At 36.4% G+C, this 554,825-nt stretch overlaps 1 protein-coding gene across 14 annotated transcripts; it reads right to left on the bottom strand.

Moving 5' to 3' along the window:
- Nucleotides 1-95,874: 95,874 nt before the first annotated feature.
- FER (FER tyrosine kinase) lies at nt 95,875-534,432 on the bottom strand. Of its 14 annotated transcripts, none has more exons than XM_058538168.1 (20): nt 533,919-534,432; nt 517,718-517,863; nt 491,443-491,710; nt 459,555-459,728; nt 450,500-450,599; nt 430,025-430,208; nt 427,484-427,621; nt 426,479-426,598; nt 405,542-405,664; nt 395,525-395,714; nt 339,480-339,572; nt 329,530-329,733; nt 315,918-316,040; nt 239,126-239,182; nt 231,634-231,749; nt 228,962-229,056; nt 189,816-189,939; nt 111,788-111,942; nt 101,324-101,446; nt 95,875-100,139 (listed from the first exon to the last, which is right to left on the bottom strand). In XM_058538168.1, the coding sequence occupies exons 3-20, from the start codon at nt 491,647-491,649 to the stop codon at nt 99,997-99,999; spliced, it is 2,469 nt and encodes an 822-aa protein (XP_058394151.1). In that variant the 5' UTR covers nt 491,650-491,710; nt 517,718-517,863; nt 533,919-534,432; the 3' UTR covers nt 95,875-99,996. The 14 variants fall into 14 exon arrangements, 13 of the variants coding, with proteins under 13 accessions (XP_058394151.1, XP_058394197.1, XP_058394161.1 ...); XM_058538214.1 differs by having other exon boundaries at nt 459,609-459,728; XM_058538178.1 differs by lacking the exon at nt 533,919-534,432 and adding an exon at nt 531,977-532,917.
- Between the last annotated feature and the right edge of the window lie 20,393 nt (nt 534,433-554,825).

The following is a 554,825-nucleotide window of genomic DNA, read 5'->3' as shown; positions in this document are numbered from 1 at the left end:
AAGCAGCCATAGTTCCTTTCTCTCCTGAGGCATCTTTTTACTTGTCATCCCCATCTGCTACCCACACCACGCCTTGCTGTCCTTTATAGTAACACACAAGCCATGACTGCAGAGAAGTTGAGTGAGTCTTTTAGTCAAGTAAACTCTGGTTATAAAGAATATAAGAGGTGCAGAAAGCTGTGGGACAGTAAGAGTAAATTAGCTAATGTTTACTGAGTACATACTATCTGCCATGAACGCTAATAGGTAGTTTTATACGCATTATCTTAGTTAATCCCAACAAAAATTCTTAGAGGTAGACTATTCTAATTTCCAAAAGGCATCAGAAGGTTAAGTAGTTGCCAAGGGTCACATGGCTAGTAAGTAAGAGACTCAGGATTCCAATCAGGTGCTCTTAACTGCTTTGTTATACTGCTTCCTGCATGTGTGAGTCACACTTGGTAAGTATAAATGAAGTAAGTTTCATCTATAGTACTAATAGTTCTTGCAGACTAACCTGCAAGTTCAGTAGCCCTTTATAACGTTTCAATGGAGATGAAAACACTAAACATTTGGACCAAAAACTACTCAGAAATTGGTAATTATCTGCATTAATAATCACAGAGAATAAGCCCAAAGAGGCTAAGGAGAGGAGCGTAAACATATTAAATTGATTTATTCTCCTACCTGAAAAAAATGATCTCAGCAGATGCAGAAGTTTATGTTACTTTCAAATCCACTGCAGAGAGAATTCTACCTCCACCACTTTTCTCTTGTCAGTCCCTGTGGTACCCACAGTGCCAGTGACCACATTCCACATCTCTAAATAAGCAAGGCCAATGATGCTGTCAGAGGAAGCCTGCTGTATTTCCACAGACTGGTAAGGCCTGGGTAGAAGGCAGGTTGTGATTGAATAGGGGTAAATGTCAGGTCCCTATGGTTAGTCGTGCCAAATCCACTCTGCATGCTTGTGCTGTCCTGATTAGTCTCTGTCCCAGACAGCTAATCCTTTTGGTTAATGAGTACCCATGGCCTCATCTCCAGTAGCAGATACCACAGGAGGCTGGGAGAGCATTGCCAAAGCAACTTGGCGAAGGTGTTTGTCTATTCATAGACTGCTTTGTACTTAGAATCAATGAAAAATTAACAAATCACCAATATATTACCTCAGGGAGAAGGCAGTGGCTTGCCTATGTTCACACAGCTGTAAAATGTTGGAGCTAGGACTTGAATTCAGATATTCTGACTCCAAACATAGTTCATCCACTCTGCCGAAGATAAGCCCCTGCATTCTTGCCCAGTGTAATCCTCTGGTGAGTCAGGGCAGCAGCTAAGGTTACATCAGAAACGGGTTGTGTTTACCTACAAACCTGCTTTGTGCATAGGTCCTCAGCTGCCAGCTGATATAAAGTGGGAAAATAATGACAAATAAGCAGATCGAGACATTTGCTTGTGAGTTCCTGTTTTCCTGCTTCCATTTTGGGTCAGTTTTAAATTAGGAAAGGCTTGGGGTGGGGAGGTAGGGAGAGAGAGAAAGAGAGAAAGAGAAAATAATGGGAGAAGAGGAGAACTAGAAGAGAGAGAAAATAAAAGCAAATGTTAGTGGTTCTGTAGCTTCCAGCAACTGAGAATTTCTCAATAGGTATTTGGCACCTTTGCAGAGCACAAATGTTAAACTTCTATTTTAAAACAGAAATGTCAATATTTTTTAAAAAACATTTTAATAACATTTCAAAAATACATGAGAAATTAAAAGAGTATATAACAAACCCCTACATGCACATCATCTATCTGCAGTGGATTTGATAATTTAAGAATTATTAACGTTTTACCATATTGGCAAAAAAGTGCATCATATGTATATTTATGTATATATAGTTGTTCCTTTTCCTCAAAAACGGGCAGCATCCCCTAGGAAAGTTGTTTTGATTCCAACCTCCACCCCCTGACTCATTCTCAGAGGCCCTCCTAAAACCATATAGGTCTCCTATAGTCAAGGATGGTAAATAGATTTTGCCTAACTCGTCGACTCTGATCAGTTGGCTGGAGGGAGTATGGTTGAATTCAGGCTCAGAAAGAGCATGCCACAATTGAGTCTGTATGTCCGTCTTAGGTGCGGGAGAGAGGGGTTGGGACCTGAGAGCTGTCCCTGCTCACAGCTCTACTTCCCGACATCCCCCATCACCTCTCTGTTCGCTGTGAGATGTGCCACAGTTGTTGAGCCTAGCAGCTGGGTAAACTTCCTCCCCTGCACACTTTAAGCGACAAGCATTGTTGTAATGCTCTGCCCCCGAGGCACTGTAAAAGTTGAGTCGCACTGCATTCAGAAAGACACCTATAATTCATGTCTTAAAAGAAGTAGTTTGTCCTTCTCTGGTTGGACTCTCTCTGCAGAAAATTCTACCATCTAACCTCCGACCTGTTTGCCAGTGTAGTTCACCCTGCAAAGTCTGCAGGAGGCCTCATGGGAAGCAATGCTGCTTCAGCTCCCGGCGTGGAGGTTAGGCTCATGTCATCTGTTCTACGCTGGAGTCCAGCCTGCCTTCGCATTTCTGAGAGCTTCCTTTTGCAGCAGGCCTTTTATTAAAATGAAAGTACAGGATGAAATTTGGAGCTTTTTAAGGATGACAACACTGATTAATAATCCCTAGGAGCCAGTGATTGCTTCGTGTCCTGAAGTAGGAAACCTGCTGGGTGAAAAAAAAATCGCAATGAAGGAAACGTTTTGTCTTGTAAATTGAGTAACAGCATTTTCTAGTGACCTGTTAATGGCGGAGATGATGTCTATGAAAGTGAGGATAAGCTTCATTGCACCCAAGGAGAATATTTATTCTTTTCCAATGGAAATACAGATTTGGGGTTGTTCTGTGCAGACTTTCTTGAGCCTCTGAGGCAATATTTACACCCTCCAAGTTATAAAGAAAGAAAAAAGCCCTCAATCCTGCCAGTTACCCCGGAGGTGACAGGTACTAGCCTTTTCTTCTCTGTCCCTTCCCCCGCCCCCTCCTGCGCTCCTTCCTTCCTCCTTCTTGCCTCCATCAGCCAGATTATCTCAGTTTAAATCCTAAATCCAACCACGTACTAGCTGTGAAATCTTGGGCAGCTTACTCGACTTCCATGTGTCTGTTGCCTCATCTATAAAACAAGGACGTGACGTTTCTCTTGTAGGGTTATTATGAGGATTGAGTGAGTTAATACATGTTAAGTACTTAGAATCCTGTCAGGCACATAGTAAGTTTTGAGTGGGAACACTTCTTCCCCATTCCCAATGTTTTCTTCCATGTGGAGAGACCTCCGCTGCAGAGACGCTCAGGCCTCTCTCCACCCCTCGCTTGCTGGGGTGTGGCTTAATGGGGTTAGAATTAGGGTAGTAAACTGGCATGCTCGGCTCAACTTCTTTTCCTCTGTTGGAAGTGAGCAGTTGCCTCTGCTTTTCCGAGGGCAGCCCTCATACGAGACCAGCTCTGGCCCGGGGCCGTAATGACAGCACGGTCAAGCTAATTCCAGAGCTCGCTATTAAGAAGAGCAGCACTGCCCTTAGACCTGCCCGGCCCCTCACCACAAGCAGGGGTCCTGTACCCTGGAGTTCCTTCCTCAAAATGTTCAAGTCCCCCTCCAGGGCCTGGGACTGACTGGACAGGCAGTAACGTCTGGGTGGGGTTCAGTGTGGGCCCCAGACCCTCTGTCTGCCTTCGAGGTGCCCTCTCACCCTCTACTCTGCAAGTGGACTCCACAAGATGCCCCAAGGGGTTCCAGGACTCATATCTATGGGGTCATTCTGGGGCCCCATGGCTGGGCTCTGGTTCCCGGAGAGTGACCTGGCCAGCAACTCTTTCCCGCTGACTGACAGGGTATTTCTTTTGCAAGAGTGGGCAAGATTAGGCCACCAGAATCATGCTGGTTTGGAGTGCCTCTCACATCAGAAGCAAAACACGTTCAGGGCTTCGCTTGAGCTGCATGTGTGGGCCCGTGTCCCTGAGGTGCCACCTGGTCTATGGCACTCGAGGTGAGGGCCAGCAGGTGTCCTTTACCCTGTTTCACCCCCACTGCTAGAACCCAGGGCAGTCACCCACCCCCAGCAGAAGGTCTCCAGCGTGGCTATGCCCATCTCCTCTGAGGACGCTTGAGACTATTGCTCCACAACCCCAGCAGGCCCTCTCCTTGCATGTCCTCTCCTGCCTCCAATTGTGGTGACGTCACGCTCTCACAGGCTGGTCTTAAACTGTGCTGGATGAGGGATCAGCATTTCTTGTACAAAAGAAACTGCTCTTCTCCCTCCACCCATCACCCCTCCTCCCTGCTGATGGTGTGTGGAAAGCAAGGGTGGGGTCCACGTGAAAGAGATCACATTCTAGGGATGCAGTGAAGATAGCCCAAGGAGCTCAAGCGAGGATGTAGTTGCAAGATATGCTCTTCTATTTATGCTATAAAATTCAGAACAGTACATTTAACATACCTAGAAAATAAACTATTGTTCACATTTTCCTGCATACTCTGGATAAGACTTGCCTAAGTAGTCATCGTCAATGAATCACAATAACAACCTTTGATAGAGTCATTGGAAGCTGATATTTGGGTGATGTAGCATCAGGAGTAATGATGCAACTAGCATTAAATAAATGGAATTAGGGACCTGCAGAGGCCAGAAGACCTACACTGTTTCAATACAAACAGGTTCTGAAAGGCCATGTCATCATGAGTAATAATGCTGTTGCTATCATTTCCTCACTGTGGGAAATATGATATTAGCCAGGAACAGTGCACATGACAATAAAGAACATGAATGAATGGTTCCTGGACCTGGACAGGAAGAAATGGTGCCTGGATAGTATGAGAAATCATCACATGCACTGATGGGACCATAAACAAATACGTAAGTACATCGTCTTGACTCATTATTTGTTCTAACCCTTGATTGATAAGTCACAATCCCTCACATGGGCCCATGAGTTTTATAAATATATTTTTTAATCAAATTGTTTATATAGACAAAGGCTCAACAAAAATATTTCCCAGAGCTTTGCACACCCTAGGAATGGCCCTGGAGAAAAGCATTTGCCCATAAAAATAAGCCATTTCCTCCATCTCAGCTTTTATCAGTAACAAAGGTGCCATTTTGGCCACTATCTGCCACTCTTTTGTCTTATTTCTCAGTTTATTTAGAATCTGATCAGGGAAGAGGGGTGCTATTTATTCAGACCCACCCTGTCAAAGCCCCCACTAGTAAGCACTCAATAAAGGTTAGTTATCATTTTTTAAGCTTTCAGTTGCATTATTTTTTTATTGAGGTAAAATTGGCATATAACATTATATTAGTTTTAGGTGCACAACAAAATGTTTTGATATTTGTATATATTGTGAAATGATCACCAAGATAAGTCTACTTAAGTCTACTATCCATCCCCATACATAGTTATAAATTTTTTTTCCTTGTAATGAGGAATTTTAAGGTATACTCTCTTAACAACTTTCAAATATGCAATACAGTAGTACTGACTATAGTCACCATGCTGTGCATTACATCCCCATACTTGTTTATTTTATAACTGGAAGTTTGTACCTTTGACCCCCTTCACCCATTTTGCCCACTCCCCATCACCCTACCTCTGGCAAACACCAATCTGTTCTCTGTATCTATGAGCTTGTTTTTTTTTTTTTTTTAAGAGTCCACATTTTTTTTAAGAGTCACACATAAGTGAGATCATACAGTATTTGTCTTTCTCTGTTTGACTTATTTCACTTATGCCTTCAAGGTCCATAAATGTTGCTGGAAATGGCAAAATTTCATTCTTTTTTATGGTGGAATATTATTCCGTTATATATATGTATATGTATACCACATTTCCTTTATCATTCATCCATCAGTGGACACTTAGGTTGTTTCCATATCTTGGCCATTGTAAATAATGCTGCAATGAACATGGTTGGGGGGTGCATATATTTCTTCGAGTTGGTGTTTTCATTTTTTTCTGATAAATACCCAGAGGTGGAATTGTTGCATCATATAATAGTTCTATTTATAATTTTTTGAGGAGCCTCCATGCTGTTTTCCATAGTGGCTGTACCAATTTACATTCCCACCAACAGTGCACAAGTGTTTGCTTTTCTCCACATCTTCGCCAACACTTGTTATGTCTTGTCTTTTTGAAAATAGCCATTCTAACAGGTGTGAGGTGGTATCTCATTGTGGTTTTGATTTGCATTTCCCTGATGATTAGTGATGTAGGGCACCTTTTCATGTAGGTGGCCATCTGTATGTCTTCTTTAGAAAACTGTCTATGCAGATCCTCTGCTCATTTTGTTAATTGGATCCTTTGTTATTTTGCTATTGAGTTGCATGAGTTCTTTATATATTTTGGATATTAACCTCTTATCAGATATGTGGTTTGCAAATATTTCCTCCCATCCAGTAGCTTGCCTTTTTGTTTTTGTGGATGGTTACCTTTGTGGTACAGAAGCTTTTTAGTTTGATGTAGTCTCACTTGTTTATTTTTCCTTTTGTTGCCTTTGCTTTTGGTGTCAAATAAAAAAAAATCATTGCCAAGACCAACATCAAGGAGATTACTGCCTATGTTTTCTTCTAGGAGTTTTGTGGTTTCATGTTTTATATTCAAGTCTTCAATCCATTTTGAATTAACTTTTTTGTATGGTGTAAGATAGTGGTTCAGTTTCATTCTTTTGCACGTCCAGGTTACCCCACACCATTTATTGAAGAGACCATCCCTTTCCCATATATATTCTTGGCTCCTTTGTCATAAATTAATTGAATATATATGTGTGGATTTATTTCTGGGCTCTCTATTCTGTTTCATTGATCTATATGTCTGTTTTTATGGCAATATCCTACTATTTTGATTTCTATAGCTTTGTAATATGGTTTGAAATCAGGGTATATGATGTCTCCAGCTTTGTTCTTCTTTCTTAAGATAGCTTTGGTTGTTCAAGGTCTTTTGTGGTCCCATACAAATTTTAGGATTTTTTGTTCCATGTCTGTGAAAAATGCCTTTGGAATTTTGATAGAGATTGCATTAAATCTGTAGATTGCTTTGGGTGGTATGGACAGTTTAACAATATTAATTCTTCCAATCCATGAACACAGAATATCTTTCCATTTATTTGTGTCATCTTCAATTTCTTTCATCACTGTTTTTATTATAGTTTTCAGTGTATGGGTCTTTCATCTCCTTAGCTATTTTATTCTTAGATATTTTGTTCTTTTTGATGCAATTGTAAGTGGGATTGTTTTCTTAATTTCTCTTTCCAATAGTTAATTAGTATATAGAAACTCAACAGATATTTGTATATAAATTTTGTAACCTACAATTTTGCTGAATTTGTTAATGAGTTCTAATAGTTTTTTGGTGGAGTCTTTAGGGTTTTCTATGTATAATGTCCTGTCGTCTGAAAATAGTGACAGTTTTACTTCTTCCTTTCCAATCTGGATGCTTTTTACTTCTTTTTCTTGCTTCATTGCTCTGGCTAGGTCTTCCAATACTGTGTTGAATAAAAGTGGTGAGAGTGGACATCTTTGTCTTATTCCTGATCTTAGAGGAAAAGCTTTCAGCCTTTCACCACTGAGTATGCCATTAGCTGTGGGCTTGTCATATATAGCCTTTATTATGTTGAGGTACATTCCCTCTATACCCACTTTTTTGAGAGTTTTTATCATAAATAGATATGGAGTTTTGTCAAATGCTTTTTCTGCATCTACTGAGGTGATCATATGATTTTGATCCTTCATTTTATTAATGTGGTGTATCACGTTGATTGATTAAAGAATGATGAACCATCCTTGCATCCCTGGAATAAATCCCACTTGGTCACTGTGTGTGATTTTTTTAATGTATTGTTGAATTCAATTTGCTAATATTTAGTTGAGAATTTTTGCATCTGTGTTCATTAGGGATACTGGCCTGTAATTTTCTTTTCTTGTAGTGTCCTTCTCTGGTTTTGGTATTGGTGTAATACTGGCCTGGTTAAATGAGTTTGGAAGTGTTTCTCCTCTTCTATTTTTTGCAAGAGTTTGAAAAGACTTCATGTTAATTCTTTTTTGAATGTTTGGTAGAATTCAGTGAAGCCATCTGATCTTGGATTTTTGTTTGTTGGGAGGTTTTTTTATTACTGATTCAATCTTCTTACTAGTAATTGATCTAATCAGATTCTCTATTTCTCCATGATTCAGTCTTGGAAGGTTGTATGTTTCTAGGAATTTATCCATTTCTTATAGGTTGTCCAATTTGTTGATATATAGTTGTTCATAGTAGTCTCTTACGATCTTTTGTGTTTCTGTGGTATCAGATGTAATGTTGCTGCTTTCATTTCTGATTTTATCTAATTTGTGCCCTCTCTCTTTTGTTCTTGGTGAGTCTAGGTATACATTTGTCAATTTTGTTTATCTTTTCAAAGAAGCAGTTCTTAATTTCATTGATCTTTTCTATTGTCTTTTTAATCTCGATTTCATTTATTTCCACTCTGATCTTTGTTATTTCCTTCCTTTTACTAACTTTGGGCTTCATTTGTTCTTCTTTTTCTAGTTCCTTTAGGTATAAAGTTAGGCTGTCTATTTGAGGTTTTTCTTGTTTCTTAAGGTAGGCATTTATTGCTATGAACTTCCCTTTTAGATCTGCTTTTGCTATGTCCCATCAATTTTGCATGTTGTATTTCCATCTTCATTTGCCTCAAGGTATTTTTTGGTTTCACTTTTGATTTTTTTGTTGACCCACTGGTTGTCCAGTAGCATGTTGTTTAATCTCTACATATTTGTGATTTTTTTCAGTTTTCTTCTTATAATTGATATCTAGTTTCATACAACTGTGGTCAGAAATGCTTAATAGGATTTCAGTCTTCTTAAATTTGTTAAGACTTGTTTTGTGGCCTAATATATGATCTATCTTGGAGAATATTCCATGTGCTCTTGAGAAGAATTTGTATTCTGCTTCTTTTGGATGGAATTTTGTGTGTATATCTTAAATCTGTCTGATCTAATGTATTGTTTAAGGCCAATGTTTCCTTATTGATTTTCTGTCTGGATGATCTATCCATTGATGAAAGTGGGGAATTAAAGTCCCCTGCTCTTATTGTATTGCTGTCTATTTCTCCCTTTAGGTCTGTTAATATTTGCCTTATATATTTAGGTTCTCCTCTTTTCAGTGCATAAATATTTACAAATGTTATATCCTCTTGTTGGATTGACCACTTTTTCATTACGTAAAGGCCTTCTTTGTCTCTTATTACAGTCCTTGTTTAAAGTCTGTTTTGGGGGCTGGCCCAGTGGTGTAGTGGTTAAGTTCACGCACTCCGCTTCAGTGACCCAGGGTTTGCAGGTTCGCAGGTTCGAATCCCGGGCATGGACTGACACACTGCTCTTCAAACCATGCTGTGGCTGCAACCCACATAACAAATAGAGGAAGATGAGCACAGATGTTAGCTCAGAGCCAATCTTCCTCAGCAAAAAGAGGAATATTGGCAACAGATGTTAGCTCAGGGCAAATCTTCCTCACCAAAAAAAAAAGTCTCTTTAAAGTCTATTTTGTCTGATGTAAGTATAGCTACTCTGGCTTTCATTTGGTTTTCATTTGCATAGACTATCTTTTTCCATCTCTTCACTTTCAGTCTGCTTGTACCCTTACATCTGAAGTAAGTCTCTTATAGGCAGCATATGGATGGGTCTTGTTATTTTTTTATCCACTCAATTGCTATATATCTTTTGATTGGAGAATTTATTCCATTTACATTTAAAGTAATTATTGACAGATGTGTACTTATTGCTATTTTGTTAATTGTTTCCTGTCTGTTCCTTTCTTCTTCTCTTGCTCACTTCCTTTGTGGTTTGATGACTTTCTTTACTGGTATGCTTAGATTCCTTTCTCATTATCTTTTGTGAATATAGGTTTTTGCTTTGTGGCTACCATATAACAACCTGTATTATAACAGCCTATTTTAAATTGCTAACAACTTAAGTTTGGATGCATTCTAAAGCTCTACATTTTTACTCTCCCCTCCTCCACATTTTATGTTTTGATGTTATATTTTACATCTTTTTATCCTGTGTATCCCTTAACTAATTGTTGTAGTTACAGTTATTTTTACTCCTTTTGTATTTAATCTTCATACTAGCTTTATAAATGATTAATCAACTACCTTTACTATATATTTACCTTTTCCAGTGAGATTTATCCTTTCATATATTTTCTTGTTAGTAATAGTGACCTTTCTTTCCTGCTTAAAGAAGTCCCTTTAACATTTCTTGTAAGCCTGGTTTAGTGGTGATGCACTCCTTTAGCTTTGGCTTGTCTGGAAAACTCTTGATCTCTTCTTCAATTCTGAGTGATAACTTTGCCAGGTAAAGTATTCTTTGTTGGAAGTGTTCTTTCAGCATTTTGAATATGTCATGCCACTCCCTTCTGGACTCCAAGTTTCTGTTGAAAAATCTGGTAATAGTCTCATGGGGGTTCCCTTGTATGTAACAAGTTGTTCTTCTCTTGCTGCTTTTGAGATTCTCTCTTAGTTTTTAACTTTGACATTTTAATTATAATGTGTCTTGGTGTGGGTCTCTTTGGGTTCATCTTATTTGGAACTCTCTGGGTTTCCTGGATCTGGATATTCTTCCCCAGTTTAGGGAAGTTTTCAGCTATTATTTCTTCAAATAATTTTTCTTCTTCTTTCTCTCTCTCTTTTTCTTCTTCTTTTGGGACCCCTATAATGCAAATCTGCTTGATGTTGTCCCATAAGTCCCTTAAGCTATTTTCACTTTTTAAAATTCTTTTTTCTTTTCGCTACTCTGGTTGGGTGAGTTCCATTGACCTGCCTTTGAGTTCACACCTTTCTCCTGCTTTGTTTAGTCTGCTGTTGAACCCCTCTAGAGTATTTTTCAGCTCAGTTATTGTATTATTTAGCTCTGTGACTTCTCTGTGGTACTTTCTTATATTTTCTGTCTCTTTGTCTCACTGTGGTTCATCCATTATTCTCTCAAGTTCAGTGAGCATCTTTATGACAAGTACTTTGAACTCTTTATCAGGTAGATTACTTGTCTCCATTTCATTAAGGTTTTTTTCTGACGTTTTATCTTGTTTTCTTGTTTGAAACATATTCCTCTGTTTCCTCATTTTGCTTAACTCTCTGTGTTGGTTTCTATGCATTAGAGGAAACAGCCCCCTCTCCCAGTCTTGAAGGAGTGGGCTTGTGTAGGAGATGAACCTTATTGTTCAACCCTGCCATAGTTCTTTGTTGTCTCTCAAACCTTCGTGCTTATCCAAGCAGCCTGTTTTATTTTTAATAGCTCCTAGTAGTCGAGTGTGTGCCAAGACCTGTCAGTGTCCCAGAGGGAGTGATCTCAGCACCTAGATTCAGGCTGATTGGAAGCCAGACCCTCAGGTAGCAGCTTTTAAAGTATGCAAATATATGCAGTCCTGTGGGACCGCAAGTGTAAGCCCTGCCTGCTGACCACCAGAGCCAGGTGATCTGGAGGTGTCTTCTGGGTGACAATTGCAAAAATTGAGGCTCCAGACAAGTATATAAGCTCCTTTCTGGGAGATACCAGTGAGCTGGAGCATGGCACAGAGAGAGAGCACAAAGATGCTGTCCCCCAGCTTACATTCCCTGAGAGTACCTCCATAGGCCCCTGGAAGTGTGCCACACCTGAAGCCTGCCTCTCAGGCTGAACCTCCAGGAGAAGCAAATAGGCCTCTTTCTCACATAGACTGAGGAGTGTTTCAGTCTACTATCTGTGTAGTCCCCTCGGGGTGGTAGTCTTCCAAGAACTATCTCTCTTATTTTACAGTCCCATGGCACCCAGGAACCAAGACCCCCTGCCCTCCAGAACCAGGCAATCAAGGGACATCACCTGGACTGTAGCTGCAAAATCTGGGGCACTATACATAAGAACCAAGGCACCAGATGTGTGTAAAAGCTCCCCTCTGGGAAATACTGGCCCTGTGGAGTGTGGCAGAGGGAGAAGGTGAAGATGACAAGGGGGCAAAAAAGATCTGGGGGAGGAAAAAAAGAAAAAACAAAAAGATGGCATCTGCAGCTTTAGCAAGGCAGAGGAAGAGCATGAAAATACCACCGACTGGCTCCTTCATCATCGGTAGAGTATTCCAATAGGCCCCTGCCCCTCCAGGCAAGGCTGTAAGATTAGCAAATGAACCTCTTCAGCAATGTCTGGGTGCTTTTCAAATGTCTGCCTCGGGGCTGGCCCCGTGGCTTAGCAATTAAGTGCGTGCGCTCTGCTACTAGCAGCCCGGGTTCGGATGCTGGGCTCACATTGATGCACCGCTTGTCCGGCCATGCTCAGGTGGCGTGCCACATACAGCAACTAGAAGGATGTGCAACTATGACACACAACTATCTACTGGGGCTTTGGGGAGAAAAAGGGGGAAAAAAAGAAGGAGGAGAATTGGCAATAGATGTTAGCTCAGGGCTGGTCTTCCTCAGCATGAAGAGGAGGACTGGCATGGATGTTAGTTCAGGGCTGATCTTCCTCACAAAAAAAAAAAAAATCTTAAAAAAAAATATATATATCTACCTCTGTGCTGGGCTCTGGGGTGAGTGAGGGGTTTCTCAGTTCACTACAGCCATTTGGTTCTCGTGGACACAAACCCCATTTGTTTTCAAAGCCAGATGTTTTGGGGGCTCGTCTCTCAGGTGCAGGTCTTAAAAGTTGGGGTATCTGATGTCGGGTATGAACCCTTCACTCCTCAGAGAGAAGCTCTGGGTTTTTGAGTTCCCTCCCAATTGTGGGTTGGGAACACACAACCCACAATTGTATGCTAGGGGTGGGCTTTATGGCAAGATTGTGTGCCTCTCCTACACTCTTCAATATGGCCTTTTTCTCCTTTGCTGATGTGGAGTTGCTCAGCTAGTTTTCAGAGGAAGTTGTTCCATACGTAGCTGCAGATTTGGTCTGTCTGTGGGAGGAGATGAATGCAGGATCTTCCTACATCGCCATCTTGAACCACCTCCTCAGGTTGCATTTATTTTCCATTGTTCTCCTTTTCTTCCATTCCCCAAAACTTTATAAACTCTTCTCTGAGCCCTGCAAGATTCCTGGGATTTTTTGTTGTTTTGTTTGTTTGTTTGTTTTTACAATCATTCCAGAGACGTGGACAATCTCTGGAACAGAAAGAAATTCCCTTCCTTCTTAGTATCCTTCAGTAGTTTGGACAGGCTGAAAATTCATTGCTTGCTACCTCTCAGCTGCACTACTCTTGAGGCCCATAGACTGTACCTGGGCCCTGACTTTAGAGGAAGAAGGTGAGGCAGGAACATTCATGGGTTAAGAAACAAGATTCCCAGAATGAGAGAAATCTACCTTAGAATTTAATCCAAAAGATTAAAGCATTATGAGAAGGATGGTATTCAACACAGCAAAATTGGAAGCAAACTAAATGTTCACCAGTAGGACATGATACAGTAAATGATTGTGAAACCAACGAATAGAGTAATATGGAACACTTTAACCTTATGTTTAGGAAGATCAGGTAGAGACACGGAATAAGATTTATGTGAAATAAAACAGGATGGAGAGGAGGAGACAATTTTATAAATGTATATTCTGCGGCTATAACTATGGAAAATTTGGCATCTGAAAAAAAGATGAAAATAAATAATAGATAAGAGTTAACATTTATTGTATTATAAGATTTCTTCTTTTCTTTAAACTGAATGAAATATAGTTATATCACTTGTATAATTTTATAAATGCTTCCTTTCCATGGGAGGCTCAGCCATTGCCTTTCTCCCAGCAATCCGCAGGCCAAGGGCTAGGGTCTTGAGTCGCCCACGCCTGTGTCACACTCTGCTCTCTAGACCCCTATGACATCCTTCCTCTTTTCTCTCTAATTTGTGGTTTCCCAAAATGTGCTCTTTGGCCCATTTGAAACAGTATTTGGGGATGAAGGCAACGAATCTGCATTGTAAACAGATTCCGGGGTGATTCTCATGCACACTGAAGTTTGCAGAAAACTTTTTTCTAGCAAAAGCCCTCAAGGAAAACATACAGGGATTTCCATGATCTATGTTGTTTTTTGAAGCAAAATTAATCCACTGAAATTATGTCATGTGTTTGTGTGTTTTTTAAGTTAAAGATTCAGTGAACACAGTTTTGTTTATCCTCAAAGATTTTTGTTTACAAATTTTTGTTTATAATTTGTTGACAATTTTTGTTTATAAAATTATAAGCAAGCCGTCCTGTCATAGGATGGCTATTTTCTTTCCCTCCGTTTTGAGGTCCACCATAATTATGACTGACTGACCTTTCAGGACACACTTTACTTTGATTCTTTGATTACAATGAAACAGAAACCATAAGACTCCGAAGTCCTAAGGCTGGCTAACGGGTTTCAGTCTTCCTTAAATCGCTATTATTACAATGCCAAGAAGTACCCAGTTATGATCCCACTGCTTCCAACCCTCCAGCTAAGTGTGGGATCCTCCAGCTGTCCCAATGGTCCTGGGCCTCAGGCAGCGAGGGCACTAAGAAGAGAGGGCCTGTCCCCATCACAGTGGAGCTGCTGCTGCATTTGGAAAGGAGACTCTTCTGAAGTGGGGAATGTTCCCACCCTTTTGGAATTCCTCCCAAGGCAGAAATTCAGAGCACAAGGTTTCACTCAGTCACATATTTTACCTTTTTAAGAACTCTAAGGGGCAAGAATTCCCTAATCTTTTCCAGAAACATAAAAAAGCAAGCAAGCATGTTTTCTAAAACAAGTTGAGGCTCTTCCCCAGGGATTTACAGCCCTAGCGTGAACTCCTTCCTCACTGCTATTTCTTGAGAGGGCTCCATAGGCTGTGGCGTGCTCCGCTCATGGAGAGGCAGCCAGGTACACAGTCTGGGGTCCAGTCATTCATTGCCACGTGGTATTGTCAGGAGGTCCCACTGCTCATCTTGCCAAGTTCTGCTAAAACTCAATTTCCAATACACTAATACAAACTTCTATCACCTCCTGTGTGTAAATAAACATAGTAAGTTATTTTAAAAACTCATGCTTTCTTTTATACTGATTTGTAAGTTCTCTCCAGGATAAAGTGATCATCTAGATTTTCACAGAATTCATAAATAATATTTAAATCCACTAATAATCCACTCTCCTAAACAGCAGGGGTTCCATTTAAGTAGTGCACTAAACACCATGCCCAAATTTATTTTCAAAGCTTTGAAGATAAATTATGAAGCCTCCCAGGAGAGATCTTTTCTGCAGCAAAAGAAGAGTATATTTGAGGGTCAAGTTGCTAGGGCAGCCAAGGAGGCCAGAGCCATCGGCCAGGAGGCCCTCTGAAGTATGTGTGCGATAATCCACTATGGGGTGCAATTTGTGTTGAAGAACCAAGCCCATGCATCCCCAAAGCTAGGCCAACAGTGGTTGTTCCCCAGGCCTATTGCCTCCCTTACCCATTAAGGGAGAAAGCGCTTCCACCGTGCTGGCACCTGCTCCTTTAAAACAGTCATAATTCCTTCATCCAATGCTCCAAACAGAAAGTATAAAAGAGGACCAGACCACCACCTGGAAACCCTCAAAATTTCCTTCTCTTTCTTTCCAATCAAGAAGAATGGTTCATTTTCAGTACCAAAACTATTTTTAAAAGCACAAAAAATTTACTTAAAAAATCGAAAAGACTACCTCTTCCTCTTCCCTTCCTGAACAATTCAGTGCTAAAGCCAAAGAAAAACCCACAGCGGGGAACATTCCAAAGATAACTGGCCTATAATCTTTGAAAGATTCAAGGTGAGGAAAGTCAGAGCAAAACTGAGGCACTGTTCCAGACTGGAGGGGACCTCAAGAGACCTAATAATTAAATGCAACGCATGATTCAGAACTGGACCTTTTGGCCTAAACTGGAATGAGGTCTGAGGTTTAGATGGTAACAATATATCATTCTCGGGCTCCCCAAAATTGTGCCTGACAAAGTCGCCACAGCAGCTACATTCTCACACCCTCCTACGTTTGAGTCTAGAAAAAGAGGGTCCTTTTCAGTAGCCTCCCCAACTGCCCAGAGATTCAACACCATTCAGACGCTTTGGTCATACCCATTGCTCTTCCTATCACTGTGACCAAAAGGAAGTGGTGCTGTAATTGCTCAGGCCTGAGTCACGTGTTTGAGCACAAGACCACTCCTGGAGCCTTGGATGGAGTCTTATAGACTTAAGGACTGACGGTGGGGAAGGGGTGGATCCCAATGAAAAATAGGGGCTACCACAGAAAGAAGAAAATGAATGCTGGGAAGGCAAATGTCCACAACTGTCCAAAATGTCCACTGCTCCATGGTCATAAAAACATGCATATTGCTCCTGAAACTATTAATTTACGTTCACCATGGTGCAATTTTGGAAAATCTGTGATTTTAATAAGCTCATGGCAGTTTGGCCATAGAAAATAATTCCTTCCTATTGTGAGTTACTTAATATTTCTATCCAATTTGAATCTAAAGCCTGGCATACACTTGAATTTGTAAGCTATGCTCTTTGTTTTTCCATACCAGTTCAATCTTTTTCTTCATATGTCTTTTCATATCTGTAAAGAAGCATGGCCTGATCAGAAGTTCAATAAATTTGGTCTCACAGAGCCCTTTAAAAATCAAAAAATTTCTATGGCTGAGAAAGTACATCAGTAAATCACTTGAACAAGTTTCCCTGTCCTAGCCTCTGATTACATTTGAATTAACTCAGTCTCCATAACCTGCTTCAGGTTTTTCCATAAACTTGTCAAGCCCCACACTCACAGAGGGATGGGCTCTATTTGCCTATGAATGCTAAACAAAAAAAACAAACTATTTTCCCAAAGTCCTGGGCCTTAGCCCATCTGCTGTTGAATATCATCATTCAAGATTTCATGAGTTCAGGCCTACACTAATGCAATAGTGTTGTACAAGATTTCTCCATCCTGAGTCCCTCTCATTTCTGAGGAGTAGATAAATAAATAAGACTCGGATCCTTTGAGTCCAACAAAAGAGATTCTAAAGAGACTTGAAAGTGGACCTGATGTCTTCAAAGCAATTTCCTTTTTTTCCCTTGTATTTGCTATTACAAGAATATCATGTTGAGGTCTCTTTAGAGTTTAGAATGTAAATTTAGCACTTAGTATTTGATAAAGTTATAGCTATGATGATGTCAAGGTTTGGAATAACTGTATTAAAGCCTCAGTTACTACTGTTTTCAGAAAACCTACCTGCTCTGCCCTCATCAGATACTGTGTGTCATTTCCTATCTTTCTACTTCCAATGTTTGCAATGGTTTTAGTCATAACTAATTACTAATACAGGATGGTAGTTGTTTAGTGATGTTTCAAATCCTTAGAAATAGATTTAGCTGAGTGCCCAGTATTTATATAATGATTTGCACACACATCATTTAATCTTCTATACAGCATTCTGCCTCCCCTGAAACAAAAAACTTGTACATCTTTAGTTTCTCAAAACAAGTTTCAAAGGGTTGCTGGAAGGTAGATTGTTGGTTAGAATAGGTGGATTACCTACCTGCATTTCGACACTGATTACAGGTAACAGTTCATAGATCTTTCTCCCCTGGCCTAATCCAACCCTCCACTTTCATTCCCTACAGATAGCTTGACCCAGGCAAAATCAGAAATCAGAAAAAGTGAGTGCTGGTAGCAACTTTAAAGATCATGTGAGATACTTCACAATTGGTAGTTTGGATTCTTTTGAGAATTTGAGGAAACAAAAGAAAGAGCACATTCTCTAAGAAAGTGCACATTAAAACATGCAGGACTCCTCAGGTCCCAGAAAAAGAATCTGGGTTTTTGGGCCTGGAGGATCATTGAGATAAAGTGACTTGCTCAAGACCATAGAACAAGTTGATGGAGTTAGGACTCCAGCCTGAAGTAGAAGGCGGTCCTGGCTATCCCAGAGTTCATGGTCTAAGGCCCCGCTGCCATTCAGCTGGCATGGGAGGCTTAAAAGGAAAATACTGTACTCTCTAATGGACCAAACAGCGTTAAGTTATTCCTCATTCAAATATTCTGCTCCATTTAGTGTTGAGTCCCACCAATTACATCACCGTCTTTGTTGTTCAGATTCCAGGATTACTGGTTGTCTAGAATATCCAACAAAGCCCTGTTAATACGATGCACATTGGTTGCAAAGCGAAAATGCAAATCTTGCAACAGAAGCAGGATTTCATGAGGTTGATGGAAGTGATATTAGAGAACTGCTCAAAACCACGCACACTAAGACTTTGATAAACGAGGCACTAGTGGAGTTAGACTAATTGACAACTGAGAGGAGAAAGGACGTGACTGGCTACGCACCCAACAGAGAATATTTGGACATGAAAAGGTTTAAGAGAATCCTCTGGGGAGACCAATGATACCCTCACATGTTTTTGTTAAATGATCCTCTTTATGGTCATGTTGTGAAGATCAAGAATCAAGTAAAATATAGTATATGCTGAAGTAAAATTTTGTTGGAAAGTTACACCAAAATCTGCAGTTTTTAATTTTATTAAATCCTATGGAGGCTTTTATTGTTTTTGTCATTTACTATGGAATTTTAGCCAGCGGTGCTGGTCCAGTCGTTAAGATTCGGCCACGTGGCCAGGTTCAATTCCCAGTCAGGGAACCACACTGTCCTTCTGTCAGTTGTCATAACTGTGGCAGCTTTGTGTGGCTGTGATACTGAAAGCTCTGCCACCGGTATGTCAAATACCAGCAGGGTCACCCCTGGTGGACAGATTTCAGAGGAGCTTCCAGACTAGACAGACTAGGAAGAAGAACCTGCCCACCCACTTCCAAAACATATTGGCCATGAAAACCCTGTGAATAGCAGTGGAGCATTGTCTGATACAGCGCCGGAAGGTGAGAGGATGGCACAAAAAGACTGGGCAGGGTTCCATTTTGCCGTACACAAGATCACTAGGAGTTGGAATCTACTGGAAGGCACTAACAACAACAAATGAAATTTTGGTCCTTATTTTAAGTGAGCTTACTATAAATTGCTGTTTTTTTCTTTTACTCATTGTCCTTAGATAATGTACATGTCCTGTATTTCATTCCAGCTTCAAGAAGCAGAAACTTCTTTTATGTGTTGATTTTAATTACATCTTTCTGATTCCAAATCACAAAGTTCCTTGAATACTGTCATTTTGCAAATCTCCCTCCAGGATTTTTTTGGTCACATTCATAGATATGGAGTGTGAGTGATGACCTCTGGAGAATAAAATTGTTGTGTTACAAATTGAGTAAATTTTGATTAGCTGGGAAGAACTTTTCTGAAACTCCATGTGCAGTGTAACTCAATATTGTTTTGAAAAATTAGAATGTCATTGAAACCAAGGGGCATGGACATGAAATAGATGAATTCTGGAGTATTTATTGAATGCCTTTCATAGATATAATTTTATAAAGTCTTATGTGGTTTAAATAATTTGTGACTGTGCATGCATCTGTTTCCAGACATTTTAATCATTAATGATTCTGCAGGGAAAACACCCTCCAAGAAATTTCTACTCCATTTGGTAATCTAAGGATGAATTATAAAATTAACCTTTATAATTAGATTGTTTGAGTTTACCCAGCAGAATGGAATTACTGTTAATTTGAATTGTTGATCAATTTCTTATTGTGACTTTACAATGGCAATCAAATTCAGGGACTCATATTTAGGCATCTCTCCTGCTTAGTTAGCTGTTAAACATCTCCATAGTTTTTGCCCCAACATTTTAAGGCTGAGTACCAATGGTAACATAGGGCTCTTGGTAGGGTGACTATATAATTTATCATCCAAACTGGGGCACTTTTGAGAGGGACACTTTTAATAAGCACACTGGAACAACAGTTGTAAACAAGGATTATCCCAGTACACAAGGACATAGGGCCACAGTACCTGTTAACTGCCTGTTTGTCATTGTTGTTCAAGAGTCAGGGACCCCTGCCTCTCATTATTTACAAGCCCCCAGTGCGCATGCAACCCGCTCTACCTGAGACCCAGGTTCAGACTCATCAGTACATGCTACCCCCAGAGCAGCTTCCCCAGGATCCCCGTGCAGCCAGGAGGAGGCAAGCTCTGCTGTTGGAGTGTCAGACAGGGTCCTAGCCCTCAGGACACCCATCTCTATTTACTTCCTTGTCCTTGTTGGTTGAATTCTCTCTAAACGGTTAAGGCTGAATGACATTCCAAGGATGAAAATGGGGTAAATCCCATCTAAGCATGGAACACGAGCCGTGTGTGTTTGTGTGTGTGTGTGTGAGAGAGAGAGAGAGAGACAGACAGACAGACAGACAGATAGACAGACAGAAATAAATGATTAAACGGGAAACAACAATGGAATTTTGTCTGAGTTCTGCCCTTTCACTGACTAATGGTGTGATCTTGAACCTCTTTGAGCCCCAATTTCTCCCTATGCAAAATGGAGATGATACTAATCTCTACCTAATGTGGTTGTTATAAGGCCTAAAAGTCTGCTTAGTATCTCCTACATCTAGTCGCTCCTTCTTCCTTTTAGTAATAGAATTTGCAAAGTTTTAATTGGGCACATATTCTCCAAACTAGCCTTTACATCTACCAGCTTCTCTTGCAGCTCTGGTGAAGGTGATGTGTGCAACTTCCCAATCATGTCTTCACAAGGAAACTGCAGCTCCCCACCCCCCCCGCCCCCCACCTCCCTTCCCTCCTTTCTGCTGGCTAGGAAATGGCAATAACTGGAACAGCCTGGCAGAGACACTCACTTCTATACTAGAACATGAGAGAAAAATCAGCTTATCTTATTTAAGCCACTGTACTTGGGTTCTCATAATCACAGCCATAACTCATACAAGTAGCAACAGTGGATTCGAAAGCTCAACAGACTTGAAGTCAAAAGGTGTGTGTTGTAGTCTTGTTCTGTTGCTTGCATGGCCTTGGGCATCCCTAAACTTTACTTTTCTTCTCTTGAAACATACTGAGAAATAATAACTGAAAGGTAGGTGACTATTAAATAATAAATGCACCATGCTGGGGCTGGCCTGGTGGTACAGCAGTTAAGTGCGCGCGCTCCACTCCAGCGGCCCGGGGTTCACAGGTTCGGATCCCAGGCACGCACGACGCACCACTTCTCAAGCTATGCTGTGGCGGCACCCCATATAAAGTGGAGGAAGATGGGCACGGATGTGAGCCCAAGGCCAATCTCCCTCAGCAAAAAGGGAAGGATTGGCATCAGATGTTAGCTCAGGGCTGATCTTCTTCACAAAAAATAAATAAATAAATAAATGCACCATGCTGTTATTACTTTTCTTTCTGGACCAGGGTTCTTCTCCACGAATTCTTTCATCCATTTGGCAAACACTTAAGGAGTCAGGCAGTATCCAAGGCATGAGATTATCTAGCATTGTGTGAGATACTGGAAGTTTCCAACCCTTATGTGGACAAAGAGTAAATTGACCAACAAGAAATACTACATAGTGGTGAGTGTTACAGTGAATATAAGACAAGGTGATGTTTTAGAGATTGAGTGAGGGGCCATTACGGGACACGGTCAGAAAAAGACTCTCTGACATTTCTGTTGAGACTGAATAACAAAAGGACCCAGTTTGTGAAGATTGGTAAGGAGAGGATTCTAGACAGAGGGAACACCTAGGGCAAAGAACCTGTGGTGGGAAGAGCATAACTTGTTCAAAGACCAGAAAGAAAGCCAGTGTTGCTGGAGCAGAGTGAGAAAATGGTGGATAGTAAGAGATCAAGTCAGAGGTGGGAGATGCTAGATCATTTGTCCATATAGTTCATGGAATTAATTCTAAGCGCAATGAGAAGTCATTAGAAGGCTTTAAATAGGGGTGATACAAAGATAGCACCCCAATACAGACTTCCTCAGATGCCAGTGCTATACCTAAGTGCAGGCAGCTCATGAGAAGACGCAACCTATGTTACAAGTCCAGCAGTTTCTCAAAATAGGGGAAAGGTTCTAGCTACCAGTCATCTAAGAACCCACAGGGGTTTTACTGAGAGAAATGTTTAAGCCCAAGGCAGGCACCATTGCTAAGTGTCTTATTGTCATTATTATTTAAGGAGGTTAGTAGCTTGGAATTTGATGGCAGAAACCCCCAGCTTTGAATCCTAGCTTCTCTGCCACTAGATAGGTGACCTTAGATAACACACTCCACCTCTTGGAGTTTCATAAAATGTGGAAAATGACATCCATCTCAGCAATACCATCATCAGGCTTCAATGAGATATTATAATTAAAATGCCTGACACGTTGTAAGTACTCAATAAAAAGCAGTATATATATTTAGTTTTTGTACAGTCCTAGAATTCATTGAGAAATCCCTAAGCCAGTCTCTCATTCCACAGAGGTGCTGAGGGGGGAACTGAAGGCTTCAGGACTCTCCCCTGCCCCCAAAAGGCCTATTAAAATCCTCTTATTCTTCCACGAGAGCCCACCTTCCCTCAGGGCCCACACTGACTGCCCTCTCCTGACTCTCTGCCACACTTTACTACTCTCAGTCGAGCTTTTGTTTTATGACATTCCATGTGGTTGTGTCTTGTTTCCCCCACTCAATTAAGAGCTCCTTGAGAGAAAGGACCACTTATCATCCTTCACCCGTGCTTTCCAAGGTGCTTTCATTTATAGAAGTTGCTTAACAAATACATGTTTGATGAATGAAAGAATGTACAGAAATGAATAAGAGCATTTAGGTGATCACCTCTGTCTCTTTAAATTTGCATTTACTGCATATCTTCCATTTGCCCTGATATCCACCCTTCTCCATCCTGCTCTGTGCTCCAGGAGGCTAAATCAATAGGCTCCCCTCTCATCTGGCTTCTGACAGGTTTGGCCAATGGGAGGCACTGGCAGGAGACCAGAGGGTAGGCAGAGAGTGAGGTCTGGACTAGGAAGTTCTCTTTATATAGCTGTTCTTTCTGGATTCCTACAACTGCTCCATCTACCTAAGGCCTAGAGGTGGTGACTCCCTGCTTTTGCTAGCTCTGGGAATTTTCTTACTAGCTCCCAACACCCTGCCCACACCATTGTAATTTGTCCATTTTTAAAACTCCCCTCTGGGGCCCGCCCTGTGGCAGAGCGGTTAAGTGGGCGCGCTCCGCTGCTGGTGGCCTGGGTTCGGATCCCGGATGCGCACCAACGCACCACTTGTCAGGCCATGCTGTGGCGGCGTCCCACATAAAGTGGAGGAAGATGGGCATGGATGTTAGCCCAGAGCCAGTCTTCCTCAGCAAAAAGAGGAGGATTGGCATGGATGTTAAGGGCTGATCTTCCTCACAAAAATTAAATAAATAAAAAATAAAACTCCCCTCAAATTACCCAGTTTGGATCTGCCAATTTTTACCCCAACGACACTGATATAGCTCACATATACCATGTCAGGTAGATTTAAATGTGTCCTATTCTAGATTAGGACTTGGACTCTATTTGTTCTGAGAGAGCAGATTCCAACACTTCCCTTGGGAAACTTCCGTTGTTTCACAACCACACCAAGTTGCTCTGAGCCTGCTATAACTTGGACAAACAAATTGGGATGAAGCTCTCCATTATCTTGAAAAGCTAGTCAAGTTGTTCATAGAAATTGCAGATCTTAGCAGACATGAACCATTTTTGACAGTTAAATGTTTTTAGGAAGAGTAAAATAAAATGTCACTTCATAGAAGAAACTAAAAATACTTTTTAAAGTGTATATTGTGCATGAGATTTTTTTCCTACTCTGAGTTGCCAGGCTGTGGGTGTTGAAAACTCTTCAGAAGATTTGGTCTGTCATGTTTAGATGGTGGGTGGCAAAAGAAATTCTAGGTAAAAAAAACTCAAGACACTCACTCCATTGTCTCTTGTTTAAATGTGAATTGTAGAATGTTGGATCTAAAAATAATTTGAGCTGTCACAGTCAAGGCCAGTTGGCAGCTCCCAGGAAGGACAGGTTACTTGTGGAATGGCATCTCCAAACCATCTCCCTCCTGTCTCTCAGGCCACCACCTTGATCACTCTTGCAACTGATTCTCATGAAGACGGTATTCTCCATCAAATATAATCTTAGAAATGGCCAAGGAAGGTTCAATGAATAGGAATTTCTATAGGAAAAAGCAGTAAAATGTTTTTCATTTGCAACATTGACTTGTCCAAAGAGGAAGAGAATGTTACTAACAGATAAATGAGAAAGCAAAAGGAGGAGATGAAAAGTCTTCTGATTGGGAAATTACTTTCCACTGATATCAGCTCAGTAAACATTTATCTTCAGTTCCCTGATTTCACAACATGAAGCCTCTTGGACGCTTCTATGGAGCACCTAGATATTCCGTGCAGTGAATAGCCCTCCACACTTTGCACACCACCCACCCTCCCCTTCTACTTTCCCAGCTTCCTGGCAGGACGATATTCAGTGGTCTGTGTCGTAGTTTGTTGAGGCTAATGACTACAACCAAATGACCTCTCTCCAAGGCAGGCACAGCTCGTAGACCACAGACTCTCTTTGGTGCTCATCACTCAGGGAGTACCCTGGCTGGAGTTTCACTCCCCAGAGGGCAAGGGACCTTGTATTTGGTCAGACGGACCAAGTGCATCAAAGTCTCTGCAGAGAAAGTAAGAAGTACCCATAAGTTGCACACAGATCTCCCTTCTGTACTCAGATTTCAAACCAATTTTTTTCTGATTTATTCATTCAATAAAAGTTCTAGGCATTGGGGATACATCCTTGAACCAACCAAACAAATTTAATTCTCTCATTCTGGAAAGGGGAGTTAGGTAATAAACAAGTGAATAAATAAAACAAGTACAAAAGTCCAATCACCTTCCTGTACCCTGGTTTCAAGAAAAACAGTGAAAACAAAGTCTCTTTGTGAAAATTAAAGCCAGGCCCTGGGCCACACCATGACTACAACCCCTGCCGCCGGATGCAGACACACCCTCTCCCAGAGAAACACTGAAGCTAGACCTGAGAAAGTAGTCCAAATTGCAGGTGCATTTGGGGGCTGAAAATTAATACAGAATCTAGGGCTGCAAGAGCCTCTGACCTGTCAAAAAGACTCAGCCCTCTTGGGCACATAGGAAGGAACCAACATAGTTTCCAGATTCCTAGAAGGGAAGGTGTGTACCCTCAGTAACATACTCCAGGTGTGACGATCTTCTGTGACAAGATGCTTGCCTTTGTGTCTGAACCAAACTCGTTTTGTCTTGCGCTATTCTCAGGAGAAATTGAGACCGCCTGTTCAGCTTCTATAAGAAAATAAACTTTCATATAACTATAGGTTAAGAGCACATAATCCCTTAAAAATTCCTTCCTGCTTCATTTCATGCATCTATTTATATTATCAGAAATATAAGATTTTGGCAAATGAGTATTACTTGGATGTGGCTATGTGCTAGTTGTCAGTTTACCACCCCTTGGAGAGATCCTGGCTGAAAGTGAAGCCAAGACCAAAGAAAGCAAAGCTTAGGCATGGAAAGAGAAACAGATATCTGATGACAAAGGTATTACTACTGTTACAGCTATTGTAATTGTGGATATTTGAGTAGAAGTTTGATTTAGAACGGCATCTTAGAGTTGTATGCTACAAGGGGTTCCCTATGCTGGTTGTACATCTGAACCACCTGGGGAGTTTATAAAAGGACATATATTTAAGGCCTCTCCTTGGATATTCTGAGGAGTAATTCTGGTGTACGTCCTAGGAATCTTCAAGAATTCCTGAAGAAGAATAAAAAAAATTCTTCAAATGATCCTAAAGTACAGCCAGATCCAAAAACCACTGATCTGGGCCAACTCCATCCTCCAGTAGAGAAGAACATCTGTAGTTCCCCATGGAAACATCAGTGCCACAGAGTTCCCAAGGCCATTCATTTCACTAGTGGACACTTCTAGGTACAAATTGCATCCTATTATTAGAATACTAAAATCAGTCCCTTTGGACTTCCCCACTTTGATCCTAACTCTGTTCCCAGGAACAACACAGGACCCGTTTTCTCCCTCCTTTTCCCTTAGTCATTTCTTTTTGTGGCTGGAGAGAGGGAGGAGAGAGGCACCTCAGCAGTTTTCTCATTTTTCATATGGCAGAGTTTCTGGACTCTTTTGGATACTGCTCAGAATGGTCAAGTGTTTGAAATATGGTCCCCTGGGGGCCATGTTTGTTGGGTTGGGACTGTGAGATAAGTTTCTTAGATAATATTCCTACTAACACTCACACCTCAAACGGGCCTGTGCTCCTTACTTCCTTCTTCTCCTCTCCAGCTTCCTGAACCACCCTATTCCTCCTTGAACATCAAGGTCAGTATTTCCATCTTCTCCAGGACACGCCTTTGATTAGATTCATCATGCCGTGGGAAGGGCTGTTCAAGGCCTATAGCAGAAGGGTATTCAGCAAATGTGTAAAAGGTCAGACAAGGAGGAAGAGAAGCAGGGAAATGTCATGCGTGACTGCAGGAAACATTATGTTCATCAGAGGTGTTTATACTAAAAGGAAAATAAAACTACGATTGTGTGTAAACAGAGACCCCTCAATGTAAGCTAATAAATGCATTAATGCTGAGAGATAAGCCTGAATCCAATAACAAGTTATAAAATATCCCCTACACATTGTGGAGGGGCATAGCTGTCAAACCGAGTCTATAAATTTTCACCAACAGATACATACTGTGCTTCTATCTGGTAACTGTATTAAAACAATAAAGCTTATTAGCTTTGCTTTTTAACTAAGTAGAAACACTCCAAAGACGTACTGTGAAAAGACAAAGATGTGTGTGAGTGGAATTGAGTGGAGTTAACTGAAACAAATGTGGAGATGGATTGAAGGCACACACAAATTGGATTTTACCTCAAGTACCGGGATGGTTCTGTGGGCTTTAGCTGAACACCTTTAAGGAAAAATGCAATCTCAACATCCTGGTGTGTGTGCACGTGTATGTGAGCATGCACATATGCACATATACACACAATATTTTATTTTTAGTTAGGAATGAAAGATTTCTTACTTATGACCCAGCTATCCCACCACTGGGTATTTGTCCAAAGAACTTGAAATCAACAATTCAAAGAGACTTATGCACCCCTATGTTCATTGCAGCACTATTCACAATAACCAGGACACAGAAGCAACCCAAGTGCCTAACATAATGAAGATGTGGTATATATATGTATACAATGGAATACTACTCAGCCACAAAAAAGAGAAAATCGTCCCATTTGCAACAACATGAATGGACCTTGAGGGTATTATGTTAAGTGAAATAAGCCAGACAGAGAAAGACAAACACCATATTATTTCACTCATATGTGGATGATAAACTAACACACTGACAAAGAGAACAGTTTAGTGGTTACCAGAGGGGAATGGGTTGGGGGGTAGGCACAAGGGGTGAAGGGGCACATTTATATAGTGACTCACAAATAATAATGCACAACTGAAATTTCACAGTGTTATAAACTATTATGACCTCAATGAAAAAAAAATTATCTCTATCATGTGAAAAAAACAAGAATGAAGGATTTCTGCGCCCATGGTAGTTAATCAAAATATATAGAAATTTTAAAAACCAAAATGCCAGTAAAGGCCAGAGTTGCCTGATATGGAGGAGAGAACAAAGAAGTCTGAGGAGGCCAGACAAGGCTGCTGTGCCTTTGCTATAGACTGAATGGTTGTGTCCCCCTAAAATACATGCATTGAAACCTAATCCCCAATGTGATGGTATTTGAGGTAAGGCCTTTGGAAGGTGCTAAGGTCATGAAGTTGGAGCCCTCGTGAGTGGAATTAGTGCCCTTATAAAAGAGATCCCACAGAGCCCCCTTCTCCCTTCCTCTGTGTGAGAACACAGTGAGAAGACAGCCTTCTATGAACCAGGAAACAGTCTCTCACCGGACATCAAATCTGCCAGAGCCCTGATCTGGGAGTTCCCAGCTTCTAGAGCTGTGAGAAATACATTTCTCTTGTTTATAAGCCACCTCGTCTATGGTGTTCTGTTATAGCAGGCCGAACTGACTAAGACAATCTTCCTGGTTTTAAACTACAGCTGCATAGCCAGTGCCCTCAGGTCACGTAAGAAGACACGGGCTGTTGCTCAGCTTTGGCTACTTGCAGAACAGCATAAGTCTACAGTGGCTGTTCAACATGGGACAACATAATCATGGAGCAGCTAAATGCAAGCTGTTCCATTTTTCCAAAAGCAGCGGAAATGGGAGCATCTGTCACATGGTCTGATATTAATACGTGATGTACATCGAGGCGTGTAGGTACATGCAAAGGAACGGGGACACGTCAACGTAAGGCAGGGAAACAGATGGCTTGCTCCCTTAAACGTGTTTCCTAGTCAATTTTGGTAGAACAAAGGGTCCTGCTATACTTTAATTTGTAAAGTATATATTTATTTTTATAGTGAGAACGTCTACCACATATAGAAAAAAATTTAATAGCAGTTCAGTGTTTCTTAAAAATGATTTATCTCTTGTGCAGTACTTTCTGAGCCAAGTAACCAATTTTATTTGGAAATTGAAAAATGACAGAGAATTATTTTTAGAGCAATTTTTCTACTCATACCCCGTAACCTCTGAAGAAGCCACATCTATGATGACATACACAGAGCAGCAAAATTGTCAACATCTATATTTATCTCTTGAAGAGGACTACCTAATCAGACATTAGATTATGCCTCTGTGACCATGATTCTCAAATGCTTGTGATTATTCCATATTACTACTTTTAGAAATATGATATATAGCTCCCTTCTGCTTATTTTTCACTTGGTATGTCTATTATGTTTCCTTTTAAAGGTTGTATTTTTTTTTTAATTGACTTAATGGAAAACCAGAAAAAGAAATTGGCAACGTGGTAGAAACAATTTGAGGTAGAAAATCTATTTAGGGAACATAAATTTCAGGTACATGACTGCTATTTTTCCTGGGCCTGGATGTACTGTCTTCATCTCTATGGTCTGTGGTCACTTGCCTTGGGGACATCCAGAGAAAGGCCTGGACCCAGAGCTTAGAGTAGAGGGAGCAGCCTCTTGGGCTTCTATAATATTCCATTTCACCTTCTGATATCCAATGTCTATCGTGGTAGCTGGACCTGAAAATAATTCAGGACTGTGCAGCCTCCTTTCCAATGGCTTCCTTTTAGTCTTCACTTCTCAACACCTAAGGGAAAAATGCACTCTGATCCATTTAAATACTTGCTCAAAAACATCTAGTGATATATCACTGCTGTCAGAATAAAGCTCATCCTTGGGACTGAACTTGAGGGTCCTCCCCAATTTGAACACGACTTTCCTCTCTGTTCTTATATCCCTCTATTTCTCCTGAAGAGTGCCAGATATTTTATTGAATTTTTTGTATTTTCCCTTCCTAACATCTCCACGTCTTTTCCCAGGCAGTCCCCTCTGCCAGGAATGAACTTCCCATGCCCCACTAAAACACTACGTATTCTATTTCAGCTTAGTCTCCACATCCTCTATAAAAGCTTCCCTGATTCTTCCGAATAGAAACAATCTCTCAACTCTCAGATTAAAGGCTTTTTGTTAACGTTTTAAATGGCAATTGTATTGGTTATCTATGTACACATCCATCTTCTCCAACGATTAGAAGCCTCTTGAGGGCAATTGCCACATCTATTGTTCTCTCATGTCTCCCACAATCCAACACAGGCCTGGCACAGAGAAGCTTGTCCAGAAAGACTGGCTCAATCCACTGCTCAGAAAAGCTCCTGTTCCCAGTTTGGGGAAATAGAAAGTGAGGAGTTCTAGCCCAGAACGTGCTAAGAGGGGAGAACAACTCTTGGATGAGTTCACTGTTGATACCTTACCACAAGCTCACCTCCAGGAGGCGCCATGGTGTCACCAACCTTGATACAATCACAAACATGTTCCTATTATTTTCTTAAGAAAGGCTCATCTTCCCCGAGGTCGGCTGTTTTCTGAATCCAGACCACTGACAAGTTCTCCTGGCCTTCCTGCTCCGGCTGTGCTAGCATGATCAAAGTCCATCACAACTCAAACGAAATGCAGCAGCAACAACAGATCAGTTCATTTGGAATTGGTCACTCCCCTTTGACCAGTCATCAGCAGATCTGTATGCAGTTCTGCTGCTTTCTCCCTTCACCATTATCTCCCATACCTATATCCCTCCAACTCATTTTTACATCTGGGGTACCACCAACTCCTCCTTTCCAAACCCACCCTACTACATGACCCTTTGTCAAAATTATGGTTTCTGGCAACTGAACCTCTTTAATCCCTTTCTAAGGGCCAATTTTCTACTGAGCTGTGAATAAGCATGAAAATAATAGTGCTGGGGACATTTGATCAGGAAAAGAAAAGACAACCAGTTGAAATTTTCTTATGATTAGTGCATTTTTACTTTTTAATATCCACCCCCTTTCATTAATTTATTTACACAGTAATGAATAAATTGAGCACCTATAGGGCCGGCCCCGTGGCTTGGTGGTTAAGTGCGCGCTCCGCTGCTGGCGGCCCGGGTTCGGATCCCGGGCGCGCACCGACGCGCCGCTTCTCCGGCCATGCTGAGGCCGTGTCCCACATACAGCAACTAGAATGGATGTGCAACTACGACATACAACTGTCTACCGGGGCTTTGGGGGAAAAATAAATAAATAAAATTAAAAAAAAAAAATTGAGCACCTACTATGTACCTGGCATTTTTCTCAGCACTTGGGATACACCGTAAGAGACAGGAAGAGACAGACACCCCTGCCCTCCGGACGAGGCATGGGGGGGACAGATGATAAGCAATCAACTTAGTAATAAGTCAATTATTTCATTTGCTGTGGACAAAAAGAATAGAGCAAGAATTCAAGGCATAGGGAATTCTGTGGCGGAGTGTGCAGCTCGTGCGGGCTCAGGTGACATTTGAGCAAACTTCGTGGAGGTGAGGAGTGAGACGGAACTGGGCTGGAACAGCAGTGCAGTCAGAGGGAACGGAGAGCAAGGTCCTCAGGTGGGACAGTCCCTGGAGTGTCTGAGGAACAGCGGGAGGGCCGCATGGCTGGAGAGCAGTGAGGGGGGAGAGCAGTGGGAGGTTTGCACAGTGATAAGGGGAGTACCGCCTTATAAGTCGCTGTACAGACTTTGGGATTTTTTCTTTTATTAGAGTTAAAAACATTTTCCTTTACCATAATAGAAAAGAGAGAGTGCTTTGAGGTGGCCTGCCCTAACTGAAGGCATGACATCAGTCTTCACTCACTTTAAGGACTGTCATGCAGAGCAATCAGTTCTGCAAACATACCATGCTCTATCCAAATACACAGATGTTCTTAGGTAACCCCAAAAGGCAGACCCAGGAAAGAAGAATGGAAGTTATTGGAGGTGGGGAGAGGTTTGCAATTCTACCAAAACATTTATTAAGCGCCACTGTGTGCAAGAAGGGCTTTCTAGCAGAGAGAGCTGTTCGACAAAGTCATTACACAGAAAAATGCGCAACCACAAAATGGCTCTGTAAGTGCTTAGGAGGAAATGAGGAAGAGATCCCAAAGCCAAAGAGCAGAATTTATGGCCTCATATATTGATGTGCCCAAAGCTATGTCTAGGAAATGAAAAAAGCAAACTGTAAAGAAAGTAAATTCATGACTGCCATTCTAGGGCCCACAGAAAGCTACTTGGATAGAAGTCATGGTTACAGTATGATGGTGGAGACAAATATATTGGCAAGGGTGAAGGCGTGGTCTGTAAATCAAGAAGCTGTAGTTATTTATAGAAATTCATGAAGCTGGCAGTGGGTGATATGGAGGAAGGACACGTGACTGAAGATAAAAGAAGAGGAAAACACAGAGGAGAGCAAACCTCTCCAGTTCCATCAGTTAAAAAACGACGTTTGCTTACAATTGAGCATATTATGCTTGATAAACTTAATTTCAGAAATTCAGAGAAGAATGATGCCCTTATTTTCGCATGTTGCCTGGAAACTGTCTTCTTATTCTTACTTGATTGGATGAATTTTAAGGAGGAGGAGAAAAAAAAATAAGTGTTGTAAAACCAGTCTTGGTTCTTCCTTCCTACAACAAATAGCGCAAGGCGCAAGATCATGTTTCTAGCATAGTGTGGGCAGAATTGAGAAGGGGGTGACATGTGACCCGTGACTCTGAATCCTTATATGCTCCTAGTTCCCACTTCCTTTGCACACCCCTACCTCTTATAATCTCACTCAGCATCACAGAGAGCTGTCTCCTCGACCTGCCAGCTTCTACTCCATCCTAGTAGAATCCCGGGGAGGTCAACAATACCAAAAGTGGCCAACAGGTCAAGGGAGATTTAAAATGAATGGTATCCATTGGATTCAATAATGAGGAGGCCATTTGTGATCTAGAGCAGTGTTCATGGAGCGGCATGTCAGGCTGCATTTGGATTGAGGAATGAACCAGAGGTAAGGAATTGAAGCCAGCAAATGTTAAGAAATCCAACTGAAAAGAAGGAGGTAGTGGGAGGCTTTTAAATTTTAAGACAGAAGAGGCTCAATCATGTTTAAATGTTAAATGTTAATGGAAGAGAGCCAGTTGCGAGGAATAGGTTGATGATACAGGAGACAGAAGGAACAGTCAATAGCACAAGGCCCTGAACTCAGCTGGGATTTTAATAGGAGATGATAAATGATTCTGGCCTGACCTTTGACCTGTTGCTGGGACCCAGAAAACAAGTTCAGGGAAATGTTTCTGATGGCCCTGTCACATTCAAGAAGCTTAAGCATCACCATTACGTAGGATCCTGAGCGCTGGAGCCATTAAACAAATCTAGGAGAAATGACAGGTTGTCGGCATCTAAAGTTCTATGATCAAGAAAAGACTCCCTGTACACCCTGGACATGTGGAACATTGTCTTCCTGTCCTCGGAGGTCTGTGACTCATATTATGATAAACCACTCTAACCATTTCTGAAAGCCATTTCCACAGTAACATTATCCAATTGATTTTCATTATCCCGGGAATTTTTTTTTCTCTCTAAAGATCTATTGCGTCTGCTCTGCCTTTAATTGTTTTAAAAACAAACGTCATCTCCGAACAAGACATTTACAGAGACATAAATTAGTTTGACCCAAACTCAGAGCTCCATGTGATTTCAAGAGAGCTCAGCTCTAACCAACAAAGACCCGAGCCAAAGGGATGTACTGGTCTGCATTGCTGTTTAATTGTATCAGTATTAGTAGTTTAATTTTCCAGGAGAATGCCACAGAAAATGCAGGTGGGAAAAAATCACTCTGATCCATCCAAACTGGCACTATAATTAGTCATGGAATTCATATTCCACTACATTTTTTAAACCTTGTGAGCTTTGGATGCTCCTTATCTCCCACCTAAAAGCAAGCAAGCATAATAAAAGAGCCCTCCCATGATGGCAGCACCGGTAGCTGCATGGGGACACGTAGACACAGAGCCCACCTGCCCCACAGCGCAGTCAAGAGATGCCGTTCCAGGTTGTGAGTAACCAGTGGCCGGCAAGTTGTCGGGCACGGTGATGGAAAGCAGAATACTCTTAGTAATAAAGTAAAGATTCTGCACTAAAGTGAGCATCGAACAACTGCCATATGCAGAAGCTGAGAATTTTCTGCAAATGAGTAGAGTCCGATAATGAAGAGGATAATAAGAGCATTCCTGACACACAGATAAACGCCAGTAGAACTTGACGATGTTACAAGAGACTTCCAGACCAGACCAGAAGAAGTGCAAGCGCCTAGTCAAAGCGGGCCAAGTGTTCTCAATAATTAATGGTAATGCACTAGATATTGATGTGAGACCCTGCTGGATGGTGAGTAGAGTTGCTGACACTAATACAGTATGTCATATATGTATTCTCACTGCACCGTGGATCCAGCATTCCCAAACCTTTTATTAGGAAGCTGCTTCAGCTATTGGTGATAACAACAACGGCTGGGTTGAATGCACTCAAGCTTGTTGTTTCAGGCAAGATTCTGTCACTTGTATAGAATCTACCTTATTTCTAAGAGAGCTACATGTTACACTAGACATTGATTTCCATTTTTCAAGAGAAGACTTTCCTTCTAAAGCTCAGTGAAGTGTTTATAATTCTTTCCAGAACACCATGTTTTTATACCTACAACTAATGTCAAAGCTGGGTCATGTTGCTTTACGGATTCAGACATGATACAGGCCAGTAAAGAAGGAAATTTTACTGTATTAAAAGCAGACTGGGCTCATAAAGTGGATACTTCAGTTGATCTGATACTAGACTGACCCTTATTGCAAGTCTTTTCTAATTTTCTTAAAGCATTCTGCCAGTTTGCGAGACAGAATATTCCTGACTGTTCAGGTTAAAAAAAGTCCTTGGGCAAATCTTGTGGATGTAAACAATTGTTTTGGTTTACACTTTGGTGAAGGTCATTGATGATTTTATCTAAATGTGGTCTACTCACAGCCATTCATGGAGAATCGCAAGCTACCTGGCTTTGTGTGAAGCACATCATGCCAGACCCAGTGAATTCTCTTTGGTGCTACTATATTCAGCTATGAATTTTAGAAACAACTGGACCTGGAATCTACTGGAAGCATATTGGGTGAGAAACAACCCAGAGTGCTCTGAGTGGACCACTCAGAAAAGCCTGATACCAGGCCACCAGAATCCATCCTCCTGCCTCTGTTGGCATGGACAAGGGCTTTCTCTGAAAAGGATTTGGCTTGTGTTTTAGACATATGGGCGAAGCAAATTGTCTTGATTTGGGTTCTTCCAGAAGCTGACCCTGAGATAAGGATTTAAGTGCAAGTAAGTTATCTGGAGGAGGACCCTAGGAAGCCATGGTAGGGAAGTTGGGAAGTGAGACGGAGAAGAAGGAAGCCAATGGAGGGCACGCACCACCCCCACACTGTGGGAAACTGGGGCTCAGTCCTGCTGGGGATCTCTGGGGACAGTGTGGAACACACCTCAGTCATCCCACCTTGGGAGGGGGTGGTGAGGAAGGTGCAATAGTGATCCATCAACTCCTCATCTTGCATTGGTTGAGGGCTGCTTCTATGAACGTTAACTCACCGGCACTTCTGGCTTCCTGGTGCACAGGCTCCGGCAGCCAGGGAAAGAAAGTGCTCAGGCAGAGAGTGGCAGGTATTGGCAGTCCGGCAGCCTTTGGTGTGCAGAGGTGATGCTGGGGGGTATGGACAAAGACCACTGTCTGCATCATGGATCACCCAGGTGAATGGGAACCAGGTCCCTGAGCGGAGAGAAAAGACCCTGCCTGAGTCCGTTCAGGCTGCTATAACAAAATTACCATAAACTGTGTGGCTTATAATGACCAAACATTTATTTCTCACAGTTCTGAAGGCTGGCAGTCCGAGATCATGGCACTAGCATGGTGGGGTTCTGGTGAAGACCCTCTTCCAGGTTGCAGATGCTGACTTCTCACTGTATCTTCACAGGGTTGAAGGAGTGAGGGAGCTCCGTGGAGTCTCTTTTATAAGAGCACTAATCCCATCCATGAGGGCTCCATCCTCATGACCTAAGCACCTCGAAATACCACCTCCTAATCCCATCACACCAGGCATTAAGATTTCAACATATGAATTGTGGGAGGACACAAACGTTCGGATCATAACAGACCCCAAGGAAAGTGCCTCAGCTGGAAAAAGCTAAGGAGATGGTACTCCTCCTCCTCATCCTCCTCCCCCTTCTTCTTATTCCTGTCTCCCTTTCTCTTTCTCTCTCTCTCTCTCACACACACACACACGCACACATGTGCAGTTGCTGGTGAGCTCTCCATGCCATAGCACAAAGAAGGAGAAAAGAATCTTTAAACACAGAGGGAGAATATGATTAGACAGAAGAGATATAAACAAGCAATTATGGAGCGCTTACTATATGTGAGGCATTGTGTGGTGGTTATAATAATAAGACAAGACATCATTTTCCTCCTTCTCTTAAGGAGTTTGCCATTGAACAGGTGAGATAAAACATTTAAAAAAAAAGGCTTCTCAAGGTGCTCAAGAGGTAAAAGATACCACAAGTCCTCTAACTATTGGAGGTCGTGGTGGATGTTGAGAAATAATTAGTGCTTTCTAAAGATTGCAGAGGAGAGTGAGAGCGCTAGAGAGAGAACAGTGTCTTTTGGGATGGTTTGGGGGATGGAGGGAGGATAGGGTGGACTTTACAGAAAAAATGAGATTTTAATTTGTCCTGAAATGACAGTGGGATTTAGATGAGGGAAAGGGCATCGTCAGAGGGTGAGTACTTCAGATAGATATAAGGAGCCTGTTGACTTCTTTAGAGGATTAAACATTGAAAGAGACATACAATGAAACAAATGAAATAGTGGAATCTTGACCTTCAGATGACTTTCACACTGACATGATGAATCTTAAAAGCTTTCTCTTAAGTGAAAGAAGTCAGATACAAAATACTCTACGTTGTATGATTCTATTTCTATGACATTCTGAAAAAGGCAAAATTATAGGAACAGAACACAGAGTTTGCCAGGCGCCGGGAGTGGGGGTCGAGTTGACTACAAAGGGGCAAAAGGACACTTTACGTGGGGATGGAAATGTTCTACATCTTGATTATTGTGGTGGTTTTCAGCTGTATACATTTCTCAAAATTTATCAATCTGTGCATCAAAAAGCAGTGAATTTTACTGTGTGTAAATTATACAACAACGAACTTGCTTTAATAAAAGATGCGATGAGGAGTGTGGGGAGTGGATAGCTAGACAGTGGCAGGTCTAGGTCCATGTAAGGAAATTTGCTGGGCCAGATCCTTCCTCACTGGGAATCTGAGAGAGAAAGAGGTAAAGACAGGCTCCCCTTTCTAGAGTGGTGGTGGAGCACTGACTAGGATCCTTAAAGACGTTCTCCTCTCACCTTTCCAGACAATTTCCCATCTTACCAGAGACGTGACGAATGTGCCAACTGCTCACGAGATTCTTGGGGTCATGGTGTGTCCACAAAAGCTCTGATGGTCAAACTGAGCCGGCTGAGAGCAGGGTCCCGGGAAGCTCTGCTGACCTGGGCTCTAGCTCCAGCTGTGCCCATGAATCTGTCCCTTCCCCCCCGGAGCCTCTGTCTCTTCACGGCAACATGCTCATCTCTTGTACTAGATGACAGTAGATGAGGTTTTTTCAAGGTGATTCCAGGTTGGCCATGGACAAAAAAAGAACCAGCTTGTTTTGGTTTCTTTGTAGTGATTTGCACTACTAACCATGGTTCATGTCACAGACTGAAAAACCTGGGAAAACTAAAAGTAAATGGAAACGGGGATTTCTGGTCAAGAGTAGAGTGTCACTTTTTAGGGTCACAAGTATTCTCAGGTTGCCATCAGCCAGAAACTCAGTTAGAAATTTCTGTCTTGAGTGGATGTGTCGCTTATTTCCACCCTGCTTCTGACCTCAACTTGAATTGAGGGAGGAAAATGTGTTATCCTGTGACAGTGATTGCCAACAGAGAAATGTCAAGAGGAGAAAGGAGCCCATGTAAACAACAACACAATTTTCTCAGAAAGAAGCCAATATGGGGGAATTTAGTGGAACTGCAAAGAATGATTGGGTGTAAACCCATATATGGCCCTGGGCATTGCATTTCTTATCCGCACTTTGTGGTATCTCTCCGTAACAAGCAGAGAATGTAACTGTAATCTCCTAATGAATACATGTTTTTCATGTATTGTGACCCTTTGGTTAGATGCTGCGTCTTATCCATTTAACCTAAATTCAGTTTTGCTGGTTATATTTATAGGTAGCACACTATTGAAATGCAAAGAGGCTTTTCTAAATATATAACCTTATACAATTGCTTTCTTTTGCCACTTGAGTTAACAGAAACCTATTTTGCTTTCTATGGGATTTGGGGTTTGTTTTGCTTTATCTTTCTTGCTTTCTGTCTTTCATGAAGGTAAGGGAGCCAAGATATTTAAAATGGTGCACATTGATGATACAAGATCACCAGCCTAGCAGTAGCTCTGCACAGTGTTTACATATTTGACAATTATCTCCCTTTGTGGATTAGAAAAGGAGAGCACATCCTTCTGAGCAAAGGATCTGTGAAACTTCTATTAGTAAAAAAGTGCATTGTCACAGGAGATGAGAAAAAGCATTCTTGCCACAGGAAAAAGGAAAAGACATGTAACTTTTCACATTACAACAGAGACTTGTTTTAAAAGAAAGGAAGAAAAGAAGGAGAGAGAGAGAAAAGAAAGGAATGGAAAGAACAAATTTTGCAGGAGATGAGACCCAAACATCTGAGATATGTCCATAAATAAATTTTATTTGGGGTTACAGCTTTGGGGAATAGTATTCTTCCTTTATGCTTCCTTTATATGGATAAAAATCTCCTTCTAAATGTGTGGGTGTGTGTGTTTGTGTTGGTAAACAAACAAATATCTCCCATTCTCTTACCTCCTCATGGAACAGAGTAAAAACAATATGTGTTAAGACTCCCTGTGGTTGCTAGTTCCTGCAGAGGAGAGAAATACTGACTTCAGAGTTGGGGACCAAAAATAATATTTGAAATTAAGAGGCTTAAAATGTAGCAATGGTTGAGAAGTATGACAGCTGAAGAATTTGTGAAGACTAATGATTTGTGGAAGCAGAGATAAATAAGAAGAATAAGCTGTTTGCTTGCATTTTTCTTTTCATATTGACAATCCATAGCGTCACTCACAAGATGAGTAACTTCAAAGGAAGAAACAAATATCTGAGTTTGCAGCTCCAAGCACCTAAGATTGCAAAGAACCCTCAAAGAAGATAAAGGAGTGCCATGTTCCCTGGAGAAGAAGGCTTCCAACTTCTAGGGCATGGAGAGTGCTACACTTTATGGAAATGTTACAACTCATGTAAATGGTACATAGAACAGACGTCTCATGCAAGTGTCTCACTGTGTTTTAAAAAACCACTTTATTTGCCTCCATTTAAATTTATTTGGTGGGGCCAAGTCCTTCCCTGGAGGAAAAGATGGGCATCACATGAATTTCCTGGTCACTCTTAACGTCATAAAAATACTCCAGTTGTTCTAAATTTCAGCACAGTCTTTATTCACAAATTACAAGCCCAGTCCTCTGTAATAACCAAAACTATGAACTTGAATTAGAATTGAGGCCCCACACCAAGCATGGGCTCCAAGTAGAAAGCAGAAGGGGTCATGATTGGCTTCTCTCTTCCTTCAAAGAGCTCTTCTATCCATCACCCCCCACAGGTAAGGGAAGTTCTTACCTGTGTGGCACTGTTACAAGTGTCACCTTCTACTACATAGTCTGGCATGTACTATTGCTGACACTCTCATGTGGGGCTAGAGACCCTCTCTCCCCGACCCCTTCCCTGGGAGCTGTCCCTTGCAGTCCCCTTGGTGTGGGTGATTCAATCTCACTCATGACTCATCTTGAACTTTAGTGGCTCACCTGTAGCTTCTTTATACTGAGGGAACTTTGTGCCTCCAGGTGGCTCTCTTGAACAGGACGTAAGTTGCTTCCGCCCGTGACTCACAGCTGGTCCGAGGGAAGCCTGGCCTCTTTGCCCTGATAGGTGCTGGGAGTTGAGGCTTTTCCTCAGTAGCTGCCCCTCCCCCCTCCTTCCACCAGCTGAGCAATCATCTTTTGCCACTTAAACTTTATAGACCAGAGCCAAATGCCAGTTCACTGTGACCCTCCCAAACTGCATGGTCAAAGTATTAAGCTCTCTGTTGAAAGCCCATCGCCCTTGCCTTCAGGTGAATAGGGAAGGAGGAAGCAACCACCATGGCTGCCCCTTCGGGATGAGCTTGGGCCAGCTCCACGTAGAAAGCAGAAGGGGTCATGTTGTCTTCTCTCTTCCCTCAAAGAGCTCTTCTATCCATCTCCCCCGACAGGTAGGGAAAGTTCTTACCTGTGCCTCACTGTTACATCACCCTCACAAAAAGCTTTCTTCAAATTCAGCCTCTGAAAGAATGCTTCACATTCTAACTCTTTTACACCATCAAAGGGCACAAGGGCTTTAAGGATTATCTAAACTCTTATCATCCCTATATTTGGAATTTTTTTTTTGAAACATCCACAAGGAAAAGACAACGAACATCCCTCAGGAAATGACAGCCGCCTAAGTTCACAGCATCATTTCCACTTCTTTAATTCAGCCTAATTTTTTTTTTGTATTTTAGACCTTATTTTTTGAAAGTGTTGGCTGGTCTTGGTTCCTTATTTTTAACTAAAATCGTAGAATTTAAACATCTATTTAGAAAGCTAAAGATATCATATTATTTATGTTTATATATCATGTCAGTTTAACAAGTGATTGACATTGGCAAAGGAAATATAAGGAAACCCTAATTCATGATTGTGTGAATTTTCCCAGGTACAGATAATAGTTCTGTGTTCGATTTTTGGTTGATATCCATGTTTGGTCAAACTACCAAATTTGTAATAATCACAAGCTTTGTGACTAGCAGAATTGTTCTTATTTTTAAATAAATTGAATGAAAGACAACCCAATGATATTTCTGCTAGTCAGTAATTGTTTATAATCTGCTAGAAATCACAAATGTGAGCTCGTCAGTGGGTGAAGACAAAGTGGCCAATGTTTATGGCAGGAAAAAGTTAATAAAACAGCTCAAAATCATTGGCAATTTGCTGTTGCTAATGTATAACTAATAAATCACTTTCTATGGGAAAAAAAATCACTGGATTAGGAGCAAGAAAATATATTGATGTTACTTTGTGGGCTGGAGAGGCAGCAGTGGATAGGACTGGGATTTGGAATCAGGATGCTTAACTTTGAATCCTGACTCTACTATTTAGCTGCGTGACCTTGGGCAGATTAATTATTCTCTCCATTTCTTCACTTTCCCCATCTGTAAAGTGGGCATAATGACAATAGTATATCAGTCAGGGTTAACCATAGAAACGGAACCAGTAAGATATGGATTTATTACAGGGAATTGGCTTACACAATTATGGGGGCTGGCTAAGCAATTCCAAAATCCGGAGTTCACAGTCCAAAGCTGCGGAATTTCTTCCCCACCCCTTACACACACACACACATAGAGTCAGGGAAGACTCTGCTTTTTAACCCGTTCAGATTATCCAGGACAATCTTCTGTACTTAAAGCCAACTGATTATGGACTTTAATTAACTCCAAAAAAATATCTTCATGGCAACACCTAGATTAGCATTTGGTTGTATAACCAGTGACTGTCACCTAGCCAAGTTGACACATCACAAGCACCTACATCAGAGGGCATTGTAAGGATAAAGTGACATCTGTAAAGCACCTGAACAGTGTCCGGACACAGTAAATACTCAAGTGTTCACTGTCATAAATATTACTTACCAGCTGTGTGGCTTTGAGCAAATCATGTAATTTGTCTGATCCTTGATTTCTTCACGGGTGAAATGAAGGCACTGGAGTAGAGAATCACTAATGCTTCTTTCTTCTTGCAAAGTCTCTGATTTGGGGCTGCCTTAAGGGAAAGGGGACTAAGCAAGCTGAGACTGGGAAGAGAAGTGAACTGGAGCGAAGTAAGGATAGAGAAAAAGGGAGAGGTTGTGGCAAAGGAGGAAGAACGTAAACAGCAAGAAAATTCCTGAGTCCCACTGGACCCCTTGTAGTGAGCAGACTGTTCTAGATATTATTGAGTAGACTAGCCTGGGTCCAAGGCCACCCCTGACTCCTGGGGGCTCCCAGTCTGACACTGAGGGATTCTTGTGAGAGGTGGCAATAAAAGTCCAACTCTCCTGCATAGTAGACTTATTTGGGCAACACTCTTCGAGCATCTACTATGTGCCAGGCCTAGGCACTTACTATCTGCCGTGACAGACCCAGGAGAAGTTGGCTCCAATTCCTCATTAGCAGGAAATACTTCAATAATTACCTTTATTCTGTCATCTCCACAAAAAGCCTTCTTTCCATTTAAGGGTCCCCAGGTTATATCCCAATCTGGGGGCCAGGGACAATTTAGGCAAAAGCACTCAATGTTCCCACTCCCAGCTTACAGGTGTTATCAACCTTGAAAAATAGCGCCACCCAGTATTTCAAAACACGGACAGTTTCTAACATTTCCTCTGTAAAAAGGATGAAAACTATTCTGCTCCCTCAAAAACCAAGTCACAGGGGACAACCTGCCAATTTGTGCCCTGAGAAAAGCTGAGGGGCTTGGCTATAGTGATCTCAATCCTCATCAAGTCCTCTTGTCACAAGAAAAGATGAAACTAGGAGAAAGGCAGTCATGATGGCCTGGAGAAGGAAGGAAAGGAGGGTCTCTGGGGACTCTTGGAGAAGTTCTGCTAAAGACAATTCCATCCAAGAATGTACTTCACAGTGTCCTGTGAAATGACAAGTGGGATCTTGCCTAACCCAGCAAATAGAGTGGGTTTCTAGTATCTGAGAAACAGCCAGGAAAGTGTGGCCCCAGCAATCTGAAGAATTCTATTTCTGTTCCTGTTCTGTGAAGGCCCAGCTACTAATGTCAGTTTTGCTAGGTTAGTTTTTCTCAGAGCACTATGACTGATTTAGAAAGGTAAAATCTGGAAATTCTATGATGCCTTGTTTGCATATATTCCTTTTATCTGTTACCTTTATATTTATCTCCATTTTATTGTGTAGTACCGACTTTTACAGAAAGGAAACTGTCATCTAACTTTTTTTGGTAAATAACTCATTTTTAAGGGTGTGTTTATACTAGTATTATGATAACTATTATTTTTTCTGGTTTTGGATGGGGAAGTTAAGGCGTTTCATCTGAATCCAACTCTAATATTATTTAAGCAAGACTAAAGCATTATTCCAAAACAACAGGGTTTATTCCCTCTTCTCGGGTATTTTGACCACAGATTTTGGGTTTGAGTTCCCTCTGTGCAGCTGCCCGGATGGTTTACGTGGAGTCAAGGCAGGAATCCTGACAGTAACTTCCCTCCATGGCTTCTGAGGCGTCTTACCTGAGTTACCTTGGCCCTTGTTTGCATTACACTGGACAAGGAGTTCCCTGTTCCTCTGTTGCAAATATAATGTAATCCATTTATAAATCATTTATATTTACATCACACATCACTTACACACTATAAAATACCAGGTATATTTTAGTTTTCTACTTACAATTTCGGAACTGTTATTGCAAATGAATTAATTGCCTTTTGCAAGGCTGAGGTGAAAACGAATGACATAGATAACAGTTAGATTTTTTTCCCCTGGGTAATTAGAAAGCCTTTAGCTTCATTATTTAATCTCCAAGGACAGGGCAAGTGATTACTCTGTATGAGTAAGTTGCAGTTTACAGTACCATTTTAATTAAAAATTTTTTCACAATACTAAGGGTTCATTAAGTAAATTTTAACAACATAAGTGCTCGAGGACATAGGAATTGTTTTAAAAGTTTCTATAAGATTATTACTGTATCACACTGTGATTCTCAGGAAATTTACCTTTTATTACATCAATTTACAAAGAGAACATTGTATTTTTCCATAGTTATATTTGGTGATATTTATATACTAATCTTTTTTTTCTTTTGCATCCAACGAGTCATCAGATGTGTTAAGAAACTGCCCGTTTGACTCAGGAATTCCACTCCTAGGAATTTGTCTCAAGGAGGTGAGGACCAGGAGTTTGGTCTTTCTAGGACCCATTTATCCCATCGTACATTCAGAGGTCTCCGAGGACTGGTGAGCAGACACACAACTTCAAGTCCTCATGTTACATATTGTGCTGTGATTACTTCTGCACACACTGTAGAAAGTGGTAAAACTACATCTGGCACTGGTTGGGGTGAGGCATTGTGATCAAATGCAGGCCAGATTAAATCTATTCTGTGAGAGAATCGGTGCCAATCTGGCTGTTATCTGATCAATGAAACAAGCCAAATTTTTAAAGGATGTGGAGGCTGCGTAAAGAGCAGGTAATTGGGTAACTGTCTATTATCAGGACAAGCCAGATATGTATCGATCAAGAAAGGAAAAGTCTGGCTTGATGAACAAACCTTCTCAGCATCAATAAACTAATGGTTGGTTTTAAAATGTAATTTTGCTTCTATTCTTCAGTAAGGGGGCAAAAATAACCCAGGGAGGGGCTGTGAAGAAAGTGAAAGCATTTATAAATCAGGAAGAGCTTTTGCTGTTGTTTGGGGAAAGCTGGTAACGGAAAACCAGCAGAATTTCTGTTTCAGGCAGAAAGTGTCTCTGCACCTTGCACGTCGTACAGCAGAATGCAACACAGTTTTATGCTGAAACTACAGCATTAGACTCACGGCTTCACGTTCTGCTCTAAAATGATTTCTGTTGGAGACAAATGTGTCAAGAAAGAGAAATCTTTTTTGTGTCAAAAAATGTCATCTATGTTTTGCCCCAGGGGCTCTCAGGACAGTCCCTCCATGGGGACCTCCCGAGACCTCTCCTCTAGGAAGTGGACGGGATGGATATACTGGAATTCCCTCTACCTGCTTGAAGCAAAGTATACCCAGGCCCACGTGCCCTCTTCCCTGAAGAGAGGCTGCCAGCCACAGAATGGGCAGAGAGCAGGTAACAGCTGCCAATCCCTGTCCTGTTTCTCTGGGTTAGAAATCACGAATATTACTTTTTATGTTGCTATTAAAGAACAGGGGGAAAACCTGCCCTTTGTTGTCCCAAAGAAGATTAGAGTTGTGACTACATATTGACACAGGACCAAAATTTGTGACCTAGGGAAACTAAGAAAAGGCGCCTGGGTCCCTCCATCTCCTGCCTTAGAACAGAGTGCCCTCAGACCTGCAGTGAGCCAGCTGAAGAGGTGGGCAAGCCTTCTAGATCCATCCCTCCCACTGCCCACTACTGCTGAAGAAGCAGCCCCCGTCCTGGGCCAGCACTGATCAGACAGTGGAGAACTCCCTCTGGGCAGGCAGCTGGGAGCAACCTGGATGCTCTACATGGACATTACGTGGCTTTTTGACAAGGAATGAAGAGCACGGAAAGCTCTTTCTATCTGTTCCTTAGTGTCCTGAGATTTCTATCCTCTCTCAGTAAAAACAGAATTGGTTTGGCTTGGCCTAGAGAGCAGAGGTAGCCCTAAATTCAATAAAACCTAAAACAATAGTATTATATTCCAAATAGTATTATATTCCAATAGGAGATCTGGGATGGAGCAGGCAAAAATAAATACATAAAGCGCTAAATCTAGGGGAACTTAACTAGGTTGTTCCTTTGTGGGCTGAACGCCAACCACAACAAAACATATTGCAAGTGTAACACTTGGCTCCACAAATGACCTCCTTCCTCAAATGCAGCTGGGAGAGAGGGCAGGAGAGGAGAGAGAGCTGATAGAATTCCTGGAACAAAAACATCTGCATATTCCTGAGTTTGAGTCTGCAGGCAGCATTTCTCTTCCCTGCACCATTGTTTGTCCAAGGTCTTTTTAAAAATTATTTATTTATTTATTTATTTATTTATTTATTTATTTATTTATTTTGTGAGGAAGATCAGCCCTGAGCTAACATCCATGCCAATCCTCCTCTTTTTGCTGAGGAAGACTGGCCCTGAGCTAACATCCATGTGGATCTTCCTCCACTTTACATGGGACACCGCCACAGCATGGCCTGACAAGCGGTGCACCTGTGGGCGCCCAGGATCCAAACCCAGGCCACCAACAGCAGAGCACGCATGCTTAACCACTACGCCACGGTGCAGGCCCTGTCCAAAGTCTTTTTGATCAGAGACATGCATGGTTTTGCTAGCCTCGGGGAGACGTCCTTGGGCATTTGCCACATTTGCAGCTCTCACCAGAGTGTGCGGCTATATAGCTGGGAACACATTTCTCTACGTTCACGGGTGACAGCAGCCATGCCTCTGCCTCTGCTTACCTCGGCCACGACCAAATCCACCTCCAAAGTCTAGAGGGGTGTGTAGACGTGGACGAGCTAAGCGGTCATGTCACCAACAGCGCCGTCCTCACAGCACATTCCAATTCCTTCACTTCAACAATAAGCAAAGGCTCTCCAGGTACCTGCAGGAGCTTGGGCATCACTCCTCAGCCTTGTCTAAGTGTTGAGGTATCTCATGAAGGCACTCTGCCCTCTGCGGGTCTAGCCTTCACAGCACACGATGGCAAGGATAGTTCATGAGCCAGTCCCAGCAGCGAGTGTGAGTTGCAGCAAATGCCTTTCCCTTGCTTTGGTTGTCGCTGTTTCACTTTTGGCATATTCAGGATTCCAGCAGCACAAGACATAAAGTGTCTCAGGCAGAGTTGTGTGAAGGCAGGAAGACGCACAGTGTGAGTACGCACAAGCGCGTTCACCCTAACTTCCAACAGTGGCGTCCACTCCTCTCCTCCGTTAAAATTTTTGCTTCTCTGTTTACATACACATTCCCCCACCTCATAACAAGAGGCTCATGTATTTCTGCTGGCTGGTGTCAGAAGGCAATCGACTGCGTTAACGCCTCCGAGGTGGGCTAGACCAGACTGATGAGGTCTGCCTCTCAGGAGACAGGTGGAGGGAAGTGGATGGCTCCTAGCAGGAGAGGGAAGCTGCAGGAGGAAACCAGCCCCCCGGCTGTCTGGGTTCACTGCGGTCAGGCAGCAACTCAGTTGCAGAAAGGCAAGTACTTCCCAGAGGAGTGAGGAGGCCACTGGGCCCAGGGCTGGAGTAGGGAAGGGGTGCTCAGCAGGCCGTCAAGTCAGGGCTCAGAACCACCCGAGAGAGCCCGTGGGAAGCCGGGTCTGGCTGTTGGATACATGGAGTGGTATCAGCGAGAGTCTAGAGAGGACGGGAGGCAGCAATGAGGGCCTCGGTGTGGCTGTCACAGGCCAGATCGGGCTGCCTGTAGAGGAAAGGCAGAGCTCAGGAGATGACTAGAGGGGGAAGCAGATCACCGCAGGAAGGAGAGGGCTGGGACTCTCATGTCAGCGTGAACTCGGCTCAACAGTCGCCCCCATTCAAATGACCTGCCAGGTTCCACATTGCGCTCCCACCCCAGCAAAACGGAAGACAGAATCCAAGCCACTTCTCTCCCAGGCTGTGGAGCCGTGTGTCCTGCTTCCCCGCAGTCGCTCAGGTAGTGCTAGGGGCCAGCGCAAGCTCGAGTCGCAGGACGATAGGTCTGATGATAACACGTGGAGCCTTGTGTATCACCAACAACCTGGGACGCTATTCACAACTCAGTCAGTGAGCCTGCCTTTTCCAGGGCACACTTGTTCACAGGTGGACAACGACGGCCTGCAGGAATGGCTGTGAGGTGGCCCTCAGGGCAGCGACACTTCCTCTGCCCCCTGCCATGCCCCTGGTGAGTGGTATCAGCAGTCATTGAAAGCAATGTCCTTGGAGACCCCCTCCTAGGGGTGGGGGATGCTTGATCCTGTCCACAATGAGCAGATGGTCCACAGAGCAGGCTGGTCAAATTATACTGGGTGGTAAGAATGTGGGTCAGGTCAAAGAGCCTCCTTAATTCTAGAGAACTCTGTAATGAGGTGGAAAGAGCCTTAGGCTTGGAGTTGGGAAATCCTTGCTGACATTAAGTCTGTGAATTAGTCACTTAACATCTTTAAGCGTTTGAGGCTCAGTATCTCCCTCTATAAAATGGGCATAATATTGCTTAATCTTCCTCCCTCACAGGGCTGATCAAACAATGATAGACATAATGATGATGATGGTGGTGGTGTTGATGATGATGATGATAATAAATAATAGGTGTCAATTACATAGCACTCACCATGTTCCAGGCACTGTTCCAGGCACACACTATCTATTAGTTCATTTAATCTTCACATCATTCCTATGAGGCAGGTACCCATACAATCCTTGTTTTACAGAAGAAATAACTGAGGTTGTGACGTACTTGCCCAAAGCTGTGCAGCTGGCCGGTAGTAGCAGAGCCGAACTGAATCCTGGGCAGCCTGGCCCCAGGGCCTCCTCTCCTAACCTTGTGCTGTATCCTCTCCAAAATAATCTGTGTGAAACTGTCTTGGAAATCTTCTGCCTCCAGAAAGTAGGTGTTCAGCACATGTTTCATAAAGGAATGAATGAAAGATTTAATGGATACACGAAGTACTAAACACACAGAAGAAGATATTGTCTTTACTATGACTTGAAATTGGGCAGTTCTGACCCCTACAATAAAGGGACCAAATCTGAATTCCGCTCAGGCACCATAACCATCAGGTGGGAATGAGTGCTCGGTCCCAGCTGGCCCCAGGCGGGACCGGTGTGGGGGCTGAGGGACTGACTGCCCAGGACAGCCCAGCGCCAGGTGTGGGAGTGTGTTGGTAGCCGCTGGGAGCAAAGAGGGTGGGCTCAGGCCTGAAACCCTTTTCTTCAGCTGGCTGGGAAGGGGAATTTTTCATTCCAACAGGCCATTGGTTCTGATCGATGAAGAGAGTAGCTTCTGCTAGAAGAAGCTGACAAAGGCAATTTACCAACGGACGAGAGAGGGAGGAATTGAGCCGTGTGCTGCCACGCAGATGTCGCCCGGCACAGTCCCGGGGGCCTCGGCTGCATTGCAGACACGTGTCAGCGCGCGGTGTAAATGTAGCGGCCACCATTGTTTTACTCTTCGGTGAGGACCTGGATCAATGGCAAGCTGTGCAGAGGCCATCTACCACTCAGGAGCAGGCTGTGAGTTACGAGGCCGAAATCCCAGCACCGATTCCGCAGACAGCCTCCTTTGCAGAGTTGGTAATGGGTGTTTGGCCAGTCAGCACCCGAGCAGGGGATGCCCCGGCAGAGGGCAAGGGTCAAGGCCCAGGAGCTGCTGATGCCTTTTCTGAAGGGCGGGAAGTGTTGTGCAGCAGCCACCCCCTCCTACCAAGAGGCCTGTGGGGGTCACCGTGTGCCCCAAGGACCCTCCATCCCCACGTGGGCGCGTAACATATCTTAGTCTATCTAAAATGATAAAAGACGTGGTTTCTCCCATCTCCTAATCCAATAGTGTCCATCACTACCTCAGCGACTGCTACCACCTGGTTGAGGGGGCCTGAAAACTGCGTGCACTCCTGGCTCCTGCCCCAGCCTCGGTCCCCACATCCCATCAGTCATCAAATTCAGTAGGTCTTGCTCCTTCATCAGCGGTTTCAAACTCTTCTTGTGACCCACAAGAAGTACATTTTATATGGCAACTCAGTATACCATAGAACACACACACAGACACAACCAGATCAGCTGTTTCATGGAGCAGTACTTAAACCCTTCCTAGATGCAAAGTCCTCTGGTAGTTTTCATTTAGTTCTATGTCATTAAAATGATTCTAGTCATGATCACTAAGTAAATTTATGTCAAGACCCATAGTTTGAAAACACCGTCCTAACAATCTCTGGGATCTAATCCCTTCTCTCCATCACCGCTGCCATCTCCTAAGTCCAACACCCCATCATCTGTTGTGTGGATGACCACAACAGCCTCCAAACTCTTCGCCCCTTGATCTTTCCTGCCCTCCTTCAATCCACTCCCAATCTTGACATACAGCCAGAGTGAAATTTTCTGAAGGTGAAGTGTGATCGTGCTGTTTCCAGGGTTAGAACCCTTGAACAGCCCCCTGTTGCTTCTGTGTAAAGTCCAACTCCTTTATTGTGCCCCCTGTACCCACATCATGTGGGCTCCGCTTACTTCTCTAACTTGTCTTTGGTCATTTGTCCCTCACTTTCCTCAAGCTGGTTGGACTGAGCTTCTTCCAGGTCCTTGAGCTGGCCATGCTATGTGTTGGGTCTGAGTCTTTGTACCGTCATTATTTTCTCTGATTGGAACTGTCCCTCCCTTTCCCTCCATTTAGGGTAGTGGTCTACAATAAACAAAGGTGAGTTGTCAGGAATTCCTTGGTGTAATGTAGAAGGATTCCAAAGGCTTAGCGATATAGGAAGGAATGTTGGAGTAACTTTATCACGTGCTACTGGCTCACTTGCCCCATATCCCCTAAAAGGGTCCAGAGGACACCTCCTTCCCCACAGCACTGAGCAATACACAGGTAAAGGAATGTTCACATGGTGGATACTGTTGGTACTGGGCCCAGATCCCCTTCATGAGGCTGGAAAATCTATCCTCTAGCTGCTCTGAGTGCTGGCTACTGCCTTCTCCAAGAATTCTTTTCCACTAAACAGAAGCGATTCACCTGGGAGATTACACCATTCCCTTTGCTCTCCTAGGCAGCCAGAGGCCAAAGACTGACTGACACAAGCAATTTAAGGCAAGTCCCTTTCCTCAAAGTGGCATGAGCTCTGTGGTGCAATTCATACTTCTGCACTCCCTGCAGACCAGGCTGAAACTAGTGACCAGCCAAGACCTCCTTGCTTAGCTTTCTTGCCCTGCTCTGCCTTGTTTCTTTCACTTCCCTTCTCTTGAGAGTACTCCCCAGTAAGTTAATTTCACAAATAAATCCTAGTCAGGCTCTGCTTCTAGGTAACCCAAGCTACGACAGCTCACATCTTGGAAAAGTACAGAGGTGGCTGTCCTCTGAGTGCTGGGATGAAGGTGGGAGATGCGGCCATTAAAACAGCCTCCTTGATTTCAGTGTGGATATTTAGATTCCTGGGTAGGGGAGGCCAAGGAGCAGCACTTATCTGCCAGGGGCAAGGTTGACATGTCTCTGCCTGGTTAACTCCCTCTTCTCCTTCTTTCAGATCAGCTCACATGTCGCCCTACAGCTCCTTACCTCCCTGCTGCCACCAACTGATTAAACCCTCATCTGTGCTCCAACACTCCTGTGACTAGTTCTGTTATCACAGTTATTAAACCGTAATTACACCTAGTGGGTTGAGGGCAGGGATACTGTTAAACATTCCATAATGTACAGGACAGACTCCACAACTAAGAATTGTTGGGCCCAAAATGTCATTAGTGCTGAGGTTGAGAAACTCTGCAGTAAAGTGAATCCCTTGGATCCCAAAGATGAAGAATCAGACTGATGTCATATCAGAGTTTTCAGCACCAGTGTTAGATTTGTCTTTTCAAGACTGTCTTCAGAGCCCTGAAGAAAAAGGAATTTAGTCCTAGAGTTCTATGCCTAGCCGAGCTATCAATCAGGTGTATGTGTGTGAGGGGGCCTTTTTGTGTGTGTGTGTGTGTGGTGTGTGTGAGGAAGATCAGCCCTGAGCTAACATCTGCCAATCCTCCTCTTTTTGCTGAAGAAGACTGGCCCTGGGCTAACATCCATGCCCATCTTTCTCTACTTTATGTGGGATGCCGCCATAGCACGGCTTGACAAGTGGGGTGTCGGTGCGTGCCCGGGATCTGAACCTGTGAACCATCGGGCCGCTGAAGCAAAGCGCATGCACTTAACCACTATGCCACCAGGCCAGTCCCAGGAGGGGGCATTTTTGAACCTGAAAGCACTTATAAAGTTTACCACCACCCCATACATTCATTTGAAAAGATTATTTGAGGTGATATTCCAGAAAAACACAAATAAGGAGTCCAGAAGATTAATACCATCAGAAACAAGAGACAGAGAGAGTTGAGTATGAGCCAGAGGATGTGAAAAAAGCTAGAGAAAGTAGATAAAAATGGATCCACTAGACCTCGATGCACGTAGAATCCTCACTCAGGGGGACAATATAGATTCAGGAGTCACCAGCTCATAGATGTAAATATTTAAAGCCACATAAATATGATTTAAAGTTATGATGGAAGGTCACCAGGAGAGCAAAAACAGAAACTTAACATGGGGGAGTGGGGCTGGTGCCAAGCACGGGGAGAGATCAGTTTACACTCTACTCTCTGGTTAGTGTTGTTTTAAAACATCTGAATGTATTATTTGTGTAATGAAAACAAAGCTAGTTTAAAAATATCTATTTAAAAGATAAAATCCTGAATCCCTGTGATTCTGAATATACAATGAATCTTTATAAGAGTTCCTGTTGTTTATCATCTCAGGGAAAGAAAGAGAATTGAGTGCAACCTGTATGCCAACAACAGAGAGCCATTACATAAAGTACAATATAATTACTCCATTATACAGTTATTAAAATAATGGGCTTATTGAAAACTAATGGAGAAATATGAAAAATGTTAGGAAATAATGTGGAATAAAGATATATGTACATATTTTATAAAATTATGCCCATTTGAAAAAAGGCTGGAAGGAAATTGCCCCAATGGCAGCAGTGATTTGTGAGACTAATGGGGTTATAGATAATACATAGTACATATTTTTTCTTTCACCCGTTTCCCCATGCTCTATCTATAATGTTACTTTTATAATTAAAAAGCAGTCTCTCTTAAAAAGAGTAAGAAGGCATTATTTTTAGATAGCCCAAAGATGTCAAGGCACGCAGCTCTGATGATTCTTGTTTGGAGGAGGACCTTGTCTCTTCCTAAACAGGAGATTGGAAAATTGCTACCTTCTTGTTATAAAAGAAAGCCACAGAGGTCCTATCAACAAGCAACATCTGTGGTTGTAATTTCTTTCTGGACGAGTAGAAAAACAAGAATTTGGAAGCCTGCGTATGTGTGTGTGTCTTTCTGCTTTGTAAGTCGAGGAGTTAAGAACTAGGATGCTAGTACTATTGCATGATTAAGAAAGGCCGGTGGGTTTTCAGTAGAAAATGCAAAGCTAGCCACTGAGGGAAGTTTCAAGAGATTTTGATCCAAATTAGTCTGAAGTTTTGGAGTCTGTTGGAAACTTTTGGGATGGGTTTAAGCACAGAATAAGATTAAAGATAATTTAAGGTGGTAATGTAAAAGTATGTGTGTGGAAGGGAATGGAACAAAGGCTGTGTGACAGACACTACTGGTTGTCCTCAAAAGTATACATTCCTCCTTCTTCTATAATAGAAACTCTCATTTTGTAGCTAGGCATAGGGTCCCCCCAAAAAAGACTATATTTTCCACCCTCCTGAAGCTGGCGTGGCCATGTGACAAAGTTCTAGTCAATGAGATGTAAGAAGAAATGGTGTATGCCATTTTTGTGAAGCATCTTCACAGGAAGAGAGCATGCCCTTATCCTCACTTTTCTTCCTTCTTTCTGACTGGAGTGTGAACATGACAGCCAGAGCTGGCACAGCCGTCTTAGACCACGAGGTGGCCGTGGGGGTGGAAGCTACAGATAGCTGAGCGGCAAGATAGAGTGAGTCGGGCCCTACCCCACCAAGGCCTTGAGCAAGCTCCGGTCCACCTAGTTCCAGACTTATGTGTGGGAGAGAAATGAACTTCTATATTGTTTAAGCCACTGCATTTGGAGTTTTGAAACCACATCTTAATTATACAAGGGAGATGGTGGTGGGAGGTTGTTTAACAGTACTGCTTCAGGGTGACCATGATCTGCCTGAAGTCTGGTACCTCTTTTAGCTCAGATCACAATCAGAAGGTTTCTTTAAAACAGAAACCAACACTAAACAGCAGCATAGACTCTTTCTCATGACCACAAAGAGGAGAAACAACACTGAGACTGTGGGTGTCAGGTCTAGCAACAGTCCCTGGCAGGGCTCTGAAGAGTGTATGGTGAAGTGGGGGCAGGGTGCAAAGCCTCCCTTGAAGTTAGCACTTGAAGGACTCAAATGCATTTTGAGTCACTAAGCATTTTGCATTTGTGGGGACCTGATGCAAAAACACATCATCCCAAAGCATTTTGGTTGAGACCCAAACAGCAGGGACACATACAGAAGTCAACCAGCAGAGCTTGAAGAGCAGAAGGAAAGCAGAAGCCCAGAGTGAGCCTCACAGAGACTCTTCTCCGCCCAGGGCTAAGCTGCTTACCTTTTCTTTGCTGTAATGAAGGTGGTGTTTATGTCAGCATGTCTCTATGTCTCATCACAAGTTGTGTGTGTGCGTATACGTGTCTATATGGTAGAACACATATAACTCTTATTCTCAAGTCTGGTGTAAGCCCTCTCCACCAATGATTTCTTCTCTCCACGTCTCAGGTTTCCCTGTCTGACTATTGCAGGAGCTCAGAGTGAGTCCAAGTACAAAAACAACTTTTTTCAGAAAATGCTGCCTTTATAAGGAACGCTGCTGATTATAAAGGCTCCATAAAGTATCCTACTAAATCAAGGTGATCGGATCTTGTTCCATCCTGAGGAAAAAAACAGTGCCAGAATTAGTAGTGATTGTAACATTCAGTCATCAGATAAAAAAATGTTCATCATCAAGTCGAACATTTGTTTGTTTCTTGATTATCTTGAATCCTCCAAAGGGTTAGCTTGACCCAAGCCTGGAAGAAAGGATGGTGAGCAATTAAAAGAGAACAAATTCCAGTGGTGAGTGGAAAAGGCTAATTCAATCTGTTATAAATGCAAATATGTTATAGAAACCTAAGCATGTTAAGTAAAATTTAGCAGTACTGTACCCTGAGCCCCCTTATTTTCCCTGGAAAATCAGCGTGGACTAAGATGGCTGCGTCTTCAAAGCTGATGAGAGAAAAAGGCTTCTGGGAATAAGCAAGAGGCTACAAAGAATGTTCTGGACCCTTCTGCAGGTTTCCAGGAGAATTGAGATGTGTTAAAGTAACCCAGGAAGTCTGGGGCAAGATGGCAATACTTATTAAGTGATTAGTAATACATTAAAGTTATGTTCAGTTATTTTAGTAATTCTAATTTTTACTTGAGTGGGGAAAAACCACCATTCTACCTCAAAATTACCCTTGCCTCTACCTGATACTTGTTTAGTGGCTGTGAGGCCATCTCGGAGCCACTGAATCAGCACCTGGGGAGACAGGCCAGAGGATGTGTGTGGAAATGAATCTCCCGAGGGCTGAGTTTGCATCGACCACACCAGCTGAGCACTACACCATCACAACAGCAGCAGTGCGAGGGAAAGGGAAGAGTAGAGGGGAGAAAAAGGAGACACAAAGGGAACTAACGCACGAGTGGGACTATTAACACCAGCAAAACGCATGTGATGTTTTTCAATCCATGTTTACTCACAGAATCTTCATGCGTGCCTTGGGGATGATCTGGTTCCATCAGGCTGTAGATGGGGGCTTTGAGACCAGAACTGAATCAGTGGAGTGTCCTGAGGTTGTTTGCTTTCTGAGGAATTTACACACAATCTCTCTGTTCAAATGGCTGGAGCCATTTCTAAGCATTTTGAAAACAAACTCCCTGAGTCCTTAATTAATTACCAAGACCTAGAATTCTCCGTGCTCTTGCTTTTCATGGCCTCTGTCCTTCCCTCTTCTGCAGTGTTTGTACAACCCAAGGTAGGAGAAGCACTCGAAGTCACTGGTTCAAGCAAGATGCTTGGTTTATATGTGCGTTTCCTGAAACACGTTTGTCTCTCGGGAAGTGAAACCCTCTCCCCATTCATTGCTTATTTCTTCCCTGCTGGTAGTGAGTTCACTGTCTCAGACCAGGCAGCCTTGGGGGCTGAGGAGCAGATATTCCAAGTCCATCTCTTGTGATGGTTGATGCCTTGCAGGGTCTCCGAGCAACTTTAGCCTCCATGCTCCCCTTATTTCCAGCTCTGCCCACCGGCCCCTGCTCCTCCCTTGCTCTTCTCATGACCCTCACACCCCTGCAAAGGAATGCAAGAAGGTCTCCCCATCCTGGCAAAGTAACCTGACTCTGGAAAAGAAAGGCTACAATTGCTGGCTGCTTGGGCAAGGTGGCATTTTGCAGCTACACAAGTCTCCCGAAGCCTCTCTGGGCTGAGATTATATTACCTTTTCCTAAGGCATCAGGAGGAGAACAATCTTCCAAGAATATTGTCGAGATCACCTTGGATAAGAAAACCAGGTGAAGGCAGCTCAACAATTCCACAGAGGCCTCAGCAGCAGCTATTGACCCAAACAGCAGGTGTGGGCAGGAATACATATGAAGGCAGAATAAGTAAGCACTCCAAATCCTGGTCCCACGCTGGTAGAGGAGAAACCTTATCCAGAAAGCTAGATATGAATACATTCTTCTAAGGTAGGCAAAACACCTTAGAACAACATAACCTGCGAAGAGAAATCAAGTAGTCTAGAAAAAGTTATTGTCTAATTGGGAGACAGAAGTAACAAACTCAAAGTCAATAAACTGAAAAGGGAGAAGTAAGAAAAGCTGGAGTCGGTTAGTACAGAGAAAAGCTGATACAGAACCAGCTCTTAGTTCTCTGTATCCCAAGGCTTCTGAGAGGAAGGTGAAAGGTTTGAAAAAATAAGAGAGAAAATGGCCAGGTAGAGCTGAGCTGTTTCTTTCCTCTGGGGTGAACAGACTCCTCTTTAGTTTCTGGCTGACACTGGATAACCCAGAGTGCCTCCTGAGAACTGAAATTTTGGAGTTCCGGGTGCCGATACCCGAGACTATGCAAGGCCTGAAGGGCCTTGGTGGGGTCCTTGGGGCTACTTGGTCAGGGGTCCAAATGTGCCTCTGAGCTGCGGGGATTCCCACATTGTCTTCCCAAATCTGCATCTGTTGACTGGGATCGTAGGGTGTGGTTAGGCCCCCCAAATCTGGCAGGGGCGGGATCAATTTATACCCTTGGTGTGGGGCCCAGGACTCCGGCCACCATGCCTGAAAGCTGCCCTGGAAGAAGGTGGTCCCCGAGGAGATTCTTGTGGCATCTGCTGGACGCTCAGATACGTGCTGCTTCCCCCATACAGAAGCAGATTGTTGTGAGAACAGCCCCGCCTGACAGGCCATGTGTCTCTCTACAGCCTCCGGAGCCTTTGAGCACGTTTGTGTCAGGCCCCTTTGTATTCCTGGAATGTGCCAGTTGGCTGACAGGACGGGCATTTTCCAAAGCTGAAGCACGAGAGTCAGATCTGAAGACAGTGTTGTTGGGTGAACATTTCCTGCAGCTGTTGGGGAGAATTCTGCTTCCTTCCCCTGCTCTTCTGCTGTTTACTCACAGTGTGTGGCCAGGGCGAACAGCGTGGTGGATGACAGGGGACGCCATCAAATGGTTTCCCCAGGGCAGGCGGGTAGGGGAGCTCACTCTGGTCTGGATCCTGACCCTCACACTTTGGCTTTGGAAAAGGCCCAACCTGTGGGCTGACTGGTCTTTTCTGGGGAATATAAGGGGGCCTGAAAGAAATCTTCTCAAAAGATTCTGAGGGGGCCAGCCCTGTGGTGTAGTGGTTAAGTTTGCACACTCTGCTTTGGCAGCCCAGGTTTGTGGGTTCGGATCCCGGCATGGACCTACACCACTCGTCAGCCATGCTGTGGTGGCAACCACATATAAAATAGAGGAAGATTGGCACAGATGTTAGCTTAGGGCTAATCTTCCTCAAGCAAAAATAGATGAAGATTGGTGGTGGATGTTAGCTCAGGGCAAATCTTCCTTAGCAAAAAAAAAAAAAAAAAGATTCTGAGGCCAGTGAGGGGGGCATGACCACACTACCACCCACTTCTCCACCATGAGACCTCTCAGGAGAGGGACAGTCATCATCTTCGGCAGGGTTGGGATCAGGACCCAGGCTCTCTGCTCTTGTTAACAACTAATCAGTGGCACAGCTCAGAGCAGAACCCAGACTCTGACCCCCAGCTCAGCACTCTATCTGGAACACCAAAACTCGGTACGGATGCCAGAGTAAACTCACAAAATTAACACCATGACTACAGGAAAGCTCTTTACAAACTGTAAAGACTTGTATGAACCTTGGGCTCCCTTACTTCTAGCATCGGTGTCTCATGGTGGCATCACATGTTTTCTCATATGGAGGTAAATGTTCAGACTTTTGCTGTCCTCCTACTCTCACTTCTTCTTGGCTAAATGCTGCTTCTTGGGAACTTGGTTATTTCATCAGCTAGGAAACCATATTAGACTTAAAGGCCAAGTTGGAAGAGTCGCTGACTATAGAGCAATCCTTGAATAATTATCTTCAAAGAAATTAATTTAGTCTCAAATTTTGAACCTCTGCTATATACAAAACTCAAAATCTCAGCATTTCAGAACTGATGGAGAATTCTAAAGAGGAAATATTGGACTCGCAAATGAGGTCTTTAAGAAGAAGTATTCTAGCAAGAGCAGCCCATGGCTTCCCACTGGGCAAGGCTGCAGGGGTTTCGCTCTCTAGGTAACAATTGGATGGTGACTGGGATCATTCAGTGGAAAGGAGCCAAACGACATTAACAAGTTGATGCACTCAGCAAAGGCAATCGCCTTTGATTCATCTTCAGATCAGTGTTTATCCTCAGGGATTTTTACGGATTTGTTTAGGGGACCCACACAAGAACTTGAGCCCAGAATTTAATGGTAATCATACAAGACGGATGGTCAAATCAGAAAAGCTGGTGGCAGCGCTGGGGTCAATGGAGAGAAGCATTTCCCAGCTGCTCTGTATTCTTCCGTAAATAGTCTGTGCAGAGCCCCCAGGGATCCCCCAGGCAGGGCAGGAAGGGAAAGGAGGAGGAGGGAGGGAAGATGACTCGCTGTAAGAGGTACCTGGGGGTGGGAAGCCCACAGTTGTGGAGAAACAGATAGCATTAGATCTGGAGAGAAATTCAGATGGGAGGGGACTGGGGAGAAGGACCCTAGAGTTAGCAAGGCTGCTGGATGCCAGGCATTGTGCCATGTGGGTGGGATATTGTAGTGGAATAAAAAGCTAAATAATAAATAAAATTAAATTAAAAACTGGCTGCTTCTCTCCCTCCTTGTATTCCCTGTTACACCTGCTCCTTCCTCCCATTCAGACAGCAGCCGGACACCTGGGGAGTCTTTTCCTCAGAGAAGGGTTATTTAAGCCAGAAACACAGAAAAGAAACTTCTAAGCTTCAAAAACCTGGGCCCTGAAGGTAATCAAGGCATGTTTAAATTGTGTGAGAAGCAAAGACTGCTTCCTAACTCTGAGCCTGGGTGGAGAATGGGAGCCAAAAAGGAAAGTGATTGGTGGGTAGATGCTGGTGTAGGCAGGTGGGAGCCCTGCAGCTGTATCCCCACCCTCTCCAAGATCCGTGATGGCAGAAACCCACATAAAGTAGAGGCGTTTTGGGGATGCAGGGCCCCTTGCCCCCAGAGCAGCATTAGTGGTTTTGTGTGGCCAGTGGATGAGCCAGGATGTGTAGGGGAGAGACAGAGAGGGACACAGAAGCGTAGTACAGAGCATCACGAGGCCTGCAGTTGCCTTTTCGGATGGAACGAGAGGACCATTGTGGCATATCCCGGTGCAGAATCGTACATGAATGGAGAGATATTCTGTGTTTATGGTTCAGAAGACTCAATATTGTTAAGATGTTGATTCTCTGATCATAGCCTTGAGTCCTTCCAGCCGTCTCCCTCACTCACCCCTAATACACAGACTCTTCAGCCTTATGTTGACCTTGGATATCTTCCCAGTGTATTAACTCCTTTCTGACTTTATTTTCTTCTCTAGCTCTGAGCTTCCTTCCAATGTGTCTGGATGGAGCAACAGGTATGCAGCAATACCAATTCCCTCAGTCTCCCGGGGCTGCAGCCCACAGGTCAGTTGCTCCCAACTGCAAGCAGCCTCCATCTACTTCCATGTGCCACCAGGTGAAAAGGCTAGGAAATACTGCCTAGATCTCGTAGTCCTTCACTTCAATCCCTTTAGCTTTTGTCCTAAACTATCTTGGCTTCCATTGTGCTTGTCTTGCAAGCCCCAACCCTTTTCCATCTTCCATTCTGAGGTTTCTGCTTCTGCTCCATACTGAGCACTACTCAGTGCACTTCATTCATGGTCACCAACCTTAGATGAGCCCTAGATGGCAAGATTTTTTTCTTTTCTGTGGCTGAATAATATTCCATTGTGTATATATACCACATCTTCTTTACCTTTTCAAGTTAGTGTTTTTGTTTTCTTCAAAAAAATACCCAGAAGTGGAATAGCTGGATCATATGGTAGCTCTATTTATAATTTTTTGAGGAACTTCATACTGTTTTCCATAGTGGCTGCACCAATTTACATTCCCACCAATGGTGCACAAGAGTTTGCTTTTCTCCACATCCTCGTCGACACTTGTTATTCCTTGTCTTTTTGATAACAGCCATTCCAACAGGTGTGAGGTGATATTTCATTGTGGTTTGATTTTCACTTCCCTGATGATTGGTGATGTTAAGCATCTTTTCATGTACCTATTGGCCATCTGTATTCCTCTTTGGAAAAATGTCTATTCAGTCCTCTGCCATTTTTTTTGGATTGGATTTTTTGTTTTTTTTTACTATTGAGTTGTATGAGTTCCTTATATATTTTGGATATTAACCCCTTATCAGATATATGGTTGGCAAGTATTTTCTCCCATTCAGTAGATGCCTTTTCATTTTGTGGATGGTTTTCAGTTTGATGTAATCCCACTTGTTTATATATATATATATAAACACTTGGTTGTTTCTATTCTATATTTTTTTGATAATAGCCATTCCATATATCCCATTGTAGGGTTCTTAAAAAGAGACAGAGGCATCTAAATCGGCCCCTCTGAATGGGCTGTAAGACTTGGAGACTATTTGACTGACAGAGTCTGTATACTTGAAATCGCTCCATCCTCCCATACTGACCATGACTCCTCAATCATTTGTCTAACTAGAGCCCCTAGAGGGTTGCCCAACAGTGCTCTATCCCCAGGTAGGCCTGAATCCTCCAGGGACACAGTTTAAACTGGAGCTAATGCCCAAATCCTACAAGGGATGTGGTTTAGGCTTGAGCAGTAACCGCTGCCGCATTCAGATCAGGTCACTGAAATTTGGAGGGATGTCATCGCTTGCTCATGGCCCCACAGCTGGAGAAGCTTTCTTTCTCGTGTGCCAGGCTAATCTCTTCATCTCCTTTGCTCCCCTCGATCCCCACCAGCCAGCTTCACTGAGTCCTATGAGCAGACCACTGCCTTTATAATCAACTCGACAAAGTAGTCCAAGATGGCTGCCCTTGGACTTACAAGATAATGGAAAGGAAGCAGTTTATAGTGAAATATTCCTATATTTCAGCAGAGTCACATTTCTGGCTCTGAATTACATTGCCAATACCTTTCCATGTAGTTTAATTCCAATGAGCAATATTTTTTTTCTTTTTCCTATATGCCCTATTAAATGTATTTCCTGGAAGTCTACCCCTCTCCATCCCCAGTGCATTGCATGCATCCTAACTAAATCTCAATTTGTACAAGTGCAACATCACAAAGCTAATTTGTTGAAGAAAAGGGCTCTGAATGGGATACATGGAGAGGCAAAATCCAGCAGGATCCCTGTGTCTTAGAATTGGTGACTGTACCTCCCAGCTTGCCTGGGACAGTCCTATGGTCCCAGCTTAGTTATTAAGAACATCCCCTTTTACTGTCAAGATTGTCCCATAAACTTTTATGTCCCCCTCCCTTTCACTCCCAACCCCCACTTTGCCCTCTGTGGGCCAGTGATCTCAAAGTGTTGCTTCACTCTGTGGGCATGAAGGTAGGGTGATTCTTGCGAATTCTGTCCGACAACCCCACCTCTTTGTAGATGTTCAAACAAGGCAGGTCTTTGAGTGTGTCCTTGCTAGATTTGTTTGGGGGATGAATGAGGCAATAGATAGGATATGTCCTTGAAATTTAACTCAAGCTACACTGATGTGAGATATTCCAGTGCTGTTATTGTCGTGACTGGCATAAAAGAACTTAAAATATGTTCATAAGGTGTATATGTTCCCCCAAATTCCAACAGTGATATAAATTAAAGGACAGGCTCCCAAGAAAAAAAGGTATCAACCACATTCTCCTCCATCTCCTCTATTCTCCCTCCTCCCGGGACCTATAGAATATTTCCACTTTGAGCTGTGGTGCTTTCCTCCTTTCCTGGGCATCTGAGCACCCTGAGGGTGTGGAGACCACAGGCAAAGAAGGAGTGGTAAGCCCAAGAGCTGAGTCACTTTAGGAGACAGATAGATAATAGAAGCCAAGGCTGCTGCAGGGTGAAAGCAGATCCTAGAAGGGCACAGGTTAAAGGGGAGAAAAGAGGATGGAGGAAGTTTCCAGCATGACATTCACCACTGGAAGAGGTAAAAATGTTCACAATCTTGCAGAGAACTAAGCCAGATGTCTTTCCCACTACCCATTCTATTTCCCTCAAACTAGGAGCATATTTTGCTTTGTAATAAATAAGCAGATGTCAATTGCCACCATCCTACAAGCCATTATCAGTGCATTTGCCTTTGTACAAGGCAAATCTCTCTCGTTCCCTTATTCTCCACACTGAGGCTAAGTTTGGGGTGATCAGACTTGAGCATCCCTTTCTTCCCCGATCCGGGCCCCCGCCTCATGGAAGGGTAGATACAACAGTGGTGTAGCACACGAAATAGTGGTGTTGTTCTGCTGGCCTTCCTGTGAGGCCTTCATTCATTCTTCCTCTCTCAGGGAACTCCAAGGCCAAAAGGAAGATTTATTCATTACTTCATCATCTGGGTTTTGAAAAGGCATTTCTAAACTATTATAGATAGGGAGAAAGTATCCCACCCATAAGAGATATAAAAATACCAATTTCCTCCCTTTAAAAAATGTGCTTCTGAGGAATATAGTGAGCACAGATAAATCAAGAGAGCACGGTGTGGTCTCTGTCCACAGTGCCGAGCTGGCGAGGCAGGCCTGAGGATGCGCACAAGATAGACAGACACACGGAGATTTCATTTAGTCTCCTGGTAATCTCCAGTGTCAAGGCTCTAGGCTTATTTTGCACTTTTTCACTGTCAACTTCTTGCCAGGAAAAAGGTTGGGGAATAAAAAGAAAAAGAATTTTAAAGCAGGCATCCTAATGTGTCACCCAGGGACGGGGCAGGAGAAGCTTCAAGGCAACATGCAGGTGCAGTTCTTGATGTGCTTCTGAGTGAGACAGCCATGCGTTTGATGGTTACTGAGAACCATAGCATTATTTTTTAAGTCTGCAGATAAAACATCCCTGACCATTGTGATGTTTTGATTTGCAGTCTGATATCTGATAGCAAATTATAGGGATGGGAAGCCTAGGGCTCTTGTAAAATAGCTGATCAACAATTCAAAACACAGAAATAGCTGGTTAGCCAGTTTGGCTGTTCTGAGCACTGTTTTCCTACTGTGTGTAAAAGCCCTGTTCATTGTAGAAGCCAGGAGGAATGGGGTGGTGTGTGGGGGTTGTCCTGAGAAAGGAAATGCTTTCATACAGCCTCACAGAATGCAGGGTGAAGCGTCCTTTGGAGTGAGGGAAGCCGAGGTTTCCCAAATACTGGTTATTTGCATATGGCCCTCACAGTGTTACGTAGCCACATACCCCCTGGACTGGTGTTTATTACTTTGTAAAAACATTTTCATTTAGTTTATTTTAAATGGGTATTATTTCATTGGTTTGATGAGCTACTTATAATTTTTTATTATTGCATATTAAACTAAATACATACCTATAAAAATGATATTCCACCTAAATCATCTCCAGTATTACCTAGTGGCTCACATGCCACTTTGAGGAAATATTGGGTAGGCTGGTCCCCTGGATGCTTGGACGCCACAGCAGTAGCATTGGGTGCCGTGGGCATTTTTCAATTTCTAAATTTCTTGCACTCAGTTATATGCCCCCGGGCTGTCTGGGTCTGCCAAAAGCATGAGCTTCTCAGTGTTTGACTGGAATGATATCAACCTTATGTAACACTGCTGATTTCATGGGAAAACTAAGAGACTATTTTTTAAGTTTTGCAGCTGATTTGGATAGACACAATCTTTCAAAATGTCTGTGTGTTGGGGGGATAATTAAAATGTGTTTTTAGTGGTGGAAAGTTTAGAATCCACCCCTTCTCTATAAAAACAAAGAAACTGAGTTCTGGAAAACTCCAAGACCACACAACAGGACAGAGGCCTGAAACTCAAGTAGCCTGACCTAGTCATCTTCTCTTTCCTCTGTGTCGCCCACCTCTGCCAACTTCCGCTCTTTCTCCCCGGGGCCAATGGGTCTTTACCCATTTGTATTAAATGGGTGACCACTGCTCTTCCCAGAGAGCGGCAATTCCCTGACCTTGAAGAGGCCACAACGTTTGGAAATGTGCTAAAGGTGCTATTTGAATGGATTCAGATGGTGGAGTCTGTATGCAGTGTGGTGGTTGGGACCCTGTGTACAGGGACTATGCAGATTTTCCTTACTCCTTGTCCCCAGCTAGGGCCAGACCAGGGCCTGGATCATAGAAATTATTCAGTAAAAATTTGTTGAATAAATGAGTGGAAGGATGAGAAAATTAAATGGAAAGTGCCTCCACTGTGTCATCTACCACTCCTCCTCAGGGGACCAGCTCCCTATACAACAAAGCCAGTGTTGCCCCCTCCCAAGGCAAAAGTCTTCTGACGTCAGCATAGAGGGTGGAGCCGGGAATTTTAAGCTTGCGACACAGGCTACAGTTGATGCACTGGGCATATTTAGCCTGGAGAAGAGAAGGGGGATGTGACACTATTTTCAAGGCTGTGGCAGACATAACCTAAGGTGACCCCCAATGAGTCATGCCTTTTTATAATAACCTTCTCTTGAGTGTGGGTGGAACCTGTGGCTTTCTTCTATTCAACAGAATATGGCAAAAGTGATGGGGTATCACTCCCTTGATTAGATTACCTCACATGGCAAATGCCATGGTTATGTTTCACTATATGAGAGTCTGTCTTCAAAGACTGGAAAGTGAAAGTCTTCCACTGGCCTTGAAGAAGCAAGCTGCTGTCGCGGGCAGTTCACTGCCCAAGGAGGGGGTCCCATGACAGGAAACTGTGGGTGGCCTAGAGAGCTGAAAGCAGCCCCTGGCCAATAGCCAGCAATAAAACAGGGACCTCAGTCCTACAGTTGCAAGGAAATTAATTCCACCACCAACCTGAGGGAGCTTGGAAGTGAATCTCTTCCCGTTTGAGTCTCTGATGACACTGCAGCCCTGATCAACACCTGAATTGCAGCCTGGTAAGCCCCTGGAGCAAAGGACTCAGCTAAACCATGTCTCCTGACGGAAACTGAGAGATGACAAATGTGTATTGTTTAAAGCCTCTAAGTTTATGATAATTTGTTATGCAGCAATAGAAAACTAATACAAAGTCCTTCTCTTCTGTCAGATTCTGTGCTAGACATTTAAAAATGTATAATCTCATTTAATTTTCACAAAACCCATATGAATTGGGCACCATAATTTTACCGGTTTTACAGATGTGGATACTGATGATATTTGAACCCAGGTAGACTTCCAACAATTAAACACTTATGACTAGGCCTGTGGTTCCCAAATTGTGCACTGAGGCATCCAAGGTACCACAGAAATTCACAGGTACCCCACAGGGTATTTTAAATATCGGGAGGAAACATCTGTTGGATATCGTGTGAATTGCTATCTGCATGTAGTTTACAGTTTCAACATTAGATCCTGCTACAACTTTTTTGATGACATCATATCTCTATGAAGCTGGATTTTCAGTGATTGCTGCAATAAAAAGCAAGTACTGAATAAAAATCAGTGTGGAACAGGAAATGAGGATGGTGAAGTCCAATCTGAGTCCAAGGTTTGAGAAGCTGTGCAGTGCCCAACAGGAACACATCCCATTAGTAAGTAATTGTGGTTTTTTAAGAACAAAATCAAAATATTATTGTTTCTTTCAATTTATGTGTATTATTATTTCAAGCCACTAAATAGAGTGTAAATACTTATTAAGTTGGTTTGGGGTAACTACTTATTAAGTGAAACTGTCTAGTATTTCTTTTGGCCTAGAGGCACTGTGAATCAAGTTACTGTGATACTGAGGACACTGAGAACTGAGACATTTGGGTACCCCTGGCAATCTGATCTTCTAGGGCTTGAAGGGCTGACTAATTCCATTTCACTCTAGATGCTGGGACTAGAACCAGGGGGCAAAGTTATAGGATGCTGATTTCAGATCACACAGCATGGCCTGACTACTGGTGCGGTCCTGTACCCACTTGTGACCACACTTGTGTTAAAGGTGGCCTCCTGGGGTGGTGAGATCTGTGTTGAGGGAGACATTCCAACAGAGGCTGGACAAGGACTTGTGGGCCACATGGATGAGGAGCTTTCTGTACATACCTTAGGTGGGAAGGGAAACTAGAGGGTCCCTAAGGTCCCTCTAAGATCCTGGGGTCCTGGGCCTCCATCTAGCTGATCTTTGAGAGTCTCCACTTTGAGCACAGCACTAGTGGTCTCTGTTCTTCCCATAGCCAGGCATTTCTAGGGAATCTGGAAACTAGGAGACCTGGGTGTTGGATGGAGAACGATCATAGTAGCCCAAAGGCAGGTTAAGCTGCCATAATGAAGAGGCCCAAAATACCCAAAAGAGGCATAGATAAGGCAGCAGTGTATGTCTCTCTTATGTAACTCCTCGAGTACAGAGGCAGGCGGTCTGGTGTTGGAGGACAGCTCAGCTGTGCCTTCCATCTCTTTGTCCAAGGAAGCTGCTCCACTTGTAGCCATCTCCCAGCCAACAGGAAGGGGGCAAATAGAAATGGAGTGCAAGCAGCTTTCACTTTAAAGTCGTGACCTGGAAGTTGCCACATCACTTCCATTCACATCCCACTGGCTCAAACTTAGTCATGTGCTCAACCTCACAGCAAGGAAGGCTGGGAAATGTAGTCTCTAGCTGGGCAGCTGTATGTTTAGCTGAAACTAAAGGAACTCTACTTCTAAAATGAAGAAGGGGAGAATGGATATTGTATTAGTCTGCTAGAGCTGCCATGACAAAATATTACAGACTGGATGGCTTAAACAAAAGAAATTTATTTTTTCACAGTTCTGGAAGCTCTAAATCCAAGATCAAAATGTCTGCGGGGTTGGTTTCTTCTGAGGCCCCTCTCCTTGGCTTGTGGATGGCATCTTCATGTTCACATGGCATTCTCCCTCTATGCGTGTCTATGTCCAAATTTCCTCTTCCTATAAGGACACCAGTCATATCGGAATAGAGTTCACCCTAACGACCTCATTTTAACTTAATTACCACTGTAAAGACCCTATCTCCAAATACAGTCACATTCTGAGGCACAAGGGGTTGGGAATTTTGGGGGGGACACAATTTAGCCCATAATATATATGAAAGGACAATTCTCATCCTTCCACAAAGGCCAAGGCCTCACAGATACCCAGGCTATCGTGCTCACAGAGCAAGATCTAAGATGAGGAAATGAGAGGCAGGGAGTGGCCTAAGGCGCCTTCATCAGGTGCTTTCACGTGAGAGTAGTCCGGTAAAAAAGCCTAAGAAAATGAGCACTAGAGTCTTAGAGAGTGTAAAGTCCACCTAAACTCATTCAAACTCAAAAATTTTAAAAATCTAGTTGGAATACAATGCAATGGTGGGTGGGATTTTTGCCTGAAAGTCACCATTACGTTTATAAGCATTTCAAAGTGGAGATCTCTGGAGAAAGTTGAGGAAGGAGCACTTCTGAGTGCAAGTGCTACATTAGGCATTGCTCCTAATTAAAGTTCACATCAACAGGGTGGGTGTTATTATCTTTATTATGCAGATGGAGGACCCAAGGCTCACAGAGACTGTGTTATTTGCTCTGTGCTTCATGGTGCATGTGATGGAGCCAGGATTTGAATTCAGATCAGTTTGATGCTAAAGTTCACATACTTTTTACTATACCCCACTGTCTCATTTATGTTAAGGTGAAAATAACTGGTAGCAGAACTTCTGATAGAAAACATTGCCAAGCTGGAGAAGGAATCAGAGTGCTAGGCTTCTAGAGCTCAGCGGAAGGGTTCCAGAGAGTGACAGGCTGGGAAGGACTGCTGAGCACTGCCCCCAAACCCTCAATAACAGTTATGCCCAGAGCTGGCCTGTCTGGGAGGTGGAAGAGGAGGCTTATTAGAGCAGAGCTGGTGGGTGATTTTCTGATTATGTCAGGAAGGCCCCTGTAACCACCTCCAAGGACAGCCTGTGGCTATGCTCGTGCCTGGCAACTGGATAAATAACGGCTCTCTGGGGCTATGAGGTTGCTGGACCTCGCTAATCAGTGTCTTCACTGGCAGAAGCAAGAATAGGTGTGTCTTCTGTTCTGGTGCTAATGAGAACATTCCTAGTTCCCCAGTGTGGGGGGAGAGGGAGCCGCACTGAGACTTGCCGGTGCTTTCGTGAGAGCCACGGCCTTCCCCGCCCCACCCAGGACAGAATGATGTGCCCTCCACAGGCAAACCCTAGGCTGACAGCCAGAGAGGACCCAAATGTGGGGGCTCTGCAGGGTGTGGGGGGCGCTGCCCCATACAGTCTTGGCACTGCAGTGAGCAACTTGTCCCGCAGCGCCTGGGGCCGCCCCTGGTGATGTGTGTGAAATGATCTCCAGGGCAGCCTCATTATTACTATTTTTGTATTCTTTTATTCCTTTCCTTCCTTCCAGTGATTTCTCTTCCCAGACGTACCCCACAGGGGCTCGGGCTCTCCCAGAGCCAGGGCTCAGCTCCAGGAGGGGAAGTGGAAGATCAGGGAGAGTTCTGGCAAGGCTCACCGATTAATTTTAGACATCTTGCCTCTCCCAAGACACTCGTTTCTCAAGCCAGCCCCCTCTTGACATTCCTTCTATTTCTGTAGTATCCTCTGCTTTCCACGGAGAATCAGATTTCATTAGCTATGCGAGCTGATACAGACAGACAGCCCATCCATGATCTAAAATTCGCTGCTCTAATTTAATCTGTCCTTTGATGTTTCTCCTTTAGAGGCAGTGTAATCAGTTGGGTGTTCTTGGCTGCTGTTCATAGCTCTAATTTTTAGCTATGGGGTCAACGTCGTTGCCCTTCCCCGGCCTTTCCCCAGCGTAATCAATCTTAACAAGCATTCCAACTGCCTGAGAAAAATGCGTTCTCTCTCTTCTCTCCAAATAGTCTATCATCTCAAAAATTCTTTACCCCTCTGGTTCACTGATTTGCTGCTGGCATCTGGTAACTCTGCGTAAAGGTGGAGACCTGGCATCTGGTAGAGGGCCCCGCGTGTAAGGTCGCCTGCGTCAAAAGTGGTTGCCCTTGAGTTCAGTGTCCTGCTGGTGTTCAGTATTCTCTGGCAGTTTGGGGCTAGCTGCTGGACCAGGCACTTCCTTTTGGGAAAATGTGCTGCAGGATACAGAGGAACAGTGTATCAGTCTTAGGTTGCTGAGCCTTAGGAAAACTCTGGTGCAAGCTGGGGATTCCCTCCCCCATGGTCATGTTATCACTTCAGCTCAGTCACATTTCTGTGAGCAAAACATTTCACAGAAGCACCTCTCAGGGAGGATCCTTGCCTGAGAAACTGGATGAGGTGGTTTGGGGGGATGTTTCTTGAAGATAGTGCCCCCCACCATTGCCATCCTGTGTACTTGATTGAGAAAACTTCCCTAAGGAGAGGAGGCTGGGGTGGGAGGGAGAGGAACTGCGGTGTGTATGTGGGGGGAGTGGAGCAGGCCACAGGGACACTCGAGATGGCTCCTTGGGGTAATTCATGTACAGTCCTATACGGGTGAGTGAGCAAGTATGTGAGAGTGAGTGTGGGTGAGTGTGTGTGGGTGAGTGTGTGTAGAGGACAGGAGGAGGATACAGGCATAGCTAAGACAGAAATCTCCCTATTTCAGAGTTTCAAGGCAAATTCCCAAGAGGCTCAACCATCTGCCTTTTCTCTCTTCTTCCAAAGACCTTAGAATGAATGGATTTCAAACATGAGAGGGCAGGAGAAATGGAGAGCTGGTCAACTCGATCCCCTACGCCTTTATTCCTTCCATGGGCTAACTGTCTTCCTTTAAAATTTTTAATTGTTTTGAATAGGTTATATATTTATACGATTCAAAGAGCAAAACCATATTAAAAGGTATGCACTGACATGCCCTCGTCTACCCCCCATTTATCTTTCCAGTGTTTCTCTAGACAAATGTAAGCAAATGATGAATATATAGTCTTATTCCTTTGTATTTCTTAAATAGACAACATACTATATACAGAGTTCTGCATCTTTTTTTAAAAAGAATTTATTATGACAAATTTCAAACAAGCAGCAAAGTTGGAAGATTTTTAACAGTTGCAAGATCAACCCTATGTGCATAACCCATATTTTACAATTAACATTTTTCTATACTTATTTTACCACATGCCTGTTCATTTCTCCATCCCTCTACCCTTCCATAAGTTCCTCTTTGTTTGATGTATTTCAAAATAAATTATGGACATCATCACACTTACTCCTATACAGTTCAGCATGAATATCATTAATTAGAGTTCAATATTTGTTTGCTTTTCTCTTTTGATGTAAATTTACAAGCAATGAAGTGCATAAATCTTAAGTGTTCATTCGCTATTGTGACAAGTGGATGCCTTGTGAAACCCAAACCCCTACCAAGAGGTAGAACACTATGATTGCCCTACGACATTCCCATGGGACACCCAGTCAAGCCCTAGTCCCACCCCAGGGGCAGCCACTGTTCTGATTTTTTTTTCCACAGCAGAGCAGTTTTGCCTAACTTCGTATAAATGGAATCATATAGTATATACTTTTTAATATACGGCTTTTTTTATTTATCATCTTGCTTTTGAGATTCATTCATGTTGTTGTGTTGATCAGTAATTTATTCCTTTTTATTGCTGCATAGGATCCCGTTGTATAGGGATATCTTACCCTACATACCACAGTTTATTCAGTCTCCTACTGATGGACACCTAGTCTCTTTCTAGTTTTTGGCTATTAACATTCTATGAATATTCCATTCTTTCAAACATACGACATAGGTTTTCATTTCCCTTGAGTAAATACCTAGGAATGGAATTGGCAGGCTGTAGGGTAGGTGTGTGTTTACTTTTATTCAAAACTGCTAGACCTTTTTTTTTTTTGTGAGGAAGATCAGCCCTGAGCTAACACCCATGCTAATCCTCTTCGTTTTGCTGAGAAAGATCGGCTCTGAGCTAACATCTATTGCCAATCCTCCTCCTTCCCTGCCCCCCCAACAAAGCCCCAGTAGATAGTTGTATGTCATAGTTGCATATCCTTCTAGTTGCTGTATGTGGGACGTGGCCTCAGCACGGCCGGAGAAGCAGTGTGTCGGTGCGCGCCCGGATCCGAACCTGGGCCGCCAGTAGCGGAGCGCACGCACTTAACCGCTAAGCCACGGGCCGGCCCTGCTAGACCTTTTTTAAAGTGGTTGCACCATTTTACACTCCAGCGATGTATGAGAGTTCCAGCTGCTTCACATCCTTGTCAACGCTTGCTATGGTCAGTCTATAATTTTAGCAATTCTGGTGGATGTGTGGCGGTATTTAATTATGGCTTTAATTTGCATTTATTTAATGATTAATGATGTTGAGTCCCTTTTCAGTTCTTATTCACCATTCACATATCTTGTTTTGTGAATTGTCTGTTTCTTTTGCCCGTTTTTAAAAATTGAGTTTTTTATTCTAAAAAGATCTTTTGCCCATTTAAAAAAATTGAATAGTTTGCCTTTTATTATTGAGTTGTAGAAGGTCTTTGTTAGATAAGTGTCTGTGAATATTTTCTCTCAGTTTGTGGTTTGCCTATTCATTGTCTTTTTTGATGAGTGTAAGTTTTTAATTTTGACAAAATCAAATTATCAATTTTTTAAGGTTATTGCTTTTTCTGTCCTAGAAACTTTTGTCTACACAACCCCAGCCTCTGAGTCACAAACTCTTAATGTTTTCCTCTAAAATTTTTATGGCTTTAGCTATTATTTTAGGCCTATGAATCATCTCAACATAATTTTTGAGTATCATTTGTGGTAGGAGTCGAAGTTCTTCTTTTTTTTCCATATCCTTTTATTTCAGGGCCATTTGTTGAAAAGACTTTCTTTTATTGTATTGTATTTGGTGCCTTTATCAAAAATCATTTGAGTATATAATTGTGGGTGAATTTCTGGGCTCCATTATGTTCTGTTTATCCATTAATCAATCCTTATGCCAGTACCACCATCTTAATGTAAGTCTTCCTACTTTGTTCTTCTTTTATAGGATTGCTTTGGATAGTCCAAGCCCTTTAAAATTTCATATATATTTTAGAATCTCCTTGTTCTTGGTTTTTAAAAAATTTTTTTGAAATTTTGAATTTTGCCAATCTGATAGGTAAGAAATGGTATTTCAATGTAGTTTTTATTTTTCATTTCTCTTATTAGGTGTGAGTTTGAGAATCAAGCAAACTTTCTAACAGCAGTGGCCTAAGGTTTCAGAAAAGGGCAGTGAGCTGGGTCAGGCAAACTCATTACAGGAGTGTTTATGAGAGCACCAGCAACTGCCCAGCCTCCCACTCCCTTGCCTGGTCAGCCCTGCGGTCACTGCACCATTTTTATGACTTTCATCCCTGCCTGTGCTGTCCTAGGTCACATTTGTGAAGCACCTGATCTCTTCCAGGGGATGGAAGGTGCTGCATGGCAGCTCAGCCAACAGGCAATCTAAGAATAAATGTGGAAAGATCGACAGATTCAGGGGGATTGAGCAGGTGGCACAAGTCCAGACTTTCGGGCAGGGGATTTGGAAGTGGGAAGGAAAGCTAAATGCCGAAAGTCCTGTGAGCTGTCCAAACTGAGATAGCTGCTTTGCGCTCCCCAGCACTCTGTGCACTGTCGCAGGGGCTCTTTTGGTCGCTTGGATTTGCCTGGACCAGGATAGCAAAATACGTGATAACCTGAGTGCTGGACTATAGGTCAACAAGGTGTTATGCTCAACACTTTGAACCTAAGTGTTTAAGCAAAGTTCTGGCCATTGTTGAGAGAAAACCAGGAGATGGTATTATTTTCAGATTAGAGGGCAGCCCTTCCAAGTGTCCTCTCTGTCCCCCTGACTTGCCAGGTAAAGGCAGTGCTCTTTCACATGGATGGAAGTCTGGAGATGGCTCCCTGAAAGACATTTTAGAACTGGAATATGTCATTCCGTGGGTCTGCTATTGCATTTCAGCAGAAAACTTAGCTGTTTGCAGATATAAGATGCATTGCTAGAGAAATTAGGTACGGCAGGCATTGTTTCCCCTTCGGAAAAATAGTAAACCAACAAATTTTTATTATTTTATATAAGGAAACTTTGATAAAATATCTTTTTGATTGAGTACAGGAAAGATGCTCCAACACCAAAATTTAGAACCCAATTTATTTTCCTTTTTGGTTTTCATTTTTGGTTTTAATTTCTATTTTATTATGAAATAAAATATTTCATACATACAGAAGTATATACTGTGTAAGAAATAAAGAATAATAAGGCACAGTGTAGAGACAACCCACCTTAAGAAATAGAGGGTGAAGAAGACTTTATAGGCCCTGTATACCTCTCCTGGTCCTATTTCTCTCCTCTGCCCCCAGAGAAAACCACTCTTTAGAATTTTGTGTGTATTTTCTTACGTTATAATGTTAATTGCATACTTATGTATCCCAAAACAATATTGTAAATTTTATATAAAGTTTTGACCTTTATGTAAATGGACTCATACCATATGTATTCTTTCATGATTTGCTTTTACATTCAAATTTTTAAAGTTAGATTTATTGAGGTATAATTTACATACAATAAAATTCACCTTTTAAAGTATAAAATTTAAATGATTTTGATAAATGTGTACAGCTACATAATAACCCCAGCAATCAAGATGAATAGCATTTCATTACCTCATAAAGTTTCCTTGCATGCCTAGTAGTCAGTCCCTACCCTTGGCAACCGCTGATCTGTTTTCTGTCACAACATTTTTTTGCCTTTTCCAGAATGTCAAAGAAATGGAATCTCACAGTATAATGTCTTTCTTTCTCTAGCTTTATTGAGATATAATTGACATACAACACTGTATAAGTTTAAGGTGTACAGAATAATTATTTGACTTACATATATTGTGAGATAACACAATAAATTTAGTTTGTATCCCTCATTTCATGTAGATACAAAAAAAAGGAAAAAGAAAAAGAAAAAAAAGGTTTTTTTCCTCCTTGTGAAGAGAACTGCTAGGATTTACTCTCTTAACAACTTTCCTATATACCGTACAGCAGCGTTAGCTATAGTCATCACGTTGTACCTTACATCCCTAGTACTTATTTACCTTATAATTGAAAGTTTGTACTTTTTGACCCCCTTCACTCAATTCCACCTCCCCCCAACATCCCCCCAGTGGTAACCACAAGTCTGATCTCTCTCTTCATGAGTTTGGTCCTGTCCTCATTTTTTAATTGTATTATTTGTTTTTTTTGCTATTGAGTTGCATGAGTTCTTCACATATTTTAAATATTAACTCATTATCAGATATATGGTTTGCAAGTAATTTTTGCATTCCATAGGTTGTCTTTTCATTTTGTTGATTGTTTCTTTTGCTATGCAGAAGTTCTTCAGTTTGATGTAGTTCATCTTGTTCATTTTTTATTTTGTTGCTTGTGATTTAGGTATCATATCCAAAAAATCATTGCCAAGACCCATGTCAAGGAGTTTTTTCCCCCATGTTTTCTTCTAGGAGCTTTATAATTTCTGATCTTACATTTAAGTCTTTAATCCGTTTCATGTTAATTTTTGTGACTGGTTTAAGATAGGGGTCTGGTTTCGTTCTTTTAAATGTGAATAACCAATTTCCCCAGCACCATTTATTGAAGAGACTGTCCCCTCTCCATTGAGTATTCTTGGCTTCCTTGTCAAATGTTAGTTGACCATATATGCACAGGTTTATTTCTGGGCCCTCAATTCTGTTCTATTAGTCTACGTGTCTGTTTTTATGCCAGTACCATATTGTTTTGATTACTATAGCTTTATAATATAGCTTGAAATCAGCATGCATGATGCCTTTCACTTTGTTCTTCTTTCTCAAGATTGCTTTGACTATTCAAGATCTTTTGTGTTTCCACATATTTTAGGATTGGTTTTTCTACTTCTGTAAGAAAACGCCATCGGAATCTTCATAGGGATTGCGTTGACTCTATAGATGGCTTTGGGTAGTATGGATAATTTAACAATATTAATTCTTCCAATTAATGAACATGGGATATCTTTCCATTTATTTGTGTCTTCTTTGATTTCTTGCATCAATGTCTTGTCGTTTTCAGTGTAGAGATCTTTCACCTCCTTGGTTAAATTTATTCCTAAGTATTTTATTGTTTTTGAATCTATTGTAAATGGGATCATTTTCTTCATTTCTTTTTCAGATAATTCGTTGTTATTGTATAGAAATGCTACTGATTTTTGTATGTTAATTTTGTATCCTGCAATTTTACTGAATCCGTTGATTAAATCTAACAAATTTTTGGTGGAGTCTTTAGGGTTTTCTACATGTAAAATAATGTCATCTGCAAATAGATACAATTTTGCTTCTTCCTTTCCAATTCTGATGCCTTTTTTTTTCTTGCCTGATTGTTCTGGCTAGGACTTCTAGTACTATATTGAATAGGGATGGTGAGAGTGGGCATCTTTGTTTTGTTCCTAAAGTTAGAGGAAAAGCTTTCAACCTTTCACCAATAAATATGATGTTAGCTGTGGGCTTGTCATATATGGCCTTTATTATGTTCAGGTGCATTTTCCTCTATACCCACTTTGTTGAGAGTTTTTATCATAAATGGATGGTGAATTTGGTCAGATGCTTTTTCTGCATCTATTAGGATGATCATAAGATTTTTTCTTTCATTTTATTAATGTGATGTATTGCATTGATGGATTTGCATATGTTGAACCTTCTTTGCATCCCAGGGATAAATCCCTCTTGATTATGGTGAATGATCCCCTTAGTGTGCTGCTAAATTCAGTTTGCTAGTATTTTATTGAGAATTTTTGTATCTGTATTCATAAGGGATATTGGCCCATAGTTTTCTTTTCTGGTAGTGTCCTTTTCTGGCTTTGGTATCAGGGTAATGCTGACCTCATAAAATGGGCTTAGGAGTGCTCCCTCCTCCTTTATTTTTTGGGAGTGTTTGAGAAGGATGGGTATTAATTCTTCTTTAAAAGTTTGGTAAAATTCACCAGTGAAGTCATCTGGTCCTGGGCTTTTCTTCACTGGGAGATTTTTTTTTTATTACTGATTCAATCTCCTTACTAGTAATTGGTCTATTCATATTTTCTATTTCTTCCTGATACAATCTTGGTAGGTTGTACGTCTAAGAATTTTCCCATTTCTTCTAGGCTATTCAGTTTGTTGGCATATAGCTGTTTTTAGTAGCCTCTTATGATTCTTTGTATTCCTGTGGTATCAGTTGTAATGTCTCCTTTTTCATTTATAATTTTGTTGATTTGGGTCCTCTTACTTTTTTCCTTGGTTAGTCTAGCTACAGATTTGTCAATTTTGTTTATTTTTTCCAAAGAACCAACTCTTAGTTTTGTTCATCTTTTCTGTTGTGTTCTTCTTCTCTATTTCACTTATTTATGCTCCAATCTTTATTATTTCCTTCCTTCTGCTAATGTTGGGCTGTTTGTTCTTCTTTTTCTAGTTCCTTGGGGCTAGATTTAGGTAGTTTATTTGATATCTTTTTTGTTTCTTGAGGAAGGCATTTATTGCTATGAACTTCCCTCTTAGAACTGCTTTTGCAGCATCCTATAAGTTTTGGTATGTTATGTTTCCATTTTCATTTGTCTCAAGAGACTTTTTTATTTTCCCTTTAATTTCTTCTTTGATCCATCGGTTGTTCAGGAGAGTATTGTTTAATTTCCATGTATTTGTGAATTTTCCAGTTTTCCTCCTGTTATTGATTTCTAGTTTCATACCATTGTGGTCATAGAAGATACTTGGTATGATTTCAAGCTTCTTGAATTCGCTGAGACTTATTTTGTGGCCTAACATATGGTCTATCCTAGAAAATGTTCCATCTGTGCTTGAGAAGAATGTATTCTGCTATTGTAGGATAGAATGTTCTGTATATGTCTGTTAGGTCCATTTGGTCTATAGCATTGTTCAAATCTGCTGTTTCCTTATTGGTTCTCTGTCTAGAAGATCTACCCATTGTTGAGAGTAGGATATTAAAGTCCCCAGTTATTATTGTATTGCTGTTTATTTCTCCTGTTAGCTCAGTTAGTTTTTGCTTTATGTATTTCAATGTCTGATGTTGGGTGCATAAATATTTACAATTGTTATACCTTCTTGATGGATTTACCCTTTTATCATTGTATAATGACTTTCTTTGCCTCTTTGTATCATTTTTAGTTAAAATCTATTTTATCTGATATAAGTATAGCCACTCCTGCTTTTTTTTGGTTACTATTTTCTTGAAATATTTTTTTCTATCCCTTCACTCTCAGTCTATATGTATCTTTAAGGCTAAAGTGAGTCTCTTGTAGGCAGCATATTGTTTGATCTTGTTTTTTAATCCATTCAACCATTCTATGCCTTTTGATTGGAGAATGTAATTCATTTACATTTAAAGTAATTATTGATAGGTAAGGACTTATTATTGCCATTTTGTTAATTATTTTCTGGCTGTTTTGTAGATCCATTGTTCCTTGTTTATTATCCTGCTGTCTTTTTTTGTGTTTTGATGATTTGACTTCTTGGCATGTTCTTTTTTGGAATTACCACAGGTTTTTCTCTTGTGGTTACCATGAGACTTACATAAAATATCTTAAAATTATAACACCCTATTTTAAACTGGTAACTTTAATAGCCTTCCTAAACTTTATACTTTTACATCTCCTCTTCCTCACAGTTTAGGTTATTGATGTTACAGTTTATATATTTTTTATATTGTGTAACCAGTAACAGATTATTGTAGTTATGGTTATTTTTACTACATTTGTTTTTTAACTTTTAAACTAGAGTTTTAGGTAAATTATTTTACTATATTACAGAATCGACTTTGACTATATATGTATATCATTACCAATGAGTTTTATGCTACCTTCTTACATTTTTATGATGTTAATTAATTAGCATCCTTTTACTTCCACTGAAAGAACTCCATTTAGCATTTCTTGGAAAGCAGATATAGTGGTGAGGAAATCCCTCAGCTTTTGTTTGTTTGGGAAAGTCTTTATCTCTCTTTCATTTCTGATGGACAACTTTGCTGGGTATAGAATTCTTGTTTGACAGTTTTTTTCTTTCAATATTTTAAATATATCATCCCATTCACTCCTGGTCTGAAAGGTTTCTGTTGAGAAATCTGCCAATAGTCTTCTGGGGGTTCCCTTGTATGTAACTTCTCTCTTTTCTCTTGCTGCTCTCAAAATTCTTTCTTGGTCTTTGATTTTGACAACTTAATTATAATGTGTCTCACTGTAGCCCTATTTAGTTTCAACCTATTTGAGATCCTTTAGGCCTCATGGATCTGGGTGTCCATTTCTCTCCCCAAGTTTGGGAAGTTTTCAGCCATTATTGCTTTAAATATACTTTCTGTCCCTTTCTCTTTCTCTTCTCCCATAACATGGCTATTATTTCTTTTGATTGTGCCCTATAAGCCCCATAGGCTTTCTTCACTCCTTTTCCTTCTTTTTGCTTCTTGCTCCTCTGACTGGATAATTTCAAATATCTTGTCTTCTAGGTCACTGATTTTTTCTTCTGCACAGTCAAGTCTGCTTTTGAAGCTCTCTATTGCATTCTTCAGTTCAGTCATTACACTTTTGAGTCCTAGGATTTCTGGGCTTTTTAAAATGATTTCTATTTCTTTGTTGAAATTCCTTTTTGTTAATCGTTTTCCCAATTTCATTTAGTTGTCTGTCTGTGTATTCTTGTAGTTCAATAAACTTCTTTTAGAGGATTATTCTAAATTCTTTGTCTGACAGTTCAGAGATCTCGTTTCTTTAGAGTCAGTTATTGGAGCTTTATTAGTTTTCTTTGGTGGTGTCATGTTTACCTAATTTTTCCTGCTCCTGGATTTCTTACATTGGTATCTGCACATTTAAGTAAGCAGTTTCCTCTTCTAGACTTTACAGGTTCACTTTGGCAGAGACAGTTATTCATCAGTCATCTCACTTTGGGTTTCTGGACATGTCTGCTGGTAATGTCCTTGGGTAGGTGGGGCTTGCTGTCAGGGTCTATTTTGGGGCAGGTCACTGCCCAGGCTCTGAGGTTGGGTTGAGGGGGGTGCCACTGGCTGAGAAGAGTTGGATAGGGATACTGGCTTGGTTCCTTGCCCAAGCAAGGCTGTAGGATAGGCTCTGCAGTGCCCAAGCCTGACTCTGGTCAGGCTTACTAGAAGGTCAGGACTGGGTACTATACTCAGCAGTAGGTGAAGCTATGAATTGGCTTCTCTGCACTGGCAGGGTAGAAGGACAGGCCCCAGGGCCAGCATGGTTCATTATTTGGGAACCCAAATCAGGCAAGACTGTACACTGAATTCCCTGCCCAGATGGTGCCACCATTTTTGCTCTGCAGATGGGGAAAGCCATGGGCTATGCTCTTTGTTCAATTGCTGCTATAAGCAGGGCTGTTGAATGGGTTACACAGCTTTCCATATACTGTGGTTAGGTTCCCTGGTCAGGCTGTATTCAGCAATAGGCAGGGCTAGGAATTAGTTTCCCTGCCAGGGTGGAGTGGGAAAACCAGCTCCAAGGTTGGCAAGGCTCTTTGTGGTCTTAAATCAAGCCAATCCATGCCCCAACTTCCCTGGCTGAACAGTGCCACTGGTTTTGCTCTCCAGATGATCAGCTCTGCCTGCTGTACCCTCTGTTTGAGCATTGCTGGACTATGCAGCTTCTAGGTGTTCTTGCCAGGCTTTCTGGTTGGGACGGGCCAGGAGCTACACTCAGCAGTAAGCTGGGCTATGAATTAGCTCTTCTGTCTGGGAGGGTCGGGAGGGCCAGCTCCTAGAAGATTTCCAGGGGTTCCCAATCAGTCTTTCTGATCTGGAGGAGCTGGGAGCTATATTCAGCAATAAGCTGGGCTATCACTCAGCACTCCTGCCTTGGCCAGGGCAGACTAAGCTCCAAGACCAGCAAGGCTCTTCATGTGAGGACCCAAATCAGGCAGACCTGCACCCCACCAAGTCAGACTGAGGCACTCTCTTGGCTCTGCAGATGAGCAAAGCTGCTAGCTAGGACTACTACTTGGATGCTGCAGGTAGGAACTTGGTCTGCCAAGATCAGAATGCCGGTTGTTCCAAGCCTCTCCCCTCTTCTTCTCCACAATCAGTTTTCCAGTGGTCAAGCCCCACAGATTCCCCTACAACCCTTGTGGGGGCTCCCAGGAAGCAACCCAAAACACTGGGGGAGTTAGATGTCCACCCTAGGCTCTCGTTACCCAGTGGAAGAACCGTAGGCTCAGGGGAGACCTCTCAGACTGGTGCTGCATTGGCCTGGGGGAGGGGCAAGGCAATCAGCGTGTAGCTGCTCCTCTTACCCTTCTAATGCACTCTGTCTTGGTCTCTGTGGTGCAAGAGGTGCCTCAGCCTCACCGCTGTGTTCTAGGATTCCTTATTGGTGTCTTGTCCATAAATAGTTGTTAGTTGTTCTTCTTGTGAGGAGTGAAGTCAGCAATGACCTATGTCACCATCTTGGAGACACCACTCCTTCAGTATAAAGTCTTTGGTGTTGGGCTTGTTTTCAGTGAGCATAAGGCTCTTGCAAACAGGTTTTTGTGTGTCTTTTTGCTTTCGTTTCTATTGGATAAATATCTAGATGTGGATTTTCTGGGTCATATGATAGGTATATGTTTAAATTTATAAGAAAAGGCCAAAATGTTTTTTATGCCATTTTGAGCCCCTGCCAGCAATATTTTCAGTTATTCAGCATTCTTGCCAGCGGTGATAATGTCAACCTTTATAAGTTTAGCCATCCTGTTGGCTGTGCAGTGGTAGCCCCTTGAGGTTTTCATTTTTATTTACTTGATGACAACACTGAGCATCTTTTTATGTGCTTTTTGGTTATTTGTAATTTTTCTTTGGTAAAATGTTGTTTCAAATTTTTTATTTTCACCCAGTCTATCACTTGTCTTTTCATTTAATTAAGAGTAGCTTTCAAAGAGCAAAATTTTTTAATTTTGAGGAAGTCCAATTCATCATTTTTTTTTTCTCTTATGGTTGTGCTTTGTGTATTCTATTTAAAAATTCTTTGCCTAACTCAAAGTCACAAACATTTTCTCATGTGTTTTTTTTAGACGTTTTATAATTTTACCTTTTGTGTTTAGGTCTATGATCTATTTAGAGTTAATTTTTATATGGTGAAAAGTAAGCCAAAGGCTCATTTTTTGCACAGAGATATTTAATATTCTAGCACTTTTTGTTGAAAAATCAGTTGATCATATATATTCTATGTGGATCTATTTTGGAATCACAATTTGTTTCCATTGATCTATGGAAATACCATACTGTTTTGATTACTGTAGCTTTATAGTAAGTTAGATAGCATAAGTCTTCTTTCTTCTTCTTTTTTAAAATTTCTGGCTATTCTAGGTCCATTGCCTTTACACATAAGTTAAAGAATCAGCTTGACAATATCTACAAGTGGCCTGCTGGAATTTTGATTGGAATTACATCAAATCTATAGATCATCTGGGGAGAATTAATATCTTAATATTAAGTGCTTCCATCTATGAGCATGATGTCTCTCTCCCTTAATTTCTGTCAGCAATAACATATTTTTTAGCATACAGTTTTTACATACCTTTTGCTAAATTTATCCCTAATATTTCATATTTTTTGATAATATTGTAAATGGTTTTGTGAAATTTCAGGTTTCAATTGTTTGTTGCTAGTATATGGAATTAGATTGATTTTGTATGTTGACATTTTATCCTGTGATCTTGCTAAACTCACTTGTTGAGTTCTAGTAGCTTTTTTTGTAATTCCTTCGGGTATTTTACATGGAGGGTCATGTTGCTGCAAATAAAGATGATTTTATTTTGTTTTTCTCAGATTTTATTACTTTTATTTCTTTTTCTCACATTATTGTACTGGCTATGACCTCCAGTGCAATGATGAATAAAAATGGTGAGAGTGGATATCCTTGCCTTCTTCCCAATTTTAGGGGCAAAAACATTCATTTTTTAAAAATCATTCAATATGATAGCTGTAGATTTTTTATAGATGCCATTTATCAGTTGAGGATATTCCTTTCTGTTCCTAGTGTGTTGAGAGTTTTTATCTTCAGAAGACATTGAATTTTGTCAAATGTGTTTCTGCATACAATGAGATGATCATATGGATTTTATTTTTATTCTGTTGACATAGTTCTTTACTTTTTTTTTTTGATTGTTGAAACAACTTTGCAGTCCTGAGATAAAATCCATTTGTTCATGATTTATTATTCTTTTTACATATAGGTGGATTCGATTTGCTAATATTTTGTTCAGAGTTTTTGTATCTATGTTCCAGAGTAATATTGGTCTAGAGTTTTCTTTTCTTGCAATATCCTCATGTGGTTTTGGTGTTAGTGTGATGCTGGGTTCATAAAATGATTGAGAAGTATTTCCTCCTTTCTACATTCTAGAAGAGTGTGTAATATCGTTATTTCTTCCATCGGTATTTGGAATTCAACAGGGAAGCCATCTGGGCTTGCAGTTTTCTTTGTGGGAAGATTTTTAATTACAAATTCACTTTAATAAATATGTTGCTATGCAGGTTATCTTTCTTTTTGACAAACCTTTTGTAGTTTGTGTCTTTCAAGGAATTTGTTGATTTTAGTAAGTTGGCAAATTTATTGGTATAAAGTTATTAATGATATTCCCTTATTTTCCTTTTAATGAGTACAGAGGCAGAGGGGCTGTCCCCCTATTTCATTCCTGATATTGGGCATCTGTATCTCTTTTTTTTTCCTTCATCAATCTGGCAGCCCTTTGTTGCTTTTATTGATCTTTTTAAGAAATTAGTATGTGGTTTTATTAATTTTCTCTTTTGTTTTCCTGTTATCTATTTCATTGAGTTCTGCTCTTTATTCTTTCTTTCCATCTGCTTATTTGGGGCTTAATTTCTTCTTCTTTTTCTGACTTCTTTAGGTCATTAATTTGAACTTTTCTTCTTTTCTAATAAAGGCATTGAAGGCTATAAATTTCCCTCTAGCATTGCTTTAGATGCATGCCAGAACATTTATTTTTTCATTTTCATTGAGTTTAGGGGTGGGGTTTTCTCAGCGTTCCTGTCCCCACCCTGATGGCAGACCACCTCTACATCCTCTTATTCACTGCAGGCTCTAGGGCTCAGGGGTTTCGTGCCTCAGAGGCAGACAGTTGTTTCTTATCACAGAGAGGTTGACTATCTAGGGCACGGGCAGGTCTCTTGCCTGTCCTCTAGCAGCAGCCCATGGTGACCTTGTACTTCTGCTGGGCTAAGATTCTGGACAGGCTTCTCCTAGTACTCTTGCTCCACTCTCAAATCTTGGCAGTTTCTTCATGCCTGTGCCACCAAGAAGGCCTGTCTCAGGTTTCCCACCCTCGTGAGCACGTGGTGGATACCCGTGCTAGAGAGATGGCCAGTGGGTGCAGATGCCCCTTGTGACTGGGGCTCTAAGACTGTCACGCTATCTCACCCTTTGCCTTTAATTTGTCATAATTTCAGTTGTTTTCTTTATAACTGCTTTTATAGTGGCTGTCTTTTCTTCCTGTGCTCTGCCAAAGCTGAAACAGTTTGTGTCTCCCATGTCTCCTCAAAGGACTTGTCATTCTTTGCAATTTACTTTATGTGGTTGTCTTGTGACATCAACTCTCTGATGGTCTAAAAAATTATGATTTTATAGGTTATTCAGTTTTTTCCTCATTGTTTAGATTGGGAGTGACATTTTCTTGTGGCATTCTACATCGTAAGCAGAAGTAGAAGCCTCTAAAATTTTATTTTTGAGATGCATTCATGTTGGTGCTAGTGAATGTAGCTCGTTAATTTTGGCTGCTGTATAGTATTTCACTATAAGAACATATCACAGTTCATTTTCCGTTTGCCTGTTGATGAACATTTCAGGTTTTTTTTTCTACTACAAGCAATGCTATTCTGAACTTTATTTTAGGTGTCTCCTGGTACACCTGCACAAATATTTCTCTCAGACATACATCTAGGGAAGGAATTGCTAAGTCATTAGGTACATGCCATGACTGTATAAATATTACTCTTTACTCCACATCTTTACGTTTACCTATGCTTGGTATTATCCAAATTTTAGATTTTGCCAAAGTTGTACGTATAAAGTTATATGTAATTATAGTTTCAGTTTGCATTTCCCTGATTACTAATGAGGTTATTTACCCCCTATATTTATGGGTCATTCATCTTTCCTCTTTGTGAAATGGACTCCATTTTTCTTTTGGGTTATTTGCCATTTCTTTTTGATCTGTAGGAGTCTTTTATATATTGTTATATTAATTCTTTGTCAGTTACATGTATTGTAAACATTGTCTTAAAGTTTATGATTTGTCTTTTTACTTTTTTATGATGGTCTTTAATGATTGGAAATGTTAAATCTTAATATACTTGGATTTAGTGGTCTTTTCCTTTTTTGTCTTATTTAAGAAGTATTCCCCTGCTCCAAAGTTGTAAATATATCTCCGATATTTTCTTCTAAAAGTTTTAATGTTTTGCTTTTAAATTTAAGTTTTTAATCCACTTGGCAGGGTTTTTTTGTACATAGAGAATGAAGTAGAGATTTAATATCATTTTTCACCCGTATGGATAACCTAATCTCCTTGCACCATATAATGAGTAGTCCATCTTTCTCCTGCTGATCTGCTATACCACCTTTGCAATGTATCAAGTGTTTGCATTTGGGGTTATTTTCAGTCTCTATTATGGTCCACTTTTCTATTTGTTTCTCTGTGTTAATACCATACTATAGCTTATATTAACTCTTGTCTGATAGGGCAAGTCTCCATCCCTTGTAACCCTTGATTTTTCTTTAGAATGTCTTTGCTATTCTTAACACTTTGTTCTTCATATAAATTGAAGATCATCTTGTTAATTTCTATACGGATCCCTATTGAACATTAAATATCTATTGAACATTAATATGTATTTTGTTGTAGTAATTTAGAAAATATTGATATTTTTACAATACTGAGTATTCCTTGCCATGAAAAAGTACACTTCTCCATTTATTTAATGGTCTTCTTTAATGTTTTGAAAACTTTCTCTCCATAAAGGGCTTGCACATCTCTCATAATCTCCCGGGTTTTATAGTTTTTGTTGCTATTGCAATAGTTTAAAAAATTATTTTTATTCTTTCTTATTCTTTGGTGAAGAAATGTAATTGATTTTTTTCATGTTTATCTTATATCTAGAAATTTAGCTAAATTCTCTTATCATTATAATAATTTGTTAGTTTGGGTTTGAAATGTAAACAATCATAACATCTATGAATAACAATTTTTTTTCTTTCCAATTATGACACCATATATTTCTTTTTCTTGACTTTCTCTACTAGCTAGGGCCTCCAGTACAAGGTTGAATAGAAATGGTGATAGATGTTCCCTGTTTTGTCTCTGAGTTTAAAATGAATGCTTCTAATGTTTCACTATTGTTTGCTGTAGGGTTTTTTGTAGATTCCTTTATGACTGTAAAGAAGTTGCATTTTTCTCCTCAGTGTACTAAGAGTTTTTGACTGCCTGGCAGAATTTTTTCTTTTTTTTTTCCTATTTTCTCAGTTAATGTGATCATTTACATTAATAAGTCTTATAAAATTAAACCATGTTTTCATTCTTGGAATAAATCTAATTCAAAATTGGTATTTTATATATTTTATTCATTGCTGGGTTATTTGCCTTTACGTTGGAGAAGGTTCATCCATATTCATGATGAAGATTGGCTTGTAATTTTCTTTTCCTGTACTTTTCTTACTCTTTGTTTTCAAAGTTATCTTAGTTCATTAAATGGATTGGAGAGTCTTCTTTCTTTCTGTTTTTTGCTTCCTTCTGGAAGAGTTTGTAAGAAGTAATTGTCTGTTCTTTGAAAGCTTGGTGGATCCCCCTCTAAACCCTATACCTCTAGGCTTGCTATTGTCTTTGTGAGAAGATTTTAATTTTCTTATATATTTATTTTTTAAAATTTTACTTTGAAATAATTATAAATTTTCAAGAGGTTGCAAAGAAATGTACAGGGAAATCTGTGCATGTTTCCCCCAGCCTCCCCCAAGATTTTGACATTGGTACAATCCATAGAGTTTATTCAGATTTCACCAGTTATCTATGCACTCGTTCATGTGTTTGTGTGGTTGTAGCTCTATGCAATTTTATCAGGTATTTAGCCTTGTGTAACTACCACCATAATTATGATAGTGAACTGTACCATCACCACAAGACACTCTTATGTTACTCCTTTATAGCCACACCCATCCTCTCTCTCCATCCCTATCTCCTGGCAATCATTAGATCATTAGTCTGTTCTCCATCTCTATTAGGTTATTTAATGAATGTTACACAAATGAAATCATGCAGTATATATCCTTTTGAGATTGGCTTTTTTCACTCAGCATAATTTTCTTGAGGTTCATTCAAGTTATGTGTATTAATAGTTAATTCCTTTTTATTGCTGAGTAGTATTTCATGGTATGAATCTACCACACAGTTTCCTTAACAATTCACCTATTGGAGAACATTTGGGTAGCTTCCAGTTTTTGGTTATTATGAAAAAAGCTGCTATCAAATTAATTGCGCATGGTTAAAGTTATTTTGAATGCTTCTGTGATCTTGCAAGGTTTAAAGTAAACGGTTTTAAAGATGTAATAATATATCTTGCTGACATACTTCTGACATCTCTCTCCTGAGCCTGGGAACTTCATCCTTGATTTTCTAACATTCCTGCCGTGGATTGAACCATATTAAAGGGTGTCATTATTAAATTCCTCCAGCTTCATTTAAAATAGTAAAAAACAAAAACTGCTATGAGCATTGTGTACAAGTTTATGCATGAAATAAGTTTTCAATTCTCTGGATTAAATGCTATTGGAAGATTTTAAACTACTGATTTCAATTCTTTAATTGTTATAGAACTATTCTGAATGTCTATTTCTTCTTGAGTTAGCTTTGGCAAGCTATGTTTTTCCTAGGAATTTGTCAATTTTGTTTAATTTTATTTGTTTTCAGATTTAATAGCATAAGGTTCATAGTATTCACTTATCACCTTTTCAATCCCTGCTACTTCTATAGTTATTTATATCTACTTTTTCATTTCTACGATGATTTCTTGTTTTTTTCTTGTTAAATCTCATCAGAGGATAGTTTTAAAGAACCAACTCTTGGCTACGTTGATCATCTAGACTATTTTTCTGCATAAGCAGTATGTCAAACATGTCAACTTAGGGGAATTTTTATTTTTGTCTTCCATTGTCCCTTTAAAATATGTCCAGTTAGTTATAGAACATCTTCTACTGCTCCCGGATGGAAATTCAAACAAGTACCATAACTCAGGGTTTCTCAACCATGACACTATTGACATTTGGGGCCAGATAGTTCTTTAATGTGGGGTGGTCTGTCCCGTGCATTGTAGGACGCTTAGCAGCACCTTGGTCTCTACCTACTAGACGCCAGTACTACTTGCCAGTCGTGAGAACCAAAAATGTCTGCAGACATTGTGAAATGTCCCCTGGGGGACAAAATTGCTTCCAGTTGAGAACCACTGCCATGACTTTTATGTTCAATCTTAGAAAACATAAAGTTCTAGGATCACTTTTTTCCTAACCTTTTACGTTAAATGCTTAGCTCATGAATTTTAGCCTTTTTCATTTTATAATGTAAGTACTCCCTTTTCTTTCTTTCTCTCTTTTTTTTTTTTTAGTTTTTCGTTGTCAGGAAATGCAGTGATCTATTGCCTAATTGCCGTAATTAACGAATTTCAGATATTTGGTTTCCTCTCTTTCTCTGCTATTTATAATTGGATTTTGTTTTTATTTACAATTTTCCTCTTTTACCTTATGTTTAATCTTGTAGATGACCTCTGGTCTTCCCAAAAATGGTACCTGAGGAATACACATTTAAAATACACTAATGATTATATTTATGGAATATCTGTTTTGGTGTAAAAACTGTGGGGGTTATACTGATATAGGACTCATTTCAAACCATGAGACAGGGTGTGCTGAGGAAGAAAAGGAAGAATGGGAGACAACAATGAAGCAAAGGAGGGAGGGATGGGCTTGTAAATCTGCTGCTTTCCCATTTCTAAGTTTCTATATGCATCACAGCTACATAGGAGAGAGGATGGATTTAGTTTGATACAAAAAGAAATTTAGCAGTTAACCTGGTGGGGGCAGATGGCTGCCTGTCCCCTTACTCGATTGAGATTAAAAGCAATAGTTCAACCATAACAGATGAGATGCTCTCATCTCTAATGGGTATTCCCTGGAAGACTAAAGAAGCATGCAGTTCTGGAAGAGAAAAAGCCTAGTTTGCGGGTTTTTGGCTGGCTGTGACAGGGGCTTCAGTAGGACACCAGTGAGCACATCCTCCTCCTTCCCCCATTCACTTCCTTTCATAAGGCACATGCATCATAAGTGTGTTCCTTAGAGTCCCACTGTGCTATATTACTGTGTCATAATCATTCCTTGACATTTGGCAGGGGGACAAGAGGAGGATTGCAGGCAGAGGGAAGGCCTCCAGGGGCTGCTTAGAAAACTAGCTTGGGATGAAAACCCAACAGGCTTAAATATTCATTGGCTTTTACCCAGCTCTAGAAAGAAACATTTGGTGTGTGTGTGTGTGTGTGTGTGTGTGTTTGCAGGAAGGGGAAATACCCTCTTGAATATGGAATAAGACCCAGCTCTACTGAAAGATGGGAGGGGGAGGCCAGAAGAGAATAGCTTTTAAGGTTGTCAATACCTCAGCTTCCTGTGACATTTATTTTTCTATTAATTCTTGGCATTTATATTGCTGTGATAGATCAATTAGCCTCTCATAATGTTCTAGTCCATTGACCTTATCATTTAACTATCCTGTGGTGCCATTGTCACCACAGGGAGACTGCAAAAGAAACATTTATAATTTTGAATTAACTGGGTCCAGAGCTGGGGAAACATTACAAGGCTTAGTTTGGATAATCAGCAGCACATTAGAGGACTGAATCTTTAGCGAGTTTTTCTATTTCTCATCACTTTTGAATTCTGACAGCTACACTGTAAAAAGCAAAGCAATAGAACCCATCCAGCGTAGGGCTGGGGTTCAGGGATCCTAAAGTGACCCTGAGAAGACTTGGGAGATCACAGAATCTCCAAGCTGGAAGGAGACTTACCTTAGAGATCATTGCATCAGTCAGGATCCTTAGCTGCAGGCAACGGAACTGGACTATGGATAACTTAGGTAAAGGGGATTAGCTGGAAGGTCATCAGGAGGCTCCAAGGTTAATAAGAGGCTAGAGAAAGAGGCTTGGGAATGGAAAGGAAGCTAAGGGTGCTCTGGAGGGCTAGGGAGCAGGAGTTACGGCAACATTCTCCTGGGAGGAATGCCCTCCAGCTGTTCCTTCTGTCCCTTCAAGACTCAGTCCTAGGAGAAAGGATCCAATTGGTAAATAAAGGATACAGATCCTTTGGCTTCTAGTGGGAGGGCACTATCAGGACCACACCAAATACTGAAGAGGAAATTCCCCTGGAGGAAATCAGGATGCTTTCAGGAAGGGGGAGTAGCTGATGGGAAGCAAAAAAACAAAAGGAGGGGGGAGGGAGAGAAAGAGAGAAAAGAAAAAGTTTAATACTAGGTAACTATTTAGCCCAACCTATTTTACAAGTGAGGAAACTGTGGCCTAAATAGCAATTGGCTTGCTCAAGTTTTCAAATTAGTGCGAGTCCAACCAGGGATCAGAATCTGGGATTCCTAGCTCCCAGTTTGGTGCTTGTTTCGACACCAGATACCCTTGGAAGCACTGTCAACCGCCTTACTCAGCTGTAATCAAGAGTTTGGCCTAAGCGTGTCGGTCAGTCCAGCTGTATCAGATTTGGGGAGTTTGAAAAAGCACTTCATTTAGATTCAGCTTTTACCTGAAGGAGCAACCATTGATACTTTTAAGAGAAACTAGTTCTTACATCCATGTTTTTTGCAAGCAACTTCACCACCATGTCCCTGAAGAAATCACTAGGTGGAGAGGGATGTACAGTGAAGTGTAGGACTTTAAATACCATGAGAACTCCAGGGAATTTCAGGGATGCTGTTCATCCATCCTGGGGAACTGAATTTTCATCAGAGAGCCAACCTTCCTTGGTGATGGATGGCCCTGGTCCCAACTAACTGAAGTCAGTAAAAGTACAGGTTGTTTGGGATGCTGTGTCAGAAATCAAACCTGCTGGAGATGAAGATGCAACCTCAGACAGACAATTAAGAGCTATGATGAAAAGGAATTCACCAACGGCCCAGGAACACACAGCTCTGGTCAGATGGAGTGCAGCAGAAGCAGGAAGGTTGAAGAGGGTTGTATGGATTCATTTTGCCTGTCCTAAGAAGCCTGGGGGCTGTCCCACAAACAGTAAACACTTACTTTTTTTTTTTCTGGTGAGAAAGATTCGCCCTGAGCTAACATCCTATGCCAATCTTCCTCTTTTTTTTTTTTGTACGTGAGCCACCACCACAGCATGGCCACTAACAGACAAGTGGTATAGGTCTGCACCTGGGAATCGAACCTCAGGCTACCAAAGTGGAGCGCACTGAACATAACCACTAGGCCACCGGGGCTGGCCCACACACGTGTGTTTTTGAGAGGTGGGTGGTTGACTCTTCTAATGCAAGATCAGAGATGAGGAGAGGGCTTGGTTTAATGCAGGGAAACCCGTGTAAATAACAGCATGCCTTTTAGAAAGGTTATTGATTTGCTGACTGAAGGGTAAATAGAAGCCCAGCATCTTGGCTCTGTGACCAACTCAGGCCTATACAAGAGCCAGGCAAGAGTGCATGCCTGGAGCTGCTATGCAGCAGCCTCCGCCTTCGGCTTCTCTTTCCAAACATCCCTCTCAGCCACCTTTCTCCCCTAAATCCTTTTGTTATGTCTAAACAAATCCTGTTATGAAACAACAACAACAAAAGACTCTGGCAAACAGCCAATCCACACAGAGAACTGGGACTTGAACTACATTTCAGTTTTGATTCCTAAACAGAGGAAGCGGTGACTGGACTGTAAGCAACACACACCCATTATCATCAGAACTCATAAGCTTAATTACAGAAAGCTAATAATCTTTTTTTCACTGTTATATCCCTGGGAGGACAGTTACCATGGAAATTTCTCCTTCCTTTTCTTCTACTTAGAGCATATTTATATGGAATAGGAAGAGAAATATAAACACAACGGAAAGATTAAAGAAGACAAGGCACAGTTTGCTATAAATATTTTACATTTATTATAAGAATACAGTAAAAAAAAGGTTCTGCAAACCTATGAATGGTAATTGGTCTATTGGAAAAGAAAAAGAGGCTATTTGAAAATGGTCTAAGTTTACAAAAATGATGAAATCATGTTTTTAAAAAAGTAGTAAACAATTTAAAAATATCCTACAATGTTAGCCAAAGTTCAAAGTGTATTTCTTCGGAATGTAAAAACTAACAAATAAATAAGTGTTAAATACAGATCTGAGTTAAAAATGGTAAAATACAGACAACTAACTGCTTTATATATTTAGCTTTCATTCATTTTCAGACTTGTTTACAAAGCCAGATAAATTCACCAAACGCCTTGTTTGTATGTTTTACACTTGACCTTTTTATAAGAAGCACCCTATTTCCAGTGTTTCTTTTATCCACTTCACAAATATATTATTTTAAAACAAAAACAAAAAAGATTTAAAGGTGCTTTAACCTGACAACATTGGCACTAAAAGGAAACTCTGTAAACCACAGGGGTGCTTTGCTCAGAAAGATGCTTGCAGATGGTACATCTACACTACGGAGGGCTGAGGGCAGACCCCACTCCCACCCCATCATCGCGAACTCATCTTCTATCAAAGGAAAGAGAAAGCAACCCAGAAAATCACATTTCTACAACTGCTCACTGTGCACCTGTGCCAGGAAGCTGGCCTTTGGCCAGTGGGCTGCCCAGTCTAATAGCATGGGCACCATTTGTACATCTTGTCTTCGCTTTCAATTTGCTTGGGTTCCTGAAGAAGTCGGGGCTGTTCTTAGGACTTTGACATTTTGATTTTCTTCCCCTGCCTTTATCTGGCTTTTCCTAATCCTATGTGATTGTATGGCTATGAATTCAGAGAGCTCCAATCTTTTAGGGTACTCACCAAACCAGACCAAGAAAAACACATATAAAGAAAACCATAATGTAAAGTCAGCAGAATTCACACCACTGCCAACTGCCACTATACTCATGTTGCTTAATTAGGCCATCTTATTTAATATATTTAAGCATAAATATAAAATCTATAGATGTCTGACTAACAAAGCTGTTTCAGTGAGACATCTCAATGCTCTATGTAGGAAAAGGATGAATAGAAATGGCCTATGAAAAGAGTGCTCCTGGCCATGGGTCCACGTTGAGAGTCTGATTATGTCACAGGATGGTACTGGGCACTGACATTTCACACAGGGAAGTGAACTGTTCATCAAGGGAAAGGGAATTCCATGTCTTTGGCCACTTTGGTCATGAGTTTGGAATAACCAAGCCCCCCCACCCCCTCCAATTCCTCTTTATCTTTGATTTTAATGTGATGCTCAGAATCTATACCTGGGATTGGATTTAGAATCATAGAATTATAAAATATACTTGTTATGGGGAATCAGGTGAACCTTCTGGAACCAATCTCTTTGACATGAAAGCCAAACTAGTCAATTCCATTAAAACGTGTGTATTTTCTGTACATTGTAAGTGTGAAAGGCCTAGCATCTAAAGAGGAATTATGGCAAAATTCACCTCTGTTGGAATTGGTCTTCTGCTTGCAGCTGAAGCAAAACAATTCAGATACACAGGGGATGGGCCTCCACAGCATTCTATAGTCCAAATATAAGAACTGCTGTTCTTTGGGTTAGGAGAAAACATTCACAGTCATATTAAGCATGGCTCTGGGCACCACGCCCTCTGCATTTGCTTACAACACTCTGGCATATCTTAAGAGTGGCAGGCAAGTTTATTTCTACCAAGTCCAATTATTTGTGAAAGGAAAATTCCTACATAATAGGGTATTTTGCACCCTCCCCTCCTTCCGTGTTTAAAAATTAACAAAAGCATGGATTAGGGAGCTGGCAAAGACTGCCAGGATGATCCTTTTGCATAGGATCTCAGTAATAACAGATTCCAGATGCCTTTTCAGGTCTTAAGGTTCTGAATCCAGGGTACTTAGAAATTTAGGCCCACACTGTGGGGGAGGGGAAGCATTTGGTTTTTTACTTCAAAAAGATTGTTCAGGCAACTCAAAAGAAGACCCCAGGTTGCACAATTTGACAAGAGCTACATGAAGAAAATATTAGTAACAAGTTTGGACGCATACACTTCACTTTTCATACTCAGATTTTTGTTGCTCCAATGTAGGAATTGGGATTTCTTTTTTATGGCCATCTTACACTTACCCTGTGTTGCTCAGAACATTGACATTTCCCATTAACATCTGTCCTATGCTTTCAAAATAAAGTTTTATCTCCTGTGACCGGATGAATTGCCTAGATGGTTATAGTTTTTGCAAGAGTGTTTTAAGTGAGCACATAGGGGTGAAGTGATTTCTGTTGTCTGCTTTGATGGTTGAAATGTGGCTTCTTAGCATGTCATTTTAGGATCTGCTTTGGATAGCATCTAGATGTGCTTATTCTGATACTAAAGACGTTCTTAGCAAATAGGAGAAAGGTATGATGTTTGGCTTTTTAGGAAGGGTACTGCTTTGGGAGAACTGTAGAGTAGAGCTGATGTTTTAACACAATGGTGCTGTCGGGTCTATATATCTAGGTAGATTGGCTTATTTTACGTAAGGCTTCATATTTACTACCCTCTTTTCTGAAGTTATGGAAAAACTCTTTAATATTGCACAATTGAAATACTTTTAGACATTTACCGACAAAAGGAGTGTGAAGGAAACAACCAAAAATATTGGCATAGAAGAATGGAATGGAAAAATTGAATATGTCCATGGGTTTAAGGTAAAGTGATCATTGTTAGTGTTTTAATACTTCTTTGGAGGTAGGTCACCTAATGAGCTTATTCAGCCAAGTCCACAGGCTGCTTTCCTGGACACACTGGTTCACAGCGGTCTTTCTGTCCTGGGAAATTTCCCAAGAGCCTCTATTGATAGTGCCGCTTGTCAAACACATCTGCCACCTAATTGTCCTGTCTCCACCATAAGGACTTCAACTAGGCTTTCTTTGTATTCTAAGCTGCCTCTACCACAGGTCTTTCACATAGTGGGTGTGTAGTTGGCCTCTGTAAATGGAAGCCTGGGAGTTCCCTAGAAAGCGGGGGGCCTCCTGAGCACCAGAGGAGAAACTCTTTGGTCTAGGCCAATTATGATATTATCTGATAAAAGCTGATGATAAAGGATTTTCTGTTTTAGTAAAGTAAGGATTAAGAATCTGAATATGAGAAAAGGAAATACTAACCAGAAGGAAAACAAACAAAAACAAAAAAACAGAAAACCAGCACCCAGCATGGTTCCCTGCACCTGACACGGCAGATGTTCAAGAGAAGTTTCCTGAATGAATAAAGCTGAAGGAAAATGTATTACAAAACTCTGCTACCAAGGTCATTACTATCACTTACAACATTTTATTACCTTGTAGAACACTTATATCTGCTGGCCTCAATGGTAATGTTTCGGAAGATAGTTTAGACATTCAAGATTTGAATCTTTTTAGAGTGAGTCATAAATATTCTTGTTTGGGGGCTCATACAAGTTTTCTGGCAAGAAGGGAGGCTATATCTGTCTTTATCTTCCAAGCATAGACACCTGCAAGATCTCTTTTCTTTAACAAAATAAAATGTAGGAGTTTGCACAGCAATTTGCCTCCAATGCTGGCTGTCCCAAACATATGTGTGCCATTACTCGGCTTCCCACTGCTTAGGGAGTGGGCTGAACCACTGTCATGTTTGCAGCCTTACAGAAAAGCAGAGCAGGATAATTCTCATTCAACAGTGGCTACCTCCTGAGATTAGAGGGAGTGTAAAGAAAATAAAATCAATATCCAATTCAATGCCCTTTAAGAAATGTTGTAGAGACTTGAGAGGCATGTAATATTTAATAACATGCAGCAGGAAGCTCCTCAAAATCCCCTTGGAGGATTAGCTTTCCCTAACTGATACCGCGTTTCTTTGTAGGGAGGTTAGCTCTTGAGTCACTCTGCGTTGGTACTTTGTTCTTGCCCTTCATGTCCTTCAGTCTTCCTTGTTGGATGTCTCTCTCTCTGCCTTCCAAGTCTAACCTCAGCCATACTGCACTTTCACTGGTTTTAAGATGTTTCTAAGCTTCCTTTCCCTCAAAAGATACTAGTATAAAGACAAGGAACATGGCTAGTTAATTGGTATTTTCCTAATTCCCTGCTGAATTCCATGTTTCTCCAGAGAAGAGCTCATCTCAGTAAGGTCCCTCTGGGGGTAACTCTAGGAGCCAATTAGTTAACATCAGGCAAAGGAGAAACAGGGCTAATCTAAGTGTGCTCTCATTTAGGAGACGAGCCCAGGTTGAGCCCCACTACAACCAGAGATTTCTAGTAAGGTATGAATAATCAGTGATCTTAGTTTAAGAAATAGTAACTATAACTAATGTAAATGTAAAGAGATGTTTAGTCTCTTTTAAAAGTCTAAACACATATGACCAAACCCATGAGTTGGCAGGACAATGAGTGTAAGTGTCATCCAGCACAGAATCATCTCTGAGCTAGGGGTATCAACTGCTCCAAATGCAAGGGAGAGGGGTGTGGTTTGCTCACACTAAGGACCACACGCTGGCAAGTGACCTCTTTTGCTTCTTTTGACTCCAATATCTTTTAAATTTTCTACAGGAAAGGATCTGGCCTGGTGGCACTGTTTTCTTCGGGCTTTCTAGTGATATTGTTCAAGTCTTCGTGCCACTTTAATTATTCCACACTCTCTGTGGGGCTCCATCATCCTGCCTTAGAATAACTGGTTCTTCCCTCCTTTGCCTTTGTAGATGCTTGCCCAGCTCCTTATTAACAGACATACTGAAGCCTATGCTCATTACTGCTCTGTGGTTTAAAGTGACTAGGAATTTAGTACAGCAGGATTTTTCTACCACCCAAGAATCTCAGCCCTTATTAGGCAGCTAAGTGAGTCTTAATGTCTACACTCAACAATTCAAAATTTAATCTTTGAATCAGTATGAGGCAGTGGGATGGTTTTCAAGGGGTAACAAATATTTCCTTAAATTATGACTAAGATATATAGTTTATACACCTTCTGTATTATAGCATTATTTTTTAAAGGAGAATTTTATGAGACTCTAAGACTGTCGATTACCTCCTTCAAGCAGGTAATCTCGGTACAAGAAATCTTGACTTTTTAAATCAGAGTATTTTCTTTTGCAGAAATTAATATGTAGTTCTGGATTGTCCCAAATAATATAATATTCAAACTTGATATGAAGCTAATCAAAACAGAGAAAAATAAATAAAATTAAAATATTAAAAAAATTTCTGGTATATATAAGCAAATCAGAGTAATAAAAGAGGTAACACTTTATTTTAATGGCAAACTTTCACGCTAACTTAATAGTACAATGGAAATGTAATATAAACTCATTTCATATAAAATCTTTGCTCCCATTTAATTAACATATTAAAACATAAAGAAAACGTCTTTTTCAATTGTCTGCCCCTTTGTTGTTCTGTATATTTTGCGTTATTCTCTGTTTTGTGTGGGGGCTCTGACCTCCTAAATACAAAAGCCAGTCTTTCCATGACTGAGAACAGTGCTTATGGACAGTCAATTCTGTTGAAGAAACATCTAACATCAATGGTGTGATCAAGGGAGTGTATGTAAAAAGAAGAGGCCTGAGGCAAACAACCCCTTTTCAGAAAGTATCAATTAATCTCACTTCGAAGGACACACGGCCACAAAATAGTGTATCCAGAGTAAACTAAGTAAGGTTTTCAGGTACTCTTAAAAGATCTGATGACTCACAAGAATGAATTAGAAAGCAGAGTGACTGAGATATCTCTGAAGGACAGCGACATATGATCCAGACATGTATTTTTGCATTCTCATATTTATGTTTACCTCACTACAAGGTCCTCAGTGTGTGGCATATATTATAATTAAACAGTTTCTTCTTGACACACCAGTGTTGTGAAGCCATAGTTATTTTAGTGGTATTAGCCAAACTTTACATAAAACCATATGGCAAACTAAAACATGAGTATAACATAGACAAGAAAACCATATCATGGTTTAAAGGAAATTAAGACTATTTCAATGACTAAACATTTTTTTTTTTTTAAATAACCCTCAAATGAAAAACAATTGTGAAATGTGCACTGAACAATAACTAATACAATTAGGCTCATGTTCTATATTGATCTGTGGTAGGATGTTTCAATAATGTATTTGTGATAAAACGGTGAATTGTGGATGAAGAACTTTATTGCCTATATTAAATTTGGGAGATAAAAGAGAAATGATAACATGAGACCTTTCACTGGGGACCCAGAGGCAGGATGGGCTATTGAAATAAAGCCTCTGATTTTGAAAGTTTAAACAAAACTTGTTAATCCTTTATTATTATTTTCCTGGAAAAGAAAGGATATATTGGCTTTGGGAAGTAACCTTAGATTACATGGAATACAAAATTAATTTTAGGTTTCACATATTGGTAATAAACATTAATTTGACATTAAAAGATTTCCTTCCTTGAAAAATGATGAATTACCTAAATATTTCTCATAAAGACTCCTTGCTGATTCAAGATAGAAAAATGCAGGTGAGAGTTAGACTGCCTGGGCTTACCTGCCCCCTACTCCATATTCATACATTTAAGGAATTATGACAGGAACTGTATTGGAGTGATATATGCACCTCCTGGAAAATCCATTAACAACACAAAGATTTGTGACCTGGCTTAATTACATTCAGACCAGTAGCAATTTTGGTTACAACTGTTTTCTTACTAAACAAGCCATAGAATTTTGTATATTTCTGAAGCTTTCTTTCCTACATTAACTTGCAAATTCAGAACAGTATTTATATGTATGCTTTTTGGGTATGGATTAACCTCCTAAAGTACATAATTCCAATAATTATCAGTGACAGAAGGGATGAATAAATTATGCTTCAAGCACAACAAAATTAACAGTAAAAATGGTTTGCATTAGTTTTTCTTAATGCATGTGCCTATATTAAATTTAACATTCTATACAACTGATATGATCCTGAAAGACTCCCAGTGACTTATTAATCCTGAACTATACAATTGCCTGCTTTGGGAGAAAAAATAAAACAGAATTTAAATGCTGCAGATGTCACGATGTTTTGAAAAGCTTCTTTAATTTAAGCACAGAGTTTTGATGTGAATTGCAAATTCTAACAGCCTGGATGAGTGAAATACCAATGCATGTTCATTCTTTACACCAGAATGAAAAGATTAAGCTTCAGGTCTTGTTCACAAAATTAAAGCCAAAACCATCATTTTCTCTCCATGCTGAGAGCTTAGCATTGAGGCTGCCAAGTGATGGGAGGCTGTTTTCTTTAAACAAAGAATATGTCGGAGAGATTCACTTGGAGATACTGATGAAGGGTGGAAATGTCCCCTTCTTATTCTTACTTTTGCAGGCTGGCAAGTGCCTGAAGACCCCAGAACTTAATCTTAATTCACGAGTCTGTGCTTTGATTTATCACAGTATATGCCATCAAAAGAAGGTTCCATTTATTTATATTTGACAGAAGGGAAACAATGCTGATTAAAAAATAGTTGCTTTGTATATTGCAGTATATTTTTGAGGGCAAGTTTATTATGCTTTCATTTCAGTCTGGATGTAATGCTCATTAAATGTGTACAAAACTTGCAAGGGGATTAAAATGATAGACACAAGCCATTTTTCTGTCAGTATTATCCTCTATACTCTTTAAAGTACTGGGTGTGAGTCCTGTGCAATGATATTCATAGGCAGCAAACAGCTGGAGAGGGCAGGAGGAATTTTCTATACTATAAACTCTTCCAATGAACGTAGACCAAATAATCACTAAGATGCTATTTATCTGGACACAGGCCTGAGCACTTAATAAAAGCTCCCAAGCCCCATTTACCCCTGAGCATGACCATCTCTTACACACATATTTATCCTGAGAGGCAACTATATACAGAACACGGGGTAAGTTCCCTGGATGCAGCTAAGATTCAGCTCAACAGAATCCTAGTTTTAACTCTGTGTTATGTATTATCCATATGAAACATCTCCAGAACTGTACTCACATACCTGTCAGCAAATGACAGGGATTTCCAGGCAGCAGTATAAGGGTAAATGAAGGGAAGAGAGGAAATAGGAGGGCTGTCCCTGTGTCCTTCTCCTCAATAATGCTCATTTGACTTCTCAACTGTTTACTCCATTCACACCTGCCTTGCATCTTGGTAGTAAAAGAGAGAGAGAGAGAGAGAGAGAGAGAGAGAGAGAGAGAGAGAGAGTGTGTGTGTGTGTGTGTGTGTGTGTGTGTGTGTGTGTGCGCGCATGCGCACGTGCACTTGTGTACGTACACATGTGAATGTGTTTATGAACTAGGATCATGACATTCTGACAGCTCTGAAAAGTGGTACAAATGAAGAGCATTAAATTCTGGGATGTCTTTCTCTGAAGGGAAGGTATTTAACCAAAAGTATGCTGTTATTTCTGTGGACTTGTGCTTTGCAGTTTCTCTAAAAAAAAATTTGTTGCCATTAAGAAGGCTCTCTCTGTGAACTCCTGAAAACATTTCTTAAAACCTTTCTCGTGAATTCAGACCATGAAATAAAACGGGAGTGTGTGTGTAAAGGCATAACTCTGATGAGAAGGCAGATTTTATATTTTCTGTTTCTTCTCTTCTCTGATCACTACTCTGGCTGCTCCTTTCTCCAGACCACTCCCCTGTTCAAATTGACTTCCTGCGGTCACAGCTCTCTAAAACATCCTTTAAAAGCTGCTGCCTCAACTCTAATGGTGTGCTCTCTGAGGACATTTCACGCATCATTTTCTGATGCCCGGACAAAGGAGGAGGGAAATGACAGCCTTAGTAATAATAAAGGAGTGTGATGATTCTTACACTGTGCTTATTTCTGGCAAGAAAGAAAAGAAAAACTCTAGGAGGTCCAAATAATTCCCAAAATAAAATGATGTTTACAAATGTAATCTTGCCTTGGCAGAGCAGAAAGCCAACCGTGGTTGGAATGTGTCCTGCCAATACGGCATTACCAATGCAGCCTATAGCACCAACTGAGTGGGGTCTGCGGCATGGGACAGCAGCCCAGGAACTGTGCCTGAAGTAGAAAACCTCTGAGAAACGTGAATGGTCCCGGTGTGAAAAAGAGAGCTGTGTCATCTCTCATTTAGAGCCTGTGCTTTTCTATGTACAACGGCCTGAAATGGTAGGATTGCTGTGGTGAGCTAATCAAGCCCTTGGTAGGACTGTCTGTTTCTTGAATGCACTTGCCTTTGACTTTTTTTTAAATGGCACATATTTAAAAAAACAGTTAATAAAAAAAATAACCTTAGAAGACTGTTGCAGGTAACGTGGTATGAACTCATTGTTAACGAGAAGAACGAGATCATCAGCTGCAGGACCGAGTCCTGAAGGCTGTTGTACTTCTGTCACTATGTGACTTTCCTCTTGATGACAGCAAGCTCTTTCTGCAGTTCACTGAACTTGGGGCGGTTTTCAGGTTTATAATCCCAACATTTCATCATAATTTTAAAAATGTCCTCTGGACAATGCTGAGGGGCTGACATTCGGTATCCTGAAGACCCAAGAGAAGAACAGAGAATTTAGAATGGAGATAAGATACAAATATTCACACAGGGCATTATGCAGTTTATAAATTTTGGTATCTTATGTTGTAGGTGTAACAGGAACAAAAAATCCATTTCAGGGCAATCTGATTTTTTTTCCCTACAAGTGATACAGAATTCAATATTACAGAGCCAAAGAATTACCTTCTAGTTCAAATAACTCATTTTTTTGGTTTGTTATAAAGTCTGATGTAAGATACATCACATACAAATGCATATTTTAGTTGCTCTAAGTATTTGCTTTTAGAATTTGCTTTTAGATGCTGTGGGCAGAGTTTTAAAAATCATCTCTACAACTCAGGTTTTTGAAGATGAGGAGAGGATGAGGATTTTATAAACACTAATTCAAAAGTGAAATAAAAATGAATATGAGTTATATTTCTTTGCAGCCCGAGAAGATTCTTATCTTTAATTCAAAGTTGTCTGGCGGTGTCCCAGGAGCGAGCTGGGTAGTGTGTAAGTGCCCTTGCATTTGCCTCAGGAAATAAGATATCTGTGAGAGGTAGAAGAAGGTACGAAGGAGCTAGAAATTCATCTTCCTACACCCATGCCCCTCTTGAGGGGCCTGACGCTGGGGCACTGCCACTTTTTCAAAAGCATTCTTTCTGTTGAAAGCGGTGGGCTATGCAAGTGCGTGCTAGGCTGTCACCACCACCTTCTTATTCCAATCTCTGGTCTGGGAACACCACTGGGTGTCTTCAGAAGTGTTACAAAATTCTCAAAAACTTCTTGCTGAAGTCTAACTACATTTCAATTTGCAGTAATATTAATGGTGTTTATTTGGTATAGAATAAAAGACAGGAGATTGAGGAACACTACCCTATTACCCTTGAAGATACTGAATGGCACAACCTTGATGATGTCATGCCAGGCAGGGGGAGTGGAAGGAAAGCATATAGCTCTGTATTTTTAAAGTGTTAGAATCTTTTAGTTTTCTTTTGTTTGTCGGTGTTTCTTGTATAAGAGTCACACCATCCATGGGGTTCAAAAGCAGATTTATCAACGCCTCTGCTCTCTATTTACATTCCCAACCACTATGTACCTTCCTCCTCCCAGGAAAGCCGCAGACACAGCATCAGCCCTGCCCCTGGAGGCTGGATGTGAACACTACCACCCCGCGTCTTTGGCTCACCTCTCTCCACTTGTTCCCGTGCTTGCTGATTTGTCATTCCAGGGTATGGGCAGACCCCTAAGCTAAAGGTCTCCCAGAGGAGGATGCCAAAGCTCCACACGTCACTCTCAGAACTGTATCTTCCTGGAGGTGAACAAAACCATAACCAGGTCAGTGGATAAGTAGGTGAGCATTTCTGGTTATGTCTGTCTGTCAGTCACATTAACATAGTTAAACTTACCAAAGGAACTCAATAACTAGTGATCTTATTCTCTTCACTAGTTTTACTTTCTAGGACTAGTAATATTACTAATTAAATGAACAGTGTTCAGGCTGCTAGTTTTACCAAATCAGCTCCCAAATCACTTTCCCCCACCACAAACGAATTTTCAGCCAGCACGCAAGCTTACTTTCCCTGTGGTATCTAAATGAGATGAGTGGTTTATATAAAAAAGATATAAATTTGTACACATCCATGCCTAGGAAATTAAATAAGTTGGATTTCTGCAAATTTGTCTTCTGCCTGCATCATTTTCTTTCCACTAAAATTACAAACAAACTTAAAGCAATAAGGAAAGTTTCTTAACTTCAATTTTTTATTCATTACTGTTTACAGATATTCTCACATGCTTAAAGGTCTCATTTTCTCCACTGCTAGTTTCATTTACGGAAAGTACATTTTTCTGTGTGTTTTGAATAGAGTAGAAATTAACATAGCTGGCTGATAAAAACAACTTCTTTAAATTACATGGTGCCTTGTTTTGTCAAAATATCTTGGTGCACCTGTTTTAGTGAGCTACATAAGCTAAGCTCTCAGGATTTTTGTTTGGTTTTGGTAGTCTTTTGGAGAAGCACAGAGAGAAAAGCCAACACAAGATACCTTCTGGAGATGGATGTGAAACTAAGGAGGGGAAGCAGAAAACTCCTTTCCAATCTCCAAGAGGCTAAGAATTTCAAAAACTTTCCCAACATATTTGTACTTTTATTTAAATTTTACATGTAGGGCATATACTGTCATAACTAAACTCCATTTGCTGTGGTGCTAAAGGTTTCTTAAATGATTTCATTTCTATTCCCCTTGTAGCTTCCTGCCTTAACTCTCCCATTCCAGGATTTATAAATGCTCCTCTTCTAAAAATGTCTTGTTACTTTAAAGATGGCCTATTCTCTTTCTTGAAAAAAGGAAAATGAGAATGAGAGTATGCCTGCACTATGGTAACTGCTCTGACGTCAGAGTTTGGAGTGCACTTACTGATTATCATCTCCAGCTGTGTGAATTAGCTTCCTTCTGAGTAGACAGTAATTATGGACATTCACTCTGCTGTTTGGTAGGAAGATGAGTTTTCTTGTCTGCGTATCAACTCTTTTTATGTTTGGCACCCAATAATTTAATACTTTTCATGAAAGTCATTCAATGGCTACAAGTTAAGGCTCATTAATTCTTTAAGAAAGTACAAAGTATACAGAGTCTAATATCTTCTTTGTAAGATAATATCTGGGCAGAGATCAAGAAAGAAAGGCATGTTGTATATAAACCAAGCTCACACTGCAGAAGTGAAATCTTATAACCTAACTTTACAATCTTGACCTTGGAACCCGGCTTCACTTGATAATTTTTATTTTTTAATTTATTTTTTATTTACTTTTATTTTATTGAGGTATAATTCACATATAACATTATATTAGTTTCAGATGTACAACATAGTGATTTGATATTTGTATATATTGCGAAATGATCACCATAATGTCTAGTTAACATCCATCACCACACATAGTTATAAATCTATTTTTCTTGTGATGAGAACTTGTCAGATTTACTCTCATAGCAACTTTCAAATATGCAATACAGTATTATTAACTATAATCACCATGCCGTACATAACATCCCCAGGACTTATTTATTTTATAACTGGAAGTTTGTACCTTTGACCTTCTTTACCCATTTTGTCAACCTCTACCTCTGGCAACTACCAATCTGTTCTCTGTACCTATGAGCTTTTTTTAGGTTTTACATACAAGAGAGATCATATGGTATTTGTCTTTCTCTGTCTGACTTATTTCACTTAGCATAATTCCCTCAAGGTCCATCCATATTGTTGCAATGGCCAGATTTCATTCTTTTTTTTATGGCTGAATAGTATGCCATTGTACACATCATGTGTGTAATATTCTATATGTACACACACACACATATATGTGAATATATATGTATATAAACTACAATTTCTTTATCCATTCATCCATTGATGGACACTCAGATTGTTTCCATATTTTGGCTATTGTAAATAATGCTGCAATGAACATGGGGGTAAATATATCTCTTCAAGATAATGATTTCATTTCCTTCAGATATATACCCAGAAGTGGAATTGCTGGATCATATGGTAGTTCTATTTTTAATTTTTTGAGGCACCTCCATACTGTTTTCCACAGTGGCTGAAGCAATTTACATTCCTACCAACAGTACACCAGGGTTTCCTTTCTCCATATCTTCACCAACACTTGTTTTTTATCTTTTTGATAACAGCTATTCTAACAGGTGTGAGGTCATATCTCATTGTAATTTTGATTGGAATTTTCCTGATGATTAATAATGTTGAGCATCTTTTCATGTAACTGTTGCCCATCTGTATGTCTTCTTTGGAAAAATGTCTATTCAGATCCTTTGCCCATTTTTTAATTGAATTGTTTTTTTTTTTTGCTATTGAGTTGTATGAGTTCTTCATATATTTTGGATATTAACCCCTTATTAGATATACGATTTACAAATATTTTCTGCCATTCAGTAGGTTACCTTTTCATTTTATTGAAGGTTTCCTTTGCGGTATAGAAGCTTTTTAATTTTATGTACAGTCAGGTGTTGCTTAATGACAGGGATATATTCTGAGAAATGCGTCATTAGGCAATTTCGTCATTGTATGAACATCATAGAGTGTACTTACACAAACCTAGATGGTATAGCCTACTATACAGCTAGGTTATATGGTACTAATCTTATGGTACTACCATCGTATATGCAGTCCATTGCTGACAGAAATGTCATTATGCAGCACCAGACTGTAGTCTTACTTTATTTTTGCTTTTGTTGCCTTTGCTTTTGGTATCAAGTCCAAAAAATCATCTCTAAGACTGATGTCAAGGAGATTACTGCCTCTCTTTTCTTCTAGGAGTTTTATGGTTTTAGGTCTTACATTCAAGCCTTTAATCCATTTTGAGTTAATTTTTGTGTATGATATAAGATAATGGTCCAGTTTCATTCTTTTGCACGTGGCTGTCCAGTTTTCCCAATACCATTTAGTGAAGAGAATTTGTATTCTGCTTCTTTTGGATGGAATGTCGTGTATTTATCTTAAGTCCATCCAGTCTAACGTATCATTTAAGGTCAATGTTTCCTTATTGATTTTCTATCTGAATGATCTATCCATTGATGAAAGTGGTGTATTAAAGTCCCCTACTATTACTGTATTGCTGTCTATTTCTCCCTTTAGGTCTGTTAATATTTGCTTTATATATTTAGGTTCTCCTATGTTGGGTGCATAAATATTTACAAACGTTATATCCTCTTGTTGGATTGACCCTTTACCATTACGTGATGCCCTTCTTTGTTTCTGATTATATCTTCATTTTAAAGTTTATTTTGTCTGATAGAAGTATAGCTACCCTAGCTTTCTTTTGGTTTCCATTTGCATGAAATGTCTTTTTGCATCTCTTTACTTTCAGTCTGTGTGTGTCCTTATATTTGAAGTGAGTCTTTTGTAGGCAGCATACAGTTGGGTTTTTTTTTTTAAATCCATTCAACACTCTATGTCTTTTGATGGAAGAATTTAGTCCATTTACATTTAAAGTAATTACTGATAGGTACGTACATATTGCCATTTTGTTAATTGTTTTCTGACTCTTTTGTAGTTCCTCTCTATTCCTTTATTCTTCTCTTGCTCTCTTCCTCTGTGACTTGATGACTTTCTCTAATGATATGCTTAGATTCCTTTCTCTTTGTCTTTTGTGTATGTACTATAGGTTTTTGCCTTGTAGTTACCATGAGGCTTATGTATAACAATTTATATTTGTAAAAGTCAATATTTTAAGTTGACAACAACTTAAGTTTGAACAAATTCTAAAGCTCTACATTATTATTCTCCACCCCCCCATGCTGTTTTTGATGTGAAATTTTACATCTTTTTATCTTATGCATCCCTTAACTAACTGTTGTAGAAATTTTTACTATGTTTGTCTTTTAACTTTCATACAAGCTTTATAAGTTATTAATCACTGCCTCTACTATATATTTACCTTTACCAGTGAGATTTCAACTTTCATATGTTTTCTTGTTCCCAACTAGCATTCTTTCTTTTCAGCTGAAGAAGTACCTTTAACATTTCTTGTAAGGCCAGTTTAGTGGTGATGAATTCCTTTAGCTTTGCTTGTCTGGAAAACTCTTTCTCTCTCTTCCAATTCTGAATCATAACTTTGCTAGTTAGAGTATTCTTGGTTGGAAGTTCTTTTTCTTTCAGCACTTTGAATATAGTGTGCTAACACCTTCTAGACTGCAAGTTTTTGTTGAAAAATCTGCTAATAGTATTATGGGAGTTCCCTTGTATGTAACAAGTTATTTTTCTTTTGCTGCTTTTAATATTCTCTCCATGTCTTTAACTTTTGATATTTTAATTATTGGTTTGGGTCTATTTAGGTTCCACTTATTTGGAACTCTCTAGGCTTCCTGGATCTAGATGCCTGTTTCCTTTCCAGGTTAGGGAAATTTTCTGCCCTTTTCTCTTCTGTCTGTCTTCTGGGACCCCTATATTGCGAATGTTAGTCCACTTGATATTTTAACATAAGTCCTTTAAACTACCTTCACTTTTTAAAATTCTTTTTTCTTTTTGCTGCTCTGATTGGGTAAGTACCACTGCCCTGTTTTCGAGTTCACTGATCCTTTCTTCTGCTTCATCTAGTCTGTTGTTGAACCCTTCTAGTGTATTTTTCAGCTCAGTTATTGCATTCTTTAGCTCTGTGACTTCTACCCGGTACTTTCCTATATTTTCTATCTCTTTGTTGAAGTTTTCACTGTGTTCATCCATTCTTTTCCTGAGTTCAGTGAGCATCATTATGACTATTACTTGGAACTTTTTATCAGGTAATAACTTATCTCTGTTTCATTAAGTTTTTTTCCTGAAGTTTTATCTTGTTCTTTCATTTGGAACATATTCTCCTGCTTCTTCATGTTTCTTGACTCTCTGTATTGGTTTCTATGCATTAGAGGAAACAGTCCCCTCTCCCAGTCTTGAAGGAGTTGCCTTGTGTAGGAGATGAACCTTGTCACTCAACCCTGCCCTAGCTCTTGGTTGTCTTTCAAACCTTTGTGATTGAGCACACAGCCTATTTTATTTTTAATGGCTTTTGGTAGTTAAGAGCTATTAAAGTCATTAAAGGTGTGCCAGCACCTGTCAGTATCCCAAAGGGGAGAGTCTTGGTCAGCACCTAGATTACACGTTGATTGGAAGCCAGACCCTCAGGCAACAACTTTTAAAGTTGCAAATATGTACAGTCCTGTGAGATTGTAAGTGTAAGCCCTGCTGACCACCAGAGCCAGGCGATCTGGAGGTGTTCCCTGGGCAGCAGTTCCAAAAACTGGGACTCCAGACGAGTGTATAATTTCCTTTCTGGGAGATATCAGTGAGCTGTAGCAAGGCAGAGGGTGAGAACAAAGATGACTTCCGCTGGCGTATGTTCTTTGAGAGGAACTCTGTAGTCCCCTAGATGTGTGCTGAACCTGAAGCCTGACCTTCAGGCCCAAGTTCCAAGACAGGCAAATAGGTCTCTTTCAGTTTGCTGTCTATTCAGTACCCTGGGGGTGGTAGCTACGAACTGTCTCTGACTGTTACAGTCCTGTGGGACCCAGGAATACAAGACACGTTTGCCACCAGAGGCAGGCAATCAAGGGCTATCCCCTGGGCAGCAGGCACAAAAACCGGGGCACCAGATACGTGTATAAGCTCCCTTTTGGGAAATATTGGCACCCACTAGCCTCCATCCCTGGACGGCATCCCGGCAGGCCCTCAGATGTCTGTTAAATTAAATGCCTGCTCCTCAGGCTGATGCTTTAAGATTAGCAAATAAATCCCTTTCACATAAAGTCTGGGAGCCTCTCCATTGGCTGTTTCTGTGCTGGCCCCTAGGGTGGGTGAGTCCGAGTGCACGAGCCCTTTAAGAGCCATTTCTCAGTTTCCCTGTTGTATTCCAAAGCTAGATGTTTTGAGGGCTCATGTCTCAGGTGCAGGTCTTAAAAGCTGGGGTGCCCAATGTGGGGTTCAAACCCTTCATTTCTCAGTGAGAACCTCCACGTTTTCAGTTCCCTCCTGATTGTGGGTTGCCACACTGGGGGTTGAGTTTATGGTGAGATTGTGTCTCAGCCTCTCCTACTGCTTTGATGTAGTTTTTTTTCTCGTTTGCCCAATGAGTAGAAGTTGCTCAGCTAGTTTCTAGGGTTTTTTTTTTTTTTAGAGGGAATTGTTCCATATGTAGCTACAGATTTGGTGTGTCAGTGGGAAGAAGTGAGTTCAGGAAGTTCCTATGTTGCCATCTTGAACTGGAACCTTGTTGAATAACTTTAATGGGCTAAGAGTAACTTATAATTGTATAGCATTTTGCTATTTTTCCATCTCTCATTCGATCCTCACAATACCCTTGCAGAGAAAAAGTACTATCATTCTCATCTTGCAAATTAGAAAATGTAGGTGCACAGAAGCAGACGGCTTGCCAAGTTCATGCAACTATTGACATAACTGGTTGGGAAACCTAGTCCTGATGAGTGATCCAGGACTCTTTTCACTATAAATCCTACCTCCCTCGCATTTTGGAGCACTTAATTACATCACACTAATTAAATTAGAGGATGCATCGGCCCAAATTCCCAGGTGACAGATGAAAAAGTTTCTTTTAATAATTGATAAGTAGATTATTTTATTTCTTAGTTGGAGATCAGTGTCCTATTTGCCCCCAAAAACACAGTACCTTTGGTGACAGCTGTGCTGAGGATGGTGGCAATACATGCTGAAGAGGCTAGCAAGTATGCTATCATTTTGTGTTTAAAAAAAGGAGGAGGAGATATATACCAATAAATGGCTGAGAAGAATATAAGAATATGATAAGAGTATTTGCCTCTAGGAAGGGGAATTATGTGGCTAGAGGCAGGCATGGGAGAGGGGCTTACATTTCATTGTAGGCCCTCTACTATTGCTTGATTTTTAAAAAACCAAGTATATGTACTATCTTTTAAAAATTAAACAACATTAATGACAAAACAATGATGCAAATAAGTTTAATTCTATGTCCCTAAGCCAAAGTTTCAGAGAAGTTCCTTAGACTTCATGTTTTTTCCACCTACCTTGACCCCACACTTCTTGGAGACTTGGGCAGTATTTTACCTACTCTGAGGCAAGAGTGATGAAAAGTCCCTCTGAGGGAGAATGAGGCAGAATCTTACCACCAATCATAAAACAATATTTTCATAAAACATGAAAAAAGTATAATGAGAAATAGGACTTTCATAAGATACTTATATTTTCTTTTTGTTAAAAAAAATGCTAGGGGCCCTGGCTCAGTGGTGTAGTGGTTGGCTCCGCTTTGGTGGCCTGGGATTCGTTAGTTCAGATCCTGGGTGTGGACCTACGCACTGCTCATCAAGCCATGCTGTGGCAGTGTCCCACATGCAAAGTGGAGGAAGACGGACACAGATGTTAGCTCAGGGCCAATCTTCCTCAGCAAAAAGAGGAGGATTGGCAATGGACGTTAGCTCATGGCCAATCTTCCTCACCAAAAAATAAAAAAATGCTAGGATTTAGAGCCAATCTTCAGTAATTTTAGTCTGTGAGAACTAAAACAACTTCTCAGGGTTGCTATGAGACTTGTAGACTCTCAGGAACTCCATCAGTGCATCAGGTAATAAATACTCAAAACTTCTTTCTCAGCTACTGTTAAAATCTCTCCCTCTTTGTCATCTAAATTGTTCTGCATTTTATAAAGTTAAGACTGCCAAAAAATGTCCCTTACTGCCACTCAAAGATCTTCATACCTCTATTTATTACTTAAAAGGCTTAAGTCTGGCTCTTAGTGATATCTGGAATTAGAATTTTAATTTGTAAATACTTTAGTCACCTTGAAATTCAACCAAAATACTCTTTGATTAAAAGCCAGAATTTTACTTCACATAATTGCTTAACAGTAAGAAGACTTTTTTTTTTCTTTTGCTGAGGAAGATTGGCCCTGAGCTAACATCTGCGCCCATCTTCCTCTATTTTGTATGTGGGACACTGCCATAGCATGGCTTGATGAGCAGTGCGTAGGTCTGTGCCCAGGATTCGAACCTGCAAACCCCAGGCCACTGAAGTAGAGCACGTGAACTTAACCATTGTGCCACCAGGTCGGCCCCTGAGAGGACTTTTAAAGGCAATATAATGAAGAGAATCTGGCAAACAGGGTTAAAGACAAATTCTAGAGAGCTGGATTTTACTGGTAAGCCTTTAGGGTCCCCCAAGTCCAGGTCCAGCTCCCTTATAGGGATGCTGTAAGAATCAGTAAGAAGGTGCTTAACAATGTTCTTTCATCTAAAGAAAACCTCTCTGTAAATACAAGGGTTACAAGCCTAACTTTTATCCTGTGATTGTTCTCCTTAGGAATATAGCCTTAGAGTAATAATGATAACCACCCCAGAGAAGAATCACTATGGAAAACAGCAGGGCTGCTGTTTCCTCTAGATTCTGAGGAATAGCGGAATCAGTTTGGGATCACTAGAAAACTCATAAAAGCTTCTCTTGCTAGCACTTGGAAATACAAACTAAGGGTGAGGATTAGTATCTGTGGAGCGTTAAGTTTAAAAATGTCATTTTTGGGAACTAGAACAGCTTAGTCAATTTCTCATAATGACAACTACCTACTCTTATATAATCCATTGTATTGTTGGTATGCAAAATACAAACCAGATTCTGGTGCCTGGATCTGCCCCAACTAACTTCCAAACCAATTACATTCCAAAGCTTTATCTGGAAAACATTTGGTGGTTCCTCAAAAAGTTAAACATAGAATTACCATATGACTCCTAATGTATACCCAGAATAATTGAAAACAGGTACTCAAGCAAATCCTGGTACACAAATGTTTATAGCAGCACTATTCACAATAGCCAAGAGGTGAAAACCGCTCAAATATACATCAGTGGGTGAATGGATTAACAAGTTGTGGTAAAAACATAAAATGTAATATTATTCAGCCATAAAATGGAATGAAGTACTGATACATACTACAACATGGATGAACCTCAAAAACATTATGCTAAGTGAAAGAAGCCACACACAAAAGGTCACATATTGTATGGTTCCATTTATACGAAATATGCAGAATAGGTATATCCATAACAACAAAAAGCAGATATGTGGTTGCCAGTGGCTGGGGGGAGGGAGGAATGGGGAGTAACTTCTTAATGGGTATAGGGTTTTATTTTGGAGTGATGAAAATGTTTTGGAACTAGATAGAGATAGTAGTTGCACAACATTATGAATTGTACTAAATGCCACTGAACTGTTGACTTTAAAATGGTTAATTTTATGTTACATGAATTTTACCTCAAAACAAAAGCTTTATGTCTTTAATTTAGGCATTAAGTTAAGGCATTTATAAATGCTTTATTAATTTTTCATGATGAAGTAATTTTTCATTTTAAAGAAACAAAGAATAATTTTATGATATTTCTATTCAAAACATACTACATCCATTCACCAACCCATGGCTCATATGTTGCTTCCCTTAATGAAAATGTGATTTCTAATTTCACTTAAAGCACAATCTTTTTTTTTTATTCTTGAGCTGTTACCCATCTTGTTATGGCCCATTTCATCCCAATCACAGATAATGCAAGCTGTATTTATTTCCAGTTACAATGACACATAAGAATTCAAGTGAAAAATATCCCTGCTGTTTTAAAATGTAAGTCTCATCTCTCTCTTCCCACAAGATTTATACAAGTTCCAGAGATGCTAAGAAACCATGTTGATTTTCAGAGTGACAGACTACAGAATAGATTGACTTAATATTTTAGGATCCTAACAGATGAGATTATTGGACCAATTATAAGATATTCAAAAGAAATGGTCCAGAGCCACAGCAACACTTTTACTGTGTATAATTTCACTATCAAAATATTCATATTTTTGGATAAAAACACAAACTCTCTTAGATGCATAGTCATATTTAACAGGCTTGTGAGTGTATCCATCTTTTAAATCTAGTAATCTTACATATAGAAATCTGATCAATAAAGTCAATGAAGTAAGTTCGTGCTCATGTTTAAGTGCAAACTAAGAACATTTACACATTTGTGCTGATCCTCAAATCATTCTAACTTGGACTCTGCTCTACCCTATAACTTTGCATGTGAATGTTTTGTGCTAATGGAGTCCATTTTTACCACCAAAAAGAAATAGAGTCTATTCTTACCATAATTAAGAGCTTCTGGTGCTGTCCATTTAATGGGAATCTGCTTTAAGCCAGAAGATGAATACACTCCACCATCCTCTTGACGAGACATTCCAAAGTCACTGATTTTTAGAACATTATTTTCACCTACCAGGCAGTTTCTTGCAGCAAGATCCCTAGGTTACAATAAGACATAGAAAACACCTATTAAAACAAATTGAAAGCCGCTTTCACGCTTATGACTTCCACACTTTGCATTTTTACATTTGCAATGTATTCATAATAAGGTTAAGAATGCTTGTGATTTACCAGTCTTTCCCATCTTTTCTGTCACAGGTAAAAATCATCCATGAGAACATTTGCATATGCAACAGGCCACATGCTAATTTTCTATGCACCACATATATTTCCATTTAAATAGATAAACGCTGATTCTAGGGTTAAGAGAAAATCACAAAGGAGAGGCTAAGCAAACTTGGCATTATTTCTCCTTGACTGGCTTTCCTAGAGCAGCACTGTCCAACAGAACTTTCTGTGATGATGGAATGTTCTCTATCTGTACTGTCCAACAGGTAGCCATTAGCCACGTGTGACTATTGAACACTTGCAATATGGCCAGTGTGATTGAAAAACTGTACTTTTTATTGTATCTACTTTTAGTTAATTAAATCTAAATAGCTGCAAGTCACTAGTAGCTACTGAGTGGCCTCTGGCAGTGGAGCCTTAGAGCTTCCCACAGGCTAGAGAATGGCTGAGGGGCCAGAGAGGCTGGCAACTCTTTTTCTATTGTGTCTGGGACAGGCAAAACTCTATATAATGATTTCGCCCTGCTTCTCTCTCCCACCTCAACTTGTTCCACTCTGTCTATAATTTTCTATATTCCAGCTATACTGGGCTTCTCTTTGTCCCCAAAGGCAGGACAAGTCCCCTAAACTCAGCAGGCTTATTTCCACTGTAGGGCCTTTGCACTTAGTGTTCCTTTTGTCTGGAGTGCTCTCCTTTGAGACCTTTGCATAGCTGGCTCCTCTTCATTCATCCTTAGTTCAAATGTCCTCTCCTCAGAGAAGTCTCTCCTGACCACCCTTATCTGATAGTGAACAAAATAGCCCAAGTTCCTACTCTAATTAGAGTGGAGAAGACATTCAATAATCAAATTCATATATGTACATATAAGTGTTTATATATATGCACGTATGTACAAAGAGAAAGTACACACATACACATGCAGAAAATCAGATAATGTGTCACATGGTGCTGAGTGTTAAGAAGAAAAAAAGCTGTATAAAGGGAAAAAGTTTTATAAGCGGAAATCCTATTTTAGATAGGCTGTTGGGGAAGATCTCTTTGATACTGTGATATTTGATCACAAGCCTGAAGGAAGTTAAGGAGCAAGCCATGGGGATATCTAGGAGAACAGCATTCAAGATAGAAGGAACAGTAGATACAAAGGCTCTGAAATTGGTACATCCTTGGGGTATTCAAGGAACATCAACATTCCACTCCACCAGTGTAGGTGGAGTGGAATGAGTGAGGGAGAGAATAGTAGATTTAATCAGAGAGTTAGGCCGGAACAAGTGACGTACGGCCTTTTAATAGTAAGCTACTTGGATTTTATTCAGTGAGCTGGGAGGTAACCGGAGAGTTCTGCACACAGAATGACCTGATCTGACTTATGTTTTGAGGACTGTATGCTACTAAGTGGAGAATGGACTGGCAGAACCAGAGAGACCAGTGAGGAGACTATTTCAGAAGTCTAGGGGAGGCGATGATAGCCCGCACTAAGAGGAAAGTGATGGAGTTAGTCAGAAGTTGTCAGATTCAGAATATATTTTAAAAGTATAATCAATAGGATTTGCTGGTAGATTGGACGTAGAGTAGGAGAGAAAAGGAGTCAAGGATGACCCCAAGATACTTTGGCCTAAGCAACTGGAAGAACGGAGCTGACATTTACCGAAATGGGGAAGTCCAGGGGGAAGACCAGATTCACAGATTGTAGCAGAGACAGCTAGTTGCTTCCCAATGTCCATTATCCTCTTTTTTAGTAAAAGAATCTCAATTTTAGCGGAATATAGTGCCAGCTAGCTAAAAACTGCTATCCTTCCCAACCTTATCAACAGTTGACTGGTGATGACAGTATTTCCTAAGGGTGTTAACCTTGGAATTGCTGAACGCAATTAATGATCAGAGAAGTAATATTTTTATATTCCTGTAGAAGACTTGGGTGGTAGTACCTAAAGACATTCAGAAAGGAATGTGAAATTTTCTGCTTTACTAATTTGCTAAGATTGATTTTATTCATTAGATCAAGTTTCACAGTGGAGAGCCTTAGAAGAAGCCCAAGGTTAAAATTACATCTCTGACTCACTTCCCAGTCTTTAGATGTAGCATGATCACCCACTGGAAGAGTGATGGACCCTGGTTTCTTGCTGGACAAAATGAGTGACAGTGAAATGCTGGTTCATTTATCTACTTACATTAATCTGTAGGAAGGAACTATATACTGGCTCAGGACTCCAAGTCCTACTTATGGCATAGCTGGCCAGAATAAATCCTAGCTCTGCCACTTATCATTTGTGTGGCCTTGGCATATTAAGCTTCATTTTACTCATCTAAAAAAATAAAACCTACCAGGGGTTAAATGAGCTAATGTTTGTAAAGTGTTAGCATATAATATGTGGCTCAAAATAAGTCTTAAGTAAGCTATCATCATCTGTACTGTTATTTCTACCATTTATGTATTACTACTACCACCACTACCACTACCACCACCACCACCACTACTACTACAAGAGGCCCTGGAACAGCATGGATAAATCACTTCTCAAAATAAGTTTCTAAGAGTATGTCATGATCACAAAGGAAAAGGGCCTGGCACCAGGAAACTCATGGCTACAAAGAGGTAGCTTTGTAAAACAGACTTCCAAAGATGGAGCTGAAATTATTATTTACATATTGAAAATTTCATAATTAAAGTTACACAGAATTAGCTGAATGTTCATGGTTTCCACATTATTCTTTTGAATTACCAGTAGAATAAAAATCTTAAGGTCTTCATCTCTGTTGAGATTGGGTTCATTTGTCTTTGGAGATAATGAATTTTTCTACATGGTAGGCATATGAATTTTTCAGTAGGCTATTTCCTTTCTGTTACTTTTTTGTGCCCAAAGCAAGATCCAGAAGGGTATTTGTGCTTGTTGACTGTTGACCAATAATTAGACTGTATGTTATTTTTTGGAGTTAGATTTAGGGACTCCCCTTCCTTCACTTTCTATCCTCCTCTCTCAGGATGAGAGGGAAAAACACTGTTTAACACCTTCCTGAAAGAGTTATTAAATCTATTGTTAGTAAATGAATAAAAGTGATCTGTTGGAGGAATTTTTGAGAGATTCTGGATATATCTGACTCAGGGAGATCCATCAATTTAATTAATATTACATATATTTAAAAAATTTTTTTTGAAGAGGACAAGCAATATAGTTATTGCTTAAGTTCTGGATCCAGACTATCGTTTTCAAACTCTACCTTCTGAGGTTGCCATTCTGGCATGGCAATGTAAACCTATAATCCATGCCTCCTGCTGATTATAACTAAAATCTCTAGGCAAAATACCAAAATAACTCCCTGAAGATTCCTCAAAGTAAAGAAACACAGGTGGATTCTAGAGGACAGCAATAACTTACAATGGCAACTGGATGCGAATGAATTTCCTGTTTTGTAGTTTTTTCCCTCATTTCTCTTGCAGCTTCCCCCGAATGTGGGCTCCAGGTATAGAGTAATATAAGGGAGGAAGCAGCAGCGCCTGAAACTCCAATAGAGCCAGGGAGTGTGGGGAAAGGGCTAGAGAAGAGCATCATCTGGTTCCATGTTTGAACCTGCACAAGTCTCAGCCTAAGCCCTGAGATACACATATGAGGGGCAGACCTAAACCTGCTCAGAGAACTGAACTCACATTTAAGCCATGTCTCAAGGTAACCCCTGAATGATACACACAGGATGGTCCCACACACAGGCTTGAAGAGTTAACTGTGATTTGAATCACTGCAAGATAGAATTTGTGGTCTGAACCTGACTGGGTTGATTGCCTGCTAAAACAATGCATCAACAGTCTCCAGAGGAACATAACAGGAACTTAGAACCTACACAATATAATATTCACAATATCAAGGGCACAATTCAAAATTGCTGAACATACAAAAAAGAAAAATGTGATCAATTCTAAAGGGAAAAGCAATCAACAAATGCCAACATCATGATAATCAGATATAAAGCGGCTATTCTAAATATACTTCATGAAATAAAGGGAAACACACTTGAAATGAATGAAAAAGCAGATTTTCTCAGTAGGGGTGAAAAAAAAACTAAAAAAAAATTACAGAAATGTTAAAACTTAAAAATAAAATAAAATATCTGAACTAAAAAAAAAATCACTGCAAAGGCTCAACAGCATACTGGTGATGACAGAGGAAAGAGTCAGTACGTTTGAAGATAAACCATATAAAATATCCAAGCTGAAGAACACAAAGAAAGGAAAATAGGAAAACGTGAACAGAGCCTCAGGGGCCTGTAGAATATCAAAAGATCACAAATACATATTATTGGAGTCCCAGGAGTAGAGGCACAAGACACTGGGGAAGAAAATCTGTTTGAAGAAATAATGACTCAAAAATTCCCAAATTTAGTTGAAAGAAATAAATCTACATATTCATGAATCTTTGTGAACTCCAAACAGGATAAAAATCAAAGGAAAAAACACCTACACATATCATAATCAAGCTGACGAAATCCAAGGAAAAGAAAAAGTCTTAAAAGCAGATAGAGAAAATGACACATTATATACAGAGAATAATGATTAGAATAATCACAGATTTCTCAAAAGAAATGATGGGGGACAGAAGGCAGTGGAATAACATCTTTCTTTTGCTAAGATAGCAATTCTTCCCAAATTGATCTACAGATTTAATGTACTCCCAATCAAAATTCTGGCAGATGTCTCTGTCAACTCAGAATTCTACAGTCAGCAAAAATATCCTAGAGGCATAAAGGCAGAATAAAGACATTGTCAGATGAAGGAAAACTAAGAGAATTCATTGGCAGCAGACCAACTCTATTAGAAATGCTATAAGTAATATTTCAGGCTGAAGGGAAATGATACCAGAAAGAACTCTGACACATCAGGATAGAAGGAAGCACAAGAATGGTAAATATCTGGGTAAATACAAAACACTATGTTTTTCCCCCTCAAGTTCTTTAAAATATGACTGAATATTGAAAACAAATATAGCATTATCTGGTCACATTTTCAATGTATGTAAATATTATACATATGACAACTACCATATAAAGGTTGGGTGTAGGCAAAGGAACCCATATGGTTCCAAATTTTCTACATTTTACATGAAGTGGTGCAATATTAACTCTAAATAATCTGTGGAAGGTTAGGCGAATGTATTGCAATCCATAGACCAACCACTAAAAATAATGATGTAAAGAGATATAGCCAAAAAGTCAAGAGATAAAATAAAATGGAACACTAAAAATATTCAAACATCAGAGAGTCAAAGTATCAAATATTTAAAATATCAGTATCAAGAATGAAAAATGGTTATTACTACTGATTCTACAGATATTGAAAGCATAATCATAAGACACTATTAAAAATGTCATGCCAACAAATTTCACAGCTTAGATGAAATGGATATACTTCTTGAAAATATAAATTAGCAAAATTGACACAAGAAGATACAGAAAATCTGAATAGTTCTATAACTACTAACAAAAATAAATGTGGTATCAAAAATCTTCCTAAAAAGCAAACTCCAACTCAAATGGTTTCATTAGTAAGTTCTATAAAACATTCAAAGAAGAAATAACAATAATATTATGCAAACTTTTAAAAAAAATAGAGGACAGTAACTGCCTAACTCATTTTATGAGGCCAGTAGAACTCTAATACAAAATGTGACAAAGACATTATCAAGGAAATTACAGAAGAATACCCTTATGAAGACAGAGCCAAATATTTTTAACAAAATATTAGCAAATCAAATCCAATAATACATAAAAAAGATAACATATCATGACTAAGAATGGTTTACCCTAGGGGCTGGCCTGGTGGCATAGCAGTTAAGTTCATGTGTTCCGCTTTGGTGGCCCAGAGTTTGCTGGTTCAGATCCTGGGTGTGGACCTACTCACTGCTCATCAAACCATGCTGAGGCAGCATCCCACATAGAAGAGATACAACTCTACAACTATGATATACAAATATGTACTGGGGCTTTGGGGAGAAAAAAGTAAAAGAGGAAGATTGGCAACAGATGTTAGCACAGGGCCAACCTTCCTCAAACAAAAAAAAAATAAAAAGTAGTTCTTTAAATGTTTAAAAAAAAAAAAAAGAATGGTTTACCCTAGTAATGCAAGGTTGGTTTAACATTTGAAAATTAATCAATGTAATTCACTAGATTAACAGAATATGGGGAAAAAAACATAACCATATGAATATTCCAACTGATGCAGAAAAACATTTGACAACATTCAATATCTATTAATGATAAAATGCCCAGCTAACTAGAAATATTAAGGAACGTCCTCAACCTAACAAAGGGTATCTATAGAAAGTTCAATCACTAAGATTATATTTAATGGAGAAAGACAATATTGCTTTCCCCTGAGATCAAGGCAAGGACACCCACTTTCTTGTATTCAAAAGAGCCTCTGTTCTTGAGGTCCTAGTCTTTGAAATAAGACATGAAAGAAAAAGTCAAAAAATAAAAAGGCACAAAAAACAGAAAGAAAGTAAAACTACCTCTATTTGCACTATTTGCAGATGATATGATTTTTTTTACATAGAAAATCACATGCAATTTATATAACAAGAATTAAAACAAATAAATGAATTTAGCAAGTTTGCAAGACAATAGGTTAATACAGAAAAGTATTCTTGCATGCTAGCAGCAAACAATTGGAAAACAAACTCTATTTCCAGTAATGCCAGTAAAACAAATACCTGAAAATAAGTCTAGCAAAACACAACCAAGTCCTTTACACTTAAAACTGCAAAACTTGAGCCAGCCGTGATGGACTAGTGGTTAACGTTTGGGGGCACTCTGCTTTGGCGGCCCAGATTCGGTTCCCCGGCACAAAACCATACCACTCATCTGTCAGTAGCCATGCTGTGGTGGCGGCTCACGTAGAAGAACTAGAAGGACCTACAAGAAGAATATACAACTATGTAGGGGCTTTAGGGTGGAAAAAAAAAAGAAAAAAAAAACTGCAAAACTTGACTGATAAAAAATAACAAATAAATGGAAAGATATTCCAAGCTCATGAAGTAGAAGACTCAATATTAAGATGGCCATTCTTCCCAAATTAATCTATAGATTTAATGCACTCCCAATCATTATTCTAGCAGATGTCTTTGTAAAATCAGACAACCTGAATTTAAAATGGATATGGAAATGCAAAGGCTCTAGAATAATCAAAACAATTTTAAGAAAGAAGTACAAAGTTGAAGCACTTACTTAACCTGATTTTAAATCTTACTATAAAGCTATTGTTATCAATACAATTCAGTAAAGGTGAAAAGATATATAGAACACAATAGAGGGTCCAGAAATAGATCCACAAATGTGTAGTCAACTGATTTTTGACAGAGGTATAAGGGTACCTCAGTGTGCACCTCCCAATCCCAATCAGGGGGCTGCTGACTCCTTCTTGGGGCCAAATGGTTACTCTTGGTCAGAATGAGCTTTTATTACTGCAGCATTTTAGTCATTGACGGGATTTCAGTGTTAGTACTTTCCTGAGGATAACATCTCTGCTTTATGACTACATATATTTCTGTTGACATAGCTGTCGTCACTGCACCACCAGTTTAGAGGTTTGTCTTCTGAAATGAGGATTACTATTCTGTGAGGGACCAATCGAAAACTGAGTTAGAGATACCTTCAATTCAATGTACATAACATTTCAATAACATTTATAGAAAACTCTTCTTTCTTTGGGTTGCATTAAGTTCAAGTAAATGGCAAGAGTATCTTTTTGGCATAATCTATGAATCAAAATAAGACCTAGGCCTTCAGGCAAGAAACATGCACTGCATACTCACTGTTTGCCTGCTATTCTAATAAGCACTAAAGGGGACAGGAAAACCAGATAAGATCTCCGGGCTGAGAAGCTGACAATCTAATTTGAGAGATAAGGCAGACATAACACCTCTCCCTCTTTTCTCTCCATTCCTTTCTTTATTAAGCTCGCTACTGCCCAGCCCTGAGTCAGACACTCTAGGAAACACACTGGTGCTCCCTGCCTCTTCACACATGCAACTGCTAGAGAACAAGCCAACATGAGCCAGTGTGTTCCAGACTGCAAATCCTACAGGAATTCAGAGATGAGAAATCTCATAATAGGCTGGCGTTGTCATTCACAGGAGGCATCAGGGATGGCTATAAATCACCACGTGCAGAGGAATATAACAGCAAATGCTGCTGACTGCCAAGAGGATATGGAAATGTTCCACTTACGTCTGCCAAGTAATCTTATTTGAAGATTCAAAGTCAAACTTTTGAGTGTGTGTACCAGAGGTGTCTTACAAGTTATACACAATATGAGACAGGCTAATTAAGGATAAAATGAGAACAGAGAGCAGTTACAGGAAATCCAATGCCAGCAAGCAATGGAGATGAGTAAATTTTCTTTGCTATCTGGGAAGCACAACAGTGGGCATCTTGCTCTGTGGTGATGTTGCCTCTCAGAGCAAATATCACAGTAAACCAGGATGAACCAGGGTTCTCCTTGCCATGCTGCTTTGTCCCAAACGTTTACTACTCGCATCTATGATTTCACAGTCAGGATTTATCCCTCACGTAAAAAGGAGTTAGAGAAGTTTTTTTTTTTTTTTTATTGTACAAAGACTATTCCTACTTGATCTGGATCATACTGAACGACAAATAACTATCAACACTTACAAGGAGAAAACCTCTTTAAGGCCCTGAGGTTTCCTCATTCTGACTAAAACATGGCATGAAACCAACAACCCAGGGGGTGAGGAATAAATGAAGCAGACTTCACTTGCCCTACTAAGTTCTGATAAAAAGAGCAGAATTGTCTTATCTTATTACTGCACAACATATCTATATTTTGATAGCTGCAAGCATATTTTGGGAGCATTACAGAGCAGTGGTTAAAAGCACAAACTTTGAAACATTACATCATTTACGAGCTCTTGGACTTTTAGAAATTTACGTTTAGCCTCAGTTTTCTCATCTGTAAAAGGGGGATAATAATAGTATCTACCTCATCAGGTTGTTGTGAGAATTAAATAAAATATGTAAACTGCCCAGCACAGTAATTGAAAAATAGTGAGCACTCAATAAATGTTAGCCACACATAGATATAAAACTGCACATTTATCACAGCAAAACTTGAATTTTAGCCACAGGAACCATGTGCTGGAGAATCACTGCCTTTTTTCTCCTTCTAATTAGAATAAACTATTTGATAATTTTCTCTTTATATGAATATAAAAGCCATTCAATTTATCTCTTCTAACAAGAACAACAACATATAGTCTTGACTATGTGTCAGGCATGTAGTTCTAAGCATTTTTCATATATTAAGTCACTTAATTCTCCTAATTACTGTATTTATGATCTTCATTTTTCATAGATGATGAAACTGAAGCCCAGAGAATTAAGTGACTTGCCCAAGGTCATATACCAGTAAGTGCGAGACAGCAGGAATTGAACCTCAGCAGCCCAGCCCCAGAGTCTGCAATTTTAGCCACTTGCTATAATGACTCTCAATACATCTATTAATTCTCCTTTAGAATGTAATCAAACCATGGACCACTTAATCCATGCCCAATGGCACAATTTTGAATTTTAAACAGAAGAGCCAAAATTGGTTACTTTTAAGAAAGAGACACTTCAAACTCCCCCCTACCAAAAGAAAAAAGCAGAAACAGTCTATGTAATAAGCATATGCAAAATCTGTTTTCTGAAAAAGCCAAATGTCACCAACTGCTTTAAAACAATATACATGAGTGTTTTGATGGAAGGAGAGTAGAATTTCTGTTTCTTGTTGCAAAATTTTACACATAACAATAGAAATAGAACCGTAGATGGTTTCAACAGGGCGCACCAGGAAATGAGGGTGGGCAAGGTAAGGTGTCTTTGGCAACAGAGCTGGCACCTTGGGGACCATTTTATATTGGCCAATACCAAAGCCACTATTTAGCTGATAGTGGTGGAATCAGAAATTAGCCAAAAAAAGAGATGACCGGCCAGATTCTTCTGCAATTCACGTTGTTTATTTCCACTTCAGACTCTACCTTATCTTTCGTTTGAATTAAAAATACATGTAAATATGAAAATCTCCCTACATTTCTCATTTTTCGAGCAAACCCGATTTCACTCCCAGTTTTCCACTCATCTAATTGTTCCTCATCGCCTCTCTTCCCTTCACAGCCTCCTTCATCACACTTCCTATCTCTCCCTTCTGTGAATTCTGTGCCCATTATTAATGGGGCACTTATTTCTAAAAGAATGAGCCCCAAAGGAAGCCTCAGCTGCAAAACTGTGAAAATTAATCCCATTATTAGACTCTGCTTTTTCTCTTCCTCTGAAAAATTGCTCAGTGTCACAGACTTCTGGGAGGTGGGAAACAAAAGTGCCGCTTCTGTGAATACAGTTGTAGACCAGATGTGGAGTGAGGGTTGGAGTATAATTTGTGCTTTTTTGCTCAGACCTGGGCCAATGCCCTGTGGGTATATATGGTGAGAGCCAAAGGATCCCTTTCCTGAAACCCCTCTCCTGCTGCCTGCCAGGACACTTAGAATTCAGTGTCTGAGTCTCTTCATTTGCTACTGCTAAAAGGCAAATATGTTATTTGTGTGGAAGGGGGCACATATTACCACTTATTTACATTTTGGCATAAATTATTTGAACAGATAATTGAATAGACATCACACAAAGTCTTAAGGGAATGGGATGATAGGGCAGATATGTTCTGACAGTGAGAAAAAGAAGGAGAAAGGAAAATTGAATGGTACAGGGAACTGGCTGAGGACAGCAGGCAGTGGGCACTTATAGGAGAAGTCAGTTTGGGTGAATATTTAAGGATGTGATGGGGCACTGGGTGGGGGCAACAATGTAGACATAACTTCTAAAACACTTGTCTAGGGCTAGCTCTAGTGTGTTTATTCTAAATCAGGTTACCTTCTTAACCGCAGAGCAAGATCACCACTGGAGGCCTGGATACTCAACCACTGAATATATTTATACTGGAGTAATGCTCCACTGGGCTGCATTCAGGGGAGAAACAGAGGCCTTTGGTGATTTCCTCTGAAGAGGCTGCTGCCCAATAGCTCGGACACGAAACAGCCAAGTCCTTGCCTGACATAGCTGACTGAATGAGAACTACGTGGAAGCTATTGTAAGTCATCTGCCTTTACGTAAAATGGACATGTTCAGCACAGACAGATGTGCTTACTACTTCTGGCTCTTTCATCTCCTTTCCCTGGGCGACTCCCCTGTAAGAGAATTCTACTTGGACATGCACAAGTACAAACTTCACATATTCTCTTATTTAGCTTAGAAATCAAATTCCTACATAGCTAAAGAAAGAATTCATGCTAAATATGGATAATGAAAAACACTCAGAACCAAACAGTGCTAACACTTCCTTTAGTCCTAAATTTACCTGAAAAACCCATGGGGAACTTTCTTGGTATTTAACTACTGTGATTAATCTGGATGGTTTATAGCTTTATGAAATGGGTACTTTATTTGCATAGTCAGATATAAATCTCTCTCAGTCACTGTTTTCTGCTATCACCTGTGGGCCACACTGTGAAATGAGATACCAGATCTCTAGGGACTACCTCTGGGTACAATTTTAAATAAATATTGATCTAATGTTACGTCTCTCAATAAATAAAGAGTCTGGTCTAGGGGAACAGGGCAGGGGGAAGGACAAATTAAAAAACATTGATGGAAAGTAAATGTTTAAATCCCTTTAGTTCACATAAATATACCCAATCCCAATGGGTAATTCAGCAACAAAACTGAGCTCTGTCTTAAGCATGCACATTAAAGGCCAATAGCTATCTGAGGCTACAAAAAAATGCATCTCAAGGACTTGCCTCCAAAGTTAGCCTCAGTACTAATGGCAAGAGCCTCTATTCCTAAAAGACTCATGGAAGGGAGATTTAAAAAATATCCACCCACTCCAATTCTGAGAGTATGAGACGTGAAAACAGAAGCCACTTGTCTGAGTGACAAATGATATAACTTAAAATGTTACACTTGGATATAATAAGTTACTCTGAGCAACAGACAGAAAAAAGTGACAAAACCACTCCTGACTGCATAGCCATCATGATAACAGCTATCATTTACTGAGTGCTTTATATGTGCCAGGTACTGTTTTAAATGTTTTTCATATAACCCATTTTCTGTCAATACTCAACTTCATGCATACTAATCTGTATACTAAATACAGTTCACAGATTTTTCCAGAAGCAATGGTGCAAACATCTCCACTGTTCAGAGTTCTGGACTAGGGATTGGGAGGCTACAGTTCTTGCTAGTGTTTTCCTTAACAAGCTATGTAAGTGAGTACATCACACATCATCTTCCTGGACCTGGGAAATGAGAGCACCAATTCTTGACTTTTCTGAGCATGAGGGCTCCTGTATAATGTCAAACAATTTTACGGTTCCTTTGAACCACAACCACCCTGATGTGAGAGTTGTGTGTTTTATAATGGCTGACAGAGAAAATACAACATGATGCAAAGCTACTAAGAATTCAACAATGCTTTGAAATGAATTTGTATTTCGTTAATCACAACACTAAAACAGTACTGCATACAGAGAGATATAAGACATTATTCTATCTCAGATGATGCTTGATGCACACTTGGAACACTTGCAATAACTTGGAGGAACCAGGGGTCTGTTGTCCACCAGTTGGTAGCCAGCATATGGTCCTTTCAACTCTACATTCTGTATATTCTCTAGGTTAAAGGCATTGTCTTCCTGTAACTGGCTGGATGAATCTAGTCACACAGTGGTGCTAGATGGTCCTGGTGAAGAGTTTTCCACATTTCCAGTGCAACAGTGAGTGTCAACAGCTAATGAATGGAAGCAAAGCTGGGAGGGTAAGTTACAAGAGTGTCACTCCATGCAGCCAACAGTCCCACCCACCCCAGACCCAAACTATCACAATGCAGGCATCCTCTGGCTTCCTCTGCTGAATAACTGTGGGCTATGACCAAGAAAACACACTTCCCAACCCTGTAAGAATAATAGTAACCATTTATTCGGCACTTAGTATGTGTCAGGCATGATACCAGGCACTTTACCTATTATCCCTAATCCCTATTTGAAGTGTAGATGTCTCTGTTATACAGAAAAGGAACTGAGGCTCAGAGATTAAATAACTTGCCCAAGAACACACAGCTGATAAGTGGCTCAGTATGGAATGTGTCTTACTCCAAAGCCCATGTTCTTCCAGTATTCTACAATGCTGAGTTTTCTTTTGGTTTCTTTGAAATATTGTTCATTTTATCTTGACAAAACTTATACTCTGCAATCCCTGAGTAGGTAGATTTCTACCATTTTGTTCCTAAGACTTGATTTCTTTCCCATTTAACTTTAATGAAATAGAGCCCCTGCTCAGTTCTGAGGCTCTAGAATACAGACTATATTGAGAGGACTAAAATATGCATATTTTTTCTATTCTGTATAAAGGCACATGACAATTCCTTCAAAATCATTTGTTACTATTCATACTTTCATGATGTGACATACATACTCACACTGGGACCTAAATTAAGATATAAAAGGCACATAAAGGAGCAGAGCAACTGTGTAATCTGTGATGCACGAGGTGCCATAATGAGCTTCAGGATCATTTAAACTTTTAGAGTCTGCAAAATGTTCAGCTACTAATGAACAAACACACTCTAATTACAGTGGAATGCACCTAGACTTAGAAACTGAATGATCTGCGGGTGGTTAACTCTTTGTATGATTATCTTCTCTGTCCAAGGGATGCCACCAACTCTGCACTTTGTTGAGGGATCAGTAATGGACTACATCCCCCAAATGCCCTGCCCTCCAGTTCTCCCAACCAGACAGAGCTACATGGCCAACTTGCACTTTTGCCTCTGGTTTGGTGACGCCTAACAGACTCTTAGGCCCTACTCTTAGGCAGGTGGGACGACAGCTTCATCTGGAGTACTAATACAGAAAGTCTCTTTAGAACAGTTTGAGTCCCTATGTACAGAGGGGAAATACCTAATCATATTTACTGCGGCGCCAGTATCCTGTTAATGGAAAACACTTTTCAGTATTTATACGAATTCAAGAGAAGTAATGAATTTCTTTCATGTATCTCAACAGTTCTTTCCTTGCCAACCATTTACATTCTTTTAAAATGAAATTTTCATTGTTCCCATTTCAATTTCTAATGTTGTTTTCTATGTTTATGAAGTGATATCCCAGGTGACTTTATAATAAATTTCCCTTCAGTCTTATGATTGCTTTCAGGGTATGAAATCCAAATAAGAGAGTCTAAGTTATGAATACAGGTCTATTTTATAATAATTCACTTTTATCTTGAAACAAAGATCTGAAATTCAATTTCTTTTCTGTCTATATTTTCTTTCCATAGTCAGGAGAGCTTGCTTTATCTTTGTTCAATTTTAATTCTACATTATGTTTGATAACACTTTATTTTTGTGATATTATATTAAGATTTGATTTTATATATGTAGCTATTTCTCTCTTGTTGTAGTTCTACAAGATAAACATTTTTAAAAATATTCACCAAATGTTTTTCTATTATTAGTTGTTATTCATTCTGTGATTCTTTGATGTAATCCACACAAAATCTGCATTTTTGCATTCATGAAGGATTACTTGTCTGAACAAATATTAACTCTGCATACACATGTGTCCTTTTGGTCTCTTAATGAAATTTGCAGACCACATTTACATAAAACAAAATGTCTGAAAGACTCAAGGTGGACAAAATAATAATTTATATAAATGTAAAGCCTATTATGCCCAAAGAATTTCAAATTTTGGCATATTTACAGTGATCTCCAAACCACCAGAGGAAAAATGTGATAGTGGCTTAACACCATTCAGCAACAGTGTACAGCAGTGGAGGCAAATCAAAGAGTATATCACAGTATCTTGGCAAAACTACACGTGGAATAATTACCTACTGTAGGAACTTAACTAGGACACAGGATTTTTAAATTCCATGAAATATCAATTGTCATTTTAGTGCCATCAATTGAGTCTTAGCTGATATTAGATAATTCAAGTTGGCCATTTAGATTATTCAAAGTATTTTTTTTTTTTTTTTTTTTTTGTGAGGAGATCAGCCTTGTGCTAACATCCGCCAATCCTCCTCTTTTTTCTGCTGAGGAAGACGGCCCTGGGCTAACATCTGTGCCCATCTTCCTCCACTTTATGTGGGACGCCGCCACAGCATGGTTTGCCAAGCAGTAGGTCGGTGCGCGCCTGGGATCCGAACCAGCGAACCCCAGGCCGCCGCAGCGGAGCGCGCGCACTTAACCGCTTGCGCCACCAGGCCGGCCCCCTATTCAAAGTATTTTTAAGGCAAAGTAATTAGGGCTACATTTGCAAATAGACTTTCCTTGTTATTTTGGCACAAATGGTCATTAATCTGACATTAAAAACATGCCACAAAGCAATATATATCTTAGATTATGAGGCCCAACATGTTTGATAACAATGATGGTGGAGAAAAGAGATGAAATCATTTCTGATTATTTGACCTGAGAACTGATTAAGGAAACACTACTAAGTCTCTACTACACAGATGAGTTTCTATGTTCTAAGAACATGGCATTCTGTGGTTACTGCTTAACATACACAAAAACCCTTACTCTTTTACACCAGAAAGACATACTTCTAATTTATTTTGTATTTTTTGAAAGTACTATTCCATTAATCTTATAATTACAGAATCTAGCTACTAAAAGTACAGGACAAGATGTATATACACATATCCATACATGCCTATGTATGTACATATCAACCAATCAGTCCACCATTGGCTCAACATCCCTTTATTAAGGTCTTACTAGGTACCAGGTCCTCTACTATGCGCTGCAGATAAAGATAACCTAATTCCTTCCCTCAAGGAGCTCAATTTTACAAGAAGAGATAGCTATGTGAGTACATGAATTACAATATTGTAAATTAGAAGTTTGAAGGTTAGGAGTAGGCTCTCAGAGATAGGTGTCGTATGAAAAATATGGCCATAATATTTTGTACTTCTCCACCCCTTGTATCTAGGCTAACCCCGTGACTTCGGTGAGCAGAATGTGGCAGAAGTAATGTTAAGTAGTTTTGGAGTGTAGGCCTCAAGAGGCCTTGCAGCATCCACTGTTGTCTTATTGGAACGCTCCTGATACCATGTAAAGAAGCCTGGGTGAGAAACCATGTAGAGAGAGAGGGGTCCAGCCTATGGTCAGCAAGAAGGCCCCAAACATATAAGTGAGGCTATGTTAAACCCTCTAGCCCTAGTCAAGCTACTATATGACTGAAGCCACAAAAGTTACCCCACATTAGAACAGCAGAAATCCATTCAGCTGAGCCCAGAAAAAACTGTTGCCCCAACTGACAAAACAAAAAGAAATAAGGAATGGTTGTTGTTTTAAGCCACTATGTTTGGGGTGGTATTTTATGTAGCAATAGATAATCGGTACAGCATTACTAACAGTAGTGAGAATGACAGATCAACAGCAAGGATGGGCAGGGCAGAGGTGAGGATAAGAGATAAAAAAAAAATTTATCGGGGGCTGGCCTAGTGGCGCAAGTGGTTAGGTGTGCGCACTCCGCTGTGGCGGCCCGGGGTTCGCCGGTTCGGATCCCGTGTGCGCACCGACGCACTGCTTGGCAAGCCATGCTGTGGTGGCACCCCATATAAAGTGGAGGAAAATGGTCACGGATGTTAGCCCAGGGCCAGTCTTCCTCAGCAAAAAAAAAAAAAAAAAAAGAGGAGGATTGGCAGATGTTAGCACAGGACTCATCTTCCTCACACACACACAAAAAATTTATTGCTGTTCATGAAAGGTCTAAAACTATTATTTGCTTCCTTCTCATCCATAGCTAACAGAAAACTGCTGCAGGCACATTCTCATTGGTGCAATAATTTCTCTTGGCTTGGCTTGTGATCTTCAGCTTTGAACTTGTTTTCTCATCTAGCTTTTATGGGCTACATAGCTTTTTATGGCTGAATTTTCCCTCTTTCAAGCTTTTCTGCACTAATGACTGCCAGGCTATTTGACTGGTATCTCTTCTAGACACTGCTTCTTGTGATATCTTTGCATCCAGCAAATGACATTTCCAGAGGGCTTTACTTGGTCCGAAGCTTCTGTACTACCACTTCTAACCTGATATACAGAGAAGAAAAATCAATTTGAAACACTTGGCATATGGAAGCTAGTTAATTTAGAGGTAAAATTCCAAGAGATGCTTTGAGGGAATTTTGAGATCAGATTAGAACAAATCATAATAAGTGATATGGTCAATGATGACCCTAAGTTATCAATAAAGGTGAATTATTGTGGGGTATACTTGGTATCAGAAAGCAGGAAAATGTGATAGACAGTTTATAATTATTTCCATAAAAAAGTTTTAAAATTGAGAGGGAGAAGGCCAAGAGATAAAATAAATTGATTTGATTCCTTCAAAAGATATGTATTTAGCACCTACTATTTGCCAGGCACTGTTCTAGGCAAAGCAGTGACAAAACAGACAAGAATTCATGTCCTCATAGAACTTATGTTCTTCTGGTACGAACTAAATGATGCATTATCAAATATGACACATCTAAAAGAATTACTCAAGGACATATTCCACATAATGCAAAAAGAGAATCCATAAAATGGGAAGAAGGGAAGCAAGAAACAGCAGGAGCAAAGAAATGAGTGACACAATTTGTCTAAATAGTTCTTGATTCATTCTGTAAAAAAAATGGAGGCAAAATCTTAGATGACTTCAACAGGCTAAGTGGAAGGCAAGAGGCAGTAAGGGGTAGGGCTGAAGTAAAAATATGCTCAAGTCATCATCCTGCTCACACTAGAAGAGAATAGGATTACGATGAAAAACGATTGAGTGTAAGAAGTATATGATAAGAAACAAAAAGCAGGTGTGGCAATATTGCCATGAGAAAGTAGAATGTAGGGAAAAAGAGCACCAATTAGAATAAAAAGAACTATTCTATATTTCTGAAAAGTGGAACTCATCGAAAAGATACATGTTATTGATGCTAAATGGAAAATACAGCAAACAGTGAAAACAAAGGGAATCTAGACATATTATGAGTTAAGGGCAAGAACAAAAGCAGCACATTTCAGTACAGACATAGAACTGATTCAGCAAGGGGCAATGTATAAGACATGTAATGGAGGGGATGTCAGCAATATCAGCAGACGTGGAGTGAGACAGCATCAGAAGCAAACATCAAATAAGGACCAAAGGACCTGCTTTCTAAACAAACAGTAACTTAAACACTATTAAAGGAAAATAGAGGCCACCTTTGAGTATTTTAATAATACTATCACTAAGGGAAGACAGGGTGATTCAAATTCAATCCATGTGGAAACATCAGAGTAATTATGGAATCCCACACTACACCAGCATGTGGTCTGATTATTAAAGATGCAATGATGTCATTTTGTGTAGAAGTTGTACCTGCTTCATTGCTTGGCTTATTTGAAGCAAGGTTGATTGGAGCCTCTGAGGATGGATACCTTATTGGGAGCAAATGTGTCTTTGAGAAAGAATGAGCAAGTCTTCTACTAAGCCTCTCCAGCTATAATCTCAGAATCAATTATTTTTTTAAAGCTAACTAGTTTAGGTTTTCTGCATTTTAGTTATTTTAGTGATTGATTCTATTCAATGGGCAAAACAACCATTATGCAGTAATGGAATTGGTTTTATTTTCTGAATGTTTCTATAATCCATTATATTAGCTATAGAATAGACATGTAAATCTCACCAAATTGTCATGTGCTAAACAATGAAGTTATTGTCTAAAAGCACATCGGGTATCCAAACTATTCTATAAAGATTTTCTTCATCTTCTGGATCATATTTATGTCGGATAATCAAAGAATACACTAAGCAGTAATGTTTTAAAATGAATATTCAATATTTTCTTTAAAACAAAATTTAATTGTTCGTACTAAAAGTAATTTTATTCTTTTTTTTCTAATAGTAGTGGAAGAGCAAATGCTTCTTTTTATGCCAATATCCAAAATTTTTTTTCTCTAAAAATCGCCTCACCGAAGTTCCTTCCAACAATAACAAAGAATTCCACTCATGCTGAACTAATAACAGTTAACAGGATATGTGACAGAGAGATAAAGCCCAAACTCAAAGAAGAGATCATCATTTACTAAAAACTCAAGAGCATCTATTGGGTTTAGTAAAATGCCAGTTGTGTTCAAGAGAGTGATAGTGAAATGGATAAACACTTTAGTTGACAATGTGATTATGAGTAAGAAAAGACAATGCTGAAGAAAGTGGGTTTAAATTACATAGCAGATAAGACAGCAGAATTCCTGTCCATAGGAATTTTTAGGATTTTAGCATTTAGGGAGATGACAGAACCTTTTTCTCTGGGAATGTTAAAGAAAGGGTAATATCATTGATTCAGCAAACATTTCCTAGACACGTAATATGCAGCAAGCACCGTGCAGTGTTAGAAAAGACTAGGTTCCTGTCCTTGAGGAGTTTACCCTGTGGTGGTAAAAAGCGATCTTGTAGAAGAGATAATAGAGGTCTACAGAGGGCATTATGGGCACAAAAGAGGAAGTTGATAGGAAAAGGATGATCGGAAACGCTTGATGGTTGAGTAGAGCTTTGCTAAATAATTACATATTTATTAAGGCAATTATCCAGACATGGAAACTATGTTTGACATGACCTAGGGAAAAAAATCTCTCAATCTTATCCTTACATAAAGGTCCTTACATAAAGGACTGACTAAATCACTCTTCCACTGCTATCAAATTAACATAATGGAATTTTCTGAACTTTTGCACTAACACTAGCTGAATTTAAATGTTTGCTGTTTTAAAACTTATAAAAGGGTTCTGGGCCGGCCTGGTGGCATAGCAGTTGGGTTCTCTCGCTCCACTTTGGCGACCTGGGGGTTTGCAGGTTCGGATCCCGGGCATGGACTGATGCACCGCTCATCATGCCATGCTGTGGCAGAGTCCCCTACAAAGTAGAGGAAGCTGGGCATGGACGTTAGTCCAGGGCCAATCTTCCTCAGCAAAAAGAGGATTGGCAACGGATGTTAACTCAGGGCTAATCTTCCTCACAAGAAAAAAAAATTTTTTTAAAGGGTTGTTTCAAGCCCTATGCACATCTGAATTTTCACATATTGCACCAGGAAAAAATAAAGAAAACATTTGACAATTTTTCTAGAGGATGGTATGAAAATGGTAGAAAATATTCTTAGAAATGCTACTGGAAAGGAAGACGAAAAGGAAAAGGTAGACAATTAAAAGGGGGATTTCCAATGTATTGTGACCTCTAGGAAGAGATGGGATAGCACTGGAACTGGGAGTTCCCAGAAAAGGCAATGGAAGATATTCTGAACAGAAGGTGTGCAAGGTCAGGATCAAAGTGGATAAGTAAGAAAGAACCAAACGGGAAGAGTCAGACAGGGTCCCAAATCAGCAAGGACAAGAGGCAGGCACTGTGTGGGTCTCACATCTGAAAGCAAGAACTAAACTATAAAACTTCTAGAAACAAACACATAGGAGAAAATCTTTGTGACCTTGGTTACTAAGGAGTTCTAAGAGAGGCTACCAAAAGCATGACCCATAAAAGAAAAAAAATTGATAAATCAAACTTCATTAAAATTAGAAACCTTTCTTAAAAAGAAAAAAAGTAAAGAAAAAGCCACAGAGTGAGAGAAAATATTTGCAAAATATCTATCTGATAAAGGATTTGTGTCCAAAAAATATAACAAATGCCTACAACTTAATAACAACAGCCTGATTAACAAAAAATGGGCAAGAGATTTGAATAGACACTTCACAAAAGAAGACATATGAATGGCAAACAAGCACATGAAAAGAAGCTTAACATCATTAGTCACTAGGAAAATAAAATAAAAATTAAAACCGCAATGAGATACCACTACATTCCCACCAGAATGACCAAAAATCAAAAGACTAGCAGTAACACGTGTTACTTGTTGAAGGGAGAAACTGCAGCTCTCTGACACTGTTGGTGGGCATGCAAAATGGAACAGCCATTTGGAAAACAGTTTGGCAGTTTCTTATAAAGTTAAACATAAATTTTTCCATGCAACCTAGACTACCACTTCTAGATTTACTCAAGAAAAATGAAAACAAAGTCTTACATATGAATATTCAGAGCAGCTTTCATTACAATAGCCCCAAACTGGAAATAACCCATAGGCATCAATGGGTGATTGGAAAAACAAACTGTAGGATACAATGGAATACTACTCACAAGTTAAAAGGCAACAACACAGATGGATCTCAAAAGCACTGTTTTCACTATGTGAAAAAAGCCAGGACAAAAGACTATATACTGAATGATTCCATTTAAATGAAATTTTAGAAAAGGCTAAACTATAGTGACAGAAAGATGAGTGGTTTCCTGGGGCCAGGCGTAGGAGAAGGGGACCGACTACAAAGCAGCACGAGGTAAATTTTTAGGGTGATGGAAGTGCAGTCCTGCTTATGTGATTGTATACATTTAGTAAAACTCATCAAACTGTACCCTTATAGTTGATGCATTTTATTGTATTTAAATTACACCACAATAAAGATGATTAAAAAATATGTAAGTTACCTTAAGATTCTTACAAATATATTTCAACATTGTAAAGTTAATGGTGTTATTATTAATACAGAACTTAGGATAGCATGTTACTATGGGATTTCTTTACATGGGATTTCAAAATAATTTAGGGACTACATAACCAAATAATTTATTTTTAAGTTAAACCAAGTAAATAAATGTGTTAAGACACTGCCTCTCTTTAATACATGAAAACGCTTCTGAGGATAAATTTTCTGCTTTCTTATCTTGGTGGGATTTTGTTCATTCATCTCCACAGAACCAGCACCCCTTGTGACCAGTATTAGAGAGAAGGAGAAAGGCTTGGAGAGGAGTTTGTGGCTCTAAAATCACTTTTTCTAATGCTGAACAGCTAACTGGTCTACATGGCACTTACGTTTTCTATTTTGGCCTTTTCTGTAAAACAGTCAAACTAAAATTCAATAAACTACCTTTTATTTTAAGGATATTATCCCACAAAAAAGGTGCTGTTGGCAATAATATTCAAATAAAATAATGATATGACTGCCCTATTTTTCTTTAAGGGATTATAATGTCAAATTCGTACAAAATAAAGTAAGAACTAGAACTCTTAGGACTGAGACAGAGATTTTTATACTAGTAAATGTTGTATAACTCGTCATATATTTTCTATTATTTCATATTTTTTAAAGATACTAATAGTACAAAAATGACTGGAGAGCAAGGCATTCCTGAAAAAGTATGTACTTTTTTTAGACTACTAAAAACATTTAATAAATTATTTCAAGATTTTCATGCCCTCAAAATTAAAAAGAATTTTAAAATATTAATTACAAAAGCATCCTGTAAACTACTAGAAAAGGATAATTAAACAAATAATGAACCTTTTACAATGAAGCTGGAAGCAGTATATACTGACAATACTTAGTGTCACACTTTGCATTATGAAATTGGTTCCATTTTTCCTATTTTAATTTTTCCATTTACTTTGCTCTTCATCTTTACACTTGGTGCTTATGTTTGACAAATCCCCCAAAGCCTTTAGTGCACCCTGAAGAGAGAGTTTGTAAAAGGTCCTTATGTTCAGAGTGGCAAAAAATAAAACAATACATCAAAGTGTGGTTTCTTCCCCAAATGCCCACATGCCGCATCCATCAGTCTATCAGATTCCCAAGTGAAAGTTCAGGTACTTGAGGTCTATTTTTAGGATAAATTCAGAATCTAGATAGAAAAATTCTCAGTGTATTTATATAGAGTCACACAGTTGGTCTGGTCCCAAAGGTTTCTCTCTTCGTTCATCTATGACCCAGACAGTTGACATTCTGCTAATAAGAAATGACTCAGAAAAGCACATGTGATGTTGCTCAAGGGCTGCCAAATTATGTCTATTTTTCATTTTAAAATTAGACAAAATAAAATTAAAGCCAATAGAAGCAAAAACAAAGTCTCAAGACATAGAAAAGGTCGTGGCTTGAACCAGGATATTGAGGAATTAATTTACTTAGTGCAGAGAATCGAAATTTAACAGCTCTAGGTTGAATACCTGAAGTAGGGAAGAAATTTTACATGATGGGCTAGTATATTGTGCAGCAAGTTATGACTGGAAGCTTCCAGAATAGGATTTTTCTGCTCATGAAACATTTACAAAGAATATTTGCAATTATGTATATAATAGTCCTTTAAGGAAAGTTAGGATACCAATAGAGAAATGAGATGAGAGAAAACTGAACTAGTTCTGCATTTAGCAGATAGCAGGGATTCCTGCTGGACAGGATGCCTCATGAATCTCTTCTCATCCCTGTCATTTGATTCATCATTGTTTCTTCCCATGTGGTCTGAAGACAAAACAATCAGTATCACTGAATCAGAATCTGACTGAATCCCTAAGAGACATGTGTGTAGCTCCATAGGCTCACTTTTAATTTTAGGGCAGAAATCTATTTGAGATGCCTTATTTCCAGTGTATTTTATCTGAAAACAGTAAGCATGAATGGCATTCCAATTTATCACAAAATACTTATTTGATTTGAGACAGAAAGATGTCTTGGGTTCATTTTCTTTCCTCCCAGCAGGCGCACTTACAAGATTCAAGTTGGGACACACACAAAAAAAGCAGTCCTTTTTTCACTTTAATAACCATCACTAGGAAAATAGAATTTCAACAGGCAGGTAAGTTAAAACTCGTCAATGGAAGGCTTGTTATCAGTGAAGATGATCTGCTTTGTAGATTATTGCAGTCACATTCTACTTTTGTGTACACCAGCATGCGAGGCGTGGGGAGGGTGGGCTGGGACTATTCACAGACTCTGGTCCGTGACTCTGCATTCATAATTTGACCTTCAAATGTCACTGAAGTGTGTTTCCAAATAAAAGTGCTTTTTTTGGGTACCTGTCTATCTCAGCTATAATCCTGAATCTCATTTTGGTAAACAGGATTCTTTTGACACTGTTTATAGAATCCCTCTACTACTGACCGTACCACACACTCCACATATATACACTTTTGGACAATTATTGTCCTACTGTTTTAACTTTTATATTTTTATAAAACTTAAATATAAACTAACTTTTATATTTTTCTTCACTACATGTATTATCTGTATTAGGTATACGAATATATATTATGTATATGTATATATTTTATCTATTACGTATATAAGATTTTAAGCTTTTTAAAAAACTATCCTCCTTTGGATTCCCATAAGCATGCATTCGCTCATTCATTCATTCACTCATTCATTTAACAAACAGAGTGATCTCTGTTCATAGCACCAGTTGATTACTGTGGGGGTTGTAGCATATAATTAAAACATAAGGTAGACTGTAGTATGGTGTTGTAAGAGAGAACAAAAATATGCAATGGCAGCAGAGAGAAGGTAAAGATTATTTCTGATTGGTGGATGGCAGAAGAATCTAAGAAGGAAATAACAACGAGTTGAGCCCTTTGAAGGACGAGTTGGGTTTTAAAAACTATGTAAAAAGTTGAACATATATACTATTTTGTTTCCTACTGTAAAAGTACCACGTTTACTATTAGAAAAAAACTAAAAATATAGAATAGGCTAAAAAGGGGGAAAAAATGAGCAGTCATTATCTAACTAGCCAGAGATAATGACTGTTCATACCATGTTGAATACGCCTAAAGTAGTTTGCTCTGCATGCTAATTTTTTAAAAATGTGATTAAACATACCGTTTATCTATTAATACATTTAGTCATCTTTTCATAATAATTATTTATCCCTCAAAATCATTTTTAATGCCAAAATTATTTTAAAGAAAATTATTTTTAATGACTTTTATTGCATGGATGTATCATTTTTTTTCAGATATTTTAGCTTTTAAGGATGGGTAGGACTTTAACCAGGTAAGATATAACAGGAAAGGGAGGGAAAAAGAAAGGAAAATCATTCTAAGCAGAGAGTGCCACCTGAGCAAAGTTGTGAGATGGAAAAGTGTGATGGGTTCAGGAATGATACGTACTTCAGTTTTTGAGGATGATCAGTAGGCCCTAAAGCCATGAAGACTAGTTTTAGACTCTGAATGTCATCAGAAGGCAACGTTGAGCCACTGAAGATTTCTTGAGAGAGATATTATGAACAGAGTTGAGATTCGGAAGATTACTGAAGCAAAAGTAGATGGTTAATTGAAGGACAGAATAGATGCCATAATTCTAGGTGTTCTTAAATGAAATAATCTCTCTGCCATCATTTTCTCCAATTCCTTTATTTCACAGATTACCCAGCTTTTTTATATAAAATATAGGTTATTTTTTAAAAAACAGTTTTCTCCTAATTTAGATCTTCCCTCCCTTCTTCATCTAGCTAAATCCTACTCATTCTTCAAAATATAACTCAAGCGTCATTACCTTTGGAAAGTCTTTCCTGATTGTGCTATCATAGTACAAGTCAGCATGAATCTCATTGAACGGTAATCACAGATTTACTCGTCTGACTCTGTCTTAAATGTCAGCTCTGTGCATAAGCTCTTATGAGAGTTTGCCACCTCAACGCCCAGGTATATGCCACATAGTAGTTCTCGATACATGTTTGCTGAATAAACGCATGCAAGTTCCCAAGTTCCCAGTATCCAAATGTTACTTAAATTGGAAAGCTAAATTTATACTAGAGAAGTTCTGAGTAGGCAAAGTAAAATCTACAATTTTAGAAATAATGAAATTCTACAAAAATGGAGACTCACTAAGGAAAATAAGTCAATTATTTTTGAAAGCTTACTTTCACAATAGGGAATCTATCAGTTAACAGCACTGGAGCGTAGAGGCAGACTCATTAGGGAACTGCTTGAAATGCTCAATATCAGAAAAGGAATATCAGAACTTGTTGCCAGTGATCAAATAAAACCGCTAGCAACATACACTGCAGCAGAAAAGTCCAACAAGAAGACAAATGGTTTAAAAAAATTATAGTCCAGGCACGACAGATCAAGGGGAATAGAATTTAGAACAGTGGAAATTTTACAGCCTTCCCCTATTGCTGATCACAGCAGTAAACTGCATTTTAAAGTGTTTTTGCAGAAACAGTCACTGAAAAAATCCGTGTAACACTGAACTGCCAGCAGATTTTAAAACACAACAGTGTCTCTCAGAAGATAATAAAGAAGTGATTCAATCTAATTGTGCATATATTTTCAATTCATTGAAAAATACTAAGTCCACAGGCTTGACTGGCTTGTAGAGATAGAAAGAGGCTACCCGCAACTTTATCACAAGGTAACCAGCATGAAATCCACATAGCTTAGCAATTTTCAAAAAATACTATGGTACTTCTGGGTTAAATGGCCTATCAGAAGTAAGTGGCTAGGTCTCAGTTTGGTATAGTTTACTTACTTATCAAGTCTGTTCTACCTTCTCTTCTCTACTGATTCTTTCCATTAGCATCTAAACATAGAAATCTTGCCCTTGACCCCACACCCCTCTCCAGATATCATCGCATTTCTCTCCTCTCTGTCTCTACTACTTTACCTCCTCTCATGGCCACTATAATTTGATTTTACCCCTGCCACTTTATTGAAAGTGCTCTTGTCTCCTTGTAGCTACATGGTACACACACTCTGAGGCCTTATTTTCTTGGCCTCTCAGTAACACTTGACACTACTGATTGCTGCCACTTTGAAACACTTCCTTTAGCTTCTAAGACACCAGAGCACCTTCAACTACACCCTCTTGATCTCTTCTCCTATGAAATCCTTAAACATCGATGATCCCCAAGGTTTGGTCTCAGGCGCTTTTCTTCTCAGTTCGATAGGCTCTCTCTGGATGATCTCATACACTGCTGTGCCTCCAATTGTCGGCTATATGCTCATGACTCCTAAATCTTTATCTCTACCCTAGATCCCTCCTTTGTTCCAGAGCTTACCTATATGCTTCTAGACATCTCCACTTTACCACCCTGAAATTTATCATTACTTGAATCAGTCTTTCTCCCGTGTTCCTTTTACAGAGAATGGTACCACCATCCATTCAGGAGTACACTCAAGTCATATTCCTGAGTGTTGTGTTTGATGTTTCACTCTATTTCTACCCTTATATTCTACTAAAGCCAAAACCCTGTCCATCTTACCAACTTAAGATCTTTTAAATTCATCAACTACTGTCTATTCTCACTGCAGTTCCCTTAGTTCAGTCCACCATCACCTCTCACCTTCTAGTTTATCTCTGGTATTAGCTTCTTTCACCCTGTTCTCTACACTGCAGAGAGAGTGATATTTCTATAATGCAAATCCGATCATCTCACAACCTTATTTAATGAATCCTAATGGCTCTCAAGAAAAAGTTCAAATTCCTTAAAATCGCTTATAAGGATTTTCATGATTTGGCGCTAGTACGTTTTTCAATTCTTTTTTTTTTAACTTTCTCCTATTCCTCACTCACTACAAATCCACTTAACTACATTATCAACTAGAACTCTTTCCTCATCTGGTCCACAGGGATGTCATGAGAAATTTTGTCAAATACCTTGGTGAAATCCAGACAGAACCACAGTGTCTCTAATCTACCAGCATATAGGCACTCTCAAAACAGGAACAGAAAGAAGCATTCTTGATGAGTTCATGCTGGATCCTGTTGACCATCACTTTCCCTTCTATGGATCACAATCTATTTAAAATCCAATTTAGAATTCTGCAAGACAGCGTCATCAAGCTCAGTGGTATAAAGGTTTCAGAATCCGTTTTTGTTCTTGTGAAAAATCAAGACAATATTTGAAGTTTGGAGTTTTAGTTCCTCTTCTATTCTCCATGAGTCTTTAGATCACCATCAGCAGTTTAGTGATCTCACTAGCAGGTTTTCTTTGTACTCTGGCCTACAATCACCTTAGCTGGGAAAATCAGTCCAAGCATTTACACTTTCTTCATCTCTCCTAAACTGCAAGGACCTCTTAGCAATATCTGTTCTCCTCTTTTGTGTTCTTTCATTACTTGTCCCGTCACTTGCCAAAATGATCACATCTTTTCCAAGTACTAGCTCTATTCTTCATTACTCTACGCCAAAAAAGTCCATCTCCTTTTTCATTTTGACTGCTCTTCATATTTTTCAATAGCCTCAGCTCATTTTAATTTTTAACCTGCTGATGCTATTTTCACAGAGTTTCTCACTAGAGAATATCCTAGGCAGTAATATATCAGTTACCTAAGATACATCAATTCTGGTTCTTTCATTCTTGAGCATGTGGAGGACTGCACTTCCTAGCCTCCTTAGAGTTAGGTGGGCCATATAACGAGGGAATGTGTGACATGTGTCACTTTTGGACTAAGGGAGTAAGAAGCTCCTGTACAACCATCTAGCTCTCTCCTTGCCAAGGGCAATTGTAGAGTACATACTGACGTGGCAGGGTCATAAGATGAAATCACCCTGGATCTCTAAGTCACTGGTTGGAGGGGAGCTGCTCTGCAGAGTTACAGGACTTGTAGCATATTTTCTATTAGCAAGGAATACTATTTTATACATGAAGCCATTAAGATGTAGTATTTATTTGTTAGTGCAGCATAGCTTACCTTTCCCAGCTAACACAGGGTCTTTCACCATTATGTCAAAATTTCAGTTTTGAAGGGCTCCCATTCTAATTGAGTCATTTTTCCCCCTTTAGGATTTTAAGATGTTACAGTAGGTTGAATAATTTAACCATTTCCCATTCTCAAAGATGTCTATGTCCTATTCCCTGCAACCTATGAATATGTTACCTCCATGGCAAAAGGGTATGAGATTTTGAGATGGGGAGATTACCCTGGATTATCTGGGCAGGCCCAATGTAATCACAAGTGTCCTTATAAAGAGGAGGCAGTAGGGTCAATCAGAAAAAGAAAATGTGATAACGAAGGCGAGGTTGGAGTGATGCATTTTGAAGACAGAGAAAGGGGCCATGAGCCAAAGAACTTGATTTTAGTCTTGTGAGACCCATTTGAGACTTATGACCTCCAGAACTGTAAGATAATAAATGTGTGTGGTGTTAAGCCAGTTAAGTTTGTGGTAATTTGTTACAGCAGCAAGAGGAAAGTAATACAGATGTTGAATACTATTTTTCCTTTCTCTGAACATTTTGAAAATGATTTTCTAAAATCTAAGGTAAACATATCTGAAAACTATGTCTTAAACCATATTCCTCTTTCCTTTCTTTATCTAAATGCTAATGGTTAAGGGCTATTGGATAAGAGTTTCTTCTTCCTATATTCTTAAACTGACCCATTTTACCATTTTCATCTGACAGGCATGGGTTTTGCTTCTTTTTTACTTGCTATAAAAAGATTTCTTCCCTGCTCCCATTTCTGAATTAATTATTCTATCTTCCCCAATAAATTGGAACACAGAAATCTAGTCTTGAAGCCTTTCACCTTCCACACTGTAAAGATCACCTTACATTTAATATCCTCAGAGCTGGTGGTACCCTCCAGGAGAAAGATAAACATGGCACAATCTCTGAAGGTGTTTTCCTGTTCCTTCAGTTTTCATACTTCTGGTAAAGGTTCATAAATATTATGGATATCCCTGACACCTGTTGAGAAGTATAATGACAAAATATCTGTTATACCTGTTTTCTGGTTATACCTGGTTTCTGGTTTAGTTTCAGAACTAAATTCTTATGCAGTGTGTGATTTTTGTACTTTCCCCAAACATAAGTACTAATTGTACTCTTGCTGGTTTCTGCAAACCAGAGACACTTAAACGAACATAAGCCAATGACTAGAGAAAACATCTGTTGAAGTCAGCAAGAAAGAGCACTGAGAAGGATAGGATCATTCACTGCTCCCCTGCCACTTGATTCTTTCTGCTGCTTCCAGGCAAACTGTCATAACATTTTGGAGCCAATATGCTAACTTTTGAGAAGAGAAAACAGAGGCTCTGATAGTTGAAGTGACTTTCCTAAGGTAAGAGACAGCATATTGCTACTGGTTAAAAACAAGGACTCTGGAATCCGGGTTCGAATTCAGACTCTGCCACTTACTACTACTTACTACTACCTGTACATCCATAGGCCTCATTTTCCTTATCTGTGAAACTGGAAAAATAGTATTACCTACTTCATAGTGAGGATTAAGTAAGTAAAATTTGAAACAGGTCCTGGCACACAGTAAGCACTACATAAATGTTTGAGACTATTTTGTTATGCAATGAGCTGATGATAGAGTTAGTATTATAAGTGAATCCAGAGCTCTTGCCACCACCCATTCTGGATCCTTAAAGCAATATATGATATATTTGACTTGGTAGCGTGCTTTATTTCTAAAAATGCAACCAAAAGTCAATTTAAAATTTTTTTAGAATTTTTTTATTGTTTTTGTAAAATAATACTTTTGGTTTTTTTTTTTTCAGTGAGGAAGATTCGCCCTGAGCTAACATCTGTACCAATCTCCCTCTATTTCATATGTGGGTCGCCACCACAGCATGGCTGACAAGTGGTGTAGGTCCACACCTGGGATCCGAACATGCAAACCTGGGCTGCTGAAGTGGAGCATGCCAAACTTAACCACTAGGCCACGGGGCAGGCCCCCAAATAATATATGTTTTTGATGAAGAATTCAAATAATAGCAGAAAACTACAAAGAAAAAACATTACCTCAAATCCCTTCACTTGGAAATCTCCCTATGTGTGTGTGTGTATATATACACACACACATGTATATCTACATACATAGATATATAGATATATATATATCTCCAGAAAACATAACTGAATCAATAGACAGGTAATTTTACTAGTCATCTTATAATGCTGCTTTTTAATGAAAATTCAAATGGATGTCTGAATTGATTTTTTTACCCTAAAATTCTGGGTTAACAGTTCACTTGGGAAACAGCACCAACTCAGTATAATGGAATTTTATTTGATTCATTAGGTCATAAAAAAGCTTCATGCTCAACCTCAAAGGACTCTCTGGCTAGTTAATAAATTCTCCTAATTCTAAAGAATATATCACTTGGGTTTGGCTATATACACATATAAAGCTATGGTACCTTCTTCCTGTATTTCTGTTATTTGTTCTTTTTAATTTGTATTTTGTTAATCTATTTTTTAAAGACAACTTAAATGGTCTTAGAGCTCAATACTATAAAATGAAATCTCTAAAACTACACATTTTTAATGGTTTAATTTACAATGCAAATTTTATTAAAATGGTGATAAGGCAGGTAGTAAATAAAGCTACAGGTTTCACACTTCCTTCCTTGACACGGTGCTAAAAGTCCACTGAAAGGACTTTGCTTTCCTGAACAAGATAATAGAAAATGTAGCCATAAGTACAATATAGGCATACCTATGCAAATAATTTCACAGTTAAATTATTCTCCAAACTCTTAGAATTCAATATGTATCTGAATTATTATATTTGTTTGATATATTTTATATACACACATAAATCAGAGACATATGTTGACCCTTTTCTGGCAGCAATCATAATTCAATCCTTTTTCCAGAGGGCTGCATAAGTCCTAAACCTGACATTTATATTTATTAATGATTTATACCCTGCCTAATTCTAATGGGTTTATGATACTGGAAGCACCTCTAGCCTTATGGTGCCTGTGTGAACGTTAAAAAGGTGCCCTCTTTGGGTTGGCAAGTTAATCACAGGCTGCATTTAGTTCCCACTCACTCCTTAGTGTAGGGCACAAACTATATAAAACTACATTGATGACTCTGTCTGCTGGGTTAAAACACAGATTTGCGATAAAAAAATCTAGACCATCTTAAATGGAAGAAGGAGCTGGTGATATAGCAGATTTTCACTTCCAGGCACTGATTCTGATTCTACATTTTTGGCAGCTAAAGCAGAATGAGAAATATGTGGGGTTACATAGCCTTGTTTCCTCATGTGATGTATAAAATCATCTGTACATGCAAATTTTTCCTGGAACTAAACTCATGTGGAAATAGCATTTATCTTCTAGAATAAAAGATCTTGACTGTCTTCAACTATGGTTGCCCAAAAGTCTCAGAAATGCTGTATAAACTGACAATTCTTGCATTGATCCTCCCTAAAAGCAGGAGGCACCACAGTAAACCATAACTCCGTGAAGGTATATTTTTAAGGAGCTAAAAAATATGTAGTCATTTGCTTTCTGATTCTGCAAGTTAATTATGGGCAGAAGTTAAATGGCTGAAAACATGTCCATTGGACTACCTTTAAAACATCAGAGGGGCTGGACGCATGGCCTAGTGGTTAAGTTCGGCTCTTTCAGTTCCCTGGCACAGACCTACACCACTCGTTAGTGGCCATGCTGTGGCAGCAACCCAAGTACAAAATAGAGGAAGACTGGCACAGATGTTAGCTCAGGGCTAATCCTCCTCAAGCAAAAAAGGAGGAAGATTTGCGACAGATGTTAGCTCATGGAGAATCTTCCTCAGCAAAAACAAAATAACACACATGAGAAATATGAAATATGTTTTGAGCTGATATCAGATTATGCTTTGACCACAGCCATTGTGACTTATCTTCCAGAAGACGACAGTTGTCAAAGTAATGACCACAGCCTACTTCTAAATGTTTCTGCTGGAGCAATCCTTTCTAGGGTCAAATTCTCCAGGAATTTCTGCTACAGCAAATGCCCTAATTTATCAATAAAGGAAAATACGTCCACTAGCAAAGGTAAAACAGAAATTACACACCCTGGACATGTTTTCTAACTTTGCATATTTTACTCATCTTTTACTCTGGGTAAATGTATGTATGTAGCTTTTATACCAATTTGTAAATTTAGTAATCTCTGCGTTTTCTCTTCTTATTAAGCAAGTTTCTTGATTACGGTCTTTGGAGTGATAATTCAGTATACTGTATGTAAAACAGAAAACCTAACTTTTAATTTGAAGTTAATAGTCTTGCCACCAATTCAATTTGATTGAATTTAAACTTATGATTCTAGTTTTTGTATCTCAAAGTGGTTTGTGGAAAAAAATATTATCCCTAACACTCAGAAATAGAGAAAACAAATATAAAAATTGTTTTTTTTTAAATATTCGAAACCTCCATCAGAAAACTATAGCACAGGGGCCGGCCCGGTGGCGCAAGCGGTTGGGTGCGCGCGCTCCGCTGCGGCGGCCCGGGGTTCTCTGGTTCGGATCCCGGGCGCGCACTGACACACTGCTTTGGCAAGCCATGCTGTGGCGGCATCCCATATAAAGTGGAGGAAGATGGGCACGGATGTTAGCCCAGGGCCGTCTTCCTCGGCAAAAAAAGAGGAGGATTGGCGGATGTTAGCACAGGGCTGATCTCCTCACAAAAAAAAAAAAAAAAAAAAAAAAAAAACTATAGCACAGCAGGAAAGCATCAGTCAGTGAATTACAACAATTTTCTGTTCAGTGGGGCCATTTTAGACTATTTTCCACTTTCAAAGGGAAAAAAGAACTAGTCAAAGATACAAGTTCTTCCAAATACTTGTCTATAATTCATTATTTTACAGAGCCCATCACTTATTTCCAATACAATAGCAATTTTATAAAATGTCATTTTGATCACCTTAAAATCATTTAGTTATAATTTAATCATAATGTGTTCCCTTATAATGACTCAGAGTTAAGTATGAGAAATTTGCAGTGGGCTCTAATCCAAGGTCTAACATTTAAAATGTCACAAATAAGTCAGTTTTTTATGATAAGAATAATACAGCAAAGACACATGAAACTTCATTTTCAATAACTTCTCAGTAAATTTATATGCTAGGACAATACTAATGATAGGGATTAAAACAACAACAACTACAACTATCACTTCAAAGATATACTGGTTTCTGAGACCTGAAAAGGGATAATTTACTATTCTATTTCCTCTCCTAAGAACCAGCTAGCAGACTCCCATGCAAATCTATGGATTTGTTTGCTAGTTTTACTCTTCCTACTTAAGGAAGGTAGTATTTTATATTCTAGAGCAGTGTCATGAAAGTCTACTGAGGAGACTAAATAACTAAATAAACTAAATAAACAATCATAATTTAGTGTAGTAACTGCTGTCGTAGGGTAATAAGAAAGGTAACTAGCCAAGATTTGGTAGAGAAACAGGGCTTGCTAAGGGAAATGAGGTCTAACTGGAACCTGCAGGAAGTAATGAGGCGAGATACAATGCTCCATGGGAAGTGAAACTGTTTAAAGGGCAGGAGAGAGGTGTACTGAGAAACGAAGGCAGGGCTGAGTGATAGGAAATAAGGCACCAGCTGATCAGGTCCCTCAGCCTGAGAGACCTTACGCTCTCAGATGCTCAGCCTAAGGGATAGGACTGTGGGCACTCAGAAAGATTTGAGGTGTCTCACGCCCAAGACTTTTCTCTATCTCTTCTTCCTCCTATCCCCATTACGAATGAAGTATTCCAAGTCTTGTTTGCTCTTTGGGACGGTGGTGAGGGGGAAAAGCAGAAGAGCCATTTGCAGAGCCCTTACATTTAGGAAAGGCCTCAAATTTGACTTTTCTCCTTATCTCTAAATGAGGTGACACATATGGTCACAGAGACATTCTGACAAGATTGGATGGTAAAAAGATGTCATAATATTTATAACTTGGTTTTGCATTTTTTTTTTAATATAGCAGAAAAAATGAAAGTGACCTGAGTAACTATTTTGACCTAAGACTCTGATTGACCTTAGGTGATAAATGATAGCAATGGTAAAGCAGATATAGTTCGGTAATATTTTACTCTCCTAAATGATATTATAAATTACTTAGGTTAAAATGCAAATCTCTACAAAGTTCTTATTTTATGATGTTTCTACTCATCAGCATCACCAAGACTATCTTGCACACTTGTTACCACTTTGGTACTTATGATCCCAACGGTTAAAGCATGCTGCAGGTGAGTTTCTTGCTCTGTAAGAAGACATATACACAGCAAAGCCTCATTTCGACTGGGTTGGCCAAAGAAATAGGTATTTTACATATGGAAAATATCCAAATAACTAAGGATTAATAATCCTTTGAGAAAAACCTTTAAACAGTTTTAACCACTTTTAATGAAAAATTGTCTAAAATGTAGCATACACTTTCTTATATTCTTATATAGACAGAAAAAAACCTCTTACCCCATGACTTAGGGTAGTCATTATGAATAACAATGTCTAAACTTTGGCGTAAAAGAGTGATGCATGCGTGAGACTTTAAGTAGGTTTCTTCTCACGTACTATCTACTGCTTTAAGAATTTTGCCTCTTTCTTGCATTGTCTTGTCTGTTTCTCAAAGTGTCTTCGTTTCTTCTCTCCCTGGTCTACGCCCTCCCCCATGGCCTTTTTTAATTTGCTGATTCAAATCTGTGAGAATTTGAAAACCAAACTTATGAGATTTATGCTTAAAGTAAAAGTAAAGATGCCCTGAAGGACAAATCCTGTATCTATAGAGTGTCAGAGTTTCAGTGCAGGGGACTTTATTATGGCATTTATTTAGGCTTTAGAGATCTTTCATAGATTATCGCCCATTCTTAACTATTCTCTGGATAGTTGGAGTTGCTACACAATTACATCCCAGGTAAGTGAGCTATTATATATAGATTCCAATACCCAGTGCACCCAGCTAAGACAGATGTCTCTACTATGGTTGACCATATACATATGTACAATATAAAAAAACCTATCAAACAAACACATAATTGAAGAAGAAAGGATTGACATTATATGTAATTCCAAAATGAATACATTTGAGTATGGATGGAGAAATTAAAATTTTTTTATAATTATAAAAGTGATTGCTCAATGGAAAAAATGTGGAAAATTAGAAGAAAAGAAAAAAATTATTTGGAATCTAAAGATATCACTCTTAATATTTTAGTGTGTTTTATTAATATTATTTTCTCCCTTTATATATATATATATATATAGTCTTTAAATAGAGAATATGTATGTTCGTGTGTATGTATACTTTTAAAAAAAGTAGTATCATGTAGATTCTGAAATTTGTCCTACCTTTTTTTAGCTAGGAATATAGTATGAACATTTTCTCCTACCAATAAATATTCTTCCATCACAGGATTTATGTCAGCATTTGCGTTCCATTAATAGGCATATTATAATTTATATAACTAACACTTGATTATTGGATATTTTAATTTATTTTTCCAGATTCCCCTCCTTTTTTTTGGCTATCATGAATAATGCTGCAATGAACACCTGGTTACACACATCTATTTGCACATCGGTAGTTAGTTTCACAGGATATGTTCTTAGAAGTGAAGTATCTGGGATAAAGCAAAGGCAAGCTTCCATAGTTTTAGAGACATATTCTTAAATTACTGCCCAAAGAGGATGTGCAATTTATACTCCCACCAGGGGCATATGCATGTCTGCTTCCCCTCATCCTCATCCACACTGATTCATAGCATTCTTTTTAATTTTTGCCAATCTGCAAGAGAAAAATGATATTTCATTTATTTTTAACGGTATTTCCTTTATAACTATTGAATTTTAACATTTTTTCAAATATGTTCAGTTTTTGTTATACATAAATATGTTAAATTCAAATTTTTTTCCTATTCTTTTTGGAGGGTGTTTGTGAAATCATTTTTCCGTGAGTTGCCGTTTCAACATTTTCAAGTGCCTTTACCAATTTTTCCATTGGGTTGTTTACTTTTTATTTATTGATTTATAAATCATCTTTATGATTACAAGCTGTCATTTGTCTTATATAATATATTTCTCCAACATTTTGTCGCTTAATTTTATTCTTGGTGTTTAAAATTAAAAAATCTATTGTCTCTTAACTGTCCCTTTATCACATTATTAAATCCTTTGATAGATTTCCTAAGAATCTTCTCCGCTTTTTTTTCCCTTAAAAATCTCCTTTGGACTTCCTCCCAACCCATCAGTTCTGAGATAATGACGCATACAACATGGTAAGTAAAGTCGTGCCAATGTCACACTTTCCATATGGAGCAACATTTTAAACCCCATGGTTCTTTCTGTCAGCACTTTATCTATGACATGTGGATTGGGAAGGACTTGGTGTCTTTTTTTTGTGTGTGTGAGGAAGATTAGCCCTGAGCTAACATCTGCTGCCAATTCTCCTCTTTTTGCTGAGGAAGACTGGCCCTGGGCTAACATCCGTGCCCATCTTCCTCTACTTTATATGGGACGCCGCCACAGCATGACTTAATGAGCGGTGCATCGGTGCGTGCCCAGGATCCCAATCTGCGAACCCCGGGCCACCGCAGCTGAGTGCTTGCACTTAACAGCTATGCCACCGGGCCGCCCTGACTTTGTGTCTTTTTTGAAGCACACATAATTACAGGATGTATATATTGTCTTATAAATCATAGGCACTTCATACATGTTGAATACATGGATAAATGTCACAAAATCATAATTTAGAAATTCTGACATACAAGGAAATGTTACTGCTTGTAGAAATAAAAGAATGAGCCAGATAAAACAACTGATAATAAAAGAAGAGACATAATAGATGGATAAATATGGTCATAACCATGAAAAGATTAGTAGTCGATAATATTACTCAAGTCAGTAACTTTGGAATGTAGATATTTAGTCTCTCTACTGCCAGTTGGATTAGATTGAGTTTTCTACTTGTGTTCCTGAGATGGGAAGGGGCTGGACCACGTCTCTACTTCATGGCTACAAAATATTTAAAAACCATTAGAAAAGTGCTGAAAACTAAAGATATTTTTGCTGCAAATATCTGTAATTCTATCAGTCTTCCTATTTTGTTGTCTAAATTCAGATAATTAAAACGGAAAAATATATTTTAAAAAATTCTCTTACTTTTATTGAGGAATCTTTATATCATATAGTTCCTTAGTGCTTGGCCGGCACATCATCTGTACATATCCTAAAAACTAAATACCAAGATGTAAAGCACCAAAGTTTCTCTCTCTCTCTGTTATTTATACAAAGTTCTGGGAGATTTTTTTTCAATATAATAACGTGCAGTTTATAAATTGTAAGGTCTATTTTGTAGGTAGCCAAATAGCTTCAACATCACCCCATCTATTTAAGGCCTTAAAAAAAGCAAGTAGAGACACTTTAGCATACATTTCCTGAGAAATGCAACATCAATGTGACAATAATAAATTCCAACAATAACATTCTCTATGTATACAGCCTCTCTTCCACAAATCTCAACCCTGAATAATTTCAGAAAACGTTCTACCTCACTTGAATAAGATTCCCTGAAAAACAATTTTTTTGCTTTTGAAGGTTAGATGTTGCTAGCAATCAGGATGCCTCCCAGTCTGCCTCCGTGGAAAGATACTGGCTGATGCCAAGTAATGCAAAGCATAGATGTGTGATTCAAGCAAGGGTGGAGGTGGGGAGAATTCTTTACAACTCAGGCAAGAAAACATTTGTAATGCAAACATTAAGCACTGAAGCACATAATTTGAAGGTAAATTTAACTTCATGAAATGACATGAAAAAAATTTTCTTTAAACATTCTGTTTCCTTCCTCATGTCATTGTAGTAAAGCTCTGCAAAGGAATGTTTTTGCTATTTTTAAGCTTGGAGATTTCAAAGAGAGCATTTCCTTTGGGAGAGAATCGCTTTCTTCTTTTTTGGCTGTGCAATGCCTAATGAGGGTCACCTTGTTCTTTGGGACACATCGGGTAGTCAGTGACTTTATGAACATACAACATTGGAGCTATTAGAAAGTTTACAACTAAGGGAAAAATAGAATTTTGCTAAACAAAGCTTTCTCTAGCTGAGTTTGCCACACATTATTAGCACAAACGTGTATTCTTGTCTTAAACATAATGATAAAAGCTTGGTCATGTTTTCAATCAAGAAAATAAAATAAAGAAAGGAAACAATCCTGGTCAGAATTTTGGAGCTCCCTGAAAAAACAGGAAAAGAAGCTTGGCTGGAAAAAAGAAGCAGCGCTGTCTCTTCACAACTTGAAAGTTACTCATAGAGGGAAGAATTACAGAGAAACTGCTACAAATGAAATACTACGTTTTTCCTCATATTCTCCAATTTTCTTAATTTGGAATTAGAATCAATACAAAAGATATTCACATTTGTTTTCATATTTATTACACTTCCTTTCTTGGTCCACGGGTGCAGTAAGCTCTTGAAAGAAAGACCGTGTCCTAGGTATGTCCAAACAACGTTTGGTAGCAGCTCTTGGTGACTCCAAGAATGAAGGGAAATTGCCTAGGTCCTTAAACGGCTCTCATGTTCTGCTTAGCTCAGCAGTAGGAAAACCAAACCAAACTAAACAAAACCCTAAAACAAATAAACATACAAACAAATTCCATATCTCAGATATTCTCACTTTTAAGGATATAAATGAGGGTGAGAGAAGACTACCTAGATGTAGATAATGACAATTAGCCTGCTACAGAGTGGAAGGCCCTGGAAGGATTCACTTTACACTCCTCCTTTTACACAGGAATACTGGTTCTCCAAGGAAGTCAGGGCCCCACGGCTGGTCAGAGGTACCATCAGGGCCAAATTTATTTACTCCTTCCAGTGGGTACTTCATAAGGGACCCCTACACAGCCTCTGAGACACAAGGAACTACTTTGATGTTCAATTTATAAAATTATCAATATTTTAATACTATTTACTTCTCTAAAAACAATTATCAGTAAAATGGTAAGAGGAAAAGTATTAGGAAAAAAAGAGAGCAGGGAAGAAGGGATTCGGAGTTCAGAGAGCTCTCTACTTTCAGCTACATGAATTGCCTTCCCCAGAAAAAAAGCGTTCTCTCAAATCTTGCTTTTTTGGTAATGGCTTTGACAATTAACAAATATTTATGGAGATACAACAATAAATAGAATAAATCCCTATCCTCGTGGAGCTTACAAATTAGTTCACAAAGAATAAACAAGTAAATAAGTAATACAATTGGTCATAGTTATATGTGTTATTTTGAAAAATAGGGCAGGTATGGGGATAGAGTTTAAGGAAGGTGGGTGGAGACTATTCTAATGGGGTTGACAGAGAAGGCTTCTGAGGAGGTGATATTTGAGCAAAGGAGGAAACCTTTGAATTCTGAAGTGTGAGTCGGAGTTAGGCTGGAAGAAAGGTCTGAAATGAAAAATAGGTCAAGTTAAAGAAAAACTTATTCACACTGGACCCTAGTTAGGGCTCTGTTTTTCCCCAAATGCTTTTGCCTGTCCTTTCCTTAACTCAGTACTCAAAGATCGATTAGACAATCTATCTTTTAGGTTAGCAAGAAGACAACTAAATTTACGAGTCTATAGTCAAGCACTTTATTGCATAAAACAAGCTCTTTTCTTTGTGCCCTGCAAGTGGATTTGGCTTGAGCGGCTCAGTATTTTGTTCCCTGATATAACTCTTCCTGATACTCCCAAGATGCTGCAAATACGGACTTGGACTGTCTGTTACTTAATGGGATGACAGAGATGCTAGCATTTTTCATTGACCCTGAACTCCTTCTTAATGAAACAGGAACACATCACTCAACATAGATGGGTTCTTGCCTAAATTAGAGTGGCCAGAAGTGATGCAAGGTTGCTGCTTTTGTCATAAGTAATCACAACCCATCTTTAGTGACAGGACAAAAAAACAAAGACCCATTTGTCACTGTCTGGCCATCATTCTCCCGAACATTGAAGAGGTAAAATTTTTAGGCTCTTGTAGTATTGGCTACCAGAATATAATCTACAATTCTAATATTCTGTATTTTCCACATTTTTATACAAAACATTGGATTTCACAGAGGAGGCCAAAATGAAGTATAACAGGAGCTCAGAGCTAAAATATATATATATTGATTAGTCACTAAGAGGCCTGCTGCTTAATCTTCCTATTCTCCAGTCCATCTTCCGACTTTTTTTTTTTTTTTTTTTTTTTGGTGAGGAAGATCAGCTCTGAGCTAACATCCACGCCAATCCTCCTTTTTTTGCTGAGGAAGACTGGCCCTGGGCTAACATCCGTGCCCATCTTCCTCCACTTTTTTTTTATATGGGACACCACCACAGGATGGCCTGACAAGCGGTGCATTGGTGCACGCCCAGGATCCGAACCCAGGCCGCCAGAAGTGGAGCGCGCACACCCAACCACTACGCCACGGGGCGAGCCCCGGTTTTCCATCTTTTGTTAGCTGAATTTGCCTTTTGATGCCTTTGGATAAATTTCCCTCCAAACCTCCCCCAAACTATACCACATACTAGGTATGCTCTTTAACTCTTTCAAGGGAAGATCATTTCTTACTCTTCTTTGGATCCCTGACACCTTGCACAGAGTCTATTACACAGCAGTTCTTTAATAAATGCTCCATGAAGGCATGTTACTCTTTTTATTTCCTTTCAAGTATAGTTGTTATTTTAATTTTTAAAATAATTCCATAGTCTCTAAAGTTCTACCTCTTCTATGAAAACTTCCCAAATTAAAGTCTTCTTGTTTGTATAATTCCCACACCTGCTCAGTAGCTCACCATCAAACAATGTACCCACCCTTGTCAAGCATACAATTTATATAATAAACACACTGGAGAAGGGAGTTGGGGTCAGATTCTTAGAGTCAAGCAAATGAAGAAGTGGAACTGAGCTTTCAAATGCTCTAGTATGGTTCATTGACAATTTATTTTTAATTTTTTTTTGGTAACTCATGTAAAAAGCAATTCCCAGTGAAAAATCGCATTAAGTACATAATAGAAGGTAAACTGGTTTTTATAGCAGTCTCTTGTACTCTCCTCCTATCTTCATCTCCTGGAGATGATTATGAATGCTTTTTTTCCCTGAGCCCAAAGCTATTTTGTAAAATGCATGGAGGAGGATAATTTTCATGACAAATTCACTGGTGCTAACAAACTAAGAAGAAAGTATCTTGGAATCTGCACTCTGGTAGCTATACCGGAAAGAGCAGGCCATGAAGTCCAAGGCCTCTCCCACTTGATGTATCTGTAGACTTTTAAGCTAGCGGTTTTTAAAACCACAATAAACCAAGGAAATTGTTCTGGAACCTATACTCACTGGCATAGCAGATAGAACTACCGGTGCGTTACCTATATTATTGGGCACAAATATATGGTGCCCTTTCCTGCAGAAGGATTATACATCCCCACCGTGCTAAACTCAGGCATGTCTATATGATTGATTTAGTCAGTGAAATTTGAGCAGAAGTGATGATTGGCACGTTTAGGAAGTAACTTTAAGAGCCAGTGTATGGCTTGGCAAATTCCCTGCCTGTGTGATTGTGGAAGCATTAGATTCTCCATCTTTCGTGTCACTAAGTGACTATTGTGAACAGAGCTCCTTATCGGACCCATGATGGACTGTAGTGAGAAATAAATCTAGCTATTTTAAGTTCCTAAGATTCTCATGTTGTTTGTTACTGCAGCATAATCTAGCTTGTCCTAACTGATACAGAAACCAAAACTTTTCTGCCCTCTGTCATGGCTGGAGCATACGTGATATTTGTAGTTGGTCTGTAGTACCTCCCATGGCTTTTCAATTTAGTGAACCTTCAATCAAGCCCAAAGTAGAGGAAAAAAGAATTATGAGGAGACTGCTCTACTCACAGATTCTCCACTTACATAAATAAGGATTTCTATCTCCATCACATAACAATCTCTTTCCTCCCAACTCATTATAATTTAAATACACTCCACCCTATTATTAGATGACTCAGATTATGCAAGGCACTTACCGTGCATTCGTAATGTCTCCAGTTATAAGATAGAAGGCTTTAACATTCTTCTGTCATTAATGGCAGTGTTAAAGGAAAAGCATTTGAAGTCCAAGACTTTCATAAGGAGCAGCATCAAATACCAAAATCATTTCAACAGGCTTTAGTATTTATTAATTTTTTTCTTTCTTGCTCTCTCAAAAATCATCAATAGCTTTCTGATGACAATTTTAAATGACATATTTTCTAGTTGCATAGGTCTTTCATAATACTGTTCTTCTATTTTCTAGGCTCTTAGTAAAAATACTACTGATCATACATAACTCTTACAAACGACAGCCAAACTCCTTCCCACGGGATTTAGATGAAAAATTTGGCCAATGTGAGCATGAAATGGACTGACTTTATGATTAATGGTATGGTTAAGTTGCCCAGTTCAAGATGCCTTTAATATCGCTTCAGAAAGCATATGTTTTGTGCTATTTCCTTATTTGTATCAGTGTCATTATCCAATGTAATGAAAAGGGAACGTGATTTTAATTTATTACAGGTAAAATTCTGTTCTACTTTAACCCATTCTTTTCTATTTAAAGCGTTATATGAATCGCTATTAAGAGCCAGTAAAATAATGCATATTTTTTTATGCAATACGAATATGGTTTTTGGGTACACAGAAGAAAATAGGCTTAATTTGATAGCAAAAAAACTAGATGTTTTCATTGTCTACAATATTTCACATTATATAAGGTAGCGTTGTTTTGCTTACTAGGCACTAAAAGTATTTGCAACTTGAGCTTTTTTGGGGAGTCAGAGAAAAGTTTTGGCCTTCATTTCTGATATGATTCAATAACATACTTGCCAGTCAGCTGGTAATTGATAGCAGTGTCTTCTCTTTGATTCAATTTTTTTATGGCAATCCATTTAGCTGTGTAGATCCTGACAGCTAATTGGCTGCCCATCTTCCTAACTGATACTTACTTCAGCCATTGTAAAACTGAGAAGTTTTCAATCAATTCTTATTCCCAGGTCAATTCATCAAAATACTAAGCTTCAGAACATGTCAGTAAAATGTGTTACCATATCAACATATCATATCCAGAAGAAAACTGGGGGTTTGCTTTTATAACAGGGCATTTAGTTACTATAATTTTTATATTGATTTAACCAGAAAACCTCTAAATCTTAATGGGGAAAAAATAAAATAAAAACCACTTCTGACCTCTAAAAATAAAGTGATGGTCAATATTTTTCCTTAAAAATGGAATTTTTTCCATTCCATTCATTTTCCATTCCTTAATTTCCTTAAAAATGCTCCCTTGGTAATATTCAATAGGAACAATTTTCCTATCCTTTAGCACGGTCCCTAAATTATGAAGAATGAGAAGGAAAGATATGAACCCTGTCCTTTAAGGGTACAGGATGGGGTTGGGAATCTTCTGCAGGGTTGGCAGCAAGACAGAGGTTCAGGAAGGAGTCTGTGGGAGACAAGGAAGAGCTTTTGATAGAAAATATTAAAGAAAAGACCTGAGGTTCATATCTACCTTCTTTGATTCATCTGGCCCTTCTGTGCTCCTTTTCAGTCTCTTCCAATGGCTCTTCTTCCTACTCCTTAAATGTTGCTCTAGCCTAGGCCCACTTCTCTTTAGTTTCCTTAGGCAATCTTAAGCTCTCCCATGGCTTTAATGATTACCTAGGCATCACATGCCAGCCCTGGTGGTCTAGTGGTTAAGATTCGGCATTCTCACCACCGCCTCCCAGGTTCATTTCTCAGTCAGGGAACCACACCACCCGTCTGTCAGTTGTCATATTGGGCAGCTGCACGTTGCTGTGATGCTGAAAGCTATGCCACTGGTATTTCAAATACCAGCAGAGTCACTCATGGTGGACAGGTTTCGGTGGAGCTTCCAGACTAAGACAAACTAGAAAGAAGGACCTGGCCACACACTTTCAACAAAATTGACCATGAAAACCTTATGAATAGCAGTGAAGCATGTCTGATATAGCGCCATAAGTGAGAAGATGGTGCAAAAAACCCCAAAAAACAAAAAGAAGAAAAACCAGGCAGGGCTCCCCTCTGCTGTACATAGGAGTATCCTGCACTCCAGGATCACTAAGAATCAGAATTGACTTGATGGCACTAAAAAAAAAAAAAAAAAGATAACAGATCCCAGTTTTATATCTTCCACTTCACTATTTCAACAGAACTCTTATAGTTATCTCTTCCTAGGTGTCCTATAAGTATCTCAAACTCAACAAGTCCAAAAACAAACATCAAGTCTTTCCTCCTCCCAAAATCTGCTCCTGACCCTGTTCCCTATCTTGGTTCATAGACTGCTACGAGCCCCCTACTCATGTTAGAAATCTACTCTCAAAATCTTTGACTCTTCCCTCTCCTTCACTCTATCATATCAATAATTTAAAATTATTCTACTTCTGTAAAAGCTCTTGAATTCAACGCTTCCTTGGCACTCACATTACATGTGTCATAGTACAGGCCTTCATTTCTTTCTGGGACAAATATAATAGTCCTCTAACTGCTCAGAGAGGGTAGGTGACTTCATAGACCCCAAATTGTGAAACATCAGATGGAAACTCGGGGCAGCTGACTGCATATTAAAAGAGAGTGGGAGGAACTAGAGAAATGAAGAATTTTTGAGGCAGCAGTACTGTTTCAAACAAGAAAAAACAGAAGTTCTGGGGGAGAATAACTAAGTATAAGGCTTTTTAGCTGACAAGAAGCTCTCATTGAATTTCTCTTCTAACATCTTTTTACTGTCTTTGATAATGCCTACTACAAGAAACATGTAAGATAATAAATAATGAATAATATGAATTATGAGACATCCTGAAGACCTGCAACTATCCCATGGGCAATTTAAGGAGATGAAGTATTGTCCTCCTTTATTAAACCAAGAGGGAGAATAGCTGTTCCTCTTTTCCCCTCCCTCTGTTTCCTGCACAACCTTTGTTCCAGCCCTACATTTGACATTCTCTCCTACACTCCCCAAGGCAGAAGTCCCTCCAGTTCCAATGTGACAGAAAGCCTCTTGGCTTGAGTTGGAATGCAGGGAATGGGGAAGACCCAATCAGTGCATTAGTCAGGGGCTAGGGCTGGATGGTAGGCCCGTTATGTTCTCATGGGAAAACTAGGACAGGATATCTCTCCCAAGTTAAATGGGTCGGGGTCAAGTCCATAAGGAAAAGAGTAGAATTAAGCCTGGCAGACACGTCAAGCCCCAAAGACTAGAGTGGGGTTGAAAATTAGTTTTGGCGTCCTTAATTGCTTCTTTCCTCCCAGGGCTGAAGCCACAGGGGCACTATAAAAAGTGCTTGTCTTTTATGGGCCTTTCGCCATGCTTAGCCTCTTACCATTACCTTACTATCGATCTTTCTATCCCTGCTGTGGTTCCTTTCCATCAGATGTTAGTTCTTTCTCTTTCTGGGGCCTCCAGATGGAGGCTCGTTAGATTAGTTTGTGATTAATGAGCTGGATTTCACCTTGGATACACCTATGGTTCCCTCCATGGCTCTGTTCCCTACAATTGGAAGCCGGTATTGCCGTACTCTTGTATTTCTCCAAATTCCTGAAAACTAGACCAAGATTGGTGCCTTAGCAGAGGCTCTAGAGACATCTGAACAGAGAAATAGAGGCCTGGCATGAAAGCTGGCCAGGAAGAAACATGGCAGAACTATACAACTTCAGTAAACCCTAAGGGAGAGTCAATGACTGCATGGGGCATGGGCATATGGAGTGGTGTAGTGTTGAGGAAGAGAGAAAGCAGCCTCTGGTGCATGCCTTTTTCTTCTTCTGGAAGCTGTGAGTGAAGTCTTAAAACCCTTGGTGACTTGCTCTAGGTTGGAGGCTTTCATCTCCATCTCCCCCTTCCCTCACAGAAACTAGTAAGCTCCCAACTGCACAGACCAGAAATCAGTTTATAAAAGCACTGTTATAATTAAGACAATTAAAAACATATTTCCTCTCAAAGAAACTAAAAGACTTTGGAAAATTTAAGTTACAGCATTAGATTATATAGACAAGTTGTACAGCCTGTATTATCTGAACGTTACATTAGGATGAGGCTCCTTTGCTTCATATTGAAAATATCAAAATTACTTTTACAACCATAAAACTACTATAGGTTACCTTAGTAATTATCACAGAGTTGAGAGGTTACTTGATTTATACAAAAACAACAGAAATAACTAAGTTAAATCTTGGCTTAGAGACCCATGTATATGCAGTATTAATAAAACACTATTTTGAGTTATTAAATTTATAAATGTGGACAGATTTTGCATTTTTGCATTGTAGTAAAAAAAAGGACAGATCTGAAGGTAGGAAGCCTAGATTGAAGCTTTGAAAACAATATATCCTCAATAAACCTCTTTCACCTATAAAATGGTGATAATTACCTCCCTTGGTTACTATGAGGATCAAATGAGAATCTGTTTATGAAAGTAATTTGTAAGCTATAACTAGATAAATAAATAAAATTGCTATCGTTATTCTCAAGATTGTCTTTCAAAAGAGTATGGCCCAGAGAATAGTTGTGAGAAACATCCCAAAATTATTTTGTATGTGATATGTATGTGCTACTCATACTTGGAGACATTTCCAAAACATAGAACCAGAAAAGACTGAATAAAAACAGTCTTTTTATATATATTTTCTAACTTTTTTTTATCTCTTATGCTTGAAGTTATCTCTTATCCAATCTTTTATCAATACTCTTCACGGGTAGACCTGGGATGGCCCAGGCCAAGCAGATGGAAGAAAGGTTGTACAGGAGAACTTTACAGAGAGTTTCATTTCTTTCTTTTCCACTTTTGAGTGCTGGTTATTAGAACCCCACCTTGCAGTGGCAGAAGTCACCAGAAACAGTAAAGTGTCAGCTAAAGTCCATAGGATAGTGAAGGCCAAAGAAATGAGGTCAAAGTGGAGGATTCAAGTCAATTTACAAAGAAATGGGAATAAGTCAGGCTTGGAGTGGAGAGTCCTGGATAATTTTGGAGAATAACTCTATTGTGTCATTAATTATAGGGTATATGGTGAGTCAGGAAGCCTATAGTTTATTGCTCCAAATAAATTTCATCTCGTTTCCCTTGATCAAAACCCTTCAAGTGTTCCATCTATAGCTATAATATCCAAACTCCTCTGCATGACAGTAGCTTGAACCATTTGAAATTACTAATATTTAACCATTTTTGACATTTAAAAATGGCAACTAGCTATGTCTCAACTAATTACAAAAATCCCAACACTATTAACAATGTAAACTTGGAGCCAGATTGTTCTGCACTAAAAATTACCTACATTATCTGGGGCAAATTACTTACCTTCTCTGTACCTCAGTTTCCTCATCTGTAAAAATGGAGGGATAATAATAGTACATACCTCAAGGGTTTTTTGAGGGTTAAATGAGTTAATATACATAAGGTTGTTAAAATAATGTGTGGTACCATAAGCACTACTTAAGTATTACCTCTCATCATTATTATTATTATCCCTCCTGCTCTACCTCCCACCCTTCTCCCACCTCTCTTGACCTGCTGCAAAGGCACTCAATGTGTGGTTTCCTGAACACCTAACGCAGATGATGACCTTTCTGCCCGGTATGTCCTTTCCTGTCTTCACTGGGTTCATTCAGCAATGCCTTCCTGAGCACTGACTATTATGCTAGGCCCTAAAGAAATAGTGGCGAACAAACTATACACGGTCTCTCCCATTACAAAGTTTACAATCTAATGAGAGAAACGTTTGCTGTTTAAAGGGCGACCTCCCATTTGGTGATTAAGTCTCTATCCCTGAGCCATGGCCCCCACAAAGCTGCCCTTGATGTCCCCAGACAGTGTGAATCATTCTTCCTGTGTACTAATCTTGTTTCTAGGAGCATACCCTCATAGTGCAACTGCACTGCTTTCACTGATGCATTCATGCTGTTTCCCCTCTAGAATAGATTGTGAACTCTGCCAGAATAGACTATATGTCCCTCTCCTCAGGGGCTCGAGAGTTCAGCAGAGTTCCTGGATGAACTGCTCTTAACGCAAGCATCATCGGTCACTATCTGGTTTAATTACCAAAGTTAAATCTGTGTGGGAGCCAAGTCTCAAATTGAAAAGAACAAAATCAAATTTGAGTTACTTGTTTGAGACAGGCCTCTAAGCAGCTGGGGTGGAGAGAAGGAGTATTATCATATCAGGATACTATTTTAAATCATTTTTAATAAATGACAAAAGAAAAACTTTACGATTGTAAAACCTCTCCTCTTGATGCTACATTTCTGTTTTACCTGCTTAATTTTTTAAAAAATTATTTTACTGAGGTTAATTTTGATAAATACTGTAAAAGAAATTCAATGGATTTTTTTTATTTGAATGTGGTTATTTTCATGTTTTTTATAAAACTAACATTAATTATTTGGGATATGTCATTGTTCTGTGTTTAGTTCTTAAAGTACTGCAGACTAATCAAGCCAGAAAATAGTGTAGAACTTCTATTCTTAGTTTTTGAGGTATTATTATATTATAATATTACATATATTATATTATTATACCTATGCAATGGACTATTTTTGATACCTATGTACTTTTCCATGTTTCAACCTCACAAGAAAATAAAATCAATATAGGAAACACTATTGTGTCTTTTCAAATGAGAGAAATGAGATACTCATGAGCTGATGCATTTCCTTAAAAATAGAAAAATTATTTGTCATAACAACTCAGGAAGAGAGAAAAATTATTCCCGATGCCTTAGTTAAAATCTTTTAGATATCATTATTAATTAAGAGTCCAATTATTAATTAGAGGGAAAAATAACATCTGTGATTAAAATACTAGTCTTTAAGAACAAATATCAGAGTTGAAATATATTTTCAAGACTTACTATGAGCTACATTGGATGCAATCTTTTATACTAATTTTGTTTATAGCCCTTACAAGAGTGCTGGAAACAGCAGGCACTAAAGAGAAACTAGTTAACTGATGGGAAATATACTGAATGTAGTTTGCGTACATAAATCTGGATCTAGGGAACAATCATCAGACAAACAGAGAAGACAGAGACTGCATCAGTTTTCCTTGACAAGGTCTTGCTTCAATTTTTCAAATAGTCAAATGCAGGTAACATATGCCTTCTTTTTATCTCAGAGATATATCAGTAATTGTTTTTAAGACCTTGATAATTATACAGTATCAGATAAAATTTCTCCTATTTAAAACTAGCTATAAACAAATATTTTTTAAAACGTAGTCTTTACTATTCTTTAAGTTTTCTAGTGAAACAGCCAAAGTCATCAAACTATTATCATTTATAAATAATTCTTAAAATAGCTAACAATAATTTTGGCTGATACTTCAATTGTTTTTGCTGTTGCTGCCGCAGGATGAATTTTAACAGTTAAGACAAAACTTTCCTATTTTTCTTTGAATCATATTATCAAATTTTCTAACACTGTTTGTATATTTTCATGATAATGCTTTTCTCTTCTAAGAGGGACATTCTTTGAAATGAAGGCCAGGAAATTATTGACTGACTTCTCGCTTACAGTTAATTCCAAACTTATCAATTTACTACATGCAGTTTATCAAGCTAGGGAATCCTTCTCCCCAAAACACACTGATATTTCCTTTCCAATAAAACTGAAAATTCCAGTATAAAAGATTTCTAACTTAAATACTGTGAACATTTTATGCAATGACACATACATGTTAGATAAAAATCATTTTAGAAATTACATAAGAGTAAACAAGCTTTGGCTATTTAGCAAGAGGCTTTCCTCCACACAACACCCTGTTCTATCTGCCCCCAGCCCTTCTCTCAACCACCATACTGTCAGTCTCTGTTCCTGGTTTGTTCTTTATTTCAGTTCTCTACTAAGATGATCCTGGAGTCCATACTCAATTCCCATCAACTGTGGCTCAGATGAGCTCACAGTCCTCTTTCACCAGGAGCTGCCATCTGGGCTATGTTCTAAGTTGTCACTGTTCTTTTTCAATAAGTATAGCCCACCCCTTCTCCACCCCCCAACCCTTACTGGTATTCCCCACAGACTGGCATTCCCCACAGACCAGTAGGCCTCTTGGATATCAATGTCAGCCTGAATTGGACATAAGGGCACCTGTCTCCTCAGATACTGGGCATTGGATTTTGGCCTGATGGTCTTCTGTCTTGGGACAGTTTAAGAGTTGGTCTCCTTTCGCTGGCTCCACCTGTTTCTAGCTTATTCTTCTCCCATCCTGGCTTCACAGCAGAGCCTACTGGGGTTAAGACTAAAAGTATAAATTTTACCGGAAAGACTGTAAGGTGGGCATTTTTGTTTTGTTAACTGATGTATTCCAAGCTCCTAGAACAGTGCCTGGCATATATTAAAGAACTCAATAGATTAAATGAATGAATAAATGAATGCCTTCTTGAGGTAGCAATTTATCTGTATATTTATTTTAGTTGTCCCCTCTTTCAGGAATTCCCTTAGCTTGTTGCATCTTTCCTATGGGGAAAGATTGAGAAGTCACAGTCCATATTCCAAATGTGACATTTTGCTTACTACCAGCTGCCTATTTTGGTTTTATTTTCAGGTTTTTGGTAATTTTTAAGTTTCTGAAGATACCCAGCATTTGGTTTCCAATGTCAGCAGCAGCATGTCTGGTTGATTCTTCAAAGAAAACAATAACAACAACAATAATAATAATGTTAATGATAATAATAATAGCAATTGATTATTACATATTTACTATGGCACAGTACTTTAGACACATTTTTCTCATGTAATTCTTGCAACAACTTTATAAGGTAGGTAACGTGGAGATGAGATTTAGAGATGCCAGACAAGTACAAAGCCAGGATTTGAACTGGATCTGACAGCAAAGCTGTTTTAATTTACACATCTGGCTACTCTAATAAGCAGTATGCATGATGCTAACATGGTTCAACAATGATTCCTAGGTCCCTACCTAAAATAAAACTATTAGCTAAGAGCACATCAGAAAACAAATATAGATTATTTCTTGGTCTTAGCAAGTAATAACATATTGGCATATGATGGCTGCTCAGTTGTTATTACTGACAGGTTACAAGTACTCATAGTGTTATTTATAACATTATTTATGTGGGAAAAGATAGCTCACAAACCCAATATGTAAACACATTACTGATCCATTCTTTTCTATTATAAAAAATATTTTTAAAATTCCATGACGTGAATTTTTAAAAATTAGTGTTCTATAATTTGAAAAAGAAAGTTGAAGGAAAATATAATAAGTAACATTACTAATATGAAAGCTCGTTGTATGATTAATGCTGACCAACTGTTGTCTGTCTCCATTGAGGATCACAGGGGAAAAGTCTTATGTTACAGCAATGGATTATTAGGATTGACAAGGAAGAACTCTCTAGCTATAAAATTTATTCAGCACGAGACAAGGTTATATTAAGTAAGGTTACTAAATCTCTAAACCTTAGAGATCTTTAAAAAGAAAATCAGCAATCAGCCATTTTGGATGGCTTAATCTAAAGCACAAATAAATGAAGAGGTCTTTCAATTTCTGTTGCTAAAAGCTATATAACTCTATAAATTTGACCTTATGAAATTTAACATATAATATTTCAAAAGACTGATTTACTAGAAAAAAGTTCTTTGAAGTAAAAAATTAAGTTAGTTTTCTGTATTCTTCTCCAACTTCCTTCCAATAAATATATATTGAGTATCTACTATGTCAGGGATATAAAGCTGACTAAAACATGGTTGCTGTCTTGAGGACCACACAGTTTAATGCAGGAGATAAGCATGTACGTGAAAAACACAACAGAGCAAGTGATACTACAAAGTTAGCAGAAGCAAAAAAACGCATTTTGGGGAAGCAGATTCAAATATTGAAAGTTGCTTACTAAATTGCAGGCCCTGTATTAGGCACTGTGGATTGAAAAGAAAAAGAGATGCCCTGGTTCTCAGGGAGCTTAACAGTCTAATGCTGTAGTGGTCAGTATGGCAGTCACTAGCCATATGAGACATCTGAAATACATCTGAGATGTGCTATAAATATAAAATACATACTGGATTTTGAAAATTTGTACAACAAAAGAATGTAAAATACGTCAATAAGAAATTTCATATTAATTTGCATATTAAAATAATTTTTCTTATATAGAGTTAAACTATATTATTAAAATCAATTTTACCTTTTTCTTTTTACATTTTTTAATGTGGCTACTAGAATATTTTAAATAACATAGTGGTTCATATTACATATCTGTTGGACATATCTAATAGAAGACACAGATAAATTAACACAGGACTATAGCATATCAGCTTTGATAAGTGCTAGGATAATGTAGTACAGAGAGGAAGGACTATTAAGAAGCCTTTCAGGAAGACTGATCTCTTAAGCATCAAAATGTGAAAAAAAAATCAATATAAGTTCATCAAATATTCTATGTCTCATATTAAATGTAAAATTCTTTATTGAGCAGATATATTTTAACCATGATATTTACTATGGTATAAAATCTTTAATCATAATTATTTTTAAAGTATGGACATGGATTTATTTTTTTTATTATAAAGGTATGTCCACTCTGAATCATTTTGAAAACAGAGATAAATATAAACGTGAAGAAAATCCTATCCATAATTATTGATACATTGCTATAGGTCCTTCTCAAATATTTATGCATAAATATGGAAATATAAATTTATTTTTATAAAAATTAGATCATACTTTATCTTTTATTTAGTAGTATTGTGATTATTTCTATCAATAGTAAAAGTAGGATCCCATATATGTTGAGATTTAGGATGTTTCCCCAAATTTGCTATTATACACAACGATATGATGGACAACTAAAAACACATATATTTGATGCCTTCTTTAATTATCGCCTTGAGGTAAATTCTTAAGAGTTGAATTGCTGTGTCAAAGAGCATGTACTCTTACAGATGTTTAGTACATTTTAATAATTTCAATCCAAAAAACTTGGACCAATTAATACTTCTGCCAAGAGTATTGGCAGTGTTTTCTCTATGTACTAATAATGAAAATTAAAGTTTTTAAAAGTTTTTATCAATCTAAGTAGAAAATGGTATTTCATTGTTCTAAAGTTTCTTCATTTTCAAATGTTTATTAGAAACTAATTAACCTGCTCATGTTCTAAATTAACTGCCAGTTAATATCCTTTGCTCACTTTTCTATTTGCTATTTTATTGTTTTGTAAGAGCTCTTTATATGTTATAGAATATTAAGATTTAGTTTATCACTTGTGTTTCAAACCTTTTCCTCCAGGTTTCCAGTTCATCATTGAACAGTGATTGGTTGATTGGTATGTGGAAGTACACAGCAGTGAAATAAAAGGCAGAGTCTTGGAAACTCAAGCAGGTCCTGATAAAATAACTATATGATAGAAGAGTTTAATATACCACTTCTAGGATTAAACAGAACAAGTAAAAAGTAAGTAAGAATATATATATATGGATTTTTAGAAGAATAATGAGACTATTAAGGCGTGTATTTGTGGCATTAAAATCTTTAATTGTAAAAAATTTCCCATAATTTCAATAATTATTTAACCTTAACAGACTATTTATTAAGATTTTCCATGTGGAGTTTGTTATAGGATGAGGCGTGAGTATCTTAACTTTATTCCTCTGTCCTCGCCCAGCCCTACCAACAATTAGTTAGCTAATTGTTGCAACACCGTTTATTAAAATAAGTGTTTTCCCATTGATTTAAAATATCAATTTTACTGTATTCTAAATCTTTATCTGTACTTTAGTCTATTTCTTGATATTATATTCTATTTTCATCAATATTTTTACATATATCTATGTCCATACATTACTGTTTTAATTACTATAGCTTTATAAATTGTTTTAACATATAAATGGGAAAGTTCTTCTTCATCCTCTTTCTTTTACAATGTTTTCTTCATTATTGTGGCATATTTATTTTTCTATATGTACTTTAGAATCATTTTATAAAGTTTCCAAACCAAAACTATATTTGGATTTTGATAGGAAATGTATTCAATGTATGTTCCAGATAGTAACATAAAAATTAAAACCCATTTTTATTTGCATAATATGTGAATTTATTATTTTAAGTACATTGCCACCACCATACGCTAAAAATTTATGCTTGATTAACCTATGGGTATTGCTGAATGTTAGTGTGGGCATCATAGTATTTATAATCCCCACTCTGCATTGCTACATTAGAGATTAAACACATGATGAAGGGCATGCTATAAAACAGCAAACACGCGAATGATGACATACTATCCTAACTGCATTTTTCTTGATTTTCATTAAATATCTTACAAATACAAATTAGAAACATCATCACATTATTAAGACTAAAGACAACAGTCTAAAATCCTATACTGATGCCAAAAGTGTTTATTGTGAGTGCCTTATTTAGATGAAGACTGTTATCTTATGCCCACAAAACTGATAATTGAAAATGGTCACAGATATTCACAATATGCCAAAAGTCATGATTATATGTAAAGAATGTACTTTGAGGACCTGGGCACTTAATTAAAGAATACTACTTCATAATTAAAAAATAGTTATCTGTATTTCTTTCATGAGAAAAAAACTCATATATATATCTCATAAAGGTATGACAAAGATTTGTGTGATCAATAATTGGGTGAGGAAGAAGAGGCTGAGGAAATATATGTTCTTTGTCCATACTAGAATAAACTTAACCTTCAACACTGTTGTTCTGTGGCTGGCTAAGCCACTTCTAAATTTTACACATCAATTTAAATGCTAAATCAGAGGCTAATAAAATTTCTGATTTACAGCTTTCAATAAAACTGAAAAAAGTTAAAACCAAACATGGATGAAGCAATACTGAAAAAAAAAAAGAGATAAAATGCCTGGTCTGTATAAAGTGTTATTTCTTTCTGCTGGCAATGACCCTTCATAACAGAGTGACGTACAAGTTATAAAGTGATTAAAAATTTATAGCAACAATTTACTCACCGAATACAGTACTTTTTTCTTGAGTATACATTCAGTGTACTCAAGAAAAAAAACAATAGATTGGTATCATGCATGAATTATTTCAATATCTGACCTTCGGCATATAGCACAGTTCCTTGTATACAGTAGGCACTTATTGATTCAATGAATGATAAATGACTCTAATATGACATTTATTAGTTTCTGTATACTATAGGTAAAGATCAACCGTTGAAAATGAGAGGAAGAGAAAAAATTAGCAAGAACATAAGTTAGATTTTCAATACTATTATGAAAGATAATTATTTAGAGAACAAATGTATTGATTTCAGGGGCCTACTTCTGAAAGAATTGGTTGATTCTGGATCCCTAGTGAAATGTAAAAATTAAGTTTGAACATAAAAACAGAAAGGATACTTTCACTTCTTATTACTCCAAACATAGATAATTAGGAATATCTATCTTAAAACAATAATCTTTAAAAATAAAAATGTAAACAGAGTTGAAGCATGCTTTGTATGGATTAATGTTAATAATTTATTCTTATTTTAGGTATGACAAACACAATACATACATAAACATGCCCTCAACTCTTTAATTATGTGTTCTGATGAAATAGTAGTATAGATAATCCTCAAAGGCAGATAATCTTCAAATAATTTCTATTTAGATTTTTATTTTGTATTGGCATTCAATACAGATGTATGACAGAGCCTTCTTGTTGCCCAGTGACTAAACTGAAAGGTAATCCATGATTAGATGGAAGTACATATAATAAATAAATAAATAAATACTTAAAAATTATAAAAAAAATCTTGGAACTTTACCAAAGTAAGAATGCCGCAGTTACTAATAAGTTTCTGTGTATTAGAAGTATGTGATTTCCTGAAAGGGGAAGACAGAGGTTATTATAATCTTTTCTGGGGGCTGGGGGACCCCCTAGTGACCTTTCAAACAGTCTGGAAACCTGTTCCCCCAGTCATCACATCACTAATTCCTTCAGTTCTGACCAAAATGTAGAATCCTCAGAAGTCTTTCCTGACTCCCTCTGTAAGTAGATTTCCCCTACCCACTTCCATACAATTTATTCTCATCACTGCAGCCTGTTTGCTCCCATCACAGCATTTATCACAACTAGCGAATACATAATTATGTTTTTCTAACCCGCTTTTCATCTGCCTCCCCTACCTGATTATAAGCTATATAATTACAAGGGCCAATACATCCTGTATCTAGTGCAATGCTTGGCACAAAATAATCCAGTAAGTATCTGCAAAATGAATGAGAGAAAGTAGAGATTAGGTCTGAGAACGTTTGTCTACTCACTGTAAGCTAATAGCTGTGAGAGACAGTATGGGCAATAAATTCTTATTCATTAATCAATCCCTTTATTAAAAATGAAAAATTACCCAATTAATTTGACTTATAAAATTTTTCTGGTGTTCATACTTGGATTTTGATGGGCACAGTCCTGAAATCAAGATCTCAGACTCTTTTTTCCAAGCATCTTCTGTGTGGTGGCTCCATATATAATGCATAAGGTGAATAAGTAAACAGAGGATTAAAGCAAGGGAGTATTGCTCCTGTTCCAAGAGGAATGGAGGCTAGACTGCTTCAAGATATAGCGCGCCTGGGCAACTGCGGGGTCCCGACCTCCAGGCACACATGAAATGGGGCTCAGATGACTAGACGCCTGGGTGCAAGGGAGGAGGAAAGCCCTTTGGACTTCAGTAGCTATCCTACACCACACTGTGAATGTCTAGAGGTATTTTTCTGCGTTTTAAAGGTAACAACTGCAACTATTTCTAAGCACATAACTGCAGTTATCCATAGAGAATTCAATAAAGGTCAGGGATTTTCTCAGACGGAAAATATGGTTTCTGGAACTGAGCCAGTTACTGGCTGCATCAGGAAAAAAACCAGCTGTAGATACAAGGTTCCGAGCACTAAGAAATGAATGAGCTGCCCCTGGATGTAGCAGTCTCAGCCCTCACTGTCCCATTCTTTCTGACAAGTCAGAAGAACAAGGAGTCCTGGGGGAGTCAGGTGATGCCTAGAAAGAATTGCCAATTCAGGAACAAGGACATTAAGGACAAGGTGTGGATGCTGTTATTCTAAAACTCCTACCTCTCAACAAAGTCTTCCATGAAATGGTTTATAATATAAAATACTCGGGAATATCAGGTTTTTAGAAGATGTATATGAAGAGATAAAAAATCCAGCTCTTCTTGCCTGTTACTTTAACATTTCAGAAACAATACTAATTAATGACACTAGCTCCCATTAGGAAGTGATCAAGATGTTCTAGGCACTGTGCTAAACACAACCCTCACCGAAGTTCTATAAGTACTGTCAATATTCTAGTTTTACAGACTGTATTATGTGTGAGTTTGGAGGGGGATGGACTGAAATTGTGTTATTTAAAACATCTGACTGCAGTAGGAGGAGACAGTGAACTTAATTGCAGAAGTTTTTATAGTCTTTAAATATAATGCAGCTCTAAGAAAACTTAGTAAACTTATTTGTGTAAAATCATTGACATAAATTTATAAGATGTTTAAATCACAATTATCACAGTGACATTACTTTACAGCTATACAATTATCCAAACAATGGTTCACAAACCATTTAAATCCACTATATTATATAAAGACATCTAATGTATATAAGAGGAAAGTACAGCCAACAACTAAATCTTTATCTCCTGGGGTGTTAGGATCTTGAGAACAGTAAGTTTAGTGAAAGAAAAAAATTATTTGCCTAAAACTTTCCCTACTAATTAGCAGTCAACTTCTGCCTTGAAAAGAGAATTTATATTTCTAATCTTATATTTTCTTCCTGTGAAATGTTTTTCTTCCTCAAGAGGTTAAGTAATTGGCTCAGACTCACAGTTTTGAGATCTCAATTTAAGCTTGCTGTCCATCAGGGAAGGTAGCAAAGAAAACTACTAACAAAAATGACAAAAAGGACAAAGCAAAATCTTACTGCTAATAGGTGTATGTTTCTAAGAACAACTGATGCTTTTCTGAAAACAGAGGAAGGAAGGATGATCCACAAGTGATTTTTAGGAATTTACATAGACATCCAATGAAAAACTTCTTCCATTTCACCAGTGCACTAAGTGTTTATACTCCTTATGAACTATTGGTCTTAGCACAAGCCACTGAATGGAAAAATATTGCTAATAATTTCCCAGTGCACTGTTTCTCAAAGCCTTCTAACTGATTATTATAACAAGAGTAAAGGAAATTGCCAAGCACCTAGTGTTCTATTCCTTTGAAATGTTTCTGGCCAATATCACTGCTAATGTAAGCCCACAAGTGTAACCAGATACTGACTGAGATCTTCAGTAAACAGGTTAAAATGTTCTTTAGCTAAAAGGAGCAGTGATGAAAATGTAAACTCACCTTCTTTTGCCTAGGAGTTACTGATCTTAGAATTAAACTTCAATCTTTACATACACTACAAAATGGTTACTCAGCTTCTAATTTGAAAAGCAAATGTGAATGCAATGCTAGTCAGTGAAGAAAACAAGGAGAAAATATTTAAAACGTTTTTCATTGGTATAAGAACTGTGTCAAGTACACTTGGGTATATTAGGATAAATATATACTCCACAGGAGTACATAATACTTTGATTTTATATTTTTATTTCAACAAAATAACTTCTAGGTTTGATCCTATACAATGAAAGTGATGACATTACATATTTGCGTAGTTAGCCATTTATAAATTACTTTTATTTACATTATCACATTATCATTTAGTCAATAAATATTTGGTAGATTACGACTTTGTATTATACAAAGTCCCTTGCTAAGTGACCAAGAGGCAGACCTATCATCAAATTTCACTATCAAAGAAGGATATCAGAATCATATATAGCTAATTATAACAAAAATTCAGGCATCTGAAAATCTTACTCCTAGGACATCACTTTGCCTAGGAGTTTACCACATCATTTACCACCACTGGTATTTACAATTCACACAATGGTAGATGTACATTTACCCCCACCTTAGTACACCACAATGCCCATATGATTTATAAGAGCTTGATATTTCCTTCTTTGGCATGAAATTGAAGAACTGTAGGGTGTACAAGATTAAAAACACATATGAATCATTATGCTGTAGTTAATGACACTTCCGACCCATAGAATCTCATACAATGATCTCACCCAATGCATAGAGAAATGAACTCAACATTTAATGGATGGCCTTCATCATTCTCGAATGTTATCCTGGAGGGAAGAGAACTTTTCTGAATTTGTAACATTATGAGCATTACAAAGTTAACACATCACAACTGAGAAAGAATTGGTATTGTCAACAAAGTCCCTTAAAATAAAGGTAAAATCTCCTATGGTAGACGAAATGGAAATCTAAAAGCTCGGAAAAACCGTCACAAAATTTATTCCCGTTCAAGAGCTCTGAGATGTATATTGACAGAAAGTAGCTAAATCTTTTATCATAAACCTAGAAATTCCATTCATCTTCTGTTCTGACATTTTTTAAAAGCATGATCCCATACAGATGTGTTTTTTATTATTCACTTCACTTTAGTCCTTACTCTGAAGTGCTGAATAATTTTCATTCATACAAGAGGAAGAAGTGGAAAATCACATGCTTAAAACGCCATTTGTCTTCACTCAAACTATGTGTTTGTCTTTACTTAAAGAGAGTGACATCCCAAAGGCAAAATGTAATGCAAATGTTTTATGTGTATGAAGACAGGCTGCGTCAGTAACAATTATCTTGAAATAGGGTGACAGCCTACAATCAAGGACATCAGCACAAGCAGAATGCAAATATCCATTTATTTCTCAGATTAAGGCAAATGGCAACATTTTAAACAAACAACTTGATGCAGATTTGGTTTAATTCATCAGGTATGCTTTAGAACTGATGATTCATTTCTTAAAATTTTATGTAACAAACACATTGTCAAATTATTCTTATTTATTCAAACAGAAATAAAGCAATCCATTGACACTGTTATTTTGTTTTTGATCACCTGACAGAGCACTCTCCTTAAAAAGGGAAAAGAGAAAATCTAAGAAGCACAGGAGCAGATAAAGTTCTTACCAAAGCTATTGCTAAAATAATTCCATTATAACTGATATATAGAATCAGTAGTATTACATAGTTTGTCAACATCTATCAGTAAAGAAAACTGACAAAAATCATATTTCACAGGTTTCCATCTCTCTAGGGTAGGTTAAGCATTTCTGGAAGTGTGGCGACCTCTTCAGGACACCAGTACCATTAGCCTGAGGTAGTGAAAGGAGCACATACATTGTAGCTCACACAGGGTCCTGACACACTCTCTTGCTCATTCATCTGACCTGATGGAAGTAATGTTTCTCCAAATCAAACTGCTTTACCTGACTTCTTTTGTAGTTCATCATTTTCCGTGGTATATTCTGGTTGCGTGTGTATGTCTTTTACGGTTTTTTATATGAAAAACCTCTTGGAAGGGAGTTTCTTATTTGTTTTAGAATTCTCAACACTACAGTATGCTTTGAACAGAGTAGATCACCACAGCTTGAGAAAGGGAGGAGGAGTAGGAAGAAAAGGAAGGAATTTACAGTAATATTTTTGTATGGTATATTTTTACAATTTTGAATTATAAAGAGAAAGCACTCAACTACAAAATGTAAGAATAAAAATATCACAAACCACAAAAAGTCTTTGGAAACTGAAAATTCCAATCCTTCCAAAAGAACAGAGGAGACTTTCCTGGAAAAAAAACCCCCACAAAATCTGTCTGGTAGAGTACTAACAAAAGCGTACTTAGAGAGATGGCTAAAAATAACTTGGACTGTTTTCATAATTTTAGGTTGAATAACCTGAGGATAAGAAAACTATTATTATAAATGAATCTCACAAGACTCCTAGATGTAGAGATAATTTGTTAATATGCCACTTACTTTGCTATGCTCCTGCAAGCCCTTTTCCACTTAGAACTACCCAGGCTGGTTAATATGTATGGTAGTATTACCTGGAAAACATGTGGTTTCAATTTGGATCTGAGATAAATGACTCCTATCAATAAATCATGTTAATTCTATCTACTAAGTATTCTTTAATTTACATCTCTTCTCCATCTCTACTATAGTTTATTGTTGTTCTTAGTGCAGTGGAGTGGATTCTGACTCCTAGCGACCCTGTTGTACAGCCAAGTGGAACCCTGCCCAGTCTTTTTGCACCATCCTCTGATCTTCCAGTGCTATATCAGACAATGCTCCACTGTTATTTATAGGGTTTTCATGGCCATTCTTTTCGTAAGTGGTTGGCCAGGTCCTTATATATATTCCTAGTCTGTCTTAGTCTAGAAGCTCCACTGAAACCTGCCCACCATGGATGACCCTGCTGGTATTTGAAATACCACTGGCATAGCTTTCACATCACAGCAATGCGCAGTTGCGACAGTATGACAACCAACAGAGGGGTGGTGTGGTTCGTTGACTGGGAAATGAGTCCAGACTGAGGTGCTGACAGCACTGAATCTTAACCACTAGATTAGGATTATATATAAACTACTATAGTTTAGGCCTTTGTAATATTTTGTCTAACTGGTCTCCCTGGTCTTATGTGTTCAAAACTTTCCTAAAAAACATCAGAAAATATTTTAAGATCTTCATTAGCAACGCAAAGCATTTAATGGCTACTATGACAGGGCCTGAGAAATTAAAGTAAAATAATTAATTACTTTCACAATATCTCCTATAATGATAGTTAGGAGTTAAACTCAGTGTTAGCATCAAATATCTACTGGCTCATCTATTAAAAATTGAAGGAAGTAGGAGGAGGAAGGATGGCAAGGAGGGAAGAAAGGAAGGAAACAATCATATAGCTAACAATGTAGTTGGAGAAACAAGACATTCATTTTGGAAGATAAGAAGATACAGAACAGATAACAGGGACATAGAGAAGGAGGGGAGGCTGGCAGGGGGAGCAGGATTTGAGCATGGTCTCAAAGGAAAATCAGAAGTAGAAAGGCTGAGAAGAGGGGTGTAACCCTCTTTTAAATGTTTTTATTTATTCTAGAGCATGGGTCAATAAAACATGGCCCACAGGCTAAATTCAGTTGGCTGACTGTTTTTGTAAACAAACTTTTACTGGAACACAGTCATGCCCTTTTGTTTATGTATTTTCTATAGCCACTTTTGTGCTACAATGGCAGAGCTGAGTAGCTGTGATGGAGGCTATATGACCTGGAAAACCTAAAACACTTTCTATCTGGCCCTAAAGAAAAAGTTTTAGAGCAAAGAATCATCCATTTTTGTCTAATCCTTTAGTATTCTCAAATGTTCCAAGTTAAAACCCTACACACATTATTATAAATATCTCTTATATGGAATGAGGTCTCAATATTAGCATATGAAATATGAGGAAAGTAGTACCATTTACAGAATATCACTTTAATGAAGTTTACTTCTGTCTATTCAAACATGTACAGTGTTTCACAATTTAAAAGTGACAAATGAAAAATTAATAACCGATAGCTGTTAAGAACCTTAAGAGAAATAACATAGTGATAAGAAACTTAGTCCTGGCTATACCATGCTCATCATTTGCATTCATGGTAAGTTACAGAAGACATGACTATGACAAGTCCTTGTACCTTAAGTGAGGGACATTAATGCAGTGGGTGGGGAAATGAGCACCCATTACTGCCTATAAACAGCTCACCGTGTGCACAAACAACACACTTTCATTTCTAAGAATGTCCTTCAGCATCAACCATCATTACTGCATGCACTTAGAAAGCATAAAGGCAACACTATCTTAGAAAAGTCATTCTTATGCTTCTGATTCTATATTTTTCTACTTTGATGTCTTGTTTCATCTGTTATCTATTTCCCATGGCTTTTCTCTTGCAAATTAAATAATTTTACATTAGACAACATTTTGAATATATTATGCTCTTTGGAGCAAATTAGGGAAATTTACTTTTTCTACCAAATATCATTATCAAAAAGTAAGTATTTATAAAGGTCAGCTATACCTTGTGCTGCAAAAAGAAATTCAGATTGCTTAACAATTAATCTTCATTTCATTCTTTGATGCATGAGTTACTCAGTTGAGCTATGTGGCAGGCATTGTGCTAGGCAATGGGAATAGGGCCACAACATGAATAAAATATGGTTTCACCCCTCAAGAGGTTCCCAGTTTTTGCTGTGTATGGGTGCATGTATAAAGCCACAATATTTAAACTTCAGAAGAACTGAGTAGCTAAAAGAGAAGAGTTTCAAAAGAAAAAATTTAAGTAAATTTCTGTTGTCCCAAGAGATGAAAAGAGATTTCCTTCAACTGATACTGTTTGAAAGTTGTGGTTCTCAGCCCTTTTCATCCTGTGATATAAAAAGGTTCCTGAAATATCCTATTTCCCTTGATTTTTAATGTTAAAAAAAAGAGGAAAAAATAAGTAAAATTCACACTATTTTTCATCCTTTTGTCCTGTTTAATTGAAGACTCCTGATATGTCCAAGTCATATGTACCTAGGCAGAGGATCCTAGAGCAGATCAAGATCAGGCAGGAAAAAACCACTTCTCATTCCAGCACTGATGTAACAAGCCCCCCTCATGTTATTAATGCTGCAACTGTTAACTGCTCATGGAAGATGAGCATTGTATTCCAGCATTACCAGGCTGGTTTTAGATTCAGCACTGATGAGAGTCTATTCTTATCTTTTCTTAAAAACTAGGGGATTCTAGACCATGACCATGGTTTCTTGCACTGGGAAAGACAGTTGGACGGGCAGACGGATTGGGAAAGACAAGCAGATGAATCAAATGGGCATAGGTATCTATGAAAATGTGAAAGGTTTCATGCTATCAAGAAGAGGCAGTATAGCTGATATGTCAGATCAGAAAACTGGCTGTCTACTCTTCTCAGCAGGGTACAGACTAATGGCATCATGATGAATAAGAAGAACATGCGCTGCTGAAAACTGCAGTGGTCCCTCCATGCTAACTTTCCTTTTAAAGCAATATTTAAATGTTTCCTAGCATGGCTTTAATTCAGCTTTAAATTAAGGGCTTAACAAAGATGATGGGGAAAAAGCTAATTCCTCTCCCTTCCCATAAAGAAGAGAAAACTGAGAGGCATAAACACATCAGGTAAAACTTTTTCCATGTTGTAGTGTTTTCCTTCTAAATACATAAAACCTTGAAAATGGACAAGAGAGAAGATATATGCCAAATAGCTCTGGGCAGAGTGATCTCTTCCAGTTCCCGCTTTGGAATAGCAGCCCAGGAAGGCTCACTGAGATGGCCAGCACTGGCTGCCAACAGGAAGTTTTACTTCAGATCACTATGGTTGACATCGGGGTCCTTTATAGTAGATACACAGAGAGACCACATTCTAAATAAACAATAATGATCACCATCTGCTTTTACTCCATTCAACCCTTTTTTACTGACACCTTCTGTAACCCATTTATTCCTTCATGCCCCATCTTTGTCATCCTTTCATCTTCTAATATGCCTTGGTGAAGAATTCTCTCTTCTTCTACAACTGGATAGAAATTTAACACTATGTATAATTTGATTGCCATTTAGTTTTCTCGACGGCTTTCATATCTTTCATTTTAATTTAACCTTATAGCCACTGACTATAAGGTAGGTATTGTAAATTTTAACAAATGAGGAGGAAATATTATATAAGTGAGTTACCCTAAAGAATCCACCAAAAAACTATTAGAAATAATAAATGAATAAGTAAAGTTGCAGGGTACAAAATTAACATACAAAAATCAGTTGTGTTTCTATATACTAACAATGAAATAGCAGACAGAGAAATCAAGAATACAATCCCATTTACAATCATAACAAAAAGAATAAAATACCTAGGAATAAATTTAACAAAGGTGGCGAAAAAACTATACACTGAAAACTATAAGACGTTGTTGAAAGAAACTGAAGACGACACAAAGAAATGGAAAGATATTCCGTGCTCATGGATTGGAAGTATTAACATAGTTAAAACGTCCATACTACCTAAAGCAATCTACATATTCAATGCAATCTCTATCAAAGTCCCAACAACATTTTTCATAGAAATAGAACAAAGAATCCTAAAATTTATATGGAACAACAAAAGACCCCAAATAGCCAAAGCAATCCTGAGAGAAAAGAACAAAGCTGGAGGCATCACACTCCTGATTTCAAAGTATACTACAAAGCTGTAGTAATCAAAACAGCATGGTATTGACAGAAAAAGAGATACATGGATCAATGGAACCGAATTGAGAGCCCAGAAATAAACCCACACATTCATGGACAGCTAATTTTTGACAAAGGGGCCAAGAACACACAATGGATAAAGGAAAGTCTCTTCAATAAATGGTGCTGGGAAAACTGGACAGCCTCATGCAAACGAATGAAAGTAGACACTATCTTACACCATACACAAAAATTAACTCAAAATGGATTAAAGACTTGAATGTAAGACCTGAAACCATAAAATTCCTAGAAGAAAACTTGGGCAGTTTGCTCTCTGACATTAGTCTTAGCAGTATCTTTTTGACTATGTCTCCTCAGGCAAAGGAAACAAAAGAAAAAATAAACAAATGGGACTACATCTAACTAAAAAGCTTCTGCATGGCAAAAGAAACCATCAACAAAACAAAAAGACAACCTATCAACTGCAAGAAGATATTTGCAAATCACATATCCAATAAGGAGTTATGGTCAGTTCAATCTTCAACTCCATAAAAATTATATGTACTTTTAATCTTACTCCTAATTTCTACTAAAGGCCTTGATTTTGTCAAAATACACTAGTAAAAAGTCCCCAAAAGGCTTCTGCACAGCAAACAAAACCATCAACAAAATAAAAAGACAACCCACCAACTAGGAGAAAATATTTGCAAATCATATATTCGACAAGAGGTTAATTTCCAAGATATATAAAGAACTCATACAACTCAACAACAAAAAAATGAACAATCCAATCAAAAAATGGGCAGATGATATGAACAGACACTTTTCCAAAGAAGATATACAGATGGCCAACAGGCACATGAAAAGATGTTCAACATCACTAATTATTAGGGAAATGTAAATCAAAACCACAATGAGATATCACGTCATGCTCGTCAGAATGGCTATTATTAAAAAGACAAGAAATAACAAGTGTTGGAGAGGATGTGGAGAAAAAGGAACCCTCATGAACTACTAGTGGGTATGTAAACTAGTGTAGCCACTATGGAAAATGGTATGGAGGTTCCCCCCAAAATTAAAATAGAACTACCATACGATCCAGCTATTCTACTTCTGAGTATTTATTGAAGGAACACGAAAACACTAATTCAAAAAGATATATGTACCCCTATGTTCACTGCAGCATTATTTATAATAGCTAAGATGTGGAAGCAACTCAACTGCCCGTCAATGGACAAATGGATAAAGAAGATGTGGTATATATACACAATAGAATACTACTCAGCCATAAAAAAGATGAAATTTTGCTATTTGCAACAATACAGATGGATCTTGAGGGTATTATGCTAAGCAAAATAAGTCAGAGGGAAAAAGCCAAATACTGTATGATTTCACTCACATGTGGAAGATAGAAACAATAACAACAAAAAAACACATAGATGCTGAGAATAGATTGGAGGTAAGGAGGGTAAGAGGAGGCCTAAATGGGTAAATGGGCACATTTCAATGGTGATGGATATCAACTAGACTTTTGGTGGTGAACACGACATAGTCTATACAGAAGTCAAAATATGATGTACACCTGAAATTTATATAATGTTATAAACCAATGTTACCTTGACAAAAATCAATCAATCAATAAAAAGAAATTATGAATAAAACGAGGAGTTTCACCAGGTAAGTTTATAGGATATCATAAAAGCAAAAATACAGAAACCCTAATAATCCATTTCTACTAGGATATATACTTAAGTATAAATTTGATATGAAAATTACAATGTTTTTCCTTTACATGGTATATATTTGAGGAAAAAAAGTCTTAAAAATTTATAACATGGCACGATGAGACAAAAAAAGGATGAATTGTTAAATTACACACCAATTATGTTTGCATTTGATTATAAAGAGGTTTAAAGATTATTTGTATATCATGCTATATGGTTATGTCCTGCCTCGGGTTTTAAAAGATCTCAAATAGTGGATATAATTCTTTTTTAATTTTATTCCTCCATTAATTTATGTAAGTAAATAGAGGCCTAATTTTAAAGAGGCATAATGGGAATTTTAAGAATGAAGGGAGAAATATGACCGAGAATTAAAGTTACTTGTTACATGCTCTCTATCTTAAATGGTAAGAAACTAAGTACCCCAGCATTATTTCAGCCAGACCATTCACATTCTCACATTATTTACATAATGAATGGACAGAGAGCAGATAAGGGAGAAAGATGCTAAATGAAATATGTGCCTACTGAGCACTCTACTACATAATAACACATCTGTTGTTTACAGTCAATTATTTCAAAATACATGTTAGAAATTAATACTTTCTGGCATGTTATAAACTACTGCTGCTTTCTTAAGCCTTGATCCTTGTCTGAGATAGGACAGGGTCAATATAACAAATTACTGTTAGATGAAAATGGATTGAAATAGGATAGTATTCACCTTCTGTGACTCTTGGAAGATGACAGTATTCTGAGAAGAGCACTGATACTGTCTCACTAAGACTCTGGAATGATCACATTTAAACAATTCAAAAAAATGCCCTAAGCCTTCAAACTAACTCAAGATAGGAAAAGAATTTGGTCTGTTTGTATAATGCATACAGGTTTCCATCAGATATAATTACTTCTTTCTTCATTTATGCATTATAAAGAAATGAATCAGTGAAAAATAAAAATAGAGGATCAATATTCATGGATGAAACAATTAATGATTATTTTTCTAGACAGTCCTTAGTCATTTAATGGCATTCAATGACACTTTGGACAACAGATAAAAGATCTATTTCATTTATTCCCTACTTTATCCATTCATCCATTCATACATCAGATATTTATCAAACTCCTACGATACACTGAAAAATGTTCACAAAAAATTTGCACTATTTCCTTTCTCACAAAAATCAAATCTAACCATGAAAAGAGGTCAGCATTAAAAGGTCAATTTAAGAACACAAAAATAGGCAAGTGTTTCTTTTCTATAATAATAAATATATCTGTCCATAAGAAGTAGAAATAAATGTGCCAGACCACAAATAGTAACTATTCTAAGATATTTGATAAAAGAATTTAAAATTTATTATAATAGAGGCCACTTCATCTTACAGTACATAACCTCACATTAGAAGGAAATGGCAGGGCCGGCCCTGTGGCTTAGTGGTTAAGTACGGGTGCTCCGCTACTGGCACCCGGGTTCAGATCCCGGCCGCGCACCGACGCACCGCTTCTCCGGCCATGCTGAGGCCATGTCCCACATACAACAACTAGAAGGATGTGCAACTATGACATACAACTATCTACTGGAGCTATGGGGAAAAAAAAAAGGAGGAGGATTGACTGGTCTTCCTCAGCAAAAAAGAGGAGGATTAGCATGGATGTTAGCTCAGGGCTGATCTTCCTCACAAAAAAAAAAAAAAAAGAAGGAAATGGCCTTCTGTATACTAAACACACTAGCAAGCGAATGACCTCTTCTCTTTCATGTCGTTTAGTTCTGCAGATGACACTACTTCTCCAAGAATCAGGCAAGATCCACTGGCATTATTTGCTAGTAATACCATCGAGTTATTAGCTTCAGTAAATAATAATTAGTGGTGTCCATCTACAAGTAATTAAACCAGAGACTCTAGGGGGAAAATACGACCTTCTCTAAATTATGCATACATTTAATTTTACCTATCTCTTTAAATGGGTCTATGAACTAGGAGACTATTTGCAAGGTACACTTCTTAAAGATCTAAACTTATTTGGAAAACAAACGTCCAATTTAAATGCAAAAAACTGCAGATGGGATCTTGAGTGCCGTTCATTTCAAGGTAATTTTCTTCCACTACAAGAATCATAACATTAGTGTGGTAAAATGAAAATGCCAGGAGTGGTACTCTGGCTCTATCACTGGCTCTATCACTAGCACAATTCTCAGCATATAGCAGGCTCTCAGTAGAAAGAAAGCAAGATAAAGGTTATAGGGACTACCGGGGCGGGGCGGGGGGAGCGGTCTAAAGTCACACATCTAATATGTTGTGGAGCCAGGATTCAAACACAGAGCATTCCAATTTCAAACCTGCGGTCTTAACCACTATGCTGAAGCTGCTCAATAGCTCTGTAAAGGCTTCATGACTATTCGAGTTCGCAATGCAGAGGGCGACAGCCTGGATTGGCACAGAAACCCCTAAAAGGGAAACCTGGAAATGAAAAGGGCTTTTTACAGTGCTTTTGTATTTTATAAAATAAAGAATAATATTTAAAAACAATAATTGGGCAAAAAAATAATAATTCTCAAAATTACGGAGGTGAGTCAATGCCTAATAAATGGCACAGGCTGGAGTTCTTTAGTTCCATACGTTGATTGCTCTGATCCTTCCCGGGAGGCCAGAGAGCAGGAAACAATTTGCGAGCTAGAAGATTAAGCTTGTTTTTGTGTCATCATGTTCTAATGGATTTCTCAGAAGCCAGAATTACCATTTGACCAAGACTAATGAGAAACAGCTAGCTACTCTAGCATACATCAGTTTTGACTTGAGAACCTGAATTCAACCAACGGTCACCCAAATCTCTAGGGTCATAATGAACCCAACCCCATAGTTCTGAGCTTTATCTCCTGCCTGTTCCATGGATTTGACATGAGCTAGGATTCGAGGAGAATGCATGGAACAACTGCAGGAAAGAGTCAATCTGCCAGCCCTATAGTATGGAACTGTGTGGGAATGAATCACACCAGGAAAATTGGAGATAAGACCTGTAAAGGATTCTCTTATCCCTACAATGAGGCTATCTCTAAAGTAGCATTTATAAAACGGTGTTAAGTTTTGCTTCATCAGAGAGATGTTCACATGGCGGATCATATTCACAAAAGGGAAGAAACTGGAAAATATATGTAACACATAGCTTAAATGTTTTGCTTAGTTTAACAGGCTTTGTCATCAACTTGATCTAGATTCAGATCTTCCTCTTACCAGCTGTATGACACTGGACAAGTTACTTACTTTTTTTGTGGCTCAATTTTTTTCTACTGGAAAATGGAGATAAATGGTACTATCCTCATAGAAATATGAGGGCTAAGTGAGATAATGAATGTACTTGCCAAATAGTAAGCACTCAAGGAATGCATGATAGCCATCTATTGGAGAGCCTGCTTAGTACATGTCCCATCCTCTGAGAATTATCCCCTCACAAACACAGATTGGCTCCTGTAAACCTGTGTTAACAGTGACCCCGCACACTCTTCCCTGTCTAGCCACATTATTGATTAAAACGGGGTAGACGCCTAATATAAGCTAGGTCAATCAATTTTCTCTGCCAAGAATTTGAAATTAGACCTCAAAGATTAATTAAGTATATGCAGACGCCGGGCCTGGAAGGTTATATTTACTCAAATGTCATTTGAGTGTCTTTAGCAAATGGGGCAGAGGGATGTAGTCTTCAAAGCAAGATGGAAATGAAGCAGCAACATAGCAAGAAGAAATAATAAAAGACCAAGTGAACACTGAGGGAAAGACAAAAAGAGACGAGGTCTTGATCCCTGACTGCTTCCCAGTTCCAAATACTAATGATTCCCAAGGCTGGCTGAACTTCCTATCCTTGAATTCTGTGAGATAACTCTATTTTCTTATAATAAATCTCTGTTACTTAAATTAGCTTAAGCAGTTTCTGTTCTTTGTAATCAAATAGGCCCTAAGTGAAAATGGTAACCTAACCATTTGTATTTCTTTGATTTAAAAGATCACTTTTGACATTCTGAATCAGAAATGTACTTACTGTAAACTGAAGAAGTCAGAGATAGTAGAGAATGAGGTATAGGCCAATTTTCTTCTATTATTTCTATGTAACATAAGACAAGGCTAGCCCCAACCAAAACAGGAAACAGCTTTAACGTACTCCTATTTCTTCCTTCCCTCTCCTCTCACTATTAAGGACTTTCATTCTGTTTATTGGACTGCCCCGAATTTCTGAACAGTGTCTTATATATGCTGCATCTTTCCCACCAGCAACCATAAATCAAAACTTACCTGTGCTCTGTCCCTTTACCCTGAATCTCTCATTTCTGTTTTTTAAGAAGGCAGCTAGATACTCTGGTACATTAACTCAAGCCAACATGTTAAGTGATCCTAATATAAGAAAAGGCCTCCTTTTTCATTCCTGAAAATATACACGTGGTTTTAGGGAAAAATCTCTCAATTAAAATGAATGAAAATAGTGATGGGAAATTCTGACACTGAATAAAGTAGCAGGATAAATAATTTTTAGAAGTGTGTTCTTATGATATCTTTTATATGATAATCACTGCAAATGCAAATATCAAACTACACTAGGGAAGAAAAGGTTAAACTAGAGAAGGACCATATATTTTTGACACATTTAAAATTATTGAGCAGTGCTCTCTGTACTGTAGCAAAACTGGTTTAGAAGCTAAAAATAAAAGTACAGCTTCATTTATTCAAAATTGTAATCAAATGTTGGAACAAGAAAATCAGTCATAAATGCCTAGTCAAGTAACTGAGATTATCACATTTCTATGCTAATTCTGTGTTTTTAATTAACAGATAAAGCAGAAGGGGGTATCTAAACAATGGTGTATAAAAAATGAAAAAAATAAATTTTCAAGCTCTAATTAAATGGAGAAGCAATAACAAAATACTGCTGCATTTCAACAACCGTTCATTAAAAAACAACAAAAAACACCTCGGTATGTCTTTTTAAAATTACATTTCACAAGCTTCGGCATCCTCTTCTCTTTTCACTCAGGATCATAAAGAGCCCAGATGTTGAATATGAGCTGAGCCATCACAACAAGTACCATCTGGCCTTCTGTCCTGAATCTCCTAATTGGTCAGAAGATGCATTTATTATGGAAGGCAGTACAGTCCAGTGTAGTGATTCAGAATGTGAGCCTTACAATAGTCCCTACTGTTGTTTTGAGGATTCATTCATTCACCTTTAAGTGTCAGGCACTGTTTTAGGTTTTTGGAACCCAACAGTGAACAATATGGGTAAATAAAAATCACTGGCCTCATGAAGTTTACGTTCTCAGACACTGCATCTAAAGCACTCAATTAGCATAGTACCTGGTACTCAAGTAAATCATCAATAAGTGTCATCTTTTAAGATTACTAACCCTTGAATGAGACAGAGTAAAATACTGGCATTGCAATGACTGGGAATGTGTCAGAAGGAAGTCAGCACATCTAAGACCTAGCAGTGGCCCTGCTGCTAATTGTCTATGTGACCTTCTATTTAATCTCTCTGGGCCTCAGTTACTCAATCTGTAAAGAGATCTTACAGTCCCTTCTATTGAGTATATGGTAGATTGTGAGAGAGAAAAGAGGGAGGGTTCAAAAACATTGAAGAAAATATTTTACTTTCTTTTGGCTTTATCTTACCATTTAAATGATATGAATATGCATTAAGCACAAGAATACTTTTTCAGTATATTCAAAGCTTAGGAAGAGCTCAGATGCTTGATACTTAGTTGTAGTTAAAAATAGAGTAAAACCTCCAAGAATCACTGGGAAAAGTGTAAATGTTATCATTCCAAATCTTTAGCTTCATAAAATATGAAATCACAAAAAACAAAAATAAAATAGAAGCAGCATCTTATATTTACCTTAAAAAGTACACATGCCTAAACCTTATCAGAAATCATTAGATGAAACAATCTCCTTCCAGAACATATTCAAGTGAAATGTAATACTGTTCCTTTCTGGGCAATCTTAGCTTTCCTAAATTAGTTTTTTCAATGAAACTTAAAATTAGAATTGTTCTCATACCAACAGCTTTTCACAAGATTATATGTTTTTCGGGGTTTTGTAGATTTTGTTCAAATTATGTTTCTTTTCCAGTTCAAAATCATAGTATTTTAATTTTCTTAAAGCCTAGATATTCTCACAGTTTAGCCAAATTAAACGGTATACATGGCCCTTGGTGAGAATGACCCTATTTATCTGGCTCAGCCTCATGTCCTTTGGACTTCCCATTCTAATAATATTGAATTCTTTGTGGTTCCACGATTAAGTCTTGCTTTCTCATGGAAAACATTGTAACTTTGCTTTCAACTTGCCTTTAGCTGGAATATTCCTTCCCATTCTAGTCAATGACATACCCATACGTCAAGTATCACTCAAACAGTATTCTCTGCAAAACTTTCCCTGATTACTCCCACCATAACCCCCATACTGACAGGTCACATATTGTCACTAAATTGATTAACTCTTCGCATTATTAGTATTTTTGTTATATCCATCTAAAGGGAGGGATCATGATTTTCATGTCACTATTTATGAAGTACTGAAAATATTATTATTCCCAATGGATACACAAAATCCTTACTAAACAACAAAATGTGGACTCTAATTTGAAAGTTTTTAATCTTACTCCATAACAAAGAAACATCACTGTGGAAAAGGAACCAGTACAAGATTTTAAATTAGAAAAAGAAATCATATTCTACAGCACTTCTCCAAAAACATCTTTTGTCACATTGCCAATGACAGAGTATCATGAAATTAGGAAATGCTTCCAAAATTCCCCATAGATTATGGTCTTTAACTCAAATACATGGTAATCAAGAGCTTATCATTCCTTTACTTTCCATGGACATCAAACAAAGAATATGGCACAAAATCAACTTTTAGAAATACACCCAAATAAAAATAAATCTTGCAGTAGTATTCATTAGCAATAAAACCATAAATGCCATTACCATTTAAATCTAGTATAATGTCAACCTTTAACATACTTAATGTCAAAATTAATCAGGTTTAATACTTTTTCTAGAGTGACATCTAACAATCTAATAATATACCATTGTAAGTAAACACACACACACACCCCAGAGTTTATCAGTGTACTTCAAATATTCATATAAAGTACAAGTAGGAAAGAAAATTTCACACTGGCCCATAGAATAAATATAAAGAAAATGCAGTCGATTACAACTAAACTGAAACACAAATTATCTAGTAATTCTCAAGCACAAATAGTTTCAATTAGAAACTTAGAGTATCAAGAGAACTCTCCTGTAAGTTAAACAGAAATCACAATAAGAACATTTTGCAAAAGCAGGCCATTTCCTTATGCAATTATTTGTTTTCATTTTATAGCTGTCATACTTGTTTATCCATAATGAAACATTGCTCTGCTCTTTTCATAGTAATCAAAACAATAAAACAAAGCTCAAGAAAGAAAATGTGTCCCCCAAAAGTTAAGATACTATTTTGGGGAGAGACAATTAGAAATACTCTCAAGTACTGAATTCCAGTGACCTCTAATCACTGGAATTTATAAGTTCATATAAAATTTAAAGCATATTTAAAATTTTTGCTTGGATTTGTGGGACACAGACTTCACAATTCAAAGACACGTATATATTTTAGTAATATTTTGGGATGTCAAGAACAGGGCTTGGTGCTTTGTTACTCAAAAAATGAAAGAAAATTTTTGATCATGTTTTAGATTAATTAATTTTTAAGATACCTCATTAGAAATTTTCCAATGAGAAAAAACACTTTTCACTGTAGTGAATACTATATATATATATATATATTTAATATTTATTTGCAGAAAAAACACATAACATGTCTTGAGTATATCTTTTAACTATAAATCAATTAAAAGCCCACTGCAATTACTACTGCTTTCACAGAAACAGTACCACTGGATGACACATAGGAACAGGGTTCTACAGCACAATCCACTTCTATAAAAAGCTCAACACAAAGAATGATTTATTTTCTCAATACAGTGTCATGTATTGGTGAGGTACTGAAATGAAAAGAAAAAATGAATTCATCCAAAAGAGCATTTACATAAGTTTGAAGAGGAACAAAAGACGACTGGCTAGAGTTATAAAATTCATCCAGTAACCATGATTGACAAGGAGAATAAGAATAGCAGACAGTTTAGAAGAAATCAATGAAAGTGATTATAGAAAAATGTAATATTTAGAAGAAATCAATGGAAGTGATTATAGAAAAAATTATATCATTGCTATAACATGACTAGTAAGGAAAATCACATGAAAAAGAAAAGTATTTATGAAAATAAAGACAAAAAATATTCTATACCACAGATGACAAATTTGAGGCTTGTGTGTTAACGCTTTTTCAGTACTCCGACAGATGTGACTAATCGATCACTGGACTCTTTGTCACTGATCCTGGAATCATTCTCAATACATAACACAGAGAACCACTACCAGTCACTGAAAGTTGACACTGAAACCTATTTGTCAAACCTGCTCTCAGTGACATGGTTCAAGATGTTGAATCAGGAACCTTCCTCACAGGCAAATAGTACAGGACTATGCACAACCTTCTAGGATATATGGTCAAGCATGGGTTGACTTTCAAAAATTTGTAAATGCGTGAAAATCCTTAAAAAGCAAAATGGGAAAATAGATGGGAAATAAATGGGAAAATAACATTACAGCAGATAATGTTATGATTTGGTGAGCGGGATAAATTTTTAAAATCTAATTGCCATCTACTATTTAAAATGGTTTCAATTCTGATGAGATAGGCACTTAAAAAATGCAGTCATCCATTTGCAAGAAAAGCAATCACTACAAAAGCAGTAAGAAATTGAAACAACAGTTCTCTCAACCACAATGCATAAGAAATTAAAGAATGTTATTGGCAATTGACAAATTAATAAAACAGTTTCAATAACGTGTATTTACTACGGTTTAAAGCTATAGATGATCTAGTGGCTTGAAAAAAATCTGAGACAAAATTAATAACTACAGTAGAGAATTTGATACCTGAAGTAGTTTTAACACTTGAGCAATCAAAATTATAGATTTTCTCTAAATAAAGGACAAAAGCCTTTACTGTTACTTTTAACAAAATGTTTCCTTCTAATGAAATTAGTGACGATGCAATTCTTGTCCAAAATCAAATGTGTTTTTAAGTCTTTAAAAATATCTATTAGAAGATGATTTTATCTATATTCACAGTAAGTAAAACAGAAATATCAGTGGCTTAGTTTTAGTTGTCTTAACTGCCAGAAAAATAGTATCCCTATGGAAATGTATTTAAAAATACACGCAATTGTTGAACCATACTTGAAACATAAGCCATAATTATAGTTTCAGAAAAAAACTGAATACAAAGCAAAATTTTGGGGGAAAATTAAGTCAAAAATATCCATTGAGATCAAATAAATGTATATTTCAGGTTAAAATCTGTACTGCTGTAAGTATATATTATACAACCTCACCAGAAGGTTAAGCCAAAGGCTGTGTAATGAAACACATCAGAGAAAAATATACCTCAATAACTAAATCAGCTTAGATACAGTCCACAATAGTTCAATCTGACAATGAACCCTGCTCCGTGCTAAACGGTATTATGTGTTGTTTCCAGCAAATAAAAACTGCATCAATTCCCCACTTCATTTTGCTTATGTACACTTAGCCATATTTAGGATCTGACATGAATTCTGCAAGAGATCTTAAGTTGTACTGACATTTAGCAGCAAAGAACACTTGCAGCTACAAGCAACTAAAACTACAGTCTATAAAATATCAAGACCATGTCATTGGTCTTAATGTAATCAGAGACAGTTTCTAAAAATTCCTTTAAAATAACTAGTATGCTAAAATCTTTTACTCTTGGCCAAATTCAGTCATAAATTTTTGTTTTACTATCATGCTTTTCCACGACTTAACAAGTAATTTCTTTGAAAAATGAGAATAGGTAAGACATAAACAACCTTTTTTGGCTAGAAGACTACATCTGCTCATATGACTAATTTGTGGTACATCTTATCACTGTTATTCATGATTATAATAAAACAAATTTTAATTAGTAGGTAAGTCATTATTTAATTAGATGTACTTACCTCAGGTAAGACAGAAAACAAATGTTTCTGTAAACTACATAAACAACTACTAAAGAATGCTTTCACATAAAATATGAAAACCAACAAGAAAACATGTTTTGTCAAAGAAATTTATCGCTGTATTGTAGCAAATATATCAGTTTTCTAGCATTCTATTAATGAAACTGAAAAATGTTTTAAAAATGTTCTCCTTACCTGTGTATACAGTTTTTACTCTCGAGATATGACATACCAGAGGCAGCATCTAATGAAAATTTCACTAATTGTTTGAGTTTTATTTCATCCTTTTTCTTTCTCAGGAAGGAGAGGAAATCACCTCCTAGAAGAATTGACAGATGAACGATGAGACAGAATCATGATAAAAGTCACATTTATCACCTATTAGAGATACCTGACAGAATAAAAAGCATTACACAATTGGCCATGCTTTTTGTCCATTTTGTTTGAGGTGAGGATAAACAAAATATGAAAAGAACACATGTTATTAGAAGCAGACACCATAAACTTTCCTAGAAACAGTTTAGGTACTTTAAGTGATTCACACTATATATTACCCAACACATGATAATATTCAAACAAAGTCATATTTTTCCTCCATAACAATTTCTCACCAATTTGCCCGGCTGAAATTTTCTAAGAAATTTTATTGTTTCTAATACAAATAAAAGGTTATAATTATGAGTTAAACAAAAAAGTAAATGATATTGAATTTATCAGATTCAGTGATTGCTTAAAAAAATTGAGATTATTAACAATACCATCACTGATAGTGGAGCCAGAAAGAGAGGAAAAAAAGAGTATGATTTTGATAAAATTTAGTTGCTGAGCCAGACTGCATTTTTGTACATCAAATGGATTCCAGTGATGTCTTAGAGAAACTCAAACCAGCACGGTCAAGAAGAAATATAATGCAAACCATACAGTAATTTTAAATTTACTGGTAGCCACATTTTAAAAAGTAACAACAACAAAAAGGTGAAATTGATTTTAAAAATATATTTTTTCTTTAGCCCAATATATCCAAAATATTATATCAACATATATCATTATAAAAAATATAGTGGAGATATTTTACATTTTAACATCTTAAGTCCTTAAAATATGGTGCTTATTTTACATTAATGGGACATCTCAATTTAGATGCAGATTTTCATCTGAAATATTTAATCTGTATTGAGATTTCATAAAAAAATGTACAGTTGAAAAAGTAGATTCATTTTACTTAAGTTGTTCCAAACGCTTAAAAATTTTTAATAATGTGAATCATGTATCAATTTTTAAATTTAAATCAATTAAAATTAAACGAAATTCAAAATTCAGTTTTTTAGAAGCACTAGCCACATTTCAAAACCTCAAGAGCTCAGGAGCCACATATGGCCTGTGACTACCATATTAAATAGTGTAGCTTTAAACTGTGCAGTCATTCCTAACATAGCAGTAAAGGCTAAGATTTAATTATTTTTCCTTGTTAGTGTACAGCATATTGCATTATTAAAAAAAAAGTTGAAGTATATTAGAAAGAATGTTCTCTAAAAACAATCATTCCCACTTTCTCTATTAGGCCGTCGAATTTTAAGCCAGAATTTTGTAAGAAGGATTAGCATTTTAATTGCTATTTCCTAAACTTTTTTATCCTCTTCACCAGGGATCTAGGCTTCCTTAAATGGAACAACTCTAGAGGTCTTTTCTTTAATGAGAGTACCTAGAAAATAAACACCTGTCTAACTCCCCTTATAATGTTTTCTTTTTCTAACTTCTCTTATTCACAAATCAAATGTCACCCAAATTTAGGTGGGTCATTTAAAAAATCAATAAGCTATATGCTTAAAATAATCTTAACATCAGACAATTAACTTTTTTCTGTTCTTTTTAAGAGAATATCAAATATATTAATATTCCTAAGAAGATTATTGAAATAGTTTCTATCAAGCTTAATTTTCTGAACAAAACACATAAATACAACAATCAACAGCAAATTAACTACTAATTTCTCAATTTTAATAGGTACCAAAAATGCCTATTAAAATGGACTTGAAATCAATATTTAGTTCAAGTTATTTCTTGGACCAATATTCACATATATTAATTCTTTTGTTAGATGTATGTTGGCCTGTTTTAGGAAAAGTACCCCCTTCTGGTCTTGAAACCACATTGCATTTTAAGCTGTGGAATAGCTTTCAAATGAAAAGATCTTTTCTGGGATTTGATTTAAAGCAGTATATGACATAACACCAGTGTTCTGTGGAATCCCAATATTATTTCATTCCAAAGTTAGCTCATATTCAGAACTTTTCCATCTGCCTCTTGCTCTTTTTAAATTTACTCCTTCATATAGTCCTCCTCACACTCCCCAACCCCTGCCCCAGCATGTAAACCCTGCGAAGAGAATTGCACCTCTGTTGTTCAATACTGTAATTTCAGTGCCTACCACAGTGTCTAGCATGTAATAACATCTTAATAAACATTTCTTGAATGAATGAGTAAACAACGTGTACATATCTCCTTCTTCTTGCAACTTATCAGCTACCCATGAAGACAAGGACTGTTTTTCATTAATTTTAACAGTTCTTCCTTAGCCCCCCTCCAGTGGTTAGAACTATGCTTTTCAAGAACTTCTTAAATGTTAAAATAATGTTTAGAAAAGGACGACATTACACTTCTTACCAATGGCACCTGATGGATGCCATAACATTCTTCAAATTCTGACAATAAAACTTAATGCATTTAAGACTCTGAGCTCATCTTGATAGAATGCTTTTGTAATACTACTGCCTTACAAATTGTATCATTTAAAAAAAAAAGATTTGCAAAGAAGCAATTCTTGGTAGATAACACTGTAAAACAACAAATGCTTAATATTTTAATAAACAAAGAAAAGACAACCCTTAAATAGTATTAAAAACTAGCTGAAAAATGATGCCAAGCCAATGAAAGTAAAGTACTAGAAAGGTAGAGCTAGATACAGCTATTTGCAAATTCATGACACAGCCAAAGATGCAGACAAAGTGGTGCCTGAATGTCCTAGTTAATCCAACAATATTTCTGCCGTAGAGAAATTTCTTGCTTAAAATCACTAAGTGATTAAAGTAAATTTTAAATTTATTTCCAATTTATAGTTATTCAAGCCATACACACTGTGATCTTAAGTAAAAGAACAGAGCTGCACCATTCCACAGCCCTAGCCAGCTTCTTGCAGAGCCCTAGCCAGCTTCTTTGTAGAGAAGCAAAGCTTTCAGTAAAAATTAAATAATTATGATTCCTTACTGAAAGCCTGAGCCTTGGGCAAGTACAAGCATTAAGAACCTTGAAGCAAGAAGCAAACTCCCCAGTGACAGATTATGATATTAAAGCTAGGAGACCCAGAAAATAATTCAGACTGGGCCAGAAATATTGCCTTAGGCACAACACTTGATTATCACCATTAAGTGAAGAACTGGAGAATGACATCAGATGATGTAGTCTTTAGTATTCACTGTGAAGTTACTGCGGAGGACAGCGTCTGTTCCTTTGAACTCATTTCTTTGTCCTTTTCATTAAATGCCAAGTTAAAGAACCTCTCTTAGAATTTATGACATACACAATAGTCGTATATGCAGCACATATGTATATATGTATGCATGTATGTATGTGTATACGTGTGTGCACGCACATAGCATAGAGTACCCTACCTGACCGTTGCAGTAAGGATCTTGGTGTTCAAAGAGGGCAAAACAAGATAATAACTCCCCTTTTGTAACTCTGTCTTAACAAGGCTTATTTCTGCATGGGCATACTGCACATTAAACCAAGATAGGATGGATTATTTTTCTAGAATTCTTCACCAGTAATGAATTTCTGAGACAATACTTAATATCTTTTAACAGGCAGCTTTTGGTTTACTAGGGAGACAGAATGATGTGGTGAAAAGAGCATAGATATTGAAGTCAGAGTGATCTAGATCTGATTAGCTATGTAGGCTTGGGTAAGTTGTTCAATCTTTTCAAAGCATTTTTTTGGTGAGGAAGATTTGCCCTGAGCTAACATCCTTTGGCAATCGTCTCTTTCTTTTTTTTTTTTGCTTGAGGAAGATTAGCCCTGAACTAATATCTGTGTCAACCTTCCTTTATTTTGTATGTGGGATGCCTCCACAGCATGGCTGATGAGTGGAGTAGGTCTGTGCCCAGGATCCAAACCCACAAACCCGGGCCACCAAAGCAGAGCGCACGGAACATGAACCACTCAGCCACAGGGCCAGCCCCTTTTTAAACTTTTTTAAAACAAGGATTAATTCCATTTATTTCTCAAAATGGTTTTGAAGACTAAAATGTGTCTAAAGCATCAAGCATGTGCCTAGCACATAGTACATACAGCAAAGACTGCTACAACTTATTATTATTGTTGTTGTTGAAGTTATTTGGCATATAAAACGAGCAAGAGTTGTAGTAGGCCCTGGTTGTCTGTCACACAACATCTATTTTTCCTCATTCACCTCAATTTCCTTTAGGAAACTGCTCTTCTCCCATTTTGGAAAGTATTAACCTCACCCTCAATAATACAGGTGGTTCTAGATTGGCTTCACCCAGTCAATGAAGTCTGTTCCCCTGCCCAAGTGACTGGCTCAGAGATAGGCACACGGCTTAATTTAGTCCACTGAGATACTAGGAGATACTTAAAGAGTGAAATAAACTTTGTTTTTTGAGAGAAGTACCAGGAAAGGAGCATTCTCTGCAACTGGAAGTGCACAAGACAGCATGTAGTACCACAGACTGGCAGCCATGGGACGAAGCTATTACCATAGAAAGCAGGAAAGAGAATAATTTTTGGTGACATGTTTGAGCCACTAGATCAAACACTGCCTGAAGTGATTCCCTCTAAGTCAATTAATAAAATCTCTAAAATTTTTTATATATCTCTGTACTAGGAACTCAAAGATATCTAATGGCTAAAATAATATCTGTATCAGAAGATTATTTTTGAGAATTAAAAAAGATTGCATGTATATTAAATGTCTGGAACAAGTAGGAAACAAATAGAGGTGCTTTCTTATTGTTTGCAACCAACTTTTAATAAGAGGATAAAAGGCTATATTTCTCAATAGCTCTTTCACAAAGATTTCTTACTTCATGCTGTGGAAATTTGAAATTACCCATTATTTCAGTATTAATAAGACTCTGAGGAACTGATCGCATTAAACAAACTTGGAGAGATTATTATATAAACAAAAATACTAATTTATCAATTTGTCATTGGAGAAAAGGGATCATTAGGGCTATACCACTAATGACTTCTTGTCATTGAATCATGTAGAGATCTTAATTTATCTTCAAATAACTTCAAAGGTTATTACATTAAGAGATACCAGTCCTGAGTGATACATAAAATGTATAATTCATTACCCTTATTTTTTAGGATATCAATTTGTTCCTGAGAAGTTGGGTTTAGTTGTGTTCACTTATACATATAAAATAGGATAATAATCAAAGATACTAACTACTAAATTGCAGTTATTTTTAGAGCTCCATTTATGTCATTGTTCAGAGCTTTTATTAAAAAAAATAACAAACTTTTGCTCTTTAACCTATAGTAATGAGAGTTATGGCTGTCAGCCCATCAAAAATAAGAGGGAAAAATCTATATGATAATCATAAACAATGAATACTGATTCAACTTGTACTCCATGAAACACAGAAAAGATTTTATATAATAGGAGATAAGCCCAAACATGTTCTTGAAGAAGAAAAGATCAATGCAAACACTGAAGCAGAGGATCCTGACTGCTACATGCAGGGCACACTTAGGAGAGATGGACTGCGGAGAAGGAGAGATTAGCCAGGAGAATGCTCTAGCTGTCAATCGAGGTGACGGGGGCTTATACTAAGAACTATCCAAAGAAAGACTAAAGCAGTAGATCTAAAAAGATTCAGTGGGCTGGCCCGGTGGCGCAAGCGGTTAAGTGTGTGCTCTGCAGCAGTGGCCCGGGGTTCGCAGGTTCGGATCCCCGACGTGCACCGATGCACCGCTTGTCAAGCCATGCTGTGGCGGCATCCCATATAAAGTAGAGGCAGATGGGCATGGATGTTAGCCCAGGGCCAGTCTCCTCAGCAAAAAGAGGAGGATTGGCAGATGTTAGCTTCGGGCCGATCTTCCTCACAAAAAAATAAATAAATAAAAAAATAAAAAGACTCAGTAATAAGCCAGAAATGGGTCAGTTTGTGGAGAAAGAGAAGGAATCGGAAACACTGAAAAACTGAAAATGACTCCAAGAATATACTGGCTTTCCTGATTCCTTCTTGTTCTTAAAGAAGCATTTGCTGAACAGCTTCTCTACCTAAGTAAGGTAATTCAGCTGGGCCAAATGCAGAGCTGAGTGTGTGGTTTTCCCAGTTTGGGTAAATATATATGACACTAGTCTTTTCAGACGAGGTTCCTTAATAGCCATGTTCTGCTAACACTGCAGAATAGCGAGAACCTTTTGCATTTTTACTTTGCAGATGATCTTTGAGAACATAACTTCATAGCAGTCATGATAACAGTTCTATGAAATAAAAGAGTACATTTCACGGTTTTTTTAACTTGCTGGTTCAAGAGGCACCAGCTATAATCTTGCCAGACATTATGTGAACTGCCACAACAGATGCCAGAGTCAACTTTCACAGACTCAGAATGTCAGTACTGTACCAGAAGGCACTTTGCAGATAATCAACTTTTTCCTATTATGGAGGAGGGAACTGAATTTACTTGACTTTTATTTTTAAGGTGGTGATTTTGGTGATATTATTGAAATTCCAAGGCAAGTGTCTGCAAACTACAGCCTGGAGGCCAAAATCAGCCCACGGTGGAAAAACCATCACACTCATTCCTTCACATAGTGTCTATGGATGGTTTCATACTATTACAGCAGAGTTGCAATAAGAGACTGTATGGCCCTCAAAGTCTAAAAATTTTACTATGTGGCCTTTTACAGAAAAAGTTTGCCAACTCTTATTTAAAGATACTACTCAGTATTTCATATTTCATATAACTGTAGTCTCTTTCATTTAAATGATTTTTATGATTGCTTTGTCTACTTTCAACCAAGATTTTACTTTTCACTATGTGTTTTTTGCATTAGGGCTCAAGAGTGCTATTTTTTAATGCTCAAAAAGGAAGCTGGAAAGGTAGATTTGCCAATTATTTTTATGTCCTAAGGCTGATATATATATTTGCACACAAAAACATACATAGAGTGAAATCATAAATCCCCTGCCACCCTCCCCGTCCACAACTCACTTTCTGCCACCAAGGAGACCAAGTTCCACTGTCTGTCTCTCTCCTGCTTTCATGCCAAACTACTCACTTTTCTATTTTGTGGCTTCTTATGCCCCTCAAAGCCGCCTTTGACATAAAATATAGACAAGGATGGACAGGAAAATCAGATGTATAACATGTTGGTTCTAAAGCCTCCTGGAATACCCTTCAAATACTTAAGCTACAATAGCATTTTTTTTTAAATAAAAAAAAATCAATGGAATGCTTATTTTGATGCCCCTGTCTGCTACAGAAAACCTGCAGAGAAAAAAAGGTGGCAATAATTCAAGCTTCCTCAGATACATTTTTAAAGAGATGTGGGATAAAAAGATATCCAAAAGTACATTTAAATTTAACAAGGGAAAACTGTTTATAAAAGCTAATAATATTTTTAGAAATTGAATTTATAATAGGCTAGATAATTTAGGGACATTAAGGTCCTCAAATCAATGATGCCAATGACTACTTTATAAGAACTATTACATAATCTTATTATTTAAAATAATTAGAAATATATATTTATATCTTCATATTTATGCAATTTTGTTTGTCACAGTCAGAATTTAATTCATGCAAAGGTTTTGATCAGAAATACATTCACCAATTATGAAACTTTCTATCAGATTACAAAAATATTACTTTAAAATATACTTTTCAAGAACACCTTGCAGCAAAGAGTGGGGAATGTCAGTATTAAGGAAAAATCAGAATAAACAGGAGTCTCCTTTCTCACTTTTTAAAAAGTTGTAGTAGGGGCTGGCCCAGTGGCGCAAGCAGTTAAGTGCACGCGCTCCACCGTGGCGGCCCGGGGTTCACTGGTTCAGATCCCGGGCGCGCACATATAAAGTGGAGGAAGATGGGCATGGATGTTAGCCCAGGGCCAGTTTTCCTCAGCAAAAAATGAGGAGGATTGGCAGATGTTAGCACAGGGCTTATTTTCCTCACAAAAAAAGAAAAAGAAAAAAATAAATAAAAATAAAAAGTTGTGGTAAAAAACAAATCATAAATTTATCCTCTTAATTTTAATTGTACAATATATTAACTATATGCACACTGTTGTACAACAGATCTCTAGAATTTTTCGTCTTGCATGACTGAAACTCTGTATTCACTGAACAACTCCCTGTCTCCCTCTACCTGCAGCCCTTGGCAATCACCATTCTACTTTCTGTTTCTATCAATTTGATTACTTTATATACCTCCTATGAGTAAAATTATACGATATTTGTCTTTTTGTGATTGACTTATTTCACTTAACATAACGCCCTCAAGGTCCATCCATGTTGCATCATATGACAGGATTTCCTTCTTTTTTCAGGCTGAAGAACATTCCCTTGGATGTATATGGCACATTTTCTTAATCCATTTACCCGTTCATGAACTTTTAGGTTGTTTCCACTTCTTGTCTATTGTAAATAATGCTGTAATGAACAAGGGTGTGCAAATGTCTCTTCAAGATCTGGTTTTCAATTCTTTTGGGTATATATAAGGAAGTTGAATTGCTGGATCATATTGCAGTTCTATTTTTAAGTTTTTGAAGAATCTCCATACTGTTTTTGATAGTGGCTACACCAATTTACAATCACACCAACAATGCACAAGGGTTCCAAGTTCTCCACATCCTTGCTAACACTTGTTATATTCTTTTTTGGTTTTGTTTTGTTTTTTGATAGTGGCCAACCTAATGGGTGTGTGGTGATATCTCCTTCTGGTTTTGATTTGCATTTCCCTGATGATTAGTGATAACTGAGCATGTTTTAATATAATGTTGGCCATTTGCATATTTTCTTTGGAGAAATGTCTATTCAAGACCTTTGCCCATTTATCAATTGAGACTTTTTTTTATTGTTATTGAGTGGCAGGAATTCTTCATATATTCTGGATATTAACTCCTTATCTGATATATGGTTTGCAAATTTTTCTCCCATTCTGTAGGTTGCCTTTTCACTCTGTTGACTGCTTCCTTTGCTGTGCAGAAGTTTGTAAGTTTGATGTAGTCCCACTTGTCTATTTTTGCTTTTGTTGCCTCTGGTTTTGGTGTCATGTCCAATAAATCATTGCCCATTCCAATGTCATTAAGCTTTCTATGATATCTTCTGGGAGTTTTACAGTTTCATGTCTTATATTTAGATCTTTAATCCATTTTGAATAAATTTTTGCATACGGTGTAAAACAGGGTCCATCTTCATTATATTGCATGTGGATATATAGTTTTCCCACTACCATTTGTTGAAGAGACACTCCTTTCCCCACTCTGCAGTCTTGGCACCCTTGTTGAAGACCATTTGACTGTATGTGTTAGGGTTCATTTCTGGGATCTCTCTTCTGTTCCATTGGTCTATCTGTCTTTATGCCACTATCATACTGTTTTGATTAGTGTAGCTTTGTAACATGTTTTGAAATCATGAAGTGTGAAGCCTCCAATTTTGTACTTCTTTCTCCAGATTGTTTGGGTATTTGGGGTTCTTTGAGATTCCATGTGAATTTTAGGATGGTTTTTCCTATTTCTGCAAAAAATGCCATTGGAATTTTGTAGGGAATGCTTTAAATCTATAGATTGCTTTGGGCAGTGTGAACATTTAAACAATATTGACTCTTCCAATTCATGAACACAGGATGTCTGTCCATTTGTGTCTTTTAAAATTTCTTTTAGCAATGTTTTGTAGTTTTCAGTGTACAAGTCTTTCATTTCCTTGGTTAAGTTTATTCCCAAGTAATTTATTCTTTTTGATGCTACTGAAAATGGGATTGCTTTCTTAATTTTCTTTTAGGATTGTTCATTGCTACTGTATAAAAACACAACTGATTTTTGAGTGCTGATTTTGTACCCAGCAACTTTGCTGTATTTGTTTATTAGTTCTAACAGGTTTTTTTGTGTGGAATCTTTAGGATTTTCTACATATAAGATCACGTTATCTGAGAACAGAGATGATTTTACTTCTTCCTTTCTGATTTGGATGCCTTTTACTTCTTTTTCTTGCCTAACTGCTCTGGCTAATACTACCAGTACTAAGCTGAATAGAAGTGGTGAGAGTGGGCACCTTTGTCTTGTTCCTGATCTTAGAGGAAAAGCTTTCAGTTTTTCACCTTTGAGTATGATGTTAGTTGTGGGCTTTTCATATATGACCTTTATTCTCTTGAAGTAATTTCCTTCTATTGCTAGTTTGTTGAGTGTTTTTATCATGAAAGGGTGTTGAATTTTGTTAAATGCCTTTTCTGCATCAATTGAGATGATCCTGCGATTTTTGTCCTTTGTTCTGTTGATGTAGTGTATTACATTTATGGATTTTCCTATGTTGTATCCTCCTTGTATCACATTTACACACAAAACACACATACAATGAGATCATAAATTTCCTGCCACCCTCCCCATCCACGATCCACTGTTTGCTGCTAAGGCAAAGTCTGACCGACTATTTCTTTCCCTACTTTCACGTCAAATACTAACTGCCATCTTCACTTATCAGGGAGCAAAGTATACACATTCCTAAGGTAGCCTACAGCGGAATCTCTTCGGACTTTGTGACTCACTATCATTAACACTTGATTTTTAGGTGAACCACTTGTCTCAGTACAAGTATCTTTCCATAGTGGTTTTCATCCACCTGGGGTTGTCTTAATTGTCTATAATTCACCTTGAATGGTATTGGCTGAATCAAGAGACAGTCTGAAGAGTATTACTTAGAAATAAGCAATCTAGAAATAAGCAAATTAGCCTTCTATTTAACTCATTCTTAATTTTGTAAAGCATTAATTTACCTCAGTCATTTATGTATATCTATACTTTAAAAATACTTAAAAGTTTAGAACAATAAAGCTTTGACCTACTCAATTTCTGGCTATGGAAAAAAACTACCTAAACTTTTAATCTTTGTACCTTTGCAAGTAGCACATAATTCCTTTCCATTTCTCACCCCCGCCCCCCTGCTCAGCTGTATTAAACCCATGAAATATGCTTCACCTAAAAACTTTTCTGATGCTACTGAGATGATTACAATAGTACCTGAGAAGGAAAGGTCTTCTTAAATATTTTCCAATATAGACCATCATAAATGACACTGCATCCTATTTTTTTAATAATTCAATAATTTAATACCTTCAAAATTCAGACAAAAAACCTTCTGTGGAACCAAAAAGGAAAAAGGAAGACTGGATTATCAACTCACTGCCTGGTCCAAGTGACAAAGCTGAGAGATATAATTGTAAGTTCAGCTCAGTTTTTAAAAACTAAAGGAACAGTGCAAATGGAAACTTAGCAATTCAGAATCTAATGCATTCTCTAGATCTGCAGCCATGACTCATAATACAATACATTTTACACTGTGACCCAAAACGCACATATTCCTATGCATATAAAATTGAAGAAATATTAATTTAAAAAGACTTTACCATGGCCAATATACTCTCATGTTTCCTACTCTGATTTTTTAAACGCTGGTGAAACTCACTAAAGTGATCTTATAAGCTACTCAAAGGTCACGACCCAAGTACTGAAAAACACTGTTATAACTGTTTATAAAACTAGATTTTGAAATATTTAGGGATGGTCCCAGTGATAGAAACTCATAAGGCAAGAGTTCTCATATTCTGTAAAACCACAGATGTCTAAGAATCTGATGCAAGTTATGGATCTCATCCTTCTCAAATGCTTATAAGAATATACACAAAACAAGTTGCATGTAATTTTGGAGGCTGACAGATATTCAAAGTCCAAACATGGAGGCAAAAACCACAACAACAACAAAAATGCACCAGGGATTGAAGACCTTAAATTTTTGTTTGATGAGTATTAAAATGATAATTAAGCCCACTATACCTCCAAGAACATGTTCAGAAGATAGAAAACACATAAGCAGAAGTAAATATGAAATGATAGCATAAATACATGAAGCAAAAACTGATAAAACTGAAAAGAGACAGACAAATACACAATTATTGCTAGAGACTGTAACACACTTTTTGTCAATAATTGATAGGAAAAGCAGATCAAAGAGCAATAAGGATTTTGAAGATTTTAGTAAATATTATCAACTAACCAAATATAATTGCCATTTATAGAATTCTACACTCAACAACTACAGAAGACACATTCATTCCAAAATCATACAAAGTGCATGACCACAAATTAATTAAATTAGAAATTAACAACAAAAACATTTCTAGAAAATGCCCAAATATTTGGAAATTAAGCAACACACTTTTAAATAACCCATGTGTTATGGGCTGAACTGTGTCTCTCTAAAATTTATATGTTGAAGTTCTGATTCCTAGTACCTAAGAATGTGACTGGAATTGAAGACAAGGTCTTAAAAAAGGTAATTAAGATAAAATGAAGTCATCAGAGTGGGCCCTAATCCAATCTGACTGGTGTTCTTATAAGAAGAGGAGATTAGGACAGAGACACACACAGAGGGAGGACCTTGTGAAGACCCAGGGAGAAGACAGACATCTTACAAGCTAAAGAGAGAGGACTTGGAAAAAATCAACCTTGCCCAAATCTTGATCTTGCATTTCTGGGTTTCAGAATTTCAAGAAAATGAATTTCTGTTGTTTAAGCCATCCAGTCTGTGATACCTTGTTATGGCAATCCTAGCAAACTAATACACCATGATCCAAAAAAAGAAAAAAAATTCACAAGGGAAATTAGAAAATTATTCAAACTGGATCATAATCATAATTTAGTATATATAGCTAAAGAGTGCTTAGAGAGAAATTTATAGCTTTAAATTCTTATATTAGAAAAGGATTAGGATAAAAAAATCAACGATCTACACTTCTACAATAAGATGCTGGGGTGGAGGAGGGAAATTTAACTGAAAATAGGAAGAAGGAAATAATAAAGATAAAGGCAGCAATCAACAATGAAAAACTAACTATAAAGAAAATTAACAGAGCTAAAAGTTGTTTGTTTTAATAGATTAAATAAAATTGATAAATACCTAGGAAGACTGGTAAAAAAAAAACTAAAAAGGGAGAAAACACAATTTGTCAATATCAGAATTGTAAAAGGGGCATCACTACAGACCCTAGAGACGAGAAAAGAATAACTAGGGAATATAATGAACAACTTTATGGCATAGATTTGACAAATAAAAAGTAACGGACCAATACTTTGAAAACACAAGTGAATAAAGTGGACATAAAATAAAATAAGAAATTTAAATAGCTCCTATTTTTTAAGAAATTGTATTTGTAATTAAATACTTCCTATAAAGAAAAATCCAGGCCTGAATGGTTTCACTGGCAAATTATATAAAATATTTAAGGGAAAAATGATACCAATTTTACACAAATTCTCTTAGAAAAGAGAGGAGGAGGAAATATTTCCAACTCTTTTTATGAGTCTTATATAACCCTGATACTAAAACCAGACAAGGATATTATAAGAAAAAGAAATTATAGAACAATATCACTTGATAAATTTTCTTAACAAAATATCTATCAATATAATCCAGCAATACTGTGAAAAGGTAATACATTATGAAGAAGCAGGTGTTATCCTAGTAAAGCAAAGATAGTTTAATATTTAAAAATCAATCTATAGCAATTCACCATATTAAGAGAAAAAAGGAGAAAAGTCATATCAATAGATACAGGAAAAGCATTTGACAAAATTCAATATCTAGTAATGATTTTTTAAAAATCTCTCAACCAACTTGAGAGAGAGGATAATTTCCTAGGTCTTATAAAGATCATCTACGAAAAACCTACAGTTGACATCATAGTTAATGGTGAATATTAAACACTTTCCCTCTAAGATCAGGATCTGGGTAAGGAAGCCTGCCCGTACTATACCCATTTAACATTTTACTAAATATCTAAGCCAGTTTGGATAAGGTAGGAAAAGAAAAAATGGGAATAAAGATTAAAAAGAAATAAATAAATTCTCATTATTTGCAGACAACTATGAATACATGGAAAATTCAGATAAATCTACAAAAAGTGACTGGAACAACTAGAATAATGAATTTATGCAGATCGCAGGATACAAAGTTAATACCAAAATATCAATTGTACTTCTATACCAGAAAATATAATTGAAAATAAAAGTAGAAAAATATCCTTTATAACAGCATCAAAAAACAATTTTAAATAAGGATGTGTTACACCTTTACACTGATAACTACAAATCACTGCCAAGAGAAATTAAAGATGTGCAAAATAAATGGAACAAGAACAAGTCCATGAAGACATTAGAAGACTTAATATTGAGTGTTAAGAGTCAGTTCTCCCAAAATTGATCTATAGAATCAATCCCAACCAAATTCGGAGCAGGCTTTTTTGGTTGAATTTCACAAGCTGCTTATAAAGTTTTACACGGAAATGCAAAGACCTACAATAGAGAAAAATGTTGAAAAAGAAGAACAAATTGGGAAGAGTTAGACTACCCAATTTTTTGTGTGTGAGAGGAAGATTAGCTCTGAGCTAACATTCATCACCAATCCGCCTCTTTTTGCTGAGGAAGACTGGCCCTGGGCTAACATTCGTGACTATCTTCCTTTACTTTATATGTGACGCTGCCACAGCATGGCTTGACAAGCCGCACGTGGGTCCGCGTCCGGGATCCGAAACTGCGAACCCCGGGCGGTCACAGCAGAGCACGCGAACTTAACCACTACGCCACCGGGCTTGGCCCCTAGACTACCTAATTTTAAGAATTACTATAAAGTGACAATCAAGGAAGTATATTTTTGGCTTCAATATTTTTGACAATCAAGTAGATCAATGGAAAAGAACAGAGTTCAGAAATAGATCCAGCTTCATAGGGCCGGTTCATTTACCACATAGACACCAAAGCAATTCAATGGGGAAAGGAAATTCCTTTAAAGAACTGGTAGTAGAAGAACTAGATAACTGTCTGGGGGAAAAACAATTCAATTTCTACCTCACATCATACACAAAATTACTTTCAAATGATTTATAGACCTAAAATATAAAGCTCCTAGAATGAAACATATGAAAATATCTTTGTGATCTTGATGTAGGTAGACATTTCTTAGGCGTCAAAAAGCACTAACCATAAAGGAAAAAAAAAATTAAAATGGACGTCATCCAAATTAAAAAAAAAACAAACTTTTGCTTATCAAAAGACATCATTAGAAAAATAAATAGGTGACAGGTAAGCCATAGAATTGACTTTTTCTTTAATTTAAAATTTCTTAAAATTTTTAATTGTGGTAAAAAAACATATAACATAAAAATTTAGTATCTTTACTATTTTTAAGTATACAGTTCAATAGTGTTAAGTGCATTCACATTGTGCAACAGATCTCCAGAACTTTCAGAATTGGCTTTTATCCAAGTTATATACAGAACTTCTACAATTCAGTAACAAAAACATAAACAACACAATAAACATGGGCAAAAAACATCAAAAGAAAAATATATGAGTGGCTAATAAGCATATGTAAAGGAGTTCAATATCATTCCCAATTAGGATATGGAAATAAAAACCACAATGAGATATCATTTCACACGTACTACAAAGGCTAAAATTAAAAAGACCTGACAACAACAAACGCTAGCCAAGTTGCAAAATAACCGAAACTCTCATATATTGTTGGCAGATGTGTTAAATGCTACAACCACCTTGGAAAACTGCTTGACAGTTTCTAATAAAATGAAACTAACATCTACAGTATGAACCAGTAATTCTACTACTACGTATTTACTCAAGAGAAATTGAAAGCATATGACTACAAAAAGATTTGTACAAATATATTTATAGCACTTTTATTCATAATAGCCCTAAACTGGAAAAAATCCAATTGAATAAATAGATTGTGGTATATTTACACAATGGAATGCCACTCAGCAATAAAAAGGAATACATGCTGAGGCATGAGATATTATGGATGAAAAAGTCAATTCCAGGGAACTGAATATCCAAATGTAAGATCAAACGAAAAAGCTTCTAGAAGATGGCACAGATGAATACGGTCATAGGGATAGGACACATAAAACTGTACTATAATGGAAAAGATGGATAAATTGTATTACATTAAAACTTGGATCTTCTGTTCATCCAAAGACCATTAAGACAGTAAAAAAGTAAACCATACTGTGAAAGAAGATATTTATAATGCATATAACTAACAAAGTAATTATATGCAGAATATATAAAGAACTCCTACAAACTAATAAGAAAAAGACAACCTAAGATAAACAGGACCAAAAGTCTTGAACAAGCACTTTGCAAAAAAGCCTGTGCAAAGGGCCAGCAAGCATATGCAAATGTGTTCAACATAATTAGTCACAAAAGTGCAAATTAAAACTACAATATCTTGGTACTTCATACCTATCAGAATAGCTATAATTAAACAGACTGACCATACCTCATGTTGGCAAGTATGTAGAGTATAGACTCTCATATACTGTTAGTAGGGATGTAAGTTGGTGCAACAGCCCTGGAAATCTCTTTGGCACTTTCTACTAAAGCTAAACATATGCACATATTATAACCCAGCAGTTTAACTTCAGGTAGATATATCCAGTAGATATGTGCACCAAAACACATATATAAAAATATTCAAAGCAACATTATTTGTAATAGTCCCAAACTGGAAGCGGAATCTTGATTTAAGGTTTGATGGACATCTGTCAGGAAGTTATCACAAGTATGACTTGGAATCGTATGCTTGATCCTCTCCTTTTGAAAATTTTTATCAAGAATTTGGATGAAGACATAAAAGGCTTGCTACATATAGTACAAAAAAGTTAAGTAAAATTGTTCTGATATCCTGAAAAAAAATAAAAACATTTGAGGTGATATCAAAGCTGCTTTCAAATATGTGAAGAGCTTTTTTTATGAAATAAGAACTTGATTATTTTCTGTATAACTTCAGGTTTCAAATAAGTTTTATGTTTTTTATTTTTATTTATATATATATTTTTTTTTTGTGAGGAAGATTGACCCTGAGCTAACATCTGTCGCCAATCCTTCTCCTTTTGCTGAGGAAGATTAGCCCTGATCTAACATCTGTGCCCAGCTTCCTCTATTTTGTACGTGGGATGCCACCACAGCATGGCTTGACAAGTGGTGCCTCGATCCCCGCCCGGAATTCAAACCTGTGAACCCTGGGCTGCCAAAGAGGAGCACACGAACTTAACCACTACACCACCGGGCCGGCCCCTAAGTCCTATGTTTTTAAGTATGCTAGGATACCATGTCTAAATTATTTCTTCAAAAACACGAAGAGAAATCCTTAAGTATGGGTTAACACTATCTTTCCACCTTCAAATATTCACTTCAGAAGAATTTCACCCCTTTTTTGCTTAGAATAGAAAGCTATGTTGCTTAGCATTTAGAATAAAAAATTACAAAGTGGGTACTTGTGATGAGTCTGACATATTTCCAGAATAACGAATAGTCATGGTAAAAAAATCATTTCTCATATTGGATAAAAGATTTTACACGTATCAAATTTCCTAGCATGGATGACTTTTCAACCCGATTAAATCCCTAACTTGATCTATCTTATTAGGTAAAGATATATAATAAGTGTTGACATCGTAATAAAGAACAGCAAATATAATTATTTTGGCAATACCTTATTACAAGTAGCAGTTAGCCCACAAACACTTGGGATTTCAACGAGAATCAGGAAAAAATTCCCCTTTCCTTTCCCTAAGAAGTAAAACCCTTGGGTAGGGGAATTTAATATTAAAAGTGTCTTGCATATATTTAGTAGTTTACATGTGCCATCATAGGCATTATCTCATTGAACCCTCCTAACAATACTGTTAGGTATTAGTTGATTTTCCCAAGAAATTACTACAAGGTAAGGGGCAGGGCTTGGTCTCAATTCCACGTATTTTGTCTAAGGATCAGAATTATCTTGGTTACAGCAGCTTTCCAGGTGTAGGACAGTGACCGTGTCCTGAAAGGACATGCATTGTCATATGTCAGGTGAGGTCATGTGACAGTGAGGAACACCAAAACTTTTCACCTGAGAGAGGGCTGTAAGGGGCTTCCTGGCAGGCTGCACAGTGTGCAGCCTCTTGAGTGACACTGTTTAGCTCTTCTGCCAGCCATGTCCAGAAAGTCTCTTATGATACATTAGGTGGAGGCAGGGAGTTCTATCTAGAAGATAGACAGAGGAAGGTATTTTTTATATACATTATCACCCTTTGTAGAAGCTTTTCTTCACTTTTATGGACTATTTCTTCTTTCCTCCCTTCTCCTCACGTGGAGCAGTGGTTAGGACGCTTTCAGAACCATAGCATCTTATTAAGTTGATTTTGAATAGGTCTATGCCATTCAACTAACACAAAATAGGTTCTGGTTAATATCTGCTCTTCTTAGTCTTCTTCCACCACTATTGGAAAAAACAGATGGATTTTTTTATACAAATTTATCCTTAAAAGCCTCCCATCATTCATTTAATCTGGTATTCAAATTGGTGGGTGGGCTGGGGTAAGACTTAGGATCTCAAATATAGTCTGTAGATATATGGAAACAAGAAAAAAAGTGAATGCAATTTCACTTTGTTCTCTTCCTTTGTTCTCATCCTTTCAACAGATAAGAATTTTGGCAAAAAGATTTACTTGCCTGGTAGCTGTATTTTAAAATCTTATTTATAGTTATCTTCTCTCATGGACTAAATAAGTTACATAGGGACCAACTTTGACAGTATTCAAATATGAGAAAACAATGTGGACTTTCTATGTAAATCTGTTGGTGGCAAAATTTTCTAGATGTAAACTCCTAGAGGCTATCTCCTAGAAGGTAAAAAGTTTATGATCTTTTATATTCCTAGTAGGTAACTATGTCCATCATGTAAGAGTGACTTGGTAAATATTTACTGAATGTATAACTAGTTTCTACAAGAGTTGTCTATTCTAAAGCAGTTTATCAACTTCTTATTCTCATTGCTTGGATGACGGGAAAGGAGGGGAGTCAGTAAACAGACCCAATCAAAGGCACACTCCTTTTTCTTGAGGGAAGCCTAAGAGAAAAGGTCATTAGTATGAGCTGGCTCAATTCTCCAGACCTATCCAAATTGAGAAAAAAGAAGAAACTGATAATGAATACTCATTTTAATACAGATGTAAAGAAATTAAGCAGAGACGGGAATGTATAAATAATGCAACATTAAGTTAGTCATACAGATGTTAATCACCTTCTTGACAGTGAGGAGTGAAAAAAGAAATTCTGGTTAAGTAATGAACTAATAAACCACAGCTTCTCCACAAGCATTGTTTTCAAGATTACCACCTCTGCAATAATTTGTAGATTCCAGGGATATATCCCGGAGTCCTTAATTGCGGTATAATATGGGGTGAAGAGAAATGTCACTAGTGGTATGATTTTAATTTTGCTCCTTTTGTATTCTTAGACTCTAGGTGTTCTTCACATAGCTGTTGGACCACTCTGAAGCACTCCCAGATACTTCTTGGGCCCAGCTGTGGACTTTCAAAACACCTTGGGGTACTGGTGATATAGCTAATACTAGTGCTGGCTAGTGTATCTCAGAAACTTGTGACTTGCAGGCTTACACTAAATAACATTTTTGAGCCATAATATCTTCCTCTGTAGAATAGAAATTATAATAGTACTTAAGTACTATATAGGGTGAAACAAATCATATTTATTATTTATTCATGATTATGAAAAACTAATCAGATAACATGTTTGGAAGTCCTTTATAAAATAAAGCCGTTTTATTCGTGCAATTTGAAAAGGTTAAAAAAAAACCAATGATAATGTTAGTTGTGTGATATCCATTCTTTTGCCATTATTCCTTTATTTCTGTTTGGTTGCTGTTAGCGAGCCAAAGGATATGCATAGTGGTTATTGGCCATGGGAGAAGGAAAGTCGAATAAGTAGATTAAAGACAAGGCAGTGAAACTAGATGGAAGGGGAAGGAGTATAAGAAATGAAAATGATGGGCCGGCCCCGTGGCTTAGTGGTTGAGTGCGCGCGCTCCACTGCTGGCCGCCCGGGTTCGGATCCCGGGCACGCACCGACGCACCGCTTCTCCAGCCATGCTGAGGCCGCGTCCCACGTACAGTAACTAGAAGGATGTGCGACTATGACATACAACTATCTACTGGGGCTTTGGGGGAAAAATAAATAAATAAATAAAATTATTTAAAAAAAGAAGAAATGAAAATGAATCCATGGGCTGTCTAGAAAGGACCAGGAAACCAGGAGTATTGCCCAATGGGTGGCCCAGAGTAAGCAGTCTGCTTCTATTTCCAAAAGGCCTTCCAATGTAAACGGTCCATAACAAATTGACACTATCTTTTAAAATGAGTGGTAAATGGGAAGAATATTTTTGAAAAACTGAATTCCATAGTCTGTTTTTTTTGCGAGAAACTTAATTCAAGTTAAGGTATTTTTTTTTAAGGCTTTCTGGTTAAATGGCCTGATTAGACTGCATTTAGGAGTTAATTTATATAGTAAGGGGAAATCAAAATAGTGTAAAAATCTAGGCAAATTTCATTACAATTGATCCTGTGCTCTAAATACAATTTCTCTTCAAATAACCCTCTGTGACACCTGACTATTTTAAAGAGTGATTCACAAACAGTTTTGCCCTACAATGTCTCAACTTTTTTCACTTTAGTACTGTTGTTAAAATCTGGTATTGATTTATGGATCAGTTTTATAGCCAGGTGTAATGTAATATACTATGCTTGTATAAAAATAGAAAAGTGACAAGCAATGGTGTTAATGGAATAGCTACATCTTCTTACATTAAATTTTTTCTAAGTCTTAACTAATCAGAATCTTTGAAATTACCCTTTGCTTTATGAGAGACCAGGGAAAGAGAAATAAGAGTTGATGAGAGACAAGAGACTGAATGATTTGGGAGGGGGAGTGTACAGAGGAGACAGGGAAAGTTAGAAAACTAATCGTATGTGCAGAATTTGATGCTTAAAAACTGATTTTAGTTAAATTAGCAATACCTGGTTCAGATAAAAATTCAAATTGATAAGACATATCATTATATATATAGAATACTAAGAACAAGTCATCAATTCATTAATCTTGTCTCTGTTTATACTTCCAGAGAATCATGTATTTTTTAGTGAAGTTCTGTGTTAATATTAGTTAATATTTAGCACAGTAAATTAAAATTTACTTACATTTCACGTCACTTAATCTATAATATCTATATCTGAAAAAGTTCATGTCAATGAGTCTAGTTTACATTCAACAGAACACATGAATCCCAAGGTTTATTTATGATCAGCTACTGTAAAAAGTTATAGAAGCACAACTTAGAATTGTTCAAGTCTCTGTTTATACCTGCCTGTGGATTATATAAAACAACTTCAATGCCCATTCTACACTGAAAATCTTAGCTGTCTAAAAAAATGAAGTAAAACAGATCAAATCTTTTACTCAACACATTTAAATTTTTTAATTTCCTTAGCAACTTAGATATTATTCAAACAGAAAAACCCATATGGCTCATCTTTCCGAAATGGATAACACACATACGTCAACACTGTCTTGGAAATACAAGGACATTTTGAAAGATCCTTGACATCAACATCTTCTTTCCTTTTGGCAAAAACCTTATATTTTCTCTGGAATACTTCCAGAACCCATCCTAACTCAGGGTTCGCCATCTCAGATCCTGGGCGCGCCCCGACGCACCGCTTGTTAACCCATGCTGTGGCAGCATCCCATATAAAGTGGAAGAAGATGGGCATGGATGTTAGCCCAGGGCCAGTCTTCCTCAGCAAAAAGAGGAGGATTTGCAGATGTTAGCTCAGGGCAGATCTTCCTCACAAAAAAAAAAACCCAACCAAAAAAACCCTACTCTTCATAGCTTAATCATTTCCCACATCCCCTATTAAAATTAAGCTCTTCATAAATCTATCTTCAGTACACTTGGGGGTAGAGACATTTCAGCCAAATTATTTTATCATCTAACTTTGTCTCACATACACTGGTTTTCTATACATCCCGACACATTTCAGAAATTGTTATTACATTCATTCCTATCCATCTCTGTCAGGTTTTGAGCTCTCTAAATATCACTTGTCCTCCAAACCACCTACTTAGTTTCCACTTGTCGGCTAACCTTAATTTGTCTATCTCTTGTTATGAACTTCTGAGTCCGAACCGTGATTTTGCTTGGACTGCCTTCCAAACTCCTTCCTCTTATGAATAAGTATTTTTCTATATTTTACCTCAGAATTATATTTCCCTTCTATATTTATAGCTGACTTTAGATAAAATGTTTGGTCCACTGAAAGCTATCTGAAATTCTACTGTGTTTGTGTATTTATTTTCTTAAAATCTAAAGATTTTACATTCAAAAATACCAAGGAAAAAATGACGGACCTACATATTAATAGCACTTTTCTGTTAAATTAAAATATAATTGTTTGGTAATGCTCTTGTAGGAAGATAAAGAAATGAATGCCTCAGATTAATTTTTAATTAGTTAATTAACATTTTGATTAAGCAACCTGGGCCAAAATAGGCAACTAATAGTGCTTTGAAAATACTAAGTTTTCAAAGGTTGGATATTGTTTACTCTGAAGAATGTGGGTACTATAGGAATCTGATAGCTCATTGAACTGAAAACTCAATCTCTACTTAATGTTATTCCTCAGCTCAGCAGCAGCTAATTTAATTTACTAAGAACTTATAATGTGTTAAGAACTGTGCCAAGTTCTTCAAATATATTATTTCATTTAACTCTTGAAACATTATTATTTTCATCCTTCATTTTATAAGTAAAAAAGTTGAGGCTTAGAGAGATTCAGTAACTTGTCCAAAGTCACACAGCTAGAAGTAGTAGAGTAGGAACTTAAACCCAAGTATGGCTCCAAAGCCATAGTGGTCATGTTTACACCGGCAAAACTCACTCTAAAGGATACTAGCTTCCAAATGAGAATTATAGTGCGTTTTGAATTCTACTGAGCATTTCTTTTATTTTAAGTGTTACAGTGAATAACAAATCACAACTGATTACTGAGAAGCCTCAAATACTTTGGGGGTGGGTATTTTTCCTATTGGGCTTTCTCAAACAATTCTCTAAACAAATCCTGACTCCATAATCAAGTACACCGGGATGAAATATATTTGGTCAAAAGGGACATTATATAGAGACAAAAAATAATTTCTGATAACTCTTATTCAAAAGTCTTATATTTCGATTATGATCATGACCAGGGTACGAGGTTTGCTTGGCCATTTATAAACTCATCTCTTATACATATTTGCTTTTACACAAAATACTGTGAAGGCTTCTCAAACCACAGACTTCACAGGGAGCCACTATCTTTTCTAGAAAAATCTCTTGAGTTCAGATCTAATGCTGCTTGAATTATTAATCCAGAGGTCTGAAGTTTGGGGAATATTCATGAATCTTTCCTATAATCTACTTAGATGTTCAAAATAGTAAAACTTAACCTAAAATACACCTCCACGTGAGAGTAAACAGAGATGTACAAAACTTTTTACTGAAGCACTCTTATGACAGCATGTGACTAGAAAAACAATGATCAAGCAGGGCATAAACAAATACTACGCAACTATTAAAGAATAAATTAAATCTACATATACTGATGTAAAAAATCTCCAAGATAGTTTGTCAAGCAAAAAAATACAAAAAGCGGAACAGTACGTATGGTAAGCTACCATTTGTGTGAATAAAAAGATGTATATGCATATATGTTCCATTTGCATAGAAAAACTCTAGAAGGATAAAACTAAAATTAAACACACAAAACCAACAACAAAACCCCACAAAAAAAAATGGCAAGAACAGCCGCCTCCAAGAAGAATTCCAAAGGGAATGGAAGGTCAGGGATGGAAAAATGGCTTTCCACTGTGCTTCCTACAAGCCCTTTGAAAGTAATATTTTAAAAAAATTCACTTCACTGCCTGAAACACAATGTATTGGGAATAAAATAGAAAATTGCCTATCCTGACGTATGGGGCCCTTCCTCTTTCCGTCCCTCCTGCCTTTCCAACTTTATCTCGTGCCAGCCTCTCCCAGGCTCACCACATCTCAATCACGCTATCCCACTTGCTGTTCCGCAAACACAAAAGCCATTCCTATCTCACAGCTTTTGCACTTGCTGTTTGCTGTGCCTTTCCCTAGCCCTCTGCAAAGGTAGATTATTTTTATCTTTATCTTTCATGTCTTAACACAAATGTCACCTTCTCCCAGAGATGTTTCCTAAGGCCTCTAAAATAAATTAGGTGCCACCTGTTACCATCTCCCTGAGCAATACTCTTTTTAGAGCAAAGTTTGCAATAATAAATTTATTTGCAATTATTGTTAAACACATGTCTCTCCAACGACACTGAATTCAGTGAGGGAAGAGATCATGGATATATTTTTCACCAATGCATATGGTGTATGGAACTTAGCTGGTGCTCAATAAGTATTTATCAAATTAAGTAATTAATCCAAACTTCACAATAATAGGTTTATAAAAAATGGAAAGTCTTAAAGAAAACCAGGTCTATTTCATGTTTCAAAGTTACTTATATACATGGTGATATATGTGTTTCTAATAAAAATAGTCTTGTTGGGGGCTTATTTTTATCAAAACTGACTGGTTTAGAATATTTTTGAAAGAGCAATAAAAAGCTCTTTCAAAGTACGGCCTCATTAGCTTAGAAATTCCACTTGCAAAAGAACTGAAGACAATAAATTCAACTCTTAAAAGTAAATAATCCCAATGACATACTTATAAATTTTTCATATATGATTACCTATCTTTTATTTTTAAAAAGCACTTTTAAAGATGCAAAAAATTACAAAAAGAGAGGTATTAAGTCTTTTATCCTGCTCAACAAATGATAGATGTTAAATACAGGAAAGGTTTCTTTCTTAATTTTAGTAGCCAAGATAGAAAATATACAGATTCAATCACTTGCTGGCAGCAAATATCATCTCAGAAGATAAATTCACTTGGAAATCATTATCGAAGATCTTGAAAATGCTTTCACTGCTACCACAGACAGACTAACATGAAAGAGAAGGAAAAAAATAAAACAAAGTTTTAAAAAACAGGTGCTAATATGAAAATATTTAATGCATGTAATCTCTTAAGATGTAAAATTATTAAAGATGCTATATACAGTCACTTAAATCTCATTCAGTTTGCTATATAAAGCCTTTTGTTTTGAATGCAGATATTGTCAAATTTGATAATGTTTTCTCAAGTTTGACAAAGATTTTAGGCAAATTTATTCTTTCTAGCAAAGGTTACATTTTCTAGGTGTATTTATTAGGCTCTCAATTTCAGGTACAGCTGTGTCAGGTACTGAGCCATATTCTTCCTGGAACTGAAATTCATGCCCATAAATAAGGACCAATGACAATCTACTTCAGTTTTACAGAGAAGGACAAAAGAAGGCAAATAAACAGGAAAGCTTCACATACACAAAACCTTGTTATAATGACAGTTTCTAATATTATTTTCACATTTTCAATGACAAGAGGCTATACAATGCTTAATACAAAGTGAGATCCCTCAAGATGAATTTGTGAAGATGTTTATGTTATATAGCATTTGAAAACCTAGAAAGGAAAAAAAAAGAGTACTTAAATGAGAAGAGAGATATTAAACATGACCAGAAAACTAGTGAGGAAATGAGAACAGAAAAACATGCATAATAAATTTTCAGAAGTAATTAATTTGGCTAGTCATAAAAATGAGCATTTAGCAAGTAGAAGACTGATTTCATTCTTAAAAGTTTATTCAAATATATGAAGAGGAAGGAAGAGAAGGCAAAAATACATACATTCTAGGGCCAGCCTGGTGGCATAGCGGTTAAGTTTACACGCTCTGCTTTGGTGGCCCGGGTTTCACAGGCTCGGATCCCAGGCATGGACCTACACACCGCTCATCAAGCCATGCTGTGGCGGCGTCCCATATATAAAGCAGAGGAAGGTTGGCACAGATGTTAGCTCAGGGACCATCTTCCTCAGGCAAAAAGAGGAGGATTGGCAATGGATGTTAGCTCAGAGCCAATCTTCCTCACCAAAAAAAAGAAAAAATATATATATATATGTATACACACACATATACATAAATTCCCATCCACTTGACACAACAAAACACAGGCTCTTAGGCCTAAAGGGCCTAATAGATACTTGGTATTTTCCATGAAATTTGTCATAAATGTGAACCTCTGTTTACATTATTTATTCTTGAAAGCTGATAAGGAAGCAAGAATCTAACACGTTCAGTTTAGGGGAATCACCACAAGATCACTCCTTTAATTGAAATAAATCATTACTATGATCTACAAGGGCTTTGCATGATTTGAACCCTGTTCCCTCTCTAACCTCATCTCCCATGCTCTCCGTACCCTTAGTTCACCCACACTGCTGTTTCTGCAACTGCATTCTCCATACGTACACAGCTTGTTCCCTCACTTTCATCAGACTTTTACTCCAAGTTCTAGCCTTACTGAGGCCTCCTCTGGCTATTCTCTCTAAGACTTCAACCTGCACCCATCCCAACAATTGCTTTCTTCCTCACTCTATGCTTTACTTTTTCACACTGTTCAACATACTATATATTTTACTTATTTATCTAATATATTTCTTCCACTAATAGGATGTAAGCTTCATGAGAGTAGGGATTATTGCCTTTTGTGGGGTCTTTTGGTCTGTTTTTTTTCACTGTTGAATCCCCAGAACCTGGCATATGTGGTAGACATTCAGTAACTGTTGAGCAAATGAATGATCTAACAGAATATCTAGCCTTAAAGAGTTTTTCTGTAAAATTCTATTTAAAGAATACTGGTGTCTATGAGTAGAGTGATATCCTTCCTCAAATATTAATGTATAAGGTTTTCATTTCTTCCATAAATTTAAGAAGATTCCAGAGTTTGTCTGGCTATCATTTCTGAATACACAGGATAACTTATAACTAGAAAGAGCTATAACTTACTTACAACTACAAAGGGATAAAATTTCCAAACAAAAGAAGATAGCATTACAATATCTTTGGCTAACGTTGACAAGAGGCCTTTGTTTGGTTTCTATATAAAATATAGCATGAATATTTAAGGTACTTCAATGCAAGTAGAAAAAACCCAACATATTCACTTTTCAACTTTCATGATGAATAAAATAAGTTTTAAGAACTTTGATTCAACTGATTTTCAGTTGTCTCTTAGTCTTCAAAAAATACTTTGCTCCCCATTGTTTTAATTAAATAACTGTTTTTTTATAATTCTGATAATACAAAAATCTCATACTAATAAGCACTGTCAGATTTATATACATTGGATAAGTTATAGGGGAAAACCTACTTGTAAAAACAAGATATTATATGTAAAATTCAATTTTTATTTCATTTGAATTCACTACAGTTTTACCAGTCCTACTCATACTTCCAACATTTGCATCAACTTTAAGTAGGCTTTCAACAATAAAGCAAATTTTACCATTTGAAATATTACTTTAAACTTTATCTCTGAGAATTTTAAGACTTTTCCATGTATAGTAACCAAAACTTAAAAATGATAACCTAACAAAACAACAGTAAAACTAATTAGTACCTTAAAGAACTGCAAATCCACATGGAAGGATGCATATGTGTTCAGAACTCCTACAGTTTCCTTTCAATCATTAAGGAACTTCAATTACCATAAAGTCTTTTTAAAAATGGGATCTAATACCAAGAATATAGTTCAGAACAAACTTTGTCCTGCTCACCAGGCTGCCTCCTGGCAGGAGGTACTCACAGGTATAAATGCCATCAGATGCTCAGAATATAAAAAGCATATGAGTAATATTGCTCAGATACATGCGATGCTTCTATGGTTCAAATGTACCATGAAAACTTAATGTTTGTTTTAACATGTCAACCTTTGCTCATTGATAGAAAAAAAGAAATCCCTAAGCACTTCTTTAAAACCACTTCAAGTCAAAGAGGTGATACAGTAATAGTTATCACATTTTAGGTTGCATTTCTCATATCCTTCTTCTGGATTAATGTTTTTAGCATTTAGCTCAAACTCTGGGAAAGAATATGCACGAATAGAAGGGCGTGGTCTCCCTGAAAAACAACAGGAAAATGCCAATACCACACGTGTGGAATACCATCAGGTTATCAATTTATGTCCCATGTAAATTAAATAAAGCAACCAATTTCAAAGGATATTCGTGCTTTTAGAGTCTGGAGAAATGGCCAGTTTAAACTATTCCATCTGCATCTGCTTGGGATATTAGGCAGCAAATGAAACATTAGGGCAACCCAAAGTATCATTTGGCTGAGAAAGAAATAGCAATTTAAAGATGCTATCTTTTTAAAATGTTGTTTTGAAAGTATTTTGCATTACATCAAAAGTATTATCTGTGATATGAAATGGCAACCAAGTGTATTTATTTCACTTTTCATTAATTGTAATATGCTTTAATTATAAAATAAAGCCCAATGTCTAATTTTAGCTATTATAACATCAGTTAACATGTAAAAGAAAAAAGTTACCCATTCTCCCAAACTGAAATTTACAATGCACTAATTTATAATTACATTCATTTAGACTCAAATTCACTTTAAAAAAGTATTCTATGAACATCTCCAAACAACATAAATAAACTCCACAAAATTAAGTTCTTCTTTAGTAATTCATTAGCAACATAAAAAACTCAGCCATTGAGTTGACATCTTACATTTCTTGATACAAAATATTAATTTAATAATTACTATGCTGTCTCTTTTCTTGAACTCACGATTTGTGAAGTGACACTGTTATACAATTGGCAATGGGTTAAATCTATGTAAGGCAAAGTGCCAGTTCAGATTTTGAGGGCTCTCTTTTTTGAGTGCCAGGAGCCATGTTCCTTATTCTTTTGTTGGCACAATTTACCCTTTCTACATTTATGATGAGTGAAAGAAACAACGCCAGGTCAGTATCCAGAGCCAAAACACTGGGAGTTTGTTATCAAAGGAGCAGAAACTGTCATTTCTAGCGACTACCATAATAACCTCTACAGTTATAATGTCACATAACTTAAATTGATAAAATCACATAAAAATATGAAATTTAATTATGAACTGGAGGGGTAAAATGTTTATTTTTAAAAAGAATTTAACCTGCCAGCAAACATTAGTGAAATTACCTATGGAAATCACAAATGGAAATGAATAATTAAAAGAAAAGAAATCTGATAAGGAAAAGATTTTTACTGAAAAGTTAGAGACATTTATGAAAACAGTATTAATAATCATGTCTAGATTTCTAAGCTAAAATCTCTAGGCAATATAAACTATATGAGCTCAATTTCTTTCTTTTTTTTTTTTTTTAAATGTGTTTTTGAGGTGAGATATAGTTTGATGATGTCTAAAACCTGGTAAAAATTCTTCAATAACTGTAAAAGTTCCAAAGGCATAAGTCATTTTAAAATTAAGATAAGGCTGAGGATTGCCAAGGGGCATGCATCTGTGTGAGCTGAGGAATGTACCAGATAACACAACATTCAATCAGGTTCAGAACTCAAAGAGAACATCCAGGTCAGAAAGAAGTGGGCAAGGGCCGGCCCTGTGGCTTAGCAGTTAAGTGCGCGCGCGCCACTACCGGCGGCCCGGGTTCGGATCCTGGGCACACGCGGACGCACCGCTTCTCTGGCCATGCTGAGGCGGCGTCCCACATACAGACACTAGAAGGATGTACAGCTATGACATACAACTATCTACTGGGGCTTTGGGAAAAAAAAAAAAGGAGAAGGATTGGTAATAGATATTAGCTCAGCGCCGGTCTTCCTCAGCAAAAAAAGAGGATTGGCGTGGATGTTAGCTCAGGGCTGATTTTCCTCACAAAAAAAAAAAAAGAAGGGGGGAGTTAGAAATCTCTAGTGAAAGAGAGTGGAGACTGACATTTTGTAAGGCTTGCTAAAATTAATCACCTCTACCCAGGATCTGCACAGACGTTGGTGTACTTGGAGTTTAAGGTGCTTAGTCTCCTATTCATCAGGGTACCTTATGGCAGCCCTAATTTAACAACATATATGAAAACAAATGGTAGCTGCCTGGACCATATATATTCCTTTAAGTCACAGCTTCTCACTTAAAAAACAAAAAGTCCTCTCATCATTTCTTTCATTTGAATTTCTAAGTAATAAACAACTTGTTTGCAAAATAAAATGAGGTCATCTTTTAGCATATTCGAGTGTGGTTTTGTTTTTAGTATTTCCTCGTGCCACTTAGAATAGCCTTTTGTTTGATGTACTTATCCAGCAACCCATATGCAATAAAGTATATAAATAAAGTATTTGTAATTCAAGAGATGATTCAAATGAAGACAGGATCATCTTAGAATATTCACTCTAAACTTGAATTCTCAAATGCTTATAATCTCTTCAAACATTACTCTGGTTAAAATATATGTCAGATTTATGATTCCAAAGGGCTCAGTTATCTGAGGAGAACAGAAGCATATTAAATCTTTGCATAATACATTTTTGGAATGGCTTGCACATTAGACACTAAGCAGTTATTAAATCTTGGTTTTAACCTACCAGTCTTCTAAATCTTTCCTCCACAGCTTGATTCCCAGTAGAGAAAACAGTAACTCAAAAGAAATTTTCCATGTTTACGGCAATAAGCTATTTACTTATCTGGGCACAAGGTTGAGAAATTATGAAATGAGAATTCATGTATTTGCCCATAGGGCCTCTTACATAGACATTTTGCTAGAATTTTCATTTGTATTTTCAATTCATAAGAGGATTATATATTTTGACCCACTTATAAATTGAATGACATAATAGAAAAATAGACAGAGTACTATTTTCCCACTTTCTATTTAACTGACATTGACAAGTCACTTTAAACTCTCTGAACCTCATTTAGCTTATTTATAAGTGGGGATAACAACACTGCCTGGCAGAACAAATGATATTTGTTAATTAAAGTGTGTTGACAACTGTAAAATATTATGTAAATCTAAAATATTACATATTATGCTTCTTTTAAGATAAAGAAAACTAGCTGGTTATTTCCCCATCGTGCCTTTTATAAAAAGAGGAAAGGACAGGAAGATACTATTCTGAAGTAGTCTATTTGTTATGAAAAGTTTCAAATTTAAGAAAAACTTTCTTAACTAAAAATTATAGGTTAGAGCTAAACTTTAGAGGCCATTTAATCCAGCCATTTTATTAAAACATATAAACAAAACAGTCACAAATGGTGGTGGAAAAGAAAGAACTAAAGACAAACTTTATGCTTCTCAATTTGTTCTCAGGTCATTCTTGGCTAGAGAAATCTAGGGTTAGGATTAGAGGCAGGGGCAGGGGCAGGTTCAGAGGTTGGATTAAAGTTCTGGCTGGATTATAGCAGTCATTTTAACGAGTCAATTTTTTCTGAGCCAATTATAATAAAAATTATAATGCTGAGAACACATAAAGTGGTTATGATAGTGAAGATAAGAATACATATAGTGATTATAATGTGTGTAGGTGTTTGGTATACACCACACAATCACAGTACATTAGCTTTTACAACAATCTTATTATTCTTACTTTACAGTTGAGGAAACTAAGGCCAGAAGGGTTAAGTAGCTTGAGCAAGTTCACACAACGTAAAAGTGGCTGAGCCAAGCTTTCAGCCAAGACTGCCTGGTCCTTGGGCCTTTTTGCTTGTTTGTTTTGTGTTTTTTAAGAGCTGTATTGAAGTTCAGTTTATATACATAAAACTTACCCATATTAATGTACAATTCAATGAGTTTTGACAAATTCACAGAGGTGTGCCACCATCACCACAATCCAGTTTAGAACATTTTCATCACTCCTCCAAGATCCCTCACGCCTGTATATTTAATCCCCATCTGAACCTCCAGCCCCAGGAAACCAGGAATCTTCCTTCTTTAGCTATAGATGTCTTTCCTGGGCACTTCATAGAAAGGGAATCATACAACATGCTGTCTTTGCATTGGACTTGCTTTAATTAGCATGAAGTTTTTGAGGTTCATCTATACTGTAGCAGGTATTAGTAGTTCATTTCTCTTTATTACTTAATAGTATCTACTGTATGGATATTCTACATTGTTTATCCATTCATCAGTTGATGGACATTTGGGTTGTTTCTACTTTTTGGCTATCATAACGAACGCTGCTATAAACATTTGCATACAGTCTTTGCATGGACATATGTTTTCAATTCTCCCGGGTAAATACCTAGGATTGGAACCGTTAGTTTACACGGAAAATTTACGTATAACTTTGAGAAATTGGGAAACTCTTTCCTAATGTGGCTGTATCATTTTATATTCTACCAGGAAAGTATGAGGGTTCTTGTTTTTCCACATCCTCACCAACGCTTATTAGAGCTCAAGATCTCCACCACTACCCTCTACAGCCTTTCAGTGACCATGCACATAAGTCACTGAATATTGGAATGGGAAAGAGGGAGGAGCTAAGGGAATGGAAAAGTGAGGGAGACAGATCTTATATTTGTTCAAAGACAATCAAATTTATTTCATTTCCCTTCTGTTTCTTTTTTTTTTTTAATTTTAAATACTTCTTGAGAGTTTTGGTTCACAGAAAAATTGAGAGAAAGGTACAGAGATTTTTCCATATAACCCCTGCCCCATACAACATAGCCTCCCCCATTATCAACATCTCCTGACAGAATGGTACATTTGTTACAACTGATGAACCTACATTGACACATCATTATTACTCAAAGTCCAGGGTTTACATTAGGGTTCATTCTTGGTGTTGTACGTTCTATAGGTTTGGACAAGTGTTAAATGACATGTATCCACTATGATATCATACGTGGTAGTTTCACTATCCTAAAAATCGTCTGTGCTCTGCCTATTCATCCCTCCCTCTTCCATAATCCCTGGCAACCAGTGAACTTTTACCCATCTCCATAGTTTTCCCTTTTCCAGAATGCCAGATAGTTAGAATCATACAGTACGTAGACTTTTCAGATTGGCTTCTTTCACTTAGTAATACTCACTAAAGTTTCCTCTATGACTTTTCATGGCTTGATAACTCATTTATTTTGAGCACTGAATAATATTCCATTGTTTGGATATACCACAGTTTGTTTATCCACTCACCTAGTGCAGAACATCTTGGTCACTTCCAAGTGTTGACACTATGAATGAAGCTGCTATAAACATCTGTGTGCAGGTTTTTGTGTGGACTTAAGTTTTCAACTCCTTTGGGTAAATACCAAAGAGTGTGATTGAGATGATTATACAGTTTTTAAAATTTTATTAATATGATGAATTACACTGATTGATTATTGAAGGTTAAATCAGCTTGCAGTCAGAAGATAAACTCCACTTGATCATGATGTATTTTTATATATTACTGCATTTGTTTTGTTAAAATAGTGCTTCTATATATATATAATTTTTATATATATGATCATGAGATATAGTCTGTAGTTTTCTTTTCCTGTAAAGTTTTTGTTTAGTTTTATAATCAGGTAATAATCGTCTCAAATAATAAGTTGTGACATAGTCTTTCAATTTTCTGAATGGGTTTGCATAAAATTGGTATATTTTCTTAAAAGTTTGATATAATTCACCTCAAGTGAAGCCATCTGGGCCTGAAGATTTCTTTGAAGGATGGTTTCTTAAAGACCAGTTCTTTAAAAGATATGGGACTATGAAGGTTGAGCGAGCTTTGGTAGTTTGTGTCTTTCAGGAAATCTGTCAATTTTGTAAGATGATGAATTTATTTGTATAAATTGTTCAAACTATTCCTTTAATATCCTTTTAATACCTGTAGAGTCTGTAATGATGTCACTTCTCTCATTCCTGATATTGGTTATTTGTGTTCATCTTCTTTCTGATCAGTCTACGTAGAGGTTTACCAATTTTACCGATCTCTAAGAACTAGCTTTTAGTTTCATTGATTTTCTGTTTTAATGTTTTCCATTCCATTGATTTCCACTACTATCTATTTTTTTCTTTCTTCTACATATTTTGGATTAACTTGCACTTTTCTTCTAACTTTTCAAGGTAGAAATTGAGGTCATTTCTTTGAGTCCCTTCTTTTTTCCTAATAATTATATATAGTGCTATATAGCGCTATCATTATCCTTCTAAGTTCTGCTTTATGGGCATCACATAAATACTGAGATGTTGTATTTTCATTTTCATTAGGTTCAAAATACTTTGATTGCTCCTCTGACCCACTGGTTATTCAGATGTGCATTTTTTGGAGATTTAAATATTTAGAGATTTTTCAGAGTTCTTCCTGTCCTTGAGTTCTACCTTATTTTCATTATGTTCACAGAAATTAAATACTTATAAATTTATTGAGACTTGTTTTATGCCCAGAATATAGTCTATCTTGGTAAATATTCGCTGTGTACTTGAAAAGAATGTGTATTCCGGTGATGTTGTGTGCAGTATCCTGCAAATGTCAGTAGGTCAAGTTGACAGACAGGGTTATTCAAATCTTCTATAACTTAAAAATTACTTACAGTAGCACCACAAAAAATTAAATACTCCGTGATAAGTCTGACAAAAGATGGAAAGACCTGTTCTACAGAACCTTGCTGAGAGAAATCAAAGACCTATTTTCTAGAGACACTATGTCCATGGGTCAGAAGATTCAATGTTCTTAAGATCTCTATTCACCCCAAAATTGACCTAGAGATTCAATGTAATCCTAATCTAAATCCCAATAAACTTTTATATAGAAAATGAAAAGCTAATACTAAAATTAACATGGAAATGCAAAGGACCTCTAGCAGCCAAAACAATTTGGGAAAAAAAAACAAAGAGGACTAATATTACCTGATTTTAACTTATTATAAAGCTACAGTCATCAAGACAGAGTGATATTGGCATAAACACAAATAAAAGGATAAACAAAAAGTATTAGTAGAGTCCAGAAATATATCTACATATATATAATATGAAAAGTGAAGGTTAAAAAGTTAGGAGAGAAAAGATAGTCATTTAAGCAAGTGGTGCTGGAACAACCAGATATCCCTATGCCAAAAATATAAACTTCAAACCATTCCTCACAACATACCCAAAAACTAACTTGAAATGGATCATAGATTCAAATATAAATTCTAAAACTATAAAACTTGTGGAAGTAAACACAAGAGAAAACCTTTGTGACCTTGGGTTTGACAACGATTTCTTAGATACACCATCAACAATGTGATCTATAAAAGAAAAAATTGACAGTTTAAACTTCATCAAAATTAAAAACTTCTGCTCTTCAACAGACAGCATAAGAGAATGAAAAGACATGTCACAAACTGAGAGAAAATATTTGAAAATCACATATCTGATAAATAACTTGTATCTACAATATGTAAAGAACTAAGACAATTATAAAAAAGCAATCAACCCAATTTAAAAAATGGGCAAATAGTTTGAACAGATACTTCAACAAAGAAGATAAGAATGGCAAATTAGTACATGAAAAGATGCTCAACATCATACGTCAGTCAGGAAAGGCAAATTAAAACCTCAATAAGGCACATCTACCTAAATATTAGAATAGCTAAAGACCGACCAGACCAAGAGTTGATGAGGATGTGGAGGGATTGGAACTCTCATTGACTGCTGATGGGAATGTAAACTAGTATAATCACTTGAGAAAGCAATTTTTCAGTTTCATAAAAATCTAAACATGTACACTCCATATGAATGTATGTATTCGAATGAATGTACATTCATTCCACTCCTAGGTATTTTCCCCAGGAAAATGAAAGCATATGTCCATACAAAGACTTGTATATGGATGTTCACAGCAGCTTCATTTGTAGTAGCTCCAAACAAAAAACAATCCAAAAGTCTATCAACAGCTAAATGCATAAACTGTGGTATATTCATAAGGTGTAATTCTACTCAGTAATAAAAAGGAATGAACTATTGATATACATTATAACATGGATGAATCTCAAAATATTATGCTGAATGAAACAAACCAGACAAAAAAAAAGAATACAGTCTGTATGATTCCATTTATATAAAATACTAAGAAATACAAACTAATATATAGTCAGAAAGCAGATCAGTGGGTGACTGGGACAGGGGGTAGAGAAGGGTAGGAGGAAGGGACTAAAAAGAAGCATGAGGAAAATTTGGGGGTGATAGATATGTTCATTACCTTGACTGTGGTGATGGTTTCACAGGTGTATACATGTGTCAACACATAGACAATAAAGTGTACGTATATAAAGTATATATCAATTACATATCAATAAAGCTATTTTCAAAAAGAGAAAGAATAAAAAATTATGATCACTAAAAATTAGATATTTGACAGAGATTTTCTCAAAAATGAATGAAGTAAGCCCAATACTTGAAGAAAAAAAAAACTGAGGGTTTTTGTTGCCAGTGATAAAATCCAAGCTTTCAAATAAACACTAAATTTTGGAAAATACGTATTTGCCACCATGAACTTGATAGCTTGCCATTATTTTTCTGATGAGACTAGTGGTGACATTAATGAATTCGATCTTTTGATATTGTATAATAAGTTGTGTCACTATTTGGAAGATCTGCATAACCTGGTCACTCGATATTTTCCAGTGATGAAGCATGATGCTACCAAATCATGCATGAATAAAAGATACATCCAAATTGCACGATCAAGCAATGGAATTAGTGCAATAGAGTATGAAAAGTTCATCGATATGGTTTCAGATTCCACAATGCAACTGACCTTTAAGAAAATTTAGCAAAATCTACTGCGGTAGGCAGAATTTAAAGATGGCTTCCCAAAGATGTCCCACCCTACCCCCTGGAACATATGAATGTGATTAGCTATCATTACCTAATTATGTTGTCATACAGAACAATTCACCTTACCATAGGGAGATTATCCAGGTGAGCCTGATCTAATCATATGAGACCTTTCAAAAAAGCAGAGTATTCTCCAACTGGTAACAGAAGAGGAAGTCAGAGAAATTCAAAACACTTGAAGGATGTGACATGCTGGGTCTGAAGATGGAGGGAGCCATGGGGAAAAAGAAGGTAGGAAACCTTCAAGTGCTAAGAGATGACCCCAGCTGACAGCGAGCAAGGTAACCTTAGACCATTACTCAGCTGCAAGGAAGAGGATTCTGCAATCTGAAGGAGCCTGGTAGTGGAGTCTTCTCCAGTGCCCCCAGACAAGAGCTCAGCCCGACATCCTGATTTTTGGCTTTTTAAGACCCTGAGCACAGAATCCAGTCAAGCCTGCCTGGACTTCTAACCTACAGAACTGTGTAATAAATGGATATTGTTTAAAGCTGCTAGGTTGTGATCATTTGTTATGCAGCAAGAGAAAGCTAATACATTTACCATAAGTCAAAATGCACATAGCTCGGATCCAATAATACCACTGCTGAAAACTGACCCTATAGATATACTTTGAAATGATTCTTATGAGTCCAAAGATATTCACTGAGCAGTTTGTAAAAAAAGAAATAAAAATGGAAACAACCAAAGTATCCATAAATAGTTAGATAAATTATATAAATCCATAAAATGGAAAAATCTGTAGCCATTACAAAGAAAAGGTAGAACTACATGGATGAATATGAAACAATGAAACCATAAGTTACATTAATAACAGAAAAAAAGATCTGAAACAGTGTTATAATTATTTTTATAATTAAATTTAAAAGATCAACATAAAATCAAGGTATCTGCACTAAACATTTTCCTGGAAAAAAACACAAAAAACTAACTAGCAATTAGCTTTGGGATCAGATTAGACTGTTGAGTGCGAGGTTTTCGTTTTTAATTTTCTACCTTTCATTACATTTTGAATTTTCTAGTGAAGTTTATTATTCTCATTCATTTAAAAAATAATCATAGACATTACTAGTCAGTGTCCAGATAAACACTTCCCTGGTTCTCCCGCAAAGCTACCTTCTTTTGTTTTATTCTACTTGGAGCTGCCATCTGGAATTTGTCATCCCTGATCCTTTACTCATCCACGGTAAGACCAAAATCACTTTTCCTCATCAAGTCTGCCCTACCCTTCAAATCTAAGTTTCTCATTGACATCCCTTATTAACTGGGGCTTCATTTGGACTTATGTGAATGTTTATATGTATTTACAATATTTAGATATCATATTTTAATTAAAATTACAGGCTATTCAATTGTTTTTAAAATTTTATACTATCATTTTTTCATAACTATACTGAAAGCTACTGTAAGACATAGATCATAAATAGCGTAAACCATACAAACATACAATGTACCTAAAACAGACAATCCCATCTTGATGAGGATGATGATGATCTAGGAATCCTGCAGTAATATGGTAATATCAAGAAATATTCCAATAACAAGCAAACCAGTGTGATAAAATGGGACCAATTATCCTTAAATGATGGAAGAATTATGTGGACAGTTTTTAACGGGCAGTCTACAATATCACGTTTACTCAATGTATATTAAAGTTAGAAATATTTTTCATATTCCTTTAAGTTTCTTTTAAAATGAGTAAAAAACTGTTAAAGGTAACAAAGCAAATCCTTTTCAGTTATTAAATACTGTATTTGTAAATCTTATCTCTGATTTTCTACAACAGAAAGATGTACAATGAAAATAACTTAAAAATATACTATAGCAGTTCGAGGTTATCCTTGTTTGTTGGCAAAAGTTGTTAACCAAAAGACCTGGAGTTGTTGAAAGTCACCAGAAATAAATACAAGGACAAATTCCTAGACAGATTACTTTTCTCTTTGTCCATATATGAAAGAAGTTCATAGTTTGTAAGCGACCCAAAGCACTATGGAATTATTATATACAACCAAACAAGAGGATGTGTGGTAACATACTTAGAAAATGATATACAATGAACTAAATAAAAGATAGTACTATCATTGTTATAAAGTCAAACTAAGTAGACTTTTTCTAAACAGCTTTTCTCACATAAACATTATATATAACTAAATTCTATGTGTAACTGCACTGTAATAATGTATCTTCTCTTTAAAAAAAGGTTGGCTGACATTTTCTAGAAAATAGCACAGTATTATAGCCTATAAAAATATCCAGTGTGTGTACAACCTCTTTGTCGTCAGGAAAATGTTAAACGAAATCCTTAGAAACTTTACAAGGAGAAATCAAAGAGACTGAACATATAAAAGTAATAAAACATGACATTAAAATGTCATTGAGGAAACCTCTAAAATCATATTACCTGGAACCAGTTCCATAATGATGTAGATAGGCTGTCTTTGTGTGCAAACTCCTATAAGTTTGACAATATTGGGATGATCATATTGCTTGAGAATTCTGGATGAGAGAAAAGTATAAGAATAGTTATTTAAATAATAAAGCATTAATTTATGATCATGAATACTGTGCACAAGTAGAATACACTTTAATCAACATAATTCAATTTTTAAAACTTCAGTGTGAACCCAAATTACGATAAATGTGATGTATATAAGTTTTTATAAATATTGGCAAAATACAGGGAACAAATGAGTCAATTCTCCTTAATTCAATTAAATATTCATTTAAAAATTATTATCTACTCTGAATGACTAAAAACCATGGTAAACAGTAATAACTTAGTCTAAAACATGTAGAACTCCCTTCAAAGTACCTGGTTTTAGCCGCTACCACAAAAGCATAGCTGAACAGTATTAGTTGACCAAAAACTGTAAGTTGCTAGGGTAGCACCTTTTTGTTTTGTTTGTTTTATGCACATACTTGATTTAAAATACATAAAAATATAATTTAATTCATATTGGTAAATGCTCTAGAGTAATCACTTCATTAGATTTCATAATAAATATTTTCTTGATGATCATGATCAATTTCAAAATAGTAAAAACTCAAAAGTTTTGAGAAAGCTGGCAACAGGTTAAACAATAATTGAGTAACAGACTTTCAATACAGAGTTAAGCTGAAGCAGAGAAGATTTAGTTTGGATAAAGGCAAAATGTCATCAGGGGACTATAAAAGCGGCATAGACTCATCCATAGGACTTCAAGCATGCATTAAAAATAGACTAGATTCCCTCGGAGGCCTGTCTATTGTGATGATTTCTATTACCAAATTTTATTCCATATTATCCTATTGACATAGTTATAAATTCACTCATATTTGAAAAATGCAGTTTTCTTTCCTAAGAGACTGAAAAAATAACTATTTGGAGAAAGATAAAACAGTTTATACATGTTTTGTACATGTACAACTAAAGCAGAGATAGCTCTAAGAAAAATGTTTTAGATTGAAAATATATAACGATTTATAAATGAAAAGATAGACTGGGAAGAATTCTAGAGATAAGGGAAATATTCTGTCAATAACTGAGCTTACAACTTCTACAAGGGATTAAAAAGTAAGTTTTAGAATGTTTAACTTTAATCCAAAATTTCATTTCTTAGGCTGGAAACTGCTTAGTAAGGAAATTCCACAAAACAGCCAGCATGAACTCAAATAGTATTAAATATCTAAATATATAGCTTTATCATCTATTAAAGGACACTAGAGAGTTTGCATGGATATACTTTTCATTTTTAACATAAAACTTCATAATCTCATTTTAGAACAGGAAATTAAAGTCTTTATTTTCCAATAAAACAATCACAAATTAGAAAGCAAAAAAATTAAATATTTTTTAAAATAATGTTAGATACAACCTTGTACCTTAAGAATACCTATGAATCACTATAAAATAATGAGCCTATGAATTTCAATTGTGATAGTATGCCTTTAAATTTGTCATAGAACATTTTTTCTGAATTGCCAATAATAAACATAAAAAAGATTTGCAACTTTATTCTGTAGATAGTATTTAATAAATGCAACCAACTAGTTTAATCTATTACTATATTCATTTTTAGATGATGAATGGAGAAACGTACATCAAAATGCTCCACGCCACAGGACTTAATTCTCTCACTGCCATGTCTTCTGTTCTCCCATAGCACTTTATAGAAACTTCAATTTTCTGTATAGAAACTTCAACACTATGCCATGATGGAGAACACACACACACACACACACACACACACACACACACACAAACACACACACTCCTTTCCTTCCCTCCCTTTACACCACAAACCTGTGGATCTATGGGTCCATGTATCCTCCTTCTCTCCATCCTCCCATCGTCCCTTCCATCCTCCCATCCTCCCTTCCATCCATCCATGCATCCATCCATCCCTCATTCATATGTCCTCCTCACTCTGTCCAAAGCACTTTTCCATTTGTTTTGTGTTTTGTGTTTTTTTGTATATAATAGATTTTACCACTAACAGAATAGTTTCAACGATCTGCAGTATAGGGGTAGCAAGTTGGAACACAAATTTTAGCTAATAATACAAGAAAAGACAATCATTCTAGAAGATTAGAAAAGAAAAATATGCAAATTTTGGAACAAATGCCAGACACTGAGTTGAAGAAATCTGAGGTTCTCAGAAAAGAAAGCTAACAGCTGAGAAAAGAGAATCTAATGATAATATCTAAGGAGGGTAGGATAGATGTAATTATTTATCTAAATATATATATGTAAACTATATATATTACATATAGAATACAGTAATTATTTTTATTATTAAAACAACACTGTATATACACATATATATGTATAGGCATGTGTGATAAAAGTAAACAATATTGCATTATTTTTAAGGACTTGAAGAATACTCACTGTTTTTTAGCATCTGGTTCTTTTGACTGTGACTGCCTAGTTGATCTATAGTTTAACTCAAAAACACAGAAATTTTTTGTTTCCATATTATGGAAGTGCTTACTTATGAGGGTCCTGAAAATGCTTACTTCTACTTCAGCAAATCATAATTTAAGATGAGTCATTTATATTATTAAATACATATTTTACATTAGAGAACTCACTTGGCTTCTTGTAAAAATTTTATTTTCAGTTCCTGAGGAAGATCTTCTTTACATGTTTTAACAGCAACAGCAGTTTTATCCTTTAATATGCCCTTATATACTTCACCAAAATTTCCCTGGAAATACAAATACATTTATTGTTTGGGTGTAAGACAGCCACATAAATCTTTGCAAGGAGAGCCTGTGATAATGCATTTTGAGTTAATCGAAGCACTCTGTTAGCTTTTTTCAGAGTTTTAAGTGGATATAAAGATTGGGAATGTTGCCCTTACCAATCTTCAGTTTTAAATATACTACCCAACACACCAACCATTTGGGGGACTGAGGCTTGAGGAGAACTGAAAAGGAAAATGGGAAAAGAAAAATTGAAAGAGAATAGGATAAAAGGAGAAACTCAAATTGACGTTCTCAGAAGCACATAAGTATTACTCCACCTAATTCCCTTTATGTCCTAAGCTCTAAATTTTATTAGATTTAAAAATTATCCATTATTTTGTAAAAATAAAACAAAGATCCTGCACAGAGACTGTTGGTATTGATCCGCACAGCCTATGTCAGTCGGAGGAGAGTGGAAGAGTAGAGAATAGGGAAGAGGCAACAGACCCAAGGCAAAGGACTATCAAGAGCCACTGCCATAGGCTGTCAGTCTCTGAAAGGTACCAACCTAGAGGAGGTGCTGACCCAAATGCTAGTGTCCCTGTGATGAAATAATTTCTATCAAATATATCAACTCCTAACCTTATTCCATAACTAGAATATATTTTGACTTAAAATGCCTTATCTTCAGTTTGAAGTCATTTTTCTTTTATTATAAATACACAACAAAATATTACAGAGATCTATAAGGTTAATACAACAGCTATTTCCTAGTATACGCTTCAAGTTTTCCTATGTGTGCATATGTATTTTTTACATAGCTATAATCATAAGATGCAAGCATCATATTATATTAAGCTTCAATGCTATTGTTGAGCAAGAAGTAACTGAACTAGGAGTCTGCTAGTTACCGAGTTTAGAGTTCTAAGATCAATGTAACTCAAACAGTAGTTCAAGATGTATAAATTTTACATGTTATTAACAAATAATTTAAAGTTTTTAAAATATTTTTAAATATTTTAAGCATTACTTAATATTTTTACTTTTTATTTTATTAAGTACACTTAAATATTAAAGTAATGAATAGTATTGATTATTATTAAATCTAATATTCAACTCTTGAATATTTATTTAAAAATTTTTTTTTTTTTAAGATTTTATTTATTTTATTTTTTTCCCCCCAAAGCCCCAGTGGATAGCTGTATGTCGTAGCTGCACATCCTTCTAGCTGCTGTATGTGGGACTCGGCCCCAGGATGAACGGAGAAGTGGTGCCTCGATGCGCACCCGGGATCCGAACCCGGGCCACCAGCATCGCAGCGCGCGCACTTAACCACCAAGCCACAGGGCCGGCCCCTTGAATATTTATTAAAAAACAATGATTGATCATTCTTTCATGTAAAGTAAACATACTATGAATTCAACATAGTACACATTCATCATAAATTAGAAAAAGGAAAACTCGAGCTTTATAGCCTTCCCTGTTTGTTATTCTCAAGGCTTTCTTTCCCCCCACGATTATCAGATCATCTATTACATCAGAGATAGAGCTGAGAAAAGATATTACTAATATACACGATTACCGCTGGGCCTCTATTTATTTGAATAATTCTGAAGCACTTATACTTCAACTTGTCTAAAACTTAACGTTTTACTCATTAGAAGACTTTTCCCAGCTAAATTACCTTTTTCATTTACTAGCACCATGTAAAGATTCTACCTTTACAATACTTTTGTCTTCCTCCTTGCATCTCAGAAAGGCTACCCTGAGTCGATTCAATTTTCTCACCTAAGCTGATCTCATAGTCAGTCCCTCACCCTCAGATCCACCCACCACAGCACTGCCAGAATGATCTTTCCAAGAGACAACTTGGATTATACTACTGCCTTACTTAACATCCATCCTTCAATTACCATCACTTTCTCAGCCTCTGTCTAGCTCCACACTACAGCCTTCAAATGTTATATGTGTCCTAAACTCAAATACTTAGTGATCCCAAAATATGTGCCATGATTTTTCTACATCTTTTTCCTCTATGGAAACCCGCCTACTCCCAATCAGGGAAAATGCTAACTAATCTTTAAGTCCATTTCTTATGCCCCCTCCTTCATGATTTTCTTGATCTTTCCAAAATTACGTATCCCATTCCTGAACACTTATCATCCCATTGTTCCTTTAAACCCTTCTAATGGTTTCTGCCCTATGTAACAGGTCTTGGCACATACTAGGCTTTTGAAAATTTCAAACATTCATTCAACAATCATTACTCAGAGAACTTCAACTCTATCAACGGTGGTCTAGCGGGGAATCTCCAAACACTGAGAAAAAAGACTATGCTTCCCAGACTGCCTCTTCTCCATCCAAAAAGGTCAAGAGGAAGCCTAGGACACCCATCACTTCCTACCATTTAACAGGCAGAGTTTCATCTCTGCTACTGCCATTAAGTCCATGAGGCTAAATCTCATTATGCCCCTTGTCTATGTTTATGTCAGTCCTCATCAGATCTTGGTCCTAACTTAATCCTCATCTCTCTCTCTAATCCTCATTAGATTCTGCACACTTCTATTCAACGCTCTATCTTCTATTTCTCTTCTATCCCCAAATTCCACTGTGCTGTCTGGAATTCATGGTCCATCATCATCAATTTTCATCTTCAATCTATTCTTTGGTCATTCTCTTCATCTTCTTATTCTAACAGAAATTTGGCTTTCACTTGAGAACACTCAAATGGTGGCTGAGCTACCTTTTGCCTTCTAAACTTAAGTGATGTCTCCCTACCCCGTTTTCCCCCTTATCCTTCTCCCACTGCCCTGGAGATGGAATCAAGTATTTTACTACCTCCTTGTCGCTGCTTTCAAACCATTTTCCCGCCTGCACAGCTTTGACGTATTATCATTCAATTATATACCCACTACCCCTTACTGTGGCTATCAGCTATTGAATTTGAAAATATTTTCCCTTGTTTATTGACCATTTGAGCTCCTGGCTCACTGTAACCAGTATTACTCCTGTTTTAATTCTCGGCAACTTCAGTAGATACTTAAAGATCCTTCCAACACTTAAAACTCTCAGTTTCTTGAACATCTCTCTTCCAATGAACTTGTGCTCCAATCTATTTTCTAGAATCATACCTTAAACTTTGCCATTGCCAATAATGTAACTCCTCTATAATATCTATTTCACTCACCCTATTTTTGGGCTGGCTTCTATTTTTCTAGCTTATTTCCTCTAATATACAGACTCCAAAAATCCTTTGACACTATAGGAACCTTCAAATCTTTAGATCCTATCACTTTTTATTGTCCATCACCCCCTTAATTTCCACTCTTCCTTCCTTATCCAGCTTAAATTCCATGGTCAATAATAACAACAACTGTTTATCATACATTCTTAACTTCTTTATTCCTCTTAATCTCTATAACTCCCTTATAAATCCACAACCCTGATTAAACGTAACATTCTGCCTACTCTGCACCTATACAGCTATATGTGGCTGGAGAAAATCCACAACCATGTTGACTGGTTTCACTTTAAATTTATGAACACAAACCTCAGGTGGGTCCTTAATGCTGCCCAATAAACATATTACAATTCTCTAGACCATTCACATTTTCATTCTTCTAATTAACTGTTTCTGCCTTATACTCTCTTCTCAAATCCTCCAAATCTCTTCTTAAATCCATACCTCCACCTCCATCCTCATTCTTAGCTGATAATCTTGCTTCCCACTTCACTAAGAAAATTGGAGCAATCGAAAAAGAACTTCCAGACTTTCAGCCCCACATTTATCCACCTACCAATCTTCCTTGCTGTTATAAAAATGAACTACTGCGTTTCCATTAAAGTCAATCCTCCATTGTAAACTAAATCCCATCCATTCTTACCTACTCAATGACATTACTCCAGCAATTCTCATCTCTCCCTTCAAAATCATGAATTTTTCACTAGATCATTCCCAACTGCAAACCACCATGGCATTTTTTATTTCAGGTTAAACAACAACAACACACAAATCGTTCTCTTGAAACTATCACCACATATCTCAGCTTCCTTTTGCAGCAAAACTTCAAAGAGTTACATCCTTGCTATCTCTAATTCTTCTCCTCCCATTCTCTCTTAAATCTATTCCAATCTGGCTTTCACCAAAAGCACTCCAAGGAAACTGCTCAGTCAAGTTACCAGTGATCTCCTCATTGCTAAATTCAATGGTTAATTCTCAGTCATCATCTCATTCGACCTCTCAGCAGCATTTCACACCACTGATCACTCTCTCTTCCTTGGTGTACTTTCTTCTCTTGGCTTCCAAGGCATCATATCTCCTGGTTTTCCCCTTCCTATTTGATTGCTCTTTCTCAACCTGTTTTGATGACTGCTTCTCTTCTCTCCAGCCTCTTAATGTTGCAGTGACCAGGGCTCGGTCTTTGATTCTCTCCTCTTCTCTATCTAGACTCACTCCACTGCTGAACTCATCTAGTCTTATGGCTTTACACACCATTTATATACAACTACCAAACATATATAGTTATATGTATACCAAGTATACATGTTACAACTACTAAATTTGTACTTTTGATACAGGCCTCTTTTCTAAACTCCAGACTTGATATCCAACTATCTTCCTTTACATCGTCACTTGGAAATCTAATAGCCAAAAGTCAATACACCCAAAATTGAACTCTTAATCTTGTTCCCCAAAACCTTCTGCACCTATGCTGACTCCCCTCTTTCTCTCATGCCATACACATGGAGTCCATCAGGATATTCAGTTGGTTCAACCTTGAAAACATTATCTACCTCTTGAAAACTTCTCATTACCTCTACTGTCACCACCCTGATCCAGCAACCATCATCTTTTAGTTACATAAGTGCAATTGCTTCCTAACTTTCCAACTCATTAGCTATTCTCAACACAACAGCCAGAGTGATCTTAAAAAGATCATGCCACTCCCCCACTTAAAATCATCTACCAACTCATCTTTTCATACATTATCAAAGCCTAAGTAATTGCAATGGCCTAAAAGGCCCTACATGATCTATAGCCTTACCACCTCACTGACTTCCTCTCCTATCATATTCCTCCTTGCTTACTCAGTTACAGCCAAACTGTCTCCGTCGCTCTTCAAATAAAATTTGCATTGGTTACTTCCTCTGCCTAGAATCCTCTTCCTCAGATGTCCACATGGCTAAATCTCTCCACTCCAAGTTTTTATTGGAAAGTAACCATTTTAATAGGGCTTACCAAGATTTCCCTATTAAAAACTGCAACTCCAACCAACAGCATTCTCAAATATTTTTCACAGGACTTAGCACCCTCTAACATTATAAAATTTACCTATTTATTACGCTTATTGTTTATCTGTCTTCCCCTGCTAGATAGAATATAAATTCTATAAGGACAAGAATATTTGTCTGATTTGTTCACTGATGTATTCCAAGTTCCTAGAAGAGTGCCTGGCACATAGTAGGCAGTCAACAAATATTTGAGGAGTAAATAAAATATCTATTGAATACCAACTATATATCAAGCACAGTCTACGAAGAATAAAGTGCTGAATAAAAAACGTTCGAGTTCCTGCTCAAGCTTATATTACTACAAAATTCTGAAGTCCGTAAGTGTAGGAACAACAGCTAACTCTTTTACTCATACACTCTCAAGCAGTATATTGTATTGTAAATATTTATTCAGAATAGGTAGTGAAAATATTAAATAACAAATCATTTTCTACTCAAAAATATTAACTGAAATTAAGCCATACAGTGATTGTAAAGCTAGAGTCGTATTAAAAATGATTAAATTTATTGAAACTGACATCATTCTACTGCCTTATTGAGAAAATAATTAGTGTTTGAAATAGCCTTACTAAGGAGCTAAAGGCTAAAATTCCTCCTAATGTACCATATTTCACGTATGAAAACAAATAATTGAAATACTTCTCTTTAACTGAAAATAATTTTTCCTTAGTACTGAAAAATCTTCTCAACACATTCTATTTCAGTAAGTGGTTTAATTTTACAATTTATTATCTAATTATATTTTCATGGAAATTAAATTTCTTTGTAATGATTTTTAGCCCAATCACTGCTACCAAGTTATTGACCTAAAGTAATGGAAAGAAGGAATATTTCCTTAAGAATGCAAACACATCACAGAGAAAATTAAGACATATCAGCTACTGCTTTTAGCTTGAGATTCTTTAGAATTTACTTACGAAATAAATATTAGCAGTCAATAAAAACTGCTTTCGAATAGCAATTTAATGCTTCCATTTGGAAAAGATATTTTAAAATAATAAGAATCCTGCAAAGTAGATGACTTCAACAGTCATCTACTACATGATCTACTTTCTCAACATACATCATAGCTAAAAAATAGCGAAAAAACTGTCAACTCAAGTTTACATTTGAATCCAAAAAGAAGGAATGATCATTCATTCAACATTAATCATTCAATTAACATTAATGTTCATTAAGCAACACTAATTCTTAAAATCCTGAGCTTTAAGTCTAGCACTGATCACTCAAAAATCTGTGAGTGATAGTTTTCCCTAATTATCTGGATTTTATACTCTTTTTCACATTGCATTATGAACCTAAACTTAATTCACACTTTCATATGAAAATATCACTAAGTCATTGACAAAGAAGTTAATATTTACCCTCTGGAACTCAATTATAAATAAACAATTACTAATAAATTTGCAAATAGTCCATTTGATTAATAACTATAAAATGTCTTCCATTATTGTTAGATATAATATACTTTCGTATGGTCTATGAGTTGGAAGAAACTTCCAACTAGATTGGAAGAAAGATACCTTCATTATATATAGCTTCCCTCTCTCACCACTACTAGAGTTAACTACAAAATGAATATTTATATTGTAACATGTGTCTTGTCCACATAATTTTTAGATTGAAGTAATGTGTCTAACGTTGTTACATATTTTGATTCTATATACAATCCTGAAATCCCAAAGAGGCATATTTCACTTTTTCTGAACTATTGTATATAATCAGAAACAAATGGAACAAGGCTATTTAGGTATTTATTTAAACTTTTACCCACAGTTTCTTTTTAAATCTCAGCTCACTAGTTTTGGCTTTACTACACTGTAATAAAATCATTACGGCTTTTAGTCCTTCCAGAGGAAAAGATACATATACATACTATTTTAACAAGAATCATCCTTAAGCCTTTCAAAGATTTTCAGACATCTATTTTAGTGACCATCACAGTATTTTAACAGATGTGGTATTGTGTTCTTCTAGATTAATGTGGGAATGTGCCTTGTTGTGTGCTGGAATATAAGAAAGGCTTTGAAGAACATGAAGGAAATCTGTAGAGTTCACAATCCCTATAAAGACTTCTGATTATTTAGCTTAGTTTATTACATACCTTGCCCAGTAATTCTCCCAATGTGACATCTTCATGATTGAGAACCCATTTCTTATCCTATGGCAAAGAAAAAGCACAGTTTTTTAGCCCAAGCAAGAGTACATTTCCTGTAAGATGCATTTGAGGCAGTGGGAAATAGACCTAAAGAGATATTTCATTCAGACCATTCAATCAACAGCACAGTAAGAAGTTGTAACCTCAAGAGGCTATAAAACAGATTTAAGAAATGTTACTACGAAATAGGATTTTTAAATCTACATCGTAGCAAACTTCTATTGGAAATTTCAGCTTTCAGAATGATAGTATCCCAACTAGAACACAGCATACACTTTCCTCCCATCATAATAATTAGGCTATGCTATATTTGCCATTTCAAAAAAGTTGTATCATAAACATATGAGGGAATTTCATTTTACAATGCAAAATTCCAATTCTCTCTTGATCAGAGAGAATTATTTTTCTACCCAAACCACATTACTAAGAGCTATTTTTTCCATATAAAAACTGGCCATGAGTTATAGTTGTATGTGACACTGCATGAAGTCCCATATCTTTCCCAAGTAATTTCCTGTAGTATAATAAACAAACAAACATCAATTACAATATCACTAGGGTACACAAGACCACTGATGCAAATACGCCATTATAAAAGAGTATTCCATTATCTGATCTCAAGAACTAATTACCTAGGGAATATTTTATCATCTAAAAATCCCAGCTATTAAACCATACAATACTATAATGTTAGAAAGGCATATAGATTTTTTTTTTAAAAGAAGGAAGGAAAAAGGAATGAAGCAAGGAAGGAGAGAGAGGGGGGAAAGAAAGGGAGGAAGGAAAGGAGGAAAGTAAAGTAAAAATCCACCCTAACTATGACTTAAAAATGTCCTGGACAGCCATTTGAAGTACTTTACCTTTTGAAACACCATGTGACAAGCACTTGACCACTACCCTCTGACAGGTCAACAAAGGAAACAACACTGATTTTTAAGAAAATAACAGTTTACATGTACAGTCTTTCAATCTACATATAAAGCTAGAGCTATAAAGGTCCTGGAAGAAAACATAGAAAAATATCTTCATGACCAAGTGAGTAAGCAAAGATTTCAGAGAGGACACAAAAAGCACTAACTATAAAAGAAACAACAATTGGAATTCATCAAAATTAAAAACATTCATTTTTCCAAAGGTATCATCTAAAAATGAAAAGGCAAATTACTATCTGGGAGAACAGTTTTGCAATACATATATCTGACAAATAAATTGTGTGCAGAACATATATAGAGAACTCATACCTCAATAACAAGACAACCAAAACCCAGTTTTAAGAAATTGGTTAAGTTTTGTGAAAAACTTAACAAAATAAGATGGACAAATAGACAGTAAGCACATCAAAAGAAGCTTAACATCATTAGTCATCAGTATCATACAAATACAAACCACAAGGTACCATTTCACACCCATTAGAATACTAAAATTAAAAAATCAACAAAGCCATGACATTGTGAGGATGTGGAACAACCAGAGTCCTCATACGTTGTTGGCGAGGATGCAAAATGGTACAGCCATTTTGGAAGACAATTTGGCAGTTTCTTATGAAGTTAAACATACAACTACCTTATGACTCAGAAATTACACTCCTAGGTATTAACCCAAGAGAAATGAAAACATATATCCACAAAAAAATTGATCAAAAATTGTTTGAGGCAGCTCTATTCATAATAGCCAAAAACTAGAAACAATCCCAATGTTCCATCAAAAGGAGAATTGTTAAACGAATTTACTCAGACAATTACCATTCAGCAATAAAAAGGAATTTACTACAATACATGCAACAGAGCATTTGTAAAACATTTTGTCAAACTAAAAAGGCCAGATATGTTTTATATAAATGCATTCCATTTATATAATGATTCCATTTACATAAATTTCTAGAGATGGACACAATCTATAATGCTATAAATCTGAGCAGTGGATGCCTGTGGCAGGGGTTGGGGAAGATTGACTGCAAAGGGGAAAGGAGGAACTTTGGGACGTTATAGAAATGTTTAATTTCCTGATATTTCATTGAACTACATATTTAAAACCTGTGCATTTTATTGTATGTAAACTATATATCCATAAAGTTGATTTTTTAAAAATTAAAAAACAAAAATTTAAAAAAATGCTACTTTTCATTTGAGTAGCATTTTCAGGTTTACTTTCCCCTCTACATATGTTATCAAAAGTTATTCTTCAAAGAATGTAGTCTGGCAGGCAGGAGAGTATTATTTTAAAGTTGCAAAACTGATTTGGCGAGAGCTTTTCTACTTCAAACAACGGTAAAATAGGTGAATCCAACCAACTCTTCCATTGCAAACCACTGAAAAAGCTAGATGAAACGTAACAACAACAAAAAACCCCCACAAACTTCTGTTTGAGAGGACTGGAGAGCTACTGAAATAGTGAAGAACTGAGAGGGAAAGTTTAGGTTAAGAAAAGAAGCCAAGCCAAGGCTTTTGGAGCTACTTTACCTTAAGTCCCTACACTGATTGTAAAAGCAGCAGCCAATAGTCCAAAAAATAAATAAATAAATAAAATTGGAGTTCAAGGCCTGCAAAGGAGAAGAGGCTCCTGATAAAATACCTCAGACTTTGAATAAGGACCTCAAGGATACTGCACTGTGGCAGAAAAGGAAACCTGGAAATGGAAGGAATTAAAACCTACTTTCTAGTCATCTCCATCACGGATGGGACTAAATTAAGAATTGGCAAACTAAGCCTGTGGGCCAAACTGGCTCACTGACTGTCTTTGCATGGCCCATAATCTAAGAATGGTTTCTGCATTTTTAAATGGTTAAAAAAAATAAAAAGAATACTAATTCATAACACATGAAAATTATGTGAAATTCAAATTTCAGTGTCCACAGACAATAGATCAATAGAAATTAGTTACTATAAGCTACAGAGAGATAAAAAATAGTGAAAAACAGTTGCAAAGACCTGTGGGACAATACCAAGAGGTCTAACAATCATATCAAAGTCAACAGAAGGAAAAGAAAAGGAGTATACTACGGAAGTAATATTTGAAGAAATACTGGTCAAAACTCCCAAAATATGGTTAAAAACATAGACCTGCAGATTCAAGAAACTCAACCAACTGCAAGAAGGAAAAACTCAGACGAGGCGGAGTCAAGATGGCAGCGTAGGCAGACTCTGAACTCACCTCCTCCCGTGGACACAGCTAATTTACAACTACTCATGGAAAAATTACCCCTGAGACAGAACTGAAAACTGGATGAGAGGAACTCCTGCAACAACGGACAATCCTAACTGAGGTGGAAGAGGCAGAGACTCCCTTCCGGAGAGGAAAAACGCCGCCTTCACAAGCCACCAGCTTCACGGCCGCCGGGAGCAGCTCACAGGTCCGCAGCCTGCCAGGAGGCGCGGGGTCCTGAGCCGGGGAGCGCCCCCGCTGTGGGCATTTTGTGGACCCAGCACAATCGACACCAGCGGCATAATATCTGACTTTGCCTGCTACTAAAGCATTGGCGAGCACCCCCAGAAAACCCGGTTCACAAAGAAACTAAAACTGGCTCTTAAAGGGCCCGCGCACAAACTCACCCATTCCAGAAAGCATCCTAAAATCACCACAAAGAAAGGTGCACAGTGCTGGGGTGAAAAGAGACTCACCTAATAGGCCCTGAGTGCATCTCGGTGAGGGGTGAGACCTCTCCAGGGACTGGGACATTGGCGGCGGCCATTGTTGTGGCCTGGTGTGAGCGTGCTGACACATACGCCATTGGAGTTCTCCCTGAGGCCTGCTAGCCCAGGGTCTGCTCCACCCGCTAGAGTACCGATTTAATCCAGCTCAGCCAGGGCAGGCAGCCCACCCTAGAGACTGGCCCCACCCAACAACAAGCCCTCAGGCAACGTGTGGGCCTGCATAGATTGGTGACTGGATTCTCTGCAGCCTGGCAACTGAGCCAACTTGAGTGGGCAGGGTGTGCACAAGGAGCGGGTGGAGAGTGTGGGGTGGTGGCGGAGTGTGTGGGGCTTCCGCCGTGGAGAGACTGGGTCTGCTTGGGGGTCGGGACACTCACACCAGGCAGGACTTTGTTGACTGTGTGTGTGGACCTGTGGGCAACAGGGCTTGTCAGCTGCAGAAGACTTGTGCTTCTCAAAGACCCACATAGGAGGTTTGCTACACCTTCCAAAGCCTGAAACAATTGGGTGCTCCTGTGCCTGAGGCCAGCCCCACCGAGCTGCAATCCTCAGAGAGCTGACAAGAGACCTAATAGGCTAGAGGCTTACAGCAATTGTAAGGCCCTGAGCCTAACAACCTGCCACGCTGGGGGCCTACTCAGTTAAAAGAAATACTGCAACACAAATGTGGTATTAGAACTTACAACCAACTGTGCTGGGACTCCCCACACCTGATAAAGAGACTGAAGGGCCCACAACAACTACAAACAGCTGAGCATTACAACAGCTGGCCAGGAGCATAACTCAGCCTCCCTGGGCGCCTATAGGGAGAGCTAACAGGCCACAATAGAAGGACACATGTAGCCCACATAGGGGTCACCCCTGGAACATTGAGAACTGAGGGAAGCACACTGGAAACCTCCTAAGGCATCACTTACATAAGGTCACCTATCCAAGAGCAGGAGACGTAGCTGACCTACCTAATACGTAGACACAAGCACAGGGAAAGAGGCAAATGAGGAGGCAAAAGAATACATTCCAAGTAAGGGAACAGGACAAAACCCCAGAAAAGGAACTAAGTGAAACAGAAATGAGCAACCTACCTGACAGAGAGTTCAAACTAAGAGTGTTAAGGATGCTCACTGATCTGGGGAGAAGAATAGATGAACTCAGTGAGAATGTCAACAAAGAAATGGAAGATATAAAAAAGAACCAATCAGAAATGAAGAATACAATACTGGAAATGAAAAATTCATTAGAGGGACTCAAAGGCAGAGTAGAGGATACAGAAGAACGGATCTGTGAGCTGGAAGAAAGACTAGAAGAAATTACCCAAGGTGAACAGGTAAAAGAAAAAAGAATTAAAAAGAGTGAGGACAGTCTAAGGGACCTCTGGGACAACATCAAGCGCACTAACATCCGTGTTATAGGTGTCCCGGAAGGAGAAGAGCGAGACAAGGGGGCAGAGAATCTATTTCAAGAAATAATAGACGAAAACTTCCCTAACCTAAGGAAGGAAACAGACATCCAGGTACAGGAAGCACAGAGATCCCCCAAACAAGATAAACCCAAAGAGGCCCACACCAAGATACATCATAATCAAAATGTCCAGAATTAAAGAGAGAATCCTAAAAGCCGCAAGAGAATGTCAAGTTACATACAAAGGAAACCCCATAAGGCTATCAGCTGACTTCTCAGCAGAAACCTTACAGGCTAGAAGAGAATGGCACGATATATTTAAAGTGCTAAAAGAAAAAAACTTACAGCCAAGAATACTCTACCCAGCAAGGTTCTCATTCAAAATGGAAGGAGAGATCAAAATTTTCCCAGATAAGCAAAAATTAAAGGAGTCTGTCACCAAGAAACCAGGGATACAAGAAATGTTAAAGAGACTGATTTAAGGGGAAAAGAGAAGACCACAAATAGGAAAACTTATCTATTTCCATGATTAGAACGTAATGGATACAAATGCACAACAAAGAGGTTAGATAATATCAAAAACATAAAAGGAGGGAGGAGGGGAGTTAAAGAGTACAGCTTTCAGACAGAGGTCAAACTAAAGTTACCATCAATTCTGTATAGAAGAAGTAAGGAACAGAGAAGGACTACTACAACACTGAGGAAAAAAAAAAAAGTTAAAAAATGGCAGTAAGTACATACCTATCAATAGCTACTTTAAATGTCGATGGACTGAATGCTCCAATTAAAAGGCATAGGGTGGCTGACTGGATAAAAAAACAAGACCCATATATATGCTGCATACAAGAGACACACTTCAGACCTAAAGACACTCACAAACTGAAAGTGAAGGGATGGAAAAAGATACTCCACGCAAATGGCAATGAAAAGAAAGCTGGGGTAGCAGTACTCATATCAGACAAAATAGACTTTAAAACAAAAACTGTAAAAAGAGACAAAGAAGGGCATTACATAATGATCAAGGGAACAATCCAACAAGAGGATATAACACTTGTAAATATCTACGCACCCAATGTAGGGGCACCTAAATATATAAAGCAATTATTAACAGACATAAAAACAGAAATAGACAGTGACACAATAATAGTAGGGGACTTTAACACTCCACTTACACCAACGGATAGATCATCCAAACAGAAGATCAATAAGGAAACATTGGCCTTAAACGACACACTAGAACAGATGGACCTAGTAGATATATACAGAGCATTCCATCCAAAAACCGAAGAATACACGTTCTTTTCAAATGCACATGGAACATTCTCCAGGATTGATCACATATTAGGCCACAAAACAAGTCTCCATAAATTTAAGAAGACTGAAATAATACCAAGCATCTTTTCTGACCACAACGGTATGAAACTAGAAATCAACTATAGGAAGAAAATCAGAAAAGCCACAAATACATGGAGATTAAGCAAAATGCTACTGAACAACAACTGGGTTAACGAAGAAATCAAAGAAGAAATCAAAAAATACCTGGAGACAAATGAAAATGAAAATACGACATGCCAGAATTTATGGGATACAGCAAAAGCGGTTCTAAGAGGGAAGTTTATAGCGATACAGAACTATCTCAACAAACAAGAAAAATCTCAAATAAACAATCTAACAATGCACCTAAAGGAACTGGAAAAAGAAGAACAAACAAAGCCCAAAATCAGTAGAAGAAGGGAAATAATAAAAATCATAGCAGAAATTAATGAAATAGAGACCAAAAAGACAATAGAAAAAATTAATAAAACCAAGAGCTGGTTCTTTGAAAAGATCAACAAAATTGACAAACCTTTAGCTAGACTCACCAAGAAAAAAAGAGAGAAGGCACAAATAAGTAAAATCAGAAATGAAAGAGGAGAGGTTACAACAGACACCTCAGAAATACAAAAGATTATAAGACAATACTATGAAAAGCTATATGCCTACCAATTTGACAATCTGGAAGAAATGGATAAATTCTTAGAATCATACAACCTTCCAAAACTGGATCAAGAAGAAGTAGAGAATTTGAATAGACCAATCACCAGTAAGGAGATCGAAACAGTAATCAAAAACCTCCCCAAAAATAAAAGTCCAGGACCAGACGGCTTCCCTGGTGAATTCTACCAAACATTCAAAGAAGACTTAATACCTATCCTTCTCAAACTCTTCCAAAAATTGAGGAGGAGGGGAAGCTCCCTAACTCATTCTACAAAGCTGACATTACCCTGATACCAAAACCAGACAAGGACAACAACAACAAAAAAGAAAATTACAGGCCAATATCACTGATGAACATCGATGCAAAAATCCTCAACAAAATACTAGCAAATCGCATACAACAATACGTTAAAAAGATTATACACCATGATCAAGTGGGATTTATTCCAGGGATGCAGGGATGGTTTAACATTCGCAAATCAATCAACATGATACACCACATTAATAAAATGAAGAACAAAAATCACATGATCATCTCAATAGATGCAGAGAAAGCATTTGACAAGATACAGCATCCATTTATGATAAAAACTCTGAATAAAATGGGTATAGAAGGAAAGTACCTCAACATAATAAAGACCATATATGAGAAACCCACAGCTAATATTATCCTCAATGGTGAAAAACTGAAAGCTATCCCTCTAAGAACAGGAACCAGACAAGGATGCCCACTGTAACCACTCCTATTTAACATAGTATTGGAAGTCCTAGCCAGAGCAATCAGGCAAGAGAAAGAAATAAAAGGGATCCAAATTGGAAAGGAAGAAGTGAAACTGTCACTATTTGCAGATGACATGATTTTATATATAGAAAACCCTAAAGAATCCACCAGAAAACTTTTAGAAGTAATAAACGAATATGGTAAAGTTGCAGGATACAAAATCAACATACAAAAATCAGTTGCATTTCTGTACACTAACAACGAAGTAGAAGAAAGAGAAATTAAGAATACCATCCCATTTACAATTGCAACAAAAAGAATAAAATACCTAGGAATAAACTTAACCAAAGAGGTGAAAGATCTGTACACCGAAAACTATAAAACATTGCTGAAAGAAATTGAAGAAGACACAAAGAAATGGAAAGATATTCCGTGCTCTTGGATTGGAAGAATTAACATAGTTAAGATATCCATACTTCCTAAAGCCATCTATAGATTCAATGCAATCCCTATCCAAGTTCCAACAACATTTTTCACAGAAACAGAACAAAGAATCCTAAAATTTATATGGAACAACAAAAGACCCCGAATAGCTAAAGGAATCCTGAGAAAAAAGAACAAAGCTGGAGGTATCACACTCCCTGATTTCAAAATATACTACAAAGCTATAGTAACCAAAACAGCATGGTACTGGCACAAAAACAGACACACAGATCAATGGAATAGAATCGAAAGCCCAGAAATAAACCCACACATCTATGGACAGCTAATCTTTGACAAAAGAGCCAAGAACATACAATGGGGAAAAGAAAGTCTCTTCAACAAATGGTGTTGGGAAAACTGGATAGCCACATGCAAAAAAATGAAAGTAGACCCTTACCTTACACCATACACAAAAATTAACTCCAACTGGATTAAAGACTTGAATGTAAGACCTGAAACTATGAAACTCCTAGAAGAAAACATAGGCAGTACGCTCTTGGACATCGGTCTTAGCAACATCTTTTCAAACACCACATCTGACCGGGCAAGAGAAACAATAGAAAAAATAAACAAATGGGACTACATCAAACTAAAAGGCTTCTGCACAGCAAAGGAAACCATCAACAAAACGAAAAGACAACCTAACAATTGGGAGAAGATATTTGCAAACCATACATCTGATAAGGGCTTTATCTCCAAAATATATAAAGAACTCATGCATCTCAACAACAAAAAAACTAACAACCCAATTAAAAAATGGGCAAAAGACCTGAACAGACATTTCTCCAAAGAAGATATACAGATGGCCAACAGACACATGAAAAGATGTTCAAAATCACTAACTATCAGGGAAATGCAAATCAAAACTACAATGAGATATCACCTCACGCCCGTCAGAATGGCTATAATTAACAAGACAGGAAACAACATGTGTTGGAGAGGATGTGGACAGAAGGGAACTCTCATACACTGCTGGTGGGAGTGCAAACTGGTGCAGCCACTATGGATAACAGTATGGAGAGAACTCAAAAAAGCAAGGATAGAACTACCATATGATCCAGCTATTCCACTGTTGGGTATTTCTCCAAAGAACTTGAAAACACCAATTTGCAAAGGTACATGCACCCCTGTGTTCATTGCAGCGTTATTCACAATAGCCAAGACTTGGAAGCAACCTAAGTGCCCATCAATGGATGAATGGATAAAGAAGCTGTGGTATATATACACAATGGAATACTACTCAGCCATAAGAAATGATGAAATCCAGCCATTTGTGACAACGTGGATGGACAATGAGGGTATAATGCAAAGTGAAATAAGTCAGAGGGAGAAGGTCAAATACCGTATGATTTCCTTCATTAAGTAGTAGATAATAACAACAATAAACAAACACATAGGGACAGAGATTGGATTGGTGGTTACCAGAGGGGAAGGAGGGAGGGAGGAGGGTGAAAGGGATAATTCGGTACATATGTGTGGTGATGGGTTGTAATTAGTATTTTGGTGGTGAACATGACGTAATCTATGGAAAAATAGAAGTACAATGATGTACACCTGAAATTTTTACAATGTTATAAACCAATGTTACTGCAATAAACAAAAAATTAAAAAAAATAAAATAAAATAAATAAAAAAAAAAAGAAGGAAAAACTCAAATCAATGTCTAGACACAACGTAATCACATTGTTTAAAACCAAAGACAAAGAAAAAAAATCTTTAAAGCAGCTAGAGGAAATGACCCCTTATTTATAGGAGAACAACAATCGAAATGACTGAAGATTTTTCATCAGAACCATGGAGGCCAAGAAGAAGTGAAACAACATTATTAAAGTATTAAAGGAAAAAAACTATCAAATCCAGATTTCTATATCCAAAAAAATATCTTTCAGAAATGAAGGTAAAATAAAGACATTCTCAGATAAAAGGAAAGCTAGGAAATTTGTTGCCAGCAGACTTAATTCAAAAAAAAATTGTTAAAAGAAGTTCTTTAGCCAGAAAGAACTGGAGGAATAACAAAAATGTAAATACTTGAGTAAATATAATAGATTTTTCTTTTCTTGAGTTCTTTAAAATGTACTTGGCTGGTTGAAAGAAAAATTATAACATTTTCTGATGAATTTTTGAATTGATATAGATGCAAGACATAAGAAAAGTACAATAAAGAGGGGAAAGTATACAGTTCACTACAGTGATAAAGTTTCTGCATTCCTCTTGAAGTGGTACAATACTGATTTTTTGTAAACTGTGAGAAGTTAAATATGTTTTTGGTAATTCCTAGAACAACCACTGAGAAAAAAAAAGACAAAGCTATATAACCAAAAATACAAGAGAAAAAATTCAATGGAATAGTAAGAAATGTTCAAATAACCTGAAAGAAGGTAAAAATGGGTAAAAAGAGAAACCAAATGAAGGAAACAAACAGAAAACAAAATGGTAGTCCTAAAACCAAACATATCAATAATTACATTAAACGTAAGTTGTCTAAATACATCATTTAAAACACAGATTGTAAGAATTTTAAAACAAGTCAACAATTATGCTGTCTAAAAAACTCTTTTTAACTATAATGATATAGGTATCTTAAAAGTAAAAGTATGGAAATAAACATAAAATGCAAGAATAAATCATAAGAAAGCTGGAACACCTATATACTGTCAGACAAAGTAGACTACAGAACAAAGAAAATTACCATAGATAAAGAGGAAAATCACATAATGATAGAAGTGTCAATTCACCAAGAAAACAGAATTATCCTAATGTCCATGCTTCAACCACAGATACTTCAAAACAAAACACTGACAAAATTAAAAGGAGAAAGAAAATTTCACAATTATACTTGGAGACTTCAAAATTCCTCTCTCAGTTATAGATAGTAGCAGAGATAAAATCAGCAAGGATATAAAATAACTGAATGACATCACCAATCAAATGGATCAAATTGACATTGATAACAAAATTTCACTCGACAGCAGAATAAAACCCTCTTTTCAAGAGAACAAGGAAAATTTACCAAGATAAACCATATTATAAACCTTAACAATAAGGGCAAAATAATCCCACAGCTAGCAGAAGAAAACAATAATAATGATAAGGGTAGAAGTCAATAAAATTGAAAATTCAAAAATAGTAGAGGAATCAATGTGGAGACATACTTGATTTATAGCTGAAATGGAAAAACTCTACCTTAATCTCTGGGGATGCCTGGATCTGATTTTTGGCTCTAGGACAAGATAGGGCAGTTAGATTTATGATTATACTGAATAAGGTCAAACTCCTCAGGGATCTCAGAGTGAGTGTCTTTACTGATGGTTTGCAACTGGCCTAATTGGTTTGACAAGGTTGGCTTGATTAGATGGGCAAGGAGGACATAAAAGGCATGCTGAAAGTTTCTTTTTTAAACTCTCTCAGAGCCAAGATTACTCTTACAGATCTTGGTGGATCAATCCCAGACTCAGCTTGGTCTGGGTGTGTGTGCAAATTAGGCCCCTTCCAAGAGGCTGGGTCTGGGATGTATTTCAGATCCCTTAAGCTTGTCTGCACAGTACCCTTTGCTTTTAAATAAAAGCTTCCTGTTAGTATGTTCAGAAGAGTTTGGGCATCCTTTCAAATGTCCAAACTGGGGAAATTTCTGCAGTTGGTGACTGCGATGGGCTACTGAAAGGAGTGACTCTGTAATTTAAATAATAATGACTAAGGTGTTATTTGGGAGAAAGATGAAGGGCACTATTATCAGGGAGAGGGGGGTGAGGGATGTGGAACCCTCATTATTGCCAGAATGGCTGCCACCTGGTGGTCACTGCTGGTCTGAGGCCACAAAAATCACCTTTCCACTGATGTGCAGAGAAGTATATTAGTAGAGACAGGACCAGGGGAGATAGCTAAATGTACAAAAAAAAAAAACCCACTAAAATTGAGGGGAAGTCAGTCAAGAATAAGGTTGTTCTTAATTTGTTTTAGCTAAAATGAAGATAAAAGAGAAGCAGCCTAGAGCCTCAGAATTAAGACATGTGACTCAGTCTGTAAGAGGGAGGGACAAAACGCTCAAAGGTAATTTGATGGGGATTTGCTTGATCAGAGTTTGACAGCGGCAGTTTTTGTAGAAATGTGGATAGCAGTGCAAACTCCAATCTGTTAAATTGGATAAAGGCAGTGGTACTTAACATATACTGAAGGGGAACTATGAAATCCTCCCTTAGACATAAATGGAATACTCCTACTGAGGCTGCTGAGTGCCTGAGAAAGGCAAGTAACTCGAGATACATGATGACACTAAAGCTTCATCTAACACTATGCCTCTGACCCAGGTGATGATGGATACCGTAATAAAAGGAGCTCCAATTCTTTAAATGATTTTATTGTTTGGGGAACAAAAAACAAACAAGTAGAGACTACATTAGAGGATAATTCAAAGGTAAGTTAGAGAACAGGGACATCAGGTAGCATGGAGTTTGGAGAATGGAGAGTGGAAGAAGCCTGGATCTCTGACTTTCCCCTTATTTTTACTGACCTCTTTTCTTCTCCCCTCCACTCCAAAGGGAAAAAGAAAAAAATCACACTCAGAATAGTAGCTAGAAAGAGCTATAGCTCACTTCTTAACAATTGCCCCAGAGCTGATACTTCCTATAGTGATTAGACCACACAGTTCTTGTCTTTATCTTTGCTCTATTTTCTGTAAAGGGGCAGAAGATTTGTGCAACATTCTTGAATGTGGAGAAGGAACAGAAGGAATGGAGGCAGACTGCTCTCACTCTCTCCCAAGAAACAGGAATAGTAGCATCTACCCTGGCTTTACAGATTTACTAGTATTGAACAAAAATAAAGGTTGTACTAAAGTATAAATCATCAATAGAAATAAAACAGACGTAAAAATGAAAGATGTATTAAAACAGGAATGAATAGAGTTGACACCTTTTTGTTTCATCTGCTTGCCAGTGATTTGTGATAATATAGGAATATCCACAAACCTATGATCAAAACTCTAATGATTAAATTTGCCTGATATTGAAACTACAACTGACTTGACTTAGAATTCTTATGTTAATTCATGAATATTAATGTATCATTATTATGGTGAAATAAATTATACTTTCCCCATTTATCAATTCTCTCTCAAAATAAAAAAAAAAACATTTTGAAACATCAAATTTGATCTAAACTGGATGTCTCATTTTTAAAGGGGGTATGGAGGGCAACTATAAGATCTGAATACATTTTTTTAAAAACTGAATTTCTGGGGCCGGCCCTGTGGCGTAGCTGTTAAGTTCGCGTACTCTGCTTCAGCGGTCCGGGGTTCGTAGGTTCAGATATACAGACCTACACACCACTTATCAAGCCATGCTGTGGCAGCGTCTCACATAAAGTAGAGGAAGATGGGCACAGATGTTAGCCCAGGGCCAATCTTCCTCAGCAAAAAAGAGGAGGATTGGCAACAGATGTTAGCTCAGGGCTAATCTTCCTCACAAAAAAAAAACACATTTCCGTGTTTCCTCAACTAATTAGAATAATTTTTAGAATTGTTTAATGGCAGATTTAAAGTCAGCCCATTAGTACAGGCAAAGGCAAATATTTTCACTTATCTGAAACCCAAACTTTTGTGAAGTACACATTTTTAACATGTTCCCAGATACACTTGCTTGTTGAATCTCAGAAGAACCTCCATTAGATTGGCAAGAAACGCATTATTATCTCCATTTCGCAGATGGGAAAACCAGGGCCTTGAGGAGGTAAAAGCATGTCCATGGCCACAGAGGGACTAAGTGAAAGAGTTGGGGTAAGAACCTTGATCTTTTGTCTCCTAGTCCAAGTGTTCCAATATATTCTGTTTTGCCTTTACTGAAGAGGCCAAAGAACATTACATTTCAAATAAAACTGAGTGCAATAATTTTATGAGTCTAAATTACATACATAAGTATATCATGTCAGGTAACTGAGAAGAAAGATCAAACGATAGAATATACATCTATAACCTGAATAAATGCCATACATTTTTTTTTATCTTAGACATCTATCTATGATATGATAAATGTGTTGTTTCCAGAGAGCCAATTCATGACAAATTGTAGAACTACCCTAGAGGTGAAAAATTTCACATATATAAAGTCTCATTTAGACCTATGACTTATATCTAATATAAAATGGATTCCAAAATGGTTTTTCATTGAATTATAAAACTGGAAGGTCAATGAAGCAGCTCTGAGAATGGAATCATCTTGAGCAAAGAACATATGGGCTTGAGGCAACTCAGGCTGGGAGATATGGGAATTGTGCCTAAAACACACCTTGCATAATCTTCAGGAACACACCTCCTCCCAACCACCTCTATGACAATAAGATTGATTTCAGGTTTCTCATCTCCCAGAACTTCAAGCTATTGTCTAACTACCTTATAAGTAGTTGTCCAGGTCGCAATTTAGAAAGGTCTATTGGGAGCATAGATCATCATTTATTTCCATGGGTAGTTTTAAGTACAATTTTAAAATATGGTTGTCATGGCAACATCTCTCAGTCAAGACTTTAGGATACGTCAAGTTTATTTGTACTCTGTTCCTGAAAATCTTGTGGCCTCCATAATTGGGTTAGAAAATACTGTAGAGTCCAAACTACCCATTGAATGTAGGGAGAAATTTGTTTAAATTTCAAAGGTAACACCAGTTATATCTACTTTAGTAAAGAAAAGAAGCAATCAGCAATTCTAATTTGAAAGTAAAGTAAGCTAAACAATGAGAAATATTTAACATAATTAACAGATATTAATAGATATAAATTCAAGAGAGGTTTTTTTTTTTTTAAATTATTAAAACAATGAGGGTTTCTTGGGGTCCCAGCCCTGTGCTGCTACTAGTAGCAGCTGTAAAACCTTACCACAATCTTAGATGTACTTTAACCCTTTGAATTCCTGTCTATCTATGCTGGGAATACTGCCCTTCTCTTGTGCTAAGTAACTATAGCCTGTTCTTGCTGTTGTATGTACTCCTCTGACTCGCCAGGAATAAAAGCACCAAAGAAATTTGGATTGGAAGGCACTGCAGAGATCATCTAGCCCAACCTCCTGCCCCTGACAGTAATCATCCATCCATTCATCCATTTAGTCATCTACTCATCCAACAAGTCTTTCTTTATTGAACACTGCTACTCACAGCAGACGAGAATTATGACTTTAGGCAGTTAAAAAAAAAAAATCACTAAAATCCCCAGTGATGAGGAACACTCTACTTTATCAACAAATCCAATTTAATTTTGAGTCGTTCTAATTCTTACAAAGCTTTTTTATTATATGTAACTTCCATTCAATTGATTCTAGTACTGGGAAAACAAAGGATGCATCTCCTCTGTCTACTACGTAACAGCATATTATATGTTTGAAGACAAAAAACCACATCCTCCCGAAGGTCAGCTTTTCCCATGTTAAATGTCTAGTGTCCCTTCTACCATTTTTCATGAGAAGTAATTTCTGAAATATATGTAGTGGGCAATAAATGTATCTGTGTGCATGTGTATGGTTAAATTATAATGAATAATATGTTGCGATTTACACAGTTTTCTGAAATGTATGTATATCCCAATCTATCCTTCTGCTTATGTTATGTTCACAAATAAAGGAAACAGTGTTATTACAATATTAAAATTTTTTCATTAGTTAGTAAGATAAATATATTTTACTAATAACTTAGCCCAGTATATTCATTGAATCACTAATTATGATACAGGGAATAGATTTTTTTTCTGTTTCTAAAATGTAGCAATTCATTTGAAAAGTAATATAGAAACAGTGAATTTCTAAGAAGAAAGATGTGGCAAGATATAGACATTCAAACTGACTTTTAAAATGTTAAGAGTTTTTATTAAACTTTTAAACAATACATCCAAGTTTTCTGAGGGAGGTTTTTATAATTGAAATATTTTTTGCTTGTTTTTTATGTTTTTATGGGTAACTTCGCTGAAAGCTACCTTTGTGATAAATCTTGTTAGTGGTATAAGCAGATGATGCAGGTACCGTAGAGCTAATGTTAAAACCATACATGATATTTTTATTTTTTACAACTTAAATAACACACCTTAAGTAATGAAGATTGTTATTGATCAAAATTGCTCAAACAAAAAATTCACATAACAACCATATAATCATAATAACCCAGTAAGTAATCAACCAGGAGTCTTTCAAATTTTTCAAACATTGCTTCATAATGATAAAAAAAAATAAACCATGGATAATCTTCAAGAATGTAGCTTAACATAACAATGAACTTTAGGGACTTAGGACTGATAATACGCATGAATTGCATAATTATTACTTTAACGATGTGTAAGTGTTTTACAGTTGCATTTTTTAAAGAAATCAATAAATCACTGCATTACAAGTGGATATAAGAGACTAGAATATAAGAATTAAAAATGTAAAAGTAACTTTTTCTATAGGTTACTTCTTATCTTTAGTTATTACAGTTATTTGCACTTTTTCAGCAAATACTTGTATCAAAATTCTTCTCTGACAGTAGAGAGCTAAAGTGTTGCTAAATTGTACAGCTAAATGATCCTAGTACTAGATTTAATATTTCATGAACTACTCAGTTTTCACACCCTTGGACAGAAAGTAACTAAGTTAAAGAATCCTTTGACTTAATGACAAGGTAATTGATGATGATGTCATGATCTAAGACAATATTAATAAAAATGCCAAATATGTTTTAGAGATATTTATGAGACAGAAATTAGGTACTTCGGTAATCATTGGAAGATGTGGGTTGGAGATAAAGATTTTGGTGGCCATATGAGCCCATGAAATCACAATGGACCTTCTAATGGTCCATCTAAGTAAACAATAGTTAGTCTTATTAGTTGATTTGTGAGTTAGATTGAGAAGTGGAAGGGATGGATGAGCTGGTCTCACTGCCCTCTGCTCTGGGCTCTCCTAGAGTCACCTAAGTGGGGCAAACTCTGGAAAATGATATAATTCACATGCCTCAGAGTTAGCCCATTCAAGGGTATTTAAATAGGAACTCCTGAGAATCATTGGTTGAGGCCTACAGGGAAAGGGGGTGTTAATCCCTGGCAGTTTTGCAGCAGACACGGGCAGAGGAGGCTTCTGTGGATCTAGTAAAAAGGAAAGAAATGAAGATACCTGCAACTGGAAGTCGGCGAGAGCAAACTGAAAGTCCAGACGATATCAGCATTGCACGGAGAGCATCTGCTGCAACTCCTTCATATGCATCCTGATCTCCCCAAAGTCTTAGAATCCTAAAGGATCCCTCTCCTCCAGACCTTCCTGTCCCTCTTGTCCTTTCCAAATCCTGTCTTTACCACAGGACAAACCTGTCCGACATGGCCTCTTTCTATCTTTACTCCAAGCCTCCCAGTACACATTTGTATTCAGAGTCTAAACTACTCACTGAATGTAGGAAAAAGTTTGTTTAAATTTCAAAGGTAACACCAGTTATAACCATTTTAATAAAGACAAGAAGCAATGAGAAATTCTAATTTAGGTAAGCTAAAGAAATATTTAATATAGTTTACAGATACTAACCTTTGGGTTTTTTTATCTTAATTTAGTTAATATTTAGTGTAAGTGTTGTTTTTACTGACCTCATCCTGAACCTCTTATGTAATATTTTGGAATAGATACCTGTGCTCCCACTACCTCTAGTTATGAGATTTCTGACATACAATATGAATCTGGAATTCACCCTTGTTATTAAGTGAGGCAGAACTTCATCATAAATAAATGTAACCATTTATTCTACTATACCCATATATAATATATATTATACAGCATCCTCAAAAAGAGAAATTAAAATGATAAGGTCACTGGACAAATTGGCATAAAACACAATTCTCCCTGCTCCTTTCCACTAAGTACAACTATAAACCCTGGAAATAATATCAGGGAAACCAAAGAACACTGAAAGGTGGTTAAGAGGAAAGCAAACTGCTTTGGGATCCCAGGAATGGAGGAACAACATAGCTTCAGGAGGTCTTATGTCTCCTCCACATAACAAAGAGAGGCTTGACTCTCAACTTAGCAACAGAAGGCCAAGGTAGGTCCAGTTCTCTCCTGGATCAAATGGCAGTGCACCCCAGGACGACCCACCAGGTTAACCCAGCGCCATCTGCAAGAGGATGGATTGAGAGCCCAGGTAACAATAAGCAGCCCGGGCAAGTGCTCTCTTTTCTGCTGGGCCTGAGACTCTCCTGCTCTACCAAGAAATAGTGGAGTGGCCGAGAAGCACCAGCAAGAGGGACCCCAAAATAATAAGCAGGCAAGCCTGGAAAGTCTCTTTGTCCCTAAGGGCCTGATATCTTCCTCCCCTGCTGAGAAATACCAAGGTAGCTAGGCCACATTGGCAAGAGAAACACTGCCACAAAAAAGAGCCAGGCCTGGGAAGCTTCTTTATCCCCCCAGACCTAAGACTTCTATCTCCTGCCCGGACACAGGTAGCTGGGGGGGCAGTGGCAAAGAATCCCACAGCAAGCACCCAGCCCAGAAAGTGATCTCTATTCCCTACAGCAGGGGAAATCAGGCAAACAAGCACCAAACAGCCCATGTGCCTAAGATTCCCTTCCCCCACAGTGAAACACCTGGCAGCCCAGCCAGAGAAAACTCTTTCCATTCCAACACAGCACTAAAGCAGCAAGTGGGAACCAGATAAATGAACAAACCTAAATAACACCACACAGGCTCTGAAAATTAAACTGTCATTGAACCCATAGGCCCAAAAGTAGGCCAGGACCTGCATGCTAAACCTAAACAAAGTGACTACCTGCAAAAATAAAAGATTTAAATAGGACTCAGAGTCTCCTAACAAAATGTAATGTTCAGTGTACAACAAAAAGTCATCCATCATACCAATAGCCAAAAAAATCACAACCTGAATGAGAAAAGACAGTCAACTCACACCAACACCGAGGCAGATCAGATGTTGGAATTATCTGGATTCCAAGGATTTTAAAGCACTCAAAAAAATACCTCAACAATCAAATTCTCTTGAAACAAACGAAAACATAGATTATCTCAGTAATAGAAATAGAAGTTATAAAAAACAAACAAATGGAAATTATAGAACTAAAAAGAATACAATAATAAAAATAAACTCACTGAATGGGCTCAATAGTAAAACGAAGATAACAGAGGACAGAATCACTGAACTTGAGGACAGATCAATAGAATTTACCCAATTTAAACAACAAAGAGAAAACAGATTGGGAAAAAAAAAAATGAACAGAATCTCAGAGACTCTGGGACAATAACGAAAGATCCAACATTCGTATCAGAGTCCCAGAAAGAGGAGAAAGAGTGGTGCTGAAAGACTAGTCAAAGAAATAATGGCTGAAAACTGCCCAAATTTGGTAAAGGACAAACCTACAAATTCAGGAAGCTGAGAGAACTTTACATAGGACGAACCCAAATAAATCCAAGCTAAGATATATCATAATTAAATTTCTGAAAATTAAAGACAAAGAAAAAGTCTTGAGCAGCCAGAGAGAAATGACACATTACCTATAAGGAAACAGCAATTCAAATGACAGATTTCTCCTCTGAAGCTATGGAGTTCAGAAGGAAGCAGCACAATACATTTCAAGCATTGAAAGAACAGAACTGTCAACTGCACTACATGTGGCAAAACTATCTTTTAAGAATGAAGGAAAAATAAAGATATTCTCAGATGAAGGAAAACTAAAAGGATGTCATCAAAAAGAAATATAAACAGAGTTCTAATATTTTCTTTCTACACCTCAATAAATTGTTTTGTGTACCCCACATACTCCAATGGGGCAGACAATGGAGATAGAAGATTAATTAGGATAGGAGAGACAGACATAATAAGAGTGGTTCACAGGACTACTCCACCTTATCTAACTTTCACATCAGCTCTGTGTGAGAAACAAGTTAATGTGGCCGGTCAGTTTCACTGGGTTCCTGTTTATCTTGATAGTCATGATGATGACTCTTAATCAAACTACTGGAATGTTCAAAAGTTACTGAGAAACGTTAGTCCGTATGCCCGGAGTGGTGGGTCAAGATGAACATGTTGTCAGCATGTTTACAGTAAACATGAAGAGTCATGTGCATCCACTGCCTGGTTTGAGGTCATCACCACGGCTGATCATGTGGCAGGTAAGTGGTCAGCTCCCTGTGAGAACTCTGGACCCCAAGACTCAAATAGAATTCCTGAGCAATGACAATTCACTAACGTCTCTGCAGTTTGTAGATGGAAAGAAAGACATGCCCATGCAATTCCTGCAAAAAATAGGGCAAAGAAGCATGTGTTTGACCTCTCCTTTGCTGTTCCTGCTGTTCTTGCATGCATCCTCTGCTGTTATAAATCTTAGCCTTGAGTATAACTTTATATTAAGTTATGTGATTCTCCAGTGAAATCAGGGAACTAGTGGGTGGTAACGGGACCACCAAGACACTCTGTGAGGGCTTTGAGGTTCTGAGAGACAGGTTCCTCAGGCAGGAAATGGTAGAAACAGTGTTCGAACCCACATCTTTCTGACTCCGAAGGTTGTGTCCTGTCTAACAAATTACACTACCTCTCGAAATAGAATAATTTACTTAAAACAATGCATATCACTCTTTCAAGTTCAGAGACTGACTATCATGCAATTATCAGTTTTAATTAACTAAAGCACAGTGGGTTATATATTCTATTTCAAGTTTCACTTTCTATTCTTAAAAGATTTCTGACTTATGGTTTATATACTTTGTTTTCAGCAAACAATTGCTGTGTAAGTCAATTATAGATTGCACTTCATTCACTGGATTTACTAGATTTATATTTTTTTATTTAAAGCTTTATATTTTGCACATTCACAATTTTTGGGTCAAAAAATAAAATCACAATAAAACTTTCAAGTTGTAATCAAGTAAAATGGCTTTAGATAGCTGGCAGAATTATGAGTGAATTTTGTATAACTTTTATATAATTGATAACCTAAAAAAGCCTCATACTTCAGTCTCCACCCCACTTATTTCCACTAGATAATATATGACAAATATTCCATTTTCCCATAGTAACTCTGTACTAATTTTTCTATAAAATTTAAAGAAATCATTAAAAAAAACAAGGAATCAACAAAATTAAGACATTATAGTATTTTCCACTTTCACGAAAACACTATGTTCTCATAAATCCTCCATCTTTGCACATGAATAGGTATAATAGTAGCTATTGCTACTAATGAGCTATAAAAATAATGAAATAAAACCTAATTACAGCTTTAAAATGTTAAAACCTAAATCTTAGAATTACTTTGGCCTCTCAGAAGTAGCTATTTTAAATGAAGTGAACAAAGCAGCAAATCAGCAGCTTCTCCTTTGTTCACCTGCTGAAGACAACTGGCCACGGTCTGCCCCACCTGCAGGGGACTAATTGCGCTTTTTTGGTGGACTGCCACAGGGTGCAGATGGTCATTATTTATTATGCCAATCAATCCCTGCCAAATCGCTCTGGGATGGCTGTACATTTCTTCTTAAAGTTATCCATTTAAAGGGCTTTAAAGGAGTACAGGGACATATTTGAAATAAGATCTCAAGCAGATAAGTCAGAGTGATTAGGTGTGTGATGTAAATGTACACTTTGATTCATAGTCAGTTCTGCAGGAATAAAGCCCACCTAAAGAAAATACTTCTAACAGTACTGCAGAACAATATTATTATATCACTATATATCTTCCCCATATTCAACATTCAAATAAAAGATATTCTTTCTTCTATATGAGTATAGAAGATGAATTATATTTTAATGAAACATTTTCACTTTAAAATTTTTGTTTGATAATTATTTCTGCCTTAAACAAATACAGGACAACTCGCTAATACAATAATACCACCTATTTCCAAGCAAGAGCCAATGTAATATATGTTCAACTTGAGAATTTAGTTACCTTCCAGAAAAAGTGGAAATATAAGCTTTATCCACATTAAGGTCAAATGGATAGGAGTAATCATCCAGTGTAATAGTTTAAAAAAAAAAAAGGCAAAAATTTAAATACAGACTTTAAAAAAATTTCTCACTACGAAGATTTAATACTTAAAGCAGATGAATTTCTGAACATATTGACAACATGACATTTCAGAGCTTTTATTTTGAAGCCACAGGTCCAATGTATAATCCTTAGGAGGAATAATTAACAAAATGCCACAATACAGAACATAAAATGATTGTCAGAGAGTATAATTTTTCTACTATTCATACTGAGAAATAATTGCTATCTCCACTTTTCTTTTATACACAGGTTTTCAGTCAGTCTGCTTCATTACCTGCTTAGCCTGCTTAGCATATTTGTTCCACTCAAAATCTCAGCCACAGCATATTTTTAGAGTCCAAGGATTATTCAGAATTTGATCAGCTTTGTCATTAACGTTATCAGGGCTGCTTTAGAGTAAAAATCCTTATTGAAAAGTATGCAAAGTAGTCTGCCTGTCTGGAATCCATCTGAGAAGCTTTTAGTAATTGAATACTTGTTTTAATGCTCTATAAATTAATTCTAAGTAATCCAAAAGTTATTTCCCCCCAAAATGGTTCTCATTTAGGAAAGACTTATATTATCACCTTAGCAAATATTTCATTACATTTGCAAGTTACATCAAATAGTTTTTGTACATGTATGGTAGACTCTTGTCTTTCTAGAAAGAATTTTAATTCTTCTTATTTTTAATTCATGTCTACTCAATTTCCCTACTTATATAATACACTTGTTTCTATTAATATACTATTAATTGAAAAAAGGCTGTACAATTTTCTGTACATATACTAATATTTTCCAACTCATTTTCATTCATCTCTACTTTAGAAGGTCTCATTTTTCTTGACTGAAACTCTCAGAACCAAGAGTTATACTCTCCAAAGGAAGACGTGCAGCTGATATAAGAGAAAAAATGCCGATACAGACCCTTTACAGGGTGGAAACTGAGTGACTAAAAATAATCAGCTAGAAAAATATGCAGGTTCTATTTGGTCTATCAAATTCCTACAAGAAACATATTATTATTCATCTGTAAATACTATCTCATAGATGTATCCCTTTTGCTGATGGGATTCAGTTTAACAAACAGAATGTGAACGACACAAGGGTTCATTAAAATGAGAGCAAAGTATAGATTCTTCTCTGAAGAGTTTATTATCCATTGAGAATAGGAGAAAGAAAGGGGATTAGATAGTACCTTTATCCCTAGAGAGCAAAAAAGATGAGATTTCTGGCTCTTTCCTTTTAGTCTTTGCATCTACCCTTGCTCTTCCCTACCCGCCCCGCCCCCCGCCATTCTTTGGCCATTAGGAAGATGAGGTTTCTATCACGTGGGTTGGCTCTCTTCCCAGTGGCTAACTGGAAAAGAGGAGACTGTCTGTGACTTGAAGTGGGTGACGGCCTTGGTCCTGGGGACCTCTCTTCACACTATGTGTGGGGTTGCAGCCTCATGAGGAAGAGGTATGCAAGGAGTGACACTTGTCCTTTCCTCAAGGAACAGAAGGTGGGGTAATTTTGTTGGGCCAGTGGAGTTATCTCAGGAACCTGGCACTGGCAAAAGGCTACTGAGTGGTATTAAGGACAATTCCATGGGATTAATCAGAAGCTTCTTCAATAGCTCTGAATGCTAAGGAAACAAAATGATCTATGGCACTATAGCAAGAGCCTTCTGTGCTATGGAATGGTTAAGAGAGGAGGCTGTGGAGTCAAACTGCTTGGGCTTTAAATATGGCTGTGCTGCACTAGCTGGGTAATTTTTATCAACTTTGCCTCTTTGAGCCTCAGTTTCCTCATCTGCAAAATGAAGATGAAAACAGTAGCTACCATATAGAGTGCCTCTAAATATTAAATGAGATTTATATAAAGTGCTCAGCACAGTGCCTAACACAATAAGTGCTTACAAAATTAACCATTCTTCTTCTCATTAAAGATCCCACAAACCTTTAGGAGGAGGGGAGTCCATCATCTCTCACATCCATCTAACCCAAGCACCTTGTCTTTCATTTTAAGCAAACCATGATCCTGCTCATACATTCATTCATTCCTCTATTCAACAAGTATTTACTGAATATCTATTAAGTGACAGGCGTTGTGCTAGGCATTGGCTGGAGAAGGTAAGAGAAGCAAAGTACCTTTTCTTGAAGAGAGGAAAAAGTGAAAATATGTTTACAAACTGCAAAAAATATAAAACACAAACAATACTGAGATAGAGAACAAAAGTGGAGGTAACCATTCAGATAGATTGGCATTTAAGCTGAGACTGAAACCAGGTAAAGAGACAGAAAAAGAAGATTCAAGACAGAAGGCATAGCTAGAACAAAGACTCCAAGACATGGGAAGAGTGTGGTATGTTCAAGAAACAGAATCCATGTTGATCTCCTGAGTTCTAGACTTGTATATATGATTATATATTTGACATTTCTATTTTAATATCTAATAGTATCTCAAACTAACCATATTCATAATAGAATTCTCTATTCCTATCTCCACCTAAAAATGTGTTCCTCTCAGTGTTTCCATTTCAGTAAGTATAACTACTATTCATCCAGTTTCTTAAACCAAAAACCTAAGAGTCACTCTTGATCCTTTCCTCTGTCTCATCCTTCATATACATTCCATCAGGAAATGCCAGATCTACTTCCAAAAGATAACTTACATCTACTTTTGTCCATCTCTACTCCCACTCCTCAAGACAAGCAAAATTATTTCTCCCTTAGACCACTGTAACAGTCTTTTAAGCTGATTTCTTGCTTCCATCCTCCTCTCATATATACTCTGAATGCATGAGGAAAGAGTTGTAAGTGATCTTTTTTAAAAAATGTGAGTAAGAACCTGTCTCTCTTTTTAATAAAAGGTTCCAATAGTGTCCCATTGGTCTTGGAATAAAATGTAAACTCTTTTCCATAGCATATAGGGCATGATCTGGTTCCTACAGATCTCTATCCTTATCTTATTCCACTCCCTCCTTTGAGGGCCTCTTTTCATTCTTTGTACAGACTAAGCCTTTGGTTATTGTTGATTTTGAACCTCTGTACTTTTATACTACAAAGTCACTCTACCTGGAACTTATTTATCTCTGTAAGTTCTTTCATAGGTGACCCATTTTCACATGCCAGGTCTTTGACTCAAATTCTATCTCCTCAGAGAAACTTTATTTGACTGCCCTATCAAAAATGGACTTCAAAAGATAGTACCGTATTTCTAAATTATGTCATTAACATTTGTGGGGTCCAATATCATATGTAAATATGTAAAAGTCATATATATTTAACAAACTGCTAAGTATAAAATGTTCTATCCCATTACTTTGACAAATGTACCTCCCTAACAACCTGGAAAGTCAAACATTCACTTCTCAAGAGTTCTGTACTAGAACATGGCAGTCTGCTCCAGGACTCACACTCCAAGCCTGGCCTCTTCTCTTCCCATTTGTGATTGATCCTATTACACTCCTCAAGGAGCCTAGCACATGCATACCTATAGACACCTCATCCTGCACATCCAAGCTGCATCCTTATGTCCCTTGAACTGACACCTGTTGGCCACCCTTCAAATGGTCCACCCTTAAGAGGATGGACCTGGGTCAGAGGTCTGGATAGGCCATGGAAGTGGGCTCAGCGTGCTGGGGCAGGGAATCTAAAGTCCTAGAGACTCTGAAGGGGAATATAACTATACAAACTACACGCAGGCACATATTCCAGATGCAAAGTGCCAAAGTGGAGCCATAGCTGGAGCTATGTAAACTCCTTCTGGGTCTAAGGACATCATCACTTTGCTTGTTTCCTTTTTAGCAACATCAACCGATAACAAGATCTTTTAATTTATTTCTACATCTTTCTTTATCTCCTCCCTCTAAAAGTTAAGCTGCACATTTATAGGGACTTTGTCTGTCTTGCAATGTCTGACACATATATGGTAGATATTTAATAAATATTTGTTGGATTATACTTCTTACAGTGATATAACATGAAAATACAACAACTTTTAGAAAAAATGCATGTTTCATAAGGTTACACAAATAAATATCTACCAAATCTAAGCAAATTAATCATTTACATTTCAATTAATCTTATTTGTATGAGACTTATAGTTTAGTGAAACATTATCTACTTTATAAGATGGGATACATACTGTTTATCCTAAAGCCTTAGTAATTTTATAAAGTATAAAGATAAATACTGAGAATATTTCATTGTAAACTAAAGGCTAGTAGGTAAGAAGAAATTAGCCAATAAGAAAGCTCACTTTTAAAAGAAAATATTCTAATATATTCTATATTTAGCATATTCAAAATATTCAAAACATGCTTCTAGAAAATCAGAACTTAGCAAATGTTGTTAGAATACTAAAAATGAAAAGCAATTTGTTTGTGAGTTAAAACGCCATTAAATTACTCGAAAATTATTTAAATCAAATTGTATCTCCTCAGAGAAATTTTATCTGACTATACATTCCTTGATTTCAAGATGAAAAGAAAGATTAAGGAAGACTCCATAGCAGAGAATCCAATATTATGGCTGCTGATATCACTCTTATTCAAATCAAAGACAACTCAAAAGGCCTACAATTAGTGAATATTTAAATTTTACAATGCTTCTGCACACCTGCTAGAAATTTAAGTTTGTTAATTAAAGTGGTAATAGGACAGCACTGAGTACAGCAAAGAAAAGTCATTTGACTCCTTGAATCTGTTCATGAGGTAGGTGTGAAATATTTTGGCATTTGTGATAACAGATGTGTAAAGTAGCTACACTAAAATTATTCTACTTAATATGTGTAGCAAAACACTTAATATAACTTGAATTTAAAGAAGAATAAAGGCAAAATGGTTCCTTAACTCCTGTTTAAAGGTATACCAATAACACAACGGTCTTTATGCTTTGAGGGTAATAAAACCATTTCATTCAGGGAGGACCAAATCAAAGAGGATCATTTTAACATTCTGGTACCAAATCATGGGTTCCTAAGAAAAAAAGAACATGTCAAAACTCTTGAGCCAATTTGTTCACCACAGGTATTCAACTATTAAGATAAACAAAAGGAGTTTTAGTTCATCAGTAAGAAGGCTTTCTGTTTGGCAAAGTGGCTGAAAACCAACTTAGGGATTTCTTTAGAGTCTTCATGAGAGCCAGAATGCAATTTTTACTTTTGAACTTCTGGCCACACAAATAAAGTCATAAAGCAGAGCGAGGAAACAAATTCTGTGCCAAAAATTCAGAAGGGGATAAAATAGTTGGATAAAACATAATTAATCTTTCTCATACATCAAGTTCTCTACACAGGAAAGATTTCCAGCAAGCCAACTTTAGTAACCCAAAAGCTCCTCCAAGTCATAGAGAAGAAAATAATCAAAATATAGTTCTAAAACTGATTTCTTTCCTCCCTTGATTAGCAAAATTAATAATTTGATGGGATATTTCTCTTTTTATTATATAACAAAGAATGAAAGAATGCTGGCTTGTTTCTGTTTTAAGTTGGTGTTCAGAAGATTTATATATAGAAATTTTGATCTTATTTCTACAATTGTGGTAAAGACTAGACACACGACCAAATTTATGCTATATTATATATGACTATACAGTAATATTATTGGGTTTTTTTTGTGTGTGAGGGAGATTAGCCCTGAGCTAACATCCGTTGCTAATCGTCCTCTACATTGTATGTGAGTTGCCACCACAGCATAGCTTGATGAGTGGTGTAGGTCCGCACCTGGGATCCAAACCTGCGAACCTAGGCTGCTGAAGTGCAGCACGCCAAACTTAACCACTACACCACTGGGCCGGCCCCATTACTGATTTTTTAAAACACATTTCAAAGTAAATTTATTCCACAAATGCTAATCTTGCTCAAAATAATTTTGGGAATCCATTTTAAAAACTGCCTTCAGAACTTAAGAACATTTCCTGTGTCAGCAGATTATCAACCTGTGCAAGTAGATTTAATTTTCATAAAGTCAATCATTAAGAGTCAAATCTGGTGGATGTGGTAGGTGGTCAAACTTAGTGAAAAACAATTTAACAGCAAAGTAAGAAGACTCATTTTACGTTGGTTGAAAAGTTACCCTGAAGCCAATTCCAAAACAAATAAGTTTTAAAATATTTTTAGGAAAATGCAGCACCGTTAGATTTTTTTCCCCAAATGATCTTGATGATAATAAGCTTATATCACTGTCATCAGTATTTTTTAGATTGGTCTTAAAACTTTAAAGAAGTAGTTTTATATATATATATATATATATCAAAGGTTAAGCTTGGGAACACAAGGGTTATCAGCAGGCTTGTGACTCACTTTCTTCCTGGGAAGAAATACCACAGGGAATGAACGACATCCACCAGATCTCCGTGTAAAGTTATGAAAGGAGTGGTTTTCAAACCTTAGCCTGTATCAGAATCATCTGGTGAACTTTGCAAAACAAGATTGATGGGTCTCATCCCAAGAATTTCTCATTCACTAGGTCTGGCATAGGGCCCAAGAATTTGCAATTCTAATAAGTTCCCGGATGATAATGCTACTGGTCTACAGACCACACTTTGACAATACTAATAATAATACTTTGGTATTTACTTAGGTCCTCCCTGGTAAATTTCTCCTATCTATAAAAAGTTTTAGCAGGATATCAGGTCTTATAGATTGCTAATTGTAAACACATCTATAATTTGAGGATTTACGAGGGCATGGCTAGTTGGAGAATAGGAGGTAGTCATATAAAAGTTTTTCTTTCTATGAAATTAATGGACCATAAGGATGAAGAATCCTAAAACCAAATGGCATACATTGTTTGGAACTTGTCTGTTAATCCAAAACCAAAACTTTCCAAATGTGGAAAAAGGGACACTTTTTGAAGCTGTATATGATGGACTCAAGCCCCTTGGGAAAGAAATACTACATTCATGCTAGTTTCTGCTTGTGTCTTTTGAATCATTATAATATTTTGGTGTTAGATAATAGCTATGATTCACACGAATCAGTTTTGACAATTCAACCTTTTGTGTTAAGACAAGTAGCTTGTCAAAGTCACATGGTTCAACAGCAGTATTACCCAAACTAGCAATCAAGCTTTCATATTCTGTTTTTGCATTTTTCCCTATTATTTGTCCAACTAAAGGCTAGGGAAAACTACTTACTCAGAAAACAACGTGAGGGAAATTCAACTCTATAATTTGAGTTGTTTCTAAAAGTTTTTTGAGATATTAAAACATTTTGCTTAGTGAATACAGTGAATCCTTAAAAATGCTGTGGGAAATAATTATTATAGCTATGATATTTTAAAAGATTACTCTATGCCAGATACTGTAATGTTTATATGTATGATTCATTATTATGATTCATGATTCATATGATTTTATATATATGTATGATTCCATTTAAATCTGTGCAAACCCACCAAGCAAACATAAATCCAGTTTACAGTGAGGAAACTGAAGTTTAGGTTGATAAAGTAATTTACCATTCTAAACACCTGCACCATTGGGGATCAAGTATTTGATACTAAAGTATGTGTTTTTCACTACGAAACTATATTGAAAATTGCGAAAAAGCAAATGAAAATGGTAAAAGAAGGGTATAAAAACCTTGGTTATCTCAAGTTCTCTACATGTATAACCCCAATGATAAGATATTATTTTAACTCCACAATAATGTCATATTAAATTCATTATTTATCATCCCCAAATCTTTACATGATCAATATAAAAACAAATCTGTTTCTAAATGGGCAGGATAAATCAAAAGTATTAACTTTAATGATTGTTACTAATTCTTTTTAGTCAGTATAAGTAATTTCTGTGGATAATCTGATTTTTCGGCTACAACACCAAAAGCACAAGCAACAAAAGCAGAAAAACCAAGTGGGACTACATCAAACTAAAAAGCTTCTGCACAGCAAAAGAAACAATGAAAAAAATGAAAACCAACCCATGGAATGGGAGAAAGTATTTGCAAACTATATATAGCATAAGGGGTTAATGTCCAAAATATATAAAAAGTTCCTACAAGTCACTAATAAAAAAACCAAGCAATTTGATTTAAAAAATGGGCAGAGGAACTAAACAGACATTTTTCCCAAGAAGATCAACATATGGCCGGCCAACAGGTACATGAAATGGTGTTCAACATCACTAGTCATTAGGGAAATGCAAATCAAAACCACAATGAGGGGCCAGCCCTGTGGCACAGAGGTTAAGCGCACGCGCTCCGCTGCTGGCAGCCCGGGTTCGGATTCCGGGCGCGCACCGAGGCACCACTTGACAAGCCATGCTGTGGCGGCATCCCATATAAAGTGGAGGAAGATGGGCACAGATGTTAGCCCAGGGCCAGTCTTCCTCAGCAAAAAGAGGAGGATTGGCATGGATGTTAGCTCAGGGCTGATCTCCCTCACAAAAAAAAAAAAAAAAGAAGAAGAAGATAAAAGATAAGTATTGGCAAGTATGTGGAGATAAGGAAACCCTTGTACACTGTTGGTGGGAATGTAAATTGATTCAGCCACTATGGAAAACAGTACGGATGTTCCTCCAAAAAATTAAAAATAGAACTACCATATGATCCAGCAATCCTACTTCTGAATATTTATCTAAAGAAAATGAAATCACTATCTCAAAAAGATATCTGCACCCCCATGTTCATAGCAGCATTATTGACAATAGCCAAGATATGGAAACAACCTAAGTGTCCATCATTGACAGATGAATGGATAAAGAAGTTGTGGTGAATATATATACAATGGATTATTATTCAACAGTGTGAAAGAAGGACATCCTGTCATTTGCAACAACGTGGATAGATCTCGAGGGCATTACGCTAAGTGAGATAAGCCAGGCAGAGAAAGACAAATATGGTATGATCTCACTTATATGTGGAATCTAAAAAAGCTGAACTTGTAAAAATAGATAGTGGAAAGAAAGGTGGTTACCAGAGGCAGGGAGTTGGGGAATTGGAGAAATGTTGTTTAAGAGTACAAACTTGGAACTAGTAGATAAATAAGTCCTGGAGAGCTAATGCACAGCATAGCAATTATAGTCAACAACACTGTATTATAAACTTCAAAGTTCCTAAGAGACTAGATCATAATTTTTCCCACCACAAAAAAGAAATAATTATGTGATGTGATAGGTGTTAACTAACACTACAGTGGTAATCATATTACAATATACAAATGTATCAAATCAATACATTATATACCTTAAACTTACACATTGTTATATGTCTATTTTGTTTCAATAAAAAAATAAATTCCATGCATTGCAAAAAAAGATATTTTATCTTAAAACAAATAAGTGAATAAAATAAATATAATAAAGTTAAGCCCAATGACATAAATCTTCCAAAATTTTTCAACAGAATAAAAGCTAAATGAATTTTATTTGTATTTGGACCCAAGCCAAAAGAATAAAATTTATATCATATGCAAATAAGTTTTATCTTTTCTTGTGAATTATATTATTTCAGATAAAGAAACTAAAAATAAATAACAGAATATGTATGAATATACAATCCTTAGTTACAAAGCATGAAAATATTACTATGTCCTTTGTGTATCATCTCAGCTATCATGAACAGAGGACATATCCAACATTTTGCTTCAAAACAAAACAATTCTTAGATCAATATGCTTTGCACCTAGAATTTCATGAAAACAATAGGATACCTTAAATTCTATAATAACTATCTTGTCTTCTCTAACAATTTTGATTTGCAAAACCCATAACATCTTTTTGACAAATTTGATGTTTTAGTCTAGAAAATTCACAAATTTAGGAAAAATTTCCTTTCCATGCTCCCAATAGGCCCTGCTTTCTTCTCAATCTCATATATTTAAGGGTATCATAAAATAACAGTCTCATTTCACTAAAAGGCATGTAATGTAAAAATTCCTAAAATAACTATGCAAGAGATATAAGAAATACAGGAAGAAAATAGCATGTTTATTTTAGTCTGCTTGGACTGTCATAACAAAATACCACAGACTGGATGGCTTAAACAACAGAAATTTATTTTCTCACAGTTCTGGAGGCTGGGAAGTCCAAGATTAAGCTACTAGCTGACTTGTTCCTGGTGAGAGCTTTCTTCCTTGTTTGCAGAAGGCCACCTTCTCCCTGTGTCCTTACATGGCCTTTTCTAGGTACAAGCGTGTGGAAAGAGAGAACTCTCTCTCTCTCTCTCTCTTTCTCCTCTTGTAAGACCCCCAACCTGCTGGATTAGGATCCTACTCTTAGGACATCATTTAACCTTAATTACCTTCTAAAAGCCCTACCTCCAAATGCAGTCACATTGTGGATTAGGGTTTCAACATATGAATTGGGGGAGTGGATTGGGGGAGTGGAAGGGGAGAAACACAATTCAGGTCATAGCACATGTTGAAAATCTAGAATAATCTTAAGGAAAACATATACATTTCTCAAATATGGAATAGTTAGGTTCTAAATATTGACTGCATATACAAGTAAACATTTCAAAGTTTTGCAACAATAGCTTTTTGTCTAAAAAGACATAACCTAAAATTAAGTCATTTGTTTATATTCATGATCACTGTTTTATGGCTGATAAATAAAAAGTTGGTCTGATATAATCAGAGGCACCAAAAAAGTATACAGGCATATATGGATTCAAGTTTCCTTGATTAAAATGAAAACAGTTTTCTACATACTTTGCAACCTTGTCTTATAGCACTTGCTCATTTTGCTATTATTCATTTTCAGCAAGAGTCCAAATCAGAGAGGCTGATACATAATGAATTTTTAATCAGCAAAGACCATCTTTAGCTACTCAGAAACTGTTCCTCCAGCAGGTTGTCACCAGACCTTGTCATCTTCAAGCTTAATATCAGTCTATAGAATTGAGATGGATTGATAAAGTGGTCCAAAATTAACAATATATCATACACTCTCCTATACAGGCTGCCTTGGTGTGCACAAAGATCTCAGGAAGCAAATATAAACAAGGATATAACAGAAATGTAATTACATTCTCTGCGGTCACCAAAGAAATGGACAACTCAGGCCTTAATAGAGGAAAAACGTCACCTAGAAAGGGCTTTCTCTCAGCTCATGGTGTCTTTATTCTCCTCTTTATGCCCTTACAGTGATCCTTCAACTGAATGTGGCCCAGTCCTCCAAGAGAAGTGAAGGAAATGCAAATATCCCTTCCATTCAGGGGCACCCAAAGTCACAGAAAGTAAATCACAGATATAATACGACATAGCAAAAAGGTGGCTCAACTTACAGTAAGAAAACCACATTTCTGCTTAAAAATAATAGTTTTGCTCATGCTCCTATTTCATTTTGAATTACTATATTATAACGATATCAAAGGTGTCCCCCAGGCATGGTGTGCTGATCCTGCCCTAGTGCCTCCAACAGTTCTGTTTGTGCTTCTATTATGTCACCCATCACCTTGTTTTACAATGATCTGTTTACTTGTCAGGTTCCCCTGGCAGACTGGGAACTCCTTGAGGGCAGAGACTATGTCTTAGTCATCACTATAGCTCCAGAGTTTATCAAGAACCGTCACACAACGGGCATTCAATTAATGTCGCATAAATGAAGGAATGAATACATGCTCCTTGGAACCATCATCATAAAAAAAAAGTCAAGCATTTGCCTCTCCATCGACATCTTAACTTTTTCTCTTCAAAACTTTAGATAAATTAAAAGTGGTTATTTGATGTCAAGAACTGATACTTCAAGTTTTACTACAAAAGAAACTGATATAGTACAGTTTTAAAAAGCTTTGAATTGCAAAAGCTTATAAATGGAAATGATGATACCACTGTGATGACCGCAAAAGGGCTAGTAGATGTTGCTTTGACAAAAATGCTGCGTTGCTATGTGTTAGAACCAAGCTTATGAAATCTTATACACACAAGACTCAAGATCCACATGTAACTGTCAAACACAAGAGCAACTTTTTCCTATAAGTAGATTGAGTCTGACATTATTTCTGGAGACATAAATATCATACTTTCACATTAACACCTACAGAGACATTCAGAACAAAATGTTCTTTAAAAATCAACATTTAAAAATATTACTTTTTAAGCAAAACAAAGATAAGACTAAAGTCATAAAATGCATTTAAGACTCCATCATCCCTCTGCTCTCATAATAGGTAATTCCACTCCCCGAGTTCAGCAATGTGAGCAATCAGTTAAGTATGCAAATAGTCTTCACTTCTAACATCCCTTGCTTTTGCCATTTTAAGTCTGTCAAGTAAGACTTCAGTGGTTTTTAATTTTTCTTTATTTCATTACTCACATATTCTCATAGACTTTTCCAGCATTTACCCTTATTGATTTTTTTTCCTTTTCCATTTTGACAAAAGCAAAAGAAAAGGAAAAAAAGAAACACTTCATCATTTAAAGGAAATTGTAGTTAGCATTTATTTTCATCCATACCTCTACATTTATTTAGTGTCCTATCAAAAGAAAATGTATCTCTTTGAACAAATGTCTCCAATATCAAGTTCTATGGATACTGCTGATGTAGTGCATCATAGTAACGCCACAAAGGTCTCAAAGAAGGCAACCTTTGGAAAGACTTTCTGGTAATCATATCACATGAAGAAAAGTTATTGTTTTAAAAATAAAAGCTTTTATTTTCAAACAAATGAATAAAAAAGTCATGGGGAGGAGGTATAAGTACCTCCTGAAAAGGACTAAATTAGTAGCGAGGTTTCAGATTTAGCCTCAAAATAAGTAAAATTTTAATTGGCACATATCAAACTTGCCAGTCAACAGAAGGCAATGTTGCTACCCCTGCCATGAAAAGCCAACTAAATAAGCAATTCCCCAATTCTCCACAACCTTCCTCTCTACATTTAATCAAGAGCCCAGCTGAATTGTATTGAACTATGCAAACATTATCTTTGATGTAATCATTATCTTTACTAATCTAATTTGCTAAGCATTTTTAGCAAGCCTATAACATGGCCGGCATATACTAACACATGATCTCCACATTCAAGAAGCTCACAATCACATCTTCACAATAAATAAATACAATAAAGTGTTATACTAGCATTACGAACTAAGTGTCAAAAACACAGAGAAGAGAATGACTAAGTTCTTTTCTATTTTTGCATATCCATATTTCTCATTTTTTCAAAATAAAATTATTTTATTTGTGCCACAAAATAAAGCTTCAAAACTCAAAAACATTGTAAAAATCATTGTTAAGAAAAGAGAATAACGGGAAGCTGAATGACAGCTTGGGGTGGAAAATGAGAGTGGGCAAATGTTTAAAATTTATAGTCAGCAGAACTATATGAGCAACTGGATATGGGAGATAAAGGAAGACACCCAAAAAATCTAGTTTGTAAAACTGTGTAGATGATAAATGCCATGTGTCATGGATCAAGACAGGAAATCAAGAAAAGAAGCGAACATGTGGGGTCAGGAATGGAGACATGACTTCTCTTTTGGACTATTTTAATTGGGGACACCCAAATGCAGGTGTTGATCCTTAGAGACAATTATAATTATTAGTTGAAAGCTTATGAGACTGGTAAGTGAACGGGAGCACAAAACATTTAAAGAGGGATAGAAAAGGAGAGTCAAAAGAGAAAACTGAGAGTAAGTTTTCAAAAGTTAAGAATTGTGGTAGACTGTTTAACATCCTCTCTTCTCCCATAGATGTATGGATGCCCCTTTGAAATGTGACTCTGCTTTTTCTCTCATCCAGACATGGAGTCTCTTCTTCACCTTGACTGGTGGCTTGCCTTGTTACTTACTTTGACCAATAGATCCTGATAGAAGTAGTGCTGTGCAAGAGCCTTGAAGTTTCCATCTTTGCCAATTTAGAACACTACCCTGAGATCATGATGATGTGAAGAAGCCTAGGCTTAAAGACCAGCCATTTAAGCTGTCTCAGCTGAGCCTACCCCTTAACTTGTCAGCTGAATGCAAACACACTGAGGGAGCTCAGGCTAAATCAGCAGAATTGACCAGTTAAGCCTTAAAACACACTAAGTTTTTGGGTAGTGTGTTACATAGGAATAAATAACTGAAACAAGAGCCAACAGAGGACTGTATCCTGGAAGAAGCAAAAAGCAAAGGCAGAAGATAGTTTCTATAAAAAAGTAGTCACAATTTTCAAAAAGTAGCAAAGGTTTCAAATAGGCTGAGGGCTGACAAGTGATCACTGAAGGTAGTAATGAGAAATCATCTCAGACACTTGAGAGTTCGATTTCAGCAAGGTGGTCATGGTAGAAGCCTTTTTCGGTGGGTTTCAAATGAGTAGTTGATGAGAAAAATTGATGCAGTAAGATTACTCTTATAAGCTACTTTATAAGAAAGGAAAGACGAGCTATTTAAAAAGACTGAAGAGGAAGACTAGAGGAATGAAAGCTTTAGCCATTAAAATAAGGATGGAGTGGTGGAGAAAAAAAGACTATAAGGAGACAAGAAAAATCTTTTTTAAAAATAAAGAAATTGATATATCAAAGGCCCAAGGGAAGTGAGAAGAGATGGGACAAGGTTGATGAGTATCTTAGTTCGGGTTGCTTTAATATACCATAGACTATGTGGCTTAAACAACAAACATTTATTTCTCACAGTTCTGGAGGCTGGGAAGTCCAAGATCAATGCTCCAGTGTCTGTGAGAACACTGTTCCTGGTTTGTAGATGAATGTCTTCTTGCTATAGTCTCACATGGTGGAAAAAGAGAGTTCTAGTCTTTCTCTATAAGGATACTAATCCCTTCAAGAAGGCTCCATCTTCATGAACTCATCTAAACCTAACAGCCTTCCAAAGGTCCCACCTCTTAATACCATCCTATTAGGGGTTAGGGTTTCAACATACGAATTTCGGGGGGACACAAACATGCAGTCCATAACAATGAGTTAACCAGAGGGGGAAAAAAAAAAAACTCAAAGAACCAAGTGAGGTGAATTGATAAGAGCTGGGATAAGAGAGAAAGATGGAGGTTAGGACAGATAAAAATAATTGTTGGCAGAGTACACAGGAGTTTCTTACTTCTCCAGGTTCTTAGTAAAAGAAGGAAACAAGATCACCAGCTAAGACTGAAGGAACAGGAGATAGTTTAAGAGCTTAAGAAAAATGGTAAAGTTTGGAAATAGCTGTGGGAAATGGGGAGAAGAATTAATTAGACATGAGAACTATTATTTCAAGCAACATGATGAACATCTGTAATGACAGGAGTTCTAGTCAAGGATAAGAATTATCATTTTGCCACTTAAATAAACAATATACAGTATTTTTTAAATAAATTTCATGTATTAATAAACTCAATAATGTAGTGTTAAAGAGAGGCACACTTTATTTCCTTCATGAGTATAGGATTCTCATTTTAATCCATTGGTTTCTGTGTTTCTCTGGTTGTCAAAAGTAAAGTACCCACCAAAGAAGATATATAGATCACAAATAAGCACATGAAATGATGCTCAACATCATTAGGGAAATGCAAATTAACAACACAATGAGATACCACTATATACCTATCAGAATGGCTAAAAGTAATTAATTACTTAATTTATTTATTTTTAAAAACTGACAAAACCAAGCACTGGCAAGAATGTGGAGTGACTAGAATTCTCATGCATTATAGGTGGGAATGCAAAACAGTACAGCCACTTTGGAAAAAAGTTTGGCAGTTTCTCATACACATACATTTACTTGACAAACCACCAGTCCCATTCCTAGGTATATATTCAAGAGAAATGAAAGCATGTTCACACAAAAACCTGTACATGAATGTTTATAGTGGTTATATTCATAATCATCAAAAACTGGAAATATCTTTCAACTGGGGAATGGATAAACAGACTGTGGAATAGCCACACAATAGACTGCTACTCAGAAGCAAAAAGGAGAACATTACTGATCCATGCAACAATATGGATGAATCTCAATTGTACTTTGCTCAATGAAAGAAGTCAACAAAAGGATACATGCTGTAGGATTCCTTTTATATATGACATTCTTGATCAGTTTCAAAGGTTTGGGTGGCTGGGTTGACTAGAAAGGGGCACAGGAGAATTTTGGAGGGTGATAGAATTGTTCTATAACTTGATGTGGTGGTGGTTACACAACTATATGCATTTGTCTAAACTCATTAGAATGTATGCTAAAAAGGATTAATTTAAATTTTTCAGTATATAAATTACCCCTCCACAGGTATGACTGAAACAATGTAAAGCGCCTTTTCAAAATGAAATGACACTGCAAAGACTGCTGTCTTATACTATCTTTGGCCAAAATACAGCAGGACCACTATACTAATATAATGTTAATACCTCATGTATTTTAGAATGTGAACTATTATTTCAAAACTCCATTGAACAAATATCAATAAACCATGTAATTAAAACTGCTTTTTAAATCTTAAATGAAATAAAGTTAAAGAATATTTCTCAATTTTCCAAATAACCTGTCTATAAAAAACTATGACCTAAATCTGCTCTAATAGCAACATTTCTTAGCACATCATAGTGCTATCTACAAAGCATAGATTCCATAGTATTTTAATTTTATTCAACACCAAAGTTAAGTAACTTTTAAAATAAAGAATTGAAGCCAATTTTTACCAAAGCTTCTCCTCTACAATTTAGCTCTTAGAATCAATATATTGCTTTAATAATCTTAATTAAGTGAGGTGAGGTAGATAAGATCTTTCCACCACATACGCATCACAATCACTTTATGCTAATTTCAGGGGATGTTTGTATTTCAACGTAAAAGTAGGTTTGTTCAAAAAGAAACTTAGGTGACAATTTTTAACTCATCTTTACAAATAACATGTAAATAACAATGATCTTTCCCCCTTCCCTACTTCTTTCAGTGCTCTACAAACAAAACAGAGCAAAAAAAAAAAAAAAAAAAACAAAGGAAACGCCTGAGAGAGCTGCTTTTCATCAAAGGTACATGTTAAATATAAAAAAGCAAAACCTTGTTTACTGCTCAGTGAAAATTCTTCACAGCTTTCTTCATTTCAATATCTCATTATGGAAGAGTAGAAAGAAAAAGGAAAACTATTTAACCTCTCCAAGATTCAAAGTCATCTTTCATGAAATGATCTTAATGCTGTTGCTGTCTGCCTCATGGCTTATATGAAGAGCATATAAATAGCTTTGTAAAGCACTATAAACAAAACAATGAGGTGATCTTAAGGTATATCTGAATTAATCAATACTGGTTGAAAATAAGAATAATTTAAAAAATATTTACAGTTGCTTTACATTCAATTAATTACGCTAAAAGCAGTCTCCATGAAAATATGGATTTGTCGGGCAGGCCCCATGGCCTAGTGGTTAAGTTCTGCATGCTCCGCTACCGCTGCCTGGGTTTGGTTCCCAGGTGCGGACCTACACCACTCATTGGCAGTCATGCTGTGGCGGCAACCCACATACAAAATAGAGGAAAGGCTGGCACAGATGTTAGCTCAAGGCAAATCTTCCTCAGCAAAAAAATATATAAATAGATGGATTTGTCTTAAGTTATACTTTGAGGGAAAACAATATTTACTTAAAATGGAATAATTGATTCATTCGTTTTTATAATAATTGACATTTCCTAGATGTGCAGCATTGTACAAGAATTTGGAAAGTATAAGAAGGCAGAAGTTTGGCAGTTTCTCATAGCCTTTGCTTTTAAGGAACTTCAACTGAAAGTATATTTAAATTCTGCATGTTTGGTATGGTTTCATTTCTGTACAAGAGCACGTGTAACTAAAATAACTGTTTCTGAAGGTTCTCTAGAAGTCACTGACTAGACCAGCTAGACAGTGGAAGTTACTTTTTTTGGAAGTCACTGTCTAGACCAGAATTCTTTTCCAATCAGTTTAGCAGTGTCCTATAACTGTTGTAACTTAACCATCTTGTGTATATGCATATGTTTGTATGGGTGTGTGAGTACAAATGCCGGAATCTTCCACACATAGATGATACATGCTTATACATAGATGTATCACACCTCATATAAATATAATACCAACCATTAATATACCTCATATACATGTGTTATGTAGTATGCATGAATGAATACATACACACATACATACATACATACATACATACATAGTCCGGTTGCTCTCCATTTGCCAACCTGCCTCCCCCTCCAACTCCTTCTATTCTCTGCCCTGTTCTGTGCCTCAGGTGGCTGACTCCTCAGAGTTCTCTCCTAAGAGTTGATGGTACAATGATGTACACCTGAAATTTATACAAGGTTATAAACCAATGTGACCACAATAAAATAAAAAAAATAAAATTAATTAATTAATAAAAAGAGTTGGGGCCAGCCCCGTGGCGTATCGGTTAAGTGCGCGTGCTCCGCTGCTGGCAGCCCAGGTTCAGATCCTGGGCGCGCACCAACGCACCGCTTGTCAGGCCATGCTGTGGCGGCATCCCATATAAAGTGGAGGAAGATTGGCACAGATGTTAGCTCAGGGCCAGTCTTCCTCAGCAAAAACAGGAGGATTGGCATGGATGTTAGCTCAGGGCTGATCTTCCTCACCAAAAAAAAAAAAAAAAAAGTTGATGGACTTCCAGCTAGATTCCAGTAGGAGATCCAAGGGTAAAAGAAAAGAGGTCCGTGTGTTTCTTTCCACTCCTCTCTTGCTTGGTGCTGTGTTTTTGGCAGTTGCTGCATCTCTCCATGATTAAAGCTTCTGCTGGGAAGCTCCACCTGTAAAGGTCTGGTACACACTGGGCCTTGGTAACTATTTCTGCCTCTTGTCCCTTTATTCCTAGGGATAGTGATGACTTTTCACACTGTGTTCAGTTTCTCGGAAACTAACCATTCCTAGTTTGGTCCCTTAATCCTGCCTATGCTTCTATTAGTAGTTCCTTTATTTAAGAAAATCTCTTCATTTAAGCCACCTGGGTTGAATTCTGTTTTTGACTAGGCCTTCACATATGCACACACACAGAGATATATCACCCATACATATGTAATATGATACTTAAATATATAAATATACCATCCAACACTAAATTTCAAATGAAACTAACCACCTAAAATGGCCACAATTACTAATTGCTTCATGAGGTCCAAAACCAGACAGATCTCAAACCAATGTACTTTTAATTTTTTATTTTTTGTGACTATAAAAGTAATATATGTGTGTATATGTGTCTGATAGAAAATATTGCAAAAAAAAATTGCCAACACTGCCATACTTTGTAATATAAATTTTAAAATATTTTAAAGCAAATTTATAATCATGCTGTAAATAATGTTCTATGGCCCGTTTGTTCAGTAAACAGCATACAGTGAGCATATTACCATGACATTAACTAATGCAAGAACATATTTTAATAGGCTGTGTAATATTTTATTATGTGAATTTATAATCATTTATCTGTTCCTTTTTGTGGATATTTGGATTATTTCCAAAATTTTACTATTGTTTTCAATGCTTTGGTGAAGATCCCTAAACTTTTAATTTTTCTTTAGAATACATCCATAGAAGTAGGGTTATTAGGAAAAAGAATATGAATATTTTGAAACTACTGATGAGTAATAGCCAATAAAACATTCTGTGATTATGGAAATGTTCCAATGCCCAATTGTCATGCAGAAAAGTTGTAGCAATTTACATCTTCATCAGCAGAGAATGAGAGTGCTCATTTCCTCATACCTTCGTTAGCAACGGCATTTATTATTTTCCAATATTTTTGTCAATTTGATAGGAAAAGATAGAGTATAATTGCTTTTTTGATTTGTATTCTTTGAATGCTACGGTTAAATATTTTTTCAGGTTTTCTATCTGTTTTTCTTCTGTGAATTGTGCTTTTTTTTGCCCATTTTTCGACTAGAGAGTGCGTTTGCTTTTCTTAGAATAAATGCACTCTGTATATTAACTAAATTAATTCCTGCCATATCTGTTGCAAATACTTTTCTAATTCTGTTTATGAGGCTCTTTGATACAAAGAAGTTGTACATTTTAATACAAATTTATCCATCTTATGTTTGTATTTTTATCCCAAGCCAATTTAAATAAAGTCTTAAATCAATTTATACATAATTTACTCATCACCTTCATGAAAACAAAGGGTCAAGATGAAACAGTGATCCTTTAAAACAGCAACATACTTAAAACACCACCTCTGCCTCAAACACACAGCACTTACAGATAAGATATAAAAAGAAATTATTGGGGCCGGCCCTGTGGCTTGGCAGTTGAGTGCGCATGCTCCGCTGCTGGCGGCCCGCGTTCGGATCCCGGGCGCGCACTGACCCACCGCTTCTCCGGCCATGCGGGGCCGTGTCCCACATACAGCAACTGGAAGGATGTGCAGCTATGATATTCAACTATCTACTGGGGCTTTGGGGGGAAAATAAATAAATAAATAAAATCTTTAAAAAAAAAAAAAGAAATTATCAAAAGGCTGTGCTGGACTCAGAAACAAAATAAACACTTTCAAAGAACAGAGACACAAAGCAGTAAGTAGAGATCATGCTGCAAACCTGCTGTGCTTCTGTGTGTTATGTGTCTGGAATTAGACGGTTATAGCAAAGGGCTTTCCTTCTACTTAGTAAAAGGAGCTAAAAATAGATCCAGGATCCCAGCTTGAAACAGCAAATATACAATTTATAGAAGTGAAAACCAAAGGAGCCAATACATATAGGAAAAGATGTTCAACCTCTCTAACAATCAGGGGAATACCATTGAAACAATATCTATCAGAATGGCAAAAAAAAGTAAGTATGGTAAATATGTAGAGAGATGGAAACTCTTTTGCCCTGTTGATAGGAGTATAAATTGGCACAAACACGTTGGGAAGCAACGTTAGCAACATTTAACAAAATTAAAGATGTGCGTACACCTTCATCTTGCTACTCCACTTCTGGGTATAAATAATAAGAGAAACTCACACACATACCTCACATCAACACTAGGATGCTCTTTATGCATTGTTTATGTTAGTGAAAATTAAAAGAAAAACAAACAAATAAAAAATCAAATATTCATTAACAAGAAAATGTATGAATTGTGTTATACTCATAAAATTTTTCAAATGACTTAAAAATTAAAACCATTCAAAATAAATGAACCAGAGCTACACTATCAATATGGACAAATATAATAAAAAAACATTGAGTACAAAAAGCAAGTTGCAGAATGATAAACTTTTATGAAAATGGAAAAGCACGCAACAAAAATGCAAAATATAAAACAATGCATATGGCTAATACAGATGGCATAGTATAGATATAGTATAAAAATACAAGGAAAGATAAATCAGAGAAGTAACACTGGGACTAGAAAAAGGAATAGAATCGAGGATGGCTTCAGGTTTATCCATATTGTTTCAATTCCTAGTTCTAAAAAATTTAAGTAAGTATGGTAGAACGTCAGAAAAAAAAGGAGTTTGGATATGGGTATTTACTATTTCATTCTCTGTTTTTTCATGTTTGAAATAATTTATATTATAAAACAAACTAACAAAAAGAGAACCTACAAAAAATTCTCTAGAAACTTTTCCAAAATAAAATGTATATCAATCACTTAAAAAGCTATTTGAGTGGGGGCCATCGTGGTTAAGTTCACGCACTCTGCTTCAGCCGCTTGGGGTTCGTGGGTTCAGATCCTGGGTGAAGACCTACACACCACTCATCAAGCCATGCTGTGGTGGTATCCCACATACAAAAAATAGAGGAAGATGGGCACAGATGTTAGCTTAGGGCTAATCTTCCTCAGCAAAAAGAGGAGTAGTGGCAACGGATGTTAGCTCAGGGCCAATCTTCCTCACCAAAAAAAAAAAGCAATTTGAGTGGACTTTCGATAACAAACAAAATGGAGTAACCCCACTTCCATCTATCTCTCCTACTGATTACAATAAAACTCTGGACAAAATATAAAACCAGTCACTGAGGTCACTGAAAAGGTAACAATGGCAGGAAGATTGGGAAGGAGGCATAAAACTTATAAAAACTCATAGCAAGGGTGAGTTTCCTGGTTATTTTTCCTCTATTGTCTCTTGACTTTGACCCAAAGGGGAACTCAGAGAGGAAATACATAGCACGAAAGGGCTCAAAAAACCGAGAGAAACCCTGCCTTTCTGGCTGGGGGACCAGGAAAATAGGCTTCTATTAGCCAGAGAGTGGAGAGAGCATCTCCCTCTTTTTTCCCTTGTTCTTCTCTCCCAGCCCATCTTCCCTGAAAGTGGCTGTAGCCACAGATCTGCACAGCACATAGTAGCAAGGAGGGGAGACCTAAATCCCAAAGAGGAAAGGTCAACCTGGTGGGACCCTAAGTGCTGGGAGGAAATCCTGATATTTTTTTCTCTTGCTTTTCTCTTACCCTTTACCCCAACCATGACCCCAGTCAAGCAGAAGTGCACAGCAGCAAGAAGAGCTGAACCAAGAGAAATCCTCTCTTTATAGTTGGAATAAGTGGAAAAAATGGAAATAAGAGAGTATGGTGGACATCTTGAAGAGGAGACAGCTGGAGAAGATGATCCCATAATTTTGTGTATAACAACACAACATTAGGAGGCATTTGTCCATGACATTTCTACACAATTTGGACTATCTTTTCAAGGATGTTGACACAGCAGACAGCCTCAGAAGCTAGTGACAGAGTCTCCCCTCTTGACTTGTGGGGAAGGGGAACTGATGCAAAGTTCATGCCGCCTGCTATGCCATGACTAACAGACTGTCTGCATCCATTTGGGCTAGTTGTTTCTTTACCAACCAAGTTTATGGAAGCGCAACGAATAAACCCAGCAGCATCTCAACGTGCTGCTCTTAGGAACTGCTTGATCACTTGCAACATAAGTCCCAGGTTCACCTTCAAGTTGCACACACTGTATATGATTTTATTTACATGACATTCTGGAAACGGCAAAATGATAGGGACCAAAAACAGGTCACGGTTGCCAGGGGCTAAGCGGAGAGGTTGACTACAAAGGGGGCAGCATGAGGGAACTTTGTGGGTTGAAGAAACAGTGCTGGATCTTGATTGTTATAGTGTTCACACAACTGAAAATATTTGCCAAAATTCAAGAGAACTGTATACTAAAAAAGTAAATTTTACTGTATATAACTTTAAAAATAATAAATATATATAAAAATTCACATTTTGAAATTCACATTTTTCAATTCCAAAAATCAATTTGGAAGTTCACATTCACTTAAAAATCTAAAACATTCACTTAATAAATGATATACTTCATAGATCACTTATAGAACTAATATGAAAATACTGATAAATTAATATTGATAATGACAGCAGAAATCTCTCAGATTTGGAATAGTCTTGTTATTTGGTGTTCCTGCTTCCAGCCCAGAGGTAGCATTTTTTCTATTGTCTCTGTTTTCTTTTCCAGGTATTAAATACAGAAAAAAATACCATGATTTCCCTTTCTATTTCCCTTATCTAAGTTGCATCTCTTATCCTACTTTGGCTTTTTTGATCTTAACTTTTCATTTATTCTTCGTTACTTTCCATTTTAATAGAGACTAGATGTTACTCCTTGAGGATCTGGGTATCTGTTGCAGCTCTATAAGACTGTTTCTGGTTATAGCTTTACCTCAATTCATATTACTCATTTTATTTATTATCACTATTGCTTAGTGTTCATCAATCATCCCCACAATGTACAGGGCACAAAATGATATTTAAATGTCAAATATCAAGCTCAAAGGTCTTGTCCTTCAATTCACCCTCAAAACTGTCTCAAGTTTGACATTAAGTTTTCAATATAAAGACAGTGCTGGATTCGGGGGCAATATATTTCCTTCAACTATTTAACACCAGAAGAATATCCTCATCTCGAATTTGAGATGTATGAAGAGGAAAAACAACTAGAATTATTCAAAGGAAGAGAAAACTTTGAGATGATTTAATATATTTCTGTGGCCAAGCTATAGCTTGAGGGCTTGAAATTGCTTAGAGAGAATTTTTAAGTAAAATAGCAAGCGCTAAAAAAAAAAATCAGCATTAATGAAAGCTTATTGAATGAATGAATGAATAAAAAATGAATGAAGGAGGATATCTTGAAGTAGATAAAAAATGTTCATTTGTTTGAGATTACAAATTTTGCAGAAATGTGGTATAAATGGCAAACCTAAAAATCATATATAACACTTAAAAAATAAGAGATCAAAGTTGGTCCATCTATTTAAAAAGCTTCTTATTTCTATTAACTCTATATCTTTTCATTAAATTTTAAAGCCTTACATATTATTGACCACATCAATAATTTTTGGCTAATTTGAGTTTTTTAAGTTTGTTTGTTTGGCAGGGGCCATTATAGCTTACTGACTGTAATCACTCAGAATTACAAAATATGCCTATACTTTTTTTTCCTTTGCCTTACTAATAACTAGAACAATTAAACTATGTAATAATCCAATCAACTTCTTTAGTGATAAGCTAGAAGCAAGGTGAAATACACACACGTATATGTATGTGTGTATACATGTATGTGTGTGTACATGTATGTATGTGTATGGGTGTATGTATAACAGGTATTTAATCTCAATATTGATATTTCTACAATATACTGTATTACTAATAATATTCTCACTGTCTCATTGCAAATAAGAGTACCACTGTATAAGATATATCTGTGTATATGTATGTGTATATAAATGTGTGACTATATACCTCATACATACATATATATATATATACATACATACACATATATATACATATGTATGTATAAATATAAAATATTTATGTCAAACTCCCAGGCACAAATGTGTGAATATGCACTCCTAATTCTGAACAAAGCCTTATTTCATGCTACATATGTTATGTACATATTTTAATGTTAAGAGTAAAGTACTGAGACTATTTTGGCAGTTATCAGTGTGAAAAACCATGAATATTAGTCTAAAACCACATTTCAGTTCTGCAATATACTTAAGCAGAGGGTCTCTGTATTGCTTAATTTCATTTAAGCTTCATTTTAGAGATGCTAATGAACATGACAGCTCTCCATTTCACTAAATAATTACTCTTTTTATTTTCTCTTATTTCTGGCCTTATAAAGATATATTTTCCATGTCTCTTTTGATACCATTTCCCATTTCATCTCTTTCAACTACCAAAAATGTCATTCTTATTGACACCTCTAAAATATTTATACACTATTATCATATTTTCTGTTATCCTCTCACCTATTTCCTCCATTCTCTCCTCACGTGCAATTTTTTTTCAAATCTCCTTACATTTTTTATTGCATTTCTTTGAATTGCATTAAGTGGCAGTTAGGATAGCATCTACACACACACAGACACATGCACACACCAATACTATAACAAGAGTCATCATAATTTTCTAAGCTGAAATGTCACTATGTATCAATCAAGATGTCATTCAGAATACTTTTTACAGAATTTGAGTCTGGTAGTTGAAACTTTTAACATTAATCATCAACAACGCTTTTTACAATTTGATTACAACATCTATTTACGCAAGTGGAATACAAATGAGAACCAGCAGGTTAATACAAGTTGGCAGAACCATTTATTTTTCCTCTAATATTGCCTGAACTGACTGACTACTAAAAGAATCATACAAGTATTAGCTTGCTTTCAGTTTCATCAATATTTTATTTCAATGTCTAAGCTAATTTTTAAATAATATTTTTTGGCTTTTACTGACATAGGCTAATGTTAAGAAGCTGCTTACTTTGTATGTTTGTGATAGAAAAAATTAAATGGATTTTGTCTGTGGCATGGCCCAAATCACCTAATCAATTCTTGAAAAATGTATTGAGTCCTTAGTTAGTAGAAGGCACTATAGGCATATAAAATTACTATGATATACTCCTTGACCTTAGACTGCTTACAGGGACCATATGAATGCTTACAAATAACTAAAGCAAACATGGGTGAATAGAGTGAAAATGGTCTTGTTCAAATCAACAGAAATGTATTAAATGTCTAGCTATATTATATTAAACTCTTTCATATTAATAGTTATGTATTCTCATGCTTACTCCACATGGAATTTTTATAACAGAAATTACACTAAAATAATAACTATGTTTGCATAATTGCTTTCTTGGTCATGTTTCAAAAGCTTGTATTAATCATCAAGACACAACGTGAGAGAAATATTCACATAAAAGAAATAGAAAAACGTAAAAAATCCTAATCTGGTCAAATAAAGAAAAATACACATATATAGCATTAGTTAAGTTCATCTTCCAAAAAAATGGAAAGATGGATAACGCTTCATAGCATGAAAGAAAAGAATGTGCTAAATGACCTAGGATTTTTCAAAGTATTCAGCAAGCTCATAAATGCTAATGTTTCACTGAATTCAAGATAAAGTATTTGTCTAGAACTTAATATTTCTGAATTATTTTCATTTACTTATTTGTAATATAATCCAACCGAAATTATATTTTATTGCAGAATGGAGTTTGGTGATGTGTGTTGCTCTACATTGAGGAATGCACAGAGAACAACAGATCAGTATTACCAAACCTCCATGCACTCCAACAATCTTTTTTAATAATGACTAGTTCAATTTTTCTCTATTATAAATAACAACATGAAGAGTAATGTTGGGGATCCAGTTTTTTTCCATTTGAAAATTATTTCCTTAGGATTGATTCCTGGTAATAAGATTAAGAGGTCAAAGAGTAAACGACTTATATCATCATTTACTGGAAAGATGTTATCTTATTGTGTTTTTTAATTTTGTTAAAAACATTTAAAAATGAAACCTAATATATCTTTATCTATTAATATGATTATATTGAACTGACATATTCTATATTTATTAGTTTAAACAACTATAGTCCCTCTCTTGGAGCTGTCAGCCCATGTCCTTTGTCCATTTAAATCTTGGATTTTTAGCATGTTTCTCCTGATTTTCTATGGGTTATTTCTATGATAAGCACTACTCTTAGTTTGTGATTTGTCTTATTATCTTAGATCTTTTTTCTTTTAACATTTAAGATTACTATATATGACAAACCAACAGTTAATATCATACTCAATGGAGAAAAACTGAAAGCTATCCCTTTAAGAAGAGGAATCAGACAAGGATGCCCACTTTCACCATTTTTATTTAACATAGTATTGGAAGTCCTAGACAGAGCAATCAGGCAAGAAAAGAAATAAAAGGGATCAAAGTTGGAAAGGAAGAAGTAAAATTGTCACTATTTGCAGATGACATGATATCACACATAGAAAACCCTAAAGAATTCACCAGAAAACTATTAGAAATAATAAATGAATACAGTAAATTTTCACGATACAAAATAAACATACAAAAATCAGTTGTGTTTCTATACACTAACAACAAAGTACCAAAAAGAAAAATTAAGAATACCATCCCATTTACAATTGCAACAAAAAGAATAAAGTATCTAGGAATAAATTTAACCAAAGAGGTGAAAGACTTGTACACTAAAACTATAAAATATTGGTGAAAGAAATTGAAGAAGACACAAAGAAACGGAAAGATGGTCCATGCTCTTGGATTGGAAGAATTAACATAGTTAAAATGTCCATATTACTTAAAGCTATCTACAGATTCAATGCAATCCCTATCAAAGTTCCAATGACATTTTTCACAGAAATAGAACAAAGAATCCCAAAAATTTATATGGAACAACAAAAGACCCGGAATAGCCAAAGCAATCCTGAGAAAAAAGAACAAAGTTAGAAGTATCACACTCCCTGATTTCAAAATATACTACAAAGCCATAGTAATTGAAACAGCATGGTACTGGCACAAAAAAAGACACACAGATCAATGCAACAGAATCAAGAGCCCAGAAATAAACATACACATCTATGGACAGCTAATTTTCAACAAAGGAGCCAAGAAGCCAATGGAGAAAGGAAAGTCTCTTCAATGAATGGCGTTGGGAAAACTGGACAACCTCATGAAAAAGAATAAAAGTAGACCATTATCTTGCACCATACACAAAAATTAACTCAAAATGAATTAAAGACTTGAATGTAAGACTTGAAACCATAACATTTCTAGAAGAAAATTTGGTGGTATGTTCTTTGACATCAGTCTTAGCAGCAACTTTTCAAATACCATGTCTGACCAGGCAAGGGAAACAAAAGAAAAAATAAACAAATTGAACCACATCGAACTAAAAAACTCCTGCACAGCAAAGAAAACCATCAACAAAACAAAAAGACGACCTAACAACTGGGAGAAGATATTTGCAAACCATATATCTGACAAGAGGTTAATATCCAAAATATAAAGAACTCATACATCTCAATAACAAAGAAATAAACAACCCAATTTAAAAAATTAGCAAAAGATCTGAACAGACATTTTTCTAACGAAGATATACAGATGGCTAACAGGCACATGAAAAGATGTTCAATATCACAAATTATTAGGGAAATGCAAATCAAAACTACAATGAGTTATCACCTCATGCCCGTCAGAATGGTTATACTCAACAAGACAAGAAATAACAAGTGTTGGAGAGGATGTGGAGAAAAGAACACTCTCATACACTGCTGGAGGGAACGTAAACTAGTGCAGCCACTATGAAAAACAGTATGAAGATTCCTCAAAAAACTAAGAATAGAACTATCATATGATCCAGCTATACCACTGCTGGATATTTATCCCAAGAACATGAAAACACAAATGTGTAAAGATATATGCACCCCTATGTTCATTACAGTATTATTCACAATAGCCATGACTTGGAAACAACCTAAGCGCCCATCAAGGGATGAACGGATAAAGATGTGGTATATACACACAATGGAATACTACTCAGCTATAAAAAAAGATGAAATCTTGCCATTTGCCAACAACATGGATGGACCTTGAGGGTATTATGCTAAGTGAAATAAGTCAGAGGGACAAAGTCAAATACTGTATGATCTCAGTCACTCATATGTAGAAGATAAAAACAACAATAAACAAACACATGGATACAGAGATTAGACTGGTGATTACTAGAAGGGAAGTGGGGAGGGAGGAGAACAAAAGAGGTGACAGGGCACGTGTGTGGTAATGGATGGTAATTAGTCTTTGGTTGGTGAACATGATGTAGTCTTACACAGAAATCCAAATATGATGATGTACACCTGAAATTTATATCATGTTATAAACCAATGTTACCTCAATAAAAAATAAATTAAAATAAAAAAAGAAAGGAGCTGGCTCTGTGGGCTTAGTGGTTAAGTTTGGCACGCTCCACTTCAGCGGCCCAGGTTTGGTTCCCAGGCACAGACCTACACCACTTGTTAGCAGCCAGGCTGAGGCAGTGACCCACAAACAAAGCAGAGGAAGATTGGCAACAGATGTTAGCTCAGGGCTAACCTTTCTCAACCAAAAAGAGGAAGATTAACAACATACGTTAGCTCAGGGCGAATCTTCCTCAGTTAAAAAAAAAAAAAGGAAAATGATTACTATGCTATTAGATACTCAAAATTACTAACATTATTCTTTTTTTATTTTCTGTATCTCCATCTCATGAAGTTTATAAATATTAAATTCTATTTTCTTTATTATGATTTGATTCTTACATGTAATTCTAATCAATTTTGAATACATAATACTGTGAGAAGCAGTGTCTAAATTGTTGCTTTGCCAAACTGCTAACCATTTTATCTCACACCATTGATTGAGAGGTAATCCCTTTCCCAAGTGATTTGTGATATATCCTTTATCATATTTTTCCCCACATATTTTCAGATGAATCGTAATTTGTCACATCTGTGTGTTTTTAAGTATAAGAGGAAGACATGAGCATAATACTCAATGAAATTTAACTATGAAGAATGTACAGAAATAACTACTGACTGGCATTTACTCATTCTCCAGCAACATGTCTTGGGTTAAGAACAATTTCATCTCCTAGATATTTTTCTTCTATATTTTCAAATATGCTTAGTTAATCCTTCATTCAGATTTTATATTTTTCAGTTTTAGTCCCTAAAGGTACTTTCACTTGTGTATATAATTCCCTGGCTTTGGTGGGACATTTTATTCAATTTTTACATTTCTATCTTCTAAGTTACTATTAACTTGACTAATTGAACAGTTTCTGTAAATCTGGTGAGCATATTCTCAGTTCCTTTTTCCATATTGCTCCACATCTTTGCCTTCACTAACTTTAACTCCATAAAGAGAAGTTTAAGAAATGAGAAAAATAAGACACAGAATTGTAGGAAGCCTTTTAGGAATCTTTTACTTCTGGAAAAGTATTCAGAATGTAAGGCAAGCAAAGGAGAAAACAGAAAAGTACTAGTAGGATTAGTTGACCTAAGAAAATCTTTTTGAAAAATCTTCTAACAGTCCCAAGAGTACAAGTTTCAAGAAGAGTAGGTACCATGTCTGTTTTGAGTTTTACTACGTCACCAGCAGCAGGTGCACAGTAGGTGCTCAACAAATATTTGCTGATTGCATGAAAGAGACCAAGAGTGCGGACAGAGGGCGAGAAAAGGCGATAGAGCAAAAGGGGAAAGAATGTGTGAATGCAAGTGTGTATTTGTGTTAGCATGCCCTGAGTAGGTTTCTTAAGTTGTCTCACAATTCTACCCTTTTCTGGCAGAAGGACTTGGGTAATATACTTTAGCTGACCTAGAAGGACTTGAAACGTTTTAAACCATCATTTTTCTCTTGCTCCTCTGTGACCTTTATTCTGCGATTAAAATTCTAAAGTGCCTAAAATCAAATTTTACTGACAGACTCCCCATGAGTAGCTCCAGTGTTCCCTCTCCTCTCATCTTAGGAGTTCCAAATGGCTTGGAAGTATCACTCATCTGCTTGATGTGTTGATGAAACTGCTAAGAATGATTGTCAGGTCAAAAACTTCACTGTCATCAGATAACAAAAGTTAATTTACTACTTTGCACATATTTCATACCTGAAGGGATCAGCTGTGATGAATCAGCTGTCCAGATTTCTGCGAAAACTCAACTCAATTTTAAAATATAATTAGATTTCAACTTGGTTTAGACCAAAAGCACCAAGACATTTTAAGGAAACAGACAGTAAAGTAAAAGAATAGGGCTTTTGAGGAAGCAGGAAAGAGGTAAGACTGGGAGAATGTGTTAGGTTATGGCCATGGTCTAGGTATAAATCTTGGTCAGAGATGCTATCAGTCTTGTAATTTTGTGCTAGTAACTTCTTTCTCAGAAATGCCAAATGTGATGCCTGATTATCTCTAAAGTTGTTTCTGGCCCTGTACATACTTCCATATTGCCAAAGCATCTCATCAAGATTAGAATCATTCAATCTATCAATTCATTCACTCAACAAAAATTGAGTACTTACTAAGTGCAAGGGAACACAATGGCACAAAATATATGCCATCCTTGCCCTCATGGGCTTTCTGTGTAGTAGTATTACTATATTAGTAGTATTAAGCCAATAACTATAGAAACAACTACAAATTTTCCATGCATGTGTTAGCTCGTTTAAGATAATAGAACCCACAGGGTAAGATTATCATCATTTTGTGAGTAAGGAAATGAGGCTTAAATAGGCTCACAAGAGTAAAGGTATAATTACAAAAAATAGAAAATGTTGAGAAGGAAATTTAAAATGTGTAGTGAGGTATCTGATTTTTCCTAGAAGTCACAGACATTTCTCTGAAGAAATAACGTTTACAGTTTAGCTTTCTTGATCACTCTAAAATACGACTGACCAAACATAAGCTCAAAAATTATAATTCTTAAATAGATGAACTTTATCATTTTCTATCTTAGAATCACTTCAGAATGATTACAGTGAATATACAGCTCGTAAAAGGAAGACAAAAAAATAGCGTTCATGCAGAATATCATTTTAGATATCTTTCTTTGAATTCTGATGAGACTGTGAAAATCAATTTTGGAACATCAACTTCTCCAAAAAGCCATAAAACAGGCATTTCTGCTTCACTGATTCTTGATCATTAGGATGCTTTGAGATGATTAAAGTTTAAAGAGGTCATTTCTTATACCTCAAATAATTACCAGTCTATTCCCTGATAAATGTGATTTCTTCTCTTATTTCCAAGGGTCGAATACATGCATTTTTATTCAAAATTTCTCCTATATTCTCCCTGTCTAAACCACCAGCGATAAGGTAACGAAGAGAATTTATAGGTTCAGAATAGCTCTTTTTATTCCATCTAGATTAGAAGTTCTCAAACTTTAGGAAGCATCAAAATCACCTAGAGGACTTGTTAAAACAGACAGCAGGGCCCTACTTCCAGAGTTTCTGATTCTGTAGGTCCGGGGTGAAGTCAGAAAATCTGCATTTCTAACAAGTTCCCAGGTGATATTGATGCTACTGATCCAGGGTATGCACTTTCAAAACCGCTGGTCCAAGAGGTAAACCATAGGAGATGTACAAGTAAAAGTGGAAAAGTATTTATATTTCTTAAATCAACTCAATTTCACTGGTCCTTAATTAGCATCGTTGATGGTTGTAATGAGAACAGTCATACAAAACTCAGTGTACTTACTATAAAGATGGAATTACAGGCACTATCCTCTTCTATATCACTTGGAGAGACAGCATAACACAGGTTTAAGAACAAATACTCTGAAGGCAAATTGCTTGGGTTGGAATCCTAGCTCTGCTACCTAGTAGCTATGTATTCTTCAGAAAATTACTTAACTTCTCTGTGCCTCAGTTTCACCTGTAAAATTGGGAAAATAATAATACCCACCTCATAGGGCTTTTATGAGATTTAAATGAGGAAAGTACTTAGAACAATGTCTTAGTATACATACGTGTTTACGAAATAAAAGCTGGTCTCCTCAGTAAAGACTTTCTGGAGGCTTTTTCTCACATTCAGAACTATTCATAGCTGTTCTCCTAAGCAGCTTCTTTTTTTTCCACTTTTGTTGTCTACTAACTCAACTGAATTTCTGGCCTGTATCCACTTAGAGGAACTTCTGATAAACATTTCTAGATAATAATTATACCCTCATTAAATGGGTTATTATGCTTTTTTCTCTTCATTCCTGTTTCATCATCCCCTCATTTTTAATCTGTTATATTAAACATATCTTTGCAAGAGTCTCCAAATCCTTTCTGGAATGAAGCAAGATATATGTAAATCGATCAGCCAATAAATATTATAGCTGTGACTTTTTTATATGTTTAAATACTACAATTATTAAATAAGATAAGTAAACTAAAATTAAGCTTCAATTATGAACTAAAAAATGACCTCAGCTATTCTTCAGTGCCTTTGACACAATTTTGAAATAAAATATGCTATTCCACGCATTTACTTCAAATGATGACCCAAATCCCTTCTAGAAAACATTCTCTAAAAAACCCCACCAAATAAGTCATTCTTTTGCCCTTTGAACAAACACGTATTCAGTTTTTACTAAAATTTGAGCAAACAGCAAGAGACATTATTAGGTGCATATCACGTCTGTGCAACAAAATAACAGACCAGAGTTCATTCACCTGTTTCTTTTGCTTCTTCACATCATTCAGTAATAATGCTAGACCCACTGCACATATGCAATGACCACTTGAGGACTACGAGAATCTGGTGACAATAATAAATATGTTCAATCTTCTGCAGGGTGTTTCTGCAAAAAATTCACGTTTTTTTATTGGTCCAAACCCTCAAACATGGTTTCTTTACTATGACTTCCAAATGTGTCTTATGTTCTTGCCAAAAGGCCTGAATAATCAACCAATTTCATAACAATTTCAAATATATTAGTTCTTGACATGGGAATTTTGGATAGTTTCACACTTCTATATACTTCAGGTGAAATGGCATTGAAGAAATGCTATTAAGTAGTATTTTGGCTTGGATAGTTTCTCTTAGATAGAGGATCAGAACAATTAAAAGAGTTTATCAAAACAGGAGATAATGTCTTTCATGGCCACTTAGTCAACATAGCAACACTGTATGAATTATTTTTTACCAGTAATGGAGAGAACTAATATTGTAAAATATCCAGAATTAACAGGATTAGGATTATTTTATACCCTGGTTAATGATTAATAGAAAATGGATATTTCAATATGGATGACTTTTTTAAAGGATTTCTTTTAATTGTATCTTTCTCTTTACTCAAAGTAATGCTGTATAACATCGCTTGAACTCCTGGATTTAACTTAATATTTAAATGTGAAATACATCTGTTACTCAACCTATAACTTACAAACATACATTGACTTTCTAAATTCTTCACTTTCCAGTTATTGTTCTACTTTCCCATTTTAATAACTTTGACTTCCATATCCTTCTCCACTATTCAAGTTTATTAAATGAGAGAGCTTACCTTCAAAATATACCTAATTTCTTTTCTATTTTCAGAATGAATTCAGTATAACTCATTAGTTCAATCTACAACCCACACAATGATATGGTGTCTCCCCTGTCTTTTGTCCCAGATTGCAAGAATATCTGTTTAATATATCTAGGTCAAACTTATATTTCTGCAACAGGAACCTAACGGATATTAAGGAATTTTGGGCTACTATGAAAAAGATGACCTAGTATCCAGATACCTTGATTTTTTTTAGAGCTTCCAAAGCTTAATGGACAATACATTTTCCCAAGTCTATGGATATTACACTTTCCAACACAGTTAGCCACAATTTCATTGCATACTATACAATAATAAGTGTCATTTTTAAAGTACTTGAGAGTTTACAAAATGCTTTCACTACATGTTGCCTTTACAACAACACTGTGAAGTAGGTACAGAAAAAGAAATTGGGTCTCAAAGAGAACAAGTATATTATCTAAAGTCTTGTAAGAAAAATAATTTAGCGAGGTTACATTTGGTGGAGGAGGTGCCAAGCTGAATCAGCTTCTGAACAGTCTTTCCTGCCTACTCAGCTCAAGGAAATAATCGGGGAAAACCTTGAAGGGAAGAACATTGCTTTAATTGCCTCTAACTCCAAACTAGAATTTCTAAGGGGTTAATAAAGGAAATGCAACTGGCCATCAATCAAATCAGTGATTTGAGCTTCTCCAAGTATCTAAGAAAATACTTCGATTCACAAAATCTATGCTAGCTGGGAATAATTTTCACACTCTTACCAGCTTAGAAATTTACTCAGTTATCTAGAAATAAGCCTTGAAAGGATGACACACACAAGAAATCACTGAATCATTGAACAATAACTGTTTCCTTAACTATTGGTAGTTGTATAACATTTCCAAATTAGTAAACTCTGTAATTCTCCCAGTCTGTATCTTTTCTAGTGTTATTACCTCTTTGTTGAAGGTGGCTACTAGGACTATAGTGTAAGGCATCTAGGTGCTACTCTAGGCACTGAATAAGGACTAGACTATCACCTCGGTTTTATTTATTACAACATTCTTATTAATGCCTAGATTTTTTTGAACTTCTTGTACACAATTGCAACTATGAGTTCACATCACCCTATGTTCTTTAAAATATTCTTTCAACTCCTACTTACTGAGTACCTTTTGTGTGCCACCATTAAACCAGCTCAAGGAAGACAAAATGAATTAATATAATCCTTGACTTCACAGATCCACCATTAGAAGTATATAAAAAATAAAATAATTTTAATACTACAAAATAAGTGCTATAATCATGGCTTGTGCAGAATTCTACGGAAGCACAGGGAAAGGAGGACCTAATTTGAACTGGTGGGTTTAAGAAAGACTTTAAACAGGAAATGATGCTCAAAATACATTCCTGGAAAAGAGAGCAGCACTACAAAGATAGAAAAGTATGAAACAGCAGATCACATTCTGAGAAGTGAAAGGGATTTTGGTGAGTTGCAATTTCAGACGTGAAGGATTGGCAGGAGAAACAACTGGAAAGGGTGAAAAGGGCAAGATCACAAAGAGTCCTTGTATGCTAGGATGTTTCAACCTGACCTATAGGAAATGTAGATTCATTAGAGTATTTTAAGCATTTACATGACATAATCAATTATTCCTTTAGATGTTCCAAACATCTACAAATGGCATTAGGAGAAAGGATTAGCAAGCATGAGAAACAAGAGACTCTTCACAAGAGTCTCAGACCCATATCAATGAAGGCCTCAGCTGAGGTAGCAGCAGCAAGAATGTAAAGCAGGCAACAGACTTGAAAGCCATTTATGAGGTAGAAGTTTCAGAAATTCATGACTCAATAGCAGTGAAGGATGAGGGAAAATGAGGAGTATATGAATGTTCCAAATACTTTGTATAGCTTACATGCCAGAATGGATGGTGTTAACAAAGACCAAGATTGAGAACCAGGGTCAGTGGGGGAATGAAGGAGTGAATCAACATAATGAGTTCATGTTTGTATATGTTGAGTTTGAGGTTCTGTCTTCTTATATATGCATTCTAACAGGATGGCTACAAGAAAGCGAAAAAACAGAGGCAAGGAAGAAGGGGCTAAATTGGGAAGATGAATTAGGATCAGATTAGAGAAAATTCTGAGTAGACTAAGAAGCCTGCATTGATTCACAAAAGCAAAAAAAGTATCACGGATTTTTTAAATAAGAACCTGATATGATAAAATGTTGTTTTAGAAAGATAAATCTAGTGACAAGAGGGGAACAAAAGATCCTGAAGGAAAGACAGGTAAATGAATTGTCAGCAATACAGTTTAAAGGAAAGTCTGTATGAATAAGAAGGCGACAGGAGTGGAGAGGAAGGAATGAGTGAGAGAGACCACTGGAGTCTCCTCTTCCTCTATCCCTGGGCTATCTGTCCAAGGTCATCTTCTTATGCTGTATATTTTCTCATCTACTCTAAGCCTTCAAGTATTTTCTCTTCATGCTGGTGACTCCCAAGTCTATACCTGTGGCCCTGAGATTGCTTCTAAATTCTAGATATGTACATCCACCTCCTTACAGGACAATCTATTTGGAAGTGTCACATATACTTCATACGCAACATGCCCAAAATTTCCTCCTAAACCTAGTTTTCGAACAGATCTCAGTCTATGACATCATCACCTAGCTGCTCAAATTACAAACCTGAAAGGAATCCATAAAACCCCTCCCTCACCCACCACATTCTTTGACAAGTCTTGTGGACTCTAACAGATGACTAAGCTAATCATTTGCAATTTCACTCAACCATCAATGTCTCCACAAATACCCAATCACTCTTTAAATCCCAAATCTACCATTTCACATTCATTGCCACTTCCATCTTTCACCTGTCAAATCACTCACTAATTGGTGTCCACAATGAAGCCATAATGGTCTTTATAAATATAAATCTGATCGTGACTTTTCTGATGATAAAACTATTCAAAGCTTCCTACTGCCCTCAAGACAAAGACTAAACCCTTTACCATGAAGTAGTTATTACTTAGCATCTTTTAACTTCTCCAATCTCACTTCCTGTATTAGTTTTCTACTGCTGCTGTTAAATTACCACAAACTTAGTGGCTTAAAGCAACACAAATTTATTATCTTACAATTCGGGAGCTCAGAAGTTCGAAATGGGTCTCCCAGGGCTAAAACCAAGGTGTCGGCAGAGCTGCACTTCTTCTGGAGGCTCTAGGGAAGAATCCATTCCTTGCCTTTTCCAGCTTCTAGAGGCTGCCTGTCTTCCTTGGCTCTTGGCCGCATGACTCCAAGCAATACTTCTATAGTCACATTTCCTTGTCTGTCTCTGACTCTTCCATCTCCCTCTTTCCCTTATAAGGAACTTGGTGATTACATTGGGCTCACCTGGCAAATTCAGGATAATCTCTCCATCTCAAGATCCTTAACACAATCACATCTGCAAAATCTCTATTGCTATGTAATAGAACACATTCACAGGTTCTGGACATAGACACATTTGGGGGGCCATTATTCTGCCTAGCACACCTCTTCTTCCCTCTTCCCTTGACTACTAGTATATTGTCCATTCCAGGTATATAAATTGAAATCCTTATAGTTCCTCAAATGTACTACAGAATTTCTCACCTCCAGATCAGATGCAGCTCCTTTGTCTGAAACACTATGCTCTGTCAGGCCCTCCAACAGTACACCCTAGTCATCCTTCACAACTCTTGGAAGACTTCCCTGAACTGTCAAGGTAACATGTGATAAATAAATGGCAAGCAATAGGATATACTGGAGTATATGAGGAAGTCATTTGGTATAAAACTAATTCGGCCTGACTTTGTTTTTCCAAAAGAGGCTGACGTGGCTGTTGAGCACGCATTGTATATCTGCTGTAAGCATTTACTATGTCCGAAAGACAAGAACAAATGCCCTTAATATAAAGATGTAACTTCCCCACACTGGCATTTCCTTAAGGATATGCACCTCTCCCTAAGCTAGGAATTGATTGCTAAGCTCACCCTGTGACCACCCAGCTCAAGACAACAGACCTGCTACCTGCTGTGCAGGTAGCAAGACAGCAGACCTGTTACCTGCTGTGTCATTAATCGCTGTGCTGACACAGCAATCTCGTGACTATTGTAAAAAGGGACACTGCAATCATATGTGATACATGCTCTCTGAGGGTATATAACCACTCTGTACAACCCACTTCTTTAGTGCCCTTCCTTCCTTGGGGAAGGAAGGCCCCAAGCTATATGGCCTTCAAATCTGGCTCATAATAAACTCACTGCAATTTTGATTTATAGATTGGTCATGGATTATTTGCATCAACACATGTGTAGGGGAGGAAGAAAAATCCTCTACCCACTCTAGGTCCTTCTGGCTGGGCTATGAATTAAATTGACATGAGACAGAATAACAAGAGAAAATCAAACAAAGCTTTATAACATGTATACATGGGAGAAACCCAGGAAAATTGAGTAACTCCTTAAAATGGCCAAGGCTGTCATCTTAAATAGCATCTTCAGCTAAAGAAAAAGGGGGGTGTTGGGGATAGTGCTTTGGGACTTCAAAGGGGAGGAAGACAATTCACATAGAAATGGAAAAGCAAATGTTTGGTAAACAGAACTTTGATAATGATGGGCTTAGCAAGGACTCTCCCAGTCTACTGATACCCAGAGTTATCTATGGTGATGGCCTATCCTGAGGACAGGCTTTTTATCTTAAATTCTTTTTGGCAGTTTCGGGGAAGGTCAAAGTTTCTTTCAGAGTTTTTTATTCTTGAAAATAATCAAGGCAAAAAGACATGTTTTGAGCTAGCCAATTCTGATTCCCAACACATGCCTTTCTTATGCCCTCTAAAATACCATAAATTTCCTCTAGAATAGGGTATCAATCATAATTGCTTGATACCCTAAATCATAATTCTTATTTACATGCTTAAAACCTATGGATTCTTAGAAAACTTTGACCCTATTTATTTCATATGAACACCAATGACCTTCCAGAAACCCCACATTCAAGACTGTAATAGGAGTGGAGGAGTTTTTTTTAAGTTATTTCTAGAGAAGATTCAAAAACTCTATTGAGTCTCTCACAGTCCAGTATTATAGACATAAAAAATGATTCTTATGGTCTCCAACTGAAGTGATTCCAGGGGCAAAAATGAAAAGATAAAGATTTATTATTTAAAAGAGAACATAGCATTACTAGAAAGTATTGGTAAAATCATACCTTTTGAGTCCACCATCAGGAAATATCTCTAATGGTAAGACCACAAAACAATTTGAACATGAGTGTCCTTTATTACTAAGAGGCATATAAGAAATTGTAACTGATCTTTGCTGATCTTGATTCTATTTCTCATTAAATACTTACCAATCAAGGTTCATGGATGCCCACAAGATTATAATTTCTCTGTATGGGTATTTCTGTTATAAGACCTCATTTTTTGGTGCAGTTTTAATATATACCAGCTGGTACATAAATAAAAGAAAGAAGAACTTAAAGTTTCATTTTCTCTAGGGCTTATATATGAATGAGGCTTACCATTTTAAAAAATCACTTACAGATGTCTTTTTAATGTCCTTGGCCTCTCTAATTTAAATCCTATTATTTCGATGTCATTAAAATTCTTAGCATGCATATTTGGTCTATGTAAAGTGAAGGAGGATGTGGGACAAGTCTTATGTGGAACAATTAAATTGTTCCCTTCAAGGACAACTGAGCAGAAGGTGAACACTAATTTAGTTAATACGATAAAGAAAAATAAATGGTTCTTTTAAAAACTAAAAACAAGCAATGCCTGTTCTTGTATTTCATTTTCACTTTTGAAATGGGTTAATACAAGACAGTAATTTTCAAATAAGGAATATTAAATATTATGAAAGATAAGATTGCTTAAACGTTTTAAAGTTAATATCAGAGAGAAATCTTGTCAAGTTGTCAAAAGAATTTTGTGGAACCAATCAAATATAGTTTGCAGTGGTATAAAATACAAATAAGCTGAATAAGAGTGCACCAGAAATATTTTCTATCTGTGCTTAAAAATATTTATGAAGTTTTGTAAGAGCATCATAACTACATGCAAAAGTAACTTCTAATATAAAGCAATAAAAGAAGGAAATGAAAATATGGAAAATAAACTATTGTACAAATGGAACTGAAACAGAATATATCTTATTTCCAAAGGGATCTCATTCATAAATCTAAACCATGCTCAACTTTGGAAACATCAAAAGCTAAAACTTCTATGTTGTTCTAAAACAGAATATTAAAGTTTTTTGATTATAATACTTTTTCAAATGATATATCAAGCATTTACTAAATGTCCATATTTTCTCAAAAATAACATCAAATATTTACTAAATTATGCATTAGATACTGTGAGATACATAAAAATGAGTAAAAATATCCTTATTGCTCTCAAGGAGCTTATTATTTAATGTGGATGTCAGACATACAAAACTAACAATAATAGCAGACTGAACAAAGTAACTACCATAACCACTGCAAAGTTCGATTTGAGGCCATTTTTATGGAATACTTTCTTAATACGTTTAATAAAGTTAACTAATAATGAAAATAGAAACTACACATTATCATCAGAGGTTTTCTATCTCAGAAGTTGATGTGACCTGCAGGCTGTAGGGGCAGAGGGAGGAGAGTGTTTACAAGGAAGAGGGTTTATGTGACTGAAGAATCTAACCCAGCATGGAGGCAGAACAGGTACCCCCTTCTCTCTCTGTGATACATCTTATCAACTCACCTAACTCATTCCTTACCACCCTTGATGCAACTCCTATTCTATTGACCACTTCTCTCCTGCTTGAATTATAGAAGTACCAATGTTGAGAATATTCTGGTAACAAACAATAGAAATGATCGCCGAAAGTATGTTCAACATCACTAATTATTAGTGAAATGCAAATCACAACTACAATGAGATATCACCTCACACCCGTCAGAATGGTTATTTTTAAAAAGACAAGAAATAACAAATGTTGGAAACGATGTGGAGAAAAGGTAACCCTCACACACTGCTAGTGGGAAAGCAAACTGGTGCAGTGACTATGGAAAACAGTATGATGATTTCTCAAAAAATTAAAAATAGAAATACCATATGATCCAGCTATCCCACTGCTGGGTATTTACCCAAAGAACATGAGAACACTAATTCATAAAGATATAAGCACCTCAATGTTCATCGCAGCATCATTCACCATTGCCAAGATGTGGAAGCAACCCAAGTACCCATCAATGGATGAATGGATAAAGAAGATATGGTATACACACACACACACACACACACACACACACAATGGAATACTACTTAGCCATAAAAGACACAATTGTGCCATTTGTGACAACATGATGGACCTTGAGGATATTATGCTAAGCGAAATAAGTCAAATAGAGAAAGACAAATACCATATGATTTCATTCATATGTGGAAGATAAACAAACAAACAAACACATAGATAAGAACAGACTGGTGGTTACCAGAGAGGAAGGGGGTGGGAAGAAGGCAAAAAGGGTAAAAGGGCACATATGTACAGTGATGGGTAAAAACTACACTATTGGTACTGAACAAAATGCAGTCTATACAGAAGCTGAAATATAATACAGTACACTTGAAATTTACACAATGTTATAATCCAATGTGACCTCGATAAAATAATTTTTTAAAAAATCCTTGGTAACATAAAACAAAAGGTATTAATTTAAATGATAAAAAAATATTATGTGTCAGAATGCCTTTGTCTTTTTCTTATAGAGAATTTTCTTGCTTTCTAGATCTCACTACCTCAGTCCACTGTACTCTGGAGTTTTTAGAACATCAAATATGTTCTCAATGTCTAAGTCCACGATTTGAAAAGTAAGACATTAAAAAAGAGATAGGGGCCGGCCTGGTGGTGTAGCAGTTAAGTTCGCTCGCTCCACTTTGGCGGCCCAGGGTTCAAAGGTTTGAATCCCAGGCACAGACCAATGTACCGCTCATCAAGCCATGTGTGGCAGCAACCCCCATACAAAATAGAGGAAGACAGGCACAGATGTTAGCTCAGAACCAATCTTCCTCAGCAAAAAGAGGAGGATTGGCAACAGATGTTAGCTCAGAACCAATCTTCCTCACAAAAAAAAGAGAGAGAGAGAGAGAGAGATGGTGACCTCCCTTAAATTAAGTTTTTTAAAACTTATAACTAAAAAATAAAAATAAAATAAAACAAATTGTTGGTAACTGTGGACTTTTTTTCACAGTGGCAGAGTATGAATGAAAATAACAATACTTTAACAATACTCTATTCCATGTTAAGGTTTTTTTCACTCAGTGTGTGGATCCTCTACCCACTTAGCTAAATGTTAAATTGTTCAGTTATGTAATTAAGGTGAGATATTTTTAAATGTCATAGGTGCATCTTTGGTATTCTGGTATCTTTTTAATGTATTTAATGCTAATTTTATCAATATTTTGATCATAAATCTGGATCCTAGAATTTTACTATTCTATTCAGCAAAAGTTGAAAATAGAGGAAAAAATGCTGATGCCAAATGTTCTTTATTAAGTTGTATTTTAATGTTATAACCCTTAGCTATTATTAAAGGACACTAAAAGCAACAACCGATGATATCTGTTCCTAAACTTTTGCAGAAATGTTGTCAAGGACATTGTTATATCTAAAATCCTAACAGAGAAATTTCCTTTAGAACTTATTGCTAGTAAAACTTTGCTTTAAACCAATTAATATCCTTCTTCTTCTCTAATCATGAAATTAGTTAACTCTTTTTCTATAATGAATTACCTCCATATTTCAAGTTAAACACAGAAATTATAGAGGTCTTTAAAAGCTAGCATTTTGAATTTTATTTAATGTTAAATTTCCACTATTACTTATTTTTCCCTGGGACCGATAATTTATTTCTATTCCTATTTTAACATTACTTCACTGTACTATAATTTGGTTATGGCTACACAAGTTCTTTGTGACACAATAAAATTAAAATTGATTTCTTTTTGTTTTTTAATGTGCCAATAAATGCCTTAACTTCCTCAAGCAGTTAACAGGGTAGAGAGCCTTCAATATTTTGGTGATGTGGTATCACCAACTATTCTTTAGATGTGCTTAGTTCACATTCACCCCTTGCTTATAAACCTGCAGTGGAATGGCATATTCCATTGATAAATCCTAATCCTGGTATTCAAGCCTATCAAAAATCTGACTTGAACCTAAACTTTTCAGATTACTCATCTTTCTAAATCATCTGCTTCTGTGAAACTGATCTTGCCTTCCTTAAAACGTCTTGGAATTTCCCATATTTTAGATTATTCCCTTACCATACTCCCAAATAATTTACCTACTTCCTCTGCCTATTCTTAAGACCTAATTCAAGTCCATCTTCCTCTATGAACCATTCCCGGGCCATTTGTTCTTCTGAATTCCTATAACACATATTGCTAATTTAAGAATCAATTTTATTAAGATTCAATTTTACTGAGGTTCATAAAACCAAGGTTTTGGATGTAGACTTTTTAAAAAGATAATAGAATATATCACATATAAAAAACATAAAAAGTTGTTTTACAAAATTTGTTTCAGTTATACACACACATACATTATCAACACTTACAATTTTGTGTGTCCTGAGTCTCAATATAAAATGCAATTTATTTCTATGCATTGTGGGGAAAAAAGCAGCTTTTTTTTTTTTGAGGAAGATTGGCCCTGAGCTAACATCTGTTGCTAATCTTCCTCCTTTTTTCCTTTTTTCTCCCCAAAACCCCAGCAGATAGTTGCATGTCATAGTTGTACATCCTTGCAGTTGCTCTATGTGGGATGCCCCCTCAGCATGGCTTGATGAGCAGTGCATAGGTCCGCGCCTAGGATCTGAACTGGAGAACCCAAGGCCACCAAAGTGGAGCGCGCGAACTTAACCACTACACCACCGGGCCAGCACCTAAAAAAAGCAGTTTTAAAAGCACTGCCTTACAGTGTTCTACCAAACTTTATCACATAACATGGTTTTAGAAAAATTTTAACATTGCAAAACTAACATGTTCAATGAAAAAATTTTTTATCTACGATTAAGCCAAAAAAAAAAATTACCCATAATACTTCCAATCTGAGATAATCATAATATGCTGCAGTATAATCTTTCAACTTTTTCTATGTATATGTAAAAATACACTACATTTCATTTTATGAAAATGACATAATACCATAATACTATTTTATAAATTGCTTTTTCTACTTTAACAATATATAACACAAACATTTTATTCTCTTAACAGTAATTTTTCAATAAAGCATCTCCCTGAAAAATTATAACTGCTTGAGGGCAGGTGCCATGGTTTCAATATTTTCTTTAATTTAACTTTTACATAGGTAATACATTCACAGTGTTTAAAACAAAATGAAAATATAAAATGTAAACAGTAAAAAGTTTCCCTTACACCTCTGCTGCCAATTTCAACTCCCTCCCAAAACATGTAACCTTTGTTACACATCAACATTGTTATTAATAGTTTCTTGAGTACAATTTTAAAGTTTCTAATCATATAAAAGCAAATTCAGACATACAATCTTATACTACCCACAACTTTTTGTTTGTTTTTGTTTTTGTTTTGTGAGGAAGATCAGCTAACATCCATGCCAATCCTCCTCTTTTTGCTGAGGAAGACCAGCCCTGAGCTAACATCTATTGCCAATCCTCCTCCTTTTTTTTTTTTCCCCTTTTCTCCCCAAAGCCCCAGCAGGTATTGTACGTCATAGTTGCACATGCTTCTAGTTGCTGTATGTGGGACGCCGCCTCAGCATGGCCAGACAAGCAGTGCGTCGGTGTGCACCTGGATCCAAACCCACTCCACCAGTAGCAGAGCGCGTGCACTTAACTGCTAAGCCCCGGGGCCTGCCCCATACCCACACTTTTTATATAAAAGATAACATAACATAAACTTTGTTTTGTAGCTTAGTTCCTTTTATTAACAATATATCTTGGAACTCTCTCTAATCAGTACATAGAAAGTGTGCTCATTCACAGTACTCCATTGGATGGAGTACCATAATTGATTTAACTAGACTCCTATTGAAGAACATTTCTATTATTTCCAATCTCCTGACACTACGAACAATATTGCAGTGACTAACCTTGTACTGAGATATTTCATATATACACAAATATAACTAAAGGATAAATGTAGAAGTGTTATTGCTAAGCCAAAGGTATACACATTTTATAATTTTTATAGATTCTGCCAAATGCCTTCTACACAGGTTCTTCTAATTTCTACTACCATCACCAAATTATCTAAAGGCCTTTTTCTGCACATCTTTGCCCAGAAACTGAATTATTAAACTGTGAGTTTATGCCAATCTGATAGGTGAAAAAATATCTTATTACAGTTTTACCTTTCCTTTATTCTACTGAGTGAGGTAATCATCCGTCATATATTTAAAAGCTATTTTTATTTTTATTTTTTGAACTATCCACTCATGTCCATTGCCAATTTTTCTATTTTGGTTGTCTTTATTTTATTAATTTATAGAGATTCTTTGTACAAAAAGAGATTAGACCTTTCGTGGTATTTTATCTTGATTAGATTAGCAAGTATTTTAATTATGTCTTGATCTTTTTAAAAGTAGTTATTATCTATATTTTGTTTTCCCTTTTTCTAATTCATTCCTTTATGCTTTTTCTTTAATAATTTCTTTCTTCTGCTTTCCTTTTATTTAATTTTGGGTTTGTTTTTTCCTAATTTTTTGATTTTGATGCTTAACTCATTTATTTCATTCTTTTTGTTCTGTTGATATAAGTATTTAAGGCTCTGAATTTTCCTCCAAGTGTAGCTTTGGCTGTATCACTTAAGTTATATGTAAATTTTTACTCTCCCCACTCATTTCCCATATCCATTGATGCAAGCAAGAAATATAGCCTTAGAACTTTAGGGTGAATTCCTCACTTTCAATAGGTAGTTTTGCTGGGGCTTGGTAAGATCTGCTGCAACTTGATTCTTTGATCGTGTCTTTTCTTAACTTTGTGCTATACAACTTCTGCCTAATCTGAGGTGCTTTTGGCTACCTTAACATGTACTTTAAAGTCTGTGGATTATATATGGCTCTTAGTTTCATAAAAAATGCAGTGTATGGATTTTTTATTTTTATTTTTTTGTGAGGAAGACTGGCCCTGAACTAACCTCTGTCAATCTTCCTCTTTTTGCTGAAGAAGATTAGCTATGAGCTAACTTCCACGCCCATCTTCCTCTATTTTGTATATGGGACGCTGACAAAGCAGGGCTTGAGGAGTGGTGCGTCGGTCCACACACGGGATCCGAACCTTCGAACCCAGGTTCACAGAAGCGGAGAGCGCAAACTTAACCACTATGCCACCAGGCTGGCCCCCGGACTTTTTATTTTTATTATTATTGTTCTCACTGTTATTGTTCTATGGTTTCCAAGAGAAAACAGGGAAAAAAGATGTTATGCAACAACGTACATACCAGAAATCCTTTCATACATTTTCTCATACATTTCTACATGCTTCCCCAAGTCCATGCATATAGAATATTTCATAAATATTCTAAAATGATGAAATGACACACTTCAGGCAATATTTGTGCTATAAATACCAAACCCTGCCCTTCAACCTGCATTTAAAAATTCCAATGACTTTTAACCACTTGGGCCTCATCTGCCTATTCTCATCATTCCTCAAGTATTTACAGGATAGATAAGAAACATACGGAACTCATTACCGGAAAACTTGTCTCCTCAGACTAAAAATGTCATGATATTTAAGAAAGTTTGAGGTAGTTTTATGATGAAATATTCTTGAGAGATCACTTAAGGAACATTTGTGGTCTCCAAGGTCTATTAATTTTTTGAGTCTAATATTGCTCCTCTTCAAAACATCTGCTGATAAAGTTTGAGATAAAAAACTGAAAGTCAGTCTATGTGTTATATGTGCTATGGCAGGGTTCTTTCATTTTATTACACGGATCAAGCCTAAAATCCAAGTTTAATTTGACTTCCCAGACTTTACTAAATGAAGACTAAATATTAAAATATTCCTTGGTATTTCCTTTAGCACAACATGCTTTATAGTTCCTGCTAGATTAAGTTTCATAAGGGATGGGACCATTACTGCCAAGTTCACTGTTACATCCTAGTGCTAGAATATTAGAGTACAGAAAAAAATTGTTATTGAACTACTGACATTACTGGGACTATAGATTATAATTTACACTAGCTAGGGTCGTAGTAAAAAAATGTAGACTAGAATAGAATCAGTTTCAGGTCACAACTCTGAAATTTACAAGAAATGTGATTTAGAGTAAATTATAATCTCTGAGTTTCCACACCTAACAATGGGGATAAAACTAATACTCAATTCACAGTTGTTGAAAAGATTTAACAAAATAATAGAAGTAGAGTGTTATCAACAGACTATGCTATTTTTCTAACTTCACAATTTAAAATCTTCCAAATTTGCCTTCTGTTCTGATTAATCTGTCTTGTAAAAAACTTTTTAAACAAGAAAGTATATAGTATTTTATAGTTTCAAACATATATCCACAGAGATTTTCTCACATGATCTTTACAGCAATCACGTGGGGTGATTGCAAACCAAAGATGACTACAGGAGGCTGACTTGCCCCAGATCACGTGGTTGGTAGTGGTGGCACTGGCACTGGCATTTAAAATTGAATTCTCTTTGCTCAAATCAGAGGTTCACATGGAGATTTATATATTCTTGATGAATTTTCTAAGGAGAACATTGTGCAATTTTTTTTGTGCTCTTCCACTCTCAATAGACCTAATAATTGATCCAATGGAAGCAATTAATTAAATAGAAATCTTAACAGCGAGTATTCTAGATCAGAACTTTTTTCCTCAACTGTGGGTTTCTGTAACTGGAAATCTAATTTGACATGATATATCATTACCTCATTTTCAAGAGCTAAAAAAAGATCACTCTTATCTAGCTTCAAATTTTAAGCACACAGCACCTTTTAAAATTCCCATACCAATGACAGCATAAGAGGATTAACTACAAAAGCACAGCTAGCTAGATGCCTCCCAATATAATACTACCGAGGGTGATATTCTCATTTATAGTAAGAAATTATATTTGGTCTTTGTCCCCATTTCTGGAACAGAACTATTAAAACCCTTGGAAACTCCTAAGTGCTGAGAAGTAAAGATGTCTTTTGTTATGTTAACGAGGTGACTTCTGGAAAGCCCCAAGCTAACCTAAGGAGGGGGCTGGCTGCCAGGGGAACCAGTCTTGTGATTAGAGGGTTGGAGCTTTCAGTCCCACCCCTGACCTCCGGGAAGGCAGGTGGAGGGCTGGAGATTGAGCTCAATCACCAATGGTCAATGAGTTAATCAATCATGCATAAGAAATGAAACTTCCATAAAACCCAAAAGGAGGGCATTCTGAGAGCTTCCAGGTTGGTGAAGGCATGGAGATTCAGAGAGAGCGTGTGCTCAGAGAGCATGAAAGCATTGCATCCCTTTCCACATACCTGGCCCTATGCATCTCTTCTATCTGGCTGTTCCTGAATTATATTCTTTTATAAGAAACTGGTGATCTAGTAAGTAAAATGTTCCTCTGAGTTTTGTGATCCGCTCTAGCAAATTAATCAAACAGACAGAGGAGGACTTTGGAATCTCCAGTCTCTAGCCCGTAGGTCAGAAGCACCAGTGACAACCTAGACTTGCTATTCGCTTCTGAAGTTGAGGAAGGGAGGTGGGTCTTGTAGGACTAAGCCGCTAGCCTGTGGGATCTGACTCTGTCTCCAAGCAGTGTCAGAACTGAATTAATTGCTTGGTGTTATGGGAAAACAAGAAAAAAACAATGGAAAAAAAGTTCCTAGAAATTAAAAACATGGGTTTTACTCTACCTTATTTGGATGGCCATATTGATGGCCATATTACTATGAAAATATTCCCTTGAAATTCACTAGCACTATTAAACACAAATGCGTAAAGATATATGCACCCCTTTGTTCACTGCAGCATTAGTCAAGATAGCCAAGACTTGGACTCAACCTAGGTGCCCAACAAGCGAGAGATGGATACAGAAGATGTGGTATATATATATACAATGGAATAAAAAAAGGATGAAATCTGGCCATTTGCAACAATATGGATGGAACTTGAGGGTATTACGCTACGTCAAATTTAGTCAGAGGGAGAAAGTCAAATACCATATGATCTCACTCACAAATAGAAGATAAAAACAACAAGAAACAAACACATAGAAACAGAGATTGGATTGGTGGTTACCAGAGCAAAAGGGGGAGGGAGGGAGGAAAAGGGGTGATTAGGTACACGTGTATGGTGATGGACTGTAATTAGTCTTTGGGTGGTGAACATGATGTAATCTACACAGAAATCAAAATACAATGATGTACACCCAAAATTTATATGTTATAAACCAATGTTACAGCAATAAAAGTAATAAAATTAAATAAATAAACATAAATCTTTTGTTTTTAAGAGACCCACTATGAAAACTTGTAAAATTTTATACTGAGTTTCTACTCAAAGTGAATTTCTTAAATTATATAATAAACAATTGACCTTTTAAGACAATATATATTAGTTATTAAATTAATCCAAATCTGTGCTCACCTCCCATCATTCTCCCCTTTGATCACTTTGCTTCTGCCACACTAGCCTCTGCACTTCTTCAGTTATACCAAGGAACACTCTTTCCCCAGACACTCAGGGAGGATATTCAGCCAGTAAACACCACTATGGCTCTATCAGTTTAGAATTGACATCTGTTCTCATAGTTTAGTATTCATGCTGTACTAACTGTCAAATAATTTTACAATTACCCCCTCCTATAACCATACAGATAACTCCTTGGTTTGGTTCGCATTTCTCAAAATTCATTAAGAGGCCTCTTTTGATCACAATGTTTAAAAAAGCAGCTCTCCTCTACACACACACACACACACACACACACACACACACAACCACCACCTAAACCCTGCCCTCATCATCACCTTCAGGTCATCATCTCCTTAATCTGGCTTCATTTTCATAGCATTTAGTGCACTCTGACATAATAGAGAACACTGTCCAGCACAGAGTGAGTGCTAAATAAATACTCGCTAAACAAATAAATACTCGCTAAACAAATAAATACTGAGTCACATATATTTTCCAATCTTCTCTTTATTAAAATTTTAAGCTATTTAATAATCTAATTAAATAATTAAGGAATTAAGGAACATGGAGGTGCATTTGAGGAAAAGGAAGTCTCTTTAATTCCATAAAATGTTAAATTGAAAAAAACTTCAGCATATCAAAAACTATATCATAAGCCTCTATAAAAAGGAAAATCATTAAACAGTAATATTGGAAGAAGCAAGCTATTCTAAGTATAAGGTAAAACAGTCTTTAAGGGATCTGAAACTTAAAAAAAGAAGAGAGTGCCTAATTAAAAGTACAGCTTTCCTCTCTTATGAACTGTTCTTTGTTGCATGTGTCCAATCATAAGTGATGTTGCATGACCTGTCTCCTCATGACAAGTTAGTAGTTTCAGTCACAGAGAGACTGACTTTGCTCTCACAAATATGCCTCTAACATTCTGGCATCCCATCCCAAATTCTGATAAAAAGTAAGTTCCTTGATTTAAGCTGGCAGGTAAGTCATTTGTCTAAGTTTCAACTTAATGGCTTGCTGCTTAACTCACCTGAATTTAATCATGAATTTTAATTTTCATTCAGAAAGAAATTTCCTTTTGAAAAACAGCTAAATTTGAAGAAATATTAAACCAATATGGCAAATAAACTTTCAAGGCAACATTTAAACATTGCAGTTGAACTAGATGTCTTTCTTACCTGTATTTTACCAAACCTTATATTTTACCTCAAATCCCAAGTTCTGCCCACCCAATATTAGTTAAACGATTTTCCTTTTATAGAGACTTTTAGTATAGTTGTTGGTATGTTAAATTCTTTTTCAATTTAACGTTTTACAGAATCAAAATACTTCCTTTCCCTTAAACTCACATCCACGTACCTTAAAATAAACAGTTTATTCTAGTCTCTCAAGTCTAGACTCTACAATCTAGACCGAGAGTGGCTAAGAACATGGGCTTAAATCCCAGCTCCACCTCTTATCAGTTATCTTGTGCAAGTCATTTACCATTTTAAGCTTCAGCTCCTCATTCATAATATTGTGTGGGGTTAATAAAAAGAGTAATATTGTATGGGGTTAACAATAATACTTCATAGGAATATATAAGGGTTAAATGAGATAATACATACAACAAACTCAGCAAGTACCTGGCTCCTAGCAATTGCTCAGTGAATTCAATTCTTCAACAAATATTTACTACATACCTACTATGGGCCAGAACTGTTCTAGGTACTGGGGATACAGCTGCATGAATTATTAAACGTAATTCTGGCCCTTACAGAGCTTACATTTAACTTGGGGGAGACAATTAAAAATACATCATATAACATATTTTAGGTAAACACAACTGTAACAGACATGAAGAAGGGGAAGAGGGAAACATAAGGGGGTGAGGTGTTATTTATGGTAATCAGAAAAGGAATGTCTAATGAAGCGACATTTGAACAGAAGCTAAATTAAGTAAAGAACAGGCCCTGTGCATATGCAATATGTTTGCTAACATAAGGGTGATGACAACTGGTGATCAATAACCCCGTTTACAACAATGCTTTTCATCTTCCATATCTTTACACAGGCCTTGGGAGACAGTGGAGGAGAAATCAGGCAGTGGAGGCTGAGGGATGAGTGGCTCAGCCACCCACTAGCTTTATTATCATGAGAAAGTTAAATAATTTCTCTAACTCTAGATTGTCGAGTTTCCTCTACCTCTGAAGATAAGAAAGAGACTACTTTGGCCACTGTGTCCTCCAGTTAGGCATTATGATGATATATTCCCATGGGTAAGAGAGAAATAAATGGAAAGAGAGAAGTAAGATGCTATAAACAGAAATTATATTGAGACCAAAATAGCATTCTTTATGTAGGCTAAAAATGAAGCCTGGCAAGATGGAAATTAGACATTTTACAGCATATTATATGGTCAAAGACATTAACTTCTTACACAAATTAAATCAAGAAATAGATTTCAGTTATAAGAGTACAAATAACTTCTCAAAGGAAGATACATAACAGATAATACCACCATAACAAAATCCATACCAACTTGTTCTCCACTCATAATTGAAAACTGTCTAACTTTCATAACCTCTGCTTTGTGATTTTCTTTTAAAAGAGTAATATAATTCTTTAAATCAAGTGCATAGCAACATTTATAACAAACTAAGATAATGATTTGCATACTTCAAATATCAGTACTTTAGATCAGGTTAATAGTCAGCTAGATAAACTTTAAATTTATACTTCATAAAACAATCATATATAGCCTCTTAATCTTCTATAGCTTTCAGTTTACAGTTATTTTCATAGCTAGTGCTATAAGATGATGAGATAATCAGCCCCATAGCCAGCGCTGGGGAGTTTGGGAAAAAGAGAATAATTGGCCATGTAACAGTCCAGAGAATCTCCTCCATTTATGTAGTCTCGTTTCATGGAAAATTTTATATAAATATTTATATATTTATAAATTTATTTGAAATTATATACTCCTACTCAAGCCCAGATCTGCATTTTTATGTGCCTCTTTTATGGCTTTGGTCTCTCAATTTAGACCTGGCTAAGCAAGTAGACAATACAAATATTTGGTTGGCTTGTGAAATGGGATATCAATATCTGAAAATCCAGTTGGTAACCTAACACAGGTAAACAGTATCTTCACCGAACTGAATTTTATGTCATACTGAGACATACTGGAATTGAAGTTCACACTTTCACACGTACAATTAAGTATACAAAACTCCTGTCACTTAAAGGAGGGCAGTGGTAAAGAAAAGATGCCAAAGATGACCCCTAGGTTTATGGTTTGAGCAGCTGAGTATTTAGTGGTACCATTCACTAAAAAAAGAAGAACAAGTTTTGGAGTTAAAGGTGATAAACTCAGTTTTAGGTGAAAAGTAGAAAAATCTGAGTTTGGAGCAAGATATAAACCTGAGTTAGAAATACAAATTTGCAAGTCACTGATATATAAATAGTAAATGAAGTCATGAGAAAAGATCACCTTAACTAAAGAAAAGAGCTGTTAGAATTCTGCAAGACAATAGCTGTTATTCATTGATAGAAGAGGATACATTGATAGACTTTTTTTTTTTACTAGAGAAAAAATGTGACAACCTGTTCCAGACTAAAGGACAATTTTTATAGGGTTTTATACAATTAAAATTGGAAAAAAACAAAAAAGCAAATGGAAAAATACTAACAAAGAACCACTCAATCTCACAATTCTAGAAAATTGTGCAAGAAGGCCAATTCTCAGCCATAGAATTAGTGTTTAGCAACTGACTGTCTAAATCCGTTGTGGGAAAAAATGCTAAAGCTGAGCTCCTCAGTAAAGACTAAATACACAAACATAGACATTATGATCTAAACTAACAGAGGAAAATATAACAATTTTTTTTAATTTCCTTAGATGAATCAGGATTATATACTAGCATTCTTGGAAACAACAGTGCTTCATATTAAAAGTCATCCCTAGATATATAAAAATAAAATCAGCAAATATTAACCTCCCAGGCTTCATGACTCCTATTTCTACACTGTTCTTCATAGTAGATGGCCCACAAAGGAAAGAACTCTTGCCGATCTCAACCCAATTCCTGAAACACTGAAAGTGATCAGAAGCTAAGCCAGCTCCATTGTTCCACTTTGGTCCAGGCCCCACGTTTTACTTTAAAAACACAAAACTTCCTCATACCCATTCCTTACCTCACAAATCTCTTGAAGCACTGAAGGTAATGTGTTCTATGATAGATCTCAGAAGTAAAAATGACCTAGAACAATCTCTCACCCAGCTACCTGACTCCACATTGGGAAGTTATGATTTACTGCTTTTGAGAAGAGTAGTATAGTTTTCAAAAGTTCCAATGTCTTATAATATATTGTAAACGTAACACTCAAAATTAAAATTCTAATTTACTCATTATTGCTAGACATTTTCTTTGAATTCTACATCTTAGAATCTTTTATAAACTGAACCTTTCAAAGTCTGAACCTTATAAAATGAACAAAAACCTCAAGTCTTTCAAGAAAGACTGGGAAAGAAAAAATAACCCATGCCATTTGTAACCTAGCAAACAATGAATAAAAAGGCACCTCATCTTAATAAAACCAAGGAAATTCCATGCTTCAACTATATTTATGCAGTGGTTATCACAAAGCCCTTTTGTTACCAAACTTCTATAAATAATCTAAGAACTTTATATACTGTGGGAAATGTTAACTCACAAAACATTCTTTAAGAAAAAAGCATATATATGCACCTACCTTAGGAATAGGATTCAGCAGAACTACACCTGATTTCTTAGTGATGACCTGTTTTGTTGTATAGTGATGATCTATAAGTTGAGGGATGTTTGAAAACCCAGTGCCTTCAAATCGATACATATTCTGGAGAAAGAACAATAATGTAGAATAAATATGAAAACATTGCTTCAGCAGGACTACATTCATCAATAAATCAAGTTTCATTTAAGAAAAATTATCGTTGCACAACAATGTGAATATACTTAACAGTACTGAACTATACACCTCAAAATGGTTAAGATGGTAAAAATAGATAAATAAAACTTCAATGTGCTAAAAAAAATTATCTTTCTATCAATAAATTAACTTCCATAACGATTAAACATAATTAAAAATGGTTAGAAAAGAAGAAAAAAGAAAGGAAGAGAAAGAAAAACTAACAAACAGATCTGGAACGCATTTTGCTAAAATGATAACCAAAGGAAACAAAGCATGGGATACACTTGAGTTAAGAACAAGGAATATGTTTACATATATGTTCCATTTGATAATACTTTCAAGATCAAAATAATGTCAAAATTCGAGGAAGTATATCCAATATAATAATAAATATTTTAAGAATCTCTCTGATGATCATTTATTTCCTGTTTATCAATATAGTAATTAATTGGTTTTTCTATACTAGGGTTATTCATGTATTACTCTTTCTCCAAAAACACAGTCATTTACACACCTTTGATAAAGAAATAAAATGAACCAGTGACAAAACTACAGATATCAGCATGCTCAACTCAGTACTTTCTGATTTCATAAGGTCAGGTAACTAACATTTTCCCAGACTCTGCCAAAACCCATTTCCTCTGTCTTCATATTTCAAATAGGCATGCAGGTCAGTTAAGACACGGATGAATTGACAGCAATAAGTTTAGTAAAGAAAAAAATATCTTATTGGCCTTACTTTTCAATGCAAGATGCATTACAATGTAGTGTAATGTAATAAAAGGTTCCATCTGTTCACAAAGAGCTCACCTGACATACACAGGTGATATATACAAATATAGATATGAGTGTGCTCCACTTGAAGAAAACTCCTAAGAAATAAGAACTTCTAAAACTCTCTAAATTTGGATATTATTTACATTACTAGAAGATTATTTTCCCAGTTAAAGGATACAAAAATCAAAGCTCTTTTTCCATAGTATAAAATAAGATTCAATTTGCCAGAATTTAATTTATATGCAACTTTCTAAATAAATATTGGTTTCATCAAGCGAGGAACAAAGAAGAATTAGCTTACTTTAACATTTAACTATAGAATATAATCTAACTCAAGGCAGTTTGTGTTAGAGTCAATTCAGAGCAGTTGTTAATAAATTGCCTCAAGAATTTTTGTACATAGCAGCCAGACCTGCTATATTAGCAATGATGCTTAAGGAAATTTCACACTGAAGACATTAATATATTACTAGGTGTACAATGCAAGTTGTCTCAGTGTCTCAGTTTATTCATTGGCAATATAGAAATAATATTTGGACCTCCTCACAGAATAAGTGTGAAGCTTGACTAAGTCTTAACACGCAAACCACTGCCCAGTATATGGTACATGGTGCACACTCAATTATTAAGTTGCCATACAAATAATAAAACTTGGATTACAAAAATGACTCCGAATCTAGATATACAAAAAGAAACATTTTTAGAGAACACTTAGTATAAATTACATTTTCTCAAGGAATAATGATTATCTGTAAATAACTAAATATCCTAGAAGGCATTCTTAAGTTGATTAAGAAATGAAGAAATATAAAAGGGTATAATGCATAACTTGTAATAACTACAATGATAATAACAATAATATTTCAACCAAATATATAGTATTGTATACTTGAAAGTTGCTGACAGCAGATCTTAAGCATTCTCACCACAAAAAAAAAGAAAAAAAGAGTTAACTATGTGACGTGATGGATGTGTTAATTATCTTGATCTTGGTAATCATTCTACAATGTACATCAAATCATCATGTTGTACACTTTAAATATATACAATTATATTTGTCAATTATTCCTCAATAAAGTTAAAATATATATATACTGTTTCTCCCTTTGTGTCCCTGAGTCTACTGTTAACATAGCAGCCAGGAGATCCTGTTATAACAGATCATCGCATAACTTTGCTTAAAATTCTTACCTCCCTCAGAATAAAAGCCCAAGTCTTTACCATAGTCTATAAGACTCTATATAATTTGCCTTTATCACTCTCTTACCTCATCTCTTACCACTACCCCCCTTCACTCCCCTCCAGTCACACTCATTTCCTTCTTGTTTTATAAATGCATAATATACATTCCTTCCCCAGGGTGTTTACATTTGCTGCTTAAAATACTTCCTCTGATGGCCCTATGCATAATGGCTTCCTTACTTCCTTCCAGTCTTTCATCATATTTCTCTTTTTCAGTGAAGTCTACTCTGGTCACCTTACACAATAGTGAATATCCATTTTTCCACCCCAACTAAATCTCTTACCTCCTTTTCCTTATTGAATTTTTTTCCTTAGAACTTATCACTATCTAACACCATAAATATTTTACTTATTTATCTGGTTTATTGTCTATCACCTCTAGAATGTAAGCTCATGAGGTGATAAATTTTTACATTTGTTTTGTTCACCACAGTATCCCCATGGTCTAGAACAGTGCCTGGCACATACTGCCTGGATAAGTAAACATGTCTGAATGAATGAAATGCAATGCATATAAAATTACTGTAAAGTTAAAGTGACAAGACAACATAACTTAGAAATGAATACTGGAAAGTTCACACACTCATGCCAACTCAAGATACTGAAGTAAAATGTTTAATAAAAAGTAAATAATGAGATGAAGTTCACACAGAATAAAATTTCCAACCAGCCACTAGTGTAATAATGTCTTATATAAAATCGTAACATATCTCTTATAACTAGAGAAACAGTAAATAAAATAATGGAAACTTAAGTTTCCCCTTCTTAATTTAAGAGCATATCTAGTTTTTAATTTAAAGGCAGTTTTCTGCCATTGACATAGTAATCATGACAGACTACTACAGTAAGTGATACAAGCAGCAGTACTTCCTTCATGGGCTGAAATAAGAAACTGCTCCTAACACTTATTTTTTTAAAGCAATTGCTCTGACCTCAATGAAGTTCTGAGTCCTGACACAGTGCATAACCAATTAATGCACTTTCTTAAAGATGAAGAAAAAATAATGAGTCTAAAAATGAGGCTAAGACTGTATGCTTATAAAGTTCATCTAGGCAACTAAAAGTGCAAGAATAGTACATTCACTAAAATTGTTGAGGACTTGTTTCTTGATACACTCAAAATTCTGAATATTACATTTGACCTTGTACAGATCTGTTAAATTTTTTACAGCTCAGATGACCTGAGGTTAGGTTCACACATAGATGGATTCTTTTTTAAGTTTTTCTTAAGGGAGAGAATCCAGACTAACTTTTAAATAAGAGACTTCTCTTTGGAGCTAAGGTTGCTACTAATGATGACTTATGTGAATTCCAAAAGAAGTAATAAAAAATAACAGTACAGAATAAATTTCCACAAATTTCTACAAAGATCATTTTGTTGATTGTCATTTGTTTTACAATTTAAACATCATGTAATATGTCATTAAAAATATAAGAAGTATGAATAAAAATGTATGACAATTTCTATAAAATAAAAACTATATACATACATATAATTAGGATATATTTTAAAAATTTCAAAGAATACACACTAAACCCATAAGGGGGTGTTATTGTGAAACATGCATTCCATGACACATACTTCTGAATTTTTACCAAGAGCATGTATTACTTTTGTTTTTAAAACATTTACTAGGAACGGCCCGGTGGCGCAGCAGTTAAGCGTCAGCGCTCCGCTTTGGCGGCCCAGGATTTGCAGGTTCAGATCCCAGGCACGCACTGACGCACCACTTGCTAAGCCATGCTGTGGCTGCGTCCCATATAAAGTAGAGGAAGATGGGCACAGATGTTAGCCCAGGGCCAACCTTCCTCGGCAAAAAGAGTAGGATAGGCATCAGATGTTAGCTCAGGACTGATCTTCCTCACAAAAAAAAAAACAAAAATCATTTACTACATCTTGAATTTCTTCCTGAGTTATCACTGTGCTACTTAAGAATCAATCATGCATACAGATGAAAAACACAATCAGATTTTGTTGCTATACATATTTCGAGAGGACTGTTATTATGCAAAGAAGACAGAACTGAATAAGCACACAAAAATAAGAGGAGGATTCAATGAATGTATAATTTGAAATAATATGTCTGAGTTGATCTCCTAAAAAAAAACATTGAGGATAGGCAGGCTTAAGAAGAAAAATGAAAGAAGGAAAAATCATTCTGGAAGAGGACAAGATTAACAAGCTGAATAAACACAAAAGGCTAAAATACTCCTTTTTTTGGTAAAATTCCTAAAAATGAAAATATAAAACACAAATTTTAGCTTTCTCAAATAAAAATAGCACACCGAATAGTTATAAATAACTAATCAAACCAGTACACAGGAAGGATTGTTGGGGAGTTTGGAGAATAACATTAACAACGTTTTGGTATGGCTTTTCCTAGTTGACTTTTATTCATTCTTCAGATGTTGTCTCAAACTTAACTTCCTTAAGTTTCCCAGTTAAAAGCTTTCACAGCACTGTGTATCTTTACAGCACTCACTGAAGTTTATAATTATACATAGTGTGTGTGATATAAGAATGACTGTTAGCCTCCCCATTTAACTGAAGGCTCCACAATTACATCTCTGGGCCTTAAAAGTACTCACTCAATTAGAATTTCCTAGAAATTAATATTAAGGTTTTGGAATGGCTTTGTGTTAGTGTTAAGAAGGAAATTTCCTAAATCTGAATTGTGTGTCAGGGGCACAGAAAATGATATTTTATGATGGTTTCATTTTTTTTTAATTATTTTATTGAGGTCACATTGGTTTATAACTCTGTAATTTCAGGTGTACATTATTACATATCAGTTTCTGGATAGACTACATCATGCACAACACCAACAGTCTAGTTTTTATCCGTCACTATACATATGTGCCCCTTTACTCCTTTTGCCCCACCATCTTCCCCTCTAGTAAGTACTACTCTCTTCTGTTTATCCCTGTGTTTATTTTCCAAACATGAGTGAAATCATACAGTATTTGTCACTGTCTGGTTTATTTTGCTTAACATAACACCCTCAAGGTCCATCCATGTTGTTGTAAATGGGACTATTTTGTCTTTTTTTATGGCTGAGTAGTATTCTATTGTGTATATATACACACCACACCTTCTTTATCCATTCATCTGCAGCAGGGCACTTGGGTTGCTTCCAAATCTTAGCTATGATGAATAATGCCACAACAAACATAGGAGTGAATAAATCTCTTTGTATTGTTCTTTGGATAAATACTCAGTAGCGGGATAGCTGGATTGTGTGGTATTTCTATTTTTAATTTTTGAGAAATCTCCATACTGTTTTCCATAGTGGCTGCACCAATTTGCATTCCCACCAGCAATGTATGAGGGTTCTCTTTTCTCCACATCCTCTCCAATATGTGTTAATTTTTGTCTCGTTAATTATAGCAATTCTGACAGGTGTAAGGTGATATCTCATTGTAGTTTTGATTTGCATTTCCCTAATAATTAGTGATGTTGAACATGTTTTCATGTGCCTGAAGGCCATCTGTACATCTTCTTCGGAAAAATGCCTGCTCATATCCTCTGCCCATCTTTTAATTGGATTGTTTGCTTTTTTGTTGTTGAGTTGTATGAGTTCTACATATATAGTTTTGGAAATTAAGCCCGTGTCGGATATACGATTTACAAATATTTTCACCTAGTTGGTGGGTTGTCTTTTCGTTTTGTTCATGGTTTCATTTGCCTTGCAGAAGCTTTTTAGTCTGATGTAGTCCCATTTGTTTTTTTTCTTCTGTTTCTCTTGCATGAGTAGACATGGTATTCAAAAAGATGCTGCTAAGACTGATGTCAAAGAGTGTACTGCCTATATTTTCTCCTAGGAATTTTATGGTTTCAAGTCTTACGTGCAAGCCTTTAATCCATTTTAATTTTTTTGTATGATGTAAAATAACGGTTTACTTTCATTCTTTTCATGTGCCTGTCCATATTTCCCAGCATCACTTATTGAAGAGACTTTCCTTTCTCCATTGTATGTTCTTGGCTCCTTTGTTGAAGATAAGCTGTCCATAGATGTGTGGTTTTGTTTCTGGGCTTTCAATTCTGTTCCACTGATCTGTGTGTCTGTTTTTGTACCAGTACCATGATGTTTTGATTACTATAGCTTTGTAATATATCTTGCAGTCAGGGATTGTGATGCCTCCAACTTGGTTCTTTTTTCTGGGGATTTCTTGGGCTATTCAGGATCTTTTGTTGTTCCATACAAAATTTAGGATTGTTTGTTCTATTTCCATGAAGAAGGTCATTGGCATTCTGATTGGGATTGCACTGAATCTGTAGATTGCTATAGATAATATGGACAATTTAACTACATTTATTCTTCCATTCCATGAGCATGGAATGTCTTTCATTTCTTTGTCTTCTTCACTTTCTTTCAATAACATCTTATAGTTTTCAGTGTACAGGTCTTTCACCTCCTTGATTAAATTTATTCCTAGATATTTTATTCCTTTTGTTGCAACTGTAAATCGGTTTGTATTCCTGACTTCTATTTTTGCTAGTTTGTTATTAGTGTAAAGAAATGCAATTGATTTTTGTGAGTTGATTTTGTACCTGCAACTTTCCCGTAGTTGTTGATTATTTCTAACAGTTTTCTGGTAGATTCCTTAGGGGTTTCTATACATAGAATCATATCATCTGCAAACAGCGAGAGTTTTCCTTCTTCCTTTCCAATTTGGATACCTTTTATTTCTTTTTCTTGCCTAATTGCTCTGGTCAAAACCTCCAGAACTATGTTGAATAGGAGTGGCAAGAATGGGCACCTTTGTCTTTCTCCTCTCCTCAGAGGCATTGCTTTCAGTTTTTCACTGTGAAGTATGATGTTGGCTATGAGCTTGTCCTTATGGCCTTTATTATGCTCAGGTACTTTCCTTCTGTGCCCATTTGTTTTAGTGTTTTTATCATAAATGGAGGTGGGATCTTGTCAAATGCTTCCTCTGCATCTACTGAGATGATCATGTGATTTTTTTCCTCATTTTGTTAACATGAGGTATCTCATTGATTGATTTGCAGATGTTGAACCACCCTTGCATCCCTGGTATAAATCCCACTTGATCATGGTGAATGATCTGTTTAATGTACTGCTATATTCGGTTTCCCAATATTTTGTTGAGGATTTTTGCATCTATGTTCATCAGCGATACTGGATTATAATTTTCCTTCTCTGTGTTGTCCTTTTCTGGTTTTGGTATTAGGGTAATGTTGGTCTCATAGAATGAGTTAACAAGCATTCTGACTTCTTCAATTTTTTGGAATACTTTGAGAAGGGTAGGTATTAACTCTTCTCTGAATGTTTCATAGAATTCTCCAGAGAAGCCATCTGGTCCTAGACTTTTGTTTTCAGGGAGGTTTTTGATTACGTGTCAACCTCTTTACTTGGGATTGGTCTATTCAGAGTATCTATTTCTTTTTGACTTCATTTGGGGAGGTTGTATGAGTCTAAGAATTTATCCATTTCTTCTAGGTTATCCAATTTGTTGGCATATAATTTTTCAGAGTATTCTCTTATAATCCTTTGTATTTCTGTGGGATCTGTTGTAATTTCTCTTCTTTCATTTTTAGTTTTATTTAATTGCACCTTCTCTATTCTTTTCTTAGTGAGTCTGGCTAAGGGTTTGTCAATTTTGTTTATCTTCTCAAAGAAGCCTATTTTAGTCTCATTGATCCTTTCTATAGTTTTTTTTAGTCTCTATTTTTTTTATTTCTGCTCTAATTTTTATTATTTCCTTCCTTTTGCTGACTTTGGAATTTGTTTGTTCTTCTTTTTCTAGTTCTGTTAGGTATAGGTGAAGATTATTTATTTGAGATTTTTCTTGTTTGTTGAGATAGGCAAGTATTGCTATAAATTTCCCTCTTAGCACTGCTTTTGCTGCATTCCATAAGAGTTGGTATGTTGTGTTTTCATTTTCATTTATCTCCAGCCAATGGTTGTTCATTGGCATGTTATTTAATCTCCACATATTAGTCACTTTCCCAGTTTTTTTCTTATAGTTGATTTCAAGTTTCACAGCATTGTGGTCAGAAAAGATGCTTGATATGATTTCAGTCTTCTTAAATTTATTGAGGCTTCCCTGGTTTCCCCACATATGGTCTGTCTTTGAGAATGTTCCACGTGCACTTGAGAAGAATGTGTATTCTGCTAGTTTTGGATGGAATGTCCTATATATATCTATTAAGTCCATCTGGTCTAGTGTTTCATTTAAGACCACTGTCTCCTTGTTGACTGTCTGTCTGGATGATGTACCTATTGATATAAGTGGAGTGTTGAGGTCCCCTACTATTATGGTGCTGCTGTCAATTTCTCCCTTTAGGTCTGTTAGTAGTTGCTTTACATATTTTGGTGCTCCTGTGTTAGGTGCATATATATTCATAAGTGTTATTTCCTCTTGGTGGAATGTCCCTTTATCATTATGTACTGACCCTCTTTGTCTCTCATTGTCTTTTTTATCTTGAAGTCTGTTTTATCTGATATTAGTATGGCTACACCTGCTTTCTTTTGCTTACTATTTGCTTGGAGTATTGTCTTCCATCCCTTCACTCTGAGCCTATGATTGTCTTTAGAACTGAGAGGTGTTTTCTGGAGGCAGCATATTGTTGGGTCTTGTTTTTTAATTTATCCAGCTACTCTCTGTCTTTTGATTGGAGAATTCAATCCATCTACATTTAGAGTGATTATTGATATATGAGGGCTTTATACTGACATTTTACCTCTTGGTTTCTGGTGTTCTATATTTCCACTGTTTCTTTTCTCTTGTATTTCTGACTGCCATTTCAGTTTGTTGGTTTTCTGTGATGGTTTTCTCAGTTTTCTCTTTATTTATGATTTCTGGCTCTTCTCTTATTTTTTGTTTAGTGGTTACCATGAGGTTTGTATAAAAGATCTCATAGATAATATAGTCCATTTTCTGATAGCCTCTTATCTCCATTAGTCTAAGCAGGTTCCAACCCATCCCTCTTCCCCTCTGAGTTATTGTTGTCACAAATAGTTCTTTTTTGTTTTGTGAGTTTGTGACTAAATTGAAGTGTTTATAGTCACTTTTGATGCTTTCCTTCCCTTTATCTTTCATGTTGTAATTAAGTGTTTACTAACACTTTGCAGCTGAGAGACAGCTGCAATTTTCTGATTTGTTTATTTATCTCCTTGTTCATTGCTTTGTAAACCTTTGCCTTTTTGTTAAAAGTAGGAGGGCTTTCTTCATTATTTCTTGTAAGGGAGGTCTAGGAGTGAGGAACTCCCTCAGCTTTTGTTTATCTGGGAAAGCTTTTATTTCTCCATAGTATCTGAAGGACAGTTTCGCTGGATAGAGCATTCTTGGCTGAGAGTTTTTGTCTTTCAGTATTTTGAATATATCATTCCATTCTCTTGTGGCCTGTAATGTTTCTGCTGAGAAATCCGCTGAAAGCCTGACAGGGGCTCCTTTGTAGGTTATTTTCTTCTGCTTTGCTGCCCTTAATATTTTTTCTTTGTCATCAACTTTTTCCAGTTTTAATATTATATGCCTTGGAGAAGATGACAGTTTCATTTTGACTTCTCGGTACTTACTGCCTTCTCTTGAGTGTTTGACTCGTTGGAGTAGAATGGTTAAAATAACTCTAAGTGTACACTGATAAGGCCACAAAATCTAAATTAACTGTCGACACATTTGGGATTTCTATTCACATTCATTAAGTCTTCCTTAAGACCCGCAGCATGAATTTAAAAGGTAGTTCAAAGAGCCTAGAGATTGTGGCAACAAAACCAGGTAAACCTGTCTGGTATAGAGACTAAATCCATCAGCTCAAAGCGGAACTTAGTACACAATAGACATCCAATAAATATCTGTTGAATGCTGATGATTTAATACACTGACCTACGCAAATTCACAAAGTAAGTACTCACAACCCCTACTTTTGTGTTATTTTTGTTTTATTGCCCCAATCCCTGGATCTTACATAGTACTCACTCAATTAGTATTTCCCAAACGAATGAATGAAGAAATAAAAGATGATGACATGTCATTATGTAGAGCATTTTTTCCCAAGTTTTATTTTAAAATATTTATTATGTTGTTATTTTTAATTCATCATCATATGTTAATCCAAATTTCTTGACTCAATCATCCCTAATTCTGCATCTTTAATATTTCCCTGTTCATGAATTCTACTAATGTCTTACATACTAGATTCTATGCTCACTAAGAAGTAAGCCATCTATTTTTCAGTTTCATCTCCTTACATTGCATAACATGGTACTGTACAAAAAGGAGTGTTTAGCAAATGCATGTAAGATAAATAAATTAGATAAATATGAAGTGACACTTTCCTATTAATAATAGCATAAAATGGTTCTTTCTGGAGTAGTTTTGTTTTATCATATACAAAAGCAAGGATTTGGTTACATATTTACTTATCAAATGGAACAAAGCTATTTGAATCTCTATGAAAATCTATCAACATTTATGACACAAAATAAATAGCTTTAGGTACAAACTCTAAATATGGTTTTACATCAAGCACTATAAACAGGCTAGTAACTATGGAAGAGGTCAGTAAATAACACTAGAATTGAACTGTGAGAGTCAGATACTCTTAGATATATATCTGCTTAATATACAACTTAATAAATCTGACTTTATGAACTTATATATACTTAGTGTCCAATAAAAAGTACAGTTCTTCTTGCTTGAACTAGCTAAAACAACAGATATTCTCTGCTAGAGTAATAAAAAATGTAAGAATTGAAAGTATCTGTGTCCATCTTGATCAGTCATAATGTTCACAGCATGCAGAGTTTCATAACATGTTAAAAAGTAAATGTGATATGCATACAAAAATAAAGCTTCAAAATAATTGTCATCTTCGACTCTAGTTGACAGAGGCAATGTTGCTAAAAATAACATTATTTGTGATCAATGAATACCTCAAACCTAAATATACAAATTCTAAAACAACACTTTCATTACTATTTAAATTTCACAAATAAATTTCATAGGAACCAAAAAGAAATTTTTAAAATTAAATTTTCCAATTACATTGATATTTCTTATACAAAGTACATTTGTATTTTTTCTCAAAGTCATCAAACAATGGTAAAAATGCCTAATATTTGCATAGCACTTCACACCTCACAAAGTATATATTCACGAATTTGATTCTCACAGTAACTATATAAGCTATTACTCTCATTACTTCCCAAACCACAGAGCTTGTAAAGTGCAGAGTTTAGACTGAAACCCAAGTCTTCTCATTCCAAGTCCAATGCGTTTTCATTGATCCACTATTTGATATTTTTTACATTCTCTAAAATCCCATATTTCTTTACATCTTCCTCTCTTAAGACACCTGTCTGTTCATTTATGCACAGCTTTTATAATCTACCATTGGATTATAAACTCCTTGATTGGAATATAAAGGCAATCATTAACCATCTGGTAATAAACACTCCCATTTACGGACCCCTTCCAGGCAACAGATATATGATGAAGGAAACGGAATAATTTTAGCTCATGGAAGATTCACCTATACAAAATGAAAAAGAATTAAAAACTCCCCAAATAGTCTATATCACCTTAAACTCCAATTTTCAACTGATCGAAGAGCTAATTATTATATACTAAAGGCGAACTAAATAAAATTAGGTAGTAGATGATCTGAAGCATTTAAAGAAATACAGACACTCTTAAATTTAATAGAGATGTTTGCAAAATTTCAATGACAGAGGAAGCCTAATAAAATCTTCAAATGTGAACTTGTAACGATGTCTTATTTCTAGAATATATTACGCTGTTCACTTTAGTGAGTTAAAACAAACTGAAAATATTAAAGACAAGTGATAATTTGCAAGTGGACCCTTTCTTTTTGTTTCTAGGAATACTAATTCGAATTCTTGTAGTTACATTTTAAACTAAAAATGGTAATAAGGGAAATATTTCAGTCTTATTTAATGTATTACATATTTCACAAATAGTATCTTTTAGAGCTTAGAAAAGAGAAGGAACCATTTATATAAATTGTAGTTAGTTTATACTTTATCTATGATCTTTCCTTCTAAAATTCTCATATCATTTATAAATATTGTCAACATGGGCACAGGTTGTAATAGGGAAGGTTATGTACAACCATAACTTAAAGGCTCATACAAATTATAAGAGAGTTTGCCACAGAAATAAGGAATGACACACTATTAGAAACAATAGGTTGGATGTCTAAGAGTAGGCAAATATGATTAGCAGGTTGAGGTCTGAATACTATGCCAAATTAACACATAGTGTGAAAATTATAATACAAATTTTAATGGACTTATTCCTTTTAACCCATCGGAATGGCATCTATTTTCATTCAAATATAATTACAGATGTGAATACACTAAATGTCGCTGAATTGTACACTTTTAAATAGTTACTTTTATGGTATGTGAATTTCACATCAGAATTATAGATAAACATATACATTGATACATATACGTATATGTGTGTGTGTGAATATATATTTGTGTGTGTGTGTACATCCCTAAAATCCTCTGAGGTTCATCTAATGATAATGGTTCAAACTTTTTGTAAGGTAATTAGTGTCACTGTAGTGTCTGGACATAAACTGAAATCCTGTAGAGAGCTAGCTTGAAAATGCATGCTTATTGAAATGTCAAATAGATCTATCAATTTCTTCACATGCCAAAAATTTTAAAAACTAGGTAACGTTAAACCAGATTTTGAGATTACTATTCATCTGTTTAATGCTTAATAAAGAACGTAAAAAACATAAGAAGTAGTTTAGCAATATTTAAATAAATTTCAATAAATAAATTAGTATTAGAACAAGCAATGTGAATAGATCATTTTTTAAATTTTTCACTGATTTCTATTTATTGTTTATTAATGCCAACAAGCAATAACTTATACATAAAGAGAAAAAACCTTAAGCCCAAATGAATCATAAAACCAATTCAACTATCACTGTCCCATTCATTAAGGAATTTCCTTATCACTATTTAATAACATATTTCTTAAAAATCTCTCTTGATACCATTTTTTAAAGCAATTTCAAGTGCAAGTTTCAAGAGCATAAAATTCATAATTAAGTTTCTTCAGGAAAAAAAGAAAAATCATGATAATCACATTATTTCTTTTTATTTTTAATTTAAAATATCTTCAATGTTCAAAGTTAACTTAAAATATTTATGTATTTAAGTTGGTAAAAACTATTTTTAATTTATCATATTTTAAAATATATATTTTCTTAGTACAACTAACATTTTAGTGAATTTTGGAGCACTGTATTTAAGGAATTCAGAAGAAAGAAAACTTAAGTGCTAACCTTTAAGTGTTATTGGGATTTATCACAAACTATTCATCATTTTATTACAATTATACCACAATGAACTACATCAAAATAGACATATAAACTAGATTGGAAACGTACATCAACAAATTGTATGATAAAGTGTCTCCTTTGTCCATCAGAAAATACAGAAAGGACATATTCACCAGGTTTCCCATGACTCTCTCGCACCAAGAAGTCTCCTTGTTGTTTTAACAGATCCTGCGCTTCTATTCTGGGAATTGCACCATGGTACCAGTCCTGCTCTGCCAGGGGCTTCTCACTTATGGGGATTGTATCACAGAACTTGAGCAAACAATAAAAAAAAAAAAAAAGGAAAACTAAGTTAGAGAAAACCACAATTTTTTCTGGTAAAACTCATAGCAATTATAAATACTTCTTACATATGTTCCTCCCTTTAATTGACCAATTAAAAGTTATATCATGAATCTGAAATTTTCATAATTTTTAAAGAAAATATCTCCTAGAGCACTGGTGAAGTTTAACACAAACACATATCATTCAATATTTCAAGTTTATTTGTTTTTTCTATCTATCATACATAAGTACACACAATATTAGCATTTAGAGTTAGCATTTATAGTCTTATTCATGTCATAAAATAAATCCATAAACTTAAAATTTATCAACCAGAGAATCATGATAAAAAGGGAGTATTATCAGAGAAATCTATCACAAAACAACTTTGTTTTTATTTAAATTAAAAGTTGAGTTATTTCTTTTTATGGAATTAACTTTTGATCACACAGGCTGTGGACTGTCCATGTCACACGTTCCAGGAGCTCTATCTAAGGCTTTTGATGCTGCCTTGCTGCTGTTCTTCTTATCTCCTTCCCAGGACTTCCTAAACCATTACCTCCACCACACGATGACAGATAAAGCCTTAAGAGAAACAGCATCATTGAAAACCACCAATGTGTAATTATAAACACGTAGCAAAAACAACGCAGGAATATAAGCCATGAGTATGGCAGGAAAAGGAAATTCTGTTACTTTAGGAGGCCAAACTAATACCAAACAGCAGAGATAACTAAGAGCTGATTATATTTTCTTGAAATGTTTCTAATTGATAATAGATGGAATCACACACTTTTCCAGTTACAAGTAAAAAGTTGTTTGTTTATGTCATCCATAGGAACTAAATCACCCAGATGGCTAAGAGTATTTTATGAGTAAGGTACAAATAATGTGCACTAACTCTTAAGGTTCTCAAAAGACAATATATACAAAGCCTCATGAGAAAGTGATTTACAAATTGGGAAAATCAGAATTAATAATAAATGAGAGGCAAATATTCACACATAAGGTTTCTTAGGCTGATATTATGAACTTTATATAGAGACCAATTATGACATCTTTTTGATGAATGAAAAGTAGTTTTGAAGATAGCCTTCATTGTTTGCACCACTGAAGACGCCCAAACTTACTGGCCAAAGTTCCATTTTGTATTATCCAAAACCCATCCTATTGATTTAAAAAAAGAACTTTGAAAAATCCCAAACAGACTTCAAAGAAGAGTTCACATTTTGGTTTCTATTTCTTCCACTTATGATATTCTTTAATTCCTTAAATATATATGTGGCGTGACTATACATGAAAATTTTTTGTAATCTAATTATGCTAAATATATTTCAAAAAATTTTAAATCGAGTTGCCAAAAATGTTTCTAAGAATGAATTATATAAAGAACCAGCCACAGTTATAAGAGTTAAAAGAACATTGCTTTTAAAAACAAATGTATAATCCACACAAATCAACTTTTTGTGTATACTGATATTAAGTTTATAATTGTTAAAGCAGGTAGTCAAAATGATCAAATATTTGTTTTCCAAAATTTTATCACAGTGCATCTCATTATAGTAAATACTATACTAATTACTATAAAAGAAAAATTTCCAAGTCTCGCCAATGGCAAAAGTGTTTCAGAGAAAAAAATCAATAAAAAAAGAAATCCAATGTCACCTCTTTGCAAAGAACTTGTTTTTATCATTATCTCTTGAAAACGTCTACATAATAGAAAAGCATCCCAAACAAGGATGTCATGTACTTGATTTCTTGTCCTATTCAACCTATCCTCCCAAATTTTGATTTATTTAGAATTGGGAGAAGGCAAAGCCTGGAGAATTCACTAAATTGGAAGGGCATTTGAAGAACAAAAACTCAGCTAACACTCTGAGAAATTCATTTAAGGATTTGAAGGTGAGGAATATGTTTGGGGAAAAAAATCATCCTGACAGACTATCTAAGTTTGTTTGTTTTTAAAAAAGAAGTGAATAGGAAGAAACTTATATTGCTGTTTCATGGGAATTGCACTCCAGTTCTTTGGGTTTATTAGCTTCTTTTAGGCAGGAAGAGAAGCTTAGAGGTCTGTTATTCCCAGCCCATAGAAAATACTGCTATGAAATGCAGGCTAAACTTACTGTGAGTGTGTGTATGTGTGTGTGTGCACACCCGTTCACAGGGAAAGGTCGTACATAGGCCCTGTGTGGGTCTATCAGGGACTACTCTGGCATTGGAAAGAATGTCTTTATTAATTTTAATTAATTAATTGCTTTATTAAATTGATTTCAATAAAATTTCAATACAATTTTGAAAGCTTGATAGTAATAGAATGTAGGATGTATAAGCAACAAAATTCAACATCCCAAGAGCCGTCATAATGACATCAAAAATGAAATGATGCTTTTTTACCTCAAAGATCACAACATTCTAAGTCTCAATAGGGAAAGATTTTTCCTTGTCACTAAGTTATATAAGACTTTTGCCAATGATATGGGGGAGGGGAAGCCTCCTTTTTTAAAGTTATAGTTAATCCAATACACTTAATCAGTTATACTTAATAACACAAGCTTTCCTAATTGACCAGGCTAGCTATTTAGTTAGTTATTTTCCCGGGGCCTTGTTCTTAACTTAATAAAGTAGAATCGATCATTTTTGTCATGCACTGATATCTTGAACCAAAACAAAGACACTTTACCTAATGTTTACTTTCCACAGTGAAACTAGCAATGAAACTCTTATTCATAAATTTCTTAATTAATAATTTTTTGTACTTTTTGAGAATTTGAGTTTGTTTAGTCTTTAGCTAATAATATAACTGTTGTCTAGCGTAATGACTAGGCAGAATTACATGCTGATCAGACATTCACATTCTTATACAATCCTTTCTGATACTTTATTTTAAAAGACAGACAACTAGGCCAAACTCAAATATTACCTTACTTCCACAACTTCCCATTGCTTTGCTTGCCTTTTTGTGTACCTTCTTTGATCTCTCATAAGAGACACTATCTCTAACAAAATACATTTTCTTACAGGTCTTTCATTTTTGGTCTAACACTTCTACTTCTTCCAATACCTTCTGATTTCCTCAGACTTTGCTTTATCTTTTTCCTGCTCCTTTTGCTCTTTTATTTTGTGTGTGTGTGTGTGTGTGTGTGAGGAAGATCAACCCTGAGCTAATATCCGTGCTAATCCTCCTCCTTTTGCTGAGGAAGACCGGCCCTGAGCTAACATCTATTGCTAATCCTCCTCCTTTTTTCTCCCCAAAGCCCCAGCAGATAGTTGCATGTCATAGTTGCACATCCTTCCAGTTGCTGTATGTGGGGCACAGCCTCAGCATGGCCAGACAAGCGGTGCGTCCGTGCGCCCCCGGGATCCAAGCCCCAGCTGCGAGCAGCGGAGCACATGCACCCAACCGCTAAGCCACGGGGCCGGCCCCTAGCTCCTTTATTAATCTTCTCTTTATTAGTAATCATTTTCTTTTCTCTTTATTATTTTTATCCATTTACTTTTTCCAATTGTGCTTATGACTCTCATTCATTCTCTCTCATCTGGTCATTTCACTGCATTTTTTTCTACAGTTTCATTTTCTCAGTTTCAAATATTCTTTCCTTAAGCTCATACAATATTATATATAAAATGTGCTGCAATATCAATATTAATACATTTTAATCGATTAACTGCATTCAGTGCTAATTTCATTTGATATATTGCAACTAAAACTATTACCAGATCATTCTAATAAGTCAGTATGCAATCATATTTCAGCAAATTTAAACATTTCTCATCAAGTTGGGATTGCTTATATAGAATAGAGTATCAGTCTAACATGATCTGGGTCATTTGTTGTAAGCATTTGAGCAAACATACAAAAGAATAGATTTGCTCCCTATACCGTAAAATTATAGAAAATAAATCCTGATAAGCCCTTCTTGAAAATTAAGTGTGATGATGCTAGTGATTCAAAACTTGTAATTTGGAGAATAATTATTTGGTTTTCCTAAACATGACTAACTAATACAGGAGAATTCAGTGTATGCATGGCAGTGATATGATGCAAGAAATTTAATTTTTATTTTCCCTTCTTTCTCATTTTTCTACATCTTGGTGCCTGGGCAAAAAAATAAAAATTAAGAAAAAGGAGAGGAGGTAAATTAAGACCTTAAGAATAAAGAAAAACAACTAAGGTTTAAAATATATAATATTCAATCTGAATTTAACAACATATGCCTTGTTAGAGGAAGCACAAGTTTGCTCTGCTAGACTTGAAGGAGAACACTAAAAAACACAAGCAGTTTATTATGGTATGCACGAAAAGAACTACATTCCCCTACGCCAATGGTGGAAGCCAAGCATTATAATACTAACATTATAACTGATGTACAACTTAAACATAGCTGACTTATAATTTTCTAAAAAGAAGGTAGCAAGTAAATCTTATTTACTATATTATTCTATCTTTATTTTCCAATATTTTTATTTTCTAAATTCTAGTCCAAAGTAATTCTAAAATTAAAATAACATATATCTCAATAGAGTACACAAAAATATAAATTTTAAGGAGACAAAGTTGAATAATTTAATAATTCTTCTGGTGTCTAAAGAACAATTATTTGGACCAAAATGTGCTTTATTCTGGTTTTAAAGAACATTTCTCAAAGAGTACTACTGTTAGAAGGGTGTTATAGGGCCGGCCCCGTGGCTTAGCGGTAAAGCGCGCGCGCTCCGCTGCTGGCGGCCCGGGGTTCCGATCCCGGGCGCACACCGACGCACCGCTTCTCCGGCCATGCTGAGGCCACGTCCCAGGTACAGCGACTGGAAGGATGTGCAGCTATAACATACAACTATCTACTGGGGCTTTGGGGGAAAAAAATAAATAAATAAAAATTATTAAAAAAAAGAAGGGTGTTATATACTCCAGAGATCAGTGATACAACTAGTACTCACAAGGGGATGTAAGATGGATCAAGACGTTTGCTTAATCACTACTTAATTATAGAAATTCTGCAGTAAAAAGATGGCTCTGGAGAAATGGCAGTATTTTTGACATGACTAGAAAAAAAAATCACATAAAATGTAATGTGGTTTGAAAGACTTCCAGTGAAAATGGACCTTCATGATTGCCAGTAGGTTTTCATATTATGCAATTAATCCTGTCTAACATCTCTGGCCTTGACTTCAAAAGCAGTCTGAAATAGTTCTCAACGCAAAATCATAACCTCCTGCAGCATGGGAAGATGCTGGATGCAGGTCTCAGTGCCCAGAGGTACTAATGATAGGTTACTTAATGCCTTTAGTACATTGAAAAGAGAGCACATATTTGGAGCTGATATAACATACCAAAATACTACTCTGACCATAACAATAAATATTAAACATCTACTATCAGATACTATATTCAGTTAAAGCCAAACTCATCTATCAGCTAACTATCTCACATTCTTCCTTCCATCAAGACTGCTGATCGAAGTGTTCCATTAGACTGTCTTCAAAGGTAGCTCTACATTTTAGCCACACTGTTAAAAAGGTTGAAATAAATAGCTATGGCAAGTCCAATGGGAATATTATTATGATTAATTCTAGTTTCATTTCCCAATATATAATGCAATTAATTGCTTTATTTTATTTAAAATTATCTTTAAAGTTCCAATTTTTGTATATTTATTTGAATAGAGAAGTAGCGATTTCATTGTTGTGTTTTTAAGATTTTAAATTAAATATGCTTCCACATACAAAAGAATGAATTTAGACCTCCACCTCATACCATAGACAAATATTAACTCATAATGGATCAAAGACCTATATGTAAGAGCTAAAACTATAAAATGCCCAGAAGGAAACAAAGGTGAAAAACTGCATGACCTTGGATTAGACAACGGTTTTTTAGATATGACACCAAAAGCATGTGCAATCAAAGAAAAGTATATAAATTAGACTCTGTAAAAACTAAAAACTTTTGTGTCAAAGGACACTATCAAGAAAGTGAAGAGACAATCCACAAAATGAGAAAAAACATTTTCAAATTATATGTCTGATAAGGAGCTTGTATCCAGACTATATAAAGAACTCTTATAACTCAACAATAAAAAAAACCCAATTAAAAAGTGTGTGAAGGATATGAATACTCATATCTCCAAAGAACATACACAAGTGGCCAATAAGCACATGAAAATATGCTCAACATCATCAGTCATCAGGAAAATGCAAAACAAAACCACAATGAGACACTACTGCATATCCACTAGGATGTCTATAATTTTAAAATATGAAAAATAACAAATGTTGATGAGATTATGGAGAAACTGGAACACTCAGACATTGGAAAAGTAAAATGGTGCAACCATTGTGGGAAACAGTTTGACAGTTAATCACCATATGACCCAGCAATTCCTAGGTATATAATCAAGAGAATTAAAAATATATGTTCACATAAAAAGTTGTACATGAATGTTCACTCCAGCATTATTCATAACAGCCACAAGTGGAAACAACCCCAACGTCCATCAGCTGATGAATGGATAAACAATATGTGACAAATCCATACAAGGGAACACTATTCAGTCAGAAAAAGGAATGAAGTACTGCTAAACGCTATAACACAGATGAACCTTGAAAACATTGGTCATGTATCATATGATTCTACTTATGTGAAATGTCCAGAATAGGCAAATCCATTGGGATCAAAAATAGATTAGTGATTGCCAGAAAATGGAGAACAGGGAGAATTGAGACTAACTGCTAATAGCTATGGAGTATCTTACTGGGAGACTGAAACGTTCTGGAATGAGATAGTGGTGATGGTTGCACAACACAGTGAATACACTAAAAACCACTAAGTGTATGCTTCAAAATGGTGAATTTTATGTTATGTGAAGTATACCACAATAAAATAATTTATGTGTACTTAAGTAAGCCATTTTGCCAGATTTTTAAAACATTTTTATAGGAAAAAAATCACTTATAGTAACTAAAAATTTTCCTTCTTCTACTTTACCTTTACCAAATCAGAACACTACAAAAACATACATTATGTCAGAAAAAAAATTTTAATTATGATTAAGTACTCTAAATTGTTTTGCATCTTAGATTATCATGTTTAACACCTGAAACCTTCATATTCACATTAAGACTCAAGATCTCAGTTACCTGGGTATTTGAGGGAAAAATCTCTTCTCCAAATAAACAGGATACCTAATGCCTTAGAGAAATAGTTCTGCACATTTATCATAGTGTACCATAGCATCATAAACCACAGACTGCTTCAATCTTTTTAGTTCATGAAATTTCTAAATGTGTCAGAAATATCAAAGGACACTTAACTGAGGGAGAGAACGGTTGCCTTCATCATGAAGATACAAATGTGATCAACAAGGTTGGAGGGAGTGAACACTCTCTAGAATTTTCAATTACAGAGGGAACACTTTCTTAGAAGAAATGGGCATTTCAAAGCTTCATGGATGTTGATAAGTGTATAAGAAACAGATCACAATGTATATTTGAGATACTTGCTTTGTGGGAAAGGCACTTCATATCAGGTTAAAGCAGTTTGTAAACACCTAACGTCTACCTATATCAATCACTGTCAATTTAGTGACTTTATTTGAGAATAAGGTAAAGACCACTTTTAAATGGAGAAAATAATATGTAAATACCTTCAGAAATTAAAAAAGTTATGGTTTATACATCAATTCATGAAGATTGTGGCTATTATATCCAACATATTTTTTAGGATAGCCAACCCTATACAACTTCATCATCATGAGCTAACTGGATTTCTCCTCTGCTTCTAGATTTAAATCCGTGTGTCTTAAAAGAAAAAACCTCTCTCATCCTCTATCAACGCTGATTTATCAAAACAGGCTCTGGCTAGAGCCAAAAACTAAAGTTCCTGTAACTATGAGCTTCAAAGTAGTGTATGTAACATCAAGTCTCAGAAGCCACTGTTGTACTCCTAGACGCCTGTCTGGAGGGGGCACAAGGTTCTTAGGCAACCCAGGTTGGTAGGGGAGGGAGGGGGGACCAAACAAACGCAGGAAGTGTTATTCCATTTCCACGATCATGGAGGAGTTCTGATTTTTCTGTTACTAGCTAAACTTTTGAATCTCTAAATTCCACTTTACTCAAGTCAAGCTTGATCTTAACAGCACACAAAAAGGAAAATGGTGGGGATATCTTTCATAACTAGCTCACCAATAAACTGCTACTAGTTGCTGGCACAAAGACCTCTGACTAAGTGAAATAAAGGTGAGTTAATCACAACTTAACTATGCCATATGTTGCATTGATACATTTCAATGTTAAATAACTTCATGAAGGGCTAACTGAGGTACTTGAACATTTCTTTTCAAGAACTATTTCTGTTTTTCATTTTTTTAATATTTCTTTTCAAGAATTGTTTTTCTTTTTCTTCTAATAAAAGCTAACAAAACACTGTCCTCGTGGAGTCCCTAGAACTTCTTATAAATTCTTAATCAAGTCTCCTACAATTTATTTCAAACGTCAAATCATAATAAACCAAGTGCTATGAACTACTATTTATCTGTAAAATTGTAAATCATTAACTTAAGAAAACAAAAGTACGAGTTGGGCCTTGCAAGAAACTGTAATTACTCTATCATGTAGCTTTTGTCCATAATTATTTTTATTTTCATTTGCTATTTAATGCCACATGAGATGGTCTGTATTAGTTCACAGCTCTCTCCCTTTTCCCATAGAACACTTCTGCATAACAGAAGTGACAAAGGCAGCATCAAAGGCTAAGGTGTAAGTGGAAAATCTGTTTTATATAAAAATATAATTTTCTTTTGTTTTGTTGATTAAAATACCTGATGCTTTGCCTTAATTGTGTATAAAAGGTTGTTGCTTGACTGGAATAAATATGGGAATATGTATTACATATTAAAAAGGAATTATAGCAAATAAATCCAAAATGTAAATGGATATTTAACTAATCTATGGTTAGAAAATACTTTTTTTCTAAATAAGACTAGGTCACATTATCTTAAACAGCTAAACTTATAAGAATAAGAAACAATATTAAGATATTATTATGTAAAAACTTGGAAAGATGGGGAAAAAAGCATGTAATTAGTTTGTACTGAATATTGTTGTTTTGGCTACCATTCAGTAAGATATCATTGTAAAGCTCTATTGTGAATGAGGCATGGCTAGAATAAAAGGTTTGATAATTCAGTTTTAAAGGTAATGAAATAAGAAGAATATTTTATAATTTTACTATATAAATGGGCTAAGAATATTTTTTATCTTGCTTGGTTATAGCTGCGGTTACTAGGGATAACTAATATTCTATGCACCACTGTGACATGCCAAACCCAAATTTCAAACAGACTTCAATTTTATAATTAAAATGTTCTAAGAAATATGAACATACATATAAACTGATACATTTTAGAAAAACATATACGATAATCCCTATTGTAAAAATGTTTCACTGGAAAAGAAATTTGTTTATACTATTCTTCTAATAAAGCCCTCAAGTATATAAAATGTTTCCTGTAATTATTTATAAGTAGTACAGGAAGTCTATAATACAAGTTTATTTCTTTCCTCTCTACATCAATGTTACATGGGGTTTAACTATATACATAAATGCACAGATTCATATGCATACAAAAAGTTAAATTATGTACTTAATTTGTAAAGACAAATTTACATATGATATTCATTGGCATATCAGAGAAGCTAGACAATGACTATTTTCAGTAGCACATAGAATTCATCCTACTTACTGTTGAAGAGCCCAGTGCAGATTTTGGAGACCTAATTATTCCAGCAATTGAATGACGAATAGACTCAAATTTGGATAGCCTCTCCTTTCTTTCCTGGAGAGATTAAGAAAGAAGCCTTTAGCAATAGTAAACTATCCAGTATATACAGTTATGCTAGGTATTTAAATATTTGTCCACAGCTTATATCTATCCATTATGTCTTCCAATCAAATAAAATGTAAACTTCTTGACATTAAAGATGACCGATAACCAAATGCATATAAACTCTATAGCATTTTATTTTCATGGTCCCTCAATAAATGTCTTGATTTGGGGAAAAATAAAAAGAACTAGAGGGGCTGGCCCCGTGGCTTAGCGTTTAAGTGGGCGCGCTCCGCTACTGGCAGCCTGGGTTCGGATACTGGGTGTGCTCTGATGCACTGCTTGTCTGGCCATACTGAGGCAGCGTCCCACATACAGCAACTAGAAGGATGTGCAACTATGACATAAAACTATCTACTGGGGCTTTGGGGAGAAAAAGGGGGAAAAAAAAAGAAATAGAAATTCATGAGATGAGAGAAAACAATAAATGCAAAGAAAATTCACAGAAAACCAAGTATTAACATACAGAAAACAAAAAGACACAAGCTAGAAGGAACCAGTCTAACATAGAAGATTTCAGAAAACAGTATAGTTGTGACAGATTTTCAAGAAAAAAAAAATAATAGGGAAAAAACAGGAGGAGAATTATATGGAAAACATTTTTAGACACTGAATTCCTTAAGTGGCTAGGAAGTTTCTTCCTCAAGAAGTTTCCTCTTCCCTGAAGTTTCCTCATCAAGATTCACCTCATCATGATGATGATGATGACGACGACAACAACAGAGGAGGACAAAGTAAAATAAGAAGGAGGTAGTGTCAGAACCACCACTAAGGTAAGTCAGTCCAGATTGCTATTTGCTATAGGACATATATTTCTCAATATCATGTACCAGAACTGAAGGAAATTTTTCCTTAAAATTTCAAATCTTTAGATCCATTTTACAAAGACAAGTGCACAGAGTAGGTAAGAGGGTAGAAAAGAAGAGAAAGAAAGAACAAAATGTGCACTAGGAGAAGAAGGAGAACAATGGCAAAGCATCTGTGAGGATTTGTAATGGAAGCACTGGTCAATTTTCTAATAACGACTACATTTCAACTGTGAATCAGCAGCAGACAAAATAACAAGATATTCTACTGCCAAGTGCTGTATTTCCATATGTCTTCCATCAGTAGTGATGCTCAAATCTACTTGTCAGTGGAAAATAACTAAAGCAGACCACAAATAACATCTTTTGTTTCCTTTGTCTTCAATACCTAGCATTATGTCTCTGTATATAGTAAATGTAGACATTTTTGGTCATATGCTACCTGATAAACACTGCAGTTTCTGAAATTCAGTTTTGTCTCTCCACTTGCCTACTCTCACTTTATTTACTTTTCATTCTAATAGTTGTAGTACTAATAGTTCTTATTATTCTATGCATATTAATTAATAAACATATGCATATTAATAATTTAAAATAATCTTAGGATAACCTAACAGAATAGATAATCTCAACTTCTTTTTCATTAACATCATCACTTACACTACTAACATGCTTACAATCCTATGTCAATCACTAACTATACCTCAATCTGATCATCTATAAAATGGAAAAAATAATACAAACCTTCCTCAGGGATACTTATAAGTAAATTACTACAAGTGATTAAAAATTAACATGTCAAAAGCATGTACATATTTAATAAAATTTACTTTTTAAAAATAAATCTTTATGTAGTACAAATGGCTATCACCTTAGGAATGTGAGCCTGCATTCTATAGCCTTAATCCTATCCGCAGCTTCAGTTTTACTTTTTAGTAAAAGTCACCGTAACTGAGCCACAAGAAGTGCTGAAGGAAAGACAGTCTTGAAGTACTGAAGGAGTATAGTGACTTTTCTTTAAAGCATGTTCTTCTTCAACTGGGGTGTGTTTTGGGTGGTTTTTTTTTAAATCTATTTTTGGTGCTCAAGAAGTCTTCTGAAGTAAAAAGGTTTGGGAAGGAAAAAACTGATAAAAGTAGAGCCAGGATGCAGAGAATGGAAGAGTGGGGCATAAGGCATACATAGTTGTTGTTTGGTAGTTAGATTTATGAAGAAATATATACCGATGGGTGTAAAGCACACATATTGGAAGGTACCGTAGTGGCTACAGATTTTCTACTCCCCAGCCCAATTTACCTTTTTTCTTATTCCTTTGGGGAATTTCTCCCCCCAACTCTGTGTGGTTGTGGCGGTGGCACTGGTGTCAATAGTAGCAATGATACTGCTGTTGATTTTGTTGCTGCTACTACTGACAGGAAGATGAGATGAAAGTGCTAACCTCATCTGTTTGGCAAAGAAAGCTTCCCAAGAAAGCTTCGCAAGAAAGCAGCAGGCACTTCTATTGTAAATTTAGGCTTCTCCTCTGAGTCAGCGCTCTTAAAATGCTAGAGAGAGTATGGTCCCAATGTAAGAATACTATGAGAACAGAACTGAAAACTGTATAGGAGGTTATACAGAAAAGTAGAAAATTCAGAGGAGAGTTCTAAGTACTAGAAAGCATTTTATTTGTATAAGATTTAATAATATTCACTGAGATAGTAAAAATAACTCTCCTCAAGCTATATCTTGGGCAACAAATTTACGAAAGGAAAGGGAACCATTTCCCCCCAAATCCTTTGATAATATCAAAAGAGAAAACATTTTCTTAAGAAGCTAATACTAGATAAGGCTAATGGATAGGTCCAAGTGTAGGGTAAAGAAGACTGCAAAACCAGCTTCCTTTATTAAGTTACAGCGCATAATATATTGCATGTTCAAAGAGAGACAATTAGTCACAATACCCTTTCACTGAAAGATACTCTTTAAATACGTTGATCTAAAAAATGTATTACCAGAAAAAAATAAGTAGACCTTAAGTTTCATACAGGAATAATCAAATGCAGATAGAGTTATAAAACATTTTAACCAGTGTCAGCTCACTTGGTGCCCAGAGTTTCACAAATAAAGCTTGAAATTCATTTGCCAAAGCGCCAGTCTATGTAGCATTACATATCAGCTTTAAATTATTGTCTACCTAATAATACATCAGACTCCGCTGAATTCACTGACAGGTTAATTTTTGTGTCAATTAATTAAATGGCTACTTTAAAAAATTAAAATTAAAAAGCTTCCCCTCAATTACCACAGATACAGTGCCTAATTCTGCCTGTAGGCCTGCCAGGGCTAGTGATGATACACCCATTGTACCTGCCTCAAGTAATGACAAAGTAAAGAGCTTTCTCCAGATAAAGGAGACAGGGATTAGCTCTGGCAAAAGGAGAGCCCCTCACAGTGGAGGCAGTTGGGGGCCAGTGAAGGGGGGAAAGGAGAGACGATGTTATGAAATAATACCTGATGTTATAACATAATATTCTGATGAGATGTCCAGAAAAATGCTAAGTACAGTTATAAACCTGTCTCGAAAGAAAAGTTCTAGATGCAGTATCAGTTTCACATCTCATTTAAGAATAGTTTTTCATTACTTTAAAATTAAATGAAGCAGCATCTCTCAATCTCTCTCTCTCTCTACCTCTATACATATATGTATAAAACTAAGAGACTGTTTCTTAATAATTAAAAGCCTATTTATTATCAATTTAAACAAAAACTCTGTAAGGAACAATACCTAAATTACTTATAGTTCAAGTAAAACCATACTTATCATGTTTTGAAATTACTCTTCACTGAAACTCACAAATTGAAGTAAAACAGGCTCTCAGGTCACTTCCATCCCCTGCCCACTAAAGCACAGGCAAAGATATAAAAGGCAAGAATTGAGGTTTTGCTGATTGGTGTGACTCTGTCAAAAATTAACAGCTCTTGCAAATGACAGCCTATCTAGATGCTGCAGTAAGTTACGAATTAACAACTTTAACCAAAAAGCACATAACAGTTCTCCAAGCAAGGCTCTTGAAGGAGGCACTAAGGTAGAAAGATGGTCGATAAGGTTCTTGATGTCAGAAGAAATAAAGAGTATGACTCTGGGAAAATTACTTAACTTTACCTTAGCTCTCATTCTCTAGAGTGGTAAACAGGAGGACACTGGACTAGATAAAATCTTCATCTCAAAAATTCTGTGACCATTGTCCAACTCCCCAATCATTTGCATCGCATTGATTATTGATGAAACTCCCACAGAAGAGTCAGGTTGGCCACCAAAGTTACATCCCCTAAAGAGCTGAGTCACATTCTGCCTGAGGTGCACTCAGAACTTGATCCAATGGGAAAGTGAACCATAATGAGAGATGCCACTGGAACACTTTTTTGTTAATAATAGGTCATTAAAACAATAACCAAAAAAAACAACAAATGTTGGAGAGGATGTGGAGAAACAGGAACCCTCATACACAGCTGGTGGGAATGCAAACTGGTGCAGCCTCTATGGAAAACGGTATGGAGATTTCTCAAAGAATTAAAAATAGGGATGCCCTATGATCCAGCTATCCCACTACTGGGAATCTATCCAACCAACCTGAAATCAACAATCCAAAGAGGCTTATGCACCCCTATGTTCATTGCAGCATTATTCACTATAGCCAAAAAGTGGAAGCAACCTAAGTGTCCCTCGACTGACAACTGGATCAAGAAGATGTGGTATATATATACAATGGAATACTACTCAGCCATAAAAAAAGACAAAATCGTCCCATTTGCAACAACATGGATGGGCCTGGAGAGTATTATGTTAAGTGAAATAAGCCAGAAAGAGAAAGACAAACACTGTATGATCTCACTCATATGTGGAATATAAACCAACACATGGACAGAGAATTGTGGTTACCAGGGGCAATGGGGGTGGGGGGTGGGGGGTAGGCACAAGGGCTGAAGGGAGACATACATATAGTGATGGACAAACAAAAATGTACAACCCAAAATTTCACAGTCTTATAAACTATTAAAACATCAATAAAAAAATAATAAAAAAATTAAAAAAAAAAAACAATAACCAAATATCATTCCTCACAGACTTCTATAAATAAACCCAATCTAATAACATTCTTGGAAGGAACAATAAAAGTGATTATTTGGCCCTGCAGGAACTGTCAGATACTCATTCAAATCAGGAGGCAATAAGAATCAAGAAAAAGATAACAATATTCATGCTTAAACTCCAGGCTGAGTGCCAAACATCTTCAGGACTACTTATGCAAAGCAGCCATGAAATTTGAAGGGATTTTGTGAGAAATAACTGCAGGGGAATTATAACCCCAGAGAAGATTGTCTCCTGAAAAAAATTTCTATCCTGTTGATGACTCCATAAGGTAAATGAAATACTGCAAATACCAATATGTCCTTCATAAAAGGAATGTATTTATAAATACAAATAACTTAGTCTTTTGCAGATGTTGATTTTCTGGGGAGAATGAAGGATACACAGTTTCTATTCCCATCAGGATATAAACTTTAAGTATTAAAATAGTTCTAAATGATTTATTTTAGCAATTGGTTTCCTCAAAATGACAAATCATTTTAAAGTATTCACTGCCTAGCAACCTGGTTTGTCATGCTTTTTTCTTTGATACTTGCATATTAAGAATATTTATTAAAAGAAAGACAGCCTCCTTGTTAAATCAAGCATTTTCATATTCTGAAACAACGAAATTGGAAATCAAACATGCAAAAGGAATGATTATTAAGATTTTGTCTTAAAATAACAATGCTAAAGAAATCTATATTAACAGAATAGAATTCGGTGAAATCTGGGTTGTAAAATGTCCTTTCATTCTTCTTGTTTTCTTCACTCTGTATCTCTTAAATAAGATGATGTCTTCAGGGAAACAAGATCCAATCAGGAGGCTATAATCAGCTCCCTTCCTGTTCAATATCTAAATACAATTCATGTTCCATGGTGCTTTTCTCAGATGTATGAGCAAAATGGCTGAAGATATTCCTTTTATAAATTACCCAGTAGTGTAAGATGCATACCAACCAGTTTCCTCATGCGACTTCACTGACTCAACAATTGAAGGGCTGATAGACTTTGCTCAGTAAACAACTGTATATCTCAGTTTTTTGAAAAATGGCACTATTATGAGTTAAATTATCAAGACTCATCTTAACTGAGATTCTGCTTTTAAATCAATTAAGGGACATAATACTAAAGCAGCAAATTTATCTTCTTTGCTTAAACTAAGAAATTATAAGATAGAATACATTATAATGAGAGTGAAAGCATTATTTGATTAGAGGTCTCTATATCTAGTAATCAAGGCAATTACCCACTTCAGACACACTCTCACAAACTCCCTAGCTCATTACTCTATTTAACAAATTATTTTGATCAGTTCAAAATAACCCCTTTGCCCTTTCCTGCATAAGCTGCAGGTGTCCTCCTCACAGTAGCTTCCCCATCATTCCTCTCTCTCCCCTCTCTGCCTCCAATTTTCCCTTCTTTTCTTTTCCCTCTCTCCCTTACCATAACAAATGTTTATAAATATTAGCTATTATTACTTTGGTTTTACTAATATTGACAAGGACATTTGTGCTGTTTCCATCTTTTGGCTACTAGGAACAGTGCTTCTAGAACAGGCATACACATGTACTTGAGTACCTGTTTCCAACCCTTTCAGGGATATACCTAGGAGTGGAATTGCTGGGTCATATGGTAATTCTACACTGAACTGTTTGAGGAACAGCCAAACTGTTTTCCACAGTGGCTGAATCATTTTACATTCCCACCAGAATGTACGAGGCTTCCAATTTCTCCACATCCTCGCCAACACTTATTTTTCGTTTTTCTGATTACAGCCATCCTAGTGGGTATGAAGTGCTGCTTGCCTTCCTTTTATAAGGATATTTTCACTGGATATAGAATTCAAAGTTGATGGCTTTTCTTTTTCTTTCAGCACTCTGTCTTCTGGTCTCCACTCTTTCTGGTGTGGAAGTGAGCTGTAATTCATGTCACTATTCTCCTACACATATGTGTCTTTTTTCTCTGACTGCCTTTATAATAAACTAGCATAAAAATAGACATAATTTTTTAAAATTTATCCTGTTTGGGGTTTGTTAAATTCCATGGATTTGTGAGTTGAAAGTGTTGGAAAACACTTGACCATTGTCTCTTCAAATATGTTTTCTACTCCCATTTCTTCCCTCCTCTCCTTCATAGATTCTAATTACATGTATGCTAGCAGACTGTTATCTTTTTTTCTCTTTTTGTTTCAGTTTGGATACTTTCTATCAACCTTTCTTCACATCTCACTGATCTTTTCCTCTCTGTGTCCAGTCTACTAACAAGTCCATCCAATGAATTCCTCAGTTCTGACATTATTTTTTGCATTTCCAGAATTTCCATTTTTTATAGCACCCACATGTCTGCTAAAATTCACTATCTTTTAATACACATTGTCCATCTTTTCCATTAGATCCCTTAGCATTTATGTAATAGCTATAGTAAAGACATTGTCTGATAATTCCAATATCTGGGCCATCTCTGAGTGCTTATTTTCTTAGCTGTAGGTCACATTTCTCACTTTTTAGGGTGTCATATAATCTTTGATTGTGTGCCAGATGGTTTGTATAAAAGAAAAGTAGAGTGAATTCAATAATATTTACCTCAAGAAAGCAGCACACATACTCCTCTTGCTGTCAAGCTGCTAGAGGTAGGGTTGCAGTTAATAAGTTAGCTTTTGCTGCAGCTTTCCTTTGAATCAGTTCACCACCAGCTTCAAATATTTTGAGCTAGATCAGGAGTTTTCCTTCAGCTAGGAAGCGAACCTGAACCCCGGCAAGAGTCCAGCATCCTGTCTATGCTTCAGAGCCAATCCACCAACTTTAGGAACTATGGGAGCTCTCTCCAAGCTCTGCTGCCTCTTTGAGGGGAAGAGTTGGGGGGCTAAGGAGTTCTCTTTGCTCTCCAGTCACACCCACTACTTTATGTATCTAAGAAGATAACTTTCAGCCCTATTATCCCCTCCCTAGCCTTTGGAGGGCCATGGCTGTGTAGTTTGTGAAGACCCAGAATTCCTTGCAGAGAATCAACCTGGGAGGGAGTTCTTATTTTCTTTTGTCAGTGAAAATCCACAGTGCTTAGTTCTCTGCCCGAACTCCAAATGCCTCTCCACACCTCCACCTCCCACAACACGGTACTACCTTTTTGGTGTGGAGAGGATTGCATTTGGAATGTCTTTCTCAAGTCTGTCTCTCTGACCTCCAGCTCCACTTAGTGAAGACCCTTGAGTAAGAGCCAGTGAGTGGATGCTGTCTCGCTCTGTGAGTCAGGCTCTCCAGATTGTAATGTCACATCAGCCTACACATTATCATTACAAATTTGTTCAAAGCTTGTTGAAGTGATTTCTCCTTCTTCCCCTCAGTGGAAGATTACTCTTATCATACAGTTCCACCAAGGATGGAAGTAGTCATGGGTCTTTGTTTCCTCCTATGGAAGGGTTGTCACTTTCTGGACTTTGGTTCATTTAGATTTCTTTCTGTCCTCAGCTTTCTGATGAGTATTTTTGTTAACTATTATTTTGTGGCTTATCTGCCTTATTTTGGTTATGAAGTAAGAATGATGGTCTCTTGTGACTTTCCATATCCAAATTGGATGCAGAATTCATATGCATTTTATTAAGACAAGTAATCTACCAGTTATCATTTTATTTAACTTAATTCACAAACCAAGAAAATACAAAGACACAATTTAAGGTTTTCAGTATGACAAAGAAAAAGGCCATTAATTTATCAAAGGTTACAGAGTTGAATTTGACTACCATTTTCTAAAGCAGTCAGTTAACACAAAAGGCCTTTAGCATTAAAGCCTATATTCCTCAGAAGACCAATTAAAGGGTTAAAGGTCCACACATCTCAAAAGTTTTGATTCTTGCTATTTTGTTTTGTTTTGTTGTTTTCTTTTGTTGATTGCTTTTGGGGGGTAGGAGAGATGAGTTTTATTGGTTTTGTATTTGCTGCAGAGGACCTCACAAGGATACTATAAAGACTACTATGTACATATTTCATTTTTGCAAATGTTTTAAGTTTCCAACTTTATCTAAAAAGTCTCCTGAATGGTTTTACTGTTTAGTATTCTCATACTGCACATGAGTCAATAATCTTCTTATCTGTTCAAAGCTCCTTTTGTTACCGAAACTAGTAATTGGGAACATTTGGAATTTCAAGGCCTCGGTCAAGATTTTATTTATTAGAATGGAATCAGAAACTGCAGAACCTAAAAGAAAATCCTAAGACTTAATAAAAGAATAGAAAATGATAAATTTTAAAGAAAGGAATGTAGTGCTTATAATATTGTCACTTCTAATATCAGCAAATAAAATCCAACTGAGAGACCTGTTTTAGAAAGAAGTCAATCAGGTTCTAAGCATTTGTCTCACCCTCGGCCCCTGTGAGAGAAACTGCCACACTCTGGGATTGTTGGTCCTGCCTGCCTGAGAATGAAGTCAACACAACAGAAGGTAGACCTCAGAAATGAAGACAGACAAATTCTTGATGACATAGTTTGAATTTCTGATATATACAGTTAACATGAGTGGATAACCTCTCTTTTTTACTCTAACTAATCTGCCTTGATTGACTGTTACATAGAACTAATACAGTAGGCTTTCCTAGATTTCCAATAAGCAATTACAAATGTCACAATTGTCACTAACAAAATAATACACTAACTTACATTTTTATGTTGTGGACACATTTACTTTTAATAGGAAAACAAATCTTTTAATCTTGAAATATATTAACATAAAAATAAAAATTCTTTGTAAAATAAACACTTATTATGTTGTGATAATTACTCTTATTTCCATTAATTTAACAGTTTCAGCATATGACATACAAAATAACTGCTCAACATGATTGGGAAAACCCTAGTATAGAGGGTTATCAATAGATGTTACACTACAAAAGTTTCAGTAGTCCCACAGATTTGCGAACTGCCCAGTTAAACAAATTTAAACAGATTTATTAAATATCATATGTCTCAGAGCCTTAATAATGCATTAGTACAAGCATTTTTTTTTTTGAGGATATATAATTCTGCAAAATTCACTTCAGAGAATGCTGTTACAAAGCTTTCATGAGGGGATAGGAGAAGAAACCTTCTCTTTCATTTTACATCAGTCATAGCTTTTTCTTGGATATTATAATCACATATAACAGCTTCAAATTAACTAATTCAAGCTCCTCTCTTTATGGCCACAATCTCCTATCCATCAGTTTGCTTTCAACCAGTTCCACTATAGCCATTGTTCAATCTCACTAGAACTCTAAGGCTTTCAGTCTGCTAATTCCTCCCAAGCAATCACCTTCTCTTCTCTTTTCTCTTTAAATAACTGAGATGCCATGATACATCATTTCAATGACACTCTTGCCAATATTCTAAACTCCCTTGCTGTCTTGTCTCTTAGTTGCACTCATGTAGCAAACCCCAACCCTGGATGGATCCAACTATCTGCTCTCTCTGAGCTTGCACTCAAGCAACTCACCACTGCTGGAGAGAATCACATGATTATTTAACTTCAAGTGGGCCTTATTTATCTGACAATACTACCACTTTTCTCTGGCCAACTCACTTCTTACTCTCTGACTGTTGTCAACCATTTCAAACCTTTCCCACTTTTCTTGTGCCTCAAACCGCCTTATTCTACCCCCTTCAACTTCTTTAGAAAGAAACTACAGGCCAGGAACCCCTTCATCTCGCCTTTTCTAGCCTACAAATCCATTCCTTCTCTTCCCATTCTAACCTCCTTCCCCAACTGGAAACATGGAGCTTTCTCTCTCCCATCTAAGGATGACCACTCTACTTGTACTTTGGATCTCATCCCCTCCTGTCCTTCCAAGAACCTTACGTCTTATGAAAATCTAATAGATCTCTCTTTGATGTACTGTCTATCATTCCTTCTCAACTTGTTCTTTCCTATCCCATCAGCTTTTCTATATATGTAAGTTGCTCTCATAGGAAAAAAAGGAGGAGAGGTAGTAAGAAAGAAAGAATGAAGAAGGGTAGGGAGGGAGGAATGAAGAGAGAAAGAGACGAACCTCTCGCTTCACCACACATTCTGTTCCAGCTACTAATTGCTCTTTATAAACAAAATTCCTAAAAGTTATCTATGCTCACTGTCTCCATTTTTCTCTCCTCCCATTCATTCCTCAATCTGCTCGCATTTAGCTTTCATCTCATCACTCCACCAAAGCAGATGTTTTTAAGAAACCAACAAACTCCATTTTCCTAATGCAACAGACACATTTCTCACTTATCTTATTTGATGTGGGAGAATTCTACTCTACTAACCATGTACTCCTACACGAAACATTTATTGCCCTGACTCACTCTCCTCCAACCTCTCAGACTACACACTCAGTTTCCTTAGCAGGCTCACCCTCCTCTACCAGGCCATTTAATGTCAATGTGCTTCTAACCTCTATTGGTTTCAGGTCTCTTCTTTTATTATTATATACTTCCTCCCCAGGTAATATTTTATATGTCCCAACTTTAATTACCACATAAACCAAGCCCATTCAAAATTTAAATCTCCAACTCAGACTTTTCCATTGAACAACAAACGTGTGCCTGGAAACATCCATGTGACTTCTCTACTTGGATATCACAAAGACAGGTAAAAGTCAATATATTTAACACTGAACTCATAACTCCCAAAGCTGGCCTTTTTTCAGAGTTTCCAATTTCAATGAACGGTACTAATCACCCTGTTATATAAGCCAGGGTGGGAGCCCAAACACGCACTCACAATATAAAGTAAACTTCAAGGGGGCAGAGAGCTTTATCAGTTTTTATAAATACTATCTATTAATGATGTGTTTAAGCAAAACAGTGGCTATTAAATATCATTTACATAATAAATAAAATAGAGTATAATTACTCAAACTACTGTTTTGTGCTAAAGAACCTCAAAGGACTCTTAAGAAAGAAAGAAAACCAATGGACTCAATTTAACCAAAGTCATTTCAATTATAGGTAACATTCTAACTCATATTGACTTTAGGAAATCTGCAGTTACCATTATTTACGTTTTAGGAAACTCTCAAAAACATGAGAAAAATATCTTGGGAATTAAAAGATTTTTCCCTTTAGCATTTTTCAAAGAAATTGATTTTACCAATGATTTTGATTTGAAAACCTCATAATTGTGTTTATAAATAGCTCAAACTTTTGGTACAAAGAACATTTAACTTATTAAAAACAGGTTCAAGAATAGCATAACATGTATCCAGAAATAAAAATGTATTATTTAATCAGACTTTCCCAATTAAAGTTAAATACCACCTCCAGTCAGTGCTTAGTTTTTATCAACATGAAGCCAAGATAGAAATCTCTGGACCAGTTCTCTATTTCTATATAATAGGCTCTAATCTGCTTAAGTTAATGAAGCACCCATTGGATATACTGGTATTTTTCAAAGTTCATTAACTATTTCATCAATAGGCAATAAGCAGAGTAGAAACAACAAGAAAGGAACAGCATACTAAACTACTGGCCCACAGCAATCAATGCATAACTCCAAATATCAGACTTATAATCAGGAAGATCTTTGATTAGGTGACATCATCCAAATCACAATTTTTCATCTGAAAATTAAGAATGGATAATTACCAAGTAACCATATCAAATGTTTCACAAAATTATTAAAAGCACAATAATGGCCATTATTAATTAAAATGGAATTTTTTATTAAGCAGAATTATTACATTGAACAAAAAGTTTCAAGATTGAGAATCTGAACATTCCCTAAATCTCTTTGCTCCTACTGAATTCTCCAGGGATTTTACAACTAGCCTTGGCCATCTCTGTCCTTAGAGAGAAGAATACCTCAATCTATACCTATTGGAAATGCTCACAGGAAAAATAATAACAAAGAAAGTATAGTCTTGAAACATGAATCTTATTTTCATCCATCAGCCTGAGGTAAAGGCTCTATATAGGTCTGACTACAGAGCTGACTGAACCCCCAAAATAAAGCCTCTCTAAAAAGGTTTCCTGTAGTTATCTCATTCAGAGAAAAACCTCATGAAGGTTCCAATAAAAGTATCTGAAAAGTTATGAATGGTGCCTAAAATTTTATTCCTGATGAGTTTTTGGTCTCACAATATTCTTTTTGGCTCTGATTATATTTTTTCTGACTCAAGAGATAACTGGAGTAAAAAACTGATTTCTTGAAACAGAAGTGACAGCTCTGAAAACGGAGAGCTTCTATCTTATTAAGAGAATGGCCATAGGGAATACATATTCTTATCTATGTCTTGACTAAATTTCCCTATGTTCACACGATATACACATAATTATAACTTTTAAAGGAACCATGATTGTTCTTCACTATCTTCAGTGCTTTGTCAAGCTAGCTCCCCTATATCAAAATCTACACTGTAAATATTCCCTCCTTGACAAGCACGAACTTCCTACCTTATGAGCGGCTACAATGTGTTTTATCTGAGATTCAGAAAACTTTATGGAGAAGAAAATTTTCCTGTAAAAGGGGAGAAAAGCTGACACTAATATTTATAATGTCTTGAAGTAATCAGATGGACTTACAACTTCCCAGGATGGGTAAGGAAAAAAAGTTGTCTAGAGCCTGCTCAAGACCAGCTGCTATGCTCAAAGGCACATAGCAAGTTTAGTAGATATTTCTTATAGATCTGAGAGAATTAGAACAATACTCTATAGGTGTAGGGCATTTGATTCTAGTAAATACTTTCATGACCTTAGACACTGCAAAAATTCTTCCAGAGCCTCAAAACACCATGTAGCCATATTCAATCAGAGTTTCTCAGAAGACAGTTTCTCACTCCACAGAGAGCATTTAAACCCCCTTAACTCATGATAAGCTCACAATTCACATTTAAAATGCAAACAGTGTAGGGGCCGGCCCGGTGGCGCAAGCAGTTAAGTGCGCGCGCTCCGCTGCGGCGGCCCGGGGTTCGCTGGTTCGGATCCCGGGCGCGCACCGACGCACTGCTTGGTAAGCCATGATGTGGCGGCGTCCCATATAAAGTGGAGGAAGATGGGCACCGATGTTAGCCCAGGGCCGTCTTCCTCAGCAAAAAAGGAGGAGGATTGGCGGATGTTAGCTCAGGGCTGATCTCCTCACAAAAAAAAAAAAAAAAAATGCAAACAGTGTAAAGAACTTTATTTCTAACTGATGTGAAAGTGAAAGAAGACAGGTATTACTTTTTCTAATCTTCAATATACGGAAAAAATATCAATGATTTTCTGACCATAGTTTTAGTCAATGATATTATATGGTTAGTTTGTATTTCTAACTAGAATACCTTTGCATAGCTACATTTTCTTCCAAGTAAAATTCTGATCTTTTATCAGTACTTCTCAAATTGTAGTATAATATCTGTATAACTGACTGACAGATATATGATATTTTCAATTGAAATAATACCAAGAGAAACAACAATTCAATAAAGGATAAATCTTAATTAAACAATAATTCTCAACAAAGGATAAAGAAAAAAGGTTATCTCACTAAAAATACTTTTTTTATTTTAAGAAAAGAATCTGGGGGCCGGCCAGCAGCGCAAGCAGTTAAGTGCGCGTGCTCCGCTTCAGCGGCCCGGGGTTCGCCGGTTCGGATCCCAGGCACGCACTGACACACCGCTTGTTAAGCCACGCTGTGGCAGCGTCCCATATAAAGTAAAGGAAGATGGGCACGGATGTTAGCTCAGGGCCAATCTTCCTCAAGAAAAAAAGGGAGGATTGGCATCAGATGTTACCTCAGAGCTAGTCCTCCTCACAAAAAAAAAAAAAAAAGGAATCTGGAATTTTCCTCTCGTTAAAAACACAAAAGAAAAACAAACAAAAAAACACCAGATACAGTATGAAAGAATTATCAAAAGTACCCTAGCCTACTTCTCTCTGCTTCATCTGATAAAATATAGCAGATTAAGTTAACAGAGGAAAATTATACAAGAACAGTAGATAATTAGGACATACTTTGTCAATGGGTAAAAGACCAATGACACCCACAATGATTAATCTCAACATTGGTACAGTTGTCTAACTAAAGTATACTTTATTTCCACATACAGTTCTAAAATGCAAATCAGATAGCAACTGAAATGAGCTCTTTTCAGACAGGAAAATTATTAAGGTCAACACAATCTTTTGCTCCATATTCCAGCCCACTTTTTTCATTACCAACAATTTTTCACCCAAACTTTATCTTTTTTCTAAGCACCTATTCCACTACCACCTTTATTCCCCACTAATGGCCTCACCTCTCCTAGGAGGAAATAAAAATGATCAGTGGGAATTCCCTCAACTTTCTGTTCCTTCCCCATCCTCCCACTGAGAAATGGAACTCTTCCCTCCTGCATGGGTGAGGAGCCGTCTTCCTCCTGACCAGGCTCTCCTGCTCACTCTGCTCTTTCCCTGCATCCTCAGGGACTGGGGTCCATCATGGATTCTGCTCTCTCTTGTGGGCTCCCCCTGCGTTCTATTGGCTCTTTGTCTCCAATAACATAAATTTGCTGAAGTCTCTTCCATACTAAAAAAAAAAACAGATCAAACTAAACTTAAAATCTTATTTAATTCTCTCTGCCCACAGATCATAATCCTAACTTTTCCTTCCCTCCAAAACTTAGCTACTTGAAAGTGCTGCTAGGGGAAAAAAGGACAACAACTACATAACCATCTCCGCTTATTCCTTGCTATCCGCTTGCTTCTCATCTCACCAAAATTCTGATTTTGTCCTCCTCCCTACCTCAATATGACCTTAACGTCGCCAAACCCATTAGGCACTTTATTTCACTTTTCCACACAACATTTCCATGTTGACTATTTCTCTCTTTTCCCTAGGCTTCAGCGACATCACTGTCTCTTGGTTTTCCTCCTATATGTCTGGCTGCTCTACCTCATTCTCCTTTAAAGCATTTGCTTTCTTTGCCTGCCCCTTAAATGCTGGTCACGCAACATTCCTATCCTTGATTCTCCTCTCTTCTCCCTCCCTAGGTGAACACATTTATCTCCATCACTTCAATTACTATCTACATGCTGATGATTCCCAAAAGCTACATCTCTAGGCCAGACCACCAACTAGCACTCATCATCCTTCTGCCAATCTAGTCTACTTCTATGATCCTTATCTTTTGTGACTAGCATCAACGACTACAAAATTTCCAAGGCAGAAATCTAGGGGTGAGTCTTGATACTTCTTCTCCCTCATATCTATATCCAATCAGTCACCAAATTCAAAGGTTTATACGTATCTGTAAAATATCTCTAAAATCCATCCCCTTCTTTCAGTACCCCCTGACATGACTTGAGCTTACTCCTGGCTTGTTCTTTGCCACTGTTCTCTATATAGCCCCTAGAGTGCTCTTTGGAAAAATGTAAACCAGATCATTTCACTCTGCTGCTTAACATCTTTGAATGGCTCCCCCACTGAGTTCATGATGAAATCCCAATTCACACACAAAGGTTTTTCCACAATCCAACTCTAACGTACTTATTCAATCCCATCTCTCACCACTCTGCCTCTCGTGCCTACAGTATGATTATTTATAAATACTGAAGATTTAGAATGCACCATATTTTCTCTTGCCTGAGCAACACATGATGCTTCTTCCCTTTCCTGAAATACCATTCCATCCTTTTGGGTTTTTTTGCCTAGCCACCTCTTACTTCTTCTTTAGACCCAAAGCAGACATTCAAAATTCTACCCTGAGATCTAGCACCCCAAATATGGTGTATCCTTCTTATGTCATCTGATAGCACCCACCATTTACTCTCATAGAACTCATCACACTCTTGTTATAATTATCTGTTACCTTGTCTTTCACTAAATTGTGAGCTCCTTGAGGACCAAGACTTTATCTTCATTCAGCATTGTATACGAAGCTAGGACAGTGCGTATGGTATACTGCACCTTCCAAAATGGCCACAACAATATCTCCATGACACACACTTTTCTTATAAGAAAGACTTCAACACTTCTTCCATTGAGAGGCAGGGTCTATGTTCCCTCCACTTGAATTTGGGTGGGCATGTGACTATAGTGGAAGTGACACTACAACATGACTTCCAAAGCTAGGTCTTAACCCGGCTTCCTCCTAGTTCTCTTGGGACACACACTCTTGAACCTAGCCACCCCAAGCTATGAGGAAGCTCAAACAATCTACAGACAGACCCACAAGGAGATGAACAGAGCTCAGTTGAGCTCCCAGCCAGCAGCACCCAAATTGCCAGTCATGTGAGTGAACCATGGTGGAAGTGGATCCTATGGCCTCTAGTCCAACTGTTCCAACTGACAACACATGGAGCAGAAATGAGCCTTCCACACTGAACTCCTACCAAATGGACATTCATGAGCAAATTAAATGATGGTTGTTGTTTTAAGTCTCTAAGTTTTGCACTGATCTGTTACATAGCAATAGATGATCAGAACAGTGCCTGTCATATAGTACACAAACACAAACATACACACACTGTACACACTCACAACAAATACTTACACATATACACAAAGTTTGGTGAACCAAAGAATAAATTTCCCAAATCAAATCTACCCTACAAGTTGGATTTGGTAGATAGAACAGAGGACAACTTCTGAATATTCTAATTAGGATACTTAAATTATCTTAGCCTTCTTTATTATTAAAAAAACAGATACAGAAAATCAAAGGAAACATATAGTTTAAGGTAAATGCCCTTGTAACCACCACCCAGCTTGAGAAATAGAATTTTGCTCAATACTGCAGAAGGCCTCCACGTGACCTGTCCCAATCACAACCACCTGCATCCTTCCCTCCAAAGTAACCACTATCATGCCTTCTACAGTCAATACTTACTTGCATTATTTTTAGTCTTTAGTGTGTATCCCTAAAAACTACAGTTTAGTCTTGACCATTTAAAAAATTTTATTTAATGTATCTTTAAACGTCTTTTAATCTATAAGTTCCGTCTCCATCCTTATATTTTCCTTACAATTTAACTGTTTAAAAACCCAGCCATTTAACTCATAGAGTTTTCCACAGCCTGGATTTTGATGATTTCATACTCATGGGGCAGTCCAACATGTCCTCTGTCCTCTTTCCTACAAACTAGCAGCTAGGATCAGAGGCTAGGTCAGACTCAGATTCAACACATTTAGTGAGATCATGGTGGCATATATCAAGAGACAAATAATTTCCAGTTGTCTCTCTATTTGTGATGTCAGCAGCTGTTCATGCTCAATGTCTACAGGCACTAATTCCTTGGGTATTGCAAAATGGTGGTATTCTTCCAAATTTTCTATCACTTCTTTTCCATTTATTATTTGGAATATTTCTGTAAAAAGATGCTTCCCCTCATCTATCATTTGGTTAATCAGTAAGACAGTTCATATAGAAAAGGCAGGATAAACATTTCACTATTTTATATGAATATATTTTTAAAATTCAGAAAGTCTTTGAAACAAGAATTATAAACAAATTAAAGACAAATCTTAAAGATACTCATTAATGAATAATAATAATGATGGTGGTGACAATGATGAAGATAAAAATAATCAGAGCTAATACTATATAACAAACTTCTTAAAAGAGCTTTACATATATTAACTCATGTAATCTTCACAACAACTCTAGGAGGTTGGTACTCTTACTTTCTCTTTTTTACAGATGAAGACATTGAACACAGTTAATAAGTGGTTAAGGCAAGATAGAGGTTGGGTAACAGATCCCACAAACATTTAAAGGTGGTTCACAAATAAACATACAGATAGTCTCAAGTTCACTGATGTATTTCTACAGAATCTTACAGGATAATCTCCATTTAGCACCATAATATTTAGGTATGTGACAAAGAGAAAAATTCAGAAAGTGGATAATCAAGTACTGAATCTACACTAAATCTACCATCGTTATCTATAACTCTTTTAAATTATTTTCCTTGGTCATCTTTAATTTCCCATCTTTCTCTGCATAAGAAGTTTTAATTCAAGTAGATGTTTTAAGTTTCTTTCTTCCCTCTAGTGTGTCCAAATTCCTAACATGAAATTCAATATACCTAAGGTCTTTTTGTGCCTTAAGAAAAGCCATATTTTCTTTTGCTGACTTAAGAAAATTCATATTTACTTTTCTGGCTTAAAAACAGTCATTCCATCTATAGCTTCAAATAAAACTAGTATATTATGGCATCTTATTGCATTGATATAAACTATAACTATGTTATTAAATATAAGATAAATTGTAATGACTATTTTACAAAGGTAACATGAGAAATTCTCTCTAAAAACTTTCACTGAAATAAAATTTTCTAAATGTCTGCTGAGATAGCTCCAGAGCTACCACATAAAGTAATAATCTCTGTATCAAAACAAAGTAGTTTAACTGGGTCTTTACAATTTAATGTATATAGATATTTGTCCTACCATTTACTCATGTTTACTTGTAAAAATTATTCTTCAGAAGCCCTTTTATTTGAATTACCAAAATACCATAATACTGTAAAAGATTTTAGAGATCAAGATACTTAAATTAGATACTGACTGGCACATTGTACATACTTCTCATTATTTTAAAACTTTTGCACAAGAGTGAACAAATTAAAATTATAAGAAAAACTGTATCAGAAAATGAATTCTTAGCAAAGAAATTTAACCAGCAAAGTACTCAAGCACACTGAATCATCTGACTAGTAAAGATTCTTGAAAAACTAAGTGTAAATAAAACTTTTTAAGGAACTACATTCAAATCTGCTGGAAATAACTTTGATTCTAGAGCTTATCCTTAAATTCCCTTAACTGTAACAAAAAGCAATATTACTTAAATAATATATGATATGAAAAATTAGCAAAAACTCCTTATTTTGAACGCATGTTGAAAAGATATGAAGAAATGAAGCAAAACAGAAGTCATATAGATTTAATACAAATCATTTGGCCTGAATACTAATCAGAATGCATCAAAGAGTAAGAAAGTGCTTTCTTAACCAGTTTTTCTTTTACATAAACTATGCTTACACAAACCAGGACAGAAAAAAAACGTACAAGTACACAGATTAAAAATCATCTAGCTAGTCTACATGAGAACTATTACAATTTTATACTTACTTCTGCCTTCAACAGGCACATCCCAGTTAATTAAAATCACTTGGTGGATTAATGCAGGAATATAATTTCACCAGAAATACAACATATAGTTCTCTTAATAAGACATTTGAAGCAGATTTAAATGAGAAATCTGTGTGGGATGGCCATTTGTGATTAGCTAACTGGAATATTAACTCAAGTACAGTTATTACATTTACCAAATAATTAACAATAATTTTTCATTTAAGACTTAATATTTTCACTTTCTTCATACTGAAGATAAACTGAGTGTACTAATGAAGAATGTGAATCTTCTCAAATACGGAAAATTAAATATGAGTCATCAAAAGAAACACAGGATATTCTACTGTATAGAATTATCTCAAACATAGAGAAAATATTTAATATACTTTTGGACATTACATTATGAAATTGATATAATGTTCCATAAAAATGTACAAACTATTAGTAATATGTCTACAAACGCATTTTTCATACATAATTCTCATATCATTTCCTAAATATTTGTTACCGTTACTCAAGTTGCTGATAAATGTTTATTTTGGCATGTAATATTAAAAATAAATTTAAAATAAGCTAAAACTTTATTTAAAACATGCCTTTTTGGAAAAATATATATATTACTTAAAAAAAAATTCCCCCTAGCATTTTTGCTAAAAGAGCAATACAAAGATAAAAACAACAAGTTTCCAGCAATATTATATTGGTTGGCACATTTTTTCTGCCAAGGACCCGACAGGAAATATTTTAGGCTCAAAGGCCATATGGTCTCTGTCACCACTACTCAACTCTGCCGATGTAGCATTGCAGCATGAAAGCAGCCATAGACAATACATCAACAAATAAGTATAGCTGTGTTCGAATAAAACTTTATTTGTGGACACTAAAATCTGAATTTCATATAATTTTTACATATCACAAAGTATTGTCCTTCTTTTGATTTTTTTTTAATCATTTAAAAACGTGAGGGGCCGGCCCGGTGGCGTATCAGTTAAGTGTACGCGCTCCGCGTCGGCGGCCCAGCGTTCGCAGGTTCGGATCCCGGGCGCACACCAATGCACCACTTGTCAAGACGTCCTGTGGAGGTGTCCCATATAAAGTAGAGGAAGATGGACACGGATGTTAGCCAGGGCCTGTGAGTGTGACCTTACTTAAAAAAAGAAGTTTTGCAAATATAATTAATTAAGAATCTCAAAATGAGATTGTCTTGGATTATCCAGGTGGATCCTAAATCCAATGACAAAAGTCCTTATAAGAAGACAAACAGAAGAGGAAAAAACACAAAATAGAAGGCAATGAGAAGGAGATAGAAATTGGAGTGATGGGTCTACAAGTCAAGGAATGCCAAAGATTGCCAGTAGCCACAAGAAACTAGGAGGGAGGCATGGAACAATTCTTGCTCAGAGTCTCCAGAAGGAACCAACTCTGCATACACCTTGATTTGGGACTTCTGGCATCCAGAACTGTGAGAGAATAAATTTATGTTGTTTTTAAGCCACAAAGTTTGTGATAATTTGTTACAGCAGGCCTAGGATATTAATACACAGCTAACAAAGAATCACTGGATATTCTCCTTGTAAAGTAATCACCAAATACCCTGTAGTGTCAAAAAAAAAAAAAAATCACCCTTATATGAAGTCTATTAATCAGGAAAACTGGTTAAAACTTGCACTATTCTCATAAATTCCAATCAGTAAGATTATAATGTGCATATATGCACTTATTTATCTTTCATTTCCCACTTCAGTTTTAGGACCTTATCTCTGACTAGAACACCTTGCCCCAAAATCCACTGTCAGAAGTAGAGCTGCAGTCCCAAAGACAGTTTTTCTCAGCAGGAGCCCTGATAATTTCAGAAACCATACAGCAATATTTGCAGCTCAGCAGTGGCAAGGTCACAGGACTTTCTTCCTCTGGCTTCTCATTCACCTACAGTGCAGTAGCTGGAACACTGGCTAACTTTTTTATTTGCTTTTCTACCATCTATTTTCACACTAATTAGCACATGTGGTTTGAAGTTTCTTTTCACATTTTGGGGTCCAATATTGTTTCCAAAACTATGGTGCCAGCAAAGAAAGAAGGAATTTCAAAGGCAACCAATTCCCAAGACAAAAATAGGTTGACTGATATAAGTCTATGCAGATAGGGCATGTATTAAAAAGATTAACATGGAATAGAAGTATAAAAATTACTGGGCCATAGTCTTTATTCTATCACATTTTTTTCACAGAGAAGTCATATAATGAAACTGTTTTATAGAGCATCAGTGGTAGAAAGAACCTTGTAAGCTAGAGATTTTCTACTTCAACATTTTCACTTCATAATAGATGAGAAAATGGAGGTCAGAGGAGGTGAAATGATTTGCCCCACGACAAACAAATGATGACAAAGCTAACTCCTCCTTTACTTCCCTTTCCACTATAACATTTTGCCTAGATTACATCCAGAAAGTCAATCAAATGCTGGGCAACAGTCACTCATTCCAAAATTTAGGGAAGGGTGGGGGACGGCTCTAATCACACTGAAGTTGAATTGTTACATTGAAACAACTATTATATTCAAATTTACAACATTAAATATAAAATTATGGTTTATTTACACCTAAAAAATGATGCACTACTTTGAATACCACATCTGAAGAACATAATAAAAACAGAAATAAGCCAGTAAAATTTAATTAAAAGTAACTATAGGGCCAGCCCAGTGGCACAGCAGTTAAGTGCGTGTGTTCTGCGTTGGAGGCCCAGGGTTCGCAGGTTCAGATCCCGGACGCGCACCGACGCACTGCTTGCCAAGACATGCTGTGGTGGTGTCCCACATAAAGTAGAGGAAGATGGGCACGTATGTTAGCCCAGGGCCAGTCTTCCTCAGCAAAAAACAGGAGGATTGGCATCGGATGTTAACTCAGGGCTGATCTTCCTCTCAAAAAAAAAAAAAGAAAAAAAGTAACTATAAGACTGAAAAATGCTGCTAATATGAAGATACATGCATGCACATACACAAACTTATACACAGAAACATTTGGGACATGGAATGGTGAAAGGTTAGATATGACTGAAAACTACAAAATATTACTGACAGATAAAATGATCATTTTTTTTCATTAAAGATAAAACACTGAGATAGGGAGAGGCCTTTGAATAGAGACAGGAAAGTTTGGATCCACATTTCAGAAATGCTTCATTCAGTGGCTTATAAATTCACTAAATCTCAAAGTAGTTCAGTGAGAAGCAAAATGATTTTTTTTTACGTATCGTCAAAGACATGAACACAATTGAGAGTAACATCACTATTGCTAAAGTTTTAAGGGCTGTGTCTAAGAAGACAGCCATAATTTACCACTTAAAGTTTCTGTTGAAAAAAATACTGACCTGCTAATGCTGGTTAGTGGCTAACGCTGAAGGTAGTTAACATTCAGTGAGCATGAGCTATGTGCCAAGCCCCATGTGCCCGTACGTGCATTGCTCTGTACATCTAATCGTCTGTAACACTATATAGCAGGTCCTGTTATCCTCATTTTATAGATTAGAAAGCCAAAGTTTGGAGTGGTTAAATAACTTCTCCAAGGACAACAGTAACAAGTTCTTAGCCAGAATACTAAGGCCTACATTCCAACCTGTGATATAATCTAAATCAAATCATTTCTTCTCTTCCCTACACTGACTGAGCAGCAATAGGATAATTTATAGAACCAAAGGATTAACAACTAAAATTTTTTTAAATCAGCTTCACTGATCTAAGAATTATACATAGATTCAAAAAAATTACACATAAATTTTCTTGAGGCTTTAAAGGTACAAAAAAAAATCAAATAGCTAATTATGATATCTTAAAACTTGAGTAAAAATTCAGAATTTTCAAAAGAATAACTTACTTTGGAACTAAATGGCACTAATGAGATGTCTCATTTGGCCATATCTTAAAAAAGGGTTATCTTCACTAAGCAAATTATGTATTTCTGTCTTCTTACACAGCTTAAAATGAACATAATTTGACCTTATCTTGCCAAGTCAAGGCTGTAAGACTGTGTTTTGGAATTTCTTCCATCTGTATTTTGTACTAGTTTTTTTTTTCCAGATTCCTCCCTTGGTGTTAAAATATGGATTATCACCTCTTGCTACTGACAATGCCTGACTCCACTCCCCCGCCTCTCCTCCACCACCCCACACCTGCACTCACTATTTACCATTTGCTGATTCTAATCTACAGTACTCTGAGAAATCATGAAAATAAGTTCATTAGAAATGTTTCTAAAAAGAGTAAAAAGTTCTAAGATTCTTAAAGCTTATGGTCTTCATTATGTGAACTTAGCTACATTCATCTGTGAAATCCAAATAGATTATTTTTTCTCCTACTTCTAGTTTCAGAGTAGAGGTCTAAGAGAGAATGACCTATAGAGAAATTGGGTGTTATTCTACTTGTTTTTAAGTGTAAAACTATACCCGCATGCCTTAAATTTGGGTGGCATTTCCAGGCTTTTATTACCATCATGGCAAAAACGTACTGCCAAATCGAATGGTCTCTACTCAGTCTTCATTTTATCTGAGTTCTGTGGAAGGCAGAATTCTAAGATGGTCTCTAAGACTCCCACTCCTTGGTGTACACACCCTGCATGATCCCTGGGACAGTAAATATGATGATTTTACTCCCATGATTAGGTTATGTTATATGACACAGTTGACTTGAAGAAAGGGAGATTATTCTGAGTGTGCTTGACCTCACCAGGTAAGATCTTAAAAAAGACTGTCCTCTTCTGAAGGCAGAGATTCAAAGCATAAGAAAGATTCAGTGTGAGGAACATTCTCCGTTGCTGGAGGGGGCTACTTAGCAAGGTATTTTGACGGCCTCTGAGAGTTAAAGTGGCCTGCCAGTTGACAGCCAGCAAGGAAACAAGAACCTCAATCATACAACTGCAAGGAACTGAATTCTGCTACAAGCACATGAGCTCAAAGAGGACCCACAAGCTCCAGGTCAGAACACAGCCCAGTCAACACCTTAACTTTAATCTCATGAGACCCTGAACAAAGAATTCAGGAGTGCCATGCCTGGATTTCTGACCCACAGAACTGTGAACTAATAAAAGGGTCTCGTTTTAAGCCATTAAGTTTGTGGTAACTGGTTACACAGCATGGAAGACTAATACAAGCTCTCTCAGCATTTGCCTCTTACCAATTACTCCCTTCCTGAAATTCTTCTTTGTGCAGTATCTGTTCTCTTGGATCTCCTCTTTCCTCTCTCATCACTTCTTAGTCTCCTTTGTAAGCCTTATTTGCTCTACCCACCTGGTGTTCCCCAAGCTTCTGGTCTCAGTCTTTTCCTCATACTTCCTGTGCGAACTCTTTTGTTTTTTTAGCAAATGTTTGTTTAACAATTACGATGCTCCAGACACTAATCCAGGCTCTAGGGAGCTATCAGTGAAAGCAACAGAAAAAAATTTCCTGCTCCTGTGGAGTGTTCACAGATGACTCCTTACTCGGTGACAACCAAGACAGACGTGTCTCCTGTGTTCTAGATGCAAATGGCCAGCTCAACTTAATATTTTACCCTGCACTTTCAAATACATCTATATATACACCCACACTTCCCTCCCTCCCTCTCTTCCGGAGATGGCTTGCCTTCTCTTCAAGGCCAACTCCTCTACTTATCCCACGAAGCTCTTCCATTTCCTTTAGATCTCTCTCCATTAATTGTTCCCTTTAGCCCCTCTTTCATCTGAATCTTTAACATCCTCTTCTCTACTAATTCCTGTAAGCAATGTCAACTGTAATTCTATAAACGAAATTCTGCAACTGAAAGTCATGCTATTCTACATCTACTATTTCTGTAAGCAATGTCATCTCTCCCCTCCTTTTAAAACTAAAAACTAACTCTTTCTTGATCCTGTGTATCCTTCAAACTACCACATTATTACTCTTTCCCTGTTTATCCAAAACTCTCCTTAGTGTACATTTGCCAGCCCTGGTGGTCTAGTGGTTAAGATTCGGCCCTCTCACTGCCATGGCACAGTTCGTTTCCCGGTCAGGGAACCACACCACCCATCTGTCAGTTGTTATACTGTGTGGTTGCATGTTGCCATGATGCTGAAAGCCATGCCACCGGTATTTCAAATACCAGCAGGGTCACCCATGGTCAACAGATTTCAGCAAAGCTTCCAGACTAAGACAGGCGAGAAAGAAGGACCTAGCCAGCTACTTCCAAAAAAAATTGGCCATGAAAACCCTATGAATAGCAGTGGAGCATTGTCTGATATAGGGCCTGGAGGATGGTGCAAAAAGACCTGACAGCATTCCACTCTGCTGTACACAGAGTTGCTAGAAGTCGGAATCAACTTGACAGCATTAACAACAACAAAAAAAAGTGTACATTCATCGTCTTCTCTTAATAATTATAATTACTTAGTGCATTATTTTGTATAAAGCAAAGAGCAAGACCATTTTTCTGCTTGATCTCATTTAATCCTTCTAACAACAATTTAAAAAATTATTATTATGCCCATTTTACAAATGAGGAAACTCAGAGAGGTGAAACGACTTGTTTAAAGTTCAACATTCTGGACTTAACTCAAAAACACCTTAGTCTTAAACGTTCTGAAATTGTTTCCTCAACTGAAACCTCACTTCTTCACTCCATTCATACCTATATCCACTGCAACTTGACCTCTACCCTCCCCACTCCACAGAAACTATTCCCATTGAGATCACTAACAACCTCTTATGTTGCCAAAATCAAAGAAAGCTTTTCAGTCCTTATCTTATCAACCCCTCCACTATATTAGTTACTCCTTCATTCTTGCATCTTTCAAATTATCTTACTTTCTTCTCTTTCTTTGCCCTTTCCCTGCTTTAATTATACTGATCACTTCTAAGTCTTAATCTCCAGCTTCAGAAGGACATCCCAAATTGCCTGCTAATCATCTCTACAAGAAAGTTCAAGTCACCTCAAACTTAACATATCCCAAACCGAAATCATTAGCTCCCATCTGCTCTTCCTGCTCTAGTCACTTAGTTAGCAGAGCCAGTAGGACCTCAGTCACCCAAGGTTATAGTAGCTGCCCTCCACTTGTAACTACGCCTTTCCCTTTCATTCACTCCGCAGAGCCAGCTATTCACTCTTTCCTGCTCACTTAACCCCTTAAAATTTATACTTGCTTTTTTTGCCTTAGATAGAAAAAATTTATAATAATTTATAAAATATAAACATTAACATCTAACCAAAACCTAAGTTAGATGTTAATATTTATATGAACTATCAACTAATTGTGGAGTTTGAAGGTTTTATATTTATAGTAAGTAGTCTGTGTTTATTTCAAAGATGAATGATAGCATAGATTTGTGATTAAGTAGAGGATTATAATTTTAAAATAATTAATAGTTTGCCTACCATTTTTTATAACTATTAAAAAAAAAAATCAACACATGGTTTACCACTAGGTTTAAAGTAGTCTTAACTTCGAGATGAGGCTACATTCTGGAACAATTTTCAAATCAACAGGTCTTTTTACTCTATTACTGTTCCTCTCATTCTTAGAGAGCTCATCATTAGCAAGTTATGAGTCTTAATTTCTTGCTGACCAACCATTCTTGGTGACCTTCTCTTTAGCCAAAAATACCTCCTAATTTTTATAAGCCCAATTCCTTACGATGCTCATGTATCTTATTTCTGTTAACTTAAATACAAAGGAAAAGCTAACCTTTCATTGGGTGAAATAATGCAATAGAGAAACTATGTAACCAAGGATTTCTGGAATTCTAGTAAATAGTATCTTGAATGGTGTCTAGATTCCAGCTGTAAACATCTGGTGATGATAGGAATTGACTTGCAAGATGTAGCTTTAGCTACTAAAGTATTTGCCCTTGGTTCTGTCACTATTTAGGATTAACAATAGTACATCCTGGAACAGAGCAATCTACTTTTGTGTGCTTCTTGAAGATTTCTTTTTCTTTGCAAAGAGAAGATTTAAGGTAACTGAAGCTTTCCTGTTACCACAAACAAAACAAATAGTGAATTTTCGCTAATTACTGCAGGATATATACTTTATAACATTAGGAATGTAGACACACTTTACCTGCTATGATTGAGTAAAAAGGCTAAAAAACATTTCATGCCCTTCCTCTTTCCCCAGTCTCCTCAGGGGCACTAGAGTCTATATTCTGGGATGAATTTTCATCACATATTCAATGTTCTCATATGTCTGTATATACGTTTCTTAATCAGAATAAAGTTTATGTAAATAATATTTTTAAAATCCATAGGAAAGCATAACAAAAAGTAAACTATAAAGACCCCAGTGATTTGGCTAAATGATTAGATATAGAGTCTAAAGTATTCACCTATCATCTACTGTTTTTTTTTTTCTTTTACAATTTTGACCATACTTTCTATCAATTCCACTCCCTCTCATTCTCTTCTTTAAGAGCAAAAACAGTTTTAATATATGTATACTTTCAAGGGAGATGCCATATAAAAATTATATCATTTACAGCTAGGATAAATCTTTTGTCAGAAATTAGAAATTAAGCATATAAAGCAATAACTGAAAATTACACAATTAGCAAGGACAATCTGAAACATGTATGATTACCTTGTTTTCTCTTAAGATATGTAATAGCCCCTAAAAATCCTTACAATCTTTGTTTTCGTTCTTATGAAAAAGATTAAGTCCTACATTAAATCTCAAGATCTCATCAATTTGACTATTTTCATAAATACTGTTATTACATCACCAAACACTGAAATATGTATATAACTTTAAAACAGCTTGTGAAATGTCAATCTGCAGGGGCAATTAAGTCTTCCTAAGAATTCAACCAGAAACTAGGGAACTGGGAGAAGAGAGAACACTATGCCTTCAAAATACAGATATTTATAAAAGTAAAATGTGGTAGCAAGATTTTTAAATATCAGAATCTACCATAATGTCTATTGATGCATTAAAATTCTTCTACCTTAATAAACTTAGTGCCACACAAGCTCCTGTGGTCTGGGGAGGGGAAGCAAGTACCTTCTAAAAGATACAAGCAAATAAATAACAACAATGAAAATAGCAGTACTATGCTGAGTCATATTTTTCTATTTTCACTAAAATTTTAGTTACTCTTACAGTCAGAATTGCATTCAGCTATACGTGGCAGAAATATGTCTGAAATTAACCTACCTAAATCAGGTTTTATTTTTCTCATGAAACAAGAAGTCTGTAACGTAAGCAGTCCAGAGCTGGTGTCAGTTACTCAAGAGGGACAAGAAGGGCCAAAGAACTTCCTTCCATCTTTAAAAAGCGTCTCTTCGCCTAAACTTGCTTACCAGTTACCATCCTTCAGTCAATACTATTTTTAAATTGATGAACACAGAAACTAACATTTTAGATGGGTCTCCCACATGAATGCTAAAGTTATCCCAAATGGCTAGAGGTATAAAAAGAGACAGTGAACCAGAGAACACATTCTTTGATAAATGAAGAGGAAGGAACATAAGTATGAAAGAGTTCATCAGTGAGGAGTAAATGTAGTGCAGCCAAACTCCACAAGCCTTGAAAACACAGAGGCTTTTGCATAACAGTGGAGGAATAACAAAGGCAGCATTAAGGACCACTTCTCAACACTGAGTTATATGGGATATGGGAGAATGAGCAATCTTCTCTTGGAAAGGAAGTTTTCTTACAAGAATAATATTCCAGATGGCACAGTAAAAAATTTTGAGAAGATGCAGAGCTGTATCAGGATGACGCAGGGAAGTAAAAATACAGTAAAGAATGGATCTGCCAAATACAATACAGAATTAATATGACATACAAGTTGAAGGAGAGAACAGATAGATAGCAACAGCAACATAAGAGGTGAAAGCTCACAGAAGAAGACAAACTAGGCCTGGACTAGGTCCCATTTCCAGGGGAATCCAAGTTTCTCATAAAAAGGAAGGTTCCTGCCTAAAATTAGCCTTCATGAGTCAGTATATATCTTATGGTAATAAGGATTCATCAGAGACATCATAAAATAATATCAGAGAGTAAAAACCGAAGAAGGCAGAACATCCCTATGCAAGGAGGATAAATAGTGACTCCATAAGAATACAAAACTCTCTTCCTATCAGTTCAGGTATGGAATCACCACATAAGCTAGTATATGGGAATCTGAATATGTGTGTGTCTGAGTATAATAACATCTGACTAAGCAGAATAACAATGATAAATGCTTAAATGTTTAAAAATATATTTATAGATTTATCATAAGTCTAAAAAAAATCTCATTATATTTAGGTAAGCATTAGCTAATAACCGAAGATAAATCATCATGGTTATGGATGGAAGTTCACAGGTATGAGAGTTCAGTAAGTATTTACTCGTTGAATTGTTTTAAAATTTCAAGAGAGTGTACATCCCTATCTTTAATGTCTTCCTGAGAATAGTGCCTGATTGCCATCAACATAAAAACTCTTATCCTATTTACTTTAGGATAATGTAGGATAATGTAGGAATTTACATAAAATAGCTAAATAATAAAATTTTAATCTTTTCCACTTTTTTTGAAAACATGCAGTAGAACTGACATGAAAAGAAACGTGAATAAAAATTCTGAGGATTAATGGGCCGGCCCCGTGGCTTAGCGGTTAAGTGCACGCGCTCCGCTGCTGGCAGCCCGGGTTCGGATCCCGGGCGTGCACTGCTTCTCTGGCCATGCTGGGGCCGCGTCCCACATACTGCAACTGGAAGGATGTGCAGCTATGACATACAACTATCTACTGGGGCTTTGGGGGGAAAAAATAAACTAATAAAATCTTTAAAAAAAAAAAAAAATTCTGAGGATTAAAACCACTTTCAAAAACAAGAAATAAAAAGCATAAAATTGTTTTGGAAAAACAATAATGAGAAATACAAAAAATAAATACAGAAAAATATCAAATAAGGATCATAAAAGAATATATATCAGGAAATGAAGAGTGAAAAGGAAGCAAGACTTTATTTTAAAGCAACAGAAAATTAGAGTTGTATAAGTCACTAGCTAGCTGTGTGAGTCACTAATTATCTCGTGCTTCAGAGACATTATTATATATAAAATGACAGACTGAACAAGATGACACTAATGGATTCTACATTCTCTAATATTTTTATGATTCTATAAATCAAGATAACACAAAACTTACAAATATAAAGAATGATTCTTATACTTATGAATAGTACTTACCCAACAACTATAGGACACTAATACTTAGAACATCATAACCTAAATATTGAATTTGGTAACATTAAAACAGGAATTATATGTCTATAACAACTCTTTTCAAATATAAGAAAAAATATATGAAGCTGTTTAATCATTGAACATTCTTTTTTGACATTTACCATTCTTATTTGAAGGCTAGAATTTGTTTTTCCTAAGATAGTGATCTGGAAGAACGACAGTATAAAATACAATGGCATTAATAAGGAACTTAGAAGACACAGGCAATTAAGTTTAAACTGCAAAATAACATGTAAATATAATTCTTTACTAACACAACAGACTTAAGATAGGACTCCATTCTTATTATTCATAGAAATTATATGTTATACATTAAAATATTAAGGAATTAGTGTATTCCAGGTTACTAACTTAAACCATAAGAATTGATTATAAAATTAGTATTGAACTATAGTTATACATATCATAACGAAAAGCTTTATCAGGTATTGTCACCAATTATCTAATACCTATCAAGAAAAATATTATTTACCTTTGCTGACAGAAATTGAAAATAAGAAGGTAAAATTGTGCTTACCAGCCAGTAAAGAAACTAAAATTTTGAAAACAGAAATCCTAATACCACCACAGATTCTAAACTGAGCAACGCTTCTCCTCAGATATGCAACAAAACTGCACTCTTTTCCTTCCCATGTTTTGAAATAGTAGAAAGCACATATTTTTCTTAAATCTGAGAGGTAATTAAAGGAAACAAATAAAATAAAATGGAAAACAAGCCACTTTCATTTTTTAATGGGCTTGGCTTGGCATCTGAGTGACAGTATTCCTTCAAAAGATTTTGTCTACTGTCATATTCGGAAGTCAAGAAAAACTACTCTTCCCATTTGAAGCAGCAGCATAAAATAGCTGAACTTCTGGACTTTTAGATAATTTCTGGGCCTGGCTAAAGTAGGCCTGACACAGCCTTCCCCCTTACCTGATCTCTTCTGACTTCTGAGGTGGAAGGAGAGGAAGCCTCAGAGCTGTACTTGAAAGCACACATTTTACAGCACTGGGATTCAGAACTAGGCTCCAGCCTACCCTCACAATAGAAACATGTATTTTTCTTCTCCATCTCAAATCTTAGCCAAGAGCTGGTGATGGTGGGCCCACAGAAGTCAATCTGTCCACAGACCTTCCTGCCTGAGCCAAAAGCAAGATAGAAAAGGCACAGATCTGGATCTCCTATTTGATAATGTCTCCCCCTGTTGGCATGGAAGTATACCAGTCAGTTCTGGATTAAAGGAACTGATATATGCAACAAATGTTACTGGTTTACTGAGCAATAAAGAGGAAATCTTCATGCATTAAGTGAAGATCTGTTATTTAAGAAATAAATCTATTTTCTAATTGATTTTTTAAATAAAATAACTTTTTTTCTTCTTTAGGAACTTGAGGTCTTCTGCTTTAGGAACTTAGATCTTGAGATCTCTGAGAAGATATCAAACTTCTAAGCACTCCTTGAAACAAAACCTTGCAAACAGCTGTGTTACAAAGCTTTTCTTAATCCAGTGGTTTTTAATTAATTTTACTGAAGTATAACTTTCCAATGCTTTATAATTCTTCTGATTCAAAAAGAAAGAACCTAAATTATGCACAAATGATCGTTACAGTTTCAATAGAAATAAAAATTAGAAATTTCCTTGCAGCAAGAATGTGTTGAGCTTAACAACACACAATGAGGTGACAGGGCTGGAGAAGCAGTACGGTGTTTGGGATGCTTAAAATCATAAATGTTTAATCTGAAAATAAGGTTCCTATTTTGATAATCTGTTCTACAATAATTTGTTAATTGCTATGTAAATCCTTATTTATTCCTTCATTTTAAAAAAAGAAGGTACTATGCAACTACTACTACGTGCCAGATACCATCTTCAGGTACTGAGCAGAATATTCTTTAAAACAGACCTAAGTTCAAGGAACTTTATGAAAACAAATAAGAAAAATTTAAAAAGAGCAAGAGAAACTTATTGTACAAAAGTCTTACTCAGTAAAACTTTCCTGGGTCACGATTCTGACATAATGTCTTCTCTTTCAAACACTTTGCTTTCTTTTCCAATTTGATGCACTTTAAAAAAAAAATTAAGACTTACCTCTTTGTATAATTTCCTCTATTTTTCTATTCTAAATATATCCACATTTTGATTTTGTCGTCCATAAACCATTTATCTTTATATCACATCCATCAGGGAAAAGCCCAATTTTATATTCTGAGAAACTTTTACAAAATGTTACATTTAATGAAAATAGACAACATGAGTGGGAGCTTCTTATGAGCCAGACATTGTTCTAAACATTTTAGGCGGATTATCTTATTTAATCCTCCACATTAACCCTATAAGATAGGTTCTATTACAAGCTCTAGTTTATAGATGAGAAAACTGAGGCCCAAAAAGGTTAATTAACTTGCCCAAAGTTATATGACCAATAAGTGGCTGACGCACGATTCAAATCCAAGCAACTTCACTCCGGAATCTATGCAATTAACTATTATATTATGCTTCTTGGGTTAGGTCCCTGCTCCACCTCACCAAAAGTATTCTGTTGCCAAAAAGGACTCTCAAAGGATGCATTAGCAATTTATAATTTTGTCTTTCTGCTATAGGTTGATATACTCAAGAAACAATGCATATTGACTCTTAATATTCTTTCCTTGGACTCATTTTAAACATCTAAATTATATTGTATTTTTACACCTACATAAATTTACTTATATTTTCCTATCTTCCTCTCTTATTTCCTGTTTGGTTCTATTCATTTATTCTTTCAATATTCATTGAACATTCACTAGATGCCTGGCATATAAATTCACAAAAAATTATATATTTCTGTATAAAATCACAAAACTTTAAATCTGGAAACAATCTTGGAGATAAAATAAATCAAAATTAATGTTTACAGTCAAGGAATATAAAATCTAGAGAAGCTAGATTTCTTGTTTCTTGGTCTAGCCCAGAGAAAAGCTAATTCAAATATTTCTCCTGTGATCATCTGTACCCCATGGTTTTGCTCTTCACAACCAGAAAAATTTGATATCATCTAGATACCTCACGAGGCAGTCTTTCAGATCACTTATAAATATAATAAACACAATGGATGTTGTAGTGTGCTAGGGCTGCTGTAACAAAGTACCACAAACTAGGTGGCTTAAGACAACAGAAATTTATTTTTTCAAAGTTCTGGAGACTGGAAGTCTGAAATCAAGGTGTTGGCAGGGCCATGCTCCCTCCAAAACTTCTAGGGGAGGATCCTTCCTTACCTCTTATAGCTTCTGGCAGCCCCAGGCAATCCTTTGCTTGTGGCATAACTCCAATCTCTGTCTCTGACTTCACATGGCTGCATTCCCTGTACATAAGTCTCTCTTCTCTTCTTATAAGGACACCAGTCATCCTGGATTAGAGCCTACCCTAACAACCTCATCTTAACTTGATCACATCTACAGACCATATTTCCAAATAAGGTCATATTTACAGGTATTGGGTGAGAGGATTTCAACACCTCTTTCTGAGGGATAAAATTTAACCCATAACAGATATGATCATTAACTGCTGAGTAATTATACTTGATCTTTATACTTTTCCAGTTAAATAAATACCTATTTATTCCCACTCTTGGATTTCTGATTTTAAACCTTTACTTGGGCCATGCTAAAAGCATATTTCCCATTCAACGGTGACTTAATTTGTAGCAATCCTCGGTAAAAAGAACACTGTCGAAGTCTTTTCTAAAACCTAAGTAGATTATTTTATATACCCTATTACCTTCATATAAAAGAACTCAAGAATAATCAGTCAGGAACGATTTCTTCCTTAGAAAAAGTTCCCTTTCCCCTAGCAGGTTATTTTATTTAAGTATCTGATGACTCTATTTGTTATTAAGAATTCGATATTCAAAAAACATTTACTGAGCCTCCCCTATGTGCCAAGTACTGCTCAAGGCCCAGGAAACAGTAGTAAACAAAATGCAAGCACCTGGCTTCTTGGATCTACAGTTTTGGGGGTTAGCAGGGATTACAGGGGAAGAAAATACATACTAAAAACATACATACATACACACACAAATACTATAATCAAATGAGTTAATACATATAAATACACATATTAAAATATTTAATGCACAAAAATGCTTAAAGAAACGTACCACATAATAAATGTTAGCCAACAAAACAGTACTAGCAGTAGTAGTAAAAATACTAAAAGTAAGTGCTATGTAAGAAGTGAAAAAGGGCAATAGGATAAATAATGATGGCAGGGGGTAGAGGTATAATTTGAGAGCCCATTATAGCTAGAGTAATCAGAGAAAGATCTCAAAGGAGTGACATTTGAGATGAAATGATGAAAAGAAGGCAGTCTGTCATATGAAGAACTAGGGAAAGAGTATTAAGGAGGGAGGAAACAGAAAGGCACTGAGATGAGAAGCTTGGTATTCTCAAAGGGCAGTAAGATCAGAAAGGGCAAGTGTGGCAGATGAGAAGGAGTGGTAGGCTATGCCAGGGGGAGGCAGGCAGGCATAAGACCACGTAGTTTAGGCCATGATAAGGAATTTTATTCTAATTACATTGGGATGCTCCAGGAGAGTCATAAGCAGGAACTATATAAGATCATATTGCGATCCCTCTAGTTACTGTGTAGAAAATAAAACGTAGGAAGGGCAAGGGAGGCAGATGGTAGTCTGGCTGAAGCAGCCCAGGCCACAACTTGTGGTGTGTTTTATTAGGAGATGCTGATAAGAGGCTGGATTTGGGATATATTTTGGAGGTAAAAACAACACAACTTGCTGATGGAGTAGATGTAAGATTTGGGAAAGACTGAACACAAGGGTGATTCCCAAGATTTTAGCTGAAACTGCTGACTCAAGGTGACGCCATTAACTATGAAGTGGAATACCGTGAGAGTGGCAGATTAGAGGGTTCTGACAGTTAAATTTGAGATTATCAGTCTAATTACTAAATGAAATGATCAAATTCTAAGCCAGTCTTTATAAATAAAGTTCACTGTAAGCGTGTCTTATTCATGCAAATGAACTGTCATACCTTATATATATGAAAGCAGATAAAACAAAAAGTTTAAAATGATACGAATAACTAAAGCATTATTTTTGCATATTCAAGAACTAAGTTGCAGGATGATGACTTTTGGTAGACAAGTTTAAAATAGAAAACCTTCACATATAAATTTCAAAACTGTATGCATCTATTTAATTTTATTTTTAAAACATAAGGTGAAAAATATCTCTATTTCAGAAATTTGGTTCTCTAACACTGAGCTCCACCTGCTGGTAACTTCTAATCTTTAGATATTACACCATGACAAAGAATTAACATGTTAGTAGAACACAGATAGCCTCCAACATAAATATACCAAAAAACCACATTTAGGAGACATCATGGTAACTTTTCCTTTCTGTATAACTACCATTTACTGAGTTTAGCTATATGCCAGGCACAGTGCTAAACATTTTTATAAACACATCTCATTAATTTTCAAAACAATTCTATGAGGTGTCGACGACTTGCCATATTTTACCAATAAGGAAATTTATCTCAGAGAGGTCATGTGACTTTGTGTATGGTCATATATTTAATAGTATAGAGAGGATTTGAATTAAGTTCTCTCTTACTACAAATCTGTTGGCTTTAGCAAACAAGCAACAGTGCTTGGGTAGAATTTAAACTATAATGTCAGAAAATTTTGAGTGTGAATCTGCCATTCTCATTCTCATCAAATTCCTTAATCTCTACAAGCTTCAGTGTTCTCACCTGAACTAACTCCTTCCTTACAGCACTGTTTGCAAGTAATAATATATATATATATATTTTTTTTTTGTGAGGAAGATCAGTCCTGAGCTAACATCCATGCTAATCCTCCTCTTTTTGCTGAGGAAGACCGGCTCTGAGCTAACATCTATTGCCAATCCTCCTCCTTTTTTCTTTTTTCCCCAAAGCCACAGTAGATAGCTGTATGTCATAGTTGCACATCCTTCTAGTTGCTGTATGTGGGATGTGGCCTCAGCATGGCCGGAGAAGCAGTGTGTCAGTGCGCGCCCAGGATCCGAACCCGGGCTGCCAGTAGCAGAGCGTGTGCACTTAACCACTAAGCCATAGGGCCGGCCCACAAGTTATAATATTTTATATGTCTAGCACAAAATCAGTTCCTTATCTTAGTAATTTTCCTTAAATGACACATTAGAGCAACTTAACATATGAGGTTTTATACTGCCAAATGTTAGTGAATCAAATTAAGTGTCTCTTTTGGGAAATTTTAAATTTTGAATTGTAATAGATACTAAAAAATTTGTTTAGAAAAATCCTCCCACCAAAATGGAACATGTTTCACTCTTTGCTTATATTTAAAATCTATAGCAAGAGTGATTATACATAAAGCAAACAAAAAAAATCTACAAAGTAAAATTAAGAATAACCAACTAGAAAATAGGGAGACATCAATAAGTACAATATATCATGAAAATTGTAAACAAAAGTTGAAGTTTAACACTGAAAATTTCCCTTTAATCATCAGTAATATTTTTTAATCCTAACAAGGGACAAGCTTTGAATAATTTTATGGAGGTTAGGTTTTCACAAACATACAAAAATTATTTTTAATATATAAAATATTTCCAATAATTTTCAAAGAAAATATAAACTTTTTAAAAATAAGCTAATAAATTAACTAGTAAATCCTTCTAATCTTATAGATCCACCTTCAAACAAATATAGAAAATCTGCAATTGAGAACTCTTCACAGGGAATATAATTATCCACTGCACATCCAAACTGCAGCTGAGAAAATGGTACTAAGAGAATCATTAAAAGCACATCCAGTTCGTCCATTATTCTAAGCCTAGATTACATTCTTCGGTAAAATCAATTTATAGACAGCTGTATTCTTAGATCTCCACAGAACTGATTTTGCTGTTATGGCCTGCACTTTCCCTGAGGGATTCTAGATTCTGCAAGAGATGGCCTTATGAATCTCCTTCTTGCATTAGCTGTAATGATATTGTCAAGGCCACTGTCACCACAAAAGTCAGTGTTAAAGCCTCCAGAAAGAAATTCTATCAGAGCTAAATACAATGAAAAGCTTTGCTTCCCTGCAATGTGACATGCTTTGTTTTATTTAATAGTAAGTGCTATATAACTTTATCTCCTTTTCATTTTGACCTTTGGGAAGCTTAGAGAGAAAATAATAGCTCTAATATAGTATCTTTACATGCTGTGATCTACATAGTTTTTCCCCTAGTCTTGATATCCTGTTGCTATTTTTCCTGATTCTGATTTTATTTTCTATTTATATTACAATTTTGCTGAATTTTGTTATCATTAGCTACCTCAAATACTCTGGGGACTAAGGCAGAAAATGAATGAATGAATGAGTAGATGAATACAAGCATATAAACTAGCAAATATTAAATCTGTACAAAAAGCCTTTCAATGTGAAGTTTACAAATTCCAAGAGCTAACAGGTTCTTCCCTAAAAATTTAAAACAAAAGCCTGATTACCTAGAATTGGTGACATCATGCTCCCTGCCATCTTTAGAACTAGACATGGTCATTCTACTGGGCTGCCTTTCTTCGAAGTGATACAGCTGAAGCTTAAACCATCAGCTCTTTTTCACTTACTGTCTATCAGCTGAAGGACTCTAAGGATAACTGGAAGGACAGAGGAAGATTCCCTTGTGTTCTTTGGTTTTTAGCATTCTAATCTCGTGTCACATTGTACAGGTGCTCAGCAAGAAGTCAAAGCTGTCTCTGACTTTCTGACTTGGGAGATGGAAAAAACACAACATCCCTAAAAATCACCCAAGAAGCCAATAAGAAATGGTAGACAAAAATTAAATTAGGCTTTCAAATTCCTATGGAGAACAAAAGGCCAGTGTTTTTTCACAGTATGGCTAGCCCACGTTAGTTTTACTTCTCATATACCAAATATCTTAAGTATCTGCATAAACTACTCCATCACCTTTAAAGCATGGTATATCTTTCAAAATAGAAATAATTATGATTTAATTCCCAGCACAATTTTCAAAGTTATAATGAGCAACTTCTAAATTAAAAATGAGCCCTCTAAAGTGTATGCTGTCATCAAAGGCTAGAAAGTACATAGGTATTAATTTGTCTCAGTGAGTTAAATAGCTAGTGAAAAGTCAAAATCAACATGTTTGTATAGCATATCTATATCATTAGATATTCTTTGAAATAAAAAAAAGAAACCTCATGAATTTTCATTATTATCGAAAGAGGCTGGCAAAGAATCTTTCTAATTAAATACATTTTTAATACACTAAGACAATTATACAAATAAAAGATGATATAAAATACTCATTGTATCATACTAGAAACTGCTACTGATCAAAATGTAGAATCCCATGTTCAATTAATTTCCATTAGTTTTAAATTCAGGAATTAAATCCTGGAAAACATGACCAAATATCATATGAAATTGATTATACTTACAGAAAAAGTCTATGTAATTCTATTATGCACAAAGGGAGGACAAAAAAGGATCTCAGTAAGTTTTCATGATGATCTGAATTTCATCTTATGTCATCCAACCATGAGTGAACATGATAGAGTTATCTAGCAATTTTTTTTATAATTATACATCTGCACTGGAGAATAATAAATGGCAAAGACTATGTGTATATATATATAGGACCTTCTTTGGGCTGAGTATTCTTCTCTCTTAGTCTATCTGAATATTCTTGTTTCTTAACTATCCTGTTTTAAACGATCTAACCTTCCAGTTGTTCAAATGTTATGTTTCTAATATCATCAGCATGATAGCATTAATCCAAGTTTCAAAATGAAGGCAGATAAAAGGATCTGAATTTGTTTATCTTCTTCTTGTAGCCCCCTGCAACATCTACCATGTTGTTAAATAACAGAAGTGTAACCCATGATTCTTTCTGATTGAGTTGTTTCTCCTCCCAAGGATTAAATGATTTTTAAGCAACTTTGAGAACTTATCAGGAAGAATTAGCCTCTACTCTAAAAGATCTCTAGATATACTCTGCCAGAGAAAACTTTTCCTTAGTCTAAGATCTTATCATTCATCTGCGATTTGCAAAGTAAACCCATGATTTTAAAAATTAACAGTTGAGTCTTAATCTTTTAAAGATTAACACTGAGGAATAATTTTCTGCAGAACACTATAAAAAAAGAGAAAATTTATTAGGATTTAAAATTCTTTCATTAGGCACCAAATGAAGCAATAAATCATAATATTCACATATTCTCTTTATGAAATCTTTCAATTAAAGAGAGTAATATGTCATAATAATTTTCAAAATTCAAGACAAAAGACTTTGGAGATAAAAATATATAAATCCTTCTCCACATGCAAGGTCCAATATCTACCCAAAATTTAAGCCAAAAAATAACAACATCTTTACCCATAAATTTTAAGACAGATACCATTCAGCTTAATAGGGGAATTAGCAAATAAATTGTAGAGGCTGGAATAACTTTTTTCAGGTAGAAGGAAACTAAATTATTTAAAAATTTTTAAAGGAATGTCCTGAACATGTTTTACAATGGTTTATACGCCAAGCAGTCGCTTTTGATTGATTTATTTTTAATGGGTACAAATACAAAACTACAGTATAGCAGTAAAGGAAGAACTGTACTCATTTATCAATAGAAATTTTTTAGCAATTTTATTATTCACAATTAATATGACAAATTAGCCATGTATCTAAATCTTTTTTTCTTCTTCCAATGACTAAATTTCTCCTCTATCTTTTCTAACAATGTATCTGCATTAACCTACATTATAAGAGTCTAAAGTTTTCTAAAAATTTTTAATTAACATAAAATGAATTCCAGTTAATACTATGTCTATCAGTTAAGTAAACAGTTAATCTTTAAAAAATCATAAGAAGAAAATCTAATTAGTATGTGATTAATAGTGAAATTGTTGTTATAAATTAAAATGTTTTATTACATTTAATCCTTTTGGTGTGAACTTGAATAAGTCACTTAACTTCTCTACTTTCAGTTTTCATCTTTACCTTGAGTGGTATTGCAGTATTCCCAATTTCCTTGCAAACGTAGATTTGGGAGTCATCAATTGATGTTTAAATCATGATGAGAGGAAAAAAAGCCCACAGATAGATGGTTACAAAGAAAAGAACAAGACTGAAGGCCAAAGGCTGAAGGCTAAAGCCTGAGGAATTATTAATGATCAGTTTCATCATAGCACTTAACTCATGTTTTCTTGTTAATCAACTGTTTATTGCAATTTTCTGCCTGCTGCGTGTAGATCTATGAGTGCCAAGACTTTGTCTATTACTCCAGGATGTCTCTATCTATGGCATACAACAGATATTCATAAGAGTTGGTTAATTGTGTTTAACTAGAAGGCGGAGGAGGAAAGGGGAAAAATGGGCAGAGCTGGAAGAAACAAAACAGAAGAGGAAACAGAGAAATGGAGAGGAGAGGGGAAAGATAAGGGACAGAAACCAAATGTGTATGAAGCACCTTCCTATGTCTGGGCTCTGTAAGGTACCTGTGTCTTTGCACTCATTCATTTAGTCCTGATAACAATCCTGTGAGGTGCACATTATGAACCTCATGCTACAGATGAAGAAACTCAGGTTTAGGGGGTAAAAATTCACCGAAAGGCAATTAAACCCAGGATGATTTGACTCAAATTCCTACATTTTCTCCACCTTGGCCGGCTGCTAAAAAGGGAGCCTTTAAATAACACTGACAGAAAGGGATCAAAGGGGTAGGAAAAAAACAGATTTCAACTGATAGAATGAATAAAATATGATATTACATAAATTGACAACAAGGAGAGTTATTTTTAAAAGGTAATATGAGCATTAAAAGCTATTAATTGAATTTTCCATAATTGCAAACTTAAAGAAAAATGTTATTTTAGGAATGAATAATCATAAAATATAATGGTTTTTAGGGATTTTTTTCTTCCATTTAAATTAAACCATAAAAGAAAACTGGCATTAAAATAATGTGATTATAAGCGATATTTCTGTAAAAATTGCTTTATGCAAAATTTTAAACAAACTTTAATTATGTAGGAGAAGGAAAAAAGTGAGCTTCGAGTAGTTAAACTAATAACACTAAAAGTTTTCTTTAAAAAAATTATCTAGTCAACCCTACTGATGTCAGCAATACATAAGTTAATTATGTGATACTTTGTTTAAAAAATATTTTGTAATGTATTATGGCTAAAGGACAACAATACTTCAAAAACAGAGTAGATCCCAAACACGCATACTAAAAATTAACAGCATACCTTTTTAAAAGAAAAGATTTATGCTTAATGAAAAATAGTATCAAGACTAAGGACTAAAGACTAGCAGAGAAATAAGCACCCACATATTAGCTATATAAAAGACAACAGTAGTTTACTAAGCCGCAGGCACTGTTCCATGTGCTTTAAATTCGTATCGTAACCACTCCTCAAAACAAACCCAAGAGAAGGTAAAACTGTAATACACATCGGGAAATGAGGGCAAGAAAAGTCCCGTAACTTGCCTAACATCGCGATTAAGTGGTAGAGCAGGGACACACATCCAAGCAGCCTGGCTCTGCAGCTGGAGCTCTCTCTAGACTGATGACTATTGCAATCACTTATTAGTCATTATCTCTGTAACTACTTGAGATTTTGTCACTCTGTTAGAATACTACTGCCACAATTATTTAAAAAGTGAGAAATATTTGATAGACACTAACCTTAACATTTAAACTATTTTTTAAACTGAGTAGCATCAATTATAACCTGCCAATAGATATTTTGAAATTTTGTACCTATTCATTCCCTCTATAAACATTTGCTGAATGTATTTCCAGGTACTGCTAGGAACCTAAACTATTTTTTAATGTTTTAACTTATGGATACATACAATTCAAATTGCAGCCAACTTTCAATTAATTGTTAAATCAATTACTTCTGCTCCATCTCCCCCACCAAACCCTATGGCAGGGTCTAAATCTATTTTATCTTTGACCCGCCCTTCCCACAAAACCTCAGTACATGATATTCATGTAGTAAGTAATCATTAAACACTTGCTGAATCCCAAATGACTGAATGAATCTGAGTGACTAATGCTTTTTCTTTGCATTAATCATAGTAAATACTTAATTCTTGCCTAACTTTACTTACTCCTTTTATTACATTCTTAACTCCTAGCCAGTTAGCTTGTGCTAAGATATTAAAGACATTTGAAATATACACACACGTGTGTGTATATATATATATAAATGAAAATGAAAAGTAGCTTCTCATTTGTTTTGTAGTATATACACGTATACATATACATACACATATATAAATGAGAAAGTTACTTTTCACTTACCAGTTACTTGATTTGGCCTAAATATCCACTGCATATGCATATGAATATGAGCACAGATAATAGTTAAAACATAAATTGAAAACATTTTGAAATTTTAAGAGTGTTTTTTTCCCCTGATACTGAAAATATTGTGGCCTAACGCAAAAGAACATCCCTGGCACCATCCATTAACTAGCCTGTAATGTGAAATGACTTCATTTGTATGAACCAAAGAAAAGTGAATATTTAAAGGAATCTTTTTTTAATTGAGATATAATTGACATATAACATTATATTAGTTTCAGGTATACAATATAATGATTTTATATTTGTACATATTGTGCAATGATCACCACAATAAGTCTAGTTAACGTTCATCACCACACATAGCTACAAAAATTTTTTTTCTTGTGATAAGAACTTTTAAGATCTACACTCTTAGCAACTTTCAAATATATAATAGAGTATTATTAACTATACTATATATCATGATGTACATTACATCTCCAGGACTTATTCATTTTATAATTGCAAGTTTGTACCTTCACCCATTTTGTCCACACCCTAGCCCACCTCTGACAACCACCAATCTGTTCTCTGTTATCTATGAGTTCAGTTGTTTTGTTTTAAGATTCCACATATAAGTGAGATCACACAGTTTTTGTCTTTCTCTGTCTGACTTATTTCACCTAGCATAATGCCCTCAAGGACCATTGAGGGCATTGTTGTCACAAATGACAAGATTTCATTTTTTTTTCCATGAGGGAGATTGACCCTGAGCTAACATCTGCAGCAAATCTTCCTCTTTTTTTGCCTGAGGAAGATTGTCACCAAGCTAACATCTACGCCAGTCTTCCTCTACTTTGCACATGGGATGCCGCTACAGCATGGCTTGACGAGGAGTATGTAGGTCCACACCCAGGATCCGAACCCGCGAACTCCGGGCTGTCGAAGCAGAGCACATGAATTCAAACACAACGCCACTGGGCCGGCCCCAAGATTTCATTCTTTTTTACAGCTAAATAATATTTCATTTTGTGTGTGTGTGTGTGTGTGTGTATACATATCACATCTTCTTTATCCATTAATCCATTGATGGACATTTAGGTTATTTCCATCTCTTGGCTATTGTAAATAATGTTGCTATGAACATGGGGGTGTAAGATATCTTCAAGTTAGTGTTTTCGTTTCCTTCGGATAAATACTCAGAAGAGGAATTGCTGCATCATATGATAGTTCTATTTTTAATTTTTTGAGGAACCTCTACCTTGTTCCATGTTGGCTGCACCAATTTACATTCCCACCAACAGTGCACAAGGGTTCCCTTTTCTCCACATCCTCACCAACACTTGTTATTTCTTGTCTTTTTGATAATAGCTATTTTAACAGGTGTGAGGTGATATTTCAATGTGATTTTGATAGCCATATCTCTGATGATTAGTGATGTTAAAGAATCTTGACATGAATCATGTGGAAAAGTCAACAAGTCTTTTGTAACATAATCATAATCATCTCCTAACTTCTCTGTTTTATAAATTATAAATTTATACATCAAATAAACATAAAGCATAACATATACCTATAAATACACTTTAGGTATCAGATCCATAGGATAATTTAATAATATTAATGGCTAGAAAGCCTCTGAACGTTCAGTGTGATAAAATTCATGCATATAAAAGCTGGAAGCAAGAATTTATTAATTTATTAATCTGCAAAACTGAAATATTAATGTCAATATTAATGTAACAATTAACATCTATAACTGACTTTGTTATCAGGTTAAGAAACTTTTAAACTATTTTGAGAGTAAAATCTAAACCTATATAAGCTGCACAAAACCTTCTAAAATGTATCTTACACATAAACTCCATTTATACACATAGTAATATTATAAGGATTTTTACCAAAGCTGTCTTTAAAATAAGAAAAGATTGGAAACCACGTCAATATGTCGCTCCTTTGCAAAGAATCTTCAATGGTTTCTAATTTCTCTAAGAGTTGGCAACAAAGTCCCTACAATAGTCTTCAAGACCGTATGATCTAAATGCCTACTACTTCTCTCCGTCTCCGTCTCTGACTCTGTCTATTACTCTCTCTCACTCTGTTCCAGCATACTGGCTTCCTTGTGGTTCCTCCAACATGAAGGGGACTCCTGCCTCAGGGTCTTTCACCTGCTTTTCCCACTGCCTGTAATATTCTCACCCCAGGCAGCCTTATCATTTTCTCTCTTGTTCTTTCAGATCTCCACATAAACGCTGCTTTATCAGGGAAGCCTTCCTTGACCATCCTACATATAAATATACCTCCTAGCATTCTTTTCTCCTATTTTGCTTTAGTTTTCTCCAAAAAACTTACTACCACCTGACATACATATATGTATTTAATTGTTTATTGTCTGTCTCCTCCAATTAGAGCGAAAGGTCCATAAGGATAGAAAAAATTATGTTTATTTTGTTCACTACTGCATCCCTAGAGCCTAAAATGGTACCTGACACCTGACACTCAATAAATATTTGTTTGTTGAATGAATATATGAGAAAAAGAAGTAACTGTATATGTACTATTATAAAATGATACCTAAAATATACTAAGTGAAAAAGTGAGGTACAGGGCCGGCCCGGTGGCGTAGTGGTTAAGTTCACACATTCCGCTTCAGTGGCCCAGGGTTCACTGGTTCGGATCCTGGGCACAGACCTATTCACCACTCATCAAGCCATGCTGAGGCGGCACCCCACATAGAAAAGCTACAGCTCTATAACTATGATACACAACTATGTACTCGGGCTCTGGGGAGAAAAAAAAAGAAAAAGAGGAAGATTGGCAACAGATGTTAGCACAGGGCCAATCTTCCTCAAAAAAAAAAAAAAAGTGAGGTACAGAACAGCATTGTTGCATGCTCTACCATTTATGTAAAAAGAGCAGGAGGTATATAATATACATTTATGTTTTTATTTGCATACAATGATTTTGGAAGGGAACCTCTGAGATAGGGAACAGGGGGACTAAGGAAGGGACACTTAGACCCCTATACATATATATGTACTACCTACTCAGAGAAATTAAGGCGTTGCCTTTATAAATAAGAAATATATATGATAATCTTGCAGAAAAATCTACAATTCATACTTAAGAACTCAATGAATATCTACTAATTTACATGTGACTAAGGTACATTATTAGAAAAAACTGAAATAGACCCTTATGTTTTAATAGTATTTCATAAAATATAAGATATGTTTACACACATTACCCCATATCAGTGTCGTAAAAATCCTATCAGGCAAGATGGGTATATATTCATTTCCTCCTTTTGTGGAAAAGAAAACTCAGAAAGGTTAAGGAACCAGACTACAGCTACACAGCAGAGGCAAAGCTCAATTCAGGTCTCCTGATTCTTAGTGTGGTACTTTTCTGAGTGTATTTGATGAGTAAGGCTTGGAATTAAGATTTATCTTATGTATTTAAAGAAAGAAAATATATAAAAACAGATATAGCTTCAATGATGCTGTCAATACGTCTCAGTTGATATCAGTCCATTTTAGTGTTTAACTATAAAATTGAAAATATATTGGACACTACTGGAAAATGGATAACTATTGAGTTCATGATGGCAGACAATATTTAGTCAACAAACCAAATATTCTGTTGGCTGAAAATGTAACAAAACAGCATTTTATTGATAGCGCCGTTCAACTAAGCAGAACTAACTCACTAAGATATGCAGAGGAGATAAATATATGTTGCATATTAGTCTAGCAAAAGTGCTTAAAAATGTGCAGTTTCAGAAACATCAAAGCAAAGTCAATTATCTTATAGACTAGCTAACCATATTTTAAAAGTAGGAACTCATTAGATGGTGCCATCAATTCTAGATATATTTGACATAGACGGGAAATTCTTTCAAAAAAATTATTATAATATATTTGGTCAAAGCACAGCTGTCATAAAGTAAAATAACTAGATTTCTCTGGAGTGAAAAGGAAGTCCAATTCCTCAATTCAACAAATACTATTGAAAATTTATTATGTTCTTACGGCTAGACAGTGAAAAACAAATATGAAGGAAAGTGTTGTATTTTAATAAATAAATAAGCATAATAGGAAAGTCAGCCAATGTTTACTAAGGGATTAGAAAATTCTGGTATTTCCATCATTATCCAAGGGCAGCCAACAAAGAGTTCACCCTCCTAATTTGCCCCACAAGGCAGATTCTTCTGCCCTGCAGAGCGAGAATTGAAGAATAAGATAAAATAATCTTTGAGCATATAGAGTATTTAAACAACTCAAAATGCCTTCAGAATTATCAGCACATTTAATCTGTCAATAACCCAATTAGATAAGAAAGGATTTACCTTCTAACTCAATATTTCCCAAAGTACGTTCCATTGCACTGTGGTCCCTTCAGGATGCTCTTTGAAAAGGGTTTAGGCCAATATTTCCAGAGACACTGAATTCCATGCTACGTTCCCCTCTTGGGCATTTGATATTAAAAGTTTAGAAAATTCCTGCAGTCAATACAACTGTTTCTTTTGCCGTAACCGAACATGTCCCAAATTCTGGAACTCATTTCTCCTTGGAACACTTCGAGGACACCAAATTCTCTTGATTTGCTACTACCTCGTTGGTTACTCCTTCTTAGTCTCTTACCGATTCCTCGTAACTTGAAGTGCCCCAGAGTTCAGTCCTTGTTTCTCTTTTCTTCTCTATCTATCCTCTCTCACTTAGTGACCTTCTACAGTCAATGATTTTAAATACCATCTGATGCCTACAACTCTCAAATTTATATCTCCAGTCCAAATCATGCTCCTGAACTCCAGGCCCAAATATCAAATTTCTACATTCGTTTTTTTGGAAAGACAAACTGAAGTCTGACTCGTCCTCATGCAAGCTACTCTACATGTAGTATTTCCATGCACTTGAAAGAAATTCCATTTCTCTAGTGCTCCTGCTAAAAACCTTAAAGTCATCCTTGACTCTTCTCCCTCATACCCCATAGTTATTCCATAAGAAATCTCATGGCCTCAACCTTCAAATCACATCCAGAAGCTAAACACTTCTTGCTACTTCTCATTCTACAATCCTTTCTCAAACGGCCATCTTCTATCACCTGGGTTACTGCAACAATCTCATTCTTCCATCCTTGCTCTCCTTAAATATATTCCCAACATAGTTGCCACAGTGATCTATTTAAATCAAAAGTTAGAGAACATGTCATTTCTCTGTTATAACCCCTCAACCCAATGGCTCCCCATTCTACTCAGAGAAAAGCCACAATCCTTAATTATACTCCACAAGGCACTAAGATCTGTTCTCCATTACTTCTCTAATCTCATTCTCTTTCTCTCACATTCCTCTCCACTCAGACCTTTCTGTACTTTGAACAGTCCAGACATGCTACTGCATTATAGTCTTGCAATGGTTGTACCCACTGACCAGAATGCTCTTTCCCCAGAGATTAAGTGACTTACCAGCTCCCTGTTTCAAGTCTTTGTTTAAATGTCACCTTCCCAATGATGCTTAACCTGACTTCCAATTAAAACTGTGTCCCAACCTCTGACCTTCTAGACCCCCAATCCTCTACCCTGCTCTGTTTCTACTTCTTGGCATTTATCATCTTCCAATATAATATACAATTTACTTATTTATTAACTGCCACTCACCACAGACTATAACTTCTAAGAGAGATTTTTTATTAGTTTTATTCGCAGACGTATCCTGAGCATCTAGAAATATGCCTTACACCTAGCAGGTGCTCAATAAATATTTCTTGAATGAATAAATGAAACATATTTATCCACAGACACATAAGTAATATTTATCATTTTCTCACAGACGTCAGCATCATGGCAGAGTGAGTTGTTCCCTTTGTTTCTCCCTTCTAAGTTACAACTAAATGGACATTCATTAACCAGCAGAAGATTCCTTGCACAGCACAACAGGACATCTGAGAAATTCACACTCCTGTGCCTCTGAAGGTGGGTGGACTGGATCCCCGGGAGGGAGTGGAACTAGCTGAGGATATCCTCCCCTCCCCAGCAGCAGTGAGTCAGGTTGCTGATTCTCACACAGCGGCCAGTGTGACTGTAAGACAAGGCAGAGGCAGCACAGTATGTGCAAACGCTTTTGGAGTTGTAGCCCAGCCCGCAGGTGTACCACTGTGTCTCAGAGGCCCCGCAGTGGGAACACTCTATACCAAGTGGCAGCAGCTCAGCCCCCATGAAGGCAGCCGCTAGTTCAGAAAGCACTCTGTCCATGGAGCACAGCAGTCTGTGGGACCCACCAAGTGGCAGCTCAGCCCAGACAAGAGTGTCCCTCCTGCCTAGTGCAGCGCAGGCGAGAAGGCACCATGCCTGTGCAGAAGGCGCCCCTCTGCAGAGCACAGCAGCCCATGGGACCCACCAAGTGGCAGCTCAGCCTCCATATTGGCACCCAATAAACCTAGCACAGCAGTTCAGCTGGTTCCCTACCAAGCGCAGTAGCCCTTCCAGCAGGAGAGCAACCCATCTGCCAAACACGGAGACCCCACCTACAACACATGAGCCGCCCACTGGTGCAGAGGCCCTGTGCACATGAGTGTAATCTGCAGAGCGGCTTGCTTCCAGCCTGTGCAAATGGAGAGCAGCTCTACATGCACACTTCCAGGAGACAGGGTAAGATGAGAAAACAAAGCTCCTGTTCACCCCTAGCAGTGGCAGGTGGAATCTGCAACCTGATACTACCACAAATGCACCAGCAAAGGGTCAATTCACCAAACACCATGAAGAACTACAGTAGCACCTCAGAGCAGAAGGAAAATGACAAGTCTCCAGAAACCAATCGTGAAGTCACAGAAATTTACAATCTAAATGACAGAGAATTCAAAATAGTTCTCATAAAGAAACTCTATGAGTTACAAGAAAACTCAGAAAAACAGTTCAATGAGCTCAGGAATAAAATTAATAGGCAAAAGGAATACTTCACCAAAGAGACTGAAATCTAAAAAAAACCCAAACAAAAATTTCAATATGAAGAAAACAGTTAATGAGATAAAAAATAACCTAGAAACCATAAAAAACAGAGTTGATGTTACAGAGGACAGAATTAGTGAATTAGAGGACAGAAATATAGAAATGTTTCAGGTAGAAGAGGAGAGAGAACAAAGATTTTAAAAAACTAAAGAAATTCTTCGCGAAATATCCAACTCTAACAGGAAAAGCAACATATGGATTATAGGTATTCCAGAGGGAGAAGGGAGGGAGAAAGGAGCAGAGAGCTTGTTCAAAGACACAACAGCTGAGAACTTCCCAAACCTGGGGAAGGAATTGGACTTACAAGTATATTAAGCCAATAGAACTCCTAATTACATCAATGCAAAAAGACCTTCTCCAAGGTATATAACAGTCAAACTGGCAAAAGTCAATGACAAAGACAAAAGTATTCAGGGCAGCAAGGCCGAAGAAAATAACCTACAAAAAAACCCTGTCGGGCTTTCAGCAGATTTCTCAGCAGAAATCTTACAGGCTACGAGAGAATGGAATGACATATTCAAATACTGAAAAATAAATCTTTCACCCAAGAATACTCTATCCAGCAAAACTATCCTTCATATATGATAGAGAAATAAAAACTAACGTCTTTGAAGTTTTTGTGGGTCATCAAAAGACAACGGTTGGAAACAAATGATTTAGATGTAAGTGATTTAGACTTTACAGATAAACTTTTAGCAATAATCATAGTTTGTAATTAACTTCTAAAATCTCTGTGGTAACTTGAAACTTTGAAGTTGTGCTAGGTTAAATGATAAAAATTCACTGAGTATTTATATCATTTCAAATAAGATAAGATATTAGATATTAATTACTAAATATAAGCTTATCTACTTTTCGCTTCTTCTTACAGAAATACTAAAAGGGGTTTTGGGTCTATTGGTAAATATATCTTATGTTTAATTAAAAGATTATACTATAAAGTAACATGTTTCCAGAAATTGTGAAAAGCGTTTGTAGGTTTGTCAGGCCACGGAATATTAATGTAAAAGAAAGTTTATAATTGCTTACTTCTTAGTATTTACTTAAAAATTAAGGTTTCTAAGGGCTAAAATTCTAATATGCGGTTAAGGCTACTAGAAATTAATCAGGAAAATATGTTTGCATAGGAGGAAAGTAAGATATGTTTTTAGTAAAGAAGGTATAAAGAATGGAAATATTTTTATTTGTTTTGTTAAGAAAGATAAATTTAGGGGCTGGCCTGGTGGCGTAGCGGTTAAGTGGGTGCGCTCTGCTGCGGCAGCCTGGGGTTTGCAGGTTCAGATCCCGGGCGTGCACCCACGGACCGCTTGTCAAGCCATGCTGTGGCGGCATCCCATATAAAGTGGAGGAAGATGGGCACGGATGTTAGCCCAGGGCCAGTCTTCCTCAGCAAAAAGAGAAGGATTGGCATCGGATGTTAGCTCAGGGCTGATCTTCTAAATAAATTATTTGAGAAAAACATACAAACTCAGATATGACAAGACAGCTTTTGAGAGACAAAGATTGGACTTTATGGAATAAATCCACATGAAAATATTGGCCTAGTACCTTATGTACAGCATTCCAAGTAACACTTACTGGATAAGCAAGGGATGTCACTTATCTGGCAGGTGCAAGGAACCTCAATATTTTGGGGGACCTTGAGAACAGAGGAATTCACCCAAATCTGTAGGTATTGCAGGCAAAGTCGGATGACAAAATCTTTGGCTTAGCTTTCCTGGCCTCAAGAGGCCTTTAAAGTTCGATCTGAGATTCCCTACAAAAAGTTCCAGCAAAGCAGATTTAAAAGAGCCTATATGACCAGTTGCTATTCTTGCTGTACTTATGTAAATAATTGGGCCAAATTTATTGAAACTATACTTATTTCACAAACCAGTTAGTCTTAATTTCGCTATCTTTGGTAAAAATGAGAGTGATTTTAGAGAGAAAAATTATATTTCAATAAAAACCATAGTACAAATTTGCAGGTATTAGATCCTAGTTTTGTTGTCTTTGAGGTTTTTGTTTTATATCTGTTGACTGGACTGGATCCTGAATTCTTCCAGTCTCCTGAAATATCTGGCTACAAATCTCCAAACTAATGTTTTTGATTTTTTCCGTCATTTTCGTTTGAAATCACTGAGAACTGAACCTGCCCTTTTTCCTGAAGCCTTGCAAACTGAAGCTGGAAGTCTTGATATAAACTTAAGAAAGATTCATGTCTGTTGCTATGTTAGCCACTCAGAAAAGGTAGCTGAATACCCAACGACATCATCAGATACATTTTAAGCTGCAAATGATGCTCTGACGCTGACATCTAGAAATCTTCTTAACTGGCTGTCCTCTAAGCTCAGAAACTGGTTTATAATTTGCTCCAACCATTAACCTTGTTTTTCTTTTGTTTCCATAGAAATGCTTCTTATTAAATACCTGACTGCTTGCTTCCACAATATAGGCCTAACTTTGGGAGCCACCTGCATCACCACCTTCTAAAATGAAATTAACTATGGACTGATCTATTATCAGGACTAAGAAATGTGTTCAATGAGATGGAACAATCTACCAACTTAGCTTCTCGACTGTGAAACTTCTTTTAAGTTTCAAAAGGACTGTGAAACTTCTTGGTTTCAAAGGCAGGACTGCGGGAGATCAGAATTCGCCACCTCAAAATGTGTCTCTTTGGCATGAGGATTATTTTGGGCTGCAGAATGGAAAGAAGCTTTGAAAAGTAGAAGTTACCCTTTGTAAGAGACATTTACATTTATAAGGGAAATCTCCATTTGTAAAGGTATCTCCCTCCCTGTACCAGGAAGTAGGGGGGTGACCTTATCTCTAGATATGCTTATCAGTGCAGAAGGTGGAAGGCAAGGACTTAAATCCTCATACTCTTGTTTACGGTGCTTTCTGGTAATCTCCCATAGCTGACTCCCCTCACCCCCAACATCCTCCTTTGTCTTTAGCTGAAGGTAGTATTTAAGGTGAGAACCTCTGCCATCTTGTAGGTCTCTCCCATGTATACATGTTATAAAGCTTTGTTTGATTTTCTCCTGCTATTCAGTCTCATGTCAATTTAATTTGTAGCCCAGCCAGAAAGGACCCAGAGTGGGTAAAGGATAGTCTTCCTCCCCTTCAATCATAATTTAAAATTTTAGTCCCTCCAATTCTTCTAATAGTCAACTAAATTTCCCTTGTTGAAATTTTGCACCACTTATAAGGAAGGAATTTATAAAGAGGAAACACCAAGAGAACTGCTTATGTTAATTTCAGGCTTTTCTTGTAATGTTATTCATAAAATAATGCTTAAACAGTCACTTGAAGCTTTAATATTTTTACTGTTTTTGAATAAATTGAAAAGTAATATTCTAATTATTAATTGAAAAGATTCAATTATGCAAAAATTTCACTGATATATTTGGGAGTATTATTAAGTTTTAAGAACTAGGTGCTGCAAATATTTCTACTTGTTTTATAAAACGTACTGTAAAATCTCATTCATTTGAGGAATCTCTGTTTGATTTATAAAATGTTACTTTATTACTTTAAAGTACATATATTATAGTATTTCTTCGTAGATTCCTTAAAACTTACTAAAGGCATTCTTCAATGAATAGATAAGATATATTTATAATTAGCATTTCAACTATTTAACATAAGTTGGATAAAATGAAATACGTGACATCATCCTGTAAAACTTTACAGGTATTATCATCATTTAATAAATGGGTATAAGAGAAAGTTTAAAGTTCCAGAAAGCAATATGTTCTCTTAAACTGTATTATATATTCTCTCTGAAACATCATTTATTCATTTGTTGAAAAAGCTTTTCCTCAATAATTATGAAAACTAAAACTCCAAATGATCACAAGTTCTTAATGAAATAAGAATTAATGAACTGTTATATTTTAAATTTCAAAGTCTAGTTTTTAGTCTTAGTTATCAAATAGAGATTTGCTATCATCTAATGACTTGAATAACTATCTTTTATTCTATCATAATAATAATGCCAACATGGGTCATCTGCACACAGAATTACTTAAAATATATTAGATAGCCAGTTTTAACCTATCTGCCACTAAATCAAGCTATGAAGTAAACAATTTCACACCGACAGAGACAAGGAAATATTATAACCCACACTCAAAGAACTAAATATTTACTAGCTAAAGTTTTCAAAAGCCAAGTAAAAGAAAAAACTTCAGAAGTTCCTCTGAAAGAATGCATATGTCAGATAGTTATCAAGACTTATAAAGCAAGAAAAGGAACCTAGTAGGATCCTTGGTACGTACGGTAAGACCCTTATTATCTGATAGGACATTAAAGGAGGGCAAGGAACTATAATTCATAATTCACAATGTAATGTGTAGATTAGTATGGCTCAATTAATTAAAAAAATAGCAATAAGCACAATAATTTAAATACTTCATATTAATTTCCATATTTATCACATTTTCACATGCAGCCTTTTTTCCTATGGGGAACATCTGAATTTGTTTAACAATCAAATTGTACTATTTAGAATAAAACAAACTAAAAATTACTAAAATATAAATTACTATAACAGCATTAATTATAATAGTTCTCTTTATGGACTGCATCCAACTAACCACAGACAAGCCAAGGATATACGTCAGGCTTTTTCAACCTTGGCACTATTGACCATTTTGGGTTGGATAATTTCTGGTTGGGAGTGTGAAGGGAGGGGCTCTCCTGTGCATTGTAGGACGTTTAGCAGCATCACTGGCCTCTACACCCTAGATACCAATAGCACCCACTAGCTATGACAAGGAAAAACATCTGGAGAAATTGCCAAATGTCCCCTAGGAGACAAAATTGCCCCTTGGTGAGAATCACTAACATAAGGTGGAAGAAAGGAAGACAGGGAGGGATGGAGGGAGAGAGGGAAAGGATACTAGGCATTCTTAAACAGTTAATGAAACTATATAAAATAAAACTGAATTTCTAGTTGGTGGATTTGAATGTGTTTATTGTAGTGTAAGGATATTTATAAGAAAAAATCTTTTTTAAACAAAATCAATGTTTTGTATTGTAAAAACAATAAACACATCATCAATATCAGGTAAATAAGATTCTACTGTTCTTAAGAAAAAAAATTAATAAATAGCTTTCTCCTTATTTCTTACTTCTATCTTAAGAATAACACCCTACCTTCCTGCTGTCTCCAAGGAATAAAAACAAGTGCAGTCTCTGTTTTCAGTTTTGAAGGCAAGAGAAGAGTTTTTTCCTCTGACTCTACAGGTGGTTCCTGAAAGTGCTCTCCAGGTGACCTGAAGTGACTGACAAGTCTAGTCTGCATTTACAAACAAGTTTAATAGGACCTGCATATTAACAAGAGTAATAATTTGTTATAGCAAACCAGAAGTAATTTTTATATTCACTCATTACCTAGATACTACTCTTTCAAGTTTCTCATTTGATTACTCTTTGGCTTACCATAGATGTAACTGATCGTGCATCTTCTTCATAATTGACTACTGGAGGTGGCTCCTTCCCATCATTTTCTTGTACTTTTTGCTCTAGTAATTCTTTCTGTGCTGTAAACTTTGCCTCAGTACATCTCAGCTGCTGGACTGACTGTTTCAGCTCTTCAAGTGTCTGTTTTTGGCTTAACAGAAGCACAATACTAAAAGAGAACACATTAAATATAAATTATTCCAACTTACTTAAGAAATAAAGACTTTAAAGGAAACTATATATATGTATATTACGCTTCTGTTTTCTTTCATTTTCATCTTTATAAGAGTGCCTCAGAATCACAAGAATTATAAACCGAAACAGATATTGAGTCATCACAACAGTTATTAAATGTTAGCATTAACAAAATGGAAGACAATGTTTGGAAGCAAAAACCAAATTCAAGATGCTTTCAAATATATTATGATCAATTGCATTCATTTTATTTTACAGTTAAACCATCTACCTCACAGAATACAGACACTTAGGTCCAGAAGTGTAGGACATAAAATGAATTAATAAGACTGAAGTAGAATCTTAATTTATTTCAAATCTCAAATAGAATATAGCTAGAGTCAGATCTGTGCCTAGAGTAAAATAAATCAAATCAAGGTGACAGCCTGGGACCAAGCTGTGTGTATATTGCGAGGAATGTGTATTTAGAGTGAGGGAAAGCTGTTCTGACAAGGATTGAGGGCTGAACTGTGATTAAGGGAATGAGCATAACAAAAGTCCCCAAATCCTCCCAATATCACCACTACATAGTAGACTTCCCCATCCCTCCTTTAGAGAACTACATAGGCCACATGTTGCCTTACTGTGACTTTTCATCCTTTGGAGGCTACCCTTATTGAGAATTTCAAACTAATTCACCCACATTAAAGCCACGAGAAAACAGGTAGTAGTGGCAGGGAACGTCTTTGGAAACAGGGTCATACATAGTATATTAATATCTATGAACAGTATCTAAGAACTGTGTCATGCACTACTGTAAGTTATTAATATGTAAGAGACAATAGATTGTCAATTAGGGAAAGCTTCAGAGCTGGAGAATATGTCAGAAAATGTTACCTTCTTAAATTGGAACTTATAAGAATCAACAAAACTGAATGAGTGTTCATGGGCAGAAAGAACCCCCACTAAGAGAGATTTGTTTATAAATACGATACTGATCAATATTTTGAAAACTCAATTCCAATCAAATTGAGCAGGGTGCAGCCTCAGTGGATGCTATAAAGAAAGCTATAATCATCTCAATTATATAGCAATGAGTTTCAGATGAAACTCTAACAAAAAGGTGGAGAACTGAGTGAGATTTTGGAGAAGTAGAACTAATGAGTAAGATTATTAGTAAGAAAGACCTAGCAATGTTTAAAAGACAAACCACTCTAACCAGTGAAGTTAATAGCAGAAGTAATGGAGAAGGATATACCACACTGTCAGAGCTCCTTTAATACTTCCCAAGTAAAATCATCGTGGCATAGTAGAAAGAGTGTAATTACACTGAATTAGGACAGATTCAACTTCATGACTTAATCACTTTGCTTTCCTCATGTTCAGTTTTATCACTGGAAAAATTGATAATAATAATATCTACTGTCAGGGTTGTTCTGAGAATTCAATGCGATAATATCTGAAAAATTTGCCTAGAGGCACAGTGCCTACTATATAGTAAGAAATCAGTAAATGGCAATTATCGTCATCATTCAACAGTCTGTGACCTACGTGCTAAATCCACAGAGATTTTCTGATAAATTCATGCTGGTTTGCTTATTAGATGGTAACTCTCTTTTCATAATGAATTGGTTATAATTTTCTTTTTAACTTCTCAGTGAATCTCTTCAGAGAAAGTTGATTTTTAAAAGAATCACTTTTGTGAATATAAATTTATAAGAACCAGGTCCTGGAAAAGATTACACCCATATGAACCTAAAGCTTCCTGAGGGTTCCTTCCTTGCATTTCCTAGCTACCAAAAGAATCACAATTCTTTGTGACAATAGTATAAGGAACAATTTAAAATGTACAAGGTAAGATGGTAAAAAACATTTTCATGCATATCTGCAAGATCAGTCTAAAAAAAGGTGAATGATTTCACAAATGAAGACAAAATCAATAGGGAAGTATACTTGAAAATAATACTCTATAACCCTTACTGTTACCAGTATTCTTTTGCAAACAAATTTCATAAAGACTATTGGGAAAAAAATGAAAAAAAAATATTAAAACAATGAAAGTAAGCTTTTCAAAATGAAATATGAAATGACAAATAAGGCATAATAATTGAAAAAAAGTAAATAGTAACTGAACATGCAACTAAAATTTTTTTTAAAACTATTTAAAGTAAAAAACATACATTTTCTTGTATCTTCAACTCGACGGTAGGCTGAATAATGGTCTCCCAAAGATGACCACATCCTTAGCCCCAGAACCTGTGAATATGTTACCTGACATGGCAAAGGGCAGTTTTCAGATATGATTAAGTTAAGGATGTTGAAATGGGAGATTATCCTGGATTATCCAGATAAGCCCTATTACTCATAAGCATCTGATAAGAGGGAAGCAAGAAGGACAATGTCAGAGAAGGCACTGTGACAATGAAAAAAGAGGGAGAAAAGGCAATGTGATGCAGGGCCAAGAACCAAGGAATGAGGACAGACTCTAGAAGCTGGAAAAGCTAAGAAGTAGATTCTCCCCAAGAGTCTCCAGAAAACATCAGCCCAAGGCCCAGAACCTTGTTCTTAGGCCCATACGACTCATTTCTGACCTGATCTCCAGAAATGTAAGAGAATAAATTTGCATTGTTTTAAGTTACTGAGTTTGTGGCAATTTGTCACAGCAATTTGAGGAAACTAGTACAAACTCTAATAAAGATCATACCTATTTTCAGTTCATTCTAAATGGATGAACTGGAAGGGTTATTATGGTTGGGCATAATCCAGTAAAAATGAAAACTATAGATTTAGGAGAAAAAAGTTAAAGAGTTAGAAGCATTATTCAGCCAGAAAAAAATGACTGTGAGTTAAATAAAGGATGTGAATAAATTAGTTTTAGCTTCATTAAATACTAAACAAAAAGGAAAGGATTAAACCATTACAGAAAGTTGAAATTTTAAAAAAAGATTTTAAGTCATATACATTATATAGTTTAGAGAAAGCTCTATTTTTAAACATGACTTCTCATAGTTTACAATCTCTATGTATTACTGTTATTTTGCCTTTATTTTACCCTGGAGAATAAATGGAATCTTTCCAAGTGATCAAAACAAGAGAGAAAAGATAATATTTTCAACAAATGGTGCTGGAACAACTGGACATCTATATGCATAAAATGAATCTAGACACAGACATTATACCATTCACAAAAAATAACTCAAAATGGATCACAGACCTAAATGTAAAACATGAAACTATAAAACTCCTAGAGGATAACATAGGAAAAAATCTAATGACCTTGGGTATGGTGATGACTTGTTAGATACAACACTACAGGCATGAGCCATGAAAGAAATAATTGGTAAGCTGGACTTCATCAAAATTAAAAACTTCTGCTCTGAGAAACACAACGTCAAAAGAATGAGAAGATAAGTCATAGACTGAGAGAAAAGACTTGCAAAAGATACATCTGATAAAGGACTGGTCTCTAAAATATATAAAGAACTCTTAAAAGTCTACTAAGAAAACAAACAACCTGATTAAAAAATGGGCCAAAGACCTTAAGACACCTCACCAAAGAAGATACAGACGGCAAGTAAGCACATTAAAAGATGCTCCCCATCATATGTCATCAGAGAAACGCAAATTAAAGCAACAATGAGATACCTCTACACACCCATTAGAATGGCCAAAATCCAGAACACTGACAACACCAGATGCTGGTGAGGATGTGGAGCAACAGGAACACTCATTTATTGCTGGTGGAAACGCAAAATGGTAAAGCCATTTTGGAAGATGGTTTTAGCAGTTTCTTACAAAACTAAACATACTTTTACTATATGATCCAACAATCACATTCCTTGGTATTTACTCAAAGGAGTTGAAAACTTATGTCCACACAAAAGCTCACACATGGATGTTTATAGCAGCTTTATTCATAATTGCCAAACTTAGAAGAAACCAAGGTGTCCTCTAGCAGGTGAATGGATAAATAAACTGTGGTACATCCAAACAATGGAATATTACTCAGTGCTCAAAAGAAATGAGCTACCAAGCCACGAAAAGACATGGTGGAACCTTAAATGCATATTACTAAGTGAAAGAAGCCAATCTGAAAAGGCTACACAATATATGATTCTAACTATGTGACTTTCTGGAAAAGCCAAAACTATGGAGACAGTAAAAATATCAGTGGTGGACCGCAGTTGGGGATGGAGGGAGGGATGAATATGTGAAGCATAGAGGATTATTAGGAAAAAGTACTCCGTATTATAGCATGGTGATGGATACATGTTATTATACATTTGTTCAAACCCAAAGAATGTACAACACCAAGAGTGAAACCTAATGTTAACTATGGTCTTTGGGTGATAATGATGCATCACTGTAGGTTCATCAGTTGTAACTAATGTAACACTCTGGTGGGGGATGTTGATATCGGAGAAGGCTATGCATATGTGGGGGCTGGGGTATATGGGAAATCTCTGTACCTTTCTCTCAATTTTCCTGTGAAACTTAAACTGCTCTAAAAAATAAAGTCTTAATCTTTTTTAAAAAAATGAGATATCACTACACACATATTAGAATGGCTCAAATTTTTAAAAATTCTGGGAGGATGAGGAGAAACCAATCATTCACACATTGCTAGTGGGAACATATTATGGTACAGTCACTCTTCGAAAACTAAACGTGCAATTGCCATACAACTAGCAACTGCACTCTTCTGGGTATTTATCCCAGAGAAATTAAAACTTATGCTCACACAAAAACCTGTACATAAATGTTTGGAGCATCTTTATTTGTAATTGCCAAACACTGAAAAAAAAAACAGATGTCCTTCCAGAGACTGGATTGGTGGTTACCAGAGGGGAAGGGGGGAGGGAGGAGGGTGAAAGGGATAATTTGGTACATGTGTGTGGTGATGGGTTGTAATTAGTATTTTGGTGGTGAACATGATGTAATCTATGCAGAAATAGAAGTATAATGATGTACACCTGAAATTTTTACAATGTTATAAACCAATGTTACTGCAATAAACAAAAAATTTAAAAAAATCAAATCAAATAAAATAAAGCTAGATGTGACATTCTGTAAGACTTTTAAAATTTCTAGGTTTCAGATGTCACATAATTTGAAAGACAGGGAGGTTGGATCAAATGATCTCTTAAGATTCTGCATGGCTCCAAGAGTTATGATTTTATAACATATAAAGTATTTTTAAGTACTAGGTGATAATGCTAAAAAACAATACAAAATTGAATAATCATTTACTTTTTGGAAGTCAAACCAAGCATTAAAACCAAGAGTAGTATTACTAGTTCTTTATGTCATTGAGTCATAAATAACATATGCCTGGTATATTTTCCCATAAACTATTTTCTAATACAGTAGTGAAGGATTATAAATCAGAAGAAGACTGATATTATTTCCATTTGAATAAAGATGCTTTAGAAGTAATGAGTAGAGGTGTGGCACTAGAGTGACACTTTGTGTTGTATTAAAATTATACCATTTCAAGTGGTTGGTTTTATTTCCTTTCACTCTATTTTTGTTAAATAAGATTCGATAAGAGCTACATTTAAATGAGATCATTATTATATAAGCTAAAACTCTGCTTTTGTTAGTGTGAATTTAATGTCACATAAAAGCCATTCTTTAACTTTATTTTTCACTTTATATTACTCAATTATAGGAATCCAAGTTATCAAATAATTCCTCATAGAATTTCTTTTTCCACTTATTATATAAGATGTTTTAGGGCCGGCCCCGTGGCTTAGCGGTTAAGTGCACGCACTCCGCTGCTGGGCGGCCCGGGTTCGGACCCCAGGTGCGCACCGACGCACGGCTTCTCCGGCCATGCTGAGGCCGTGTCCCACATACAGCAACTAGAAGGATGTGCAACTACGACATACAACTATCTACTGTGGCTTTTGGGGAAAAATAAATAAATAAATAAAATTTAAAAAAAAAAGAAGTTTTAAAGACATTTCTGTTAAATCCAAACTCAAAGATTTTAACTTTAGTCTCTTATTATGTTATATTTTGATAGGACAATAATGCTATTTCTATTAAGTAAAAATTCAATATAATTCCATTAACTTAGAAATAATTTAAAAACGTAAACATCTAACTTATAGGATGTTTGTAGTATTTGTCAAGAAATGTAGTTTTGTTTTATTGTTTTTATTACTTTCAAGTAACACAGTATATGAAGCTAACAAAGTGTTGCAGAGTAAAAATAATTCTAAATCTATTTTTTAAACTAGGTAAAAATTGCTTTTAATTATTTAAGTGCATTTAATAATATATATAGATATATACACATACGCACACAAAAAAAGAATATTTTTAATTACGAAATAGAAAAGCAAACATTTCCCCAGAATTCCTTTCAGACTGTTTAGCAAAATATTTTAACACATAATTCAAAGACAAACTTCAACCCTACCAATGTCTAAATTAATGAGAATTCACAATGACTATTTAGTTATATAAATATACTTAATATTTTCAAGATTATGCCCTGAAGCTAACAATAGAAACTCTATGGTAACAAAGGGCTAGCAGAACTTGGGTTAAACCTAACTCATCCCCTGAATTGCTTGAAATATATATCCCTTCTAATTTAATCTACTAAGAACACTATTAAAATCATAAGATCAAACAAACGCTGTGATCAAAAAGACAGAAACTTTGGAGTCAAGAACTCATGTGTTTTCTACCACTTACTAGGTATGTGATTGTAAGTAAGTTATCTAGATTCTCTAAGTTCTAAAGGTAAATATAGGCAATTATACAGAAGACATGGTGAAGATATCATTCAGTGTGTTAATATATATATATAAAACATCCAGCATAATGTGGGGAACAGAGTAAGAACTCAAGAAATGCTATTTCCCATATATCCACTGCCCTTTAAGCCCCCTCTCCTCTACTCACATTCTCCTCTCCTGATAAATATAAAGGGCTCCGTGGAGGAATGTGGATCACACTCATTATGTAGATGAAGAGAGAGTCAAAGATTTAAGTCTTTAAAAACATAGCAAAGAAAACATACCAAAAAATCAAAGAATCCCATAACTTTAAGATAACCATTAAAGATTGCCTCCTCCAACAACAACATAGTCAGACATGCTGGTGAGAGGGTCAGCTACCCTACTATCTTTCTTTATATCCACTAAATTTTAAAAGAGGAGTCATTTGCAATGTGTGCATTTACAAAACTATAAAAAGTAGAACTCAGTTATCTGTAAACATGTGAAAAGATATATTTGCAAACAGAAAAAAGCAAAAGATAATTATTTTTTTGAATTTTATACTCACAACAGTTGATGAATTTTATTTTTATAATCCAAATAGAATCTGCTGTTGATGCAATACTGAAAATTTCCAGATTTATTAAAGGAATGCCCAGAGTAACTCAAATTTTCCTATTTCACCTTTAAAAGGCTCATTGATTCCAATATGATATTTAATACCAAGTTGTAATAAGAGCCACAGTATAAGTGGAAGAGGTAGGATCCTAATATTCTGAGTTGTATACACAGGATAGATGGCATTGTCATTCACTGAAATAAGGAATACTAAAAGTGAACTGGGTTGGGTTGGGTTGGGTCAGGTTGTATTGAGGAGATTTTTAATTCAGCTTTAGACATGGGAAATTCAGGGTACTTCTAAGACATCTAAGGAGGAATGTCAAGTAGGCAATTGATTTACATGGCCATAGAGTTTAGAGGAGAAATCTGAGCCAGAGTAATAAATGTAGGTCATACTCCAGGTGATTCAGGAGATCACCTAGGGATAGAGTCAAGGGAGGGAAGTGACATAACCTAGGACCATGCCTTGAGTAACTCCAAAATAGATTGGCTGAGTAGAGGAGAATGAGTTTACAGAGAAGGACAGGCCAGAGAAGAGTAAGATTGGGCATCTTGGATCCCAAAGGCCCTGAGGAAAGAAGGAACATGAAATCTACAAAGTCAGATACTATGAGGAGGTCAAGTAAGAGAGCTGCTAAATTTAGCAATGTAGAGGTCACTGGTGATCTTACAGATATCTATTTCAATAGTGATGGGGCAGAAGCCAGACATATGTGGGTTGAGAACTAAGTGGGAGCTAAGGAAGTGAGTGAGCATAATTACTCTTAGAACAAGTTTGACTAAGAAAACAGAAAGCAAAGACAGTAGTTGGGAGAAAATATGGAGATTAAAAAAGGGTTATCTGGGGTGGGCAGAGAGATGGAGATAGTTTTTAGGAGTCAAAACTTAAGCATATTTAAAAAGTGAACACAGGATCCAGTTGAGAAGAAAAGGTGAACATAATACAGACGGTCCCTGACTTAACAATTTTTCAACTTTACAACAGGGCAAAAGTGAAACTCATTCAATAGAACTCGTACTTCGAATTTGATTTTTTATCTTTCCCCAGGCTAGCAATATGTGGTATGATACTCTCTCATGATGCTGGGCAGCAGCAGCCAGCCACAGGTCCCAGTCACGTGATCATGAGGGTAAACAATAGAAACACTGATAACTATTCTGTACCCACACAACCATTCTGTTTTTCACTTTCAGTACAGTATTCAATAAATTGCATGAGATATTCAATGCTTTATTATAAAATAGGCTTTGTGTTAGATGATTTTGCCCAACTGTAGGCTAATGTAAGTGTTCTAGTACGTTTAAGGTAGGCTAGGCTAACCTATGATGTTCAGTAGGTCAGGTGTATTAAATGCATTTTCGACTTAGGATATTATCGACTTACGATGGACTTATCAGTTCATAACCCCATCATAAGTCAAGGAAGATCTGTATATAAAATAACGTAAAATTTCTGGGAAAGTAAGAGATGATGGGATACAAAAAACAGGCACAAGAAACAGACTTAGGATAAGGAACAGTTTCTCTATGGAAGTAAGGAAAGAGAATGGGTACAAATGTAGTGGATTTGGATATCTACTCCCAGAAAAAAACGGAGCTGCCAATTGATGGTTCTAATTTTTTCTATAATGTAGGAGAGGTCCATCTCCTATGATAGAAGTGGAGAATATCTGAAAAGTTGTGTAGAAAGTAAGAGTAAGTATAGGCCAGAGAAAAGCTACGCATCACAGTTTCCTTGAAAGTCTCGATAAATCAAGCCAGTTGTGAGAGTATGTGAGAATGTGAAATTTATATGGTCTAGCCAGGATTAGAGAAACCACACTGCTGGAGTGTAACCCTGTAGGAGATGCAAACAATGATCAACGTCAGATTAGTAATTTGAAATTTTCGATCAAAATTTAAATCTTAAAACAGTAGAAAACATAATTAATGAAATTAGTAAAAACAAAAGTATGCCAAGATAAGTAAAGTCAGAAGATTCAGGTAAATATTTACAGATCCAGAAATCAGCAAGAAAAACAATAGTAAGATAACAACACCACAGCAAATCTCAGAAGGATTTTTATAGGTGAAACCGACTGCTATTTTCTAAGTTTGCTTGCTTCCTTCTAACACAGTAGAAGCCAGTTTCTAGAAAATACCAGCCTGCCACCTTCTTAACAAGGAATTCACAGTGAATCTGGTGGACATTAATGAGGAGAAGTCAAGACAGCTTTTAACAGAATTTGTTGGAAAATAGTTCAAACTGTTAAAACATGGAGACATAGGATCAGTACACTATATAGACAAAAACACAAAATCACTTTGCTAGAGGCCTGTAAAGTAACTCAACTACGCAAAGTTTTATACTTAAAATGAAATTTCAGGTTCTAGAAATTTTACAGCCATGACACCATGTACCTGAAGTATTTCTGTAAAACAACATCAATTATACTTTCTTTCTTCAAATTATTTTTGTTTTACTCACTCAGACTTCTTTTCATAGGTCTTAGAAGATTCCTCAATTCTTTTCTCTAGTTCCAGGACAGCCTCCTCCTTATTTAAAAGCATCTGCTGTGTCTGCATGAGTTCCTCTGCTAAAGTTTTCAACCTGGAATGAACAGTTTCCTCATTATCAACCAATATGTTAATTAGACTTAGTTTACACACACACAAGGGTTGCAATGTCCAAAACAGTAGCTAAAATTTCAGTTCCTTGGTTGTATTAACCACATTTCAAGTGCTGGACAGACACATGTGGCTACTTTATTGGACAGTGCAGAAAAGAAAGTAACATTTCAATAATCACAGTAAGTACAGTTGGGCAGTGCTGTTCTAGAGGGTCTTATTCATCAAATAGGAAAAAAAGAAACAGAAACAGAAAAAAGAGGAGGAAAGGACTGAAGTAAATAAATACCTGTCATGTCCCAGGAAGAGTGTATAGTGAATACACCATGGTTTTTGTTTTCAGACAAACATGTATTTACATTCTGGCTTTCCCACTTTTTATCTGGGATTTCAGGCAAGTTACTTAAGCTCATTGAATCTATTTTCTCATTTGTAATCTGGGTACCGTAATACCTGCTTCAAAGCATTGTTTTGAGGGTCAAATGAACTAATGTATATATAATGACTAGTATTTAGTAGATATGGAGTAAATGGTATCTAATATTATTTGCACATTGTATCTCATTTAATTCTCTCAACAACCCATAAGATAGATACTATTACCCTTATTTTAAAGAAAAGAAAGTGAGGCTTAGTTGTATGGCAATTTAAATTGATAGTAAGCTATTTCTATTTTCACATATTATAATAATGCTTTAGGGGTATTTTCTCTATAGATTTGAAGATAATTAAATACACAAAATTAATATGTACTCATAGACCAGATAATTTATGGTTGCATAAAATGCATTTGGTCCTGAATAGAAATATTTCTACCACAAAAACACACATAGCAGTCATATCACACTAAAATTTTTATCTTCAGCCTTATCAAGCAAGACATGAAACCCAAAATACACAAAAGAAAATATTAAATACTCCAAATCTATGAAAATTTAAATATATTTAAAGTTAGAGAGACGATAAAGTCAAAAGCAAAAGACAAATTATGAAGAAATATTCACAGGGCAAATTACAAGTAAAAGGATTTTTAATGCAGAAAAACTCATAGAAAAAAGACAGCCTAATATGAAAATGGACAAAGAACACAATTGGAAGTTCATCAAGAAAAAATTCAAATGATCAATAAGCACATGGAAATATTTACAACCTGACTCACAATTAAATGTCAGCAACTTAAATAAACACTAAGTTATTTTTCACCTGCTAAAACTGACAAGTATAAAAAAGAGTGAAAATATCCAGTATTCTCAATACTATTAAAAAAAAAATAGAAACATACACATACAATTGTCATAAATTTTTCAGAGGTCAACTTGGAATTGTCTCTCAAACTTCAAATTAGAATATTCTTTGATCATCTAAAAATCTGTTTTACCAAAATACTTTACAATGCACACAAAATTTGTCCCTAAGAAGATGTTTGTGGCAAGATTGTTTATAAAATAAAAAATAGAAAACATGTAAATGTCCATCAACAGGGGAAAGGCCGGATAAATTTTAATCCATTTAAGATACAGAATAGCATACAATCACTAAAAAAAATGAGATGCACACATATAAGATTCTTCTAAGACATTCTTTTCTAGTTAAAAAGTATGATGCAAAAGAATATATATGGTTTCATTTATATTAAAATAAATGTATGTATGTATATATGTGCCATGGACTGAACTGTATCCCCTCAAAATTCATATGTTGAAGCCCTAATCCCCAATGTGATGGTATTTGGAGATGGGGCCTCTGGGAGATAATTAGGATTAGATGAGATTAGTGCCCTTATAAGAAAAGATACCAGAGAGAGTTTACTGAGATACTCATGCGCTCTCTCTCTCTCCCCAAGCACATACAAAGAGGTCATGTGAGTCCATAAGAAGTCGTCAGCAGTCTACAAGCCAGTAAGAGAGTCTCACCAGGAACTGAACTGGCCAGCACCTTGACCTAGAACTTCTAACCTCCAGAACTGTGAGAAATAAATTATACTGGTTTAATCCACCAGTATATGGTATTTTGTTATGGCAGCCAGAGTAGACTAATATAATACGTATACACTTATGTATGTGTTTGTATGTGAATGCACAGGAGAAGAACCAGATTACTACAAACCAAGCTTTCATCAACACTCTGAGGGGTGTGGGATTGGAATAGGGGTGATTTAAGGCCAAACAACCCTATCGTATTTTACTCTATATTTATCTACATTATTTGAATCTCTTATAACAAGAATTAATTTAATTTTTTAATTATTAAATAATAGGTAATAGAGATGAAAGAGGCAGAAAAACTAGGTGACATAATCAAAAGAACTTGAAATATAGCAATCCAGACTATTTCATCTTTGTTTAGGGTTAAGCAACAAAATAAATCTCACAAGGTTTCTGAGGGCACTACTATATTACAGCAAAACATAATCAATGATGTTTATAATAATGATCCAGAATTATAAGAGAAAGCTTAAGTTAAGATCAATATCTTTCTTTCAGAATATACATATATTTATTAATAAGAGATTTACATCAAATCTAGTAAAATTGATGTTTTTGAATTTGATAATTATATGAGCTTCAGTTATCTGGAAGATTCAATTACATGGAATAGTTCACATCCTGACTACTAGATAAAGAAAACATTACTATATTAAAATTAGAGGTCATTCTCAAGAAAGCTACATTTCAACTTCTGGTTTCAAATTACTTATTAAACAATTATAAATAAGTAAGTAAATAACACTCACACATAATGCTTTGCTGCTTATAAAACTCTGCCTTATTTACAATCTCATTTAATTGTCATGAAAATCTGGAACACAGGACCTCAGAACCGTCCCAACGACCTTCCGTCACCCCAGTCTAGAGGTAACAGTAAAGACTAGCTTCTCACCACTGCCTTGGCCATGTTACATCAAAGCCGAATTTGGTGGAAAGCACTTTCCCTCTCTTTACCACTTTCTTCTCTCCTCTGTTCTGTTACTTCTCTCTTCTGTACCTTTCACTTATTTCCTTCTTCTATTCCTGCTTAACTTTCCATTCACCTCTCTTCTCAATTCTTCATTCACTCATTTAATCAAGTGTTTACTAAGCACATTCCTTGTGTCAGGCACTCTGCTAGACCCTACGGATACAACGATAAATAAGCTGGCTTCAGGAAACTTACATTCTAGTAGAAGAGACATCAACCTTTTTTCTTCCAACCCTCTCTTTTCTTCTTCTTTCCTCTCTTTGACTATTACTGTTTCCATTCCCTAGTTTGTTCTCAATTCTTCTCACTGTACCATATCCTCCACTCCATCCTGAAATACATAGTCCCACCAAACTGTGGCTTATTATTCAGTTTATCCCTTACACATAGCACAATGTCTCACACACAGTACGTGTTCAACTCAGTTCTCTATGTCCTATTTTTCGCACTAGAAGCCCAGATGTTAAAGCTTTTTCTGAAATTCCCTAATAACTCCCAAGACTCTCCTGATTCCTATCATACTGAATTATCTAGACAGTGAAACCAAAGAGCTATCTCAATGTGGGAATAGCATAATTTACAACTTTCATCAACTAATTCTGAAGCTAAACACATATATAAACCACTACTGGGACTAGACATCAGCATCATGGCAACACAAGTCATTCCTTTTTTCTTTCTCCTTTGGTTTACAACTAATCAAACATCCATAACCAAAAAAAAAAAAAAAGCACCTCTGCACAGCATACCAGGACATTCAAGAAATCCATCCATCTGTGCACCCAAAAATGGGTAGATTGGACTGCAGAAGAGGCAGCAGAGCGAGAGAAGTGGCAGTGGAGCCAGCAGCAGCAGAGGTAGTGATGGCTGAGAAGGTGGCAGTTTGGCAGTGAGCCAGCACAACTTTTCTGGCAGAGGAGGGGAAGGGTGAAGGCAGTGAGTGGGGGTCTGCCTGGCCATACATGCTGCAGCTGAAGGGAACAGCTGCTGTCTCTGAGAAGAGACCACAGTGACTGGAGGGAGGGAAAGGAAAGGGAGGTAGGCAGACAAAGAGAACGGAAGCAAAGTGTCTCCTGCTGTCTGCCCCGGGAGGTAAGTGGACTCAGAGACCTCTGGGACTGCCCTATTTGAGGACCCTCTTACTGGGCCATGGGCACACCCAAAGCCCCAAGTGCTAGGTACACACCTCCCCCAACTCTGCTGCCACCCTTTGCTTGTTTTTTATGCATGCAGTCCCAACGTTAGCGGTGAGTCAGCCCCAGTAAGAGAAACCAAAAACTTGTGCTATAACACCACCTTCTGGAAAACAAAAGCAAAGCTCCTAACTACAAACTTCTAGAACTGTTAGAATCAAAGTAAACAAAGCTTTGCCTACATCAAATGTGATAGCAGACGCACTTTTCATTAAACACCATGAAAAATCACAGTAATACATTATCACGAAAAGAAAATGACAATTTTCCAGGCAACAGAAACCAAAGCCTAGAATATTGTAACATAACTTATAAAGAATTTAAAATAGTTGTTATGAAGAAATTCAACGAGCTATAAGAAAATTCAGAAAGGTAATACAATGATTTCAGGAATAAAATTAACGAAGAGAAGGAGTACTTTACCAAAGAGACTGAGATTCCAAAATATTTCAGAAGACTGAAATCATACCAACTATCTTCTCTGACCACAATGGTATGAAATTAGAAATCAACAAGAGGAAAATGAGAAGATCTATGAATATGTGGAAACTAAACAACACACTTCTAAACAACTATTGGGTCAAGAAGAAATCAAAAAGAACATAAAAAATTATCTCAAAACAAATGAAAACGCAATACATCAAATATTGTGGGATGCAGCAAAAGCAGTTCAGAGAGGAAAGTTTATAGCAATAAACATATATATTAAGAAATTAGAAAGATTTCAAATAAACAACAAAAGTAACTTTACACCTCAAGGAACTAGAAAAAGGAGAATGAACTATGCCCAAGGCTGGCAGAAGGAAAGAAATAATAAGGATCAGCATGGAAATAAATGAAATAGAGACTGGAAAAACAATAGAGGGGCCGGCCCCACAGCGTAGCGGATGGGTGCACACGCTCCACTGCTGACGGCCTGGGTTTGTATCCCGGGCACACACCAACACACCGCTTGTCAGGCCATGCTGTGGCGGCGTTACACATAAAGTGGAGGAAGATGGGCACGGATGTTAGCTCAGGGCCAGTCTTCCTCAGCAAAAAGAGGATTGGCGTGGATGTTAGCTCAGGGCTGATCTTCCTCACAAAAAAAAAAAAAAGGAAAGAAAAACAATAGAAAAGATCAATAAAACTAACAGCTGCTTTTTCAAAAAGATAAACAAAATTGACAAACCTTTAGCTAAACTAAGCAAAAAAGAGAGAACACTCAAATAAATAAAACTAGAAATGAAAGAGGAGACATTATAACTGATACTACAGAAATACATAGAATCATTAGAGATTACTATGAACAATTACATGCCAACACATTACATAACCTAGAGGAAATAGATACACTTCTAGAAACACACAACCTACCAAGATTGAATCAGAAAGAAATACAAAATCTGAACAGACCAATAATGAGTAAAGATATTGAATCAGTAATCAAAAAATTCCCAACACAGAAATCTCCAGAACCAGACAGCTTCACTGGAGAATTCTACCAAACATTCAAAAGAAGAATTAACACCAATCCTCCTCAAACTCTTCCAAAGTATCAAGGAGGAGAGAACACTTCCAAACTCATTCTACGAGGCCAGCATTACTCTGATACCAAAACCAGACAAGGATACCACAAGAAAACTATAGACCAATATCCCTGACGAATGTAAATGCAAAAATTCTCAACAAAATATTAGCAAATCACATTCAAGAACACATTAAAAGAATTATACACCACGACCAAGTGGGGTTTATACTTGGGATGTAAGAATGGTTCAACATACACAAATCAATAAATGTACTATAACATCAACAAAATGAAAGATAAAAATCACATGATCATCTCAATAGTCACAGAAAAAGCATTTGACAAAGTATAACATCCTTTCAGGATAAAAACTCTTAACAGACTAAGTCTAGAAGGAACATACCTCAACATAATAAAGGCCACATACAGGAAATCCACAGGTAACCTTATACTCAATGGACAGAAATTAAAAGTGGTTCCTCAAAGATCAGAAACAGGGCAAGGATGCCTACTCTCACCATTCCTATTCAATACAGTACTGGAAGTCCTAGCTAGAGTGATTAGGCAAGACAAAGAAATAAAAGGCATCCAAATTGGAAGGAAGAAGTAAAACTGTCATTATTTGCTGATGATATAATCCTATATATAGAAAATCCCAATGAATCAGTCAAAATACTGTTGGAATTAATCAATGATTTCAGTATAGTAGCAGTATACAAAATCAACATACAGAAATCAATTGAATTCCTTTACACTAATGATGAAACACATGAAAAAGAAATAAAGAAAACCATCCCATTCACAACAGCATCCAAAACAATAAAATTCTTAGGAATAAATTTAACCAAGGAAGTGAAAGATCTGTACAATGAAAACTACAAAACTTTGCTAAAAGAAATCAAAGATACAAGCAAATGGAAAGACATCCCATGTTCACAGATCAAAAGAATTAATATTGTTAAAATGGCCATACTATCCAAAGCCATCTACAGATTCAATGCAATTCCCATCAAAATACCAAAGGCATTCTTCACAGAAATAAAAGAAACAATCCTAAAATTTGTGTGGAACCACAAAAGACCTCAAATAACCAAAGCAATCCTGAAGAAAAAGAACAAAGTTGCAGGTATCACACTTCCAGACTGCAAACTATATTACAAAGACATAATAATAAAAAAAGTATAGTGCCAGCAAAAGCAGACCATCAACCAATGGAACAGAATAGAGCCCAGAATTAAACCCTGGCATATATGGTCAACTAATATTCGACAAGAGAGCCAAGAATACCCAATGGAGAAAGGACAGTGTCTTCAACAAATTGTGCTGGGAAAACTGGAGAAACACATGCAGAACAATGAACTTGGACCCCTATCACACACCACTCACAAAAATTAACTTGAAATGGATCAAAGACTTAAACATAAGACCCGATACCGTAAATCTCCTAGAAGAAACCGTAAGGAAAAACCTCATCAACATTGGTCTTTGCAATAATTTTTTTGGGCATGATGCCAAAAAGCACAAACAATAAAAGAAAAATCAACAAAAGGGACTACATCAAACTCAAAAGCTTCTGCACAACAAAAGAAACAATTAATAAAATGAAAAGAACCTACAGAATGGGAGAAAAATTTTGCAAACCATTTAACAGATGAGGGGTTAATAACCAAAATATATAAAGAACTCAGTCAACTCAATAACAAAAAAACAAAAAGTCTAATTAAAAAATGGCCAGAAGAACTAAGTAGACATTTCTCCCAAGAGGACATCAAATGGCCAAGAGACACGTGAAAAGATGCTCAAAATCACTAATCATCAGGGAAATGCAAATCTAAATCACAATGAGATATCCCCTCACATCTGTGAGAATGGCTATCATCAAGAAGACAAGAGACAACAGGCGTTGGCGAGGATGTGGTGAAAAGGGAATTATTAAACACGGTTGGTGGGAATGTAAATTGGTCCAACGATCCAGTAATTCCACTTCTGGGTATGTAACCAAAGGAAATGAAAACAGGATTTCGACGAGATATATGCACTCCCCTGTTTATCCCAGCATCATTCACAATAGCCAAGATATGGAAATAACCCAAAACTCCATCAACAGATGAATGGAAAAAAAAGATGTGGTACATATAAACAACGGAATATTACTCAGCCATGAGAAAGGAAGATATCCTTCCATTTGCGACAACATTGACATATATTGAGCACATTATGCTAAGTGAGATGTTAGACAGAAAGACAAGTACTACATGATATCACTTACATGTGGAATATAAAAAAGTTAAACCTATAAAAAACAGAAAGTAAAATGGTGGTTAACAAGGGCAGGGTAGGGGGGTGAGAGGGTGGATAAGAGTGATGGTGCTTAAGGGCACAAACTTGTAACAAGTAGTATATAAGCCATAGAGATATAATCCACAGTATAATGAATATAGACAATAGTATTGCACTATAATTATGTAATGTGATAAACACTGCTACACTGGCAATCATATAAAGGTAAAGTAACACGTTACACATCTTAAACTTACACAATGTTACACGTCAAATTTAGTCAATTAAAAAATTAAAAATAAATAAACCATTACTGTAGTGGTACCTTAAGGGAATCTTTAGGTCTGTATATGAGAGTCATTAGTACAGGGCTGACTTCTTTCAAGTAAAAATTGTATCATCAAGCTAATCATTGTACCTTACCACATCAGAGTAAGAGAAGTATTTGTGTTTATAACTCTACATCTCTACTGCATTTTGTAAAATACCTTACTCTGGTGTAACAGATACCAGCTCTATAACCAGATACCCTTGGGTTCAATATTTACTTCACTTTTCTAAACTTCCATTTCCTCCTGCAATAAAATGGAAAGGAATTTAACACCTAACCTAAAGTGTCCCTGTGACTATGATGCATATTTTTTAAGTTTCTAGCACAGATTTTGAAGCGCAGCATATTCCCTATAAATGTGACTTTATATTATTAACCAATTTTATTAGTTTCATAAGAAAGATTTTCTGAAAAGCAGATTTAAATTTTGTCTTCTACTTTTTTTTAAAGAATATTTTGTTAAAATTGGGTGCAAAAAAGGATGTTGCTCCTAAGGCAGAGAGGATTGAATATATTTTAAATAAAACTCAAGAACAGGTTATATTTTTATTCTTTATATGTTATTCACAATTAACGACAAGTAAAATAAAGAAATATTGCAAACATGCTACATTAAAAATAAAGGAGCCACTCATAATTAAAAGTTGCTTTTCCCTTCACAACAATGTTACTTCTAAGAACTTTAACTTTTTGAAAATGTGAAAATTTTCAGTTCCATGAGAAATTGATATAAGCTTGTATTTCTTTATTATCGTTGGTGCAAGTAAAAGTGTAAGCACATCTATAGACACACACATGTTCATGTTGATTTGATGTGACATAACACTAGCAATATCACCACAATCTAAAAAGAAGCAAAAAATTAGAAATTTTATTGATTTCTTCATATTTATCATTTGGAAAAATTCAAGGGAAGACATTTGATTGTACTGAACATCATAGTTACCCAAGTTAACTGCAGTGCTGCCGTCTTTTTACCCGCTATTTTTCCTCTGAAACAGGGTAGAAAGGGAAGAATGAGGTGAAAGCCACAGTCCTGATCCACTGCTACAACGGGCAAGTCTAAACCACCTTAGACTCCTCACCCCATTCCTCAGAAATCCACAGCCTGTGGCAATTCTTGCAAAGTATACTAAAATCCAAATCTGCTAATACTTTCTACTTCCTTTAGTAATCATTCAGCCTCCTGAAAAATATCACTTAAGCTTTCAAAGAAGAATTAAATTTGAGGTTTTTTACATGCTAAATTTTTTAAGTACACACGTCAGTTCATTTGTGAGAACAGTGAGGTGGCAGTTATGTTTTTTTCTCTATTCAAATTCCTGATTCATGCTAAAACAACTTTAACCCAGAAAAAGAAAACTACCACCAGCTTACTTGATACCCTAAAGAGCTGGAAAGGCATTGTTAGTTCAAGCAAAGGCCTAAAAGAGTTAACAACACTTCTGTTCCCTGGCAGGTCTGTTCTGTTAGCTAGAATTTACTACTGTTAGGTTTCGCACTGAAGGCTTGAGGAAGAAAAAAAGGAGACGAGAATAAGGAAACGAGGAGATGGAGGGAAAAGAATAATATTAGTTTCCTCTACTTTTTCTAGCTCCTGATCACTTTAAGAAAATAGCACCTCTTCTTGAGGCTTTAATATTTCGACAGCATTAGCACAAATAAAGCATAACTGAGCTTTATGCAAAATCTTCTCAAACAAAAAAATTGAGTAAAGGCAAGTCTTTGAAGTCAAAATTTCTTAATATTTCTAAATCTCTACAGATCCACGATTGCAAATTCAAAGTAGAAAAGACCAACAATTTAGAAAAATGGAATTATACTGTGAAAATATTTTCCCTTTTTTACCACTATCACCCTAAAAAAAACCCAGAGTGGGGTGGATTAAGTGAAGAGAGAAACATTTTAGTAATTACAGTTTATGTACAGAAGACATAATAAATGCAAGACTAGTTTGCAAATTTCAAAGCACTATTCACCATGATGTCATTGTTATATATTTTGTACATAAATATAATACAGTTCAAATGGCTTATTCTTTAAATTTATAATATCTATATCATGGTATACTTAAATAATTATGATGCAAAACATTTAAATGTCATAAAATGACACTGCCTAAAAAAAACTCACAAAACTGACAAAATATATTTACAGAGTATCAAGCACAGTTTTAAACATTTTATAAATAAGTACAAATTCATATCATTCTTATAACACTATTATTATTTCCATTATCATATTAGGAACTGAGGCACAAAAAGGTTAGGGATCTTGTCCAAAGAGCTCATAAGTGGAAGACTTGGTATTAGAGCCCAGACAGCTTATCTCCTAAGCCCATGATCTTAACAACTAATATCCTCTACCTCAGTAATTCCACTTCACAGAATTTATCTAATATAAGCTTCAACAAGTACACAAAGATGTAAAGACAAGGATGTTTACGGTGGCACTACTTCTAATCGCAATAACCAAAGGTGGACTTACTATCATGCTAGTAACACATAACCTTCAGGAGCCTCACTTGCATGACACCTTCCAAGGCTCTGTACCTAAGTCTATATTTGTAAATTTGTGTGGTTTTTCTTTTAGATGCCCCCTCGCCAATTTTATAAGCTTCAGGCTTCACAAAACCTGCATCCACTCCCAGAAATAGGAAAAAACTGGAAATAACATGTGTCCATCAACAAATAACTAAATTAAATTATGTTACAAGAAAGCAGTAAAACCCTGTACCCTTAAGAAGATTTCTTACATGTTAAGAAAAGAGGGTGACACAAAACAGTATACATAGAATAACCCCACTTAAGTAAAGAAAACAATTTATATACATGGATGTGCTTGTATATACATTCTGGAAAGATACATAAACATTTTCCTAAATTAACACTGGAAGGTAAAAATGGAGACTACAAAAAGAGGGAGAACTTTTTCATTGTATAACCTTTCAGAATATTTGCAGATTTTATCATCTGCATGCATTAGTTAGATAATTTTTAAAGATTCAATTGTATTTAACAAAAGCCTAAAACAATTATTGTGGATAATAAGTTTTCAATACTCGTACAATACTTTTTATATTCTCAAACCATTTGCTATCATTATCTAAATCTTACAGTACTCTTACAGAGACTCAACTTTCTAAAAACTTATAAATCATAAATTTCCAATACTGTCACATCAATTGTGACATTTGGGTTAATAAAAATGCAAATGGAATAAGGGTTACAGTCGCCTGAAGTAACTTTTCGGACATCTCTTTTTCTTTATCTATTACTGCAACATAAATTGAAGAAATAAACCATTTCTTGAAATCTCTTGCTTAAAATACAATTGCAGCAGAATAGCAATTTTTGGCTGACCTATACCATGACACAAACCTTTATTAGCTTTTCTCAAGATTAAATAGAAGATAGCTCCTAATCAACCAGGCAAAAGTTATGAGCTTCTGTTAAAAATATTCATCCCTAATACACAACCTAATCCACCTCCAATCCAACAAATCCAGCTGCCTTCTACGCAACTTCCTTGTTTCCCTTAATCAAATTGCCCTTCTAACATGTAATCTGTCTCCTAATATTTTACATATTTCCAAATCTTTCCAACTCACTCACTCAAAAAGCATTCCTCTAACATAGAGCCTGACATAATTGTAGTATATGTTCAACCAAAGACTAAACTTGAGTTGACTGTAAATGAGAATAGCCAAAAACAGACTTGATAAAACCAAAGTCCTGCTTAAGACATGAGAGTATTGCACTATTTGTTATTCCATTGATTGATAAGGTTGATTCAGATACTCTATTGGGTTAAATTGGTGCCATTTCCTACAATAGGAGTCAGTAAACATTTTCTGCAAAGGTCTAGAGAGCAAATATTTTAGGCTTTGCCACTAAGAGGCAAAATCAAGAATATTATATAGGTATTAATATAACAAAAGAAAAAACAAATATTCACAAATATTTTATTGACAAATTCAAAATACAATAATAATTGGGTACCATTTATTGTAACACCAGTCTACTAATGAGAAGGATAGAAATCTTTTGAGGGTGATAACATCTCCCTTCATTGAAGTTTGAAGTTAGTATTTATCATCAAAATCAACTATAAATGTTCACTGATTAATGGAGATATGTAAATAACTAAAATAAATTATGAGATTTTATGTATTTCATCTTTGAAAATATTTTTTCACACAGATGGGTACTCACAAATGCCAGTATCAACCCATGAGCATATGATTTTACATGAGTATATTTATTGCTTAGCAGGCATTTACAAAATTATATTGCATGCTTTTTAGTAAGTCATTACATTGCAGATTCATTACCTCTAACTAAAAATTCAATAGGAAATCCTCAATTGCACAGCTAAATGGATTTTGAAATGTCAAAATATTTGCACTGCAGTCCAAAATTCACCGCTGGAAATGCAGTTTGAGCTCATAAAATAGATCAGTTACAAATTTTGTAGGAATGGTAATCTTACTTCATGTTTTAATGTTTGACAGCACAGGAAGCAGTCGTGTGTCGCTTAACGACAGGGATACATTTTGAGAAATGTGTCGTTAGGTGATTTTGCCATTGTGCAAACATCATAGAGAGTACTTACACAAATCTACTACAAACTTAGGCTATAAGGTACTAATCTTCTGGGACCACTGTTATATATGCAGTCCATTGTTGACCAAAACGTCATTATGCAGCACATGACTATATGTAAAACAGCCTGACATTACCTGGGATTCAACTAACACTAGTTGTCATCTAAACAACTTTACTGCAGTATAAGTTCTACATATAAGTACTGTATTACCTTGTAATTTTAGGTTGAATTCATCAGGAAAATTATCTAGTCTTCAGCACAAGTTAATTTCCAAAGCTTTCAGAACTCAGTGCTCAATAACAGTGGTTGAGAGAAATTCTGATTATTTAGAAAAATTTCAATCTTGGCTCTGAGCTCAAAAAAATCACAATAAAACTTTACCACTTCTAAATCATCAAAGTCATATGTGATAGGCAAGTCAGGATATTCAGTTTAAATTTCTGACAAAAATTCATGGAATTGACAATGGTCAAGTCCATGAGAGCAAATGAAGGTCACTGTTGACATTATTGGTTCAATAACATATGATTAGATTCAAATATTTTTCCACAAAGTGCCTTCTGATGAACAATACAATGAATAACCATAGGATTTAAACATCTAACACTTTCACAAGCTTTGTAAATTTGTTCAACTAAGCCTCTCTCTGATCCACACATATTTTTAACACCATAAGTTGTAACACATCTTAATATATTCCACTTCAGTTTGTACTGGATTAGTGTTTTCTCAACTTCTTTGAAAATATTCTTGTCCGTAGCTGATCCATACAAGCTATTCTTAGAGAGGAATTCTTCAGTCACTTCAGTCTTGGCTTTGACTCCTCAAATGAACAACTGAGCAGTTTTGATCACACTGTTGACTCATCAAGAGCCAGGGAAAACCACTTGAAATCATTTGTCTTGCTTTTTTAATTAACTAATGATGTAGCTCCCAGTGTTATCAACTCTTCAAGCAAATGTTCTCACTGAAAGACTAACAGTCATAAACAAGTTTACTTTCTCTGGATATATTTCTTCAGTTACTGCAGCAAAACACTATTTAATTAATTCACCACTGGTAAATGGCTTTCCTTGCTTGGCTAACAAATGAGCCACTTAGAAACTTATTTTGGTTGCATCCCCATTTTCACATTTTGTTTTTCTGAAAAAAGTCTGCTGTTATGAGGTATTTCATTTTAAATTTTCTAATTTTTCTGACTAGTGCTCTCCTGGGAGTTGGTAATATTTGAGATGAGTGTTTAGTCTGGTAATGTCAACATATTTTGTATTATTTTAGTACAGCTATAGTGTCACTGCATAATAAACACAAAGCTTTGCCATCTAATTCAATAACAAAATAATCCACACTCCACCATGTCTTAAAAGTGTGACATTAAAAATCCATTTTCTCTTCTTTTCTTGTTTTGACATGATAGGCATGGACTGATAATAAAAAGTAAATAAAATACTGTAGTACAGCGATTTGGGGCACTCAAAATGCTGTTGAATTTCAACTGTGTCACTGTGATCTGTCGTGCACCAAGCAGCTGTGTGAAGTGATGAGAATGCCATATGTGGTCTCTGTCACAAATGCTCAGCTCTACCATTGTAGCAGGAAATCACCCATAGACAACAGGTAAATGAATGAGTGTGACTGTGTCCCAATAAAACTTTATTTATGTACTCTGCTGTTTAAATTTCATATAATTTTCATGTGTCACAAAATATACTTCTTTTGATTTGTGTTGAACCATTTAAAAATGTAAACAGCATTCTTAGCTCACAGACTGCACAAAATAGATGGCAAGTTGGATTTGGCCCAGCTGTAGTTTGCTGACTCATATCCCACAAATTCAAGAGAATCACTTTTTTCCACATAGAGAATTACCATTCTTCAATTAAGAGATCTTATGCATAACTCATTGTAAAAGCTAAACACATTCTGACTTTATTTTTGTGTGTGTGAGGAAGATCAGCCCTGAGGTAACATCTATGCCAATCCTCCTCTTTTTGCTGAGCAAGACTGGCCCTGAGCTAACATCCGTGCCAATCTTCCTCTACTTTATGTGGGATGCTGCCACAGCATGGCCTGACAAGCCATGAGTCGGTGCACGCCTGGGAACCGAACCCGGGCCGCCAGCAGCGGAGCACGCACACTTAACCGCTACGCGACAGGGCCGGTCCCACATTCTGACTTTAAATTCTAAAAAACGTACTGGGAAACACAAGGCCTGAGGTTGGGCTTTAGTTTAGAATACAAGACTACACATTTAACACAATCTTCTGGAATTCAAATATATTTCCCACAGATAGGTAGTAACAACTTATAATAAAGAAACCTCATTGGAAACTAGAAAATTGAGTCAAAAAAATAACTAAATAGGAACTTAACTCTTTACCATTTTACTAAAATTAATCAAAATTCCTCTTTTGGCAGACATGTTAATGTTCATATTATTTTGGAATAATTTGCTATCTATAATTTGCCTTACTTAAACAACTGATGTGCTGATTCATAACCCCACTTACGCTGCTTTAAGTTTGCAAAAGATAACAAATGGATGCCTCATCTACCCAAAATGCCAAAACCCATACAATAGACACTTAAATATATTCTTCTAATGTTCAAAATTTTAAAAATCTGACTTTTTCAAGTTATTTCAATGAACTGAAATTACTGAGTCCCAAATTATTCAATTAAATAGTGGTTAGATGAGAGGAACTATTTGCATATATAATCTTAATAAATAGATGATTAAAAATCAATACAGTATAGGATCTCTTCCAGCATTTGGCAAAGAGACATCCAAAAAAGAGGCAGATGGGGGAGGGGTGTTGAAGGGGAAGGAGAGAGGCTATAGATAATAGAGACAACCTCAGATTCAAGCCTGAAAGTAATAATACAACCTAAATACATGGGTGGTGGAAAGAGCACAATCTCAGGTATCCAGTGCTAGAAATTATCAGAGGCTGAGAAATAGCCCTCTACCACAGCGTGATCTACCATGCAAAAAAAGTTCCTATGAATAGGAAATAATCCTACAAATAATTGACTTTAACTCTTCTATATGTATACACCTTTATAAATATATTTGATAGACAAATAATGAGAGTATAATAAAATGCTTTGTGGAAAATATTTGGATGGGTAAATGCAGTAACTTTGTCATTTACTATTATACCATTAGATTTCCATCAAGCCTGAAAAAAGCATAGTCAGCAACACTGTATAATCTTGTTTTGGATATAAATACTAGTTATATAATAATCTCAGAACCTCTTACATCTATTTGAGAAAACTCTACATGATACAATAAACAGAAACCAAGAATACAAATTATTAAATTTATGAATTAGTTTCTGCTAATGAAAACAACAATTTTTATGTTACAATTAAATATCTTAAAAAAAAAAAGTAAAAAGAAAAAAATTTAAAGGTATCTTTTTGTGACCAGCAAAGAGTGAAAGAGATAACTTTAGAGAAAGGGCATCTATTTAAACTTCAACCATCTTACAAATCAAGACTGGCCCAGTAGTATGGCATATCAGAAAAAAAAGCAAATAGTCAAAAAGGAATTCCAGTTAGACTATTGTAAAAATGCTAATTTTCCCCCAACAACGCTATATAATTTGAGGAATATAAGTTCACTAGAAAAGTTTAACAAAAAAAACATTCTTTAAATATGAAAGATAGATATTCAAGTAGAGCAGTACTACTTAGCTATTTTGGGTCATGAAGCCCTCTGAAAATTTGCACAGATTCTCCCCCCAGAAACTAACATACACATTTCTACAAACAACTTTTGTGGGCTTATGGCAGAGATTTTCAATCCTGTCTGCACATTAAAATCACCTGGAAAGTTTACAAAAAATTCCAATGCCAAGATCTTACCCTCAGAAAATCTGATTTAATTGGTGTGGGTTGGGTCCCAGGCATCAGCATTTTTTAAAGCTCCCTAAGTGATCCTAACATGAAGCTAGAGATGAGATCCACGATTCAGAAACTCCCTGAAATCTCTCCATAAAATCATCTTCATTCACTCACTCATTCAACAAAGATGTTAATTAATTATTTGCAACATCTGACATCTAGCCAAGACTTTTGAAGAGTCCAAGAGAAATGCAGTCCAGTTTTTTCTTTGTTTCATAGTCACTACAAATCAGCAGTCTGGCAGAATGCCAGTATGACTCCTATTTACAGAAAAATTCTCCAGGAGTCAAAAATTAATGATTCTCACTTCCAAACTAATGTAACCTTTCACATAGGACAGGGTCACCGATCACTTAAACAAACATAAAGGAATGAAAAACAAAAAGAAAACTGTTTCCTTAATACTATTCCTTATTAATGCATTAGAGCTCTTAGATGGGCTAAAGAAAAATGTAGAACACAGGGAAGCACAGGCCATAAAATATAAGCATTTTCAAATAGAGCTTTTGAGAGTGTTCTATTCTAAAACTATATAAAGCAATGTGATTCAGGAACAAAGGCTTAGTGAAAGGAGAGGGAACTGACACAATGAGAGGAAAAAAGCTAATGTTCTGGAGAGAGTCGTGCTAACAATAAAACTGCAAAGAGATGAGAAATAAAACCACATTTATTTAACATTATTATAAATATTGGCCCCAATATGCTTCACTACTTACCCCATCCATTCCCCTCCATTCCAAGATATGTTCTATATATACATACAAACATATACGTACTATTTTTTTATTAACAGACTCATTCCATAAATATTATTCTGTAACTTGTTTTTGTTCTTTATCATATAGTTTGGAGATCTTGCCATACAAGCATATATATAAACCTATCCTATTTAAAACTATATATAATACTGAAAAATTGTGGCTATACCATAATTCATTTAACCAGTCCCTTATTGATAAATATTTAGGGTGTTTCTAGTGTTTTGCCAAAACAAAGGGACAGTTCTGGGACCTTTATAGCCCTTGACCTCTATCCAAATACGCAGAAATTAAAAAGTGAAAAAATCTAACCTACAAATTGTTTGCAATATTTTTTTGTATACTGAATTTAATAACTAAGATGATATAATATTATACCTTGTAACAGTTTTCTTTTCATATTTTAGAAGCAACAAAAATTTTTTTCAGATTCCAAAGGCCCCTGAAAAACCTAACCATTGTGCTTAGAGTCCTTATATATAAGCCTAATGTATAAAATCACCCCAAGCAGCAATAAAAAAACAAAAGCAATACATAGAACTTACTATGTGCCAGGGACTAGTCTCATTATTCTACATTTATTCATGCATGTAATCTTCACAACAACACTATGAGTTGGGTGCCATTATTATTACCATTTTCCATTTAAGGAAAATGAGGCATAAAGGGATTAAATAACCTGTTCAGTTTCACAAAGATAATAAGCCATACTGTCAGGATTCAGACCTGGGCAACCCACTATGTTATGTTTGTACATATATCTTTGCATACTTGTAGGCTAAAGCTCTAGAAGTAGAATTTCTAAGTCAAAGAGTATGTGCAAGTTGAATTTTTATATACATTGCCAAATCATCCTCCAAAAAATTTATAATAATTTACATTTCTGCCAAGACTTTATTTAATCCTTGCCAATCTGGTAGGTGAAATAGCTTTTTTTAAAAAAATTTGTATTTTCTTAATTGTCACAGTGTTATTGGCCATTTGCAAATATTTTTCCAGGAACTATGTGTTCATTTGTTTCATTCATTTCTATTAGACATAATATTTCAACACAATCAACAACAAAATTCTAGGAAAGAAAAGATACTAGTTTAATTTTAAAGCACTAATATTATGATAAAATTAAAGTAAGATTTTTCCCTTCATTACATTAAAAATATATATATTTAGGTTTTAATGGAATTACCTTAGATTATCTTAACAGCAAATAACTCATTCTTGGAATAAAATTCTTGAGGAAAGCCTAATCTTAAACTTATATCCAGAATTTAAACACTGTTCAATGCAACGTAGCTGAAGTTTTGCCTCAGTAAGATGCAAGCAATTAAATCTTCTATCACATTATCAAAGATTTATTATCCTTAATTTATTACATTTTTGTTCATTGCTTCATCACCATAATTAAGAAATAATGATTGATAAGCATAACTAGTTTTGCTCTCATTATACCCTGAAAAGCAATAAAACAAATTCTTCTTTGGTCACAAAATCTCTTTTTTACATAAGCTTATAACAGGTAGCTATTTTTAATTTTACCACATTACACTCTAATATCTATATACTCATTCTTTCTTCTGTTTATTAAAATAAATTGATCAATTTTAGCATAAACTCCTTGAAAGTATTAACCTTGTAACCTTAAATACACAGCAAATATATTTTGATGAATAAATGAATAAATTAGGTAGGAGTAATATAATGATTTAAAAAACAGGAGTAATTTATGACATATTCCTTCACCAAGCAGCACAGGAATTAAGAAATAGAATTTGTCACTGCACAAGAATTGAGAAAGTCTACCATCCATTTTTTGCCATGCATTCAATTGTTCAATTGTTTAGAGCAGAGTTTCTCAATCTTGGCACTATTGACATTTCGCCAGATAATTCTTTGTTGTAGAAGGCTGACCTGTACACCATAGGATGTTTAGCAGCATCCATGACCTCTACTCACTAGATACAAGTCATGCCTTCCCAGCTGATAAATAAAAATGTCTCCAGATACTGTCAAAAGTCCCTGGGGACAAAAATTGCCCCCACTGGGTGAGAACCACTGGTTTAGAAATAGCTGACATTGCAAAAATACTCTATCTAAAAAGCCAAAGCGAGACTCCTGTGAAAAACTTCAAAACTTGGGGAACAGCTTCAAGTATCCCAATATGGCTACCAGGAAAAACCCTCTAATGCAGGGTACTCCCATGCCTCCATTCCTCCCATCAACAGTCAATCCACCATATTATTAAGCCGTCATCTTATACAGGTGATTCAACAAGCATTTGTTAGTTTCCTCAATCCCATCTGGCCAACTTTAAAGATATTAAATTCATTTCCAAGAGCTAGTCCCAGGATCCTACCACTCGGTTAATTATCTGTAACACTACAATGTTACTGAACAACAGAAAGGATATTGTCTAATTATATTGGATGGAGACTTTTGGCTGAGTCTTTTGAGGTAAAGTTCCAACAGGTCAGATAATATAACATGTCCAATATTGACGAGAAAAGGAGTGCATAATCATTTCTAGCTATGGTTCTGACACAGAGACAAGTACATACAGTGCTTATTAATAAACATAAGTTTCTTTGTGTTGCTCCTGAAAAAAATCAAGAGATAGGTTAAATATTTAAAAATAGAATGCCTTAATTATGTTTTCTAAATTTAAAAATGTACTATTAATAGCCTTGAATATTTGAAAAGGACTAAAAAACACACTAAGATTTCTCAAAACTCCTTTAAAATTCTGTGCAACAGTAACAACAAAGTGAAGAAGGAATTGATTTAATAGCCTATAATAGAAGACACCCCTGCTTAAAGAGAAAAAAACTCAATTAAAAGTCAAATTTTTGTACTAAAAGCTTCTGACATCTATGAGTTTCTTATCTCTAACACTCAGTGTCCTCACTTCCAAAATGGTTCTGCCAATAAGTTTTGAGGATGAAATGGGATAAAAATAAATAAGTTTTGAAAAGAATAAAGCATTATTCCAACATAAGATACTAGCAACAACTGGGCAAATAAATATAATATCACACAGAATTTTGATTTTCAGAATTACCAAAATTAGTGATAATAAGTAAAATTAACATATTTCTCTAAACATTTCATTCTGACCAAACAACAATCAGTTCGTTTTTAATTTACTATTCATTACTTGCAAAAGACAAAAACTGGAATTTTAAATCTGATAAAGTACAACTATAAATAACAACACGAATATTTGAACTTTTCAGATTTTCTAAACACTTACATTACTTGTAAACTTTCTGCTGTTAAATTATTCCACATAATCTCATTTGCCTGAAGATTTTCATTTTCTTCTAGTAAGGAAGTATCAAACTCAATTTCTTGCTCTTTAGCAGCCGTTGTTCTAGTAAAGCATGCCAAATAATTTTGATCAATATAAATATACTATCATAATATATCTTACTACACACCAAAGGCAGAATATTTGTTCTTATCCAAAATTATGTCAACAAAGTAAACAGAAATAGAATAAATCAAATTAAACCACCAGCACCAAAGCTCTAGTCATGTAATTTCAACCTTAGTTTCCTCATTTGTAGAATGCAAATATTAACCTGTTTTATTCCTGTCACAATGGTAATGAGTATAAAATAAGATGATGCATGCATGGAAAAGTAACTGGTGCATCATAAAGTTTAATACACATATAGAGTCATAATATTATTATTATATAAATGTTAAAAAGAAAATATAAGTTTATGAATTAAATATGGGTTTAGGCAATGATATAGTAACAACTGACAAATTTTTAAAGATCATTGTATAAATTAAATAGTTATCATCATTGAGAAAAGATTTTGAAAATAAAAAGACATATTAATCGGGCCTGGCCCCATGGCCGAGTGGATAAAAGTTCCACGTGCTCTGCTTTGGCAGCCCAGTTGCACAGGTTCGGATCCCAGGCACAGAACTACTCCACTCACCAGCCATGCTGTGGCAGTGACCCACATACAAAAGAATAGAAGAAGACTGGCACAGACGTTAGCTCAGAGCTAATCTTCACCAAGGAAAAGAGAAAAAAAAGAGGAGAACTGGCAATGGATGTTAGCTCAGGGCGACTCTTCCTCAGCAAAAAAAAAAAAAAAAAAAGACAAATTAATCTGAAATATCTGATGTCCTAATAAGCTCTTCACTATTTCTTATTTTAATTTGGTTAAATATTATATGGTAGAAGAAAAAAATAATGCTGTCATAAATACTGAAAGAAGAATGAAAATATCACACATACCTGTGAACATCTATAAAATTATTGTATTCTGTGCTAGGGTCTATCTGTTCAACCGACATCTGAATCTCTTTATGGACATTCACTATTTCCTCTGTAACAAGACTGGTTATCTGGCTGTATTCATCAAATATACTTTTTCTGAAAATAAAAATAAAATTTTACATTTTAAAGTTTATCAAGGGAAACACAGGCCCAAAAAGGATTCAGAACAATAAACATAAGACATGTAATATCAATATTTACAGATGGTGGTTTTATGCATCACCTTATTTCATACACCTGGATAGTAAAGTTAAGGGATTATACAAAAGTACAGGTTAACAACTTACATTTGATATAATATAATAATTGTAATTTATCTAGAATAAGACATTACCTTTTCCAACATGTATTTGACATGTTCAAAATGGAAAGTCACTGTCGATCACTTTCTATTTCTAAACATTATCATAGAAATATTGGATTCCATAACCTGGAACTTTGGATCAACTCCTGTCTCCTTAATGTTTCTTTCCAGTGTGTGCCACGTCCTCACATGCCCTACCTCTTGGGCCTTCTCTTGCTCCTGGGCCTCTGCTCTTTTCTGTATACTTAATTAGAGAGTTCAACTGGGGTCTGTACCTTCAATGACATCTAGATCTCTCCTCCTGACCTCCAGTCAGTAGTAAAAAAAAAAGTCATAAAATTGATTAGCCTTAGTTAATGAATGCAAAAGGGAAAACTCTTCTGTTGCAAAGACCCTATCGCCAACTTAAGAATGCTATGCTGTAAAAATACACCATTGGTCATTAGTCGCCTCAACAAGTGTAGACAGACAAGCTTATCCTGAATGTGCCCAAATAAATATAAAGCATTGTTTGCTTTTCTTTTCCAAAATCATCACTCATAAAAAAGTAATCTTGGGGCCAGCCCGGTGGCGTAGTGATCAAGTTTGCGCACTCTGCTTCAGTGGCCCAGGGTTCGCAGGTTTGGATCCCAGGTGCAGACCTACACATCGCTTATCAAGCCATGCTGTGGCAGGCGTCCCACGTATAAAGTAGAGGAAGACGGGCATGGATGTTAGCCCAGGGCCAATCTTCCTCAGCAAAAAAGAGGAAGATTGGCAACAGATGTTAGCTCTGGGCTAATCTTCCTCACCAAAAAAAAAAAGTAATCTTTACAAAATTTCTCTTATTATGAAGTATTCTCTCAATTACTTTATTTTAAATAGCAATATACCGTTTGGGTAAAAAAAAATTAGATTTAAACTGCTTCAAGCAAGGCTAGTTTGGAATGATTACAGAAATCACTTGACAGACACAATTTAAAGAAGAGGAGGCAGAGAAATTTAATAGAGATATAGTAAATATCACTGGGGTTATGACCTCATAACTGAAAGTACTGAATGATACTAATGTAAATGAGCCTATCTAGATAACTCTTATAAAGCAATACAGTACATGGTTATGATGTGGAAATCATTAATATTCACCTTTAAGATAAATGGTAGAACAAAAGGAAGAAGTCACCTAATGTTATATGAATGAGTACGTATGACATGGGACTCAATTTAAGTGATATCACCATGCTTGGATTTTTTAAATGCTAGATCTAAAATAATTTATTAGAAATAAAGATAATACGCTGTGGGAAACTATTATGTGTATCAAAAAGATGTTCTGGTGACAACGAAGATACCGTTATTGAAGATTCATGAAAAAATAATGATTCATGAAAGGAGAGTAGGAAAGGAAAGATTTCTGAATCAACAATATGTAATTTAAAATAGACACAACCAAATTTATGAATTAAATACTTTAAGTAGATATTTCACTATTTTATCAAAACTCTGAAAGTTTACATATTGAAGTTGACTAAAACATTTTATTTATCTTCTTATTGGGAAAACGGGGGATGATCTAAACCAGCTAATAAGGGAAATGAAGTCTACCAAAGGGTGGCTTATCTTTTTCTGTTGTCTTGGATCAAGATGTACGGAAAACGTGTATGTGTTGGACTTAACAACCAGAGTATATTGTTAGCGCCTTGAAGGTAAAAATTGTGGCTTACTCATCTCTATATCCCCAAGAACCAGGCAGTGTGTTTTACATATAGTAGAACTTCAATAAACATTTGTTGATTTTGATCTCATCCAATAAGAAGATGGCAAACAAACCTTCAAAAAATTCTTTCCCTTCCTTCAACTGAGCTTCTCAGTTGCTCAAGACAAACACCCAATCATCTGGAGACAGATATCCACTTCTTAACACTTATCAACTAATGAATTTTTTTTTTCATTTAAATTTCCAGCTAACTGGAGCAAAACAAAAACATACAAACAGAAGGACAACTCTTGATGCTAGCTAGAAAGTTAAGCAGATGAGCAGAAACTGAAGGAATCTCAGAAGTAAAACTCAAGGACTAAAGTAAAACAGGTCTGAAACATCCATTGGGCGGGGTCAATAAGGAAGATTACAAAACAGACAACGTTTATACAAAACCTTAACTAGGGGAGAAAATAATGTTAAAATCATTTTATGTCAAATAGGAAATGTATCTTACAGTGCTTTTATCATTTCTTCTTGCATCTTTTGTAAGGAGTCCAGAAGCAGAGGAAGTGTGGTGTCATAATATTGATTCTGATGAAGCTGTGCCCCTTTCAATGCCAATACATACTGATTATGTAACATATGAAGTTTCATTGTGGCTTTGTCGTAACGTTCCTTGGCCTTTTCAGTTTCTTTCCCTTAAGAAATTGTTGAAGAAAGTTAGCATAGAGAAAATAAAAAAAAGTTTTATCTTCATTGTGTGCAAACTGGGTTACCACTATTTTATGCTATCGCACATATTTTATGAATAATCAAAAGTTTACTGAACATATACTATGTGCTCAGCTCTATGCAAAGTACTATTTATTTGCTAGTACTTTGTACAGAGGCTGCACTGATGGAAGCATGCATTGGAGTAAAAGTTTGGTGAGTGAAAGCTAACGTACAATTTTTTGTAAAACTGTACAGATATACAATCCTTCTCATCTTCAAAGAGCTTACACCAAATTGGAACAACAATGCACATGAACTGTATAACCAAGAAAACAAGAAAGTTTGTAAATAGTGTTAAATTTTGAGGTCCATGTTTAAGATATCAATCAAGACAAGGGAAGTCAGAGGAGACTGCGAAGAAAACAGATCTTAAAAGATGAGGCAAGTCCGGAACGGTATAAGAAAGACAGAATAGACAATAATTCCTCCCTCTCACCTTCTTTTTCTCCCTTTTTTCTTTCCTGTCTTTCAGTGAATATTGTTAACTGATCGCCACCAGGAACTGTGCTAAACATTGAGAATTCAGTTTCTGGTAAAACACAGTCCTTGACATAGAGCCTGTGGTCTAGTGATTTGGAATACTGAGTGAAAACACGGAGAGAATAAGCAATGTTACACAGGCAAGCAAAGAAATAAGCTCCAAGAGAGCAAGTTTTGAAGAAGTGAAGGAAATATGTCTGCATAGGCAGGGCAATTTTAGGTTGTGAATAACCTGGAAATCAAGCAGAGAAATTTACACTATCTAATGTGGGAGAAGTCTAGGAGATAATGATAATATTATGAACTAAAACTTTTTGTGGTTCCTTCACTAAAATCATTCAGAAAATATTTACCGATTGACAATATAAATGAATGACTATATAAATAAATGAAAATTTTAAGCAGATCTTCAATTTTTGATGCAAACTGAACAGATATTTCTTGTTAATTATTTTGACTTAGGAAATAAACTTTTCAAAATATTTATTAATTTTTGCCCTCTTTCCAAGGACAGTCCTGCAAAAGAATCCTCTCCCAGAAATAAATCTTATGTTGAGAATTTTTGACCACAGAGGCTCTCCTCTGCTACCACTCTGTTTAGGCTCAGCACTCATCTGAGTATTCCCTATCAACAGGAGTCAGAAAAACATTCTCTATTGGAGAATGTCTCTAGTCCAGGACCAAAAGAAGAGAAAAAGTCAGGGATTTTGCAGAGAGAAGAGACCTCAGACTCCCCAGACCATGTCCAGGTAGAGCAACCGAATGAGAAGGACAATTCCCTTGCCTTTCTCATCACTCCTCTAATTCTGAGGCACAGGACCCATATCCAGCTGATGGAAAAGGAAACAAACCTTTCCAGCTGACTGGTATGTCTTGACTACCAACAAACTCTAGTGTTTCCAAGTACTAGAACCACCACTGACTTCTCCTAGGGAGCTGCACATAATTATTTTACAGAGCATAATTCTCTAGCCATAGTCCATTAGCTGGTTTCTGCACATGGGGTTATTAGTAACTGTCCAAGTTATTTGCAAAATGTTGCCTTAAATAGCCTATTTCACTTTATAACATGAAGAACTTCTCGTTGAGAAAATAATTCAATCACCAGAGTATCTTTCCTAACCCATCTCACTGCTAAGTGGAAAGAGATTCTAACACTAGAGTGGGAGGATAGGAGCAAATATATCAATTCAGTTCTGCTCTGAAGAAAACAGAAAAAAATAGTATTAGCCACTAAAGAAGTGGGTTTTCTCACTTTTTGACTACAACCCACAAGATAGTATATTTTATGTCATGAACCAGTAAATAATCATACGAATTTTAAAATATATAACTAGAAATAAGAAATTCATGAAATAATCGTTCCTCTTACTATGAAGGAAGCCCTGTGGTTTTTTTTAAAATTCTACTACATTTGAATTTTGGATTTTTTACGATATTCATTCAGAAACCAATAAATTTTTTGCCTAAGTTAATATAAATCCCTAGAGAAGTTTTAACTCACTCTGCATGGCACTAGGGATAATTTTTTTAACTTAATTAATAAATCACTTCAATAATACTGATCACAAATGATTTTTAACATTCTCAGAAACACATTCTCCTATGTGTTCAGTTACTATAAGTCTTGTCATAGAATACTATATCTATTTACCCATAAACATTGCTACTTAGCATCCTTCTTACAGAAATATATTTCAAAAAAAATCCCCAAGAGTCAATGCAATTGATATATCTATGGCCAGCCCCACAGCCTCCCTCTAAAATGACAACCCCTTTTTCTCCCCTCCCATACAAGTCAGAAGAAGACTCCTACATGAAGCTGACACTCAAGATCCAAAACACACACCCAACCAAACAGGAACCAATCTTTGGCTGGGAGCTAAAGCACATTAATGCCTGAATGAGAGCACAAGTCCATGAATATCTGCTGCAGAAGTTGCCAGAGCAGCCCCTTCTAAGTTCCTTTGCTTTGGGGCTGTTTTTTGTTGTTGTTTTGATTCACCATTTTAAGCTAGTTTAAGTTTCTGTTACTTGAAATTCAACAAATTCTAACAACAGACAGTTCAAAAGGTCATGTACAATTATGCAGATAAATTAATCGTAAGTAATAAAGTTTTCCAGAGTTCACATGTTCACAATAAGAGAATAAAGCAAGCATTTAACAGGCAACAATATTTAAGTACTGTGTTCTAATTGTTCATTTTTACTGTAAGTTCAAAAAGTAGAATTAGTGAATTCAATGAATTCCATATTTTATGTCATTTTTTACAAAATATTTCTATATGAATACTTTTTATATGAACTCTATTTTTCTCAATTAATTACTTGGATTTTTTTAACATAACTTCAGGAGTTCTCCATACAAACATTTCATGGAGACATTTAAACCACCCATCTGTCCTCCTGTTTGCACAGATTTTTAAACTGCATGCTACCTGTCTGTCTTTCTAGCTGGTGCAGAATGATTCATCAAATATGCAACACTCAGCTCACTAAGATTTTATAATCCAAAATAACATTAGAAAGTTAAGAATTTCCCAGATACTTTTTTTTCTTTACCAGATATAGTGAATGACAAACAACCTGAAGAAGACTATTATAGCCAAAATCTAATTATCAACAGTTTATCAGTGGTCATTAACACAATATAGAAAAATTTAAATGCCTGTGAAAACATCCAAGGCAGAACCCATTACATTAAAATAATAATAATAATAATAAATTCTTTAAAAACTGCTTTGGGTATAAAATTGAATTTAGGGGTATGTTTTAGTAGGGCTTTTTGGTTTGTTTGTTTTTTGTACTCTATAGCTCACATACACTTGTACATTTGGTTATAAGGTGTACTCGTGCATGCACACCATCAATCCATTGATCAATTTATCTATTTATATCTCCCTCCCCCACTCCCTCCCTTGAAGGTATGAACAAAAAGTTTCAAAAACATGCCCACTTGCCATGATTTGAAAAGGGATTCCACTGTACTTTTCCTGATTTGTTTTAAAATAAATATTTAGGGTTCCATAGAGACTATATAAGGAAATTCAAGAAATAGTACTACTGTGTGAAAACCAAAGTTACAAATAAAATTTTTAAATTCCATTCACTTAACAAAATATATTGCAAAAAAACTACCTAATGTGATTCTTGCCACGTAGCTTTTTGGTTCAGAATATCTCAGATCACTATTATACTTTCTTAACTTTTAATAACTACATTTGGGCTTAAAATTAATGTGAAGTATACAGAAAGAATAAATTCTAGTGACAGACACAGAATTATACCTCTGTTGCTGGATGCTTTTTTTTTTTAAATGATGAGAGGCATTGAAGCAGGGCAGGGAGTTGTTCTACGTGTCAATTAACAGGGAGGAAAACATCCAATTTTTCCTCCTCCACATAATAAAATTCACAAAGAGAGTGAATTATAATTCTTTTGCCACCACTTGTTGACAAATCTGTTTAATGTTTGTAATAACAGAGTGTGTATACAACGTCACTCCATAAACAATATTATGAAGCTAGCAAAACTCAATTATGTAACTTTGACATTTACAAGAGACAGGCTAGACTATTCATTAAGCTAGTCTAGAAAGTCAAGTATTTTTTATTATAAACTTCTGAAGTGTTTACCATTTGTTAAATATTATGGTGGAAAGTCTCCTGATACTAAATAAGAAGTGATTATTTTCCAAAAGTAAAGTGCCTGCAAGTATACTCTGCTTTGATTCAGATATGTAAACATTCTAGCATCTTACCTTTTTCCTTTCTTTCAAAATATTCCTCCTCAACTATACAATTTTTACTTATTCCTCTGGGTAAGAAGAAAATGAATGGGAATTCATCTTCATTTACGAGTTACCTGGGCCAAATGTCCACATAAGTTTTTCCACATGGAAGTTAAAATTCAAGTTTAATATGTGGGAACAATGAATGAGCTACCTATTTTACTCAGTGCTGTTCTAACAACAACAAAGCTAAGAAGTCAGTTTTCATCTCAGCTTCTTTGATTAGTTGTGCAACCCAAGCAAGTCATTTAATCTAAAGTTTAGCTTCTAATTTTTAGTCCCAGGAGTTAAATTATCTACCTTTCTCAATTCACTGGGTTGTGATGGAAATCAAATGGCAGAAGATCATCAAAATGCACAGTTAATAGCAAAGGCTAAAGAAGACACAGAATTTGGAGAGCTGAAAAACACTTTTTTGGTTATATGCATTAAAGCATTAAAAAAGCATTAAAGCATTAAACAATACAATAAGTGCATCCACACCGTGCTACTTTTAATAAATTTCCTGGTATAAGTAAATTTAATATATCAATCAAGAAATATTTATTGAACATGCATTATGGGTTTTTTTTTTTGTGAGGAAGATCAGCCCTGAGCTAACATCTGCCAATCCTCTTTTTTTTTTTTTTTTTTTTTTTTTTACTGAGGAAGACTGGCCCTGGGCTAACATCCGTACCCATACCCATCTTCCTTCACTTTATACGGGATGCCGCCACAGCATGGCTTGACAAGCGGTGCGTCAGTGTATGCCCAGGATCTGAACCCCAGGCCACTGCAGCAGAGCGCACGACTTAACCGCTATGCCACCAGGCCAGCCCCAACATAAAATACCTCTAAAGAGCAAGCTCTCTAACTCTATGCAATATCACTTTCTTGCATATAGTGATTGCTAGATTCAACTGACCCACAGTCTTGTAATAGTCTATACATTGAATAATATACCATGTTCAAATCTATATTCTATAGCATAACAAAGCTGTGAATGGGGGGATTCTGGGTAGCTGGGATGGGCCAGCACAATTCTGAATCTCCCACATATCATCTAAAAATATAATAAAGAACAAAAAGAAAAACAAATAAAACCCACACCCTCAGCATAACAGGGAGAGAATGCCCAAATTTTAAACTGTCCATGAGTAGAAAAATAAACACCAAATCTTTGCAAATGATCTCTCAATCTCCCACTAAAGCCTTCATGGACACCAAGAGCTGTTCTGAAAAACAGAAAAATGCACTAAAGAGAGAAGAGAAAAGCTAGCAGTGCGCTTAAGACTGATCTAAAACTACCATCAGAAAAAGAAGGGCCACTCTACACGTGAAAATACTGAAAATGTGTAATGGTAGATCACAGAACTGACTACAAGAAAGGGACTTGAGAGTACATGTGAAAGGCTAGGGAAGCAGTTTTAGAAAGGTAACACTTCAGAAGGTGAAATGGTTAAAACAAAGGAACTTTGGAAACTGGGAAAGGAGAGAGGAAAACTTAAAATCCTGCAGAAAATAAAAATAAATAAATAAAAGGACACATAAATCTTCGTCAAGAACACAAAGGGTATGAGATTTTACCCTACTTATAAGCTAACAAATTAGCCTGCCTCAATTTCATGAATGCAGACAGAAGACACAAGACTCCTGGGACAGAGAGAAAGGAAAGTTTATTTCTCACACCAATATCAGTATAGAGTATCATCATTGTGAAAGAAAAAAAAAAAAAACCAGCATAAACAAAGTCAACTGACAACCAACAAACTAGTTAAAAATATCTGCACCATGTATAACAGTTTAAAGGCTATTCACTAGAATATATTAAAAACTTCTTAAAATTTTGAGAGAAAAAAGATAAAAATTCAAAGAAAATATGGGCAAAAGACAATTCACAAAAAAATAAATACTTCATAAAGGCCTTTAAACATATAAAAAGATGGTCAACCTCACTCCCTCACTCATAATAAAAGAAATGCAAATTAAAATTACGAGATGCTATTTCTCACCTACCAAATTGACAAGTATTCTGTTTTGGCAAAGGTGTGGAGAAAGAGATACTCATACGTTTCTGCTGGGAATACAAATTGGTAGAATCCTTATAGAAGGAAACTTGGCAATACCTAACAAAACTACACATACAGTTACCTTTTAACCCTGCAATCGCACTTCTAGGAATTTATGCTCAAGATATGCCTCTAATCATTAAAAAAAAAAACCTCATGTGCACAAGGTTATTCATGGCAGTAGTGTATATAATTGGAAAAATCAGAAATAAACTACATGTGCCTACACAGGGAAGTGCTTGAATAAACTTATAATCAAGTGCTATGCAGCAGTTAGAAGAATGAAAAAGAAATCTACAAACTAAAATATTGTGATTTTCAGGATACAATGTCAAGTAGAAAAGCAAAGTGAAAAAGAATATCATAGTATGGTAGTTTTTGTGTAAGAAAGAAAGAGAAATAATTAAAGAGGATATAGTTCTGTTAAGTATATGGTTTTGTGCAGTTCTGACTTTTGGAACCATTGACATTTAACCATTAATGAGATAAATAAACAAAATCAACAAGGATAAGAGAATTAAAAACAACTTAAAATGGGATACAACAGAAACAAATGAACCAAACTGTATTTCCAGTGAGTAACATAACCACACTAAAATGAGTGGGGAAGAAAAAACTGATCTAAGTAACTTTGGAAAACAATATTTGACTACAATGGAAGACTAAAGATAAAAAGACCTCTAAACAAATACTGAACTGTAGTTAGTTTCTTTTTTCAAGGCATGAGTTAGCAATTCTGATGTTATTTTCTGATATTTTAAGCAAATAAGTAAATAGATTGTGAATAACAGAAGCCAGGCTTCTCACTGCCAGATAAAGAAGTTACAAATATGTAAATAGGAAAAGATTGAAGAACTCTATGGTGATAGACTAGAATTCGAAGTATCAAGGTGAACTCTTCAGATTTAATATAGGTAGACAGATAGATATAGATACAGAAGTAGGCACAGATGTATTTAAGTGTGTGTGTGTGTGTGCGCGCACGCACGTGTGTATACATTTGCTTATTTCCTATCTCTGTCCATTGAAAGGACCTAGAACAAAGTATTGGTTTCTAAATACTATTTTCCACTAAAAGGAACTACAGCTCCTTAAAGAAATGGAGCAGGACCTAGAGCAGGAAAATAAGTGCTAAATGAATGACAGGAACATGTCAAAAGGACAGAGGAGTCAGTTTGAGTTTCTGTCTCTCACGTACAGAAAGAGAAAAGGATAAAGCAAATGTGGTTAAATATTAATATTTGGGGAATATGGGTGAAGGGTATATGAGAATTCATTGTATTATTCTTTCAAAATTTCTGTACATCTGAAATAATGTCAAAATTAAAAATGGAAAGCAGTGAAAATCTGATCAAATTTCAGAAGTATCTGAATATTCACTAAATCTAAAAATTGGATTTATTTAGCCTAGAGATGAAAAGTTTCAATGATTTGTTCTTTAAATATTGAAATACTGACTTCTCAGGATAGAAAGGAAAACGGTTTTAATACATATATTTCAAAGCAGGTATGTTTCCACTATAAGTACTATTAATAGAGAAAGACAGCCAGAATATGAAAAAAAAAACAAAAAACTATCATTATACTTTACAAGATGAGTCAAGTGTGTGGAAGAACAACATTTACAGCAAAGTAAGGGCATTCATCCTTTAAATCTTTATCCAGATTCCATGGTGTCCTAGGTTCTATGAGGGACACATAAGCTATAGTCTCTTCCTGAAAGATGCTTGAAAGAAAATTAAAATGGAGGCTCACTTTAAAATAAAGTCATCATAATGTGAGGATATAACTGATTGTAGAAGAGGGAAGGTAGAGATCATCCTTTATTTAGCATGGATAACCCAACTAGTTACTGATCTTAAACTCCTAATAATGTACTATAATATGCAAGGTTATCTAATAAGTTGACGAATACCCTTAATGAAGTGGCTTAAAAGCTATAGCATATGCATAGACTACATTTAGAAGGAGAGAAACTTCTCACTGTATACTTACTGGTTTATACCAATAACTGATTTTGAATTTGGAAGCATGCAAGTATGAAGAGGGAGTCCATGAACCCCATTAAGAAAAAAAAGCAATCTCAAGAGAACTTCCACAAGCTCTCACCAGCATATCTAACTTCTTATCTGCTAAAGGTGTATGTTCAGCCTTCTCTCTTACACTATTACTATGAATAAACTACCCTTGCTTCCAGCTAAGAGCAATCCATTCATTTGGGTACAAGATCCATTCTCTCTCACCTACTCAAGGACACTGATCCAGCAATTCTTCCTTCATTCTGCTGCCTCATTAGCTTTTCCTTTTCTACAGAAGCATTTTTGTCAACAAAACAAGCTGTAATAACTCCTAATCTTAAAAAAAGAGTCAAGCGAGGATTGACTCTACTTCTTTTAGCTACTCCCTCTCTCTCTCCTTCTCTTTTCTGCAAAACTCCTGAAAAGATTTGTCTATACTAGTTATCTCCAGTTTCTTTCCTCTCATTCTTTCTTAAATCCATCCCATTTAGACTTTTCCCTCTATTGCTCCACTGAAACTGCTCTTGTCAAAGTCACCAATAACCTACATTTTGCTAAATCCAAATCTCAGTCTTCATCTTCTGTCTCAGCAGTACTCAACTACTAATCACTTGATTACTTATTCTTCCTTGAAATCCTTTCACCCAATTTGGCTTCCAGAAAAATCCACTCTTTTGGCTTTTCTTTTATCTTGGTCTTCTTTACAATTTCCTCCTCACTTACCTGACTTCTTAATGTTGGGCTCAGTCTTAGGACTCTACTCTTTTCTATCTTAATTAACACCTTCAGTAATGTCATCAAATATCATGGCTTTAAATACCAACTAACATCCAGATTCATAGTTCTACCCCAGAAACTCTCCCAGAAACTCTAGAACTAGGGATCCAAGGGCAAACTTGACATTGCCACTTAGATGTCTAATAAGAATCTTAAAACATAACTCCTAATCTTCACCTCCATATCTGTTCGTCCTACATTTTCCTCCATCTCAGATAATAATGATGCCATCCTTCCAGTTGCTCAGGCCAAAAATCTTGGAATCATCCTTTACTTCTTTCTGTTACACACTACATCCAATTCATCAGCAAATCCTTTATGCTCTACTTGCAATATATAGTTGATCCTCAATATCCATGGATTTCATATTTCTGAATTTGCTTACTGCCTAAAATTTATGTGTAATTCCAAAATCAATACACGCAGTGCTTTCCAGGTCAATCGCAGTCCTGCACATGCGCAGAGCAGCAAAAAAGTCACCTGATGCACACATTCCCAACTGAGATGGAACAAGGCTATTTTCTGCCTTTTTGTTTTAGCTCTCATACTCTCCTTTTTGCAGTCTATCTGGTTGCACATTTTTTGCATTTTTGTGCTTTTTGTTGGTGATTTTGCTATTTAAAATGCCCCCAAGCATAGTGCTGAAGTGCTGTCCAGTATTCTTATGCTTAAGAATCTGTGATGTGCCTTACAGAGAAAACATGTTAGTTTTCTTGAATCATGAGTTATACCACTGTTAGCTGTGAGTTCATGCAATGAATCAACAATATATATTAAATAAAATGTCTTTAAACAGAAACACACTATAAAACATGGTGATGTATTGATCAATTGTCAAAAATGTTGTGGCCATGCTTACAAGGACCTAGCCCCTCATGTTATGTCCACAAGGAACAACGACTCAGTAATCAGCTAGTGCTAATTTAGTGTTCATGGTGATTTTATAGGACATAAGTACCATAAATAACAAGAATCAACTGTATATTCAGAATTTGACTGCTTCTCATCACCTCTGCTGCTACCCTCCAGGTGCAAGCGAGCAGGAGCCGTTGCCTGGATTACTCCAATAGCCTGGAAGTAACTGGCCTCCTTACTTCCATCCTTCCCCCACTCCTCAGACTATTCTCAACAAAGCTATCAGAATCATCCTGTTAAAATGTTAGTTCATATCATTCCTCTGCTCAAAACCCTCCAATGGTTTCCCATCTCACTCAGAGTAAAAGCCAAAATGTTTTAAAAGAACTACCAAGATGCTACATCATCTATGCCTTCCTTACCACATGCCATCATTCTTCCTCTCTGATCTCATTTCATACCTTCACACCTTTCCTTTATCAGTCCCTCAGCTCCAGCCACACAAGTGTCTGTACTACTCCTCACATAAGTCAGACATGATCCCATTTCAATGACTTTGTTTTGGCTCTTTCCTCTGCCTGGAGTTCTCTTTGCCCCAGAAAACCACATGCTTCAATCCCTTACTTCTTTCACTCTTCATTTAAATGTCTCTTTCTCCATGACACCTAACCTGATCATCCTCCCAACACCCTATCTACCTACTGTGTTTTCTCCATTGTACTTATCACCATCTAACATACTATATGTTTCACTTATTTATTAATTAGCTATCTTCTGTTCTAAAACGTAAGGCTAATGGAGGCAGGGATTTTTGTGTTTTCTTACCTACAATATCCCTATTGCAAATAACAGTGCCAGGCACATAACAAGAAAATGCATGAACTGATATAGTTCTTATTTTAAAAAATAAATTTAAACAAATAAAATTTTTAAAAAGTTAAAAGTTATAGAAAGATTACAATTTTACCTTCTGCATCTGTTTATATCATCTTTCTAGTAATCAAGTCCAAAACTAATATTGTTAAGGAGCTCACCTATAAAATATAGAGGAAAATCAGCAAAGGATATAACTTCTCTTAATCCCTTTGTATGTGAAACTTAGCTTTGTTTATTTAATAAAACTAAGCAAAGTTGGGACAAATCAAATTATTGTGCTTTCATTTTATTTTTAGGAAGTTATCTCCACAATATAAATGAATCGTGTAGCATAGTCCGTCCCCCATAATATTTTACCATATAATGAGAATATTATAACTGTCACTCCAATTTCTGCAGCTTTAACCCAATGCAAATTAGAGTAATAACTAAGAGTGCCATTACTCCTTACGACCTTGTAAAGTTCCTATCATATTAAGCTCCATGCAGTGAAAAGCATTCATGCCATAAGTTAGCTGCTGATAGATCATTTATTAATAAGTAGCTCCCAAAAAAGAGAAAATCTCTCACTTTCAGGTTACTTCAATAGAACTGATGATCAACAAACATAGCTTGAACTCTGCTTTGGTCTTTAGCAAGTTCTGTATCCAAAATGCATTTCTTTTGTATGTTGAACTGAGAGAGAATTTTGAATTTCAGAATCTTTTTCTAGAGGATCTCCATGCATTATCCATACATGATTCTGATTTTTAAAGATTTCCAAGATTTAGAGATTATTAAGTAAGAAGGCCAGTTGCCATTCTTGGTGGCTTAAATGAGGAAATCAACTAAAAGAGCCTTTAAAAAGTTTTATTCATTTTTTTAAATTTGGATTTATTCAAACACAAATTTAACCATCTGTCTCAAGTCTGGACTCATTTCAAACTGGTTTTCATAATTAAAGTACTCTAAAGAGACAACTCAATGGATCTAATCAATTTTAAATGGCTATAAAATATCACAGAACTATTCATAATGCATGTAGAGGCAATTCAAGAAAATCTACTTCTCAATTATGGAAAAAATTACTTTTGAATGAGACTTGCAGCTAATTCCCCACAGTTCTAGCAGTACGCACCCTCTTATTCTGTCTGCTTAGAGTAAGTGAGGGCTTATAAATAATCTGGAAGTTTACCAATCCCTTAGCACTCTTTTTTGTTTCTCACAGAGAAAGAAGAATTTGAAAGAGAATTTGTTTCCCCACTCTTGTTATAAAATGGTTGAAGAGAGCTCCTTTCAAACTTCTCTAGACTGACTGGTATGGGCATATGTAATGTGGAGTAGCTCATTTTGTATTGTTTCCTTTTCCTGAATATGATGTGTGATAAAGCAGAAGCATTCAGACTTCTACCACGTAAAAGAAGCCCCCACAAATGCTTTCATGGGTATTTTGAGGCTTGGTAAATATAAAACCCTAGTGTAACTCTAGCCATCAGAATACCTAACTATGAGGCAGTTATTCTGAACATCTTTTCCAATACTGCAGTATATCTTCAAGTAAACTATAAAACTTCAAAACAAAAGCATATTTAAATTCACTTAATTCAATACCATACGGGTCAATATGGTATTGCTTACATTTTATAAAATTAGCATACGTTACATTTACTCTTAAAAAATATTTTTTAACTTTGCAAAAAAGTACTACACGGCATAAGAACAAGGGCCTGCGTGAAGGTATATAGGTAAAGATAACGTATATTTTCTACAACATAAAAGTGGAGGATTACAGTGAGACAAAAAAAAATCTGGGAATGAATAAACTCATACAACTCTCAGAACAAACAAGGAAGGAAGATGAAGTCCAATAAGACTTTACAACTTAGGTTAATGTGTTAAATAGATCCATGGAAGATCTAAGAAAAGATTCAAATCATAATTATTCAGGCAAAATCTACAATGCCTGAGATGAAAAATACAGTGCACAAGATTAAAGGCAGATCCAGATATTCCAAAAGATAAGATTAGCAAACTTGTAGACATAGCCATAAAGACTAACCAAAATGAAACAGAAAGATAAAAAAGACAAGGGAAAAAAATGAACAGAGCATCAGTAGGCTGTGAGACAACTACAAGCAGCCTAATATACATGTAACTGGAATCTCCAAAGGAGAGCAGAAAGAGAGGTGCAAACAGAAAATATACGTGCAGAAATAATGGCCGAAAGCATTCCAAATTTGATGAAAACTATAAACTTGCAGATACAAGAAGCTCAAAAACCACAAACACAAGGGGGAAAAAAACAACACTACAGCAAGGTACATCATGATCAAACTGCTCAAAACCAATGATGCAAAGAAAATCCTAAAAGCTGCCAAAAGAAAATAAAACATGCTGAACAACAAAGATAAGGATTAGAGCAGATTTCTCATTGACAACACTAGAGCAACATCTTTAAAGACCTGAAGGGGAAAAAAAACTACAAAAAGAGAATTCTATACCCAACAAAAAATATATTTCAAAAATGAAGGTGAAATAAAAACTTTTTAAGATGTACAAAAGCCAAAAGAACTTATTACCTAAAGACTTACAAGAAATGTTAAAGTAGGTCATTCAGGTAAAAGTAAAATTATACCAGATGTAATAAAGAATGCTAGAAAAGATAACTACATGGATAATTATATGAGATGTTTTGCTGTAATTTTAAAGGTAATTGACTGTTTAAATAAAAACAAAAACATTAACAATATAGTGGAGTTTACAACATATGCAAAAGTAAAATGTACCACAACAATAGTACAAAGACCAAAGACTCTACTATTGTAAGGGTCTCACATATGCAAAGTGGTATAATAGCACTTGAAGGTATACAATAGTAAATTAAAGATAAAACAAAAAGCTATAGCTAATATGAAAAAAAGGAGATTAAAAAGGAATCTTAAAAGAAAAAGGAGAATGAAGAACAGATGGAACAAAGAGAAAACAAACTGCAAAATGACAGATTTAAACCTAAAATTATCAAAAATCACATTAAATATAGTCTAACCATCCCAATTAAAAGTAGAGATTATCAAGATAAAAAAGCAAGACCTAACGGAGGCCAGCCCGGTGGCGTAGTGGTTAAGTGTGTGCACTCCGCTTCAGTGGCCCAGGGTTCGCAGGTTCAGATCCCGGGCACGAACTGATACACCACCTGTGAAGCCATGCTGTAGCAGCATCCCATATAAAGTAGAAGAGGATAGGCATGGATGTTAGCCCAGGGCCAACCTTCCTCAGCAAAAAGAGGAGGATTGGCAACGGATGTTAGCTCAGGGCTAGTCTTCCGCACAAAAAAAAAAAAAGAAAAGCAAGCACTAAACATATGTTGCTTACAAGAAATGCACTTCAAAAATAAAGACTGAAACAGGTTAAAAGGATAAACCAAATAAAAACTAATCAAAGTAAAGTTGGAGTGGCTATATTAATATCAGATACAACAGATAACACAGCAAAGCATACTACCAGGAATAATAAAGGTCATTTCATAACGATAAAGGAGACATCAGGAGGATTTAACAATCGTGACTACTTATACAACTAATACCCGAGTTTCAAAATACATGAAGCAAAAAACTGACAGAACTATGAGGAGAAAGACAAACCCACAATTATAGGGGAGATTTCAACTGCCCTCAATAATTGATAGAACAAGTAGACATAAAATCAGTAGGAACATAAAAAATTTTAATAATACTATAACTGACTGGACCAAGCTGACAGTATAGACCACTCCAACCAACAACAGCAGAATACATACTTTTATCAAATGAACATGAAGCATTACCCAAGATAGATCATACTATGGGCCATAGGACATGTAGACATAAATTTAAAAGGAATAGTCATAAAAAGAATATTCTCAGACCAAATGGAATTAAATTATAAATCAAAAATAGAAACATCTCTAGAAAAATGCCAAAACTTTAGGAAACTAAATAACAGACTTCTAAATAACCTATGGATCAAAGAAAAAAAACAAAAATAAAATTAGAAAGTTTATTTTGAACTGAATGAAAATGAAGACACAATATATAAAAATTTATAGAATGTTGCTAAAACAGTACTTAGAGAAATTCATGGTACAAATTCCTATATCAAGAAAGAAGACAGTTTTCAAGTCAATAATCTTAGCTTCCACATTAAGAAAATATAAAAATTGGTACAAACTAAACCTAAAGCAAGCAGAAGGAAGGAAATAATAAAGATTAGAGAACAAGTCAATTAAATAGAAAGCAGAAAAATAGAAAAAGAAATGAAGACAAAAGTAGACCTTTGAGAAGATTAATAAAATTGATAAACCTGTAGCCTGAATGATTAGGAAAAAAAGAGAGAAGACACAAAGTACCAATATCAAGAATGAGAAAGAAAATATCACCACAGATTCTACAAATATAAAAAAGTGAATAAGAGAATATTATGAACAACTTAATGCCAATAAATTCAACAACTTAAATGAAATGGACAAATTCCTTGGAAGATACAACCTACTAAAACTCAAACAAAAAGAAACAGATAAACTAAATAGCCCTATATCAATTAAAGAAATTGAATTTATAGTTTAAAACCTTCGCAAAAAAGGAAAAAATGAAAACAAGCAGTCCCTGAGGGCTTCACAAGTCAATTCTACCAATATTTAAAAAATATTACCAATGGAACACAAATCTTTCTAAAAAATTGAGGAGGAGGTAATCATGCAGAAGATAGCATTACCCTTATGTGAAAATTAGACAAAGATATTACAAGAAACAAAGACATAGATGAAAAATTACGAAGAAAAACTTAGCCAACCATATGCAACAATATAAAAAATGAGAATACATCATGACTGAGAGGAGTTTATCCCAGGAATGTGAGATTGGTGTAATATTTTGAAAAAAGTGAAAATCAATCAAAATAATTCACAATATCAACCTAAAAAGAAGGAAAAATATTCATCTCAACAGATACAAGAAAGCATATGACAAAATCCAACATCCATTTTAAAGCAAGAATAGAAAGAAACTTCTTCAACCTGAAAAAAAAAGTCTTCGAAAAACTACAGCTAACTTCATACTTAATGGTGAAAGACTTTCTCCCTAATTTCAGATATAAGGCAAACATGTTTGCTCCTTCTACTTCTAATCAACATTATACTGGAGGTTCTAGCTAGGGAAATTAGGCAAGAAAAAGAAAATAAAGAGATGCAGATTGGAAAGGAAAGGTAAAACTGTTTTTATTCATAGATAATATGATCCTATAGGAGTTCTTTTGTGAAGTCATTTACTCATTATAAAAGATGATTTGACGGCAAATTTTTCCAACATTTACTGCCATTATGTCAGAACCTTAGTTCAGATACAAGCTTTATGGATTCACAAAATTTGTTTTCTGACTAAACCTAACTATATGTTTAACCAGCTAAAAGTATTCAGAACTTAATCTGGCAATAGGAAAGGAAAACTGGTGTATTTTGCATTCAAGAACTTGTTATTCTATGCTGCTATCAAGAAACACTCTAAATTATTCAGCTCAATAGGCTAAAATTATTTTGGTTATTCTCCATGTACATGTTATAAACAATAATCAATAAGTTAACGTCCAAATTAGTCAAAGTCAATTTAAGACAAATATTTGCTCCCTCAACACAGCACAGAGCAAAATAAGTTTAATATTTAAGGTATATTACCAAAAAAATTTAATTTAAATGATGCTACGTTCATATTGCAAATGAGTTTATATTTTACATTAGACTAAACATAAATTAGTGTTTCTTTGGATATATATTCTAACATTCAAAATTTATAGTATTTTGTGTAATCCATACACCAGGGGTCAAGAGTTTGGAATTTCAGCATCAACCCAGCCTTCTTGCTGATCTACTACTGCTGCTGAACCTCCAGTTGCAGTAACTGAGCCCTTGACTCCAAACCCATTTTCTACCAAATCCGAATTTAACCCTTACGATAGGAATTATTTCCAAGTCCTGTCTCTCCCAAAGCCTTGTCTTCTCCAGCTGAATGCTATATGTCAGACTGTGGTTTTAAACAGCTTTTCCAAGACCTCCTAATACTCAGCAGAGCCATAGCTTGGGTATCCACTGCCAGTGCCCCAGCAGTCCCTAGGGTCTATTCCAGAAATGCTCTGGTCTGGCCTATCCAGATGAACTAAGGTTCTGACATAAAGCCTGTAAATGTTGGAAAAATCTGCTGTCACATCATCCTTATACAGAGTAAATAACTTCACAAAAGAACTCCTATTTCCATGTTAAAACACATATAGAACCAGTTTGAAAACAGAAACAAAGTTTTCAAAAATATAATTTTATACTTTTCATGTAAATATGAGTATAAAGATAGTTTTGATTATAAAAGAGAAATTTACATATGTCTCACGCATAAAACATAATTATATATAAGAGCTTATTTTAAAAATATATATTCTAGGGGCAAGCTGGGTGGCGCAAGCAGTTAAGTGCGTGTGCTCTGCTGCGGCGGCCCGGGGTTCGCTGGTTCGGATCCCAGGCGTGCACCGATGCAGTACTTGACAAGCCATGGTGGGGCAGCGTCCCATATAAAGTGGAGGAAGATGGGCACAGATATTAGCCCAGGGCCAGTCTTCCTCAGCAAAAAAAAAAAAGAGGAGGATTGGCAGATGTTAGCACAGGGCTGATCTTCCTCACAAAAAAACAAACAAACAAAAAAATATATATATATATATTCTAGGGCTGGCCTGGCGGCGTAGTGCTTAAGTTTGCGCTCTCCACTTCGGTGGCCCGGGGTTTGCAGGTTCAGATCCTGGACACAGACCTACACACTGCTCATCAAGCCATGCTGAGGCCACGTCCCACATACAAAATAGAGGAAGATTGGCACGGATGTTAGCTCAGCAACAATCTTCCTTAAGCAAAAAAAAAAAGAGGAAGATTGACAACAGATGTTAGCTCAGGGCCAATCTTCCTCACCAAAAGAAAAAAAAAGAAGAAAATATATATATATATGTTCTATAGGTTATAAACTGATTTAGTGGAAATAATCAAATTCTTAGAAATAGGAAAATACTATCACCAACACCTTTAGAAAGAAAAATGTAAATAGGCTCGCATGTTTTAACTTAAGAGACTCAAATAATACACTTCTTAAGACCAATTAAAACTATGATCTTCAGATTTTCTAGTTGCCTTCCTGTTACTAATACAAGACTAAATGGTGTTTTATCCTGATCAAAAGTAACACAGAACATTTATTATCTGTGAATAATCTTTGATAATATAAGTATTAGGTATAAGAAATATTTAAAATTTTATTATGACACCAGAATTATATCTCATTTTTTAAATAAAAATAAACTATCTCATTAAAAATAGGTATCAGAAAGACTTGGGAGTAATTATGTAATCCTTTTTCTAACTGATCATTCTCCAAAAGATACAAACCTAGTGTGAGATACTTAGCATAGCTGGATTACAATACAGTTGGATTAACTTATCACTTGCTCTGGGTGAATTTAAAGATGGATATTTACAATATAGGGTACCAATTTGAGAATGCTAACCAGGCATTAAGTAATAAACTTTATAAAATTAAATACTTCGACAGATTGAGTAGTAATGCTTAATGTACAAAACTATTTCTAAATTACTCTTGATGGTTTAGCAAGGAATCTCTTGTATAAATGCTAAATTTTGAAAGAGGTTAAGACTTGGAGTCCCCAAGTTAGAATATCAACTAGAAAGGGGTAAGCTCCTTGAATGCCTAGGAAATACTGTTTGACTCTCAATAACTTAAAGATAGCAATGCTCAGTAAATATTTCTTGATTATCTAAAGTACTCTTTAAAATAACAAAGGAATAATTAGGTATAAGACGTTGGAAAATCTATAAAATATTCCTACAGTGTTGAAACTTACACCCAAGACTATCTGACTCCAGTCTAGGATCTTTCCACTAGGACATTTTTTTCTTTTCTTCACTTAAATAAGTTAGATAATTGAATTACAAAAGCATTTTAAAAGCTGTGTTTACATTGATAAAGAGATCATAATCTCAAAATATTGGTTGGGGGGCCAGCCCAGTGGTGTAGTGGTTAAGTTCAGCAAGCTCCGCTTCCACAGCCCTGGTTCACGGGTTTGGATCACGGGCCCAGAACTAGACCATGCTGTGGTGGCGACCCACATACAAAATAGAGGAAGATTGGCACAGATGCTAGGGTAAGGTGAATCTTTCTCAGCAAAAAAATATATATAAATTGGTTGGGGTACATGAAAAATAAGTAAAAATAAGAAAACTGTGAACATGAATTCATCTTCTCTTAAAAAGCAATAGAAACACTGCAAGAAGCAGAAACATGAAGTAAAGGGGGGATGGGTGGAGACAGGGAGAAAGGCAGACATAAAGTAAATGTTGGATGGAAGATGGGGAGCAGAAGGGAGGGCAACGGAGAGAAGGAGGGACAGAGAGAAAGAGGAGAGGTAGGAAGCAGGGAGGAGCAAGAGGAGGAAGACAGAAAGGGAGGAAGTAGGAAGTGAGAGCGGGAGAACCGCATCTAAATCAGTTTCTCTTCTAGTCTATTGGGAGTAACAACAAAAACACAGTATTTCCATTGTGCAAGATATATCCAAATTTTTAGGAGCTGTTAATTTCATTTACCTCAACAAAATAACAAGATGATATACAAGTAAAAGACAAAGAGAAAATACATTAATAAAAGAGAAAGGTAAATTTAAGATCCAAAAGAAAATAAAGTTTCTAATAAAGCTACTATCTAGCCAGGAAGAAATTTAAGAAAAAAAAAACTCCGACTTTTATCATTTAAAAAAAATATATAAATATGAAGAATGTTTAGTCACATTAAAGACTATAACCACAAATCTCTGTTTAAAACATAAATAATACGTTTCTCTTTCCATTTACTTTCAAAGCTTGTGAAAATTTTAGAACAACATAGACACATAAAATTAAGCTATGAAAGCAAAATTAAGCCATAAAATGAATTTTTGATTATAATGGTGTTTAAATACCACAGGTAAAAAGGGGATTAAAAAGGCTTCTAAACAAATACAACCTCACTTTTCTTATTTAGTAGTTGGTAATTAAATAAGTAAACCTGATGCTAGAGAAAAAACTTTAAACATTCCTTGCATTCTATTACAAATGCTACATAATTCCATTTTGTATGAACTATTCAAAAATACCTTGTATCATTTAAAAAAAATAGAAAGACATTACATAGTTTGACAATTAGTCTATTTTGGCTTATTTTGATATTTTTTAAATGTGAATTTGTCTAAGTGGAATCATTCCACTACTTATAAAGATAACTTTCAAATGATAAAAATAAAAATCACTAAAATAAACGTTTTTCATAATTTTGCCATACCTTTAGCTAAAGCTTCTTTATATTTCTCTTTGGCAGAATTCATTTCTTTTATTAATTGTCTATAGCTAGATTTTAATTTCTCTAATTCTGTCTTTGTAACCTGTCAAAAAAAGAAATGCAAAAAAATTTTAAATGCTTAAACTTACATTTGTCAAGTACTTAAACTCCAAAGCATTAATTGACATGTACTTTACTGCTTATTGGTCAGTTGATCTTTAATATACAATTATAGACAATAAATTAAAAATTAGTTTAGAAATCAGTGATAAATTCAACAGCATATGAAAAACATTTCTTAATAACAAATTAAGAAAGAGTACTATCATCACCTAAAATTTAAATACCAATAAATTAATTTGCTTTGTACAGAAATATTATAACATATGTAATAATTCACCAGTTCTAACGTGAATTTTTTTTTTTGACATTGCAACATCTCTGAAAAGAAGATGCATCTAACAATGACTGTTGGCCAGGCAGCCATCATGACAATCACTGCATGCATGCATGAACTTGGTTATTATTTCTATGGAAAGACTAGACAAATGTAAGTCCTTGACCCTGTAGTCAAAAAGCCATTTAAATAGCATTTGAGAAAAAAATAAGAGTCCTAGACGTTGTCTGAAAAACTTCTAACATACTTTCTGAGAAGACTAAGAAATCAGCAGCATCAAAACCTTGCAAAAGAGGGATAAGCAACTTGGACGAAAATCTCAGAGCCCATTTTTAACACGCTGTATTACCAATGTTCTTGATGGCAAGGAGGACGACATTGTGTAAATAAACAAAAATATCAATAACTATGATATAGATTAAATGAATTAGAATCCCCTTAAAAAAAAACTCGTTGGTTACCTTTTTTTTTAATGGACTTTATTTTTTAGAGCAGTTTTAGTTTCACAGCAAATTGAGCAGAAAGGACAGAGATTTCCAATATACATTTGGCCCCCACCCACAGCTTCTCCAATTATCAACAACCCCCACTAGAGTGATACATTTGTTACAACTGATGAACCTTCAACGACACATCATTATCACTCCAAGTCCATAGTTTACATTAGTGTTCACTCTTGGTGTTGTACATTCTTTGGGTTTTGACAAATGTACAATGACATGAATCCACCATTGTATCATACAGAATAGTTTCACTGTCATAAAATCCTCTGTGCCCCACCTATTCATCCCCTTCTCCCCCCAACCCCTGGCAACCACTGATCTTTTTACTGTCTCCATAGTTTTGGCCTGTCCAGAATATCATACAGTTGGGATCATACAGTATGTAGTCTTTTCAGATTGGCTTCTTTCACTTAGTAATATGCATTTAAGGCTCCTCCATGTCTTTTTGTGGCATGGTAGCTCGTTTCTTTCAAGCACTGAATAATAAACCATTGTCTGGATGCACCACAGTTTAATTATCCATTCACCTACTAAAGGACATCTTGGTTGCTTCCAAGTTTTGGCAATTATGAATAAAGCTGCTATAAACATCCATGTGCAGGTTTTTGTGTGGCCTGAGTTTTCAACTCCTTTGGTAAATACCAAGGAGCACAATTGCTGGATCCTATGGTAAGAGTATGTTCAATTTTGTAAGAAACTGCCAAACTGTCTTGCAATGTGGCTATACTATTTTGCATTCCCACCAGCAATGAATGAGTGTTCCTGTTGCCCCACATCCTCACCAGCATTTGGTGCTGTCAATGTTTGGGATTTGGGCCATTCTAATAGGTATATAGTGATATCTCATTGAGGCTTTAATTTGCATTTCCCTGATGACATATATTATGGAACATCTCACGTGCTTATTTGCCATCTGTGTATCTTCTTTGGTGAGGTGTCTGTTAAGGTCTTTGGCCCATTTTTTAATCAGATTGTTTTCTTAGCAGACTTTTAAGAGTTCTTTGTATATTTTAGATAACAGTCCTTTATCAGATGTTATCTTTTGCAAATCTTTTCTCTCAGTCTATGGCTTATCTTTTCATTCTTTTGATGATGTATTTCTCAGAGCAGAAGTTTTTAATTCTTTTTTTTTTAATTTTTGTTTATTTTTTTTCCCCCAAAGCCCCAGTAGATAGTTGTATGTCATAGCTGCACAACCTTCTAGTTGCTGTATGTGGGACACGGCCTCAGCATGGCCAGAGAAGCGGTGTGTCGGTGCGCACCCGGGATCCGAACCCGGACCGCCAGCAGCGGAGCGCACGCACTTAACCGCTAAGCCATAGGGCCGGCCCGTGAAGTTTTTAATTTTGATGAAATCTAGCTTATCAATTATTTCTTTCATGGATTGTGACTTTAATATTATATCTAAAAAGTCATCACCATACCCAAAGTCATCTAGGTTTTCTCCTATGATATCCTCTAGGAGATTTATAGTTTTACAGTTTACACTTAGGTCTGTGATCTATTCTGAGTTAGTTTTTGTGAAGGGTGTAAGGTCTGTGCCTAGATTCATTTTATGCATATGGATGCCCAGTTGTTCCAGAACCATTTGTTGAAAATACTATCTTTTCTCTCCTGTATTGACTTTGCACCTATGTTAAAGATCAGTTGACTATATTTAAGTGGGTCTATTTCTGGGCTCTCTATTCTGTTCCATTGATCTATTTGTCTATTGCCTTTCGCAAATACCAAACCATCTCGATTACTGTGTCTTTTTGGGTAGTAACAGTCCTCCGACTTTGTCCTTCTCCTTCAATATTGTGTTGGCTATTCTGGGTTTTTTGCCTCTCCCTATAAACTTTAGAATAAATTTGTCAATAAGCACAAAATAACTTGCTGGGATTTTGACTGGGATTGTGTTGAATCTATAAAGCAAACTGAGAAGAACTGACATCTTGACAATATCAAGTCTTCCCATCCACAAACATGGGCTATCTTTCCAATTATTTCTTTGATTTATCTCATCAGAGGTCTGTTGTTTTCCTCCTATAGATCTTGCACATACTTTATTAGATTTATACCTAACTATTTCATTTTTGGACATGCTAATGGAAATGGTATTGTGCTTTAATTTCATATTCCACTTGTTCATTGCTGGTATATAGAAAAGCAATTGACTTTTGTATGTTACCACTGTATCCTGCAACCTTGCTATAATTGCTTATTAGTTCCAAGAGTTTTTTAATTGATTCTCTTGGATTTTCTACATAGGCAATAATATCATCTGCAAACAAAGACATTTTTTTCTTCCTTCCCAGTCTGTATACCTTTTATTTCTTTTTCTTGTCTTACTGCATTAGCTAAGACTTCCAGTATGATGTTAACAAGCAGTGCTAAGATAGGACATCCTTGCCATGCTCCTAATGCTAGTGGGAAAGCTTCGAGTTTCTCACCATTAAATATGATGTTAGTTGTAGGTTTTTTGTAGATATTCTTTATCAAGTTGAGGAAGTTCCCCTCTATTCTTAGTTTACTGAGAGTTTTTATTATGAATGGGTGATGGATTTTGTCAAATGCTTTTTCTGCATCTATTCATATGATCATGTACTTTTTCTTTTTTATTCTGCTGATGTGATGGCTTCCATTAATAGATTTTCAATGTTCAACCAGCCTTGCATAGCTGAAAAAATAAATCCCACTTGGTCATGATGTATAATTCTTTCTATATATTGTTGGATTTGATTTCCTAATAGTTGGTTAAGGATTTTTGCATCTATGTTCATGAGAGATACTGATCTGTAGTTTTCTTTTCTTCTAATGTCTTTGTCTGGTTTGGTATTAGTGTAATGCTGGTCACATAGAATGAGTTAGGAAGTTTCCCTCTGTTTCTTTTTTCTGAAAGAGTTTGTAGAGAATTGATATAATTTCCTCCTTAAACGTTTGACAGAATTCACCAGCAAAGTAATCTGAGCCTGAAACCATCTGAGCCTGATTTCTGTTTCGGAAGGTTACTAATTCTGATTCAATTACTTTAATAGATAAGATTGTCTATTTCTTCTTGTGTGAGTTTGAGCAGATGTGTCCTTCAAGGAATTAGCCCATTTCTCCTAAGTTATCAAATTTGTGGGCTTAGAGTTGTTCATAGTATTTCTTCATTATACTTTTAATATCCATGGGATATACAGTGACATCTGCTCTTTCACTTCTGATACCATTAATTTGTGCCCACACTGTTTTTTTGTTAGTTAGCCTGGCTAGCGGCTTACTGATTGTATTGATCTTTTCAAAGAACCAGCTTTTGGTTTTGTTGACTTTTCTCTGATTTCCTGTTTTCACTTTCACTGATTTCTAGTCTAATTTTTATTATTTCTTTTCTTCAGCTTACTCTGGATTCAATTTGCTGTTTTTCCAATGTCCTAAGACAGAAACTTAGATGACTGATTTTAGATTTTTCTTCTTTTCTAACATATGCATTCAATGCTATAAATTTCCTTCAAAGCACTACTTTTGCTGCATCCCTCAATTTTTGATAAATTTTGTTTTCATTTTCATTTAGAATTCAAAGTATTTTTTAATTTCTCGAGATTTCTTCTTTGATCCATATATTATTTAGAAGTGTGTTGTTTGACCTTCGAATATTTTATGATTTACCAGCTATCTTTCTCTTATCAAATTCTAATTTAATTCCATTGTGATCTCTGAGCAGACATCGTACGATTTCTTTCTTTTAAATTTATTAAGGTGTGACTTATGGTCTAGAATGTCATCTATCTTGTTGAATCTGCCATGTGAGCTTGAGAAGAATGTGTATTCTGCTGTTGTTAGATGAAGCAGTCTACAGATGTTCATTATATCTAGTTGATTGATGGTATTATTAAGTTGAACTATGTCCTGACTGACTTTCTGCCTGCTGGATCTGTCCATTTCTGACAGGGAGTATTGAAGTCTCCAACTGTAATAGAGGATTCATCTGTTAGTCCTTCCAATTCTGTCAGTTTTTGTAGTTCTATCAGTATTTTGATGCTATGTTGTTAGGCACATACACATTAAGGATTGTGTATGTGCCTAACAACCTTCTTGGAGAACTGACTCCTTTCTCATTATGTAATTCCCTTCTTTATCACTAATAAATTTCTCTGCTTTGAAATATGCCCTGTCTGAAATTAATGTAGCTACTCTTGCTTTCTTTTGATTAGTGTTAGCATTCTCCATCCATTTACTATTAATTCATATATGTTTTATATTTAAAGTGGGTTTCTTGAAGACAATATATAGTTGGATCTTATTTTTTGATCCACTCTAACAATCTCTGTCTTTTAATTGGTCCATTTAGACCACTGACCTTCAAAGTACTTACTGATTTACTTGAATTAACATCTACCATATTTCCTACTGTTTCCTATTTGTTACTCTTGTTATTTGTTCCTATTTTTGTCCTCCACTTTTTTTCTGTCTTTTGCGGTTTTGAGTATTTTATATGATTCCATTCTCCCTCATTTCTTAGCATATCATTTATATTTCTTTTTTTTTAAAGATTTTTATTTATTTATTTTTCCCCCCCAAAGCCCCAGTAGATAGTTGTGTGTCATAGCTGCACATCCTTCTAGTTGCTGTATGTGGGACGCGGCCTCAGCATGGCCAGAGAAGCAGCGCGTCGGTGCGAGCCCAGGATCCGAACCCGGGTCGCTAGCAGTGGAGCGCGCTCACTTAACCACTAAGCCACGGGGCCGGCCCTATATTTCTTTTTTTACATTTTTTAGTGGTTGCCCTAGAGTTTGCAATATACATTTATAACTAATCCAAGCCCACTTTCAAATAACACTCTACCACTTCACAGGTAATGTGAGTACTTCACAATAACAAAATAATCCTAATTCCTCCTTCTCATCCGTTGTATCATTGCTGTCATTCTTTTTATTTACATATAAGCATACATAAACATGTATATATACACACACAAGATATATACATGAGTGTACTTAATCGAATATATTGTTGTGATCATTATTTCCAACAAACTGTTATCTGTTATATCAATTAAAGATGAGAAAAATAAAAGTTTTTATTTTATCTTTACTCATTCTTTCTCCAGTACTCTTCCTGTCTTTATGTAGATCCAAGTTTCTGATCTGTATCATTTTCCTTCTCAGTCTATTAGCAACAAATTCCTTCAATTTTTGTTTGTCTGCAAAAGTCTTTATTTCTCCTTTACTTTTGAAGGATAATCTCACAGGGTACAGAATTCTAGGAGGATGAGTCTTTTCTCTCAGCACTTGAAACATTTCATTCTACCCTCTTCTTGCTTGCATGATTTCTGAGGAGAAGTCAGATGTAATTCTTATATTTGGTCTACTATAGGTAAGGTCTTTTTTTTAACTTTGGCTTCTGTCAGAATTTTTTTCTTTATCTTTGATTTCTCTAGTTTGATATGCCTAGGTGTAGTTTTTTCCTTCATTTATTCTGCTTGGTGTTCTCTGAGCTTCCTGGATCTATCTTCTGGTGTCTGACATTAATTTAGGGAAATTCTCAGTCATTATCATTTCAAATATTTCTTCTGTTCCTTTCTCTCTTTCTTCTCCTTCTGGTATTCCCATTTGTAGTTGTTCCATAGTTCTTGAATATGCTTTTCATTTTTTTTTTCAATCTTAGTTCTCTTTGCTTTTCAGTTTTGGAAATTTCTATTGATATATCCTCAAGTTTAGAGATCCTCAGTTATGCCCAGTATCCTAATAAGCCCATCAAAGGCATTCTTCACTTCTGTTTTTGATCTCTAGCATTTCTTTTTGGTTCTTTCGTAGTACTTCCATCTTTCTGCTTACATTGCCCATCTGTTCTTGCATGCTGTCTACTTTATCCGTTAGAGCCCTTCGCATATTATTCATAGTTGTTTTAAATTCCCAGTCTGATAATTACAACATCTCTGCCATGTCTGGTTTTGGTGCGTGCTCTGTCTCTCTCAATTGTGTTTTTTGCCTTGTGGTATGCATGATCATTTTATCTTGATTGCCAAGCATGATGTACTGGGTAAAAACACTGATGTAAATAGATCTTTACTAATGTGGTGATAAGCTGTCATGGGAGGAGAAATATTTATAGTCCTACAATTAGGTCTCAGGATTTTACTGAGCCTGTGCCTTTGGATTGTGAACTTCACATGTGCTTCTGAGTCCCCACTCCCACTTACATGGGACAGGATGGCTAGAGTGGGCTGGAGTTGGGTATTTCCCTTCCCCCAGGTCAGTTAGGCTCTGGTTAAATAGGTTCTACTGAGGGCAGACATTGTTAAGAACAGAATGCTCTGGCATATGTCAAAATGGTTCCTTTTCCCCTCCCCCTGCCGGGAGCATGAGATTTTTCTCTGATAGTCACTGTGAGAACCTGATAGAGATATGGGGGGGACAAAACTCACAAAAGTGCAGGGGTCCCCTCAAGAACTGGGTCCTCCTGTTGTTTTAACTGCAGAGTTGTCCACACTGAACCTTCAGAAGTTGTCAGTTACGTGTAGTTCAGGTTTTCCTACACCCAGCACTCGTTCTCAAGGAGACTGCTGCACTGACAGGTTGTGATTCTCTCTGTTTGTTGGTGTCTCCAATTTTGGGGGCAGCCATTTGCCCTGTGACCTCACTTCTCTTATGGATCTAAGAAGAGTTGTTGATTTTTCAATTTGTTCAGCTTTTTACTTGTTAGGATGGAGTAGAAGCTTCCAAACTTCTTACATGCTGGACTGGAAACTGGAATCTTAACTTCTAAAGTTGCTAAAGAACCAATTCATTATTCTGCAAACTGGCAAATTCATTGTAAAAAGCAAGCACTTATCCTGCCTTCCCTATATGAACTATACCTTAGGGTAACTAAATAGTTGATATAGGAGAATTTTTTATTGAAAATTTTCAGCTAACAATTGCATTAGGAATGACAGAAGTAAAATACTGTCATTTTACAACCCCCACTAAAATAATGGATCTAAGCTATGAACATCAATTGATTCTAAAACTACTAGTAAAAGACTGAAGGGAAACTTTTTTAATAGACTGATCAGGCTGGCAACACTGGAACCCATTAGTCAAGTTTAACATCACAAAAAGATAAATAAGCAGACACCATATACCTCCTGATATGAAACAAAAGGAAGTCTCTACCAGCACTTACAACGTATTCTTGCCCAAAATAAACAGCCAGAATCTTATCAAGCCTCTAGATCTAACTTTCAGTTTACAGGAAAATGGGAGGATGAAGGAATATGTGAAATCATATCACAAGATACTAACAGCAAAACCCAAAATGAAGAAAATTCAATTCTATAGAGCAAATTACCCAGTTTTTCCCACAAATAAATGGCATTTTAAAAGAGGAGAGAAGGGGAAGCTACAGATTAAAAAAGAATTATTTAAATACATGTGGGCCATGTTTGGATCATGATTCAAATAAACCAACTGTAAAAAAAATTTAAACAACAATCATTTGAGCACAGTCAAGATATTTAATAACATTAAGGAATTATTGTTATTTTTAAGTGAGTTAATAATATAGTTTTGTTTTTTTAAAAAAGAGCATTTATTTTAACAATACATATTAAAATATTTATGGATAAAATGATATCTGGAATTTTCTTTAAAATGATCCAGTGTAGAAGAAAAAGTGGGTGAGAGTATAGATGAAAAAAATATGGACTATGTGGTGGATGGGTAAGTTGGAGTTCATTTTACTATTCTCTCTTCTTTTGTACATTTGCAAATTTTCCTCATAAAAATCATTGTAAAAAGTTAACCAGAAGAGACAGAATCAGAATGTGAAGAAAATTTAGAAATATCCTAATTTATTTTGCCTATATTTTCTTTTTTATTATATGCAGTCATACATGACACAAATTTTAAAAAAATATAAAAGAGCTATTTCAGTAAGTAAAAAATAAAAATTCTAAGTGATAAAAAAGTATTGTATCATAGTTTAATTGGCAGTATTTTTTTTCTTTCACAGGACTATATAAAGTAGCAGTATATCTTATAATCAATAATGTTTTATATTCAGTAAAAATAAGATATTACTTATTAGAGATACCAAAACCTATTTCTTGTCAGAAAAAGATGACTAAACAATTTTTAAAAGTCAAACAGGATAAAATATTTCAGTGAATTTAAGAATCAGATTAAAGAAAGAATTCCAGAATGGAAAGACAAACCTTGATCATCTCTGCCTCTATCTGCTGATGAACACCTATATAACTTTTCTTCACCTGTTGCTTGTCTTTGATCATCATGGTGAGCCTGTGTAAGGGTCCAGAATTTAGGTCCTCTGCATGTGTCTTCATTATCTTACTAAGTTGTTCTGTCTGCTGAATCATAAGTAGCCAAGACTTTTAAAAAAAAGAAAGAAATAAAATTATTACTTGTATTAGAGATTTCCATTTAGCTACGCTTTAAGTGTTTAAGAAGTCTATTTAGTTTTACACAAATTATTACATTAATATAAAAATGGCAGGTTTTGGGCAATTGTGCAATGAGCTATGAACGGCTCATATTTAACATCTTCAACTTCAAGTACACACACTCAAAATTCAGTAATCAGAGACTATGAAGAATACTAAGAAAAGGATTAAGGGACTCTTTCAGAGTCCACACTTACATTCTTCATTTTATCATTTCTTGTTTGTTTTCCAACACACTGATATATTGCTTCTGCCTACACCATTCTAATTTCCCAGTAAGGTCCTATTTCCTAATGGTCAAATGCAACAGAAATTTTCTATCTTCACTCCTAACCTTCCTCTCTGTGGCTTCTGATCCTGCTGATTCACTTCTTCCTGAAACTCTTCTTTTTGGCTTGCATGGCTTCTTATCCTCCAATATACTGACTTGTCTTCCTCTCTCCCAAAAAATTCCTACCTATTCTTCTTTTGCTGCTTATGTCTTACATACCGGTATTCTCCAGATTTCTATCTTTTATCTTTTCTTAATAAATACCATTAGTTCTCAATGGTTTTTCCAGCAGAACACATTGCCTCAATAGCAGAGACACATAGTGGGGAGTTTGGGACAAATGGGCATACGAATAGTGCTGGAAGAACAAGTCATTTGATATTAGACGTTCTAGCTTATAAATACTGAAAAAAAGTAACAGAGAAATGCTCTTCACTAGAAGTCTTCAAAATTCTACTCAGAAACAATTATTGGAGACTTAGCATGGTCAGGGAGGACCCATATTAAAGATAAAAAAAATAGACAAGGTATGGTTTCAGACATTATAAGAATAGTTTTTCTATGCTATTACTTTTGATCTGTGAATCAACAGAATTATTCTTTCTGTTAGTATTCCAATATAATCCTAAATCAAAATCTGATAAGCATCTAAATCAAAATTATAGCCTAAAGGGAGCAAATTCTTGTCACAGTCAGAACTCGCCAGAGTCTAACTTAGTAATCTTGTTTTTAATACACTGCAATATGTATTTTTCAAAATAAAAAATTAACCTTTGAGGACATTTGTTTGGGAGGGGGTGGTAATTTTTAGTTGTGAAATGCTATTATGAACATGGAACAAGACATGTATCCTATGAACTCATCATATTTACTTTCAAATTCAAGAATCTAAGCACTAATATGTTCTTAATACCACAAAGCAATTTAAAACTGTTGTAGCTCTTCCACTAAAATAAAAAATTTAACAAAAATGGAAACAACAAAAAAACATACAAACATGGATTAAACAAACAAAATAAATGGCCTTAATAACTCTTGTATCTTTGCCTTTTTCATTTGATATTTTCACCCTAAAAAATACAATGTTGGGAAAACATTCCATAGTATGTACAGAATGTTAAGGCTACCAACAAAAGTGAGAAGAATCAGTGTTTCTTTCTCTATCTTCAAACAATAAATATTCTCTAAGTGCTTTATAGCAATAGATTTTTGTTATTCTATGTAAGAAAGAGTCCTTGCAGCCTAGGGGAGAAGCCTTTTTTGGAAGCCAACATTAAAGACCACAGAACTAGGCCAAATTACCTTCTTCCTCCCGGAAGGACACATCTCATCCTACCTAAAGCCTTGTTCACTGTGGTCACTGTGGGAAGTCCAAGCCTCCCAAGGTACATATTATCACCCCAACTGTCAATCTCATATTGCTCTCAATATCTCCTAATCCGACCCAGGACACTACAGGATTCTGTAGAATCCTGTACTCTCAAGAACTCCTGCTCTATGATTAGAAAACTCCTTACACCTCTAATCAGAATTTTCCATTAATCTTTTAGCTTTCACAGAAACCTGGCTTTATCCCATTCCCAACCTCCCAATACTGCTAATAAACATTCCCTCTCTCCCTAAAAGCTTCTGCTCCTTTGGAACTCAGGTCACCCTTCTCCATGAACAATCCATCAACAAGTCTTTCTCATTCTCCCTCCAAAGTCTACCAGAAATCCACCCATTTCTCTCCATCTTCACTGCTACTGCTTTTGGAGGTTATGATTATCTCTGGCTTAGACTATTACAATATCTCCTAATTGATGTTCTCTCTTCTACTCATGCTCCTTTCCAACCCATTCCCCTTAAAGTAGGAAAAGAAATTAATGTCATTCTCCTGCAAAAAAACACTACATTAGCTTTCCTTTTCATTTAAAGAAAAATTCAAACTTTTTTCTAAGACCTATAATGTCTCCCATTGTCTATCCTCTGTCTATCCTTCCGACTTCATGGTTTGCCATTCTCTACCCAGCTAAATAAATTCTAGGACATTGTTTTTCCTTCAGTTTCCTAAACATTCTCTCTTCCTGGAAGCTCATCCTCTCCTTCACATAGTAAGATCCATCTCTTCCTTTCAGAATCAGCTAAATCTCATGTAAATCTAATCCTTGTTGTTCTCTCTTATTTTCTCTCAGCACTTAAAACCACTATTTGTCTGTATGTATACTCGGGTTTGTCTGTTTTTTAAACTTCTCCCCAACTAGAAAGGAAGCTCCATGAGAGCAGTACCATCTCTCTTTATTGACTCTTTTACGTATTTACTGTGATGTCTGAGAAAATAGCTACTAAATATTCTTTGAAAGAAGAAAGAAAGGGAGACAGAGACAGGGAGGGAAGAAAGTAGGGACAAATGTAGAATAAAACCATAAATTGAATATATGCCATTAAATGATTTTTTTAATTGTTTAAACCTGGAATTAATTAGCAATGCCAATTATGATGAGGAAGGAAAAATTAACAGGTCTACCTTCAACTGATAAAACAACAGAGGGGGCCAGCCCCGTGGCTTAGTGGTTAAGTGCGCGCGCTCTGCTACTGGCGGCCCAGGGTTCGGATCCCAGGTGCACACCGACGCACCGCTTCTCCGGCCATGCTGAGGCCGCGTCCCACATACAGCAACTAGAAGGATGTGCAACTATAACATACAACTATCTACTGGGGCTTTGGGGAAAACAAAAAAAGGAGGAGGATTGGCAATAGGTGTTAGCTCAGAGCCGGTCTTCCTCAGCAAAAAGAGGAGGATTAGCATGGAAGTTAGCTCAGGGCTGATCTTTCTCACAAAAAAAAAAAAAAAAACCAGAGAGGAAGCAGAGCAGCACAGAATGCAATACGAAGCATGCCTAAAAGGAATGGATGAGTGGGCAAATGTGTGGGTGGTGTATAACTTGAATTAGATGGGTGGCTGGAATATTTGTTATAAAGAGAGGAGAGTAAAACGTTAACAGACACTTGATAAACAAACAAAAGTAAAAATGCACTTCAACATTTGCAATAAAACTAGTATAGCACTTTGCAGATATGGCTTTTTGGTTATGGAAGAGCAATGACTAGAGCATAGATAAATTATTTGTTAATTAGGATAATCTGTGGAAGATAATTCTTTGTAACCTAATAAACAAAATACTGCAGGCCATCTGTAGATATTCAAATTGCTTTATTATACAGAATCCTGCTTAATGGTAATAATTTTCTTAATAATATTCTTCATAATGGGATTTTACCAGCAGAGTCAGTGATGCTGAAAGCTACAGATAGGTTAACAAATATTAAAAAGCAAAAATATCTGAAGTTCAATTTTTCTAAAGTTAGAAAAATTTAATCACAGGCAAAGAACAATACAATTTGAAAATAAAACCACTGTGGTTAAGCTTGCAAAATAAATATAAATATCATAACTATTGAAAGAAGAGGTACAAAATGTGAAAGTAGGAATCATTTAACTATAACAGACTAGACAAAAATCCCAAAGGAGACTAACAAAAATCGGGAGTGAAAGATTGATTAAAAAATGTAAGTATGTATGTTCATTTCCTAACCTTTTACATAGAACAATCAGTAGACAGCCTTAGGTCTAAAGTTTGTAAATAAAGAAATATAGATTTAAGTCTATAATTTTTAAGTTTTAAAATTTAAACAAGTGAATGTTTAGAAAAAAGCATACTATATAGACCCAGTGAATTATCAAAAGTAATTTTAAGGAAAGTTAACAATGTCCTTTACAAAAAAGAAAGAAAAAACAAGAAACAATAAAATGATTAACAATTAAAAATAAGTTGCAAAATAAAAATTATTCTAAACACATCTGTTAAACATTATATGAAAATGGGATAAACATCTATGAAGAGGAAAACATTATCAAATCAGAGGGGTAAAAAAACTTCACCATATGCAATGAATAAGAAACATCAGTAGAATAAAATAATACATAACAACAACAAAAAGACAAGGAGACCTCCCCCTAGGAAAATGTGAATGAGATCTAGTAGTCATTATATTTAAAGGAAATAAAGTTGAATTCTAGACACAAAATATAAAACAAAGAATGGCACATTATGATGCAAAAGAATATCAATCACAATGAATATATAACGGTCATGAATCTTTTCATTCCAGAAAACAATGCATCAAATCACACAAAGCAAAAATGATGAAAAATGCAAAGAGTAATCAAAAGTAGTGGGAGAATTAAATATATCCATCTCAGCCTGTCACAAATAGAAAAAATAAATAATACAGAGTATCTGAATAAGTAACTTAATAATGAATATGTTTGATTTATCATTATATATAAAACCCTATACACTATAGGTATAGATAATATCTATTTTAAAAGAATCTGTGGAATATTTTTTTTAATTAGATAATATTGGGTTCGAAAAAAATTTCATAAAGTTCCTCAAAACTAGAAATAGTGCATGCTATATCCTCTAGTTAGCTTCTTGCAATTAAAGAGAAAAAATTAACAGATTTTTTTAAGGGAAAAAGGTCAAATCATTCCTAATAGCACATGGGCCAAAAAATAAAGTTTTTTAAACTAACAGAAGACCTATAAAATAACAGTAAGTAAAATATTGACTACCAAAATCTATGATATACAGCTCAATTTGCTTAAAGAAAGAATCACAAACTTGACACTTGCATTTCTAAGTAAGAAAACAAACATTCAATCTTATAAATTAGAAAAGGAAGAACAATGTAAAACTAAAGAAAGTATAAAGAAGGAATTGAAAAGAAAAAAAGAAAAGTATTTATGAATTAGAAAAAAACAAAAACAGGAAAAATAATGTTGATAACATTAAAAAGGAGAGCTGACAACTATAAGAAAAAAGGAAATAAATTATCTAAAATTAGGTCTAAGAAATGAGAAATAACCACAGATTAAGATGAAATTATAAGCAGCTTGAGAGAAAAATTTGAAAGAATAAATAGAATGGCTATTATTTTTTTCTTCCTTTAAAGAGAAATATAAATTACCAAAATTGACACTCCCAGAGATAGTGTACAGATCATTCGATTGCTGACAATATATTCTCAGTCCTTTACCTACAGGGACCTGATCTCTGTAAACTATATTTCACAGGCTCTCTCTTGCTAACAGGCTTCTGGTTACTCTGGGCAATGGGAGGTACTGGCAGAAGGCTGAGGGCAGGAGAAAGAAGGCAGGATATTTCTCTGTCTCGCTCTGTCTCTCCACAGTTGAAATTAGCCCTCCTCCACCCTTTGTAGCTTTACAGACGGTAGAGGCTCCATGCAGTTACTAATCTCTGAGTTGCCTTACCTTCCTCTGCTTGCTTTTAGCTCTTCCAAAACTTTTGAACATATTTCCCAAAATTAAATCCTATCTATGGAACTACATGGTGTAGGCTCTGTTTTCCTGACTGAATCCTAACTTTTATAGATAGGAAATTCAAAGAAATCAATTACTATGCAGTACATGGTTATCATAAACAATGATCAATAAAATACCTCTAATAAAGTGCAAAGCTCAAACATTTTTAGCTAATGAATAGTTATAAGCCATTATGAATCAGATACCTTTGGTCCTACCTAAACTGTTTCTAAGAACAGAGAGTGAAAAAAAGTTCCTAAAATCACCCTAATGCAGATATCAAAAAGTGACAAAGACACTACAAAAATAAATTCACTTATGAACAGCAATGCAAAAATCTTAAATAAAATATTAATAGGACAAAAGAATCCATTTAAAAAAATATCTTATAACAAGTTCTGGAACATTTCAGAAGCACATACTTAATAGCCATATATAGAAGTACTCGCATAAAAGTCAAAGACAAAACAAGGCTGCTAAATGTCAACAGTGTTATTTAACATTGTTTCTGAAATGCTCCTAAACAAGAGAATGATAGAAGAGTAAAATATTTTAAAGGAAGAGGCTTACCCCTTCTAATAATAAAAAAATACAAACAAAACCATTTGAAATGATTATTTTTCATATATTATGTTGACAAAATTAAATAAAATGATAATATATACTATAGGTAAGCGTTTGGGGAAACAGGTTCTCTAATTTACTGTTAGTGGAAATGGAAATTACTGAAAAACAAATTTGGCAATAGCTATTAAAATTTTAAGTGGGCAAAACTTTATACTTAGAAATTCTAATTCTTGGAATTTATCTCACAAAAACATTTGCACAAGTATACAGATCATATTTACAAGGACATTTATCACACTGTTTTAATAGCAAAAAGAGTCCGTCAATAAGAAATTAAAGAAATAAATGATAAAATGATATGCAACCATTAAAAAAATAAAGTAACTTCATATGAAATGATATAGAGAAAACCCAAGATAAATAATTAGATAAAAAAGCCAAATTGCAGAACAGTTTATAGAGTACAATATTATTTCTGTAAGACAAATAAATGTCTTGTGTGGGCATATGCTTCAAAAACTACGGAAAATAAAAATATGAAATGTGGAAAAGATAACAGCATTCGTTTTGTCTTCAAAACCGAATTGTCTTGTAAAAATTTAAATATTAGAACTAATGAAAATCAAAATGATTCATGTACCGTCTCAAATTCCATACACAAGCTGCTCAAATGAGGCACACACTGTGACCTAACACTATGATAGCACTTCTAAAGAGATAGCCAACTACAACATGAAACACCAGCCTTCACCACATCATTCCAGATTTAGTACAGATGCTTCCATGAAATTAAACTGCAGCCCTCATACATAACAGGAAACAATCATCACACTGGAAGCCAAAATTATACCTAAAGGAAAATAATATAGGACAAGGTGAGCTATTTTTTAATCATTATTTTGATAGTGTGAAAAAATATAAAACAATATCTACTCAAAGATGGTAGATAGGGGGTGGGCAAAAGGGATAAAGGGACACATATGTGTGTTGACAGATAAAACTTAGACTATTGGTGGTGAGCACGATGCACTCTATACAGAACCTGATAATAATGTACACCTGAAATTACACAATGTTATAAACCATTATAGTATAAAATGTGCAGTAGAGATCCTGCCAGAACGACTTACATTTCTATGTATCAGTAATTCGTAATTTACAAAATAATCATGCATATTAGCAGACACTCAGAAATGAGCTGAAGGAAACAAGAGATCATTGATCATGATTCCTTTGTGCTAGGAACAATGCTAAAAAGAAGAGATAAAATAACTAATAAAGGACAGGATGTCTTCTGGCCATGACACAGTAACTGGAATCAAACTCGTCTTCCCATTAAAAACAACTAGAAACCTGGACATAATGTATGACACTACTGTTTTCAGACACTGGACAAAAGGCAGCACAGTACTAGAATCCCAAAGAGAAGTGCAAGTCCTAAAATTGCCCCAGTTTTCTGCCTGGAGATACTTTCCTAAGGCAAGTGCAATCAGAGGTAGAAGTCCAGAACAAACATAGACTTCAAAGTCAGAGTAAAAAGTGTGATTTTATACTAATTTACAACATCTAATTAGAGAATTTTAGGCAGGGGAGTGACATGCCATTACACGGGATAAATTCAAAGGTCAAGCAGAAAACTCTCTGGGCCTCACACCACTTATATTGGTTTACTTTTATTTTTTTAAAATAATAATGCAAAGCCTCCCCTGATCTGAATTATCTTGAATTCTAAATAAGTAGTCTGAGTTCATAAATACTAATCATACCTTATCAGAAGAAAAATAAAATGTTATTAGAGAAATCTTTAAAAATAAAATCAGCCAAGATGGAATAACGGACCAGATTGGGTAACCCCTCTACCTGAAACAACCAAAAAATGGACAAAATATATGAAACAACAGTTTTCGAGACACTAGATATCAGGCAGTGAAGAACAGTGATCGCTGAGAGAAGGAAACAAACAAGGTGAAGCCTACAATTGCCCTGACTTACTGACTTGAGAGGCTGCGGCACAGGGAGGAGAAACTGAAGCAGAGCCCAGCAGCATCCCTGAGTAGAGGAGACAGAACTGAGAGTCTGGGACGAACAAGGCAGCTAGAGCGTATGGGACACACTACAGCAGAGGACAGAGGTGCAGAGAGAAGACTGGAGATCTGCAGCAGGGCCCCCTCTAGTATTCAGTAGAATACTCATCAGTGCATGCCTCTGAGGAAACTACATGAACTGGGGAAAGAACTAGCTGCAAAGATTAGAGGGAACAGTACCTGGTGCTCACACGCAGTGGAGAACAGTGCCTCTTCCCACCAACCACACCAGAAAGACTGATAATTCATGAGGCACTGGGTAGAGTACTCAAAAAGGTTTTGCCTTGGTCATGGGGAGTAATTAGCCCTGGTGTTAACACTGCTCTGATCCTGCTTAACAAATCTTAAAACCAAGATCCAAAAGGATCAAACTCTTTCTAAGTAATTTAACTGTGCCCCCAAACAAAACTCAACAAACAACACATAGCAATATGAACTATCGAAAAGGAAAAAAAGAAATAAACAGAACATCACTGAGCTGTAGGACACCTCCTAGGGATCTAACATATGTGTAATTAGAAACCTTGAAGGAGACAAAGAGGAGGATAGGAAAAGTATTTGAAGAAATAATGGCTGAAAATATTCAAAACTTGATGAAAACTAGAAACCCACAGATTCAAGAAGTTCAATAAATCCAAGCACAAGCAGCATGAAAAAAACCGCACTATCAGTACCATATCTGAGTCAAATAGCCTTGGGACATTCAAATACTTCACAATGAAAATATAATCATTTTCATAAACTGGTTACACAAATGAAACCCCACCAATTCTGTAACTCAATGTGATGAGTTCCTGGATATCTTAATTTTTCTTACAGCATTTAAAATTTCTTCCCCTGTAAATGAAGCAGGAATTGACTAGCCTCCTTCCCTGTACAGTTTATGTCACAGCATCCAGAATGGCAGGTGTGTTCTCATCTGCAGGAGCTTTTTAAAGAACCAAAGGTCTTATGTGCGTCAGCGAGAGATAAATCATGAGTTAAGTATGTCCTTCAATGATAAGGGGAATTTCAGCTTCTCTATTTAATTAAAGTCTTTCTAACAATGGAAGGGTCGAAACTTTTAAGCCTCTATTACTTCAAGTACTATAAATTCTCAGACTATCAAACACTAACATAATAACCAAAACGAATTCTGAATAAAAATACTAGGTAGACCAAAAATAATTAAATAAATATTTTTTAAGTAAAATAAAATCAAAATAATCAATATAATCAAAATCAACAGCTGGGTTCTAAGTACCAAATATGCTGAGCCACATTAGCTCAGTCATTGCCCAGTCTCAGAAGTAAGAGAGCCATTTCCAGAAACCATATGACTACCAGAATATTACTATTGCTATAAAAAAGAGTAAGTCTAAACATCTAAACACAGATCAGGCCAGGAAGGAAACTACATTACCTTTTCTTTCCCAATACTTTTTCTTCCAGCTTCCTAGACTCAGTGTCCCTCAATTACTTTTGTTCTTCTTAGACTTAAAGGCCACTCTTCTTGTTCTTCTCAGGAAGAAGATTACCCAGAAAGATAACTGGCCCGAGTAACCTTTGCCCTTCACAAGCAAATCACATAACCTCAGCAGTTTCTCCTACCAAAAGTTAGGGGCTGAATTAAAGAGCTCCACAGTCTCTTCCAGCTCCAGCACCCTGTAATTCTTCTCTACTTAGCTACTTCCCTCTTCACCATCATCTTCATAAACTCCATGAGTTTTGTTACACATGTCCACAGAGGATTCCTTTGTTGATCCAGCTCTAGAGGATCTCTGAACGCAGGGCTGGCCTATTTGAAGATTTTAAAGAAAATAAATTACAGTAAGGCTCCTAGAGATGTTTACCTCTAGCTTCTGTGATATTCCTGTTCTCCACCCTTCTGAGTCCCATTCCCATTCCCCATCTACATCCTAGAGAAGTTGTTCTGTTATCCCTATTTCCTGTATCCTCAAAATGTCCTTGATTGGCTCTTTCAGCTCAATATTTATTTACAAAATAAAGCCCTCCCGTTCCTCCCCCATTCCAATCAACCTTTCCAGCTACTGCTCTATCTAATCTTTTTTAAAAACTCTCAAATAGACCTCTGGAAAAAAAACAAAAACTCTGCAGTTGCTCCTAAAGGTAAGAACCAAGCTGTATACTTAGGACACTCCCTTTCTCTGAAGCTCGATCAAATAAATACTGTTTTCTTCTCTCACATCCTGTGTAACACAGAACTAAGAGAAGAATTGAAGTTCTCCATTACTTCTCCCCAACTCCACCCCTATTAAAGCTAACCTTGCATGTCTAGACTACCCTCTGCTCCTCGTCTTTAACATTATATATCTCCTGTACACTCATAGGCTTTCTCTTATTTACTCCTTATATCAACACTCTGAGGCAAATATCTCCACCTTATAAATAGTGACAGAGAGATTAAATAATCTGTCCAAGGTCACACAGGTAACGAATGGAAGAGCTCAGATTCAACCCAAATCTCTCTCTTAATGTACTGGACCTGACACAATCTAAGATGCTTGGAGGATACCAAAGTATGGGAACCTAAAGATCCTTGCATCTAAAGATTACTTTGAGAACAACTATCTAAGCTAAACTGATGAGAGTACTTTATAAACTGGTTACAAATTACACAGTGATCTTTAATCTGTGTTAGTACTTTAACATTAAATTAGAAGCTAAGAGCCAGAGGGAAAAGCTATCTACTCCCTTTAGGCCACCTACTTTGTAGCATGAGTAACATCTAAAGTGAAGAAGTCCTTCTAGGCCAAGATTAGTGAGTCATTCTTGATATGACATGCTCTGTTAGAAGAAATAAAGATGAAAATCAAAGAGGGCTCTCACTATATTTGAGTTTCTAACTAAAATAAAGACCCACACCTCAAAGCTCCCTAAGTAGAACAATTAAGAAATAAATCATCATCTTCTTATCAAAGCAACCCCAATACCCCACTGGATAATTACAAATAGCACCACTTTAAGACAGACACACAGATGGTACACATTTCTCTATGCCCCAGGGAAACAAAATTACGGGTTTGAGAGTTTTAAGTTTTAGAACATTGTTTAGAATGCTGAGTTGTATATTGAATAATATTAATATTATATCATAAAATACTGTTTTTACCTGAAATGCATGATTTCAAAAGATTTGCTGAATTCCTAAATGTGATTTTTTTATGTTGCTGCTTTGTGACCAAAAATAATTCCTAGAAATAAATTTATCTCTTACGTCACAATAAAAAAAACAGGAAAAAATGATTCAATTTACAGAAATTTTATTCTCCCCTATCCCCTCCCAAAAAAGAGATCAGTTGCATACACTAAATAGCATTGTAGGTTTCTAAAATAATTAGCATAAATCCTAAAATGCCTGTTTTAGGCAAAGAGAGGTAAATAGTATCAATTATACTAGGATAAATATACAATATAAAGAAAGGAAACACTGTACTGAATTTTTGAAAAGAGAAAACTACCTATAGCAAAAAAATTTATATCTTTTAAAAAAGCACATCATGCTTTCCACCTTTAAACTAACAGATGTCTGGTGAGGTAAATCAGCATTCCATAAACAGGTAGTCATTTAAGTGTTCTGAGTTCATTATACCAAAAAGTATTTATTCTGGAACACTGAGTCAAAGAACAAACTACTACTGGAGCTATAATTACCATAAGGCATTGAAAATAATCAACAAAATGACTCAAGCTTGAAAAATACCTAAATAATAGTTGTCATCAATAGCTTTTCTCTGCAGACTATATCTTCCAACTACTTGCTTGCTTTCTTCTCGCTTGAATTAAATACAACATAAAAATTCCAGGAAGAATGTATAGTTTCTGTACCAAACAATAATTCAAAAGAAATGGTTCTCTGAAACAACAGTTTTTATTCAGAGTTTGCCTATTACATAAGAAGAATGTTTTTGGAATCTCTGAGTCCTTGTGAGATATAGAAATCCAGAAGACAAGTCACTAAATTTCCCTAAAATTGGGATTTTCAAAGATTGAATTGCAAGTGCTGAGGAAACCTTAGGTACTTCCCATTCACAAAAGCCTGCCTCTCTGCATTTTCGTCCAAGTTTCCTGGTTTCCTTAGGCCAGTGGTTCACAACTCTGCAATAAGAATCGCCTGGGAGTCTTTTAAAAATACTAATTCTTGAATCCTATGACCAGAGATTCTGATTTAATAGGTTTTTAGACGGGCTGCAAGCATACAGTATTTTAAAGCTCCCCTAGTAATTCTAACGAATAAGTTCTGCTGTAATAAAACATTTGTATCTAATAATCACTGGGTTGTGCAAAATCACACAATAAAAACCATAGAGCTTATGGAAAAATGGTGTTAGAGGCACAACACTCAAAAAATTCATCAGGGACACATTAAAAAAAGACAGGAACCTAATAAAAACTTTCCACAGTTTTACATGTATTAAGTGTTTAAGAAATACATAAGTACTACAATAAACATGGCATTTACCTTGAAAAGACCTGAAGCTTGCTTATCAAAGTAGGTGTCAGAAGGGATGCAACTTGTGACTTATTGTAAAGTGGTAGAAGGAATTATTTGAATTTGGACAGAAAGTTGCAATATCACATGTGGATGGGTGTGGCTCATACTACAAGGGGTAAAAAGAGGTAGCAGTAAATGATGGAAGTGTATGTCTGTGTGCATTTTACATATTCCTAAGCAGCTCGGTTCAGCTGGGTAGTTTTCAGCATTCACCTAGCATTTCTTCCAGGTTTGTGCAACAGCAAATACAAAATCACATTACGCTCAAATTGTTCCCTAAAATATCAATTGCACTGGAACAAATTTATGTTTTTAAATCAAGCGTTATAGCAGAATTGACTCTATAGTCAGGCTTAAGAATTACTGCCTTAAAATACATATAGTTGAAACTCTAGTTATAGAGGTTCAAGTTACTTTATATACATATATACACATACATATACTACTCCCTTTGGTGTATATATAATGTGACTACTAAATAATAAGGCTAGTTCATCAAAAAGCATTTTTCATTACTTTTAATTCCCACATAGTATATGGACACATATATTTCAATCCACTTCATTTTTAAAAGGTAAGCTAATATCGCTCTTCAAATAGGTTGTGTTACTTGAGAATTATCTGTATCACTATACTATTTCAGTAGAGAGCTGACTTTATTCTTACAGGTGCAATTTTATTTTTACTTTATTTTTTTCAGCTTTATTGAGATATTAGTAACATATAACATATGCAAGTTTAAGGTATACAGCATGATGATTTGATACATGTATATATTGCAAAATGATTACCTCAAAAAGGTTAGTTAACACTTCCATCCCCTCACATAATTACCTTTTTTTCCTGTGGTGATAACATTTAAGATCTACTCTCTTAACAACTTTCAAGTATATAATACAGTACTGTTAATTATAGTCACCATGCTGTATATTAGATCCCCAGAACTTATTCTTATTACTGGAAGTTTGTACCCTTTGATCAACATCTTCCCATTTCTCCCACCTCCCAGCTCCTGTCAACCACCATTCTACTCTCTGTTTTTATGAGGTTGGCTTTTTTTAAATTCCACACATAAGTGAGAACATACAGTATTTGTCTTTCTCTATCTGACTTATTCCACTTAGCATAATGTCCTCAAGGTCCATCCATGTTGTCGCAAAAGGCAGTATTTCCTTCTTTTTTGTGGCTGAACAATATTGTGTATATATACTACATCTTCTTTATCTATTCATCCATTGATGGACACTTAGGTTGTTCCCATATCTTGGCCATTGTAAATAATGCTGCAATGAACATGAGGGTGCATATATCTTTTCAAGTTAGTGTTTTCATTTTCTTTGGATAAATACCCAGAAGTGGGATTGCTGGATCATATGGTAGCTCTATTTTTAATTTTTTGAGGAACTTCCATACTGTTTTCCAAAATAGCTGTACCAATTTACATTCCCACCAACAGTATACAAGGGTCCCCTTTTCTCTGCCTTGCCAACATTTGTTGTCTCGTCTTTTTGATAATACCCATTCTAACAGGCAGGAGGTGATATCTCACTGTGGTTTTGATTTACATTTCCTTGGTTATTAGTCATGTTGAGTATCTTTTCATGTACCTGTTGGCTATTTGTAAGTCTTCTTTGGAAAAATGTCTATTCAGATCTTCTGCCCATTTTTTAATTGGATTTTTTTTTTTTTGCTCATGAGTTGAACGAGTTCCTTATGTTTGAGATATGAACTCTTTATCAGATAGATGGTTTGCAAATATTTTCTCTCATTCCATAGGTTGCCTTTTCATTTTGCTGATTGTTTCTTGCTGTGCAGAAGCTTTTTATTTTTGTTTTTATAGCTTCCACTTTTGGTATCATATCCAAAAAACTGTTGCCAAGACCAATGTTAAGGAGTTTTTTCCCTGTGTTTTCTTCTAATAGTTTTATACTTTCAGGTCTTACATTTAAGTTTTTAATCCATTTCAAGTTAATTTTTGTGAGTGGTGTAATATAGGAGTCCAGTTTCATTCTTTTGCATGTGAATATCCGGTTTTCCCTACACCATTTATTGAAGAGACTATTCTTGGCCCCCTTGTCAAATTTTAGTTGACCATATACGCATGGGCTTATTTCTGGGCTCTCAATTCTGTTTGACTGATCTCTGTGTATGTTTTTACGCCAGTACCATGCTGTTTTGATTACTATAGCTTTATAATAAAGTGTGAAATAAGGAATTGTGATGCATCCAACTTTGTTCTTATTTCTCAGGATCACTTTGGCTATTCAGGGTTTTTGTGGTTCCATACAAATTTTAGGATTGTTTTTTCTATTTCTGTGAAAAATGCTACTGAAATTTTGATAAGGATTGCATTGAATCTATAGATAGCTTTGTGTAGTATGGACATTTTAACAATATTACTTCTTCCATTCCATGAGCATGGAATATCTTTCCATTTATTTGTGCCTTATTCAATTTCTTTCGTCAATTTCTTATAATTTTCAGAGTACAGATCTTTTACTTCCGTCGTTAAATTTATTCCTAAGTATGTTTTATGCTATTGTAAATGAGATTATTGTATTTATTTCTTTTTCAGATAGTTCATTCTTAGTGTATAGAAACACAACTGATTTTTGTATGTTGATTTTGTATCCTTAAACTTTACTGAATTTGTTTATTTGTTCTAATAGTTCTTTGGTGAAGTCTTTAGGGTTTTCTATATATAAGATCACATCATCTGCAAACAGAGACAATTTTACTTTTTCCTTTCTGATATGTATGCCTTTTATTTCTGATAGGTGTAATTTTAGATGAATAAGAAAACACAAAATACAATTAACCTTTAGCATAGAATAAAACAAGTCCTCAAAATAGCTATTAAACATATGAAAAGATGTCTAATTTCACTCATAATTAGATACACAAAATAAAGCCACAGGAGATATCATTTCTTACCTACAAGATTAACTAAAATTCAAGTTTGACAACACACTTTGTTGCCCCTATTATGCAGAAACTGGCACTCTCATATACTCCTGGTGAATATGCAAAATTGTACAAGATCTATAAAGGAAATTTATATTTATATTGGCAATATATAACAAAACTACATACACATTTAGACTTTGACCTAGAAATCCCATTTCCAAGAATTTACCCTGAAGATATTCATAATGACACAAAACACATTTGTAACAAAGTTATTCACTGCAGCATAATTTGTGATTACAAAATACTGTAAGACCCAAAATTTCATACATAGTAACCTGGTTGAATACCTAAATATTCTCTCTACTAAAAGGAACCAGGATTCCTAGGGGGAAGAGTTTATTCCAGGACAGGAAAAGGGAACACTCAAGATGAGCCTGGAATATCTTAGTATGCCAAGAAGTAAAGAAGTGTTTTAAGAATGATAGGGAAACAGTCCAGGTAATTAAAAGTAAACATGGCTACCTAGGCTCTGTCTCCCAATATTTCCTCCAAAAGCAATATGAACAACAAAAATGGAAAAATAAAACCACACAAAAACTATGCCCTCGGGATTAAAGACAGAATATACATACTTCAAAATAACTTCAAGTAAAAAAGAAAAATTACCAGAACACTGAGTATGATTTCTCACACTCGTGTTCCAGATTAAAGGAACTGACGAGACATAACAACTAAATGAAACAAGTGATTCTGAATTAGATCCTGAATCAGAATGAAAAAAAAAATTTGCCAAAAAAGGACATTATTGGGACAGTTGACAAAAGTTGGATATGGAATGTATTTTTGATAACAGAATGGTAACAATGCTAAATTTCCCAAATTTGATCATTATATTGTGGATATGTTGTAGAAAATATATTCTTAAATATTTAAGAATAAAGGGACATGTCTTCAAATTACTTGGAAATCATTCAGAAAAAATATATATATATAATATATTGAGAGACAAAGAGAGCCATAGAACAAATATGCCAAAATGTTAACAATTAATGAATATAGTGGAGGGCATAGGGGAATCTTTGTTCTATTCTTGAAACTGTGTTGTATATTTTAATTTTTTCAAATAAAGACATAAAAATCACTAGTCGCAAGACTTCTGTTTCCTTTCAAGATAGAGAAACAGGGACTGCTTTATACTCCTGCCTAAAACAACTAAAAATTGGACAAAATATACGAAACAACAGTATTCAAGCCACTGATTACAGGCAGTGAAGGACAGTGAACTCTGAGAGACTATAAATAAATGAACTGAGCCCTAAGATCACCCCAGCTTATTGAACGTCCAGGCCACAGCCCAGGGAGGAAGAACCAAGCAGAACCCAGTAATCTCTGTGAGTTAAAGAGACTGGGTTCAGAGCACAGAGACACCGAGGTAGTCAGAGTACTAGAGAAGAGACAAGGACTGATTTTTAGAGAAGAGACTGCTGCACAAAGAGGAAACTCAGGAGATCAGCAAAGACTCCCTCTTGATTATTTAGCTAAGTACTAATTAGCTAGAGGGTATGAGAAAACTATTCTATGCCAAGGGAATAACCCACCCATAAGGATTACAAGGAACACTGTCTAGAGTCACATAAGGCCATGGAATCATGCCAGGTCCCAACAGTTAAGAGAACAAAACTTCATAATATGAGAAGCATCCTTTGAGCACTGAGAATAATCTTGCCCCAGTAGAAAAGATAAATTCAACCTAGATTACATGTACCTCTGATCCCATCTAGCAAAGGTAAAAGCAAGAGCCAAAATGATCAAACTGTCTCCAAGCAACTGGACCATATCTCAAAACAAAGCTCAAGAATATTTAAAGAAATACAAAAATATTCAGTACCTAAAAAGGTAAAATTCACAGTGCCTGGCATCAAATCAAAAATTACTAGGCATAGAGATGCAGGAAAATACAACTCAAAATGAGAAGAAAAATAAGTCAATCAAAACCAACCCAGAAGTAACACAAATGATAGAGACAGGGACAATAAACAGTTAGCATGACTGTATTCCATATGTTTAAGAAACTAAAGGAATAATAAGCATATTAAATAGAGACATAAAAGATATAAAAAAGGTTCAAAGTGAACTATTACAGATGATTCATTTATTTATGAATTGCTCATTTTCAGCACGGAAATGGCTCAACTGTTCAGTTTCTGTTTCCTTCTCTCCAGTTCTTCCACCCTACAGTACAGGTGTGGGGCAAAAAGAAGAGCTGGGTTTTGGCAGGCATGTGAAGATAAAGGAATAGCACAAACAAGCATATTTAAATTTAAATATTGGCAAGACAGGAAGTGACTTTGCCAGAGGAGGGGGTAGGGAGGAGGTGACATTGTTGGGAGAGGAGAGGTCAGGAAGAGGGTTAGAATTAATCCCATTGATAGAGTCATCACAGGGCACAGGAAGTAAAAGATGTTTGAGATGAAAAATACATGGATGTAATTAACGACAGATTAGACACTGTATAAAAATAAGATTAGTGGGGCCGGCCCCGTGGCTTAGCAGTTAAGTGGCGCACTCCGCTACTGGCGGCCCAGGTTCAGATCCAGGCACACACCGACGCACCACTTGTCCAGCCATGCTGAGGCAGCATCCCACATACAGGAACTAAGAAGGATGTGCAACTACGACATACAACTATCTACTGGGACTTTGGGGAGAAAAAGGGAAAAAAAGGAGGAGGATTGGCAATAGATGTTAGCTTAGCGCCAGTCTTCCTCAGCAAAAAGAGGAGGATTGGCATGGCTCTTAGCTCAGGGCTGATCTTCCTCACAAAAAAAATAAAAAATAAATAAAAATAAAAAAAAATAAGATTAGTGAAATGGAAGACAACAATAGAAACTAACCACAATGAAACACAGAGAAAAGATAAAAAGTAAATAAATAAATACACAAAGTCTCAGTAAACTGCGTGATAACTTCAAACAGCCAAATATGTATGTAATCAGAGACCCCTAAAAGAGAGAAGAAGGAAGGAGGAGGACTAGAAATATTTTGAAAAATTATTGGCTGATAGGGGCTGGCCCTGTGGCCTAGTGGTTAAGTTCCGCAAGCTCCACTTAGGCAGCTAGGGTTCAGTTCTTAGGCATGGACCTACACCATTCATTGGCGGCCATGCTGTCACAGCGACGCACATACAAAACAGAGGAAGATGGGCACAGATGTGAGCTCAGGGCGAATCTTCCACAAGCAAAAAGAAGAAGATTGGCAATGGATGTTAGCTCATGGCGAAACTTCCTCAGCCAAAAAAAAAAAAAAAAAATGAATGGCTCATATTTTTCCAAAGTTGATGAAAACTACAAGCCCACAGATATAAGAAGGTCAACATACCTCTAACACAAGACACATAAAGAAAACTTCACAAAGGCACATAACAAATTGTTTAAAATCACCAATAAAGAGAAAATCTTAAGCACAGCCAGAAGAAAAAAAAATTCAGCAAAAATATTTCACCAACAACAATGCAAGACAACAATACAGCAACATCTTTCAAGTATTTTTTTAAGTGCCCAACTAGAATTCTACATACAGCAAAAATATTTCTCAAAAACAAAGACAACATAAAGACATTTTCACACTTATAAAACCAGAAAAAATGAATTACCAGCAGACTTCCACAATAAGAAATGTTAAATAAACTCCTTAAAGCAGAAGGAAAATGATACTGGATGGAAACCTGGATCTACACAAAGAAATAAAGAGTATCGTGAGTTGAAACTCAATGAGTAAATATAAAGACTTATATTCTTATTATTTAAATTATTCAAAAGATAATCAACTATTTACAGCAATAATAATGTATTATGGGGTTTATAATATGTAAAATTAAAATATATGACAATAATACCAAAAGGATAGGCAGGGAGAAATGGAAGTATACTATTGCACGAATATTACTATAGACGAGGTTGTACAGATCACTAAAATAGATACATAGTAAGTTAAAAATGTATACTATTAAACCCTAAAGCAACCACTAAAATAACACAATAAATAGTTATAAGTGATAATCGAACAAAGGAGGTAAAAATGGAATCATAAAAAAACTCAATCCAAAAATAGGAAAATAAGAACAAAAACAGAGCAGATATGACAAAGAGAAAACAAATGACAAAATGATAGATTTAAACCTAACTATATCAATAATCACAGTAAAAGAAAATAGTCTAAACACACCAATTAAAAGGCAGAGATTGCCATATAAGGAAACAAAGCAAGACCCAACTATATGCTACCTACAAAAAACCCACTTTAAGAACCAAATAGGATTTAAAAGGACATATCATGCTAACATTAACCAAAACAAAGCTAGAGTGGTTATATTAATATCAGACAGAGTAGATTTCATAGGAAAAAATATAACCAGATGGGGCCAGCCCAGTGGCACAAGCGGTTGGGTGCACGCGCTCCACTGCGGCGGCCCGGGGTTCGCCGGTTCGGATCCCGGGCGCGCACCGACGCACCACTTGGCAAGCCATGCTGTGGTGGCGTCCCACATAAAGTGGAGGAAGATGGGCACGGCCAGTCTTCCTCAGCAAAAAGAGGAGGATTGGCAGATGTTAGCTCAGGGCCAATCTTCCTCACAAAAAAAAATATATATATGTGTATGTGTATATATATATATATATAACCAGGAATAAGAAGTTAATTTCATAAATCATAAAGGGGTCAATTTAGAAGGAATTTAAAATCCAAAACATCAGTCACCTAATACACAAGTTAATTCATTTGTCAAAAAAAGTAACAGGGGTCAGCCTGGTGGCGCAGTGGTTAAGTTCACATGCTCCGCTTTAGCGGCCCAGAGTTCACAGGTTTGGATCCCAGGTGTAGACATGTGCACCGCTTACCAAGCCATGCTGTGGAGGCATCCCATGTAAAGTAGAGGAAGATGGGCACAAATGTTAGCCCAGGACCAATCTTCCTCAGCAAAAGAGGAGGATTGGCAACAGATGTTAGCTCAGGGCTAAGCTTCCTCACACACACAAAAAAAGTAACAATTCTAAACATTTATGGACCTAATAACAGAGATTCAAAATACATGAAATAAAAACTGATTAAACTAAAAGGAGAAATAAATAAAATCACAATTAAAATCAGAGATTTCAACACTTCTTTCTCAATAATTGGGAGAACAGGTGGACAAAAATCAGTAAAGAAATACAAGACTTGAACACCACTATCCATCATCCTGACCTAATTGTCATTTATAGAATCCTCCAACCCACAACAGCAAACTGTCAACTACACATGAAACAGTTACCCAGACAGACCATATTCTGGGTCATGAAACAAGTATCCATATATTTAAAAAGATTCAACTCATACAAAATAGGCTCTTGGAAAACAATGGAACTAAATTTGAAATCAATAACAAAAATATTTCTGGAAAAAAATCAAATATTTGGAAATGAAACAACAGACTTTGAAAGAACACATGGGTCAAAGAAGAAATCAAAAGGAAAATTAAACTGTATTCTTAACTGAAAGAAAATTTAAGTAATTTGAAATTTGAAAATTTGAAAATTTCTGGGATGTAGCTAAAACAGTACTCAGAGAAAACTAAGAACACTATAAGCTTGTATTACAAAAGAAAAAAGGTTTTAAATCAATAATCTCAGCCTCCACCTTATTAAAACAGGGGGAAAAAAAACAAATGAACCCCAAATTAAGTGGAAAAAAATTAATAGATTTCAGAGCAGAAATCAATGCAACAGAAAATCAATAGACAATTAATGAAATCAAAAAATGATTCTCAGATAAAACAGTAAAATTGATAAACTTCTAGCCAGTCTGATCAGAAAAAAAAAAAGGAGAATAGGGCCGGCCCCATGGCTTAGTCGTTAGCTCGCGCTCCACTGCTGGCGGCCTGGGTTCGGATCCCGGGTGCGCACTGACGCACCTCTTCTCCAGCCATGCTGAGGCCGAGTCCCACATACAGCAACTAGAAGGATGCGCAGATATGACATACAACTATCTGCTGGGGCTTTGGGGGGAAACAAATAAATAAAATTATAAAAAGAAAAAAAGGAAAAGAAAAGAAGATACAAATTACCATTGTCAGGAATGAGACGACCGGGTAACAGCACTACAGATTCCCCAGATACTAAGAGGACAATAAGTTCCAGACAAACAAAAACTAAACGAGTTTGTCACTACTACACCAGTCTTACAAGAAATGTTAAAGGGACTTCTTTAAGCTGAAAAGAAAGTACACTATGCTAATTACTAACAAGAACACATATGAAAGAACAAATCTCACTGGAAAAGTAAATATATAGTAAAGGTAGTGGATTAATTACTTATAAAGCTAATGTGAAGGTTAAAAGACAAAAGAAATAAAAATAACTATGATTACAATAATTAGCAAAAGGATAAGATTAAAAGAAGCAAAATGTGACATCAAAAACATAAAATGTGAGGGGTAGGGACAGTAAAAATGTTGAGCTTTAGAATCGGATCAAACTTAAGTTATCAACTTAAAACAGACTGTTATAAGTTGTTATATGTAAGCCTCATGGTAACTACAAAGCAAAAATCTATAGCAAATACACAAAAGAGAAAGAGAAAGGAATATAAGTATACCACTAAAGAAAGCCACTGACCACAAAGGAAGAGAACAAGAGAAGAATAAAATAATAGAGAGGAACTACAAAAACAGCTCAAAAATAATTAAAATGGTAATAAGCACATACCTATCAACAATTACTTTAAATGTAAATGAACTAAATTTAAATTCTCCAATCAAAAGACATAGAATGGCTGAATGGATTAAAAACTGTGACCCATCTATATGCCGCCTACAAGAGACACACTTTAGATGTGAGGACACACACAGACTGCAAGTGAAGGGATGGAAAAAGATACTCCATGAAAATGGAAACCAAAAGAAAGCTGGAGAGAGGAAGTCAAGATGGCGGCATAGGCAGACTCTGAACTGACCTTCTCCCGTGGACACAGCCAATTTACAACTACTCGTGGAAGGATTACCCCTGAGACAGAACTGAAAACTGGATAAGAGGAACTCCTGCAACAAGGGACAATCCTAACTGAGGTAGAAGAGGCAGAAACTCCCTTCTGGAGAGAAAAAACACCGCCTTCACAAGCCACAGCGCTCACGGCCACCCAGGAGCAGCCCAAAGGTACGCAGCGCTCCCTGGATGAGCGGGGCCCTGAGCCAGGGAGCGCCCCCGCTGTGGGCATTTTGTGGACACAGCACAATCGAGATGAGTGGCATAATATCTGACTTTGCCTGCTACTAAAACAGTGGAGAGTACCCCCAGAAAAGCTGGTTCACAAAGAAATTAAAACCGGCTCTTAAAGGGCCCACGCGTAAACTCACCCGTTTCAGAAAGCAACCTAAAATCACCAGAAAGAAAGGTGCACAGTGCTTTGGTGAAAAGAGACTCACCTAATAAGCCCTGAGTGCATCTCGGTGAGAGGTGAGACCTCTCCAGGGACTGGGACATTGGCAGCAGCCATTGTTGTGGCCTGGTGTGGGCGTGCTGACACAGACGCCATTGGAGTTCTCCCTGAGGCCTGCTAGCCCAGGGTCTGGCCCATCCGGTAGAGCACCGATTTAATCCAGCTCACCCAGGGCAGGCAGCCCACCCTGGAGACTGGCCCCACCCAACAACAAGCCCTCAGGCAACTTGTGGGCCTGCATAGATTGGTGACTGGATTCTCTGCAGCCTGGCAACTGAGCCAACTTCACTGGGGCAGGGCGTGCACAAGGAGCGGGTGGAGAGTGTAGGGTGGTAGTAGAGTGTGTGGGGCTCTAGGCGCGGAGAGACTGGGTCCGCTTCAGGAGCTCGGTGCAAGCACACAGGGCATGACTGTGTTGGCTCTGTGTGTGTGGATCTGTGGGCGGCAGGGCTTGTCAGCTGCAGAAGACTTGTGCTTCTCAAAGACCCGCATAGGGGATTTGCCCCACCTCCCAAAGCCTGAAACAATTGGGTGCTCCCATGCCTGAAGCCAGCCCCACCCAGCTGCAATCCTCAGAGAGCTGACAGGAGACCTAAAGGCTGGAGGCTTATAGCAATTGTAAGCCCCTGAGCCTAACAACCTGCCACACTGGGGGCCTACTCACTTAAAAGAAATACTGCAACACAAATGTGGTATTAGAACTTGCAGCCAACTGTGCTGGGGCTCCCCACACCTGATAAAGAGACTGAAGGGCCCACAACAACTACAAGCAGCTGAGCATTACAACAACTGCCCAGGAGCATAACTCGGCCTCCCTGGGTGCCTACAGGGAAAGCAAACAGGCCACAACAGAAGGACACATGTAGCCCACATAGGGGTCACCCCTGGAACATTGAGAACTGAGGGAAGCACACGGCAGGCCTCCTAAGCCATCACTTACATAAGGTCACCTATCCAAGAGCAGGAGACGTAGCTGACCTACCTAATATGTAGACACAAGCACAGGGAAAGAGGCAAATGAGGAGGCAAAGGAATACATTCCAAGTAAGGGAACAGGACAAAACCACAGAAAAGGAACTAAGTGAAACAGAAATGAGCAACTTACCCGATAGAGAATTCAAACAAAGAGTGTTAAGGATGCTCACTGATCTGGGGAGAAGAATAGATGAACTCAGTGAGAATGTCAACAAAGAAATGGAAGATATAAAAAAGAACCAATCAGAAATGAAGACTACAATACTGGAAATGAAAAATTCACTAGAGGGACTCAAAAGCAGACTAGAGGATACAGAAGAACGGATCTGTGAGCTGGAAGAAAGACTAGAAGAAATTACCCAAGCTGAACAGGTAAAAGAGAAAAGAATTAAAAAGAGTGAGGACAGTCTAAGGGACCTCTGGGACAACATAAAGCACACTACCCTCCGTGTTATAGGTGTCCCGGAAGGAGAAGAGCGAGACAAAGGGGCAGAGAATCTATTTCAAGAAATAATAGATGAAAACTTCCGTAAGCTAAGGAAGGAAACAGACATCCAGGTACAGGAAGCACAGAGAGCCCCAAACAAGATAAACCCAAAGAGGCCCACACCAAGATACATCATAATCAAAATGTCCAGAATTAAAGATAAAGAGAAAATCCTAAAAGCCACAAGAGAAAGTCAAGTTACATAAAAAAGGAAACCCCATAAGGCTATCAGCTGACTTCTCAGCAGAAATCTTACAGGCTAGAAGAGAGTGGCATGATATATTTAAAGTGCTAAAAGGAAAAAACTTACAGCCAAGAATACTCTACCCAGCAAGGTTATCATTCAAAATGGAAGGAGAGATCAAAAATTTCCCAGACAAGCAAAAATTAAAGGAGTTTGTCACCAAGAAACCAGTGCTACAAGAAATGGTAAAGGGACAGATTTAAGGGGAAAAGAGAAAACCACAAATAGGAAAAATTATCTATTTCCATGATAAGAGGGTAATGGATACAAATGCACAAAAAAGAGGTTAGATATGATATCAAAAACATAAAAGAAGGGAGGAGGGGAGTTAAAGAGTAGAGCTTTCAGACAGAGGTCAAACTAAAGAGACCATCAATTCTGTATAGAAGAAGAAAGGAACAGAGAAGGACTACTAAAACTCTGAGAAAAAAAAAGTTAAAAAATGGCAGTAAGTACATACTTATCAATAGATACTTTAAACATCAATGGACTAAAAGCTCCAATTAAAGGGCATAGGGTGTCTGATTGGATAAAAAAACAAGACCCATATATATGCTGCATACAAGAGACACACTTCAGACCTAAAGACACTCGCAAACTGAAAGTGAAGGGATGGAAAAAGATACTCCATGCAAATGACAATGAAAAGAAAGCTGGGGTAGCAGTACTCATATCAGACAAAATAGACTTTAAAACAAAAACTGTAAAAAGAGACAAGGGCATTACATAATGATCAAGGGAACAATCCAACAAGAGGATATAACACTTGTAAATATCTACGCACCCAATGTAGGTGCACCTAAATATATAAAGCAATTATTAACAGACATAAAAAGAGAAATAGACAGTAACAAAATAATAGTAGGGGACTTTAACACTCCACTTATACCAACGGATAGATCATCCAAACAGAAGATCAATAAGGAAACATTGGCCTTAAATGATACACTAGAACAGATGGACCTAGTAGATATATACAGAGCATTCCATCCAAATACCGAAGAATAGACGTTCTTTTCAAATGCACATGGAACATTCTCCAGGATTGATCACATATTAGGCCACAAAACAAGTCTCCATAAATTTAAGAAGATTGAAATAATACCAAGCATCTTTTCTGACCACAACGGTATGAAACTGGAAATCAACTATAGGAAGAAAATCAGAAAAGCTACAAATACGTGGAGATTAAACAAAATGCTACTGAACAACGACTGGGTCAACGAAGAAATCAAAGAAGAAATCAAAAAATACCTGGAGACAAATGAAAATGAAAATACGACATGCCAGAATTTATGGGATACAGCAAAAGCGGTTCTAAGAGGGAAGTTTATAGCAATACTGGCCTATCTCAACAAACAAGAAAAATCTCAAATAAACAATCTAACAATGTACCTAAAGGAACTGGAAAAAGAAGAACAAACAAAGCCCAAAATCAGGAGAAGAAGGGAAATAATAAAAATCAGAGCAGAAATAAATGAAATAGAGACTAAAAAAATAATAGAAAAAATTAATAAAACCAAGAGCTGGTTCTTGGAAAAGATAAACGAAATTAACAAACCTTTAGCTAGACTCACCAAGAAAAAAAGAGAGAAGGCACAAATAAGTAAAATCAGAAATGAAAGAGGAACAGATGGCCAACAGACACATGAAAAGATGTTCAAAATCACTAACTATCAGGGAAATGCAAATCAAAACTACAATGAGATATCACCTCACGCCCGTCAGAATGGCTATAATTAACAAGACAGGAAACAACATGTGTTGGAGAGGATGTGGAGAGAAGGGAACTCTCATACACTGCTGGTGGGAGTGCAAACTGGTGCAGCCACTATGGAAAACAGTATGGAGATTCCTCAAAAAATCAAGGATAGAACTACCATATGATCCAGCTATTCCACTGCTGGGTATTTATCCAAAGAACTTGAAAACACCAATGCGTAAAGGTACATGCACCCCTGTGTTTATTGCAGCGTTATTCACAACAGCCAAGACTTGGAAGCAACCTAAGTGCCCATCAAGGGACACATGGATAAAGAAGATGTGGTATATATACACAATGGAATACTACTCAGCCATAAGAAACGATGAAATCCAGCCATTTGTGACAACATGGATGGACATTGAGGGTATAATGCAAAGTGAAATAAGTCAGAGGGAGAAGGTCAAATACCATATGATTTCCTTCATTAAGTAGTAGATAATAACAACAATAAACAAACACGTAGAGACAGAGATTGGATTGGTGGTTACCAGAGGGGAAGGGGGAAGGGAGGAGGGTGAAAGGGATAATTCGGTACATGTGTGTGGTGAAGGGTTGTAATTAGTATTTTGGTGGTGAACATGATGTAATCTATGCAGAAATAGAAGTATAATGATGTACACCTGAAATTTATACAATGTTATAAACCAATGTTACTGCAATAGACAAAAAATTAAACAAAAAAGATATATACTATGTTTATGGATTAGAAGACTCAATATTGTTAATATACACATTTTCCCAAAATTTACCTATATATTCAATGCTTTGCAATCAAAATCCACTAGCCTTTTTTTTTTTTTTTACAGTTTTACTTATTTATTTATTTTTTTGTGAGAAAGAATAGCCCTGAGCTAACATCCATGCTAATCCTCCTCTTTTTGCTGAAGAAGAACGGCTCTGAGCTAACATCTATTGCCAATCCTCCTCCTTTTTTTATTCCCCCACAGCCCCAGTAGATAGTTGTATGTCATAGTTGCACATCCTTCTAGTTGCTGTATGTAGGACACGGCCTCAGCATGGCTGGAGAAGCGGTGCGTTGGTGCGCGCCCGGGATCCGAACCCAGGCCGCCAGTAGCGGAGTGCGCGCACTTAACCGCTAAGCAACGGGGCCGGTGCCCAGTATCCCTTTTTTAAACTGAAATGGACAAGCTGGGCCGGCCCCGTCGCTTCGCGGTTAAGTGCACGGGCTCCGCTGCTAGTGGCCTGGGTTCGGATCCTGGGCGCGCACCGACGCACCGCTTCTCCGGCCATGCTGAGGCTGCGTCCCACATACAGCAACTAGAAGGATGTGCAGCTATGACATACAACTATCTACTGGGGCTTTGGGGGAACAAAAATAAATATATAAAATTATAAAAAATAAGAAAAATAAATTGACAAGCTGATTCTAAAATTCGTATGGAAATGCATAAGAACTAAAATAGCCAAAGCCTTTTGGAAAAAAAAAAAAAAGAAAAATTACACTACCTGACTTTGAATAAAAATCAAGACAGTGTGTTAGTAGTGTCATGGTAGACAAAGACATGAATGGAACAAAATAAAGTGTGCAGAAATAGACTCACACATGGTCAACTGATTTTTAACAAAGATACAAAGACAATTTAGTGGAGAAATCTTAATCTTTTCAACAAATGGTGCTGGAACAAATGAATATCCATTTGCAAAAAAACAAACTATGATCTATACTTTGCCCCATATACAAAAATTAGCCAAAAATGGATCACAGATCTAAATATAAAACTTAAAACTATAAAACTTCCAGATGCAAATATAGGAGAAACTATGCAACTTTGAGTCAGGCAAAGATTTTTTTTTCGACACAACACCAAAAACACAATGCCTTCTACGGATAAAATTGATATATAGGATATTTCGCTTTTGAGTAGAGTAAATGATGGCTTTTCAGTGTTAAGAGGAAAGGCTGACATACTCCTTGTTTTCCTTTGGGTTTCCCACGATTGTTCAACTGTTAGCTCTCAACATTTGCCTTTTGAAAGGCAATACCACCAGCTTAAACCACTCCCTCCCAATATGCACCACCTTTCTCTAGCCACCTCTCCCATCCCTAAAAGTCTCCTGCCTTCCTTAATTATTCTAGCACTTGTCTCCATCTATCCCTCACCAAAATACTTCAATCTCCACATTGATGATTCCTCCACTGGCCTGACCTCATAAATCCTTAGTCTTCTTACCTATTAATCCTATTTATGATTCCTTTCACTACATTACTTTTCTAAAGAGTATAATTACAGTTAAACATAGTAAATAGAACAAATGGCTATTTCTCCGCTCCTTCCCAAACGCCATTAAAATACAGTATAGATATTTAAAGCATAAATTCACAATAACAAAGAAAATAGAAAGGGACAACCACAGATAAGACATGTTAACAGAATGTAAGATTATGAAAAGCAGGTAAGTGGCAACAGATTAGCATATCAGGAAAAGTTGAAACATGAATGTTCTGCAAAGAGGAGGTCAAGAAGAAAAGGCCACTTGGGGGGAAGGAAAATTGGAGGAAGGTGGTCAAAAGGCACAAATTTCCAGGTATAAGATAAATAATTACTAGGGATGTAATGTGCAACATGATGACTATAGTTAATGTTCCTGTATGATATACAGGAAAGTTGTTAAGGCAGTAGATCCTAAGAGTTCCCATCACAAGGAGAAAATTTTTTCTCTTTTCTTTTTATTGTATCTATACGAGATGATGGGTGTTAACTAAACCTATTGTAATCACTTCACACAATATATGTAAATCAAACCATCACACCGTACAGTTTAAACTTATACAGTGATGTATCTCAATCATTTCTCAGTAAACTTAGAGAGAAAAAAAAACAGAAAGGGTCAATTTATAGAATAAGACAATTCGAAAAACTCAGGAAATGGAGAAACCGAAAAGGAGGAAAAGGTGAGGGTACAGAAACAGAAGGATTGATTCAAAGTCTATACAAGAAGGTGGCAGAACTCTAGGTCCTATTGCTCAGCCCACACAGACATGCAACTATTCCTCGCCAATGCCGGAGAAAATAAGAGAAAAAAACAAACCAGAGACCCTTTGGACTCAGAGACACTAGGCATCTTAGCAAAAACAGGAGGATTAACTATAATATGACTCAGAACACTCAACCTACTTTCCCTATCTATTCCCATAACATACCAGAGTAGTCAAACAAAATATAGGACACCAGTTAAACTTAAATTTCAGATAAACAATAAATAATTTTTAGCGAGTGACGTCAGCATCATGGCTCTCCCATAAACTCTTCTCTCAATAAGATACAACAAAAGGAACAGTCACAGACCAACAACGGACTCCTAGACAGCAAAAAGCAAGATCAGAAAGATCCACACTGCCACACATCTGAGAGTGGAACGTGCTGGGCCCCCGGAGGAAGTGAGGAGAGGTAAGGAGAACTCCTCTCCCTCCCCATCAGCGATCCCGGTCCCTGGGCTCCAAGAGGGGGGAGGGGTGGCCCTCGGCGGGAACCATAGCGCTTCAGGCTCACTCGGCCAGTGGGAAACTCCCACACAGAGGACTCAGCACTGCTACAGGGGTACCATCAACATCTGAGCACCCCAGGAGAGCAGATAACGAGAAGTGAACGAGAAGCCCCCCACACCAGGGACCCAGCAGGCAAAAGAGAGAGCCCCACCACCTCCCCGCAAGCCGGACACTGCAGCTCAGCTGACCAGACCAGACCAAGCGGCTGGCGGATCACAGCGAACAGCCAGGGCAGAGCACAGGGGGCTCTGTATTTTTATTTGCTATATCTGGCAACTCTATTCTCAGACTAAAGACCACAGAATTCCTCTTCGGGGAACCTGACTGGCCCAGGAAAGGAACTTAAGGATATTAACATTAAGGGGTTTTCAACAAAATCACAGATCCTTACCTGATCACACATACATTCTCCATAGGAAACAGAGTTTCCTCTACAATTTACTCAAATCCTAAGACCCACAAGTAAAAGAAACACACCATTTTTTTTAATTTCCCAAAGTAAAACAAGTAAGATATTTTCTAACTTTGAATAAATATAGTGAAATGTGATATTTAAATAAAACAAAGGAAATAAATAGAGCAAAAATCCAAGAACTATTAAAATGTGTAATATTTCACCTTTAATGTCTTCAAAGAAGAATTAACAGTGCAATTTTGGCCTTTTTTTTTTTTGGCTTTTATTTTTTAATTTTATATTTTCATAATCCTGGAGTTTAAAAATCATATTGTTTATCCAAAGGATTTTTAAGTGAGATTAATTCATCAATATACTAGTATTATAGTAACGAAAAGATAGCAAAGAACATATGTGTTAAAATATTCCATGTGGGGGCCGGCCCGGTGGCGCAAGCAGTTAAGTGCACGCGCTCCGCTGCGGTGGCCTGGGGTTCGCCAGTTCGGATCCCGGTCGCGCACCGATGCACGGCTTGGCAAGCCATGCTGTGGTGGCGTCCCATATAAAGTAGAGGAAGACAGGCACAGATGTCAGTCCAGGGCCAGTCTTCCTCAGCAAAAAAAGAGGAGGATTGGCAGATGTTAGCACAGGGCTGATCGCCTCACCAAAAAAAAAAAATTCCATGTGATTTACTATATTAATGAATCACAGGAGAATTCAGGGAAGGTGGGTTATAATGAAAGTTTGTGTCAAAAGAAGAAAACAGCAGGGCTCAAGGGACCCAAGTAGGTAGGGTAATAAAGAAAACAAAGTTTGTAAGAATGGCTCTCAAACCTAACTAATCGTTAGAATAATCCAGACATCTATTAAAAAAAAAGATTTCAAAGTTCAAAAATTTCAGACCTACTGACTCAGAATATCTCAAGGTAGGGCCCAAAATTTATAATTTTTGAAACTTTCTCCATAAGATTTTATAATCAGCAAGATTTTGGAACCACTAACTTAAAATGCTGACTTGGGTATGTGTAGTCAATGGTATGATCTATTTGCCGTAAGCACAATTATGATGCTATACACAATAAATGATGAAATTATTCTTCTTACCTTAGATACATTGCTGACATAATTCATTTGAATAGTACTTTCCTTATCAACTTGATTACAAAGGTTCTGTAAAGTAGATGCATATTCTTTATCACTTTTTATTCTCAGGGCCATAAATTTCTTCACTGTTTCCAGTAACCGTAATTCCCAGTCTTGCAGTTTTAACACAGCTTCATGTGAATTCTTCAGGTCACTCCCAAACCCCATTTTTGTAAGGCACTGTCTTATCCTCCACGCTGCACAAGTGAGCCTTCTAATCAGCACATATCTGTGTATGCAAACAGAAGAAAAAAATCTTAAATCAAAAGAAAATTAGTCTTCAAAGCAAAGTTACGACCCTTTCTTTTTAGGGGAAAAAAAAATCACTACAATTGAATGTTTTTACCCAAAGATCAGGAACAAAATGAGGATGTCCACTTTTACCACTTCTATTCAACAGTATGCTGGAGGTTCTAACCAGTATAATTATTTTATAAATTAAAAAACCAATTTCCATAGAAATTGGAAAGGAAGAAGTAAAACTATTTGCAGATGACGTGACATTGCATACAGAAAATCCTAAGGAATGCAATAAAAAAAAGTATTAGAATAAATGAGCTCCGTAAAACTACAGGGTACAAGATCAACATACAAGAATCAATTGTATTTCTATACACTAGCAATGATCAATCCAAAAATGAAATCAGAAAAACAATTCTATTTACAACAGCATCAAAAAGAATTAAATATTTAGGAATAAATTTAACAAAATAAATGCAAACTTAAAACGACAAAACATTGTTGAAAGAAATGAATCAAGACCTAAATAAATGGAAAGACTCATGTTAATGGATCCAAAAGACTTAATATTGTTACAAAAGCAATACTCTCCAACTTGATCTACAGATTTAACTCAATCCATATTAACAACTAAGCTAGTTTTTTTTTTTTTGCAGAAATCGACAAGCTAATCCTAAATTTTATATAGAAATACAAGGGAGCCAAAAAAAAATCTTGAAAAAGAAGAATAAAGTTGGAGGACTCACACTTCCTGAGTTCAAAACTACTGAAAAGCTACAGCAATCAGGGCAATGTGGAACTGACATACAGACAGACACAGAGATCAATGGAATAGAATAGAGAGTTAATCCTCACATTTATAGTTAAACGATTTTCTACAAGTGTGCCAAATCTATTCAGTAGGGGGAAAAAAGTCTTTTCAACTAACAGTGCTAGGACAACTGGATTTCTACATGCAAAAGAATGAAGCAGGATGCCTTACTTAGACCATACACAAAAAATTAACACTAAAAGGATCATAGATCTAAATACCAGAGCTAAAACTATAAAACTCTCCAAAGAAAACATAATAGTAAATCTTCATGACCCCGGCTGAAGTAATGGCTTCTTAGATATGACACCAAAAGCACAAGCAACAAAATTAAAATACATAAAATGAATTTCATCAAAATTAAAAACTTCTATATTTCAAAGGCCACCATCAAGAAAGTGAAGACCACAGAGTGGGAGAAAATATTTGCAAATCATATATCTGATAAGGGACGTCTATCTGGAATATACAAAGAATTCTTACAATTTTATTACTTTGCAACAAAGTAATAAAATGACAAATCAATTAAAAATGGGCAAAGGATCTGAATAGATGTTTCTCCAAATAAGATTTACAAATGTCTGACAAGCACATGAAACGATGTTCAATATCATTAGCCATTAGGAAAATACCAATCAAAACCATGTAAGATACCACATCACACTACTAGAATGTCTACAATCAAAAAGACAGATAATATCAAGTGTTGGCGAATGTGAAGAAATTAGAACCCTCATATACTGCTGGTGGAAATGTAAAATGGGCAATTCCTCCAAGTCAAACACAGAGTTATCATATGATCCAGAAATTCCACTCTTAGGTATCTACCCAAGAGATATGAAAACATATGCCCATACAAAAACTTATACATGAATGTTCGAGCAGAATTATTCATAAGTCACAAAGTGAAAACAACCCAAATGTCCATCAACTGATGAACGGAAAAATAAAACATAAAACATCCATACAATGAAATATTATTTGGCAATGAAAGGGAATAAGTATTGATATAAGCTACAACATGGATGAACCTTGTAAACATTATGCTAAGTGAAAGAAGCCAGACACACAAGATTGACATATTGTGTGATTTGTTCATAGGAAATGTCCAAAATCTACAAAGACAGAAAGTAGATTAGTAGTTGCCTAGGGCTGGCAAATTTGGGAAGAAATGAGGAGTGACTGCTAATAGGTACTAGATTTCATTTTCGGGTGATGAAAATATTCTAAAATTGATTGTGCTGATGGTTGCACAACTCTGTGAACAGAATAAAAACCATTGACTTGTACAGTTTAAATGGGTGAATTCTTCAGCATGGGAGTTATACCTCAATAAAGTTGTTTAAACAATCACTACAGCATAACTTATGATCATCTAAAGGTCACTTATCAGAAACTTCTCCAAAATATCCTGCTCGTTTGCTATAAATCCCAAAAACTAGGATAGAATTTATTTTGCTCTCCATTCTCCTAGAATTTCAGGCAGTGAATCTTTCAGGGCCAGTTAGAAGAAATGAAGAAACACACCTTTTATTTTTCGTTCTGGCTCATCCATAACAGAAGCCAATTTCTTGTTAATTCAGCTGAGATCCTCTATTTATACAGAAAAATGAAAAGAGGTTTATCTTTCTAACATCAGTGATACCATCTAAAGAGAAGGTAAAAATGTGGGCCTTCCAAATAGAGTACAAATTACAATTTTTCCCCAACTGAAAAATTGTCCAGTTTTATGATCTATCAAGTCAGTAGAGAGGGAAAAAAGGTTGTGGAAAACTGCACTTCATCTAAGTGTCCAAAGTAGCAACCAGGACACTAAATGGACCTGAACATAAGTAAGTCATAACAAAGTAATTGACTTATTCACTTTAATATTCATGGGACAATTCCAGTTTTTTCACTTTCTATGTAGTAGCTTTAAAAAATTTACTTTGACATGGTGTAACTTCATGGGGCACATAAATTTACAATGAAACTTTTCCTGTTATTTTACCTATAGCTCAATTAAGTCTCAGTAAAGATATACTCTATCTCATTGCATGTTTCCAATGGAAGAACAAGAAATATTTTTTGAAGCCAAAGAAAGGTGAAACATTTTACTTTTTTTTTTTTTTTAACTATATCTGAGATTATGGTTCCTTTTTATTCTGTAACTTGGGATAAATATCACTTCTGCTTCTAAATACATCGAGCTCTGGTCTAAGCTTTGACAATATTTTTTTCTTCTATTATTAGGAACTTCAAAACGATTATGAAGAGCTCATAAGAATAAAAAGGGAAACAGAATCTGGCAGCCTTCTGAGAAACAATCCAGTGCACCCTAAGGGCTTATTTATATACCTCAATATTCTAGATCAGAGTGAATATAAAATAATTTAATACATGGTACCACTCCTTAAGGGATGACAAAATAATAAAAATTTTAAAAACTCAACTCTATAATAAATTAAGACTATGTCCACTTGTTAAATTGGTAGAGATTATAAATACCTTAGGAATTAAGGGAATGATATTCCACAGATAATTTTCCCATAGATGTTAAATGACATATATCAAACTATTCATTTCAGTAGTGTTTGAAATAACAACAACAAAAATCTGGAAATATCAATCAAAAGGAACTGACTAGGTAAATTATAATGAAGCCTGCTGCATTTGATTGTAACTGAATAATTCTAGGGATTCTCATTCAAATCATAGTCTATGTGAATTTGTTCAGTGTCCAACCTTCACATCTACATGTAGTAGACCTGATCGTGGTATATTCTTTTAGTGGAATATCATTCAGCCCTAATAAAAAATGAGAAAACTTTTTGTGTATTGATCTGGAACCATAATTAAGAATTATTAATTTAAAAAAGACACAGAATTTGGTATGCTTACATTGTACAAAAAGGAGGAAGAATAGGGGCCAGCCTGGTAACATAGTGGTTAAGTTCACACGTTCTGCTTCAGCAGCCCGGGGTTCGCAGGTTCAGATCCTGGGTGCAGACCTAGGTACTGCTTATCAAGCCATGCTGTGGCAGGCATCCCACATATAATAAAGTAGAGGAAGATGGGCATGGATGTTAGCCCAGTGTCAATTTCCTCAGCAAAAAGAGGAAGACTGGTGACAGATGTTAGCTCAGCATTAATCTTCCTCACAAAAAAAAAGGGAGGAAGAACAATAGAAATTAATTTTGCTTGTAAGTTTGCTTGTAAGCACATAAAATATTTCTAGAAGAACACAGTGGCTGGAGCACAGGTATGAGAGGGAGGCTTTTCAGTGTATATCCTTTTGTACATTTGAATTTTCTTCTAAGTGAATATATTGATATCATCTATTCAAAAAAATAAATTAATAAAACAAGTTTTGAAGAGAAAAAGAAAAAATTAATGAAAGACGGACTAGTCCAGAAAAGTTTCCTAGAAATGGCAAGATATGAGCTATGGCCGGAATAATGACCATGATTTAGATTATAAAAAGTCAAAAGGGAAATGTATTTCAGGAAGTAGGAGAAGTACGGAGCAAAAAAAGTGAATATAATGTGATGTAAAGAAAGAAATGTCTCTAAAATCAGGCTACACATGGCAAGTAGTAGAAGATGACATGCCAGTTTATCTCCTGCTCTTCCACTGTTTAGGAAACTAAGACGACACAAACTCCTTGAATTAATTGGTTTTTAAGGCAAAATAACAAAGTCATGAACATGATTTTTAAAATGACTAATTTGCCTGGGCTAGTTACACAAGTATGTTCACTTTGTGAAATTTCATCTAGTTGAGCACCTATGATTTGTGCACTTTTCAATATGCATGTTATAGTTCAAGAAAAAGAGAAAGGGGGAGAGATCTTAACCTGGCAGCTAGGCATAGAATAGCTTGAAGAGAGAAAAAATATACAACATGACATAAGAAGGGAAATTAATAAGTCATTATAGCAATATAGCTTGAGAAATAAGGATCTATAATTGAAAATGTCAGTGAGAATTAAGATGAAAGAGCCTTGGCCTGGTGAATGGATTTAGGGAACAAGAGAGAGACAGATGACCCATTGACAACTTTAAGGTTTTAATAGGAAAGAATGATGATAATATCAATAGAAATGGAAAATAAGAATACGGAGCTACTTTAAGGAAAATACATTCATCTTAGTAAGAAATAAATGCTTAGGTAAAATATTAAGGATAAAGATCCAAACTGGAGAGTTAACTACTTAAAGATGATAGATGAAACCAACAGACTGAAATGTTGACAGAAAAGCAGAGAGTCAGGGACAAAATCCATGAGAATCTGTCAATCAAGGAATGGGAAGAAGAGAGGCCAAAGGACAGAGATTAAGCAAGCAAAAGAATAAAAGAGGTTTAGCAGAGTTACAGATGCCAGCATGAAAAAGAAGGTATTAACAACATCAAATGTCAGGGATATTTGACAACTGCACATGTGAAAACAACAAAAAAGTCATTATTGGAATTTTGGGGTAAAATCAGTATAGTGAAGCAGTATCTCAGAAGCTCCTACCACCAATAACTAAGGAAAAGAACAAAAAATAGTTTTTAAGGAAAACCAAAAATTTAAACATATCAGCAAATAAAGAAGTACAATTTTATGCCACAAGCTTCACAGCATGCTTTCAAAGGAAAGAGAGAGAAAATTCTGGTGCTCTAGGCAGCATGGCAATGTGCCCAACACTACCCCAACTTCCAGAACATATTCTGAGAAAGGGGAGTTAACAAAATCCTGAGAATTTACACTGGATACTCCAATATGAAAAGAAGCAGGCAGAGAGTAAGTAGGCCAACTTAGGGAAAGTCAAGAAAATATCTCCAGAGAGAAATCTCTCTGTACTAGGATAGGACCTGAGAAAATGCAGGGAAGGCAGCCTTGGCTGGCCATTTTCCAGGGCTCTGTGAAGAACTGGTGGATGAAATTAAATACAGGAATACACGATGTTTAATGGAATCTCATAAGAAAGAGTAAATCTCAGGGCCCCCAACAAGGTCAAACTCAGGCCCAGCCAATATCTCCCCACCTCTTTACCTCTATGCTCACGTGACAAAGAAATCAAAATTAAAAGTAAAACCCAGAGGCCTGCCCAGTGGCATAGCAGTTAGGTGCACACCCTCCGCTGCGGCGGCCATCCGGGGTGCGCACCGACACACCGCTTGTCAAGCCACGCTGTGGCGGCGTCCCATATAAAGTGGAGGAAGACGGGCATGGATGTTAGCTCAGAGCCAGTCTTCCTCAGCAAAAAGAGAAGGATTGGCGACAGATGTTAGCTCGGAGCTAATCTTCCTCACAAAAAAAAGTAAAACCCAGCTTTTGGTCCAGACAAGATGTCATAGATCATTTTTCCCATCTCTTTCCCACAAAACACAACTATAAACACTGGATATAACTCAAGAGACAACCAAAGAAGAACTCTGAAAGGTGGAAAGAAGGCAAACTTCTTTGGTTCTAGGACTGGAAGAACAGCACAAAAGCAGGGTGTCTTGTGTTCCCCTCACCCAACAGAAGAAAGTCACTCAGACCCAACTTTCCCAACCTACAATCTAGTAGAAAAAAGGCAGCCTAAGTAGGCTAACTCCTCCCAGGATGGAACAGGAATCCCTCTGACAACATCAGGCAAGCCAGACACCACCAGCAAGCGATACTGATATGAGCCTCACCAAAAATAAACAGCCAGGCGAAGCACTCTCCTTCCCTGCTAGGCCTGAAAAACCCCCTTTTCCGCCAAGAGAAACTGAACTGGGCAGGAAGAACCAGTAAGAGAGACCCAGCTACAGGAAGCAGCCCAATTGGGAAGCCTCCGTGTCCCCACAGGTCAGAGGATCTCCTTCCCCACACAGAGACAACAGAGCAGTCAAGCAGAACAGGCAAGAGGAACTAAGCTTAGCAAGAGGTCCAGTCTGGGAGGCAACATGTTCTCCATGGGTGCAAGACTCTCCTGCCCTGCCAAGAGACATCAGGGCAACCAGGGGGCGTGGCAAGGAAATCCTAGCTGACCGCTTCCCTACCAATAGACATCTAGTAGCTCAGCCTAAGAAAACATATACTCCCTGAAGCAGCACTAGCAGGAAGCAGTGGGAATTCTATTGATACCAGATAAAGAAAGCAAAAAAAAATAACAGCACAAAAACTCTGAAAATTAAACTATCATTGAAACCACAGCCCACAAAAATAGGCTAAGACCTGCATGATAAAATAGGAGTGGCTAAAAGAGAGTGACTGCCTATGAAAATAAAAGATTGAAATAGGCCCCAGAGGCTCCTAACATAATAGATAAAATATCTAGGATTCAATGGAAAATCACCTGTCATACCAAGAACCAAGAAAAATCACAACTTGAATAAGAAAAGACAACTAATCTCAACACCAAGATGAATCAGATGTTGGAATTACCTGAAAAGGATTTTAAATCAGCCATTATAAAAATGTTTTGACAATCAATTACAAATTTCTTAAAACAAATGTAAAAATAGAAAATCTAAGCAAAGAAATAGAAGTTATAAAAATAACCAGATGGAAATTATGGAACTAAAAAGTACAACAACAGGAATAAAAACCTCACTAGATGGGCTCCATAGTAGAGTGGAGATGACAGAGGATACAATTAGGGGACAGAGCAATAGAATTAACGCAACCCAAACAACAGAGAGAAGAAAGGCTGAAAAAAAAATGAACAAAGTGACCTGTGGGACAATAACAAAAGATCCAATATTTGCATCATCTGAGTTCCAGAAGGAGAAGAGAAAGAGAGCAGGGCTAAAAGAGTATTCAAAGAAATATGTCCATCTTAGTGAAAAAGACACTATATAGCTACAGAAATCAAGACAGTGTGGTATTGGTAGAGGGTAGACAATAGATCAGTGGAACAGAATAGAGAACCCAAAAATAGACCCACACAAATATACTCAACTGCTTTTTGACAAAAGTCCAAAAGCAATTCAATGGAGAAAAATCGCCTTTTTAACAAACAGTACTAGAGCAATTTGACATCTATAGGCCAAAGAAAAGAAAAGAACCTTAACCTAACGCCTTACACAAAAATTAACTCCAAAGGATCATGGACTTAAATGTAAACATAAAACTGCAAAACTTCTAGAAAAAAAAAACAGGAGGAAATCTTCAGGATCTAAAGCTAGGTAGGGTTCCTAGACTTGCTACAAAAAACACAATCCACAAAAGGAAAAAATGATAAATTGGGCCTCATCATAAGTAAAATCTTTTGCCCTGGGAAAGTCCATGTGAAGAGGATAAAAAGATAAGCTAAAGACTGGGAGAAAATATTTGCAAACCACATATCAGACAGAGGACTAGTATCTAGACTATATAAAGATCTCTCAAAATCCAACAGTTAAAAACAACAAGAATCCAACTATAAAATGGGTAAAAGACATGAATAGACATTTCACAGAAAAGGATATAAAAATGACAAAAAAGCACATGAAAAGATATTCAACATCACTAGCCATCAGGGAAATGTGTGGTTTTAATAAAAACCACGATGAGATATCACTACATGCCTATCAGAAAGGCTAAAATAAAATATAATGACAAGACCAAATGCTCGTGAGGTTTGGAAAAACTGGATCACTCATTTGTTGCTAGTCAGAAGACAAAATGGTAGAGCCAGTTGGTTTCTTATAAAACTAAACACTCAACTACCATATGACCCAGCAATTGCACTCTTGCACATTTATGCTAGAGAAATGAAAACACAGTTCACACAAACACCTGTACACAAATGTTCATAGCAGCTTTATTTGTAATAGCCAAAAACTGCAATCAGCCCAGATATCCTTCAACAGGTGAATATATACCATAGAATCCTACCCACAGTAAAAAGGAACAAACTTTCGATATAGGCAACAACTTGGATGAATATCCAGGAAATCCTACTGAAAGAAAAAAAGCCAATCCCAAAAATTTACATACTGTATAATTCCATTTATATAACGTTCTTGAAATGACAAAATTTTGGAAAAAGGACAGATTAGTGGTTGCCTGGGTTTAGGACCTACGGAATCTCAGAGGAGGGAGGTGAGAGTAATTATAAAAAGGGAACACAAGGGATTCTAGTAGTGTTGGAACTGTTCAATACCTTGATGCTAGTGGTAATAAAATTTTATAAAACTTAATATACACACAACAATGAGTACAAGTAAAACTGGAGAAATAACGAAGAAGATTAGTGGATTGTGTCAATGTTAATATCCTGGTTATCATATTTACCATAGTTTTGCAAAATGTTACCATTCAGGGAAACTGGACAAAGTGTACAAGAGATCTCTCTGTATTATTTCATACAATTGCATGTTAATCTACAATTACCTCAATAGAAATTTCAATTAAAAAAAATGAATGGCCAAATCTCAAACTATAGCTCAGAGAAAGAACAATAATGTAGACAGGGTGTCACAAATTCAGCCACATCCCTCCAGAAGTAATAGGACAGAGCTGCCTAAGTTATCCATAAGGAAGATGACAAGAAATTGCAAGGAAAGTACACAGTCAATCTGTAGCCTAAAATTATAGAGAGAGGGAGAGACAGAGATGGGAAGGAAGGTTGATTATATTATAGCCTGATTTATAATGTAAGTTCCAATCAGGCAGGGAATTACTTTGTTCTGTTCCCCATTCTATCCCCAGTGCTTAAAACAGTGCCTTGTATATAGTTGACAATAAAAATCTGTTAAATGGGGCTGGCCCGGTGGCTTAGCAGTTAAGTGCTTGCACTCCGATGCTGGCGGCCCAGGTTCGGATCCCGGGTGCGCACCGACGCACCGCTTCTCTGGCCATGCTGAGGCCGCGTCCCACATACAGCAACTAGAAAGATGTGCAACTATGACATACAACTATCTACTGAGGCTTTGGTGGAAAAATAAATAAATAAATAAAATTATAAAAAAAAAATCTGTTAAATGAATTAACTGGTTGAGGCTACACACAGCATTGTGCATGCATTCTCTCGTGTGCCCCACAGTCCCCTCCTTCTTGGTAATACTAGGTATTAATTTTACAACCCTAACCTACAGGTTAAAATTCAAACTCCTTTGCCTGGTAATCAAAGCTGGTCCCAGACAACTTTCCACCCTCAGCAACAGTACCACAACTTACTGATTATGGTTTTTTAAACATCTCGTGATCATACCTCTGTACCTTTGCAGATATTGTTCCTTCACTCTAAATGTTTTTCCTCCCTTGTCTGCCTGCAGAATTATCAACAACTAAACTAAACTGACGCACCGCTGGTTAAGCCATGCTGTGGCGGCGTCCCATATAAAGTGGAGGAAGATGGGCACAGATGTTAGCCCAGGGCCAGTCTTTCTCAGCAAAAAAGAGGAGGACTGGCATTGGATGTTAGCTCAGGGCTGGTCTTCCTCACCAAAAAAAAAAAAAAAAAAACTATAAGAACAAAAATTAAACTACATGGAAATAAGAATATCACAAATTTTTCATCTTTATATTACTATAAAGATAGGGCTTAGGTTACTACCCAGAATACATAACCATCCAATTTATTATTAACTATTATAAAAGTGAACACATTTTTTTAAAACATTTGTAAATAAGATTTTAAAATAAAAATTTCTATAATTTAGTGGATAGTTAGTATAAATCAGGCAGAAACAGTATTATACAAAAGTACATGCACATTATCACCAAAGATGTCTATTTTTAAATAGCATCTTTTTAAAAAGTGAAACTAGTAAAAATCCTAATAAACTATTGACTATTTAGATTTATTTAAATCTATTGTTTTATTTAATGGCATTCAGTTTGGTATTTAGGATCAAGTGAGTTATGCTGAATTTTCAATTCACCATAAATAATGATTAAAAACTTGAAAAAAACCATTAAAAATTGCTATATTTTCAAAAATTAGAAGTTCAATTTGCACAGAATAGATCTGTAAATACGTACTTCAATGGAAGTTATTAAACAGCAAAATATAAAGCAGATGAGTCTCCTTGGCAGAATAACAAAATTCCCGTGGTATTTTTTGTAAATATAAGGGTATACACAAGTAATTTGCTCTAAAACATCTCCTGTTTTTCATCTTTTGGCTCCACAACTGGCAAGTTTCACATTCTCCAAGTACACAGATAAAAAATACTGTACTTATATAGCACAAAGAAAGTTTAATCTATATTAAATATTCTCTTTCAAGTAAGGGCAATTTGTTTTAACACAGATGATGTCTTATGGTCAAAAATATTTCTTTAATTATTTCCTTTATTTTAACATTGACAAAGACATTCAAATATACCACTGAAGGTATGCTAAACTAGAAAAATCAGCAAATAAATAAAAGAATAAAAACTGTGTAACAGAAATAGGAAACCTTTCATTCTTCCCCCAACAGATATTCTCACAAGCTAGCAGGAAATTCAATCGAGTTTGAATTTATAATCCATGATTGCTAAAACCTATCAAAATCAGTTTCTCCTTCAAGTCACTTTATCAGAATGTTTGTTCTTTGATAAAGACTATAAAATCATTAACCAGTTAAAGTACAAAAATAATTATCTAACAGTATTTCTTACCTTTTATATGCTTTAATACTGACAAGTCAGAAACAGTGACTGAACAAAATATTAAGCTGCCTGCAGCAAGACAGAAACAAAGCCACAAAAAGCCACCCAGTGTGCAAGTAATAACCACAGTTACAAACCAAAAAATTGATCTCATGTGAATACCAAGTGAGGTGTTTTTCAGAAGCAAACAGGCCAAAATGAACAGTCACCAAAATTTAACTACAAAGACATCGTTCATTACCAACTAATATATGCTGACCTTGGCCACCTGATAGAAAGAATACTTAAAACTCCTCCTATGCTTTCTTTACTTGAAAGTGTGGCTTCTAGCTTAATTTAAAATAAAAGTTAAATTCAACTGAAACAGCACTGGACTGGCCAGCCTATTGGAACAGCATTAATGGATGATGATGTTCCACTGAGAGAAAACACTTACTAAAAACTGTGCAAGTCTATAAACAAATGAACAACATATTTGCTTTTAAATTAACTATTTTTAATTTTAAAAAGGTATTTGAAGTACTGACGTTTAAAACTATTTATGGAGAGCAGAATTATTAACAGAAATATTTTCTTTTTTTTGTTATTAATATAAATCAACAAGCATTTATTGAGTAACCATGGGAGAGATACTGTTAGGGATACAAGGATAAATAAAATCTGGATTACTGCCTTCAAACAATTTACAGTGTAATAAGAATAAATAGACAAGTTCACAGGTAACAATGATACAATCCATTCCCAATTCATTCAGCAATATGTATTGAGCATCTATTTGTCAGGCATATTTCTCAGTGCCAGGAATACCAAGACACATAAGACTACAGTCCCTAGTCTCAAGAAGCTCACAACCTACTAGCAGTGACAAACATGGAAACAAATGCCACACAATTCAACAGGTTCACAAATACAAACTGGTTATAAGCTCAGTGAGGATAAACAGGAAGTATACACAACATTGCTAGAGATCATCAGGGAAGACTTCACAGAATATAAAAGAATGAAGTATAAAATGCTACAAAGACACAGAGAAAGGAAAGAACATAGCTTAGTAGAGAACTCAAAAAGCTTTTATTAGGAAGAGAACCTCATTTTGCAATATACACATGTATCAAATCATCACCTTAACCTTGCACACTGTTATATGTAAAGTATTTCTCATTAAAGCTGGAAAAAAATATTTTTTAATTAAAAAAAAAGGACATCTTTGATAAGCCTTGAGGAATACTTACGAAAGGAGTACACCTATGTGTGTGTATGTCTGTCTGCAAAGGTGTATGTAGCAGGTGACTCTGGAAGCAGACAGCCCTGGGTTTAAATCCTAACTCTACCATTTAATAGCTGTGTGACTGTGCCTTTTAATTAATCTCCTGGAAACTCAGTTTTCTTATCTTCAAAATGAGGATAGTAATACCTACTTTGCAGAGTTGTAAAACGTAAACAAGATAAGGTATTTAACGTGTCTGGGTTTGGAGAGACTTATTAAAAAGTAGTCATTACTGGGCTGGCCCGGTGGTGTACTGGTTAAGTTCGTGTGCGCAGCTTCAGCACCTGGGGTTCTCAGGTTCGAATCCCAGGTGTGGACCTAAGCACTGCTCATCAAGCCATGTGTGGCAGCATCCCACATAGAAAATACAGAAAGATGGGCACGAATGTTAGCTCAGGGCTAATCTTTCACAGCAAAAAGAGGAGGATTGGCAACAGACGTTAGCTCAGAGCCAATCTTCCTCAAAAAAAAAAAGTAGTCATTACTGGAGTAATGTCAGCACCATGGCAGGGTGAGTTGTTCCCTTTGTCTCTCCCCTCTAAGTTACAACTAAACGGACATTCATTAACCAGCAGAGGATTCCATACACACCACAACAGCAGTCCTGAGAGAGCCACATAGCCATACATCTGAAGGTGGGTGGACTGGATCCCGGGGAAGCAGTGCAACTGGGTGAGCGGACCCCTTCCCCTCCCCAGCGACAGCGATCCAGGTTGTAGGTCCTTATACAGTGGCCAGAGCAACTGTAAGAGAAGGCAGGGACAGACCGGCCAGTGCACGAATGCTTTCAGAGTGGTGGCCTGCCCCATAGGAGTGCCCATCGTGCCATGGTGGCCCCACCCATGTGAACGCTTCCCAAGTGGCAGTGGATCAGACCCTGTGATGCAGCCCTCCCCATGACACACAGTGGCTCAGCTGAGCCGCCCGTGAGTGCAAAGCTGGCCTGCACGCGAAATAAAGTGTCCCTCCCTTCTCACCTAGCGCAGAAGTTGGGCCAGTCCCCTGCCAAGCACAGTAGTCCTGTCCGCACAACAGCGACCCACTAGTGGAGCACAGGAGCCCCACCTGCACAAGCCTGCATGACCCAATTAGTGGCTGTGGCCAGGCTACGCAAATGCAGAGCAGCCCTACTGGCATGACTTCCAGTAGACAGGGCAGGATCAGAAAACACAGCTCCTGCCCCTACCGCCTGCAGTGGCAGGTGAAATCTGCAATCTGATACTACCAACAATGTGCCAACAAAGGATCGATTCATCAAACACCATGAAGAATTACAGTAACACATCAGCAGAAGGAAGATGACAAGTCTCCAGAAATCAATCCTGAAGTCACAGAAATTTACAATCTAAATGACAGAAAATTCAAAATAGGTGTCATAAAGAAACTCAATGAGTTACAAGAAAACTCAGAAAGACAGTTCCATGAGCTCAGGAATAAAATTAATGAGCAGAAGGAATACTTCACCAAAGAGATAGAAGCTCTAAAAAAAAAAACAAACAGAAATTCTGGACATGAGGAATACAATTAATGAGATAAAAAATAATCTAGAAACCATAAAAAATAGAGCTGACGTTATGGAGGACAGAATTAGTGATTAAGGGGATAGAAATATAGAAAAGCTTCAGGTGGAGGAGAGGAGAACTAAGATATTTAAAAACTGAAGAAATTCTTCAAGAAATATCCAACTTGGGGCCAGCCCTGTGGCGCAAGCAGTTAAGTGCACGTGCTCCACTGCAGCTGCCCGGGGTTCACTGGTTCGGATCCCAGGCGCACACCGACGCACCGCCTGTTAGGCCGTGCTGCAGCAGCATCCCACATAAAGTAGAGGAAGATGGGCACAGATGTTAGCCCAGGGCCAATTTTGCTCAGCGAAAAAGAGGAGGATTAGCATTGGATGTTAGCTCAGGGCTGGTCTTCCTCACAAAAAAAAAAAAGAAAGAAAAGAAATATCTGACTCAATTAGGAAAAGCAACATAAGGATTATAGGTATTCCAGAGAGAGAAAAGGGGGAGGAAGGAGCAGAGAGCTTGTTCAAAGAAATAATAGCTGAGAGCTTCCAAAACCTGGAGAAGGAACTGGACTTACAAGTACATGAAGCCAATAGAACTCCTAAGTACATCAATGCAAAAAGACCTTGTCCAAGGCATATAACAGTAAAACCGGAAAAAGTCAATGACAAAGAAAAAATATTAAGGACACCAAGGCAGAAGAAAATAACCTACAAAGAAACCCGTATTAGGCTTTCAGCGGATTTCTCAGCAGAAACCTTACAGGCTAGGAGAGAATGGAATGATATATTCAAAATACTGAAAGAAAAAAAGTCCAGCCAAGAATACTCTATCCAGCAAAACTATCCTTCAGACACAATGGAGAAATAAAAGCTTTCCCAGATAAAAGCTGAGTGAGTTCATCACCACTAGACCTCCCTTACAAGAAATGATGAAGGATGTCCTCTTATCTGAAACAAAGAGGCAAAGGTTTACTAAGCTTTGAGCAAGAAGATAAATAGACAAAATCAGAAAATTGCAGCTCCTTATCAGAACAGGTTAGTAAACACTTAATTACACACAAAAGATAAAGGGAAGGAAAGCATCAAAAATAACTATAAACACTTCAATTTAGTCAAAAACTCACAACACAAAAAGGAACAATTTGTGACAACAATAACTCAGAAGAGGAAGAGGAAAGGGATGGAACCTGCTTAGGCTAAAAGAGTTAAGAGGCTATCAGAAAGTGGACTATCTCACTTACGAGATCTTTCATACAAACCTCACGGTAAGCACTAAACAAAAAATCAGGGCAGAGCCACAAATCACAAATAATGAGAAAATTAAGAAAACCATCACAGAAAACCACCAAACTAAAATGGCAGTCAGAAATAGAAGGGAAGAGAAACAAGGGAGATATAGAAGAACCAGAAAACAAGAGATAAAATGGTAGTGTTAGGCCCTCATATATCAATAATCACTCTAAATGGAAATGGATTGAATTCTCCAATCAAAAGACACAGAGTGGCCACATGGATCAAAAAACAAGACTCAACAATATGCTGCCTCCAGGAAACACATCTCAGCTCTAAAGACAAACACAGACTCAGAGTGAAGAGATAGAAGACAATACTCCAAGCAAATGGCAAGCAAAAGAAAGCAAGTGTTGCCATACTTATATCAGACAAAGCAGACTCAAGATAAACAAGACAATGAGAGACAAAGAGGGGCAATATATAATGATAAAAGGACATTCCACCAAGAGGAAATAACACTTATGAATATATATGCACCTAACACATGAGCACCAAAGTATATAAAGCAACTACAAACAGACCTAAACAGAGAAACTGACAGCAACACAATAATAGGAGGGGACCTCAACACCTCACTTACATCAATGGATACATCATCCAGACAGAAAGTCAACAAGGAAACAGTGGCCTTAAATGAAATACTAGACCAGATAGACTTAATGGACATATATAGAACATTCCATCCAAAAACAGCAGAATACACATTCTTCTCAAGTGCACATGGAACATTCTCAAGGATAGACCATATGTTAGGAAACAGGCAAGCTCAATAAATTTAAGAAGATTGAAATCATGTATCAAACAACTTTCCAACCACAATGCTATGAAACTAGAAATCAACTACAAGAAAAAGGTTGGGAAACGCACAAATATGAGGAGACTAAACAAAATGCTACTGAACAACCACTGGATAATTGAAATCAAAAATACCTGGAGATGAACGAAAATGAAAATACAACATACCAACTCATATGGGATGCAACAAAAGCAGTACTAAGAGGCAAATTTATAGCAATACAGGTCTACCTGAACAAACAAGAAAAATCTCAAATAAGTAATCTTAAACTACACCTAACAGAACTAGAAAAAGAAGAACAAACAAAGTCCAAAGACAGCAGAAGGAGGGAAATAATAGAAATTAGAGCAGAACTAAATGAAATTGAGACCAAAAAAACACTAGCAAGGATTAATGAAACTAAGAACTGGTTCTTTGAGAAGATAAACAAAATTGACAAACCCTTAGCCAGTCTCACTAAGAAAAAAAGAGAGAAGGCTTAAATAAACAAAATTAAAAATGAAAGAAGAGAAATTACAATGGATACCACAGAAATACAACGGAATACAAGAGAATACTATGAAAAACTATATGCCAACAAACTGGATAACCTACAAGAAATGGATAAATTCTTAGACTCATACAACCTCCAAAACTGGATCAAGAAGAAATAGAGAATCTGAATAGACCACTCACAAGTAAAGAGATTGAAACAGTAACCAAAAACCTCCCGGTCCAGGACCAGATGGCTTCTCTGGAGAATTCTACCAAACATTCAAAGAAGAGTTAAAGAAGGAAGTAACTATCCTTCTCAAACTATTCCAAAAAATTGAAGACAACGGAATGATCCTAAGTCATTCTATGAGGCCAACATCACCCTGATACCAAAACCAGACAAAGACAACACAAAGAAGGAAAATTACAGGCCAATACTGCTGATGAACATAGATGCAAAATCCTCAACAAAATATTGGCACATCGAATACATTAAAAGGATCATACAGCACAACCAAGTGGGATTTATACCAGGGATGCAGGGATGGTTCAACATTCGCAAATCAATCAATGTGATACACCACTTTCACAAAATGAGGAATAAAAATTACAGTAGATGCAGAGAAAGAATTTGACAAGATCCAACATCCATTTATGATAAAAACTCTCAATAAAATGGGCACAGAAGGAAAGTACTTCAACATGATAAAGACCACGTATGACAAACCCACAGCCAACAGGATACTTAACAGAGAAAAACTGAAAGCCATCCCTCTGAGTACACGAATAAGACAAAGGTGCGCATTCTCACCACTCCTACTCAACATAATACTGGAGGTTTTGGCCAGAGCAATTAGGCAAGAAAAAGAAAGAAAAGGTATCCAAATTGTAAAGGAAGAAGTAAAACTCTCACTGTTTGTGGACAACACAATTCTATATATACAAAACCCTAAAGAATCCACCAGAAAACTATTAGAAATAATCAATAACTATGGCAAAGTTGCAGGGTACGAAATCAACTTACAAAATCAGCTGCATTTCTATTCACAAAAAACGAACTAGCAGAAAGAGAAGTTAAAAATACAATCCCATTCATGATTGCAACAAAAGGAATAAAAACATCTAGTAATAAACTTAACCAAGGAGGTGAAAGATGTACACAACGAAAACTGTAGGACATTATTGAAAGAAATCGAAGAAGATATGAAGAAATAGAAAGATATTCCATGCTCATAGATTGGAAAAATAAACATAGTTAAAATGTCCATATTACCTAAAGCAACCTACAGATTCAATGCAGTCCCAATCAGAATCCCAATGACATTCTTCACAGAAATACAACAAAGAATCCTAAAATTTATATGGAACAACAAAAGACCCCAAATAGCCAAAGGAATCCTGAGAAAAAAGAACAAAGCTAGAGACATCAAAATCCCTGACTTCAAAATATACTACAAAGTTTTAGTGATCAAAACAGCATAGTACTGGCACAAAAACAGACACACAGATCAATGGAACAGAATTGAAAGCCCAGAAATAAAACCACACATCTACGGATAGCTAATTTTCAACAAAGGAGCCCAAGAACATACAATGGAGAAAGGAAAGTCTCTTCAATAAATGGTGCTGGGAAAACTGGACAGCCACATGCAAATAATGAAAGTAGATCATTATCTTATACCATACACAAAAATTAACTCAAAATGGATTAAAGACTTGAATGCAAGACCTGAATCCATAAAACTCCTCAAAGAAAACATAAGCAGTATACTCTTTGATGTCTTAGCAGCATCTTTTCGAATACCACGTCTACTCAGGCATGGAAAACAAAAGAAAAAATAAACAAATGGGACTACATCAGACTAAAAAAACTTCTGCAAGGCAAAGGAAGCCATGAACAAAATGAAAAGACAACTCACCAAATGGGAGAAAATATCTGCAAATCATATATCCAACAAGGGGTTAATTTCCAAAATATATAAAGAACTCATACAATTCAACAACAAAAAAACAAACAACCCAATCAAAAAATAGGCAGAGGATATGAACAGACATTTTTCCAAAGAAGATATACAGATGGCCAACAGGCACATGAAAGATGTTCCACATCACTAATTATTAGGGAAATGCAAATCACAACTACAATGAGATATCACGTTACACCTGTCAGAATGGCTATAATTAACAAGAAAAAAATAACAAATGTTGGAGAGGATGTGGAGAAAAGGGAATGCTCATACACTGCTGGTGGGAATGCAAACTGGTGCAGCCACTATGGAAAACAGTATGGAGATTTCTCAAAAATTAAAAATAGAAATACCATATGATCCAGTTATCCCACTACGGGGTATTTATCCAAAGAACATAAAACCAACAATACAAAGAGATTTATGCACCCCTATGTTCATTGCAACACTATTCACAACAGCCAAGACATGGAAGAGACCCAAGTGCCCATCAACTGATGAATGGATAAAGAAGATGTGGTATATATACACAATGGAATACCACTCAGCCATAAAAAAAGACAAACTCGTCCGATTTGCAACAACATAGATGGTATGTTGTTGAGGGTAACATAATACCCTCAACATTGAGGGTATTATGTTAAGCTAAATAAGCCAGAGAGAAAAAGACCAATACTGCATGATTGCACTCATACGTGGAAGATAAACAAACACATGGATAAAGAGAACAGATTAGTGGTTACCAGAGCAGAAGGGGGCTGGGGAGTGGGCAGAAGGGGTAAACGGGCACATATGTATGGTGACGGATAAAAATTAGACTACTGGTTGTGAGCACGATGCAGTCTATACAGAAATTGATAAATAATAATGTACACCTGAAATTATGCAATGTTATAAACCATTATGATCGCAATAATTGGAAAAAAAGATGATGTGGTATATATATGTACGATGAAATACTACTCAGCCATAAAAAAAGACAAAATCATCCCATTTGCAACAACATGGATGGACCTTGAGGGTATTATGTTAAGTGAAATAAACCAGACAGAGAAAGACAAAACACCATACAATTTCACTCATATGTGAAAGATAAACAAACACAGAGATAAAGAAAACAGATTAGTGGTTACCAGAGGGGAAGGAGGTTGCGGGGTGGGCGAAAGGAGCAAAGGGGCACATATGTATGGTGACAGAAAAACTAAACTATTGCTGGTGAGCACAATGCAGTCTACACATAAACTGATATATAATAATATACGCTTGAAATTATACAGTTATAAACCAATATAACCTCAATAACATAATCAAAGAAAAACATTAAAAAATAATAATAAAATAAATAAAAATGGTTAGAATGGTAAAAATCTCTTCTCCTTTGAAATTTATACCATTCAGCTTTACCAAGTCCTACCCCATCTAGCTGTTATTTGTCTGCAAATCTGCCCCTCAATCTCCTCTTGCCCCAAAATCTTATTCTCTAACCCAATTCTTATCTTCACCCATGGAGATTTTAAACTCTGCAGTCTTTCTCTTCTCCAAAGACCCATTCAATCCAGCTCCATTTCAACTACACACTGCTACTGCCCACAGCTTGAATCCAAAACTGTCTGATCTCTGCAATGCTAAATGTTAATATTCTAGTTAAGGCTATAACCTGCTATGTTCTGTCTCTCTCAAGTCTTAACTGCTACTATACTTACTCTTTGACCTCAAAGAGATCTCCACTGATCAAACTATTTTCCCTAAAATTTATTAGCTTCCCCTATATTCTCTCCCATCTAGGGTGAAAACACGCCACTTATCATCCAGAACTGGGATACTTTTAAGAGTGAAATAGGGTGCTATTCTTTATTACGCTGGGACAACAGGTATAAACCCAGACTATCCCAGGCAAACTGGAGCATATAGTCCCCCTACTTCTTTCCCTACACATATTGAATCAACTGACTTCCCCTGACATTCTGCCTTTCTCCTGCACTTACACTAACAACCTGCAACTCTGATTCTGACTCTGAATCCTTCTTCACAACTCCTAGCCATTTTTTTTAAAAGCTTGGCTAACTCTTACTAGCATTTCAAGATTGTGCTCATATCACCTCCTCCAGGCAGCCTTCTCTGCCTCTGCTCTTGGATATCATAGCACTCGGTAACGACAGTGTCCTATTCATGATTATATCCTCATGTTTCTCACACAATGTCAGGCATATAGGTGTATATCTACAGATGCACTCAATAAATTTTAAAGTTTTACTCTAATTATCTCCTATGCATTTATTCTACAATGCATCATCTGAAAAATGATTACCTTTATAATTTCATATAGATTAAACAAGTCAAAAAAGGTACTTCTAAATTAACAGATAGCAATTACACTAATAAAAACTAGCAGGTATTTTTCTTAGACTTAAAATTTTGTCTTCCTCATACATTCATTTACTCTGGTTTTTTTTTACTATTATTCTTTGCCAGTGATTCTGTCCTCTTCTAATTGCAACAAAGTTTAGAAATACATGGAGCATAAGCAGAAATCAAAGGATAAGTAGGAAAAGTAAATTTCAGAACATATATATCAAATGATCCTATCTTACAAACTATACAAACATAAGCAAGTGCGTTTTTGAGTATATGTATTTTAAAAGTCCAAATTGATATATAACAAACTTTTAACATTGGCTCTCTCTTAAGAATGAGACTTGCAATAGTAGGAAGAATGTCACTTTTTACTTTATGTATCTCCAGTTTATATTTTTACAAAAGGCGGGTATTTGTTTTATAATGTAAAAAATACATATAAAGAAAAGACTCCCCAACAAGTTTTTTTGAGACTGAGGATTATGAGGTAAAAACCAAATTTCACCTACGGAATGCTTAACATTAAAAATTATTTCTCCTTCTAATATAATTGAATTATTTTTCTTTAGAAAATGACAAAGGTACTTACTTATGTCATGATAGTTACTTCTCTGAAAAATCTCCCAAATGTATTCCCACTCCTAGAATGCTTCTGGTTTCCACTGAACGATTTCATCCCTGTTCCATATCCAGTGCTCCTGAACCAGTTCTAGGTCTAATTGAGCATCTCAATAATTAATTGGTCTAACTGCAGGTCCTACCATTACTGTCGTTACACAGCAAAGGAATCTTTGTCTTTTTGCTCTATGTCTTAATAAAGCCTTTCATTCATTCATTCATTCATTCATTCATCAAATAAGTACTTATAAACTGTCTGCAATACGCCAGGCACTGAGTGAGGTCCTGTGTATACAGAGATAAAAAGTTCTCCTCACAGCCTCAGGGAACTTATTAGAGGAGAAGCAGTTCTAACATGTAACAATAATTGCTATAAGGAATCCCTGGGCAAAGTGTACTAAAGCACAGAAGTATAATCTAAGCCTGGCTGGAGCAAAAGGAAGGAAAAGGCTTCACAGACCCCAGTAACCCATCTAGAGTAGTCCCTTCCTCACTGAAACTTTCTTCTTTCCACTCAACCAAAATATGACTGTCCCTGCTTTGAAAATACTTCTTAAAAGTTGCCTCCTACTCCTTCCGCCAAAAATTCCGCTTGTTCCTAAATATCATATAATTCTTAAAAAAAAACAACCAAATCTGTGAAACTTAAAAGCAAGCAAGGAAGGAAGGAAGAGAACACTCACTGAATGCCAGCTCTACATAAGTACCAGAGAGAACAGGTACTTAAATCTTTTCTCATTGTGCCTGGCTCTGCTTTGTCTCTATTAACTTGCTTATTTATCACTTGCATTTTAATCTACTTCCCACTTGAAACTGTGCATTTTTCAAAGACGAAGACTTAGACTGCTACTGCTTTATAATGCCCACAGAGACTAGATATATATTCCTAGGTATAACCAACTGGTTAGAAGGTAGCAGTGGGTAAATCATGGGTGGAGGAAGAACTTCTGCAGACTTCTGTTGTTTAAAATGAATTTCAATTGCTGGCTAGTGCCAGTGGATCAAATACAACATAAATCTCCTAGTTTTCTTAACTTTAACTTAATGCAACCAAATGTAAAAACTTCAGCCAATGTATATTTACAGTAGGAATGATGTTTTTTAAAAAAGCTTGGAATAAACAATTTTATCTCCAGCAACCTCAGAGAACTGGAATGAAAAAGCAAATTGTAAATGAGTTTTGAATGAATAGTGTACTAAGAAATCAGGCAATTCCCAAGAGAGACATTAACTATACAAAATCTATATCTCTTAAAAGAAAATATAGATCATGAAAAACAAAAAGAGGGACTGTTCAAGATTAAAAGAGATTAAAGAGACATAAGAATCAAATGCAATACATGAATCCTGGATCCAAAAAACTCGAAAAAAAATTTTTAGGGACAATTGGGGAGATCTGAATGTGGATAATTATATTAAATATATTCTTAATGTTAATTTTCTTATATGCGATATTGATATTATGATCATGAAGGAAATTATCCATATTCTTTGGATATGCATACAAAAAAATTTATATTATCATGATCTCTTTAATATAGTTTCGAATGGTTTTAAAAATATATAAATATAAAAAGAGAGACAAAATGTTAACAGTGAGTCAATATAGATGAAAGGTAATATGGGTGTTCATTGCCCAGTATTTTCAATTTTTTTGTAGCACTGAACATTTTCAAAGTGACATGGTGAAGGCGTGGAAAGACAGGAAGCACAAGAGGAGGCCAGCTTGACTAAACATAAGGAGTAAAAGCAGCACTAGTCTCAGCAAACATGAAAACCAGCTGCGTGATCTTGGGCACGTCACAGAACCTCTCTGGGCCTCACCTGAAGGAGGAGGAAGTGGATGATCTCTAAGATCCCTTCCAGCTATAAAATCCCATTATTCTACTACTTCTGATTCAGTTCTAAAACTCAAAAGATAACAATATGCAAAGTGGAAAAAGTCATTGGACTGTTGTAAGGATAAAATTAAAGTGTTTACAACAGCTAGCCAAATGCCTGTCACGCAGAACACAAACAATAAATATTAACTCCTCTCTTTTTAGAAAACATCTTAAAAATTCTTCAGCAAAAAAACGAAAGATAGGACTAACAATTAACTTAGGAGAAATAAGTAACACAGAATTGGAAAGATTTATTTTAATATCCATTCAATTTCAGTTTGTGCCTAAAATATCAATTCTAAGAGGCTAAACATGCTCTGATGAAGCCACAAAGACAAAAAGATAATAAATGAACCTCCTAAGAGGTTAAACAAGCTGAATGCTTGCAAGCGAGCTTAGGATGATATACATCTAATGGCAGGATGGCTCCTGAATCTGCAAAATAAAATAACAATAAAATTATATCAGAACTTTGGGTAACAGTCTAGGAAGATTTCAGACTGGTTTAAAATTTTAAGACTTATCTCTTAAAAAGAGGGCATAGGGTAGAAGCCTTAAAATTCAGTATAAAAGTATAGCCAATTATTTTCACTTCCAAAAAGATTCTGAAGTTAAATAAAATTAAATTCATAATTAATTAAAAGGATATAGTAAAATTTCAGGGAGAAAAGCCAAAAATATTAACTAGTACACATTACAAATTTGCCAGATGTTTTTATTTCCAGCATTAACATTATTTCTAGCATTATAATTAATTTCCCTATTGGCAAAATAACCAATCCTTGACTTAATGGGGAAGATAGTTGTCTAAAAAGTTTCTGCACATGATGCCAGCATCCACCCAGTTGCTCAAAAACCCCAAATCTTGAAGTCATCCTTGAGTACGTTCTCTCTTTCCACACTCAAACTATCCACAAGTCCCATAAATTCTGAGTTAAAAAAAATGCATCTCAAATCCATCCATCTCTTCTTGCTAGCACCTTATCAGGCCACCACTATCTCTCACCTCAGCTCCTAAAACTGCCAGCTTTCACTTTCACCTCAGCCAGTCCATTCCTCACACAGTAGCTAAAATGATGATATCATTTAGAATAAAATACAAACTTCTTGCCAAACCCTTCAAAGCTCTGCATATTTCTATAACTTCTTCCTACCCATCTCTGCCTCTCTCACTAAGTCAGCCACGTTGGGGTTTTTCTGTTCCTCAAACTCACCAAGCTCTTTCCTCCTTCAAAGTCTTTGTACCCACTATTCCCTTTTTTTCTGGCAGCTTTATTGATATGTTATTGACATATAACATAAGTTTAAGGTGATAATTAGATACACGTATACATTGCAAAATGACTACCGCAATAAGGCTAGTTAACCTCTCCATTCCTTCACATAATTCCCCTTGTGTGCGTGTGTGTGCGTGTGTGCATGTGTGTGTGTGTGTGGCAGATTTAAGATCTACTCTCTTAACAACTTTCAAGTATATAATACAGTATTGTTATAGTCACCATGCTGTGCATTAGATCCCCAGAACTTAATCGTCTTATAGCTGAAGTTTGTACCCTTTGACCAACATCTCCCATTTCCCCCACTCCCCAGCCCCCAGCAACCACCGTTCTACTCTCTATTTCTGAGTTCAGCTTTTTAAGATTCTACATTTAAGTGAGAACATACAGTATCTGTCTTCCCTGCCTGACTTCTTTCATACCACTATTCCTTCTAATAAGAATGCTTTCCCCACCAAAAACACCACACACACACCCCCCCCACACACACACACACACACTCCACTTTTAAAATAGCTCCTTCTCATACACAGGCTTCATCTTAAATATCAAAAAAGAGCCCTTTGTGACCACCCTACCTAAAGTAGCTCCTGCATCCTTATCTCCAAATTATCTGCTTTTTTGCTTTCCTTCAAAAAATGTATTACAATTCATAATTATTTTGTCATTTTTTTAAGCTGTCCCTCCCTTCAAGAATATAAGCTATAAGGATGGGATATCCAGCTTATTCATCATTATATCCCCAGAAGCAGCAAACTGTCTGATACTTAATGGAAGCCTATCAATGTGCACCAAGTAAATGAAGGAAATAGTAAATGAATATATGACTATATTAGACAAGGGACTAATAATGCTATTAACAGAAATACACAAGCCAGAAGGAGGAGCAAGCATTTGAGAAGAAAAATAAGATATACTCAGTTTGGTGCCAGCTGGTTGAAAATATAGGACCAGTGGGTACACAGGTTGGAAAAGAGATATGGATTAGGATTCTGCAGATTGTAACTGTTAGTTGAAAAAAATAATAATTACATCAAAAGTGAGATAGAATTCAGTAGGATAAATGAGCAAAAAATAAATAATACAAATATAAAACGATTACAGCCTGCCTAGGAAGGAGAATAACATAAACAGTACAAAATCAAGACAAGTCAAAACTATTTCACAGTTTTGAGGAAAAAAATACATTTTTTTAAGTAATTTACTAAGAAGAGTAAATTAATCCTACCTTACTGCTATTCATTGCTGGTCATATCTTAGCTAAAGTAGCAGGTCCACGTAGAAGGATTACACATTAGGGATGAGGAAGACACTTGAGAAAACGGTGAAGTGAAGTCTCATGGGAATGATCATAGGTCTAGCCAGAAACATGAGCTGCAAGAAGAAATTCAAGGAGTCAGAACTGTTCATTACAGAGAAAAAGGTAAAAATGGACACAGGGAGGATAGTAGGCTACTACTGGAAATCAACTGCAGCAGCTTATCGCATTCACCACCTTAAGAATACAACTGCTATATAGTTACCTTTTTTTTTTTTTTTAGTGAGGAAGATTAGTCCTGAGCTAACATCTGTTGCCAATCCTCCTCTTTTTGCTGAGGAAGATTGGTCCTGGGCTAACATCTGTGCCCATCTTCCTCTACTTTATATGTGGGACGCCTGCCACAGCATGGCTTGATAAGTAGTGCATAGGTCCACATCCAGGATCCGAACCTGTGAACCCTAGGCCTCCGAAGCGGAGCACGCAAATTTAACCACTATGCCATCGGGTCAGCCCCTTACCTAACTTGCTTATCCCCTGCTTACTCTCTCCCCTTTCTTTCTACAACTCTCTCAATGAGTATTTTACCTTCTCCCCTAACCTATTCCCTCAGTTTTGAAGAGGTAATTCATGTTTTTCTCCTTTTTCACAGCATAAAACTATTTTAAGCTTGAAGCACATCAGAAGCAAGTGACTACACTTGTAAAATATTATTACAGCCTAAAGAAGTAATTAACTATGTAAGAAAAACTTGGTCAAAGGTTGGGAAGGTTTGGGAAGGATTCTCGCGGCAAACACACACTTTATCTAGCCTGCAAAGCATGACTCTTGCATCAGCTGTTCTCTCAATCCCTGATACTCGGAGAATTTCTAAGATGTTTCTTGGTCACTGGCTCTCTTCTTTATCACTGCTGTCAATATATCAGTTTACAGCCCTGTCACAGTTTCTCATTTTTTGCCTTATGCCCTCGTATTTCCAACATTTCATAGATATTACCAGTAAGATTACTCCTTTCCTTCTGGTCCGGAAACTGAGCAAACATAGTGGGTCAGGAATACCTTCTGAGTGTCCCACTCTTCTAATCTTGGGGGCAAAGGGTTCCTTTTTTGCCCCCAGACAAGCATTTTATTCTCTTCTACATTTGGCAAGGTTCTCAAAGCTAGAATTAGTTGGAAATCAAATCCATATATAATGAAAGTGTTATTACATCCCTCTTCTTCCACTAAACTGTGACATGATTGAGGATAGGGATTATTATCTTAATATAGCCAGCAGCCTACACAATACCTGGAACACTGTAGCCACCAAACAAGTGATTACTGAATGAATGAAATTCCAAGGTGAATTACAGCTTTCTCTGATTTGTATACTTTGGTGTAAAGAAAGGCTTTGAGAAGAGTCATTATATTAAATGATAAAATTCATGACAAAGTGATAATTAAATATGAAAATTTTAATCATGACTTCTCTTTTATACTGCTTTCAATAGAGTATCTTCAATTAAACCCCCAAGATATAGTACAGTAAACAGCATTACTTGTAAAGATTTCCAAGGAACAAAATGTAGTGAGTATGGACCTAAACGTACACATTATATATGCTGTCTAATTCTACTCCAAAGACAGACCTCAGAATTACTGAACAATTAATTTAATTTGAAATTTTTTTATCCTCTGTCTATCATCAGAGAGAGTTGACAGTTATCTAAAATTCCATATTCTGGTCTCTCACTGCGATATAGAAAGTTATTTTCAAAGGCCTAAGAACAAGAAAAACAACTATTCAATTGGGATTCCATGCCCAACACTGAGCAGTATCAAGTGTCTTGCTCAAGGAAGCTCGTCAAAGGACCCATGTGTTATTTATCTATCACTCTCCAACTCAAGTCTTTTCTATACTTTTTATTTTTCAATTAAAAAAATACTATTTTTTGTTGGAGAGGATGTGGAGAAACAGGAACCCTCATACACAGCTGGTGGGAATGCAAACTGGTGCAGCCTCTATGGAAAACAGTATGGAGATTCCTCAAAGAATTAAAAATAGAGATACACTATGATCCAGCTATCCCACTACTGGGAATCTATCCAACGAACCTGAAATCAACAATCCAAAGAGACTTATGCACCCCTATGTTCACTGCAGCATTATTCACTATAGCCAAGAGGTGGAAGCAACCTAAGTGTCCCTTGACTGATGACTGGATCAAGAAAATGTGGTATATATATACAATGGAATACTACTCAGCCATAAAAAAAAGACAAAATCGTCCCATTTGCAACAACATGGATGGGCCTGGAGAGCATTATGTTAAGTGAAATAAGCCAGAAAGAGAAAGACAAACACTGTATGATCTCACTCATATGTGGAATATAAACCAACACATGGACAGAGAAAACTGTATTGTGGTTACCAGGGGAAATGGGGGTAGAGGGTGGGCACAAGGGGTGAAGGGAGACATATATATGGTGATGGAAAAACAAAAATGTACAACCCAAAATTTCACAATGTTATAAACTATTACAACATCAATAAAAAAAAAATTTTAAATATAGTATTTTTCCACTTGATACTGAAATAGTTTGGTTAAAAAGAGGTAACAACTTCCTTGCTGGCATTTCTAAATGGAACATATCTTTGTTCAAACTACTATAAACCTATGAATAAAAATTATATTTCTTGTATTACTTCAAAGCTAGTATCATCCTTATCAGAACTCAGCAAAGGTTTCTATAGATAAGTTGAAGATGTATAATAACTACTTTCTAGAGCACCTTAATCTTCCCCACCAACTTCTCCAGCTACACGTGCTACCATCTCTAACTCACACTCATGGACAAATATAGTTCCTATTCCCTAAATGTGCTCCTCTTCACAACTAGGACTAGGGTGAGGCAAGAAAGTTGCCTAGGGTCCAAAATTTACAGAGACGTTCACCCTGCAGTTGCATGACCCTAAAAGTGAGTACTGTCTTAAATTTTGTGTCCTAGGCATCTCTCTTGCCTCCCCCTTGCCCTGACCCTACTTCTCTTTCCCACTGCTACTCCTCCTACTTCTCTACTAAGTAATGCCCAAATTCTGATAACCAAAATCTAATTCTGATAAACCAAATATCTAAAATTAAGCAATGAATTTAAATATAATTTTACATCCATTTAAAATCATGTTTTCAAAGAAAATTTCTTGCTCGTGATGTTAGGTGAAAAACAGATGAGGCAGGAATGCCTATATACAATAAGATTCTAAGGTTTTTTTTAATGTCTCCAGACATTTCTTTAAATTTATGCATAGTATAAAGACATTGCCAAATGTCCTCTGAGGTAAAAATTGCCCCCTGTTGGAGAACCACTGGGTTAGGGTGAGGGCAAAGTTGTTTAGAGACCAGGCAATGGTTTGATTCAAAGACTAGGATTTGGGCTTTGGTTACTTGGGAGAATTTGATCAAATGCAATGTATAAGTTGCATGTGCATGTAAGAGATACCCCTGTGTTGTTTTTTACTCCCCTTTTTTCAGTAGTAGCATCTCAAATCTCTTCTGTTGAACTACTCTCCTTTTATTCTCAATCCATGTAGTTTGAGTGGCACTAGTCATTCCCACTCTCAAGTTCCTGGAATAAGCACCAAGTTCCTAGAATAGGTGCATGACCCAGGTCCAGAAAATCAGCATATTCCTTCCCCCAAGCAGTAGTTCAGGAATGGGTATGTGACCCATTGGACCCATGTGACCTACGAGACTCAATTTCAAAATATTTGCAGGAACTAATTAGAAAGGAAAATTTTCTTTCAGCTGAGGTGGCTAAACTGAAAGAACATAAGTACCTACTTGACAATGAGCCAACCCAGAGAAAAGAATAGCCACGAGATGAAAAGAGAAATGAAGAAAATTCTGAAAACATTTTATCCCTAGATCTAATCACATCTGAATTCAGGTGTGAACAGATGTAGCTGCTGGAATTTAGAATTGCTACAGAACAACAATTCATCCTGGATTTCTCACGTGCCTGCACAATCAGAGCCTTGTGAGCAAGAGGTACTACAAGGATACTTACAGAACAGACAGCTTTGGAAGCTAGAGATAGCATTTCCCTAAATATAGAGGTCTGCAATGAGCTTTGGAGAAATAAAGCCCTCTCCTTCCTTTCCCTGGAAGACATTTACTTATATATATATGTTTTTAACTTATATTTCTTATGTTGTTTTATATTTTTTACTTATATTTACTTATATTCTAAGGTAAAACCTAAAGACATTTTCCCCTCTCCTCTGGAGCAGATTTGCTTAATGAGTAATCTCTCTCCCTCTGCAAGGTAGTTTCAATCCTTTCAGTGTTTCAGACTCAACAGTTACATGAGCAAATAAATTATTTTTTCTTATTTATTAATTCATTCAACAAATATTTGCCAAGAGGCTACTGCACTATGTGCCGTGCATTTTCCTACACAACAAAGCAAAGAAAAATTCCTGCCCTCATGGAGATTATATTGTAGAAAATGGAAACAAAATACAAAATAAACAAGTAAAATACACAGTGCTAAATGATGATAAGGGTTATTAAGAAAGAAAAAGCAGGAAACGGAAATAAGTATGGGGGAGGGAGGAGATTTCAAGTTTTTGTTAGGTGATCAAACACCTTACAGATGAAGTGATATTTGAGCAAGCACCTAAAGGAGATAAGGAAGTGAGTCATATGGATATCTGGAGAAGAGCATTCCAGGCCAGGGGAACAGCAAGTGCAAAATATCTATTTAACGAAGAGCAAAGAGGCCTGCGTGGAGTGAGTAGTGGACACAATAGTAAAATCTGAGTTTAGAGAAAGATCCTGCGTGAAGGAGGGACAGCAGGACCACAAAACTAGGTCATTTTAAGGACCTGAAGTTGTACTCTGAGTTACGTGGGAAGCCACTGAAGGATCCTGAGGAAGAAGTGATGTGATCTCTTACTTTTCAAAATGATGACACTAATATCCTGAGGCTGATATTCTGCAAGCAACAGTAATAGCAGGGAGGCTTGTTAGAAATCATTTAGAAGGAAAGAGAGGATGGTGTTGAACCAGAGTGACCCAAGTAGAGGTGATGAGAACTGGTCAGATTCCAGATATTTTGAAGCCAACAGAATATACTGAAAGATTCTGTGAGAGAAGTGAAAGAAAAAGAGTCAAGGATAAGTTCAAGGTTTGGGGTCTGAGCAAAACAAGAATGGAGTTGCCACTTACAGAGATGGGAAGGACTGATTTTTTAATTGGATTTCTATCACTGGCATGCAAAAAAAACGCTGACAGACAGAAAAATGTATGCCAGAAATCAGGTAATATAAATGACAGCCCAAAATGTGGAACTGACTGAATTAATAATAAAAGTGAAGAAAATTTGATATCCGTTTATTGTAGGGTGAGAAATCAGCAATCCTTAACAAGCAAAACAGCTGGTAAATTGCCACCTCTTATAAATCAGGCTATGTACCTACTAAGGATGTATCTGAAAGGATACTTAGTAGAAAAAAAAAAAGTTAGGATCTTGGTATATTGCCTACTACATAGCAGTCTTCAGCAAGGTCCTTCAAAAAAGAAGGAAATTTTGAGTGAAGTCTTAATAAAAGGAAAATCTTTTCAGTCTTTCACTACAAATCAAACATGGCTGATAATCTCACAGTTGACAGAGTTGAAAATCAAATATCCCTAAACTAAAATTAAGCCTTTAACCATACAAAAAACAAAAGGTAGGAAAAGCCTAGTGCTCCAGGCGCTTACCCAAGCATCCTAGCAAAGAAGACCTTTACCCATAATATAAAGAAGCATCCACTATGAAACAGCCTGGGAACCGGGGCAAATTATCTGTGCATTGTTACCTCAAGAAGTTGCTCTGAATGGCCCAGAGAGAGAGGCCAAGAAGGAAATTGAGAAGCCTAGGATTTGTATGGTTTCTCAACCTCAGTACTGCTGACATTTTACACTGGAAAATTCTTTGTTGTGGGAAGCTGTCCTGTGCATTGTAGGTTGATTAACAGTATCCTTGGGCTCTACCTACTAGATGCCAGTGACTCCTGCCTAGTCCCTCCCCCACTGTGACAATAAAAATGTCTCCAGACATTGCCAAATGTCCCGAGTTAAAAATTATCCCCTGTTGGAGAACCACTTGGTTAGGATGATGGGCGAAGTTGTTTAGAGACATACCAGGCAACGGTTTGATTCAAGGACTAGGATTTGGGCTTTGGGTACTTGGGAGAAGTTGATCAAACGCAAATAAATCGAAACTTTCCAAGTTTATAAGAAAGCTATATTGCCTAAGAAACTTCCAACAAAGATTTGTTACTATTCAACCCCTAAGATGTTTCCCAGGACCCCAACCCCTCATCAACAGAAAACGGGCAGTGCAGTCGCCAGTAAGGGAATTCCTCTCAGTACTCATCTTGGCTGTGACCAGGAGGACACAGAACCAAGAAGATCTTCCCAGGTGGTAGAACCAGAAAGAGCCATATTAGCTAATCAAAAATCATGTTCCACTGCCAAGACAAAGAGTCCTTACCATCCCTGTCCAATGATATATGCATATATCTTGGATGAGGAAATCTCTCTGGGTTGTTTCCCCTTTTTCTCTTTTCTAATCGAGAGTTTTTATTGTCCTTATGCTATTTTCTTTCTATCACTGAACACTGGCCTTATTACAATTAGTTATAGTCATCATTTAACCATAAGTTCCTAAGACCCTAAGGCTATCTATTCAAACAGAATGGAGAGAAATTACCCAGAAATCCTAGATGTAAAGTTAGATACGGTAATTAATTAAACAAGTCTTTGAATTGTCTTCCTTTATTGGGGGGCAGGTTGCACTGGAAGTTGTAAGTGAAAGGTTAGCATTATGTTGGATGAAGGCATTTTTTCAAGGGTATATATGTAAAGGAGGACATGTATGCACATTGGGAGGATTATAGCACATATTCTCTAGTTATGTTTACCCAGCATCCACTCTCCCTTCCTATGGTCACAGTACCTTCTTTTTCTTTCAGTGAACGACCAACTCTGACTCTCAGTCCATGTGGCTGACCACATGGACCACTCCCAGTTCCAACAGTCAGCATGTGATCCAGATCTGGCCCATCATAATATGTCACTCCCTGACCACAGGATCAAGGATGGAAATATGACCCAATTCATTCAATGAGATGTATTTAAGGACTTTTGCTAAAACTATGGGTAACAGAAGCTCTTTTTATGTTGGGCTTGCTAAACTGAAAGAATGTAAGCCTGGAGCCATCAGAGAGCTCCACATGGAGAATGCCTACCAGCAAGTATATCTAATACAAGAGAAAGCCACTGAGTACATCCTGAGACCATTGTTTGAGCCCTTGAATCCATCTGTGCTTAAAAAGAGAACATTCCTGTTCTTCCCAGTGCCCTAAGCTAGTATGAGTAGGATTTTGGTCTCATGCAACTGAAAGGTATTGAAAAAATCTAATATTTTACCAGTTACTAGACAAAACTGCTATCAGTTTTCAGGTGAAAGAACTGAAGCTATAAGAATCAAATTATTTGCCTAAATTCATACAACTAATTACTGGTAGCATAGATTCAACCCTAAGCAGGTCTGGTTCTAATATCCATGTTCTTTCTACTACATCACACTCTTGGGAAAACCGTTTGAAACTTCTCTATGCTTTATAATTATCCGTAGCCATAACGTAAGTCCTTACATGGAGTGAGCATTCTATTAACATTTGTTGAATGACCAAAAAAGGAAGAATCATATACCTTCCTGCTCTTTGTCTCATTCCTGAAACAACTTGCCTCTTATGTGACACAGAACAATTCTGAATTATTTTTATAATGGAGGCTACCTTGAGGACATGTCTATTTCTTTACTATCTCATCCTCTTTCAAAAACGGTGATATTACTGTATGTAATAGCAAGTGTCTCTAAGCTACGTCACGTCAATCCTAGAATGCCAGTTCCAGTCACAGGGTAAATCAGGCTCCTTAGAAAAGTAGGAAATCAGAACCTTAGAAAGAGGCCATCATCAAGGTTTAGCTACTATTCTGTTATAATTAACTGTGAAAGTCAGAAAAGGACACCCATATTATCCTACAAGTGAGGATACTGTTGTTTATGTTAATATTTTAAGATATTTGTAAGAACTATATTAACTTCTGGAAAGTAGCAGCTATGAATAAACAGTCAAATCTCTTTCAAATACTATTGTTGAGGGTGGGAGAGAAGGGAAGCAGGACAGAATTTATGAATATAAGATCCCTGACATTTTCAAGAAATCTGTCTAAAAACCATGAGAATTTTTGACAGAGCTGGAACACTCAGTATAAATGTTTCACAAGTCAACTCCTGTTTCCCTAAAAGTTGATTGTGGATTGGTGGATTGTGTTGTGATGGATTGATTCACACCCAGATGAAAGACTCACTGGATTCAACATTCTATTTTTAAACTTATTTTAAAATGTCTATTTTTTGGCTAAGATCCACCACTTTCTTAGGCCTCTTTACTTTTTCTTCACTTCTAGCAGCTTTCTTTTTCTTTTTCGGGAAAATTTTTTACAAAGAAACAAGGTTTTATCACTTGACAAAAGTTACAATATAGAACAACCTCAAACAGAGAACAAAGCCAAGGCAAGATATAAACACTGGCCAGTTAGCTAAGGTTATGCATATCTTAGGGTCTCACTTCCAACAGGAGGAATTTACTTCAGCAAAACTGCAAATATTTCAACATGGACCTTCAGTTACTCCCAAACAGCTAAAACTGCTGTTAAATCCAGGACTGCTAATGCTAATATTTAGGTTTTTATCATTTGTATTTATTTCAGGTTTAGCATATGAAAGACCTAAATTCAAATCCCAGGTATCGCTTTATAGCTGGGTCTCCTTTGATAAAGGATGTGATCTAAGATTAGTTCCAGATCAAAAAGAAAATACAAGCTATCCAACCTATAGAGCTGTCATGAAAATCAAAACAAATGTACAAAAATGCCTAGCACTTTTAGCAGGCACTAAAAAAGTGTTAATGCCCCTTCCCCCTGACAATATCTGAATCCACATCATTTACTCAAAAACTTCTACTGACAGAAACTGTTTCTACCTTCAAGGTTAAAATGTTGAGTAAGGGAGAAAAAAGAACTATGCATAAACAAATAATTATAATACAATATATTATATATATCCCTATACATACATGCATACATATATATTAGTAAGACAGAGAAATCAGCCTCCTGCTTCGTAAAAAGTTTCTATTGTATACAAATGTAGATAAAGATTCTTATACTTTGTCCAATATAATTGTTTACAAATAATTAGGATAGTGACCTATCAAGTTATTTGTCATTAATAATTATCTGAAACAACTGCATTGTTTAGTTCCCTTTAATTACTCTACTATTGCTAATTTATTCAATACATAGAAAGTAAAGAGGCCTGACAAAGCGATGGTACTTAACCAGAATATATAACTTTGGAGTAAATTCAGAATGGATATGAAATGCGACAGTGACTGGATCCGCATCATTAGAAAGTTTAGAAAGATCATCATAAACTACAGACTCTATACTGAAACAAATAGGTGATGCTTAAAAATGTCTCCTTTGCTCCTACCAAAGCAAAATTTGTAAAACCTTACAAAAGTTGAAATGATGGTTAACTTGCATAAGAATGTATATAGAAAGCATGTGATTCTGAATGAAATATAATTCAAAGAAAGTCAGAACACTGTATAAGAATTTTCATTGGGGCCAGCCCCGTGGCTTGGCGGTTAAGTGCGCACTCTGCTGCTGGTGGCCGGGGTTCGGATCCAAGCACGCACCACTTGTCCAGCCATGCTGAGGCGGCGTCCCACATACAGCAACTAGAAGGATGTGCAACTATGACATACAACTATCTACTGGGGCCTTGGGGAGAAAAACGGAAAAAAAAAAAGGAGGAGGATTGGCAATAGATGTTAGCATAGGGCCAGTCTTCCTCAGCAAAAAGAGGAGGATCCGCATGCATGTTAGCTCAGGGCTGATCTTCCTCACAAAAAAAAAAAAAAAGAATTTTCATGAAGTAAAAGGTAGTGTGGCTCTTAGGGTGGCTACTGACCCATTCATTATCAAAACTGAATATTGACAGAAAAGTCAAATACATTTTTCTTTATATAGTGTGAAATTAATAAAAGAGCCCCACCAACTGACAAGAAAAGCTTGGAAAATCCTCCCAAGCTGACAACATTCAGGGAGCAGAAAGGACACAAACTACAGAAGTGTTCAACTCCAAAGAGAAAACATATCCAAGAAACAGCAGCAAGCATCAGGCATTACAGTGACTAAGGACTAACTCTTCCACTTTGTGACAATGAAGCAGGCTTTGTGACACAAAAGTCAAGAGTAAGAACTTTCACATGTATACTAATGATGTAATGCAAAATCATCCAGCCTTCATTCTAGAAATAAAAAATTGTTTAATAACTTTGACGACTGGAGTCCTATTTATAGAATCATTAAGAGTCTGACGGGATCACTTATATTTTTCGATTAAATTTGACTATATTTTATGGAGGTAGTTAGTCACAAAGGTTTCAAGAAATACCACTTGCTAATGTCAAGGGTCTAATGAACATAGTTTTTTTAAATCTTCACTTCCAACTGTATATTACACATACTATTTCCACATAAGATGAGCTATTTAAGAGCAATCTCATTCATAGCAATGTAATTTTAAAGATACTGTCTGACTGAGCCAATGTAAAGAGCATTTTTATATACCAAACACCTAGAATATAAATATTCTATTATTAAGAGTTTGCCCTTCTCCTAAGGCCATTTGTCCCACTATGGAAATACTTTTTCTGCAAGTAAAATAATTTATACTGGAAAACTAATTTTGATTTTTCTACAATAATTAGTGTTATTTTATTTACAATAAAGACCATGGTGCTGTTACTCAAATATTTTTAAAGGTTCATTATCAGTTACTCTGACTTCTAAATGTATTCTTCATTGTCAATTACATAAAATTAGTCTAGTAATCTTTTCTTCTGTGGCATAAGACTGATAAGAAAAAGTGGGAAGGCATTCATTTCAGGAAAATGTAGAAGTAACTTGGGTCTCAACTGCAGTTCTATAAGGTGTGTCTCAGTTATCTGTTACTAATAATAGTTATACACATTTTTTAATGACTCACTTTCTTCAATAAATCAGTGTAAATTCAAGTTTATCCCTATAACAATGTCATTCTCAATCACTTACATTCTGACAAACTTTCCTGAGTGGGACAGGACAAGATGGAACTACAGAGAGCATGCTAGGAAACAGCACATTAGAATATGTCACACATGTAAATATCTTGTACTTGGATGGGAAAAAATACTGAGAATCACTGACTTGGATTACAAAATGTTTGCTTTACTGTTGGATGAGACAATAAGGACTATCTGGTTCAACTTCTAACTCTTTACTCAGTTCAGTGCTTGCTTCACGACACCCAAAAACTATAGGCTGATCTGTGCATTAAACTATAAGTGAATGTTCTTTAAGAATTAGAACACTATGGGGGCCGGCCCTGTGGCCGAGTGGCTAAAGTTCCGTGCACTCCACTTCGGTGGCCTGGGTTTGCAGGTTCAGATCCCAGGTGCAGACCTACTTCACTCATCAGCCATGCTGTAGCGGCATCCCACATATAAAACAGAGGAAGACTGGCACAGATGTTAGCTCAGGGCAAGTCCTCCTCAGCAAAAAAAAAAAAAAAAAAAAGAATTAGAACGCTATGCTTATAGAACACGCATTTTAAAATAGGGATATTTATAAAATATCGTTCCCTAAAAAACAATCATACACATCAGCAGAAAGCAGAAAACATTCAACTAAGAGTTTTATGTGTTATTACATTTGAAAACAATGTTTAAACAGATTAAATAAATGTGATTTAAGGTCAGGAGGAACACTAGTTAGAAATTTAAGAAAATAACATTTAGCTTTTCTGTACCACTTTTAAGCAAATATTTGTGGTTTAAAAAGAAAAGAATTTTGGAAAACCATCCAACAACAGATGATAATCTAAGGTGAAAGAAAAATAACTCAGGAATTCAGATAAACTAGACACATTTTGAGGTCAAAGTATTTAAAGGAAATTTCTGATTATCCCTACCTGAGATACAGTAATTGAAGAACTATACAAGAACAGCTAATTTGAGATATTGCTAATTATTTCTTTTGTTTATACAAATGCAAATGTCATTCAATTTCAGTAAACCTAATGTACATTATTTTAATTTCCTAAATCTAAAATTTAGGGACTTTTAGGATGGTAAAATAAACCCAGTAATATTAGTAGAGATAAAATTAAAGCTACCATGTAAGGAACTGAATATGGAAATTGAGGACTTCCTAAATTCAGGCAGAACTAGATTGTCTCATTTCTTCTTCCTAACAACCTTGTGCAGCAATTTTATCATCCTCATTTTACAGATGAGGAAACTATGGTTTAAAGAGATTAAGTAACTTGCCCATGTTCCCACAGAAGAAAATCCTGATTTCTGACTGAAACCCGGATTATTTGGCTTCAAAATAAATAAATCTTCTTTCACTACACTCTTCAACCTGGCAAGAAACACACTAAAATTTTCAATCTTTTAATTAAAACATTCTAAAGGAGGAGAGAATATCAAACTTAGAGTGAGTAGTGATGATGTATAGATTAAAAATTATCATAGTTTGATAAGTATATATGAATATTTAAGAAATAATTCCAAATCATGCACATTAAATTTTAAAAAGCTGAATATGTAATATCCCAAAAATAGAGAAATCTAAAAATTTTTGTAGAAAGGCACTAAGCAAACTTTATCTTACCTAGACATTTTGAATTTCAAAAAAAACCTTGAGAGGCCCCATATTTTGTCAGCCATACAGCAATTTCATGTAGGTAACTAGGATTATATTTATTCTTACAAAATGAGAAAAAGTAGATAATTGCTTGGGTCTGATTCTTTTGTTCTGACTCTAATTTGTCCTCTATTTATTCTTTTCCATTTTCCTCCAAATCTTGGAGCCCTCTTCTAATTTAGGGTAACTGAGTCTCAAGTTCAGGAACTCCTGCAAGTTTAGCAAGGGTAGATATACGGCAATGAAGACCATAAAACTGCAATGATTGGTAGAGTGTTACAGAAGAAATAAAAGTTTCAGTCATTTTCCAAAGCATCAACTACTGTGGAATTATTGGTGACTTTTCTTCTCTACAGCTTTCTGAACTGATTTTAAAGCATTTAACTTTTATAATAAAAATAAAAGTAGGAAAAGAAGAAGAAAAGGAAAGAAGGCAGGCAGCAGGGGGTAAAATAAAATCTGGAACTTTGATTAAATAATATCTAAACATCTTATTCTTTCCAAATTTCCAAAACTATGACCTGCTTGTTCCCTTTAATCTCTCAATGATGTAGCAAATTAACCATACATAAGCATGCCAAAGTCAAATGAGATATGGAAAAATAATAATGAGCCAATCCAAAGATCTATAAATTCTGAGACATAGCTCAATGTCAATATTTAAGAAATTAGCTATATAAATGAGCTAACTATGAAAAACAGATTTAGGGTATACTAAAACTGAAAGGCGGGATTCAAATAAAGAAGAGCGCAGGAATTTCCTAGGTATGGAAAAATTACAAATATAATATATATATGGGAACTTATATCCATTTCTTATTCTTTTATTATAAACTGAAGTTCTATATTAAAATATTCCTTTAGAACACCATGAAACAACACCCAGGAAAGTTTTGAGTCCTATCAAAATACTGACTTAAATCTCTCTAGATAATTACTTCATTTCCCATCACATAGTTTTACTAAAAAGTGTTCAGATTTGTAAGCTTTCTTTTTCCATTACAAAAATACATTCTTATTCCAAAACAACGTACATAAGATTGATCCAAGTTATTAAGTATGTTACCAAAACATTGCATAATTGATAGTTCCTTGGACCTGTCTTCCAAAGAAGAGGATCATTTAAAAATCAAGTACAAACCTTTAATTTATTAACACAGGAGTCCAATTTTAAAACAAAACTTTTATTTGTATAACAAGTTCATTAAATTTCCTTTTTTTCTGATTACCGAAATCCAATTTACTTATCTGGGCCTTGATTTATAAAGATGATGACTTCCTACTCATTCACAAGACTGCTTTACAATAGTCTTATGCAGTTATATTACTACAGTTTTTATAAATACTATTTCCATCTACAAACGGAAATAAGCACCTCACAATATCTTGGTCTGATATATATTTACGCTGGTTTTCAAACTTGATCATTTCAGTTCCTTAATATTTACTATGTAATAGCTGTCTTGAAAATGTTAGTGCTGCGCAGGTGGTTCGGTAGTTACTGTACAATTCAACTTTTCTGCATTGTTTGAAATTTTTCATAGTGAAATACTGGAAGAAAGAAAATAGCAAATTTGAGAAGTTCACAGACCAGAATTCTAGCTACATAACAGTTGAAGATAAAATGAAAGTGATTTGTCTGCTAACAAGTCTGAATTATTTCTTCCAAACTACTGACATCAACCTTCGAAGTAGTACAGAAGTGGCATTAACAGGACCCTAAATAATTTTACATAATTTATATATATTTAACGCTGCCAACCATCAGCACAAAAGAGAAGCAGATCTTAACCAGAGGTCTTTCTTGGAAGTAAACAGAGAAAAAGTATCCAAGTACGCCTACGTACTCTCAATATATCCCCAATACCTTTGGACCCAGAGTTCCCCTGGCTCAAGAGTACTAACTAGCAGAAAAGATTTCCTGGATTAGAAAAGATACACTCAGCCTTCCTTTGCATTGCCTGACAAACGTACGGCTCTTCACCAATGTATCTTCCTAAAGACCATACAGGTATACCAGGACTACAACACTGCACTAATGAAATAACTGTATTTTGCAATAGTTTTTTTTAATCCTGTTCCCATTCCATAGGTTGAAAAATATTTTCTAGGCTTTAATCACTGAAATAGTTTGGGTCTATTCTTACTGACTTTTCCGTTACACTTTTATATACGGTGCCTCCACTTGAGAAGTTTTTTTATTTTCTTAAACTATCTGGAGAAAGAGGAAAATCGTACTCTACTTTTAGAGCAGTTTACGTCAAAGTAACAACGAGACTACTATGGATATACGCAGTTTGTTATTAATTAAAAACATTAAAGCTTTTTTTTTTAACCATAAGGCCAACAAAAATGAAAGACTATCAGCTTAAATAAATTATTATATTCGGGATTGCACAGCACTAGATATCAAAATCACAAATGTACAAAGAAAAAAGCGACAACTTCACAGTTAACTCCTTAATTTGTGACCTACCAACACCAACCCACTTAGCGGGTTTCAGAAAGTTGATACTGCGACTCCAAGGCAGAAAGCGGCCCCGAAGGTGCCTACAAACACCTCCTCCTCAACCCTAAATGGCAAAGAGAGAGCAGAAACTGCCCGGCTGCACCAGCCTCACAACAGTTTCTCTCTCGCCTATCTCTTCAGGAGTCACCTCGGGTCAAGACAGGAGCAGGGATGGGAGGTGAGGGATAAAGGCAGGAGGTGGGGAAGCAGACGTGCGGGAGACGAGCTGGGGGCGGACTGCGCGGGTCCAGGGAGACTGCAGGGCCCCAGAGCCGGGAAGGGACTGGGCGAACAACTAGGGGTTCGGGTGGCCGCACCCGCCCAAAGGCAGCGTCAGGAGAGGAGTGCGCCGTGAGACGGGGGTGCGGGCGTGACGGGCGGCGCCCACAATTCCCCGTACACCGCCCCACACCCCGCAGCCCCCCAACCCGGCGACGGGGCGGGGCCGCTGCGCCCGCCTCAGCCCTTTCGCGCCGGCACCCGCCCCCTCAGCCTCCAGTCCCGGGTTGGTGGGAGGGGCGGGCCTCGCCACGCCGGGTGGGCAGCCCGGCCCAAGCCCCAACCAGGAATGCTCCGCCGCGGGCGGAGGACGGGCGGGAGACCCCGCAGCCTGGGGCGGGAGGGGGTTGGCTGAGGGCGGAGGAAGAGCCTTCGGCGCAGCCGCCGCAGCCAGGGCTGAGTCCCAGGCGCCCCCCTGAGGGCAGGGAATGTTGCCCCCGTTCTCAGCTTGCCTTCCCTCCTCTTCCCCCCTCCCCCGGCGTTACCCCGGGCAACAGCGACTGCCGCCGGCGGCGCAAAACTCACCTACCTAGAACCTGACAAGCAGGAGCCCCTCAGACACGGGAGCCAGTCGCCACCCCGCGTCACGGGGGCCGCCACAGCCAATGGGCGCCGCTGTCACAAGCCTCTGCGGCCAATCCAGCTGCTCTCCGGTCTCCGGGCACCCTAGAGGCCTCAGCCAATGGGCACGGGCGGAAGGCGGGCGCTGCCGCCCGGCCCCCAACCCCCTCCTTTACCACCTCCCAGGAGGCGGGGCGCGGCTGATTGGCCCGAGCCCCCGAGAGGTGGGACTCGGGCTCGGCTCCGGGCCGGGTGGGCGCGCGCGCACCGGGGCTCCGGGCGCTTCGGAGGCAGGCGTGGAGCTGTGGCTGCCGCCCTCTGGCCGTGCTCCTCGGCTCGGGTGGGGTTCCGAGGTCCTCTTTGCTCGTGCTGCTCTCCTCGTCACTCTAACCCGCTCTTCTCCAGCCGGTGTCCAGGGCTGCCGGGGTGGGAGTGGGGGCGAGATGGGGCCGGAGGAAGACGGCAGCGTCACAGGAAACTTGGGGAGGCTCGCCTGGCCGTGGCCGGGAAGTGGCCGGGCCGGGGGTGATAAGCTGGGGCCTCCTGGAAAGGACTACCCAGCGGGTCGACAGCCGGAAAGGAATTCGGAGAGTGGGGGCGGAGGCGTGATTAAAATGTTAAGTGTGCCCGCGGGGTGCTGGGCGATCCCGGGAGCTGAAATCTTTGGGAACGGAAGCAGCTTTGGGGCTGCGGACCAACCCCCTCAATACGCACTTTTCACCCTCAGAATCAGTTCCTTTTTCCTGTACGTTTTACTTGCCTCTATTTTAACATTGATTCCTTTAGAATGGTTTTCAGCTTTTCCAATGGACTCAGTGCCTTAAAGGCAGGAACTGTGTCCTCCTCATTCCTGTAATTCCCGGTGCCTGAGACTGTCTTTAAAAAATGTTTAGACACTCAATGCTGGAATTGTGATGGATGCTGAGCATCCAGCAGGTCCTGTGATGGTCCTCTATAATAAGTCCTTACCTCTTCGGAAGTCCAGAATGCGTGAAAAACCGAAATTAGTTTGCTCTTCCAGCGAGGGCTGCTTCTGAAGCGTCCTTCACCAAAAGAATTTAGTGGAAGATGAGTAATGTGAGCTAAACAAAGATAACTAGGTGATCTGTAACAGTATGATAGGTGTTATTAGTCACTATTCGAGGGTGTGTTCCCGTAGCCAACTTTTTAAGGCATTGTATTCTTTCTGTTGGTTGAACCACATTCTTTGCCTGGAGCAAATCTAAAGTCAACCGCATTTCCACCTCCCCCCCCTGAAACTTTTGAGTTAGGTGAAGAGTGGTGAATTTTTTTTTCTAAACAGGGTTATTTCTTTGAGGATGGTGAGCAGCCCTACACATAGAAAAACATGAATTCTAGTTACAAAATAAATGTCATGGGGATGTAATGTACAGCATGGTGACTATTGTTAATACTGTATTGCATATTTGAAAATTGCTAAGAGTAGATCTTGAGTCCTCCAAACAAGTAAAAAAAAAAATTGTAACTATGTATTGTGATCGATGTTAACTAGACTTATTGTGGTGATCATTTCGCAGTATATACAAATACTGAATCATGTTGTACACCTGAAACTAATATTATATGTTTAAGTTATACCACAATAAAAAAAAGGAGAAGAACACCACTATCTCCCAGTTTCTGTGGGAGAGTAGGAGCGTAACTTTGGGTGGGCAAACTGCTCCAAGTTGCAAAACTGCTTTCTGTCATTAAGATATGAGAAGTTGGTTTTTCCTCTGGATAAAGCTAAGCAGCTAACACAGATGGTCACCCCAATGACCAAATAAAGTGAAGAGGAATTATGTGTGCAAATGATGTTGTAAGGGCTCTTACTTGAGGACTACATAGTTATTGTTTATCTTGAAAACATATGTAATGAGTTGTATCTGCTTGGCTGTATAAAAGGGTGCGATTTCTTTCTATCTTTGCAATCTCTTTGCTGATTGCCTGTAATGTTTAATGTCTATTCAATAATAAAAGTATTTTATTTCTCCACTACCTTTGTTGAGAGGATTTATGGGTTGGGAGAAGATTTTAATTCTATTTCCCCAACAACACCCATGTCCAAAATATTGAGACTATGAAATTAAGGAAAGTAATTACTTCTTAGTTTTTAATTTGATCTCGAACATGATCTCACATTAGGTGACACCTTATTGCTGAACTACAAATACACTTAATAGAGTCAGAAATGATAATAAAGTTAATGTTGGGAATGTATTTTATAGTGACTGTTAACTGCATAAAATAGAAAAGAAATTAATTTTCTGTGAATATTGAATGTGGTATATGTCATGTCAATATGAATGAAATCAATGAATGTGCATTAAATGACTTTGAGGATTGCTTCACCAAGGCATATCTTTTCCAAGAACCTTAGGGTTTCTCTACTTGTATACAAAGGGAATCTAAATCTGGAAAGATGTGATTGGGGAATTAGTTATTATATATTTACAGAAAGTAGCTTTGAATAAATATCTAATGGTAAAAATAGAATTGTTTGATATACATGGTGTGTGCATGTTTTAAGGAACTCCAATCTCTGACAACAGAACAAATTTCCAGTTCTTCTACAGTTCTCTCAGTTCTCGCCTATTTGCTCAAGAAACTTTTTAAAAACTGCCTGCCATATGCCAAGCATTGTGCTAAGAAATGCAATTTTGAATGAATGTACTTGAAGTAAATAAATGTGCCAAAAATCGGTGCTGCATTTTTGAAATTGAAAAAAGCAATTATGCAAATTCAGTTTAAAATTTTTCCTCTGTTATAATTATCGCTTTGCATTTCAACACATTTAACAAACTTTGTTTCACCTGATTTCAAATATACTGTGCAACTTTCCTTACATCTTGTAAATGTGGGGAGAATATGAAAGAATTAAAGGAAAATAATTTCCTGTCTAGGTGATCCATGGGCTTCATAAAATATTAGCCACCCCACAGGGCCTGGAGGGATATGTATCTCAGTTGAAGGCGTTAGCATAGGATTTAAGAGATTCATCATATATCATTAAAATTTAGATCTATGTCAGGTACTACCATGACTTTTGAAATGCCACAGTACTGCCCAACTATAGATAAATAAGTCCTTAGTATATATTCCCTTTTCCCAAATACCAGTTTTTTGTTTGTCTTAATAACATTACTGACTTAGACAAATGAATACAATAACATGGATGTCAAACCTTAGGCGATTAGTAAAAAATGATTTTAAAAGTTCTTCCCTTACCCTCTCTCTCAGCCACTCACCACCATTTTCCTGTTTAATAGTTTCTCGTAACAGACTTCAAGAGAAATCTTGGCTGTGTGCCATCTTAGTTCAGTAGTCACCATACCCATCCCTAACTCTTTTCTTTCATCTATATTTCTCTTTCCTTCCTTTCTGCCAACTCCTTTGCTTTGTGACTCTCTGCTCTCTCTAATCCACAATTCATTCCTAACCACTTGCACATACCACTCCTAAAATGGAGATAGTAATGAGGCATGCAATACGGAAATCATAGCTATCTTTATTCTATACATGCTGCAGTATGTTTTCAGTGCATATAAGTCTCTTTGATTTTGAAAATTATTCCCTTGAACAAATACTATCACTAGAAGTCACATTTGTTTGAAATTTTCTTTAGGGCTTTTGGTTTTTTTTGGCTTTCCAAATTTCAAATTTTCAAAATGGCTATGTGGCTTCCTTTATTTTACAAATCTATGTAAGGAAAATAAAGGAGGGGAAAGAGGGAAGAAAAGAAGGTGAAATAGAGTTGGAGACGGAAAACTTCTATTCTGCCTTCAAACTAGATGTCAAATCCATTAACATCATCTCACAGCCATCCCTCCCAGCAAGAGGTTGGCTGTCCTCCTAGCATGTCAATACTGGTTCCCCTGCTTCCCTGACCTTCTGCTCACCATTAAGAAATACTACCACCAACATTCCCAATTAAGACATGCCCTCTCCAAAATTCCCCTGGATCGCTTAAGCTCTATCCCTTTTTAAGTCATTTTTTTAATCAGAATTTACCTGTTCTTACCCTCATTCTCTTATTCCTGGTTCAATGGACCTTCAAAGATAACTGTCAAATGTGCGCCAGTGGGAGAATGCTGGAGTAATTATTTCCAAATGTGGGTTAATGTACTAGTGTCATCAGAATCACCTGAGAACCTTTTCAAAAGTACATACTCCTAGATTTACCATCCGAAGATTCTGACTTGGAAGGTCTGGGAAGAGTTCTGTATGTTTGGAATGAGACCAATGAATCTGGTCAACATGGTGGATTAAACACCGGCACTTATCTCTGCTCCTTCCCCAGACTCCTTGGCATAGCATAAACACAGATCCAGATCATCAGAAATCTAAGACCCAGGGATCTTTGAGGGCATAGGTGAGAAGAGAGGCTGAAAATAACAGACTTGGTTGCCAGTGCAGGGGATCAGAATTGGCCACCCCAAAATGTGTCTTTTTGGCTTGATTATTTTTAAGAACAAAAGACTGAAAGAAACTTTGACCTTCCCACTAACTGCCTAAAAGAATTTAAGATAGAAGTCCTGTCCCCAGGACAGGCCATCACCATAGATAACTCTGGGTATAATAGACTGGGAGAATCCTTGCTAAGCCCATTCTTATCAAAGTTCTCTCTCTCTCACTCTCTCTTTCTCTCTCTCTCCCTCTCTCTCTTTCTAAGTCCCAAACCACTACCCTCAACTTCCTCCTTTGTCTTTAGCTGAAGATGGTATTTAAGGTGGTAGCTTCAGCCATTTTGGTGAGTTACTCGGTTTTCCTGACTTTCTCCTATGTATACGTATTATTAAACTTTGTTTGATTTTCTCCTGTTATTGTGTCTCATGTCAATTTAATTCTTAGATCAACCAGAAGAACCTATAAGGGTAAAGGAATAGTTCTTCGTCCTTACACCAGTCTCTATCAGGATTAGGTAAACCTTCAGATCACTTCCCAGCCAAGCAGCAGGTAACGCACTGCCCTAACCCAATCCAGAGACAATAAGATTTACTCCCTGATAAGGGTGAACTAGAGAAGCTCTGGTCTTGAAGACATCGAGATAGCTGAGTATAGAGGTGAGGTGTCTTCCTGCACATTGGGGTGAAGGGAATAAATGAAAGTCTGCATACTGAACTATTAAACTTCCTCTCCCACTCAGCTCCTATAATGGCGGTTTCCAGATTTATATCCTTCAGAGAGGATATTGGAGGATTCCTTTCTAGGGAAACTGACTCACTCAAGGAAAAATACTTTTGTGGATACTAGCGGTGAGGGGGGGAGATCTTCCAACAGTGTGATCCTCTGCCTAATCGCATCAAATATGAGGTCTGCCAATCCACAAGTTCCAGCCATGCAGGGAGCTTCTCTCACTCTTAAATGTGAACAGACATCTGAGGATCACCACATTTTTGAGGAAACCCACAGTCATGAAAATCAGACACTAAAACAAACAGAAAAAAAAGGGGGGGGGGTGGAGTTGAACATAACCAAAGCAGAGAGCAGAAGAAAATTTCAGAACTATGAATGATATCTTTAAAGAAAGAAGAGAAGATCCATGAATGAAAACAGGATGCTATTGTTTTAAAAGAAATATTCTGAGGAAAAAAATGAGCTTTTGGAAATTAAAAAATAACAAATTTTAAAATTCAATAGCAGATGATAAAAAGAAGTTGAGAAGTCTCAAAAGAAGAACAAAAAGACAAACTTGAAAATATGACAGGCAAGAAATTTTAGGATCAACCTGGGAGATTGTACATTTAACCTATAGGAGATCCAAAAAGAGAAAAGAAACTAGGTGGGGGAGGGGTGGAATTATCAAAGAAAGACATTTTCCCAGCACTGAAAGAAGTGTGTTTCCAGATTGAAATGGATCTAGTGAGTGCCTTGCAAAATGAATGAAAAAGACTCACAGAAAGGCACTTAATCCTGAAATGTCAGAACAGCAAAGATAAAGAAAATTCCCTAAATGCTTCAGATAGAATAACAAACAGATTGCAGACAAAAGATTAGGCATAATAACAGAGAATGGCATTGGACTTTTCAACAATGACACTGGAAGCTAAAAGAAAATAAAGCAATATCTTTAAATTCTAAAGGGAGATTATCTACAATCTAGAATTCCCTATAAACCCAAACAATCAAATCTAAGAGTAGAATAAAGCTATGTTCAGGTATGCAAGATTTCAAAAAGTTTTCTTCCTATGGAACCTTTTCTCAGGAAGGTACTTGAAGGTGTTTTTCACCAAAAAGAGGGATTAAAAAAGTGAGATGAAGACATGGATCAACACCAGAAAAAGGAAAAGGGAATACCCAGGATGATAGTGAAGGAAATTTCCAAGATAACAACTGTCTAACAGGCCTAAAAAGCAGCCAGTACAGATGGAGGCAGGAGAATGGAAGTCTCCAGCACTGATGTCTCCAAGAAAAAAAATAATGGACTCATTAGATTATCAATGTATTTCGTTACATGGCGAGATGTATTAGCATTATAATAATTTGGACACGAGTAGGCATATAAGAGAGGAAGCAATGGAAAATAAAGCAATTATTACCCCCAGGAGAAAAACATATTTTAAAAAAGAAACTTTACATTTAAAAAATGTAATCATAGTATACATGTGACTCAGCCTTAAAAAATAATTACATAATCATCCTAATCTAAGCACTGAATATTGATTTAGCCAAAAATGAGGCAAGGAATAGGCTGAGGGAAACTTTTTTTTTTTTAATAATTTTTATTTATTTATTTTTTTTCCCCCAAAGCCCCAGTAGATAGTTGTATGTCATAGCTGCACATCCTTCTAGTTGCTCTATGTGGGACGCGGCCTCAGTACGGCCAGAGAAGCGGTGCGTCTGTGCGCACCCGGGATCCGAACACAGGTCACCAGCAGCGGATTGTGCACACTTAACCGCTAAGCCACGGGGCTGGCCCTGAGGGAAACTCTTGAGTGGAAGTAATCTGAGAGAATAAATGTTCTTCTCTCACAGTAAGAAGTCAGATAATTTCTAATACTGAAAAATCAAAAACGGGTATTGTAAGCATGCTTCATGGTAGAAAGGATAAGCACCAGTCTGAGAGAGGAGTTCAGCTATGGGGCTGGTGATGGAAACTGAAAAGTAACAACGGTTAGGGTTGGGGGCTCCTTTATGTTATAAATCTTGGGATGTCGTTTTACTTGTATTGCTTTGATTAAAAAAAACAAAAACCAGTAGATAAGTCTGTTGCACAGCCAGATTTGGGAACTATTGGGATAAAGAACAGGACAAGGAACACCTGTCCCTATCACTGCAGATAGCATACATGTTTAAAAGGATAATACCAGACACAGTAATGCTCTATCTTTGCTTTCAAACTTGGATGGTTATTCACTCAATGAATGTTTGTTGAGCACGTGAATGAATATTATGTGCCAAACACTGTGAGAGGTTCTGTGGATATGACAGGGAACTGCAGGGACAGGGGTCTTCCCCTGAAGTCAAGTGGGAGATACAGACAATAAGCAAGAAAATAAATTAATGGATCATCTACAGATTGTGATAAATGCTAGGAAGGAAATGAATAAAATGATGTGAGAGAACAATATTTGTGAAACAAATAATAAGTACCATGGATGGATGGCATCGTCTTACAGATCCCAAATTGCTCACGTTATGGCTTAGCCCTAGGGAAGTTCTATCTAATGAGGGCAGGGCTGGTAAGGTATATTTTGTAACTGTGTAATGTCTTATGTGGATCTATGAATAAGTATTTGTCTCAGTAAACAGAGAAAGTTAAAAAAAATTTGGAAAAATTCTAAGTGATGTATTTCATTTATTTTGTTGAAATAGCAATTCTTCTATTCAGTTTCAGCTCTTGCCAAATATACTGTTGTATTATTATTTTCTTTTAAAATCAGAAGCTTTTATTTTTTATGGAGACCATCTAGTCTAACTTCATTTTTCAAAAAGGCTTGATTTGCTAAATTTAAATGCAGCCCCTTTTGCTAGGCCTACATTAGTGCTAAGGACCAAGCGAGGAGCCCTTAATAAATTAATATCCTGGGCAGCGGTATTCCAGGAGTCCAGGAAAATATGTAACCTTAATGTTTCCCTCAAAGATTTTTAAGACAATAGGTTTTCTGTATACAGAGCTTCCCCATACATACACATAAAAGGAAAGGTGGGCCCATTCAGCAAAGTTAACACAGGTAGAGTGGGGGCACAGGTAGAATGCAGTTGCACAGGCCCCTGCCCTCAGAAGGGCCCTGTCCTTGGTTTAATGCTCTCCTGTTGCCATCTTGAAATTCTTAGTAATTTTATCTTTGGACTTGTGTTTTGTAAATGAAGTCTGCAGGGACAATAGCGCATACATGTAAACAGAGAAGATATGCACGATATGTGTCCACTGTCCCTTGCCACTTTGTTCTTATTAGTATTCCGCATGCTTCATGAGTACAGCATTCCAGTGGACCCACAATGCATGAGAGTTCAGCCGAGTTCAAACTGAGTATGAGGTCAATGTATTACCTCTATGACTAAGTAAACAGAAGCACTGATATCACTGAGAGGCCATGCTTTCCATTCAAACCAGAATTTGCTTAGAATGCAGAGAGAAAGCAGTGGCATTCAAAGAAACATGAACATTCAAGGAACCCTATCATATTCTTTCTTACTTCTGTTACTTCCTGTATTAGCCAACTGCTTATACTAAAATGATGACATAGGAGGAAAAAGAAAGACAGGGCATCATATAGTTACTTTCCCCTTTTGTGCTTTCTTCTTCATGAGTAAGCCAAAGCTGGAGAGGGTTGATACATGTGCACACATCAAGAAGTGAAATTTAAAAAGTTGCGTTAGTTTCATTTAGTTTCCACTGTTCTGTTAAGAATGAAATACATATTCATATACGAGCTAAATAATGTAAATTCTGTAATTTTGGTGATTCCACATACAAGTTAGAAGCTCTTATATTTGTATTTAAAATTGGCATTAGATAATAGAAAGATAAATGATAAAATTCATGCTAATAATTTATAAAAAGCCCATCACAAGTTGAGAGAGAGGCTGAAGAAGAAAGGAAAAAAGTCTTCTATTTTAGCACCTTTAACAGCACTTTATTCCCGCTTTTTGAACAAAGTGAAGTTTTCTCTTTTACACTGATGTGTACTTCGCAGGTCTATCAGCTTAACTGAGAAGCAGCAGCTATCAACAGGACCATTCATTTGCCTGAGCCAATCTGTTTGTGCTGGCATGAAGTTTATAACCATAATTTATAATTTGGATTCATACAAAAGCCTCATAGAACAGCAGGCGAAATAGTTATGTCACTAGTCTGTGTTTGATTGCATTTCCAATTCCAAATTAAAAAGAAATAAATTGAGATTATAATTTTACATTATCTACTTCATCTCTTTCATTCTATAGGATATCTAGAATATCAGAAGAAACTAAATATAGGTGTTTTTTTTTTTATTTCTAGGGGCATTTTCAAGGAAAACAATTGAGTTTGTTCTTACTTGAAACTCAGTCTGCTTTGTAACATCGTGATTGTCACTGAGAAGAAATTGAGCGAGTGAGGCAAATGAAGGTCCTTTAACTCCTTATATTTAAAAATTTTAATTCATCAGAAAGTATTAACCTGAGAGACTTTCTCCAAATAAGAGTGATAGAAATTATGTTCTGCCTCTCCCTTCCCCCACCAAAATTATAATTTCATTGTTTTTTTCCAGGAATTGTTGTTTCATTTACACAGAAAGAAGTGCTTTCCAATTGAATTTGATGGGATTTTAAAACTTTATTTTTGTTAAGATATAATTGACACATAACATTGTGTAAGTTTAAGGTGTATAGTGTGTTGACTTGATATATTTATATATCACAATATGATTACCACTGTAGCATTAGCTAACACTTCTATCATGCCACATAATTATAATTTCTTTTTTGTGGTGGGAACAATCAAGATCTAGTCTTTTAGCAACTTTGAAGTTTATAATACAGTATTGTCGTCTATAATCACTATGCTGTGCATTAGATCTTTAGGACTTATTTATCTACTTATTCCAAGTTTGTACCCTTAAACAACATATCCCCAATTCCCCCATTCCCCAGGCTCTGGTAACCACCATTCCACTCTCTGTTATTTTGAGTTCGGCTTTTTTAGATTCCACATATGAGTGATATATACAGTATTTGTCTTTCTTTGATTTATTTCACTGAGCATAATGCCCTCAAGGTCCATCCATGCCATTGCAAGGGGCGGGATTTCCTCTCTTCTCTTGGCAGAATAATATCCCATTGTATTTATATATAGTACATCTTTATCCATTCACCCATTGACAGACATTTAGGTTGTTTCAATATTGTAAATAATGCTGCAGTGAACACGGGGGAGCAGATATCTCTTCAAGATAGTGATTTCATTTCCTTTGGATATATACCCAGAAGTGGGATTGGATATATAACCAGAGGTGGGATCATATGGTAGTTCTATTTTTAATTTTTTGAGGAACCTCCATACTGTTTTCCATAGTGGCTGAACCAATTTACACTCCTACCAACAGTGTGTAAGTATTCTTCTATCTCCACATCCTCACCAACACTTATCTCTTGTCTTCTTGATGATAGCCATTCTAACAAGTGTGAGGTGATATCTCATTGTGGTTTTCATTTGCATTTCCCTGATAATGAGTGATGTTGAGCATCTTTTCATGTACCTGTTGGCCATTTGGATGTCTTCTATGGAAAAATGTCTATTTAGTTCCTTTGCCCTTTTTTCGATTTTTTTTTTTTTTAAATTGAGTTGTATGAGTTTCTCATATATTTTGGATATTAACCCCTTGTCCAATATATGGTTTGCAAATATTTTCTCCCATTCTGTAGGTTGTTTTTTCATTTTTCATTGTTTCTTTTGCTATGCAGAAGCTTTTTAGTTTGACATAGTCCCGCTTGTTGATTTTTGCTTTTGTTGCTTGTGCTTTTGGTGTCATAGCCAAAAAAATCATTGCCCAGACCAATATCAAGAAGCCTCTTCCCTATGTTTTCTTCTAGGAGTTTCACTGAATCAGGTCTTATGTTTAAGTCTTTAATCCATTTTGAGTTAACGTTTGTGAGTGGTATAAGACAGGGGTCCAATTTCATTTTTCTGCAGTTATCCAGTTTTCTCAACACCATTTGTTGAGGAGACTATCCCTTCCCCATTGAGTGTTCTTGGCTCCCTTATCAAATATTAGTTGGCCATATATGTGGGGGTTTATTACTGGTCTATTCTGTGCCATTTGTCTCTGTGTCTGTTTTTATGCCAGTATCATACTGTGTTCATTGCTATAGCTTTGAGGGATTTTCACTTTTAAATAAATACTTTGAAATCTATATTGCATTGTATGTTTATTAATTTACCAAGTAGCACTTTATTTAGTTTGTAATATATATCAGCTGTAGACCTTTTATTTCAGTGTGGGAAGAAATAATAAACAATTAAGTAAATAAGATCATTTCAGATGTGCTAAATTCTATGTAGAAAATGAAACAAAGTAATACTTGAAAGAATGTGTGTTGCTAGGTGCAGGGAGGGTCCTTGCTAATATTAGATAAGGAGTCTGAGAAGGCCTCTCTTGAGAAGGTGACACTTGAAATGAGACCTGAAGAAAAAAAGGAGCCAGCCATAGGAAGACGTGGAAACAGAATGTACTAGACAACAATTACAGATCACAGCCCATGTAAAGGCCCTGAGATGAGAATGATTTGGAGTGTCCCAGGAACAAAACGAGGACCAGTGTGGCTGGAGCATGATGAGTCAAGGGGAAAGGAGGCAGGTAGATAAGCTGGAGATTGAGCAGTGCTTTATGGGTAAGAACAAGACTCTACATTTTATTCTAACTACAATGAGAAGCCAACAGAGAATTTTAATCAGATGAGTAACATGATCGATTTTACTTTTTGGAAAAAGACCATTTATGCTGCTATGTGGAGAATAAATTGTAGGAGAGCAAGAGGGGAAACAATCAGGAGACTGCTGCAGTGTGACGGGAAGAAGTGATGGTACTTGGTTTGGACTACCATGGTATCTTTGGGATGGAGAGGAGGGAAGGAACTCAGGATATATTGAGGTATCTTTAAAATGACATTCATACTGTAAAATAATAGATTCTATTATAATGAACATAATTTTAACAAAAAAATTGTGAATGTAATTCTAGTCAATCCAACGATTGATTACATAGTGTGTCCCAGGTTTTGTGCTGTATGAATCCTTACTCATAAAGTATTTCTCCTCTCAAGAAGCACAGTATTATATTTGTGGAAATATCTGTAGTGATAATCTTAAATAAAGGACAATTTTTAAAAATTAACAGAAACAAAGTCTATTAAAAAATTAAAAATAAATTTATTGTTGGGCTGGCCCAATGCCATAGCAGTTAAGTTCGTGCATTTTGCTTCGGAGGCCTAGGGTTCGCCAGTTTGGAGCCTGGGCACAGACCTACTCACCACTCATCAAGCCATGCTGAGGTGGTGCCCCACACAGAAGAGCTACAAGTATCCAACTATGACATGCAACTATGTCCTGGGGCTTTGGGGAGAAAAAAGAAAAAAAAAAAACAAGGAAGACTGGCAACAGATGTTAGTGCAGGGACAATCTTCCTCAAAAAAATAAATAAATAAAATAAATTTATTGTAAGCTATCTCTAAAAGAAGTAACGACACTTTAGGAAAAGAGGTCTGAACTTAGCTCTCTCTCAAACTGTCAAACTGCTGGCATGTGAGGAGATTCAGATACCTTTTTTTAGGTACATTGAAAATTCATCGAGTTCTAAATAATCATCAGGAACCCTGGAGTCCAATATATAAAATTAAAATGTAATATTTATTAAGCAAACTTTAGAAAGAAGCACCATGGCATGGTCTGGAAAGAATAGAAACTTGGTATTACCATATGCAAAAAACCAAAAGCTACGCTGTTATGGGCTGAATTGTGTCTCTCTAAAATCCATATGTTAAAGTCTAGTACCTTAAAATACGACTATATTTGGAGATAGGCCCTTTAAAGAGGTAATTAAATTAAAGGAGGGCGTCCTTATAAGAGGAAATTTGGACACATAAAGAGACGCTAAAGAGGCATGCCCACAGAAGAAAGACCATGTAAAGACACAGCAAGAAGACAGCCATCTACAAGCCAAGGAGAGAGGCCTCAGAAGAAACCAAAGCTGCCAACACCTTGATCTTGGACTTCTGGCCTCCAGAACCAAGAAAATAAGTTTCTGTTGTTTAAGTCGCCCAGTCTGTGGTATTTGGTTATAGCACACCTAGCAAACTAATACATATGCCAAGGTACTGATTTACACGTATAACGTAAGTTCAATAATATTTTTAATATAAAATAAACACAACCTTTCAAGATTTGACACAAATGCCAACAAAATAGAAAAATAAAATGGAGAAATGAACATAATAGATGTATTTAGAAGTATTATACCAAACATCAAAGCTGTAGTGGCATGATGCTTGCAATTGGCAATGTCAAGAGATGATAACACGTCATTAAAGGAAATATATCATATGCAACCCAAACTCAGACAACCTTAGAGGCTTGGTGTATGGCACCTTCTGCTAGAATCACATAGTTTAAGTGGACAAAAGCAGTTCTCAAAAGAAGGGATGGGTGCTAATCACTATCACAGAATTCCACTACAAGCAGCTACAGAAGGACTGCTTATAGTTTACTAAAAGGAGACAGATAGTGTGAAGATTCTGTATGGTGTTTTCCACTTCAAAACATTAGAATCTTTCTATAATTAAATTTTTCCTAAAAGATTGTTTATAAGCTATGTTTTTGGAATCAATATATATTTAAATACATTAGAGGTATTCACTATTTGTGGTAGGTTTTATCATGGGTTTTATAATGGGACTTTGGGAAGTCCGTGTGCCCTAAAATTGTATGGAAAATTGGAAAATTATGTGATATGGATGCATGCAACAAGACACATTTTTCTGGGGAGAATGGTTAAGTCAAAGCTCTGGCTTTGGAGCCAGGCTGTGTGGGTTAAGTCACAGCTCAGTCACCTTCTAGCTGGGTGATCTTACTCAGGTCATATAACCTGTGTACTTCAGTTTCCTCGTCTGTCACATGAGGATAATACGAACAACTTCAAAGGGTTGTCTTGAAAATAAACACATTAATATGTATAAAAATTGTAGAATGGTTAAGAGTTCAATAAACATCAGCTATTCTTATTTCAATAGCACTCTTGATTCACAGTAGAATCCAAATGCCAAAAAAGGTTACAAGTAACATTTTTAAAGAAATCCTTTTGTGAATCCTTTCAAAAATAAACTGGCTAATCACATCCACATGTATCTGTTTTCTGAATCTGGATGTTTACATACTAGGCTTAAACCACAATGCAGCAACAATGACCGTCAATATTATCTGTGTAAGAAGGCCCAGAAACTCGAATAAGCAAGGTTTGATTGATTGAAAAAAGCATTCTGTATAAATCCTTTCCTTGAAGAGTGAGCCTGAGCTTTTGCTGCCTATTTAGTGATGGTCATCAATGTCTAAATTTAGAAAGAACCCTTTGGTACTTAGTCCATCACCAATGGTATAAAATATAAATACACAGAAATTACTCTTCCTATAGCAGTTACAGATTGCATGTAGTCACTGATAACATTTTACTCTATCTCCTCCTCCCCAATCCTAAGTGAACTACTCATAAGGTCCAAAGGGGGCTAGAGGTAAATGTTTTACTTCCTTCTTCCACCTCCTGGGCCTCTGCTTCTTCACAGGCTCTTGCTAGAGAATGTTATCATATGCACTATTGGGTCCCAATAAAAATAATATAAACTGAGTACTTTTTATGTGCTCAGATATGTGCCAGGTACTTTTACACGTATTATCTCATTTAAGTCTTACAAAAACTCTGTGGAGCAGGCACTAATATTATCCCAATTTACAGATGCAAAAAAAAGAAGTGATTTATAGGGTCACAGCTTGTTAGTATAGGTATTGTGATTTGAATCCAAGTGATCTAATATAAGAGCCACTTAACCAGTATCTATGCTGCCTTGCCAGTAAGGTACACTGATTCAGAACAGAGTGATTTTGAGAGGAAAGGATGACCATCGCATGCAAAATGACAAAATGGTAGGGAAGGTCAGATCTTTTAAAGTAAAAAATAAAAATCTGATATAAAAATATCTTTATAGCTCTAAAAGTCAGACCAACCAAAGTTTGAGAACCTGCTCCACAATTTCCCAGCTATGTGGCCTTGGAGAGATTACTAAATCTTAAGGCTCTCATTTGTAAAATGAGAGCACCGACCTCATAGGGTTGTTGTGAGGAGTACATGGCATAATGCGCACAAAATGTTTATCCTGGTGCCTGGCATTTAATAAATGCCCCATAAATGTTAGTTAGTTACTATTATTTTTAGTATTTTATTCTTCCTGAGTTTCTCACCCTCAAACATCCTTGTTCCTTCTGTCTTTGTGGTCTAAGTAATGCTTCCTACAATGCTGAGCTGGAGTTGAACCGCACGAATAAAAGCTCCAGGCAACCAGAAATCTTCACTTTCTTCCTGCAATTCTACTTACCACCCACTATATCTCTACTGATTTAGCGCCAGATTATAGATTTTCATGCACACATTTTAATTTAGAACCTTCCCTTTTATCTGGTTTTGAAGCATATTGTATTAAATTCCCAAATGACACCTTTACAGTTTGCTGCCAAGTCCTTACCACAGCTCTTGGAAAACTTAAAAGCTGTTCTTAGGGGAACAATCATTGCTTTGCATTTCATTATTGAACAGAAAATCTAGAAGAATAATATCAACTTTTAAACGAAATTACACGCCTGGAAGGGGAGTATAAATGGAAAAAGGAGAGCACCTCATTATCACTCTTTCAAGCTGCTAGAGTGAAACTTGAGTCATTGCATTTTCCAACAGCACAAAGTCTCTTGGATATACTAAAGAACATCATTACACACACAGCAATAAAATGAAGTTATTAGAGGGAGCCACTAAGAATAAAAGATTGCCAAGACAGATTCCTAAAATGGATAATATAATAAGCTCATTAATAAGTATTCTGAAATAGCTCTAAGATTTTCCAACTAAAACTGAATTCCTTCAGGTTCTTAACTAGTCAGGGGTATCAATTTGATTTTTTTCTTGTTTATCCATATCTCTTTGCTGACCCATGCAAGAAGGTTTCTACCTATATCCATCTAAACACAAAGAAACATTTGATTTTGGTATTGGTATTTATCAGAGTACTGCTATAAAAATAAGTGGAATTAGGCTTCTTTTTAACGACCTGGGGGAACTGACAAAAGCCTTTTGAATAAACAATCAGCATATCAGGCCTCACCATCTTCCTATAATTCTCTAAACTGCCTTTATAATGTAGAAACTCTTCCAATTGCAGAACATTTAAGAATTATTGCATGGCACCTCAATAAACCTAGTCATGAAAGTTTTTCTTTAGTTGATAATTGTACATTTAGAAATACACATACTAGTTCATTTTCCCTTGCCATTTCCATTTACCTCATACAGAGTAACTCAAGTTTCAAATGGGATCTGTCTCACATTCATTGCTTTGAGGTTACGAACTGCTCGTTTTTAATGTTTGGGGCTCTAATGGTGTAACTCTTTTCCCCCATCTCCTTGGTCGCTGTGTACTTATAAATTTCTCAATTAATTAGCTGAGTTGACTACAGTGTAGGCGGAAGAGCCAACGCTTGATCCTTTTTTTTTTTTAAGGCTGTCAGCTCTGTATGGAGAAAAAAAGTCGCCCTGGTCCCATACTCTGCCCAATGCTTAGGAAATTGCAGTTGGGGGCTCCTGTCATCTGCTTCCACCACACCAAGGCTTTTATAGCAAAAATTAGAAACAAAACTAAGGAAACACACAAGAAATCATTTGAAAATAATAAAGATAAATAGAATTAATGGTAGTTTCTTTTTGCCACGCAGCAAAGGAGGGTGGAATTTTTGGCAAAAACTGGCCACGTTGTTCTCCAAGGTCTTCAGGAATCAGATTTTCCAGAGACGCCCAGAGCGTCCCCTACCCCTCACCTTCTCCCGGCTCCTGCCCCGGCTCGCACGCCCGAGTATTAAAGCCGAGCCTGAACTCGCCCAGGACCCAAGCCAGGCCCGGCCCAGAGGTGGGCAGCTCCCCGCAGGAGGGGTGGGGGTTAGGGGTGCGGCCCAGCCCCTACCACCGAGAGGACGCCCCTCCAGCGTCCTAGAGCGGCCGCAGGGATCCGGCGCGGGGCTGGAGCCCCGGGAGGAGACGGCCTGGTCCCGGCTCAGCCGCTCGCTCCAGGTCCTCGAGGAGGCGGAGCCTCGTGCTTTCCGGGGAGTCAGCCGCCGAGTGTCCGCGCCAGGGTGTGGCCCTGCGGCGCAGCGGCTTCCTTGGAGGAGCGGGGTTCCCGCCTGCCCGGCTGGTGGGGTCTCATGCGTTTCCCGCGCCGCCAGCGCTGGCCCTAGGTCGTCTTGTTCCTGCCCTCGGCGCTGCCTCCGGCCACGGAAACGAGCTTCACCTGGGGCGAGCCGCGGAGGGTAACCGAGAAGGACTCGGCCGGGGAAGGCAGGCCCCGCGCTGTTGCTCTGGGGCCGCCTGACGTCGGGCGGGTTACTTAGCTTTCCTTAGTTTTCCAGACCGCGATGCCGGGTTTAATACTTCTCGGGTTTTGTGAGAATTAAATGAGATGATGATGTGAATACCAGTAAGTGCTGTTTGTTGAGTGCTTCCTATGGGCCTGGCATTGTTAACCACTTAACACAGAAGCTTATTCATTCACTCATTCATTCAATATATGCGTATTGATTGCCCGCTATGCATCAATACTGCCAGGCGCTGGAGATGAACGCCCACTCGTGGTGAGGAAAACTGGCAGAGGCTTCGCCCTTCTGCACCTTATTTGAGGATGAGAGGTTCAAGTATGGAAGAGGAGACAAACTAAATAATTAACCACAAAACACATTATTTGATTACAACTTTGAGAGCTTGTAACAGGGAGATTCCTATGGGGAGGTAGTGGAGATAGGGAAGAAGCAAAAGGGAAGGCTTCCCTGAGGAAATACTATTCAGCTGAGACCTGGAACATGAGGAGGAATCAGCCAGACTCAGAATAGTTCCAGGCCTAGGGAATAGCATGGGTAAGGACTCAAGATGGAAGGAATATTTGCTTATTCTAGCGGGGGGACTCTAATAAATATGAGCTGATCTCCCGTTTCTCTTATCTCCCTCCCCTCCTCATAGTAGAGTAACGAAGCTGGCAGCTACTAATGTTGGTGCTAATAGTCTTTCCTTGTAATAAGCACCATTCAAGTTCTTCCTATCTTCTGTTTGATCAAAACAGGTATTTTTGAAACTTTGAAGAAAACGGTATCATATCATCTATGGTTTTTCATTGCCTTCTAAATCAAATCTAGAGAACTAACTTACTTGAAAAGTTCTCTACCAAACCAAGAATCCATGTTCAATTCCAACTTTTGCTCTCCTGCACCCTTCACTGTATTCTTCGGTTGGAGTTGACTTCTTTTGGAACCATCTGTTCTTCACCTCTAATCGACAAACTCTTTGAAGCATTGCACTTTATGAAGCAGTTATATGCTTATTTAGCACAAATTCTTGGTATTCCAAATATCTCTTTGCCTCTAGAAAATGTTTATTCCTTAACCACTTCCTGCTAGTACAGTAGAGTAACACTATCACTTTAAATAGTTACAATTATTGAATATAGGCACACTTTATTTATAAGAATTCTATCCCCATCCAACATATAAATTGTTTATTGTGCACTGATTCCTTTTCTTCCCACTCAGGAGCCTTTCATCTCTTTTTCCTCCTCCCCAGAAGCCAGCCAGGCATTTCAGAACCCTCTGATGGTAACAGGATGGAGGCTGACTCAACTTCACACAATCTACTTTCCTGCTTTAAGGGAGGTTGTGTACATATCTTATTCTTTAATTTCCTTTGCTTATTGCTGCTCACAGTAATTCTGTAATTCTACTTTAGGCACCTTATACACATTCATACCTATTACTTTTTTTCTTTCCTCTTTATGATTAGAAAATTATCTGTTTTATTTCCGAACCTGAAGAGATCTAATCATGAGGCTAGAATAACCATAGTACTATACCATACTAGTAATACTAGTGTCTTAGTTAACTGTTCCCCCTCTTTGTTCCCATAATATCCTATGAATATGTCTATGATTGTATTTACCACACTGTATTATGACTAGTTGTGCTATTCTCATTAATTAGACTTTCTTGAGGATAGAGACTGAGTCTTTTTTTTTTTTCTGTTTTTCATTTGTTTTCCCTGTGTTTAGAACAATGTCTGGTGCATTATAGGTACTCAATGAATGTATTTTGAATGGGAAAAAAAGGAATTCATTGTTAAATCAAAGTTTTTAAGGGAAATAATGCAAATAGGAGGCTAACTTCTAAAGCCTGAAAATGCCTAGAAATTCCCTTGAGAATCTTCACACATATTCATCTATCTTCTTATCTTCTAAAGAAATATACTTTCCCTCAAACATTAAAGATAGCAGTAAAACAAATTCTTAGTGTATTTTTTTTCTGAGTTGGGTGTGTGTGTGTGTGTAGTTATATTTAAACTAAACAGAAGAAAAGGAGGAAGCATATGAGAGATCAATTTTCCATTTTACCAAGGAGGAAGCAGTCTCAGCAAGTTAAAAATGGTCATACTCTTCGTAAGAGGCAACCAGTATTCAAACCCACTTCTTTCTGATGCCAAAGCTAGTGTTCTTTCTTTGGTAGAAACGAAACTTTGTATTTTTCTTATTGTTCAAGTAATATAAATTAATGGTAGAAAAAATGAGAAATTACAGATAAGCAAAATAAAGCAAAAAGAAATAAAATTCATCCATGATTTCATCATTCAGGGCCAACCACTGTTAACATTCTTGTACATATAAATGTGTGTGTGTATATGTATGTATATGTGTATGTATATATATACACACACGTTACATACACAGACACTTTTTTTTTTTACAAATTGGAATCACATTAACTTTAATCTTTCATAATCTACCTTGTTGCTTAACAATATGTTGTAACTCCTCTCTCGATTCATTTATTCCAGAGTTTTTCACCCTTGGCATTGACATTTGGCGCCAGATAATTGTTTGTTGTAGGGGGACTGTCCTGTACATTGTAGGATGTTTAACAGCATCCCTGGCCTTTACTCACTAGATACCATTAGTACAACCCCCCACTTCATTGTGGCAACCAAAAATGTCTCCAGACATTGCCAAATATCCCCGGGGGACAAAATTAATATAATATTATAATATAATGTTAATCTTTTTCTTGACACTTGCCTGTCTACCTAATGGCTATTAGAAAGTCAATGGTAGGGCCAGCCCCGTGGCTTAGCGGTTAAGTGCACACTCTCCACCACTGGCTGCCGGGGTTCGGATCCCTGGTGCGCACCGTCGCACCACTTCTCCGGCCATACTGAGGCCACGTCCCACATACAGCAACTAGAAGGATGTGCAACTATGACATACAACTATCTACTGGGGCTTTGGGGAGAAAAAGGAGGAGGATTGGCAATAGATGTTAGCTCAGAGCTGGTCTTCCTCAGCAAAAAGAGGAGGATTAGCATGGGTGTTAGCTCAGGGCTCATCTTCCTCACACACACAAAAAAGAAAGTCAATGGTAAATGCTTTGTTTTTTTTTATATTTTGTTTTAGAAACAGTTAATATCAAATGAACAGTAGAAGTTTTTAAAATTAGATGTTTTAAACTCTATTAAACTCTTAAGTAATGCCACCACACTCAGAAATTTTTTTCTCATCTTAGAATATGCTCTCTTTATGAATCATGAATTTTTTATTATTTAAAAGCTGACTTTGAGCA

The sequence above is a fragment of the Diceros bicornis genome, chromosome 1, assembly GCF_020826845.1.
Source record: "Diceros bicornis minor isolate mBicDic1 chromosome 1, mDicBic1.mat.cur, whole genome shotgun sequence".
Taxonomy (NCBI): Eukaryota; Metazoa; Chordata; class Mammalia; order Perissodactyla; family Rhinocerotidae; genus Diceros; species Diceros bicornis.
This window is presented reverse-complemented; position numbering and strand designations above follow the sequence as displayed.

Excerpts from the sequence above, each read along its gene's own strand:
- FER (XM_058538168.1), bottom strand. The coding sequence starts at position 491,649 with ATGGGGTTTGGGAGTGACCTGAAGAATTCACATGAAGCTGTGTTAAAA. Across the intron at positions 430,209-450,499 it reads TAAAGAAGCTTTAGCTAAAG|GGAAAGAAACTGAAAAGGCC; the intron begins GTATGGCAAAAT and ends CAATTTCTTAAG. Across the intron at positions 329,734-339,479 it reads CTGCACTGGGCTCTTCAACA|TTCTGTGATACAATCCCCAT; the intron begins GTAAGTAGGATG and ends TGTTTGCTCAAG.